The sequence below is a fragment of the Chiroxiphia lanceolata genome, chromosome 15 (genome assembly GCF_009829145.1).
Source record: "Chiroxiphia lanceolata isolate bChiLan1 chromosome 15, bChiLan1.pri, whole genome shotgun sequence".
Classification (NCBI taxonomy): domain Eukaryota; kingdom Metazoa; phylum Chordata; class Aves; order Passeriformes; family Pipridae; genus Chiroxiphia; species Chiroxiphia lanceolata.
The window spans coordinates 17,664,151-18,236,180 of record NC_045651.1 but is presented as its reverse complement, the minus strand read 5'-3'; the positions used below and the strand labels follow the sequence as shown (position 1 = coordinate 18,236,180).

Below are 572,030 nucleotides of genomic sequence, written 5' to 3'. Positions count from 1 at the left end.
ACAGTCGTGCCTCTGCTCAGCCCTGGGCAGCGAGTGAGCAGCAAATGATGTCCCCATTTCCATCAGTTTTGGCTGAGTCTGGAGCAACAGCTCTCTCCTCTGGATCACCTTCCTTTCCCTGTATTTCCCCTTCTCATCTGCCTTTATTTTTCTCTATAGGAAGTGTCTCCTTTTGTGCAGCAGCTCGACTGAGCTGCTCTGAGGTGGGACCTGACAGAGTCCCACTGGTGGCAGTGACAGTGCTAGATGGGAGCCGTGAAAGAACTGGTCAGATATGGCACATATTTTTTCCAGAAAGCAGTGACTCCTATGGAATGTCATGGAACTGTAAACAAAACTCCTAACAACCTGCTTCCTAGGAAAGGAGTTTATTTCATGTAATTCAGGTCAAGACCAGTGTTTATTAAATTTCACAATTTCCCTGGCTTGGGACTGGCCTTTGAACAAGCACTGGGGCTGTTCCATGGCAGAGGGGCTCCAGGAGCAGCACTATGGAGCACCACTACTTTTGGATGTAAGAACAAAGTCCAGGTGCTTATGTTTGCTTTCCATTGCTGGAAGCAGGAATTCTGCTCACTGCTGGAGCATCCAGCCTGGATTTGCACATGCACATGTGCCTTGCTGCAGCAGCCACCTCTGCAAGGGCCACATGCTGCTGGAAGGCAGCAAAAAGCCAAGGATTCATTCCCTAAATATGGTGAATAGGACTTCCTGCTAGTGACCTGCTTTTTGCACTCACTTGGCTTCTCTCCCTTGCTGTCTATTAGAAGTGAAAGCATCACCAAAGGTTAAAACACTTCCTACAACTCCAGGAGGTGGGTGAGTTTGGGCATCAGAAAATTTGCCAGGATGGGAGAAAACTCTGTTTCAACCAGATTGCTTTAAACTAAACTCCCAGCACAAAATATTGGAACATAACCACTGTGAGAAAGTATTCCAGAGCATCTCTGCAGGAGATGTTCCCTGGTTTTCAGAAATTCCATTTTCTTGGGCTTGGGAGGTTAGAGAGGCACGAGATACTGCACCACAGCCATGCTGCCTTTTGTACTTGCCCCAGTAAGGAAACCTCACCTGAGCATCATAACTTCACACATCTAGATGAAAGAGCAAAACCAGCTCCTGGTTGCAGCTCAGTTCTTACAAGGCACTTGCTAAGTTTATCAAGCTAATGCAGGCACATACCTGCAGGAGTCATCACCATTTTGTGATGCAAAGAAGCCCTTGCTCAGGATGATTCCTGCTGGCATCAGCAGCACCTTGCACAGCTTTTGGGATAACTTTCTTTTCGCACTTGTAGCATCATCAGATTCCTTTTTTCAATAATATTCCTAAATCAGCTGCAACATGAACACTTATCACACCTGACTCCCACTGAAATACCTTTTTCATTAGTATCAAAAGCCATGAATTCACTGATTAATTAGATTATTTGTTCACTTCCATCCTCCTGATCATTCCAAATTCAAACAGAAACACTTTGGACAAATCCAACACTTTGGATTTCCACTCGCTGTCTTTTACTGCAGTCTCCAGAGTTTCTTCTGAAATACTTTCTTTGCTTACTCTTATTCCTGTTCCTACCAATTCTACCCATGTTTGTGGTGCCTTCACTCTGCCTATACTCACAGATCAGACAAATTCCAGAATTACAGGTATCAAAGGTCAGGACCTGTTGCTTACGTTGCCCTTTATTTTTTTTACATCATCCTTCAGCTTCTTATCCCTGCATTCAAGTGAAAAACAAAACCCCAAAGCATCTGAACAATAACGAACCTGGGACTACAGTTTGTGTAGGGGCACTGAGCCAGCTTAGAGAGAAAAACAGGCACTAGAGCAGTCCTGTTATCTGAGGCAGAAGAGGGGGGGAAAAGTAAAGGGGAAAAGCAAAAATCCCTAGATTTAAAAGTGCAGTGATTCTGGAATATGTCACAAGAAGAGAGAGTGTTAAAACGGTGGTGAAGGACCAGCCTTGTCCCTTTGGAGCTGGGCAAACCCCTGCTGAAAGATCAGCTCACACTGCTACACATCACAAAAATTCCTGTGAACTCCTGGGAACTGGGAATTACCTCCTGCAAAGTTTAACAAGGGAAAAGAAACACAGTTCATACAAAGTTCTGGGACAGTGATAAGATTCTGCAGAAGTGGTCACAAATGCCAAGTTCATTTTTCAAAAAGGCCTGAGACAAAATCTGCTGGCAGCTGTGCCGGCCAGGAATGGAATTGGAGGCAGATGTGCTCTCTGTGCTGAGGGGCCCCAGGACAGGGAGACCTGAGGTGGGGGGACATGGCAGTGGCCTCGGTCCCATAGGCAATCCCTCTCACCGTGATATGGGATGGGCCAACTGTCAGCCAAGGAAAAGGTGAAAAAAGGGTTTTTTTCCAACCAACCTTGAGTCAAAACTGAGTTGCCCACAGAGATCTCTAATGGTGGGGTTGAACCTCAGCCTGGCTGGCAGGTACAGCCCAGGTTCCAGCCAAGGGGAAGAGGAGGCTTCACCTGAAAAATCAGTGTGAGTTTGAGGGAGATCAAAAGAAACAACTGTAAAGCACCAAAAACCAAGAGCAGGGCTTAATATTTTCAGTTGTATGGTTTGTATGCACTGGTGTGGAGCCCATAGAATGGTTGGAGTTGGAAGAGACCTGAAAGCTCATCCAGTCCCACCCCCTGCCATGGGCAGGGACACCTTCCACTATCTCAGGTTGCTCCAAGCCCCGTCCAACCTGGCCTTGGACAATTCCAGGGATGGGGCAGCCACAGCTTTTCCTGATAATCTGTGCCAGTGTTTTACCTCCTCACTGTAATAAACTTCTTCCTTCTTACTTGTCACATTCCTACAAGGACACAATCCCCAGAGCTGTGTGATGAGAAAGTTCTACAGACAAGCACCAAGTGTGGGAAAAAGCCCACTTTTGTTCCAGATGACACACAGATGCAGTGAAGAGGGCAGCAGCCAGCTCACAGATTAGCTTGAGCTAAGCCACATAACCACTGGTGACTTTTGACTTCCCCAATTCAAAGTATTGAGATATTGAGGCACTTACTGGTAAGTGCTGTGGCATCAGGTCCCACGAGCGGAGCCGCCGGATCTGCCCCTGCCCAGCAGGCACAGAACTGGACTCCAGCCACCCCGGCCACTGCCCTCATTTCTGTGAAATAAACCCATCCTTTTTTAAAGGAAATAAAAAAGGAGTTTTTCCAGCTTCCAGGAAAGTGGGAAGCACGAGCCACTGGCTGGTTCGGCCAGGTAACACACCACAGTGCCCACGATGAGTGACCCTTACAAACCTGGTGGGCTCCCCCCTCGCCAGCTCCTGGCCAGAGAGTGGGGCAGTAAGGGGACCACTGTCCTGACCCAAAATCAACTCTGTGGCACCAGCTGTGCCTGTGGGGTCACAGCTGACTCACTCAGGACACCCTGCATCCCTCCTTTCCCACCCAAAAGGGGCCACTTTGCTGTGCCCATCCCTGGGGCCACCCTGTTGCTGCAGGGCAGTGGCTTCTCCTGCTGTAAATTAATTAACTCTCACAGCATGCCTACATTTTGTCAAAATTTTGCCACAAGTATTGCACAAATGCTGTAACTTTCCCTTTCTATGCAGTGAGCCACATATTTTCCATGGGATTTTGTTGGGGTTTTTTTCTTATACCAGTCTTTTCCCATTGTTTCTCAGCCAGCCCCATGCTGTGGCCAAAGGAGCTGTGATTTCTAGAGAAGAGCTGTAGCAACTGCTACAGGAGGTGGCAACTGCCTGGTCATGCTTTGGGTCATTCTATGCTTTCCTGATTTTCAAGCTGAAAAACCAGATATTTATAGATTTCTTTCCATGGAAATGCTGACTGGGTAAGGAGGTTGTCCCAAGGTTAGACACCAAATTTACTGGAACCTCTCTCTTCCAGAAAGCCTCAACAAATGGCTTTCTTTTTTTTTTTTTTTTAAATTCAATCAGTTTCCCAAATCAACCTGAAGTGCTATTTCCTTGTAGAGACCATAAAATGGTAGAGGACTGGTGGACTGGTCCAGAGCTACTTAGAGGTTCTCTGAGCACATCAAGAGGATGAAAACCCATCTCTACCTTCTCTTGCTGGCTGCAGGCATCTCTGCTGCTTCCCAGAGGAGCAGCATGGCTGAATTACTGACACTTCTACAGCAAATGTGGGAGGTAATGGCAAAGGACATTCAGGTAAATTCAATTTCCATTTTTCTAATCTAAAATTTGATATACTGAATTCTCTTGTTCTTGAATATTTAGCTTCCTTTGAAAGTCAAACAATCTATGTAATATTGTATTTTTATCAGTGTTAGTGAAGATGATATTTGAAAGGCTGAATTAATATGTTATTTTTCAGAATCTGAGGATTGAAACTCCAGACAATATAAATGTAAGTAAAAGCTTTTTTTAAATAAAATTAACATTTTCATAAATTTCTTCATTGAAAATTGAGGTCGTTTTTAAATTGTTATCTTTTAAAATGTTCTATTTGTATTTAAGAGTAAATTATTACTTTAAGTGTAGCTATTATAAGATATAAAATGATAATGTAAGATATAAAATGTAGTTAGATATAAAACATTATTAAAAACTAGCAAATGTTGAGTCAAAAAAGTTGCTGTAATATAAAAGAACAGCAACTATTCTTGTTGTGTGTTTTTGTAAATCTCCTGCAGAACACACACACGGACGGATTTTCTGAACCAGCTTTTGAATGAAAGACAGCTAAAAAGGAAAGAGAAAACTTGTTCACACTTCTTGCTTGTGTGTCTGCAAAAATTCTTCTTTTTAGCCTACTTCACTTAGTCTACTTCTAGAAAGGGGTTTTTAAAGCCTTACTCCCAGGAAGGGGATTAAGTGGTGGTGTTACCTGGTCTCGTCTGAAGGATGGTGTCAGTGTGCCCTGAACGGGACACCAGAGGCAGGGTGCCCAGGAACAAGGTCTGTCCTAAAGATCAAACTCCCCCTGGTGGATTTGCCATCTTCTTCTACATCTCCAGGAAACGTCTCCTGTCCCCTCTCAGGTTTTCTTTCTAAGACGACTTTAAGCACCTCCCTGGTCATGCACACACTGTTAATGAGGCTTTTTTCTCTGCTGTGCATCGATGAGATTCTTGGTTTCCCCAGATCACAGCCCAGCACAGAACTCTTCAGCTCACAGCGTGGCCAGAGGGCTGCTGGTAGGAGTGCAATCTGAGTCATTAATTTGTTGAAGGAGCAGGATAATTCCCATTTGTGCCCTAAGTAAGTACAGGAGGACGGGAGTTTGTTGGTGTCAAATCCAGCCCATTCCTTGCAAGTTAGATGCAAAGTTCCCAGCTCTGTCACTTCTCTCTGGATCCTGTCTGGACGAGCTCTCTTCCCAGGCTGGGGCTTGGGCTGGCTTTAACTCTGAGATTTTGACCCCGAATCAGCAGTGCCCAGTGCTGGCAGCTCATTTGTCCCTTTCCCTGATGAGGTCCCTGGAGGTGCCCACTGTGCCAGTGCCCAGCTTCCCTCTGGGGAGATGAGCTGCTTCCCTCTCGCCAGTGCTTTGGAGCCAGAGGTGACAGAGAATTCCTCGAGGTCTGAGTTTGCTGTTCAGCAGCAGCAGAAGCGGCTTCCCAAGCGAGGCTGTGGGAGGAATGATCTTACTCACCCCGCAGCACCAGGAGTGACTAACAGGGGACCACGCGTTGGTCGTGGGTGTCACGGGCACCTTCAGCAGCTGCTGCATTTCCTCTGATCCTCGATGATTAGTTTTTTCTCCCTTTTTCATCACTTTCTCCTCCTGTGACACCTCAGTCTGTTCCTGCCACGGAGAGGACGGTCGTGTCCTCTCCTTCTTTCCTTCCTTGTGAGTTTAGCTGAGCTGTTCCTGAGCAGCCCTGCACTGACGAGTGTGACCATCATCACTCTTGGCTCGGCTTCCATCCACGTCCCTCCTCCCTCTTCTGGTGGCCTTGTCCAGACCACAGGGTCTCAGAGACCAAAGCCAGCTCCCACTTTGTGGCACAGGACCAGTGTGACCACACCTGGGACAGGAGAGGGTGGCTTTGTCCCCGTCTCTCCTGGCAGGCAGGTGCCAGCTGTTGCACAGTTTGTGTTTGCAGCACCTTCAGGTTCATTTATTTGCTTTCTCTTGTGCTCGAGAGGCACGAGCAGATGTGAGAAATCAAACTGGTTTTCAGATGGCTGCAGAAGAGGAAGGACTGAGGCGTTAGACAGTGAGATGGTTCATCACAAAACACACACCAGCAGATACTTTGCCAGGTTTCTGCCTCCAGAGTAAAGTATGCACATCAGATAAATACACACATTTACCTAAGTCACTTGCAAACTCGAGCCCAAAAGTCAGTAAGAATGAATTTGTCACCCAGGCAGTTGGGCATCTCCCCCAATGATTTTTCATAAACTTATTGCAGCTCATGGTTACAAATTCTTGTATCTCAGTTTTGCTAATTCTTTCGTCTTAGGATGTGAATTGTATCAGCACAATCTTTGAAGGGACGGAACGGCTGAAAACTAATCCAGCTATGAAAAAATTCAGTGCTTTTTTCCAAAATTTTGAAAGACTGAAGCAATTTCTCACTCCCAGCCTGGCAAAAGAGGTAGGAATTTATTCACTCTCTGCCAGAGATCCCACAGCAGAGATGTTACAAAATATGATCTATAATTCATAGACGAGCCCTTACGTCTACAAAAGAGAGTAATTTTTGTACTGGCTTGTTTTTAACACATGGAAGAATAAATCCTGGCATTATTTCATGTTTATGCCCTTCCCTTGTTCTAGTCTCCCACTTGTTCCACCTCTAAATTAAGGATTCATATGTGTGATCAGCAAATTTAAGGAAAATCGTATCATTCATAAAATGATTTTGAGATGAAAAAGCTCTAAATAATGATTAAATATTAATCAATTTCATTTTCTTGATTGATTTTTCAGGGGAAATGTGATACAGAAAGAAGGAATGCAACGATATTTATAAACAAGCTGATGACATTCATCCGAAAAGCATTAAAACCCACAAGAGCATAGAGTCAGAAGTTTCTAAAATTGCTGAAAATTTATATGAGCAGTAAAATGTTTACTTATTAAAGAAGTACTCCTCCTTTGTGTTAAAATCTGGTTTTTTTAAAGTTAATGGATAGGAGTGTTTAGAGCAATATGACTTTATTTCTATGGTGTCAACTAAATTATATCACATTTTACAGATATATGTATCTTGGAGAAAATATTTATTCTGTATCTTTACCAGTTTTAATAAAGTGAATAAATGTTTGTCTCTGACTTTCCCCTTCCCCCTAAATTTCTTCTAAACTATTCCCACACTTTAGCAAATCTAGTTATTGTAAAATCTCTCAGAGTCAGGGGAATTGGATCCTTCAGGTGAGTGTGCAAGTGTATTGCTGGAAGCTATTTCTAATGATTCATGAATTAAAAACCCAAGAGCTCATTAAGGTGCCCCCCCTGCCCGTGGCAGAGCTGAGCTTGCACGTTTCCTCTAGCTCCCTGGATGACTGTATGTCTTGCTATAAATATCCCAGCACAAATTAATTCTTAAAAAAAAAAAAAGTTTCAAATATAAGAGAAAGAAATGAGAACCAAATTGAGAAGAGATTTTCAGTCAGAGGGAAAGGCAGGTTCCTCCAGTGTCTCCTTTAATCACAGAAAAAGCTTCTTGAAAAACTTACCAGTTTTGACACATTGAAAAAAGAAGCTGAGCAGCCGAGCAAGGCACTTGTGGTCAGTCACAGTGATGCCAAGGGTTTGATTTAATGTGTTCCAGATTCCTGGGTCAGACAGGTCCTGATACAACATGCCAGTCCCTGCTCCTTCTCTGGGGGCATCCCCGGGGACCCCGGCTGAAAATCCTGTGACACCAGAACAGATACACAGAAACAAAACCTTTTCTTCCCACATCAAAACTGATTTCCCCAGTGTTTTCTAGCATTATCCAAATTTTATTAAGGAAAAATACAGCTTTTCATTCCAGCTCCGTAAGATGAGGGGAGCAAGCACAGTTGCTGGTGAAACAAGGATTAATCAGCAAAATTATTATTTGTGAGTTATTGGTGCAGACGTTGATCCATCAGACACTTTACTGCGCCCGCAGCCCCGTTCCCAAAGCAGAGCAGTCTCCGCACAGGAGCAGGAGGAGGCGGCGGGCGGCAGGTGGCAACAGGAGACCGCAAACGCTGGATGCACAGCCCTGCCCGGAGAGCTCAGATCCCAGGCAGGGCTTTCCCTGTGGTGTGCGGAGCTCCTCCGACTCCAGAGCCCCGTTGTCCCGTGATTCCGACCCCCGGGCTGAGCCCGAGCCCCGTCCGTGCTCGGCAATCCCCGTCCCCGGGGCTCAGCCCCCGAGCCCCCGGGCTCGGCGTTCCCCGGAGCGGGATGTGCCGGTGGGAAGGGCCGTGCCTGGAGAACAGGCGGACACCAGCGGAGCGGGACAGCCCTGGGTGCAGCCACACGGGAGTTAAATCCAGGCCAGCGCTCCCGGGAAACTTCCCGGGTCAGGTTTCCCTGGATTCGGTGCGGGCGCTTCCGAGCGGAAGGAGAAAGGGAACGGGGCGAGCGGGCTCCGGCCGGGCCGGGCCCTGGGAAACGCGGGGATAGCGAGGAGAAACGAGTGTGCAAAGACTGCTCAGGGACTGAGGGAACTGCCCACGAGAGAGGAGACGAACCACGCGCCGTCCGTGCGCGAGTCAGCAGGACGAGCTCGGGGCCCCCAAAAAAGGAACTTTGGACTCGCAAGGGACTGGGAGCTCTGGCTGGGTCAGACCTGCCCTCCGACCCACCTGGATCCTGCTTCAGGAGGGAACTGCTCCAGCTGTACTTCAGCATTCACTACGAGTTTATACGGAAAGTTCAAAAGAACCATCCTTTCTAGCATGCCCAGGAAAATAAAAAATCATATATGTAATATAAATATATGCTTGAGGACGTATAATTAATTTTGCATATAATATATAATATATAATAACATATATATAGTATATATTATCTATAACAATAATATAAATACTATATGTTAATTTTGCGGGGAGTTCTAGACAATATATATTTATATTATATATATTATTAATTACATACGTATTACATAATTTATATATGAAATTGTATATAATTTTTCTATTTTACATATATCTATATGGTTTAGGTTAGATATTAGGAAAAATTTCTTTCCAGAGAGGGTGCTCAGCCATTGGAATGGGCTGCCCAGGGAAGTGGTGGATTCTCCCTCCCTGGAGGTTTTTAAGGTGAGACTGGATGTGGCATCAGTGCCATGGGTTGGGAACCACGGCGGGGTTGGATCAAGGGTTGGACTGGATGATCTCGGAGGTCCCTTCCAACCCAGCTGATTCTATATTACCTTTTCTAGCGTGCCCAGGGAAAACAGCATGTCCTTAACATAAAACACCCCCCTAACTTAAAGGTTAATTAAATACCTCCCTTTTACACTTTAATTGACCCGGTGAGCATTATTAGTCACCCCAGACAGCAGCTGTGCTCCCCTCGAGTCCCTCCTGGGTGTGCAGCGCATCGGGCCGGGGTCGGAGCCCCCCCGGGGGTCGCGGCAGGAGCATCCCCCGGTGCCGCGGGGGGGATTTCCCGGCGGGGCCGCTGGAATTCCCGGCCATTCCTGCCCCTGACTCAGGGCCCGGCCGGGCTTCCCCGGATCCCCCCCCGATCCCCCCGGCCCCCCCGGCCCGCGCCCTCCCGCGGCCGAGAGCGGCAGCACCGATTCCGGGAAGCGGCTCCGGCGCCGCCGCTCCCGCGGGAAACCGAAACTGGGCGGCGGGAAGGGGGATGGGGAGGACCGGGGCACATCGGCCCGGGAGACGCAGCAATAAAGGAACAGAAGCGCACAAACAACGGCCACCCGAAAATTAAGGGGAGGGAATAAAAAGGGCTCAAAGAAAAAGGGGGGCAAAGAAAAAGGGGGGCAAAGAAAAGAAGGGGGGCAAAAGAAAAGAAGGGGGGCAAAAGAAAAGAAGGGGGGCAAAAGAAAAGAAGGGGGGCAAAAGAAAAGAAGGGGGGCAAAAGAAAAGAAGGGGGGCAAAAGAAAAGAAGGGGGGCAATAAAAATGAGGAGAAAAAAAAAGGGGAGGACTTAAAGGGAGGACACCAAAGAAAGGGGGACACAAAAAAAGGGAAGGGGTCACAAAAAAAAGAGGGGGACACACATACACAAAAAAAAAAAATGAGGGGGCACACACAAAAAAAAATGGGAGGGGGACACAAAAAATAAAGAGGGGGGGAGGGCAGAAAACCTCTGCTCTGAGATTTCAGTCACAGCTGGTGAGTCAGTGGGACATCAGGAGATGTTAAAAAATAACAATAAAAAAATAAAATCCGTGCTTCTTTTGGAAGAAATCACACCCACCGAGCAGGGGAAGGTGACAAGTTTGAACAAGGAATCATGTGGGACAGCTGGTCCCTGCAAGGTGTTCCCTCCCCAGGGTCCCCCCATTCCTTGGTGGGGAGAAGGATGTGACAGGTCCTTCCCTTGCTGTAGATCCACCCTGTCCCTCAGCAGAGGGGCAGCTGAACTGTGATGGGCCCCCAGCCTCCAGCCCGATGTGTCACTTGGTTTTTCCTTTTCTTTTTTTCTTTTTTTTTTTTTTTGGGGGGGGGGGCAAATAGCACTTACAGCATCCCCTTGGAGAGCATCCAAAGAAACAACATTCAGGAGCAACAGCCGTGACCGGCCTGACCCCGGCAGGACAGGAGCAGGAGCAGGACAGGAGCAGGAGCAGCCATCCCTTCAAGCACCAAATCTGACTCTTGCCTATGTCAACTGTGTTATTATCCAGCATGGCTGCTGTTCTCCCCTGTGGCCTACACCTGGGCAGAGATGTTTGCAGTTTGTATCAAGGTTAAAAGCCAATCAATAATAACTAAAATATAGGGAATACAATTGAGATGTTTTAACACATGATTTTCACTCTTTGCCCTGGTCCTACAAGGTCCTTGATGCCACCCTGGTTCTCCCCAGGGACCAGTGCCCAGCCCAGCCCGGGGTCCCATCCTGCTGCACACCCACAGAGTCTGTCCCAGCAGGGGACAAGCCACCTTCCCAGAGTGTCCTGCCTGCTCTCAACACCTCCAGGATCCTCGTGGCACAAACATGACCGGCCCTAGAGCTTCTCAGTGTCCATCAGAGCTTCCTTTTTGGCAGCCTCTTTGCATGAGGACAGGACAGAGTATTTCAAACAAAGCAGGGGTTATGGACGTCCTTCCCGAGGCAGAGCAGAGGTGAAACACCCTCAGATCACTGCAGCCTCCACACCCAGGGGACTTTTCCTGGAGAGCTACTGTGAGTTCCCAGGATCTCCCCGCCTCATGCTCACAGACACCCTGGGCTGCTGGAGGGCAGGGGCAGAGCAGGCAGGGGCTGGGTGCAGGCAGCGGCAGGGCACAGGCAGGGTGGCCCCCATGAGCCCCCAGCCCCAGTTGGCCCCTGCCTGCCCCTGCAGAGGGCTGGAGGCACAGCACCTCACTGCCCCAGCCACTGGCCTGGCCTGCCCTTCCCACAGCTGGGAAGTTTGGCACATTTTCTAAGCAGTCCAGGATGGAGCAAACCCTCCAAGGCAGGAGCCAGAGAGAGGCACAGCCAGCCTTGCCCACCACGTGTGCTGCTGGTCTCCCTGGCTCTGCAGGTGGCTGGCTGGGCAGGTCCATTCCCACCTTCACACAGATACCACAAGGGCAAAAGAAACCCCAACCAACTGTAAGACACAACTTACTCTTTTTCTGCTGATCTCAGCCCCAGCTGCACAGGTGGGACTCCAGCAACGTAAAATAAATGGACTCCCCTTTCGGCCTCAGGGGGGTTCCTGGCCAGGATGGCACAACCACAGGACACTCCAAGTCAACACTGCCCCACTGTGCCCTGGCCTTTTCAGGGAGGCTCAGGCTACTGCAGGGCTGCACCCTCATTAGCAAACTCATCACAGCTGCCAGGTGCCTGCAGCTCACAGGACTTCCCTCAGCAAATCCTTCATGACAGCTCTGTGTCCTCCTGCAAGGTGGAGAGGAAATTAAGGAGCAGGGAAAGTCCAAAGACACAAGTCAAGTTCTTGGAATTTCCTTTATTCCCACCAAAACAAGCCCAGAATCTCATTTGGGTTTAGTTTAAAACTTCACCGCTCCATCAGTAGGGAGAACTGGAATGATTTTGGGTCCTGAGACAGGTCTTTCCAATTCCAGGAAACTGTAAATGGCCCATCCCAGGATATCTTTATTGTAGCCTGCAGATCAGAGCACTCACTGGCATTACATCATGCCTGGGCAGAGTTTCAACATTTCTGACATTCATTCTCCTGCATGTGCTTCAACCAAACTTCCTTTCTGTAAAAGAGGCATTTATAAGAAATGGAAACAGCTTGCAGAGAGCCCTGCACCTCATGGCTGCTGACCCAGAACCAGCAGTTTGGGTTGTCAGCCCAAACTGACGCTCTATCTCTGCTCCATTGTGCATTAACCCCTCACTGCCTGGAGAGCCTGTGGGAGGGGCAGGCACTGCCTGCCCCCCGTGGCCCCTGGCACCAAACTGTGGCAGTGTTGGGTGCTCCATAGTGGGGAATTGTGACAATCCCCAGGGGCCCCAGATGGCTCCACAGCCATTTTTTATGTCCCAGTTACTGCTCCAAAAAGAAAGGGTTGTTTCTGCGTTTGATGGGGAAAGGGAGGAAGGCAGGTGGGAGAGAGAATGAGAAAGGATTTGCATTAGAGCAGGTTTCTCTTAAAGAAGGTAGAAAGGAGGAACAAACTCCTTTAGACTGGGATATGGAAGGGCTGCTGAGGGCTGGTGGGCATGGGAAGGTCCTGATGCAGAGATGGAAGGAAGCAGCCAGGGCCACGAGGAAGCAGATAAGAGGCTCTCTCTCTCTCACCATGCTCCCACTCTTCCCCTCCACAACCCCCTGCTCCATCCTGTGGTTATGCACTCCTCCCACCCAAATAGTGCCTGGGCATGCAGACCTGAGGCTCTGCTGCCTCCTGGGACTCACTGGCAGGTCACTAGAGGCAGCTTTCTGTGGCAGCCCCTGCCCCCATCTCCTCATCTCCCCGTTGTCAGACACAGATTCCCCACTGTGGACCTTCTCCCCTGGTTGGATTCAGAGTCATGGGAAGGGAAAACCTTCAAAGCAAAGACTGCCATCAGCACTTGGTGTAATGCTCAAGACCTTTCCCCCACTACATCTTACAGATGCAGCACCTGAGGCTTCCCTGGATGCGAACATGGCTCTGGAGTCTGTACCTACCATTGCATCCACATTTGCACTGGAGTGTGTTGGTTTTCTGCCCTTCAACCTCAGCTCCTCAAAAAGTGCTTCTGGATGTTTGGACTTCATGGCTTTGCCCTGTGGGCTGGAGTTGCCCATCTCATGGCACACAGGGTCCATATTAACCATCCTTCCTTTCATACAGCACAGGATCAGAGCCACCCTGAGCTGCTTAACCAAGAGTGATGATGCCAGGGAACAAAGACCTGAGTTAGAGCCTCTATTCCCGATCCATAACCCTCCCTCCCTGGAGGCCATGCCTGGACCTCTATGGCTAATGCCAACCAGGTCATGGCTTTTTGCATTACCTAAATTAGTCTTCCTAGGAACTCCTTATCTCAGGGCACTGCTGGAGGAGATCGAGTTTGTTATACAACAAACACCACTTGCTCGAGGATTAGCTGGGGATTGCATTTTGTTTTAAACAAAAATATTATTAAATATTTCTTTGGCAGTACGAAAAGAATTCTAGACTTGGGATCTCCCTGGATGAGGTAAAAGAGATAAAATATGTCAGTGACCTGCTTCTCTGTGGATAAACTGGGTGGAGCAGAAGGGCTTTATGGCCACCCGTTTACTGACTCCCTGAGGTGTGCAGATAATTCCTTCTTCATACTTTTATATGTGACAAATGTAAGTGCATATTCTTGCTGCATTAAGTAAGTTGCTGAAAGGGTGGTTAGTGCAGAGATATGAATGAGAGGAAGGACTCAGCTTAATAAGGAGGAGGCTTTGTAAGTGTGGGGTTAGGGAGCCTGACACACAATAACATCGGGGAGACAGACACGAGTTGTTATTTCCTTGTTTCAGCTGAGAGAGAGCAAAAAGCAAACATAAGGCATCCCAGGCTGGGCAGGTCCTGCTCCATGGAAACGTGCTGTGCAGATATGGACAGGACACAGATATAAAGGTCAATTAAGTTTCACTGAGTAGGATCTGTCTGGGTTGAAACCCAAGGAAAGAAGAGGAGATTTAGGGCTGGGGCTGTTAACCTTCCTGTGTGCATTTTTATTGTAGGTCTATTTATTTGGTGCCTGGAGTCAATTCCTGGGGAAGATACAGACTAAAAACAGCCAATAAGGGTCCCAACAATGCTGAAGTCACGTATCAAAAGAAGTTACTGCTCAAAATTCAGTCACTTAAGGTGTGTTTGATACATTTGTGTGCAGACCTTGGCCCATCAGACCAGGAAGCCCAGAATTCATTTTTCCTAAAGCTTTTTAGGGGAGGGGTGAAAGCAAACCATGGGAGGTTGGATCAAAAGCAACTGGCATAATCTTTTTTGTCAATATTTAGGTTGTATAAGAGGTGGTGTGACTATTTTTGCAGATGACATTTACACTGAAACCTCAAATATCTTCCGTCTTCCCTTTTCCAGTCCACTTTCATGTTACCTCCTGTTACTCTATCTCTATATCTAGTATCTCTCCTACTTTGCTTACTTATTTTATTTACCTGATATATCTTTACCTGCGGTGAAAGCTCATTGGTGAATGGTGCCTCCCACAGCACAAAGACCCAACTGGAGGATCCTAATTACATAAGATAAATGCGTCCAGCAGACAAAAACCCATTAGTTTAAAGAAAGCATGGGACACCTACCAGGTGTTTCTCTGCTCTTAAAACCAAGTTTGGGCTTTTCTTTCATCTTTATGTTAAAAAAAGAGAAAACTTGCCAGAGCAGGCAGGCAGTGTGCTGGTGTCACACTCCTGCCTCAGCAGTCCATATGTCTTTCTACCTCTCTCCCAGTATACCTTCCTGTTGCATAGGACTACAAACCTTCCTTGAAATGACTGAAGTAACTAAAACAATTCTCTGATATTCTGCTGGCTTGAAGGCACCTTGAAGACACTGCACGAAAATCTAATCTCACTGCCATACAGATCCAATGGATCAGAGAGAAATCCTGATGATTTCAGTAGCCTTCTGTCATGCCACCATTTCCCTTCCCCAGGCTTCACCCAAGACGTTTTTAAGAAGAGACTGGATGGCTCTTAGTGCCATGGTCTAGTTGACAGGTTGGTGTTGGGTCATGGGTTGGACTTGATGATCTCAGAGGTCTTTTCCAACCTAGTTGATTCTGTGATTCAGTGTGTGATTCTGTGATTCTGCCCCCCTGCCATGGGCAGGGACACCTTCCACTAGCCCAGGTTGCTCCAAGCCCCATCCAGCCTGGCCTTGGAGACTTCCAGAGATGGGGCAGCCACAGCTTCTCTGGGCAACCTGTGCCAGTGCCTCATGACCCTCCACAGCCCAGAATTTCTTCCCAATATCTAATTTGCACCCGTCCTCTGCCACCGTGAAGCCATTCCCCGTGCCCTGTCCCCGGTCTGCTGAGGCCAGGCGGGTGAGCCCGGTGTCGGTGCCCCGTGAGGGGCAGGCAGGACGCTCTGGGGACGGGCAGGCAGGATGCTCCGGGGCCCCGCGGGCTCTCAGTGAGGAGGGGCCGGTGCCCCTGCCCCTGTCCCATCCCGTCCCATGCCATCCCGTGCCGGGCGGGGCCGGGCCGCGCCCCCCCCGCTCCGCTGGCGCTGCAACGCCGTGATTTCCCCGAAGTGACGCGCCCGCCGCAGCCAATGGGCGGCGCGTCCGCCCCCCGCGCGCGCGCTGATTGGCCGAGCCGCGGCCGGGCCCGGGCGCGGGGAATCCCGGCGGCGCCGCGTTATACCCGGGGCGGGAGGGGGAGCGCGCACAGCACCGAGCGGCACCGCACCGAGCGGCACCGCACACAGCACCGAGGGGCACCGCACAGAGCGGCACGGACCAGCACACAGCGGCACCGAGCGGCACGGGTCAGCACGCAGCGGCACCGCTGAGAGGCACCGAGCGGCACGGAGCGGCACGGGTCAGCACGCAGCGGCACTGCACAGAGCGGCACTGCACCGCCCAGCCCCGCGCGGCTCGGCTCTGCCCGGCACACCGCAGTGAGGTGGGTCGCACTGCGTCGCCTCCCATCGCTTACCCCCGCTTTGCGCAGCGCCGGGGCTCCGGGAGAAGGCGCCCCGCGGGCTCCGCGCGACTCTGCTCGGCAAGAGGCGGCAGAGCCTTGGTCGTGAGGAGTTTTGGAGGCGGAGCGGGCGCGTCGCGCCAGCAGCCGTCGGGGGGGCAGCGGGCATCCCTCCTGCGGGCACCGGGCACCGCTCCTACGGGCAACGGGCATCCCTCCTGTGGGCACCGGGCACCGCTCCTACGGGCAGCGGCCGCGGCGAAGCGCACAACACCCAGGAAGGGACCCTCCGACCCGGGCTGTCACCCCGCTCATCGGGCCAGGCACGTCCCTGCACAGCTGTCGCTCCGCGGGCTCGGCTGGAGGTTCCGCTCCGCCGAGGAGCCCGAGCCGCTCTCCCCCGGGGCTGCCCCGGCAGACCCTCGCTCGGAACGGGCACTCTCCGGGACCGCCTCCCGCCCCGCGCCGAGCGCGTTGCTGGTGAAAGTTGGAAATGCGTTGTTCGGGCAATCTTGGGCTGTTTGTCTTGGAAAACCACCGCAAACAGGAAATTATTTGTGCAGAGGAAGGGCCGGGATGGCCGCGCCGGCGGGGCCGGTCCCTGCGGCGGCAGCGCGGGTGCCGCTCCTCGGGACGTGTCGCGGTGGAATTGGGGGTCCTCGCCGACAGAAGGGCCGCTGCCTCCAACCTCGCGCAACTTAATCAATAACAGGCTTTGAAGAAGAGGGTTGTGCAGTTGATGCCTCTCAGTGGCTGCTCTGGGGATCCCGCACCGGTCCCCGCGGGGGGACACCCGCACCCACCGGCGGTGCCGGCCGTGGGCTCCCTCCCAGAGCCGGGGGTCGGGGCTGGGCTCCCCCTGCCTGCCCTGTCCACGCAGCAAGGGCTGAACACTCACCGCTGCCATCGGCCTCTGTGCCGAGCTCCAAACCCGAGCCGCGTTTTGGGGCTGAGCACGCAGAGCTGGAAGCGCTTCCCTCCTGGAGCAGGTGGGAGGCACTGAAGGAGAGTTAAGACTGCAAAAGCAGTGCTCGTTGGTGGTGGTGCTGGTGATGCTGAGGGCACGGAGGGTACAGGAGGGGTGACACTGCAGAGTGGTTAAAACAGTGCAGAGGGTTTGGCTGACCCGTTATTTCTTTCACAGCCAACATGCCAGTGTCAAGAATGCGCATGAGGCCCTGGCTGGAAATGCAGATTAATTCCAATCAAATACCAGGACTGATATGGATTAACAAGGTGAGACTGGTTTATACTATTATCATCATTATTAGTATTACTTGTTCTTAAATGACAGTAAGCATGGGTCAAGATCATAAAGATCATAAAGGAAAAAACAGGGAGAAAACTTGCCAGCATTATGTTTAAAAAACAACTATTTTTGTTTGCAGAAAAGGTAGCTCTGTTTCTTATACAGTGGAGTAGCTCCATTTTTTTTTTCTGGGAAAATTCCCAGGAGGGGAATGATAAATTACAATGAAAACAGTTTGAACACGGTGGAGTACTAAGAAATCTCCAAGATATCTTTTAACTCCTGTTGCCCACTTAACTGTCCCGATTAAGCAGCTGCTGTTACACTCCAGTTGTTCCCTGTTTTAAGATTTGGGTTGAAAGAAACACTGTATTTTTTGGTGTGGAAGGCACATCCCTGTGCCTGTAGCACAGGGTGACATCACTGGGTTTATTGAACCCGGTCTCTAAAGTTTCCATATCCATTCCAAGGGGATATTAAAGCTGGGACATGTTTGTAGGATTCCTTCAGGACCTTATGGACAACCTAAAAAAGGGATTCTCTGGCCAAGTGCACCTAGAAAATATGCTGTAATTTATGACATACTTATAGATTGGTTGCAATGGATTGAAATGATTCTGGGATAAAACTGATAATACTGTTTACCTCTACTGTACTGTACCACATTTTTTTCCCAGTTTCAGAAATCATAAAAAGCCTTTAATACCATGAACAGAATAGATGGAACAATGGATATTTAATTAAAATATATAACATTTCTGAGCTGCTTCTGAGAACTCTTTGATTAAATCCATCATTCCAAACTGGCATATGATGTTTCTTTTTGAAGTCAAATCTCTACTGGTTTAATTTCAGGATAAGAGGATATTTCAGATCCCATGGAAACATGCAGCTAAGCACGGCTGGGACATGGAGAAGGATGCCTGCCTTTTCCGGAGCTGGGCCATTCACACAGGTGTGTGCTGCCTTTACCTTCCCATCGGTCACAGGAATATCTCAAACAAGGCATTTTTTGCCTTGGCTTACCCCTTACACCAGCAGTTACATTAACTACTAGTATGTAGGTCAGAAAATAAAAATTTGCCTTTTTTTTTTTTTTGGGTGGGAAGAAGTGGCACTGCAAAGTCTTAAAGGCACACCCTGTCTCTTATTTATAGGAAGATATAAAGAAGGTGAGAAAGATCCTGATCCAAAAACCTGGAAGGCAAACTTCCGCTGTGCCATGAATTCCCTGCCTGACATCGAAGAAGTGAAGGACAAAAGCATCAACAAAGGCTCCAGTGCTGTCAGGGTTTACAGGATGCTGCCACCCTTGACAAAGCATCAGAAGAAAGGTAAACCCTTGGCAGTCCAGCTGAGGTTGTGCTGCTTAAATAACACTTAAATGTCCTGCTCTGTGCAGACAGGGGGTGACAGACCTGATGGTAGCACTGGTGCTTCTGGGGTTACTCACTGGTTATTGCCATGGGGAACAGCTTCTACAAGTGGTTCAGTTTATCCCAAATTCTTTAAACGTGCCTGGAGGCCTCATCAGGAGGCAGTGGGGACTGGCTGCTGCTGGCAGTCACTGAGCTTGCTGAGCAGCTCTCGAGGCTGCAAGAGCTCACACTCGCCTAAAATGTGCAGCTCTTTCTCACATTTGTCTTATTTTTATTTCCCAGAAAGGAAGTCAAAGTCTTCAAGAGAAGTCAGAAACAGGAGCAAGAGAAAGGTATGTGTCTGTAGAGGCAGCTGAAGAAGCTAGAGGTTTTGGTGGTTTTCTTGCTTAACTTTTTTCATATGGGAACTTGCCTGTTCTTAGACAAGCCTTTCATGCCGTGCCCTTGTTTCTGTAGTTCTGTGAAGAGGAGAGGCTGGAGGAGTCAGCAGAAAGGTTCCCCAACACCCCCCTGCCAGATGACCACAGCGGCTACACCATGCACGAGTACACAGGGCAGGAAGTGGAGATGGAGAGCACGTCCATGACCTTGGGTGAGACTCTGCTCTCAGCTCGGGGCAGAGTGGAAAATGCTGTCTGTGCTGAACTCAGAGCTGGGTCCTGGGGTGGCTGTGCCATCAGATGGGCAGGGGGAAGCAGAGGGGGTTGTCCCTGTCCCATGAGTGCCAACCCCTGGTGTGTCCCACAGACCTGTCCTCCTGCGAGGTGAGCGGCTCCCTGCCCGACTGGAGGCCGGCCCTGGACGTGCCCATGGCTGACAGCACCAACGACCTCTACCAGCTCCAGGTGTCCCCCCTGGCCTCGTCCTCTGAAGGTGGGCACTGCCTTTTTCCTACCCCAATCTCTCACTGGTCTGTGGGAGGCAGAGGGATGAAGGAGTACCCAAGGCAGCAGGAGAAATCAGTTGTTTTGCAGAAAAACCAACCTCCACCTGATAGATTTGGGTATTTGGAGTTACCAAACTGGCCGGGGTGCAGAGGGGAAGAGCTGCCACCTGCTCATGGCTGAAAGGCTCTGCAATGCCACTGCTCCAGCAGTGACAGTGGAGGCAGCCCTGCTTCCCAGTGGGGAAAAAGTGATTAACATGCATAGATCAGAGTAGTTCCTCCCTTGGGGTACAAATCATCTTCCTCCTATCACCTTCCATGCCAAGTGGGCTCTGCTCTGTTGAGTCCTGGGGAGGTGTCATAGCTGGTGTCAGAGAGTCCCAACATGCAGTTGTTGAAGAGATCAGAGATGAAGGGCTGTGGGGAGTCTGGGATGGGAGGAGTTAAGGGCAGTGGTGGTGTGTGACAAGAGAATATGAAGCAGGTTCTGTGGTGAAGAAGCAGAAATATGAGGGCTAAAAGTTGACATCTATGTCTGTTTTCTTCTCTTTTTTTTTTTTTTTTAACGTGCTTACAAAACAGTCACAGATGAAGATGAAGAGGAAATAAACCCAGATATTTTTAAGGTAAGACCAGCCCTTCTGGTCAGAATAAAATGGTCCAAAGTTGGTATTTGCACCAAGAGAGGAAGGCAAGCAGGTGCCACAGGAGCTGAACATACACTTATTTAATGAGGAAGCCTGAACGATTAAATATAAAAAGAAGGCTGCTTTGCAAATGTGAACTGGAGAGGACACACCCACTGAAATATTTACCCTTCATGTAAAAGCCAGAGGAAGTTACTGAGAAGTTCATAGAATCATAGAGTCATAGAATTGTTAAGGCTGGAAAAGACCTCTGAGATGATCAAGTCCAACTGTCAACCCAGCAGCACCACCATGTTCATTAAACCCTGTCCTCAAGTGCCATATTCAGAGGTTTTTTTGAACACTTCCAGGGATGGTGACTCCACCACTTCCCTGGACAGTCTGTTCCAATGCTTGAAAATCCTTTCCACGAAAAAATTTTTCCTAAAATCCAATTTAAACTTCCCTTGGTGCAACTTGAGGCTGATTCCTTGCCTCAGATTGATGTATTAGGGTCTGCAAAGGGCCTCCAGACTCTTCTATTTTGGCCTTCCCTCCACCTCTTATACGTTTGGCCCTTAATCTGCATTTCCAGACATGTCACACTCATCCCACTGATAAGATGGAATTAGGTGCTCCAGCCCTCCCTTTTGCATTAACTTTTTTTTTTTAAGCTGGGAGTAAAGCAAGTTTTACATAACTTAGCATGAGAAGATAGAAGTTGATCTTGTTGCTTACCTGTCATCTGATTGAGGGCGAGGAATCAGACATTGCACCTGTGGCAGGAAGGAGTTTTTAACCATCTACTTCTTCTCTTCCAGCTGCTTGTACCAGCCCAAGACTGGCACAACACCAGCATTGGTGGGAAGGGCTTTCTCACCAACGAGTCGGGCACCCAGACCATGTGCAGCACCTTCAGCTACAAGGAGCAGGACGGGGAGATCGACACCACCTCAGGTACAGAGTCCAGGGAGCACCCACAGTCCAGGCCAAGGGATGACACAGATGAGGGTTCCCAGGCAAGGCACTGATGGGGAGGCAGCGAAGGAAATGGAGGAATTCACACATCCTTGTGTTCTGAGGTTTCCAAGCAGAAATTTCCAAGCCTGTTGGAAGGCTGTGAGGAATTGGGTGATAAAAAGGAAGAGTCAAAAACACCTCCAGTAAGAGTGTCCTACAGACTTCAGGGTTATACAGGCATAAGTGAGGTCAACTTTCAGGAACTCCTTGCAATACAACTGAAGAGTTCCCTCTAGCAACAGCTTAAATGGGACAGTTTAGTAGTGTTTGGTATATTTTAGCACAATAATAGTCTAAGGTATTTGCTCACATCTGAGAAATGTTTCAGGTGGTCTTTTTACATATATATCTATGCACTATTTTGCTTTTGCTGCACTGATTCAGTGCCCATTCTTGGTTTATTTTGTCTAGGAGAGGCAGATTTCAGGTTCCTTGACCAGAAAAGCAGCCTAGACTTCTCCTGGCTGGATACAGTGAGGCCTGTCATTCACTGTGGCTTGTAAACCCCTGGATCCTCTGACCACAAAGTGCTCCTGGATAGAAACTTTGACAAGACTGGAGAGAATGGAAGAAACATCTTGTTACTGACTGAAGTAGCTTTTTTATTCCGTTTTAGCTTTAGGCCTGGAAAGGTTCCCATGAACAGCTCCATTATCAACCCAAGGAACCCCCTCTCACCAGCAGGACCCTGACACCAGGGAGGCACCTGGTCCCTGCAGAGGGGAAGCTTCTGCTGGAAGGTGTCAGTGTGCCATGAGTCCAGCCTGGTGGGTCCCACAGGCCTGGGGAGCAGGTTACCACCCTCCCCAGGTGGGATGTGACGAGCACTTTACCCACAGAGTGCCTGGGGGAGACACCGCAGACGAGTCTCTTACCTGTTAGTTTTGGTTGCTGCTTTACCTGTGCAACACTGGTGACACTGAGCTCAACAACATTCATTACACTTAGTCAGGAAAATTGCACTAATGGGCCCTCTCTTCTCTGATTTACTCCATCATATAGTACATCTTTCAGATCTTCCAAACTGTGTACATAGTTTAGACAATAAAATGTGAAAATTCAGTTTAGGTTTTGCTTCCAGCTAGTCTGTTCCCCAAGTGCACTCTGCTGTAGCCATGCCCCCTCCATTTCCATGGAAGAATTGAAGAGCTGCTGCATGAAACGATTTTGCACTGAGAAGGGCAGAGCTCTTTGCTTTTATCATCATGCCTTCCCTAGATCCCTCCTGGCACTCTCCAGGGATCCCTCCAGCACAGCACCCAAGCCATAACATCCTACAGCCCCCCTGGACCAGCCTGTGCAGGGAAGTGCTGGGTGGATGAGGCTCTGGTTTGTGTGTAATACACGGGAATCAAATCACTAAGCTGTAACAGACTATTTTCTTGTACATTTTATTTTTGTATATAAAGTGTTGTATATTTGTTTTAATAAAATGTTTTATATATGACATGTTTACTTTTTCTCATGGGAGAGCTCTGAGGATGTGTTCCAGCTTCCTTGAAAATACCCAAACAGATGTGCAGAGGCAGTTGGAGGGGTTTTTTCATGATTCATGAAAGCACAAGGAATTTAGTTTGCTCCTGTTTTCTGCCCCCCATCCCCCTTTCCCAAGGGCAGCTGGTGGGTGGGATCCTGCTTGTCAGGAAAGGGAAAACAAGGTGCTGTGCATGTGGGGGGGTGGTTGGTTTGTATTTGCCATCACCTTCAAGTCAAAGCAAGGTAACAGGCTACAGCAAAAACCATCTTACACAGCAAGTCCCTGCTATGGACATCCCCTGTCAGCACTGCCATCAGCTCTGGGGCTGAGATCAGCAGTGAAGCCCTCGTTTAACACCTCAGGTTTGCCTAAAAAAGAAAGCACTCTTTTTCCCCTGAATATGCCCTTCCCCTGCCCTACTGCAGGCTGGAAAGGTCTGACGTTATTGCATCGTGTGGGGTGGGAGGTGAGAGACGTGTGGGGTGGGAGGTGAGAGACGGGTGAGAGCACAGCCCCTGCCACCGCCTGGAAAACCCCGGGATGGCCTTTGGGGAATAACTTCATTTTCTGAGCCAGAGCCGAGGAGAATATCAGGCTGTGGGAGAGGAAGACCCAGCCCAAAGGGCTGGAACAAAGCAGACGTTTCCTACAGCCTTTGGCACAGGCTCTGCTGCAGCCTGACCCGCGGGCAGGGCTGGGGGGGATGGAGGGAAGGGGGAATTCAGTGCCATAGCAGGCAGGTGGTGGTGGGTCTCAAATCCAGCACAGCACAGTGGAGGGGGGCTGGGCACGGGCCCTGTGTCCTGTTAGACATTAACCCGAGGCAGCCTGGGGAAGGCAGGCACAGGAGGCACCTCCCCAGTGCCCCAGGGCAGAGCAGCTCCCTGTGAGCTCCCTCAGGCTGGCAGCCCCCAGGGTGGCCACTGTGCTGTCCCCCCACAGCTGTCACACTCCCTGGCAGGGTATCTGGCCTGAAAGTCCACATCCTGGGAGGGATCTGTCCAGCTGGGAAGCCCCCGAGCACCAGGGTTGCCTTGGATCACATCCACCCAAAATCCTGCAGATCTAGAGCAGGAATGTTCCATGCTCAAGCAAAGAAATCACCCACCAGGTTTTCAGCCTTCCTGTATTTAAAGGGAGCTTACAAAAAAGACAGAGAGCGACCTTTTACTTGAGCAGACACTGACAGGACGGGGGTATGGCTGCAAACTGACAGAGGACAGGTTCAGATTAGATATTGGGAAGAAATTCTGGGCTGTGGAGGGTCATGAGGCTCTGGCACAGGTTGCCCAGAGAAGCTGTGGCTGCCCCTGGATCCCTGGAAGTGTCCAAGGCCAGGTTGGACGGGGCTTGGAGCAACCTGGGCTAGTGGAAGGTGTCCCTGCCCATGGCAGAGGTGGGAATGAAATGAGCTTTAACATCCCTTCCAACCCAAACCTTCCCGTGGTTCTATGATGATTCCATGATCAGCTCTGTGCCCTGATCAGCTGCAGCAGCAGAAACTACCAGGGAAAGAACATGGGGCTGCAGGACCTGGAGCCACCTCTGCTCCCAGCACAGGACACCAGCTCAGCATCACTGACACAACCAGAGGAAACTGTTTTTTTTTTAAGAGCCCCTGCAAGTTTGTCACACATGGGGGGAGGGGACAGGAGAAGGGAAACTTTCTGTGATGCAAACACTGCTAAAAATAAGGTAGAGATTAATTCACCCATTCATGCATTAAAAGCTGCAAGCTTCTCACAGATATGCTCAGACACAAAAACACCAGCACAGTTCACAGACAAAAGGTTAGACCAAGATCTGAGGACAGAAGAAAGCAGCAGGTAATGCCTCACACCCAGGGACCACAGACATGCTCCAAGACTGTTTCACCAGGGTGTTGGAGATGCCTTCCCTGTCACCTGCCAAGGTACCTGCATGACCAACTGCACATGGGGTATCTGCCAGTGAAAAGTGGTGAAGCCTCATGACAAAATTTGGCAGTTCTTCAGCCATTGAAGCAACTGGATGGATAAATTCACCCCCAAGTATTTTGTTAACAGTTTTGTTGGTTTGAACTCTCTGGGAGAGGAAGAAAGAGCGGAGTGGTGCTCTCCAGCTCAGGAGAGGGGTGACCTGGGGGCTGCTGTGCCGAGTCAATGCCTGACTGGCTCCTCCATCACCTCCAGGGACAGACTAAAGAAACTTTGTACATAGAGGAGCATCATCAACTCCTCAGGATAAACTCCCTGCACAGGCTATGCAATAGAAACAGTTTTAAAACCCTGATATTGAATTTTTCTGAACTTGCCTATACTAATCAAGCTTTTCATAAACCCAGTAAACTTGTGTTGGAATAAGAGTTGTTTTCATCTGGAATATGCACACAGCTACATTCAGTTGGGAAATATTCACATCACAGGAGAGCAGGTCCCTGGGGAGAGCTCAGCCCTGACAAACCCAGATAGAGCAGTGAAAAGAAGGTTTCTATGGGCAGGGCTTGGAGGGCAGGCAGCTCACCCTGGTGCTATGAACCATGCATGACAGAGAGAAAGATCTGTAGCCAATGCAGATTGTAAGTTGTTGTGAAAATAGAGATCACTTCTCTGTGGTGGAGAACAAAAAGGAGTCATTGTACAGTCAGTGGTCATTTGGGAAATGAGCAGAGCTCCTGCTCAGGTTTGGGAGGCTGCTCAAGCACAGAGCCTTAGAATGTCAGCAGGACAAAACCTCCTTAAAATAACACCAGTCTCAGAAACAGTCCAACATCCTGTGCCCAGGAAGGCCCTGCAGCACCCCAGGCACAGACCTTGCCCTGCACCAAGGGCACAGAAGCCAGAAGCCCCTGGTTCATGCCTACAGAGATTGTCACTGCTGCAGAGGCAGGATATCACACAGCTGGTGACTGCAGCTTTTCCCAGTGAAAACTTTTGACCTGTAAACAAGGAGTTGTTGCTTTTCCCCCAGTCTTTGTCCAACTGGATTCTCAGTGAAGGGCTCCAGACAGCAGTGCCTGAAGGAGCCTTTGTCTCTTGGCTGCCCAGAGCAGTGGCACTGGGGTGAGCTTTGCCCTCCAGGCAGCAGAGCCTGCTGTTATCATTCACCTGCATTTGCCATGGTGACTGAATCCTGGTGATCAGACACATATCCAGGCAGTCACACGATTTAAAATATCACACCTGGAGCAGATAGCAGTGCTTTGGACCAAAGGTGCACATTATAGCTGCAAAAAATAGCGGGATATTTGTGGTGCAAAGGCAAACTACTGCTTAGAAAGCAGATGTCTTGGACTACAAACATTACTTCTGGGTTGTGGAGGATCATTCCTCCTCTCTGGCTCTGCAAGGGTCCCTTTTCCTCCCCATGTTTATCTACACAACACAAGGAGGACAGAAACTTTCTCAGGGCAAAAACTCTCCCAGAGGCTTGGGAGGGCCAAGGAAAGAAGTATTATCTGTAGAAAAGTCAGTTTTAGAGCTAAGGTGGGGAAAAATCTATCCCTAGAAAGGGAGATGGGAATGAAACTCACATTTCCATGGACAATTAGTATCTGTGTTTGTTCCTTTACCAATTGCTTCGGTCCACTCCCTGTACCCTCTTCCACTGCAGTGCTGCACTTCAGAGCTCCTTTTCCTCCCATGTTTTTCCATGTCCTTCAATATTTCTCTCCCTGTTAAACTCATCCCTGTCCCTTCCCAGCCCTTCTATGCACAAAGAAGGCAATAATCAAAGCTCATTAGAGTGGGCAGCACCATGCAGGCAGCTCCAGGCACTTGCACCAGGTCCTGCCCCACTGCCCTTTGGTCTCATCCGTCCTGAGAAGGTCAGGATGTGAATTCAGCCAGTGTGGTTCCCTGCCATGCACTCTGCCCCAGCACAGCTCCCCCAGAGAGGGGAGGAGCTGGGAAGGGATGGGAAAACTTCCCACAGCCCCTTCCAGAATTCCAACAGGAGCACAGCATGCACTGCCACCAGCTGAACTCCCAGAGGAACATCAACCCAAGCCAGCAGAAGCCATAAATCACCTAAAACCTGGAGAACCTGCTGGTCCTGCTGGAGTTGGTCACCATCTGGATGTGACCAGAGGTGTCACAAACGGTGTGAAGGACTCAGGGCTGCCAGGACCAACAATCACATCTCCATGCACCCAGTGCCTGGCTGCCCATGGTGGAGGGCACTGTGGGACCACAGCAGCACAACAGGAGGACGGGGTAGCCAGGAGGATCTGCAGCCACAGGGCTCAGAGGTGATGAGGGCCAGGGAGTGGACAAGGGAGCAGATCTCGTGAGCCACCCACCCAAAACCCCTGTGCCAGAAGCTCTCAGGAACACCAAGGCACCATCCCTTCTGGTGGGCAAGGCTGGAAAATGAAGTCAGGACAAAGGCAGGGATAGAATAGGCACCAGGAGATGGTTATCAGGGATAGCCAGGAATAAGGAATCCAGTCTGCAGAGCAAACAGGACAGCAAGTCCAGCCTCTCTCCCTGCTCTGACAGTCAACACAAATGGCCAGGCTCCCCTCAGCCTTTTCAACTTCAGAATGACCCACTCCACTCATTTTGCTCATGATTCATACAGAAACTTCACTGTGGAGCCTTTAAAGAGCCTGACTGTCAGTACCCAGCCAGCCTGAGACATCAGGAGGGGTGAGGGTGAGATGTCACAGCCCACACAGCACAGACCTGCCTCTTGCAGCCCACCAGTGTCTCCCAGCTGCCAAAAACCAGTAGGGAGGAGCAGGCTGAGTTGGTGGCCCATCAGGTTGCCAGTGGTACCCAGCTCCTGGGCCAGAACAGCAACAACAGCCCTTCCTTATCACCACACGAGCATCCTGAGCTGTGATGAGAGTGCTCAGCTGCCACAGACGAGCTCACCACCTATTTTGGGGTAGACTTGTCACACTTCAAACAAGTGCTCCTGCCTATTGTGCTTGTTCCCCATTGCAGGGTGTGACACACTGCGCTGTGGGCACGTGGGCACAGCATCAAAGCTGGGGCAAGCCAAGATACGAGCAGCAGCTTCTGGGGACCTTCCAGGGGAATTCAACCTCACCAGAGTACAGGGTGGCCTGAGCAGAAACAGTCCCTGCCAGCCCTGGGCAGAGAGAAGGGCTTTGTTTGCTCTGCTTGCATGGAGCAATGGTTGGAAACACAGAAGCAAGGGAGTGGTAAAAAACAGGTTCCCACAGGGAGAGGATGGGGAAGGGTCTGAGGAACTCTGGGCAACCAGAAATCAGGTGGAGGTTTTGCTCCTATCAAAGCATCAGTGGTTTAGCACTGGTAACACAGAATGGAGGACAGAGAACAGCATAAGGATGCTGGCCCTGATTCAAGATGAATCCAGCACAAGCATTACACATATTAGCTATTTGTGAGCAGGGCTATTAAATAACAGGAGCCAGGTGAACCACAGCATATCCACTGAACATGCCCTGTTCCAAGATCTGCATTGCAAGACTATGTTTCACTGAGTTTGTTCTGTCATCAGCTAAGTACTACAAAGATTTCACCAACAGTCTTCAGGCAGCAGAAATTAATTGAAAAGACAAGTCCAGACAGGTAGAGCTTTGTTTTCCCCAGCTCTCTTGCTGAAGAAAGCAGAGGGTGCAGGGAGTGGAGCAGGGACAGTGCTGGCCTGTTCCCAGCCCTGTGGCTAGTTTTTAGGATGTTTTTAACAATGCTGGAGGGACATAGCATAGATTACCAGTGGCAATATTTAAAATCGACAAATGTTAAAATCAGCATGTTAGACATATACGTTTCACACAGAAAGTACAATTCTGTGTTGTATCCAAAAGCTGCCATTCCTACCCAGAGCAATCCTTCACCATCAGCTTTGGAGGAGCCTCACTGGGGTTTCTGCTGCCCAGCCTGCTTCTGGAAGCCCACAGACAGGCTTCCCACAGAGAAGCACAGGCTGAGCCCCTCAGCCCCATCCTCTATGAAGAGCTGAGCAGGGAAAGCCCCCAGCCCAGCCCACTTCCCTCCAGTATTTTACTTGTGTTCAACAGGCAGGAAATGTTCTACCTGATCAGCTTCCCCAGAAAAGCAGCTCCCCGAGGTGTTTGATTACAACACACACCCCCTTAGGTGACAGGAGCATCCAGGGGTTAAGGAGTGGGAACAGCCCTCTCACTGCTCACAGGTATGAGGAAGCTTTGCAATAACATCTTTCTGGATTCCTTGGCAGGGTGACACCTCCTTCCCCCACCGAGGAGCACGGCCAGGCTGAGTGTGTCCTGCCAAGGCACTGTCCCCAGGGCCACCAATGACTCTGCTTTGGCCCCTATTGCAGGGACTAAAAGGGGTAGAGAAGAGGTGGCTCAGGGGGAACCTCATCACTCTCTACAGTTCCCAGGAGGGAGGTTGGAGCCATGTGGGGATCAGCCTCTTCTCCCAGGTAACAGGACAAGAGGAAACAGCTTCAAGTTGTGCCAGGAGAGGTTTGGGTTGGAGGTAAAGGTGAGGATGAAGATGGTCTTCCAGTTTGTTCCTTTTTGCTCTGAGAGCAGGACCTGGTGAGGTGTGAGGCAGAGGACCCAGGGGTTGTCCTCAGCACAGCACTCTCCTCCAGGTGGGGAGGACGTGGGGGAAACCCACTGCTGCCCTCCCACACACGGCTGGGCACGGCACCCGCCTGGCACAGACCTGCTCCTACCCTTGGGAAGGGCCTGGGAGGGCTCAGGCTCAGTCCCTTCACAGAATAACACCCCAGGGGCAGCTGAGCCACCTCAGTTTCACCATGAACTCACTGCAGTTCAGGCACCTTGTGTCTGAGGAATAGGAACCTCAGCCACTGAGGGCTGCAGGATGTGAGCCCAGCCCTGCAGGAAAACGAACTTGCTACAGGGTCAAAAACCTGAGAAAACACTCGAGAGCTTGGCACTCAGGACATGTCCCCTGCTGTGGGCACCCCCAGCTCCCACATGCCAGCTGGGGTACCCCCGTGCCCACCCTGCAGAGCCCAGCACAGCTTTCTGCTCTGGAAAACAAACTCAGTAATTCGAGAAAAACGATGAGAAAGGCTCATGTTACACTCGATAACAACTCTCTGCCTCCTGCACCTCTGCTGAGCAAACCACCATTTCCTGAAGTGAGGTGTCAGGCGTGAAATATTTCACATGCTGGAGCAACTGCCACCTCTGCTCAGAGACAAACAGAGCCTCAGCCTTCCTGGTGCTCAGTGCATAAATCAGGTGCCTCAGCCTTCCTGGTGCTCAGTGATAAATCAGGGTGTGTCCTGGGTGGCTGTTGGCCACTCTGTAACTGAGAACTCCCTGTCTTGCTTGGGGAGGCAGCACCAAAAATACTTGTGCAGCCAGTGTGGATTTAGCCTAAATCACACTCTAGCCAAGTGTTTCTCTGGGGTGCAGCCTCAGGCTGCTGCTGCAGGAGCACTGCCAGAAGTACCCGTGGGCATCACGGAAGGCTGTGCCTGAAGAACCAACCTGCTTCCTCTTTCCCCCACAGTTATCATGGATTTATCCTTTCCTTCCACTCCACATCTCACCAACGGGATGAGAAATGACTCAGCCGTTACTCACGAGCACACAGACCTGGCAGGCTGATCTCTGCAGAACCATTTATTTCAGTTCTTATTCCTCCAGGCACTCATGATTATCCCATCAAGTCCACACCCAAAAAGTGCCAGCAGCCAATGTGGTCTGGGGCCACCAGGTCACCTCCTGCTTGGGCCTCCAGTTCCTACAGGCTGGTCTGCTCAGACCTCCACCTCGATACAGACCAACAGAAGCACACCCAGAAGATGAAAGGAAGGGATTCTCCCCCTACCCAGCACACAGCAGGTCACACCTAGAGCACTGGGCTTAGTTTCCTGTCTCCCCAGTGCAAGACAGACACTGACAAAACACAGCCCCAAAATGAGCCCCAAAAGCTTGAAGCCACCAGCACAACAAAGCACCAAGCCCTGGCTGTGAGAGGAGGGGGCAAAGGGGGCTGTTCTGCTGCAGAAGGAGAAGCTTTGGGGGCTCACAGAACCCTCCTGCCAGGGGCCTCATGTGAGAGTAGAGCCAGGCTCTTCCCAGGCATGTGGTAGGAGTACAAGGGACAAGGGGTTAAAGCTGAAATGACAGATTTAGCCAGGATATCAGGGGATGTTTCTTCCTGCAAAGACAGCCAAGCAGTGGGACAGCTCAGCCAGGGAGGTTTCCGAGACTGCAAACAGCTCAGGGCAACTTGTGGCTGAGCACAAGCAGGAGGCTGGAATACAGCCCTCCCAGGTCCCTTTCCACAGGAATTATCCCACATGGCTGCTTCTGCCACGTTCTTCCTGCAGCAACCAGATCCCTGCAGGTGGTGCAGCTCACAGGCAGCTCTGTGCTTTCCCCTCCTGCCCAATGCACTGATTTACCACCTTTTATCATCTTTCTTTAATCAGCAGCTGGCTTCAGAGGACTATTTTCTTGTTCAGTTTTGGTGATGTTTCAGTTAAGGTCTGTGGTAAGTCTCCTGTTCTCCCACACCTCCCAGCCACAGCAATACCATGTCCCTCACCTGTTCCATGTTTCTCTCCTTCACAGAAGTTCAACAGCATAAAGCTCCCAGGGGAACCCACCCATACCAGCTCCAAGGGCAGAGGTGAATCCCAGCAGACTGTACACAGCATTTCTACCAGAGCCTTTCACACCAGCTGTGGCACTCTATACACTCAAGTGCTGACTTACTATTTGCTTTATCAAACTCCAAAAAACAAGGAATCTAAACTTAGTATTCAAGGAAAGATGAAGCACAATAACAACAAAACACCCACACCCCTCCCTGCCTGAACCAACAAATATTGGACCAAAAGCTCCCACTGAACTGTGGAAGGAGGGAATTACCTTCACGGGCTGGTGCTGCTGCTGGAAGATGCAGAGGTCCATCTGCTCCTGTTTCTGGCTCCAGAGGAACAGCAAGGAGAGCACAACCAGCCCCTCTGCTGAGCTTTGCAAAGCCCAGCCTGCCCTGGGCTCTGATGTGCCACAGCTGTGCCCACAAGTGCTTCCCATTGCTCAGGAATGTCATTTCTCAATCTAGATGCAAGAACCAAAGCACAAGAGATCCCTTGCCCTCTATACAATGTGGAAAACTTCCCTGAAGGCACTTTAATGTGCATTATTACTACAATAAGCCACAGTAGACAATTTCTCATTTCTACTGAAGTATAGAGGAGCAGAGGGCAATTGGCACAGATGAGTTAGAAAGAGGCCATCGGTGCCTGGGAAGATCTTTCCTTATTTGCCTGATACTCCCATTCACACAAGGCAGACACTGCCTGCCCTTGGGCCCCGTTCAAATGGGAGAACAGGAAAAATAAGCACAGAAGTGCCCTGTACAGTGGAAACAAAGAAAAGAACATGTGCAGTGAAAGAGAGGGAAAACATGAAATATTGAAGAAAAAAAGTAGAAAAGGAAAGTCTAGTCAGTAGAATTTGGCTTCTGCTATGAATGGAAAAAAAAAAAAGGAAAAGAAAAAACAAACAGTTTCATTTTGAAAATGCAACACTCTTAAAGTACCAGAGACACATCTGTGCAGGCAGCTCCACTGGAACGTTTTCCTTCTTTTCCTCTACTTTTCAGGGCACTCAGTCCTGCTCTTACAGCAGTTTGAGCCATCCCAGCCCATAATAGCCTGCAGCACCCACTGCATGGAAACCATTATGTTTTACTAATCTTTTGGGGATAAAACAGAATTATACCCAAGAATTAGTGCAGCAGCTTTAAATCACATGCAGTTCAGACAAGATGCAAACTTCCTTAGATATATTTCTAAAACTGCATTGGAAACCCCTGATCAAGAGTTATTAAAACTAGAGGGTCTGGGTTTACCTGCCCTTTACTTCTTCACCCAGTGTCCCAGTAAATTAGCTCGGGGTCTCCTCTCCAGCCCCAGGTTATTGGCAAACCAGTGCATCCCCACTGTCAGGACTGCAATTCTGGTACCTCTCAACCATTTCTACCCTTGATTACTGAGCAATAAAAACTTCAAATGATATCAGAGTACCTGGTACAGGGAGGAGCTGATGCACTGCCAGCTCCCAGCCTGGCTCTGCTGCCCTGGGAGCCCTGCTTCCAGATAAATGGATCTATTGGCTCCTTTCCCTTCTCCCTCTGCTAAATAACACCACTGCAAAGCCCTGGCTGATGGCAGGATGCAGCCACTGAGAGTTGCCCCTGAGTCTACTGTCCCATGGAAAACCCCAGTGCTGAGCTCAGCTGAAGAGCTGCAGCTGCTGGTTACAACACCCAAATGCAAATGGAAATACAAACCACTCACAAGGTAAACAGCACCACACTGAAGCATGCAAAGAATGCATTACAGCAGCTCTACTTCCTATTTCCTTTTCCTTACAGCTCTGAAAATAACAGCTCCAAAGGTCAGGGGGCTTTTTGGGACAGTTGCTCGTAATCACGCTGCTCTGGGAGTGGCAGAGGACTCAGGAGACACATCCTAAAGACACACCATTTCCATAGGATCATCATTTAGGTTGGAAAAGCCCTCTGAGATCTGTGGCCAGAGCCCTGCAGATAGCATGGTGTAAATATCTTACTCTAGCTTGTAGTCATAAAAGAGGGAAATATTTTGTAGGAAGGAGAATAAATGCCCATTTGAAGACAAAATGTAATAGGAACCTCAAAGATTCATTTAAAATAGCTCAAGTATGTCTTCATCCATGGCTCAGGAGTCCCTGGCAAGCAACTGCTGAGAGGGCTTGGAGCCGGTGAGAGAGGCAGCCTTAGGAAACGGGAACTGAAGCAACATCTACTGATGGGAAAAGGGAAGTGGCTGGGATATTTCTCAGCTGGTTTCACATCCAGGCACCTCCTTTCATGCACCATCACTCCTGCTTTGTGATGGGTGGAAAAGGGAGAGGTCAGTGCCAGAGCCCAGACTGCCCAGGGTGCCAGGAAACCATTGCACGGGGACTGGCTTGTGGGGCACTTGTTACTGAGGAGATCCTTTCCCTCTTGTGGGCTTACCTTAGAATAGCCAAGTACCCAGGAGGGTTTATGTTTCTGCTTTCTCATATTTACATATAAATAATCCACTTCAGCATCTACCAGCACCACAACAGCCAGGAGATGACAGCCCCAGCTGCACCCAGAGATCCTGGGCTTGGTTTAATTTCCAACAGCTCTGCCCAGCAGGGACTCCCCATGTCTATCTGTTGGAACTTGCAGTGAAGTACATTATTTAGAGACATGTTTGGAGAGGCTGTTTTATTGCAAGTGTTTCCTCAGTACCAATTTGTAACTCATATTTTCACCAATCAGCTGCTTCATAGAACCACAGAATGGTTCAGGTTGGAAGGGGCTTTAAAGACCACCCAGTTCCAATCCCCCACCATGGGCAGGGACACATTCCATTAGTCCAGGCTGCTGAGAGCCCATCCAGCCTGGCCCTGAACCCTGCAGTCTCCCACTCAAGGTGTCAGAGCACTGGAACACAGGGAGCTGGGGGTCCTGTGCACAGTGTCTGGGGGCTTCCCCCAGAGCAGCTTTTTACCTTCCATCAAAGAGAAACCTGGACTCTCCATGAGCTGATGCAAAATTTCTAGTGCAGAGCAGGAAAGCAGCACATCTAGAAATGCAGGGCCATGCAGGTGGATCCCAGCAGAACACAGGCTCTGCCCCATAGAGGGGGGGTGCCTGGGGGTGCAGCAGTGCAGGGACAGCTCAGCGGGACCCAAACGTGGGGTCTGTGCTGGTCCCCATCTCAAAACACATAACAAGGATGATGCAACCTACCACAGGTTCATTTTTCACAATCTTTTATCAGAGTGATTTAGAAACACCAGCAGAGGCTGTCGAGAGGCGGTGTGATGACTGAACTTACCCTCACCTCGAGGCAGCCTGGGAAATACTGACCACAAACTTGCAGTGAACACAGCCACAGGGTTTTTTCTCTCTTTTTTTTTCCTTTTTCTTTTCTTAGGTTTTTTGTTTGGTTGGTTGGTTGGTTTTTTGGGGGTTTTTTTTAGCTCATCAGCCATGATACTTGGATTCAGGACTAACTCAAACATCTTTATTCCACTTTTCCCTGTGGTGTCCCTTTGTCACCTCAGACATGCAAGTGAGAGCTCTCCCATGGCCACTGCCCACCATGACTGGAGATGCTGCGTGTGCAGAGCATCAACTGCTGCTCCAGGAGAACCACATTCCCACTTCCAAGAGAGGAGATTTCCCAGCCTTGCCTTCATCCCGTGTCTCTTCTGACTATAAACCGTGTATCAGGGGCTGTAAGGAAAGGGACAAGGTTAATATATTGAATACCACTGTATTTCTAGATCAGCTTATAGAAAGGATTCCTTCTTCACCAAAATGTATTAATTTCTTCACACTTCTACACCCTCCCATCTCACAACCTTATTCTGGCTACTTCAGAATTTTCCTGTTTCATTAAGTTATTTCTCTTATACAAAGATAAGTTATTTATCTATACACAATGTTTAGAGATGAAAGCCAACAATGCCTGTCATGGACAGGACAGCCTTCAAGACTTGGAGCTGCATTCCCTGCAAAAATGGCTGATGACAGCAAATGGACTTTCCTCAGCCACAAGGCAAACAAAGTATATACTGTAATTTCTTTATAATTATTAGTTTTTGCTGGCTGAAGCAGTTCCTTTGTCAGTAACACACCAAAAAAAAAAGGTTGGAAGGAGTTGATGTAAACTCCAGGACAAGCTCCTGCAGGAGCTGGATCACTTCCCAGGCAGTCACGCTCGGCTGGGACCGACGCGCGTCACCCTGGGAAGGGCTGCACACTCATCCTGCATTTACAGGGCTTCAGACCACGTTACTGGACATCAGGGATGGCTGGTGACACTCCTACTTGTTTATGTACCTACTGGAAAGTCATATAAACTGGCACTGCTCTCATGGCTTCTGTCACCTGCACCTCGTACCCACCAGCGCTGGTGCCTGGCCACAAAAAGCACATGAATACACAAGAATCACTCAACTACATCATGAAAGATGGAATCAAATACTTGAATGTGCAGAGCATAGTTTGTCTCAAATAACTCAAACAAACGTTGAAACAAGAGGTGTTTGGAACTGTCTCATCTCAGCGTTTTTGTCTCAGAAAATACGAGTTAGATCAAAAGGGAATTTCCCACAAGTACATTTGAATTTTGCCAAAATCACTCCACATAAATATAAAATCAAAATAATTTCAACACAATTTCAGTTGTGTTTGTTAAGAAAAAAATAAAATCAACAACACAAAGAACTTCTGTCTTGCTGAAATGAGCGGATATATTTAATTTTTGCTCAGCCTGACCATGACTTATGTCCATCTGAACCACCACCAAGCCACGAATTTTCTATGCAATTTTTGCACTTTCTGACCCCACTTCTGTGGCTGCAGTCCTTACCCAGACTACATTGCTCATAACACAAACCGTTTAAGTTTCAATTAAATCTTGGAGCTGCCCTCTGGATGTTCCTGACCACTGGTGAGGCCGCTCCCAGGGGATGCACCCCTGACTCCTGAGGCCCTGTTTTGGTATTAAGGAGCATCATGGCACCAGAGTGGGGCTCAGTGGAGACCCTTCTTATGCTGTATTTGGAACATTTGGGTTTTCACCTTTGTACCTGACGATTCTTTTCTCTCCATCAATGCCCAGCAGCACACTCACAAGGCAAGAAAAGGAGAAAGCATTGAGACCAACAGTGACATAACACCACTAATATTAATAAGCTGAGTCACAGCCATTACGTCAAAATTTCCTGTGAAGATTGTGTTTGATTTGCTTATGGTGTTGGTTCTTTTAAACTGCATGTAAACACCTCTTGAGCCCATCTAAAGACAAGTCAACAAATGCAAGTCGACCTCCAAATGCAAGTTGACCTTTAAACGTGCAGGATGTTAAATAGGTGAATTCCTCAAGGCAGACTGAGCCCTCACCATGAGCTGTGGCATCACGGTGCTCCTGTCCCCTCCTGCTCCCCACCCTGCAGCAGCAGCCACAGAGCTCTGTCGTTTTCTCAGTGCCAGCCCCGTTTTTGGAGCTATTTCTGGCGGTGCCGCTGAGCAGCCGCCGAGCTCTCAGACCTCTCTGCCTGATCCCTCAGAACTTCCTCCAACTGGGTTTTTTTTTTAATTCCATCCTGAGCTCAACATTTTTACTCTTCCCAGGTCAACCAGAAGGCCTCTTGCCTTGGCACCGTTCCTATCTGCCTGGCCCAGTCACAGCAGGTCTGTGACCAGCGCCAGCTCCCGGCGAGCGCAGCAGAGTGGGAGGAGGGGACACGACTTAGTAAATAAGAGCTCATCAAAAACTCTTTCTGTAGAGCAAACTCAGCCCCTTGGGAGCTAAAAGGATGAGGATTTGGGTGCTTCCCTGAGGAAAGGCAGTTCCCAGGCAGCTTTCTGCTGTATACCTGCTTTGCAGACTGAAGGTGCTGGAGGGTCTTGGGGGTCAAGGGCATCACACAAGAGGATAAAAAGTGATTATCCCACTCTATTCAGTGCTTGTCACACCACACCTGGAATACTGTCTTCAGTTTGGTCTCCACAATACAAAAAAGATGTGGGCAAGCTGGAGAAAGTCCAGAAAAGGGGCACAAAGATGGTCCAAGGACTGAGAAGCTGCTGTAAGAGGAAAGGCTGAGACAATTGCAGAGAAAAGGAGGTCCCAGCATATTTCACTGTTTAAAGGGTGGCTACAAAGAAGATGGAGCCTCCCTTTTTACAAAGAGTCACATCAAAAAGACCAAGGGTGATGGGAACAAGTTACTCCTGGGGAGATTCCAGTTAGATAAAAGCTGATCATAATGAGAACAATCAGCCATTGGAATAATGTTCCTGGGGAAGTGGTGGATTCCCCAATGTTGGATACTTCCATGATTCAGCTGAGCAGGGTGCTGAGCTATCTTGTCTAGACAGTGTTTTTGCCAAGAAAGGTTGAACCAGATGATCCCTGAGATCCCCTCAAACGTGGCATTCTGTGATTCTATTTTTCTTCCCATTCTTATTGTTTACAGCCATTGTTGAGTCTGTGCTGGGTTCCCTGCCCTGCTGGGGACTTCACCGAGCCCCTGCTGTGTGCCAAGGCTGGAGTTACTGAACGTGGAGGGGAAGGCAGAGGAACTGGCACCCTGGGGTGTTAGTGCCGAGGTACCTGAGCAGACACACCCTGACACACCCTGACAACACCCTGCCCAGCACAGAGAGCCACACAGATCCCCAGTGTGAGCCCCAGGGTACTCAAGGCCCGTGCAAGAGTCTGGGGTGCACATGGAGCGAGGGCAGATGTCACACTGTCCATGATGGTTTTCAGCAGAGGAGGACTGACCTATTCAATCACCCACTCCTGTGCACTAATGAAGCCCCAGCTGGGAGCAGTGGGAGGTGCCAGTGCTGCTGGGACAACCTGTGCCACTGCCTCACCACCCTCACAGGGAAGAACACTCCGTTACATTGGGGAATTCTGGCCCCCCACTCCCTGAGCCAGGCTCAGCTGCTGCCCCAGGCAGGGCTGCAGGAGGGACTGGGCACAGCCACAGAGACACAGCTGAGTCAGCCCTCACACGTGATAAACTGTTGAATCATGTTTTCAGTTTCTTTTGGTTTCAATAAAAATGCAACTGTGGAGAAATCACGTGATGCCATGGTGTCCCAGGAAAATCCCAGATGGATTTGCAGCGTTTGGAGTAAAACTCCTCCTTCTCCCTTATTACCTAATTACCTTAAAATGTGCCTCCTCTTTTGTGCTCAGCATCAGCTCTTGCTAGAAATTCCTAACAGTTCCCAGAAGCTTCCAATTAGTTGCCACTTCTGCAGGCAGGACATGAGGGGCACAGCTTGTTCCTTGGGGCTGCTGGAGGAGCTGCCAGTGGTGCCCATTTGTGGAGCACATGTATTTCTGCATGCCCAAAACCTTCCCATTCCCATTTTTCCCATGTGACAAACCATTTCTCTTCAGCTCTCTGAGAGTTTCTGTAGGAAACAGGGAGTTTCTGTGCTTCATCTCAGGAACACCTGAATATCTGTAATCGCCTTAATCAAGCTTTGATTCATTCTAGCAGTTAAATTTAAACAACAAAGCCAAGCCAAGAGCATAGAAAAACCTTGGCTGGCTGACCATCTACCTAAGAAACTGATAATTTCATTCACCTTCATCATCTGAATCAACAATATAGAGAAGGTCATCGGGGGAACTGCTCAACATCAACTGGAAGCACCAACATGCTCAAAGAAGATTAGGATCAGGAAACGTGCCACTATTTCTTTTTCCTCTCTGTCCTGTCCTTCCATCACCTCTAAATCAGGAATACTGACATCTTTCCTAGCCTACAGATGCATCCTAAACACTTGGTTAGTGATTATGGAGAGGTTCAGGTGAAAAGGGCTGAAGATGTGACACCACAAAAGGTCGTGGGTGGTTCAGGAACCCTGAAGTGCTGAGGCTCAGTGGGAGCGTGGGCTGCAGGATTCCTCTGCAGGCAACCCTGGGTGCAAAATAAGCACCAAACCAGGGAGGGAAGTGCCCTGGAAACAAATGAGAAAGGCAAAAAGCTGCAGCCAGTACCTCGGAAGGTGTCCCAGACAAATATTGCTTTTCAAATTTAATATGTTGCATGGGTTGCTAGAGATCCATAAAGGAAGGCTTTATTTCCCCTTCACTGCCTAGAAGTCAGAATTACTTGGATCATTTCTTCCTGTCGCTGGAGTTTGGGACAGGAAAAGATGCTCCCCATGGCAGCTGGAAGGGTTATTACAGGGTTATAATAGTAAGACTAAATTAAAGCTAAATTATATAAATAGGGAAATATTGGCTGTAACACAACTGCAAACCCCAAGTGCTAGCTGGATTTCTTAAATAATCATAATTAAATCAACTATATATCCAATAGCAACTTCTTATGCTGTAGAAAAAGGTTCATTTAGCAGGATGGTTCAAATTTTTATGAGTGCATTTTTTAATACCTGGATATCAGAGTCCAGCAGCCAAAATTATGACTGCTAGTAGGCTGCAATTAATCTTTCCACTTCATTGTGTAAGCACAAGAACAAGCCAAAATGTTCCTGCCAATCTGCTTTTTTTTAGCAAAAAACTGAGGTTTTGATGAAGCAGTTTACTTGCAGCCATAATTTGCATTCCAGGGAAGTTCCCTCGGTGATGTTTTTAATGTTCAGTGGGTTCAGTGCTGCTGCAGCTTTCTGTGGCAGAAGTAGAATCCTTTAGTTTTGCCAGTTGTTCCTTTACCCTGAACATGCCAAAGCAGCCCTCACAGCCTGTTTGCCACTCAGCTCTGCCGCTTCATCCCCATTTACGGGAAGCAATATTTTACACCCTGATGACTCAAGGCTCACACAGCACATCATAATTCCTTATTTATGCTTGTTTATGGCACGGTGACCCTTCATCTGGCTCCCCACCCCCGCAGATCTGAAGTGATTGTGGACAATCCTCAACACAGTTATCCTGATTCCCGTGGTTGGGTTTGTTCCTTCAGACCCCAGGGTTTATTCCCAGAGGGTCTAATTCCTGCTTAATTCAGCCCCTGTGGCCAGGATCTGCAGCAGAGCTGCTGTGGCAGTGGCAGTGAGGGGTTCTGCTGACCCGCTGTGCTACAGGCACACACAAGGATCTCCAGCTCTCTGCATGCACTGAGTTATTTCTCATTCCCTAATTGCCAGGTTTTCCAAGTTGCACTGAAGCCACACAGGATTTGATTATGTACTTCAAGATAACAGAAATAACAACCAGATCACGGGAGCAGAATCAGTGACCCAGCAGTGGTAATCCATGTTTACCACCTCACCTGCCTCCTGCCAGCTCTCTGTGCTTTCGTCATCGTCATCTGTTTGTCATCAAACAGAATGTTTTGGGTTGGAGGGGACCCTAAAGCTCATCCAGTCCCACCCCTGCCATGGGCAGGGACACCTTCCACCAGCCCTGGTTGCTCCAACCTGGCCTTGGACACTTCCAGGGATGGGGCAGCCACAGCTTCTCTGGGCAACCTGTGCCAGTGCCCCCTCCCAACCTCCCAGGGAATAGTTTCTTCTAAATGTCCAATCCAACCCTGTCCTCTCTCAGTTTGAAGCCATTCCCCCTTGTCCTGTCACTACGTGCCCTTGTCAAGGGACCCTTTCAATTTTTACATTTGCTGATCAACTTCAAACCAGCATTAAAGGCAACACAGAATACTGCTACCTTTGTTTTCCTTTGTGTTCTAATTTCCTTAGCAGGGTGTGTCCTCCAAGATCATAATACCAGCAAAGGAAGGTTTCTGCTAACAGGGGCTGGCTCCTCAGGGCAGTCTGTGCACTGCAATGCAACCCTCACTGCCAGGAAGAAACCAGACTCGGTCACAAAGAGGCGTCCAAAGCAAACATGTCAACATTACAAGCCCTAACAAACAAAAAACTCACTTGAAAGCCACGATCCTTCCTGCTCAGCCATAATATAGTCACGTTCTTGGGCTCACTCACCTTCATCAGGCTCAAAAGAGCCCGAGAGCCCCCAGTGCAGCTGCCACCAGTGCCCAGCCTGCACCAGCAGCACCAGCCTGGCTCCTGCAGTGGGGCCATGTGGCACACTGGGAAGGCAGAACTCAGCCTGGACGTGCCCAGGGAGAAGGGGGACAGGGGACCTCTGCCTTGACATGAACAAGACCCAGGACCAGGACTCCTACAGCTCAGAGTGCACAGCAAGCAGCACTTACAGATACAACTCCCAGACCAACAGCTTATTAATACTCCACCTGTATTACTTACATAGAAAAATAGTCTTAGCCACCAGGGATTTTTTTTTTCTTTTCCCCATCATGTTTCCAAGGCAAAAGAACAGCCATTATCAAGCAGGTTTGCTGACTACAACAGAGAAAAACCCTATCACTGAACACTCACATCATCTTTTTGTCTCTTGCTCCATGTAAGCTCTCAGTTCTAAACAAAGGAGGACAGGATAAATTACAGAAGAAGATGTACTTCAACAAATAGATCTATTTCTTTTTTCCTAAAACTGTCTTGATTCTGTTTATACTGGCTGGAAGACAGCATCCCTCAGCTCTCCTCAAACAACAAACAAACCCCAAGCTAGTGCTGAGATTCCCATACCAAGGTCAGGGGCCTGGTTTTGCTGTAGCATGCACTGAGTGCTGTACTCAGGGCAGACTCAAAACCTCATTTAAAATGGGATAAGTATCAACAATTAAAATAATTTGCTGAACAGGAGAAAAAGCACTTAGGGAACGTTTTTCTCTCGAAAGGAAAGAGGAAAGTTGGAAAGCTTGTGGGTTGTCTTGCTCTCCATGCCGAGGAAGCCGCAGTGCAAGCTGTGCTGCAGCAGCAAAGCTCCTCCCCACAGGGATGAAACCAGGACTTTGCTCCACCTGCTTCGGGCTACACCCAAGCAGGAAGGAGGGTAGTTCAAAGGGAGAAGGGGTGGCTCACCACTCAAACCAGTCTGCAAAAATAAAACTCATTTCCCAGCCGAGGAACTCACCTCAGGTGTCAGTGCCCCAAAATAGCAGCTGTGACTCTGCTCCCACGCTGGGGATGCAGGCAGGGGCCTGACAACCCCTTTGTTCCGAGTGTCCAACCTAAACCTCCCCTGCTACAACCTGAGGCCTTTTCCTCTTGTCCTTCTGCCTTGTTACCTGGGAGAAGAGACTTTTCCAACAGTCTCCAACCTCCTGTCAGGTCGCTATAGAAGGCAAGAAGGTTCCCCCTGAGCCTCCTTTTCTCCAGGCTGAGCCTCACCAGATCCCTCAGCCTCTCATCATCAGACTTAAGCTCCAGACCCTTCCTTCTCTGGACATGCTCCAACATCTTAAAGTTTTTCTTGCGAGGGGCCCAAAAACTGACCCAGGATTTGGGGTGTGGCCTCATCAGTGCCCAGCACAGGGACACGGTCACTGCCCTGCTTTCGGCACAGCAGGAGCTGGGTTTATCTGCACTGGGTATTTGATATAAATTAAAGGTCTGGTGGAGCAGCTCTTCCAAAGCTCCTTCACGTGCTGAGGGTCCCTCCCATATTGATGCTTGTTATCACCAGGCTGTCACACACTACACTCTTAATAACCTCAACACTTGTCCAGAGGAAGATGATGCAACGGCTGCATGGGAAGTGTCAGCTACTTTGTACAATGCTGTTTATTGTTTTAGAAAAGAGACTTTTGGAATGGAATGGTCACTGCCATGTTTACTGACCTCCTCAAGAAGGCTTTTGCCCGTGCCTTTTCTTTCCTGTAAGGGAGGGAAAATATCAGGATGGGAAAACTGGTGACTGTTAGTGAAGAAGAGAAATCAAGCAGGACTGTTCCTGACCCAGGCTCCTCCTCTGCACCCTTCTCCCGGGGGCTGAACTCCAAGGGTTCAGCAGATAAGACAATCCATTTCTCTCTCTAATCTCAGCTGCATTATCTCAGCACAAACACACAGTTGGTTTCTCCACTGCTCAGTTAAACTCCCTGTTTAACTGTGCTGCCTGGGGTGCAAACAGGGCTGGGGGAGCTGGTCCATCCTCCACTGGCACTGCTGGCAGACATGGCACTGCTCTGCCAGGAAAGGAATTTGGACCCATGCAAATAACTCACCTGGAACTAAAGTGTGTCTGCTTTCTCTTCTGTAGCCCAGAGTTATCCTTCTCTCATAAGGGGTGTAGAACCAGCTCAGCTTCATCAGCTCCAGCCACCTCCACCAGCACTGACCTCATGCCATGGCCACATTACCTCACACATCAACAAAGAAAGGACTGCAGCTGGATTTGGGCTACTGAGGACAAACATTCCTGCAGCATCTCACGGGGTTGGTCCAGACAGTGGTGACAGTGGTGACAGTCTAATAATTAAGGCACATTGACACCACGTTAAAACCAATTTCAGCCTTCAGAAAGGCCAGTTCAGTGCTTCCCATCAGGGGTGTCACTGCCCAAATAACGATGTGCGGTAATCAGCAGGCTGTAATTAGCAGGCTATAATTAGCAGGCTGGCCAGGCCCACACACTGGATGCTGGCAGGACCGTGCAGCTCGTCCCGCAGCATCACGGCTCAGCAGGACTGGGGGAAGCCCAGGGTCTGTGCATCTTTAATTCCCAAGGCTCGCAGCCCACACTCCCCGGGAAGGAGCTGCAGGTCCCCAAGTGTCAGTAATCCTGCAGATAAATGCTTAGGTGACCAGAAAAAACTAAAGATTTCAACAGGTGTTGTGGGAACCCAGACAAAAGAAGGCAGAAGCTCAAAGTTTGTCACCCCCAAATCTCCTGTTCTGCCCTTCCACTGTCAGATGGTGCAAGGCAAAAAGCTGTTTCATCTGTCGGAGACTGGGAGAACTGGTTTTGCGGCCCTTCCTCACGCTGAAGGAAAACAAGGTGCTTGCCAGGGAAAGCCAGTAAGTGGGCTTTATTGAGCTTAATCGTTGTGTTAATTGTAGGAGATGAGCGCTATTTAAGCTGTATAACTACTGTACAATCTCCTTAAGTAGGGTTCACTGAAAACAAGCGTTTCTCACCCGTGAAACCACCTTTTCTTCAACAGCAGTTGAGAGTCCCTTCCAACAGCCTGTCAGAGGTATAGAGAGAGGAGAAGCTGCCCCGAGGCTCTTCACCACAACCACTAAGGTCAATAAAGTCACTCAAGGCGTTCCCTTTTCTCCAGGGACACGTTCTCAGCTGGGAGAGGCTTATTTGGACAGAATAAGTGTCAGTTGTGGACACATTTTGGTAAAACTAATGCAAAGGAAGGCTCTGTAAGGCAAAGGGGACCATCTCAAACTCCTCCGAAGTCACTGAGCACTCTGCTCTCCTGAGGCCCCTCTCCTGCATCTCCCTCCTACCAATAACCCCTTCCAGGTTCCCTCCTGTGTCCCAGGAGGGAGCTCTGCCTGCGCTCGGTGTGCAGCGATTTCCCCGCCGTGCTCCACAGCACCCTGTACTGAAAAACGTGGAGCATTTCAACAACATGACTCTCCTTGTTCTTTTGAAGCTGCTGAGGCTGAGCTGGCTCCAGGACAGGGCTGTACCTGGCACATGTCCATGGCTGCTCTGAGGAGATAAGTGCAGCTGCCACAGCAGCTCGAGATGGGACAGGAAAGGGTGGGATGGGTGTCAGAGAGAGAACAAGCCACGACAAACAGGAGGCAGGAGACTGAACCAGGGACACTGAGAAGGGACAGCAGACCTCCAGGGCCAGAGAGGGAAGAAAGCCCCCAGAGCTGCCTGGCACTTGTTGTGAGTCCCAGAGTGACAGAAGGGGGTTTGGGCCCCAGGGGTAAGAAAGTCCTTGTGGGCCCAAGCTGGCAAGGGTTTAGGGAGGATGGCATAGACTCCCTTGTGCCTGTGACAGCACAGCTATTGTGTACAGCAGATATTGGATTAAATAGAAACACAGAAACACTCTGTCGAGGAAGAGGGACAACTGCCAGCTGGAGAGAGAAAAGGAGGTGAGTAAAACCAAGCATGGAGAAGAACAAAGGGACTGGCAGCAAACCACGTGCTCATCCACGCACTCAAAGCAAAGCTCTGGCACAGGATATTGATCTCAGAATGGCAAAACAAAACTCAGTGCATTAATTTCTTCCTGACAGTTCTGATAGGACCAGCAGCTCTCCACCCTCCACCTCAGATGCTCCTCCAGGACCTCTTAGAGCTGTTGCTCCTTTCCCAGGGCTCCTCAGGATCTGGAAGCTCTTCAGAGTGCCTGAGTCCCCTTCAAGCACCGAATGTTTGGCACTGTGAGCTGAGCCCCTCCCTCAAACCCCTCCCTCTTACCCCTCCAGATGCAGATGTGGAGGCTGCCCTGAGGTGTCAGATGATGGCAGGGGTCTCCAAGCTCTGACAGCACGTGGAGTGTGTGGCTGTGGGGCCTCCTTGGCTGCACTTTGAGCATCTCCTCTGAACCTCACCTGACATCTCCACATGCTCATGCTCCACAGGCTCCATATCCTCACCCTTGCCCCAGGCACTCAGAGACTCCTTCCCCTGGGAGCTGGCACTGCCAATCACACTGGGGGGGTGGAAGGAGGCAGGAGAGGAGCTGCATGGCCCTTAATCCACATCACCCTTTAGCAGTGCTGATGTGCCCCTGGCTGGCTCTCATTCTACAGACAGCTGACCCCACTGCCCGGCCAGGAGGGATGGCAGGACAGGGGCTGGGGCAGCAGGGAGCCCCTGCAGCCACCAGCACTTGCAGAGACACTCTGCAGAATAAGGCAATCCGGGATGGAGCCCAGCAAGGGATGCAACAATCCATGCAACAATCCACCCAGACTCCTCCCAGCCTGCCAGGGGCTGCTCTGGGGCAGCTCCTCCTGCCAGCACCCAGGGCCACCCGCCGGTCCCACGGGTTGCCACTGCCCTCTGCAGTCCCCAGAGGAACACGCAGCTCACCTCCACACAGGATGTCCCTTCTGTCCTCTCCTTCCAGCCTCTCCTGCTGTTGGCTTCCCTACGAAATTCCAGTCCAGAAGATAACTCATCCAAGGAAAAGCATTTACCCACAGTGGGAACATCAGAATCAGCACTGAAGGGAAGGAAGGTCCCTGTCTGTGCATTGTCCCACCTGAGAAGTCCCCAACAGAGCTGTGGTCTTGCAGAAGATGCCAAGAAAGGGCCAGAAGCCCAGCAGAGAGGCACGTTGTCCCACACCAATCTCTCCTCCTTCTACAAACCTCCCACCAGCCCCGAGAGCAGCCAGAGGGTCCTGTGCACCCCAGAGTGGAGCTGTGCCCTCGTGCTGCCTTCAGTCATGCAGTTGGGGCACACCTGACTCTGCACAGACATCTGGGCTGACAGGCTCCTGAAGCTGATTTATAGTCAGTGAAGACTCAATCAGTGGAGCACAACACACTGGGCTTGAGCTGAACGTGGACGTCCAAGCAGTGGAGGTGGGGAGGCAGAGAGCAGCACTGGAGGGACAGCTGAGGGCAACGGCTTTCAGCAACTCACATAAACATCCTCGAAGCTTTCTAGGCTGCTGAGACATGGCTGGGTCAGGATCTGGGCAGGGCAGAGGGCAGGGAGTGACAGCCCAGAGGGAGCCAGCACTTCTGCAGCCACCCTGGAGATGCATCGCTCCAGAGGCAAAGAGCCTGTGAGCCACAGGACACTGCCAGAGCCCCTGCTCCTCCCCAGCCTGCATGGAGGGTCCAGGAGAAATCCCCAAGGAGTCTGGTGGCTGCAGGGGACTTGTTTTGGAGGCATCTGGGGAAGCACCCTCCCTCCAGCCCAGCCTGGCACTGCTGCCCGGCCCCCTCGCAGGCTGCCAGCCAGGATGGAGCTTGGTCAGAGCACACTGGCCATGCTGCTGTACCAGCAGCTGGGCTTGGAATAAACATTTCTGCTCTGAAGGCTTTTCTTAGTACCCCAGTTGGATTATTACATATAAAATCTCCACCTCAATGCAAGAAGCAGAAATAGAGCCAGTTTTAGGTGATGTCGGCACACACACAGAGCAGTATTTGCTTTGTAGCAGCAAGTTAATCATAAAAGCAGTCTAGTCTGTGGCTTGTTTGCAAAACAGAAAGCAGAAGATAAGAAAGGGGCACCTGTGCTGAGGGTACTGGTGACACAGCTGGGACAGGGACTAATAGCACCCACAATGCCCATGCACTGTGCCCCCACTCCCATCCTGCATCCCCAGGGCAATTTGAAAGCCCTGATAATATTGCTCTTATAAATACAATAAGGGCAAGAAAGACTGTGAGGCTGGGCTGATTCCTGGGGGAGAATGTTCCCTGACAGAGCAGAAGTTGAAGATTCAGCTGTACCCACCAGTGTCCTTGAACCCAGTGCCAGCACAGAGTGCTCAGCTCCCAGTACCATACACTGGTGCCAGTGTTCTAGACCTGATAACTGAAGAGGAGCCCATGGCCAAACCCATCCAGTGTTTCCTGGTGTCAGAGCTCATATGCTCTTCTCAGTGATGAATTTGTGTCTTAAGGTACAGAATCAGGCTCAGGTGCCTTGGGAGCAACATTTTGATGGAGACACAACAGAATCGTGGTCACAAACTCAGCCTCTGAACACTGAAATCCCCCAACTCACACAATTACAAGAGATCCTTATTGAGGCAACACAAACATGTCTGTGCTGTCCCTCAGTGCCCCTGCAGACCCAAAGGGGTGCTCCCTCTCTGCGGGTTGTCTCTCTGAACTGCCCCAGCCTGGTGTTCTCTCACCACCCGTTTTTCCTGGCTCCAGCCACCCTTTGCAGGGGAAGCTGAAGGGTGTTACTTGCTCTTCACTAACTCACAGGTGGGCTGGGGAAAGGCAAGTCCTGGGCACAGCCTCAGGACAGCTGTTGCTAGAGGAACAAACTGAATTTCATCTGCCAAGGCAGGAGTAAAGCCTGGGGCACTCAGCTCAACAGCAGCTGCCTGTGGGGGCCCTTGTCTTCCCTGGTCTCCATCCTCAGTAACTGCTAGTCTAATTTTAGTCCAGCCCCAGCCTTACCCCAGCTCACACAATTCCACTGCTCTCCACTAAATCCACATTTATTTCTCAACTTCTTCAGGTTCCTGACCTTGGTCTGTTCTTCCTGCTCTGGCTCCCCCAGCAGCAACGTGTACCAGAGCTACAGTGAATACTTGACCTGAGATAGAACAGAAGGAAATTAAGCTTATAGTTTATTACGATTTGTGCAAATCAGCTTATACTTGGGCAACAGATCTTTATAAAAGCTCTTCTCCCTTCCCGGATATAAATTCCTTGCTGGAGCTGAGAGGGCAGTGCTGCTCCAAGGAAAGGTCACCAGAACTATGGCCATCTGAGAGCCAAGGGTCAGTCCTTGCCTCCCTCTTGGCTGGAAGAAAATAAATGAGTACAGAAAGGAAAGCCAGGCTGAGGCTGACATCCAGGACATCCTGACATTTTCAGCTCAAACAGCTGAAGTTGGCAGAGTTGTAAGCAAATAGAAACTTGAAGATAGGAACTTGCAGTGGGATAAACTGAACAATCAGAATACTGGGCAGCAGCCAGAGACCTGCAGTTCGGGGAACACACGCACCAAAGAACCCCCCAGACAGAATCATAGAGCCCCTGAATGATTTGGGTTGGAAGGGACCTTAAAGCTCATCCAGTTCCATGGGCAGAGACACCTTCCACTATCCCAGGTTGCTCCAAGCCCTGTCCAACCTGGCCTCGGACGCTTCCAGGGATGGGGCAGCCACAGCTTCTCTGGGCAACCTGTGCCAGCGTTTTACTACCTCTAAGCCATAATTATGTGTGAAGGTCAGACCTGCGGAGGCTCCAACGGGAGCTCGCAACCCCCGGCCCGAGGGCGCGGGACCCGGAGGGAGCGGTACCCCCGAGAGGGAGCGGCACCCCCGGAGGGAGCGGTACCCCCGGAGGGAGCGGCACCCCCGAGAGGGAGCGGCACCCCCGGAGGGAGCGGCACCCCCGGAGGGAGCGGCACCCCCGAGAGGGAGCGGCACCCCCGGCTCACCCCGGACGGGCCGTGACCGCCCCCGAGCGCACCTGCCCGCGGAGGAGGAGGAGGAGGAGAAGGAGGGGAAGGAGGGGAGCGCCAAGGACCGGGACGGGACCCGGCAGAGCTGCTGCTCCATCCCCGCTGTCAGACCCGCCCGCCCCCGCCCACGGACCCCCTCCCCGGGGCATCCCGGCCCCGCTCCCTCCCGGCCCCGCTCCCCCTCTCACCTCCCCCGGCGCCCCCAGCCCGGTCCGGCCGCGGCCCCGCTCCGTGTGACAGCGCCCGGAGCTTTCGCTTTCCCTTTCCCGGCGAAGGAGGGGCGGCCCCGGCTCCCGGCCGGCCCCGGGGAAGGGGCTGGGGGAGCCGGGGCGGGGGGGACCGAGGGGACCAGCCCGGAGCCGGGGGGACGCTCGGGCTGCGGGCAAAGCCACTTCCCCGGCCCGCATCTCACAGCGAGTTCATCCCCTCCCAGGAGCCCCATCGGGATGCTCCCTCACCTGCTGCAGGACAGGTGAAGAGGAGCTTCAGCTCGTCGCCGAAAGCACCGGAGGGCTTTAACACATGTGTAGATGTGCTGTCTGGGGACTTGGGTTAGTGGTGGGCTTGGCAGTGCCGGGCTAACAGCCGGACCCGATGATTTTAGAAGGCTTTTCCTACCTAAACGATTCTGTGAGCCCCTGTAGCTCCCACACAGTGATTTACCTCTTGAAGTGGAAATGCTTGGGATAACGGGAGGGACATTCTTCCTGGGAAAACAGTCCCATAACAGGAGAGCTCTCTGAGCCAACCCAGCTGTCATATGGACTCTGGTGGCCTGAGAAAAGCTAATGGAGCACTAAGAGTTCTGATGGCTGGGGACAATTAATGAATAAATCAAAGGAAATTAACTTGGTCCACCCCAGGGGAAAAGAACCCTCCAGATGGTCACAATTAAGATGCTTCAGGAAGTCTCACTTGTAGCCAGAATCCGACAGAGAAAGAGCCTCCCAACACCAGCACAGCCACGGGGAGAAGAGCTGGGGCTCTCGGGAGCACTTGGCAGGACCAAAGAACCTCCTCAGCTGGTCTGTGTTGCCCCTCCTGCACAGCTGCTTGCTCCAAGAGGCAGCTGCTGCCGTCAGGAATTCTCACTCACTGACTGCAGGCTTTAAAGGTATATTCTTCAGGAATTTAATCAGTTACCTGGTGTTCTTGGGCAGCTGCTGCTTATCAGTCCTGTTATTATCAGTCCTGTTATTTACCTTGCCTCGAAGTAAGGCTGATGTAGGAACCAGCAGCAGGGACACTTGCAGTTTGTCAGGAGGGAGGAGAGGCAAGTGATGGAGGTAAGACCTGCTGGCATAAGGGGTCCAAGATGTACAGCTCAAGTGAGGCAGAAAAACTGCCCCCCCCTGCAGCTAAGGACATCCATCTCCAGAAACCACTGGCTCCACAATGACTCCAGATCTAAGGAAAACCACAGGGCACAGGCTGCTAAAAGCATCAGGGGGATTTACCTGAAACCACAGACTGGTTTGGGTTGGAAGACACCTTGAAGATCATCTCGTTCCAACCCCTGCAGGGACACCTTCCACTATCCCAGGTTACTCCAAGCCCCATCCAACCTGGCCTTGGACACTTCCAGGGATCCAGGGGCAGCCACAGCTTCTCTGGGCAACCTGTGCCAGGGCCTCACAACCCTCCACAGCCAAGAATTTCTTCTCAGTCTCTAATCTAACCCTGCCTTCTGGCAGTGGGAAGCCATTCCCTACGTCCTGTCCCTCCATCCCTTGTCCCCAGTCCCTCTCCAGCTCTCCTGGAGCCCCTTTAGGCCCTGGAAGGGGCTCTCAGCTCTCCCTGGAGCCTTCTCTTCTCCAGTTGAACCCCCCCAGCTCTCCCAGCCTGGCTCCAGAGCAGAGGGGCTCCAGCCCTGGCAGCATCTCCGTGGCCTCCTCTGGGTTTGCTCCAGCAGCTCCGCGTCCTGATGTTGGACCCCAGGGCTGGAGGTGGCTCTGCAGGTTGGGTCTCACAAGAGCAGAGGGGCAGAATCCCTTCCCTCAACCTGCTTAAAAAGGGCTTGGTTTTTGTTGGGGATTTTTTGTGAGGGATGGGAACAGGAAAAGGAAGGCTCAGCCTGGAATCCCAGCAGCACATCTGGATTGCACAAGTGCTGCTGGCAGCTCTGGCCAGGCTCTGGGCTGCAGGACTGTTGCTATTTGGATGTACACAGTGACTCCTTACACAAAGATACAGTACACCAACAGTCCAAGAGATCTCAGACTGGCTGTTAAACAATGAAACATCACACCAACAGCCCTTCAGTAGATTCTGGGATATATTTCTAAACATGAAGATGTGGAAAAAAAAAAAAGAATGCTTCATTTTTAAGATAATTCCAGATACGATTTTATTCTGAATTTTACAAATAACAAGCATTTCTCTATAAAAAACTAGGGTAAGAATTAATGTAGTTACAGCTAGGAATATTTACATTCTTGGAAGAAATTTATATACCTTTCTATATACAAGGCTGTGTTCATTACTGGTTTAAAGTTCTCCCAAAAGCATCTCTAAGTAAGGCTTTATGGTGTGTGGGCTGATTCTATGCTTCAAGAAAATAATTTACAACTGCCAGGACTAAGGTTCTATTCTACAAATACTGAAATAGGTATTGCAGTCCAACTCCCTGGGCAATGCAGCCCCTCCTCCTCCCCAGATGGTCACTTGGAAAGGGGGGAGGAGTTCACACATCTTCACAGAAATAGTGTCAGAAGTCAGCCAAAGTTGCCTGATTCTGGAAGCTGAAATACTAAGTGATGCTCGTGGGAGCATTACATTCACTGTCAGAAGAGTCAGAGATTCTAATAATACTGACTGTGGAGCACAAGCATCACAAGGAGCTGTGGTACCTTTTGAGGTTAACGGCATTGCCACCTGCAAGCAAGGGAACCAAAGTCATGGGATTATCTGATGTGCCCAAGATGATGACAGAAGTCATCCTGAGAGCTGGAAAGGAGAGGATCCTCATTCCCAGCTCGGGGGCATATCTTCCCTTGGTGAAGATACTGCAGTGTGCATTGTTCTCTGGCAGCAGGGAGTGGATAACCTGGAGTGACCTGCACTGCTGCTGGGAGCAGCTCACAGGCACAGCCAGGCAGCACTGCCTGGGTAAGGCCAGTCTGAATCTCAAAGCCTGGTGCATCTTCCCCCACAGCACAACGAGCTCACAGGTTTATCACAACTCCTCCTGCAAAGGTAAATCCTGTCCCTTTGCCCTTACCCTGCAGGTTTATCCACAGCCAGGCTGTGCTGCAAACCTTACCTGCTGCCAGCACTGGCCAAGCTCTAAGATTTACCCATGACTGGATCAGGTTCCTTCATCTACATCTTGTTTGCAGGGATCAGATCATCCACCTATATTAAAATATTCCCTCAATTTCTTTTGGAGATCCCTGTTATCTGAATTCCAGCTACCCATTAGAACAAGATCCTTGTTTTAGACATAAACTTGATAAGAGTAGGATGAAACAGTGAACACATAATAACCCAGTCTGCTATTTTAAATATGTTCTACATTTCTGACTCAGACTTCATGTTTTTAAAAACATAAGCAAGAAAAAGACCCTCTTTTTTTGACACAAAGCAATTGCCATTGAGTTCTGTACTATTAGTCATGACTAATAGGAAATTCCCCAATTTGTCTGGAGTTAGAAAAACAAACCAAACTAACAATAACAACAGAAACCCCCACAAAGAACTTTAGTAAACATCAGAATATTTAAATATTCAAGGAAAAAAGTCTCTCTTTGAAGGCACATACTTGGATAGAACAGTGGGTAAGAAATTACAGCTAAATCAGATGTTAACCGGACACTGGAATTTCCAGACTAAAACGTGTATCAGGCAGGCACATGTCTGACATTACAGGATATTTTGTGAAACTGTTTACAGGAAGAGCCTTATGGGACACGGGTGTTTACTTTGGCAAATTCATTACAAGGAAGTTGCAGCTAAATGTGTTTTGCCTCAGATTCCTGTGGTCACCAGACCACTCTACAACACATACAAAAGAAGTCCCTTCTCAGCATTACAGTTCCTAGACAAGGTTTACAAAGAAAAATATCTGTACTGAGTTTGACAACATACTCTTTTGTGTCTGCAATGAGTATTTCAAAAAAAAGTGTAAGCCTGCCAGAACAGGTCATGTTTTTGGGAAGGGGAACTGGCTGTTACATGCACTCTCTTAATATGTATTTGCCCATGTCAAGGCTGTTCTGTGATGGGCAGTGAGGCTTGTAAAATCCAGATTCTCAATTTTGGCACTAGCCTCAAATCACACACTGCATTTTTAACCTCCTGCCCAGGGCTGCCCTACTAAACAGGAGTGACACTGAACCTGCCCCAACCTTTCCGTTTCTTTCCTTGGAAAAGTTCACGTACAACAAAATTATTTTCCTCCACGTGATTCTCTGACCCAGTGATATTGGCCAGCTTCCTGCTGCATCCAGAAATCAAAATGCTAAACAAAGAGGTGAAAAAATGCAGGAGAAGTGGAGCAAATCCTGGAGCTCAAGATACTGGCAGGGAGAATTTAACCAAACCAAACCACTATAGTCTAGACAGTGTTTTCTACTTTCTTGTTCCTGTGATAAGCAGTCCAAGGCGCACACCACTCCCACCAAGGACAGGATTTGGGATATTGGTTAATCAAAGACTGGAATGAGCCAATGTCACCTACATATTTAAATACCACAGGAAAATGCAGAACTTCCCCAACAGCTGCTGCAGGACAGTAAGGCCCCCGACAGCTTTGGCTACAAAGGTTTAGGCTGTTTATTAAGACAGAACAAAATACAAGTGCCACAAGACAGAAACCTTTCACCACTCACATCTGCCACACTACAACCAGCACAGCACAAATGAGACTGTGTGTACCTGTATATTGTGTTATTTAGAGAAACACAGGTAATGCCAAGGGCGCTGCCACAACTTCTTGGCAGATTTTCAACAAGATTTGTGGGTTTGTTGGGGTTTTTTTAAACAATTTTTAAGCAATTCACTGATTACACAAGTTAAGTGCAACAACAGACCTCACAGCAATCATACAGTTGATACTGAGGATCGAGAACCAGCGGTCAGAAATATATTCTGAATTTTGCTCTCAGTACATTCCACCATGAGGTCAATGCAGTGGCATAATTAACACAAAAATTTATGACTAAATATATTAACTGTGTGTGTGTACATGCACCAGTGGGAAAAGCACAGAACAAAGACAGGAGAATAGTTTCCATCATTCAAATTGCACAGAGAACATTAAAACAATTTACATGTAAAACTTTCACCACAAAAACTAACACCACTCCCTCTACACACAGGTGAAACTTTTTGCATTATTTAGAATAAATCCAGCCTGGAAACAGGCCACATCCAAGGTCAGATGTAAACAACTTCACCGAGAAGGTACAGTTGAAATCCAGCATTGGAATCAAGTGAATTTTGTGAGCAAAACTTCAGTGCTAAATAGTTTGTGCAAGACAATCCTTTCAGTCTGTGCTGAGTTAAAACATATCAAGTTAGAATTAACTCTCGAAATCTTTCTTTGCATCTTTCTGAATTTGGTAACAAATTCAGCACATACAAAGTCACTTGAGTAAGATCACAGAGAGGCACGTTCTCATAACCTTCACCATAATAAATAAGTTTCCTGTCCAGAGACAGAAGTCAAGGAATCAAAAGCAATGAGCAGCTTTTTCTGGCAATTTTTACTTCTTGATGTGCATTAGCTCTGGGGGAGGTTCACTGAGGAACCCAGGTACCCTGCCAGCCCTTGAACTCATTTTCAAGTCTCTCTCAGCTGAACCATACACATAAAGTTACACAGGACTGACCAGATGCTGCTCCATGGCACTGCTGATGAGCACAACTGTGGCTCAACAATCTCCTTGAAGGCTGAGCAGTATTTCTGTTAATACAAAAGAGAACGTACAGGACACAGTGCTTAAATTAATAAATAAGGATAAAATTGCAGGAAACAAAGTGTTGCCACTAGCCCTTTCTAGAATGAATTTTAGAAGGAAAGTCCATTTAACTTTCAGTCCACCAGGAAGCACACAGGAGTCCATCAAAAGGCTGTGCTTTTAAGGATCTCTGGATTCTCTTCTTCCTCCTTGGAGTCCCTTGTGCTACCAGAGGCAGGCCTGTATTCTAATCTGGGGGGTGGGAAAAAGAAAGAAAAGAGAAAATAACTTTAAAGATAGACAAGTGAATTGGGGGAAAAAAAAATCTGATTTCTGTTTTGACATTACAGCTTCCTAATTTTAATATCCTGCAGGTCCCTTTCTTACACTCCATCTGTGTTCATGTCTCATCTTCAACCAGAGCTGTGGTGAAAGGCCAAACACACAATGCCTTTTTAGGTCAGCTGAATTAAATTGGAAGAGTTCACCTCTTCCCCAGCTTATAAGACTTTCAGAACCTAAAAGGATTATAACCCACAATGTGTCCCTAAACCTTGATAAAGCAAACACACTTTTAAAGTGCATTCCTCAGAGGTACTTTTAAAAGCTATCAGAGAAAAATGATAAATTTAGGGCTGAGAATGCACATACAAACACACACTTGGGAAGAGGATCAGGATTCCAGGCAAGCTCTCCTATCTTCAACAGAGCACTGCCTGTGCTGCCAAAACCAGCCCCTCCCTCTGCCACAGCCAGGCAAGGGCACTCTCAGAGCAGAGGAGTGCCAAGCTCAGAAGGTGATCCTTACCCTTTCACCAACAGCATTTGGTCAATGGTGTCAGGAAGAGGCATCCCATAGCTTTCAGGCAGAAACAGTGTCAGAATTCCTGACAGCACAGTCAGGCTCCCCATCAGGATGTAAGGCAGGAATCGATCGTAGGCACCTGGCAGGCACAACAAAGGAGGAAGGGAAAGGGCAGCATCAGCTCTAAGTCTCTGATAATTGCCCAAAAAGCTGTGGCTGCCCCACCCCTGGAAGTGTCCAAGGCCAGGTTGGACGGTGCTTGGAGCAACCTGGGCTAGTGGAAGGTGTCCCTGCCCATGGCAGGAGGTGGAACAAGATGATCCTTCAAGGTCCCTTCCAACCCAAAACCATCCTGTGGTTCTGTAGGGAATGTCTGTACCAAGGTACAGGGCTTTAAGCCATCCAAGATTTATGCTTTCAGTAAAAGCCAGCCCAAGCAACCCCCAACCACAGCCTGACATCCAAAGTGTATGTGTTATAAATGTGATCTGAGGAACTCAAGGGAGTGGGAAGCAGGAGCTGCAGGAGCCTGTCCCTCCTGAGGCAACAGCACTGTGAGTCTCCATAGCCTCTCCTGAGCAGAGCAGGTCACTCACCGAGGTAAACGAAGTACGGGGAGAGGATGCTGCCCAGCCTGGAGGCCATGGAGCTCGCTCCAACCCCATGTTCCTCACCACTGTGGGGTAGAGCTCAGCCGTGTAACACTAGACCATGGAAAAGGCTGATGTGATGCCAAACTTCCCCGCCATCACCAGAAAAATAGACAGAGCACGGAGATCTGAAATCACACACGAGTAAGGACTTAATAAAGTTCTGGCAGTTCATGGTATCCCTTCATTCCTTCATGGTTGTGTAACTCCTGCCTAATTAACTCCAGGATCATTTTTCCCTGTACATGTCCACAAACATAAGCAATATTCTTTTTTAATTTTTTCTTCTGTGAATTACTAGGAATCAACATTTTCATCTTTTGAGCACAGGGCTTCCTGCCAAGTGAAAAATAAGGAGGACAGAGCAAGAACTGTTGAGGCCTTTCAGATTTCAAGGGCCAGATCTCTGCTATTGCAAACAATGCCATTATCCCTTCTTATAAAATGAACAAAAAAACCCATTTGAAACAAGTTATTTTTGGTTTCCTGCTCTGGTTTCTCATTATATTCTTAGCTACAAGTCAATACTTTATTATAGGAAGCTGAGTTGACTTTAACTGGTACATTTAGATTATGAAAATCAAAACAGATTATATCAGTGTTGTCCAATTGACTCACAGGACAGGAGGGAAAAAAGAGAATGCAGGACACATAAATAAGCAAGGCAGTTGTTGCACATTCTCTTTTGTATACTCTTTGATTTGTAAACAAGTCCTAGGCAACAACACTCCCCTTATATTGACTCCATAACTCCTTTAATCTAAAGATACATATGGTTTGAGATCTAATAAATGTTACCTGGCCCTCCTTTCCAGTTGCCACACATTATTTAAGCTGTCAACACTAATTCAGTACAAGCATCTCTGCTTATCAAAATGCTTCCACAATGACTCCATTGAATGTAACTCTTTAAACAAGCCTTAAATTCATGGGCAGCAGTTTGGGAAGTGAGTTCTGCAGCCTCTTGGTAATCTCTCTGACTAAACCCTGGTTGGTCTAGTCTTGGTTTTACACCTGGACCTTACCAGGACATCCCTGCCAGGGATGTACTTTAAAGGCAAAACTGGCCTACCATACTAATCCCAACAGACCACAAAGCCAATGACCCACCTTGAAAACTGTATCTGAATGACATGTTGTGGGAGCTCCTCGTGCAGCAGCACTGAGGACCAAGGAAGAGGGGCAAAGATGGGACATGAATATCTGTACTGAGTCCCCTCAGGAGACTGTTCCTCCACATGTTCAGCCTGGAGAAGAGGAGGCTCAGGGGAGACCTCCTCCCTCCTCTACAACTCCCTGACAGGAGGGGGGAGCCAAGGGGGGGATTGGTCTCTTTTCCCAGGCAACCGTCAGCAAGACAAGAGGGCTCGGTCTTCAGCTGTGCCAGGGGAGGTTTAGGTTGGATATTAGGAAGAATTTCTTTCCAGAGAGGGTGCTCAGCCATTGGAATGGGCTGCCCAGGGAAGTGGGGATTCTCCATCCCTGGAGGTTTTAAGATGAGACTGGATGTGGCATCAGTGCCATGGGCTGGGAACCACAGCGGGGTTGGATCAAGGGTTGGACTGGATGATCTCGGAGGTCCATTCCAACCCAGCTGATTTCTGTGATTCTGTGATTCTATGATTCCATGACTCTATGTGCCCAGTACCTGCACATCCCCTGCCATCCACGTGAGATGAACTAACGGCTCCGTACGTGTGGGCACGAGCTGGATGAAGAGCAGGACGCAGCCCCCCCAGGAACAGCGCGGCGGCCATGGAGTAGCGGCGGGGCAGGTTGCGCAGCAGCAGCCAGGAGATGGTGTAGGCCGGCACCTCGATCACGGCCGAGAGGAAGCAGTTCACATACACGTCCCCGTGCAGGTTGGGCGTGTCCAGAGACAGCCCGAAATAGCCAACGGAGATGATCATCCTGGAAGGAAGAGTACGGGATCAGACTGATCTCACTTGTCCCTGAGGTGGCCAAGGGAGGTGGTTGAAGCTGGCTCCCTGCCAAGTCTCCAAACTCACCACAAGAGCTACCTCCCCCCCAAAACCAAGGGAGAAGAGAAAAAAAAAAACCAAGAGAACCGAAACAAGAGAGAGACAGCTAAACAATATATCTAAATATATTTTTGTGGCAGAGCATTGTTTCTGGGTCATTACCATCCATGCTTTGTGTATAAAATCAGAGAGGAGGAGTGTGGCATCCTGGCAGACCCAGCATTCTGAGATTTTTCTGCCATGCCCAAGCTGGCTGGGCAGCATCCAATCATGCTGGCATGGCTGGGTGCCTGGGCTTGTCAGTGCAGCAGGACAGACCTTGGTGGCTGGAACACTGACATCTGAACTGTGCCTCTGCCAGCGAGAGCTGGCTTCCACGGGATTGGGGAAACACAACTGGCCTTGAAGACAACCCTGTTGTGTCTTGGAGATGTTGGGAAGAGAAGGTTAAGCTTCACCAACAAGTGTAACATGGTAAACAAGGAACAGGCACTGGATGGGGATGTGCAGGGGCAAAGGTGAGGTACAGAGCACTTGGTACTTCACCTCCTTCAGCATCTTCAGCACCCAGAGCAAAACCACTGCACTGCACTGCACAGTGGGTCAGGGACAAAAGATGTGCTCTTCCTCCTCCTCCTCACTGCATAGGGAAGAGCCTTCATGATCCAATTGCTTAAATAAAGTCTCTTAGTGTGCCTGGGAAGGTATGAGGTCACAGAGCTGGGAGTGACCCCACTGCTGTGGTGCCCTGCCCCAAAGCCATTCTTCTCAGTAGTTCTGCAGTGTTTTCTCACCACTGTGCAACACACCCACCCTACTCTCCTTGGAATTATTTTTATACACAATAAACTTGATGCTGGAATTCCTTTTTGGTGGCAGTTTGCCTTAGTTTATCGCACTGGCAAACCTTGACACAGTAATACAGTCTGTAGGAAAACTTTAGTGCCCAGGGTGCCAAGGAGCCAAACCTCCTCCTCCCTGGTGCAAGCCCTGCAAAGGGCATAGTTTAAAGGCCTGTTACTCAAAATTAACAAAACACTCAGCACTACGTAAAGGTGACATAGTGCTGTCTGTAACCAACCTCTTTTACAGACCTTTTTTGTAAGCACTATCAATTCATAATGCAGAATATACTCTTGGTATATCATGAGTTGTGCTGTAAGCCAGCACAAGATGCTTATATTTTGGGGAAGAATTAAAAGTAAGTTAGGTAACTCACACACAAGCTAGAATAGTGAAAAAAATTGCTCGTACCAAGTGAATACTTGTCTGTGAGAGGAGGTAAGACTGTGCAAGTCAGCTGCACGTGTTTGACTTCCTGCCTATCATAAAACTTCATTTATGATGTGGCAAAAAGCCCTTCAGCCTGTGTTACTGAATCCAGTAGAATGGATTACATACACACTGCCATGTCACTGCTCCTCTCAGCTGCTTCATCCTACCAGAAATGCTGTTCAAACATTTGATTTCTACAACCACACAGGCAAAACTGGCTGTGCCCAGGGGCTACTGCTCTGCTCCAAGCAGATTAGGAGTAGGGCAGTCTCACTTTCAATTAAAGGTGAGAGTCAGCAACTGGACTTGGAGGCAGGACATTATATAGACACTGTATTGACATTTCTGCAAAGAACCAACATTATTTTTCTCCTTGAGCTGTTTTTTTGCACAAGTTCCTTTCTTGGTGTGTTTGTGACATTGTGCTTGGTGATGGGCCAGAGAATCTGGCTTAAATATTAGCCAAGTCATCCTTTGACCCAAAATGCCACATCAACTTGTATTTGCTGGCAGGTCAGTGGACTGAACTCCAAGGTTCTGCCTCATTAAAGCACAGGAATGTTCTTCAAAAAAGCAGCAAATAGACTTAAGTTGGCTCCAAAGCACTCAAGGGACCTTCTTGGTTATGTCACTGGGTACATGCAGTAATTAAACCTCACTTGTACAGCCTCTGGCAGCCTCTAGGTTCTCTCTCTGTTTTCTGTCTTTCAAGATATCTAGTAAAGGAAAATAACCACCATTTAATGCCACTGAGCATGAAGTATGGCTTCAGCCAGTAAAAACCAAGCTGAAGGTGGCAGGTAGACAGAGTAGACAGCAGGAAAGTCCAGGGAAATCTCAGATTAGAATTTCAGAGGCAGCTTTATCCCTTTAAGAACCAATACAAAAGAGATGGAAAGCACCATGTTCAGACCTCTGGGCAGAAGTTCTCTGAGGGGGGGCAGGGCATGAGTCATTCTTCTCGAAGACACTGTTACAGTGAGAAGAGCATTCCCCGAGGCCCAGGACCAGGCAGGATTCCCACACGTCACTGCCAGCTGATCCAATTCTCACTCAGTTCAGGATATGCCTGACTACTTCAGAAAGGAACAACAATCCAGATGTGTTTCTACACTGTCACTGAGGTGAAGAACCCATGTAACCACAACTTTGTTCTTTCAGCCAGCAAGTCGTTGATTTTTGAGCTAGTTTTGTCCCTATCTCTTCACAATCCCTTAGAGTTTAAAGTTACATACTCCTGAATCACACTTGCTTACCAAATAAGCACTGACATAATAGTGATAGTTAAAATATTTCGGGTTCTCATTAGATCCAAAATGGTGTATGTCTGTTGCTTCTGGGAATTCACATCTTGCAGCTGTAAAAAAGCAAACAACAAACAAAACATGGGAACTTTAACTTCCTGCAAAACTAATTATTATGAAAATAAGTCCCTCCCCAACTTATACCTCAGTATTCTGATATGCTGAAATAGATGCCTCACTTTTAACAAAACACATATAAACTGGAAGAGCCACTCCTCCTTAATTCAATGTCATTTAAAATTTGGACTGAAACTCTTCACTCTCATGACCAGTAACAGGATTGAAGCTGTGTCAGGGCAGGCTCAGGTTGGATCTCAGCAAAAGGTTCTTCCCCCAGAGGCTGTTTGGGCACTGCCCAGGCTCCCCAGGGCAGTGGGCACAGCCCCAAGGCTGCCAGAGCTGCAGGAGGGTTTGGATGATCCTCTGGGGCACAGGGGGTGACTCTTGGGGATGTTCCTGTGCAGGGCTGAGGGTTGGACTGGATGATCCTTGTGGGTCCCTTCCGGCTCAGCATATTCTGGGATTCTGGGATTGCATAGCAATCATTTTCTCTGCCTTGGGCTTCACAAAGCAACTGCTTTTTGTTACTTGAATTATAAAGCATTAATTCATGATTCATATGTCACTACTGACATGGTTCTTATGTCCAGTTTTGAGCACTGCACCTTGAGAATCAGGCAAAGGAACTGCACTCAGACAAGAAGAGAGCAGTGGGGATGGTGAGACATTTGGAAAAAAAAGGAGAGGGTGTGTTTAGCCTAAGGGCCAGAAGACCAAGGGCACAGAATGGTCTTCAAAGACCTGCAAATAAAGTGATAAACTGTCCTCTATGTCTACTGCAGATGTTACAACAAATAACGAGATTAAACCACGGCAGGACAGAGATAGTTAATGACTCCTCATATTGGACCTAACAGCACTATTAAAACTGAGACAAACTGGCTGACGAGCTGAAGAGTGCCCATCATTATCCAGTCTGGTTTTGAGGTCATCTTCTAAGAACATAAACAAAAAGACAACAAACTTCTCCTTTCCCCATTAAACTTTCCAGTTCCTCAACATAAAACCACTTCTATGTAAACAATGCAAGGATATTCATCCATGAAGCACGAGAACAATTTTTGTGCTTGGTAAAACCGTAAAAAAGGGAAGAATTAATTTTTTCTTAACTAGGACTTTAATTTAGATCCCTAAGAAGGGGGACCAAGGAAGAGATTTTTCAGAATATGGAAAAGGGGATTTAACAGGACAAATTCCATCAACTCTGATAAAGCAACATGGAGTTTGTGTGACCCCTGCAGCCAGGTGAAAATTCTCTCTAAGTGATGGTTCTGAAGATCTGGAGGATGAAGTAGCAGTCTGGTACATGGCAAATTTCAGTGTATTTGCTTTCATAAATCCCATTTTCTACAAAAGGCAAACAGTTCTTTACCTATGATAGCTTTCACTCTGCCCGAAACCAAACTTACATCACACAAACTGCAGTCACTCACAGCCCTTTCTCATAAATCACATGATCTTTCCTAAGCACTCTCCCATCTTGCCACTATTTGTTGCCAAGAAACAAGAACACCCCAAAAAAAAAAAAAAAAAAAAAGAGAGAGACAAACCTCAAGCAAACCACAAAACAAAACCAAGAACAGTAAAATTTGGAGTCAGTTGATGAGGAAAAGGGACTCTGCCTTTTAGGAGCTGGATAAACAGACAACACAATCCTTACCAGGACAGACTAGAACAAGAAGCAATGAGAGGGGCAGGGAAGGCAAAATGGTGGTTTGAAATTAAACCTATCATCCAAACACTTGTATCCCCCTCACAGGGGATAATTCAACCAACCAGGCCCTATTTCTGCTCTGCAGCTGGTTTGTGACCAGTCACCTGCTGGACCTCAATGGTTTCAAACCTCTGGAGTCTGAATTCTGCACTCCAGCTGCAGAGGTTTGAGGGACACTCCAAACATGAGCCTGGGCTGCTCCTCCATCCCAAACTCACATTATAAATGCACAAGGGCAAAGGGCCAGCCAAAATTCTGAGAACCTCTCTGCAGCATAAACATGCTTCCCAAACTCTTGAGGGCTGTGAGCCTCCTGCTTTCCAGCCCTGCAGAAGGCAGACACAAGAACAGCATAAACACACCACTGATGAAGTTTTGCACAGATCTTTTGGCCACAGCATTACTTTTCCCTAAAAAAGTAAAGAGATGGACAGGAGTTCTGCATTTAAACAACACCTGTTCATTGAGCTCATTTCCCTTTGATTGTCAGAATGTTAATATGTTTCTGAAAGCTGATGTGCAATGATTTATCTGTAAATAAGCACCACATACTCCAGCCCACGCTGCTGCAATGTCAGCATTTCCCCTTGTCCAGTGTTTCCTAAGACAACATCCCTACTCTTGCCCCTGCCTTCTGCTGCTTCACAGTCCAGCCCCATTCAGACACAGCAAACAGAGCACTGCTTCTTTCTAAGACCGAGACACAGAGGATTCCAGGAACAGTGACCTTAGGCAGATGCTGGAGCCAGAGCTTATTTTCTGTTCTCCTGCTGCAGTGCTGGCAATGGATGAGTTTTCATGGCTACAACATGAGTAGGAAGAAGAAAAAAAAGGAAAAGGATGCGTTCTAATGAAAATCCAGGAAAAAAACTACCATAAGAAGGTCAGGATTAGTCCTGTGCTAGACTTCTATAGAATTATATTATTGACTGAATAAGCATAGAGTCTGTTTGGCACAAGTATTTAGATCAACTAAACAACAGGTACCTCAAATTTATTAAAATTATTATCTTCCTCCCCAAAATAGAGTTAAAAGGAAAAAGGTGGCTGTAAACTGGATCAAAAGATGCTTGCATTGGAAAGCATGCTGGCATCCCCATGTGAATGGGACAGCAAAGGCCTTGCAAATCTTAATGAAGAAGGGAAAGGGTATTCTGCTTTTCAGCAGAACAGGATGATCTTTCACCCATCTGAGAAGCACATAATACAGTGCAGGAACAACTCCATTCACCTTCCTGGAAATTAATCCCTTTACACAGAGTCCAGCAAACACCTGGACTGCTAAATGAATCTTACCTCACTAGGGTCAAGTATGACATCTGGGGCTGTAATGCCATTAGTTTTTGCAGCTTTTCTGAGGATGTCTTCTGCCTCCTGAAACCTTCCCTGGGAGATCAACCACCGTGGAGACTCTGGAATGACCCTGCAGAGAAGGTTCAGAACAACAAGGCTGCAGTTCCACACAAAGCATTGCTGCAGGCACCAACACACACATTGTTGATCTCAAAACATGCCACATCTTGCAGGAATTAGTGCAGTGACAACAGAAATCAGATTTACAGGAGCAGACTAGACTACTGAACAAGAGCAGACTAGCATGGCTTTATGGATTTCAGAAGTGCTGAAGGAATTAGCAATGATTCAGAAAAAAGAGCAATTCAAACATTCAAAGTATGGGAAAACAGTTCAATTAAAGAAATTCAGAAACGGGAACACACAAGCAGCACGCTGTACATTAAAAATGTATCCTTAGAGAATAACACATATAAACTTAGTAACTGCAAATCCTGTCACAGAAAGGCAAGTCAGAGCAGAATTCACCAGTCATTCCCTGGATGGGATCACAAACACAACCGCGAGTGGAAGTGAAGGAACACCACCCCCCTGTGGGCTATTGCAGCTTCACATGCCACCCAAAAGCAGTATTTTATCAACTAGGGAAGAAAATATGAAGTGTCACAGATGTGCAAGTCCTGTTGTGCAGTTTGTCACATCTGTCACCCTACCAATGTCCAGTTTCCCTGACAGTGGTTTCTGCTTCTGCCCTCAGTTCAGACCACAGCCCACGGATTTCAGTTGGTGCATAGGATGAGTTTTATTGACTTTTTTTTGGTTTTTTTGCACTTAATTTTATAAAAGCCTACAGAAAATGAAGAGCAGGTTTTTGGGCATCAGCCAGATCACACACAAAGCCACGGACTGACAGCAAAACGACTGTGAGGGGAAAGGACACAACATCCATTCTTCACCTACCCATTCCTGAATTTCACTGGCTCGGAGTCTGGATCCTAAAAATCTGCAGGCAGGGCCTTAGAGAGACTGAAGTGTTGTGAGTTAGGGATACTCACCACCAGAGAGGGATGCAGAGCAGCCCGGGCAGGGTGAGCGCCAGCAGCAGCATCCGCCAGTCCCGGATGAAGTAAGCGAAGAGTGGCAGCAACATGTAGCCAAATGCATAAAATATGCACACCCCCAGGGTGCAGAACAACACACGGATTGATTTGCCAAGAATTTCTGTGCCTGTTCAACACAGCAGAGGGAAGAATAGCATTTTAACTTGATAGCAACCAAATAACCCAACAAAAGTACCCTAGCAATGGGCTTGGGAATGCACTGCACTGCAGAGGGGCAGTGCACAGCCCTCTGCCATCCAGGTTTAAGGCACCCCAGAGCTGCTTCATGCAGTGATCCTGCATCAACTGAGGTAATTCTGCGTATAAAACAAAGAGAACTGGGCCACATTGTATTTCTGTAGCTCATATTTCTATAATTTTATCTTTTTAGAATCTCACATTTTACTTGAGGAACTGAAACCACCCACAAAACACTCTCAACAGTAAACCATAGCTTGATCACCACAGCATCCTCCACAGCTTATGGAGAGTGACCAGCTTCTTTAATGAATAATTCAGAAGTTCCCAACCAGTATCACCTTCTAAAAGACAGCCAAAAAAACCTCACAGTCTTTTGGAGCACACATGGAATTCATGTTGATCACTAACAAAGGCCAGGCTACTGGCAGGGGGATTAAATGCACAAACAGGGGTTGATGACCCCCTCTGAAATGTTTTGGGACCTGCAAATCAAGAGACGTAGAAAGAAAGCTAATCTTCCTTGTTTCCATGGAAATCAAAGAAGATTCCAGCAGCTGCAGCAGGCTGTGTGCAGTGAGGTTAGCCAAGCACTGCTTTCACCCCTGAACTTGCCTTCCTTGGCCCAAAAGGAATTTCTTGCCACCATTTGGTACTTTGGACAGTGAGGTCACTGTAAGTAACATTAACTTTTTTTTTAAATCTCACATTCATAAGGTAATTCATAAGGTAATTCCCATCACCAAATATAGTCTCAGTCAACTTGAGAGTATGTGAAATAAGTATCATGATGACATTTATATTTTTACTATAGGCTGTTTAAAGGAGACTTTATAAAAATTTACTTTTGTTCTTTAGCAAATTTTTTAATCAAATAGGTATTTAGGCCCCAAAACTGACAAAAGAAATCCCTGAAAAATCATTGAATCCCATAGAATGGTGTGGGTTGAAAGAGACCTTAAAGATCATCTAGTTCCAACCTCCAAAAAATCACATCTCACATGTCTTATCTCTCCAACTCGAAGATAGACTTTGTTTCAAATAATCAGTTTCTGGGGTTTTGACTCTTTTAGAATGGTAAACCATAGAATTAATTCAAATTCCACTTCTATCAACTGGAAACTTTCAAGGAGACGACAAATTATCCAGGCATGGTGAGGCCACACTCTTAACAGTGTTGCCTGGCAAAACAAATCAACCCTAAGCCAGTACTGAAAAGGAGCAGGAAAAGCACAAGATGAAAGAACACATACTGTGCCCAGCAGGACTTTCATACCAAGAACAAATGCTGCCACGTAGTTAGATATCTGTCCCATGCCAACCAGCAAAAACAACACTGAAAACATCTCCCAGCTGGTAGAGAAGACCTGTATGAAGCTGAAGCCAGTCTGCATTGCCAGAGTTGCAAACAGCACATTCTTCCTGCCAAACCTTCCATGGACAGATTAAAAAAAAGAAAGAAGAGATGATTACACAACATCACGAATGAAATCTTCAGAAACAGAAAAGTAAGTTTACTTATAAGCATAGTTAGGGAGATACAAAACTTATGCAAAAATCAGAGGTTCAGGAAATGTGACACAGGTACAGCTATTCTAAATACATTAAAAAAAAAAATCACTGGCCAAGAGAAAGTGATATTCCAAGGGCTGCTAGTTAAGTTGTCTTTAACTACACTATTCCTTTCTTACTGATAGGATGGGCACGGAGACAAATCATCAGGAGCAAATTATTTAAAATGCAAGAGTATCCAAGCTCCAAGGAGCACACAGTCCATGACACAGATCAGCATGTTAAAAAAAAAAAAAAAATGATGGAAAGTTCCTGGAAGAGAGGTAAACTCAGGTTTGCAAAATGCTATTAGCTGTCAGTGATCCCATGCTGCAATCTCCATTCCACTTGGTTTAAACATGAACCAAACTGAGGGACTCTGGAAGGTCTATCAATGAAGTATTAAGAAAAAAAAACAAAAAAAACCAAAAAAACCCCAAAGATAAAAGAAATTCAACCAAACTCATCCTATCAAGAGTCGCTGCTGATGTCCCGGCCCAGGCAGCCCCGCAGCACTGGGCAGGACATGCTGAGGGCAGGGTCACACAACCCCACGCAGCCTGGAGCTCTGCAGCTGGTGCCACGAGCTCAGGGAGGTTACAACACACCAAGAACAGACTCCTCAAAGTATTCTGTCCCTCTCCATGCCTCAGGCTGGCTGCAGGACTGTGTGCAGCAGATGGGGGCAGCAGAACACTGCCCACATCTCCCTGGAGCGTCCTCCTCCTGGAGAGGAGCAGCCCTTGCCACGAGGTTCCTGCCCATGGCCTCCTCTCCTGCATCCATGAGGATCTGTGCCACCACGGGAAGGAGCTGCAGAAGGAGACCCCTGGGAGTGTGAGGGTGGGAAGCTGCTGGGTCACCAGGAGAACAGCTCCTGATTCCCCTGCCAGGCAGTCACCGTGGGACACACTCGGCATCCGTGCAGCAGATAAGGAGCTCTTGGGAATGAAGCTCCTGAGCCTGGAGGCAGTGCCAGGATGGAGTGGTGGGAGACTTCCCCACAGTGAAGGGGGGAAATTGCCCCTCACATGGGAGAGCAGCTGGAAGGCACAGAGCTCTGCCTGGAGCTTATGGGTTGGGATTGGCAGGGAAGCCAACAGGGCAGGGCTGTGGGTGTCCTCTGCAGAGCATCACAGCAAACCTCCTTGTGTCCAGAGGCACTGGCCATCAGGGGGCCTTCAACCACTCCAGCGCAGACAGAAGGACAAGGCCCAGGAGGTTTCTGGAGCTCATCAATGCCAGTGTCCCAACACGTGGCTGAGGAGCTGGCAAAGGGAGACACTGCTGGACCTCAGGCTTGCAAACAGGGCAGAACTGTCTGGGGATGTGAAGGCTGGCAGCACCACGGCTGTGCTGTGCCATGGGGAAGGGCAGGATCCCGAGGGGAGGAACAAGGCAGAAGGCAGGAGCACAGGGAGAGCAAACGCTGGCCTGACCATGGATTTGCTTGGAAAAATCCCATGGCATATAGCTCTGGAGAGAAGTCCAGGAGGGCTGGCTGATTTTCAAGGATCCCTGCCTCTGAGCTCGAGACTGATCAAATCTGGTGGGCAGGAAACTATGCAAAGGCCTTAAATGATGCTACAAGATTTGTGGCATAAAGATTATGTTTCAATGAAGCAAAAACTCCACAAGTATCAGCAAATTAAAGGACCACATATTGTTCTGTGGGAATCAGGAAGACAGCACATGGTGCATTGCACAGCAAATCCCAGGGAGAGAATAAGAAAAACCAAGCTTTACAAAAAAAAACCCAAAAACCAAACACGTGTCAACACCACAAAAATTAATGTTGTCTTCCTTTTTTTAATGTTTGTACTAATAAACAAGAAAGCCTTGCTTCTCTGGAGTGCAGCTGAACAACGTTCATGCTTTGCAGCTTCCACAAATGCAGATCACTGGACTTAGATGATGTATTTGATGAGGAGGAAGAGAAGCTACGTGTGTTTATAAAACAAAAGTTTTAAATTTGACTTAAAAAAACAAAGGAAAACAAGCCTCAGGTATCCCTCCAAACACAGTCCAAAGTAAATAGGAGAGAATGTCACTGATCTGATTTTTCCAGATAAAACTTATCTCCTACACCTGTTTTCTGGCATAAAACCAGTTTGCTCCGGAGTGATTTCATTGCAAAAACAAACAGATAAAGGTAACACCCAGTAATAATCTTTGTAACATTTTGTTCTAGTTCAGGACATTTCTTTACACACTTGGTGTAGACTCAGGTTAGACAGTCACAGAACAGAGACATGTTAGGAGTTGCAGAAAGACACTTATAGGAAACTTGACATACAAGGAGTGCCTACAAACCAGACTCAAACAAAGAGCCAGCAGCTCTGGTGTATATACTTTACTTGTCTGAGACTTGTCCTGATATGAATGATCCCAGCAGGACACCCACGAAAAACAGGGAGGTGCTCAGGGGTCCCTTCCAGTCGTTGTCACACACGAGATTCCACTGCAGGGAGAGAGAATATGAAAGTCTTTTAATAAACAGGATTTCCCCTCCCTCCTAAATGTCTCAGCTGAGCTGGTTTTGGGAGGAGTGAGAACACAATCACAGAATGGCTTGGGTGGGAAGGGACCTTAAAATTCATCCCATCCCACCCCCTGCCACAGGCAGGGACACCTTCCACTAGCCCAGGTTGCTCCAAGCCCTGTCCAACCTGGCCTTGAACAATTCCAGGGATGGGGCAGCCACAGCTTCTTGGGCAACCTGTGCCAGGGCCTCCCCACCCTCCCAGGGAAAAATTCCTTCCCAATATCCCATCTAACTGTAATTCCCTGCATATAGCAATGTTCCATTAAAAACTCACATTCCTAATTTAAGAGAAACTGAACTACAGAAACAAGAATATAGAAAGAAAAAGCCTCTATTACATTTTAATGTGGTTTTGAGAGACAGGAGACTGTTCACTCTTCACTGGTAACCTAACTAACCTCAATTAGAATTCTGAATACAAATTGAAACATACACCAAACAAACCAAGATTTCAGAAAAAAAACAAACAAGAGGAACAAAAGAAAATATTTATTGAATGAAGACTGCAATGGTTTCCAATCTCATACCCATTTCAGTCTGATGTTTTGAAACAGCACTCATGTTATTTTTCTATCTACACTAAGAGTATTATTAAAAGAGTCTTAGTTTTATTTTGGTTATCTGGGGGGAAAATGTATAAATATTAGAAGAAAGGACAAAACCCAGTAGGGATGCCTCAACTCCTCCTTCACAGCTATGCTGTGACTGGAGGAGTTCCCAGAGCTCTCCCAGTCCTGCCCCACCCCTCATCTGATATTTTAGGGATGGAAACTTTTAGGTTTTAATCTGCAGTAAAAAGGCTGAAATGAAAATATTTGCCCTGACCCCAAAAATTAATCCTTCTTGTCCCCCAATTACAAATAATTAAGCATAGTTTCTTTCAATTGTACTGGAAGTCCCATCAGTGCTTTGATTTGCTCCATAAGAAATGCAGCTGCTCCGTGTCCCAGCTCCCCCATCCAGCCCATCCCTGGTCCTGCAATGGGAATGGGGGGGTTTCACTCCCTGCCAGCCCCGTGTCCTCAGCACGGAACCTCTGACTCCAGGAACCTCACAGCCCTCAGCCTGTCAACAGTCACACTACAACTATATCCTAGTCTGTGTTTTAAGGCTGGAGGATCAGTAAAAACTATGCACAGGATGAACAACACAAGCAATGGCCTTCCACTCCCAGATCCCCACACCAAAACACAGCTGAGCCATCACTTATGTCATGGAACAGCATCCAGTTTTCAGAGAGAAAACTGTTCTAGAGATGAATTATGGCCATTCACACAGGCTGCACTCTCATGGGCATTTGCAGAACTTTAGCTGCCAGCCCTTACACTAATTCATCTCATCATTGTTATTTTAAGGTCAAAATGCACCTTTTCCAATTTGTAACTGCATTCAAGTATCTCCTAACCTCTCCATTGATAAATCTACTTTGTGGTTTCATGTCTGAAAAAAAAAATCTCTCCTATCAGGCTTCCTAACCACCCTCGATATTATTCCTCCCTTGCTCCCCAACCCCTTCCAGCCTCACAGCACCTGAAGCTCAGGTCCCAGCATTCAACACAGTGCCAGCACATCCCACAATGCCTGATCCCACCAACCAGGCATCATTACAGAGGAGCCTTCCAGAACTGTGGCTTTCTTATGTGAGAACAAATGTATCCTACTCATGTTAAGGAACTGAACTTACCATGGTTATCAATATCACGTGGATCAAGAACTGTAATCAACGTTTATAATTAATCTGTATTATTCAACAAAAGCTGTGCTTCATTATAGATTAAAGAAAGTTTGAGCCATTCTGTGATGACCACAGAGGCTAAGCCAGCCAGGAAGCTTCAGCAAAATATACCTGGCAACTTGAAAACATGCAGCAAATGACGGTTATCAAATTTATACCGGCCAAAGGTTTCAGTGATTATCATATGCCTTCATATGATAACACCAGGAAAAAAATATCACAGATACAACCTGCATTTATAAAGCCTCGCCTACTCACACAAAAGCCATCTTTGTATCAACTACTGGAGTCAGACATGCTCAGTAACAGAACCAAAATCTAACTGCCTTGGTTATCAGTCTATCACTACTAAGGAAGTCATTCCTTTCCAGCTGCTCAGCCTGTGCCTGTGAGTTCACCCTCTCCTTTCATCTGTCCTACCCCCTGCACTTTGGCACAAGGCTTGCACAACACTTGGATTTCCAGTCACTTACATGTTTGTTTGTGCCCTGTAACAACACTTTCTTCAGACTACTGAGGTAAGAGACCTTTCCTGGGAAAGGTCATGGTATCAAAATGTTTAGCACAGTTCTGCCAAAAGCTTCTTGCACTGGCAGGTGCAAACACACTGGGCATTCAAATGTGGCAATGATTACCAGCTTGTTTTTCTGTCCTCTCTGTGACAGTGTGAGGAGCTGTTATGCTGAAGATCACTTAAACCAGGCACAAGAGTTAACTTCAACATCAAATTTCCAAAGGAGACCTACCTTAGTTGTGCAATCCAAGTATTACACTCCATGACAATTAAGGCAAAGGGATTTTAAGGTCTGTTACCCTTTGCCCCGTAAATAAATGATGAAGTCTTCAACATTTTTAATGACTCACCAACAAGGTCTACTACATTGCTTGCCAGTGATGACAGCATCAGCCTGCCAGAACCATTCTGCAACCATATCCTTCCCTCGGGTGCCCATTGTCCAAGAGGAAGTCACTGAAGCATCACTGGTGGAGGCCAGCGTGGCACAGAGGGAGCATCCCTGGAGTGGTTCCTGATTAATCCCTGCTGCTGGCAGTGCTGTTTGGACACAGCACACTGTGACCCAGTGCTCTAAAGTCACGTGCTCTTTTCACTTCTCAGTATCCTTTGAACTGGCCTGCCAGCTGTAACAGCCTTTGCCCCAGGGAAGAAGCTAAGGTTAACCTCAGCAAGGTGTCTGGGCTCCAAAAAGGAGGAAAACATTCCATTTGCAAAGAGCAGCTGCTGCCCTGGCAAAGCATCGAGCTGCTCTGCATGGGCACCCAGCAGCACTGAGCATCCCCACTCGGCTTTGTCACAGCTCTGGGACATCCTCTGTTGCGGTTTAAAATTCTCTTCTTCCTCAGAATGGAGCTATTTTGGGCTGATGTTTTGTGATTTTTGTACTTCGACAGGAGAGCTGGCACTTCATGAATTACTGACAGTAAATCCCACTGTGCCTCTCATCGAGACCTCGGTGCAGATCCCATATCCTGCTGCACTCTCACTGCAAAGATACCATCCCATAAGAGATGGCTAAACAGGAAATAATCAAATCTTAACTGCTGATATCAAGATGCCTATCCTACCTAAGCATAAAACTGCCTATGCTATTTAAGCATAAATTTTACCCAATATTTTTAATGCACTGTAATATGCAAATTGCAAGTCTAGTTATAGGGTAGCTCTCCAAAACATCAAAAGTTGTTGCATTACAGTATATACCAAACACACACCACTACCAAATATGCTTGGAAAGATAAAGAAGAACCTTACTTGAAAAAAGCATGTTTCTCAGTATAGAGAACTGCTCCATCACAGGAACATTCAACTTTCCTAATGCCACTATAAGAACCCTAAACAAAGCTGGGCTATGGCAAGTACAAAAGCTTCAAGAGCCTCACTTGATTACACTCCTGTCCTAAAAGGAAAAGCCTTATAAGAAAAAAAATTTTTATAGCTATAAGATATCATACCTTCCCACTCCTTTATGTTTTTAAACTGTTTTCCTGTCCTGCTGAGAGTAACACACATGACTGAAGAATTAAGTGGGTAGTCCCGTGTATTAATATTTTCTTTTTAAAAATCAACATGTTAGCAAGAATTTTTGAAGCTAAGCCAATATCCTGTACTCTCTCCTTCCACTTGCTTCTCTCAGCAAGTAGAAGCAGGTTCTTCAAAAAAATCTCAGTCTCACAACCAAATACTTAACAACCTTTGATTCGGAGTCTGGTCTTGTTTGTATCCATATAAATATTCTCTGCTTACTTGAGAGCTATGAGTGTTATTAACACCCTTTCCTCTCAAAAAACATTTGTATATTCCCAATACTTAGAAGCTCTAGATGTTACATGAAAGCTTATTATCTGAAGTAAACAGAAGTCTGTATCTACAAAATACACATTCTGCTTAATTTTCCCCCCTGTAGTTGTTTTAAATTTTTACAGAGATAAACTTGCATAGAACAGGAAGGAAATTGCCAAATATTTATAATTCCAGTGCAGAAACTGAACTGTTCCCCATACAACACGTTTTTTAGATGGCTGGAGAAAAAGGAAACGGGGGCAGTGACATCAACAACTGAGAAACCCGAGCTGAGTTCAAATCTACAAGTAAAGATGACACGAAGGGAACGTTACCCTGTCACTAATTGTCCATGGTACCACTGAAAGAGCACTGTTTCCATTTAACATCATCAACCACAGGCCTATCATTCTTTAACAATACTAATCTTATTTTATGTTGCAAGGTCAGAAACATCTGTACTTAGTACAATTCTGAACATTCCTGCATGATGTGCTTCTTAAATCACACCTTGAAAACCACAGCATTTTAGAAATACCTTAAAAGATCTGTGAGACTTTCACATTTACTTATTAAATGAAAACTAGACTTTTTTCCCTTCTTCTGACAAGACTAGTAGCACTAAGATTTTGTACCTGCCAATCACCACAGCTTTATCAACTCCAGGGGATGAGAAGTTATCAATATGAACTTCAGCCAGAAAAACAGTGAGATCTTAACCTACAACTATGAAGAGAAAGCACCTATTTTACAAGGTGAGAAACAATGGAGATGACTGATGTTAATGAAGAGTTGGGTGAGAGCTGGACCTCGATGACATGATTTGCACTTCAGCTGCTGGCTCTGCTCCTGCAACAGCCTGGGCTCGTGAGCGTGTCCCAGCCATGGCACGGGGGCTGGAATCAGGTCATCCTTAAGGTCCCTCCCAACCCAAACCATTCTGTGATTCTGTGACTCTGTAAATTACAATGTCTAGCATAGGCCTGTGTTTTTATTTTGGTAAAGCAAAACAATACATCCCTCTGGCCTTCCAATAGAGAGTGAGCATCCATACCTCTAATTCACCAGCTGGGCCACAGAGCCCATTTGAGTCCTTCCAGATGACACTGCTGCGGCCTCCCCTTGCTTCCTGAGGGTCTGGCATAACCCACTGATCTCCAGGGACTGGGGTCCAACAGCACAACGGGGCACTGGAATCCCTGGGGAGCAGGGGATGGCAGCCTCTGTCTGCCCCAAACTGTCCCTGCACATCCATGCAGAGGGAGTGCCAGCCCGGAGTGCCAGCCCTGCATCAGCCTCTGGGCACCCAGCAATTCCCACCACGGGCACCCTTCCCCTGCAAAAGCCAACAGTCCCTAGAGCCTGTTAACAGCAAAACAGACACAAAACATCCAGCTCTGGCTGCGTGCCACCTGCACTGAGCTGATTTCAATTGATGAACAATGTGACACATTTTTAGGAGTTGAGGATGAATATTTGTATGCAAAACTCGGTGTCTGTTCAGGGTTCACTATGTAAGAACTACTCCCCTGTGAAGTGTTCTGACTGCTGTATCATCTAATGCCTTCTCATTATATCATATTTCTAGTGCACTCATGCTCTGAACTCCACTGCTCAATTCTATTCCCAGTTATTCTGTGTAGCCCCATAACAGCCATGACTGGCAGAAGTTGGCCTTTTACCTTAGTTGCTCCTGGCTTTGGTCCTTTTACTACCATGTATGAACTGTTACTACTCCTACATTCTTTTTTTATGGGACTTATGGAGGAATCAGAATGACACAGATGGCTTCTTGAGCCAAAGTAAAGCTTTTCTTATCCCCTGAGCTACAGCATTTCAAAAAGTGAAAAACAGAAAGGGATTTTGTTACCCTGGAGCTGGCTAAATACTGAAGACTGGCTAATAACAACCTTCTGTTGTTAGTCTGTGTGAGAAAAGAAAGCCTCCCTTCAAGTGGGAGAGAACTGAATGTTTTAAGTCTCCCCCGAAAAGCAAAACCATAAACAAGGTTCCTCTAAAGTCATGAGAGATTCAGCAAAAAGCTTTCTTGAAAAAAAAAGATCCCCTTCCCCCTCCCAGCGTTGGCTACGGAAATCTGGGACAAAGGTCCTCATGATTATTCAACAAGTTAGAGATATGCAACTAAACACAAGACTAGTTAATCATAAAAGCAGCAGCACAAAGCCAAGAAATTAAACACGTTTAACACCGAAAACCTGTAAGTATGTGAAAGGGCACGGCTTTTGCAAAGCTCCCTCAGAAACATTAATGTTAAAGGGAAAAAAAATACTGCCTCGGTTGCATGATGCTGGGCAGACAAACATTACCTCCCACGGCCACGGGACATCTGCCAAGTCACACAGCCAGCGGGCCAGGGCTGCGGGGAGGCTGGGCAGGGCCAGCAGCTCCTGCTCCATACACTGAGAAACCCCTGCACGATGCTCCAACCGCTCGGGACATTCAATTCACACCAAGCCCAGGCTGAGTGAAGAAGTTTCAGAGACAAAGCACCACGTCTAAGGCAGGGCTAGCACTACAGTATGGCACGGGGAACAAAACCCATGAGCAGGACTGGCCAGGAGGATGCCAACTGCCCCACGCTGCCCCAAGAGCACCCCGCCTTTCTCAACAGTGCATGCCAGCGAGGACCAGGGCCCAGACATTCCGAGCAGCTTTCCTCTCCAGGAAGGCAGCAGTTCTTTAGCAATAGGTGAGACAATGCCTTGCACCACTTGTCAGAATCACTCAAGCCCTCGCTTGAATTTCCAACAACTCCCATGTCCCTGTTTCCACACCTCCCTGTGCTACCGTGGCTCCTCTCCCCTGCTTCCTCCTGAGGAAGATTTCTGTGCCCAGATCAGCTTATGGTCATTAAGTACTCACACCCATCACCACCCAAACACCCATCATAACTCATTTTGCAAAGCCAGAAATAATGGCAGATACAGTTCCAGCTCTGTCAAACTTGTCAACAGGCAATGGAACCATACAAAGTTCCCAAGCCTTCTGAAAATCGCTATACACATACTGAAATTCAAGTTATCCTCAGAAACCATTTCCTTAAGTCAGCCTGTACCTGTGGGTCTGTACAGCATTCACCTGAAACAAGGGATACAATCAGGACAGCTTTAGCTTTGACTGGCTGCCCTGACCACAGAGCTGACTCGAGGGTGTATCTGTGCTGACCTGTCCCGGCAGGGAGACCAAAGAAGTGGGCACGGCCAAAGCAGAGGCACTGTGGGCACACAGAGAAGTTCAGGTTCCTTTTGGACACAGTGAAACCAAACCAGTGCTCCCCAACCTCTGCATCTTGCACACCTCAGGACGACCCCAACTGTGAGAGTAGTGAGGCCCTGGCACAGGTTGCCCAGAGAAGCTGTGGCTGCCCCATCCCTGGAAGTGTCCAAGGCCAGGCTGGATAGGACCTGGAGCAACCTGGGCTAGTGGAAGGTGTCCCTGCCCATGGCAGGGAGTGGGAATGAGACAGTCCTTATGGTCCCTTCCAATCCAAACCCTTCTACGATTCTATGACTTCAGCCACGTTTATTTTTTAAAGAAAGAAAACAAACCCTGCTGGTCTCCCGAGTTCAAAGCAACATGTCTGTGACACCAAACAAGCTGAACCCAGGTGCTGACCCTGCTCCAGCCCCTCGCACAGATGCTAACGAACCAAGCAGCAATTACTGCAGTGACCAGTCCTGCTGGGTTAAGGAAACGTGCTGCTTTTGCAGGCTCCTTATCACAGAATCATTGAACGTTAAGGGATTGGAACGGACCTTAAAGATCATCCAGTCCCAACCCCACCTGCCACGGGCACACCTCCCACTAGACCAGGATGCTCAAGGGCTTATCCAGCCCGGCATCGACAACCTCCCTGGGCAACCTGTTCCAGTGTCTCACCACTCTCACAGTACTAAACTCCTTTCTCACGCAAGTGCAAGCGAACAGAAGACCTCAAAACAAACCCTGTTTCACCGGAGGGCGATGTGCGGGCAGGGACCCCCGCAAAGGCGGAGCTGCGACACCCCGCGCCCCCCATCCCCGCGCACCTCGGTGACGATGGTGGAGCGGTACACGTCCCGGCTGTACTCCCAGCCGTCCAGGCACGGCTCCTGCTCCACGAGTCTCCAGCTCCACGTCGGAGCCGGGCCGCAGCCCCAGCGCCGAGAAGTTGGCGAGCGCGCCAGGCGGTAGCGGCGGCAGCGGCTCGGGCGCCCCGCCCGTCCCGCAGCTCCAGCGGGATGCTGGCGTTGAGCCACTCGCCGCTCAGGTTGGCCCCGCGGGGCACGGCGCACCGGTGCTCGGGGGTGCCCGCCAGGAACACGATGGAGAGCCCGTTGAAGCCGTTGGGGATGATGCTGGCGCTGAGCAGGAAGAAGATGAGGCGCTGGAAGAGGCCCCCACTCGCCAGGAAGGCGGTGACCGCATCGTAGTCGCGCATGGCGCGGCCGAGCTGCGGCCGCCGGTGCCCGGGGCCGCTGTGGCGCGGGCAGGAAGCTGCGCCATGGGCCGGGCCGGGGGTGGGGTTGCGGGCGGGGCCCCGCAGGTGGGGCCGGGCCCGGCGCGCTCCGCCCGGGGGCTCGGCCGGCCGGCGGGGCCGCTGCGGCTGCGGGAGGAGCGGCCTCGGCAGCGCCGGGCACGGGCCTGGCCCGGGTGTCACACAGGGCGGGACGGGACGGTCCGCGGCTCCCCCCGCTCCCCCCGGCGCTCCCGGCCGGCCCCGCAGCTCCCCCCGGTTGCTCCCTCCCTCTCCTCCCGGTATTCCCTCCCTCTCCCCCGGCGCTCCCGGCCGGCCCCGGGGCTCGGCTCCGGACAAGCCGTGGCCTGGGGCGCTTTTCCATGCAGGGCATGTCCTCTGCCCTGGGTGACCTCTGGTCAGCAACAGTCCATTAATACAGGCGTCGGACCCCCTGTTTACTGCCCAAAGGATTCAGAAACCAGCGTTGGGGCGAATTACAGAATCAGTTCGGTTGGAGAAGACCTCTGAGATCATCGAGCTCAACCTGTGACCCAACATCACCATGTCATCCTGAGCATGGCACTCAGTGAACATCACCATGTCATCCTGAGCATGGCACTCAGTGAACATCACCATGTCATCCTGAGCATGGCACTCAGTGCCATGTTCTGTCTGTCCTTAAACACCTCCTGTGACTCCACCACCTCCCTGGGCAGCCCATTCCAACTGAATCATTACTGAGCTGCCTTCAGCCCCCAAGGCTCAACCACACAAGGAACCAGCCCAGGGTTCTTCAGTAAAGCCTTGGTTTGGGTCAGTAACCATGGATGAGCCAACAGTCTTCCTGGACTGTTCTGCTCACCAAAGAAGGCAGCTTGCTGCAAGTCCAGGTTTAAATGGCTCCTCGTTCCAGTCTGTGTTACCTTCCCACACATGCCATCGTCTCTTGGCAGCACTGGCTGTGGCTGTAAAAGGTTTTGTTGACCATGACACTGTTTTCTGAGGGAACATGTACTAGGTGTTTGACAAATAATAAATTTAATAAATAATATTCTGATCTTTGGCCCCAAGCCCCAGCTCAGTACCCAGGGGCACTGGCAGGAGGTTCACATGCCCCACAGGGCTCAGTTCAAAAGCTGTGGGGCATCGCTGCAGAATTTGGCCTTGTTCTCCCAAAGGCTAGTTCACATTTCTGACTGGCTTTTTGTGGCTGATATTTTCTCCACAGCTTCTTTTGAACTGTTGTACTTAAAAAGATCTTTCATTCCATGTTGGAATCACACAGCTGTGAAAATTATCAAAGGTAGAAATGAATAACAAAATAGGAGTTAAACCACAAAATCATCCTTAAGCATGGCCAGGGTCAGCTTCCAAGGATTCCAGGATCAGGACTGAATACCTAAAATCCAGAAAAACTGCACAACCCCATCATACTCTTCCGTGTGGGAGAATTATCTGTGGAAGAGTTTGTTTAGGGTTTACTTCCATCCTTATCCACGCTAAATACATTTTAATTACCTCTTTAACCTTCTTGCACCAGGCATTTATGCTGGGAGTGTTGCTCTGCAGTTACAACCCACACAGAGAGCAGGTGTAAACAACATCAGTGCACGTTTTTATTCCAATGAGCACAGAAGTAATGAGTGACAATTCCACAGCTCCACAGAGGCGTGAGCAGAGCAGTGAGCCAGCGGAGGAGCCAAGGTTGCACACAGAGACCCGAGTCCAGGTGACAGAGGGTGACAGAGGTGGCACAGTGCGACGGCCCCAGCTGGGGCTTCCTCATTCCACTGCACTTCCAGACACCCTAAGGCCTTACAACAGCACACTGATCAGAAAGGACATTCTGCTCTGGGAAAGGTTGTTCAAATCTGCTGCTTAGAAATACTAAATGTGCCATAGGCTCGAGACCAGCGGTGCACAGTCAGAAAAATGAGACTGGTTGAACAAGGTACTTTAAAAAACACAACCCTCTTTCTTATTTAAAAAAGGAAAAACCAGGTTTAAGATACTGCAAGGTTCAAGAGTACAAAAATATTTACCTTTTCGAAATACCCAAGCCTACAATCTCATAAATAAGTCTCAACTTAATATAAAAATCTTCATAAAAATATGGCACCTATATTTAACCCAAGTCCTCAAACCGTCTGTGCTCTATATAAGGGCTTTCTTGGGGACATTTAAACAATTGTTATATAGGTTAATTCTGTAATAAGTGAAAACAAGATTAATACTGCTGTTATTAGAGAAATTACAGCTTGAGAAGGGATGAGGACATCAGGGGTCACAGGACACTGGTTACCTCATGCCATGTTACATTTATGGCAAAAGCATAACTGTAGCAAATATTAGAAAATAGTATTTCCCACTCCCCAAAGCAGTTTGAATTAATTGCACAAGTCCTTGCATTAAATGTTATAAAGCTTTATGTTTGTGCTTAAACTTCAGGGAGAGCCTCATTCCTGTGCCAAGTGCCAGCACAAGACAACTCACCCTGAACTCTTGCATTAAAGATGAGACACTGTGCTTTTCTTGGCCTTACAGGAGGTGGACTTAGGGCTAATGTTATTTATAGAGGATAAAAATCAGTCTACCAGGTCTGATAGACTTTATGTGTCCAAGAAGGCATGCACAGCCAACATATACAAAAATAAAAGGTATTACACTTTTTTCAAACATGTAGTGTTTATAAAACTAGTAGCAGCACAACTTGAAACCTCTACATTTATCATCATCCATCTACCTATGCTAAACTTTAAAAAAAAAAAAGAAAGCCTATATAATCTGTAAGTTTTGAAAAACAAAACACTGTTGTTTAGTTTTGTTTTGAAAAAAATGTGGTCCCCAATTAGTCCTTTTGCATTTTTAATAGCTGCAGGTAAACATCTCCAGTACAGATTTTTGAGAGCAAAGCCCCTTTAAATTTACAAATGGCACAAGGGTTTGAGAAGCTTTTGAAACTGCAGTGAGCTTTCTCTGAAGGTGCAGAACAAAGTGGTATATATTCAAAGGAGAAATTAAATACTTTGGGAAAAATAAAAACCACTACCCCAAAAGATCAAAAAAACTGCTTATGCCCAGATACCATGAAAAAACCTAAAAGCTAAAACTTAATGGCACACATGGACAGGATCACTGACTTGCTAAAGCTTATGTTTCGCTGAGAGTGGGCATGGCCCATCAGAAAGTCAGCAAACTACAGTCCTTACTCAGTGCTCGAGATTTCCCCCCCTCCCCAAAGACACTGAACACTCACAAGCCCAAGGGTGGCTCAGGCTCTATGGAAAAGCATCAGCTTTTACGGAACAAGTGGATCCCAGGTCCTGGGAAAAGCAAGTGACCATGGAAAGCTCCTCTGATATTCTGTTTAACCCCGATGTCCTTTACAGCAAAGTCTGTGTCTGCTCTGCTACAACTCAGATCTGACCCCACTCAGTCTATGGGCTTTGGTCCCAGATTTCAGAGGAGGCCAGGATCTTTCCTCTGGAAAGACAGGCACCCAGCTCCCCTTCTTCCAGTCAACACACCAGTGAGAAGACCACCAGCATTACATTTGCTATATATTCTGTTGTCCTTTAAGCAGCTTTCAGTACCTGACTTACTGGAGTCCCTGCTGCATTATTCCTAAGGCTCACTCCTAGCTAACTCCTCGACTTCTGTTTAGCACAGCAGGCCCCCATTTCTCAACAGGGACTGTATCTGCTGACAAACCCCACTGAAATTACAGACTGAGAGTCCTACAGGAGTAGACAGCAGCTGGTCAGTAAACTATGTAATCTGGGGATGGTAGCACAGGGGATAACAACTATGGTTGCAATAGCATTGACTGTTGGGTTTGGTTCATTTTCCTCTGGCAGAAAAATGCATTTTGAGATGATCCTGTTCTTCTTTCAGCCCCCTCTGCCAACGTGCATCCTTCTCACAAGCGTGTGATCAGAATTTTAGGACTCTCCTTGGAACTCCTAACGCCAGTGGTCTCTTGCCCATTTCTGAAACTGAAAGCAAGTAAAGACTGAGAACTAGAGAACATTTTCCAGGGTGTCATCAGCCACTCCCCCCTCCCAGCAAGGCTGCAATAGGCACGTTCCTCTGCTGCTGGGACCCTACAGCCCACGCAGTGCTCTGCACAGTTGCCTGGCTGGGTGGCAGCAGCAGTGCAGCACACAATGCTTGGAATGTGAGCCTCATTCAGGGACTGTAATTCAGTTACTTCAGTCTGTTGATGCAAGGAGCCTGTGAGGGGAATCTGCTTTGACTCCAGGATTTCTAGCTACAGGTCCTCAGTGCAACACTGAAAAGCCACAGGTCAGACATGTAAGAAGTCCCTAATTATGATAGGGCATGCTGCTCTTTTTCTTAAGGACCTGGCCAGAGAATTCTTCGTATTCTGAAGTATGACAGCTCCTTAATTGACCAGGAATTAGATACAGGGATTCCCAGCTTTTTCAAGCTACTATTGCTTATAAGAGCAAATTCTGTTCCAGTACCAGTTCTCACTAAGCTGGGTGGTGGCTACTTGGTTAATCCAGTTTCCTTCTGCTGCTTCCAAGAATTTTCTTCACGCTGTAATGGATGTGCACAGATTTCAGTGGAAATGTTTGCTCAGTGGACCCTAAATAGCCATGGTGGCTGGGTCAGAGAACTGTTGTTGCTTACAGCTAAACCATATAAACCAGAGGAAAAGCTGTCCTGGCCTGTCTCTGGCTGCCCAGAAAGAGGTAGAATGTTGAAATCCTGTGTTTAATTTGGAGTAGTATATGATGAAGTGTTTCATAATGTATATAATCCTACTAAATGGAAAGTTTAAATGAAGAGTTAAAGAGAAGTGAATGATTAAAAGGATGAAAGGTGTTGGGAAATCTGAAGCAACAGCCTCAAGGGCTGAGAAGGTCAGCCCTGCTTTGCCAGTGCACATCAGCTCTCAGGTTCAGACACTGGAGAAACTGCATGATGTCACCGTTGAATTAACAACCCAAAAGAAAATAATCTAAGGGGCACTTTGAAAGCTTTGATGTTTTGCAGTGGAACTGAAGAAACGTTTACTGATTGGGAAAAGGGACTGTGTAGGAGCAGGCTGTGAACCCTTGTGAGGCACAGGAGGAGTGGAAGCTGCCTTACCACTTCACCTTCAGCATCTGCTCGAAGCTCTCGGGCAGGGGGTTGCCGTAGCTCTCCGGGAGGAACAGGGTGAGGATCCCAATCAGCACAGTCAGGCTTCCCATCAGGATATAGGGCAGGAATCTGTCATAGGCACCTGGCAGGGCAGAGGACATGCCAACAGTACTTAATGTCCACAACTGACAAACCCACGCGGAAACTTTATATTTCAGACATTGCTGTAATGCAGAATTCATTTGGAATAATTAGCTGAAAGCTGCATAAATATCAAAGGTTAATCCAAAACTGAGTTACATCTGTTACCTGCCAGCAAACAAAGGGATTTTTTCCAATTTTAAAAATTTTTAAAGCTTCAACGTGTGCTCTTGGATGGCAACACCTACCATCAGTTTCGTGCCAACCCCCATGTTTATGTAGTGGCCGATAGTTTGGGGTTTTGGGATGTTTTACATTTTCAGCTGGGCTAGCCAACATCTTTGCAAGGCAACAGCTCTACTGGGATCACTGCTGGAGTCTTCAGCACTACACTGTCATCAGGAACCAAATCCTCTGTTAAATAATTCAGTATGAGGGAATAAAATTGCTCATAAGCGACCAAGCAACTCATCAGCTGCTGGGATTGTGTATCCTGCTGGGCTGGTGCAAAAGAAAGGAAGAGACTAATGCAGCTGAACAGGCCAGCTACAGACTGACGAGTCATTAACAGGGGAATCCTTCAATGCCTTCCTTCCTGTAAACGGAGACAGCATCAGGCTTCCCGAGACACACACGAGACTCTGACCTTGGTCTACTCAGAATACTATTTTGGACTCGAAGGCAGCAGCCCCTGCCAGAAGCCTGAAGCTGGCACAGGAGTGTTTGGGCAGGATGCAAGAGCCTCAAGTCACAGCAGCACAGCAATGGAAAAGTCTTTCAGGAAAAGGATTACCAAGGAGTTAAAGTATTTAAGATACAGAAAATACCAAACTGGACTTGACAGCTTTATTTTATAGTTGGGATAGAGCAATGTGCTGTATAATGTATGGAATAAACTAGGATTAAAGTGAGGACCCCTGGGTATGTCACACAGAGCCAAAGTTTGTGATTTGATCTCCTCTGTGTTCATGAGCTGGATGAAATACAAGTCCTAATTTAGCTGTAGCAAATAGCAGCAGCTGACAAGTTTCTCCTAAATCTCTTAGAGTTTAGGAAACTATTTTGATGACTCCAGAGAGTGCAGATTCTACGAGTGTTCAGATTCCCACCTGGTTCACCTCCTCTGACATACCATTCTGGGATGTGCATGGAGAGTACCATGCAACGGGTCTCCTACGCCAGATTTCCTTACTTGCAACATCACTTTCTTGTCACATTCTCCTGGGAAACTACCTGGCATCCCAAAGATGTGATTGTCATCCCAGCCACTCATTTGCATGGTTTATAAACACCATTGTTGTCCTGGACCCGCTTGGACCCACTTCAGTGATGAGTGGTCCCTAAAGGAAAGAAGTGCCTGATCCTTCTGTAAAGCCCAAGCAGCTCCACTTCATTTCTGCCGTGTCTGGCAGTGAATTCAGACCCCAGGTGAGAGAAGGGACTCAAAAGACAACAAGTGAAGGGACTTAAAGCTGAGCCTGCACTGCAGAAGCTCAGATGGCTTCTCTGGGCAGCTGTGTGGCACAAGGCAAGAAAGGCAGGATATCTCACCCAGGTAAACAAAGTAAGGAGCGATGATGCTGCCCAGCCTGGACGCCGTGGAAGTGGCTCCCACTGCCATGTTCCTCACCAGGGTTGGGTACAGCTCCACATTGTAGACATAGAGCATTGAAAATGCAGCTGTGATGCCAAACTTCCCGAGCATCACCAGACCAACAGAGAGGACATTGAGATCTGGAGGAGACAAAATAAAAAATCAAGGTCAATAAACAACACCCTGTGCTTATTACTTGTATTTCTTCTACATCCAAAACATTGTATTGCTGGTCTTTTTCCTAAAGGTTGTGGGTTTGGTATTGTTGTTTCTTAAAAAATTATACAAAGTATTAACCCATCCCTGGATGACTTGGCTCCAAACTTCCCACTGAGCATAATGTAGCTGTTCAGGTTATTTTGTACTTTCCAGCTTTTGCTTGCCTCCAAGTAAACCAGCATTTTTGAAATGGAACAAAACTCTGGATTATATAGTAATAAAGCACAATCTTAAATCCACCCCTTTTTTGCAAAATCCTGTGGAGATTTACACACAGTGAAATCTGGATGCAGGTTTTTTCAGTCTGGATGCACAACCAGATAAATCACAGTACGCTTTGGGCTCTCATTTTAGAAGCTGGTTCCCCTGCACTATATAAAGCTCAGTAACCTGACACAATAAATGAGAGTTGAGCGTGACTCAGCATATACATATGCAATAAAAAAAAAATTAAGGCTGCAAGGGATCAGCATAACCTTGGCCTCAAATTCCTAATTTGATGCTGGTTTCCAGTAGTTTTGCAAAACTGGTACGTAGTACCATCAACTGTTCTGAATATTTTATATACTAGAACCACGTATTGAATTTTGTACCTGCAGGAACCAGCTGAATGAAGAGGACAACGCTTCCCCCTAAAAATAAGATGCCAGACAAGGAGTAGCGGCGCGGGAGGGAGCGGAGGAGGAGCCAGGCGATCACATAAGCTGGGACTTCAATCACGGCCGAGAGGAAGCAGTTGAGGTAGGCATCTCCATGCCAGTCTGGAGTGCTGAGGGACAGGCCAAAGTAACCAACTGACGTGAAAAACCTGAGAAAAGCAATAAATCCAAATCATTCCAGAAACAGCAGTCTCTGAACGCCTCCAGTGTTGCCTCAGGTGTCGTTACAAATATAGGATGTCGGAAAGCATTGCCACAGGTATCGTGGCTTAAAAAAATCTCAGTGGCAACCCCATCTTTCTAATTCTGTCATCTCTTCCAGTGGCCACATCCACAGCAGCTTGAAGAGACCTTGGATTTCTCTGTCCTTCCTGCACACACTACACCAGGTAAAAGGCTTTGTGGAAGTCATTCACAAAGGCTTTTCATTGCAATGGACTCAATGACAATGGAATGACTCTTGCAAGCTTCCCATGCCAGCTACTTTCCTACTTGTAGCCAACTCCAGGGACAGGATCTCCCCCCCTCAGCAGTTCCATTACAACTTATTTAATCTTCACAAGAGAGCTGGATGTTCAGGTGTCAAATCTCAAGAGTGCCTCACTATGGCATGCCAAGTGTGCTAGCCAGTTCCTTTCTGCTGGGGGAAGTATGGACAGAAAAGGGTGCTGGTTTGTCTACATGGTATTATTGGGTCCTCATTCCTCGTGGCTGCCCAGGCAGGGACCAGGATCTCACTGAGATGGGCACTGTACAGACACAGAACAAAAATGCTGGCCATGGGTCTGCTTCTTGTTATGCTACCGAGTTGCTGCCTTTGCTTCAAGAAGAACATTTCTCTTCAAATAGAGATTACAGAGATGGGAGCATCTTAAAAAAAAAGAAAAGCAACATAATCTAAAATACACAAGTTGGTTACACATAGTTTCTTAACTATTTTACATCGAGGCTACTGTCTCCAGATCCTTGGGTATTAATGCTGTGTGGGCATGAGGACGCTGAGGGCCATGTACCAGCCAAGGACCATGTGGAGATGGGCTCCAAGGCTCAGACTTCTTATCTAAACCTGTGGCATGTGCCCTCAAATCAGTAACTGTTTTATTGCCTGGGTACTGTAGGAATACACATTTCCTTACCACAAAAGTAATGACATAATAGTAATAGTTGCAATGTTTCGGGTTCGAAATAGGTCGAGAAGGATAGCCTTCTGCTGCTGCTGAGGCTTCGAATCCTGCATCTGAAGGAAAAAGGAAAACAAAACCGAAAAAATTCCCACACACCTAAGAGCAAAACAACCTCTGCTACCCACAAGCCGGGCAGTTATGAAGTTACAGCTATCAGGGGATAACCAGGCAGCCCAAGGGCCACCTCTGCCCCCGGGGTGGGCAGTCCTTAGGTAGAGCTTGTCTCTGCACCCAGCTGCACTCGTGGGAGATTCCACTTTTTTGTTAAAAAAAAAAAAAAAGGTAATGCTGAGACAGCACACGCTGACTAATTAGAAAGGAGTATCAGCTGACCAGAGAGATGAATTGACATTTCCTTAGGGATGTCACACTCTGCTTCCAGGAGTAACCTCATTACCAAAGGCATTTTTCTGTGCACTGTCCGCTCAACTCTCTTCTGTTCGACCTTCACAAACAATGTGAAAAAACCGCAGGAAATCACCGAGTTTTGCTGCCTGCCAGCACCTGACAGGGAGGGCAACAGAGGCCAGAGGCTGGTGTGGTGGCCAGGGCACAGCATGGGAGCATCCACCACCTCAGACTGGAGTCGGAGGGTCCTGTTTGAGGCTTGAGGCAGGAATCTTCTGGGAGGCATTAGAGTGCCCCTCTGCCTGCACACTTTGACCTTGCCAGGGCAAAGCCAGCACTTGTGTTCAGGCTTCCCCCCAGGCCCAAAGAGCAAACCACCCTGGCTGTCCCAACAGGGCTACCCAGGAGATTTCCTTTCCTACAAAGAGAGAATGGTTTCTGAGGAATGTCTTCCTAGTAATGTTTGAAAACTACTTCCAACGGAGGATGTAGAGTGCAGACATCATCCTCAGGCTTTTGAGGACAGACACTGTGGCACACAAAATCTCCATGAGGTAAAAGACAGCTGAGCTGCTGCTTGGTCTCAAAAATACACGGGAGTGATGAAATGCTGCAACTTGAAAAAGCCATCTCCACTTTGAATGCATGAAGATGAAACACAGTTTGAAACACATCCGAGCACTGGCTGTGAAGGAAGGAAATGGCTTTTCCGTGGTTTCTGTAGGACGAGCTTCCCATCATTGCAATATGCACTTCAATTTACACTAGAACTTACACTTGGAAAAGGGATCTTCAGCCAAAATGTAACTGGGACATTCAAGTGCGGGGTGGTGCCCAGGGGAGGTGTCACACAGTGTCTGTGTCCTGCAGACGCTGCAGAGGAGCACACGGGGCTCTGCTTTCTGCTCTACCAGGAGACACCAGGAGGCACAAAACACTGGTGCCACTATGAGGCAGCAGAGGAAGATGTGACCTACAGGTCATTGCTGACACAAGGCCAAAGAGTCGAGTTGCTGGTTCCTTTGCACAAGAAGAATCTGTGTGCCTCTTCAGGAGAAGCTCTGGCGTGGGCAGAGCCACTAGAGGGGGAGATGAGCACACGAACCAACCATCCTGCCGGGGCTCTGCTGCTCCCCAGCCCTCTGGGGTGCCAAGTTTGCACCAGGCTTTCTTCTTTTAACCAACAGGTATGAAATACAAGAAAAAAAAACAGTTTTGAAGAAGAGCTTGATGTTCTTCACAGCCTTCGCTACCATCCTGGTTTTCAAGTGTCCTTGTAGCACTCGGGTGCTTTGACTGGTTTGTGCAACCCAAGGAGTCCCTCAGGCTCCACACAGCCCCAGCACACGTGGGTGCTGATTTAGGGCCCCCTGCACAGCCCCCCTGCGAAGGGCTGCTGTTAAACTACAAATTGCAAACACCACACCAAGCTGAAACGGGCACAAACACATCTTCCTCGGGTCTTCTCAGTGCCCAAAGGATAAAGCAATCTGGGCCACCCTTGCTTTGAAAACCACAACAAACCACTGCTGAGGAATACCATTTTACTGCACAAAACAAATAATAAAACCTCCCTTTGGGTTCTCACTTTGATCTCTCTGACCCAGCTCTTACCACACGCCAGAAGTCCCTGCAGCCTCTGAGAGCTGCTGGTGCAAACCAGTTCCCTGCTGGCATTTCCCAACAAGTCAACTGGCCAAAGGGGAAAAGTGCCAGCGAGGTAAAGCACCAGGATGTGTGGAACATACCTCTGCAGTGTCGAAAAGCACAGCTGGGGCTGGAATGCCATTTATTTTTGCAGCCTTTCGGATAATAACTTCTGCCTCCTTATATCTTCCCTGGGAGATCAGCCACCGAGGGGACTCAGGAATGACCCTGCAATAAGTTTCAGAATAAACGACTCAACATTGTCACAAAAGTAAAAAGTTACAAGTAACATATTTGCTGTGTCTGTGAATTATGCTCTCATCTCACAGATTGCTTGCAGCAGGAGACAGCCAGCACAGAGGGACGTGGGCAGTGTAATTCAAATATATGGGACGTGGTTATTCTCATGCTAAAGTAGATGCATGCTTAGGCCTTTGTCCTCACTGGTTGTTTTTCAAGGAATAATTGATGTCCACCAGATGTCACCAGATAGACAGCAAGGACGGGGGTAGCTTAGCCAGCACTGAGCAGAAATATTCTTAGGAAACTGCACACAATGTGGAAATGCTTTAAATATGCACAGGATATATTTAAAGGTTCTGTGTCATAGGAATCTTATATACAAACCTCACAATGTTACCACAGCTCTGAGCAGGCTCTCCCAGGCAGAGAACTGGGGCAGTGTCCCCTTGCAGAGTTGATGACATTTTCTAATCAATTCCAGGCACGTGTTGAGTGAATTAACACCAAACACAGGACAGAAAATTTCACTTTTCCTCAACTAAATCCTTTGATATTAACAGGTGCTGCCTTGCTCCCTTTAGCCAGCAGCACTTTTTCCTCTCCTTGGAAAAAAGCAGGTCAGACACTCCTTTTCTGATGAACCCTAAAGGACTGACCCAAAGACAGGTCAATAATTTCAAACATCAGATGATTTATACCCGATCCTTAACCACGCATGGGACTTTCTGTGAGATGAGCTGCCTCCACTGCTCTTCTTTCTGGGCAAGCTGAGCATCCCGAGACTGCAGAGACAATGCTGGGAACCTTCTGGAGAATTTGGAAGGGAAATGAGTAAAAGAGCAACTATGGCACAGAGCAGTGGGATGTGCAAGTCACATGGCCCATGGAAGCAGCAGGTCCACATGCCCAAATGCCAGCTAATGCCAACCTGCCCTGGCAGAGCATTGCCAGTGCACCCTGAGCCCCATCTCCCCCCATATAAGCCCCTGACTGGAAGTTCCATCCATGGAAACTTTCTGCATGCTTTACAGTATACACCCTTGAAGACCTGGGAACTCCCACCCAGTACATTTCCCGGCAGGACTCTGAAGCCATGCCCTGGGGACAGATTTCGTGTTCCTCACAGTGCCTGTTCCACAGATACCTGAGAGGCTCCCACCCAAACCTCCCAAACCAGGGAACAGCTGCTTGGTGCACAGGGAAGTGCTGAAGGAGTTTGAAACATTCAAGTTAAATAAACAAACTGACCCTTAGACAGAATCAACTTTTAAAATCTGATGACAGCAGAGGTGGGGCTGGAAACCATTTTAAAGGATTGGTTTGAAGACTAAGGTTAAAAAAACCCCCAAACAACTGACAAACCAAAACCAGCAGTAGAGACTTCTGGCAAGACTGGGACCTGCAGGAGGTCTTTTGGACTGTGGAAGAATGGTTCTGAATCACTTAACTGTTATAAAGACATTAACTGCTCACTTATAACTTTTTCAGGAAGAAAGGGGTCCTCTAGATAATACCAAAGGAGGGAACTCTTCTTGTTATAAATTATCCCTATTTTTAGTGTGTGATACCTTGCCTTTCTTTTATGTTTTCAAATACCTATCTCTTCAGAAAGCAGCAGATGACCAAGGCAGGAACAGAACAAGGCTATCTGCCCTTCCCCAAAGCCTCTGCTCAGCTGAAAAGAGCAAGGCTTCAAGCACACAGCCAGCACCAGTGACTTACAGCTGGCACAAGTAACCCAAACAAAACGTCCCCCCTCGAACCAAAGCCTCCTAAGGGCAGATAGAAAAAAAATAACTGGCCCCCCCAACACCCTGGTGTTCCCCAGCACCCAGCAGGGAGAGCAGGAGGGGAGTGGGGGGTGTGGGCACTCACCACCAGAGCGGGATGCAGAACAGCCCCGGGACAGTGAGCGCCAGCAGCAGCATCCGCCAGTCTCTGATGAAGTAAGCAAACAGTGGCAGCAACATGTAGCCAAATGCAAAAAATATGCAAACTCCTAATGTAGAGAACAGAATACGAACTGATTTGCCAAGAATTTCTGTGCCTGTTTAAAACAAGGGAGGTTGGATTAGCATTTTAACTCTTTCTTTTCAAGCATGACTAAATACTTTATTGCAGTTACAAAAAAAAAAAAATCAGCTAAACAATCTTAGAAAAGAGCAGCACAGCATGGACCCACCCCGTACAGAAGAGCTGCTGGGAGTGTTGGGGACCTTCAGATAAAGAAGCTACTTCTGTTTGCTTTGATTAATGCATTGGCATTGGCAGAGACAGATAAGGACAGGAATGGGGGATGGCCAGCAGACTTCCACGGGCCTTCCTGACATGCTCCCCCAGGACACAGCCTGCTCCCCCTCTGGCACACAGCCTGCTCCCCCCTGGCACACAGCCTGCTCCTCCTCTAGGACACAGCCTGCTCCCCCTCTAGGACACAGCCTGCTCCCCCTCTAGGACACAGCCTGCTCCCCCTCTAGGACACAGCCTGCTCCCCCTCTAGGACACAGCCTGCTCCCCCTCTGGCACACAGCCTGCTCCTCCTCTAGGACACAGCCTGCTCCCCCCTGGCACACAGCCTGCTCCCCCTCTGGGACACAGCCTGCTCCCCCACTTAACCCATCAGGATTTAAGATGCAAGTCACTGCTGGGCACTTCTGGAGGAGCAGAGGTCTGTGGACAACAGACTGACATGGGATGGAAGGATGTGAATTTACACTGAGGGGAAGTGGGAACAAATTTCACATCTATTTCTTGGAACAGAAGGAAGGTTGGAATGTTGGATCAGCACATCACAGGCTGAAGGACACAACCAGGGAAGATGCCATCTTCTAGTAATGCTGCTCTCCCAGGAGCTGGGCAGCAGTCACTGGAAGCATTCTACAGCCACTGCACCACGCAGCAACCTCAGATCTAGTCATAAAAACTGAGGCTGTTCTAAGGCTTCAAAAGCACCTAAATTCTTTAACAATAAAAAACCCCTTCTTTTACAAGAAAACACTTAGCCACTGTTTAGTAAAATCCACAGATGCCTTCAGGTCCACCCCACCCCTCCTTGAGCTCCCATCCCCAGGGCTACAGAGCTCTCTCTCACATGAGGAGCACTGCAAGGGCTGGAACTCCCACACTTTGATCTGGACTCAATTAAAAAGCAAAGGACACTGAGCAAACAGGAGGGGCTCAGAAAGTCTGGAGAATGTGCTCTGGTTGTGCAACATGGTAAGAACTCCAATGTTTAATATTGCTGAGAAGATGGAAAAAAAAAATACCCAAGACTGAAAATCCCTCCTAATAGCTACAAGAATTCTCATTTTAGAAACTTGGGTTAACTGAATAAAGTCACACTAAGAAAACTGAAAATAACAACTTGTTGGGCTAAAACAAGTGTGGGGGGATAAAATATACTATCTTCCTCTATTGATTGCTCTTGTTTAGATGGGCTGTCTTGGGAGAGGTCTGATATTTGACACATCAGTTTATACCTTTAAACATTACACTGTCATTTGTGTCAATTCAAAGCCAGTATGATATCTGTCAACTCCAAGTCCCTTATCTCCTGCCTCTCCTCCCTCATTCTGCTGGCCAAGGAATAACAGTTCTAGGACAATACCAACATGCCTTCACAAATCTCCACAGTATTTTATAGTCCCAGAGCACAACAGTTCTGAACACAGAAAACTGGGGCCTAAAGGTAAAAGAGAAATCAACATTCTCTACAGAATTTCACCAACAGCTTGGGGTGGAACTATTCCCACAAAGGTGGGCAGCAATAGTGCCAAGGGCAGGACGAGCCTGGGTGGCCAAGGATGCTGGAACAGGGTCTGAGCCACACATGGGAAGGCAACACAGGTTTGGATGCTGAAAGCTGGAATGACAAGAGAAACCTGTGCTGATTTGGCCACTTGAAAAAAACCCCCTGTCCTTGGGGCTGGAGGGTGGCAGGGCTGCAGCACAGCCTGAGCCAACGGGGCCTTTGCAGGTGCTGGTGCTGCTGCCCTGGTGAGCCCTGGCTGCTGCCAGATGAAACACAGGGAGCATCTCCAGCATATCCCATATTGAGCATGGCCTTTCTTAAGGAGTTACCTCTCTTTCTATGGGCATATCCTCCTATCCAGCACCTCTATCACATGCAGCTCCCTGGAAGCTCCTGGGTTTGCCCTGCCATGGGCAGAGGTCACAGCGCCCATTGGGGCACATCAGCTACTCAGGGTAGGGGGGGAAGGACCATCCCCTGTCAGTGCCCTCCTCCTTACCCACGACAGGCAGCTGATGACTCACTTAAATGAGGAAGCCAATGTCTAAGTTAGTTTAGATTAATCCTGCCCCTAGAACCAGCCTCAAGGCTACCAGGGAACAGCCAGCACTGATGACAAGTGCCCCAGGGAGCCACCGCTGCTCCTACAACTCGACAGAAAAGACGATGCCATGAGAGAACACAAGGGGGCCAGCAAACTGCAGCTGAGCAATTCAGCAAGCCTGATGCTACTCGGGGAGACCCCATCCCCTCTCTCAGCAGCAGGAGCATTTGGCTCCGGGCCCCCCCTTGCAGCTTGGCCTCTGCTGAGCCCTGAGGCAGCATCCCCATCCACATCCAGCTGGGTACCACATTCCTGCCTGACCAGAACCTGCACCCCTGTGCTACACAAACCCTGTGTGCTCCCAGGAGAACTGTCAGCCAGGCCAGCCCCTGACCCAGTGCTGCACCTCCCAGCCTTGGCTCCAGCTCCATCAGCCCTGCACAGGAGTCAGCTCCCAGCACAGTGGGAGCAGTGGCAGTGGTGACAGCAGTGGCAGCAGCAGTGGCAGTGGTGATGGCAACAAGGGATCTCCCTGCTGACAGCCTGACCTTAATCCTCCCTCCACACTGGCAGTGGTGACTCACAGCTGCCTGGGGACATGATGCTGTATCTCCTCCACAGCACTGACTTCATATTATGCCCTTCTGCTCTATTTTTACCCCCATTAAAGCCTCATGTGGTAGGAAAGACCAGCATTAACTATTAGTATACCATTTTAATCTAGCTCACATTATGATCTACAAATGGTAATGCTGGCACCAGTGGCTTAAAAACAGCCATAAATATGTATGTGCACATTTTAAAGACAGTTCTTGCAAATCCCAGTTCCCCCTGAGACCTGCATCACTGATCCCCACAATCTGCCCCTGCAGTTGCCTTTCCCAAAAACCCTGTGCCCAGTGGGAGACACTTGGGGTCCCCTTCCCCATGGGCTCTTCCCTTCCCTGCAGGGTCCCCAGGCAGTGACTGCAGCCACGCAGCCTCCCACAGCTGCTGGGTCCTTCTTCCTACACTTCCTGTAGAAAAAAACCCAAACCTTAGCTTCTAAAATTAGGGACTTTATCACTAGTCTCAACATTGAGACCAGTGACTTTGTAGCTCCTGGGGTTTTGACACCCACTCAGCTTCCCTGACATTCCCTGTGCCTGGAAGCACTGGTTTGCTCCAAGGTTTTGCACCCAGGTATGCACTGACCCCTCTGCAAAGGGGTGCAGAGGCAGAGAAGAACCCAAATGCTTCCTCTATTTCAGACCTGCTGCTGCTAAACCCTGAACACTGCCTTGAATGTCTTCTCCAAAGAGGAAGGAAATGGATGTTTATCTAGACTCTTCCTGCTCTCTTCTTTTTATCTCAACCTGCAGAAACTATGGGCTTAAAAGGTCCAAGAGCAAAAAAAATCATAGCGGTTTAAAGTAGGAATTGTACCAGTGAAGATTTACCACTGTCTAACTAAATAATGCAGGTTCAGGGGGGGGAAAATAGTAACAATACATTAAGCAAACATTTAATCTAATGCAGACATATTCATACCCAGTATGAAGGCCACCACGTAGTTTGAGATCTGTCCCATCCCCACTATGAGGAAGAGCACTGTGAACATCTCCCAGCTGGTGGAGAAGATCTGCAGGAAGCTGAAGCCAGTCTGCACAGCCATTGTCAGAAAAAGGATGCTCTTCCTGCCAAACCTTTGGTAAAAGATAAAGATTATTGCTGAAACAACAGGTATTTATGGAGGGGGCTATGTAAGAGGGCACAAGGGAGCACAAAGTGATGAAGCTTAGCACAACCTGAAGTTTTGTTCATCTTAAAGAATTTTATTCTTTTTGTATGCACTAAAAAAAAATATTAAAATTCCCAAGACTCAGGAAACAAACCAAGAAGAAAAATTAAAAGCAGAAACTTCAGGGAGCCACCAGACAGAGACTAAGGAGACAAGGCAACAGTACAATAGGGAGACACATGAAGATTGCCACACAAAAGTCAGGAGATGTCACATTACTGACAGAGATCCCACAACAATCCAAGGAATAGCTCATGCAGGAGGGTGCCTGGGCCCTGGGAGAGGCTGCCTGGCTGTGCTGCCACCAGGGCACACACGCTCCCTCAGATGTTCCCAGTGGGCACATGGCACCAGTGGGATTTAGTGATTATCTCGTCTCCCTTTCAAACAGTAACACCAACTGACTTCTGCACTGGGGCAGGAGTCAGGAGATTAAATTCGGATCACGTGGAATTTAATGCTAGAAGCTTTAGGATTAAGACTCCCAATGAGTTTTGAAACCCCTCTCCTAAGAGCTCAGAGGAACACTGCTGCCTTCCCAGGCAGAACCAAAGCAGGATCAGAGATCCCACTATAATGGTGTGGACATAGGGTTGAGGGCTGTATGGAGAGGGCAGCAGAGACTTGCAGAGGGAGTGTATTTTCTGCAGTCAACACTTGTAAGGCCAAAATGTCAACACTGCTCAGATAATGATTAAATGCCTGTAATGATTTTTTTGATACTTTACGTAGTGAGATGGTGCAACACAACTGCTATCCATTTACAGGTTATCTGCTTTTTTCTTCCTCTTGGATGTGCTTACTCTATTTCCAGCAAATCAGTTCTCCTACGCAGAGCTTCTATTCAAAGGGCAAGTTTCTATCTTGCAGCTCTAACGAGGGATTGTCAGTTAATGTGTGACAAAGAGCAACATCTTTGTCAGATAAAGAAACAGTTGTAGATCAAGGGATTTTTGAAGGAGCCAGAGCCATTACCTCATTTTGATCCAAACCTCAGAATGGCACATTTAACTCCTTTACCCCTCCTAAAAACGAACCCCGGGCATGGCCCCGGGGCTGCCCTGCCCTGCCCAGGGCATTACCTGTCCGAGAGCTGCCCCGAGATGAAGGAGCCGATGAGGACCCCCACGAAGAACAGGGAGGTGGTCAGGGGGGCTTTCCAGTCGTCCTCACACACCAGGTTCCACTGCAAGACAAGGGCCTGACTCAGACACAGCCACAGCGCTGGGCACGGGGGCCACTGGCTGGACACTCACACACCTCCAAGCAATTTAATTCCATTTCCCCACACCACGTTTCCACCCATCACTGGCACTGCTTTCTCAGTCAGGGTCGCTGCTGGAGTGCCCTGCTTTAAAGCACAGGAAAAGAAAGGGAAGGTGGTTCCCACCCCAGGCAACTCCATGAGGCCAAAACCCCTCAGGTGTTTGACAGGACCCCATCCCCGCTGAGGGGGGAGCAGCCAGCAGTGCCAGGCCTGATGGAGCTGGTTTGTGCAGCCCCAGGGCTGCCCTGGCCCTGTTTCCAGCACGATCCCCCACCAGACCCTCCGACCTGGCTCTCCATGGCCCGAGATGTTCCCACCAGTGAAGCAGAGCAATGGAGATGGGTGAAGAACTGTCCTGGTTAGGGACAGCTTCCAGTTACCTGACCTCTGCCAGCACAAAACCTGTTGCATTTCAGTAACTTCTGAGGTTGACAAAACATATGCAAGAAGAGGCACAGAATGAAATCTCTTTTCCTGCACTGACGTGTTACCAAATTCTGTTCCATCTCATAACCTGCATCACTGACTTGCTGCCCACCACTCAGCCTCATGACCGCAGTTGGCTGGGACTGGACATTTGGGACAGAAGCCAACATGGAAACTTCCACCTAAAACTACTCATAACCCCAGACAAGGTTTAAAAAAATAGCAATGGCATCATGAGTCTCTGTCCACCGAAGTTACAGCTGAGCGTGTCTCTGCCACAGCTTGTTCCCATCCTGGTGACTAATCTCCTGGTTAAGGCATGCCTGCCAGGAACACTTAGGGATAGGCTTCAAACATGTCAGTCTCAGATCAGATAATACTACCATAATGGTAATCTAATTAGATCCCAGATCAAAGTATGGCATAATTTTAATAATTAGCCACGCTATCCGAGAGCGGGGCATCGCCTGCCCCAGCACACACCCTCTGCTCAGGGAGCCCTCGGGCCAAGCCCAGGCAAAGGCAGGGGGGGTGGAGCAGGATCCTGCCCTCAGGGCTGCTCTGGCTCCTCACTGAGCTGCAGGCTACAACAAGGAGCAACTCTCCTGTTACAGAGACACCCAGGTGCCATCTGATGGCACCAGAGTCCTGCCAAAGCCAAACCCCCCTGGCCTCGTGGCTGAGCTTTGCTGCTGCTGCACAACAGGCAGGTAAACCCCAAAGCAAAGGGGGGGGGTGGTTTGATGCAGTTTGCTTTGGACTATAACTTAGCAAAGAGTTGCAACCAATGCCTATTTTCAGGCAGAACAGAGATGCACTGCCAGTGGTGGGGAGCCAGGCACCTCTGTCCTGTGCCTGGCAGGGTAACACCAGCTACACAACAGAAAAAAGGAACTGAGTTTAAAACACAGCCCACACCTCCTCCTGAGGAACACACACATCTTCAACGCAGGAACATGGAGACTGGTGGACTGAAATGTGCCTCCAAGACTTAAATCTGATTAACAACTAGAAGAGCCCTGTGGCAGCAGTTGCTGTAAGGTGTCTTCTCATCCCTGCTGGCCAGGGAGAGGTGATGAGGTGTGGCCCCCCCAGACACACACCCGTGGTTATCTTTGCTGTGTTTGGTAAGGGGGATGTGAGCAGTGGGTCAGTGGGGCTCTGGTATGTTCGAGGATGCTAGCTGTGAAAAACAGATACAGGGATCTGCTTCACCTGTCAGAGAAATGGAGATTTCTATAAAGAAGTTTGGTGGAAATCAAATCCTCTATTTAAGACAAAACAAAATTCAGCTACAGGAAACAAAGCATTAAAAGTACACTGCAGAAGTGTTTCACCACATCCTGCTGCACCTCCCTGTCCCTGGGAAGAGCTGGTGAGATGGTAGAGTTTGCATCTGATACAGACTATTATTAATTACCTGGATTTGAGCACCCCAGTCTGGGGTCACCAGCACAGTACCTGTTCGTAGACCTTCAGACTTGAGTTGCTCAGGGTTAAGGATCAGTGTTTTTAAAATGCCTCCACGTGCCAAAGGCACTTTGGCTGCAAAGCAAACCCAGCTAAATAATAACTTGTCCATAAAACTGCATTGCCTCCTTGGTGCCAATTGCCTCCTACCCAGGTGTTCACTCTCCCTTTTCCCATGACATACTGCACAGCCAGCAAAAATTCACTGCACAGGGTCAAGTCTTTCAGATTTGGGGGATGTGATAAAGAGCACCCAGCAGCTGGCTGTCTGGAGAGGGGCTGCTGTCTGCAGCAACTCACTGCATCTGACCAGAAAACACCAACACATCGAGTCCCTCCGGCTCCAAGTATGCCCTGGAGTGAAGCTGCTGAGTGAACAAACCCCACCACCTATTTTAGGACCTTGGCAATGCAGCCCTACTCCACAGGTACAGCTCATCTCCCCAGTGCCACCTCCCACCCCACAGACACTGGCTCTCACTGAGGCTTGTGCCCTGGCACTGCATGGGGATCAAGCACATGTCAACACAGTGAGGTTTCACTCCTGCTCCAATGTAGAGGGAAAAGTGAAAAGTAACTTATTTGACCTCCTCCTCAGAGGCTGCATCCATCACAGCCAGCACCACACATGGGCATGGGAGCTACAGCCACAGCTGAACTATCTACAGCTACAACTTCCAAACTGTCTCTACTGGACTAATTATTCATTAACCAGAAAATAAGTAATTCTGATATGTCCCTAGCTAAGCATATTGGAGAGCAAAGTTCATGTAAGGTTCCAAAGAAGAGCTCTGAATGCAGGAATAGGAGCTGCTCAAGAACACTGTTATTACATCACTTAATTCCCATCAAATCCCTCCAACCCTTTCCCACAGCAGTGGGTGGAAAAGCTTTCTGAAAAACTGAAACTACTGGATAAGGTGTCCTGACTGCCTGAAGAGACCCAGCCACCTGCATCCTCAGTCAGAAATCACTCATTAACCCTCCTGAGAACCAACCCAATCACATCAGAGGAGAAAACACTAATGGAGCCTTGTGTAAATGGCCAGGGCTGTAAACCAGGGAAAATCTGAGCTGGTTTACAAGAATAAATCTGAAGATGAATAACTCGAGAAGTATTAATTATTCACAGATGGCTCCATCCTGCTCCCTGAGCACCAGGTCCAGCAATGAGACCAGCTCTGCTTGGTGCACAAGTGATGAGCACAGGCACCTCCTGCCCAAGCACAGGGTGTGTTCCCGGGGCTGGGCAGGGCTGCTCTCCACTGATGGAAAAATCCATAAGGGAACAAAAAGACCTTTAGATGCCTTCAAACCACAGCAGCTCCTACCTAGCCTCTCGTCTCTGCCAGTTCCAAAAGCTTCTAATTTCTGCCTTTGCTGACAGTCAGTGCCAGGGCTGGGACAGGGACTGAGCAGGGTGGCACAAGTGACAGGAGAGCAGCCCCAGTACAGCCCCTGGCACTCACCCTGCCCCTCGCAGGGGTCTCTCAGTGTGTCTGGGGCACACACCATGCCCAGGGTGTCCCCAGGGAGCAGTGCTGGGTGACAACCCGGCTCAAGGGAACTAACTGGATGCTAATGCCCTGCTCCAAAGAGTAGAACTGGTGCTGGCCCTTGAACCTCTAATTAGTGTCAGCTCTGAGCATCGTGATCTGGAAGTAAAACACTTCCAGAAAAAAAGTTCCAGAAAAGAACACCAATGAGCAGGGCCTGGGAGCCTGCCAAGGGGAAAAGGGAGCCCTGCAGCCCCTTCACCTCAGCTGTGGGATCACACTGGACCCCACAGTGACCCACATTTCCACCTGCTCACCATCACACTCAGAGCCTCTTTCATGTCACCCTGGCCTGATGATCACCTCTTCACCTGTGCTGTGGGCATGGTCACTACATCACAAGCAGATGACTGAGTCTGTGAGGACGTGCTAAACCCTGGCAACAGAGAACCCCAGACCAAGTAACACGGGTGCTGAGCTGGCATCTCCCAGTTCCCTTCAAGCAGCAGTAATAACAGGATTTCATGCAACTGCACGAATCAAATTAAATCTCCAGCAATTAATCCTGTGCCATCAAGTTCTGCTCCTCAACTGAGTTTTTGAACTGAAGCTGTTTCTTCCCTGAGCTCTCCTGATGGCATGTCCTGGCTTGTCTTTCCTAATACAGAGAAAAATGTTGGGTACAAAAATAAACATCTCAAATTTAACTGAACTGCCTCTTTTCAGCATTTCATCAGTGCCTGTTTTCCTTGTTTTGAAACCAAATTCTGTATTTTTTCCAAATGTCCATGACAATTTTAAAACAAAACAAGTATCCTTCTTTTCCATCTGGCTTACAGATGGGAACCTGGCACTTGGTTTCCATCTCTGGATGTGCTATTGCCTCTCTGGCACACCCCAAGCCTTGTGGTAAACCCCACTGCTGTGTCCCATCTGGATCCCATACAGAATGCTCTTGTTTGGCATCTGCCAACACAAGTTATTTACTGGTCATTAAGAAGGAATCACATTTCTCCTCCTTTTGCTTCATTTACTGCCTCTCTCAGAGCAAGCACTAACTCCAAACCAGAGCCTATGAATTCACAGACAGCCCAGGATAAACTGGCCTCCCTCTGGCAGTGAGTGTGGCACTGCCTGTGCCAGTGGTGGCTACCAGGCACCCACCAGGCAGCCGTGCCAGCCCACGGGTTACAGCTGGGCATGTCTGTGTGCAGCGTGGGCAGCACCCACAGCCAGCAGCTCGACCTGGTGTCGTGAGGGATCCCCGACTGCCAGCACAGCGGCAAGAGGTGTCACCCGTGCCAGTGACTTTGCTTTGGGCAGGTGAGAGGAGGTTGGCATTCCCTGCCCACGTCCTGCCCTCCTGGCATGTGGCTGAGCCCACCTGTGCCCACCCCCAGCACAGACCCTCCTCCCGTGTCCCCAGGGCACAGACCCCTCGCCTCTCCTTCAGGACCTTTCCCGGCTGTGCCACCGCGCAATGTGTTTGGGTGGCAGCTGTTGCTGAGTCACAGGACTCGTGAGGAGGGTTACACAGCCACCCCCAGTCACGCAGCCCGAGGCTGACACATCAGTGCGTGACCAGGGCAGCCCTTGGACACGCTGAAGGACCGCGGAGCCTGCCAGCGGCCAAGTCCAAGCATTGCCTGGCATGAGGGTGAGCCCTGGAACCTCTGGAAGCCCTTACACAATGTAGAAGGGCAGCAGCAATCCTGCAGCTGTAGCGGAATCATTCTCGTTCTCTAACAGAGCTCCGCGCTCCCTGCCCACACGGGCAGAGGCAGAACAGCACGACCGTGCCACCACACCGCCAAACGAGCGCTTATGTGACCTGTCACCGCTGAGGTTCTCACAAGACACCCCGTACAGACGATGCCCCTGCAGAGCCTTACAAACCTTGCCTGGCTGCCCCGGGTCAGGCTCCGGCAGGAGCGACAGAGCACCTGCCTCGCCCCAACCCACCCATCCCAGCACCGACGGCCACCGACACCACGGCAGGGCACAGGGTGCGGGGCCAGCGAGAGCCCACCCTGCTCTGGCCGCAGCCGGGCCGGCTGTGTGTTTATGGGATCGTGTCCGCGTCCCTTCACCGCTGCACCGAGAACGAACAATCCCATCACATACACAGTTCACCGGGACGGTCAGCGTGTGGCAGAAGGAAACTATCGCGCTTCTATTTTCAGCCTGTCTCCCCCTCCACACAAACATCTCTCCGAGCAAAAACAAGCTGGGAGACACAGCTGAGATGGCGAGGGCGAGCGGCTCCTCCAGTAACCTTCACCCCCGGCATCCCTCCCGCTCCCCGCAGCATCGTGCCCAGCCGGACCTTTCCCACAGGCGCTTCACCCCGTGGCTCCTGCTCCCTGTGCACCCTCCCCAAGGCAGAAGAAGCCACCCCAGGGCCGGGCACAGCCCGGGGGAGGGATGTCCCATCCCCGCGCACCTCGGTGACGATGGTGGAGCGGTACACGTCCCGGCTGTACTCCCAGCCGTCCAGGCACGGCTCCTGCTCCAGCGTCTCCAGCTCCACGTCGGAGCCGGGCCGCAGCCCCAGCGCCGAGAAGTTGGCGAGCGCGGCCAGGCGGTAGCGGCGGCAGCGGCTCGGGGCCGCCCGCCCGTCCCGCAGCTCCAGCGGGATGCTGGCGTTGAGCCACTCGCCGCTCAGGTTGGCCCCGCGGGGCACGGCGCACCGGTGCTCGGGGGTGCCCGCCAGGAACACGGCCGACATCCCGTTGAAGCCGTTGGGGATGATGCTGGCGCTGAGCAGGAAGAAGACGAGGCGCTGGAAGCGGCCCCACTCGCCCAGGAAGGCGGTGACCGCATCGTAGTCGCGCATGGCGAGCGCGGGCTCCGCGGCTCTCCCGCGGCTCCGGGCGCTCCGAGGGGGCGGCCCCGGCCCGGCCCGGCCCCCCCGGGGCGGTGCGTCCTGCCCCGGCCCGGCCGGGGGTTCGCTCCGACCCCGCCTCCCGCGGCATCCCCGGAGCCTCCCCGGGCACCGCGTGGGCACCGGCTCCGGAGCCTTCCCGGGAGGCGTTTCCCGTTTTTTTCCATTTCACCCGTTTATTTCCCTGGGCACCTGCGGCCGCAGCCGCGCCGGGCGGTGCCGGTACCGGCGGGGCGAGATCAGCGCCCGGGGATCGCCCGGGGGCGATGGCCCCGCCGCCCCCAGCCCCGAATCCACCTCCTTCGGGGACCCACGCCAGGCTTCCCCTGTGTTGCCGCTCAAAGATGGAGGCACAATCGCACCATCCCTGCGGCGGCGGGCACAGCCGGGAATCGCGGGAGCGGTTAATGGACAGGGACCTGGAACAGCGATCCATCACATGGGAGCTGGGGGGGCTGCCGGGGCCGGCGGGGTCTCTCTCTCTGCAGCACCCCAGGAAACGTAAGAGCCAGCAGCGATGTGATCCCTCCTACACACCGGCACAGAGGAAAACAAGGATCACGCAGCTGTAGGAATGAAACGTGCTCACAGCCCCTGAAATTCGGTCCCTAACTACAGCCCTTTGCTTTTCCCCAGCAGTGTTTATTCTCGGCAGCTGACAAGGTCAGCCGTGCCTGCCCAAGGAGTCTGTAGCAGCGCTGGCCTCGGGAGAGGTGCTTTTTATATTCCTGTCTCCTGTCCATTAACTATTCTTGCTCTACACGACTCTGGCTTTGCCTGCAGTCGAATACATGGATAGCTGGCAAAGCCATTTCAGAAATCTGAGCAATGCTGTCACCTTCTGAAATAACTCAGGGGACACTCAGAACCCCGGTGGTGTCTAAACCTAGCACAGCACTCGCCCTGCTCACACAGTACAGGTGCCTGGAGGTGCGGGCAGGGTGCCCGTGTCAGGCTGTGCCCAGCCAAGGATGCCCATGCTGTGGGTGAGGGCAGGCTGGGAAGCATCTCTCCAGCAGAGATGATCAGAGGCTGATGTGGGTGCGTGGGAAGGAGGCACGGAGAGGAAGCAATGGCTCAGGAGTGCCTGGGGAGGAGAAGCAGATGGCAACATTTCTCTGGCCGGGCAGCGATCCACTGCTGCTTGGGGTATGGCATGAAGAGCCCACGTCATGGGAAGATTCAGATACCTCCTGTTTGGAGAGAGGCTGGAGATGGCAAATCCACGCCAGGCCTGAGCCACTGCACGGCCAAAGCTGTCCCCAGTGATAAGAGCAGGGTGGGGGCCAGCTGGGGCAGATCAGGGGCTCACAGGCAGCAGCAGCAGCAGCAGCAGCAGCAGCAGAGCTCCACCTGCCCTGCCCTGGGGCTGTGCAAGAACCATGGTAAAGACAGGACACGCATGCCTGCCCCCGTGGGGAAATAAGGGATGAGAGTGCATTGTTGTAAGCATTAATGTTAATGCAATCTTAGTAATTAATCAGTCAACAGTAGTTTTTTACAGAGGACTAATTTGCAATTCTCAGAAATACCTGTGGTTAGGCTGCAAATTTACCATATCAAAAGTAAGTGGTAGACACATATCACGTGCTCAGGTTTATCTGGTTTGCAGATGAATCCTTAATGTATTCTAAATTTCATGTGTTCAACATGAAAACACCACAGGTTTTTCTCTTTTGCTGTGAATCTACAGAAATTAGTTCTTGCAGAAATCCCTTATGTTCTGACCAGTGCTGCCACAGCACAAGGAGCTCCTGCTGCAATTGTCAGAGCTTTTGCTTGGTGCTCCCCAGACTGTAAACCCCACTTGTGATCCAACATCAGGGATGCTTTAACCCAAGTATGGAGACTATGAAAACCACACACAGTAGTAGCCAGTGAATGGCTTGGACAGTTGTTGAGCAAATTCACTGTAGAGAAGGACCAGTCCTTGTTCAGTGAGGTGGGGGTCAGTCTCTTCTCCCAAGGAACAAGAGATAGGACAAGAGGAAATCGCCTCAAGTTGCACCAAGGGAGGCTTAGATTTGATATTAGGGAAAATCATCATGGAAAGGATTATCAAGCACTGGCACAGGCAGTGGTGGAGTCACCATCATCCCTGGAGGGATTTAACAGACATGTAGATACGACACTTGGGGACATGGTTTAGTGGTGGGCTTGGTAGTGCTGGGGACTTTTTTCATCTAAACTATTCTATGATTACACCACAGCCTTATAAAACATGCTTTCAGCTATTACATGAAGAGCAGAATGCGGGAAACGAGGTCAAGGAGATTCCTGTAAAGCGAAACCAGATGCCAAGGAGCTGGCAGAGGGAGGGAGGAGTAACTCGGCACAGGGGGAGAAGGAGCAAACCTTTGCATGGCTGAGACCTCACCTCTGGTGCAAACGCTTTGTCTTGTGGAAGCAGGAAGGACACCAAGGGGCTGCTGGATGCCCCAGGCTGCCCCCCCAGCAGCAGAACAGCCCAGCTCCTGCTCACACACAGTAACATCCCCCTCCCCCTGTGTGACACTGTGCCACCCCCGGCACCAGAGCTCCTGCTCTGCTCCGGGCTGGGGGATGCTGCTCCTCCTGCCTGGGCAAAGCCCCTCTCAAGGGACCCTCTGCCTTGGTGGGGACAACTGTGTCACCCTCCTAGCAGCCCTCTTGAGAGCTGGGAATTGGGAAAGCTCATGAGAATTCTGAGTTCTGTGGATTGTGTAGCACTTGGATCATGGGGAAGCTTCCTTATTGATGGGGCAAAGCAAGACCCATTCTGTATGTTTGCTGAGCCTGCAGTGTGTCCTCCCAGGGGCTCTGTGCCGGGTGCTGGAGCGCCTCTGTCACCCTGCTGGAGTGTGGGGCAGCCCTGCTCTGCCCAAGGCTCTGGCCTCACCCTCCTGGCTGCCTGCTGCCTGTCCTGGAGCAGGTGATCACATCCATCAGGGCCACATTCCACTGGACCAATAGCATCTGGGAAAAAATGATCTTTGGCAGCCTTTGCAAAGGCTCTTGACTCATCTCAGCCTTGCTGCTCTCTCAGCAGTGCAGTGTAAGTACCCCCAGAGCAGCACTGAGGACTGCCTGGTGCCAGGCTCGCTGAAATCCCATTTACGGGACTCGGAGCTCTGAGGGGCACTGTGGCCATCACTGCCCAGTTCCCGGCAGTGGTGCATGAACTTTTCCCCTCCTAAGCAGAGCCAGGCAGACAAGCACTCAGGGTGATTATTTTTAGTTTTATTTCTGATAGGAATCCTGCGAGAGAGATGGAGCACCCGCGTGAGGATTTGGGATAAACCCCCCAAAACACACCTACTCAGGTGGAGTCAGCTTTTCCAAGGCTATCCACTACTCACCAAGGACTTTAAATAGTTTTCCCTGGTGCAATGTCACTCCAGCCAGGGCAGGGACGCTGCTTTGGCCCCGGCAGCTGGCAGGGACCAGCACACGCTCCCAGTGCGGCGGTGTGGCAGGAGCAGAGCACTGAGGCACCCGTGCCCTGGGGCAGCACCCTCATCCTGCTGCCCTGGCCCCCCACCCTTCGGCTCAGGGCTGCACCAGAGCAATAGGGATGGCCAGGGATCCTGCCAGAGGAAAGGCGGGATCAAGCCCATCCCCGCGGTGTAAAACCACCTCTCCCGGAGCGATCTTTGCCAGAGGTTTCCCAAAGCGCTGTCCTCCCAAGGGATTTAGCTGTTACCACCCAGGAACCATCCCACCACGTCGGGATTCCTCTCAGCGCCGGCTCTTCCCCCGCCCTGCGCGAACCCGCTGGACATTCCGGGTTCCATCACTAGATGGTGCCGGAGACAGCGCAGCGCCCGCCTGGAGCTGCGCCTGGACCACGGCCCCGCACGGGCACCCCCTCTGCCCCTCACCTACCCCCCCATCCTGCTCAGCCCCTGCACCCCCTCTGCCCCTACCCTACCCACCCCTGCACCCCAGGCACACCCATTTACCGCTCTCTCCCCCACACATCCCACACGTTCCTCTGCACATCACACACCCGATGTGCTCCTTTGCACCCCCTGTGCTCCCCCCGATGCTGGAAACGCCCTGGGACCCCCTGCCTGGGGAGCCAGGAGGCTGCACCCCACAGACAGATCAGACAGCCCTGGGAGGGACAGGGTGGCCGCTGTGCCTGGGGACAGGAGCAGGGTGTGGGTGGCTGCCCGAGGGCCCCCCAGGCAGCTTTTCCAGTGATAGTGCTCAGTGTCCCCAGCCCTGCCCTCCCCTGGTCCCACAGTGCCAGCAGCTTGTGTCTCCTCTGGGTCCATCAGCTCAGGGAGGACATATTTGTCACTGGCCTCCTGGAACCCCCCTCGGGTTTGGGAGTGAAGAACTAAGGTGTTTCTTCAGAAGAGAGTTATTCTCATTAATAAAGCCCAAAGCCTGAACCGGGCTCGAGCAGCAGCTTCGCACAGTAACGTGTGACCTTGTGCACATCAACTGCCCCGAGAGCAGTGCTGGCCCCAGCCCAGGCACTCCCCACTGCCCTCCCCGCACAAGGAACTGCTTTAGGACTGCCTCGAAATTCAAAATATTTAAGTGTCCTGGTGGAGAAGCTGCTCCCGGGCTGGAAGAGCTCTGTGGGTGTTTCAGAGGGAGAAAAAGAGAGGCAGAATAACTTGCACAGAAGTTTCTTTAGAGTTAAGAGCAGTTTTCTGGGTTTACTATGCATGTGGGGAAGATTTTTTTTTTTTTGCCTAAAGTAATTAAAAAAGCCTCTTTCACACATGAGAAAGGGAGAACAGGGAACTTTTCCAAAAAGCCTCTTTCCCTCTACCCCCCTCCTATGGCACAAAGACTTTTATCCTCATAGAAATGGACCAGCTGAGATTTTTTAGAGTTCCTGGGGCAGCCAGCCAGTAACAAAAGCAAAGTTAAACAACTCCAAACAAAAGCTGCAGCAGAACGGGGGTGTGGTGGTGGAAATAATGCCTGGCTAAGTAGGAAACTTTAATGATGATACATGGAAAAAGTTAAACAATTAGAACTTGAATCAGACTGGCCCAGTTCCCACTTCATTTAGTTAATAAATGCTGTGCTTCATCACAGAGCTTACACCTCTTTTTTCTGAAGCAGGGAGGAGGCTCCCAGTGTTGGGCTGATCACAGTGTCTGTGTGGGCAGCAGGAGGTCTGGGGGGCCCCAGGGCTGCTCAGGCCCCCGTGTCCCCCCAGTCTTTTCCCTTGGGGATCACCCCGTGGGGCTGAAGCCCCCCAGCAGCAATGCCCAGGGCAGAGGGGCCAGGGAGGGCAGTGGCTAAACCACAGAAACACACCCATCACATGTGTGCATTCAAGGGTGAAGAGAAAACCACTAATTGGAGAGTCATAAGCATGTTAATTATTTGAATATGTGCACTAATTAGACATGGAGTTACACAGACCCACACTATGGAAATCTTTCCTGCCACATGCAGATCCTCAGAGGCTTTGTCTTTTAAATATTTTAGGCACATACAAGCAACAATTTCCATATATGAACACTTGCCAAATAAAACCTTTTAGGTTAACATCTATTGGAGGCACTTACCTCACATCCCTTCTGACTTTCCCACACACCAATGAATCAAATCCCAATCAGCTATTAAAACCACATTCAAATCCCCATCAGCTATTAAAACCAGCCCCATGTGGACTGAGCTACAGAAGCAAACATCCCTCTGACAGGGCTGCTCATCCCAGCCTGCCCTCGCCTCCTGATCCCCCACACTCCCACCACCCACTGGGCTTCTGTGCTCCCAGGGTCAGCTGTAACCTCCCCTTGGGAAGAAGGCCTGGATCACTCCAGCAGTGGCAGGGCAGTGACAGCCCCAGCCCCACAGAGCCGTGGGTCCCATCTGGTGACAGCCTGGGCCATCAGAGAGGAGCAGGTTCCCTTGGCGTGTCACTGGGACTGGTTAAACACTGCCAAAAACCCCAAGTCATTGCCCTTGTGCAGAGGCAGATGTGGTGATGCTCTGGACCATCACAGGAGGAGCTGGGTCACACTGGGGACAGGAGCCAGGCACCAGTGCAGACACGATGGCCCTTCCCATCTCCACACCCTACAGGATGCAGCGTCCCAGGAAGGTCTCACGAGTTAAAAACACAACCAACTCCCCACCAAAACACAGGCCAAACTTCAGACGAGCTCTCAGTGCCCCGTGAAAACCTTGGCTGTCTCCAAGATGCTTTTTGAAGTTTATCCCATGTCCTCCTCACCTGGATGCTGAGAGACCCCAACAGGTAGGAGTCCTGCCCCAGGAGAGACCCACCAGGGACCAGGCAAAGGCCAAGCTAAGTGATAAACCAAACAGTACAGTTTTATTTTGTATTTCATACAAAATGCACCCTCCCCATGTTTTACAGAGTTGAGCAGCATTACCTGCTGACACAAAAGGTGACACTTGCTTGTGGCACCTCCTGCAAACCCCACAAGGGGAATGAGGTGCCTGAAGCCAGGAATCAGTGTGCCCTGGGATGGGGTTGTATGAGGCAGCTCCAAGCTCCACAGGGGGATCAAGTGAATTGATTACTCCTGAGAAGGGGTATCACAAGATGCCATGTGGAAAAACTGATCTGTGGGAACTTGGGGTCAAACTGAAAGCAAAGCCCCATGCCCAGCAGTCCCAGTGCTGTACTGGTATGGCAGCCAAGCAAGACAGCCAAGGGTGCCCTGCCAGCAGCCTGCTCAGAGGGGTGTTTAAAATGATGGCAATGAACCAATTTATGAATTTCTTAGTGTTCCCTGTGCCAGGGCTGCAGACCCCTGGCATCCCACAGGACATGGCCACCATGCAGGTGGAGTCAAACAGGGACAAGAGCCCCAGGGAGTGACAAACAGCACCGCTGGCAGCTGTGACCATCTGCCTGGAAAATGGGGACAGGCCCCTGTGCCATTTGTGTCATGAGCTCCCCATCACTCAGTCGAGCTGCATTCACTCCTGGGTTTGGGGGAAGCCTGAACCTTCAAGCTACAGGCACAAGAGTTTGACCCAGCAACATGTGGGGATTGCAGCTGGGCAGGAGCTGCTGCAGTCCCTGCAAGGCTCCTCTGTGTGAAGAGGTCTAGATGTAACACCCTAAAATCCCTTCTGAGGTGCACAACCTGTAGGAATAAATTGCCTGCTCAGCCCCAACTGGGATCATGCTCCCAACCCTCCTCCAGTCCCAATTTTCCCTGTTATGGAGAGCCAGAAGGGGAAGGAGTGCTTTGCCCATCACCCCATTTCTTATTTTCCTTTTCCTTGGAAGGAAAGTGAGCACAGACATTTATTTTTCTTCCCCACATCCTCCTTCTCCCAGAGTGAAGAGAAGGAGCAGAGAGGCTGTTGCAAAGCAGAAATAACCCCATGGTACTGAACACAGGCTCCCATCACCACCCACAGCAGAATCCAGCTGGGGACTAAACTCTCTCTCCTCCAAGCACTAACATGAAAAAAACCACACTTCTCTAATAAAGCAACATCTCAAAAAACCACATTTATCTAAAAAAAGTAACATCTCACGATCCACAAAAACTTTTCCCCTCAAATAAAGTGGATGATGGACTGAAAACACAGCCTTGGGACAAGGGTTTAAATCCAATCCTGCTGCCTTGGGACTCACCCCAGCTCCAGTTACTCCCCAAGTGCCTGGAGGGATTTCATCACTCTCTCCCTGCTGGGAGGCAGACCCAGATGGCAGCAGTCTGAGGATCTAGAAATAAAGGACTAGAAAAATACAGCAAAAAATGGGAAGAGTCAGAATGGCCAAAGCAAGGGCAGCTGTGGGCAGGAGCGTGGGAGGTGGGGATATCCAAAGGGTGCTCCAGGCTATTTCAGTGACCTTTAAAGGTGTGCTTGGGTGATTAGGTGACAGAAAACAACTGAATTAGGAGTGGAAAAAGGAAGAGAAAAGCCTTGTCACAGGCTCAAGTGTGGAGATCTCTTGGGGAGCTCTAGCTCAGCCTCAAACTGCAGTGCCCTGATCCAGAGAATTTCACTGCAATTAGTGCTTTAAGAGATCACCTTTCCTTAGCACAGCTGTTGGGATGGGGCTGAGCTAGGGACCCACTGATACCACATCCTGACTCCCAGGGGGTCAATTTTTAATACCTGGGACAGTGACAGGGCAGGAGATTAAGGTCAGGATATAGGAGTCAGCTTCTCTTGTTAAAGTGCCTTATTTTCTTCGAACTTTTAAAATATCTTCCTTGCTTTTTAAGTACAGGGAGGGCACACAAAAAAAAAAAAAAAAAAGGAATACTGGTTTTATATGAAACAGAGTAGAGAATTAATCGATATTTACACAGATCTTGGACAAGGTTATGGCACAGACTAATAACCCAACACAGCAACCCAAAAAGCAGAGTGTCAAAAAGAAGGGAAAAACCTGTTCTTAAGCTTTCAACACCATCCCCCGGAGATCCCAAGTGTACAGGGCTTTATCTGGGAACGGGCAGTTTGCCTCGGGCTGTGGTAGCCGGGGGTGATCGCAGCCGGCGCAGGACGTGGGTGGGCTCTGGGCTCGGCCCGACCTCTGCAGAGCACAGCCCAGGCTTAGACCAGTTCCACTTTAGCGTTGGGATAAACAGCCACCACGTCATAGCCCTCGGGGGGCTTAACCCTCTCCTTGGCGTGGGTCTCGCAGTACAGCTGCTCCTCGATGAAGAAATACCCCCTCTGCTTCAGGTTGAGGCCGCAGTCGTCGCACATGAAGCACTCGGGGTGGTAGAGCTTGTCCCGAGCCTTGACGATGGTGCCCCTGGAGAGACGGGGAGAGCTCAGTGAGACACAGGGAACGAGCACCGACAGCCTGCCCTGCTGCCTGCAGTGAGATGGCACTCAGGGGCATGGCAGGGGGTTGTTGTGGGTTCCCATCCCGACACCTCAGCCCACCCGAAGCTGCCACGCTGCTCCAGGAGTGGTTCCACGGGGTTTCTGCAGGAAGGGACGCCCTGTGTGCTGCAGCACTGCCCCACAGCTCGCTGCAAAGCAGAGCCCTAAATATCTGCCCCCAGCCTGGCCCTGCACACCAGGAGCCAGCCAGTAAATATCTGCGCCCAGCCTGGCCCTGCACACCAGGAGCCAGCCAGTAAATATCTGCCCCCAGCCTGGCCCTGCACACCAGGAGCCAGCCAGTAAATATCTGCGCCCAGCCTGGCCCTGCACACCAGGAGCCAGCCGTGGCACTGCAGCTCGTGCACAGACCCTCAGCCCACGGCACCAGCAGGAATATGGGTACAGGCTGGCACAGCCCACACTCAGCCAGCAGGGCTGGCATGAGCAGGATGTAAATTACAACAGAACATAAATCACGATAGATCATAAATTACAGCAGACCAGAGCAGTAAAATGCCTGTATTCTCTGAAATCAGACCCCACATCCATCTGTCAGAGAGTAACTCTTCAACAAACAAACAAAACTAACCCACAACCCTCTTCTACTCGACCCTCAAGGCGTTTCCCCCTCCGTGAGGCAGCGAAGTGCCAGCTCCACGCTGCTATTCATAGTCCCTGGGCAGCTACCATGATAAGCAGGGCAGAAACCACCCCATCAATCAGCCCTGTTTTGCTGTGAGATTCCCTTAAAAGGGACAATCTAAAATGTATTCCTCAATTCCAGGCTTATATAAGGTTAGAAAAAAACCCCAGAAAGGGGCCTGACTGTGTTCTGCTGTAAACCCCAACCCGTGTGCCCGGCAGGACCCTCCCCGGCCGTGTCCCCCCTGCCCGGGGCTCTCCAGGCCGTGGCACTCACACGATGCCGTTCCCGCAGCGGGTGCACTCCGGGAGCATCTGCAGCCCCGACATGGCCCCGCCCAGCTTCGGCACCGGGGGCTTCATGTTGCGGGGGCTGCTCAGTCTGTCGAGCTTTTCACCTGCCAAGAATTAGAAACAGACAAACGCATTGAAAACTCCATCTCTAACGGCTTTGGTTTTGCCTTTTTTTTTTTTTTTAAAGGAGTCAGATGAGTCTCTGCCTGTCACAAGAGAATCTGCAACTTCCTTGGAAGTTCTAGGACAGCACCAGCTCAGTACCTGGACCTTGTCAAAAGGCAAAGCAGCTGTGATCTAGAGACAGGAGGTGAATTTGGGTGTAATACTGTTTACTGAGTTGAGAAAGATAAACAGCAAAGAGCTCAGAAAAGCTCCAGAAAGGAGAGGTTCCATCACACCAACATTTTGGGTGCACTTGGTAGATCCACTGTCAGTCAAGGAGGCAGAGAGGAAAACCTTTTGGAGAATGAGACAAATTAAAACAAACAGTAATAGAATCACATGCATTTTTCTTCCTAGAGCACTCATTTAAGCTCGAATTATCTAAACCAAATATTGTGATAGAAGATAAGGTCTTCTGGGGCACCAAGCCTCCTTTAATAGAAAGGTCCAACACAGGAAAGGAAGCAATGAAGATTTTGTGCATATGAACAATATCAGAGCAGAGTTTTCAGTGTTTCAGCCCCCTCCCTACAGACCGTCTACCATCTGCCCTTGTATTTTGGACAACACCAATACGCTTGTTGCCAACCCCTGGGACACTCAAAAGCTTCCAGAATCCACTGCATGGTTTTCCATGGCTCACAACTGACTGGTCTGTTTGGTAGGTATTGATCTGTGGTTCCTCTGTGATGGCCTGAGGTTGTAGAAAGGAAAAGCTCATGAAAAAGGACAATGTATTTTAGTCCATCAGCTGACACAGTTTGGAAAAGCAGTAGAGGAGCTCTTGGATGAACAGTGTTCTGACTTCCCACTCTCCCTGAGCTTCCAGAGTATTTTAGTCCATCTTCAATGACTGCTTCCAGCCCTCCTGCCCAGGGAGTCTCTGCAGGGCACAGGCATGTCTGACCCAGGTGTCTGCATGCATTGTTCTGGTTTCGGAAACTTCAGAGCAAAATCCAGTGGAAGCACCTCCCATGGACCCAGAAATGTATCTGCCTTTCCTAGAGGGAATTCTTAGTGCCTGGAGCCAGTGCTTCATCCTGGTTGCTCCCTGACCCCGTGCAAGTTCACATGGTACACTTTGAAGGGCAGAGCTCAGCAAAGCTTCTTCCATGGAGAGAGCCCTGCTCCCCCATCCAGTGTGCCCAGGGATGCCTGCTGTCCTGGGCCTGCCTGGGAGGAGGGTGCACACCTGACTCCCCCCTGGGGTGCACAGGCACCCCCAACCCCAGCCCCCCCTCCAGCCACAGCTCTGATCCAGGGGCCAACGCTGACAGCGCTCCCAGCCAAGGGAGCAAAACCAAAAAGGACCAATCCCCCACCAAACCCCACTTCCCAAGGTATAACACAGTGTTTGGCGATGCCAAGAGCCTTGACACATGTGAGTGCCTGCCCAGGAGCAGAGGGGGGTGCTCCACCCCAGGGTTCCCCCCAGTGCTCAGCTGGGTCCAGCCAAGCCCCCCTCAAGTCCTTCCGCTGCCTTGCTGGGAATAAACTGAAACAACTGCTGGAGCTGTTGGCTTCCCCCAGCGGGAGACAAGGAGTGCTTGGACTAGACATGCTCATCTGCCAACATTTAACAGTTAAGCTGTCACTGCCTCTCAGACTGAGTGCTTGGATAAGCTGCTTAAAAAAAAAGAGAAAGGGGGGGAAGAGAAAGAAAAGGATTTTACAGCAAAATGAACCCTGCAGAGAGGGCTGATTCCCATCCTCCCAAACGATGGATTGTTTCCTTCTAGTTACCAGCCCACAGTCTCATTGTGATTTATGGTCCTCAGCAGGGCAGGGAGATACTTTAATTCCACAACCTCAACCATTGGTGTCCCCGTTATGGCTGCAGTGTTTGTCCTTCCTGGGCCATGGGCACTTACAGAGGCAAGTGCTGCCATTCCTCCAGCCTCCACCCCAGCACAAAGCATTGCTCCCTAAGGGGGTGGGATGGGGCTGCAATGCTTCCAGCAGAAACACATCCCATATAAAACAGGTTATTGTCTGAGACACTCGGCTCCTCAGGAGAGGAGAGCTTGACTTTAAAAGGCTAGGGTCAAAATGTATAATTTTAGGCTTAAGGAGAAAGGAGCAGGGGTGGCAGCTGTAAACCAACCCAGCCAGGAACACTCCTGGGGATTGAGAGCGCGCTGGAACATCAGAGAGCTTTGTGCCAGCAGAGATGCTTTTCACTTCATTTCTCATCCCTTATGAATAAACAGCGTCAGAATGACCAAGGCAGGAGCGAGGCTGTGCCTGCAGGCACTCACATGTCCCCTGCACACAGCTGAGGGGCAGGGAGGGTGGCAGAGCCCTGGGAGGTGACAGTGACTGCCCCAGCCTGTCCCGTGCTGGCTGGTACCCGACAGCAGTGCTGCACTGGGGATGGGCTGGTGCCAAGAGAGGGCTGGGATGAGCAGACAGCCAGGACTGGCTGGGACAGTCCCAGGATGTGGGGACTGCCTTGGCACCTCTTTGTCCTCCGTTCCCCCAGCCCACAGCCTTTTCTTTCTCCCCTCCCCTCCCCTCAGCACTGGGTTGCTGCCAGCCCAGGGCTGCAGGATGCAGGGGAAGGCAGGAGCAAACCAGTAAAGCTTCAATTTTGTTCCCTTTCCCTGGCACAGAGAAGGGAGGAAGGCAGCAGTGTTACTAACTGGGATTAACACAGTCACTTCCCATTTGCTTCTTCCTAATGAGGAGACCTGGGGGAGCAGCAGACTCGTCCTTGCTCTTGGTGAAGGACTTGAAAGTCCAACTGGAGCATGTATTTAACATCAGTTTTCCTGCCAGTTCAGGGGCTGGAATATTAATATTAAATATACTGTAAAGGTACACTCAGTGCTTCCAAGGCTGATCCCTCTCATGCTTTGCAGCTATGCCTCAGTCCCACTGAGAAAACCAGTACTGGTGGAAACCCACGGTGCTCAGAAATTATCTGCAATTGTGCTTCCTGTGAAGCAAGAACCAACATCCCTCTAGTCAAAGAACAGACTTCATCACTTTATACACACAGAAACCAAAGTGCAAAAGCCCAACTCGCTACCTCTCACAGTTTCATAATGAGATTTGCAGCAGCTGGTATTTTCCCATAAAATCTAAGTTCCTGGATTCACATGATCAGGGTATGAGGCTCCTGGAAGGAAGCAGAAAGAAGAGTCTTGCCCTAATGATTGTAAAGCAAAGCCTGAAAGTTTGAACATAAAAGCCCCAATGGACTTAAGGCTGAAAGGCAAATAAAAGAAACTGAAATGTATAGTTTGGGGATCTTATTATTTAATGTGTTAACGACATGGGCAGGAAGCTCTGACAGACCTGAAAAGTGAGCCAAGAGCTCCTGATCTCTATCCCTGCCTTGCTGAGGACCATCCCACATCCTTATGCAAATGCCATTTACTTAACCAGACCCAGTTCTCCGAGGGTGATCTTACACAACCGCTTCAGGCCATCGTGTCTCATAAACCATCGCAGAGAAACAGCTGCCACACTGGTTGCAAATCCAGCTTTCACACGGTGCTCGAGTCAGCCACACAATTTGGTAAGCCTGAGTATGTGAAACCCCAGTTTGAAAGCTGCCCCAGTGGTCCCCCCTCACAGGGCACTTGGGTGCCAACCTCCTCACCGTTCTCACCAGCCTCCAACATGCCCTGTAAGTATCGGAAGGATCCAGACTGCTTTGGCTCTGAGACGGGCTTTTCATAGTCCTGGAGCATCTTGTAGACATCTGACTCCACATCAATCCCATTTCTGTTCCGTGGGAGAGACTTCACGAGATCAATGCTGTTTTAAAGCAAAGAAAGAAAGGCTCAAGTCAAATAGAAACAGCTCCTGTCAGCTCATCAGGGCGGTATTGGAACCTCCACATTCCCACAGATTCAGTGAAGCACCTCTGTTCCCATGTGTTTCCCTGCCTGGAGGGACATCTGGCCCAGGAAGAGCCGCTGAACCAGGGAGGTTAAACTTGTTCCCTGTTGGGCTCCAATTGAGCAACACAGCAAGAGCTGGCCCAGTTACCAGATGCCTTCAGGAAAGAGGGCAGCTGCTTGCAAACACTGTAAATTGCTCTGCCACCCATGGCATTTACTGAAAGAACGGGTAAAACATGCATTTCATTAACTATGCAGGGCCAGGAGATGCACCCGGCCCTTGTTAGGGCATCCAGAGAGTGTGTGCCAGGCACGGCAGCAAAGCCCTTCAGCACCCACAGGTGCCTCTGGGGAAGCTGGTGTTTCTGTGGGTACAGAAACAGAGCCCACAGCTCAACGGAGAAAACCACCCCACCAGTGGGGGGGACACAGGAGGAGCCTCGTGACCCCCCTGTGCCCTCCAGCATCTCGACCCAAAGCTGCTCCTGGTCTGTACATGGCATAGTTGGGATACATGGACAACAAACAGCAATTTAAACCATTATTCCAGTTCATTCAATACATCAAAGCATGAAAAGCATAGTTGGAATATAAAATATTTAAAAGTCCTGCTGAGAAGAGCTGAGTCCAAGTGCTGTTGTGCTCCAGAGGCCCCAGTGCACAGCACAGCTCCAGGGGAAGGGGCTCCTTTTCCTTTTTACAGAGGAGGTCATCAAGGTCATTATAAAACCAATAAAAATAGCAAGAGCCCTGAACTCCATCAGCTTCACATATTTTAGCTATCATCTGGCTCATTTTCTCCACCAGTATTATATTCATGTCAGCTTAAACAAATAAACAAAAGAAATAACATTCACTTTCAAACAAACAAAGAAGAAAAAAAAGCCCAACAAAAGTCACTTTCAAAGCAAGGCCAGAGCTCCATTTTCTGGTAGTGACTCCCCAGCAGTCCTGCTCCCTGTGGGAGGTGAGGGCCATCCTGGCTGAGCCATGGATCCATCCCTGTGAGACCCGGCCAGCCCAAGCCTTCAGGAGGGCCCCAAGTGCCTGCCTGCCCTGCTGGAGCCCTCTCCCACATCAATTCACACATTTTCAGTGAAAAAGGGCAGGTTTGGCCAGCTCAGCCTCACCAAGCACCAATTCAAAGAGAACACACTCCTGCCCCAGTTCTGCTCCAAGACCCAAGTGAATCTCCTGGCTTTTGGCTCTCACACAGGTAACACCAGAGTTTGTTCTCCGTATTTTTTGTGCAGTTCTCTCTCTCTTTCCAACTTCATTAACTTCCCTGGAGCAGCACAGGGAATAAGCTGGCTTGTAGCATCACTGAAACACGAATTTGTGCAGACACAGAGTTCCCAAGCTGAAAAGAAACTCTCTTTGCTCTTCGTATGTGATACAGACATTGCTTTCTTGCAGGATATTTTGCCAGTTTGGAGGAACATAAATCAGCATCCATATAATCCATACAAAAGCATCCCAGCCCACAACCTGGCCTGTCTCAAAGTCTGAGTTATCCAACCAAACCGTTCTTGGCTATGCAAAAGCCTTTTCTTTCCTAGGAGCATTATTTATTCCCCAACCTCCTGGACAGCTGCACTGAGCAGATCTTACATTTATAAACATCCCAGTTACTGGGGTTCATTTTTTTGGTGGATACCTCCAGCTCCCAGGGCAGGTGTTTGCTCCTGGGTCTGCAGCAGGGTGATCCCCACTCCTAGGAGGGCAGCACCCTCCATCCTGTCCCGGATACACACTTCAAAAAAACCAGGATATTAATGTCTGTGACACTCACAGAATCATAGAACTGTTTAGGTGGGAAAAGCCCAAGGTCATCGAGTCCAGCTGTTAACCCCAGCACTACAAACCCACCACCAAGTGCCACATCCACACATCTGTTAAATCCCACCAAGGGTGGGGACTCCACCACTGTCCTCAGCAGCCTGTGCCAGGGCTGGACAACCCACCCACCCCTGACTAACGGGGCAGGAGCCCAGCCCAGCATCTCGGCCTTGGCAGTGTCAGCTCAACGGTTGGACCTGATCCTGGAGGTCTTTCCAACCCAAATGGTTCTAAGATTCCACACTCTCTGGAGCTCCAGGAACACCACAGCCCCCGTGCACCCCCCAAGCCAGGCTGGCAGGAGCAGCAGCACAGGCAGAGTGTGAGCCCTGCCCTGTCCTACCTGTGTGCAGCAGAGATGTGGAGCCCGCCCAGCTGGGCCGGGAGCGCCGACTCGGAGCCACTGTTGGGGTAGAGCCGGGGGGGCTGGTGGTGCTGCACGTTCAGCACCTGCTGCTTGTCCAGGGGGCTGCCCCCAGCCCCGGGGGGCACCGACCTCCTGCTCTGGGCAGGGCCATTGTCCTGGAAGAGAGGAGAACCGGAAAATCCTGAGATTTACAGTGTGCGATGTGCACGGAGAGGCCGCGCTGGGACGCGTGGTTCGCAGTAACAACATTTTACACGTGCTGTGGAAAACAGAGATGTGCAGCAGGAAAAGGAAAACTCAGGCTTGACCTGCAGTTAAATCGTGCTGAATCTACACAGCTCCCCTCGGTCCCCAACCAAATGCATTTTACTGTTTCTCCACCGTGAGCCGCTGCCAAATATCCTGCATTTATTCTCCTGTACGAGCGTATTTGTTATTTCCTCAAAAGAAAGGCTGTGAGTCTGCTTCTCATTTCTCTGCTTCCATCACTCCCAGGACACTCGCTGTGCTCCCCACTTCTGGGCCATCGTTCCCACTTCCATCAGCAAAACAGGATAAGTCCAAGCTCGGCAGCTCCACGTGCAGGTTGGGCAACACCTGAAGCCAAGGGACCAGTCCTGGGATTTTCACTTGCAGCTACCCTTGACCACAAAGATCCATGTTCATTGTGGGGGGCTTTCTCCCCAAATAAGATCAGTCATTTACAGGATGAGAAACACATCAGTCAAGGGTCTAGCTGGGCATTCGTATTTCCATTTGCTTTTAAAGTCCCAAGGCAAACTATGGAAATCTTTTTGTCATATGACCTTGAGTTGGGAACTCAGATGACATTAAATCAAAAATTTTCCATATTATTTTACCCATGTAAAATATTACCTATGTGTTTTTGCACATATATGGAATTCCACCTACATGGGAGTACACAAGGCTGTTAGTCAGCCCTGTGCACACCCATAAACCCACCAGTACCTGCTGCTAATGTCACCACGAATCACCTGAGCCAGGCTTTACCTGCAAAGACTCAGTCTGGGAAGATCAGCTAATTCCAGCAACTGAGAAAAGCAGCAGAAAGCTGGACACAGCCTCTGGACACACGCTGGCTGCTGTTTGCAGCCATGTGAGTCAGAAACATGCCTGTACCAATGGAAGACACAGACACTGTGTAAGAGGCTGGAATCTGTTTAATCTGCTTTAATCTGTTCCAGGGCAGGTCCCCAGCCAAGCTGCCTCACACCAGTTTTTCAGTAGACTGAAGCTGATGAAAAACCAGGAAAAGAAAACACCATCCTGTGAACAAATAACAAAGTGCATATTGTGAGGCTCTGATACAAAGCTTACTTTTGACTAAAATAATCCAATAAATACTAATTGGAAACAAATGTCTATCACTGGTGCATAGGAGAACACGCTGGTGCTCCCAAACCTTGTAAAAATGAACAGCTAAGAGAAATAAAAACCAGATCCTGCTAGAAAAAGATCCTGACAGTCCAATTCTTCAGTTCTTCCCAAGGCAAAATGCCCATTGCTAAAACCAGGCTTAATTAAGAACTGTAAGATGGAGCCTTCGAGGGTTTCTTCTACCATCAGCTGAAAAACTGCAGCCCCCAGCTCCCAGCACTTCCACTGCCTCAGAAGCTGCCTGGAGCCCTCTTGGCACAGTTCCCTCCACACCATGCATGCACACACACGTGGGGAAAACTGCTTCCAACATAATAACTTCAAATTGTCTATTAAAAAAGGAATTTTGCTGCCAGGAATAATATAATTTTAACTGTTCCCCAATTTATGTTCTTTAAAAAAATATATACAAGCAGGCTACGGGTTTCCAATTCCCAGATTTACATTATTATTTCAAGGGAAATAAAGAAAACACTCTCGACCATGAAGCAGAGAGGAAAAGAAGGATCATAAACATTTGGGGGGAAAAAGGTAACAGCCCATGTGGCTCACAGCATTGAGAGCTATGGAGTGATGCTTTTAGAAAACCACTATCTTTAATTATCTGTGGTCTGGGGCTCAGATTCACACTCGGTCCATGGATGCTGGAGGAGAGGGCAGGGTCCTCTTCTCTCCTCTGACCTCTTGGGCTCCCCCACACTGGGGCCATCCAGACCCTTGGCTGGGGACCATGTGACTGGCAGCTGTTTCTGGAATGGAAACCTCCTCCATCAAAGGGCCTACAGACCATCATCTCCATGATTGCTTTAATCCAAGGCAGTTTGTAAAGCGTCGCCCCTTCGTCCCTGTTAAGCTCAGCAATTTGTTCATCCAGACCAACTGTTGCTATAAAGCTAAACTTATTGGTTGGGCACTCTCCAAAAGGCATGGGAGCCCAGGGATGGGAGCAGGAAGAAGCAGAGCCCTTCCTGCACTGCTGAGCTGCTCCATGTCCCAAGCTGCCAGCAGCTCCCTGTGCCCCTGGGAGGAGGATGCTCATGCTGGTGGCAGCTCCTCTTTGCTCTGCTCAGCCCTGTTACAAAGCCCCAGGTGACCCAGCAGCATCCACAGGGATCAACGGGGCTCCTCAACTCCTCCCAGACCAAGACCATGGACATGAAGCTCCTCAGTCCTTTCCCTCCACTCTGTGCAGGCTTTGGAGAACTGAGCTTTGTGCTGGGGCAGCCACTGGTGCTGTGGGAAGCACTGACCCTCCGAGAGCCCTTTGTGCCTCCCTGTGCTCCCCTTTGCTCTGCTGCACAACTTTCCTGCTGCACAAAAAGCTGCTCCCAGGCCAGAGCTCAGTCTGCTCTTCCTCAAAGGCTCTGAGACCCCTGTGAGGCTTCTCCTCGTGCAAAACAGCCACATGTTCACCCTCAGAAACCCAGAACCAGGTGGATTTCTTTCCAGTTCTCCAATTCAAGATCAGTTAAAGTTCCTCCCCCCTTGGGACCTAATTTGCTTTCCTCTGCTGGCTTTTCTTCCTGCTTTTTATGGTCTTTATTAAACTAAGAGAGTTTGCAAACCCTTCCCAAGAGCTGGCCTGGGGAGTTTCACCATGGAGAACCCTTTTAGCCTACAAACCAGAAACTCCCAATTTGTTTTCTCAAGCTTGCCTGGGTTTTTTTGGACATTTTGCAAAATGTTCTATTTGTCCTTCCATTTTTTTTTTTAACTGCAAGTCTTTAGCTCTAGAGACGACGGGTTTTAAACAGAGCTTTAGAGAAGATCAGACTTCATGTTCTGATTCAAAGCATTCAAAAGTTCATTCACTTCAGTGTGTTATAAATTAGACTCTTAAAAGACCAGAAGTACAAACAAGATAATTTCCTTTTTTCCAGACAGAGATTAAAACAGAGGATTGCTAACTTGAGAGGCCAGCATTGTCTCCTACAACCTCCACACAAGCCCCAACACCCTTGGCATAATTTGGAAGGGCTTTGATAGTTTTGTGTCTCTTAAGAAGCCTTCCTTGGGAGCAGACCCACTAGCTGCAGAGCCAAAAACACCTCCAAAATTGCACCTCTGAGCCCCAAATCCAGCCTCCATCTGCCCATTGGTGCAGTGCTGGGGGGAGATCTGCCTGGCCAGGGCCAGCAGCAGCTCTGGGATCCCCTGCACCATGTTTAACTTCCTAATCCCAAGTGCCAGTCCTGTTCCCTGTCAGAAACACACACCACATCAGACTCAAACAGAGCTGAAGGCCATTAAGACTTGGCTCAGCCCAAAGCAGCTTTCTGTTTGATGTTCCTCAGATCCACCCTCCTCCCAAAACCAGAACACAATCAGTCGGTGTCAGCTACATGCTGGCTGCCAAAATGCTGAATTAGAGACACAAGTGTTTCTATTTGTGCACCAGGAGGTCAAAGCATCCTTCAGCCATGCAGTCACCTGGAAGAGGTGTCCTTTGTGACCCTGCTTGGTGACCTGTGTCCATCATCCAGCGATGGCAATGCTCAAGAGCTCCAGCTCCACACCAGCATTTGGCTTCTTTCTCCCTTGCTCCAAGCCTGGGTAATTTGGCCCAAATTGATTCTGACCTCTCCTGGCAGAGGGCTTTTTGTGGATGAAATTTTACTGCCTTCATTACTCCAAGTCCCCTTTCATACAAATGTGGCAAGCAATTAAGCCTGAAGACACATCCTGACAACCTCAGGCTGAAACTCAGACTCTGCACTGAAGACAACTGCAATGCAGCAGCCCCTCCTCTCCTTGCCCCCAGATTTTCAACAGCAAGGACACTGCTTTGTCTCTGATAAACTGATTCAAAAGTCTCAGAAATGGAAATCTTATTATTACCCCACAGAGGAGGTGTACGGGACAGGCAGCACAGATTTAATTTCAATGCAAATAACAGATTTACACTGTGGCCAATGGCCACGGGAGCAGGATCAGTTCTCCAACAACAGCCTCGAAAGAAGTCCCACGGGGAGCCCTTACATTCAAGGCTGCCCCAAAGCTGGAGGAAAAGGATAAATTTTAAAAGCTACACTCATTTTAACACATTTTTCCCCATCAGCACAGTTCAGATGCCCTGTGTATATGCTGCTTTTACAGACTAGGCAGCCTTCAATCTAACTTTTAAAAGCTCTAGTAAGTACAATCCCATTATTTAGCTCAGCTCAGAAGATTAAAAGATAAGAAAAAAAGGTCAGGTGTAGTTTGCTGAGGCTGGATAAACAGAGTGTGTGGGTTATTTTATGAGACAGATTTGGAATATTCTGCCAAGTTCCCCTTTCAGCGTATCCCACAGTCTGAAAGGAAAGTCTGAAGGAAAACTTCATGCATCACGTTCTCCTCACTACACTCCTTTCACAGTCATCGGCGAAACACCAAATTAATTTTTCAGATTTCAGTAAGAGAACAAACCCTAAAATCCGATGGTCTTCCGTAAAAAGGCCGCAGACAATGCTCACCTGACACAGGACCCAGCCCGGAGCCTGGGGGAGCCCCAGGACAGGCTGGACTGCTCAGGGCATGGAGTGACAGGATGAGGGGAACGGCCTCATGCTGAAGGAGGGCAGGGATAGATGGGATATTGGGAAGGATTCCCTGTGAGGGTGGGGAGGCCCTGGCACAGGTTGCCCAGAGAAGCTGTGGCTGCTCCATCCCTGGAAGTGTCCAAGGCCAGGTTGGACGGGGCTTGGAGCAGCCTGGGCTAGTGGAAGGTGTCCCTGCCCATGGCAGGGGGTGGCACTGGGTGATCTTTAAGGTCCCTCCCATCCAGACCATTCTGTGACACTGTGCAGCACAAAGCCAGCACACATCTAACCCAGGCACAATCTGTCACAATCAAAGAGCAGTAACATTTCTCCACCTTGGAGCACCCACACTGGTGGCCACCAGCAAGGCTCCAAAGGCTGCTGCCTCCCAGGGCCCCAGGGAACAGCTTCACCCCCCGGGAGAAGCCACAGCCCTTGTGCAAATTAAAGAGCTCAGGAGGGACTTGAGCTGCAATGCCACAACTTTATCCCTTAAGCCACCTGGCTCCCCAGTGGTCCCTTAAAAATTTGCAGCAATGGAATAAAGTTCCCCAAGAACGTCAAGATGAAAATGTGTTTTCATTTCTCTCGCTGCTGCAGTGCAGAGGGCATGTTTCTACCATCAAGGGGTGAGGGGTGTTTAACCAGCAGACACAGGAGAGCTTTGTAAAAACGTCTCCGTAGAAAAGCCTCAAAATTTCCTCCTTTCTCCAGCAGCAGCAGCAGCAGGCTCCTGCCAGAGGATTACCTCTCTAGAGCTAAGCTCATCAACAGTCTAAACCCTGGAGAGGACTTTTCCTGTATTCCCAGTGTTCAGGTCACCTTCCAAGCCTGGGAACAGGAGGGCATTGCTCAGTGCAGGGGTTGGGCTGATGCTCCTGCCAGGGCTCAGCCTCAAGCTGCCCTGCCATGCCCAGGCTGCTGTTGGATCAGCTCCCCCCTGACAGAAAACATCCCCTACAGATGGAAAAAACTCCCAAGCCATCACAAGTAACCACCCGCCCTCCTGCCTGCTCCCCTCCTCCCAGAGATGCTGCTGTTCCCATTTCAGTCCATGCTTCCACAGAATCACTTTTCTCACCATCTGGTGTTTGGCTTAAAGGACAAACCTGGTGAGCTTAACACTGACCATGTCCTGATTTCATCCTTTCCAGCTTGCTGTCTCTCTCCTCTCTCCCAGCTGGGGAACTGTTGCATTTTCAGGTATTATCATGTCACACTTTCTGATGTTCTTTCCATGACCACTACTAGGAGCTAATTGAAGCTAAAAGCATCACTGGCAACAAGTTAAGCTTCAGGCTACAGAGATATTACATTTTTAAAACCAAAAGGTGCCTACTTCATCCACGGGGCCTATCTGAACATCTCCTTCTGTAAAAGCCAGGGTAAAGTACATAAGAAAACACAGCAAAAGCAACAGAATAATATTTTTTTTTCCATTTTGTAATGCCCCAACCTTTTGCTTTTACTCATTAACAAAAATGGTAAATTCTGTTAGATTCAAGAACGTGTCTCAGGCTTCCCCAGGCCTCTCTGGAGCAGCTGCTGCAGCCTGACCATCCTGAGGGACCATGATGGACATCCCTCCAGCATCCAGCATCCCCCCTGCCCCACTGGGGATGGCTCTCTCCACATGTCCCCACCCCAGTAGGTCACACAGGCGACCTCCAAGAGACATTAATGCCTCTTAAGTGAGAAACAAGGAAAAATGAAATGGGGTAAGTTGTTTTTCCTGATGCATAAGAGCTGAGCTGCACCTGTGCTTTCAAACACTCAGCACTTCTGAGCACACAGGCAGCAGTTTCCTTACCTGTGTCACGGAGTCATCACTGAAACTGATGTTATCAAGTAAAATAACACAGCATGTCTGTGTTAGTGCTTTATCCAACAGCATTTTGCTCTCTCCTAAACCAACTCCCATTGTCACCATTTCAGTATTGCTCCTATGCACCCTCAATGAGAAAAAACTATTCAAGTTACCTGGACAGAAGAAAACACTGTTTTGAAGTCTCCATTTCCATTTTCCCCCCTTTTATCCCAAGATTGTTTTTGCCTCTTTTATACACCAGGATTACCAGAGCTCACTTAAAGATGCTGATTTTATGTAAGAGACACACAGAGAATTTCACAAAACAGGTTACAGCTACGACAGCTTAAGATGTCACAGTGGTACTGAGAAAATCCCTTTACTTTCAAATGATTCAATATTATACCACAGGAAAAAATAAACACAAGTGCACAGCAAGGTGTGTGTAACCTCTTCACCCAGTAAATTAGACCAGTGTTTTTTGGTGGTGTATAAACCCCTGATATTTGGGTGTGAAACGCTCACAGCTGAGGCGCCCACAGCGCCCGTCAGGACCCAGCATGTTTCTGCTATTAAATCAGCATTAAATCAGTGCTCAAACAACGAGCTGGGAGTTCCCATGGACGGGAACCCGGGCTCGTGCCAGGGCATGAGCTCATCCTTTGTTTTCCCCAAAGCACGAGGCAAACATTTGAGGCAAACATTTTCCCTCCTCCTGCCGGGACAGCCCGGTCGGTGCCCGGTTGGGATGGGGGTCCCAGAGGCAGCTTTCCTGGGAGCAGCCACGGCCCAGCCCACCCTGTGACCAGGGGAGGGAGGAAGGAAATTCCACCTCTCCAGCGAGGAGGCTTTAACCCCCAGTTCATCACGAAAATCAGCACGGCCCGTGCCAGGCTTTTGCAAAGAAGTACATGGAAATTCCCTGCACAGCAGCAACCCATGGAGAACTTAAAGCAAACACTCCATTTAATTAGTTTAACTTAAAACTAAGTCCATTACTCAGTTAATTAAATGAAGAGCCATTCGCCTTTGGTAAAACAAAGTAATGATAAACTATTGAGACCAAAAAACAAATATGAGCATATTTAAGACATTTTTCAAGCTGTTAAAAACAGTGCCTAGGGACAAGTGAGCACCAAACTGCCCTCCCTGTTCCACTGTGGGACACCACTGCTGTCTCCAGGTGCCCAAAGCTGAGACACCAGAGGCTCAGACTCCCCCAAAGCCCACATGTGATTTTATTTATTTAATTAGAAGCAGTGTAGTGGACTGATACTGTGTGAGGCCAGGGCTGGTGCGAGAAGTCACAGGAATGATGCTGCAGAGCCCACACTGAGTGGAGGCCACGTGTAACAGGAGGCAGCAGATCCTCAGTGCTGCAGCCACACAGCCCTGAGTCCACCCAGAGCAAACAGAGCAACCCCACGTGTGTTCACACTTCCACTGGCCTGGCTCACACACAGCATTGGGTTCCCTGCTCTGCCTGGATCAGGCTGCTCAAACAGCTACAGCAGACCCAAGCTAGTCCCAGTTGCCCCTCTCCATCCCATCCTGGCTGGCATTTTCCCATGGCAAGCTGCTGCCTTAGGGCAAGCTAACACGGATCTCTGTGCACTGAGACTCTGGTGCCAAGCACAGAATAACACATTATAGGAAAATCAGCCTTCTCATCCTTCCTGTGCAACTCCCCTGCCACTGTGGACAGATCAGCTCTTCTGCTCTGCCCAGAGCTCACCCCAGCTGGATAGTCAGGCTGGGGAAGCTGCTGCTCAGGGGGCAGCACAAGGGAGGACAAGGCAAGGGGGACCAGGAACACAGACCCACCGTCCTCATCCCTCCCCTGAGAATGACATGGGGGCTGCTCTGCCAGCAGGGTAGCACTGGGATGCCATTCCCAACTGAGTGCCTGCAGGAAGTGCCTCTCCCTGTCTGTGCTGCCAGAGGAAACCCAGCCTTTCACCTCACACAGTTATTGCACCCAAGTGTCCAGGTCTGGGAGGACTCACATCCTATTCCAGCTCTGGCTACGTGCTGCCAATTTAATTTCTGCTGCAATTATTCTCCCATCCAGACACTTGATCTACTGTCAATTAGCACTGACACAGTCCCCACAGCACAAAGCCCATGTTTCCAGCCCCCCTGGGCCAGAAAGCTGCCAATTCTGGCAGTTTGGGAAACGGTCAAGAAAACAAACATCCTCTCCTTTGATTAGCACCACATGGCGGTATTTTGACTAGAGAGCTCGTGCTACAGGAAGCCAAAACCAGTGGGATCTCCAGAAACTTATGGATGGGCGCTCCCACTGCCTCTGTCTGCCATGGAGGAGTGGCTGGGTCAGTGCCCACAACAACACCAACACCGTGCAAAGGGAGCCCGGGGATCCCAGCACGTCAGCAGTGATGTCAGGTCTGCAGGAGGGGAATGCTGACTGCTGGCTGCAGAGCTCTGAGCTGCCCCAGCATCCCCCAGGTCCCACATCCACCCACCTCCAGGTCCAACAGGCATGCAGCCCTGCGTTCTTTAGGATGCAAGTCTGAATATCACTCATTTCTGGCCTCCTCTATAGATCCTTGCTGTTAAGGACAGACTTGCCCAGTGAAACCAACTGATAATCAAAGTCTGCTCTTTAAAAAAAAATGTTATTTCCCAAAAGTGACTCACTCATCCTGCTCAGTGTTGTTCCTGCTAATTGTGAACAAGCAGTTCTCCATTTCCAGCTTTTTCAGTTGTGGGGGCAGCTATTCCCTGCAGTCACAGCATTAATCAAAGTTTTAACAAGGAGGATTGATTACATTCTTGGTCTCTGAGTAGGGATTTTCCACAAAGCTCAACAGAGAAACCACAACAGATTTAGAAAGAGGGGAGAGGAGAGCTCACAGCAACTCCATACCTTCCAAGTTGCCTTGCACAGAAGATAATTGCAAGTCTCTCTGCCTTCAAGACAAAGATTACACCTAAATAAATGAAATTCTAGTAATAGAAATACAGCCTCTCTACAAATCGCTCAGACTGAGGCATTCTGCTTATGTCACATGTTTTGGGGCCTCCAGCAAGAATTACTGTAGTCACAAGTCAAAAGACTTCCAAGACATCTTTGCCTAGAATGATGAAAAAGTTGATAGAGTAAAACCTGGAGGAAGGAAGGACATGTGCTCCACATTACTGCAAAGGCCATTTTGGGTAAAACTCTCAAAACCCTTTTCAAGGACAACCCCAAACCTCTTTTTGTGATTTGAGAGCAGAATTCCAGCACATTTTTTTCCCCTGCCTTTCAAAGCAGATTGCTTTTTTCCAGATGCGAGGAAGTGCACCTAAAGGTTGCACATTTTGAGCCAAGTTATTGCTTTCCAATGAGATTTTTCTTTCTCACAATCCAGAGAGTGCCTTTGCTGGAGGGACTGAATGAACAGAGCCTGGGACAGCCCTGGGTCACCCCGCCCTGCTCCACAACCAGGGAGCAACCAGCTCCAAGACAGTGAGCTCCACAGCAATGGGGAAGGGATGCCTGGGGCCAGGGTTGGTTCTCTGGGGTGCTGATGGTCCCCCTCAGCATCATGCAGGTCAGAGGACACCAGAGCACAGCTCTGGCACGTGTCCTGAGCCATCAGCATGAGCCACAGCTGGTTTGGGGAGGGAGAAGAGTCGACCAGCACATCTTGGGTGCAACCACAGCAATGTGTGCATGGAACCTCCTTCACCTCCTCTCTGGGAAACCCAAAAGGCCATTGAGCAAGAGTATGTAGGGATACAGGCACTGAAAAAGAGGGCAAGAGCTGCTGCCTATACCTGTGTCCCCTTGTTCACACACCTCTCTCAGTGCCTACCACAAACACATCTGCTTTACCCACCCACTCTCCAGACATATATTTTCAGTGTAGGTCTGGATTGAGGATAATCCATCCCTACCCCCTCATTATATTTCATATAACTGTCTAATTTTTAAAAAGATACATATGTAACATATATTAATAGTTAGATTCAAATCCAATCTGCATTAAACCTCAGAAATGTTGTATCTGGCAGTGGAACTGCTGCACATTTGTTCCTCATTTAATATTATTCATAGGGTTTGGGCACATTAAAGTCTATTAAGAAAAAATATCTGTCAGAAAAGATGGTTGTAATTGATGAATGAAGCAAAGGTGGCCAGAACCCAAAGCCCAGGCTCACAGATCAGCCTGTGCTGTCACTCAGGGCAGGAAAGACAAACAGACCCACGTGTTACTGGTGTGCAGTAGTGGGGTGGGTTTGCTGGCCCTGCAGTCGTGCTGTGCCTCTGCCCACTGTCCCTGGGCAGGAATGCAGAACACTTGCAAATCCCACAGGGCTGGAATGGCCAACTGACTCAATGGCCTCAGGCTCAGGTCCACTTCTCATGGGTTTTGGAGGACCTCACCCCACCCACATGGCTTGGTGGGGTCTGTGCTGCCAGTGCTCTCTCCCTGCTCCTCACTGAAGGAGACACCACTCCCTGTAGCTCCATTCCCCCTCTTTCCACCCTTGCAGCTCTCATGTTCCTTCTGGACTGAGCCAAGGGGGGGTAGCAGGGGCACCCTGGGACCCTTGTCAGGACATTCAAAAACCCCTCTAGAAAGGAGCAGTTGAGCTAAACCAGGAGAACCTGCACATGGGCACTTCATGAGGGCTGGAGAAAAACCACAGAGCAGCACAGGACAGAACCTCCCTGGAGAAAAACCACAGAGCAGCACAGGACAGAACCCTACTCTGTGGAGAAGGAGAGGATATGAGAAATGTTTGAACACTCAGGGTCAGCCCAAGAACACTTCTGTGTCACTGGGGCAAGCACAGGGGTTTTTTGCCAGCCTGAACTGCTATAATTCCATGTTCTGAAGGCAGCAGGCAGCTCCAGGGCCTCTGCTGCTGCCCTGGGAGGGGTTGGCCAACCTACAGCAGCGAGAAGCCTCCGCAGGCTCCAGCCCTGCCATCCATGACCTTGGGTGCCCTGGGAAAGCTGGCAGCACGTGCATCAGCTCAGCACACAGCCAAGGGGGAGCAAGACAGCAGGAGCTGACCTCTGCCCATATCCCCACCCTGATCCCTCCTCAGACATCTGCACAGGAGGGACCTGCACATCCAACAACCGACAGTCCGGTACCTCAGAGGCAGAGAGGGAGGAGAGAGACCCTGCTGCTTTTCCCATCCAGGAGCCAAAGGAGAATGAGAGTCATCTCTGACCTTGCTAACAAACCATTAGACAGGAGAGAGGGAGCAGAGATGGAGACCTGCTCAGCTCCATCCATCCCCTGCCTGGCAGCTGTGGAGCCACGGGGCAGGAAGGCAGGGCAGGATGCAGGCAGAAGGCTCCAGGGAACAGAGCTGAAGACAGAGGGAAGAGAAGCTGAAAAATAAGGAGAAGGAGGAGAAAGGATTAAGACAGGAAAAACAGGGAAAAATAGAGGGGAACATTAAAAAAAAAAATAAATCCATCACCATGGGAGGTGAATCACTGGAGGGTGCAGAGGATTTTGGAAGGAGCCTAGGTGGAGGCATGTCAGCTGAGGCAGATGCACACAGACCCCGGGGGTGCTGTGCCCCAGGAAGGGCAGGCACTGGGCAGTGCTGTCAGAGGGTTCCCAACAGCTCCATCCAAAATAATGCTGACCATGAGCTTGGTCACTGGCCCCAAGGGGTTAGTGCTGGGTGCTGCCCTTCAGCTGCTGGCAAGCTGATCCTGCAAAGCCTGGCTCAGCCAGGAGGGCAATGACAGAGATGGGATTATGCCAGATCAGCTCAGGATCTGGCTCACCATGAGAGTCTGGGCTGTACCAACCCAAGGAAAGCACAGCAAGATCTGCACACAGAGCTTTTAAACCACACATGGAAACTCCTTCACCCCTGGAAGGACTGCAGGCAGAGCAGAGGGTTTTCCAGACCCCAGACATGGATCTCCTCTCCCCAGAAGCGAGGTGGGAGGGCAGTGGGTGTGCAGTACCTGTGGGTCTGGCTCGATGTTGATCCGGTATGCCTGAGCCTTCCCGTCCTCCAGAACAGGGGGGGACCAGCTCTTCCCTTCAGCTCTGCAGGAGGAAATTAGGGAAACTCTATTTAACTTTTAAATAAACCCAACCAAAGCAAAAAGCAAATAATAAATTCAAACAAACAAATCCCACAAAAAAACCCTCAAAAGCCAAACATATGTATAGTATGTAGGCCTGCCAGGGAATTATTATATACATATTTGTCTAAAATTATCCTCAGAAATAGCACAGTGGTAAACAGAGAAGATGCCAGTTCCATGCTATTAAAACCATGAAGCTCAAAACCCATCCTTGAAGTACAGGCTCTGACTCAGAGGGGGGTTTAAGACACAAACTTATTTTGGTTCAAGAAATCAGTAGACAGGTTCATGGTGGCTCTTGTTTTGCATATTCCTGGCTTTGTCCCTGTATTCTGGCTCTGAATCCAGAAGGTATTCTGATTACATGTGTGTCTGTAGATATATATATACACACACATATAGGCACATATATATGTGCATTCCCTGGCAGGCCCATATACTAGCCCAGGACTGCAGGAATTCTATAAACACCTTTCAGGGAGAAGGCTTACACAACCCTGGATGAATCATCTTGCATCTTGACCCTTTCAACAGGTGCCAGATACAAAAAGTCCTAAAAATACAGTTTCCACTCCAAAATGCATCTTCAGTCCTGCCAAGGCAGAGCAGGATGCTGCCACTGTCCAAAGATTTTCCATGTGCCTGCTCATGTTTCCCCCCAGAGGGGCACAGCTGGGATGTGATCTCTAGTGGATCTCCAACACTCAGGGTAGGAGGGAGCTGCCTGAGCTGGGCACGGTCCAGCAGGCTGGTACACAGGCTTTTTGGGATGCAAGGAGGTTGAACTGGGAGATGGAAACTCCATGAAGTTCAAGATAAAGCTTTCACATGCAAACTATTCTGTTTATCACCACAATCTGCATAAGCACCACTTAATGAAAGTAGGTCTTGTTCCATGGGCACAGATCACTGGCTGCATCCAACCATCCTTTGTGGACTCTGGCCCCTGCCACATACCACACTCAGCTTCAGTTTAATTATCTGCAGAGTCCAAGTGTGAAAAATAAGGAGCACAGTTTTAACCTGGGAATTCTCGAGGTGATTTTTTACCCTTGGTATTTTGCAGCTGCACCAGTCAGCACACAGAGCTGCCTTTCCAGACCTAGGGTCTGACTCAAAACCTACCAAAAGCAGGGACTCCCACTGATTTCAACACACTTTGGATCCAGCCCCGAGGATTTAAGCTCTTTTTGTTCCAAACCACTACTCAAGGCTGCCATCACAGCTTTTTCAACAGGGGATGACATACTCTCTCTCATAGCTAGATGCCTTGTTCTGATAATTTATCTTTACTATAATTATTTGATTTTAGACTGGGACAATTCACTGTGAATTGGTCTTTCCAAGTGGGACAAAGGAAACAGTCCTTCCCAGGCACATCAGCATTCCCAGCATCCCCAACCTGCTTTTTGCCACGATCCTGTGCTGTGTGTATTGCTTCCACATTGAGACTCAAATCTGGAGGCCCAGAACAATGGGAATGCCTGATTCCATTGGCAGGGATCACCACCATTATGTCCCTGCTCTCCCCCACGCTGGGCCAGCCCGAGGGGCTCTCAAAGTGCCCCCAGAAGGGGCTGTGATGACATTCTCCCCTCTCAGCTCTGGAGCCCACGTGCGAAACACAGCTTAAAGCATCCCCAGAGGCTTCAACTTGCCAGTAAATAAGAACCAAGGCTCAGAAAGCAATTCTGGCTGCAGAAGATGAGAGGAATAGCAGTAAATTCACTCTGTGTGAAGCTCTGGCATTTGGTCACCAGTACTGCCAGCACTTGCCAGTTGGAGTCTCCCAGTTCTCCACACCCCTGACAAAGATCACACTGTCTGTACCAGAGAACAGCTAAACTTGTGTTTTCTAAAAGTCATTATGGATATATTTACACTTAATGAAAGACATGGCCAGATTGGTTTGCACAGAGAAACCCTTTTGTAGTTAATGCTTTAATAATTAAACTCAAGGCTTCACCATCAGCTTTCTTGATATAACTGAGACCACCTCAAACAGCCCTCAGTGACAGCCTGAACAAAACCAGGCTCCCCTCAGCCCAGCTTTCACTTGAACTGTGCTGAAACAAGCTGCCATGGCACAATCTGGGTTCCATTTGGCACTTCTAAAGGCAAAGCAAAGGGGAATGGAAGAACCACCAGCCTCACCAGAACAAAATGCACGTCCTGAGTTTGATGAGGATTTGTGCTCACACAGGGAGGCTCCTTCTTTTCCCTGGGAACAGCGAAATGCCACGTAATCCAAAATAATCCCAAATAATTGGGAGGTGACTGTCTGAGAGAATGATGCCACGGGCAGCTACTGGAGGTGGGGCTGATGTTTGGAGCTCACTCCCCAAGCCTGGCTGCAGGAACAGCCCCTGCCAACGTGCCCTGCAGGAGCAGCAGGAGGGTCCCCTGCCCCTCCCAGGACACGGGGGATGAGCAGGGCCCAGAGCACTGGGGACCTGGGGCCAGCACAGTCACCCCGAGACACCCCAGCAGCAGGTCCATGCTCCCAGCAGTCAGAGCTTTGTGTCTGGGCAACAGCAAACACCCACTGCACTTCTCTAACGTCATGGGCCAGAGATCAGGCGTCGCTCAAATGTTCCAAGTCGTTTAATTTCGGGGGAAAAAAGTGTTTTCAGATGTGTTGTAGGGGATTAAAGGCAGCTATGTGGAAATCATTACCCTGCACTAACACCACTCTGCTCTCTTAGCAGCTGCTAGGACAACCCCAAGAAAAATAACTTGACCTAGGTTAGTGCTGGGCCTTCCACATGGGGCTTTGTGGGAAACGGACCCATTTAACAGGACATCACTAAGAAAACAACGTTGCAGACACCTTTTATCCCACTGTTTGTTTTCTAAAAGTCTCAAAGTCATTCTCAAAAGATTACTTGCATATGCTCACATATTTTACCAAAATGTTTTTTCACCTGGCAATGATCTGTAAGTCTCACTCTCAACATTTGTAGAGCTGCTTTTAAGCTGCAAGAATTCCTGGGTCTCACTGAATTTCTAATTTCTCCATCCCCTTATAAACTAACATTTATCACTTGGAGAAGTGCCAGCCTGGATCCAGGACACTGCCACCTCTGACTGTGCAGCCACAAACCACCAGAATAATCACGTTGCTGTATTTCACCCCAATCCACATAGTCCTTCCAGGAGGGTGACTCCAGGCTCCTGTCCATCTCCTGAACACTCTTCCCCTCCCACCAGGGCACATCACTATGCTCAGAACTGATTTTTATTGCTGATATGGCCATGAGCCTTCCAGGAGCTGAGTTCTGTCTAGAAGCAGCTACAGTCGATGCTTCACCTTCCCAGGACTGTGACCCTCACCAGGACAACTGCAAGGTGTTGGATCCACCCCTTCGAGGCAGGAGAGCAGCAGGGGAGCTGAGCTCTGCTGAGCACCCCAAAGGACCTGCCTGGTCCAGAGCACGTGAAGGAGAAGCTGCAGGATTTCTCCTCCTTCATTCCTCTCTCCTGAAACCATTGTGTATTGCCCTGGACAGCTGCCGGTTTTCCTCTCTATTAGTCCTCAAGGAGCTCCAGAGGGGAAGCTGTGATTCACTTTTTCAGTTGTACTTTTACTGGAAACTTGAGAACATACATTGTCATCCTTCCCATCTTCCAGCAGCGTGTCTGCACTGCTCACAGCTCAGGGACCCCGACACAACCTCCAGAAGCTGGGGGAGGTGGGAAGAACATCAACTACGGGAGGTTCCAGGGACTTCTGGGGCTACACGTCCAGCAAATTCATTACTGGGCTTTCTCCCACAGAAACTTCCAGAGAAACACCATCTCTGTACAGGGAGCAGGAATGAATAGAGAATCTTCATACTCCAGTTCTCCAAGCAGACTCAGCAGTGGCACAAACACCAAATTGAGAGGAAAGAAACTGCTTCCAGGATTTAAGGCAAAGTAGATCCCATGCTACCTTGGCTTGGGATTCAACAGCTGGGAAGATGATGCTGGAACAGCTGCCTGATTTATCATCAGGGCAGCCTGAACCATTCCACCAAATCCTCATCAGCACCATCACCCCCTTTCCCACAGCCCAGGTGCTGTCCAGCTTCACTAAGCCCACTTGAACTCCTGGTCTCACATTTCAGAGCCACTAACCACGACCTGAATGCCCAGCCCTGATTCCAAGAATGCCCAGGTAATTCCTCACACCTTACATCAGTGCCCACATAAATGTCAGTTATATAAATCGACTCCTTTTGTAAGCTGAGGAGGATTTTCAATCACTCCATTGCAGGCCAGGAAGGTGACTGTGCTGCTTCACCTGTCACAGCCCCACTGCCCAGACACAGCCCTGCACGTGTCCGGGCAAAGCAGGACCTAAAAAAAGCCAAGGACAAAACACCCCTTAACTTCAGATAGGTCAGGGGTCTGGCCAAGAATGCTGAGAGAAAATGGGGGGTGTGAAGAAGAAGGGAGAAACCCCCCCCCTCAAGAGATTTAAGCCATTGATAAAGGACAAAGAGATTTTAAAAAAAAAAAATTAAAAAAAAAAAAAAAAAAGAAATATCTGTTAGTCCAGCTTGAGAGCAGGGGCAGCTTCTCTGATACAAACACTGACTGGAGGCTGCAGGGGCACAGGAGAGCCAGAGACCCCAACACCCAGGAAAAGCTGCAACATCCCCTTCCCAGCAGTTTTCCCTGTGTGGGCATGGGGCCAGCTCCTCCAGGAAAGCTGCAGCACAAGCCTTCACCCTCCCACAGCTGGCAGAGGACAAAAGGTTCAGAAGAAGCTGTCGGGCTCGCCCTGGCCCTGTGGCACAGACGGGCAGGTCTGGGCAGTGCTGCCAAGGGCTTCCCAGCAGCCTGTGTCAGCAGGAACAGCGATGCCACGAGGTCTCCCGCCCCACAGCCAAGGTCCTTTGGGTGCTCAGCCCTCTGTTCTCAAAAAATACAGCTCCAACCCAATTTTGTGGCCTGGTCTGACTGGCAGAGCCACAGGGAGGAGCACTCAGGGTGCTGTTCCCCATGACAGTGGTTGGATGTCACATGTTCACATTTGATCAGAAGCTCTCAGTTTTTCTCCTTCCGGACTGACTGGAGGAGCAGATCCTGCCATGCAGCTGGATAAGAGAGAAACCACCAAACCCAGCATGACATTCCCAATGGCAGACAGTGCTGAAGTTCACATCACACAGAAATCCCACTCACTTCAGTGGTTCCCTCCCACGCACGGGGCAGAGCGATTGCCTGCACTCCATGGGAAAGTACCACACTCCAGTTGTTATTCTACCCATGGGCACTCCTCTGGCTATTTATGTGTTTCCCACCAGTGTATCCAAATGTTCTATTAAAGCATCTCATCCCATCAAATTCAATGGCTCTCTGCATCCACAACACCTCCAAAACCCAAAGGGGCCACGTCGGTCTTGGGACACCCCATCAGACCACCCAGGAACTCCCCGTTCTTGTTTTCCCCCCATTCTGACTTTCCTACTGAACTTTCTAATCAAAGGGCATTTACTGACCAGAGGGTGAAAACAAAACCCATCTTGTTCTCTATGTCAGTAACATAAAATGTCAAGGGTTGATGAAGAAAGGGCATGGGATGGCTGGGAGGCACCAGGGGGGCACCAGGGGGCTGGATGCCCTGCCCAGCTCCCTGCCCTCCCTCTGCACACACACCTGACTGGAGGGATCCTGCTTTGGTAAAACAGAGTTAACACTAAATTTCACATCTCTTCGCTAAAGACATACATCAAACAAGCTTGTTATTGCAAATCTATTTCAGACAAACACACTTATTTAAAAACAATCTCCCTGTGTTGGTTCGCAAACTGGATTTTGTTGAAGGCAGCGCAGAGAGATGATTGTGCTTGGAGAGCATCCTCTGCCCAAGGGAGAAGACACTAATCCACACCCTGCTCTCTCCTGGAGCTCAGGCTCAGAGGAGGGTCCAGGGCTGGAAATGCACAGCTGTGACAAACAGCAGCAGCTGGACAGGCACACAGACCAACAAACCCAGTGAAAGCCCTGTCAGTGCCCCAGGACACAGATCCCTGGGCAGGACTGGGTCACCCCACACCCCAGGAGGCAGGACCTGGAGCAGGGATCCTCTCACACTGAGGAGGGAGCACCAGATGTGCTTCCAGCAGTGAGTAACGCCTGGGCAGAGTCATCTGGATCCAACAGGTCACTTGGGAAACAGGAGAGAGATCCAAGAGCCGTGTCACTGTGCACTCACTTTGGGCCAAACTAAAAATAGCCCCAATAATGCATCACTGGAGCTGCTGTCCTCACTGCAGGAAAACAAATGACTCAGTTTTTCCTGCCAAGAGGAATGCCACTCTCATGGGCACCTCTGGGCACAGCCAAGGTGTGTTCCGCCCTCGGAGAAGCCACCAACCCGACCCAACAGTGTGATCTCCAAGAGGAGCCACCCCGTGCTGAACAGCTCCTCACCATCACCAGCTCCTGTCTGCTCCTGCCTCGCAGACTCTGGGCAGTCATTTTTGCCCGTGAGATACAAAACCCTTTCAAATCTGCATCTTCATTAGGAAGACTTCAAGACCTGGCAGCTGTTCCAAATGGAAAGCAAAACCACTGTCCTTCCTTGGCTGTGGGAAATTCCACCTGTGTGAAGGGTTTGCTTGCTTTTCTTGTTTTCTTTCTTTCCCAGTGCTGAAGCCACATCATCCCAACCCCGTGGGCTGTGCTTCAGCCAGGCAGCCTGGACACCCCTGCTGAGGAAGCACGAGGAACCACAGAGGCTTTGCTCCATTTATGGCAGCGCTGCCTCCCCACTGCCCAGTCAGAACCACAGGGTTTTCCAAGAAAACTATAAACAGCAAATGATAGCTCTTTACAGCAGGAAATGCCTCTTTAATCTGGAGTGGAAAACTATATCCACTTATTTAAACCTATTACAGATAACATTAGCCATTCATGAACCTTATAAGGAGCCCTCATTTTGCTTGGATGATTTGTGATTAACATTTAGCTACAGAATTAATTCCAGTGGAAAGCAAAAAAAACCCCAAAAACCCAAAACCAAAAAAGAAACAAACAAAAAAAACCCCAGCCAAACTCAAGTCTTCATTTTGCCTCTAAATACTCTAAAAAGTGAATTTGGCCAGACCATCAAATGTGTATTCATTGAACAGATGTTTAGGAAAATGACAGGTGGATGTTAATGAAGGGGGAGGGTTTGTCCAAAGGAGATTTCAATCCCATTGCTACTCTTGCTTGAGTTGATACAACCTCCCTTGGGTTGAAAGACTCAACCCAGGTCACAGCCTGCACAAGTCTTGCAAGGCACAAATGACAATCCACACGTATAAATGAACAGAACCCATTTTTTGTATCAGTGGGCCACTCAAAATAATTTTGTTTTACTGTTTTTGAAAACACAGGACAATTACCCAGACCATGGGGATGCTCCAAGAACTGAGCCTGAGGGCACATCTGCTCCAGGACAAGCACAAGCCTTCAGCAAAGCTGACCCAGGAGCACATCCCAGCAAACCAACCTGTTCACAGAGAGCAGCAGCTGGTCCACACACGCTTTGATCTTGTTCTGTGCTTCCAGGTGTGTCATGTTCTCCGTGTTCTCTCCATTAATTGCCAGAATAACATCTCCTGGGCACAGGTCTGCCATGGCTGCTTTACTGCCAGGGTTAATCTGGGCAGGGAAAAATAAAAGGGTTACTTAAAAGAATTCCAGGTTTAAAAAACAAACAAACAAACAAACACAAAAAAACCAACGCCCAAAAAAGTCCATTTTCTTAGAATAAGCTGCAGGTAAAAGGAATAGTTATTTCTGGAGAATATGTGTTTTGCCTACACTGAGGTTGGATGTCAGAGCTCTCAGGTCTGCCTCAGTTCTCCAAGGATCATCCTCTACAACAACACTCCATGGAATAAGAGACTGCAGTCAGTGTGTGACCAGATCCTCCCCTCACATTTGTCTCTTGCTCGAAATAATGGAATACCCTCTTTCCAGGGAGATGCTTCACACTCCTTTGGCTTGCAGACCTTACATGGTGCTGCAAGAATCAACCCCTAAAGAGCACAAGGAACTCCTCTCTGGGTGACCACAAACAGAGGGCGAGTGCTGGCACTGTAACTGCTGCCTGGGACAGGCCATGCTGGGCATCAGCTTTTCCTGACTGTCACCCAAATGACTCGTCTCCTTCCAGCCCTGCATGGACCCCATCCCTGGAGGAATTCAACAGAAGTGGCTCCTGGGGACATGGTTTAGTGGCAGCCTTGGCAGTGCTGGGGCAACTGTTAGACTTGAAGATCTTTTAGATCCTTTCCAACTAAACAATTCCATGATTCTATTCTATAAATATCACACAGCTTGTTAAGCCTCCACAATTCTTTCCTTCTGGTTTTGTGGGAGTGCCAGAACCTTACAAAACTCATAACTTCTTTCCTGAGGAACTAATGACAGGTCCAGGTACCGTTTGTGGTCAGCCATGAGACCAACCCTGTAGCCCACAAAAGAGGTGCCTGAGAAATTACCGTTTCATTTACATCATCCTAAATGTGGTTTTAATTTTTATAATGATATAAAAGGATGCAAGGCGTGGTCAGTACAGGTAAAGGTGTTGGTTTAAACTCTTAATAGCTGCATGTTTGCCCTCTAATTTCCTCTTCAGACATTCTGAGCATCTGCTAAGCAACAACCACGTGGTTTATCAAGTGAGAAAGCACAGTGAGCCTGACTTTTGGTTATTCATGTCTCACTGCACTAAAGCAAGACGGGGCTTTGCTTCTGCTTACTCTTGATTCACACAGGTATAATCCCCTGTCTCAGGAGGTGGGTCTCTGCCCCAGTACACCTGCTGGAGAGATCCAGCACTGCTCTACCCACCATCTGCCCCTGGGCACGGCTCACAAGGGTGCAGGATGGCACCCAGACACCAACATACTGGGTATGGTTTTTCAGGCAGTTTGAGACCAAGTGGGGCCACCTGTTCCCCAGTGCCCATGGTCCCCAGTCACCACAGGCCATCACTAAACAGGTATTTTAGAAAGGAGGCATGCACAGGTCCTGGCTTTCACCTTGATTTCATAGAACCCTGGAATGGTTTGGGTTGGAAGGAACCTGAAAGTTCACTCAGTTCCAACCTCCAACCCCCTTCCATGGGTGAGGACACCTCACACCAGACAGAGCTGCCCCAAGCCCCACCCAACCTGGCCCTGAACACTTCCAGGGGGGATTTGTTCTATTTCCATGGGGCGTTCAAAGAGGATTTAGTCTCAACCCAACAGCCCTTGTGGATCCCCCTGGGGCTGCCTGTTGGACAGAGGCTGGTGAGCAGCAGGCAGCCCCTGGCATGACACAACCTGACCTGCTGCACTGCCCCCTGACACAACCTGACCTCTGCACTGCCCCCTGACACAACCTGACCTCTGCACTGCCCCCTGACACAACCTGACCTCTGCACTGCCCCCTGACACAACCTGACCTCTGCACTGCCCCCTGACACAACCTGACCTCTGCACTGCCCCCTGACACAACCTGACCTGCTGCACTGCCCCCTGACACAACCTGACCTGCTGCACTGCCCCCTGACACAACCTGACCTCTGCACTGCTCCCTGACACAACCTGACCTCTGCACTGCCCCCTGACACAACCTGACCTCTGCACTGCTCCCTGACACAACCTGACCTGCTGCACTGCCCCCTGACACAACCTGACCTCTGCACTGCTCCCTGACACAACCTGACCTCTGCACTGCCCCCTGACACAACCTGACCTCTTCACTGCCCCCTGACACAACCTGACCTCTGCACTGCTCCCTGACACAACCTGACCTCTGCACTGCCCCCTGACACAACCTGACCTCTGCACTGCCCCCTGACAGACACAACCTGACCTGCTGCACTGCTCCCTGCGTGACCATGGCCACCACCATCACCACCGAAACACCAGCCTGGAGGTGTTTGAGAAGCACTTTTGACATTTAAATAGAACTGGCAGCCCGAATTACAGCTTTTGTTGCATTGTCAGAGTAAATCAACATTTGCCATTTGCTCTTCAATAGTTTTGGCCGGGCTGTTTGGCTCCAGCAAACCTGCCAGGTCAACCCCTCACAGGCTGCCCGTGACTCAGCTCAGAGCAAACAACAGGAGGGGTTTTTCAGCTCCACACACAGTAGCTGTAGAGTTTTGACACAGGACATTTCAGCCCAGGACAGGATTATTTTTCCCCTGGTACGTTAGGTTTTCTGGAGCCATGTAAGACCACATCCATTCACAGGGCATCAAGGTCCTTCTATAGCCACAGGAGCTGCCAGACCCGCCAGAAAGTCAACCAGAAGCTCCATCAGCACCTCCAAGAAAGCATCTCCATGTCCTTGCCTGCTGTTATCTGCTCCCCTCAGTGGCCACCCCACAGCCCTGGCAGCCAGCAGGCTTTTAGACTAACAGACCTTCAGCCTGACCCAGGACAGCTGTATTTTGTTCTTGTCCATTCAGTGCTGTCTAAGTGTCTGATGGATTTGCCCCTGCACTGATCTTAACCAGATTGTAGCTCCCTTGGAGAATAAGCTGTTCATAAATGGGACTCCTAGCTTTTTCCTATTTTTAGATTCTGGTTTATTTCAAATTATTTTGGCAGTATTTGCATATTAGCATTTTATGCTTGCTGTGGAGATGACTGAGGGCTTGAAACAGAGCTGCACTCCCAAGAATTCATCAGTTTGAGATACAGCATCAGTGTCTCAACAGCGTGGGAGTCATTACTGTAATGTCTGTCAGGTCCAAAGTTTATATTTTAGTGACTGATGTTTACAATACTTCAGACCAAGTTCACCTAACTCACAGCTGTGCACAGCCATTGACACCAAACATGCCACAGAAAGCCTGATGAGGCTGGTTTGGGGTCAGTGCTGAGCCCAAATCCTTCTACCTGCTTTGGACTTGGGTCAGTGCTGGCCTTGGCAGTGCTGGATTAACAGCTGGACTCGATGGTTTTAGAAATCTTTTCCCACCTAAACATTCTGTGATTCTATGCCATTAGAGCCTGGCAGTGCACAGAGGTTTTGGGATGGAGCTTGTACCAGAGCCACTCACTTGAGACTCTCCAGAGGGGCCTCAGGTCTGCCCTGAGCTGTAACCTCAGCGTGTGTGACACCAACAAAACACAGATGAGTTTGAGAGTAACTGGATACGTTGTGAGGCTGAAAACACTGACAGAAAACCTGCACTGAGCCACTGCAACCTCATGCTCCTGAAAGGGGCCTCCAGAGGAGCTGAGGCTCAAGAATAGGAGAGGATAAAGAAAAACCATGATAAGATTTTATTTGAAGTTCTCCATCTGTGCCAACAGCAAGCCATTTCACAAATCAAGGCTGGATGAACATAGACCAAGATCAGAGTGATGGGTACGTAACTCAGGGTGGTGTGAGTGATCTCCCCACCACAGGCAACACCAAGTGCCCTAAAGCCAAGCCCCAGCTCACACACCAGGGCCTCACACAGGCTCTGTGTGTGCCATGCCCCATCTTGCCCAGCCTGGGTGCCTGCCAGGATTTGGGCTGCTTCTCTGCTTGTCTCCAGTGAAGGGCTCAGGCAGGGCAATTACACAGCAGCCCAGTGCCTCCCACCCTGCTGACCCCCAGGGCAGCAGTCCCAGGCAGGGGTTGGTGTTTCAGAGCCAGAGCAAGGTGCTGGTGTGGAATTCCACGGGGGGACAGGGTGCTCTCAGCCCCTGGGCTGCAGCAGCTCACAGGGTCTTGGTCCCTCTCTGAGGCCACGTAGCTCTCCAGGAGCTCTGCTCGTGCCGTGGGACAGCAACCTCAATACCCCTTCAGAGCAGTCAAGTGCATGCACTGAGAGCCAAAACCACAGCAAACGCCACGGGTTTAAAGAAACGTAAATATTTTTATTGTAATTCCCCTACAGGGTTTTCTTTTTCGACCAGGCAAGAACCCTGCCTCCTCTGGAAGCTCTGAGCTCCCAAGGACAACCTCATGCAGCAACAAAACAGCACTGAGCTGGTTATTGCTGCCCTGCACTCAAAGGTATCTTCCCAACAACATAAATCCAAAGCCAACTGATGGAGACTTTCGGTGAAGTTTCCCAAGATAGTCGTGCCAATCCCAAAAAGCATATTATTCTCCCTAATACCATCAGGACAAGTCTCATTTGTGACATCTTTATGTCCCCCACATAGCACTGTGCTTCAAAAAATACCAGAGGTCCAATATTGGTTTCTATCTCAGTGCTTTCTATTATTCCAGTAGGAAAAAGAGAATTTTAAAGAAAGAACCCCTTCTCTCACTGTCCTCTGCCTCCTCAGTCACCACGGGAGGTTTGGTGACAGTGCTGGAAGCATCATCCCCACACCCAGCATGACTTTTGCCAAGTCATCAAACAGGGAACTCTCTCCATAATTACAAGTGACTTTTTAAAATAAGTTTTTCCAGTTATTTTCTCCACCACCTTTCCCAAGATTTCCACCCACCTCTCTGCCCCTCTCCAGGGAGGCCAGCCTTCAGCAGCCCCCTCCCCAGCCCAGTGGATATTCTGATGCTATGGGACAGACTGGGAGAAGCCCAAGGCCAGCAGCAGCTCTCTTATCTGGCCACTGGAGACTCGTTAGGATTTACTCAGTGCTGGCATCTGACAGCAGGCCAGTAAATAAAGCACATTAAGGAACTGCCTCGTGCTTAACCCACGCTGGCTGGTGTTGGAGCCGTGCAGTCTAATTTAGTCAGCAAGATTATTCACACCCAGAGCAGTTTTCTCTTGAAACACAGTTAGTGTTCTGCCATCTGCCCTGGAGCCTGACCACACAAGGGTGCCAGGGCTGGGAGAGCACTCAGAGCAGGGCAAAGTCCCTGTGCCTGGTGCCTGCATCCCCTGCCCATGCAGGGGTGGACCCCTGCCCACCACAGGGATGGCTCCACTCTGCTCAAGCCATCTTTAGAATCGGGCCAACACCACAAGCTGAAACAATCAATGCTTTAGGGAAAGGTTAATTTGTCTTATTAACTTAATCCCTCTTTATTTTTACTCTGTTCCCCAGAAATCTGCCTCTGAGGTCACCTGTGCCAGGACACAAGGACAAGGGATGCAGCTCCTCACTGCCTGCACAGCCCCAGCACAGCCACGGGAAAGATTAACTCAGTCTTTATTGTCCCAGCAGTTTTCACTCAAATCAACAAAAGGTGTCTATTCTGGCCCCTCACACCACTCACACTTAGATAAAGGCAGCAGCTTTCTGTCAGCCACATCTTCACTTTTAGTAAGAAGTGCTCCTCTAATGCATCCTATCAGTGAAGGAATCCAATCCTATCATGACCCTCTTCCCAGGATTTAATGGGTTAAAAGGTGCAATCCCAAACAAGCCTCCACAGACCACACCACCCTTCCCTTAAATCAATGGTAGTTTGTTGCAGGCAAGGCTGGGGGAATTTTCTGTTCTGCAAGTGTGATCAAAAGGGTCTGATTAAAGTCTTCAAGAGGCTTTCAAGATAGTGTGACAAATTTTCAGCTTTTAAACAAAGCCAGCCTGTTCGTGCTACAGAGCAGGAGATGATCTTACATAGCTACATCTTTTAAAACAGGAAGAACCAAGAGTCAAATGACTAACTAATGAGGATAAATTCCCCAAATCCTTAAACATTCTTTCCAGGGATTCTCTTCAGCTTTTCAAAGCCTCCTCCTTTGAACTCACATATATTCTGTGCCAATCCATTTGCATTTTTCTAGTTGTTTATATAAAGTCTGATGCACCAAGGCATTATTTAGGTGTGCTCACAGCCCAGTAAATGAAGAACACTGTTTATGCAGTGTGGATTCATTTAACTATTAAAGAAAACAAGAAGCTTAAAACACAAAAGGGAAAGAAGCGGAGTACAAGTGTTACAAAAGGCAAGACACTTGAAAATCCTTTTGAATCCAAGTACTGATGGATCCAAATCCAAATTTAGAAACAGATCCATAGTGTAGATCCTAACCCAGCTCAGAGCTGAGGTCTCTACACAAAGAAAGGCTGAGAATCAATGAAACTGGATATGGGTTTTACAGCAAACAGCCACTAACTCAAGTGCAAACCTCAAAACGTGGATTGAGAAAGACAAGGAAGGGACCCACAAGGATCAGCTGGTGTATTTTATCAACAACTGGTTTTCTCAGCCCCAGGGCACACACACAGTCCAGCAGCACTCAGAGCACAGGCAGCAGCACCTCACAGCCTCCCACAGCCACCGGGAGCCCCTCACCCCTTCCTCCAAGGACGAGTTAGAGATGCTGCTTCACTGCCCAGAATGGCCCCTCTTCACCCACACAGCTGCTGCTGCACTTAAATCTGCTTTAGGTTCACTCTGCTGTGTCAGGGAGCAAGGCCAGGGCGGGCCAGCCTGCCCTGGGGACACTGGTGAGGTGTGGGTGTCCTTGGAGCATCACATCCCACAGGCAAACCGGGTTCAGCAGCACCAGAGAAAGTGTTTATGGCCATAATTGCTTCACCTCCCTCAGAGCTTTAGGGCTCAGCTCCCCAGTGATGCCTCCCCCTCCAACATCCCCCAGCAAGCACCAGGGCTTCCCGAGCCCTCCTCAGGAGCAAACCTGGGTGCTGCACAGAAGACATGGGGGGGCTGCTTGGAGCTTCCCTTCCAAACCAGCAGCCTCTGGGCCAGGAAGGCAGCTGGTGTTTTCTGTTCCAGCAGAAGGGAAGTGGCCACGGGGCCATCTCCAAACAGAAGAAAATTCTCCAACATAAAAAGTTGAATTCAGTTGGTGAGCAAACCTGAAACTTCATTTTCCCTGCACAGGCAGGTGTTAATCACAGCCCACAGGGTCTCTCAAGTGTTCTGTGGCTGGTGGTGAACAACAGCACTGAGAGCAGCATCCTGCAAACCTCCCAGGGACCATCTCCTCTGGGTGCCCTTTATCCACCGCTCCTGGAGTCAACTGTTCAAGACAGCTTCTCTTTTAGCACTGCCCATATCTGATAATTAAGAATAATGACTTGAAATAATCTCTAATCTGGTGTGTTTTGCTTTCTGAAGCTCACCCTGTAAAATGTCATTGGCACATAATCTGCTATCAGTCCACACAACAGTAAAACCACTTAAGGCTTAATGGGTGTGAATGGGAGCTGCTCGGGTTGACAGGAAGGATCGAGTGTGGCACAGGCTGTGAGGCGTCTTTATGGTGCTTGGAAAATTCATTTCTCCACGGGGAGAAAGTGGGGTTTATTTTGGGTCTCTGCGGGATGTTGAAGTTCCTCAAATGCCACAATGTGGCACAACATCTTTGCAATTGCTCAAATAACACAGTGAAACCCGGGTTTGCTCGAAGTTCTGTGTAAATTCTGAAGCAGAAGCCAAACACAGCCTTATCTACCAGGGCTTGGGGTGAGTGGGGTGGCAGGGGCTGTGTACAAACCCCCTGCAGGAACAAGCCCTGGGGAGATATGGGGTTTGCTCTGCACACATCTGGCACCAACAACAAATCAAGCAGAATGTTTTTTCTGTGAACATGTTTGTTTTAACCTTTTCTTATCAACACTGCCAGAGCTTGAGAGATCTACTGTTTTCCTTCACACTCCAGCACCTGTGGTCACAGATGACTAAAAAAATAAAAACATTCTCAATAGGTGTTTGGGTATCTAAGAACCATGAGTCAATTTGTTTTGAGAGCTTGGAAATCAGACAAATTCAGTTAGAAATATTATATTTAAGAGGACTCGTGCCTTCTAGGATTTCCTGTGACTCTTGTAGACTTGTGATATGCATTTTGCCCCCGAGCTACCAAAAATGAAATTAAATTGCATTGATCTGCATTAATTCCACACAATCCATAATGCCATATTTGTGTTAAAATTAAAGGACTGATCTAACCCCAGCAGGACCAGGGTTATAGCTATCTGTTCTGTTATACAGCAACAAAAAGTTTGGGAAGAAAAGAATAATTGCACATATTTCCCCCTGTATGCTTCCTACACTAACAGAGCCTTTCTAGTAAGCTTCTGTCTAACTTTATTCTCCTTCACCCACTTTATCAAGTGGGATTAACTGCACACTTTTACAAAGTAACTCTGAATACCTGTCCCAACAGGCAATCTTTCAATCTTCAAGGAGAACTGACATCACCATCCCTTAAAAGCAAACCAAAAAGAAAGGGGAGGAAAAAGAAAAGAAACCCAAACCCACAAACCCCCAAACCCCAACCCAAAATACCCAGTGCCACTGAGCCCATTCTGCTTTGTCCAGCCTGGCAGTGTTTTGAGGGTGTGCTGGGTTTATTTTGCTGCCTTGCCCCAAGGTCAGACCTCGCCTGAATGGATTTACATGAATCATTCTTTCCGCCTGCTTTCCCACTCAGGATTATCAGTGTGCTTGATTACAGGAATTAGCATTAGGGTTTCATTCCAGCATATTCCACCATTACTGTCTCCTGAACCAGCACCAGCATTTATCCTTCTCTTTCACTTATTAAAAAAAAGCCTCGGTGACAGAAGCACTTCAGCAGCAAATATACTTGTGACATATTTGTTAGTTCTTATCTGTAGCTCAGATTAACTGCTCTGTACCAGCACAGCTTCACACGTAACCACCCAGACCTCTCGCCCCAGGGCTCACATGGACGGGGAGAACCACGAAAATCCACAAGCAAAATATTTCCTTCCACTTAAAAAAATCATCCTGCTCGAAATGCTGGAACAAACATGACTGTGCAGCCAGCTGAGGGACAGCTTTCATCACTCAGCCCACACAGGCAGCACACCCACCAAAGGTGGGGGCCTGGGTTTGCGATTCATCAACACAGAGCTGCTGGGAGATCTGAACAGAGTGCATAATTTCCATTTAATAAACTATCAAATACATAAAAATTACATGGGGAACCAGGAAAAACCTTGTGGAAATCAAAGGGAAAAGCCCTGTTCCCTTTGCTGGTGTCTCTGGTCCTTGCCTTCTCCACCAACATATGTGGAGTTCCTGTAGAAACCAAACCTGCACCCCCAGCCCTGGGTCTGGGCAGCCCTTGGTGCTCTGCCATCCCCTCTCACACCAGAACAAACCTCACAGGACACCCCAGAAATTATCACCCCGAGTGGGCTCTCTCTGCATTCAAACAGGATCACAGCAACAGACTCGGGCATTTGCTGGCTGCCCTGACAGAGTCAACAAAACCACTTTTACTGGAATTCCTTCCTCAGCAGAATTCCTTCTTGAGTATCCTAACCTTTAACAGGACACGTCTCTGCTCAAATGCAAAAGCTGCTTAAGTTTAAAAGTCAACCTTAACTCAAACAATACCTGGATAATGGATTGCAGACCAATTATTTCTCTCCCTTCTTGTGTTACAGTTCCAAGAAACTGAAAATTGCATTTTTGCTGCTCCACTGGAGACCAGTGGGCAAACTGATGTTGAGGCCAGCAGATAAAGGAAAAACTGCATTAAAATCTCATTTAAAAAACACTGGAATTGGCCCATTTGTCAATTATCTGTTTAGCCAAGTAGTTTAACCATGATTCCAAAGGCAGCAAGTGCGTGGATTAGCACTGGCAGAGGTGGGCAGGTGACGACATCGACTGCTCCAGAGCTGGACAAGTGAGTTCAAGTGATTAAACACACTCAGCTCCTCCAGTTACGCTAATGACTGATTAGCTTTTAATCCAGGCAAAGGGGAGATCAGCTGTGATCCCACACAGAACCACAGCACTCACTGATGTGGTTACCAGCACAGGACTGAGAACAGCTGAGAGAGTTACTCTGTTCCTAAGCCATGGCTGCTGGTCAAAGGGAATGTTGTCCTTACCTGGAGTAAGAGCTGCAGGGAACCCCCTTTCCCAAAGGGCCAACATAGCACCCAGCTGTTGACCTGCTCAGCCAAGGGAAAGCAGCTGTTGGCTGCCAGAAATTTAATTAAGTCTTAAAACCACTTTCTATCAAGTCATTAAGGCCAACTCTAATCAGATCTCCTGGATCATTCCCTACTTCTATAAGTATCCTTAGGAGGAGTAACCATCAATCCTGTGATGTACTACACCTGGTGTTAGCTTACTGTAACAGGGAGGATAAAACAAGCTGAGTTTCCCCCCCCCAGCATAGCCTGGGGCTACAATTCCCTTCCCAGCACTGACAACACACCAGCATCACCCTGCAGGGCTGTGTACCCCCAAAACCAGCCCAGCAAACTTCATCCCTCCTTATCTGGGTCCTCCTAGAAATACAAGAAGAAACAGGGGATGAAAGGGGAGCTATAGCACACCTAACTTTTCATGTGACCACATGAGAGAGGTGCCCTAAGCACACCCTGCTGGATTTGCATTTATCTTTAACAATGAAGAACTCAACAACCCAACTGGAGCCCTGGCTCCTTGGGGGCAGAGCTCTGCACCAGCTGCTCCCAGTCACTGGAGCAATCAGGTCTTTACCCCTTGTCACTTAAGACTGATCAAACCACAGAGGGAAGGGACCTGTTTTCAAGAAAGAGATCACTGCTTGATATCACAAGCACATTTTAAACAGCTGCAAGGGATGGACTGAACCCCATCAGCTGCAGCTGCACAGACACAGCCACCCCCAGGGGTAAGGGCCAAAACAAACCCTTGTGAGAGAGGCAAGTCCTACCCCAAAGCAGGATTTGGTGATTGTCATGTTCTGTGCTGCCAAATCCATATTTTCTCAAGTTTCTCTCTTGACAATACTGTCCCAAGCCACTTTTGTGGTCCACTCTCAGCTGTCCCTCCTGCCCTGTGCCCAGTGCCTCTCCCTGCCTGGCACTGCTGTGCCTCTCGCTCAGCTCAGCCTGGCAGCTCCTTTCACACCAACTGCATCACTGTTTCCCCCTCTAGAAGTGACACTTCGGCTTCAGGTCCCACAAATGCCCCATTAAAGAAACTCTGCCTGCACTTAACCTGGAGCTGTAACACTTGGCCAGGCTTTGCAGAGGAAGCTGCACCTTCCATGCCCCCCAGCAGAGCATCCCTGCTGGGCCAGCAACACATCCCTGCACTGCTACAGCAGGGGAGAGGGCTGGAGCCAAATGGTTTCCTGCAGAAGCTCAGCAAAGAGTAGAGAAAACCAACATAACAATGACCAAAACATTTTTTTTCCCACAACCCCTACATAGACAAATTTGTGTTTTCTAAGCAAGCAGCCAGCCTCCAGCACCCAGAGCTGGCTGTGGGTGGCTCTGGATGCCTCAAATCCCAAACTGCAACCCGATTTCCCAACACCACCAGTCCAGGGAGGATGTTTGCAAAGCTGTACAGTCCAAACACCTCATGGCACACTGATCCTCAGCCCCCCTTGGGCCCAGCAGTGGGGTGCAGACCCACATCCCTCAGGCAGCCCAGCACACCCAGAGCTTGTCAGCATCTTGGGCTCACAGCTGGATGGGGCACTCCCAGAGTGTGGTCCTGCCTCCTGGCAGAATTTCTGCCTTTCCAAAGATGTTTGTAATTTCATGGCATTTTAGTATAAAACAAATAAAATAGAAAGTAAAGAAGAAAGGCACTTTGAAGGGAGCAGAAGTCAGCCAAAAGCCTCCACAATTAGCAAGAGGCTCCTTCCCTCCTGCAGTGAGCCAGCCTGAGCAGGGGCTGGGGCTTTCCCATTCCCACAGACAGGGAGCCCCCAGCCCCCTTGCTGGGTTTCAAAACAGAAAAAACAGATTTCCTGGGCAACTACAGAAAGAAAGGGAAAATGGCACCACACCAGCCACGATCAGTCCTCTGCACAGTAGCAGGGTTGCAGAGACCCACCACCAAGCAAAGCCCTGGCTCCCTGGGGAGCCCTCCAACAGCCCCTTCCTGCATCCCCAATGCCTGGAGCTGCAGCAGAAGCTAGTTTTTCCCCAGTTCTAACATTTTGGGTATTATTTGCAAAGCAAGTGAGCTCTTTTCTTGTGGTAAGAGACTAGAGCCTAAGCAGAATACCCTACACCTATATTTACATCCCAGCAAGTTGTTTATCACCCTCCAGGAGCAGCTGTTGGAGTTCAGCAACATCAGAGCATCACCTCGCTCTTCAGCGGGAGCAGAATTAAAAAAGGATCCAATTTAAAAGGCTGACACATGGAATAACACCCTACAACTTCTTTTAATACAGCTCCCTGTGAACCATGGCAAGATTGGCCTGATGAGAATCAACCTCCTCACACCTCCCAGGTTTGCTGAATCAAACAAGGAATTTGGCAAGCCACCTGTCTAGGCAGAAGCAGATTTCGTTTTTTCTTGTTTAATATTAAACCAATTTTTTTTTCAAAGTAACAGGAAAAGAGGCTCACTCCACTAAGCTGAGATGTTCATTTTCCCAACAGGGACATTTTTACAGTTGCCGAGAGGTGGTTTGTGACACATCCCATGTTACCAGCGGAGAAAGAGAACTTGCCATGTCCAGGCTGAGCCCCAAACACCAAGTGCCCCCCGCCCGGCACAGACCCCCAGCTCTGAGCAGCCTCCTGCCCACCCCGGCAGCACAGCCAGCCCCGCCAGCCGCTGCTCCCTGCGCTGCCCTGCCCTTCCCTTCCCTCTCCATCCATCTCCTCCTGTTCCTCCTCCAAAACAGCCCTCGCTGGAGCACTTGGAAAGGGACAGTCCAAAGCAAAACCAGAGGCAGAGCTGTGCAACAGGCGCGTTTTAACTCAAATACAGACTAAATCTCTTTAAAACACGCTCTCTTCCATAATTATTTCTTTGAAACTCAGGGTACATGTTTTCTCTGTCACAGCTTTGGCAGACGAAGGAGACGACGGCAAACAGCTTGTGTGCGTTACACCAATATTTTTAAGTTATAGCTCCTTTCAAAGCCTTTCAATACACTCAGTGTTTGTTCCAGCACTTCAGCAGCAGCTGCCCAGGGGAGCTCGGCAATCCTGCACAGCCCGACACGCCGGGAAGGCAGAGCAGCCTGGGGCACCCAGCCCTTTCCCGGGGCAGCCCCACGGCGCTGGAAAGCCCAGTGCCCGCAGGAACATGCCCAGCTCAGACACGGCACCTCATCCATCACACAGCCCATCGCACCACCTCGCCGGGCTCCTTCCCGCACGGGGGACGGTTTGTTTTCACATATATCTACACACAAAGCCTTTTTCAAGCTAGCTGCGGAGTCTCAGCAAAGAAGTTTCCAGAATACATCTTTGTGAGGTTAAACACAAGTGTGAGTACACTTACACAGTAATTACTACCAGCCCACAGGGACCCCAGAACACTGCAGCCTGCGCGGAGAAACTTCTTGCTGACTTAACTCATGCCTTCCTTACAAACCCCAGCAGCCTGTGAACTCAGTCCAGGGCGTGAATCCAAACCCTCTGAACACTAAAAACTTTGAAAGCGGATCTTTATGAATTAACAACCAAAAAAAAAAATAGAGAACGCTGTAACACCGGGAAAAGCGGCTGAAACGGCCCTGAGTTTTGAGGAGAGTGTATCTGGATGTACACAGACTAACACGAAGTCAAAAAGAGCCCGAGCGCTGATAGCCGGTGGCCGACCCCGGGTACCAGCCGCCGCATCCCCGCCGCCCATCACCTGCGGCCGGTGCCCTCCCCGCTCCGCCGCCCCTCCGAGCTCACCCTGGAGATGGTCAGCGGGGCGCTGAAATCTTTGCCGCCCACCAAGCGGAACCCCCACGGCGAAGGGCCGCGCAGGACCACCGAGTGGGACATCGCGGCGGGCGCTCCCTGCCCGCGGGCGGCTCCGGCTCCACTCGCGGTCCCGCCGCAGCTCCGAGCGCCGGGACAGCCCGGACCCGCCTCCCCAGCTCGGCCCGGACCCGCCTCCCCAGCTCGGCCCGCCCGCAGGGCGTGTCGGGGAGGCGGGACCGACCCCTCCCGGCCGGCGTCGGGGGGGAGCTTTAGCGAGATTTACCCCTGAAAACTTTTACAAGTGGGGTTCTACTTGTAGACTACTCACAGGAGTAAAGTTCTAGTACTTCACTAGGGAATGTATATACTTTATTTGATGTGGTCAAAGCCCCCCTTACTGCACTTTCATCCTCTGGAGTGGAAAGAAAATGATGTAATAGGTCAGTAACCGTGTAGTCGTGACTGTTTTATTCATCACAATAAGTCTTTTGAAGGAGAAAAAAGTTCAAGAAAATAATCAGATTTCATGTAAAGCCATTTGGGAATTCTTCCTGGTTATTGCTTGGGCAAAAGATAAACCTCCAAGAAAATGATCTGGGCTGGGAGGGACCTTAAAGCTCATCTAGTTCCAAAGGCCCTGCCATGGGCAGGGACACCTTCCACTAGCCCAGGTTGCTCCAAGCCCCGTCCAACCTGGCCTCGGACACTTTCAGGGATCCAGGGGCAGCCACAGCTTCTCTGGGCAACCTGTGCCAGGGCCTCCCCACCCTCACAGGGAAGGATTCCTTCCCAATATCCTGCCCTCTGTCAGTGGGAAGCCATTCCCCCTTGTCCTGTCCCTCCAGGCCCTTGTCCCAAGTCCTTCTCCAGCTCTCTTGGAGCCCATTTGGCACTGGAAGGGGCTCTGAGGTCTCCCTGGAGCCTTCTCTTTTCCAGGCTGAACAACTCCAGCTCTCTCAGTCTGTCAGAGCAGAGGTGCTCCAGCCCTCAGAGCATTGCAGCCCAACATCCCTGTGTCCTTGCAGGGGTCTCTGGGCAGCACCCAGCACAGCAGAGCATCCCTGTGACTGCTGGAGCACCACGGAGATGTCCACGCTGCCAGAGGCTGTATAAAGGGATGGCTTGCAGGCACAGAGGAGGTGGGATGGGTGGCCAGCACAGCTGCTCAACATGGCCCCCAGAAGCTGAGAAGAAATCTCAAAATGCCTGTAAAATCTCCCTCTCTTCCTGAAAAGGGCTGGACCGGAATATCTCACTTCAAAAAAGGGACCTAACAAAGGGTTCATTGTTTGGAAAGTCCAGTTTCATTGAGCACCTTCCCACTGCCCATTTTCTGTGGGTTTGATTTACGTGCCATTTGCCGCAGAGTCTCTTTGTTCATGACCCGGGAAGGTTTGTGTGACCATCTCACTGCTGTGCCCGTGTTACTGGGCTTTGCTCTGGGACAGGGGGGGAACTGTAACTTTTAAACATGCTCCTGAGCCCTCCTGCAGCTTTGGGATTTAGCACCATGAATCCAGCGCTGTGCTGCAAACCTGAAACACAACGTACTTTGTTTGCTTTGCGAGGAAGGTGCCTGCAGAGAGGTCCAGCTGCAGCCGGCACCAGCAGAGCTTTCCACTACTCTTTGTTCCTCGCAGGCATGTGCCTCCACCAAGAGAGGCTGCACAGGCTGACTTTTGTCTGGGTGATGAATCATACCTCCTCATTCCTGTGTGATATCACCCAGCCTGCTGCAGCCTGGGAGTAGGCTGGTCTGAGGTTTCCTTGCTTGTGCTAGAAAATCCACCCAGCCAAACAGCGAAATTCCTCTCACAGAGAGCTGGAGGATTGGTTGCTGTCCCACTTCTCCTGCTCTCACTGTTTGGTGACAAAGAGAATTCCCTCAAGGACCGAGTTCCAGATGTGCACAAACACGGTGTGTCAGCACCGGCATCTCCTTCCTCTCAGGAGGGAAAAGAAAAAATCCTTTCTATGAAAGACACTGAGCTTGCTGGAAAATAGGAAGAATAAACCCAGAGATATGGAAAAAAAAAGAAGAGAAAAAATGAAACCTGCAGTTCTGTGGAGTCAAACATTTCCCACTGGCATTCAGTGGGGGCCGTTCCCCAGGTGCGTTGTGAGCTGCACCATGCTGGGAGGGGCAGCTCTGCTGGGCAGCAAAGCATCAGGGGATCAAAGTAATTCACTGGCAGAGGCAACAGATGATCAAAACACAGAAATGCCCTCTATTAAAGTACTCCTTTCAAAAGCAGACAGGAAACTGCTGGCTCCGAGGCACTTTCTCTTCAAGGCTTTTTGAATGCTCAGCCCTGATCACCCCTCATGGAACTGACAGCTCATCAAAAACTTAACCCAATAAAACACAATTAGCCAAACTGGTAAAAATTGGTAGGTATGCTTATTCCAAATGAGACTGTATTCCAAAATGCATTACACTGAGTGAAGTGGAGGCAGTTTTACTCTGAATAAAACTGTCTCCAGTTGAATTGCTACTGATAGAAAGTGTCAGAGCAGCCCTCAGGTTTCAGAACTGTGTCAGGAATTAATGTTGCACCCCTCTACCATAGATGTTTTCTCCCAGGATGCAGGGAATGAGAACATTATCCAAAGAGCCCCGCAGTTCACAGATGCCTCATGTTCTCTCAGCTGCTCACAGACCTTTTCACACTAAAGCCAACACAGCTCTGCAGCCTGCAGAGGATCCAATGAGCTCCCACTTCAGCCAACCAAAGTGGGCTCAGAAATTTCTGGTTTTGTCTTTGAATCATAGAATGACAGAATGGCTTGAGTTGGGAGGGACCTCAAAGATCAAGCCATTCCAACTGCCTGCCACGGCCAGGGACACCCTCCACTAGACCAGGTTACTCAGTGAGAATTTTTAAATTCTAAACTAATTGGATTTCTACTTTTGGCTGAGAAATCAACAGGACCAACAGCAGATGAGCTGAACCTTGCTGGGGGAGCTGAAATACAATATCACGTGCTCATTCTTCACCCGAGTGCTGAAACCCTGCAGCAAGCTCTAACAGAGACCACACATTATTCAAAGAGAGGTCAAACATGTTCATGAATTCAATCTCATCACTCCATTCACTTTATCTTTCCCCTCCCTGATATTTTCCTTGATGTTTGTTTCCAGTATTTTTCCACCCTAAAGCCTTATCACCCCTTTGTTTCTTTTTTCAATATTCCATCCTGGCTCTCCTTTGCCACCAGTGACACTCTGGGTTTCCTTCCTTTGTTATCAGAGACCGACTGGGTAAACTACAGATATTCAGCTTTGTGTCCCATTTTGAGTGAGCATTCAGGTTTTCCATCTGCCCCCTTCCCAATGTCTAGCAGAGGTCTGTGCTTATCTGGGAGTCCTGATAATGACCCTCCAATGCTATTTTTGAACATTTGTCCATATGAGAGTGTTTTAAAGCATCGTTGTGGCTTGATAGTTCTTCTCCAGGTCAGGAGATTTTCTTACTCTACAAATTGTCTTCTTCTGGACATGGCTGTTTCTGCTTAGAGCCATTTCAGGAGGCTGAAGTCATCCATCCCTGGAAGTGTCCAAGGCCAGGTTGGACAGGGCATGGAGCAACCTGGGCTAGTGGAAGGTGTCCCTGCCCGTGGCAGGGGGTGGGACTGGATGTTCTTTAAGGTCCTTTCCAACCCAAACCATCCTGTGGTTCTATGATTTAAAGCAGCTTCAAGCATCAATCTAGCTGTTAGCCTGTGTCTTGGCCTTCCCAACAGCCACACTCCTGTTAAAATTGTGTGTCAGATTCAGTGGCTCATGGTTTGTGTTTGGAAATCCTTTGTTGTGAATGCTCATTTGCAGGTTCTAGTGCTGGTTGCTTCTCTTCATATTTGTGATTGCAATCAGCCCCTGGAGGTGATGCTGATCACATGAATGCAAAATCCTTGTGGCAGTAAAGACTCCAAGCAATGCTTCATGGCATTTGTGCCGTTTGTCCTCTCAGAGTAGTTTTCCTTTCTTACATCAATCAGTAACCCTTGACTTTTTCATGTTCATTTTCATTTCCATTTCCATTGTCCTTTCTGGTGCCTTCCTATCCTGATGGGATTCACGTGCAACAGATTCTTAACAGTTCCTGTTTGTACCTTTACTCAATAGTTAAAAGATAAAAAATATCCAAAAACCCAACATCCTGTGAAAACAGTTAAATTTGAAGCTTATTATTTGGATTAAGTCCAAGCAAATCTCAACCCTATGGCAGCTTTAGCTGCAGGTTTCCAAAGGATTACTTAATTTATAAGCTTTGCAGGATCTCTCAGATCTGAGTTATTATTTTGGCTTTTGAAAGTTCCTTGGCGGACGCCCAAGTGTTGGGAACTGTCACTCTGAATTCTGTTTAATTCATTTGTTTGTCTAAATCATTTCTGAGAAGTTTATCTCATAGATCTAAGCATCCCACAGAGAAAAATCCAGCTGTGATAGAAATCATTAGGATAATGAAAGAAATCTTGTTGGTCCAGTAGAATTTCTTCTCTGTAATCACCTTCAGGTGGAGCAGCCAGCTGCCTCCCAAGGCTTTGGAGCTTTAAGGGATTGCTATGGAGAAAAACTGAAAGAGGGTAGGTCTAGTTTAGGTATTAGGAAGAAATTCTTTACTATAAGGGTGGGGAGGCCCTGGCACAGGTTGCCCAGAGAAGCTGTGGCTGCCCCTGGATCCCTGGAAGTGTCCAAGGCCAGGTTGTACAGGGCTTGGAGCAACCTGGGATTGTGGAAGGTGTCCCTGCCCATGACAGGGGGGGTGGAATGAGATGAGCTTTGAGGTCCCTTCCAACCCATAATGTTTTGTGAGTCCATGAAAACTGTGTGCAAGAGGCTGCACTGTGCGTGGTCAGATCCATCTCTGATTCCCCTGAACACTGGGCAGCAGGAGCAGATTCACAGAAAGGACAAAGGCAAATCCTTTGGCTTTGTAAGATGAGTTCAGAGGGTAAACCACAGCAGGGCCTGACACAAAATGCAGTTTATTGTTCTGTTCTGGCAAATAATCACGAGACAATTTTTACACGTAATTCTGAGTCTTGCTCCTCTGGGTACCAGTCATCTCCCAGAAATTCGTACACTAAGCAGCAAGGATGAGTCTGTACCTCCCAAACGCTGCAGACTAAACAGAAGATAAGAGCCTGTGGATGGATTTCCCAAGGGGAACACCGGACAGCAATGACACAGCGTGGTCGGCTCACGCCAGAGCTCAGCAGCAGCCTGTCCTTGATAACAGGCAGCTCTGCAGAAGGCTGTGGACAAGGACAAGGCTCATGTCAGGGCTCATGGAAAGGTCACAACATGTTCAAAACATTACAAACAGACCACTTTTTTTTTAAATATATTCCTTTCTTCCTATCAGTTTTGGTGGAAAATGAGCTGGTTCCCTGTTCACCCTGTTCTTGGTTCCACTTTCCATCTCAGGAGTCAGAGCAAACAGATGCTTGTTGGGTCAGGTCTGACCTTACTCATGGCCTTAATCCCTGGACTGAGACTAACCCAATGGCAGGCCTGGGCAGCACAAAGCAGCACAGAGCAGGCAGGTGGGGACTGTCCCTCCGCCCTGCCGCTCACTGCTGCTGCCCCAGAGCACATCCCTGGCCTTTCCATCTCACCTGGGCAGCTGCAGGCCTGGAATACCTGGACCAGATGCAGGGAGCTGGTCTGTCTACTTTGGGAGCACATGACCCCCTCCCCAGGGGTTCAGCTGCTGCTGACAACGAGGGCAGGATTAACCCTGGCTCTTTCCCTGTGAGAGCTGTAACCTTTCCGTGGCACTGTGACCGATGAGCAGCAGTTGAGAAAATAAAAAGCAATATTGGCATGATATTGTAAGCAGAAGATGAGATTACAAGCGATCTGCTTTTTCTGTAAGGCTAATTGTTCCCATTATGGGATTAAACTGATTGATTTCCCGTCAGAAACGGTGCCTGGAAGAACAAAGTCGAAACCTGTGGTCAAGTGTGAGTCACTTCACTGAGCAGCTAAACACTGAGATTTTTGTTGGCTTTTTTCTTGTGAAATCATGACAGATGGCAGCTGTTGGTCTATTCTGCAAATAAATTTGGCACATTTTTAGTATCGTTATTTCACACAGTAGAGTCCAAGTGATTGTACCTATCCAGCAGAGGAGGTCCCCAGCCTTTCTTGGGGATTTCAGTATTTATCACCCTCCCTCTTGACCCTGTTTATAGCGATGCTTCCTTTTTTGGGTGTTGTACAGCTCCAGAATGCAGACAACTGGAGAAAATTAAGCTGAATGTTCCCAATTTATGCAGGTCAAGGAAAGTTTGCCTTTTATCGTTCGGAGATAAGTACAACAAACTAACTCTTTTTGAAAGGCTGAGCTCCACACACGCCTGCTTTCAGACTCAGTGATCACAGAGGTTCCTATAGGTGGGTTTCACAGGAGCTTTCCCTTCATTTTTTGGTTACTGTACAGAAACAAATAACCTAAGCCTTCCTCTCACTACCAGGGCTTGCAGGCCAGAATTATGACGCTTTGGTGTCCAAATCCTGCCATTTCTGGGAGTTAAACTCATGGGCAACACATGAGACCAAAAGCAGGCAAATAACATGCAAATATAATTTTAAACATTACCCTAACAATTCAAGGTTGGTCTTCTGAATTACTATGTCTCTTGTCTTAGTTGTCTCTTAATATTCCCAAAGTTTGCACTTGTGCACCCGGATTACACAAATGTAACAGCACAGATTCCAACCCTGATTATGGGCAGTGACTTTACTGAGTAGGCAAAAAAATCAATGTAATTGCCAATATTTGTATTCTAACATATAAGCAGGAATTCATAAATGCTTGCAGGAATGTAACATATCAACCTCCTTAAACAGCCGTATCCTGTTTCTTTTGTTTCCCATTCTGCCTTTGCAGTGACTGTTGCTACAACACCATCCATCACTGCTCCTTTCATCTGTCAGGCCCTCCAGTCGCCTGCCCGCTCTCTGTACCTGCCCCGTCAGGTCTGAGCTGTCTGCATTTCTCCCATGTTTCAGGGTGTAGGTTCCCCTGCTGTGGAGCTGGAGTCGTGTGGGTGATGGGGTGATCCCCTCCTGTGTCCCAACTCCCCTCCCGGACCTGCTGGGCCGGTTGCATGAATGGGTTCAGTCGAGCGAGATGAGTTTTGACAGGTTTTGTCACAGGGCATTTGTGTTGGGACCTCAGAGGGTGGTTAAATGGGCACGGTCTGGGCTGAGACTGAGAGCAGGATGGCTGCAGTCAGAGGACAACACACATCCACATCCCTGGTCAGACAAGTTCAAGCACATCTTTTCTCTGGTGTTACTGGCCTCTTGACACATCACTGTGTGGCTGATCAGCTGCAGGCTCCTGCCACTGAAGATCCTCCTCTGATCTCTCCAGAACATTGCCCTAGGATATCTTCTGGAGCATATTCTTTGAAGAAACTGATTGTGCACAAATGGTAGTTTAATTTTCTTTTTCCCCTCCCTCCAAGCATGCGGTCACTGGGACGTGGAAAAGCTGAAATAAACCTTTAAAGTGTTTTGAAGGATTTGTCATTACCCAGAGAAATAGATCTGACATTCACTGGAGTGCAAGGAAGTGGAGAGAATGAAATGGGTTACTCAGAAACTTCACTGGCCAGGCCAAAGTTCTGCCTTCAGCTGCATCTGGGCAACTCATTTAGGCTGAGAGAGCTGCGTCACATGATCTGGAGTAGAATTTGCCCTCGGAGTTTAAATAACGTGAATGATATTTAAGAACCTGCAAGGCTGTTAGGTGATATTGTACAAAACCTTATAGAACAGCATTGAAAACCTCAATCCAAGATTCAGTGATGTCAAGAGAAAAGCTCCCACCAGCGATGGTGGGAGTGTTGATTCAATGAGCAGCTTGACCACTATGCCAAGTGTCCAGTGGGCATCAGGATAACCAGGGATTCCACCTAAAAAAGGGTCAGACCTCAGGGTTTCTTTTTCAACACATGCAGCCTACTACATTCTTCAGCTTTTTCTGCCTTTTCTAGGAAAGAGTGTGACCAGACTATAGAATAAAATGCCTTATGTCTGAAAAAATTAATAAAAATCACTTAAAATCCAAGGAGCATAGAAAATAAATGTTATTATCATTGAAGTATTTTTCTGCTTCAAGCACAGTATTACATTATGATAATGAATATATGTCTCTACCTTAATTTATTATTAAAAAAATAGCTGCCATCTGCTTCTCTAAATAAGGCATTTAAGGGCCTTCTGCAAACATTAGCTCCAAATTTGTCCTTGCACACAGGATAAATGATGTTTAACAAATAAGTGAGACCGTGGCATCAAATGGGTAAATAACCAATTCCAAGATGAACAGTCATGCTAGAAATTGTACCCAAGCTTCTCATGCACTTTCCTGTGGTTTAAGCCGAAGATGGACGTGTCTGAAAAACCCATGAGGGACTGAGGGTCCTCTTCTGTCCCGTCAATGGTCCTGAAGTCCGTCTGGATGCACCACCAGTTAGCAGGAGAAGTTAATGGTATTCCACCCAAGATATTTCACCTATTAAAGATACCACAGAAAATAAGGCTTGGTTGCCAAAGAGTATGACACTTTATGAATGTTTAGGCATGCAGGGTGAGGTGTCACAGGATCAAACAGGTCCGGTGCTCACAAAATGGGCAGGGAGGATGGATAGTTCAGCCTTTTGAATTCCTTCATGTCTCTTTGAAGATTTAATAGGGGGTTTTTGGTTGGTTTTAAATCTTCACAGTACTTCAGAGCTCATTATTTTTTCTCAGCAACCCCGAGGTCAATCTGTGGATGGTTCTGCTGGGCCTGGCCAGAGGGTGCCCTGCCGTGCAGCCCCGTGCCATGGCCTCAGTCTGCCTTTTCCCAGGAAAACCTCACCAGGCCCAAGTTCCATTGTTTTCTTTAGCTCAGGACAAGAACCATTCACTGCTTCCTTCAGCATCTTCATTTCAGCACTACTTTTAAAACCATTAGTGTTGCTGCCGAGGGAGATAGAATACAAATACTTGGCCCAGGTGGATATTTACTTTTCTGTTTTCATGAATGTGGAGTCAGTTGTGCCTGTTTGGAATGTCTCAGGAGAATCATGAATAGTTTTAACATGTGTTCAAGGAAGCTTTTTAGTTTATGGATCCCCAGGTATTTTTCCAAGTTGTGCTATTGTAGAATTTCTCAAATAGGTGCACTATTGTTATTCTAAAAGAGACTGAAAAATGATTCAGGACAGAAGGAGTATTCTAGACCACACTTAGCAGAGGAGGGGAAATTGCTGAGTTGGTGCTGGGGGCAGCCCAGCCTGGCTCCAACCCCTTGCCTGCCTGGCTCCCTGGGAAGGCACAGGCCAACTGCAGCCACATGGGTCATCCCTCCAGGACAGGGCAGGGTTAGATCAGGCATAAGGAAAAAACTCCTTCCCTGTGAGGGTCGGGAGGCCCTGGCACAGGTTGCCCAGAGAAGCTGTGGCTGCCCCTGGATCCCTGGAAGTGTCCAAGGCCAGGCTGGACGGGGCTTGGAGCAACCTGGGCTAGTGGAAGGTGTCCCTGCCCATGGCAGGGGGGTGGGACTAGGCAACCTTTAAGGTCCTTTCCAATCCAAACCATTCCATGATTCTATGAGGGAGAGCTGTATAATGCTCCTGAAATGCCACGGACACCTCGAGCATCTCAGTGGTTCCTAAACTGAAGCTGGGGTGGAGCAGGCACGTAGCTGAGTTAAGAGCAGAGAGGTTTCTCTGCGTCCTGCAGGCACTGAGCATCAACTGCTGATGACTCATTTGGAAATGATTTGTTGGCAGCTTGTCCCCAGCCAGCACTCAGCCTCCATCCCACTGCTCCCACAGACCCCCTGGCTGCACGCGCCGTTTCCGTGATGTCGGGCAGGGATGAGATCCAGCTGACAACAATGGATACCAGGGGAAAAAGCCCCTAAGAGGTTCTGATTCTGGGAGGGGTTGGACAACGGAAACAGTGGAAGTGCCTTTGCTGAACTTGGCAAAAAACATTCGGACAAATGCTGTTCAGGAAAATATTCTTCACTGAATGAGTGATGCAGCTTATTAGGTTTTTTTCTCTATTTTTTGACTATGAAGACAGAAATAATGAGTAAGAGGCCCTTGCGGCCAGTGTCCAACTCAACAGTTACAACATGCTGAGGGAAGCACGCTTTTTCTTTCCCTTTGGACAACCAAATGTGGTATTTTTAGTCCTGACAGTTTTTTCCTCTGTGATGATGTAAGGTTCCTGTTAGCTCATCAGATTGGGTCGCCTGCTGTAAAAAGCTAAAAAGAGACAAAATTGCACATCCCATCATGTCTGAGCCTGGGCCTGAGGCAGGAGGAGACTTTTGGCTGCTGAATCAATCACATCCAAGTGGAGGAGCAGGCAGGACACAGAACCCAAACAAACCACAAAGCCTGATTCTGGTTTGAACTGAGCTCCTGTTAATTTATCTCCATTTATGGAGTTATTTGATGTTAGACAGAATATTGAGCTACTTTATGGCCGCTTCATTTGAGAGAAAATATGTGATGACCTAAACAAATACCAAAATCCACAAATTATACCCAGGTGGCAAATTTATTGTTCGTGTTTTTAGAAGCCTTTTTTATGTAATCCTCCTCGTGGGTGGTTGATCAGGGAGGATGGATCCCTGGCTGGTGTCAGCCAGGCGAGCTGTGTCCAGTGTACTCATCTCCACTGCTTTGTGCCAACTAAGTTTGCCTCACATATTTTCATGTTCTAGTGTTCAAGACCAGGTTGGATGGGACTTGGAGCAACCTGATCTAGTAGAAGGTGTCGCTGCTCATGGCAGTGGGTTGGAATGATGTGAGCTTTAAAGTTCCTTCCCACCCAAACCATTCTATGACTCTCTGTAGCTGGAGATCTCCCCTTCTCCCAGTTCCCACTCCCAAGGTTGTGTAACTCCGCTATAAAGCGTTATCAGGAAGGTTTTTTTCTGTCTCCTGTTTTTTTCCTCTCATAGGCAGTCAAATCACATTCACCTAAAGCTTTCTATGCAAGAAATTAAAGTAATTTCCTTTGAACATTCAAGTGAGGCTTGCTGGTTTATAAAGCAATCTGGTTCTCTTCCATCGCCCTTCCGAGGCACTTCCTCCACATTCCTGGCTGCCGTGTCAGGAGGAAATGCAGGTGCCTCAACCTCGGGCTGCTGGCACCCGTCACCGTGGGAGAACACAAGTGTGAAGCTCTGTGCCTTCCCAGCATGGAAAGTTTGCAGCTTCCAATTAGAGGTGCTAAGCACTCCTAAAAAATATATTAATGTTTTCCTATAGATCTGTAAAACATACGGGGTCAATTCCTGATGCACTGTGAGCCAGCGTCGCCCTGGGGACGTAACAAATGGCTGCTGGTCCCTGTTGTGCGTGGGGGCACTTCCATGGTGCTTTGTATAAAACTTGGGGTTTCCTTGTTGGACATGTGGCACCTCCTTGGCTGACCCATTCACTGAAAGCAGCAGGACATTTTAGGTGGATGTGCACAGACAGACATGAGTTCCAGGTGGTATGTCCTGCACAGATGTCCCCTAATTGTTTTGGGGTGAAGAAAAGACCTTGCTGTCCCTTTGGAGGTGCCTGAGAGGGAAGTTTCTGAGTAAGGCTGGAGCCTAAATGGGATTTACTATTGCTGTATGCACTGAGGGGCCCCTAAAGACTTTGTGTATTGGCTCCACTCCAACCCACGTGAGCATTCCCGTCAGTGTGGCTTTTCAGAGCAGGCCAGGAGAAGGAATGGACTGCTTGAGATATTTCCCAGGCATTTGCTTTATAGTCACTGAAGACAAAGTGTATTTGGTTTCTAATGAAACAGGGATGTTTCTCAGCACAATGAAGTTCTTGCCCTTGTTTTGCTTTTTGTAGCCCAGCATTACGTGACATATAAAACCACCTCATTTGTTTTCCATTACCTGGAAGTAAATTTCCCGGTAAGACCACCACTGAGCAGATACTATCACAGAGGCCAGCCCTGCTCCCACATTCCTGTCTCCCTGGACCCCCAGCCCTGACTTATCTTGCTGCAGAGCATTAGTAGTGGGGTGATGCTGGGTGCATTCACAGTGTCCACCCCGTGCAGGCACAGCACACACTTCCTGACACGGTGCATCCCATAGCCCCAGCTCTGTCAGGAATGTGTCACTCTTATGCCACAGCACGTGTCTAGTTCTAATTTCCATGGGCCTTTTCCAGCCAGATATGCCCCATTCTCCATCCCTCAGTGCAGCTGGATGTGTAAATGCCTGTAACATTTCTGGGTGAGTGCAAATGCATTTGCTTTGTTCAGAATTGTGCTTCATCTCCTCCAGAAGCAGAACACACCTATGTCATAAACCATGACCATAATAAATAATAAATCATAAGATCATGGGGTGGATGTGAGTGGGGTACTATGGTTTGGGCCTTTTAGTGTAAGGAGGTGTTTTTGTGGGAATAGTTCCTGTTTCTATATCTGAGAGTTGGGGTTGTTCAGCTTGGAGAAGAGAAGGCTCCAAGGAAAGCTCATTGTGACCTTACAGTGCTTAAAGGGTGTTTGTTAAAAGGAGGTAGAGTGACTTTTTACACAGGCAGATAGAGATGGGACAAGGGGGCATGGTTTAAAATTAAAAGAGGAAAGATTTAGATTAGACATTGGGAGGAAATTCTTCCCTGTGAGGGTGGTGAGGCCCTGGCCCAGGTTGCCCAGAGAAGCTGTGGCTGCCCCTGGATCCCTGGAAGTGTCCAAAGCCAGGTTGTACAGGGCTTGGAGCAACCTGGGCTAGTGGGAGGTGTCCCTGCCCTTGGTAGGGGGCTTGGAACAAGATGAGTTTTAAGGTCCTTCCTTAAACCCTTCTGTGATTCAATGTCTGTCCCTCTGTGGGTCTGATGGTGCAGCTGTAGGGATCGTTTTGTCACAGGGGCAGCTCTGTGGCCCCTGGTGTCCCTCATCCAGCTGCAGTCTCAGCCTGTCTTCCTACCCTCCTGGGGAGTCACTCCAGCCAGCAGAGAGCTTGTCCCAAGTAGGAACTGCTATGTCCCCCTCCCTGGTGCCTCCAGGGCTGATGAATGGAGACTGGAAACCTTGCTGGGAGACGGAGAGAAGGAAGAACTGTTTTCCAGGTTGCAAAGCTGGGACATGCAGAAATGAAGTGAGTTGATAGAGACCTTTGGGACCAAAAGCGTGGTCCATGTATTTCAAATTGCAATCCTGTGTATTGATACAAACCCATCCTTCCTGCTCCCTCCCTCCAGCAGCAGCTGTGCCTCAGGGGCCGGCATCACTCCAGGAGGAGCAGCAGAAACCAGCATGGGGGTCACACCTGGAGAGGATGGAGGCTCCTCTTGGTGCTTGCTGCTCTCCCAGTTGGGTGTTTCCAAAGCACAAAGGGAATCCAGCACACCAGGATGGATGTTTTCCACACGAATCCTGCTTGCCAGAGCTCAGGGGCTGCACTGGGGCTCCATTTCCTTCGGTGTCTGGAAGTCACGTTAGGAGCACCTGCTTCTCTTCATGGACAATAACAAGCACAGTCCTATATTTCTGCTGCATTTAATGAAGGGATTGTTCCCTACAGGACTGAGTACAAAATTCCTGTGTTGTTAAAGATGTGCCAACATTTTATTCACAAATCTTTGGTTCCCACTGAAGTGAGTGGAAAGATGGCTTTTAACTTGCTATGGCTGTGCTGGGGCCCTAAACTGAGTTCATTTCAGGATAACCCCAAGGAAACCTGTTGTTTTCTAAATATGGAAGAAATCATATATTCCACTTGCTGCAATTGCCAAGGAAAAAATATAAAGGTTTTTTTCTTAGCTTTAGGCTTTTTGCTTTTATGCTGTAGGACCAGGTGCTCACAAATGCACATATGCTGGTCTACACTGTTGGTGTAGTGCTACTATTAATAACAACCTGACCAGAAAAATGAATTTAATCCTGTTAAGAAAATGTGTTACACAGCTCTCTATGTGTCTTGTGTATCTTGCTCTTTATTTACTTATTCCTTGAGCCCAACCTGCAAATGTTTTCCTTTTTTTTCTGTGTGACTGTAACCAAGAGGGATGTTACAATCCTCAGGCTGCAGCATTTGGTAGGCAGAGTCTGTTTTACAGCAGAAGACGAGTTAGGGTTACCACTGGGGTTGTTTATATGGAATCCTGTTAATTGATTGCCAAAGATACGCTTTGGGTTTACATCCCTTGCTTGTTATTGGCTGTGCTCACCCTGGCTAAACACAGTTTTATTTCCAGCTGCTGCCCTCTCTTTCCCTTCCAGCTGTTCCTGTCGTTGTGTCTCAGCATGAAATTCATGGAGGCATTTAGCCAGGACCCCAAATTCCTGTCACCACCTTCATGGTGGTTGCAGCTGTGAGTCCTGGCTCAGAAGATCAACTTCGGGAAGCTGGAGCTGACCTCGGCTGTTCAAGCCTGAGGAGCAGCATAGGGAGCAGCCCCTCCACTGCCCTTCCTGTGGCTGGAAAGTGCCCATGGAATTAGTCACTCCCAGCTCTTGTGAGCAGCCCACTCAGCCCCTCTGCTTGCTTAGTCTGGAGAGCACCTCTGCTGATGAAGCTTTGCCAGTTTGTCTCAGCTAAGCTGCCGGCCCACGCGTTGAACTCACTGCTAATTATTTATTTGAGGAAATCAGCAGTGGCTCTTAAATGGAGACTTTTACTGGCACAGGACAACAGAGGAGTCTGGATTCTCGAGTGCAGGCATTTCAGACATGGCAGAGAGGACAGGCCCAGACAAGGACCACGGTCAAGGAGGATGTCCTTCTACAGGGAAAACCAGCAGGTTCCTAAAAGGAGCTGATGGCGCCAATGGGGACAGGACGGGCTGTCCTGTGGGGAGGGCAGAGATGCAGGGGGCCCCAGTGAGAGAGCAGAGAAACACATCCCTCACTTGTCCCCGGTCCCCTCCAGGGTTGCCATCCTTGTCTGAATGGAGTTTGATTGCTGGCTCTGCTGCAAACATCCCCGTCCACAAACAGCTCCGGGTTGTTGCCCAGAGCAGGGTGGTGGGGCAGGAGCTGGGGCAGGAGCTGGGGCAGGTCACAGCCCCCCCACCTTCTCTGCTCCCCTCCTCATCCTCTGGGACATGGGACTTCCTCCTCACAAGGATCATGGAATGGTTGGGTTGGAAGGGTCCTCAAAGACCATCTCATTCCACTCCCTGCCCTGGGCAGGGACACCTTCCACCAGCCCAGGTTTGCTCCAGGCCCTGTCCAACCTGGCCTTGGACACTTCCAGGGATCCAGGGGCAGCCACAGCTTCTCTGGGCAACCTGTGCCAGGGCCTCCCCACCCTCACAGGGAAGAATTTCTTCCCAATGTCTAATATAAATCCGCCCTCCCTCAGTTTGAAGCCAACTCCCCTCACTCTGTCCCTCCAGGCCCTTGTCCCAAGTCCCTCTCAAGATCTCTTGGAGCCGCTTTAGGCACTGGAAGAGTCCACCCTGGTAACTCCCACCAGCTCTCTTGGGGCTGCTCCCTGCTTTGTTTTCCAAACTCCTCTTTAATAAATTCAGGGGAATTTACGGAGACATAAATGCACTTGTCTCTAACTCCAGGCAATGTCATGAAAACTTAGGATCACTGGGACCTTATTTCTGGTCTCTGAAATGGACAGCAGATGTGAGCAGGGACTTCAAGCCCTCCTGATAATTTAGTGTAATAATGGTGTTAGCAAGGACAAATTGCTAACTCGGTTGTGAATGAAATGATCACCCTGCCAGAGCATTGCCATGAAACTCTAAGAGCAATGAAAACAGACTGGTGTGGAATGAAACCCGGTCATTGTATCAGAACGACCATGACATGTTGTCCATATTCATTGCCAAGTATGTTGGCTTTTGGGTTATTTGACAAAATATGGCCTCAGCTGCTCTCTGCTGCTTGGCACCATGTCAGGAGAACATGGAAAACAGGGAATCTTCCTACTCCATAGGCTTTTAGAAAGGTGGTGAAAAAAAACGAAAAGAAAGTCAGTGTAAGATAATTTTTTACAATGGTACTAATTACGCAAGAGAGCAATTTGATGGATTTTGTGTGATTTTTGTTTTCTGGCCACAAAAGGGATTTTTTTGTGGGGAAGAGTGTTCATAAGCCTCTTTGCTATTTATCCCTTTGACCTCTGCATTACCCCCAGCTGTGGCCGGGATGACAGATGCACTCAGAGTTGTTGAGGTTAAAAGGAAAAGTGACTCATCCAATATGAAATCCCCAGGAAAAAATCCCTTCAGATGGAGAGAGGTGTAGACCAGCAGCTGAATTTTGGCCACTTGCTGGGCTGACTTAGTGCTGTGCATGTATGGCTGCCTTGGGGTGGACTTTCTGGACTAAGTCCTTAGAAGCACAGGTGCTCACTTCTGTTTGGAAGAGGTGGGGGCAAAATAACCCCCCAGCTGCACGAGTCTGCCAGGGACACACGGCAGAGCTGGTGTGAGAGCACCGAAGGAACCTTCTGCTGTGCCTTCTGGGGGAGAGGCCCAGCTGATTAGGATGTGAGTCATGCAAGCTGGTCCTTTTTAGGGCAGAGACATGAATTAAATGGCCTTTGACAGCCTTTCGTTGACAATCCCACTTTTTGGCACTCTGGGCATGATCTCTCCGTTTCCGTGGTTTGTAACTAACTGTCTTTCTTGTGCTTTGGGCTTTAAAAAATCCTGCCTTTATTTTTAGGGAGCAAGAGTGGCATTACAACTGTCTCTGTGTAAATCAGTTTTACTACAACCTCTCTGAGCACAGCTTCATCCTCTGGGTCACAGTCCTGTGCTGGGGTATGTCATTAATAACCCATCCACAGAGATTCCCATGGTGGGAAGGAGCAGCTTGAACTGCAGAACTGTCCCCGGACAGGTATTCAGCACTTTTGATGCTGTAAATGAACAGACTGAAAACAGAACTGTAACAGTAGAGCTGACCACCATCACTTACAGCTGGTTTACATCCTTTAATCCACTGATTTGATGCTCTTCCCAATGTCAGGAAGTTCTCAGCTGCCTGAGCAGCCTGGGGTGACTCTGGGCTTTGGCATCACTGCATGAGAAGCAACATGGCTTCTCTGCCTGTCCATCCAACTTGCTGTTGGGGTGTTACCACCATATTCTGATTTCTCTGAAGCTGACCCTTCACTTTGTTGCTCTGTTTGCTCCAACACTGCCAGAATTCTTGCCTGCCACATGCTTGGATCCCCTGGTCGGTCACAGAGCCCTCTGTCCTGGGAGAGGGAAATTGCATGATTGTGTGGAAAATACCAATAATGTTGTTGCGTTTTGTTGCCATGGGAACAGGAGTTTGAACCAGAGTTGCAGCACATCAGACGGGCAGAAGGCTGCCTGTTGAGAAGGATGCCCAGAATTCTGTCTTTAAACAATGACATGCAAAAGGAATGAAACATGAAAGGCCAAGAGCTGCTCTGTGGGTTAGTCTTTCTGTTTCTTTTGACCTTTAACTATAAATTGTCCCTCTTATGTCTTGTCTCATAATATAATCTTATATTGTATGTGATTTTTCATGTGCTTGCACTAATAAGTGAGACAATGTATTCCCCCTTTCTCTCTCTGCGTGACTTTCTGTGAGGAAAATACTTATCAAGAAATGAAAGATTCTATTTGCCTCCAGCTCACATAATATCTTGTGTTACATACTAATGCACAAGTGTCTGCAGTCTGCACCCAGATGTTAGCCACGATGGCTTTCCATCTCTCAGTCTGATTCACTGGGTTGCTTTATTCAGGAATGAGTAGGATTTGAAAGAGGAGCTGAATAGTTCTGTGGTTAGTGAGCACATCTGGAGCTGTAAAAAGGCCAGGTCACAGAGGAGCAGGAAGGTCAAACTGCACCACCGTGTCCTGCAGGGAGCAGGACTGTGCCGAGCTCCTGGGTGCTGGTGGAGGTTCTTTAGACAGCCAGGGCTGGTTCCCAGCAGTGCCAGCAGCACTGAGCTCAGTGTCACACCCAGCTCCAGAACCAATGTCCTCTGTCCCCAAAGTCCTTTTCCACCACTGGGATTCACCCTCTGCTAATGTATAGCTGGTCTCGTGTGATTAGAAGCAGACTGTGGACTTCTGCAGCGTTGCAGTGGGGCCAGTGGTGAGGAGCCAGTTCCCATCACTTCTTTGTTGGGGCATTTCCACCTGCACAGGTGAGAGGCAGGGGAGTGCAAGGCCTTGATGCTCCAGTTCTGCTGCCATCTCTGCTGTGCCAAGGCACAGAAAACACCCAGCAAGAAGTGGGCTCCCAACAAGGCCCCTGATGAACACGCAAAATGACTATTTCTTCAAAGCTGGTGGGAATTTGGTCTTCTTCTGGCTTACAGCACTCACATCTGTGATACATCACCACAGTGCTCACGCCGGATCCATGCAGGAGGAGGGACACGGAGCTCGAGCAGGAGGAGCAGATCCAAGGCAGGGTGGGGCCATCCCACCACAGCTCCCAGGCTTTGAGCAGGAGGCCCCTGACACGGCGCTGGGCAAGGCCTGGCCCAGCTGAGCCAGGCTTATCAGCCAGGCTGGCCTCAGGGAGCAGGTTATGTGTGGGCTGTCAGGCCTGCCCGCGTTAGGCAGTGTCACAGCTGCTGGCCACTGCCCACTGGAGTTCTGAGAATGCTTTTAAAACATTGTGTAGGGAGGTGTTTTAAACACACTGCCCAGCTGACAGGAGTGTCTGCTCAGGACTGGCTGCATTCCTGCTGTTTTTAACCTGTTCGTGGCCCTGTGCACTGTGTGCCTGCGTTAGCTGTCAGGAGCTGGGTTAAATTTTTTTTACTTTGTCTCTCAAGGTTTTCAGCCTCAGATGCTCTGCCCTCTCCCAAGGAGTGGAGGTTACATGCAGGGGTTTGTTCGTGCTGAGCAAGCAGCTGATGGTGGTCATGCTCCATGAGGGCAGGGAAGGTCTGACCCAGAGCAGGGAGCAGTGGGTCCCCAGGCTCAGCCATGCTCCAGGATGCACAACAGGGTTTGCAGGCAACCCCATTCTTCCTTTGCATGATTCCATTCTGCTTCCTTTGCACCCTCCTTCCACAGCCAACCCAAAATCAAGGCCAGGAGGGAAGAGAGAGGAGCTGGTGGTCAGTTCACAGCCAAAAGAGGGACAGGGAGGGATGCAGGGGAATGTCCAGGCAGTGATAGGATGAACTTTGGCATCTATTCACTTTGCTTGAGAAAGTGTCTCTAAGACAACAAAAATAAATAGTCCTGCCGTGTCTCCACTGCTTTTCAGCCAGCAGTGTGATGCAACTCCTGGCTGGCTGGTGTGAGGTCAGACCCAGAGCAGCTAACTCTGACTTCCTGCTCCCTGAATTCCCACCCACAAAGTAACTATGCCAATTTAAGTAAATTAGTTTACAAATAGGCTCTTTCAAGCCACACAGTTCTGTAGGTCCCTGGCAAGTGAGTGCCAAAGGGGAGTTGGTTCTTTCCTGCTCGTTGTTTCCTGGCCACCCTGACAAAGGCTTTTAGCAGGATCTGTGGCAGCAGCTGATGCCATCTAGATATCGCTCTGCTTGTGCCAGTGAGTCACAGAAACTGTCACAAACTGCCTTCCCTTCATGGCCAGCAGATTCCCTTTCAGCAGAATCGGATTAATCCAAAAATAATTCTGTCAAGATCAGGAGAGAGTAACCCTGGCATTACCTGTGAGGAGCTGAACTGATTATTGATCCCCCAATTCTGTGTTTCACTGCGAGCTGCTGAGTCAGTCATGGTCTGTATTGTGTATGATTAATGTTTTTAGGGATAGAAACCAAGATCCTCAGGTTTTGCAGAACAATTCCATTCTTTACTTTAAAATAAGCGTGGCACATGTCCTAAATTCAAAAAAATATGTATCGCTTTCCAGTTGGGCTAAACAGAACTGTTGGAACTGTTAAACCCACTTCTGAATTTTGGGCCAGTTACTTGTTAGTACCCAACTGCATATGGCAGATGCTGGAATCATGTTAAAAATCCTTAGTGTAACCTGTAGTGAAAATATATGCTTACATGTGTAGCCACAACATGTTGGCAGAACGTGAATTTTATTTCGGTTGATGTGAGGTAACAAATACTTGAGTATTATCCAGTTCTGCTTCCTTGGCTGGCCAAGGCTCTTCCCTTTGGAGGTAATAACTGTTTTACCACAGGATGTGGAGCACAGCTACCGGGGGGGGAATTATTTCTGAGCACCTACAGCAAGGGAAGGTTCATTTTTAATGTTAAGTTGCAGCTGCGGAGGTTTAGGCTTGGAAATGGATGCACTGGAATGTAGGGCTGGAGAAGGCATCCAGCCCCTCAACGCTGCTCCAGAGGGTGAACGATCCGGCTGATCTCCGAGCGTGGCTGCTCCAGGATCGGGCTCGGCGTGCCTCCCTCCCGGCCGCTCCGGGAATCGCGAGAGGAGGGGAGGGTGGGGAGGTGAGCATGAGGAACCTTATTAATGCTGCCCAAGGAATAAAGTGGGGTGTTCCCGGTGGGAGAGGGGAGTGGGCTCCTGGCCTGGGGGAACAGCTCTAACACCTTCTGCAGGGAAGGGAACGCAGCCGGAGCCCTTGGTGAGGACAATTGGACAATTCCCAGGGATGGGGAGCTGGCAGCAGCACGGGGGTGAGGACAATTCCCAGGGATGCCAGGGGATTGGGTGGCAGCGCACAGGGCCAGTCTCACGTAGAAACCACAGGGTTGCCTTGAGCAATAAGCCCCTGTGAAATGAGCAGGTCATCCTCCACGTGAGGCGTGAAAAGTCACTTGCAAACCGAACAGTCCAAGTTGGAGAGCGTGAGTGGGGACAGTGCCCTCAGACCACGTGGGGATGTTGGGGTGTCCTGTGCAGGGTCAGCAGCTGGACTCAATCATCCTTGTGGGACCATCCAGCTCAGGAACCTTCTATGATTTAAGGGTATTCCCAACAGCCAAGAGTGTCCTTTGGTTTCCTGCAGCAAAATGATCCCTGACATGATATGAAAGTGCAGCTCGAGGCATGAGAGGCCCTGCTGGGAGCTGGGCAGCCATGGCCACATTCCCAGGCTGCCCTTGGCTGCCCATGGGCAGGGTGTGCACTGGGGTGTAAAACCACGGCAGCAGAGCTGTGCCAAGGGCTGCAGCCCTCAAGGCAACCAAGCACAAGAACTGGCTTTGCCCAGGGCGAGTCGTTTCGGTTTTGGCTTCTCAAAATCATTACAGGGACAGCTTGTTGGGCCACAACACCAGGGTGGGATCCACATCTTATTAAAATAAGAGCTTCATCTCTCAGGGCCTGAAACTTTGCTAATTAGAGTCTTTCTCCTGAAATTATTTGGTGTTTGTAATTTGCTTGAGCTGAAGATTTGTCTGTAGGGCCAAAATTATTTGTTTTGTGACAAGTTTTCTCTGTCACACCCATACATGCAATATAAACCCAGACTGAGCAGACTGGAAAGGTGAATGAAGATTTATTTTGGGGTCTGTTAATGTGTTTTTTGAACTAGAAATGAGAAAATATAATTAAATTTTCTTCTGAATTTCCACACAGCTCTAGACAAGTAAAAAAGCAAAGGGACATTTTTTATGTTTACAGCAGGTATTGTTATCAGCCTCTTGCTTGTATTAATATACATTTTCCAAACATACTATTTTTCTTCATCAAACATGGAGCTTTAAGTCTTCATTAACCAGAATAACTCACTGAGTAATTACTAAATAGAGCTGAAGACATATTTAACAAAGAGCAGTTATAGCATTGCAATTATACCAGGAGTTATGAAAATGCCTATAAAGAACCCTGGAGTGTGTTCAGATGTCAGAAATTGTTAAATGCATATACTTTTTACAGACATGCAATTGCATTTCTTGCAGTCACAGTTTAAATCTGTTGCATGTCTACTTCTTTTGTTCCTCTTCTTGTTGATGATTTTCTAATGTAAGGGATGAACACAGCTCATCCTGATTTAAGCTCTGGGGTTTATTCAAATGTGCTTAGTAAATGAGGAGCTGAATGGTGCTTCCACACATGCTATTCACTGCAGAACCAGTCACTGTGGGAGAAATCTCTGCCTGCACTTCCCCAGATCATGCCAGAAATGAACTGCCTTGTGTGTCCTATCACAGGCAGAGAAGGAGAAGTGTTTGCTCTGGAATAACCCCAGCAAGTGAATGGTGTGACTTTACCTATGGAATTGGAGCAGGGGCATATGTAGAAGATGTGTTTTCCCCTTCAGCAGCTGCAGTGAAAGTAGTTCACTGCCTTATTTAATACCTCTACATGAATGTCCATGCTCAGGCATTCACTGTTTACTTATGCTGAGTATACAGTGCACACACTGTACCTCTTCTTTCTGCCTGGGAAGGAATAAAGATCTACTGTTCGAGTCAGCCACATATTTTTAAGATCGAGTGATGTGCCAGAAAGGATTTCAGGAACTCCAGAAGTTAACAATTCCACTGCTGCAGTTTGCTGTGCAGATGTTGCTGCTCAGAGGATCAGGACTCACTGCCAGGGTTGCCCTGCTTCAGCACTGAAATGGGAATTCAGGAACGACCCTTTGCAGGAGCAGCTCCAGATCAGACAGGAGAGGAAGGGCATCTGGGAAGGAGACTGACCCTGTTCCCTTCTGGCCTGGGTGGCTGTGCATGAACCATGAATGATATAAAATACGAACGAAGGGATGTTGTGTGAGAATGATGAGAAGCTTAAGGACCAAGTGCTCTGCAGTTGGAGGAAAGACACGTTCCCTTTGCTTGCTGGCTGCTGGCAGGCCTGGAGGTCATGGGTCTGTCAGAGTAGAGCTTACACCTGTGATGGATCAAATTGAGGAAGGGTGCTGCCATCCTCCCTGGGACCTCAGTTCTGAGATCCCAGAATCTCAGCACAAAGCTAATGAGTCCTCTGCACAGGCTTCTTTCATCAGCTGGGTTTCCCTTCCAAGTTGTCTGTAAAGTAAGTTGTGCTCAAAGACAGGATGTGACAAGCCAGCACAGGCTGATGATGAATGAGTAAGGACATGGAGCTGAGAGTGCTGGAGCCAGTCAGCAGTGAAACCACAGAGCCTGAGAGCAGCATTTGCCCAGGCTGCTCTCTTCAGTAGAAAAAACCCAAATGTAGTGACCCTTTCCTCATTTGAGGAATCTCTTCTGGATAATATACCTCAGTTCCTTGTGGAAAACCCACACATAGCAGGAGCTATGCCCAGCAGATGATTGCCACCTAAAGTTTAGTGATTGCAAATTATCCTCTCTCCAGAGAAAAAGATTCAGCCTAATTCAATATGGAGGTTTTTTTAAGGTCTGTTTCTTCATCCACTAATTAGTAGCCTAAATAAAATAAGAATGGAGGTTTTGTGGATTTTTTTCATGGTTTTGTAATGCCTTTTACCCACATTTCTTAACTACAACTTTCCCTAAACCTAAAACGACTGATGTGACCGGCTGGCCTTTCCTATTTCTGGATTTGATTTATGCTGGAGTCTGTGCAGGAATGACTCACAGAGCCTTTAGAGGGGCTCAGCCTTGTACAGAAATCTGTGTTGAATTCAGGGTATGCAGAGGAAGGTCTGCCCAGTGCAGCGTGGGATGACCCAGTCCTCTTTCACGTTCTCTCTTGGACTTTATTCTGCAACAAAACGTGCTTCTCCTCCACAAAGTCCTGTTTTAAAGGTGTCTGAAAGTTAAATCATTTGTAGGTTGCTTTTTGAGCTTCAGCAGTAGTGACCTGGCTGTGTTACTTCAAAGCCTTTATTTCTCAGCCAGCAGAGATCACTGCTGTGGGGAGCACAGAGGGCAGAGGGGCAGTGCCTGCCGGTGCCCGCTCCTGTGCCCCAGGTACATTCCGTGCTGCTCACACCCAGCCCTGCTGACACAGGGAGATGGGAATGTGTCTTTCTGCAGGAATCAGCATCTTCCTCAGGCTCAGACCGTTACAGCATTTCCTTCTTAGTTCCAGCAGGGAACACAGGGTGATTCATCATGCCAGCCAAGTTTACAAAAGAGTTTATTCATTTGCTGAGACGGGGGACAAACTTTGATTAAAAGCATAAAATGTGGATGTGATTTAAAAATGTTTCAGCCTGCACAGTGCCTTCTTTGCAAGTAAACCACGGAGGCCACAGTCCCTCAGAGCTGTCCACCCTAAGTGCCCACAGAGAGATTTCAGAGCAGAAAATGAGAACATCATTTACAGAAGCTGCCTCACTCCCTACAAGCCCCTCAGATGCTTAGCAAGGCCTGCTATTTGCATCCCTGCATCCTCTGGTCTTTTGGGCATTCCTGACCAATTTGGAAAATCTAATTAAAACATGGGCAGTGTCATTTTAAATGAGAAGGGGAGAACCTGTGTCTTTTCCCCTCCCTGCAGTCAGACACCCCTAATTCTGTGTGGGTGCACTTGGGCAGTTTCCAGTAAGCTAGGCAGGCAATTAGCAGTTATTTCTGTGTTTGCAGAAGTTTCAGTGACCTTGGGACCGTGCAGCTGGGCACGGCTCAGAGCGCTGCCAGCCCAGCCCCGGCTGCACCATAATTACCCTGAACAGGAACACGAGCTGTGGGATTCCTCCCAGCTTGTCCCCGTGAATCCGGCTTCAGTCTCCCAAACCTGGCTCGGGGACAGCTGGAGGTGCCGCTGTGTGTGACAGACCTTTTCCATCCGAACGCTCCGTGTTTATCTCACGTTGAGTCTCGTCTGAATTATCTGCAGCAGAATTTAAGGCGTAAATCCCGTTTCGCTTCTCTCAGTTGCACTTTGGTGTCCTCAAGGGGTGCAGCCCTGAATAACACTGAGTTATCCATGACTGCCTGCAGCCTCCCAGCCGGTTCAGCTCGGCTGTACCAGCACCAGGGTGGCTCAGGACTGAGCTCAGGACTGAGCTCCCAAACCAGGGTGAGGGCAAAGGGCCTTTTGCCTATTCCAGGAGAACCCTGGCACAGGTCAGATGCTCAGGAAACCTTCAGAGCCAGAGTTAGTTTGCGGCCAAGGTCTCTGAGTGTTGCCAGAGGAAAGCATGGTAGATGATACCTCAGTGTTCCACACACTGGGGGTTTGTTTAGCCTGTGCAGAGACACCTGAGCTGGCCTGAGCTGGCTGCTGGACACACTGACCTGCAATCCAGAGAGCAGGTGCTGAACAGAGAGCAGTGGGAGCGTGTGGAGCTGTGGGTGGGCTGTGGAGCTGCACTGTGATTGTGCAGTGACCTGGTGTAGCTTTTCCTTGCTGATGTGCACAGTGTGTTATTCCAAGAGGAAATTGTACCCAGTCTGTTCATGGGGAGCTGTGCATGTCCAGCCATACAGCCTTTTTCTGATGTTTGTCCAATCTTGCACCTTAGTCCCACCTTCTCCTTCTGAGGTGTTTCTGCAATGCTCAGAGGGGCTGATTCAGGATGGCTTCCTGACATCACTCGGGAATTTTGCTGTCAGGAAATGCTCTGTGATTTTGCTGTCAGATGGGTACCAGGCAGTGCTGAGCCCAGAGGTGCAGCTGCTGCAGGGGACCCACCCCAGTCCATACCCCCTTTTCCCACCTCAGAAGCCCCCCTGCTTCTGCCCGTCACTGCTAATGCAGTTTGTATTTCCCTTGGCATGCCAAATCCTCAGCTCGTGAGATCCATCGGTGCACACACTAAAGAAAGGCTAATAATTAGATGATACTTCAGCAGACAGCACCTCCACAGCCTGGATCTTTTAGCTATGGCTGATGCAAAGACACCAGTCAGAATTTTGGCTGGATCTTTGAACAGCAGAGACTGGATGTTGGCATGCCTTGGCTTCTGGCTTCCATCCTTGCTCTCTAGGATCTGCTGTGATTATTTTTTCATTCATGAAAACAAAGGAAGAGTGGCAGACACACAGCTAAATTTAGAATTTGTTCATGTAAGAGGCCTTTTTACACGTTTGTTTTTTAGCAGTTTCAGGGAGAAACCTGAGCTATGCTGAGGTCAGAAAGAGTTCTGTTATCCAGACATATCCCTGCCTCCCCCATCCTGACTCAGTGTGTTTTATGGGAAATACTATATGGCACAGCATAAGTACTCTTCAGATAGTTTTAATATTTCCTCTGCTGAAGTCTCAGACAAACCCTTGTAATATGAGAGACAAGGGGGCATCCAAAAATACTCTGGTGTGCATTCGGCAGCCAAGCTCTCCACAGAGGGATTTTTTTACTCCACTTTTAAGGCACCTAAGGGCTCGAAACACCCACAAGATGTTTGATTCTCCAGGTTTTAAAGCAGATCTCCATGTCACAGCTTCCCAGGCGGGGCGGGCGGGGGGCTTGGGGGATGCGCCGCTACTCGCGGCATTACGGTGGAGGGGCGGGGCGGAGGCGGGGCCTCAGACGCGGCGGCTCAATAGGGGCGGGGCCAGCAGGGGGGGGGGCCCGGCGGCGCGGCTGGAACGGCCGGGCGGTTCTAGAAACGGGGGAGAGGAGAGAGCGGCACGGACCGGGACGGGGTGAGCGGCACGGAGTGAGCGGCACGGACCGGGGCTGAGGGACCGGGGCACGGCTGGGCTGGGTCGGGCAGGGGCCGGGCCGGTCCCGCGCTGAGGGGCTGTGCCCGGTGCCGCAGCCCCCCGGCACTCGCGGCGGTCCCGTGAGCGCTGAGCCCTAAGCCGGGCTCTGCGCTGGCTCAGCGCGTCCAGCCTTGCTGTGCTGAGTTTAAACGCTCGTCCGGCCCCGGGCAGCGCCCGCGCCGCTGCGGGGGCTCGGCGGGTCCAGCCCCGCTCGGGGGTCCGGGGCGGGTCCGGTGCCGCCCCCGGGCCGGGCGCTGCGGGACAGGGGGGAGCGCGGCATCGCGAAACAGCCCTTGGGTGCTTGTGAGCGGGACAGAGGAGTCGCGGTTACAGGCACCGTACGAGGGCTGGCTCCCCTTTTCCTGCCCCTGGGCTCGGCGGGACTGGTGTTCCCGGTTGGATGTGCCAGCTGCGCTAATTGTTAATTGTCTGCGCGCGATCCCTGCCGGCCGTGGGCTCAGCGCAGAGCCGGCGATGCTTCGTGAAGGTGTTGGAACCGCACTTGCTCCGCTCGCGTCTCGTTTTGCGTTACCCAAAAGCCCGTCCGTGTGTCGGTCGGAGCACACAGCCGTGCAGCTGGGCTGGGGACGAGCAGGGGAGCGCAGCAGCCGGGGGTGACCCGGCGGGGCAGCGGCCACAGCCCCAGGGGAGAAGGTTGTGCAAAGGCAGCGCACGGGACTGGGCTGGAGTGAAAGCTGAAGGCACTTGAGTGTTATCGCAGCCTCAGCTGGGGCACGGCGGCTTGTTATGTCATAGTAATGCAAACATGCCTTTGACCAGACAGGAATGATTTTATTTCAAGCAGCAAAGAATGTCCTTGTAACCTGGAAGCAGGGAGGATGTGTAAATAAAGACTATTTTTGGAGCTGTCTGACTTTGTGATGTTTGGTGTTCCTAGCCAGTAATCACCTCTCTCCTCAGTAGTAAATACTGAAGGTGAGCTTCTCAGAAGACATTTTGTAATAAAACCTTCTGCTCTTTAATTTTATAGGTGCTCTGTGAGGGTGGAGCTGAGCTGAGCGGCCACTGCAGCCATCTTTACCAGGGTAATACTTCATTCTTTCTGGCATTAAGGACTTGGAAATAATTCCACAGGTATGTTGTGAGTGTATATATATATATAGCAACCAATAAGTGCCACTCACATTTCACAAGCAGAGCATTATTCTGCAGCTGTAAATTGGCATTGCTCTGACACAAACAGAAGAGAATGTGGCTTCTGGCTAATGCCATAATTTCTTGAGATGCAATTTTTTAATGTGATTAATCATACTTTGGGAAGCAGTGCAGGAATTGTGTATTTCAAAGACAGTGACAGCAGAGGGAGCAGGATTTACCAGTTAGCATAAGAAGTTTTTCAGTCGAGGTTAAGTCAGGAATTCAATCTGTTTATAATTTCCATGTTGTGCACATTGGCAAACCTCCAAAGAAGCAAGCTGTAAACATAGATATTTTTCCTATGACTAGTTCTGATTTTTGTGTATGGTTTTCTATATGTCAGAGGCATGGGAATGTGGGTATGGAAAGTGGGCACGTTCTAGGGTGATGTTAGAGCAGAGACAAACCCCTGCACCTCTGAGATAATGTCTGATTTAATTAAATTGCTGATATTAAATGGAAGAAACAGTTCACTGACAGTCTAGACCTTTTAATATTAAAAAAAACAAACAACCTTATTTCTGAACAGGAAGATAATTTTTTTGTGCTATATGGGAGCAAATGGCAGGGTATATTAAGTATGATGATATATCAAGTTATGGGCTTTGCACAATAAAATGCAGTCTAAATGCTAATGCTGAAAAAAACAACCTGTAGTGGAAAAAGAGCCTGGAGTCTTGCTGTCTTCACAAACAGTGTGAGATCTGACTCCAGGCTGCTTCATATGGGCAGAGCTTGCAGAGTAAGTTGAAGGCAGATTTGCTGTGCCTTAGACTGGCATCAGTTTGTTGTCTATGGAGTGTGGAAAGAAACATTTCTTTGCTGTGGCTTTAAAAACTGTGGGGAGCTAATCAAGATGATTATGGCTTCTAAGGTAGCTGTAATGTATTTTGTATTAGAAGAAATGCCTGCAGTTGTGTGTGAATGTGCTGTATCCTCGTTAGTGCTTGCAAATGAACAACTTTTTCCTCATTTCTTTTGGGCTCTGCCATGAAAAACACAAGGCAATTGTAGTGAGGTATTTGCTAGGCAATTATAATTGTTTTCGATGCACATTAAATCCTTTATAAAGAAAGGTGGTGATGTTGGCACAAGCTGCTCTGAGCAGCAAAGCCAACATTGCACTGGGGGAAGGAGCTGGGAAGCAGTACTAAAGGATGGAGAGAGAACTCACCTGTGAGGAGGCTCCCAGTGCTGCAGGGGAGCAGTCCCTGCTGTCCCTGGGTAGGACTGAGGGTGAGTGTGAGTGACTCCTGACATGAGGTCCAGAATAACAGCATGGTCTTGGTGGGCTCTGACAGATGTTTTAAATCAAGAGTTCTTTGGGTCAGAGGAGGGGTTGAACACTGGGGAATCTGAGTGCATGTGGATAATGAATTTCAGGTCTGAGTTACTTGTTTCAGAGTCTTCAGGCAATGGTGTAGGTTTTTTCCCTTAGGATGAAATTAATCTTTCCTTAGCATTTAATTAATTTCCAAGTAGTTTTATAGCTGCTATAATGTGTCAGGCTAATCTGCAAGACTTGAAATACTGCTACAAGCTGGATGGTTTTCTTGATTGGTATTGAGAGAAGCTCTTCCATGGCAACAACTTGAAATCTGTTTGCAATTAAGCCCTTCTTTTGGCTCTACGTAGCAGTCTTGCAGTTTTTTGTTTGTGCCATTTTTTCACTTAAATCTAATTAGTCTTATCTGCAGCTGACAATGCTGATTAGCAGGTATTGCTCCTTGGAGCTCCACTGTTTGTGGAGGGGATGAAGCCATCTCGCACCCCTACCCCTTGCTGTGTCTGCAGGCAATAAGCAGGGTGGAAAGCACGGCATTTGGAGAAGCCCCAAACAGACCTGTCTCATCCAAGAGTCTGACCTCAAATTGCTGAGGATGGGACCATCCTCAGAGCTGGTGTGTGGGACCCGACTCTGTGTGCACCAAGAATTCATCTGTGGCCTGAGGTGACCTTGAAGTAGTGATTTGCTTGTTGGACTTCACCATGATATTTAAATTTAGAGGCCTGTGTTAGCAGTGGTTTTGGCGTGCTTTTCAGGTGTCTTAATAGCACAGGCAAGCACAGAGGAGGAGACAGGGCTGTAACCTTTTTGTCATCAGTTTGTACATTGTATTCTGGTAGTTTGGAAAATGGTATCTAATCAGATTTTTGACAGTAGCTAGTTGTGCTACTTTGTCTCACAAACTTTCTGCTTCTGTAGCAAATTGTGGGTCTGTAAGAATGGAACTACACTAGGGACAGTGGTCTGCCCTAATTTCTGAAGAGAAACCATTGCTGTATGCTCTGAAAAAAATCCCCCCCTCCTAGCCTGGAAAGAGAGGTGACTTTGCTGGTAGCAGTGTTGGAGCAGCTACATCCCATCCCAGATCCACAGCTACATCCCATCCCAGATCCACAGCTCCCGAGAGAAGCCCCTAGCGAAGGGAGTGCTGTCACCTCCAAAGTGTGGGAGTGGAAGAACATTGTGGGATTTATCCTGGAATTCATGTGAGAAAATGAGTGTTCACATAAGAGCATGAGACACACTCTGGCCTGATTTACCACAATAAAGAGCATAACTTTTATTCTTTACATTACCCAGACTGGTCTTATTGGTTCACTAATTTAATTCTTCTGCCTGAGAGGGGTGTGCAAGTTTGAAGCCTGGATGAAGGATTGCCTTTTTAGTCTCTGTTCTTACTTAGACTGTCAGGCAACTGGAGGACTCCTGTAGTGAACAAAGGAGACTGCAGCATATCAGTTCGATCAGAAGTTGAGTCCTAAGGCACGGATGAGTAATAGTATTGTTTCCCCTTCTGACTGAAAAAAAGTTCCTCCCTCTGGCTCTGGGAGTTGACTCGAGTCTCCAGTGACTGGATATTGGATTCTAAGTGGGTGAGGAACTGATAAACCTGGTGGATGTGCAAGCAACTTTGTGGATCAAGTGTGTATTTTTATATCATGTGATTAAGAGCTTTTAGAAGCTTATTTAATAAAGCATTCAGTCTAACTTGTGAAGAAAACTTCCAGCCTGGTCTATTTTGTCTAGAAGGACTTCTTTCCTGCTGGCCAGTTGCTCTTTCTGAAGCCTGACAGCACTCTTTCCAGTGGGAGCAATGATTCATTAGGGTACTACACTGTAAAGAAGTAAAAAAAAAAAAGGCCAGGAACATAGGCAGTATTTGTTCTACACAGGCTATTATCTGGCATTTCTGTTTGAATCAGGACAGACTGGCTTTGTAAATATTTGTCTCCATTATTGAGGCAGGAGCTGCTAGTGCCCCTTCTACCCCTCTGCCCTCTTGTTAGCAGATGGTCAGCTGGGGTGGGGTGGGCAGGCATACGTGTGTCTGTGCACACCTACTCCTGCTGTCCAAGACTGTGGTTATTCAGCCTCCTGTAATTCATTATTTGTGCTGGTTTTCCCAGTAACAGCTGTGAAAAGAATGTGTACAAACAATCTGCAAACCTTGCAGCCAAGGTGTCCTGCTTGTTCAGCAAGAGCTGCTTTCTCTGTTTACTGAAGTTTCTGTTTATTGACTCAAGTTAAAAACTGAGTAGGATGGTGTAAAGCTGTTAAAGATCTGCTATAAAGACAAGCTGCTAGCTGTAGTAAGTGTACTTCTTGGCAGATATCCTCAGCCATGAGAGAACATGGTGGGGAGGTGCAGCAGAATGTCGAGTTGTGTTGTTTAACTGGAAACTTCCCTTGTAATTGTTCTCCCAGGCTTTCTGTTGTGCCTCCAAAAACCACTCCATTAAATGATGACAGGCTATGCAGATGACAGACGAGGCTTAATATATCCAAATTAATGTACTTCCCAAGGTTCTTGACTTGCTGGGCTTTTCTGCTACATCACTTATTGTGGCTTGTAGTACTGGCAGACCTCTGCATGGTACTATTCACTCAGCTTTGCTCAATTCTCAGATTACCCATGTACTAGTTCTGAACTGACTTGAACAAGCAGTTTGGGAATATGTGGTTTGCAGGAGGGTGAGAAACAGAAGAGAGAAAGGAAAAGACTTATTGTGATGCGTGTGAGACATTTTCCTGCTACTCATGCTTGCAAACGTGTGGTAAACGTTTCTGATTGCTTGTGTAGTCCGAAAGCAATCAAAAAGAATAATTTTAAAACAGTCATCTTGCCATGTGTGATACCCAGCAGAGCTATTTCTGGTGTTCTCAGTGATGGTGGTGTCATGGTGTGTTTGGTGTTTGTGTCCCTGCACTCCTGAGCTCAGCTGAGGGTGAGGGTCTCTGTTCTGCTGTGGGTTGAAAAATCCCAGAAGGAAAGGGCAACATCCACTTTTCATCTTCTGCCTCCTGTCATGCAGGCAGATGTGTGGAGCCCAAGGAAATAAAAAGCTAGAGCTTTTCTAGATATCTTATTTTAATGCCTTCTACTTGCTGCATTGCTTGAAATTTTAGGATATTCCATATATTTTCCCTTCTCTCCTCCATTCCCCTTTCTCCTCAATTAAGTGATTGTTTTGCCCCCAAATAGCTGCATTTTTGCTGTATTTGGTTGCAGGTTGCAAGTGGTCATTTCCAGCCACCAGTGTACCCAGTTACATGGGGTAGGAAAAAGGAATTAATTAGTTTTTGAATTAAGTGAGGAGCTGCCAACCCTCCCTGTGACACTGTGCAGGGTGTTCCTGAGCTCAGTGTTTTGAGCAGCTGTGCTCCTGCCGGGGCTGGCGTGGTGGCTGGTCCTGCTGGGGTGAACAGGCCAGCTCCAGAGTGAGCTGTGGGTGATCCAAGTGCATCCAAGCAACTCATAAATTCATGGAAATGTGATCCCTGGCCATCAGATCTCCCAAGAGGATTAGAGTCGCAGAAGGCTCTTCTGTACACACCTTGCATCCTCCTTCACCTGACCCTGTCTGCTGGGGCTGCCTTTCCCCTCCATGCTCCCTCAGGCTGTGCTTTGGAAGCACAACAATTGCTTTCAGCCTCCATCTCTGGGGGCTGAGTTCTAAACTGGCAACAGCCTTTGAAATACAGAAGTCATAAGGCTGTGCCAGAGGCCAATATGCTGAGATGATGCATCTTGAATAAGCAGAGCTGGAAATTCACTTTTAACTTTTCCAACCCATTGCTGCCTCTTCCATGCTACAAATGCTCTATTTCTCTATTTGGCTTTCTCACTATTTGTGTTTCTAGACAGGTCTATATAACTGAATTTATAGCATGCTGTAAGTCTGACCAATTTAATTTAGACTTATTATTATTGGAATATAATACAATTTTGTGAGTCTCATATTTTCCAGCTCTAGTTACACATGACATGGAAGGCACTGAGCTGCTTCTTGCAAAAGAGCTTGTTCTCACTGTCTCAGTGGACAATATATTGCTTCCTTTACTCTCTCATGTGGGCTTCCAGTGCCTTTCATGTAAATCCCAAAGAGTATGCAAGACAGCATTTAGACTGTTAAGTAACAGCTTTGTGGTTGAAGACTTTTTTTCAAGCTTTACTAATTAGAATTCCGTCTTTCAAGGACATAAATAATTTTCATGAGGATAAACTGACTGAAAGTAAAGATTAATGCCTTGGGTTGTTTCCTCACAAGTAAGTTAACTAATTTTACTCCTCCTTTTTCTTTCCATTTGTTACAGGTTTGAGCTGTCTGGAAGATGAAGCCCTGGCTGCAGTTGGTGTTCCTCACCTGTGTTTTGTTCTGGCTCACAGAAGCAGAGTTCTTCACCTCCATAGGTATGGAACGAACCAGTGCCCGATGCTGTGCTGGAGTTAATGTGATTGCCAGAACTGTTCAAGTTTACAGTTGAAGCACATGGCTTTCTTCACATGGCCCTGTCAACCACTGTCTGCACTAGGAAATGCTGCTCTTCTGCAGTTTGTTTGCAGTTGAGTAATTTAGCACACTGTGACCAACAGGATACAAGTTTCTCTGGGGCCTCTGTCTGTAAAGTAAGGCAGGGCCTGTGTTCTATTAAGAATTGTGCATCTGTGTTATCTTTAACACAGCACAACTTTTTATGCTAAAAAGCTTAGTCCTGAATTTGATTTATGAAAACAATTGAAAAAAGTATGTGAAATATGTGTTTCACAGGGCCTGAAGTCTCCCAAAAAGTTGGATTTGGGTGTCAGAAGTAAAAATTAATAACCTCCTTGCCTTGTGTGTTTGTTAGGCCTGAGTAAATCCTGAAGAATTCACATTATTGTAAATCCTAAAAACAAACTGATTTGTGTGACACTTTAGTTCCTGTGTTCTAATAGGTGTGACACAACCAAGTTTGATTGTGGCAGAGCCTCAAAATAAGCACAAACTGAGTTTTCTGCTGTTACTTGGACCAATGTTTTCCCATGGAGCAGTGTGGGGACTTCCCCTCCATAAGGGCATTAGAGGCTGATTAACTACCACTGGCTGTTCTCCAGGATGTCCTTTGAGTCAGGGGAGCTGTGCTTCTGAATGGCAAAGCTCAGAACTCCTGGTGGGTTATTTTGCACCACTGTGGAACTGCTCAGCTGGAGCCAGCAGAGCTGTGTCCCACTGCCAACCTCCTCACGTGCTCCCTGCTCTGGGCTTGGCTAAACAGTATTTAACTACATGTTTATTGTTGCTTCTCATTTTCCTGAGTTAAGCAGATTTTTATGCAAAGTTTCCCTGACGGATCACCTCTTCTTTACACTTACCTGTTCTGAACCTTCCTACTCTGAAAATAGCACAGCCTGCTGCCTTCTCTCTGCTTACCCATCATTAATGACTTTGGAATGCTGCAGCTGAAGCTGTGGCTGCATTTGCAAATCTCAGCTGGTCTTTCAGTTTGGGCTTTGAAAAGCCAAGTTTGTCGTAGCAATTAGGACAGACATGTGAGCAATTCCCACTAATGCTGATCAGGAGAGTGTGTGTGTCATCTATGAACATTAGTCTGAAATCCCTCTGTATGTGATGTTAGGTTGTGTTTCCACAGTTACCCAGATTGCAGAGCTGTAAATTTAAATGATGCCAGTGATTAGGTTAATAATTTGTTAGTGTACCTAATCTGTATCCATATGTATCCATCTGTATCCAGATGCTTTGGCAACTCTTTGAATCTTTTGTTGCTTCAACTCAATAGCTGTATGAATGTAAACCCTTTATTTTTATTGTCCTGCATACACTTGCAATGCTAAAAGTCAATGGCTACATGAGCCACTGAAGCTGGGACTTCAAAAGCCCCTGGAAGGGTTTGAATGCCAGACTTGTATGTCTAATAGCTGTTGTGGTTTGCAGGCATTGAAGTGCCACCCTTCATTTGTCTGTTTGTGGTGGTTTTCATAGCCCTAGAGCATTGAAGGTTTGTGTTCTGTGCACTTGGAAATCATTACTTTTTAGGTCTGATGAACATTTGTTCCTACTCTTTTTAGGTCAAATGACAGACCTGATTTATGCAGAGAAAGACTTGGTCCAGTCTCTAAAGGAATATATCCGAGCAGAGGGAACAAGCTCTCTCAGATTAAAAGGTAGGGGAGGAGGTTTGTATAATGAAGGGTGACAAAATGGCTCATCTGTGTTCAATCACACCCCACCTTTGTCACCACTCTCTACTGTTGGTATTTCCTCAGCAGATGATCACAATGAGACCAGAGGTACTAACTTAGTTTAATTTGTGTCCATAAACCTGCAAGGAGGGGTCCCTGCATTAAATGTCATTTAGAATTTGCTTCTTTAGAAATGGTGGTTTGCTGGGCCCTTCCTTCTTTGCCTGGTCCTTGTGCCATCACAGAACTCCTGTGGAGAGGACACAACTCACATCAGAGGAGCTGAATGCCCCTGTGTGCCAGTGCTCTGTGCTACCTGTTGTTTCGTGCCATCAGCCCCCTTAAAAGGGCAGAGTGTGCCAGGGGTATTGTGTGGTGGTGCATCCTGAATCCCTGGATTCCATCCCATGCTGGCTTTGCCCACAGACACCCCTCAGAGACAGTTCTCCTGCCTTTTTCTCTTCAGTTGTTGACCTGGCTGTGGCACATCTCAGACATTGTCCTGATTGCTTGGATCACTTGAAAGGCTTTTGCTGACAACTGCAATTTTCTGTGTCCATTAGGGAAGATTGTTAATGCTTATCTAGCCAAAAGCAATGTCTACTAGGGTGTGACACTAGGATAGTCTAAATGAGGTCCAGGTTCAGAAGAGCCCAGTGCCTCTAAAAGGAGCCAAGCTTTCCAAAGAATTTCTGAACTCCAGGCTGAGTGTCTCAGTCTGAGCTCCCTTTGGGAGTGTAGGGTGAGGATGGGGCTGTGGAGGAGTGAAATGATAGGAATTCTCATGACATATACCCAAAATGTTTTTCTTGAAAAGCTGCCCTTTGGAGGAGAAACAGTCTCCTCCTGAAGTATGATAAAGACAATATCTGTGCATTCTATGTATAAACTGGTGCTTTTAAGACTCATTGCAAGTGAGATGCATGTCTAGTAGTAAGGTTTAAAGTAGTAATCAGGGAAATTATTTCCTTTTAAAAGAGACTATTGTAACTTAAAAAAAAAATCTGCTTTATACTTCTGAAGTTGAAAGGTTGAAAGCTGGTTTTGATAGCAAAAGCAGCAGTAATTTGATCTAGGTGTGTAATTGGAATGGACTTAAGGAAGATGTGCATTCATGAATTGTTCTCAGGTGAGGTGCACACTTCTCATTCCAGTTGGGCTGAAAAATGGATGCACTGACCAGCAAATCAACCTCTGATCCAGAAGGGTACTGGCAACCCTGTCAATGCATATAAGCTCGTGAAACGTTTGAACACTGACTGGCTGGAATTTGAAAACTGGTTCTTCAGGATAACACCATGGTAAGGAGTTCCTGGGGAGCTACTGGGAGGCAGCCTTAGGACAGTGTTTATCCCTCGTGTTCTGGAAAACCACAAGCTCAGCTGTGGTTTAAATGCTATTGCCAAGTTGTTTGAACCAAACTAGTGTTTGTTTAAATGACCACTTGTGTGCTGGTCAGCCAGGAGAGGGAAAGCTGCCACTGGAACACTCAGGGAAGGCTCAAAGAAACTGTGACCTGCTGTATTTGGGGAGAAGGGAGAAAAGGATATGCTAAATTGTCAGCTGTGGTGGCAACTGTTGGGTTATGTTCCTTATATATAAACTCCTTCATTACTTTCTCTGTCGTTCCTTCTCTGTGGTCTTTGTTTGTTTAATCATGTTGATCAGTAGATAAGATTAGATTCAAAATGAGTCCCATACTGAATGGTGAATGAATTTGTATCATTAAGAGTGGCAGATGTTCATAGGCAGTCTGTTGATAACAGGAAATGCTACAGTTGCTATCTGTAAATTATCCTTCTAAATCAAGTGCTTCCAATACTAATCCTTGGTTTGCATCATTTTGTCAGTGTCTGGCTGAATTTGCTTCCATAGCTTTTTTTTTTTTTAAAAGGTTTATTTTTGCTGGACTCCTTGAAGTGAGGTAGAGGTGGCAAATGTTTTTAGGCAGAACACTGCATGTTTTCCCTTTCTACTATGCATATGCTGAAGTTTAGGTACTTGGAAGTTTTTTCAGCCGCAGACTTTTATTGCCTTTTGGAATAGTCATCCTAAATGGACAATAAATACTCAATTCTTTTGAGTACTTCTGTCACTAATTCTTTCTCTAAAGGTTTCCTTTCGTACTTTTTCTTGCTACATGAGTGGAAATGGTTGGTTTGTTTTCCTTAGGTGATGGCTCCCAGTCCTGCCCAGCCAGCCTGCTGTGTAGCCTTGATATGTTATGTAGTGCATTTAATTTATTTCTGAATGGTTTTATTTGTCAGGTTTAACCCTCTCACTGAGTAAGGTCTACCCTACTGAGGTGATCCTGGATCAGGGTCTCTGTCCCTTGAACTAAGATTTGAAAAGCTCTTATGGATTTTTCAGGTTGGAATACAGAATCGGAGCTCCTTGACCAGTACTATAATCAAGTTCTCTCTTTGGATATTGCAAGAGAACTGATGAAAACTTTAAAAAGTTTTCATGCCAAAAAGAGACATTACAGGAAAATGAAAATTATTAGGTTCACATTGTACTTCAGGAATTGTGTGACAAGAAAACTGAGGAAACTAGTTAATTTGTCCCTTTTCCTCATTAAGTGTATTTCATAAAATGAGACAGAAAACAATGTGTTTATAACTTGTGAGCCTAATACAGCTTTAAATCTGGATTATTTGAATCTCATTTCCCAAGCCAAAGCAGATGTTTCCTCTCTGCATAATCTAGCACTGATATTTATTCAAGCTCTGGAAGTAATGTCTTTCCCTTTTACTGCAAAGGCTTTATTGCAAATCTGACAATCCAACGCCAGTTTTTTCAACTGAGGAGGATGAGACTGGAGCTGCAAAGGCTCTGATGCGTCTGCAGGACACCTATAAACTGGATCCTGAAACTCTGTCCCGAGGGAACTTACCAGGTAAGTGCACCAAGGTCTCCTCTGCTTGAACAGAAGTGGGAACATCCTCAAGCTCTCTCCAAAAGCCCTTTGTGAAATGGAGATTAACAGTTTTTGCTGTTTCAGAAACTACAGAGACTCCAGTGGGATGTCTTGGTAGCTGAGACCTGATAAGTGTTTGTTGCTGCTGCTTATGAGAGACTTACTGTAACAGGTTATGGTTACTGCCAACATGCTGGTTACAAGCTGAACAGGCATTGGCAGAGTGCAGGTAGATGAGCTGACTCAGTGGTTTTAGTTATTATATGTGGGGGCTTAATGATGAACTTAGTTTTAAGTCTTATCTGTGCATCTGCTGAGCTGGAGCAACTGGAGAGCCTGCAGTTACAGTCAGATGGGTACCCAGTTTGCCTAAATAACCATCAGCTTGCTTATGCACAAATATAGATCTCCAGTAAGGAGAAACAAGCTGGTTCTGCCTGTAGTCAGGCTTCTCTGATCACCTGACAGTGTTAATCTGGAGATTTGGTGAAGTCTGGTCAGATGTTAGGCTGCTCTGCCTTTGTCTACAATAGAAAACACAATAGCTGAACACTGTAATTTCTGCTAAACTTCTCTTGGTTTCCCAAAGGAATTAATTAAAATAGAATTAGGATAGAATTTTCTCTTTAATTCTGAAGGTGACCATTTTAATACTGAACCTACAATACTGTCAAGAATTGCCTTTTAGAAGCATTTTTGGATGACAAAAATATGTACTACAGATATTCCTCAGTGTATTTGAAGGCAAAGGTGCTTCTCTGTGGATTGCTCCAAGCTGTCTTTTTGCTTTTAGGAGCAAAATACAGATCCACCTTGACAGTAGGTGACTGCTTTGGCATGGGGAAGACGGCCTACAACGACGGGGACTATTATCACACCGTGCTCTGGATGGAGCAGGCGCTGAAGCAGCACGACGAGGGGGAGGAAACTGCAGTCAGCAAAGTGGAGATCCTGGATTATCTCAGCTATGCTGTGTTCCAGTTTGGGGACCTGCACAGGGCCATGGAGCTCACCAGGCGCCTGATATCCCTGGGTAAGGACAAAAGGCACATCTGTCTGTCTGGGCAGCTCTGCCAGCAGAGCTGAGGGCAGTCGTGGCCCCAGCACACTGTGAGCTGGCTGGGAGGAGATCCTGACAGAGGACTTAGAATAAGTGTGGGTCCTGGAAAAAACCCAGTTATTTATACATGAATATCTTTAACAAACTGTCTGATGGTCCCTGCTGTTGTTACCCAGAGCCCCAGTGTCTGGCTGCAGGACCTGTGTGCTCTGCTGCACTGTGCTGAGACACTGTGCTGGGCAATGGTTCAAGCCTTGCTTGTCTCAAATGGAGATTGAGGCTGCCACAGACTGGGCAGAGTGCTGCACCTTCTGTCAAGTCCCACTGACTTTAGATGCTCCTTTTTTTTCCTCAGTGCAGGTACTCTTCGATGCCGGAAGAATACTTTGCCTGAGATGTTAAAGTATTTATTTCTGAATATTCAGACAGATTGAGTTTCTTAAAACCTGCTTTTATTTCTGGACTGTTTCTAACTTTCTCTCGAGTAAGCAAATAATCATTGCTTCCTCTCCAGTTTTGCCTGCTTCCTGCATTGGAAAGGTCTGTCCTCCTCAATTAGAGTTAGCATTTACTGTGTTATGTATTTGTTGGGTTTTTAATGAGCTGTGGTTCTTAGTTTAGATGTTAGCAGCATCCTGAGTGTGGGTGAAACCTTCCTATTGAAAAACATGTATTGGTCTAATTTCTGCAGACATTAGGATTCTTAGATTAAAATTTATAAGATTGTGAATATATATTGAATCTAGCTCCCTCTGCAATGGGGTTTAGCACTGATAAATGCAAATCCTTATCAGCAGCAAACAGTGAAGCAGACTTGGCATTTTCCCCCTGGGAGCAGCAGCTTCCTCTGCTCTGGGCTCAGCTTCCTATCTGTGCTCTCCTGAGTGGTGACTGCAGTGACCTTTGGGGTTGGTTCCATGAGATAAACACAATAAGCTTGGCAGGACCAGAAGGGAAAGAACCTGTTCTAGGTGCCAATGTCCAGAAACACTGGTGAACAGGTTCCTTCTTAGTTGTGCAGGGTAAAGATCTGTTGATGTTTAATTCATACCAACATCACTAATGAATCACTGATGATCTGTCAAAGGTGCTGTGATCCAGGATACCTGCCCTATAAACCTGGGACAACTGGGGATGGATGCTGTAGGTGGGCTGTAAGGTGGTAACACACACCTTGGAGCTTCCTAACGTGGGGAAAGTCTTTGGAACTGGAGACTGGCTGGATTCCACCACAGTCCCTGGTTAAAGGGTGCTTGTACAGTGTGGGTGAGCAGCATGGTGGAGAGGAGGGGTGCAGCAAGAGTGCTGGCCTGATCGTGCCTAATGAGTTCTGTGATCTGCTTATCTTGGGTAGAACTGGGCAGAAAAGTTGAGAGAAAATGAGGAATGTGAAGACCAGAAACTTCTACTATTTTTTTTTTCTTGGAATACAAGTTTTGTGATGGCTTTTCCCAGAAAAGATTCTTTTGCATACTGTGCCTATCTTTGCTCTGTAAAGACAGAAACTTCCCAGTGCTGGTTTTCAGTGCAGACTGGAGCCTGTTGATTGGTTTAGGGAGGGAAGAACTGTTGCTGTCTTGATTCAAAGGCTTGTATGTACTAACAGCTGCTGAGATTGCCAAAGTCACTGGCTGTGTGTGCTTTTGTCCCCATGAAGACAGCACTCACGAGAGAGCAGGCAGCAACCTGAGGTACTTTGAGAAGCTGCTGGAGAAGGAAAGAGAGGAGAAGGAGAGAGAAAAGCCAGTAAACAAGACCAGGACAACGACAGAAGCTGTGGTGCAGAGTGGAGCCTATGAGAGGCCTCTTGACTACCTGCCAGAGCGGGACATCTACGAGGCCCTTTGCAGAGGGGAAGGGGTGAAAATGGTAAGAGAAAGACAAGAATTTCCTGACTGTGCTGCCTTGGCATAAGGGTGATCAAGCTTGATGTAGGACATGTTAAGTTTTTCCTTCTGTAAAGCTGTTTTTAGAAGAAGTTAAATGTAGTTCTGCCCAAGCTGAGGTTTGCCACCTTATGTCTTGGCTTCTCCACCTTTAGCTCTTAATCCTAGACACACAAACAGCTCTCAGCTGTACCTCTTAGAGGTTGTTGAAAATTGATTCTCTTCAGTCTGTCTACTCAGCCCTTTTAAAGCCAGCTGTACAGATATCCAAGGAGGCTTTTTCCCCTGAGAGCTGCTTATAGTTTGCTTATAGAATCACATTATTCCTTCCCTTTTGCATCTTAAAGACATGTCCTGTGGTGACTATATTGACCAACGAGTCTTCAATACCTCTCAACAAACATGGCTTCAATTCTTAGTGCAGGGAAAGAATCAATTTATTCCATCTGTACAATCTTAATTATAAAACCAGGCTTTTTTTACAGCTGGTTGCTTGTGTAGTTCTTTGCTTAATCTGTAACCTGTTATGATTTAATTCCCCTAAAGGTCAGTGTTTCAGATGTTGCTCAGTGGCACCTTGAGTGGAATACCTTGTTTTTCATTAGCAGTAAATTGCAGAATCACTTCTGCTTACCCCTCTATCTGCTGGCCAGCTGATGGCTTTTACAGTGTTGTGGAATGAAGCTTCATTTTCTTTTCTTGTCTACTTGTTTTCAGTTATGAAGTGTTTGAGCAAACAATGCTTTGTTTGGCATTTTGTTTCAGACACCTCGAAGACAAAAAAGGCTGTTTTGTAGGTACCACGATGGAAACAGAAACCCCCACCTGCTCATAGCTCCCTTTAAGGAGGAGGATGAATGGGACAGCCCTCATATTGTACGATACTATGATGTCATGTCTGATGAAGAAATCGAGAAAATTAAACAACTAGCTAAGCCAAGGGTAAGTTTCCCTTTTTCCATTTCACTAATGACTGCTAATTCCATGCTTTAATCTCCGTTAGCAAGGACTAGGCAAAGGATTTGAAAGATCTGGTTTCATACCACAGATGATACACTGCAGCTGTGAGCCTAAGGGGAACCATTTGGAAACTGCCTGGTGATGTAGGACCATAAAGCCCAGGCTCCCGAAGGTATTTATGCATTGTTGCACTTAATTATGCAAAGCTCTCAGTAAATGGCTTAGAAAGCTTTTAAGCAATTAACCTGAAAAGACCTGAAAAGGGAGATGATGAGTGACTTCCAGCGATAGCAGTCAGTGTGCAGTGTGCCTGAAGTCTGCCTTTTGAAATGGAGCCAGACTTAAATGACATCTTAAAAGCCCAAATCTCAACAGAAGTAGGAAGGAAAAATAGGGATTTTTTTTTTTTTTAAATTGTGCTAGGAAAATATCTAGAGGCTTGTGTTTTTTGTTTTTGTGGGGGTTTTTTGTTTGTTTTGTTTTTTGTTTGTGATTTTTTGTTTGTTTTTTTTGTTTTTGGTTTTGTTGTTGTTGTTTTGGTTTGGTTTTTTTTTTTTTTGCTTAGGGGGGTCCTGGAATCCTCTGCTTCTGTTTTAAGCCATAGGTGTTACCTGTTAGGCATGGAGTGAATTTTGGTGACCCTGCACACAGTAAAAAAGCAGCTACCTAGTGCAAAGGTAGTGATTATCTCACTGATTTTTCTGGAGGTGGAATTTCCTCCCTGTCACCTGTCTGGCAAGAGGAGTTTGGCAGTGTGACAGTAGTAATAGATGCTACACCTGAGCTTTTCTGTCAGGTCTCAGAAGCAGTAAAACCGAACACCTCGGGGCTTATAGATGAGGGGTTCATTTTAGCCCTCTTTGGCTACTGCTCTGAAATATGGCACTAAAATTCCCGTGGAGAATTACCCTTCTGTATGTATTTCCAGATGCAAGCATAAATAGTTAGAAACAGATTGAGAAACTGAGGCTTCCCAAGAACATGAATAATTTGGGATGTTTGTGAAGCTGGACTTGTATGACTACCAGCCAGCTATGGGAGTGTTGGCAGAACACTCCTGTCCCAGGGAGGACTCTCACCTCCATAAATGGAGACTTTTTCCTATTACATCATAGTATAAAACTTCAAGAGCTTCAGATAAAATGGAAGCATTCACATAGAGCACGTCACTTAATCTATTTTATCAAATAAAGAGCTTTTAAAGGCAGCTTTTTTTTTTTGTTTTCCCTTTTTATTCAAAGTTTTATGGAAAGTCTTAAGTCTTGCTCACAGAGTTCTGCTTATACTACTAATGTCAGAGGAATTTTTCATTTAATCTATGTAGTGTAGGACTGGGATCAGTCCCTATAAGAGTAGGTAAATATTGTGGTCTTAAGATTCAGATGAACTGTTTAATTTTGAGGGTGGGGGTTTTTTTTTTATCTGTCTATATCTCAGCTGCAGGAATAGCTTTAAATTCTGTAGTACTACTGAAAGAAGGGAAAATGCAACTCCTGTGATGCAGGTCCTTAATAAATACAGCTTAATTTTAGCCAGGAGATTTTAGTTAGTAATTATGGATACTTTCAGACACAAGTCTGAAGTGGTATTTTAGTTTTAGGCTTAGAAAGATGAGCACTTTTTCTTTATTCTAAAATACATTTGTAAGAAATTTCTACTTTTGAGTCCAAGCACTTCAACATTATCTGCAGTTTACACTTGCCAATATTTTTTGTAGAGAAACAACATCTGTATGTGATTGGGAGTAGCTGTAGTCAAGTGGGTTTGCATGCTTGCCTTGCAAAATGCAATCACTCTTACTCCTCTTCCAAAGAATAGTTCCAGCTTTTCAGGCAATCCATCAGAGCTGGCTGGGGAGGGTCAAGGGAGTTCTTAACTCTGTTGATGCAGATAGCATTGGGACAGGTCTGCCATCAAAATATGAGAACCTTATTCCTAAAATTTGGAATGTACCTGCAACCCAGGCATGTCTGAACAGGCAAAACCATGGCCTGGAGCTGGGGGAGTGTGAATGTCTCTGAACTTGGTGCCTCAGGGTTCCAGCAGTGCACAATTTCAGAAGGAAAAGCCAAGGGAGTGCCTGCTAAACTAAACACAGACTCCAGAGGAAAACTAGATGAGGCTTCTGGCCAATGTCGTGTGTTCTTTGAAAAATGATGATTCTTCAAAGCCCAGCAAATGCCTGGTATAAGGCTGATTTCTCCACCCTGAGAGAGGAAGCCTCACATTTATCAGCTAATTACACCAAGATGTAGATTGTACGTCTTAAGTGAGGAAGCCTGTCTATCAGAGCAGATAGGGAATAATATCAGTGTTAGTTCTGCTAACATCACCAAATGCTAGGTGCAGAAATCAAGCAAGCATATACAAGCTTGAAAATGGCAGTAGAATGAAAAGGTTGGGAGGCAAAAATTATATCCCCAAAGCTGTGCTTCAGTGTACAAGTGAAGAACAGCACTCAGTCAGCCTGGCTCGTCTGTTATGATTTATGCAGGAGAAATCTGGAACAAAATAGCAGTGAGTCAGAATTACAGCAACAGCTGTGCCAAGAACTCTTGTATAGGGACAAGACAGCTGACATGGATTGTAAAGCTGCCTGGAGACTTATTGGAGGGAAAAATGAGGGAAATAATGACTGCATGCTCCAGAGAAGATGGCTTTTCAAATAAGAAGGCTTTCTATGACCTGTAATTAAGTGGAAGGAAGGAGGCATGATTTAGAGTGTTTGTGGTTTGCAGGAGTTTAAATTTAAATGTGGTCTGAGCTTACAGTCAAAGAAAGGAGTGTCCCAGTTCTTGTTCTCAGCTGCAAGTATGAAACCAAAGGGACCTGGTGTGTTGTTAGCAGTCATCTGTCACTGACACCACAGCAAACCTCATCAGTTTTGCCAAGTTCCAAATTTCTCCTACAAATCTGGTGATATGGCCTAAACATGGTGATAAACTCACTGCTTAAAATGTATAGGTGAGCTGTGCTTTTTGCAGAGTTATCTTCATCATGTAATATGCATCTCAAACTGTCTCTGAACTAGATGTTCCAGGTATCTTCCAGCTGGAAAATCTGAGCATGGGAATGTTGGGAGTTGCCCTCAGGAGTTTTCTGCCACTGTGGATTTGCCTACCCCATAATTTGTAACTCATTCTGTGAAAGTTTTCACTTGTTATTTTTCATTTGAGAATGAGATAGGGTTATTTTAGTCCACATCAGGAGCAGGCTGATTAAATTTCTGGAGTATCCAATGATTTTTCTCTATGCCAGGAGCTTGGGCTTCATATGTTCTTAGCTTTCGTTGTTGTTCCCTCTTGCTAATATTGACTCCAGCTGTCTAAAAAAGCGCCTTCAAAACGTGTTCAGCAAGGAACTCATGGATTCAATGAATATCATGGCTTGTGCACTCAAGTCAGACTATTTTCTCAGGATCAAATGCAGGTGCTGGATTGTATTTGTGTTTCTGCATGTACTGTTTGAGCATGAAATCAGAACAAACTCCAGGTTGGAGCTCTAACTTTCATCCAGTGATATGTATTGAAGTTGGACAAATCAGACTGTGATTTTGGTTAAGATGAGATTTAAAAAAAATTTTTATCCTTTAGTTGATGTGTTTCTTCCCCCTTGGGATTTTTTTTGACACAGCTGGCACGAGCCACAGTCCGTGATCCCAAAACCGGTGTCCTTACAGTGGCTAGCTACAGGGTGTCAAAGAGGTAAGAGAGAAGAGTTGAGCTTTAAGGTTTTTGTGCTTAACAGCTGCTGTCTGCTTCCTACCTACAGCTGAAAACTTGAACTGCTTTGCATGTAACCAAAGCTTCCCCAACAAATGCATGGAAAATGGCTCTTTCAGCCATCTAACCGAGGGCAGAAGAATCCTTCTGCCTTAGGAAGCGTCTTCTTGTGGTTGGTATTCCAAAATAACGTGTTTCTGTCCTTCCCTTGTGCCAGCTCGTGGTTGGAGGAGGATGATGATCCTGTTGTGGCCAAGGTGAACCAACGAATGCAGCAGATCACAGGGCTGACAGTGAAAACAGCTGAGCTCTTGCAGGTCAGTGCACTGGCTTCATCCTGGTGGAATTAGCTGGTGGTCTGGTGCAGGTGGATGTTTGCCCTGAGTGTGCTTGGCAGAGAAGGGTGGAGATATCAAAGAAATGGAAGATGACTTTGTACAGGAATCTGTGATTTACCAGTTTGTTTTGAGAAAAATGCCTGCTGCTTATTTTCAAGTCTGCAAAAGCTGAACCTCCTTCCTATTTGAACCTTTCAAAGACCCAAATACTTTTCATAGTCCTGCTGTAGTCTCATGAATTCTGACCACTGGCTGTTGGGGAGAAGGAGAGTAGCAGTGGTACAGCACTGTCAGAATAGCTGTACCTGCCCTGTTTGCTTCTCTTCCTCCATACTCCTTGAGTTCCTGATTAAAGTACTTTATTACAGAATATCCACAGAAACCAAGTAATTGTGTAAGGACCTGGGAGACATGTTAAATGCAGCCTCAGAGTAGCTAAATCACATGTTATGTGGTGGTCAGGTAAAGTAAGCAAAGGGATGCTTTTAAGCTACTTAGAGCCTTCTGTGGTCCTGGAGGGGCATGTGGATGTAACAAATCACACAATAAATCTAATTCTGTCTCCTAAGCTGGACACAGAGAATTGATCACACTCAGCTGCCTTCTCTTCAGAGGAGAGAGGCAAGAGTGTGGTAAAGTTATTGCTGCTAATTCACATGAAACAGGCTGTTTTAGTGATAAGTAGAAACCCTTGAACTACGAAAGGAAAAAGCACTTAAGTCGTTTCTCATCTGTGTACCTCCCTCCTGGCAATCTAAAAAGAAATGAAGTGTGCTATAGATAACAATCTTGCCACAGAGTGCTGTTTCTCAGAGCATGTTTTGGGTTTCTGAGAGCAAATGCTGTTCAGCAGCAGCAGCCACTTGCAGTTCAGTGGATGTTTGTGCTTCCTTCCATGCTGTAGGTTGCCAACTACGGAATGGGAGGGCAGTATGAGCCACACTTTGACTTTTCTAGGGTAAGATCACACTTGCAATTATTTTTTTGGAGGGATGGGAAGGGGGGAGCGGTTTGGTTTGAGAGAACACTGTGAAACTGTTTTTTGTTATAGCAGTTATTGTGCAGGCCTGTTGCATGGATGGACTGTGACTTTTGGAAAGCCTTTGCACTGCCTTCTCTGATGCTGACAGTTCAAGAGAATAATGAACAGATCTTCCTGCATATCTCTGTGACCTTGATTCCTTACACAGTATAGACAGTAAAAGAGTCACGTAGCACTCGAATGTGCTCTTTCCATTGCTTCATTTGTAAACTGGGCTCTGCAAGCCCTGAGTTGTGAGTTTGCCTTGTTCCATTAGGCTTTTGAGTTCAACAAGGTTGTCCAAATCCTGTTTTGCTGGGTGTTTTAAAGCATTTTGCAGGAGGTGGCCAAGGAGGAGAGATCTTCCACCTTCTCTCCAAAAAAGCCATTATGGAAAAATTCATGGGTCGTACAGCCTTTCTGGCAAAAGCCTTATTGTGGCTGCAGCTCTGGCCTCTCAAGAGGGTATTATGATGCCAGTTTTTAGCATTTGGACAGTGTCCTGTTCAGACTGGACACCAAGAAGAATTTCTTCAGCAAGGGTGATTAACACTGGAATGGGCTGCCAGGGAGGTGGTGGGGTCACTGTCCCTGGAGGTGTTTAAGGAAAGGCTGGACTGGCACTGAGTGCCCTGGTCTGGTTGACAAGGTGCTATTTGGTCACAGGTGGGACTCGAAGATCTGGGAGGTCTTTTCCAGCCTCACTGATGTGGGGTTTCCTGGGTCGGTGTTGAGGAGGACAGTGCTCCAGGGAGCAGGGGAACGTGCCAGTGGTGGGTGCTGGATCCACACCAGGCACTAGAGGGCTCTGCCTGGCAGAGAACAGCTCTGGTTTGCTCCAGGCTGGCAGAAAAGAAGAGCAGATTCTTAATTATCCTGAGCCACTTCATGAACCTGCTAATCACACTGAAGAGCTGTAGTGACTGGTAGTTTCAAATATAAAACCCATCTGATGTCTTGCTTTCTGTGGTACTTCAGTGGAATCTGGCTTAATTCAGACTGTCTGGGTGGTTTTACCTGGTAGAAGGGATTGCTGCAGCCAGAGCACGCAACCCAACAGCTGAGTGCAGAATTGAAGCCACCCAACTTAGCACTGTTTAAAAAATAAAATAAAAAAATCCTGAGTTTCAACACCATGGAAGCTCATACTTGTTAGCTTTGGCCCGCTGAGGCAATTTTCCTGTTAGCTTTGACTGCTTCGTTTCCTGAGTTGAGCAAATGCTCTCAAATTCTCTTCAAAGCCTTTGAACTCAAGGGACCTCAGGCATCAAATTGGCCAGTGTGGGCTTTGCTGTTGGAAGAGGCAGCTGGGGCAGAGCTCCACTTGGAGCATGCCCTTGGCTGCAGGGTCAGCCAGGGCCGGGCAGTCACAGAGGTTGCCGCAGTTCTGGACTGGTCCTGCAGGCTCTCTGTGCATCACAGATTTGCTGTGCTGCAGTGGAGGTGTCTCCCCAGCTCCTGATCAGCCTTGCAGCTTTTTGTTCCCTCTCAGGTCTCAAATAGGGGCACTTTGATAGTTGCATATTGCAACTTGGAGATTTTATTAATTGTTCAAGTTAGAGTTGTTTTGTTTTTTTTTTTTTTTTGCTCTTGAAGTTCAGAAATTCATGGGTTTCACATCAGTGGCAGTAACCAGGGAATCCCCTCTATCTCAGTGCTCCAGTGCTGGCTCTTCTGGGTTGAATTTGCACATGCAGTCTTGGGGATTTTGTGAACCCATTTCAGGAAAGGCCTCTTATTTCTTAAAATATATTTCAAGTAGATTGAACTATAACACCTTACAGACAGTGACTGTGGTTTTCCTTACTGTTTGTCTTTTTAAATACTGATTTATTCTTTAAATGTTAAATATTGATTTTGTGTGTAAGAATGCACTTGAAGATCTCCTGACTGAAATGACTTCCTGACTATTAGCAATGTAAATAAACTTTTCATTTCATTTGTTTGAAGGTAAGAGAGACACTGGTATTCTGGATTTTCTTTCTGCTTCTAAACTGGCACCAGTGAGATCTCCTACTTTGACAAATGAAACTCAATTTTTCTTACAGATTAAAGACAATTTGATCTTTTTGATGTGGTTTTTAGTTGTAGACAGGCAACCACCTGAAAGAAGTTCATTATTGCTACTCTACAGTTTTGTCTGCTGGCAAAAAAATGCATTTTCTCTTCTCATGACAATATTTCTTTGAGTTGCTGTGTCTATGAGAATCTACTGTGTTATCTAGAGCCCAGTGGAGATGAGGTGTTTTTGTATTCACCTCAGCTGTTGACTTTGGATGAGTACCCAGGACAACAATGGCCTGTTGTGACTCTTCCTTGGATAACACGTGTGCCACGGGCACTGCTTCTCCTCTGCCCTCAGAATGGCTTTGGGGCAGCTCCTCCGTGCATGCAGCTTGGGATGGCTTCCCTGTCGCCCCAATGAACTGTCCCCTTTCTCTGCCAGCTCTTTAAACTGGGCCTGAGGGTCTCTGCAGAGCTCCCTGTGGCTCTGGTGGGAGCCTGTGTGGAACTGGGGTTAAAGTTGTTGTCTGTTGCAGCGCCCCTTTGACAGCACACTCAAATCGGAAGGAAATAGGCTAGCGACGTTTCTTAACTATGTAAGTACCTCTGTCTGTCTGTCTGCTGTCTGAGAGCTCGAAATTTGCAGTTTGTTCTCATTTAATTTTATAGAAAGATGAGCCAGATGCTTTCAAGCGGTTAGGGACTGGAAATCGTGTGGCCACTTTTTTAAACTATGTAAGTATGATTGATGATCCTTCGTGCATTGAGCATAACCTGAGCAGCATCTTGTTTACAGCTTGTGCAGTTGGTTACCTGTAGAGAAACCCTGGCATCTGGAAGTAGGGATTTCATTATTCTTGCAGCATCAGGTGCTGTCCCATCTGAACTGATAGAATTCTGGTGGTATTTAACCTCAGAGCAGAAAATTTGAATTCATGACCCATCTTGCCCTTTTTGGCCACTCTGCTATGGGATCTTTTACTTACTTTGGTTCCATAGGTGGAGAGGAGAATTTGGCTGATTTCCCAAAGGCCAATGTAGGGGGGTACTCATGTGGTGTGATGTTGGAGAACTTGACTGTCAGCCACATAATGAGACAGTCATATTCTGCCACCACTGTTGGACAGCACTTGATGATGTGGTGTGTCAGCCTCCTCCTCAGCTGTGTGCCAAAGCCAGAGGTGCTCTGGCATAGCTGCTGCTTCAACAAATGCAGGAGGCAGAGCTGATAAACTTGGTGCAACTGGGTTGCAAGTGCAGAATTGGAAGATCCATTAATTGCATGCATTATACAGCCCACAGACCATGTACACTGGAATCCTAAACATCACTGCCACCACGGCCTCAGGCTTTCACAGCAGTCCCCTGACAATATTTTATCTATAAACATATACTCACTATATCATTGGGATCACCTAATCATCTGTGTTTAACTTCTGAGTGATACAACTTTAAAGTTCTGCGATGAAAAACGTGTGGCTGAGCTGGTATTTTGAGTGTGAAATACTGCTCAAAACAGAAATACTTTTAATTTTATTTGTGAGGGGGAGGAAATAATCTCTGCCACGAAAATTGGAGTAAGATAGGTAGCTGTGAAATAGCCTGCTGCAAAGAGGTTTTCATTTTAAAGTTAACTCAGCCTATATTTTGTTTGCTTCTCAGAATTTTGGACAAGCCTTGATTTAGAGGGAATTATACACCCCTTATTCTCTTCCAGCTGTACATGGTCAAAGGCACTTTACCCTTGTTTCTCCCATGTAGAACACATCACACATGTGCCAACAGCCTTACTAAAAAGAGTGGTTGTGTTGCTGAGACACAGGTATTAACTTGCAAAGTTGCATGCACAGGCTTTCTAGTTGGAAGGGGCAAACACCTGGTACCTGTGGCATCTTGTGCCATTTTATTGTAGGTGCCAAGCAGGAGGACACCAGAGTGGTAATAACATCTGCTTTAAACAGAAATCCAAGTTGCAACAGAGAATATGGGGGCTTGGGGAGTGCATTAATAGTAGTTTCAAAGTTTAGTGGGAGCTTACTTACTTACTGAAATCAGTGGAAAGACTTTCTGTTTTTAATGGGAGTGTCCCCAGGAATTTCAGTGGGGTTTGGGTCAAGTCTAGAATTTATAATGAATCCATTGCTTGGTGGATTCAATAGGGTTAAATTCATGCCAGTATAGAAGGGAAAGCATAAATGCTTTTCTTTAGAGTCCCATAGCTGTAGGTGTTAGAGCTTGAGCTGCATAAAGCTCTTGTAGTGGTGTAACATTGCTGGTGAACAGCATAGAAATGGTGCAGAAAGTGAGGTTTTCTAATAGTTTGTATAGTTTTTGAAGTGGTTGACCAAGATGCATAAACTAAATCATGAAAATTAGTTCCAAAGGCATGGTTTCAATTTATGAGGAAACATGTGGTTTAACAGACACTGGTTTTCCTAATTGAATCATAAACTGGAATGAAATTCTTGAAACACTTACTCTGTAGTCCTTTCTCATGTTCTAGAGCATTAGCTCATTAGCACTGCAGGTACCCAACTGCTAGTGGATAGTTGAAGTAAACACTATATAATCTAGACATAAATAACCTGGACAAAAGCCTTCAGCTGAAATAAAATTCTTCAGCAACAGGTACTGCTACTTCTGCAGTTGGTGCTGTTTGAAGCACATCCTTTCTCTTCAGTGCCCCTTGTAGAGGTGCAAGTGGAAATCTCAGGCCTTGGGGCACTTTAGCTTGTGGGACTGCAGAGATATAAAACCTTTAAATGGACAGTTTGTGGGCTTTGTTTTCTCAGATGAGCGACGTAGAAGCTGGAGGAGCTACAGTTTTCCCAGATTTTGGGGCAGCAATATGGCCCAAGAAGGTAAAGCCTGTGTTTGTGTTTTGGTTGATTCCTTCTCTCTCTAGTTACTGTCTCTGCCTCAGCACAGTCCATGTAAAAGCTGATGTGACAAAATGCTCTGCATCTTGCAGGTTAAAAAGCATCTCCCTTTTTTTGTAATATATAAAGTGAACAGTTTCTCTGTACAGCTGCTTTTAGCAGAATAAACCTGTGTTCAGGTAGAACTCCTCTGTACTCTGAACGTGGCTGAGTCAGAGTGGTGCTGAAGGTTCTCCATGAGCTGTCAGTGGTGACCTGTTCAAGTGCTTCTCAAGAGCCTGTAGCTGAATTCAGAGGCACCCCCTCCCTTTGGTGTGACCTGTGCAGTTACACTGGCCCTGACTAATCCACATCTGATTTCACTTTTCAGGGAACAGCAGTGTTCTGGTACAATCTCTTCAGAAGTGGTGAGGGGGATTACAGAACAAGGCATGCAGCTTGTCCAGTACTAGTAGGGTGTAAATGGGGTAAGTAGTTCTCCTGTAGAAACAAAACCTGAAGGAGGGCTCATGTATATGCAATTTGGGGATATACTGACCACTTATAACAGCATTTGATAACCTGGGTATTGCCATTTTAACTACCAGAATCATTTGACCATAATGAAACTTCCTACAATCAGTCTCGTGAAGCATTAAGCAGCCTCATTGTTTAGCTGTAGCTTTTCTAGTGAGTTTGTTTTGTTGCCAATGACAGCACAAAGTGTAAGAATGTCACTGGTTTTTGTGGTGCATCAGGATAACTTGAATTATTGTTTGACCAGAATCAGGTCTGTTCTTACAAAACTTTGTGCATAGTTTTAACTGCAAAAGGATGAGAGCTCCTTGTAACGTAAATGGGAATGTCTAGGAGTTTTTGCTTACTGCTGAAGCTTCTCAAGCTTCATGTCATCCCTTCCCACACCTGCCTTCCCCAGCACACTGGCCTGTCAGTGATCCCAGAGCCAGACCACGCTGCTCTGCTGCTCTTGGCTCCACAACTGTGCAATTGGGAAGATCCTTTCTTCCCCAGCCCTTTTCATCTTTGTATGTATTTCCCCTGGGGTGAGGAGAGAACTCTAAGCATGGATCCTCAGACTGAGAGATGGGATTTTTCCTTGGTGTAACCAGCTGGGTTGTGGTGACACTCACACTGTGTACATGGTGGTAACTAACTCCAATTCCTTGTCTCCACAGTTTCAAACAAATGGTTTCATGAAAGAGGAAATGAATTCTTAAGACCTTGTGGGAGAACAGAGGTTGACTGAACCCCAGCCTGCTGCAGACCTTTGTTTCTGTTTCCTTTTCTACTGTTGTTTGTTCCAATTCATTTCTAAGAAATGATCCATCTTTTTCTCCAAGAGTCCTGTCACTTTACACAAAAAGGACAATGAATTATCTAACACCTGTGAAAGAAAGTAAATGGTATTGTACACATCCTTGTGTTTTGGGTGCTGTTATTTCCATGTCCCCCTGCCTTCCCCCCTCCAGTCTTCCTCTGTAGTAGTGGTGCAAACAGTGCTGTGGGCAATTCAGTGTTTGGGTGCTTGGTCTTGTGCCTTTTGTACCTCAGAAGATTTAGATGTTAAATATTTCTTTGAACCAAAGTTGTTTGTTTGTTTTTTTTTTAAGTTTTGTGTACATGTTGATTTTGTTGTATTTCTATGGATCACAAGTTTTGAAACAAAAATAAATGTTCTTTCCAGAAGTGATTCTCTATTTGGTGTCTTTAATAGGTGCATCAGTGCTTGGTTTTGGGGAACAGTGGGCCTTTCCTCTTTCCTTTCTTTTCTTTCCAGGAATGAGAATCCAGTCTTGTAGATAAGCTGTGTGTGAATAGCTACAGCAGGTAGCTGTAGGAATTGCAGTGTTTTTTCCTGAAAGCTGTAATGACCTGGCACAGCACAGCTCAAGAGCTGCTCTCTAATCTCCCCGGGCGCTCCTTTGCTTGCCATGAATTTTGTGGTTGCTGGCTGCCTGTCCAGAATAGTTCATTGTTGACCTCCAGTTTTCTTAGTAAAATCTCTCATCATAATATAAACTTGGGAAATAAGGAGCTTTGCTTATAATAAAGCATTTAATGTGTGACAGTCTGAGATGTGAAGAACAACTGATGATGAGCCAGAGCCCCAATCTCTGGTTGGAACACTTTGGGTTTCAGGGGGAGGAGGAGGAACCTACTTAGACTTTCTGTCAACGTGGTGTGTTGACACATGAAGTTCACATCAGGACTCTGGCCAAACACTGCACATCCCGCTTCTGAAACAGCGTAGGGGGCTGGAAAATGCCATTGTTAACTGTGTGTTATCATACTGAACTTTTAAAGATAGTCTTGCTTGCTTGTTTTCTCTGGGAAAAATCCAATCCAATCTGCTGAGTTGTCTTCTACCTTGCTCCCATCTAAAGTAGGAGGTGATGAGTGTGGATGCAGAACTGTTGGAATTCTAAACTGCTTTCAGTGCTGTGTGCAGGATTTGCTTGCTGCTAATCTGATCTGAAGAATAATAGGTAATAAATAAAATAATTTGAGAGAAAAGAACATATGTGGCTTGTGGGATTCAGGAACCTCCCAGGCATGTTTGTATAGTCTGGCAGATTATACTCCCTATTCTGTCTGCTATTATTGTAGAAGATGACCAGAATATGACAGTTAACTTCTTTCTCTGTGTAGGCACAGCTGATTTGCTTTCTGGCAATTTGTGAGCCTTTTGCAAAAGCAGGGAGAGAAAAGGCATTTAAATTATCTCACCCATTCAACAAATAAAACTGGACTGTGGGAAATCTGGGAGCCAAGAGAGACATGTCCCTTCTGGGTTGGAATGCAGAAGGGAAGAGCTGCAAGACACAACCCGGGTAAGGAGAAATGGAGTCAGGGTGTTTGCATGCCCAGCTCACCCAAAACACACAGCCAGGCTGCCCAGGCAGAGCTGCTGCCCTTGAGGGCACCAGGAATCAAACACTACCTGGTTCTTACCAGCTGCTCGGACACAAACCCACACCAGTGCCCTCAGCAGTGGAGTTTCTCTTTTTGGTTAAACCCATTTTTGTCCTGTTTAGTCCTTACCTTGTGAACCTGCCAAAGCAATGAGCAGATCCCAGATTCGCACGGGTGCTTTGGCTTTTTTGGTCAACAAAAGGGTTGGAGAGCTGTTAGGAGGAAACCATTTAATGATGAAATGCCATTTTTATCTCATGCCTGGGAAACCACAAGCTTGAAGCTTCAGAGAGTTCAGCAGCTGCTTGCTAACCCTCGTGTAATCAGTGCCTGTCTTTGGCACTTGGCATTCAGTTCTGCCAAGGTGCTGCTCTGACTGTGGTTGCACTTTCTCTTCTTTCAGAAACAGCAGCTCTGAGTTCAGGAAATCAGAAGTGTCTCTTGTACCAGCTGGGAGGTTGGATTTTACAAGAATGCAGTAGGATTGGTGTTCCCAGGAATGCTCTTCTCCCTCAGCTCTCCTGGATATTTTAGTCCAAGGTCTGGCTCCACCTCCCAGCACTGCCCTGCTCTTGCTTTCCTGGTGGGATGCTGCCAGGTGGGGTTTGTCTCACCCAGTGCCTCCTTAGAGACAGAGGAGCTGTAGGGAACAGCAAATAGCTTGGAAAATACCTTTTCCTCCATTAGATCAGAAAAGGCACCATGAGGATGAGATGAACAAATACATAATGGTCCAATCCACCTAATCATGAACAAACCCCTTCCTTTTCACAGCTATTCAGAAGCACCTATCTGTTTTTTACTGAATCAGCACAGAAATTATTGTTAGAGTTGAAAACAGATAAAACAGGCCAGGAAGATTTTTGTCTCTAAGAAACCACCATCAGGTACTAAATGTTCTCTAAGAAATACCTCAGTACAACTCTGGGGATGGATATATAGATAAAGGCAACCACATCTCTCAGCCCTCAGTTACAAGTGGGACAACTCAGCACTTCTCAGTGCCAGTTGTGCAACCAAGGGGACACAATACCTGTGACCCAGCACCAAGCCCAGCAGGGCTGAGCAGCTGCCCCCAAAGGTTCAAAAGGACTCAGGGGCTCAGTCCTGGGAATGTGCCCAGAGTTTCCCCAGCAGCACTGTGCTAATCCCACTTTTCTTCTAAATACTTGTCAGGTCAGATCCCTCACGTGTCCTAGACCACAGAGATAGCCAAGAAATCCCTGTCTAAACAAGGGATCTGCCCAGCCATGCTTGTGTTGTCAGGAAAACTTCCTGAGCCGTTAACACATAACAGCCCCTGCTAGTTGGACACTTGACCCATAAAGTCAGGATGAGTTTGCAATTTGGGTTTAATCCTATGGGAAATATCAATTTGGAAAGTTCTTCAAAGGCAGCACTGTCAAACACTTCCCCTGTGCCCAGACCTTGTGTGCAGGGTGTCCCTCTGTCAGTGCCCCTGACCTGTGCTGGGGCTGCCACGTTGTCTCAAGGGTGGCTCAAGAGCTGTGCAGGGAACAGGGGGCTGATCCCATCCAGCTGGGCCAGCTGCTGGCCAGAGAAGCTGGATAGTGTGAGAAGGAACACTTGGAGCTTGGGAGGGAGGAATTAATGGAATTGTTCAGCTGGAAGGGACCTGCAGCAATCATCTGGTCCAACTGCCTGACCACTCCAGGGCTCAGTTGTTTCCTGGGAACCAGCTTTCCTTTTTTTGAAGCACTGTCATAGAAAACACCCAAACCAAACAACTTTAAAATGCACCAAGTGTTATTAAAAACAAATTCCTTGTTAATAAAATGCTGAATTATCTCCTGTGAGTGATGCTCATCCCTTGAGTGCCTTTGAGGAGCCTGTGCAGTCCTTGGCAGCAGGAGCAGTGGCCAGCATGTCGTGGTGGCCCTGAGCCGTGGTCAGGTGAAAGCACAGAGCAACTGTTGTGAACTGCACAACTGAAAAGGTAGATTTCCACAGAAGAGACTGAAGTACATTTCCACAGAAGCTGAAGTAGATTTCCACAGAACAAGCAACAAATAATTGTGCTCAGTCTACACAATGTCCTTTGGAGAGGGGCAGGGGAAACAAGTGACCTTGTCTCCTTGACATCTTACCTGGAGTAAGTAAAAAATATTTTACACATTTTTAGTAGCTTTTATAATTCACAATGGAGTTGCCCTGAGCTTTCAAGGCTGTGGGGTGGGATCTGAGCCACCCTGCAGTGGAAGCACACCTGGGACCTGCGTTGTTCAGCACATCAAACGAGGCAGAGCAGAGTTGAACTTGTTCCAGAGCATCCCCCACCTTAGCCCAGCCCTGTGTCAGTGTTCCTGGGATACTGGGTGAGAAGAACCCTGTGGTTGCTCTGGCTTGTTATCAACCAAACACTTTTTTACCCTTCTGACAAAAGTAAATCGTTGAGAGGCAGAGTGGTGTGGCCAGGGCAAAGGGACAGAGGATGGAGAAGGAGCTTTCTGAGGGGCTGGCAGAGGAACTTTTGCTCTTCTCCAAGTCCTTTCCCAGTCCTGCTGTTGCTACAGGCCAGTAGCTGTATTTCTAAGTGGGTCCAGGATTTACATGTAGAAACTGGTACTAATATTCCATTGAAATTTGTTTGAAATCAAAATGGAATTTTGCTATCAAGAGCTACTGTTCTGTTAGCACAGCAGAGATCTGCACCAGGTGTAAAACAGCACTTGCAGAAGCTGCTGGGAACCAGCTCAATGTTTCTAACGTTGTGTCTGATGGTTTTAAGGGAGAGCAGCTGTGCAGGTCCTGCAGGTGCCAATCGTGGGCAAAGCTTTTCACCTGGTGTGCTTGGCCTCAGGTGTGTGAGTGCCTGTGTGAGCATCTCACACCCAGCTCTGGAGCTGGACCTGCCCTGCAATAAATGGGGCTGGCTGTGGGCTGAGGGTGAGTGCTCAGAACTGTGTCTTGGTGTCTTTTCCCTCAGACAAGGAGGTGTTGCTGTAACTGGAAAGCCACAGAAGCAGAAGAGCTGCTGGGAGAGATGTGTTCTTTAGAACTGAGAGGCTCAGTGAGTAACAACTGGATAAAGGATGTTTGTGATGACTGAATTGAATCCTGATGAGATTGCAGAATGAGAAGCTCATTTGAGCTCCTGGAAATTGGGTTCTACTTTCTGCTGGATTGCCGGTCTGCAAACCAGACCTGATCCTACGGGCCTGAGCCTGCCCAGTGTCTGCAGCCTGGCAGAGGATGGGAACCAGCTGTGCCCTGCAGTGAGACCCCTCCCTTCAGTGGGGTTTGGGGAGGATCCATCTTTGGGATGCAGTCCCTCATCCAGGGTTGTCCATCCCCAACCTTCCAGCAGCACTGCATTCATGTCAAAACTGAAGTAAGCTCATTTTAATTCCACTTCATGTGCTTTTGGGGAGCGAATTCTGGAGGGGGCAGGAAGTGGGGAGTGATGACCATGGCCTGTGCTCAGCTCCCACCACCTCAACCACAGCCTTATCTCACCCCTCCATCCCAGGGAGGGAGGGAGGTCTCTCTCAGTCTATCACACCTCTTTCTGTTTTGTTTTCTAACTTCCTCTATAGCTTTTCTAAAGGTAAAATACTTTTAAAACCTCTCCCATCACAGGCTGTCGATGATCACAGGTGACTCAGTTCTGTGTGGCATCTTGAAAGAACAAAGAAGCAATCAGGTAAGCGTTCCCATGGTGTACTTTGGAAACTATCACATATACCAGTAGCCTTCTGGCCACCAGGAAAATGATTTGTATCTCTGACTTTACCTGTTGTATTTTTTCCACAATTTATTTGAAATATGCAATTTGGGAGGGGGCAATATTTAAGTTCAGGAAGAGCAACCATTATTGTGATATGTTTGAATTTGCCAGCGGGGCTGTGGCTTTTCAAGGATAAGAGGTCAGAATTTATGGAGAGTGTATGCAAGTGCTCTGTGTCCAGAGGCATGGCTCTGTGCTGACTCAGCAGGGAGGTGGATGGGATGTACCTCCTGCTCCAGTCAGAGAGAACAGGGATGATGTTGTCACAGATAGTGATGGGAGGCAGGGATGGGGCTTTCCCATTCCTCCTGTTGGTTTCTTTGCTCATGGGAGGTGGTTAAAAGTGCACTCAGGTCACTACAGACTTCTGTCCTGCACCCAAACCTCAGACCCTGTCGTGAGGACTGAGCAGGAAGGCTTAATTGCAACTAATAAAAATTAAAAGCCCTTGCATGTGAAGTGTATCACAGATAAAATATGCTTTGAGACACACGAGCCCAGTACTTATGGAAGTTATTAGAACACAGATTATGCTGCTGCCAAGAACATTAGATCCAGATTTCTTTTTTTTTTTCCACTGCCTTTGAGAACACTCAGAGCACTGCACTTAAAAGGCTTCAAAGTCTGGATGAAGATTCAAATAACTTAGGAAATTGGATATAGAGAATTAGGGTTGGTTCAGGATTGTTTCTGACCAGACTTAGATGGGGTTTCCATAGGGTCTTACAACTTTGGGAAATAAATTCTTTATACTTTTGCATAAGGTTACTGTCAATGATAACCAGACTTACAGTCCATGGATTACTGGTGTGCCGTGAGCTCAAATGAATGATTTCATACTTGCCATTTCTTCCACTGACTTTTTTTCTTTTTTTTTTTTTTTAATTATTTCCCATTCTGTCCTGTAGTCAGGGCCATTGTTATCAGAGAAGGTTATGGTTTCTTTTAATAAGAGTATATTCTTTGCCCGCTATAGCTCACAGCATTTGTGACTCAAGGATGTGGCTTTTGTGTCTTAACACACAACAAAACCGAGTTTAAAATATTTCAGCTATGACTGCAGCCTCAGTGCCTGTTGTATTTCTCCACTCTGATAAAGTCATGGGAAGAATTTACACACTGAAGTTATCTGACTGTATTTCCTTTGGGTTAAATCCTGCGGGTGAGACTTGTGTGAGTCTTCTCTCTGATATAACTGAGAGCAGGAGGGCTCTGAGAGCAGCTTCAGACTGCTGAATGGTATCAGGAATCATCCTAAATCATGTCTCTTCTTGTTTCTATAGCAGCACTGGCATTAAGTATAACCTGAATCAGAGTATTTTAAAAGCTTTAGTTGTTTTATCACAGTACATACTCTGACACCTTAAAAGACACCAGGGCACTGGGATGACATTAATTTTTTACTTGTTTGCTTTGTAAGGTTTGCTTGGTTGTTTCACCCTGAGGAACAACTGGGCATGGGTTTGACCTTGAGGGCCTTGTGTGAAAGGGAAATGTGTGGGAAACGCTGTAAATACAGAATAAATGCATTCATAAAGCTGGTGAGGAAAATGCTGCTACCTACCCAATCCAAAAGGTCAAAATTGAATTCTGAACTGCTTTTCTTTTCTGCATTTCCTTGATGCAAGGGCTGCAAGCAGATGCATGGAAAAGTAGGTATCTGTATGGGGGAATGACATGGATTTAAGGGTGGGTGTAGGAGTGCAGCAGGTTTTTTTCCTCTCGTTATGAACTTAAAAATCCAAATATGAGTCGTGCTGGGGGTGCTACAGGACTTTCTGGTCAAGTCAATGGGATACCAAGCCCAAATGTCAGCTCAGAATTTTCAAAGCTAAACTGAATTACATTAAAGTTAAGCCTTGGAGGAGCTGCTGGAGTAGGTGGATGCCCAGCAGGAAAACCCAACTGTTTCTCAGCCAACCTGACCACAGGTGGTAATAGAAAGATGTTCTTGGATAAGAACTCCTTAAAACCACGGACTGCTGCAGAATAAATGTCTTTCTGATGATAACACAACTCTTGTGTTGACCATCCCAGGTCAAACACTGGCTGGTGTAGTACCTCTGTGAGATCCTGCAAAGCCCTTGCAGTGTGTTTGGACAGGGCCAGCTCCAGACAATGTTGTGTTTGATCTCTTCTTTCTCGTGGGGTTGGACAGGAGCACTCTGTTAATCTCTAGGATTTGTGAAACCAAACAAAGCACTCTCCAATTTCTTTCTGGTTTTTAAACTGAGTTGTCCTTTGAAGGGGCTGGGCTGGGTGGGGGAGGGAGCTGCATCCCCTCAAAGAAAACCCTGGGACTAAGGTGAGATCACAGATACATAACATTGAACAGTGACCTCGAGAATGAAAAACATCGCAAGATACTCAGTTTAAAAGTGGTTTGTTTTAAGCTGAGTGTGTTTCAGATCCTCTGGAAGGTGAGGTGGGGCTGAACATATGAACAAATTTGGGTCTCACTCAGCAGCTGCTCTGAGTGGAAGGACAGTATTGGTTGCATTCACTGGATGTGCTGTGAGTTGCTCCAGGACAGCAGTTCAGCTGCTTTGCTTCTTTGTGTAGGTCCCATCCCTTCATACACAACCATGGAAACTCATCCTCCCCCTGGCTGTGGGAGCACTGCCCTGCAGAGCCCTGCTGCAATTCCAGTCACCTTGGGACTCAGATGTTTTCATGGGCTTTGAGCTTTGCCAGTTTATCCTTTCGTTCCAAAGGTCACTGCAATGTGGGGGTTTCTGAAGTGCTTGTCTTGCCCAGGATGCAGAAAGGTGCAGACAGCTACACCAAGAATTTTACCACCATGTCTCCACTGCTGTTTTAACCTGGAGATACCTGGTGGTTCAGGACTTGCTGAGCATGATAGAAAACTCCTTATGTTTGAACTGAGGCATGAAAATATGACAGATTTTTTTCCTCCACATGACTTATAAATGTTGCATCTCTTTCTTCCTCTTACCACTGTTTTGTCAGCTGCAAAAATCAGTTCTGATGTTTCACTCTTGACTGGATTTTGGTTAGTGTTCAAGATGTGATGGGAAATGGTGCAAACCTTCTGGCTTGAATTTTATCTGGTTTACATGTGTGATAAATCATACTTCCATGACAAGTTATTTCTGTGGTTGTTAGTGGCTTCAACACCAATCCTTGTCCAAAACTCACTGACCTTGGGTAGGCTGTGAGTATGTGTGGTGAAGTGTGTTCAGTAGCAGCAAAGGTCTAAGAAAAAAGATAAGATCTGTCTTACAAGCAGATACCTGTGATATTTTGGAGTCAGAAAACCAAACTGGCTCCGTTGTGTTTTATCGCAGTAGTTTCAAATTCATGTCTCGGCCTTTTGCTGAGCTGGGAAAAGTTATAGATTTTTAACTGGTGTCAGCTAGATTCTGATACAGCCAGATTCTGATATGTGCCAATTTTCCTTTGGCTCAATTTTATGGCGAATTATAGTTCTATCTGTATTTAGAGAAGTCTGGGTTCCCCCATCTTCTCTAAGCAGTGAGGACAAACTCTTGAAATCTGAATCCTGTGATACCACTGTGTTGCTGCTGCCTGTACACATGGAAACAGGCATCACCAACCCCTGGGAGACCTGTCATCCATGACATGTCCTATTTGTTATCCTGGTGGTGGTGTTGCAGACTGGGAATACTGGTAAACGTGTGACAGGAATTGCCCTTAATCACTACTTTGTGATAGTCTGCCTTTTTTAAAACCTTCTTCCCTTTCAAGTCTCTGCCTAAGACTTTTGCAAAAACAAACAAACAAAAAATATATATATACCAGAAAAACAGCATCTGGCACCCAGTTTGTACTGATTTACACAGAGACATGCAAGGTCTCATGCAAGGAATATTATGCTCTGTGTTGCTTTTAAAACACTATTCAGCGCTGGTTTGGATCTAGTCAAAACCTCTATAAATGCTGCATACTGAGAAAATGTTAAAAAGGCAGAGCAAAAGCTACTCAGTGCCATGGGAGAAGACACTGAGCAGCACATGGAACCTGGAGATTCGTTTGGTCAGGTTCACGTTCGAGCCCAGTGTAAAGCAGTAGAAACTAAAAGCAAGGATGTTGTGCTGGGGGTTAAAGCAGAGGGTGGGAATGGGGGGTGTTGAGTCTCTTCCATCCCCGGGGGCTGTGCAGGATCTCCCTCTCTGTGGGTCAGGGTTGGGTTTTCTGTCCCTTTGTGCAAACCCCCCAGACATCAAGCCTTACTACGTATCTTAGGTGACACAACAACACATTTGATAACGGCACAAAATAAATGACAATACTTGGCCATGCTGGTTAAACAGAGCTTTAATCGCTGGGTGCAGTTTTAACGTGCCCGCTTGCATTAGCCAGCAAAGATTAGCATTAATTAGCATCAGAATATTCACGTTAATTAGCGAAGACTCTGCTTTGTAACAGCCATCTCTCCCTCTCCCCTTCCTCCCCAGCCCCACACTGCCTGGGCAGCTCTTCCCTAGCCCGAGCCTTGCTGGGATTTCCAGGGATCCCGGCAGCTGCATTTGCCGTCCAGGTACAAACCCGAGTCACTTCTCCCGACATTGCTGCAGTCCAGCTTCTCGTTCACCCATCTCAAGAATTCTTTCAGACTCTCTTTGAATCGTGAGAAACTTGTTTTTGCCATCTCTGAGCATCTCTTGTCTTTGGATGGAGATTTCTAAGAGGAAAGAGCAGATGCTGATGTGTGAGTTACAGAGGAATCCCTCCCAAATTCTGCACATTCCTCCTCAGCTCCCTGGGATGGAGGACGAGGCTGCCTTTCACAGCCCCCAGGACATTCCACACAGTTCTTAGAAATCATTACTCATTAGCCATTCTCTTTGACTTCCAGGATACTGTAGATTTTTCTGGGTTGCTTTTTGGGGGCAGGGAAATCGTCTGCCAAACTGGGAGAAGGGAAGTCAGGTCAAAACGTTTCTCTCTTAATACCCAAATGCTGGGGACAGGGAGGGAGTGTGGGATGCTGGCTGGCTCCCAGCACCCCCAGCTGCAGCAGTGTGGAGCTCAGCACACTCTGGTGGGATTGCAGCCTTAGATATGGTTTGTTCTGCAGCTGCAGCAGTTACAAACTGGTGCTTCTCTGAGCTGCTTCCTAAAGCCTGTTTAACTATTGAGGGAACTGTCTGGGCCCAGTCACTGTTGCAAGTTCAGCCACTGGTCCATGCAAACCCAATTTTTTATCCCCTTAATTCTCTGTCTTTCTCTCTTTTGGATTCAAAAGGCAGATAGATTCTTTCTCTGCAGTATTCCTGGTCTGTACCTTTTCTACCATTAGTTACTCTGTCCTTCCTGAAGGATGAGCTGTGCAGATCATTATTAATTGCACCTAATAAATAATCTTCATTACTGCAGGTCTAAATGAACTATTTTGATATCAGCTTTATAAGACTGATTTTGTGCATGAGACACAAAGTTTGATATCCTTCACTGGAACTGCAGCTGGTCCAAAATTAAAAATTAGTGACAATTTCGTTGCCAAAAAATAAACATGGTGAATCCCTTGGTATTAAAACTTCTGGATAAATGGATGATTACAAGAAAATGCTTGAAAGTCAAACCAAACAAATAGTAGAAGCTTACCTTCCAAATGTAGCAGGTTTTTTCTAGCCTTTGCAAACCTTTCTCCACTTTCCTCACGCACTTCCATGTGGGAATCTTTTTCAGTTCGTGAATAAATATTTCGGTATTATCGTGTGCACAACTTAGTCTCTGAGAGGAAAAGGGAAAATAAATAATGTTCTGGTGTGTAACTAGAAAGCTTTTCTGTCGATGGTGAATGTGACCACACTGGGAATTTGGTTCAATTCCATCTAAATCAGTGTGATTCCTTTTTCTTTGCCTTGGAAGTAGGACACTTAGAGAGAGCTACTTCAACCATTTTCTGTATATTGCCAGTCATTTGGAGACCAGGCTTTGCAATCACCAACAGAATTTCTCTGGAAAAGCATTAAAAAGAACTAATACAAACTGAGACGTGGTACTGTTTCTCTCTGGCAGCAATTTGAATGGTTAGTAGCCGCATTCTTATAATCTCTTAGAAATATGGCATTGCATCAGTATTTTGGGACAGCATTTACATCTACAGCAATTACAGCTTGTCTTTAAATGTCCTCAGGCTTGCTATGACAGAGGTTATGCTCCAGGTTCCCCTTGGAGACTGAATGATAACAACAAAATGGGAAACAACAGGTTCTTACCTGTATGTGGAGTGGTTTGAAGAACTTCTCCTGGAAACAACAGAAATCCATTAGTCAGAAATTAGAAATCATCTCAAAAAGTAAATGTAGTGCGAGGGAAGTGGAAAATCATTTACATTTATGGTCTCATTTTCAGCCTCGAGCAAACAGAACATTTCATCGATCAGTGTGTCTTTAGTCTCGTTCTGCAGTTCCTCCAGAGGGAGAAAGTAACTGGACACCCCAGAGCCCAAGAGTAGCAAGAATAAGCAAGGATGCATTTTAAAAGTGTTAATTTGGGAGCTTGACCCCTGTAATCTGAAATGGGCTTGAACTCAAGCTCATCTCTCTGGCAGATATTAAACTGTTATAGAGTAGCTGAGTAAGTGCAGGATGTGATTACCATCTTATCTCAGTCATAAATCATGAAAATAAGAAAGCAACAACAACTTGGTGAGTTGAATTAGCGGCATATCTGGTTCAAGAAACTTTTCTGATTAATGTTCTAGTAAATTCCCTACTGCTGCAACCTCAGAGCAATGTTTTGATGCCAGAGCCACGTGCAAGGGCACAAACAATATGCGAGAGATCATAAAAGAAAAACCTATGAACCATAAAATCATAGAATCACAGAATGGTTTGGAATGGACCTTAAAGCCCATCCAATCCCACCCCTTGCCATGGGCAGGGACACCTCCCACTATCCCAGGTTGCTCCAATCCCTGTCCAACCTGGCCTTGGACACTCCCAGGGATGGGGCAGCCACAGCTTCTCTGGGCAACCTGTGCCAGGGCCTCCCCACCCTCACAGGGAACAATTTCTTCCTAACATCTAGTCTAACCCTTCCCTCTATGAGTTTGAAGCCATTCCTATGCTTTCCTCAGCCTGTCCCATCCAGGAAAATACTGGAGGAAACTTGTAGTAACACAGCCATGAAGTTGATTGTTTGCCCTCAGATAGGACCACATCTTATATCGCTGTCAATTTTTTGTTTAAAGATTTAAAGATTTCAGGACATCTGAAGCAAATATCAGCTGAGGATGGAGCCCACAGGACCTAATCAACCATCCATGTGCAGCTGTAACATGACTTGGGTGGGCTTTTTTGAGCAGGGGGGGACACAGACATGTACAGCAGCCTTGCAAAGCTGACTGCTTTTATTTGCAAATATCTTTTCTTTGACCTGAAAAGAAAACAAGAGGCTGTTTGTTCATCATAATTAGGAAGTGTGAGAGCTGGATCTTACCCCGGCACAGTTAATTTGTATGACAGTGCTGTGCAAATCTGCAAACCCAGCTGGCAACTGCAGCTTCTCCTTCTCGGGGTGGGGGCAATGTTTGCTTCTTCCTTAAAGCTACTTGGGCCCTTATGTAGCACTTCACAAAGGTGGTGAGATAATTTTACATGAGGACATGTTGGTAGGTGAGAAGGAGGGCTGCAAGGACAGTGGCACATTGTGTGGTGGAGAGCCAGGAGTGCTTTGGGGTAGGACCCCAGCATCCCCCAGGAGAGGAGCCAGGGCTCTCCCAGCATAATCAGCTCAGAGCAAACACACGGGGCAGTTCCCCTCCTGAGAACTCTCTGTTCAGAAGTGCAATTGCTGAGCCAAACTTTGCTAATGTGAAGGTAATGCATCTGTAAGGAAAAAAAAAAAAGGCTGATTTGTTCCCATGCTATGTGGCAATTAATATTTCAGCTAATAAAAGTGTCACCGTGGGAGCTCTCATTGAGAAGTTATTTTGGCCACCAAGAAAGGGAAATTGCTCATCATCAGCCTTAGTGCCAACCATGACTGGCAGTGCAGTGGGAGGTTTTGTAACCTGTCCTGGGGCACCTGGGCTGCCTCACCTCACCCTGTGCTCAGGAACAGCCCTGGCTCCAGCAGAGAGCTGGGAGGAAGCCCTTGTACAGTGCCAGAAGAAACATGTTTGGCGAGCACTGTTGGGAAAGGGTGAGGAAGGAGCCAAACTCTCAGCTGGAGCACGTCAGCACCAAGCTTGGCCAATACCCCCATCAGCCAGGGCCAGCTGATTCAGGGTCTCCCCTAAGTATTTCCAGAATGACCCGTTTTCTATTCTAAACCTCTATTTGATTTTGAGATGTGGTGTTTCATAGGAAATGTCTGACAAAGCACAGAAGTGGTGGGTGAGTTTTTCCAGGTTTGAGCAGGGAAATTTTGTGTTGAGTCAGGGATACATTTCCCTTTGGGTAGTCTTATAGCATGAATATTTGAGACTGGATGATGTTCTAAGTTCTTAGTCTGGGTATGTTTCTGGTTGTCCCTACTTTAACAATCAAATTGACATGTAAACCATGGCCATGTTATTCACTATTCATTTACCTGCTTTGCACACTGGAGAAGTTATTTATATTTTCCAGTACTATGTGAAAGGTTCTTATGGCATAAACTACGTGGGGAATGATTGTCATGACAGCACTTTCCAGCCCTGCTTTGGTTCTGCTCTCTGACGAGAGGCCTGAATCATCCTCTCAACGGGCAAAATTTTAGTATCAAGCTGCTCTTGGTCCCCTGGTGTCCAGGCCCCCTCATTTCCCACCCAGGCTGTTAGGACACCAAATAGCTTTAGGCATCTGCAAGCTCTTTTCAGCTGACAACCAGCAGATTGAAATGAGTCACCAAGATGAAAGTTTAAATGTACTAAATTGGCACAATGAAAGATGAAACAGAAGTAAAAAACCAACAAACATATCTCTCTACTTTCTCCTGTGTGAATTCCAATGTCTCTTGGTAACACAAGAAAGCCCATTCTGCTCCTCACCTCTGGAGGTGGGAGAGGTGAGGGAAGGACAGTGTCCTTTACCTTCCCCAGTTCTGTCTGGATCATTTGCCCTGTGGGAAGCTGCTGACAAGAGGTTCAACCACCATCTTACTGTGTAAGGGGATTTAATAACCAGACCCAGCAGATGCAAAGCACTATGTAGTCTCTATGTTCATCTAAGCCATTAGGCAAATACATCTTCTAAATCCATTTATTGAATCACTTTCATACCAAACACTGCTTGGAACAGCTCCACTCCTTTTAATCCTCACCCACCTGGAAAACATCCCCTGACTTAATGTCAAATAGCTTTAAAGCTGCTGGAGAGAAGTAGCAAGATGTTATCAACAGGCTGGTGCTGAGAGAGAGCAGCTCTCTGTGCACAGGATGCTCCTCTGGGTGATGCTGCAGGGGCCGGATGTCGGCACCGAGCCCTCCTGCCTGCACTGACTCCTGCTCACAGCCAGGGCTGGCTTAGGGGCTGTGGGGCCTGACATTGGTTTGCTTTTAACTCCTTCTGTAATGAAAGGTGATAATCTGCTGTACTTGATTAAACCCTTTTGATCTATAGATATTGGTAACAAAAAGGTGTTTTATACCAAAGGTGCTCTAAACAGGAGCGCTTATGTTTGTAACCAGCCGAAGGGTTTCCAAGTGTGTTGGCAGAGGGAGTTATGAGAATGTGGGATAAGCAAGCAGCACACCAAATACCCAAAGTGGTGAAACGTAGTGGACAGTAAAGCCTGGCAGTTGTTCACCGAGGGGATGCCTTACCAGTGGGGTTAACGGAGCTGAGGGGGAACCTGAGGCACACGAGCCCTTTTTCCGGCTCGTTCAGAAAACAGCTCCTCTGAAATCTTCCTTCACCTTTCTGTGACACTACTGAGCTCTTTGGAGTAATACTGAGAAAAGATGATTAAAAGCCCGAGCGAGTGACCCGCAGGCAGCCCTTTTTTCCCCGTCTCCTCCGGCTGATGCCCGCGGCGAGTGCAGAGTGTGCCGCGGGCCGGGGCTGCCACCTAGAGAGCAGCCACCGCCAGTGACAGACACAGCTCTGCCTTGTCTTGGGAGAGGAAACACTCGCTGAACCTCAGCACATCCCGAGTGCGCGCAGCAAGCGGAGAGAGGTGGGACTGCCTGCTCTGGGACTTATCCGAGAGCTAAGGAGTTGTCCGAGGAAGGTGACCTGGATGATAGTGGTAGTCATTTAATTTGAATTTGAACAAGTGTTTGGGAAGGCAGTGTCTGGGTGTGTGTGTGTGTCTGCTGTCCTCAGTGTTGGTGGTGGGCTCAGCCTGCTCCAAGAGGACCATTATCACAGGATCACAGATCCACAGACTGGTTGGGCTGGAAGGACCTTAAAGCTCATCTCCTTCCAACCCCCTGCCATGGGCAGGGACACCTTCCACTAGCCCAGGTTGCTCCAAGCCCTGTCCAGCCTGGCCTTGGACACTTCCAGGGATGGGGCAATCAGAACCTCTCAGAGCATCCTGCCCCAGTGTCTCTCCGTTTCCCAGCCTTTCATCCCCACCATGAGTGATGATCCACAGCATCTCCTGCTAGTCCTGGCCCACTGCTCTGTCTCCCTCTCAGAACACTTGTGCTAACAAATATACAACTTTATTTGGAAGGAAACTGAGCCTTTTGCTATGCTTTTCCCTCACATCCCACAGAGTTGTGGCCCCTTCCCTCCTCAGAGGTTTGTGACTGTTCCTCCCTTTCGCACCCAGTTCCAGAGGAGATACTGGCTTGGCTGCAGTGTGTTGGGTTGTGCTCCTGCTCTCCAAAGGGCTTTCAGCCTTTGAGCTGGAGGCCAGTGACCAACCTTTCAGGGCAGCTTTTCAGCAGGCTGTGTGCCAGTCTTGGGGTGATGGCACTAGAACATTCCCTCGGGTCCCTCACAAGGCTTCTCCTAGTGAGCATTGCAAGCTCCATCCCAGAGCATGGATATGCCCAGTGTCACCCTCCTCCTGCCCTCTCACCCACTTGCAGGATGAGCTGCTTTGACCTAAACCCACTAAAAGTGTTGAACCTCTTCTTTTTGCACTCTGTATTTTTGTAGGTATTGGTTGATATTTTATTCCTGACTATTTGGGGGCGGCAGAAAGATGATGACTGAACCTGGTGTTGGCTTGGGGTTTTCTCCCCTGTTCAGACAATGACTGCTGTGTCTGCCTTCCCCCACGCTCAAGAAACTCCTCTTCAGGTGTTCTTAAAAATACTGGCTAATTTTTCAAGCCTGTGAGTTGCCTCAAGGAATCCCTGCAGATTCCAGCCTGGATTTCCCTGCCTCTTCAACCTGCCCATTCCTGCAGACACTGTTCCCCCTTCCAGTGTTTGGGGGATCCCACAACCACTGCTCTCTGCTACAACCTCCATGAATCGTGAGGTTTAGGGAAATTCTTTGCAGGTGCTCAGTGATGCCTGCAATAGTTGGTAAATATGATGGGCTAGGCTTGGATTGCTTCCTGGAGCTGAAATTCCAGTGGGAGAATCCCCTGGGAGGGGAAGGTGTGTGTCCAGGAGTCCTGATGGTCCCTGATAGTGCTGCTCCCCCATCCCAGCCCCAAACAGGATTTTTTTTTTCTGTTTGTTACATTTTTTAATTTCTTCTGCATGGGTGAATCTTCCTGAAATCAGAATATCCATCTGGGTGGAAAAGGGGAAATGCTGGAGGGAGACATCCACAGTGAAGTGAGAGTAAAGAAAGGACCAAAATCCCAATGCACTATTTAAGTGCTACTTTTACACAAATTTGAAATTTTGGTGATCTTCTGCACAGCTCTGTCAATCTTCTATAGACTATATAATCACCTTAGAAATTTCTGAATATAATACCCTGCTGACACTGTCCCAAACTCACTAGTAGAAGACATTAGTTGAATCAAACTAGATTTTTTTTTCAGATAGAACATTCCTTAAATTACCATAAATATATATTTATATTATAAAATGTAGCCTATATATAATATATTAAAGCAAATATTATACAGTTTATATTTTTATATCTAAAACATATCTATTATATCATATATTATATTTATTTATTATATATAATGCAATATACCTTCCTATAAAAAAATCTATATCTTCATAGTATATATGCCACAAAATAAAAACTGCTGAGAGTTACATCTTTGTACAAGAAATTTATTTTGCATAGATTCTGTTAGAGTCTGGGCACATTTCATAGAGTTCTGCATACAAGTTTCCCACATACTTGACAGTAAAGGGTGCACAAGTCCTGTGGCAGCAGCACAGAGCTGCAAGGAGAACAGTAGTCTTAACACAATTTGCACTTCACATTCTTAAGGTTTTGAGATGATTGTCACTGCATTTGTGGCACAGTAATGGTCTTCAGTTAGAATAAGTGCTTAGGCATAATTGGAAGAATTGCATCCTTTCACAGGATTGTCCCCTGGAACAGCCCCATTCTCCTGAAGGGGAGGTGACAGGGGTGGGTGACACCAGTAGGTGACACTGGTGGCTCTGTCCCACGGGCTGGCCTTGCCCTGGCTCAGAGAGCCCCCGGGGGATGCAGCCCTGGGGCTCTGGACTGGGACAGCGTGTGAGAGAAATAGTGTGTCAGCAAACCCCAAACTGGGCAACTCCTCACACACCATTACACAGCAGTCTCCTAAAGCAAATAATTATGGCGTTTCTTCATTGTCAAAATAAATAATTTGTGGTTTCTATAAATAAATAGAATAAATAAATAATAATAGAGGTGTGAATAAATAACAGCTCCCAACAGCCTTGCTTGAAGGAGGATATGCTAAGCTCAGGTCTCCTGGCAGGCTGGACAGGTGCCTTGAACTTCTTTGAAGCTTACATGGTTTCCTCTGGAAGGGCATTGTGACTCAGGAACCTTAAGAAATATTCCAAATTTTCAAAAAAATCATACTCTTTCACCGCATTCCACTGATGTTCCTTGAGGGCAGCCTGAAAGGAAAGGAGTTAAAAGAATCAGGACATGTAAGTTACATTCTGTTTCCTGACTAAGTTTTTTTTCCTTAATAATTAATTTTAAGGCCACGAAGGCTCTGAGGAAGATATTGGGGTAGGAATTCTTGAGCAATGTGTTACAAGTTGCACCCTGTGCAGCTGTTTCTCAGCAAGAGCAGCCTCAGGCTGGGGCACAGCTGGAGACTCTGGTCCCCACCTGCACCAGGGCACCTCTGCCAGGTGACAGAGTTTCTCTTGGCAAGGAGACTTTGGGAAGAGCTGAGCAGAGCAGAGGAGGCATCAGGGCCATGGCCCAGTGCCAGCTGCTGGCTGGGAGCTGCTCCCGTTGCCACATGACCAGGAGGGAGCCTGTGCTTTGGTCAGACACTTGTCCTCAGTGCAGCCAGGACAGGGCACAGGACCCTTGGTGGCCATCAAACAGCAGAGAGAGCGAGCAGGGAATCAGCCCAAACGTACCGTCCACCCCGTGCACGACTGTCCGTAATTCTGGATTTTCTGCAGGTTCACAATGAGGCGTTTCTGCTCCACACTCTCTTTGCTCTTTTCTAGGGCTTCAATAAATCCTTTCAGATGGGTGGCTGCATTCCCTCCTGCCTCCATCACGTTGTTCTGGAACAACAAACCTCAGTCATTTTGTCTTTTCTGTACTGTATTGCTGGCACAGAATCCATCACACTGATGCCTGCTACAAGAAATAATGTTGCACAATAATTTGAAGCCCAAATTACATCATAACTTTGGCACTTCAGAGTAGGTAGCCAAATCTACAAGCCAGTGCTTTTTCCCACTGAAGCCTGACGTTACCTTCAGAAGCTACAGAGTGAGCCTGTGGAGGTGGAACTGGGCAGGATTGGGCACCACTTGCTTTTTTATTCCCTCCTTAGTGCACTCAGGCGTGGGAAGGCAGTGATTCTGAGGAGTATCTCCATCCTCCAACCCTTCTACCAGTGCTTTGCTTCTCCCGAGCTTCCCCAGGAGAGTGCTGCTGATGCTATTGCCAGCACTGGTCTCCAACAACAAAAATTTTGTTCTTAAAGAGTCAGGGAAGCAGCCTGTCCTCTGCTTTCCAATGGCAGTAAGGCACCTGCCTCCACCTGACTGTGGAAGATGTCAGTTCTGACTATCCACCTGTGAAAAGAGCAATAAGCAGTGCTGCTGGGAGCCAGCAGTTCTGCACCACTGCTCTGAAGGCAGAGCCTCAGGCACTGGTGTTTCAGGGAGATCTTGGCTTGATAACTAGGGAGGAGAAGGAGGCCTCGTGCTGGGGAGCAGAGCCCTGCACCTCTCAGCACACACAAACCCAGCACGCTGCTCCCAAAAAGCCCATGGGGGACTTGGCTGCCATCTCAGACCTGGCTTAAGAGCACAAGAGCTTGCAGCGTCCTGAATGGGCTGTAACAACAGCTGCTTTCCCCTTCCCTCTCAAAAACCAACCAGCCACCCCACAAGCACGGGGACTGCAAGGTGAGCCACAGAGGGATCTTACCAGAGGCACGACTTCGCTGCTGCCCTGAAAGAGATTGATAAAAATCACATTAGCAGGTTCCCCACTAACCCAAGAAGTCAGACACGGGACACAGAGAAAATGGACCAACCTCAGAGCTTAGGCTGTGCAGGACATGTATGGTCTCCCTGAAGAGGGATATGGCAGGGCAGGCTGTCTGGGTGGGCAGTGCCACAGAGGCTGCCAGGCACAGCCCTGCACAGGACAGCACTGTGAGCAGGCACAGCATCGTGGCCAAGGGGCTGCACTCCCCTGCTTGAGCTGCCTCTGTCTGGCTCCAGGCTGCCTCTTATAGTGCTCTGGTGCAAGGAAATGATTAATGCCTTACCACAAATATGCCTAAACTGAAGGCGAGTAGTCACCTGTAGGATGGAAGCTGTTAGTTTCTTATCTGATTGAGGAAACTACCTGTTTCTAAAATAAGGGCTCCCCCACAAGTTCAGTGAGAGCTACGTAATTTGGATCTTTGAGCCCATTAAATGCTGAAGCCTTTTTATGAACTGATATTGTCTAAAGATTAATGCAAATTAACCAAATCTCTCAGATCTTTATATCCATATATCTCCATTTGCCCTAGTTAATATTGCAATTACACGAAGTAATACTCTCACTTTTATTAACTGTTTCTCTGGCCTTTTTCTGTGTGCTTGTCATTAGAACCCCATGACTTATTCAATGGTACCCTGCTCAGACATATATGACAGATTTGAGAGCCCCCCTGAGACTGTGCAATGCCTGTGCTGGGAAGAGGGACCAGCCAAGGGCTGCTGGGCAGCTCAGCATAAAGGGGGCATAAAAGCTGCTCCTTTGCTGCTTTTAAGGAGCATTTATCCAGTTTCTGTGCTCTCCTGAAGAGGTTTAAACCATTTGGTTGGTGTCTCATTACACTTGGTCTGCAGGAAGTTTGGGTGATGGGGTGCATCCCGTTGGTGGCAGTACTGCTCCTGGAGTTGTGGGTGGGCTCTGGGGTGGCCACGGTGGGTCCTAGGTGTGCAGAGACCTCTCCTGTCCCCCGGCCCCACAGAGCCTGCTGAGGAGGAGAGTGGGGCTGCCCTTGGCCCCGCTGCACAGCTCCTCTGCACTGGCCCAAGGGGAGCAAACACCATGCCAGGATTACACCCACAGGACGTCGGGTCTTTGCTGTCCAAAACCTCAGAATGCTTTGTTTACATGTTTTTGCTGCAGTTTAATTTGTGCTATTTCAATGCTGCAGAGGTTTTATTACGTAATTGACATTCTTTAATGTGCATTAGGTTTTCTTGCCCCTAACAACACCCCAGTGGTACACAGCTCCAGTGACTGCTTTGTGCTCCTCCCGAAGCAAGGGTAGGCAGCCCACACACACAGGTGCCATCCAAGCCCAGATACTGCTTTTCCCACACTTGTGGCATTTTCCTACTGGTCCCTGAGCTGATGTTTTACAGAAACACACTCCTCTGGTTGCCTTGCATGATAATAATTAAATCAGAAGGCCCTGTCGTGTTAGCTACAAACCAGGTCTTGGAGCTGCTGCTGGGCACCTCTCTCCCCTGAGGAGCAGCCTTGTTCAGTCCTTTGTTTCCAGTCATTTTGCTAATTGTTTGGTGGCTGAGGCATCTTCCCTGCCATTCCCCACAGCTCAGCCTTCAGGAGCCTTTGCTGGATGAGCTGCCCTGGAGCAGCAGCTGGGTGTGGAGCAGACCTTGCTCCCTCGCCTGCGTGCCCCAGATCTGCTGGTGTGGGAACAGGGGTAGTTTTCCTGCCTTGCTGGAGTCACAGTGCTATTCCCAATATTTCCCTGTAATCAGCAGATTGCTTTTACTCCAGAGCTGAGGTTAACCCACTGTGTGTTACCTTGGTAGGGCAGCATCCACTGGAATGCTGTTCTGTGCCATCAAGAGATTTGCATCAATTCTGACAGTGGGTAATACCAGTCTCTGTGGTGCACACACGGTTTCTTTTAGGAAAACTTTGAGATTCTCTTCATTTTGATGAGTTCAGGAATAGTGTGGACCCTTCCAGGGACACTGTGCATTGAACACCCCAGGAAGCAGAATTGCATCTGAGACCCAGATGCTCATTCCCATCTTTGCTGCTTTTGCAGGGAATGGGTGGTTCAGGATTTTGTGTGTCCCTGGCAGTGCTGTGGTTGTGGAGATAAAACAGATTACAGTATGGTTTGAAAGGAAAGAATGGATTGCATGTATTGAATCATAGAACCATAGAATGGGTTGGGTTGGAAGGACCTTTAAAGGTCATTTTGTTCCAACCCTCTGCTCTAGACTGGGTTGCTCAGAGCTCCATCTAACCTTACCCTGCATGGCTGACTGTGCCTGCTGGTACCAAATTCAAATTGCAGGAAAGAATTTCTTCCCCTGGAAGAGGCAGTAGGAGTTAGGGCTGTAGCTAAACGTACCAGTGAGCACTGGGGATTTTGCTTTTATCTCCAAAATATCTAAAGAGATGAGTCCCTGCAGAGAGGGCGGGAGGGAAAGGTGTGGGCAGGATGGACTTTTACTGCTGGGAAAAAACAGAATTGTGAAGTTGGGACTCCACCTTTTTCTCTTTATTCTTTTTATAACCACTAATGACATGCAAATACATTCTTAGATTGCAGCCAGGGTGGAAAAAAAAAAAAAAAGGTGACAAAACCAGAAAGGAAGATGGAACTTGCGGTCTGCCTGTGTGCGCACATCCATCGGTCGGTCTCACACACTGACTCACTTGCAAATACTCACCGGGAGATGAAACCGCTGTGACCACCCTGCTCCCCTCGTGGGGGGACCAGCAGTGACCTTTCTTTCCTGCTCTGTACTGAGGGGACAGCAGCTGTGGGAATCTGACAGGGCAGAAGGGAGTTTCCAACCAGCAGCACCTCCATCCAACTCCACCTCCACTGAGAAATCCGAGGAGGATTAGTGCTGATGAGGTGGAAATCAGTGATATGATTTCACCTCTAGGCAGGGCCATCTGAAATACCCATATCCTGGTCAGACATGGAATTAAAAAAATGAACAGAATTAAATTAATGAGCAGAAAATGGCCGGGCCCATTAGGAATTAACTAAAAGCTTAAAAAGAAATTAACTGAAAAACTGAAAAGATAACAGAAAATTAACTGAAAACTAACAGAAATGTTCACTTTTCTAAGTCTGGAGAGATGGTGAGCTTCAGTTTTGTGAGCTGAGCTCTGCGTCACTAGAGTAGAAATCCTGGTGAGAAGTCTCAGGATAATGATGAGACAGAGGCTGTTTTTGTTGTGAGGAGGATTTAGAGAACTTCTGGTTCATCACCACCATAACTGATCATCACACCCATACAGCTCACTGGAGTGGAAGTTCAGCCAGCTGAAGGGAGACATGAGCATCTCTTGTGAGGCTTCTTATCCTGTCAGTGGGAAAGCAAACAGTTTTGGCAGTAGTTTTACCAATTTTGATACTCCATCTCAAAGCTATCTTCTTGCTGTCATTCCACTATGAAAGGATTGATCAGTGCCTCTTTTCTCTCCTCTGAGTGCCCTCATCACACACATGCCAAGTTCATCTCTCTGTGATTTCTCACAACCTTGAAGTGTTTTGATTTCTCCCCAGGCATTGCCTCTGCCACATTTCTAGCTGGCAGTTGCACTTGCACACCTCTGAGCAGACCAAACCATCAGGCTCCTCAGCCTCCTTGGGCTCCCTATTCCCCTTTTTGAGTCTCTTCCACTTTGATTTAATCTTGAAATGATTTACAGTGTCCTTTGCAGCACAGCATCGACACCATGTCCCTCGGTTCTGGAAGGAGTTAAGCAGTGCTGTACCTCTGTGGTCTGCCTCGGCAGAAAGGAGGAAACCAGGCCTCTCCCTGCACTGCAGAGTGGCTTTAAATGCTTTTCAGAATCAGCAGAAGCTGAGATGGTTGTCGCTGGTGACTGTGCTTGGTCGGGGCAGATGCAGCAGATGTGCAGCTCTGCTCCCCAGCCCAAGGACATTCCTTTTGCATTTCGTGTCTGGCTGAGGTCGATGGTCTGGCCAGCTGTCTGGCCAGTGGGCTGTCATCCTTGGAAAGTGGCCCTTGAAGCATGGGGCCAAGTCAGGCTAATGGAAGAGCAGAGGCTGCGCGTTTTGAAATAGGCTCTGGAGACAGAGAGATTTTTTATTTAATCAAAAGGTATTCCCCATGGTTTGTATGACTACCTCTGCAGCTCCTCAAAAAACAAAGAGCCTGTGAGTCACAGAGGCATGCCCTTCCCTTGCAGGACCCGGTGTAGGAGTTGAACAGAGTCATGAAATCAGAAATTAATCCAAAGGCGACTCATTCTGCACATCTCAGCCTCCTGGCCCCCTGCCCTCTGCTGCAATCCCTTTGTCTGTCGAGGCTCTGCCAAGGTCTCCCTGTCTGATGGGGGTCAGCAGGGCCTATCCTGTCTCCTTTACCCTGTGAAAGGATGTCTTAGGACTCATAGATAGAACTTTTTGTAGATACCTAACTTTGGGAAAGCAAAAAAAAAAATCTCCCTGCTTGCTCAGAGAGGTGTCCTGGAGATCCACAACAAATTCCCGACCTCTCAGGCAAAATTAGAGATGTGATAAGTCATGGATTTCCATGTTAAATTCTAAGAACTGAGATGCCTCTTTGATTAGGAAAGATTTCATGGGCAGCCCCAGTGATGGCAGGTTGGTGCTCATGGGACAACACACATTGTCACATGCACACTTCACCCTCCGGAGAAAATCAAATATTCTTCCCTTGTTTTTTGAAAGAAATTATGTTTACAATTTTTATATCTTCCCATCCATTGAGAGAAATTGCAAAACATCTCTAGACTTCAGTTTATGGTGTAAAACCCATTCAAGTTCCCTCAGGACTTCGTGGGAGCAGCCACCACTTTGCACCTCTGACATCTTTAAGCTGGAGCCTGTCACACATGTGCCTTGGCCTTGGAGGCTGTTGATAAGCTTCCAAAGGTCAACTGTATTTAATGATGAGTCATTGCATTCTCAGTCACTTGTCTGAAACCAAGTGACTCTGAGAGAAACATGGATGATCAATCCAAACAGTCTGTAATGGGTGTTTTCAAGTCTCACTCATTGACCTGATGAAATGTGGCTCTAGAGATGTGGTGGCCAGAAAGGGACACTTACTTTTTTTCGGTTGCAAAGACACTATGTACTAATGAGGTAAAAAAAAAGAGTGTTCCAAAACCTATAAAATTGGGATCATGTTCTGCAGAAAATAGAAACAGTTTGTGAATCCTGACAAGTGACTAATGAGAACTGGAGATGAAGAAGGAAGTAAAGTATCAACAGAAGATGAGTAATAGAATGTTTCAAAAAAAGAAAACAGGGGAATTACCCTTGTAGAGTATTAGCCCAGATTTAGCTGCTGATTGCTCCTGGATGGAGCTGAGGCTACTTTTTCATCTGGCCACGATGGCATCACCCTCCTCTGTACACAATTGAGCAGGGCAGCAATGCCATGGCTGGTCTCCATTCCCCACCCTCAGTGCCAGGAAATGCTGGCAAGTAAAGCAGTGCTGGGGCAGGAGGGGAAGGATGGAGCAAGGGGACAGCATTTCCATGTCCAAGCTGTCTTCTGTCAGCTCTGTCCCTGTACACATGAAGGGGGTCTCACCTGCAGCTACCTCCCTTGTGGCTGCTCTGCCACATCCCCTGGTGCAGGAGGAGCTCTTCCACACCCATCCACAGCCTGGAAAGTGGGACTGCAGGACAGACACCCCTGGACCAAGCTGCAAAACATGGTCTTTAAATGCTGGTGTCTATGCAAGGGTGGGGTGTGTTGTGTGTCTCACATGCTCTAGAGCCCTTCATGTCTTGGGAAACTTTCCTTCAGCCCTGCTTGTGGTGGTGGCACAGGACAACTGCCTCTATGAAGGATTTGAGAGCATCCAGAAGACTGTGGCTGGTCCTACACAGGATGGACAGGCTTTTCCCGTGGAAGGTGGAGAGCTCATCGTGGAGCCCATGGGCACAGGCAGGTCTGGACATGGGGCATGTACCCCAAAGGAGCTGGGCAGACTGGAGAGGGTCTGCTGTCCTGCCACTGTGTCGGGGAGCTGGGTTTTACCAAGAGTAACTTCTTGCTTATCAAATGGGGAATGCTAAATATAACTCACACCTACAGCTTCTAAAAGTAGAGCAAGCCTCTGTGAGCAGACCTTCCCCTGCTGTGCCAGCAGCTCACTTCTCCCATCCCCACCTGGGGCTCACAGAGCTGCTTTTCCTGCCATGGTGCAAGAAATGCAACAATCATTTTTTAATAAAAAATCTACTTCCTATTCCAACCAGTCTGTGGCAGCCCTCAAGAGTCACAGGCATGGCTTCACCGAGACATCAAGGCATGTGTGTGTTTCACTGTGTTATGATGATGCAAGATGCTTATCAGGGCTGTCAAGCTGTCATGAAGCAGTCGGGGTTGTCGTGCAGTGCTCAGCATCCCGGGGCTGTCATGTGCTGGTAGGACTGCACTGCCTGCTCGGAGCCAGGCATTCCCTGCACTCCTGTCTGATGGCAGTTCCTGGTCGGCTTAATGCTGTCAGGTTGTTTCAGAGCCTGTGTGGGATCAGAGATGGCAGCAGAGCCCTTGGAAGGCCCAGCCAAACGGACTTTGCCCCTCGCCAGGGGGAGGACAAAGTTCTCCTCTCAGTGAGGAGAAAGGGCTGTGCTGGCAACAAGGCTGGGAGGCTCCATCTGGAGCTGGGACTCCGCTGCCTACATCCCACTGCCTGCATCCCTCTGCCTGCACCCCTCTGCCTGCATCCCTCTGCCTGCACCCTGCCAGGCAGCAGAGCCGTCCCAGCACTCCGGTGCTTTCCCCAGCAGTCTGCTGCCCCGGCAACAGCTCCGGCTGCCTCTGCCTACAGCCAGCCCCGTGTTGACTTTGACTTATTTAATGCTTCACTTTTCCCTCCTGTCTGTTTGTCAGAGTTTCCTGGACTGCCACGCCAAGAATGCTGAGCCCAATTCATGTTTTCTACTTAGAAGCCTGACATTCTTCTCCTTTCCATATACCTGTGATTCTCAGACTTCCCATTTATCTGAATTTAAAATTTAATGTAAAACATTTAGATGTAATTTCAAATAATGTATCTGAAATATTAAACACCTCATTGCTAATGAAAACTTCAAAATTCAGTGGCAGGAAGAGTTTCTTTGGGGTGGTTCTTATTATTCCTTAAACTATTACAACACTGAATGAGACAGAGCTCAGGAGCAGAGATCTTCCTGACTGTTTAACTTGAGGGAGCCCAGCTGGACACTCATTTCTCTGATCTTAGTAAACAGATTCAGGGTTTGGTTTGATTTACAGGTTTCCTGGTTCCTATAAGAGTTCAGTACAAAGCAATGCATGATGACCTTGCCCGTGGAGCCTGGGCAGCTTGTGGTACCCAGGGATGGTTGGGGTACTTGTCCCTGTACATGGCTGGTGGTCCTGTCACCACTGTGGGATTTTTGGGGCTGCTGCCCCTGTGGCAGGGGATAAAGTCTGTCTGTCCAGCCTGGCTGGGCTCTGTTACACACCCCGTTTTCACGGGGGAGATGCTGTACCAATGCAAAGCTGCTGGTTTTATTTTGACCACTGGAATTGGATATCTGAAAAATCAGATGTGCTCTGCAGAGTGGGAGGCTGCAGGAGCTGCAGTGAGCTCTGTCTGGGGCCATCATGCTGTCAGCAGGGAAAAACCATGTTTTTGGAGGTTTCTGCAGGGCATTCTGTGTTTGGCTCCATGGGTGCTTGCCATGGTGCTGCACGTCTCTGGCTCTTTGGACGCTCACTCCTGCCCCAGCTGGGCTGTCCCTCCATCCCCATCCTCTTGGTGAGCACGGCTGCTTCTCAATTTTTTGGTGCTTGGAGCTCCTCGCACCGGTGAAGGCGAGGGGACACTTCTCAGCTGTGACGAGTGAAAGCTCTTCTGCTTTCGTTGCGCTGCACATTTGGCAGGGACGTGAGTCATCCCAGTTGGTGAGAGGGCACCTCGGCTTAAAGCTCAAGCACAGCGTGACTCAGTAAAGAAGCCGAGCTCCGGGCCAGGCTGGAGCTCAGGGCTCCGCTCCTCAGGAAGGTGCTGGGACACGTGAGGGCAGACCTGGTGCTCGCCCTCGTGTCCCCCTTCGCTGGCAGCATCCGTGTGTCTGTCCCACTTGGAAATCACACTCGGCTCCCCTGAATAGCACCGAAACCCCTCGCCCTTCCCAAACAAAGCACTCTGAATTCTGGAGGGAAATGTGTTTATTTTTGTGCGGGTCCGTTTACATTAACGGAGGGTTGCAAACATTCGGTGACAGACGTAAGCACGGGCGGCACATGGAAGGTGTCCCTGCAGTCAGCCCAGCCAGGGACCTTCCCTTTTAATAGTCTTTTATTAAACATTAACTTTTGGAATCTCAACTGATAGCTTTACATAGGCATGCACCTTGTGAGTACCTGCCATAACTATGGCTACTTAAACAGTTGGAAAAACAATATTGTCCGATTAAGTTCAGTAGAATTCAGCTCACATGAGATGTAGGAAACATCATATCAGCTGAGTAAACTTGGAAGAAAAAACAAACAAGACCTCTTTGCTGTTGTATTCCCCAGAGTTTGGCTGCATTTGGTTGTCATGGCTCTGCTTCCTCAAAAATAAAACACGTAGTGGTTGAAGTTATCCTAGATCTGAACGCTCAGGGAGGGGATGGAGGTGGGAGTCCACAACTGACATGAATCTTCTCCAGCCCAGAGATGGTCCAGGAGCCAAAGGGAAGTGAAGGTGCTGGGTGGCTCCAATGGCCCTGTCACTGTCCCATGGAGTGGCTTTGCCCCAGCTCTGAAAGCCCTGGGGCTGTGGCTTGGGACACTGAGAGGGAAATAGTGTGACAGCAAACCCCAAAGTGGAGCCCCAGAGCTCCTCCTCACACACCATCACACAGCAGTTTCCCAAAGCAAATACTTAAATACAGCAGCATCACAATGAATGTCTCAAAATCGCCATAAAATAAATAAATAAATAAAAAAAAAATCACTCTTTCTTTATGAAAAAGAGGCATATTAAAATATTAAAACAATATAAAATATTTAAATATTTAAATACTCATCTTTTTAAAAAGTAGCATGTTTCAATCATTATAGAGAACATTGCTGTGATAACATCACTTTTTACACATATATATTTAAATAATTTATATATATATATATACACATATGTATGTACACAAAGTATCTCTGTCTATATAAATATTCTATGGCAATATTCCTGAGGATAAGTTAATTAAATCACATTTTGGTTGCAGTAGAGTTCAGGTTCTCCTTTTCTTCTCGAGTTTGCTGTAGCTGTTTTATTTAAGTGTCTTCAATCTTTTCAGAGAGCAATCTCAAGAACCTCTCTAGCGTGTTCAGGAAGTCCTCCCATGTTACTTGTGCAGTCTTACATTCCTTATCGAGATCCTTTAAAAAAAAAAAAGAGAAGGTAACATAATTCAGCCATGTAAATTGAATGTCATATTTAAGTTGATGACATTTGATACATCCCTTTTGTAAAGAATACTGACAAGTAAATGGGCTATAATATCCCACAGCGTGTTTTGGAGAGCTGGGAGAGCTGATCCCTGGGAGCTCTGGGGCAGGGTGCTGAGGTGCTGATGGGCTGAGGTGCTGAGGTGCTGAGGTGCTGAGGTGCTGAGGTGCTGATGGGCTGATGGGCTGATGTGCTGATGTTTGGGTGAGAGCTGATCACCTGGCAGCACGCAGAGGATGCCCTGAGCCCCACTGCTGTCCCAGCTTACACTCACATTTGGGCTTTTTTTTCATATTATTATCTTTCTTGCAATTGAGATTAGCACAGGAAAAAATGTCAGAGAGTGCTCCAAGAAAGACAGTGGAAGTATTTACACCCTTCTTAACCATATCAATCTTCAGAAGAGATTTGTAGTTGCAGGCAGCTCAGTGCCACCTCAGCTGCCATGTCCTGTTATTGAACAGCCTTTGGTGAATATTTTGCTATTAAACAGCACAAAATCAAACTTACTTCGGGGAGGATGTTTTTGTAGATGCTGACTCTGTTCAGTTTTCTGGCAATGACTTTGCTGGGAATGTCGAGAGCTGCCAAGGTGCTAGCAAAGGTTTTCAGGTGGCTGTGCATGCATCTCTCCACCTGCAAAGAGAGCAAGGAATTATTGCAGCAGTAATCACTGGTAGCACATAAATAAAACATCATATCCCAGGAATTTACAGACCCATGAAAAGTAATAACCTATAGGAATTAAGAACTGTGTTTCCAAACACAAGCCTTGAATCTCTATTCAGCAATTTACTGGACACCAAACTTAGGAAATCATGTAGAATCTATAATTTTCTCTTAAAAACACCCCGGGGTCCAAAAACTCCCAACTGCCTTAGGTGGAAGCTGTAGGTGCCACTAGAAACTGGGCATATAAAATTTGGAGGTGTCCAATACTGGAGATAGTTTTTCCTCAAGGGAAAGGAAGGCCAACCCTGCATTAAGGCTTCATGCCTTGTTATCATGTCTCTCTTGAAACTAGATCAGAATTGTCTTAATTAAATACAAGTAATTATTGTTGCTGGTGTGAATTTTCAACTTTCCTCCCTGAAACTAAGAGGGGCTGAAGCCATTTGTTTTCTGTTCACTTCTAATAGTAGATTGGCTCTTGTTTCTCACTGGTAGTGCTCATGTCCTCCATAAAAAGCTCATTTTTTTTGCTGGATTGCAAGAAAATACAGCTCAGTGAAATGAATGGGTCTGTATGGGACACAGACCAAATAACCTGTTCTAAAACTAGTGAATTTGTGAGGCTTCCAAAAAGATGCTGGTGCACATATAAGACCTTTTCCTACTGAGAGAACCACTGAAGAATTTTCACATTGGCAGCAGCTTTCTGTAGGTTCTTGCAATAACTTTGCCTTTCCCTGGGTTTGTAGAGAATTCTTGGTGCTATCAGAGTTCTGAAGTGGGAAAGAAATCTGGGGACCTGAGACAACAATTTGAAATAGAAGTATGTGGTTTCTTACCGTAGCATTCACGGTCACAACACTGGGAACCTGTTCAAGAGAAAACAGGGTTAGAAACTTCAGAACACAACCTGCAATAGAAGGACAGCCAGGGGAAAGCTGTTCAAAACAGAGCAACTTACTGCATTTAAATAGAGTTTCTTCATGTCTTGGAGAAGCTCTCGAATGATCAGCCCCACCAAGGTCCTGGAGCGCTCGTCCTGCGCGTCCCTCCCGGGGCTGGTGAGGGCTGAGCTGCCCAGCACCCCCAGACCCAGCAGAGCCACCACCTGCAGCAGCATTGCCAGCCCTGCTCCTCAGCTCTGAACTGTCTGTGGCTCTGCCTCGGGCTCCTTTATATACACAGTGCTGCAGGAAATGATTAATATCTCACCACAAACATGCTCTTGCTAAAGGGGAGGCGGGGAAGATTTACCTGAAGAATGGAATCTGCTGGTTATTCAAATGAGGAAGAGCCTGTGTGCTTTCTGCATCAAGAGCAATTTTATAGGCTCTCTACCTGAACCCCTTTGCAGTTTGTATTTCCAGGATGGGCTGTAGAACCCTTCAGTGTGGGTAAAGTGTAGACAGATACCTGTATCCATCTGTGAAGTTGTGTTGTATCCATGGTATGTATGTATTCATAGACATACAGACAAATGTGCACACAACTGTGGGTGCTGGAGAACTAAATCTTGGTTTGTGTGAATTCATCAGCACTTCCAAAAATTTGAAAGTCATTTAAAGAAAATATACAGGCTGGCCCAGAAAACTGGGGTTATAGTGCTCAGCACTAGAATATTTACATATTTTTTTTCAGATTTATAATGAAACTACCAGAACTATCCTGTAGAGTTTCTACAGGGAATTCTGTGCCTTTTTTAGGAAACATATTGCAACTTGACTGAGTCAGGCCAGAGATTCCAAGGTGTTGGTGTTCTTAGGAAAGGCACCGTAGCCCCAGGGTCAGATTTCTCAGCTCTCTGTGGAGAAAACAACTTGAATAGCAACTGAGAAAGTTTGTATTCAAACTTCACCTAATATGTGTAAAGCTGCACAGGACACACTAATTATGAATATCAAGTGGAGAAATTTGGTAAAGAATGATTCAGAAGTCTGGTGACCTGTGAATATAAAAAAAATCAGATTTCACAAGAGCAGCTGTCCTCTGGGTTGCGTTAGAGGGAGATTACTATGGATGCTGGAGCCCTGGAAAAGAGAGGTTAGATCAGCTTTACCCTGCACAGCAGGGCTGTGTCATCTCTCACCGATTTGATCTTGGGCTACAAGTGGAGGTGGGAACCAAGCAGTAGTTTTCCACGTTTTATTTAATGTAAGAAAAGACAATTTCCAAATCAGAGTATTATCAGGATATTTATTAACTCCTGGATTATTGAGGATGCACTTGTGGGTGCTGGCTGAGGTTACAAGCATCTCCTGGGTAGGCAAAGGAACCCTCTGCTCAGTAATTTCCCCATGCCTGGCACACTTTGAGAACCAGTAGCAGGAGTACACTCTCTGTTATCCAGAAATTTTATTAGGGTGTACTTTGCTCTTTAATCCAATACTGTGAATGAAAATCCTGACTAATGCTGGACCCAGACCAGATCCTCACAGCCAGGGCTAGGTATGACCTTGCAAGCTGATGATGAGTTGTTCTGTACCTGCTTATTTGAGCAGTGATACACTTCATACAGCAATTGCTGTTCTTTTCCCCTGGTTTGTTTATGAAAACATGCTGCAGTCTTGGGCAAAAATATGAATAAATGTTTTTCTACTCACCGAAGCAGAATTCCAAAGAGCAAACTATTTTTCCCAAACGTTATGTTTGACATGATCTGCTTTGCTCTCTGTGTGTTTGTTATTGCTCTCTGGAAATGAAAGAGGTTTTAAAATCAGGTTGTCCCTTGAGGAGGCCATGCCATTATTCTGGATGGACCATGTTGAGTGATCTTCAGGGAGGGCAACACTCCCTTGCCTGTGTGCAGGCACTTTATCACCTACAGCTCAGGGAACTGGATGCTCCCTCTCATTTTAGCTCCTGTATGATCAGATATGTTCAAGTCACACGTAGTTTTACATTTTTCCGTCTCCCAGATGCATTTTGTTAAATTCACTGCATGCATTCCTCTCCTGAAAAGTCATCCCCATGATAACAATCTGCTTTTCTCCTGTTGGATTACTTGACCTTGCATTGTGACAAGCACTTTGTAGATGACACTGTGAATTTGTATAGTCTTTAAACAATGTGAAATAAGAGGGCAAAGGAGAAAGTATATCTCATAAGTCAGTGTTTTATCAGATCACATCATCAGTAAGCTTTCTTCCAGCCACCTCTCCTCCTCCATATCTGTATGGTTCATCTCAGGGGTAGTTTCCAGCAATGAGCTATAATTTCCTCATCATTTTACTAATATTTCAGCTGCGATTAACAATTCCTTCCACATTCCTTCAATAATCTATGACACTTCTCTGGTAATTCCCAACATTTTTAGTGTAGCTGTCAGGGTCGTGCATATTTCAAGATGAATTTTTTAGCATCCTGGACATACTTTCATGACAAAGCAGGGGACAGGTGTGCAGGGGAGAGCTGCAGACTGGCTGAAAGCCAGCTAACAAGTGTAACAAGTGTAACAAGTGATTTACAACAGACCAGCATAAAGCAGTTACTCACACAGTCAGTGACATCCTGCAATCAGGGCACTTGCCAGAAACAACAGAAGCCAGTGTTAAACTCTGACATGATAATCTGAGATAAATGCCAGGACTATGACTTTTACAATTACTTTACTGGACTCAGTCTAGAGCAGTGGAGTAAGCAAATAGCAGGGGTGAGGAGGAGATGGAAAAACAGTGTGGCTGTCTGGTGTCAGCAGCACTGCTCTGAGGGAGCCTCGTCAGCCCTGGGCAGCACAGGAGCAGGAGGCTTACTTGTGTTTCCAGGGATGTGCAGGGCATAATAAGTGTCTGTCATGTCTTATATCTCCACAGCCTGCTGGTATGTGCCACAGGGAGTGTGCACATTTATGAAATGGGCAGCAGGAAGAAAAAGAAATGGGGGAAAAAAAAAAAAAAGACAGAAGTCTGCACCAGGCAAACCTAGCTGGTGTTTGTGATCCCCCAGTGATGCTTGGCCACTGTGTGTGTGTGTTTTGGCCATTTGCCTCCCTAAGTGTCACACTTTATGCCTTGCCTTGCCAAGAAAACACCACACTCAATTCTGATAAGGATTGTCCCCGGTTTAGGATTCAAACAGTTCATTGTTACTTTTTTTTTTTTTTAAATCATATCTGGGTCAGGAAACTGCCTCTGAAAACCACAGTGTGTTCCTTCTGTTTGATAGGAAATTGTCCACAATGATGAGACATTTCATCCTGTGCAGAAAATGCCTTCAGACATTTCAACATTTCAGTCTCCAGCCCTGCCAGAGCCCAGCAATCCCTTCACCCTCACCCACATCAAAGAACAGGGTAAGTGTGAGGAACAGATTGTGTCACCCCAAATCCATATTGACTATTTTTAAATGCCTCAGCCCTGGAAACATTCAAAGCCAGGTTGGATGGGGGTCTGAGACACCTGGTCTAGCTGGCGATGTCCTTGCTCACTGTAGGGGATTTGGACTGAATCACCTTTAAAGGTGCCCTCCAAGGCAAACTGTTCTGTGCTGCATGAAAACTCCTCAATCACCTTATTTTTAGTAGGAGACTGACAGAGAACTTGTTTCCAGATCCTCCCACAGCTCAAGCTGAACTGGTTGCTCTATAAGCACCTCAGCTTTCTACTGGTCCCAGGCTGTGTTTACCTTTCTCCACTCCCAGAAATTCCCAGAGTCCTCTGGGTTTTCCAGGATTGGTAGCAGTCATCCACTGGTCCTGCTGCAGAGAGCTCAAAACTCAATTGCATCATGTCCTGCAGACTCAGCTATGGTTATCTTATTCAAATAGTTTCTATGGGGGAATTTTTTTAGGAGGAGAACTCATGGTTTTTGTTGACCAGATCACCTACATACATCCTGGTTTACAGAATCTTTGCTCCAAATTTCTGCAATTGATGAGTAATAACAGCTGTGTGTTGGTGGCAAAGGAAGAGCCTCAAAAAGACAACCCAGTTACAGAGGACTACATGGTCAGCACACGGGTTGTCCTCTACAAACACATCTCAGAGTTTGGCCCATTCAGTGTTTAGTATCTGCAGTTAAAAGAAATCTCCCCAAAGCCCTAAACTTCAAACTGCAGCAGCACCATGAGCATCCAACCTCTGTGCCAGCTTTGGCAATGTGTGAAACTACAGACTCCTCCCAAATAATATACAAGTCTGTTCTAAGAAACCTGCAAAAGCCCTTTCTAGGAAACAGGGCACCTGTGGCAAGTGAGCTGTGCTGACCTACATTGGGGAGCAGTGCAGGGGCAGATTTATGCACAGTCACTGGTGGCACCCACGTCAGGCCAGGGGTTATTTCTGGGGGCCCAGATGGGCCCCAAGACGTGCAGAGTCCGAGAGGTTCTTTTGGTCATGGAGAGCAGGGCTGGAGGAGGTGGGGGGAGGAAGGGTGCCCTCTGTTCTGGCCCCAGAGAGAATCCCCTGTGAATGAGATGGATTTAATTTCTCTAGATGTAGCCTATTGCACTAACCTTGTGCTCTCAGTACAGTCAATACTGAAAAAATCCATATATTTCAGTCCATAACCCAAGCTGAATGTGAGCCCACGTGCACAGCCATCAGTGCTGTCCACTACATGCAGCCATGTGGGGAAGTGTTTGATTTCTTCAGTAGTGATAAGTTTACTGGAAACCAGGTGGTGAAACATGGGTGAATCAATGATCAACTGTTGTACTGCATGACACTGAATTACTCTCACACTCAGCTTCCCACCCAGCTGAGCTGAAGATTTCATTATTTTTGGGATGCCCACTCTGGAGTGAGCTTCTGCAAAGTGGTACATTTCTTTCATGCTCAGTAGTCTTGATTTATTTACTCTCCTTTCAATTACTTATTTTGAAATGCATATATATTTGCAAACATATAATGCTTTCTCCTGGGACTATCAAGACTTACTATTGGGTGATCTTGATTAAACAATCCTGTTAATTCATTTAATTAACCAAATTCCCAAGGAGATAAAAGAGTGGAATCACAGAAACTCAGAGAACGGTTTGGGTTGGAAGGGACCTTAAAGATCACGTCACTACAACTCCCCTGCCTCGGGCAGGGAACCATGGGCAGAGTGACAGAAATATTTGTGTCAGGGAGTAAATTTAGCTCACATAGGTTTTATTTCCAGCCTCCTGTGGAAGCTTTACAGATGCTTTGTCATAAAAACCACAAGTGCAGATACCAGCTGCTTTTCTGCGCTCTTAGCAAACCCTTTGCAAGGTCAGATCAAGACACCAAAGGTGCAGTGATGTGATGGCAGCTTTGACTGCCAACCCTGATGTGCCAGCAAATTCTTGGTACTGTGGAATGGACAGTGAAAAAGTTGATCTGCATCACATGAAGGTTTCCACATTTTAGGAGGGGATGTCCTGGTGCTTCTCAGCCTGATGTGAAAAGGTTCCAGCTGACAATGGCTTTGGTGCATTGGGCAGTGGGTGTGCACAGAATGAGAAGTACAGTGGGGGCTGTACAAACACTTCCATGGCATCAGCTTGAGATGGCTGCATTGGCACTGTGTGAATGAGAGACACCAATAGCACCAGAGCAGGAAAATGAGCCCATAATCATGTCCAGAAACACAAATCAGGGCAGGTCCATCAAGTCGACCTGGCAGGCAAGGATGATTTAAGTACAGCGAGTAGTTTGGGATATTTAACGTAATAAATGCAAAATAGAATTGAAATTGTTGGTGACAACCTGATGATCACCAGGCTCCTGTCAACAATGAGTGTAAAAATCAGTCCATTTTCCTCCAAAGCCCCTGTGTGTGGCAGGCAGCCTTGGGCACTCTGGGACACAGGTGGTGGAGGGAAGGGACTGGAAACTCCTCGTTCCCAGTGGTGGGAGCTGATGGTGCTCAGAAAACATGTGCTGGTTTCCATTTCAGAGGAGAAATGCCACCCGTGCACAGTGACTGCAGAGAGAATGGAAAGGTCGTTTTTACAAGTACTTGTGGATTTATACACGAATATCTTCAATTAAACGAACCTTCAAACCGCAAGAGAAGAATTATCAGCACAAAGCCACAGCTGCTGACAGGGTCCTTGTAGCCAAGGGTTTTACCTGGGCATTTTTTACAGGTTTGTCTGGGATACAAGTGACATGATAACAGATTTCAAAAATTCATCTTTGTCTTCTTGTCTGTGTAATGAATCCTTTTACCACTTTTTATACCTTATCTCTAATAACACCAAAGTTGAACATTCAGAAGCTTAAGGGTCTTTTCCAAACTAAATGATTCTATAATTCCTAAGCAAGAAAATCCTAAAATGATGTTTGTTCATGTCACCATATATTAGTCTCCTTACATTGTGCTTTCAAACTTTCTTATTTACATTTTGTACATTTTTTCCCATGAAAAGTTTGTTCAGCCTCTACTTTGCTCAGGGTGGACCTTTCTTGGGTGGCAGTTGTCTTGTTGTAGCATTTTCTAACACTTAAGTGGTTGCTTTGCTACCTTAATAATCCTTTCAGGTAATTCTTTCCTATGTAATTTTGTTTGTTTGTTTGTTTTTTAATGAAGTAAACCAAAACCCCAGGCAAAGTACCTTGTGGAGTCACAGTGACACCACCATGGTTAGAAACTCAGTGAACTGCACTATATAAGGCTGTAGAGATTTCAAACAAAAAGTCATTTCATGTTTTCAGTCTTACTAAGCAACTTTTTGAACTTGGTCCTATTTTTAGAACCTACTGAACTGACAACTTCAAGATGAACTCCCAGCCAGCATTGAAAATTTTGCCCTGGTGATTAAACATTGATAAGTCTGCTGGGAAAAGGAAACAACAGGCAATACATGAGGCTTCCCAGGAAAAGATGCATCTTTTGGAAGTGCATTAGGAGAGAGCATCACCTTCAACTTGGTAAAACCAGTGGGATTCAGCACGATGGAAAAAATACCTGTGGCTGTGTGGGAGCTGGTGATGCACCCCCTTAACAACAAAAATGTCAGAGGTTAAAGAACCCCACATGGAGTTTGTGGAGTGAAGTGTCTGCAGGAGGCAGCAGCTGCAGGAGACCCTGCTTGGAAGATTAATCACATCCTTTGGAAGTTTCTGACGTCTCCAAGTCAGCTGAGAGGAAGATCAATGTTTAGAATTGCTGTGCTATTTTTAAACAAACAAAAAGAGAGGCCATTTATTTCCGACCCATTTCAAACAAGCAGGATATTTTTTCCTCTCTGTGTCCCAGGCTGCTTTCCCCACAGAGCCATGGGGATGGCAGCACACAGCCCGTGCCATTGTGAGCACTGAAGGGGCCGGGGGGCACGGCAGCATCCCCGTGGCTGCAGGAAAACTGAGGAGACAACACAGAGCTGGGGAATCAAACGTGCCTCAGAGCCAGGTTATTCAGCAGAGAAAAAAAGGGGGAGATTTCAGGTTGCTGCGAGGATTTCAGTCTGGTTTTCCACACCTGAGAACTGAGAACCAGCTTTCTAGATCTCTTTTGATTGCCTGATAAACTACTGCCTTTCAACACCTCTCACCCTTCGGAAAAGAGAAGTAGGCTGTGGGAGTCAGGGCGTTATTTTAGAGCCCCCAGCAGGCAGTGCCTGCACCATCGTTAGCCAGAAGTGTCACAGGCAGCACAAGATGCTTTTTGCTTCAGTGCTGCTGGCTGGCAGCTCCAGCTGCTGCCGCTCTCCTCCTCTGCCAGGCACAAGGAAACGTCGCTCTCCAGGGAACGGCCTGACATGGCTTAGGAGAAGATCTTGAGGCCTCTTGTGTGCTTAAAGGCCAGCTGCTTTAACATTCAAGAGGTGCTTTTAAAATACTGCCATAAATGGAAAATAAAAGCCCTCTGGAAATCAGAGCACCTCGCCATGGAAAGCAACCCACGCTTGCACTCGGCAGTGACCTGAGCTCAGTTACCACCTCTCCCCTTGGGTATGAAGAGTTCAGCTCAACAGAAATGCTCCTCGTGTCATTAATGGAGTTCATTCACTCTCTGTTGTACCAGGGATGGGATGTTTCCTGGGTACACGTCTGTGCTTCCCAACACTGAGATTTCTGTGCCATCTTCTTGCCCAGTCTCATGTTTGTGAGATCCTGCTACAACACCTCGTGCTCAGCCTCAGAGAGCACTTGGCTTCTCTCCACACTTTCCTACATTACACCCACCTCCTTTTCCAGAGGATATTAAGCAATGCAGGTTTCTGCTACTGTTAATTCTGGCTTTAAATGCTGAAACACGCTCTTATGAGTAATAACTGTTTCATGCAAGGGCTTTTCCCTTTGACAGAAACAATCCAAACCTCTTATCACTTTATCTTATTTATACCCTTTTTTTCCACATTCATTCCAGCTATGATTTCTTTCCTTTACATTAATTTTATTAGACCATACAGTTTATTTCACTCCCTGGTGAGAAATATTATTTGATTCAAAATATTAAAGAAATATTTACTCTTTCCCAACAACTTTTGCTGTCACCTTGGTAAACAGTGAGTTTTCCACGTGGAATAAATATGGTGCTGATGCTTCTACAGTACTTCTATGGTACCTGCCACAATCAGGTTCAGCTCTGGTATTCATACCTCTTGTATCTTTTTTTGAGCAGTTTTCTGTATTATTAACTCTGGTATTATAAAAATGCCACAACTTATCAATTCTATCTCTTAATTAAACCAATAGGCAGCTGGTAGCTGGTCGTGGCAAGAAGGTAAATGTCACCAAAAGCCCTGATAGACCAGTTTAAAGAGCTTCTTGTCTGCAATGCAATTGCTTGTTTAAAAGTTGCTCCCTTTGAGTACAAGCTAAGTATAGAAAATCATGAATAAATGTGTCAGATGAGAGATAATAGTCAAGTAAGAAGTCATATAAAAAGCATTTCAGCCTGCACTCTCAATGGGGTAATTTCTGCAGATCTTTGATTTCTGATGCTTTTCGTGGAGTTGACTCTGTCCCAGTTGTCTGAATGAGCTTCTGACAGCAGATGGCATCTTCCTCAAAACCAGGGGTCCAAAAGGGACTGCTACAGGGGAGGGCAAGGCAGAAAGCTCTGCCCTGCTCTGCCAGTCTGCTGCCACTGACAAGGTCACATCGTGGATCAGTGGCAGGATTTGCCCGTGAGGACATGTGTCTCCTCACACAGGATGGGGAAGCAGAGTGTTTTATTGGAGCTTTCACAGCTCAGGAGAGCCTGGATGCATTTTAAATAATAGGATTGACACTTCACTGGCTCAGTGAAGAGTCTGCAGCTTGGCAGCCCCTGCACAGCCTCACTGCCCACACAACACTGCCGTGAACAGGTCAGCACCAGCTCCCCATCCTGCTGCCTCCTGGCATCCATCCACAGGCTGGGGGCGAAGGGAAAGGGAAGCACAGGCATTTTAACAGCTGGTATAAAACCATTATACTCTGGTGAATCCTCCAGCCAAAATCTTTGTCAAAATTACTTAATATACATAAGCTATCATTTAAATCTCTGCTTAAAGCTGAGGAACTCTGAGCTTTCATGTGTGCTCAGGTATTGGCTCTGTCCTTTACTTACCTTAGAGGTGTGGCTCATGAGCCCCAAGCTGAATCTCAACCTGTATTTGCCCATTATCCAAATCCAAAGAGAAGAGCTTCCATCTGAGGAAAGCTCAAAGATCATTACAGTAGACATCTATGTTTATGTTTATATAAAGGGATTTAAGATTTACTTCCAGTCTGATGGAGGTCTAACATAATTTCCTTCAATAGCATTAAGCTCTTCTGACCACAGCAGAAGTGTGACCAGAGCTTGCTGCTCTTTGTTGACAGGATCCTTTTGGACTCGAGCTGTGAGTGTGTCCTCTAAGCCAGGAGAGGTTGAGCTGAATATCACTTATTTGCTTTATGTGATGTCAGCATAGCTGGCATGAAGGGTTATGGGATTAAACAGCTTCTGGCCAACTCTGATATCTTAATTTGTTCCATAACAACTATAATAGAACTACTTGTTTTTTCCTTTCTTGCTGTAACAAAGGAAGAGTGGGTCTGGGATTTGGGTTTTTCTCAAAAAATCTCTTTTTCTTTGTTTTTACAGCTGGAAACTCGCTGGGGCAGCATCAGAGCAGCACTGGCACCAGCATTCTCCTGGCTTAACCCATCCAGAAGCAGTTCAGAGAGTTCATGGTGATGAATGGCTGTAAACAGAAACCAAAAGAACAAACTAGGTCATTATACCATTTCTACTTTAATGCTTGTTGGTATTTTTGTATCCCCAAAATGAAATATTCTAGTTTTCCTAATTTTTTCAGAGTCAATCAAATAATTTTTCCTGTGAACAGTTAAGTGGAGGTTTTGTCTCCAGCCTTTTCCTTATAGTCAGGAAGAGTTTTGGCACTAAAGCCATTGATCTCAACTGACAGTCATGCTTAGGTTAAATTTCATTAAATTAATGGGACATATTACAATTTACATTTGGTAAATTGCTTCAGAGTCAAAAAGTTATAATTTCAGTGTAATTTCTGTGTGTGTGTATATATGCATTTACCAAATGAAATGTATTTACTGTGAAAGTTTAACAGATAAAAGTTAATTAGTGCTATTACAGAATCATATGGGAGATAAACATTAAGAGACAGCCCCTGCAGCAGGAAGGTTTTAGCTGTCAGAGTCCTGAGGGCTCTAACAGGCTTTGATGGTCCTGACCAGCCTCACCTGGGCTCCTGCCACACCCTTCCCATGGGCACAGGAGACTATTTAAGCCCAGTCCCAGAGGCCTTTCCTCTTGCCCTATAATGCAGGAATGCTGATCTCCAGCTCAGTCACAGCCATGCCTGGGCTTGGCCATGGCACCCATTGACTCGGCACAGCTCCAAGGCTGCCAGAGCTCAGGGAGGGTTTGGATGATCCTCTGGGACATGGAGTGTGACCCTTGGGATGGTCCTGTGCAGGGTTGGGGTTTGGACTCCATGATCCTTGTGGGTCCCTTCCAGCTCAGCAGGTTCTGTTATTCTGTGACTTGGCCCCCGACCTGTGGATTGACTTCCTGACCTTGGAGCAGCCTCACCCCCCACAGGTAACCACTGCTCTGGGATCCTGCCTGACCCCACTGTCCACCCTGAGGCTTGTCCTGCTTGGCTGTGCTTGGACTCCCCGGGACTGTGCCCTGGCTGGAAGTGTTACTGTGCTTCCCTCCTGGCTCCCCTGCCTTAGGGAGCTGTCAGCCCTCACTGCACCCTGACTGTAGCTGTACACTTGTAAGGTGAGATCAGACAGATGGAAACACAGTTGAAATGAGAGCTGCTGGCAAATCAAAGGGCTCTGCCAGCTGATGTGAATACTATAAGAGCCAGGAAGTTGCTTTAGGCAACTTGGTAGTGGTCAGAAGAAGTAGTTGTTTCTATCAGCTTGAGGGAATGTTTTTCTTGGACTTCAAAGGGTTGATTTTGCCTCTTCATTTAGCCAAAATATGTTTCTCTAAATCTTCAAGGTCAGGCAGGTATGGAGAGTTGGCCCCATGCAGTGTGTTTGTGTAGCTTTCAGCAGCAATTTGAACTATTCCTTTGGCTATGAGATGCAAAATAGATTTATTGTAATGGCAGTCCTACCTCTTCATCCTGGTTTGGGCTGCCAGGGAGCACTGACCTGTGTGCTGTCCCCTGGTAAGTAAATCCTCTGCTCATGCTGAACATGCACGCTGCCTCCAGGCCTCATCTCATCTCTGAGACGACCATTGGAATGTCTGAGGAGCAGCTGGTGGGGCTCAGCCTGGACAGAAGGTGGTTCAGAGGGGACCTTCTCACTCTACAACTCCCTGAAGGGAGATCAGAGCCAGGAGGAGTTGGTCTCTTCTCCCACAGAATAAGCAGCAGGACAAGAGGAAACGTCCTCAAGTTGCACCACGGGAGGCTTAGACTGGATATTAGGGAAAATTTCCTCACTGAAATGTGGTCAGGCACTGACACAGGCTGCCCAGGGCAGTGGTGGAGTCACCATCCCCACAGGGATTTAAAAGATGTGTTGATGTGGGACTCGAGGACATGGCTTAGTGGTGGGATTGATGATGTTAGAGGCGTTTACCAACGTAAAGGATTCTCTGGTTCCAAGTGCAAGATGTATTTAATTATCTTCTCTTCCACAGGCAGAAAAAAATAAAATGGCCAAAGAAGAGGTTGGTGCTGAAGCAGAAGGCGGGGAAGGAACAACTGCAACTTCTGGGGTAACACATTAATCACTTTGCTATCTCTGATATTGTTGCTAATACAGAACACAGCAGGGAGCCCATCACAGCCGCCAGTGATTTAATGGGCCACAGAAGGGGTTCGTTAATTAACAGCGGTAATTACCGTGGTGCCGCTGTCCGTGGTGCTGGAGGCGTCCCTGCCCCGCGGGGTCCGGCCGCGATCTCCTCACCTGCCCTCTGGAAACACCCGAGCGGGTCCTCACCCGGGGGAAGGGCCTCGAGCTTCCCGTGGGATGTCAGGACTGGGAGGGCTCGGAATAGCTGAAAGAAAAGTGAAAGAAACCTGGGGAGCTCGGCAGAAAAATATTCTTCCTCAGGCGTGTTTTTGCATTGTGGGTATAAAAAAAATTATCTTAGTGTTCATGAAGTACAGTGGAAAAGTACCTTGACCCTTCCCACAGATACTTACTGTATATTGTTCGTTGTAAATCTGTCAGCTAAAATTTTAGAAAGTTAAAGTTAAGAAATTAGCTCAGCTGAGATCCCCAGCCAGCCAATTTAGACTCACTTTCTTCCAGAATGTCACAATACACATTAAACAATTACCTCAACTGCAGGAAAAGCCATGATGAGAGAGTTCACACCCTTCTAGCTCTGGGGAAATCCAAGCATGAGATGGGAAACCACAGGCTTTGAAGGTTCCACTCTTGTCAGAAAGAATTATTTCTAAGCTGATAATTTGCCAAAACCTTTTCATGCTCTTATACTTGACAAGCTGGATGACTGCAGCGTACAAAGAACTGACTGGATGGTCACACTTGAAGAGTTGTGGTCAACAGCTTGATGCCAGTGATGAGTGGTGTCCCTCAGGCTTCAAACTGAAGGAGGGCAGAATTAGACTGGATATTAGGATGAAATCCTTCCCTGTGAGGGTGGGGAGGCCCTGGCACAGGTTGCCCAGAGAAGCTGTGGCTGCCCCATCCCTGGAAGTGTCCAAGGCCAGGTTGGACGGGGCTTGGAGCAGCCTGGGATAGTGGCAGGTGTCCCTGCCCATGGCAGGGGGTGGGACTGGATGATCTTTATGGTCCCTACCAACCCAAACTATTCTATGATTCCTGTTCTCCACAACTTGCTTTAAGGCACAGATACAAAGGTCTGTGGCTTCTCTCTGCTGCCAGTAACAATGAGAACTGGTTGACCAGTCACCTCTGTGTTCAACTGAAATGCAAAGAAAGGATAAAGAAGAAAACTTGAGGTGTGAATTAAAAAAAAAAAAAAGTGTGCCTGCCCAGGTACAGAAAGCAGCGAGCTTTGAACAATAACAAAGGCAAGAGGGGCTTCCACTCACAGTCAAACAGACTGGGGTATTTTGGAGCTGGGCATGCTGTGGTTTGATATGAGACAAGCTCACCTGGCAGTGGGTAATGTAAAGCTCCAAAGAAACACTGAGAGATGATGGAAACAGTTCAAACATCTTTGTGATCAACACAAAAGGAAAGCTGAAATAGCATCCTGAATAGGTACGATCTTTATTTAGCAGATCCTTGCATTGATTCCATCAATAAATGCTGAATTTCACAAGGGAAGAATTATCTTTTAAACATCATAATTCTGCAATGAAACAATAAAGAGAAGACAAGGTTATCATAAGAAACCAGAAGGGCAGACAGAGCTGCTACTGAAACGTGGAGGAGTGCTGAGTCACTCTGCATTAGGTGCTGCCATAGTAACTATTTACCAGCTGGTTGGGAATGAGGAGAGATTGAAAAATCTGCAATAAAAATCAGGCAAGTCACAGCTTGAAATATATTGCATATGCTTTTAAAAATATTTAACAGAATGGAAAACTTCTGAAGTTTTTTTTTTTAGATTAGTGTTATTTGGGACAAACAGACTATATTGGATTGCTGAAAAGACACCTAAGTGTATTCAAGCAAGAAGTAAACTGATTTCTTCCCTGCTAGGTCAATGTTATTGTATCTAATTGTGAGAGCAAGTAGGAGCCACTCTGTGTATTCACAGGGAGGTGCTCCAGCACATGTTCTGTATAACCCAGCCCAGGCTGTGATGAAACACAGAAGAGGAGGGTTCTGGCAGTAACAGGTCTTGGGGTGAATTGGAAAACTTAACAGAGTTTAGAGAGGCAGAAGCTCAGATTCCTTAGCTAGTTTTTCCTGAGGTTGTCCTCTGCTCTATTAGGAAGATCACTGCTGGTCTGTGGCTTAAATTTCTTGGTGGCTGAATTCTTGGTGTCCTCTGCAGGAGGGAGAGCTCTGTGGTGTCACAGCAGTTGGGGGCACTTCTGCGAATCATAAAATTCTGGGTGGTTTCTTATCATGGAAAATGTCATGATGACAGGTGTGTGTCACTGTGACACTTCTCCATTACTATTATGGCAGGAACTTAAACTGGCTGCTGTTGAGGAGTGGAGAACTTCAGAAAACAGTAGCTGGGCCTTTTGATCATCAGCTGGGCCAAGCTTGCCTCAGGCTCCAGTGTACAGAGAAGCAGAAAGCTAGCAGAGGTTTTAAAGTCAAGAGTTAGAGAAAGCTTTATGAGAACTTTGCAGAGAGGCAGGAAGTTTGTGGTGAAACACAGGAAGTCACTTGTCTTTTAATCTGCATAGAGGTTGGAGGAGCTGCTGCAGGAGATGCTGAGGTCAGGAAAGCTCTGCTTTGCAGAGCATAGGAAGACACCTTGTGGCTCCCCAGAGCAAGGGCATGGAGGCCCAGGGGGGTTTGTTGTGTCAGTGATCTTCACTCCTATGTCAGATGGAGGAAAGGTGTTTTCAGGACTCGCTGTGCAACTGTATGTGCAAATTTGTTTGTTGTAAACCCATTTAGTGGAGTTCTGGGAGCTGGTACTCTTCAGCCAGTTTCTACTGGTCCTTCACCTTCCCTAAGGAAGTATTATTTGAAAAGGTCCATCTCCTGAAAGATCAAGAGATCCCAAATCATAGAATGGTTTGGATGGAAGGGACCTTTAAATGTCATATAGTACAACCCCTCTGCTGTGAGCAGGGACACCTTCAGCTGCTCAGAGCCCTGTCCAACCTGGTCTTGAATATCTCTAGGACAACTTGTTTTGTTGCATCTGTTAGCTGCAGTATTGTCATTTCTAGCTAACAGAGGCTTCCAGGAGTCCCAGGAGCAGGGCTCAGGAAACAGAACTGGCGGTTCAGGGAGAAGTCTGGGCTTGCTTAGACACAGGAACAGTAGGATCTGGGTAGCCTGAAGAAGATGAGACATGCTAACAACCTTGCAATGCAAAATTTGCTGCAGAGAGGCAAATAAAACCCAGTGTGGAGACTTTTTTCCTTCTCAAGAAAAAGAAAGCCTTAGGAATAGGCTACAAATGCTCTTAAGTAAAATAGATTGTGCAGTATTTAATCTATAATCTATTTTAGTCTTAAGCAAAATAGATTGCTGTAGATATGATTTTGCCAAGTCCTATTTTATAGCTGTTATATTTGATTTGACACTTGAAGGTGTGGCTGAAGTCTCAATTGCTTTAGAGGCATTTACTGTGAGGACTGCAGTCTGAGCAATCAGTTCTCTTTGGTTCCCAGCTCGCTTGTTAGTGTGCTTGATGATGGTTTTCTGCCTCAAGACCATGGATCTTGGAAGCCAAATAGCCCTTGAGTAAAATGGATGTGGCAATTTTATAACAGCTTTCAGGAGTGTGCAGTGGTGACACTAACACCAGTTGCATCAGGTTTCATCAGCTGCTGGGCTTCTATACACAGGGAAGTTCAAGTCCTCGTGTTGAATCAGAAGGAAACTACATGGTGAAAAATGTTTGTCATGGAATGGAAATTCTTTATTTCCGTCCACTTCGTTCTTGCCTTTAAGAAAACCAAAAGCTTTTTATCTCCAAAGGAAATGTGTGCCCTGCACCGCTGTAACCATACCCCAGCTAGTGCTAATTCCTGGTACAAGCAGGGAATTTTATTGGTATATCTGGCCCACGTTTACCAAGAGTTAAACAGCTGCATATCAGAGCCTGGAGCAGGCAGAAGTGCCTGCTGTGCAGACCTGCCATGTTAGTCACTCAAAAGGCTGAATAAAAAGACAGAGCCTCTTCCCCCCCTCGGCACTCCTGTCCTGTTTACCCCACTGGCACTGAGATTCCCAGAGGGATGCAAGACGTGCTCTCACCACTGCTGCAGTTCTTTTAAAGTCTTTTTTTTGCAAAGCCCCTCATGTACCATGGAGTTGGAGATTAGTTTTCCTACAACCAGCTTCAGGGATAGACAGAATCATCAGGAACACAAATTTACTCTTCTCCCCACCTATTTAGTATCACAGGCACAGTTTGCCTGCCTTTTTTTTTTTTTTTTTTTTTTTTTTTTTAAGTAGCCACTGGGTGTGTGATGGTGAGACATGTCGAACCAATGCCGAGCTGCCTCTGCTGATGAAGCTGTGATTGTTTCAGCATCTCTGATGGTCTTTAGTACCGCTGCTGTGCAGGTCAGCGCTCAGCGGCGATTCCGTCGGCATAAGGCGAAAATAACAGCCAAAAGGGAGTAAGTTTATCCCCCCTCGCCTCCTTCCCTCCCTGTCCGCTCCCGCCGCCGCTCGTGGGTCCGGGGGGACAGGGATGCTCTGACGAGCTCCGCGCACCACCGGCAGCATCGCCCCTTTTAAGAGGGATCTGGAGGGCTCGGCAGGGATGGGGAGAGGAGGAGGGCTGCTAAAAACACCGCCCTCCGCCGGGGGAGCGCGGGGAGCGTGCGGGGCCCGGCGGGCCGGGGTGCGCAGTGCGCGCCGCAGTGCGCGGAGCGGGGCGGAGGGGCCGCGCCGCAGGGATGCTCGCCCCGCTCCTGGGCTCCGCGGGTTCCGGCTGCCTGCTGCTGGGTGAGTGCTCCCCCGAACCGCCTCGGCACCGGGGCTGTGTCCCCTCCCCGCTCCGCGTTTGCCGGCTCCTTTCCCCGCAGCGGGCGGGGACCCGCTCCCCGCCCCGGCGCGGTGACACCGGCCCGAACCCTTCGGAACGGCCTCCGGGCCCACCATCCGCCTCCCCATCGCCCTCCCGCCTCCGGGATAAAGGGTATTCCAAGCGCTTTGAAGGGAAGAGGCAGGCGGGAGCGGCGCTGTGCCGTGGGGATGGGATGGGATGGGATGGGATGATGCTCTGCGGGATGCGAGCGGTGGAGAGCCGGCCCCACGAGCCGCTGTGGCAGCGCTGCGGGCAGCTCGGCGGCCGCATTACATAATTTCTCTCAAACCCTCTTGCCGGTTTATTCTGTCGGTGCATCTCCGGTAAATTTGTCGGGGCGCTTTGTCTGTAGCGGGTGTGTGAAATAGGGCAGCGCGCTCGGAGGGGGGTGTGTGCGGTAGAGCTGCTGGGCAGAGCGTGATGCTGGATCCCATTGTTGTGTGGGCAGGCGGTGACGATTCCAAGTGTGTCCGCATTAGGAAATTCTTGCAAGTCCGAAATAATAGGAGGATCTCTGTAAAGTATTTAAAGGTTCAGGTTGAGTTGATCCGCTGTGCCAATGTGAAATTGGGTCCTTTGAATCTGTGCAAAGTGTCTTTCCTAAGGAAAGGTAACATTCAACGTCTGTGCTATTTCCCTCTTTATCTTTAAAAGAGCTTCCCTCTAGACAGGCAGACTTTCAAAAGGGGAAATGATTTTAAAAGACAACATCTTAACATAATTAGGTAAATAATCCAAGGGGGAGCGTTGATAACTGAAAACATCGTAATTATTTATGTTCATATTTATTTGCTATTTTTTGGTTATGAAAAAGGATGTTTCACACTGGGGGAGAAAGGAGGGGAAAAAAAAGGAACCTAATATTGCTGGCCTGAATTTTGCCTCTGAAAATATCCTGGTGGCTCCCATTAAAGGCAGTGGCCTTACAGCTGCTTATATCAGCAGCTTGAATCAACTGCTTCACAACTGTAGCAAAACTCATGCAGTGAAATATGGCCCAGAGAGAATTACATGGGTGAAGCAGAAAGGACCATGTGGCTGGGAGGCTGTGGGCAAGTGTTTGTTACAATATTTTGGGCCCCAAGGCCGCAGGGACTGCTCTGAAGCACACTGCTGGCTGCACCAGGCTTGTTTATGACAGCAGGAGGAGAACAGGATCCACTGGGAACAGGTCTCCTGTGTGAGCTCCTGCCCTCAGGCCTCCACATCCACCCTGGGGTATTGATTCCTGTACTTCACATCTCAGTGTGTCTCTGCTGTGTCCAAGCTCCTCTCCATTGTGCATCTTGCTCTCCCAAAATGTCTGTCCAGGTATGGCTCTGACTCAGGGCCAAGGTTTTTGATGCCATGTTTAGGGTTTTTTAATGCCATGTTCACTTTATTTTAGTGTGGACATGACTTTAGCCTAATTTTTTTTTCTAGAGGACAGGTACCCTTACACATGCTGTTATTGCCTTTTGCAGTGGCACCCTCAGCAGCAGCCAAAATGTTTGTCAGCACAGGTCATCTCTGGGAGATGGATCCCAGTGGGTGTGCCTGACCTGGCAACATGGCACTTGCTCAGCCCTGGAGCAGTGGTTGTTGCTCTCATGCCTGGTTTTGGTTTTCTGGTGGCACTCTCCCATCAGACTCTGCTCTGTGCTGCGAAGGAGTCACTGTGGCTGTGCTGATTTACTGAACAAGGAACTCTTTGGCCACCACAGCCCAGTGCAGCATTCTTCTTTAATTTGATATAATTTCTGGCACCATTAGAAAGGTTTTAACAAGTTGAGAAGAGGTCTGTAATATTCCCCTCAATGAAATAATGGTAGAAGTCACTGAAAGACAAAGCTAATTATTTCCTAATGTGGAGTCTGGGATGGTCTGTTGGATGCAGAGAGTGATATAGTAAACAAAATACAAATTTAACAACAAATTACCCCAGGGATTTGCACGTTGCTGGTTTGGTTGAAGCAGTACAAGGTTCCACTTTACTCTTTGTATCTCTGGGCTTTCCTACTTTTACTCCTCTGTTCTTCTCTTCCATGTGCTTGCAGCCCTGAGCTGCCCCCCCGTCAGTCCTGCCTTGCAGCGAGGAAGAGGAGGTTTTGCTCTCTTGCCTCCTGGCAGCAGCTAAAGCCCAGTGGGCACCTGCACCCATGTGTGGGGGCACAAGAAAAGAATTCTGCCGTCAGTGTCTCTTCCCACCAGCACCAGTGCACCTCCAAATATTTCTCAGTGCGCATTTGCAAAGGGAGCAGGAGGGTCATCTGGGGTCACAACAGACTTGTGCAGTCCCACTCCTGATCCTGGCTCTCACACCGTGGCACAGGAGTCCTTGGTGATGCCAATTCAGGTCTCTGGATGAGACATTTCCTGCTGTGCTCTGTGTATGAAGCAGAGCAGATGCCCAAGGCTGCTCAGCCCAGCCCGTGGAGCGCCGGCTGCTGCACGAGAGGCAAAGCCCAGGGTATTTGAGGAGGTATATTTAGTTGCTTTTATTCTCCATCCCTCTGTTACTGCTCCACTTGAACAGTTGCTAGATACCATCAAAAGGAAAGAGTAGATGTATTTGGATTTCCCTGCTCCCTCCCAGGGACAGCACATAGCAATTTTTCTCTGCTGCTCTGGACTAATCTAGACATTTATGTGATTCTTGTTTCCATGCTACTATGGATATTACAAATATATTTAAGTAATAAAAAGAGGAGAGAAGCTTTGAAGACAGATGGTAAACTGAATTAACTGCATACCCACGGAAATAGGAAAGCAGACTTGGGAGCGAGCCAGGAACAAAGAAATACAGCATTACATCACTAAGGGTATAAGTGGTGATGTTTTGATGTCACCGAACGCTGCAGAGCACCAGAGGGTTGAAACCCTTCATCATGAGTGCATTTCTGAGAGCTCTTTGAGAGAAATACCAGCATCTTCCTTCATCACTGCACAGCAACCAGCACGAGGATGTGTCGTAGGTAACTGGAGACAAGTCTGGGTGAGATGAAGGGATGGTGGGTAATGTGACACAGTTGGTTGCCTCCTGATGGCATCCAGGGCAGCTCCTTTCCCATGGCCTTTTTCTTGACTTTACCAGATTATTTCTTCATACAGACCCAAGCAAAATAACTCGATCACCCTCTTTCTGATCAGAAATGAACATGAAAGAAAAACATTTATTAATACATTTTTTTAATTTTATTTTTAAGTGCTCTGCACATGTTCTTTGGGAATGGGTCAATACAGGTAATGAGGGTTTTTTCCATCATTGCTATTTCTGTCTCTTGTGCTACCATGTGAAGCCAAGGCCCTGCAGGTCCTTGGCACTGGGGACCCATCTGTCCCCACTGCCGTTCCCGCAGGGCTGCAGGTGCAGGGACAGCTCGGGGAAGGGCCACCACAGTGGCTCCTGCAGCTTGGCCTTGTCCCCTCTGGAGAAGGTACCCGTGTCCAAACTGCTTCATCCTCTCTACTCTTCTCCCTTCCGAACAGGAGGGCTTACAGATCTCATGAACCCAGACACCCTCTGACCCTGTGACACCAGTCAAATGCAGTGGAGAAAGGTGTAACAGGGACCATGTGGCTATGAAATATAGATAAATATGCTCAAAGTGTATCTGTAAAATCCATGAATTCCCAGTGGGAGCCCTCATGCTCCATTCCACACTCTCCTGCAGTTTGCTGTGAGCCATGCCTGGCTCTCCAGGGGGTTTTCTTCCCAGATGTGCTGATGCAGATTCTTTGCAAACCCTTTTTGGCAATTCCGAGGAAGGGAGCGTTGATGCCGTACAGTGAGACACAGGTGAATGTTATGCTGGATTGATTGCTATTGTGTGCCACCAGCACTTATTGACAACAAGCCATTCACTGTGTCAAATCCTTCTTGCACTGTAAACATTGTCACAGAGCCTCCAAGGTGACCTGAGGCTGGTGGGGAGGGAGGGGACCGGAGGCTTTGCCTTGTTCTGCTTTTCCCTCATGCTCCATACATAGGTAAAGCTGTAAATATTTTACTATTCTGCTGGAGGCTGTGCTATGGAAAGTGTGGTGGCTGGTGGTGAGAAAGAGGAAGACACTGAGATGAGTAGGGATTTTCAGTCAGGAAGGAGTTTTAAAGCATCGGGGTAGTTCAGCCCCTGATGAGCTGGTCCCCAGGTCCCTGCTGCAGCTGTGCTTCACCACCCTGCACTCACTGCCTGGGCTTTTACAAGCAGTCATGTAGTTATAGTGTGTAGCAGATGCTTTGGAAAAGTACAGGTAAAAATGCAGCTGTGCTCAATGTGGGCTGAGCCCATGGCAAGGCTTTGGAAAGACCCCGCAGTGATTCCCCCACAAACCCCAACTCAGCACTCACTGTCCCTCAAACTCCCCTGTCAGCCACACAAGAGGCTTTTTTGTCTTCTGTGCTGTGTGGGATGTTCCGCTCTCAGAAACACGGGAAGATAAATCCAACCACCTTGTCCAAGTCATTTTTTCTGCACCGCAGGAAGAAAGTGTCACTTGTAGAAAAAAAAAAAAGAGAGTGTATCATCCAGTGGAAATCACCATTTCACTAGGAAAACCCCAGCTCAGGGAGGAAAAGCCTTTATATTTAGCCCTGTGTGCTATGGTGTTGCAGAGTGCAGCTCACATTTCCATTTGCTCACACAGTGGCTGTGGTGGTGTAGATACAATCTCAGAAACACCACCTGTGAACTGCAGTGAGGAGTCCCCACGTCAGCACTGCACAGGAACTGCAAAATCAGTGCAGGAGGAGTTGGCCTCCTTGAGGCTCCAGAGGTACCTGGGGTTTTTCAGGTGGCTTTTCTTGCTGAGGTCAGGTGTGTCACTTGGCCCAGGAGCAGCAATTCCAGGTACAGGGTTATTTGGAAAAACATCAGCCCCAGCAGAGTCTTTTGTCTGCTGTTGTCTGTGGCAGAGGACCTGTGAAAGCCCATCTTCCAGTGGCCAGATTCCAAGAGAACCTTCACTGCTCTCACTGCTGAGGGTTTTGGTGATGGCAGGAAGGTGGGGAGCACCAACCCCACACCTGGGATGTTCCACTCAGACACCTGAGGTTGTGCTTGGGCCACAGATGAAGGACAGAAACTTCAAAGCTACCAGCCTGATCACTGCAATGTGACTTTGTTGTGCCAGAGGAGGTTTGGGGTAGATATTGGGAAAAATTTCTTCATGGAAGGAGTGGTCGGGCATTGGAACAGGTTGTGCAGGGAAGTACTGGAGTTGCCATTCCTGGAAGTATTCAAAAAACAGGTGGATGTGGCACTTAGGGACATGGTTTAATGGTGGTCTTGGCAGTGCTGGATTAACAGTTGGAACTGATGATCTTCAAGGGCTTTTCCAACCATAATGATTCTATGATTCTGTGATTTCTGAGATGCATCTTTGGGTCCAGGAGTACAAGTGCTGCAGTGGCAGGGCCCTGGTATGTGGTGTCACCTCGGCTGGCCCTTCCCCAGAAGTGTAACTCTCCCTGCTGTAAATATACTTCCACTTGGGAAAGTTGTTCTAGAAACTTTATCTTCAAAGTCTTCCAAGTTACCCCTCAGATTTGCTTATGACTAATCCAGATCCTGCTTACTTGTGTGCCAGCATCATGTCTCAGCCAACCTATTTGTTTTTCCCCCGTGTTTTCACCCCAGATCTTGGGCACAGCCTCCTCTCTGGGACAGTTTCCCACGTGGCAGAACTCTGCCCCCATCCTGTCTGCTCCTGGGGCTGTGCCCTCTCTTCAGGCTGGCAGCTTTGGCCTTTGGAAAGGGTGGGTTTTCCCACTGTGGAGAGCACAGGCAGTGCCTGGATGGGTGCAGAGGGCACCCTGGCTTGCTTTGGGCTGCTGCTTGACCTGCCATGGAATGCGAAGCTGCACAGCCTCCCTTTCCTGGGCAACCACTGTGCTTGCTCAAGGCCAAGAACCAAAGGGGCTGAGAAGACCTTTCCTTCACCCATCAGACACTAAGAAATTGAGGCTGAGTTTTCCCCATGCCCAAGGCAGAGCAGCCCCTGGGCTGTGCCCACCCGTGTGGGCTGTGATGGTGCCCAGGGGGAGACGGGGACCCTGGAACAGGCTCCTCAGGGAAGGACCCACACACAGCTCCTCACGGCAAGGTCAGAGCCACCCTCCCCTCTGCCTGCAGAGCAACAGGCAGCTGCTTTCTCAGGGCTGCCAAATCCCCAAAACCAGCTTCACGAGACACACAGACACCGCTGTGACCACCGGGTGTCCCAGTCACTGCGAGATGGCCCCGGCCAAGAGCCACAGCAGGGAAAGCACAGAGGGTTTGCTGAGCTGGGACAAGTATGAGCTGGTCGGCACAGGAACGAGCACTGAGGTTGCTAAACTGATTTAATTTACTTTTTTTTTTTTATCCTCTTTGAGAAAGTATCTAGAGAAAGAGCCAATCATTCTGCTGTTGACTGAAGTGAGTTGGAAGTGATCTAAGCCAAGCTTGCACTGAAATTACAGAAGATGTGAATTATGTAGATTTAAATGCCTTTTCTGCAGAGAACAGTATTCAGACATAAAAAGCGGAGAGAACATTATTTAGAGTTTGCTTCAAGATCCTTTGCAATGATGGAGGAAAAAAAGACAAATACATTAGAATCCTTTTGAAATGTTAAATATACTTTATTTAGTATTTCTAATACAGCTCAGTTTTAGGTAAAACAATTCTCCATAACACCAGGTGATCTCATTCAGAATTATCTTTTCTTCTGCAAAATGTCCAAATAACTTCTTGGAGCCAAGAGCAGCTTGTGAGCAGCCTGTGAGCACCAGCTTGTGAAAGGTCACCCAAGGTGTGCCAGAGCCCTGGTGTCCCTGGAACCTTCCTTCACTTTTTCTCCCTTGCACACTCTGCTCGTGCTTCCACAGGGCAGGGACACCTTCCACCAGCCCAGGTTGGCCTTGGGCACTTTCAGGGATCCAGGGGCAGCCACAGCTTCTCTGGGCAACCTGTGCCAGGGCCTCCCCACCCTCACAGGGAACCAGCCGGGCTTTTGAGGTGCCGGGGGAGCCCCCCAGTGACCTCCTCCCTCTGCCCCCTCAGAATACCCGAGTCCTGGTTTTATTCTGCCTGAAAAGGGTTTTTTGTGCCTCCTCCTCTGGCCCTGCATCTCCCGCAGCTGAGAGGCTGCTGAGGGTGGTGTGATGCTCTGACCCGCCAACAACAATTCAGGACTGTGTTTCCTTTCGGAAAAGGCATTTGCATATCCTCTATTCACTTATTTGGTTAAATACATTTGAAAAGGCAAAAGCTCTGGGTCATTGAGACTGAAGAATGGGCTGTCTGGGGGCCTCCCCCACCTTAACCCTTTGGAACCTTGCTCCAGCTTCTTGGAGAGACACGGCTTAAAACATCAGAGAAGGGGATTTAAAGGCTTTTTTTGCAGCAGGGATGGGGAAAGAGGCTGGAGATGGGGGAAGCCCTGACAGAAGGCAGCAAAAAGGTGCCATATACCTCTGAATTGAAAATTTGCTTATGTGCAGCCACAAATAGACTCAGAGAGACTTTGCAAAGTTTAGCAGGGACAGAAATGTCTTCATGGGGACTTGAAAATACCTGTGGAAACAGGAGAGCAGAAGCAAGTTACAGCAGTGTCAGGCACAGAAAGGTACAGGGTGCCCCAGGGTGTGGAATCAGAAAGTGCAACTGCCTAGAAACAAAAATACAAATAACCTAATCGCTGCTTTAGTTAGCAAAATAAATAAAAAAACCCGAAGCAACAACAAAGATCCTGAAACATAAACCGAGTGTTTAAAAACATTCAAACAATGTAACCGCCTGTTATTACTGTCAGGAAAAGAAAGGTTTCAGCGAAGCATTTAACTTGGAATATTTAAGGACATCTCAAATCACAGCCCAACCACAGATTTCTCAAAAGCCCTCCATGGGATGATGCCAAACCCCCCTTTTCCCTCATTTCCCAGCACAGTGCCAGGCCCTGGCTGCCAGGGGAACTGGAGCTGGGTGTGGGATGAAGTTGGGGTCTCTGGCTGGTGGGTGCAGCCCTGCTGATGTGTCAGGGTGCAGAAGGGGCCCCTTTGGTCCCCACGTGCCAGGACATGTCCCCTGCACCTCTCTGCACCCACCAGGCTCAGCTGCAACACGGAGACTGTGCTTCTGGGTGGAGACTGTGCTTCTGGGTGCCTGTGAAGTGTTTTGAGGATGACAGCTGGGAAGAGATGAATAAGCAGTAAATTCATCGTCGTGGGTTTATTTTTGTTCCTTTGCCATCCATTGGCATCCCTGCAGTGTAAGGAAATTGAGGGCTAGAGGGAGACAAGGCAGAAACACTTGCCTGGTAGCCTCTTATTAATGTTCCTAATTATTGAATTAATCCTCTATTTGTGCCCTATGCTTCCTTCCTGCTGCTCTTTGGAAGTGGTCAAAATATAGGCTGTGCAATCATAAAAGCATAATATCTGACCAAAAGACTTAGAAAGGAAAAAGAGGCCACTGAAAAGAAACACAAGGCAGTAAAATTCCCCCATCTTACACAATTTACATTATTTGAATTAGTGGCTGGTTTTATTTCTGCTTGAGGCAGGATTTTCCATGATGGGTCTTAAGGAATGTAGAGGTACTGTTGGCTTTCTGTTCTGCAACTGAAGCTATTGCCCTGGTTTATGGGAATGTCCTGAAAGACAAAGAAAGCAGCAGTTTTTATTGAGTTATCCTCAGAATTCTGAAGGCCATGTGTGACTCTTCCACAGAGTCTTCTTTCATTTTGTATTTGGCTGGGAGCATTAAAAGCACTGTGATTCACTGACACACCTTTTTTTTTTTATTTCCCCTGGACAAGTGAGGTCTCAGCCAAATCCCATAAAAGTCCTTTGAAATCTTTCCATTGATTTTACTGGTAGTTGAGTCTCACTGGGCTTTAGACTGAGCACAAAAGGTGAAGTCTAATTTCTTGTATAAGCATCCCTGCTACTTAATGGTCTAAGATGAGCAGAAGCTTGGGACAGATTTCTACAGAAGCAGAAGTCACCTAAGTCCTGGTTTGAAGCTCAAAGGGCTTTGTGGCTCCTCTTGCCTTGGCCAGGTCCTGGGTGCTCAGCACCACCAGCCCTCAGCCCCCTGTTCCACAGGGCACAGCTCCTACACCTGCAGGAGGATCTGAAAACAGGCTTGAACTGCCCTCTGCACTCCCATGCCAAAGGATCTCAGAGCAAATCCCTGTCTGTGGAGAACTGCATCCTTCCCTCAGCTGTGAATCCAAAAAAGGAGGTTGTCTTCCCACCAAGCACTGTCCTGACCCCTCTGCTCTGCAATCCCCTGGCAGAAAATGCTGGGGCAGAAAAAGTTGAAGCTTTTATTCTGTGTATTACTTAGAGTCTGCTTACATCTTTTTTCCCTCAAGGTAGGCAGCCTGCATCCAGCTTCCTTGCTTTGTTCTCTCTCATCACTCTCTCAGGGTTGTTCCAGAGACTGAGTCCATATGCTGTGTGTATGTGCAAGGAAAGCAGAACAAGAGAAAGGGAATTACTGCTCAGGGTGTTTATGGAGGACATAAAAGGGTCGGAGGCTATCCTGAAACACATGTTTTACTGAATCCCTTCACCTATACTGAGGGTATTATTGCCCACTGTGAGATTAATGGAGGTAGGCGAGACCATCCCTTCACAGCAGGAACTTGAAAGAAGAGCTCAGTAGCACAGTAACTTGCTTTTAATCCAGTATTTATTTAAAATCAGTATTCCCACATCCCCTTTGGGGCACTCCCTCAAGATGTGTTGTGTCTGTGGGATGCAGGCACTGAAGGGCCCAGCCAGCCCAGGGCTGCTCACACACCTGAAACATTTCCTGACTGCAAAGAGTCTCTCAAGCTGTGGCTCGTGAGGAAGAAAGGGGCAGGAATCTGAGCTGGTGAATATTGCTGAGGCCCCATTTAGCAGCACTGTGATGCTGATTTGCACCTGCAGACCATTCAGTACTCCCTGCCCTACCCTGGCAATTTGATGAATTATGCCTGATTGCAGAACACTCTCCATGTGAGCCAAAGAAGTGATATTTGACAAGCTTGCCTGAAATCTCATCAAATATTCTCTTCATTCAAGAGTATTAACTGTTGTTTTAGAATTCTCCATTGTGCACTCCAATATCACAAGCACAAGTTAGGACAGGTCAGACAGAAACTTTATTAACTGTGGTAACAGTGAGTGTTCAAAGAGCCTCTCCCACTCTGCTCCCCACTTTTCTGCTCAGCAATTGTGGAGATGCCTATGTACAGTCTCAGGAGAAAAAGAAAGAGTTGAGGAATACAGAAATTTCAGTGTTAATAAAGGCAGATATCCAACTCCAGGAGGGAGGGATGGACTCCTCAAGTGCCTTCCTAAGGCCAGAGTGCTAAGAAGGGATCAACAGTAAATAATGAACAGTAAATAACACAGTGATATGGATCGAGGACTCCCGGGGGCCCAGGGTGGCACACCCTGTGTTATCTCTGCTCAGAAGGGGGCAGTTGGAAGCTACCAGACACTGTTGGCTTTCAGTTGAAAGGAATGTTCTTTTAGTTAGGAGAAACAGCTCAGCCAGACCTCTCAAATGTAAATATTAATAATTTACCAACAAATGAATTGCTAAGTTTTGGGTTCGTTATTGTCACTGTGAATTAACAAAACCTGGTTTGGATTTAAATGTTTTGGGGTTTGGGTTTTTTTTTTTTTTCTTTTAATATAAGTAACAACATAAGGATGATTTGGCAATAGTTATAGTCTTACTATTTTATTGATTCAGATGACTTATATTTATTCCACTCAATTATCAGAGAATGTTTTCTGTTGGAAGGGACTTTAAAGACCATCTTGTTCCAACCCCTGCCATGGACAGGGACACCTCCCACCAGCCCAGGTTGCTCCAAGCCCTGTCCAGCCTGGCCTTGGACACTTCCAGGGATCCAGGGGCAGCCACAGCTTCTCTGGGCAACCTGTGCCAGGGCCTCCCCACCCTCACAGGGAAGGATTTCTTTCTGTCATCTAATCTAAAGCCTGCTTTCTGTCAGGGAGAAGCCATTCCCCCTTGTCCTGTCACTGTCTGCCCATACTCAACCTATAAAGTTTTTAATCCAGCAGACCAAGACTAGCAATGCAAACTTTCTCAGTGTCAGAAACTTTCTTTTATGATGACTTCTCCCCGGGGGGGGGGGGAAGGCTGTTTTTAATTTTAAATCGAGCATTCTGCAGGAAGGCTTTGCAGTTTTACACCCAAAAGCCTTGCTTGGAGCCTGTAAAGCCTCCAGTGTGACAGAGACGTGTGAAAATACTGCAGTATTCAGGAGCTGAGGGGGTGGGTGGGTTTTCCCTCTCTGGAAGGCGGCTCCCACCGCCGGGATGTGGAGCCTCAAGGGTTACAGCGGGCACCGCCGCCGCTGCTGCGCTAATTCAGCCTAAGCCGATATTAGCCAAGCTTAACTTCTTTCAGCCGTTTGCAGATGGGAGGGGGCGGGCCGGGCTGCAGTCAGCAGTTCTGAGCGGAGAGCGGGAGGGCAGAGCCCCGGCCATGAGCTGACCGGCCCCGGGACGGCGGAGGGTGAGTCCCGCAGGGGGGGCATCGCTCTGGGGAAAGGCGTGAGAGGAGCCCGCCGGGATCCGGGCGGGACGCGGGGGCTGCGCCAGCCCGGGGGGCCGCGGCATCCCCCCAGCCCGGCCCCGGGATGCCGAGAGAGGCGAGATCGCGAAAAGCGGGGCTGCGGGAGAACCGCCGGGCTGAGGGACCCCCGGGGCTGCGGGAGAGCCGCCGGGCAGAGGCAGAGGGACCCCCGGGGCTGCGGGAGAACCGCCGGGCAGAGGGACCCCCGGGGCTGCGGGAGAACCGCCGGGCAGAGGCAGAGGGACCCCCGGGGCTGCGGGAGAACCGCTGGGCAGAGGCAGAGGGACCCCCGGGGCTGCGGGAGAGCCGCCGTGCTGAGGGACCCCCGGGGCTGCGGGAGAACCGCCGGGCAGAGGCAGAGAGCCCCCCGGGGCTGCGGGAGAGCCGCCGTGCTGAGGGACCCCCGCGGCCGCTGCTCGGGGGAGGGGGGGGGCCTGGCCGCGTTCCGCGGGGGGCTGCGGGAGAGCCGCGGGACGGGGGGCACTGGCTGGTGGCTTTGGCGGTTCGCTGCTGTTTGGGGTGTTACCGACAGCCCTGGAGGGGGAAAAGCTCCCGCCCGGCTCTGCCTGGAGCTCCCCGCGCTGGGGCAGCGGCCCCGCAGGTCCCGCGTGGGCTGCGGGGCTGCGGGGTGTGGGGTCGCAGCCCACGCCTTTAAAAGCGCGGTGATGCTCTCGTGCGCGGAAGAGGTTGTTTTGCGAGGCTCTGGCTGTTTGCAGGCAGTGTGTTTCGGTGATGACCGGAGGCTGCTGGCGCAGGGCCCAGGCAGGCAGAGGGCACGGCGGGAGCCGGCAGGTCTGTGCAGCGGGCAGGGCTGCTGCATCACGCTCATCCTGCCCCACCTGCCATCCCACTGCTGTCCCCCCACCTGCAGGGAGAGGGGGGAGTTGCTTTCCTTCCGTTTTTTTGGCACACGACCTGCCTCTTAATTTGCTTGTCCCTTATTGCACTACAACGTTGCCAAATAACCCTTGAGCAACTTTCAAAGGCGCCTTCAGCTGCTGGTTTGTTTTGGGATAAAACCCGGACCAGATTCAGGCAGTCATGTTCCATGTGCACAGGGTCTGGATAAAACTCTGCTCTGTCCAGGTGTACAGAACCTTTGGGGTCTCCTCACTCCTTCCCCTCTGCACAGGCAGGATCCTTTAGAAAAGCACTACAACTACAGGGGCAGGTTGGATGGAGCCCTGAGCAATCTGATCTACTGGGGGGCATCCCTGCCTGTGGCGTGGGGAAGGTGGAACTGAATGATCTTTAAGGTCCCTTCCAAACCAAACCACTCTGTGATTCTATGAACTTGCAGGGCACTTCATTGGTAATTAACCTGGTCTAATTATGGCCAGCTTACTGTAAGTGAGGGATACAATTGTATTTATTATAGTTAATGACACTACTTTCTTTGTAAGCTCCCGTTTCCAATGTCATTTTCTAGTCTCAGTTTCCGGTGTGACAGTTGTAACACTGTTGTTCATATGGTTCTGCTTTTACTGCACTGGCAGGTCAGTAAGTATTGGAGCTCTTCGAGCTGTAAGATTGGCTTAAAGAGAATTGCTCCTTATAATAATAAAGGCAGTGCTTAGCTATGATATGGCACAAGCTGGGAGGCCTCTGTCTACCTCTTCTGCAGCAGCAGATGAGGATCTGTGGTGTGCTAGTGCATGGGCAGCATCCTGCAGACAGCAACAGGCCTGATTCCCGGGATCTTCCTGGCTGAAGGCAATGCCAGCTGCAGTCTGGCCCGCTCAGCCCTGCTGGGAACACTTGCCACATAACTGTTGATACTGCAGAAGGCAGCATGGAATTGAAGTTTGACCACGTAAGAGTTTTGATCCAGTCTGAGCTGTCAGAGAAACAATAAGGGCTAACACTTGGCTGGGAACTGGTGTACAAAACATTCCTGTGCTTCCCTGTCCTCTGCAGCATCAGCTCTGAGCACACCACTGTGTCTGAAGTGTTATGGAAGGTTTTCTGTTATGAGCTTGTCTAGGTTTCTGTGTCACGTTGGATGAAGCATTCCCAGGGCTGCCATGCTTTCCTGAGTGCAATGGCTGGGCAGGGTGCTCGGACTGTTATTCAGAAACCACTTTATTCTGGTGCTGCTGCCAAAAGAAATGGCAGCAACGAACCCAAAAAGGTTTGCAGCTGGACCAGTACCCCTGGGCTGGTGCACAGATGTTTGTGCTGGTGCCTGGGAAAGGCAGGGTGGGTGTGGGACTGATGGAGGAGGCAGGTGGTCAGGAGGGCTCCTGGCACTGGCAGGACTTGCTGTGCCATCCAGACATGGCCTGGGATACAGGGGGACCATCACACCCTGTGAGTGCTCCAGGCAGGGGGGAGGTGGGTGAGTGGTGGGTCAGGGAGTCATGCAGGGAGGGTCTGGCACCAAGATGCCATCTGGTCATGCCAGGTGGGGATTTGCTTGGAAAGTAACCATTTTTTCCTGGTACTTTGGCAGGACAGTTAGTTTTCTGCCAACACCACATGCCCCAGGGTGAGCATAAGGCAAGGGGGGGGGGATCTCCATGGCCCTGCCCAGCAGTGATGTGGGTTGGGGTCACCCCATCTCACTGTGCCAGCAGCCAGCAGGAATCAGACCTGTGCAGTATGTGCACCCAGTGGGAGAGCAGCCAGGGCTGGGGCTGTCCCTTCAACCCTCCCCATGTCAGTGGGACCAGTGTGGCCCACAGTGACCTGCAGATGCAGCCAAGGGCAGGGTGTGAATGGTCAGGGAGAGCTGGGAGCTGGCAGTGCAGGGACCTGCCTGTGTGTCTGCCCTTGTCTGGCCTACCTGCCACGGGGCCAGCAGAGCCAGCCCTCAGCAGTCAGGGCAGCGTGTGCTCGTGTACCCCCTCATTCCTGCCTGGGCATGCAAGCGTGGAACATTTCACCCCAAATCTCCTTTCTTCCACCCAGCCCTGAGCTAGGAACTTTACACACTGCAATGGTCTGGCTGTGGCATGTTCAGGTGAAGAGACTGAAAATGAGCCCTGCAATGAGCTGGGGAGGAGAGTGCATCCCACCTGGGCACATGGAAGGGGTGTCCCCCGGTGGTCCCTGCACCTCTGCACTGCCCAGCACTGATGCTGCTGCAGAACCTTCAGGTGACTGGGGTTCTTAGCTGGACCAAGGCCCCTACAGGCAGTGCTAAGGCTTCTTTAAATCCAACCTCCAACCAATATTTAAAGGAAAGCATAAAAACTTCTCCTGGCAACAAACCATCAAGCTCTTTGTGGAGCACCTTCGCATCTCCGCTCTGCCAAGCTGGCTGTCAGGGGTGCAGCTCCCTTCTCCCTCTCCATTCACTGCTTCTCTTTGTACTCTGCCCCAGATAGCTTAAAAAATAGCATAAAAATAGTTATTTGTTTGCTGCATGACACGGAGTATTCAAGAAGCATATGGTATATGGGACAAACAACCATCAATGTCACTATAAAAATATAAAAATAAAAAAAAAAACTAAACCCAACCCAACAAACCTCCTTCTTTGCAAGAGCTGAGATTTACAACTGATCACTGGGAAGGGGGGAGCTTTGCTGGTGCTCTGTGAGCAGTGTCCAGAAGTGAGCCCCAGGCCTGGCAAAGGCAGTGCAGGGTCAGGATCCAGCCCTTGTGACGATGCCAGCAGCACAGGGTGCTCCAGCCTGAGCCCCAGGGAATGTGGGCAGGGTTCATTGCCACCTGTGAACTCGCCTTAAGGCTGAGGGGCAAATTCTCTCCTGCTGCAGTCACCTCCTTGGGATGTTTCCTGTGGGCTGTGCTGCCTGAGGGCCAAGGAAGCAGGCAGGGAGGGATCAGGTTGTGGTTTCCCCAGATGGAACCTTGCAGCCCCTGTGCTGGTCTTGGCACAGTTGTGTGAGCAGGCTCCACAGAGCTGCGGGCAAGAGAACAAGGAGCCAGAAAAGCTCCACAGCTTTGGAGTTTTGCTTTTCCTTCTGGCTAGGTTGTGTTTCAGCTTGGAGGAATGGCCTGAACCCACTTGGGGTGGGCACAAAGCTTTTCCCTTTTGGTAGGACACTTAAAATGTTTGCACGGGCTTCCTAATGCTTTGTTATCCAGAGGAGTGGCAGATTTGGACCAGGATCCCAGTCCTGATTTTCCCATACCCATGAGACATGGTGACTTCTGAGCACTGCACTGCTCTTCTCAGGGATGTGAAGGATGGTTTTAGGTTGGTCCACATCTGTGAGCTGTGCTGAGTGGGTGAGGAGGTGTGGGGTGGAGAGTGAAGTTTTCCAGGAGGATTTGGTATCAGTGGATGAACAGGGACCCGATGCAGAGGGATAAGGATGAGCTGGTGGTGTGGTGCCTGTGTGGCTCTGAGCATGGGGCGTTTCCAGCCGGCTGAGGGCTGGGTTTTGCTCTCTGAAACATCACAAGTGTCTAAAGTAAGATTTCTGCACAGCACTGAATTATTTATTGAATAATTTCTCTTGGCAAGGGACTGGTATGCTGTAGATATTTTAGATACTTTAAATACCTCTGTTTACGTGTGATTACTGGGCTCTCTCAGGACACTGAGCTCCTTGTTAGCAATTTTCCCTTTTTAGCGGATGCTTGCAAAGATCTTGTGTTTTGCAAATGCATTTCTCGGCAGAGCAGGGGGGAGCAGAGGCCAGAGCTGCTCCTCCGGGTTGCTTGGAGATTTCCATCTTTTGTCTGCACCCTGCCTTTGGCGTTGGGATGGTCGGGAGGCTGGAAGGAGGCTGGAGGGCCAGCAAAGCCCGTGAGCCCAGTGCTGTGATCTGCCACCAGCTTTGTCCCCGGGAGCCACAGTGGAATGTGGTGCCATGGCCACACCGAGCCCAGGCTGTTCTTGCAGCAGTTACTTGGTGAGAAAGAGTTTTTTGAGGAGTGAGATGCCTCTGCAATAAATGCACATGCACACACAAGCATTTACAGCCATGCATGCATATATGTAATTGTACATGTATCATATATATATATATCATATATATATCACATATAACAGTACCAAATACTTTAGCAGCCTTTAAGACAGTTTTTCTCTACTGAGTGAAACTGCCTGCCTCTCCTAAAAAAATAACCCAGTTTACATCAGTGGGCCAAGTTAATACCCCAGCCCCAGCCACATGCTGGTGCTGAACTGGTCCCTTTCATCCATCCTGTCCTCTCCTCACTCCTGCAGTCACCAGAGGTCACAGGAAAGCAGGGCTGGCCTCCCTGCCTTGAAGTTTATTTGCCTTATTCCTCTGCAGCAGACCTGAGGCTTGACCCGGATGCAAAGCCTTTTTCCATTGCAGATAACTCTGCCCTGCTGAGCAGGGAGGGACAGCCCTGGGAAGGGGTGGGTGGGGAGGCAGGGGCACAGGGATGGTCCCTGTTGGCATCACTGCAGCCCCCCTTCTGCTCCCAGTGCCCCAGACACCCAGTTTGGGGGGCACTGACCCCCGGCACGAAAGCAATTTGAGCTAAAGAGGCTTATGTACCATTGAAACCCTGTTCTTTAATAGTCTTGTTGGCAGGAGGCCAGTTTCACAGATTGGAAGGGTCTGATTCTCAAAGGAAAGGGAGAGGAACATTCTTCATGTGTAAAAATAAAATTATAAGCTCCTTTTATTACCTTTCTTGCTCACTGGGTGCTTTTCTAGTGTCCACTCCCTGGAGAAGTGCCACAGCCTTTCCTCCTTTGTTTCACCTCTCACATCCTCTTATGTTGCTTGAGCACTGGCATAATAATCCCACAAAAGCAATTTTATCCCTAAACTGGTTCTTTCTTGGGTTTTTTCTCTTTTTTTTCCCCTGTCCCATCCCAATTATAACTCGTTGAGTTATGGTGGAAACAGTCAGTGAGGTCTGGGTATTGTGTTTGTGGCTGAAGCACAACCCCCTCTGTGGTTGGAGATCTCATTAGATCACTTGTTCCCATAAAATCTATGGAAGTGTGAGCCCAGCTTGCTGTGGTGTGGCTGGTGTTCCCTCCCCAACCTGAGCCCAGCCCCAGCCCAGACTGGCCTCAGGATGGGAACTGAAGGCTCATCCAGCTTCTCATCCTCTGTGCCCACACAGGCCAGACTTGTGGAGCTGCAGAGCAGAGGCTGACTTGGCATCAGCTCTCTGGGTTTAATTACAGCAGTGATTAGGAATTCACAGCCTGTGGTGTCCCCAGAGCTCCCTGGCCAGGTTGGAGAAGGTCAGAGGTACCTGAGCTGCATTTAATGGCAGTGGTTCCTCCCAGGGTTGATGTCCCCCTGTGTGCCTGCATAGAGCTTGGGAAAAAGGAAAAATAATGATTGTACTTTGCAAGCAATACACAACATCCCCCAAATGCCTCTGCCTGCACAGTTGTGGCAGCCTCTGTGCATATGTTTTCATAAAGATGTTAATTATTGCAGCAGCTTTCATTTAAATTAACAAATGGTTTCCAGTGATGCAGTCTGACTAGCAGGTTCATGTGTCCCTGGGAATGCTGATGCTCCCTTTCCTCTCTGTAAATGCAGACTCTCTTATAGTGACATAGTCATGATTTGAATCTATCTCAAAATCCCCCAAACCCTCTGTACAGGGCACTGAGCACAGTTTTCTTCTTCAGGGGGTGGTGAGGGAGAATGATCCACGTTTTGCTGGGTGCTTCCTTCTGCAAATCTTCTGTCACCGACCCCATTTCAGGAAAACAACTATAAATCTCAGGGTCTGGGGTCTGCAGAGCTGAATGTGAAAAAAGAGTTCGAAAAGCTCGTACTGTTTCACTGGAGTGAAATCCCTCTAAATCTGCCTCTCTGGACTGAGATGTTTCAGCTCCTGTAAATTGTTTCCTCAGTGGAATGAGTGAGCAGCCAGTGCTGTAGCCAAGGACACAGATCCAGGGTGCTGCCGGGATATTCCAGCTTGCTCTGAGAGAAGGGTCTGTGGGCTCTGAGCCAGCGCGTGTCACTGGCTGCCCTTTGCAGTTCCCCACTGCAAAGGGTTAATTCTCTCATACATGCTGAAAAGCTGCTTATTTGAGTTCGGTTTAGTGCTATAAAGTCTAATGTAAATAGCCTTTTGGGGGGCTTGAATACAGGGATGGTGATGGGACACTTTGCCCACTTTCCAAGACAAAATGAATCACCCTCCTCTTCCTCACCCTGCTGTGAATGAAGGGGGGCAGGAGGATATGGGTGTCCCAAAAGGAGTTGTTCTTCCCGAGCAGGAACGGTAGGAAGGACGTGATTGCATGGCTGCACAGGACCAGTAAAATTTTAATTGCATTATGCATACACCAGCAGTCTGAGACTGTTCCCACACTGGCTTATGTCACTAAAACTCCATTGACTGGAGTTACAGAATCACTTCCAGCAGGAAAAGATGAAAACCAAATTGCACAATAGAGCCATTTGTTACCAAAATAAATAAATAAGCCCTGCCCCGGGAGTGATTGCTGTGAACACAGGCTGCTGGGTGATTCAGAGCCCAGTGCCACTGCAGGAGCTCTGCTCACCCCAGACCCAGGCTGGGAAGTTCCAAATCCCCAGCTCTCACCCCTGGCTGTTCCCTCCTGGCAGCTCCCCAGCACTGCTTCCTTCCTCCAAACCACTTTCTTCTCTCCCTCCTTGCATATTTGTTTCTCTTTTCTTTGCCATGGGGATACTTTAGAAATCCGGTGGTAATGTGAAGTCCCATTTGGAATAAACAGAAATGTCTGTGTTTCCACGTGCCATGTGCATGGATGCTGTGCTCCACCCCCTTGCATCCTTGCTTGTGGGGAACATGCACCACAGCAGGGTGATGGATCCACTGCAGGGAACAGAAATGGGCCAAAGGTGGCAGAAATGAGGAGAAGGGGTGTGGAGACCATCCTGCTGCTGATCCTGAGCCCGAGGTGAGGGCAGCAGAGCTCTGGGGTACGACGCTGTCTTGCTGATGGGTTTAAATTACAATTACTTCTTTTCCTGATCACACGAGAGATGTATTCCCAGAGCATGTGACTGTGAGGGGCTCACCTGCTTGTCTTGACTTGAGGAGGAGGCTGTGATCCAGGCAGCCCTGAGCCCTCTTCCTGCAGATCCAGTGCTCCCAACCACACCTGGGCCCCTTTCCTGGCCACCGTCCCACGGCAGGTTGGCTGCTCTGAGCAGATCAAGTACGGGCTCATTGTGAATCACTTTGGAATGCAAAAATCAGGATTAACTGTTGCAAAAGGCAAGGTGGGTGAGCTCTGTAGTGCAAAAATCCAATGTGAGCAGAGGCTGCAGCCCTGACTCTCACGATCCTTTTGATGATGCTACGAGCTCCAAGATGTTTGTGGACACCCCATACCTGGACAGATGTAAAGGCCTGGCCCTGCTTCCCCCCAGGCAATCCCTGCAGCCCAGCAGGGCAGCAGCACGTGGCTGTGGCCAAGCAGCCCCTCATGGCAGTGCTGTTCCCACAGGCACCTTACCAGGTCTCTGCTTTCAGCTTGGCTGCACGGATGGATACAAAACAGCACTCACAGGCTGATGTTGAGGGAGTAACTCCCAGGATTTCAGTGTAACTAGCAACCGTGGCAAACTGGGTGGCTGCCTTTGGTGGGACAGGCTGTTTCTGGGAGCAGGCAGTCTTAAGTGGGACTTGCTGAAATGCTTTTGCACAAATAGCCAATTCATTGGTGAATGAATAGTTCCCTTGCTGAGCTCTCCCACTCTTTGTAGTAAAAGTGTGTTTGGCAGGCTGCTTTCATAGTCTGGTGTGGAGAACTACTCAGGGGAGCAATCAGTACTCCTTCTCAGTTCATAGTATCCCAGGATGGTTTGGGTTGGAAGGAACTTTGAAGTTCATCTAGTTCCAACTGCCCTGCTGTGGGCAGGGACACCTTCCATTATCCCAGGTTGCTCCAAGCCCTTGAACACTTCCAGGGATGGGGCAGCCACAGCTTCTCTGGGCAACCTATGCCAGGGTCTCTCCACCCTCACAGTTCACCCTGACATCGTTACAGCCACACAGTCAGGGTTTTATTAGATATGAAGATTTCTGAAAAGGTGGTCAAAGCTCAGGAGAAAATTACCTCGTGGGTGGGTATTGCCCAGTAATGTCATCTGGATGTGATCTCTGCAGGGGTTCTACCATTCTTGAAGGGCTGGTTGTGGTCCCAGAGGGTTTGTGGGGTGGGGAGCTCTCGAGGGAGCAGAGGTGGCTGTGGGATGCTGGGCTGGCACTGGAGTATGGGCTCTGTGTCACTGTCCCCTCTCTGCTGCCCCCACCACTTCACAGCCCAACAATGAGTGAGGTTAATTGTTTGTGAGGTTGTTTGTTTTGTTTTTTTTTTTTTCTTGTGCAAACTTATAAACCTCCTCCAGAGTCTCGTGTGAGGAGTGCCCCCCATTTGCTGCCTGGCCTCTCTGCCAGCCCCAGCACTTGCTTGGCACAAACACAGGAGAAGGCTGAGAGAGAGTAGCCCTGACCTTCAGGACAGCGCAGCCCAGAAGCTGTTCCCAGGAGGAAAAAAGCTGGTTTGTGTTAATGTTAGTGGTGCCATTGTGTGGGAAGTCCTGGCCCCCCCATGGGAGTGAAGCCATGTAACTCCACAAGCTGGAGCAAGGCCAGAGGGCAAGAGGAAAGGGGCTGCCTGGGCTCCTGTGGCTGAAAAACTTTTTTTTTTTAAGACCTTGACTCCCGTAAAGTCATAAATAGAGCTGTGTGAAACCTTAACTGTTTGGATTCCCCCTGGGCAGCACCTGCTTGGCTCATCCCTCACAGGGCTGGCTGATACTGGAGACTCTCCAGTGGGGAGTTGATACTGGACCAACACTGTAAACAGGAGTTATTTAAAATGCTCCTTGTGTAGTCAACACCCAAACAGGAGTCCCCTGAGGACAGCCCTGACCTGGCACCCTGGAGCAGTGACCCCCTGCCTGGCTCCCCCTCTCCCCTCTCTCTGTACGTGCAAGAGGCAAAAGCAAAGCAACCTGTTGTGGTGGTGTCTGGATCAGTGCCTGACCTGCAGCTTGCCCTTGGCTTTTCCAGGAGCAGGTCTTGCTCCATGAGCCCAGCACATGGGCTCCCTGCCTTCCCTGCACTCCTAGAAAAGCAATGCTGGCAGCTAAAGGGAATGAGCTGCAGACAGCAGTGTCATCGTGCCCTATCATAACCCTTGTCCCATCCCCTGTGTCCTCCTGCACAGCCCTCCTCATGCAGAAGAACAGGTTTCCACTTTGTTTTTTTTCCCCACACTGTCCAAGCAGTGCAGGGGCCAGGGGTGCCCAGCACCAGTCTGCAGGGAGCTGAACCTCCAGGCCTTCTCTTCTCCTTGGGAAATACCCTGGCGTTTGTCCTTCCTGGGAGCCACCCATCTTCCCCATGGCAGGGTACAGGGTGGGACCCTGTGCTGGTGTACTCACAGCCTGATACCCCGGCACCCCTTTACTGTCACTCAACAGTCACCACTTGTTTCTTCCAGAAAACATTCAAGCAATGAAATAAAACTTTCATGGCTTGAATCACCTATAATTTACCCTGATGTAAATCATAAGGAGCTCAGAGCTGGGAATGTGAAACTGGCAAAGAGGAAGACAGTGGTGTTTTGGGGGTGTCTGTGCGGTGTTCTTCACACAGGGGTAGCCTGGCTTTGCCCCACTCCACGGCAGCTGAGGGCTCGTGGCTGGTGCTGGTGGTGTCGTGACCCTGCCAGGGCTGCGGCCACCACACAGCCCCTGTCCTGCTCAGGGAAGGCAGAGCGAGCTCCCGGCAGTCCTGAGGGGACAGTTGTAGCTGGATCCTGGAGGTTGGCACAGCGTGTTCTCCCCTTCCCGAACTGCTCAGAGCCCCGTGCTGCCCGTGTCCATCCCCGGCCTCCCTGACCTGACCCCCGCTGTGGCTCTTGCAGAGTTTGCCGTTTCTCTGGCAGAGAAGATGCAGGCTCAGGAGATCCTGCGGAGCCTGCGGCTCCCCGAGTTCGATGACCTCAGCCAGTTCTTCCGCAACCTGCCGGCCACGGCCCTGGTTGGCATCGGCGCCTTCGCCGCCGTCGTCGCGTACTGGTTCGCCAGCCGGCCCCGCGCCGTGAAACCGCCCTGCGACCTGCGCATGCAGTCCGAGGAGGTGGAGGTGAGCCCGGGGGCACCCTGGCTGCCTGTCCCCGAGGTTGGCATGCCTGGAAGTCATACAATGGTTTGGGACCTTAAAGAGAACCTCCTTCCACTAGCCCAGGTTGCTCCAAGCCCCTTCCAACCTGGCCTTGGACACTTCCAGGGATGGGGCAGCCACAGCTTCTCTGGGCAACCTGTGCCAGGGCCTCACCACCCTCACAGGGAAGAACTTTTTCCAAATATCTAATCCAAACCTACTTTCTCTCAGTTTGAAGCCATTGCATCTGTCACTACGTGCCCTTGAAAAAGTCCCCCTCCAGCTTTCCTTTACAGGCCCCCTACAATAAGGTCTCCCCAGAGCCTTCTCTTCTCTAGGGTGAACAACCCCAGCTCTCTCAGCCTTTCCTCTTAAGGGAGGTGTCCCATCCCTCTAATCACCTTTGTGACCTGCTCTGGACTCACCCCAACAGGTCTGTGTCCACAAGGGAGGCCAGGAAGGCATTTTTTTTGTTTCTGTAGTTCCCCAACCCCATCCTGAAATCAGCCATGTAATGCACTGTGCCAGGGATCACTTCACCCCTTCATTCACTAGTTCACCTCTTTCTGAAAACTGGAAAACTAGAATGCAGCACATGAATTTTTTCTCTTACATTCTCAGCAACATTTTGGTCTTAGCTTTACTTAACTGTCCATGGCCAAAAATTAGAGGCACTGCTATTGCATGGGGGAAACCACTGAGAGGTAACAGTTGGTAAGACCAGATCAACTGGCACTCCTCATGTGTGCCCATTGCTGAGTTTGCTGCTGCAAACTTGGTAATAGTAAGAAAAAAGTAGACCTGAATCCATGCATAGAGGCTGAAGAGTTATTAATTTTCATGCTTGCAAAGGTTTTAAAGTTTAATGAAGCTGCTCTGTTTTAAAGAGCAGAAATATTTCTGAAACTTATCTCCACTTAATTTAATATCTGAAAGTGGGATGAGAATTTTTAAAGCCTTTTGTGATGTTCCCTCTAAGAAGTTATTGTCTTTAATTCCAACAGCTTCTTAAAAGGGTGGGAGGAATTTACATTTTTCAAGGCAGTTTTTCCCTTGTGGTTAGGGCTTTAGTTAGACTTTCTTCTGGCTCCCAGTGCAGTCCCAGTTTGGTCACTCCCACGCTGGCTATCTCCCCTACCCACTCCTGAAACACCCCTGCTGAGCTTCTGCCTCAGTCTGTCCTTCATGTTGGTCTGGATGTCCTTGAGAAGGTGCCTGTGGTGCCAGTCCTGGGGATCTGTGGAGCCCAGAGCAGTCACTCCCCCCAGCACAGCCCACTCCCTTACCTGCAGATCCGTAATTCCTGCTTAAATCCCCTTGGGAAGTATCAACCCTCTCCCATGACACTGAGCTCCTCTCTGGGCAGGTGTCACCGGGGTGCTGAGGGGGATGTCCCACTTCTCCCATCCCTTTTTGGGGCAGGGGTACGGTGGTGGCTGCAGAGGTCTCACTGCCCTTTGGGGAGGGTGGTGCTCTGGGGGGGAAGTCCCGTGTCCCACCCCTCGGGCAGTGCTGGCAGCTGTGTCACCTTTGTCCCCTGGTGTCCCGCAGGGCCTGGCCGGGGCGCGCCGGTCGGTGATCGGGGACAGCCCTCAGCTGCTGACACACTACTACGATGACGCCAGGACCATGTACGAGGTCTTCAGGAGGGGATTCAGCATCTCTGGTGAGAGCACGGTGGTGAGGAGGCCTGGGAGCAGAGGGGGCAGAGGTGGGGACCAGGTGATGCAGATGTCCTTACCCATCAGTTGATGGCACCATCAGAGAGCTCTCAAGCACTCCTGAGACATCGTGTCCCACTCCAAAAAGCCATGATGACTCTTCCCTGCTCTATCATAACCATTTTTGTGTCTGCTGTTTATGATGTCATGCCTCATTGGACACAACAATTTCATGGTCACATTATTATTTTTGGTACCACCAAAAACCTCAGTGGAATTGCACCTGTTCCACCCCACAGGACAGGGGTGAATAAATGACTCAGTAGGTGTATGGAGAAAAGGGTCTTGTGCAGGTAGGTACAGTCAGCAAATTATTTAAACTTTTCAAATCTTCATCCTGTCACGCAGTGCTGCATGTTGTTTTACCCTCCTCCAGAGTAGGCTGGGCTAAAAATAGCAGTTTTCACTTTGAACTGTTTTAATCAAAAGGCAGTGCAAGCAGTGGGAGCTGGCGTTTGGGATGAGAGCTCTCATCAGACACTAATGCTCACATGACCTTCTGAGAAGTGTCTTCTGATGAAGCTGTTTGGGGCAAACTGCTGCTGTCCCTCCTGTAGCCCAGGGGGGAGGACTAAAGCTCTTTGGGATCCCAGTAGCTCGATTTCCATCAGGTGCTCTTGTGTGTGTAATTTGCTGGAGTGAGAGGCAGCCCCCTAGTAACTGGATTTACTGTGGGAGGGCTCTGCCACACCCCCTTGGCGTGGCACTGGGCATTAACCCCGGTAATTTGTCATCTCTGCTTGTGTCTTCCAGAGAACGGCCCCTGCCTGGGGTTCAGGAAACCCAAGCAGCCCTACCAGTGGCTGTCCTACAAGGAGGTGAGCTGGAGATGACACCCTTGTCCATCCTCTCCCCCTGCCTGGCAGAAGAAGGGGTGTTGGGTGCCCGTTGGTGGCACACGGGCCTCACCAGGGTGTAGCTCCTGAGCTGTGTGAGGGTTCCCGTGTCCCCACCAGGGCACATCCAGGTGTTATATTGGTGTGTCAGCTTCCAGGGGCTGGCTCTATGCCATGAACCCACTCCTGGCTGCAGCACTGACACACTCTGGAGCCACGGGGCATTGCCAGCCAGACATCAGCTGCTAGTCAACTAATGATGGCTCCTGACAAGATAAAAATTGCACTTTTCAGTAGCAAATACGATAATTTGAGAATCTCCCTGTATAAGTCTTCACTTAGTTTGGTATTGCTTATATTCCTCTTTTTTTATGTATTTTCCCTCTCCAAATTCCAGGTGGCTGAAAGAGCAGAAGCTCTGGGTTCAGGCCTTCTGCAGCAGGGCTGCAAGCCATCCACAAAGCAGTTCATTGGGGTCTTTGCTCAAAACCGTCCAGAGGTGAGATTTTAAGTTCAACTTGATGTTGTATTAATAATGTTCCTGACTTGTCGGCTTGTTCTCAGTGTGTTAAATGTGCTGCCACGGCCCCTTCTCACCCCTGTGCTTCCATGCCCTCCTGCAGTGGATCATCTCTGAGCTGGCTTGCTACACCTACTCCATGGTGGTGGTTCCCCTCTATGACACTTTGGGTCCTGGAGCCATTCGGTACATCGTCAACACAGGTAACACCAAAATTAATGTCAGCTTCTCAGAAATCAGTTTTGTTGCTCAGAATGGGTCATTTTCTGCTTCTAAAAGACAGGGGAATGTAGAATCCTAGAACGGTTTGAGTTGGAAGGGACCTTAAAGCTCACCTGGTTGCAATCCCCCTGCCATGGGCAGGGACGCCTTCCATTATCCCAGGTTGCTCCAAACTTCATCCAACCTGGCTTTGGACACTTTCAACACTCCCAGGGATGGGGCATTGTGACTCCCTGAGTGCCTTGGAGTCACTCAGAGAGGTTCCTGGGGAGCTGTGTGTCCCCGCGCTGGGTCAGGGCTGCCTCCGCCGTGTTTCCCACATTCCCAGTTGTGCATAGCCATGGACAGGGCTGCTCTGGGTGTGGGAATTACTCCACAGCCCCCCACTCCTGTGCTGCTTCGTGTTTTGCCTCCTGGATTTTATAACCCGTGTTGGGAGCAATTTTAGTATTTTGAGCTGAATCCCAGAATAATCGTGGATGTCAGCTGCAGCTCTGGCATTGATTTAGGTTAGCTAAGATTGCAGTAATTTTTCAAGAGAGTGCTGGGATTTCTGATGTAGCCTGGAGTGACTATCAGAACTGATACAGCGTTAGCTGTGAACCAGTCTTGCATTAAAAAGGATTTACTGCAAACAGCTTGTTTGGCTGCTCTTCTTCCAGCTGACATTTCTACGGTCATTTGTGACAAGCCTGAAAAAGCCAGGATCCTCCTGGACCACGTGGAGAGGAAGGAAACACCAGGCCTGAGCTCCATCATCCTGATGGACCCCTTTGAGAAGGAGCTGGTGGAGAGAGGGAGGCGCTGCGGGGTTCGCATCCAGACCATGCAGGAGGTGGAGGTGAGTTTGCTCTCCCTCTCCTTTAACAATTTTTTGTAATTTCTATAAAAAGACAGTAAAATATACGGGGACTTGTGAACCACGTGGCAGGTTCAGTGTCTGGAGAGCACAAAAGAGCAGCTCATGGTTGATAATACTGAGCTTGGTGCAGTCGCCTCTTGGTGTTGTTCCTTGTTGATGGCAGAGCCAACATTCCAGTCCTTTCTCCTCAAATACACTATCAGCTGCTATTTAGGCCTGGGAAGCGGGTTGTTATTTAAAATGCTGTCCTCCTACATGTAAGCCTACAGCCTCACACTTGTATGAAACACCCTGGATCCAGCTCAACCAACCCAAGCACTGCTTGAAATGCGAGGATGGCATTGCAGTTAAGGCAACAAAGTCTGGAGAGAAGGGATGACCTAAGTGCCAGCCATGAATTTTTCTGCTCTAGCTCACGCTCTCCCTTAATGGTTTGCAGATGATTAGCAGGTGGGTTACACTGCAGGAATTAAAGTGAAAGTCACTTTTGTTACTTTAATCTCTTCCAGGACCGTGGCCGTGAGAGTCGACATGTACCTGTGGTGAGTCTTGGCATGTTGCTTTTCCCACTTCCAGCTGCAGCTGACAGTGTGACATTTATTGCACTGACAAAAGGGGGGAAGGTTTTCTCTGGCAGAAGGAAGCCTCTCCATGAGGGAAGCAGTGGAGGAGCCCAGGGACTGCTGATACCATCCAATGGAGATCACAGAACCATTGAATGGTTTGGTTGGAAGGGACCTTAAAGCTCATCTCATTCCACCCCCTGCCATGGGCAGGGACACCTTCCATGTCCCAGGTTGCTCCAAGCCCCATCCAACCTGGCCTTGGACACTTCCAGGGATCCAGGGGCAGCCACAGCTTCTCTGGGCAACCTGTGCCAGGGCCTCCCCACCCTCACAGGGAAGGATGGACAGTATTTGCTTCATTCCTGCTGAACATTTAATGGGACAGCAGTGAAATGCTGTGGTTAAGTCACCCGAATTCCAGTAGTTACCCAGGTGGCACTGGGGGAATGTCTCTGCACCCTTCACTTTCTGCTGGGGTTTCTGTAGCTCAGAAACACTCCTTGGCAGTATTTAGCTGGGATATTTTTGGAAAATTCCTTTGATATTTTTCACTGGCTGCTCATACTCGTGCAAAACTCTCAAAAGCAGCTTCTGATGTTCAAGCTTTTTATTTAGTCATTCATGACCCAAAATAGCACACACATGAGGTGGTGCTGAGAATACAGAGATGCTGCTGGAAATGGGAGCAATCAGTAGCTTTGGAATCTTGTCCTCTGTTGTGGAGTTGTTTCCAGAATTATCTGGAAATCAGTAAGTTATCTCAAGTTTTCCCCCACACCTACAGGTACAGATGATGTCTTTGCAAATACTAATGGCAAGGCAAGTATTCCCTCAGTCTTCTTACCCTAAAGTATGTCCTTAGTGCAGCTGGAGCAAAGCACAAGGAATAGAGTCTGCATCAACTAAAGAAACATGATAAAAAGAGTTTTATGATGGTCTGAGGGGAAGGAAAGCTTTTTATGGCAAAGCTAAAACATAATTGGTTTAGTCTTTAGGTTTACACAATGACAACAGTCTCTCCCATTAACCCTTCTGCATTTGATTAATGTGATTTTCTTATTCTCCTTGTGAATTTCCAGCCTCCTCGACCAGAAGATCTATCAATTGTCTGTTTTACTAGTGGCACTACAGGTAAAAGAGGCATTTAAATCTGGAAATGTTAGAATATATTATGAAATTATTTGTTAATCCCACCTCGGTACATGCAAACTTGCTGTTATACTGACATGGCAATGAAATTTCTATGCACTTTAAATATTTAAGAATATATATATTTATATACATTTCTGTAGGTTGCAAATTAAAAGTAACATTTTTCTTTTTCACTTGAATTCTCTGACATACACTTTGCCAGTGCAATTTTCCAGTTTTCTGGGAACCTGCCCATGTTTCTGCTTCCCATTTTACAGTGTAGTTGTCAAGCACTTGGTTGATTTGTATTTATCTTCTGCAGATGTTTTAAAAAAAAAAAGCACCTAAAACACTGAAATGTGGTTCCACAGCTTCCCATTTTCTGTATCCTAAGCACACTGATGTCCCCCGCCTCACCAAGGTCCTTGTCACCTCTGTCTCCTCTGCTGGTGTGTTGCCCATGTCCCTGGGCTGGCCCTGGGCCACCACTTGCTGGGGAGGTCGGGGCTGAGCCTGGGCAGCCCTGGGTGCTGGTACCCCTGTGCCACTGGCCTCCTTTGCTTGGGGATGAGCAGCATCATTTTCCTGCCTGTTTTCAGCAGAGGCAGTGCTTTCTCCTCTCTCCAGACCCTGGTTTTCATCAGCTTGCAGGAATTTCCTACTCTTGAGAACTCGACCTCTGTAACATCTCCCTAAAAGCTGCACAGGGTGATGCACGAGACATCACTGCTTGGGAAGCTGCCTTTGCACTTCCCATGCTCCAGGGACTGCTGGAGCAGCTCTTCCACATTCACCTGTGCTCTCAGGATTGTCTCATGCTTGGTCCTACCCCAAAGCATCCTCGGTTTGGCCTCAGCCCCTTTAGGCCAGAGAAGATGCTGGAGCTGCTGGTGCTGCCCAGCCTGTGGGTCAGGCTGGGCACGAGGGGACACCTTCATCTTCCACCCCCCAGAGAAGACCTGTGCTGCAGACCAGGTAGGCAACTGCTTTATCAACCCCAAGTACAAACTCAAGGTGTATTAAAAGGGTTTGGGTATTTTACTTCTGTACATCACTGTTAGTTTTGGGATCTGCACTTCAGGGTGCCCAGGGCACAGCACGGAGGAAAAGGAGCCTGTGACTCTGCTGTGTCCCAGCACTGGGAATTCCTAAATGGGAAAGACTCGAGTCAGTGCAGGACATGGATATCACAGCCATGTACAGGGTCAGTGCAATGGGGTTGGGCACAGTTGGGACCTGCAGGAAGCTGAAGGAGCCATGCCATGGATACAGCAGGGCACAGTGTGTTTGTGTGCATTCTCAAGTGCAAAGTGATTAATTTTTGAAGCCACGATTTTGTTGATATTTTTATTTCTAAATAAGCAATTCTGCATAGAGAAGGCTTTTTTTTAAAATTTTCTTTTCCTATTTGCAAATGCAGTCATGGGCCAGCTTCTGATTTTGTGCTTTTCTTAGAAAAATGCCCAAGGTTACAGAATTAGGACAACCAGGGAGCTCATTTCCTTTCTCCCATCCAAACCAGAGATTTCAAATTTTGCAAATCTCTCAAACTGAACTCTCCCAGAGCAATGCTTTGTGACCCACCCTGCTAGTGCAGGACTTTGCACACCACTCTCTGGCTTTTCCAGAGTTTACATCAACACTCTGGTCTGTTTTCCACGTTGTGGGGTTTTTTTGATGTAAAAGGCTTGGAGTTCTGTACAGCCCATCATTTTTAATGACCAGATTTAGAATTTTCTTCCAAAGAATATGTTCTCTGGGGCTTTTTCAGTTCTGAAGGGCTCTAAGTATTTTTAGTATAGTGTGAAAAAAAAAATCTCTTCTGTAGAATTTGTAACCTGGAAATGGTAAAATTGGAAACAATTCCCCAGAAGTAGACTTTAATGTTTGCTTTTCTCTGATAGGACCAGATGCCCCAACGCCTCCCCAGGGAGAAGGGAGAGTCTGAGGCTGTTGAGCTCCGATGACAAGACCAACTTTCATGGTTGTGCCAAGAAACCATCAGCACTTGGAAATGGGCCAAAGGCACACAGATGTCCCCAAACCATCAGGATAAAATTTTTCATGCTGGCTACTCCAGAGGAGTCAACTGTCATTCCCTCAAGGATCCACCCGTAACCAGTTGGATAAAAATCACTTCCCAGCAGTTTCTCCCAGCCTGGCAGTGCCTGGTCTGCCAGAGCTCCCGGGGCAAGGAAAGTGCTTGCATCCCAAAACACTGATGGATCACACCACTGAGTTAGTGCTGGAGCTGCTACTTAAAAGACCCATTTAGCAATGTGGGAAAGGTTCTTCTGTTGCTTATGAGAACTGTCAAACCCTGGCCCCAAGATAAGGAGGACCTGACGTTCCCGGGCTATCAGCGGTTGGGATCACGAGGCATCTGTTCCGTAACAGGAGACTCACTGGGTCTGTCTTTCTGAGGAAATTCAAACAAGAGCAGCATTACAGACCTGGCATTGACTTTTTATTTAAATAGAACAGCAGCACGACTGCCAACCTTCTTATCTCAAAGTGGCAGTTCTGGGAAAGGGCTCGCAGAAAGGGGCACCTGATTTGCTGGGTTAACTCTTAAAACAGAACTACTGAGGAAGGTCAGAATTTACAGGAGTCCCCCAGCCCAAAAAGCTGCAGCTGCCCTGTGGCAGCGTGGTTTGTTCTGGATTTCTCTTGATGAAGGCTCTCCTGGCTCCCAACACTGCTGCTCTGCTCCGACACCATTATCCCACAGCCTGAGCAGGAGGGACCCAGGGGAGGAGCCAGGATGTTCACTCTGCTTCCAGGCAGGGTGACTTAAACAGAGGTACTGAACTGCATTCAAGTCAGAGATGGAGTAAGTAAATGAGTCTGAGATCTGAGAAATCTTCTCATAGAATCACAGACTGGTTTGGTTTGGAAGAGACCTTAAAGCACATCTCATTCCAACCATGGGCAGGGACACCTTCCACTGGATAGTGTTGCTCCAAGCCCTGTCCAACCTGGCCTTGAACACTTGAAATCTTCCAAAGAAAAAAAAGCTGAAGAGCTTTGTCGAGGTGCAGGGACCAGCTCTGCTGTTGGTATAGCTGGAGGGCACAGTTTTGAGTTTCCAAACCAGTACTCAGCCCATCCTCTCTGAGCTGTGTGATGCTGTGGGAGCTGCAAGGGCTGTGCACGCGGGTCTGGCTGGACTCAGCTGGAATAACACAAACAATTTCTGGGCTGTGATGTGTATTTACAACTGACACTGGTTTGTGGAGTTTTCTTGAGGTCTGGATCCACGTGTGCACCCAGCTGTGACAATAACCTGCCAGGCTGAGCTGGCACCCACCAGCCCGTTGGTCCAACACGTCAGGGCAGGAGCAGTTGTGACTGGCAAAGCTGTCAGCCCCAGCTTCATTCCTGAGCTTTGGATGAGGATGAATGTCAGCGACACCAAACCAGCCTCCTGTGCACCGTGTTCATCTGCAAGTGTTTGGGACCGAATTACTTGAGGCACTTGGAGCAGCAGATACAGATTTTCAGTAAAATGTGTTAAAAATATCCTACTCTGGTGCAATAAATGTGTGCAACAATTGCTCCTGCTGTTTGGGCCTGCCTTTAATTAGTTGTGAGGTTGAGTAGGAGCGATGTTGGTGACACTGGCAGGGCACAGGGCTCAGTGCTGTGTGTGCCCGTGCCCACCCCAGAGGGCTCCCAGCCTGCAAAATGCTCTGAAGTGAGAGGATTAAACACCTTTTCCTGTGCTGAAACATATTCACAAAGCACCTCTGCCCCTTCTAATCTGAGGAAGGCAGGATGAAATTCTGTCTGATTTGCCATTTAGCTCTGTTACCTGTAGGAGCTTTGCCAGGCTGCCCGTGCCCCCCGTGCTGGGCCCCGCAGGGCACCCGCGGGCACAGCTCCTCCCATGTGCTGCTACGTGGCACTGGTGTGATTGAATTAAAACAATCTGCTTAAAAACTTGCTGGAGAGAGAGAGAGGCTGGCCCTGTAATCTTTATTCGAGCTGAGCTACACCTTCTTTTCAGAAGTAAACCCTCGGAGGGTGATGAAAAGGGACAGTGCTGTGACAGGAGGATGTGCAGAGCTCTCCGTGCCACTGGTCTGTGTGCCTGGAGGTTCCAGCCTGTGTGTTTGCTGCTTAACAAACCCTGTATTTTGGCGTCTGAACGGGTCTGAGATGCAAGGGGTGGCCAGCTGAGAAAAGAGGGGGAGAAAGCAAATATTGGTGGTGCAGAGTTGCCCACCAGTGGTGGGTGAAACACTGCAGGGGCAGTGCCCAGCTCTGGGGCTTTGCTGGCTCCCTGATGGATTTAGGGCTGTCTCCAAGACATTTCTCCTCTGCTGCTGACACTATTAATGACTTCCTTTAATTGCAGCCTCATAGGGTCTTTTTGTTTTCTGCATTGTTCAGGTTATCTAGAGTACTGGCTAAGTAAGAGTGTAAGAGCCTTTTAAATGGTGTTTCTTGGTGTTCAATATCATTCTTAGTCAAAATCTGGATGAAATAAATCCTCCCTGGAGAGGCTGGAGCAGCCAGCCTGGTCTGATGCCCGTGCTTATCAAGCGGCTCCATCTGAGCACTCTCAGAAATGGCAGTGGGGCTGTTTCTGCTGGAAACTGTTGTCCAGAGTCTCCAGCAGAAATATTTGTGTTTACAGTATCATTTCATTAAATTTTGAGTATTGCAGTAAGTGCTTTAGGTGCATGTTACTGCACAGAAATGACGGTAAGTTTTAAAATTCAAGAAGAGAACTTAATGTTTTAACTATTTCTTGTTTCTTTTTTTTTTTAATTTTTTTTTTTTTTTTTTGGTGTTAAGTTTTCAAAAGTTCCCTTCTGGCTCATGGTTTAAACTCCCTCTCTGTTTCCTTGCAGGGAACCCCAAAGGTGCTATGCTGACCCATGGGAACGTGGTGGCGGATTTTTCAGGCTTTTTGAAAGTGACGGAGGTGAATACCCTGAGCTAGAGAACATTGCCATGTGCACGGTGTGGGGGTTAAGCTGGGGCCCTGCACGGGCTGCAAATCCACTCTTGCAGATTAGAGGTGAAATTTCTCCTGCTCAGAGGGCCAAATCCATGGGAATGGGAGCGAGGCTGAGCCTGCAGCACCAGAGGGCATTAAATCCCCTTTCCAGCCCTGGCTCCCAGGCTCTGTAGGGCACAAATTGCTGAGAAGCAATGCTGACTCCTGTAAATCAATTAATTATCTCATTTTTAAGAATTAGGAGAGCAGACAAGTCCTGTACAGTTGCAACTGGTGCTTGAAGAGGAGTTCAGGGTGCAGTTGTGCTCTTTGTGTCCCATTGTGCCCCACAAAGTCCTCATTGATTTGAAAGCTCTCTGCATACCAAGTGGGTGTGTGTATATATTAATATATAGAAGAACATGCATACTTTTTAACAAGAATGGTTAATTTAATTGATATTCCAGTGTATCTCAGTTTCTGTCATACATATTTCTAAAAAAGCATAGTACTGGCCAAGTGCCTTTATAATATGTTTCATACAGTGTGTAAGCTTGTCTTTAGAAACACTGTAGGGAGCAGAATCACTTTAGCACAACATAGTAAGGATTAACAGCTTAAATAGAACAAATATAAATAATCTAATTTTTGGTAGCAAACAAGCAGTTCTATAAAGTAGTGATATGCACATTGGATGGACAGTTGGTTACCTCGCTGGTCTTGTTGTTGAGGTTGAAATTACTGCAGTCTTATTACCTTAATCCTTGAACTTTCTGAGGTTTCCTGGTGTAAAGAAACTCGGACATGTGACGTGAGAAATCCCCCTGAGCTCCCGTGTCCCAGTCCTTGCAGGGCTGTGGCTCCAGCCATGGGCAGTGGGAAGGGCCAGGGCAGTGTTTTGCTGCAGGAGCCCTCGGGCTCTCGGTGGCCTCAGAGGCACAAATGAAAGCTGAGGTGTGGGGAGGTCTGAGCTCCAAAGGGCAGCAACGTTTATTTTGGAAGAGACCTCATTTAGAGCTGAGGGAACTTGGCATCTTTCAGGACTGGCCCATAAAAATGGATTTAGTGTTTGCTGACTGCAGTGGGACTCCTTGATTCGTCTCAGAGGTATCAGGTTGAGAGCAGAGTCTGGTGTAAGTGGCTGTGAATTTGAGAGCTCCAGTCACCAGAGTACTGCAGGCAGGGGGAAAGGTCTGTAGCTGATCCCCAGGATTTGGGCAATGTCTGACCACAGTAATGAAATTCAGCGAAGTGCAAAACACTTGAAAAGAGTATAAATTAATGAAATAAAATAAGAAGTCCTGTAGATTTGCTGTTTACATACTCTTGTGCCAGTTTTGCTTAGTTCAGTGATTTTTACAAATTGAGCATATTTTGAAGTGAGCCCAGAGCTTCATTATAAGGTTGGTGTCAAATGCCAAGAGGCTATTTTAATTTTTACAGTTAACTGGACAACTGTGCCAACTGTGAAATACTATTCAACGTCATCATTTTGGTCTGATTTAAAACCAAATTATTTTGTCTGGGCTTTTACAGCAGTACATAAAAACCCTGGTGATGTTAAAGGTTTTTGCATTACTGTGCTTGCAAAAAATGAGGCCAAACTGTAATAACATATAAATAGGTCTGCAGGCCCTAATGGCTTCATTCAGATGACAGACAAAATAATATGCAGTGGGATGCTGAAAACACCCACGTGGTCAGTGTTGTTTGACTTCAGAAGGTGATGGTTGGGAGGCCATACCCAAATCTGACCAGCCCAGATTTAACTTCAATAAAATATCCCCTGAGGGAGGAACTCCTGTGCCTGCATCCACCATATCCCAGCTCATGGGTTATTGGTTCCACCCTAGCAGTGGAGATGCAAAGTGGGTATAAACTGTTACTACTGTGACCTGATAGATTTTTATACCCATTTTCTACTAACCACTGGCCTTGGTGCAAATTATTGGGTAGTCAACCTTTCAGGTTTTGTAATCCATAATAGTACAGCAGGCCTTACCCTAGGAAATGCAGGTAGAAAAGCTATTTTCTTTTGGGGCATGGGCTAGGTAAGGCTCTTGGGGCCTTTGTTTATTCCAGCTTGCGGGAGAGAGTTAAAAACTTGGCAAACTGAAGACTGGTCAGTTATTTTCTTAATAACTTGCCCAACTTTCTCTTTCCCCACTGTGCCTGTCTGTGGGACAGTGACAATGCCCTTAAAATCACATTTCAATCACTTAAAATGATGAGAAACACTAACAGAAGTAAATAATTTTTGCAGCTAAAAATGAAATCATTCATTTCCCCAACATACTCTGATTCAAATCAATGATTAACCAAAGGAAAAGCAAAAAAAAACCCCCAATCTATAACTTTGACTCCAGTACCACTGTGACTCTCAGATGGGCTCTGTGCAATGTGGGAAAGCCCTGATGGCGTCCGGGAGGCTCCTGCAGGTTGGCACAGGGATCCTGGGGGCTCCTGCAGGTTGGCACAGGGATCCTGGGGCTCCTGCAGGTTGGCACAGGGATCCTAGGGGCTCCTGCAGGTTGGCACAGGGATCCTGGAGGCTCCTGCAGGTTGGCACAGGGATCCTGGAGGCTCCTGCAGGTTGGCACAGGGATCCTGGAGGCTCCTGCAGGTTGGCACAGGGATCCTGGGGGCTCCTGCAGGTTGGCACAGGGATCCTGGGGGCTCCTGCAGGTTGGCACAGGGATCCTAGGGGCTCCTGCAGGTTGGCACAGGGATCCTGGAGGCTCCTGCAGGTTGGCACAGGGATCCTGGGGGCTCCTGCAGGTTTGCTCCAGGATCCTGCTGTTGTGCACCCAGCTGAGAGCACAGATGGGGGGCTCAGCACCTGCTGGGAGAGAGCAGTGAACACAGCCTGGGTTCTCTGCCAGGGTGAGCCTCCATTCCCAGATTCCCATCTGCCTTTGCCGTGGAGGCCTCTCCATGCCCTGTGTGTGCATCTCTCTGCTCCTCCTGCTAACCCAGCTCCATGACGCTGTGGCTTTAACGCTTCCCTGTGTCCGCCGCTCCCTCCTCTCTTGACAATCTTCACCCTTTTGCTCCTCTGGTGCCATTTTTCTTTTTTATTGTTTTATGACTTTCTTGTTGTCTTCCTGTCAGTGTTTCTTTCCTTTCTGTCTCCCATGCCCTCCACCTGCAGAAAGTGATCTTTCCGAGACAGGACGATGTGCTCATCTCCTTCCTGCCTCTGGCTCACATGTTTGAAAGAGTTATACAGGTAAGAAACCTGCCTGAACTGACGAGGCCTCGTGGGGCTCCTTGTGTTTTCTTCCAGAGTCAGTGGTCTCCTACTTGTGAGGATGTACACATTTCCTATTTGCCTTTAGCACACATGTTTGAGAGAATGGTACAGGTAAGGTCCTGGTGTCAGTGGAAATCGTCTTTTTTCCACACCAAAAAAGAAAAAAATTAAATACTAAATAACCAGTCATATCTTGTAGAACTAAAAAAGCTTGTACTCCAGAAGTGCCACATGCATAACACCAGGGCCCAGCTGCAGTCTCAGTGCCATGGCTGTGAGTCCAGAGCTATTCCAGGAGAGTTTCCCAAGTTTTCCAGCTTACACCTGGCTCAGAGATTGGAAAACAGCCCTTCAGCAACCAGCTACCTGCTTGTTCAGCTCAGAGCCACTGCCGCCTGTGCAATTTGGGGGCAGCTTTTCTAAGCACTCCAGGATGATGTTTCATGGGGGTCAAGATAATTTCATGCCATTTTCTGCATCAGCTAAAATTGTTTTATTGCAGAAATAACCAGATCTGCAAAAAAACCCACCCCAGTTTGGCTACACTGCAAAGGAGGAAACTGAGGTCATGGTGTGAGACACGTGATGCTCCTGGCAGGGCAGGGTGCTGTGGGCACCACTGGAGCCAGTGTCCCCTGGGAAGGGTGGCAGATCCAAGCACAGGCTCTTGCCAGCAGAACTGACTCCAGTCTCTTTCTGAAAAAAAAAAAGATGGTAATTTGTGCTGCAATTGGTGTGTTAGGCAAGTCAGGTTAGGCAACCACATCAGGTCTGCTGGCCTGAGAAGCTGCAAGCTCAGAACTGATCCAGTATGTGAAGAGTGGATCTGGATCCAGTTGCAGCTCTGTACTTTCTCAGGGAGGACTGTTTCAGGCTGAAAGCATATTTTTTGAGTCAGACAAGCGTCTGAATATAAACCTCCCGCTTCTTGGTAACATCTGTGCCAGAAATAATATATTTCTGCACTGTTAAAAACCTCACAAATTGGAAGTGAAAGCCCATGAAAGATTTGGAGAATTACAGCACAGCCTTTCTCCACTTGCAAGGCAAGTTGGTCAGTGTGCCAGCACTGTTTGGGCAAATGGCTTTGCCAGCAAACAAGAATGTAATTATTCAAAAGTCATCTGATGGGGGGTGGGAAGAAATTAAAAACATTTGAAATGCCCTCATTTCACAGGATGTTGCTGTACTGAAAGGGACAGCCTCCAAAGGATGTTGAGGTTTATCCTCCCTACTGAAAATGCTCATTAATGCAAAGATTTTTTTCAAAAGGGCTAAAAAGGAATTCTCAAAAACATTTTGAACAGCAAGCACTGTGTCAGCATCCCTAGTTTTAGCCACCATTATTAGTTCCTGGAATTTACAGTTAAAATTATACAGATACATTCTTTAAAGATAAAAATTTCTAGTTGTTATTTTTAATTCCCACTGAGCACACTATTTTCTTTTTTTTTTTTAAATCCATGTGTAGTGTAAAGCACAGATTCAGCAGTGTGATGTTTATTAAACCCACATCACATGTATAAAATTCCTGTGGTTTCAGCTGATGGAGACAGTCTAACTGCCTGACAGAGTAGTGAGAGTGCTCAGGTTAATATCACAGGGTTTTAGGAGCAGCACAAAAATACTTGGGTGTCTCTTAAGGAATTTTCAACTGTTTTAGTTGTTTGGGGGAGACAAGCCCCCCAAAGGGAGCTGAAGTTCTCAGTCTGCTCAGGAAGGCTGAGCTCGGCTCTGGCATTGTGGGTGCTTGCTAAGGATGCCTTCTCCTCCTTGCACTCTAAAAGCAGGGTAGTGGTGCCAGTCTCCAAATGTTCTTTGGTGATAAAATGCCAGTTTTTATGAGTCCATGACTGGTCCTCTGCAGGATTACTGGTTACCAGTTACCCCCTGCCCCATCCCACACATCCAGCTCCATTCTGATCCGATTAAAACATCCTGCTTCCTTTCCAAGTACAAAGCTTCTGGATTTGTAGCTGCTGTACAAGTCAAGCACCTTTTGTGAAGTGGGCTTCTCTTTCTGGGTACAGGATCAGGCACTGTATTGCTAACGTAGTCTGTACTGTTGTATTTAAACAAAACTAAAGTATTAACCTCTAAAAATCGGCTGCTGCTCAGTGTTTGGCGATGTTTCTTAGTGTACATTTCTGTATTGACAATTGGTCCTCGTGCTGTGAGCTGCTGTGGGAGGGCTGGGGGACTTCTGATCTAGAATCTGACCACAACTGGGACTTCTCCATCCCTGTATGCACGGGATGAAGGGAAAGCTTTGATTCCTTGCTCTTCCAGAACAAGTGGCCAATTTGGTGGATGCCGAATTGCCAGTACTGAAAAGTGCCCAGAACCATCCAAATATTTCTGTTCGGTGCAAAAGTCATTCTTACTTCTCCGTGTATTTCTAAAGCCCCGTTTTTGCTGTACTGGAGAGCAGAATTTCCAGAAGGGAGGGATGTGCCTGGGAGGGATGCCGTGCTGTGGGAAGTGAAAGCAGAGGGGTTCCATGTGTCCCTTTTCCTCCCCCTCAGTCTGTAGTGTACTGCCACGGAGGGCGGATCGGGTTCTTCCAGGGGGACATCCGTCTCCTGTCCGACGACATGAAGGCCCTGCGTCCCACCATCTTCCCCGTCGTGCCGCGCCTGCTCAACAGGATGTACGACAAGGTGAGTCTATGGGGTGGGCTCTTCTTGGAGGAATGAAGTTTAATGTCCCTTCAGTACAGTACTTATGTGGAAGAATTCCCTTAGTCATGGAGTTTTCCCAAGCAGATTACACTATTTCTGCCTTCCTGCAAAGACATTCTCATGCTGTGTAAACGACACAGCTCCTCCATTCTGTAAGTCTGTATTATGATGATTTACACAGGCTCCAGACACAGCTGTGTGAATATGAAATCCCTCTCTTTTTGCCTCTTTCCCTGTTCTCACTGAGATTACCAGTGACATTTCTGGACACAACGGATTTGTTCATCACAGAAACATCAGTCAAACCTGGCTGCACAAGGACTTCTTGTGCCTTTCAACCACTTTTGCAACTTGAATTTCTCTTTCTGGTGGCAGCAGAAAATCAGTAACTTCAAAAAGCCTATGAGGATTTAGGCAGTGCAAATATGAGGGTGGCTTTTGGATTTAGAAATCCTTAAAACTGAGGTAAAGTTATTGCAAGGTATTTAAGACAGGCACGTCTGGTCATCAGGCTAAATCTGTTTGACGAGCTGGGAATATTTATTCCTCAGAAGACTTATCCTCTAAAGACAAGCTTAAGCACAAGCTACCGATTTAATTTTTCCCCAAGGTCAGGACTGTTGGGTCAGGGGGTCTGGTGCCTCATTAGAGGGATGGGCACTGAGGATTTCTTGTTTGTTGAGGTGTAGTTTGTGCAGGTGCCTGATTAAGCTTGGGTAAGTGCAGCCCCATCACAGCACCAGGCAGCACTGAGACCTGCTCCAGTGTTCACATTGCTCATTCCCTATTGTTTAAATTGCATGACTTCAGTGAATCCTATCATGGAAATCCTATAGAAATAGCAGCCCTCTCAGTCTAGTCAAAACCTGCACCACCATCCTGCCTTTTTTCCCCAAAGGAACAGCACGTACAGCAGGGAATGGAGCGGAACACGCCGCTCCTTCTCCCCCACTAACAAAGCCCGGGGTAGCCTTGTTCAGCTGTGCTGCAAATGCAGCTGTACCCCTGGCTGGGTGGCTGCAGTGGGCAGAACAGGTGCTGATGTGCTCTCTCACCCCATGCTCCTGCAGATCTTCAGCCAGGCTGACACATCCCTCAAGCGCTGGATCCTGGAATTTGCTGCCAGGCGGAAAAAGGCGGAAGTTCGAAATGGCATCATCAGGAATGACAGTTTGTGGGATAAACTTTTCTTTAATAAAATACAGGTGAGTGATTTAAGAAGTGAGTCTGAAGTCAAAGAACTGTTGTTTCTTCTAGCAGTGACTGGTTTTCTGCCAAGGGACATTTAGATATTAGGAAAAGTTTCCTCACAGGAAGGGTTTTCAAGCATTGAACACTGCCCAGGGCAGTGGTGGAGTCAACATCCCTGAAAGTGTTCAGAAAATGTGTGGATGTGGCACTTGAGGACATGGTTTAGTAGTGATGGTGCTGGGTTGACAGTTGGACAGTTGATCTCAGAGATCTTTTCCAACCTTAGCAATTCTATGATTCTGTGATTCCCTGAAGTCAGCGTGGTCCATGTGCCTGGTGATGAACTTTGGGCAATTGCTACTCACCAGCAAAGAGCAGACTGGAAAATTGAACAGAAGAAGGAAACATAACACAGTTTGTTGTTCCATGAAGTTTCCCCACGTGTTTTTATTTATGTTTTCATTTTTAAACACCAGGCACAACGTCAATATTTCAGTTCTCTTAGGGATAGCTTTCCAGAGGGGAATGGAGAAACACAAGGCAGACCAGGATGGCTTTTGCCACATCCCTCTTCAGCAGCACCAGGAAACCACTTATTTATGGAATAGTGCCAAAAGTCTTTTGCAGCTCTCAGATCTGTGCCCCTGCTCAGGCTCCATGGAGGGATGTGAAGCTGTGTGGAGGCACTTCCCTCTGCCAGGTGAAGTTGCCCAGAAGAAGGATCACGGCCTCTGACACCAGGGCAGCTGTCACCCCCTTTGTTGCTCGGGTGCTCTGCCTTGGGGGCACAGGACACCCACCCCAGGCTCTGCCCATGCCTGTGGTGAATGGTTGCTCCTCACTCATGCCCAGTGACAGGCAGGGAGAGGATTGTGTCAAATCTATTCCAGGAATGAAATTCAGGAAGGTCATGAAGATCAAAGAGATGTTGCTCCAAAGTTTCTCTACAGATAGGATTAGATTTAGGGTTGGGTTTCAATTGGGCATGTTCAAATCTGGTTTTTTTTCCTAGGAAAACAAGAATAAGGGTGTAAAGCAAAATGCACACAAGAGTCATAGTTTAGCAAGAGAGGAAAGAAATCAGAATGCCCTGCTGTGTGCCACACGTCTCAGTTAAAAAAAAAATATTAAATTGCCTTTAAACCAGGTCTTTTGGGCTCTGTACTACTCCAGGAGGCTCTGATTACTTCATTTTTTAATTGGATAACTAATATGGAGACACTCCACTTTATTTTTAACTAAAGAAACTGCCTGTACTTGTGGTCTGTGGATTAGTTGTCCTCAGTGTGCAAAGATAGCAGAGTTCACCCAGCCAGGAGCAAGCCAGGCTGCATATTGATGCAGGGGCTGGCGAGACAGGCAGGCTCAGTCAGCAGTTGTTTGCTTTTGTGCTGGGTTTTCTTTTTCACTTTTAGAATAAGGAAAAGGAAATGAAGGGGGAGGAGAAAGAAGTAAAATGGGACACAGGAATTGATGTAATACCCTCCAGAAATATTTGAAGGTCATCTGCCTTAAAAAAGGGACAGCATTATTTGAGAGGCAATTCATTAAAACCAGTGAGGTGTAAATAAGGAAAGAAAACTGGATGGGGGAAGAGTCTGCTTTTTCCCAGCAGTTCCCAGAGCCAGGTCTGCAGCCTGCCCAGGCACAGCAGCCACAGGAGCTGAGGCTGTGCAGCTTGTCCTGCCAGGGATCTGGGGACTCCTTCCTCTGCACACTGAATGGGGGTTTATCCCTGAGGAAAGCTTCAGAGCCAGTCTGTATTTCCACATCACAGAATCACAGAATCACAGAATGGTTTGGTTGGAAGAGATCTGGAAGATCATCTCATTCCAACCCCTGCCATGGGCAGGGAACCTTCCACGTCTGTCCTAGAGAGGGCACTTTGTGCAAGCTCTGTGTAAGCAACGCTCACCTTGCTGCTGGTTTTGCCATCTGTAGGAGCTTCTGATGCTTTTCTTTTGCTCCCAAACAGGCCAGTCTGGGGGGCTGTGTCCGCATGATAGTGACAGGAGCTGCCCCTGCCTCTCCCACTGTCCTGGGCTTCCTCCGCGCCGCCCTCGGATGCCAGGTGGGCTCGGGGGGCTCCTCGGGGCTGTTCATCCACTGCTAGTGAGAAAACATGGGATTTGAGAGAGGAGAGGGGTCAGACCCCCAGAACTGCATTTAGGGCAGCTGTGCCAGGATGGATCCAACAGCTGCAGCAGGGCTGGGGTGGCCACAGAGCCCTCGGGGGGGCTGTGGTGGGAGCAGCAGGGAAGAGCTGCCTTCACTGTGGGCACCTCCCAGAGAAACCCCAGAGGCTCATCTCACCTGCCTCTCAGTGCTGAACTGAGTGTGTGCAATTAAATGTGTCTGTGCTGGGAACATCAGTACATGAGTTTTATTCTCTGTTATACATGGAGAGAGATAATCTTCAGACATCAGTCTAACCCACTTAAGATGTCCACTGCATTATTTCTCTGTGATTAGGAAGCCCAGGGCAACTAAAAGGTCTCATTCAAGAGCCTAAAGTTAGGCAGGAAAAAAAATAAGAAGGCGTATTTTCAAAATGTCCCACAAAAATACCTTTTTTCCCCGCTAATAAATTCCTCTCATAGAGCAGCATATTTCTTGACTCAAAGGCTGAGTGTTTACCTTGTCTTCTCACTATTTTCAGCTCTACAGAGCCATGGTCATTTCCAGTCCTGGAAATGAAATGTTGTACCCAGTAGGAGCCAGGGCCAGTGTCCCTGTGGGAGATGTGCACCCGTGCATTGCAGCTGCAGGATCAGCTCCCAGGGCTGTGCCACAAGGCAGTGCTTGGGAGTTCAGCCCGTAATTGAGAAATTTTCTGTGCCCTTTTAAAGATACCCATCTCTTTGTCAGGTTTATGAAGGTTATGGCCAAACAGAATGCACAGCTGGATGCACCTTTACAACTCCAGGTGACTGGACATCAGGTAATGATTTTCTTGCACCATTCACAGAAATAAAAGAAATGCACATTTCTTTAGAAACCTCTGGACATCAAGGCCAGGTTGGACGGGGCTTGGAGAGACCTGGGCTAGGGGAAGGTGTTCCTGCCCATTACAGGGGGGCTGGAACAAGATGAGTTTTAAAATCCTTTCCAACCCAAACCATTCTGTGATATTTGAAAATAGGTTCTACATCTAAAGAGGAGGTTTGGGTATTTAGTCTTAATAGTGCAAAACCTTAATTGAGGAAATTATTTCTGCACACAGACACAGCTCCTGCAAGAACACCCAGTATATCTACAACTATGCTAGTAACTAATAATAAAATGCTAATTATTGTTTATAGGAGAGATGACAAGTGACTTGATAACTTTGATTTCCAGGTCATGTAGGAGCCCCTTTGCCCTGTAACTTAATCAGATTGAAGGATGTGGAAGAACTGAATTATTTTGCTTCCAAAGGAGAAGGAGAGGTAGCAAATCACATTTTTATATCAAATTCTCATTAGTTAACACTGTATGAAGTAGTTATGTAGTTATAGAAGCATTTGACCTTTTTAAGGTGCATGGTTGCTGATGTGTTACATATTACAATCAGGAAAGGAAAAAGGCAATTTAGCAACAGAGTAGCAAAGCATTAATTAAAAAGGAGCTGTGGCAGTACTTCCAGCCTGATTCCTTGAACAGTTAAGACTGAATTAATTAGTTCAGCTAAATAGAGCTGAATTGCTATGATTTCTACATTGCTGTTATTTCTATACTGCACAAAAATTCAACTTATTGAAATAACCTTGTTATTTTTAACTGCAAATTGAATGCAAATCAACTTCAAGCAAATCAGTTTTGTAAACCCTAGTTCATATTACCATTAGCTTGGAAAAAAATCCATAGGTATTTTTATAACCCAACCTATTTTAATTTCATGGAGCACAGCGATTAAAATATTTCAATTCTTGAGAGTTACTGCTTATAGCAGAGTAAGAAATTAATTTATCATCACCCCTGGCTCTTTTTCAGATCTGTGTGAAAGGACCCAATGTGTTCAAGGGTTACTTGAAAGATGAAGAGAAGACAACGGAGGCGCTGGACCAGGAGGGCTGGCTGCACACGGGAGACATTGGGAAATGGTTACCTGTGCGTACTGGTCACACACTGAGTTCTCATGGCCATTCTATTATCCCCTGTAAATTTTCAAGGACTGAACTATAATTTCCAAGCAGATTTATCTTTGCAAAGGGTTAAGTTTATATTTGGCAGGGTAAGCTCGATATGTCAGTGAAGTGTTTGAAAGCGCAACAGGCAGTGGAAAGCTCTGTTAAAGCCAGGCTGCTTGCTGGGTCTTGATGGTTAAATAACTTCTCTGGGAATTCTCATTTCTTTCTCCTGACAGAATGGGACTCTTAAAATTATTGACCGGAAGAAGCACATATTTAAACTTGCTCAGGGAGAATATATTGCACCGGAGAAGATAGAGAATATCTACATCCGCAGTGACCCTGTTGCCCAGATCTATGTCCATGGAGACAGCCTGCAGGTAAGAAACAAGTCTTCAGAAGACCTTACTTTTCTCTTTGTAGACAGAAGACGGGGAGCTGGGCATGAACGAGGGGAAAGTGTGAGTGGATCACACCACAGTGTGGTCTCCATCCTGCTCTGGAGCTGGCTGCCAGCCAGGCAGGAGCTGCGCTGCTGGTGTGACCCTGAGCAGCTTGGAGCAGGCTGTGGCCAAAGATCAAGCCTTTAAATTGGCTTTGGTGTCACCCTTCGGGTCTCTAATGCTGTCCTTTGCCACTGTGCCTGCAGTAAGGCAGGCCAAGACAAAGCCACTGCTGCCTTCCCACCACTGCCTGCTCATTCTGACCAACCCTGTCCCGTTTATTTGCACATTTATACACACATGGACAGCTTCTGAAACCATGCAATTCATCTCTGCATTCACTGCCCACAAACATGAGCTTTCCTTTGGCATCAGAGTTTGCCTGGGACTTGCAGGGCTGTGAACTGCAGGTATATAAATGACAGGGGCTATGTTCTGCTCTGGTATTAATGTTCAAGCACAACACAAACCCAACTGAGGGTGTTAAAATTGTTGCCAAATGCAGGAACAGTGACAGAGAACACTGAGAAAAAGGCACAGACATCAAAATATGCTCCACTGTGGCACGTTAGCAAATTACTGACATAATTAAACACAGAGTGATAAACACACAGAAATTCACTGGACTCGTGTATTCACTTGAATGTGGTTCAGCTTTTGCCTGCAACTCTCCTTCTCCTTCCCCTGCAGGCCTTCCTGGTGGGAATTGTGGTGCCCGATTCTGAAGTTATGCCAGGCTGGGCAAAGAAAAGAGGGTTTGATGGAACATATGCAGAACTCTGTAAAAATAAGGTTTGTATCTGCAGGGCAGACCCTTTTTTCACTGCAGCATTATGTGTGCACAATACTGTGTCTGAATAAGACCTGTCATGGGTCTTCTCTGTGACCGGTGACAGGACCTGAGGGAGCAGCATGAAGCTGTGTCAGGGGAGGTTTAGGTTGGATGTTGGGTAAAGGGTCTTCACCCAGGGGGTGGTTGGGCACTGAACAGGCTCCCCAGGACGTGGTTACAGCACCAAGGCTGACAGAGCTCAAGAAGTGTTGCTTGGACGGTGCTCTCAGGCACATGGTGGGATTCTTGGGGCTGTCCTGTGCAGGGCTGGGAGTTGGACTCAATGGTCCCTGTGAGTCCCTTCCACCCCAGGGCATTGTGTGATTCCATGATAAGGATCCCAGCCTTATTTACACGTGTTCTGTAATGCTGAGTAACTGCATTGGGTCACATCAATGAACCCTGATACCACTGAACCATCCCACTGGTGTCTGTGGGCAGTGATTCTGCAGCACAGTTTGGCAGATGGCTGAAGCACTGTAAATTAAACAGCTATGTCACATAGCTGGTTTGGCAATAGAACTTTACCTTTCATACCAAGGAGACAGATAATATCACCACACAAGTTATTTAATGTTTGTACTCTTCATTAATAGAATATTTGTTAGTTATGTATTAACTCTCAATAAAGCACTTGAACTTTACTCAGAAACATGTTTTTTGATGAATCATAGAATCAACAATGAATAAACAGTGAACAATAGGATGAACAATGAGCAATAATTGCATGCAAGGTTGACTCTGATAATTCATGAGGAATTTCTGTGTTTTAACCCAGGAACTGAAGCAAGCAATAATGGAAGACATGGTACGGCTGGGGAAGGAGAGTGGGCTCCACTCCTTTGAGCAGGTAAAATGAAACAATTAACACATCAGTCAGTGGGGTCAGACAGGTAATTTGTTTGTATGGAAGGGGAATTTGTCAGCATTTATTACTTGTTGCAGCTGCACGCGATGTTTTTAGAAAGAGCTTTATTGCTGGCAAGTTACACTTGTTCCTTTGGAAAAATGTATATGCCGTGATTCTGCCTCCCAGTCGTGCTTGAAGTTTGAATTAAAGTTTTGCATGAAAATTTTGGGTGCAGAGGTCAAAATCTAAGTCAGGGACATGGATAATCTCCAGACTGACAACCAGAGGTCAAGATAAACATCTGCAGGGGTCTGACTCTTCTGCCACTGAAAGCTCTGTTAGAAACTGGGTCACTAATTACCAGTCTTATACCTGACCTCAGAATGCTTCTGGTTTCTTTATTTTCAGTCTGGGCACTAATTCTTTCCGGGTGCTTCTATAAGTACTTCTGCAACAGAGCTACAAACACCTCAGGAGAGATCTGAAATCAGCTGTGGATTACACAGCATTAAAACCACAGCAAAATTATCCACCCCATTTTAAAACGTCAAAGGCTTATTTCTGTTAAAATAATGAACGTCTTAATTGTTACACATAATTAGCAAGGGCCCTTTTTCTTTTTTTTACACTGTTTCTGGGTGATAATTCTAATGAGTAATTCACCACATTGGAGTGGAGCAGAAGCATCGTTAAACATAACCCTTAAAGAATAACCCTGTTATTCTTCATTTCTCAGTTACCTATGCAAATGAAAGGATAGCCAAAAGAAATTAATTTTTAAAAATTCGATATAAAGCACAGTTTATAATGCTCATAATTGTCTGTGCTAGTAAGTCTGGTTTGCCTTTGCCATGGTTTTCACAGTATGAAATATTCTCAAGTAATCAATTCTACCAGGAGTTTGTGATTAATAAAGTATGAAGTAGTAGGAAAGCCTTGCCATCTTTCTAAGAGCTAGAATAAAATAATAATAGATTAGAATAAAAAATACATGTTTTAATTGTCAAAACTAAACAGCTTCAAAACTTCATCTCTCTTGCAGTATGTAATCTTAAAATCAAACTTTGAGTCAGATATTGTGGCTGATGTTCCTGTGGGATGGGATCCCCTCCTTATGTGGGATACTCTTTATCATCCCTGTCCTCATCTGCACTTGGATCTCTGTCTTGGAAATGACAACTCTGGCTTCTAAAACCATCAGCTTCCAGGCTCTGAAAGCTGGTGCAGCAAGTGGGGGGAGCATTAATAGCATGGATTCTGATTTCATGAAGGATGTCACGGGGGGAGGAATGGGAACAGAAAATGGATTTGCAGCCTATATATTCCTGCAACTCCCAGCCGAGCAAACTGCAAAGCAGTCTGACTTGGGGAATCACAAAAGCAGCAGATGGCTGGGGAATTTTGTCTTAAATCACTGGACTATGACCAGTCAGGCAGCAGTTGTCTGCTTTCTCCCACACCAGCAGGGGAAGGAAAAGCTCGCTCCCATCTGTGCTGCCAGGCTCCCCGCTGTGCTCGGAGCCACCGCCTCCAACAAGGGCAGCCTTGTGAATGCTGTTTGCACAGGCTGGGGGATTTTATATCGTTGTAATTAGCTAAAATCCTCTTCAAACATCATCATCATCATCATGCACACACTGCCTGCCTGCAAAGCTTCACGATAATTTTGCAAGACTGAATCAGTGCTGCTTACTCCTGCAGCGGGGTTAAGGTGGTGTTCCCTGGCACAGCTCCCTGTCCTTGCCCGCTCCCCCATTGCCCTTGGGCTGTGTGAACCTGCAGGGACGACATCCCATATGGTGCCACTGTCCCTCCTGTGCTGCCTCGCTGTCCTCTGGCCTTGGTTTCGTACAGAAAAGAGGTTTATGTGCTCATTTTCTTGGAGAGCTCCCTTCTGTGGGCAGGGGAGGGAAATCCTGGGGAAGAGTGCCCTGGACTCCAGGCGCCGCCGGAGGGAAGCACAGCATAAAAAGTTACACTTATCCAGTGTGGTGCCTGAGCCTTCACTATAAATGTGTCCCTTTTTTATTTTAGGTCAAAGCCATTTACATTCACTCTGATATGTTCTCGGTACAGAACGGTTTGTTGACACCAACGTTAAAGGCCAAGAGACCAGAACTAAGAGATTACTTCAAAAAGCAAATAGAAGAGCTATATTCAAGCATCTCCATCTGAAATCACAGGAAGGAGAATCTCCTGAGTAATGGACTTCATAGCAATATTAGAATAATACTGAAAAAGTACAGAGCCAGAATGACACTGCTGAAATGGATAAGCACCTGAATCTTATATTTGAGCCTTTCATTGTTCTAGGATTTCGCCATTAACCACATTTTTCCTTCTTTTTTCCATCAGGTGTGATACGATTTCTTTTTTACTCTATGCACAGGGTACTACTAAGAATTATGCTAAATTGCCACAAAATACAAAGACATTTCAATCTATGACAAATTATGGAAACTTATTAATAATTACAAACATTTCTAATTAAAATAGAGAAAGTTTCAGGTATGTCTGTTAATATTTGATTGTATATAACCTAATACATTAAAAACTAAAATTATAGATAATTCAATAATGTGGTCTACCTCAAACAATCAGTGATTGATGGTGAAAGTCTATTTTCTCTGATTTGGAACTTCAAGATGGATATTGGTTTATATATGAAGTGATAGTTTTTATATTTTCCAGAACATAAATGACATTGATTTGATTTAATCATTAATGACCTAACCAGAATAGAAATAGGAAGGAATCTCCTGCTATTTGTACTTAATAGACCTATTAGTATATTACATCTAAATGTTACCTTGAACTTGTAAGAACAGGGTAGGCAGCGATAGGATAGAGTTCCCTCTGTTTCCTTTTCATCCCAAGGCAGTTTATCCATGGCATGCTGATTCTGCACTCGGGCTCCTCCAGCCCAGTGCACTCATGGACATCTGCACTGCTCAAACTGAGAAGGTTGCAAAAGCATTGCTGGCTCTGAGGAGGCTTTTGGTGGGAGTTCCCGATAATCCACACGCTCCCAGTCCCCAATTTGTTACTTTACATGCTGCTAATCCTGCGTAGTCCAGCTGGACTAACTCCCTCTCGGAAACAGCGCTGAAGAAACGGAGCCCAGGGAATAAGCTGTGATTCTGGATGGGGCTTAGCACAATGATTGGGTTTGGGAAGAGGCCAGCCTAAGGCACAGCAGTGGAGGGCATCCTTTGTCTGGCCACGGAAGGGGAAGGAATACTGCTCCCAAAGGGCCATGGGGATGGTGAAAGGCTGTGTTAGCCATCCCTGTGCCAGGTGTCACGGGATGGCAGAATGCTGGATGTGGTGGCAGAAAGGCCTGCTGAGAAAACATCTCCATGTCCGGACGTCTGGGAGCATCAAGTCCCCCTGGCATCACTTCCAGTGGCCTCTCTGGGATAAGCAGCAAGTTGTCTGGATGAAACCTTAGATTTCTGTGGTCATCAGAAAGCAGAAAGGTCTCACAAGGAACAGGACCAGACTCTAGAGCTCTCTCCTGATACAAAGCACGGTACAAAACAATGAGAAAACTGTCATGTCAAGTCGCTTGAATACGTGGACTGTCGATGGCTTCTTTCTGCTAAACAGGATCCTAAATATCTGTGTGTCTTGTACTAGCTGCTGTTTGCTGCACCAGTGCATACTAGCATGGAGCTGTGCCTGCTAGGTCTTTGCTAGGACAGTGAAAGCACACTTATTTTTTTCTCTTAAACTGGAATTCGCTGTAGACTTTTGAAGCTAAAGGTTAAAATTTCTAATCTAAACGGTCTCTTATTTTCCCCCTGAAATTCCGATGCATGCTTCCAAATGAAATAAATCGAATTAATGGGTTCGTGTTACACGAAGACTGATTTATTGAAGTGATTTCAGAATAAAATGATACAAAGGAAACCGCAGCAGTAACATAATGACTCATAAAGAATGTGGCGATTTGATTTATCAGATGTGCAAGTGTTTGTCTGAATCCCTTTTTGCGCCCGATTCCTCATTTGATTCCAGTGCAATGACTCATATCAGTCCAAAGCAGCTACGAAATATCTGAGATCTGCTGGGATCACACATTCATTTTTCACCAATGTACGCAGCAAGAGCATCCCTGGGGAGTTTGGGTGCACCACGTCAGCAGAGCACAGGAATTACTGTGTCAAATTTGGCTCTTTAGGTCAAGTCAGAAAGGATTCTTATCTCGGCGGAGTCTAGTTCATCTCCTTTTTGTATCAGCCAAAAGACAGTCATTACATACACAAAGCTCCAAAGCAATGGAGAATTAGATTCAGTACAATTTCCTGTCTGTTTTAATGTGACAGGGTTTTAAAATAAAAAAACCCAAAGCCTAGTCATCCCTATAAGTAGAGAAAAGCTACTTTTTCACTGACCTTTTTCTACCATTTGAATTTAATTTACTTTTTTCCTAAGGTGATTGCAGGCTTTTCAGGACAACTAAACTCTGTGTAAGTATAAAAGATCCCACTATAAGTTTATTTACAGCTTAGGTGGCTGTTATTTTTACATATATAATGCTGAATAATCTATCTGTCTTCTTCTTTTGGCATTTGATGCAAAATGGCAGATGCACAAGAGCCAAAGAGATGAACACTGAAAGAATAAGAAATAAAAACACAGACTTGGCCACACTAGAATGATGAAAAATCTGGGAGAAATTGTGTTGTCACACCAGAAGTGTGAATACTTTCAGAACTTGTGAAAAGTTATATAAATAAACTAAAAGCTCTCTTTTATACTCTCTTGTGTAATCAGATTTTCCTCTGCAGGTCGCTCTCTCTTGCCATAATCATAACAGTGCTGTAAGAGATTAACACTTGAAAAGCAGACAGTGTAAGGCATGAGCTCAGCACAATCTTGCTTCTCCTCAAATTCCAGGAATATTTATTTTGCATTGAGCTTTCTTAAACTGAAACACTTCTTGTGACCACCAAGGAAAAATAATCCCTGGGGCTGTCCAATAACCAGTTGTTTGGTTTTTTGTTTTTTGTTTTTTGGTTTTTTTTCCCTCAAGATAACTAATTACAAAATTAGTTTCTATTATTCATCTTATTTAAAGAGCAGAGACTCTTTTTGCAGAGTACTGTGTTCTCAGACATGTTAAACAAGGGAGGTTCTTCCTGAGCCTGGTGCTATGCCTCTGGAATCACTGGAAGACTCTCATATTTAAAAACCAGAATAAAATACATTTTCCAGGAAGAGAATCTTGCTTAGTTATGTATTTTGTATGTTCTTTGCTCAATGTATTGCACAGAGAAAATACCATTCTGCCAAGATGCACCAAGTGTGAGCAGAAACCAGACCAGAGTCTTAACCCCATGTGGGCAGGAAACACATGGAATAATCTGTCCTGAAAGGCACATTTGCAGTTTAAAATGCTTGACGCACATCAGGTGAGAGAGAGGGTGAGTTTTTGTTGATAAAGTACTATTTTGCAATCTGTCCTCACTGTTAGTCAGCATCTGTCAGCATCAGTAAAGTCCAGTCTCGTTTTTGCCATGAATATGAAATTTCTCACGTATAACAAAATAATCTGACTTGATCTTCTGGAATTAAAAAATTAACTTGGAATTTTTTTTTTAATTTTATGTGTGTTAAAAGCACAAACTGCTGATCTATATGTAAATAAATGCTACAAGATGAATGTAAACTGGGAAAGAATATACTATTTTTGCATGGTAGTAGGTTACTTAAAGACCTCTTGATGCCTTACAGAGAATTTGGAAAAGCATTTTATTTAGAGGCAATTCTATTGGCATACTTTTTATTTTAGCTCACTTTGGTTTTCTCTGGGGGGAAAAAAATCAGAATTGGATCTTTGTTTCTTCTTGGAATTAACATTCTTCAGTACTTTGCACGTGGTGGTTTCTACATCACCTTTTCTCCTGTGAAATGGGGAAGCTTTTCAAAGAAGAGATCTAGATGCTTGTAGTCTGGGAGGGAAAAAGGTTTAGATCCCTGGAATTGCTCCAAAATGAAATGTTTTCTGAGGCATCTGGAACCCCTTTAAGCCCTTCATTTCAGCTTTTTGTTATGTATTTTAGCAAAGTAAAAGCAGTGAACAAATGAGGTATTTTGGTGAGTGTTGCTTATTCTATTTTCAACTGAAAGTGAAGGGGGTTAAAATATAACGTATACATTTGTGTAAAATAAATCTTAACTGTAATTAAAGATTTTTCAGTTTTGGTATATTAGCATGTATATCAAAGAATCATCTATGGAAACTTTTGTAAAGAACTAACTTTTCACCTTTCTCAAAAGTGCTCATGAGATTTTCTTGTGGACTGACATACAATAAAAGCTCTTTTTTAAAAGCTGTTGCTCCTCCAGCGACACTCTGTCCTCACCATGGTTATGGAGTTGTTCAGAACGCGTGCCTAGACTAAACATGTTGTAAAAATGAGAAATTATGTAAAATAAAATAATGACCAAAGGACTATTGGAACATGAGATTGATTGTAGCAATCTCCTACAAAAAAAAAATTGTTGCAAAGCTCTCTGAAGGTGCAGAAGTCTTTCTGTAATTCTTTTTTTTTTTTTAATTTTAAATCAGTAATAACATAGCCAAATGTATATGCTTGTTTAATATGAATTGACAATTGGGAATGCATAGTATTTTTTCAGACTATGTGTCTAAACCAATAAAGTTTCAAAACATTTGGGCTCTATTCTGGTTTTTGCGTGCACTTGCATCTCCTTTCGCTTGGAAATCCAGGGATGCCTGGAAGTGTCCAAGGCCGGGTTGGACGGGGCTTGGAGGCACCTGGGACAGTGGAAGGTTTGGAAGGTGGTGGAACTGGATGGGCTTTACGGTCCCTTCCAAGCCAAACCGTTCTGTGGTTCTGTGAGTTTGCTTCATTACATGAAACATTTGAGCTACGAGATCCCTCACAGCTGGAACATGGCAGTGAAGGGGGGATCACACACATGATTTATTTACTCCGTTTTCATACAGGGTTTTCTTGTAGAGGGTGGGGAGGCCCCGGCACAGGTTGCCCAGAGCAGCTGTGGCTGCCCCATCCCTGGCAGTGTCCCGGGCCAGGCTGGACGGGCTCGGATCATCCTGGCAGGGTCAGAAGGGTCCCGGGCCAGGCCGGACGGGCTCGGATCATCCTGACAGGGTCAGAAGGGTCCCGGGCCAGGCCGGACGGGCTCGGATCATCCTGACAGGGTCAGAAGGGTCCCGGGCCAGGCCGGACGGGCTCGGATCATGTGGCACGGCCAGATGGGTCCCCGCCGGAACCTGCCGGGTCCGGGCCCTCAGGGCGGGCCGGGGCGGCCGCCCCGCGCATGCGGGCGGGGGGCGCGGGGCGGTGTCGGCTGAGGGGCCGCGGGGCGGGGCGGGTTCGCTCGGGGCCAGCGCCGGTGTTGCCGGGGCCAGCGCCGCTTCTGCCGGCCGGCCATGGAGCGGCAGCGCATCCCCCGCATCCCCCGCGCCGGGAAGGCGCCGCGGAAGAGGCGCCGCGAGTCCCCGCTGCCGGGGGCGGCCGCGCTGCCGGGCCGGCGGGCCGGGCCGCCCCAGCCGTGCCGCCGGAGCCTGTTCGGCGGAGCGGGGCCGCGCGGGCCCGAGCCCTGTTGTGAGCGCTGCCCCGCGGGGCCGGGGCCGGGGCCGGGGCGGGGGCCGGGGGGGGCGGGCAGGGCCCCTGCGCTGTGCCCGGTGCCGCGTTCCCGCTCGGGGCGGTGCGGGCCGGGTGTGTATCGGGCGGGTCCTCGCCCAGCGGGTGCTGCGTGAGGCTGGGAAGTGGTTTCTTCTTGTCCGTGTCCCTGGCGGCTTGGGGAAAGCAGGCAGCTGTTCTGGGAGCAGGAGGGGTGTTTCCTCTGGTTTGGCCGCTAGTTAGTCATAAAGCCACTTCTGTAAAGTGGCTTCCCGCCGTCTGATCGTAGAACGTCTCGAGTTGAAAAGGGCCCTGTAGAAAGGTCCAGACGAAAGCCTTGCTCCCCTTTGGGAGTTCAAAAACTGCTCAGAGTTATTGCTCAGGAGCTGCCTCCTTGAATGCAGTGTAGCAGCTACCAAGTTAAGAACTGCAGACCTTTGAGAAACAAAATGCAGTCTGAGGGGAAGGGATGGGATTTAAGGCTGACAGAGTAACCAGCTAAAGTAAATGGGGAAGACCAGCATGGGATGTCTTGATCCCATGCTGGGCTTGGTAATTTAAAGGTGAGGCTTTCCTGTTCTAACATTTGTTTGTGATAATAGGGTCCAAAAGGTATTATGGGGATGGAAGGGGGAAATAGCTAAAGATGCCCTACTAGAAATAATAATCTAAATTCTAATATTGAAATTATCATTACTGAACTAAATACTTATTTTTCTCTAGGCCCAAAGAAAAAGGTCAGTGGGAAAACCTTACCAAAAATTAAAGAAAATGTTGAACTCACTGAGGAGAGCCCTTCATGCAACCAAAGGTCTGTTGGAACTCATTCAAACACACCATTATTAACATTAGCTAAGCATTTTTATTGTTTTGCCTTGTGAGGTGGCTCTTGGAGCTATGCAGTCTGAATTATCAGTACACTGATGTTTGTCAGACTATTTATTGGTGTTCTATAAAGACATTTTATAGTTGTTGCCTTTCTCTAAAACAGAAAGGTTGAACTTAGTTCTGTTCTTCAACTGCAGCAATCAAGTGAATGTCAGAGAAACAAGAGACTTGGAAAAAGAAGAAGAGGAGTCAGGAGAAAGCAGTGTATCACTGAAGGTGAGAATGGTGTCTTGCTTTTTATCTACTCGTAATTGTCTGGAGGATAAACCAAATTGCTAAATTGTTTTTAGAAGCGGGTAAAATTTCCTGTGAGTTATGTGTGTGTGCACACGTGTTTTTCAGGCTGAGCTTAGAATCTACTGCCTGCATGTCATAGTTTGTATTTAGAGAAATGGTTTAGGATTCTGAAAGTAAGAATTGGGCCTCTAAAAAAAATTCAAAAGACAGTGAAGTTCATTACTCCACTGCTGTTTATGTCAGTATTCCTTCACTGGCATCTCATCCAGGAAAGATTGTAGGATCAAATGATGGGGTGTTCATCATGAATTTTAGAACTATAAGTCAGATTACAGATTTGTTAATGGTGCAAGAAAAAATGTGGCACAAGTTACTGTGAATAGCAAGTTTAAGGGGTGAAGTACCAGACAATGAGTTTCTAAGCATCTGCTGGTGTACATGATATTTAATTGCATTTCTTTGTCTACATCCAGTTTTTTCAAGTTGTTTGTATTGGTATTTTAATTTTAGAAATCCTCAATGATCAGCTTTGAAAGTAAAGAAAGTTTGCAAAATGCAGAAATGACTTCAAGTGAGTATAATGGCAATACCTTCTATTATTAAATATACTTTTATATCTATATACAACTAAATGTAAAATTAATTATGTACTTAGAGTTATCTTTCTATAAAAGTACTGGTCTTGTACTGTGCTGGTTTTGTGCTGGTTCTGACTGTGTGATAATTGGAAAGTGAAGGTTTTGAGGCCACTGGACTCGTGGTCCTTATTGCAGTAGGAGGCTTTGGTTCACATGAACTGCTTGGAGGCAGCACAAACAGACTTACACCACCTAAGGCAGTCTTTTGAGCCCAGCCTGCTGGAAACCACATGATCTTGGTTTTATCATTGACAGAACTAGTTGTGGACATGAGTTCTTCAGTTTACTCAAACCTGCATTTTTAAAAGCTTGTGACTAAATAGTTTGTCCTGAAAACAAACCTGTTGAAGAATTACCCTGTCAGAGGCTAAATTCTTCAGGTGTGCCTTGTGAGCCTTGGGCAAGGAAGGTGTCTTTTCTTAGCTTATGGTAGTGTAGATGTGGCTTCAGGATGCCCTTTCTTTGCTTCTTCAATTGCATTATGACTCAGTATAAAGTACTGACTTGACAATATTTAGCTCATCACAGGAATGAAACTTAAATAAGGAAATCCTGATGGTTTCTGCAAGATGATACTTTTCTTTAGCCACCTGTTTTGTCTCTTTCTTTAGGTACAGGAATGACTCTTCCCACAGGTGTTTCAACCTTTCTCATTCAGTGTTTAGATGCCCATTCAACTGCAGATTTTAACAATACTAGTGACAGCCTGCAGAGTTACTCATCCCCTGAAACATTCAGAGATGATGCTTCAGGTGAGACTTTGGGGTTTTTTGAGCTTTATTTAATGTAGAAAATGTGGGGAGACTGTTGACTGTTGGTGGCCTCTCTGGGTGTGACTCACCAGGTCACATCTTTGCTGCAAGCCAACCTGTCCTCCAGTCTGGAGTGAATCAGGTCCTGATGTAATTTTCATCCCACTTTAAACTTGAAGTATTCACAGTTGACACAAGCTGTTTATTGGGGATGACCCACTGAAGTGCTTTGAGTCAAACTCCTTCCAAACTTTTCTGCAGCTGTTTTAGCCAAGACAGTGCTTTCATTTAGTTCCCATCCTGCGAATGTGATTGCTTTCAGTTTGTCACAAATTTAAGAAGCCTGCAATTATATCTTTTATGTGCAGAAAGAAGTCATTTTTATTCTATGGACCTTGGCAAGTACAAGAACTCTACTCTGCTGGACTCCAGCAAAGCAGTGACCATTGATAAGATAGCACAGATCTCAAATCTTTCAGCAATATTAGGTAATTCTTTTCTACAATTCTTCAGGATACATACATAAACAAATTTAATTCTGGTGCAAGAAACCGGTATAAAATATATAATGATCACTTTATGTAAGGCCTGTCTGCATAATGGGGAGCAGCTCCCTGCTGGTGGTCTGTGTTTGCTTCTAATATTGTGTTTTAGAAATTAGTTTGCACTAGAACGTTGTCTGGTCTATGCTCTCTTAGCTTTTTCATTTAAAGTTTAGCTTTTATGTTGGTTTTTTTTTTTTTCTAGAACCTGTACCAAAGGATTTTCAAGACCAGTGCATTAGAAGGTAATGTGCACAGCAGACTCTTTGATGCACCTGAGTGTTCAGGTTTTTCTCTTTTGAGTGATCCTTTAAAGAAAGGCCAGTATGAATAAGCCTCTGCTCCTGCAAACCCTTCTGTGGAGTTTCAGCTACCTGTGTCCTCACTAACTTTGACATTGGTGCATTAAGTCAGGGAAGAGTTTGCCTTACAGACTTCTGGCTCGGCCTTGCAGCTCTAGGGAAGTTGATATAAGAGAACTCAGTGAAGGATTTTATGGAAGAGGAAGGTGACATTTATTTACAAAATCCCTAAATAAGTTGCTTTTATCCAGTTGCACTAATTCTGCCAGATTTCCTTCAGTCCCAGGCAGCAAAAGGGGTGTGCCCAGGTGCCTGGCCAGGCTTGCTGTGCAGTGCAGAGTATGAAGGGTACCTGTTGTTAAGTCCTTCTGAAGTCTCTGGCATTCTGTGCTCACCCAGGAAAAAATCAGGTTTGGGGGCAGATCTTTTATGTTCTTAAGCAATTGCAAGTATCCTCAGGATAAGCTGTGACTTGATGATAAACTATCAAAGAACTGTAAGGTGTGATGAAGCAAATCTGTAGCAATATTTTCTAAAATAAGCTTTATCCCTTTTCACTCAGCCTATATTTTCCTAGGATTTCTGTATTCGTAGGTTTTTTTAATGTTAACATTCATTCAGAATAGTTGTTCACTTTTTTTTCCTCTCCTAGAAAGAGACCATCAAATTGCAATTACAGTTCTTCAGCATTAGGCATTTCAGCTACTCTGTCAGGTAAAATATGACCAGCAGCAGTTGTACTAGCTGTGAGAACAGAATATGCTACCCCAACTTAAGTGATGGCACAGTTTCTAAACCAGGTTTCTACTGGATCATTTGTCCTCCAGCACAGACTCTGTCTAGAAGGAAAAGTGTATATTGAAAAAGTCTTCCCTGTAAATAAGACTTGGTTCTAATTTATGTGTTAGGAGAAGAAAACAAAAACAACCAACCAACCAAAGTCTCAAACCCTGCATTATTGCATTTAATCACCCATGATGCTCAATGAAAATTGACATTTCTTCTTTAACTTACCTGGGAACAGAACTGTTTGTGTCATGCTCTTTGAACTTATGTCATACCAGCTTCACAAATGCTAGTGAGTCCCTGATGGAACTCAGTTCTGATCTGTGACTGATGCAGTTCTGTGGCCCAGGTACCACATAGTTTTCCCCTGCTTAATTTGGAGGGTAACAGCAGCAGAAGTTGCCACTGGCAAAGACTGCTGTGATTATGCAGGTCTCTGCTCCCACAGTGTGTGTGTCCAGCAGTAAATAGCCAAGGGAACATAAGATTAATAAGGAACCTTGTTTCCTTAAGGAATGGGAGAGGAGTAAAGCAGTCCTGATGGTGGGGAGAGGGAGATGAGGGCTGTATTGAAGGGAGGAACTGTGTTTACATGGGTGGCTTTGGAATTATTCCTCTTTGAAAACCATCCTGTAAGACATGGGGTGGAAGAGTAGCTGTGGTCTCTGTCTCAAAGTTAATTAATTTGTTGGAAATTTGTCACAGGAAAAAAGCTCTGTAAAATTACAGCTGCAAGAGAGAGAACTCCAGACCTAAAAAGTGTTATGCGCTGTGCTTCACCCTTAGGACCGGACAGCAAGGTGAAAGATCCTTAATAAATCAGCAAGGTTGTGACACAAATGACTTGCTATGGGTGGAAAACTCCACCTAGAGGAGGAGTAGTTCCTGCTACACTTGTGGAAGGGGTGCCTGCAGCCAGGGTAGAGAGTGAGGATGCAGTTGCCTCTCCCTCTCCATAGAGTAACAGTCAGGGATGCCCCCAAGCTCAGTGTTTTTCGGACTGGCTTTGCCAGTGGTACTGAGTCAGTGTGTAGAGCTTGACTGTGACAGAGGGACTCTCTTTTTTTAGTGCTTACCAGGCTGCAGAGATTCACTTTGTAATAAGAAATGTAATTGTTTCCCTCTTTAGCCTGACAAGCAAACTGCTAAACCCAAAAGGGTGAAGCGTAAGGAAACGGGAAACAATTCTAATCCAGCAGAAGAAGGTTCATCATCATTCAGGCAGCTTGGTGCCCCAGGAAACACTTCAACCAAACCAGGGGGGTTGACAGCAGAAGTTGTGCCAACCAAACGAACACATGTGGTGGTGGTGAGTATTCCCGTTGTGTCCTGCTGATTAGCAGTGGCATGAAATGAGAAGTGAGAGTTTTGAATTGTGGCAAAAGTTACAATTAAATAGGAGAAGTGGCAGGAAATGCCACATCTGAAATATCTGTGCTGCTGTAAACTGGTTCTTTGTCTAAATTTTGGAAAGGACAAGACCAAAAAAAAAAAAAAGTGAATGACAGGAATTCAGTTCTTAAATCTGAAGAAGTATTAGTAATTCTAAATGAAGTTCTTACAGTATTGTGTACTAAGGGAATATTGTATGAGTAATAATAAACAACAAAGAATTTGAATCTGATACTGAGTTCTTCTCTGTTTCTATTTAGCAAATGACTTCCACCATGCTGATGATTGAGGAAAATAAAGCTCTAAAAAATCCTGGTAATGCTCAGCGTGCACAGCTAAAGGTGAGTGTCTGTCCAGTGCTTTTTTGTTTTAATGATCCAAACCAAAGAAATCATTCCTTGTGGCACAGTCCAGTTGTGGCTAAACATGTTACTGTGCAAATTGCACCACAAACTGTGATAAATTCTATTAGCTGGACAATTAGAAAACCCCCAAGCAACCCAACCCAGGAATCTGGTTTGTATCTTTACAACATGTTCTGATGTAAACCCAGCACTAGTAGCCTTACTTGCACAACCCCTTTAGTACAAATTTGATATTTAAATGGCAGTTTGAATTCTTTGGCAGTACAGGTAGTACAGTACTGCCACTTGTCTCTGCACACTTGAGTTAATGCATAGTAGATTAACAAACAGAGAACATCAGGGTCTTGTTGCATTCCTAAATAATTTTTTGAAGCAATAGAACATCTTTTGTATGAGCCAACAAGCATTATCCAATCTGAATTGTTGTCTGTTATTTAACTGGGTGGTTATTCCTGCATATTTTGTATTTTGATGGAGCTGTAACTCAGCTTGTCACCAGTGTGCAAAGCCTCACCTGGGGAAAGCCTGTTCCTGAATACCACAGGTCCATGTGTAAATTCAGAAGAAATTGTTCCTGCATCTCTGAGCTCAGAAAAGGAAATTATTCCTCAAAGTCCAGAAGAAAAGAATATTTTTAAGGTTCTAATTTTATTGCACTTTTTTAATCCAGTTTTGGCATTCTGGTATGTAGTGTACTTTATATTTAAACCTTACAGTATTAAAACAGCTGAAGAGAATGTTCAAGCTCTGAAGCTTTCTCTCTCCCTTTACAATAGCATATTAAATGTACACAAGTAGTCTTAAATATTTTCTAGTGGCATCCCTTGAAATCTGCATTTCACCTGTAATTTCCCTAGAAGAAAGCTAAAAGACTATTTCTTCAAGGGGAATAGTTGTGTGAAGAAATGTTATTAGTCTTTTCAGCCCCTGTGTGACAGACAAGAAATCTGCTCCATTGTTAGACTGTCACCACACCAGAGGCCTTCCAGGCTCCAGCAAGTTCCAGTTGTCAGGAAAGGGTTCTCCCTCCCCAAAGGAGTGCCTGAAGGTGAGAGAATAAACACTTGGTTCGCTGTGCAGGTGGTAACTGGTTAGTTAAGTGTTTAAGGGTGGTTGGTTTTTTTTTTTTTTAAAGTCTGAATATTTTGAAAAAATCACAAGGCTAAAAAGAGTAAAAGATGCAGAAAACTTAAAATTTCTGACTTAACAGTGTTCTTGTGCAACAGTACTTCACTGAAACTGCACTAACACTTTCTCCTCCGAGGATCTTTAGCACAGGAATTGATACAGTCATAGGCTATATCATAATTAAGGTCAGAAGGTGCTCTAGGTAACTCTGGGAATATCTGTGCCTCTTGAAGTTACTCCTGAAGTAACTTGTTGCCCAGAGAAGCTGTGGCTGCCCCATCCCTGGAAGTGTCCAAGGCCAGGGTGGATGAGGCTTGGAGCAACCTGGGCTGGTGGGAGGTGTCCCTGCCCATGGCAGGGGGTGCAATGAGATGAGCTTTAAGGTCCCTTTCAACCCAAACCATTCTGTGGTTCTATGATTCTAAACACAACTTTGAGGTTTCCCTGCTGGTGTGGAGATTCCCTAGAAAAGTTACCTTCTTCTTTAATGAATTATTATCCTGTCTTTATTTCTAGGGTAAGTCTGACTTGAGCTTTCAGCCGTTGGTGTGGTTTATGTCATGCTCAGTATTGCCCCCCATCCTCAAAGCAGTTCAAGTTCTCAGTTACATTTTTCTTTGAAAATCACCACTTTCCCTTAAGGTTTCTGTTCTTTTCTCCTGAAACCTTTAACACAGGGGAAGCTCCTTTCTTCACTTCCTAGATTTTTGTTAAACAGAAATGAGAACTGTGAACAAAACTGTCTCATCACTGCCACAGAGGTAAAACCCCCCTCCCTTTGCCGTCTCTGGTGAAGTTTCTCGGTGTGCCACTGGATGGCACATGTCTTCCGAAGTTTAAAGTAGTTCTTCACAACGTCTGCAGGTTTTCTGCGAGGTGTGTGTCATTTAATCCAATACAGAGATACTGCCTTAGTGTGACAGCTCTCAAAAATACTGAGCACACACAAATTTTCATTTGCAGTCTCTTAGCTCCAAATACTCTCCAACTTTATTACCAGCTGAGTTACATGCAGCATCTAGAATGCAGGGAAGTGCTTTTAAGTGTGTGTATGTATTAATTAATGACACTGATGCTTCTGTACAGATCAAACAACTAGGATGCTAGGTCAGGTGTCCTAGGAAAGTTGTAATACAGAACACAGGTTGTACTTGGTAATCACAAATAGGCAAGTGGTGGTGTCAGAACAAAAGTTTGGGGTTGTTCCTGCTTTTCTAAAGGATCCTGGGATCAGGAATCAGACTGCCTGGGGTGGGGGTTTTATGCTGAATGTTTTATTCTCTGCACAAGGAGTCTTTCAGATGATGCTGGTTTTCATTAGGAATGTACATGTACTCAAAACTTTTGTTCTCTCCTCAGTGGCAAATGACCTGCAAGATCCAGACTCCTCCAAACAAATGACAGCCTGGATATCTAGTGAACATCTCAACAGCTCATCAGATCAATGAGCTTTCTCTTACACTTGAGAATGTGCCACTTCACTGATAGTTATTTATCACTTTTTTTTTTTCCCCCAGATACTATTACAAGTACCAAAAATTGGATCTGCTGTGAACAGAGATGAGATTTCTGGGTCTCAGCAGGAGTCAACAGAAGAAATGACCATCTTGTTGCTGTGTCAGGGTGATGGAACAGAACTAACAAATGGCTGGGTTTTTTTTTTTCTTGTTTGCACATACATTGTTTGAAATTTGGTGTTATGTGTTCAGTAAGCTTGTAAGTACTTTACTCAAGTACTTAACATTAAATTATTTTGTACAGCAACTAGATCCTATTCTGGGCATCATTCTGCAAGGACTCCATAAAGATGATTCTTCACTTTGCTTAGATTTTTAGAAAGCACAACTCAAGAACAGCAGACCAAATTAATTATGGAGTTATATTTGGCTCTTGCTCTGCCAGGATTTCTAGTTTTCTCTAGTAGCATTAGCATTTAAAGATGTGACCTCTGCTGAAGTGTTAACACTGGTTATGGGGGTGGGTGTGAAAGCATTCATGTACTCTCAGGGACCCAGAAGTCAATAGTGTGCTGCCATTAAACTCCCTGAATGTTTAGGTCTGCAGAACTTTGGAGGTGCAGGACTGTGTGTTCTGCTGTAAATTGATTTTTTAACCATGAATATAGGTCATCATCACCCTGCCATCAGTGTGAGCTGGCTCTTAGTGATCAGCATTGTCACCATTCTGGGCACACCCACTGCCCAGCCACTGGCACCTCTGAGTCCTTCCTGTTCCATCTCAGATGTTCTGTAGCATCACATCTCTCAGTCACTGTGCAAATAAATGATGCTGGATTAGTCTATTAAGAAGTATTGTATGAACACACTATATAGCTCAAGGTTAAAAATTTTGCCATTAAACTATTTTTCTTTTTTTAAGCATTAGTTAGAATGAGTTCTACCAATAACTCCTTGGAGTCCTCCCAGATGTGCTTCTAATTATCAATATCCTTGTTCTTGCAAATACTCAGTCACTAGTATTTATGCAAGAATCTAGAGCCCCTAAGAGATAGAGGTGAACTTCCTGAGGTAGTTTTAAGCAAAATTGAAAGCTACTTATCTAGTAAGTTGTGATTATGACGATTGCTCAAGTAAAGGGTCGTCCTGAATAAAGATGAGTTCATTGTAAGGGTATTCTAGAAGTCCTAGGAGAAAACACTTATTTTGCCCCAGACCATTTGGTAGTTTTATACAAGAGACAGACTAATACTGGCAAACTAATTGGAAAGTACAAGAGAAAGAAACATGGTGTGTAACTGTAGCAGCCTGAATATTGCTGCATTTTGCTTTTGTTTTTCTTGATGTGATGAGGCTGTACAGGAGGGCAGAAATATCAGGAACCACAATCTCTTGTCCTTCCCTTCAGTTATGAAAGTGCTGCTTCTTATTTTCATATTTTGTCTGACTCTCAGAGAAAGTGTAATTAATTACCAGGCTAGCTCTGTGCCCCAGGGAAGGAAATTCATTTGGAGGCTGGAACAATCTCTACCCTTGTTCTGCTTTTCTCAAAGGAAAGGCATTTTCCCATCGTTTGGTTTTTAGCTGCAGAACTACTACATAAAATTTCATTCAGAGTGGGAACTGGCTCTTCCATACTGGTGGATAAAGGTTATGGGTCGTGGCCTGTTAATGGGTAGGACAGAGGAGGTTATTTGTGCAGTGATTCAGGAGAGGAATCTGTTCAGTGTCACCAGGGCTGCTCTGTCACGTCCCAGACATGATGAAGCCTTAATGGCTTGAGTGGAATTGCTCCCAGCGAGTCAGTCCATGCAGGAACTCTGATAATCCTTTATCACCAGGAATTGTGCATGGCAGATGCATGTTGACTAAATGTATTGTACATAAATCTGTAAGAGGTTTTTCATTAACACTGTTCAGTTATTTTTGTTATCTGAAGTGCACTTCTAGGAGACTTTGACTTAAAGTGTTCAGAGACGATGGAAGATGTTTGGTTCTTGCACTGGAGTGCATGTGCAGGCTGGTGGGGGGTAAAGACCTTGCATGCAAACGGTTCTGCTGTGGTTCATAATCTTCAAATACAGAAAGAAGAGGTTTGGGGCCCAAATCAGCACGTACTGAATGGGCACAGAAGTTCATGTTCTTTGTGTAGGTGTGAAAATTTGCCTAGAGAGAGGTTTTTATGGGGAAGTGGATGATTAAATTTGTACCCATCCTTTTTCTCTCACTGTCCTTCCTCCCTTCCCTCAATTAATGTCTGACAGTCAAGCCTATCAAAATCACCTGCTGTTAACTTAGGCATTTTGGAACAGGTTAATATTTACTTTTAAAGGGACTCTTACCAGCTGGAATTGTAATGCACTTGAGATGAGCTAAATCTTCATTGCTCTCAGTTGTGAAATTACTGAAAGCTGAGTTATGTGTCCTGGCCAAAATTTTATCAGTTTGTAGTGCTCCCTGAGGCCTTCTTGTGTTTGAGACTGTATTTACATGCCCACCTTGAAGCCAGGAGGGTTTTACCTGGTGAAGGGATGCAAAGGTTGGTCATGTACAAATCGATGGCAGGCAGGTGTGTCTTCCATACAGAACAAGGGGAAAGGGATGCATCTAAACATCAGTTCCTGTTTTCTGTTAGAATTATCTTCAGCTTCTGGTAGACGAAAAACAAAATTCCTACAGATGGGTGATTGTGAAGAATTGTTGTGTAGATATGTTACACATCCACTAAATTTTGCCTTAAAAAGAATCTGCTTAATTTAATCTTACATCATAGGTTGTTTTAGTTTAATTCCATTTTGTAGGGAAAGCAGATGAGTCAGTCAGTTTTGTCAGTCCTTAATTAAACTCCCCAGCAGCGTTGTATCTGAACAGTGATACATTGAAGGAGACTGTTAACTGTTATCAGGATTTCTATTTCTCTTCAGCATTTACTAATAAAGAGTTTTGCAAAAATCCTCAGATCCTTTTGATTTTATAAAACCTATCACACTTTTTTTCTCCCCCCTTATAATTTGTTTGGGATTGGCTTGCTGGGCTTTATGTCCTAAACGCCGCTTTGTGGCTGGGTATTTTACCTGCGACGATGGCTTCCCCTGCCACCAAACACACACGTTCCACCTCCCCTGCAGGCTGTGAATCGAGCGCATCTGAGCTGTGCCATTGTGGGAGAACCGCCGTGTGCCTGGGAGGGGCGGGAGAGGGGTTTTCTAGGTCCGGGGGAAGGGACATCGCCCCTCCCGGCGCAGCCCTGCAGGGTGCGATGCCTCGCCCGTGACCTCCCCCGCCTTCCCGGGGCTCCCGTCCCGAACTTCCGTCCGGAGAAGGAAAACACGGCAGGCGCGTTATCGCCCCGCGGGGACCCCCCGGCCCCGCCCGCGGGACCCTCCGAGGGCAGCGGGACGAGGGACCCCCGGACTGACCCCGGCCCAGCCCCGGTTCCCGCGGGGCTCCCTCCGCACGTGGGGCCGTCCCGCCGGGCCCGGCCCCGCCGCCAGGCCCGCCCCTCGCTGCCCCCGCCCCTCCTGGCAGCGGCGGGTGACTAATTTCTGTCATATGACTGTGACACCGAATGGAGCGGGGCGGGCGGAACTAGAGCCGCGGCGAGGGGACGGCGCTGCGCGGAGCCCGGCGCTCGGCGGCGGGGGCAGCGGCGGCGCCCCAAGATGCCGCCCACCCTCTTCCAGAAGCTCTTCAACAAGAAGCACGGGCTCATCTCCCCGGCCAGGGACGCCCGCGACGACTGTGTGTTCAGGTGAGCGGGACGGGGCCGCGCTCCTGCCCTGCCCCGAACTTGTGCGCCGAGTTCCCCGCTCGCTGCTCCGCCGGGGGGGCGCGGGGCCGGGCGCCGTGCCCGACCCTGCCCGGCCCTGCCCGGGGCCGCTCGGACGCGGTGCCCCCGCTCCCCCGGCCCCTCCGGACCCCCCGGGACCGCCACGTCGGGGCCGCCGCGGAGCCTCCCGGCCGCCTCCCCTCGCTCCCTCCCTCCCTGCCGGGGCCGCCCCAGCGCCCGCCGGGCCCCCGGCCCGCGGTGCCCCCCCTTCCCCGGGCCGTGTGCGGGGCCCCGACCCCGCCGTGCCCTCCGGGGAGGGGGGACGGGCGGGCAGGTCCCGGGGGGAGCAGCCGCAGGAACGGGGAGAAAACGTGAAGTTTTGGTCGAGAGAAGAGCGAGGGTTCTGTTGGGATTCGTGTCGCTCTGGCAGCAGCGCCGGGCCGGGCGGTGCCGGCGGGGAGCGGGGCCGGGACCCCCGCGGGCTCACACGGCCCGGGCCGGGGTGGGGGCTCGGGGCTCGGGGCGGAGGGAAGCCGAGCTCGGGCTCTGTGCGGGGCCTGAGCTCGCCCGGGGCCTCCCTGGGCTGGTTTGCTGGGAAACAGGTAGTTTTTGTGGCTCTGACATAAGTGCCGTTCCACGGGTGGATAACGACCACGCTCGAAAGCGATGCCGTGTCCGCGTCCCGGCCGGCGTGGAGAAGAGAGAGCCGGCAAAGTCCCTTTAAAGTGCAGTTTGCCACCTGGATGCAAATGCCATCTGCTTCATTAGTAAGAGTTATGCGCGTCTTGGAGCACTGCTGGCAGGGCGGTGAAGCTCCCCTCCCACCCGCCGCCTTGAAATTTGTACCTACAAATGATCGGCCCTTGGGTTGCCCTGTGAAGGGAGAGCTCTGCCCCATGGCTTTCATTTTCTCTGGTGAGACACCCCTTTTAGCTGCAGTATTTAGGTAGTTTAGGTGGATAATAGTGTATCTGCAGTTATTGAAGCATCAGGATTTTCAAAGAATGTTGATGGACTTTGAGTCCCCCATGGAGTCAGGACGTGCTCCTGGACATTACAGCTTTTAAGGACACAGATCACAGCTGCTTGCACACCCCTCTGCTACTCACTGTGAAAGTGGATCCTTTTTTAAATGATCTTTTATAAGAAACAAGGCGTTTTAATGGTGTTGGTGTCATCTTATTTTCCAAATCAGCTTAATACTGGACCAGGGCCCTTGGTAGGGAAGGAGCACTAGGACTGCTCTGTGTAATTGTCTTCCCTTTTCCCTCACCTTAGTGATGGGTTTGTTTAGAGACTGGTGGTTAAAGCAACAGCTGCAGTGCAGAGCTGGGGCAGAAATGTGGGCATCACACCTGTGTTGAAAGGAGGGCTTGGCAAGGTCTGTGCTCCCCTCGTTACCTGCATCTGTCTGTGGCAAAACCGAGCCTGAAATTTAAAAAGGATGTCCCTCCACCTGCTCCTCCTTCCTCCCTGTACACAGGGCTGTTTCACTTTGTGATGTCAACTGTCCCTGGTAACTGGTGGATTTGCAGCTGGGTTTTTTTGGTGGACCCCCAGGTATAAACTGCAGGGAGAGGCTCTGGGGAGAGTGGGAGACCCAGCTCTGACTCAGGAGAGCCAAGTAGTAGTTTTTAAAGACTAATGCAGATGCCCTCTAGGCACGTTGCCTAACAGCTGCTTTTGTTTTTCAAATGGGGATAAGTCTGTAGTTAAGATCATACATAGTGAGGATTATCAGTTCCTGGTGAAACTTTTGGATAATACACAAAATAAAGACTGTTATTTATGACAGCTTAGTCTTTAGACACTGGGAACAAGCACTCTGGAGTTCAGACTGTTCCTGGTTCCAGTGAACTGAATGCAACAGCCTCATCAGTTCCATTGGGACCAGGTGATATTTATGGATTGATACATTATTATCTGTTTATATTCTAAATAACCGAATGTTTTCCAAATATTCTGAGCACTCTTAGTTTTGACTGTCTTCACTTGGAAAGCTTTGGCCTCCTATTGAGGAGACTGTGTAGAGCAACCATAAAAATGCATACATTCTGTTACTGTATTTTGTGAAGAATATGTACTTGGAGAGAGAAGCCCAGCTACTGTGGCAGTGACACCAGTATAGCTGAACATTTAAGGAGGATTTAGATGCTTGGGGTTTTTTTTACTATGAATATATTTTGCATTTCCATCAGGCTCACTGTGAAAATTTACTAATTCTACTTATCTCACCTTACACTGTTACAAAAATGAAACCATACTTTTCAGTGGAAATGTATTTTGTTTAGTTGTTGTTTTGTTTGTGGTGGAGGTTTTTTTCTTCTTCCTTTTTTTTTTTTCTTGTTTCCTGCCCAGAATCTCTTTCTACTGTGGGTGTGTGAAATTTTGTGAGCCTGGGTCTAGCCAGACAGTGTAAAACCCTTCAGAACTGGGTGCTAGAGAAGTTGACAGGTTTAGTAACGTGACCACTAAGTTAGCAACTGTAAAATATTTGCTGAGGTGCCAGTTTGCCATTTATATATATATTTTAATATCTCTCTATATATGCACTTTATTTTACAGAAGAAACCTTAGGAAATCACAATAGATCCACTACTTATTAGCCTTTTAGCTCTTCAGTTTAATCCAGGGCAATTGGCAGGCCTGGCCCTTAGGCTGAAATCTCTCAGCCCAGCTTGACATTCACATGGTGAGCAAGAATATTCAAAATTTTAGTGGTACAATCTGTTTACAAGAAACACAGAAACACCTGCAAGTATTCTAGGGAAGAGACAAGCCCTTAGATTCCAAAGTGTAGAGTACCTGCTGTCTACTGCAAATAATAATCACGTGAGTGGATTTTCCCTGAGGGTAACTTTTACTATAAATAGGAGCTCTTGGCCATATTGTAGCATCTGGCACTGGAGGCTGCTGGTGACAGGAGAGCTCAGCCCAGGCTTGGGCTCCTACAGTTATTAGGAGTATAAAATTTCAGGTAAGCAGTTTTCTAGAATTTTAGGCTGAGAGTATTGCTGTTGTAAGAATCCATAAAGCTGTTCAGAATGGGCTCGGTAGGTTGAGCCCAAAGCTCAGTGAATTCCTGGGAGGTTTCAGGCTTTGTTGTCGAGGTGTGTGGGCAGCATTTCCAAGGGTAAATACAGCTGCAGGGACTGCAGCAGAGGTTCTGCAGGACACTGTGCCTGTTGGGGTCCTGGCTGGGCTCAGAGCACTCTGAACCTAAGGGAGAGGGATGGTCTTGTAGTACTGAATTAAGGACTTGTACATTTTGTAGGAGGGAAACTCAGTGGGGGGTTTTTTTCCATCTTCTATATAAAGTTCAAATACTTGTTCCCTTCTCTCTCCAGACATCCTTCCTGCCTCGCTGGAGGATAGAGGGATTATTAATCAGGAGTTCTTTTTACACTGCAGCTCAATAAAAGCTTCAGTGTCTCTTTTTTATTTTAATCTAGGAAGCTCTGAAGAGCCCTCTCACCCCCAGGGGCATTCCAGTGCTGTTTGCAAAGGCTTTGCTCTTGTTAAAGCACCTGTTGTAGAGGTACAGCTGTGTGGTGATTGTTCAAGCTTGACAGAACCCCTTCCAGTTTCGAGTCTTACCAACAGTGTGGGGTATCTTTGGGCACATTCTTCCTTTAGGGCTTTGCTTTGGTTATCTGGGTATTTCTGAGAACCAGTGCAGTTTTTCAAGTGGGGAGGTACAGGAATAAATGACTCTAAATGTTCTTTACTTATGGAGAAAGCCATTTTTGGTCATCCTGGAAGTGTGCTTTCTTGGGGTCTTAATGTAATATGTGCTGCTCCTTTATAGGGAGAATAGTTTGGAGGTTCCTGAGGTAGGAAAGGCCTCAGGCTGACTGCAAAGTAGTATTTTGCAAAATCTGTCTAGGCAAGCATCCCCCATCAGCCCAGACTCTTTCTATTCCCTGTGGCAGTGACTTTAAATGGTATCCTGAGATTTGTTTCCTTTCACATCATTTTTGGCAGCAGGATTCATCCAGGGAATTGCAATAAACCCAGAGTTGGAATGGGTAGCTTGATACAAAGATGCTTCAGGAGCCAGTTCCTCTGCAGAGCTATTGTTCTTGCACAGTGAAAATGGTACATGCTTTCTTACACAGGCATAATTGCTTTGTGAACCAGAGGCTGATTTCTTGGAACAAAGTGCAGAGACACTCAGAAACATTTAATAACGTGTAACCAGGGACTTTTTAAAGTGGAGGCTGGAGTAAGGTGAAGGAGGAACATAAAAAGTTGTCTTGACATTGATTTTTCCAGTCAGAAGTTTTCCCCACAAAATGTCTTTTCCCTCAGCAGCAGGTAGCTTTGTGTACAGCCCAGCTGAGCCCAGGGAAGCAGATCTCCTGCCAAGCTGTGTCAGTCCTTGGGAGCAATGCAGCCAGCAAATTCCTGATCCTAACAGCTCTGCACAAGGCTTTCCAAAGCTGTTCCTCAGCAGTGCTGTCAATGCATCCAGCCAGTCTGACCAAAACCTGCTATTAAAGAAATAGTGTGTTTTGATTTTTGTTCATTTCTGGCATTGTGCAAGTTTTTTGCCAATTTTTGTAAAACTCCTGGAATTTCACCACCTCGAAATCTATCTTCAAAAAGAGCTTTAGCTGGACTTCATTTTGTAATAGCTCCAGCTTTTCATCTTTTCCAGTTATCTGATGAATTTAAAAAGCTTTTGTCCCATAATTTTTTAAGACTATTCAAAATCTTAAACTTCTAAAATGTTATTGTGTTTTTATTAAGCTCATTTCTGCCCTTTAATGTCCTTTTAAGTTTTGGATTTTATAAAAAAAATCCAGCTCTTCTGCAATATCTCTGGAAGAGTTTGGTTTTGGCTTTTTGGTTGCATTCATTAGCTTGAGTGTAGCAAGTTTTAATAAATACTTCACTTTGATTTATGTCCAGTTTTCTCTATCGCTCTGATGACTTTGGCTTGTATTTTGAAATATATTGCTGTTTTCTAAAGCACTTCATTTTGCCAAATTCTGTTTTGCATTTCCTGTCATCTGAGCTTTTATGTACCTTCCAGTGCTTTAAGTCAACTTTCATCTTGGAAGCAGAGACATACAAACCACAGTAAGCACCCCTGGAGCTCGGAGATAGTTGGCTGGAGGGGCCACTCTCCGAGCCCTCCTTGCCACCATTCTGTAGGTCTCCCAAGTACTTTTCCAGGTAGGAACATGCTAAAACATCCAGCATGTCCTTGAAAATTAGGTGCTAGCTCTGACTAAGGCAGTGCTGCAAGCTGGGTCTGTACAGTGGCTAAAGGAGCTGTAAATCAGGGGGTTGGCAGTTCCCCCAGTGATTGTTTACTCATATTATCATCAGATCCAAAGGAATTCACTTGGATTGGTATCCCCAGCATTGTAGGTGCACATGAATGCAGAGAATGACCAAATAATTTCTAAACTGTTAGGGTGCTTGTGCCTACCTGACTCTGTGCCCTGGAAAGTTTTCCCCTGCCCTGGTGGGAACTCAGCCTGCCTACCCCTCGCTTCACTTCAGCTTCTTCTCAGCGCCCTTGGAACGGGCAACGGGGAGTGGAAAACCCTCTGCTAAATTTTATTTAGAGATAAATTTTATTTAGAGATGATAAATTTTATTCATTTCTAAATTACTTGCTAATGCACTGGCTCCTCCACCTTACACTGAGTAGTAGCAGAATTGATATATGAGAAATATTCATATGTGGGAAATATATTTGCACAAATTTTTCTGCTGCTTTTTTAGAAGGAGTTGAAGCTCCTTACAAAATGAGCTAACGGGTGAAGGGTCACCCTTACTGCCTTTCCTCCTGGCATGTCCTGGGCTGGCTGGGATCTGGAGAATTTGGCATCACGAGGTGGCCCTGCCCGCCCTGGACATCACGAGGTCAGTTCTGCCAGCTTGGCTTCCTCCCCGTGGCACAGCCGGTGAGTCTGGGGAGAGCTGTGGTCTCCTGCCTCACCCAGCAGCCCCTGGAACAGGCACCTTCTTGGTTCCCCTTCCAGCGTCTCAACTCCTTCCTCTAAATTCGAATACTTTCTGAGGAGAGGTTGGAGTAAGTGAATCGTGTACATGTAGATATGCTCAAGAGGAAATGCTTCCTCACACTTGGGCTGCTCTGGCAACTGTTGTGAGAGGGTGTTCCTGTGAACCTGAGGGTTCTGCTTTTTCCCCTTCCTACTCCAGGTGAGGTCATAGGGCACGAGGACATACCAAGGGCATGGGGTGCAGTTTGTGCACTGCGGGGTCTCCTTTTCCCAAACAGTTCCACCCTTCAGGTGACTGAAGGTGTGTTTACATGTGTCATGTTACAAACCCTGCTGCCTTGGGATGATCAGCTCCTCTGTTGACTGATGGATTGTCCTTGTGTTTTCAAAGGGCTTTATCCCTTGCTGTGTGTATGCTTTGAGTTAGAGTGTGCTCATGGTGACAGCTTGGATGCATCCAGGCTTCTGTTCTGGAATAAACTGGTCCAGTGTGACTTGGAGCCTGAAACTTGTGCTGTAATTTTGGCTGAATGCTGGAGGTGACCACTTTAGAAGCATGTTTTACAAGTGGAAAGTAACACAGGCGGTGGTTTCATGCTCAGAGGTTGTGTTCCCTCCCATTGCTACATCTGGAGCTGAATGTCTGCAGGATCACATGTCCGTGAGTAACGTTAGGAAAAATGCAGAGCTCAGTTGCAGCAGCGAATCCACAGCATGGATTCCAGAATTGGCCAAGAGCAGAATTTGTCTCTGAGGACTTGAAAAATTTTCTGGTTTTGGTATTAGACAGAGAACCTTAATCTATAAAATAAAATATCTGCTGGAGGAAAAAAAAAGTTATGGCCATTAAAAACAGGAAGTAATTTTATTTATCTCTAAATGACTTGCTAATGCACTGGCTGCTCCACCTTACACTGAGTAGTAGCAGAATTCATATATGGGAAATATTCATATGTGGGAAATATATTTGCACAAAATACACACGTGATTCTGTTGTGCCTGTGGAATGTGACCATAACCACTGCATTCAAAAGGGGCAAACCCTGCAGGACTGATCACTAATTCTAACAATACCTGCCCAAATGTGTTCTGCTTCATAGAAGTGTGAATGGTTATTATGTAGTCTTTGTATCGAAAAGGATTTATTTATTTTTGCAACTGTGTTGTGCTGTTGCTCAGTGCTCAACCGAAGCTTTTAATTGTGGTAATTCCACACATTTGCCTAAATGACCTTTTTCTTCTCTGATAGCTTCTGGAGATACTATTATTCAGAACACAATGCACTGCAGAGAAACTTGTTCAAACACGTGAATTGCAGCACAAAATACTCAACAATCTACACACAGAGTATTAACAGTGCATGCATGTAACAGGCATCTGCAAGTAAAACATGCTTGTATAAAGTTTTCCGTCTTTTCTGAAAAACTAATTTCATAGTCCTTATCAAGACAATTCAACCCTTGGACTTAAGCAGTTTGGCTGTATGTAAAAATTCTTTGTAACAGTCTTGTCTGATGATTTTGAGGTGATAATCTGGGTATCTGCCAGCTTTTATGTGTTGTCTGTCCTTGAAACTCTGGCCCTGAAAGAAACCCTGACTTGGTACAGGTGAAGGACTCTGCAGTGATGCCAGTGTCACTGAGGGAATGATCTGTCCCACACCACTGATGCTGCTCTGGTTCTCCAGGATCTTTCCACAACATCCTCAGTACTGATTTTGGCCTCAAATGAGTAAAATACATCCTATTTCCTTTACTCTGAGTACTGATCGTGCCCTGTGCGTTCATGGTGTTTGATGCTCCTCCAGATCTGCATGTGCCTCACTCGCAGAGTCTTCAAATGTTTTTTCCTTTGCTCCAGCCAAAATGTCAACAAAACATAAAACTTGTAATAGTACCAAAACCTCTCTGCTCTTTCAGTTTGTGTGATATAGAGCTGGGAAGAAACAGGAGCCAAATTACAGTTCTCTGCCATCTGTTTTAGCTGATAAATGAAGAAACTTTGAGCGCAGTTCAGCCCTGACTTTAGGTCCTGGCGTTGTGCCTGTTTGAGCCAGAGCAGTGTCTTCACCCCAGCTCCTGTGTCTTTTTCCACTCAAAGAGAGAGAAGGTAGCTTGTGTGAGCGTTGCCCAGAGGAGGAGTTGCTTTGCTGTATGCCTCCTTATTTTGTTTTATTTGAGCCTCAGTAGCCATGGAAATGGTGGCTCACACAGTGCAGGGCTTGGCCTCGTGTTCCCCTCGGTGATTTCTGAACCTTTCGATCAACTCAGTCGTGTCTGGTGGAGACTGTGAGAAGTCTGAGCGAGCTGAGTTTCCTTTACTTCAGTGAAAATCCTGTGGGTGCTGTTGGGTGCCTCCTGCCCAGTAGTACCAGTGAAGCTCTGAGCTGGCTGCACCTCATCATATTCCTGTTTCCAGGGGTGTGTCAGAAGGGACTTGGGCACAGCCAGAGTCGGGGCATGTTGGAGGAAGGCAGTAGACATGTGGCTCCATAGTGTGCCCAGAGAACAGCTGCAGTGTGACCACAAGAAAGGCCAGTCCTGGCTTACTGTGAATACCAGAATATCAAAACCTTTGTCTGCTGAATTATTGTGCTTTATAGCGAGTGTTGTCACACACACAGTCTGCTCCATACCCACGTGCCAAGGAAAGTCAGGCCTCCAAAGCCTCAGCACTTAGTTTGCCATGTTTGGGGGTGCTTATGGAAGAGGACAGTCAGGCAGAAGGAAGCACATCATGTGTGAGCTGTTAGATGGGAATGAATGAGATTCTTGGTGGGTATTTTTGCACTCCCCCCTCCCTCAGGCCCTGTGAAGCCCTACTAGAAAATGTTCTTGCCATTTGGAGATTTGACTGAATGGTTTGTTTACTCACTTTCATGGAACTTGACACCAGAAATTGATAGAAAAAGCTCTGTTAGTTCAGGTGTTAATGAAAAGTGAGTGCAGATGATAAGCTGTGGGGTTGGGTGTGCAGGGAACAGGCTGCACATCACGGGGGGAGCGTGAGCCTCTTCTCAGAACCTTGTTCTGGTGAATGACATTATCTGAGCTTCTGAGAAGCTGTAAAAGAAGAAGTCTGCCAGAATTTTCTTGTTCCTCCAGGAAAAATAAGAGTACTACCCCTTAAGACAGAGCTAAAGAAATGCCTCAAATGTCAGGACGGTGAATTGGCTTACAGTGCTAACTGTGTTTCTATTTAAAGGCAGCCCAAAGTCGGACATAAAACTTAAGTAGTCAGACAGAAAAAGGTGGTTGGTTTTTTCAATACTTAAACATATTTCAGCTGCTGTGAGTTACTGGAAATTACTTGCTTAGTAGAAAAGGAAATTGTTCTACTGACAGCATGGAGGGCTAAGAAGCTGTGAAAATGAGCATGGTGGTTTCTTAACTGAGTGTATTTTCTAGTCATCCAGGAGATGCTAATCATGAACTCCTGACCTCTTTTTTTTTTCCTCCCCCAAAACAGACATAATTAAAAACTATAGAATTAAAAAAAAAAAATCAAAGCAACTTTAACATCTTTTGAGACTAAAACAGAATTATATCTTTATAAAGAAATGTTTATCAAACTTCTTTCAGATAAACAAAAATATCACTTTGGTATAAGATCAATTTACTTGCTTTAAATTTTAGTAGGTTTTTTCATAGTATTTTATGTGCAGTTATCAGTAAATGAATAATTTTGATTAGCCTGAAAATGTAGCTATTTTAAAACGTGCTATTAGATTTTCTTTTTGAATTGAAGAAGACTCACGGGGCTGGTGGATTGTTTGTGTTCTGTGTCTTGTAAGACTTTTTCTCACACTGGGGTCAGAAGGTAAGACAGCGGGTGGTATGTTTCTTGTTTGTTTGTTTGGGGGTTTGTTGTTTTTTCCCCACCTGGATTTAGTATATATTCATTTAAAGACTGATCTGTTTTGTCAGTAGCTAGCAGGACAAATCAGCTAAATTACATTCAGGGGGTGACGTTAGTCTGTGCCCTCACTGGAAGAAAAAAACATGCAGGATAATGTAAAATTCACTAATGCCACTTGTTCTTATTGTATGGATAGAGAAAACAGAGGAAAAGAAAACTTACAGGGAACACCTCTTGCATGGTGACAGTAAAGCAGGGGGGAGAGGGGTCCAGTGGGTTTTTATTTGGAAAGAATAACATGAATGCTGACAGCTGCTAAGTACAAAAAATGAAAGTCAGGCTGGAAATGCTGGGTGTGAAGTGAGTGCAATGAGTATGAAGTGGTGGCATTTTGGAGTTGCCCTGTGTTGGGAAGGTTACAAAGGTCCACGTGCAAGTGTAGCTGGAAGCAGCTGGATGGTGCTGCTGTGATGAAATACACACGTTTTACAGGCTTTAATGGTTTAGTGGGCATGGTGGTATTCACTCGAAGCTTGGACTTGATGATCTTGGAGGACTTGTCCAACCTTAATGATTCTGTGATTCATTTTGCTTGGGATTCCTTGTTCCTCCTAATGTTCTCCCTCATTGTCACTGTCCCTGTTTGTGCTCTGCTTTGGGAACCAGTATTTACACACATGCACACGGAGACAGAGGAAGAAGAGAATTAAAGCCCAGTTTGCTTTCCCTTCCATTTTTCTGTTCTCCTCTTAGTTTTGTCCTGTCTGAGCCCTGCAGTGCTGCCTCTCCTTTCTGAAGGGTTCCCCTGGATGCTGTACTGTCCCCTACTCCTCCTGCCACGAGCAGTGGGGTGCACCCTGTTTGGGGTTACTGCTGTGTCACATCAAGTGACGTGCACGAGCAGGAGAAGGGGAAAGGGAAATGAAGAGACAAGGGAGTGATGACTTTGCCAACTGCTCCTTTCAGGGGAAAAAAAAAAATCCAACAGAACAGCCCAGTCCAAAATGTCCTGGTGGCATTGACAGCTCTCGCTGTCCAGCACGTGAGCCTTTCTTTCCTGTTGATGCAGTGGAATAAACAGCTTCATGTGGTGCTGTGGCTGGTTCACAGCAGGATACCTGCAGCACTAGGCTGCTTCGAGTTCCCACATCTTAGGGATGCTCCTGTGGACTGTCTAAAATCTTCTGGCAAGCTGTGGTGGCTGGGAGTGTCTGGAATTGCCTTCTCATCAAATCCGTTAGCACTGGCAAAAAGGGGTTTATTGAACATATACTAAATATATATATATATATATATAATCTTGATTAAGTACAGCCTCTCCCAGTGGAACAATGTAGGTTTTATCAAGTGATTCTGTTGATTCTGTGAGGCAGAGCTGGTTTGGACTGTGTGTTCCAGCTCAATCCCGTGATAAGCAAGGTGTGTGTTTGGAGTGAGTTCCTGTGCTGATACCCAGGGAGGGCATGCCAAGCTGAACCTGCAGTTTCGTGATCACAGACAAAGATTTTAGCTGTAAGAAAAGCTCTGTGGACATGTAGGAGCTGTGCTCAGCTGGTGCTTAGAGCTTCCATGTATCTGTGCTGTGGGATTCTCAGTAATACTTGACCAGTTCAGTTGTTCTGCAGTGGAAAATCCCTCTGGATGGATGGTTGTGTTGAAAAGCTTGGGCAATAGCCAGTCCTTCCTTGTATTTTCCATTCCTACCATTCTTGGAAACCCAAAACTGTGAGCATGTAGTGAGACTTAGAAAACTGAAGGGGATAGCAGAAAGCCTGAGGGTGCAGAGTGCCCTGTGGCAGTAAGCAAAGCACAGTAGAGCAAACCTAGTAGAGCACTTCAGTAAGCTTGGTTTAAAGGCTGAGCAAGTTTTAGCTGATAGCTAAAAACATGCTTATGTGCACTTCTGCTTCTGGGAACCAAATTGTTCAGGTATCACAGCTTTAGTGCATTTGTTTGTAGGTGCCAGGCTGCTCCATTATTCTGTCAGTCTGTGTTTTTTTGCCAATATTAAATGAAGCTGGATGGCCATGTGGCTTGTTCAAGCATCTGATTTTTATTTGTCCTCATGTCCTTATGAGTTACATAAAAGTGAAGTCAAGCAATGTCTTTAGTGTCTGCTCTATATAGATCTACCTGAAATAGTTTCAGGTCACCTTTGCATGCTTAATTTGGAAAACAGTTGAGCAGCATGACTCTTGCCTTGGAGAATTGAGCAGTCTGGGCTCCTCACAGTAGTCTTGGGGCTCTTCAATATCTGCATAAATCAAATCTCATCCCTTCTGCAAATTAAGTAGAGGCCTGTTTGACTTGTAGAGCCAGTAAGGGAGGGATGTTCAGTCCATGGGCTGGAGCCAAGAAAACTCTTCCCTCCTGAAAAGCAGCTGTAGGATAGATCCAGTCCACCTAGATAATCATTAGTGTTATTTGGCAGAGCTATGAAATCATTCTTAATTGTTTCTGGTTCAGAGCCTGGCAGTAGTCTTGAAATGCAGGGAACTTGGTGGTTAGTAGTTGTGAGGGTTAGCTGAGGGGACGAGTTAAGGGCTCTGGGCTTACAGCTGTCACGGCTGCAGGTCCCACTCTGTGCTGAAAGGCTGCAGAATTGGGCCAAGCATTGCATTGAACATTTGGAGGTGTTAGAGATGCTTAGATGGCATGTGATGGTGCCAGACAGTTGTTGATTCACAGGGAGGATCTATCATTAGGACTCGTGGGATGTCGGTATAAATGAGCATCACGTACGGAGAGCGCAGCCTGGGATTTCATTCCATGGATATTAATTTGTTATACTTGTACAATCATCCTCTGTCTTTAGTTTGCAGTTGTTCCTGTGTAACTGAGAAGGGGTTTTGGTGCAGTCTGAGGGGGCAATAAGGCTGAGTCAGCACTCTGCTTAAGCATGTACTTTAAGTCTGTAAGTGGTTTGATTGCTCCAAAAGAAGCCGCTCATGTGCTTAGCATTAGGCATGTGTTTTAAATAAGTTGTAAAACCTACACAAATGAGGAGGGTGAGACTGTAAACACACAATGTTTAAAATCAAAGGTTTACTGTAGTATTCTTCAGGAAGAGAGCTTTTGGCATTTAATCCATTTTAGTGACACACTGAGTTTAAATGTCACCTTCATTGGAAAAAATGATCGTCATCTGTTAATTTTATGTGACTGTCTCGATAAATGACCTGGTAACATAGCAAGCTAAAGTTCACTGTAGTCCTCTACAACCCCAGGCTTTGGACTGAGAGCAGCATTTTGGGATTATCCCTACGTCAGACCTCGGTTGAACTGAGTACATACGAATGACTGTCCACCAGCTTTTCCTATGACAAACATACACAGTTTGTGAAATTGGTTTACCATGTGCTGAAAATTTCTTTGATATTTTTAAAGCCTGTTCCTATGGCAACCAGACCCCATAACATAAAAGCTTTTTGGTACTAAGAAATTCAGTTAACAACAGGAATAAAGGCATAGCAAAATAGCTTGTATTCTTTTTCCAAAAGCAAACAAACAAACAAACCCCAGAAGAAAGCCCGGTATCCCGAAGCAGCTTGGACCTGGATTACCAGAGGGAAGGGCACACCCTGCTTAGCCTGGCCAGGGAGCTCACCCTTGGACACTCACACTGGTCCCAGCTCTGACAGTGGAGAACAATCAGGGAGTTCACAAGCATCTTCCTCTGAAGTAATTCATGGGTCTTTTTTTTTCTTTTTTTTTTTTTTTTATATGGAAAGGCTGAAGTGATTTGATGATTTGGTTTATGAGCAAGGAAACACGAGTTTTGCTTCTCAGAACTGGATGTCCCTTTTGTGCTTTGCTAATACAGAAACTGGCAGAACAGGCATTACTTTTTCTTTGACGTTGGGGCTTGCAGCCCTGTTTCCTTGTGTCTCATGACTGAGTGAATCAACACCTAATTAAACAGTCACATGAGGGACAGAGTAAAATGCTGCTCAGGCACTGATCCCTGTGAATCTTTAGAGAATAACTACTTACATCTGTCTTCCTCCTCTTCCAAGGAACCCTGAACAGCTGCAGCTTTGCTTTTTCAATAATTTTTTTTTCCAAGGAAAGAATATCATGTAAACCTCGGCTAAAGCAATGCTGCCTGTGCAGATAAATGAGACCTGGGGTAGGGGGAAGGAACACTTGGAAGTACTCAACAAAATTTTGAGAAATTGGACTGATTTGAGTTTGTGCTGGGGATGACTTAGCTGAAAGCCTGAAGGTGTAGTCCTTGTGCATTTGACACTCCTGGAAATTTAACTGAAAATGTGAACGATGGGCAAGGAAGTTGGGAGTGATCGGGGCGGGGGGGGGGATTCTGGACATTTTAAATATCAGTTGTAGTATTTTTGCTTGCAGCTCGTTATGAAGGTCCATAACAGTTCCTTTCCATCTCTGAGTGGCAAATACTCATGTGGGGATTTATTGGGCTCTCAATTATCACTCGGTCACAAGTGCAGCCACCTTAATCAATGACAGGGCCGTGGCCTGCAGCCAAGGAATGCTCCGAGCCCCACGCTGCCTGCACCGGATGACTTTCACCACCAAGGCAATATTTTTTCCCTTTATAAAACTCACAAAACAAGTATTACAGGATGTTTTAATCAGCACAAGCAGATGGCTCCCTGCACCCCGACCCGGCAGAGGGCTGTGCAGCAGGTGCCAGGGTCTGCACCGGGCCGTGTCCTTGCCCCCGTGTGCTGGCACTGGGTGTACCAGTGCTTTGGGCACTCCATGGAGTGGCACTTCCAGGCTGAAGGTCTCCACCAGGGGTTATCCCAGCTGCCTGCTGCCGGGCCAGGGGGTTTGGGAGTGGAGAAAGTGTTTGGTTAGGTGCCCTGGCAGAGACCTCCTGGGCACAGCATCGCCCACCCCAGCCCAGCTCACAGTTAAAAAGCATGACATGAAGAAATGCAGCTGTTTACATTCTTTTAGCCTTTGAAAAATTTTAGATATATCTATCTGATTTAAAAAAAAAAAAAGCTTTTTTAGATGTATTTACTTGGTGCAGAAATTGCCTGGCATGTCAGGCATAAATAAAGTACACCAGCAATTTGGTTATGCATCTTGCAGCTTTTTATTTTTTTTAGCATCTCCTGAAGTAATGTATTGAGAATCTCAATTTTCAGTGGTGCAAAAAGAAGAAAACTGCCATAGTCATTACAGTTGCTGAGAAGTGAATGAAAATAAAAGCCTTAAAGACACTCTAAGCTGAAGATAAATACAGACAACAGGGTTTTAATATAGAGTTTAAATATAGGGTTTTAATAGACAAACCCAGTGTTTGTCTGTTAAAAACAGGAAAATGTTAGGAGGCCTCAACCAAAGTACTCTAGTTCCATCAAGAATCATTCAAGGATTTGTTATTATTATTAATATTGGTTGATAGCAATAGTGGAGCTACAGTGATCCCTCTAAGATGTCTCCAATTTCATGGCAAGAGAGGTCTTGCAGTCAACCTTGACTGTAATACATCTTCTTTTCTCTTCCTTGTCTCATCTATTAATATTCATGATCTCCAAAATAAAAAGCATCAATTCACCACTAAGTTCCTTTAGCAAACTTTGCAGTTGATAAATCCAAGCCTGTGAGCTTGGTTTCATTCTGTTGAATTAGTTTTGTGTGTGGATTTAAGGATTGTTGAACCTGTCACATCTCCAGAACTGCACAGCATAAAGGAGGGAACACAGACTTCCCTTCACAACCCTCCTCTGCTACACTACACAATTCTAGGTGGTTTTAGAAGGTTCTTTATTTCCAACAACTATATGTGCTCATCAAAAGCAGTTTGTATTGGAACTTCTTTCTCCCCAACTTTTCATTAGACACACACAATACTGAGCTATTTACACTTTATTTTTAATAGCTACAGCAGAAGATTCTGCTCTGCACACCCCAGTGCACACAATAAAATAACTGTTTGGCAGGGGGAAAATGCCCTCTTGTCTTGCAGTACCAGTTGGTATTATGGAGGTTTGTTCGGTGTCTTATTTATAGTAGATTGTGATTGGAAATGTGATACAAAACAAACACCAATGTTCCAGTGCCTTAACCGTGCATCAGGTTTTTACTCTGATAGTTATTTTTATTTTCATCATCTTTTATCATGACTTGAGAAATTACAACAGCGCAGGGGACAGTCCATCTGCTGAGGTCTCAGCATCCATGCTCTTAAAAGAGAGATAATGTTCCATGTCCTACCCTCCAGGAATGCTCCCGGGCAGATTTGTAGTTGTGCTGATGCTCCTTTACAGTGCTGGTAGAGAGAGTTCATTCCAGTCGTGAGACCTCGTGCTAGTAGTGAGAATCCTGTGAATGGAGAGTTTATAACCTTTGCTTCTCTGTTGATTTATGTGGTTTTTTTCTTATTGCATATCAAAAGCACTTTTTTTAGTGTTTGTTTAAAAATCTGGTTTCCTTTAAAGAAAAGGGGGCCCAGGTTTTGAAACTCCTGAGGGCTGCTTGCAGTGATCTTTCTCATTGTTTTGGCTCTTGCTGACCTTTGGCTGGGCTTATGTTTGTGTGTGCAGGTATGTGTATGTGCTCCAGGTGTATACAGAACGTTCATGCTTTAATACCTCCACTCTTCCTCTCCAGCAGTGAGGGATTCAGTGGAATTTTCTTTTTTGCAGGGATACAAAAATGCACAAAAAGCACATTTTTTTAGAAGTGGCAATCCTACTAAGGCGAGTCTTTTGTAGAGAAATGGTGTCCAAGTATTTCTAGTTAGATTTCAAATAAAATCCTAATTGGTTTTCTCTCTTTTGGTCTGCTGTGGCTTCCAGCTCCTACCTTCGTGCATTACTAAGCAATAAACATTTCTTGGCTCACTTACTGGCTCTTTGTTGTGTGTGCTTCCAACATGTGTGAGGGAAGCCTTCCTTCAGGAGAAAGACTGAAAAAAACTCGTTAAGGCAGAGAAGACCAAAAATGAATCATTTCATTACTTTTTAGCCTGCGGTTGGAGCAAACTGTTGTCTGCTCGGTTTAAAATCAGATGATTTATACCCAAAAGGTGCAGATGAACCTCTGCAGTGGTTTTAAACGTTTTCAGAAATGCCTTTGGATAAAATGAAGGGGGAAAATCTTTTTGGTGCTGTTTGGTTTTGAGGATTTTTTTGGCTTACGTATGTTTAAGGATGTGCCACTGCCCTGGTCAGGCATGGGGATCTACAGAAAGTCCAGGGCTCAGGGCTGTTGGATGTGGTTGAACATCATCACCCACATCTTTCCCATCTGCAGTCAGGTGGATGTGCATGGGTACTGAAATGTCTCCCTGGAAGGGGATGGGCTGCAGCAGGAGATTTTGACAGTTCTATTTTTTTAATTTAAGTGTTTTTCTGAACTAGAATCATATTACCAGCTTTGCTTTTCAAGCTCATATTTATACACACACACAAAAGAAAGCCTTCACCCTTTCAAAGAGATGCCTGGATATACACCTAGAGAAGAGGATGGTGCATATCTCATCTTACAAAGGCCTGAGTGTTTTCTTGGATATGGGTATGGTGTATGAACAAACACTGAGTATCTGAAGTCCTTCCTCAAGCAATAAATATTCACTGATCTGGCTAAAGCACTGTTTACTCTCCGAACAATCTGAGTCTGTCTCTATTTGCAGAGAAATTCCTTCCAATATTTTTCCTGGTCAGTTGTTGGATGGAGGCTGGGTCTGCTTTCAAAGCACTTGTCTTTAAAGCGCATCAGGTTACCCTGAGGTAAAATGGAAACCTTAGATGTTACTCCTGTAAATAAATGTTTACATAATACATGGCACCGAACTTCTCAGCATTGCATGTCTAAGAAAAAAGGTCACTTTTGACATCAGTAACCTTTAGAGAGTGGTGCCTTTGCCACACAGGTAAAGAAAGTTACTGTGCACAGCACATTCCTCGCTAGATCAAGAAGGTAGGAGAAGTCAGCTGTTACTGCTTACATCTCCCAAAGCTTGGCATATTAAGCTTTGAAGGCAAGACTTGGGTTTAAGGCATGGGTCTCCGTAAACAGCACATGCCCAATTTTGCTCATGTGAGTAATTCCATTGAATTCCCTGGCACTAGAGGGGTATGAAAAGCCAAGTCTGTAATGTATGTATTTGTGAGGTCAGGGCCTCAACTCTTCATTTCTAAATGAGAAACTTCCTGTAAAGCATTCATGGTAACAAAAGATAATGGTTTTATCTCTCTTTAGGTTTGCCGCTTTTGCGTCAAAACACTTGCCCAGCACCAAACATAAAAACATCACCTTCCTATAAAACAGCAGCAAAACTGCTGTGGTGTGAATAGATGAAGGATTTCTGCCTGAACTTAATCCAGATGTGTAGCAGGAGTTTGGTGTTCCCCTGTGGAAGCCATTCCACAGGGCAAACAACAACTGGACTCTGGGGATTGTTGGGTGTTGGGGGCAGAGCCCACGAACAAGTGCCTCAGCTCACCCACTCTGTGATACAGGGCACCATCAACAGTCCCGCGCTTTGGGTTGTGGGATGCAGTGGAAAGGAGATCTTGATGATAAATTCGTTTTTGCTGCTTTTCTGTTTAAAATATTGGCAAAACCTGTAGGTTTTCAGACACTGCAAAAAAAAAATCGAAGTAGGATTTATGATGTTGCAGCCTTCTGCCTTAATATATTAATTGAGTTTTATTCAAGGAATGCAGAATGAGTGATTAGCCCCACATATGCCCGTGACAAGACTTTTTATGGCTTTTGATGTGCATTGCGTTTTTGGATTGCCCAGTTCCTTTGTCACTTCCCTGTCCAGCTCTCTCATTCCTCCCCTACCATTTAAAGATAAAAAGTTTGTTCAACATCAGTCGCTGTTGTGATGCCTGGGCAGCCTTCCTCGCATGGCAGGAGCAGTCAGGGAGCCTTGTTTACACCAGTGGGGCCGGTCGGGTTTTCTTCGGGGGCATTATTTCACATATTTAATCCCCCCCCCCCCCCCCCCTCCGTTGCCATCCCATTGTCTCGCATGGTCGCGGTGCCTCCTGTGCAATATTAATGAGCCCCCGCCGGGCGCACAGTGCTCCCTTTGTTCGGGCGCCGGGGAGGGGACGCGGGCGGGGATGGGGCTGGCGGAGCGGCCGGGGCAGGGGGCGAGCAGGGCGGCGGGGCCGAGGGCCCGTCCCTGAGGGCGCGGGGATGATGGCGGGCATGGCGGGCGCAGGTGGCCCGCGCTGACGGGCGGTCACATGATGGCGGTGAGCGCCGGCCCGGCCCGCGGCCCCGGCGCTGTGCGGGCTGTGAGGGGAGCGGGGGTTCCGCCCCGCTGTGACCCCCGGGCGGGCCGAGCGCCTCGGCCGCGGCTCTGAGGGGCAGCGCGGCTGCCAGGGGACCGTGTCATGAGACCGAGCGCGGGGACGCGGACGGAGGGACGGGCGGGGACGAGCCCGGGCAGCGCTCGGCGGCCCCGCGGGTCGCGCTGAGCTCCGCCGGGAAGGCACAAAGCGGCGGCGGGGCCGGGCACCGCTCCCCGGGCGGGACCCGCGGATGGAGGGGCAGCGTTGGGGTTCTGACACTGCGGGGCAGCGCGAACGCTGCCTGGGGCAACCCCCGGCGCCGCTGCCCTTAAGGTGGTTTTTGTGATCCTGTTGCTAGGATTAAGCCTTTTGCATTGCAGCACGGAGAGTCTTTTGTTTGAGTTAAATTCAGACCTCTTGATATGTCACCTGACAGTCTTGTGGTTTTGGATGAATATGGCTCATTGCTATTATTAACCTGAGTTGGCAGCCGGGCACAACAGGAGTTTATAGGGATTTCGAAAAGTGGAACTGCTCGGGGGACAAAGATGCTTCCCAGGTACGGTCACTGCACACTTCTTGAGATTATTTTGATTTTTCGAAAGCTTATTGTTTTCCCTGTGATGAAAATATTTCTTTTCCGGATACGTGAAGCTTTTACAGATTTAATTTTTTAAATGATTTTTATTATAATTTCATGCTGAACGGCACGAATAATTTTTTTTCCTGAATTGATTCTATCTGTTGTAATTTTGCAAAGGGAAGTGCAGTCTGCTTGAATAATGTAAAACATTGTGTTCAGTGCTGGTGAATTTAACTGAAATGAGCCGTGTCTCGCTTGTGTGTAGTTTTAATTAAAACAGGTATTTCAAAAGAGCATGGGGCTTGTGTGTGTATGTGCAAATATTTGCATGCATATGTTTGCCTAAATCAGCTGAAAGCTGAGCAGGTGATCCTTAAAATGACGTGAGGTAGTCCGAAAAATATTTTATGAAATTACTAATACTGATTGTAAATTCTGAAGCTGTGTGAATTGCAAAGTTACTCAACATGCTGCACATCTTAAACAAAACCTTCCCACCAATTTATTTTCAATATTACACTCCAGATTATGATTAATGTATTGACTAGGCTGCACTTAACCTGTAAATATTATGTCTTTTTGCTTGTGGAAAGGCATCTGGCTCATCTGTTAGACTTTAGAGTATAAATTAGGTATCTTAATGAGAGTCAAGTGACTTGGTGGAAGGGAGGAAAAAATGAAAACAAACTAAAGTCAGCTTTGTACACAGTTAAAGAACTGGACATAGCCAAGGAACTTGGAAGCCAGTTGAAGTCCAGGTCCAGGTTTATTTACTGCCTGTGACATACCTGGCTGATGCACTCTGTGCCTGGTGTGCAATATGTGCTTAGGATAAGCAGCACAAGTTTCCTGGAGCTCAAGAAGTGCAGCTATTCCAGGTGAGGATTGCTAAGCTGGTAAATGACTGAGCCAGACTTAGGGATGGAGCAGGGAGCTGACCTCCACAGCACTGCCGTGCCTGTGGACAGGTCACCCTCCTTCAGGAGAGGAAAAGGGGAGAGCTTGGATTTAATTTATGGCAAAGAAACACAGTTCCCGTGTGATAAACCTGAACCGTGTCCCCGCTGGGAGCAGTCAAGGGTGGCTGTCCCTGGGGCGATCCAGAATGTGTCAGCTCTTCCAGGCTGTCCAGAACACGGGTCCTGTGACTTCTGCGAAAGCCTGGCTGAGGTCATGGTGGCAGAGGGCAGTGTCACCCGAGCGCTGGGCGAGCTCCTTCGCAATCCACCCTCCAGGGCTCCTCCCTGGCCCTGGCCAGGCACAGTCGCTGGTTTTCTGTGCAGAATCAGCAAGCGTTCACCACCAGTCACTCAGCCCTGACGTGACCTCAGCTCTCCTAAAGACAATTATCTTGCGAAATTTTTGCTAAGTGTGGGCCCCGTGGTTTCTCTGCTTTAGGGATCTTCTTCCTCCTCGCAGCCTTATGGTTGTGTTATGTCACCAGCACTTCAATGGAATCTCTCTCTTAAAATGCCAACTTTGCAAATCGGCAGTGCTGCCTGGATCATCCTTGTCATGTGAATCCTGAGAAAGTTCTTTTGCTAAAAAAAATAAATAACCTGCCCATACCTCTAAAAAGAGATGGTCTTCAAAGGTGGAAGCTTTATGAACACACAGTACAGTTCTGTTTTCATTGCTTCCAAATTAGTTGTGCTCTTTCAGAACGGTCTATGCAGCTGTTTTTGTACAATAATGGTCAAATAATAAGTGAATTATTTAAATGCAGTAAGAAGGTATTAAAATATGTACAATACCCTCTCCAGGTATCCTATATACTTGACTTTTTTTGTGTCTTCTCAAAGCCAAAAGAGAGAAAATCCAGTAACAGAATAGAAATCCGCAGAGGAGTTTGGGCAGGAGAAGGGAATTCCTTGTTGGAAAAGGCATCTCAGTCAGGGTGAGAGCAGTATGATACGGTGGCTGGACTAGGCAAGGACCATTTTCCTTCTGCATCTGATCACCCTTCCCTACAACAAAGCAACTGCAGGATCCTAAATTATACTGGGCTGTGTAGGTCCAGGTGAGCATGCTTTGATGTGGAACGTGGAGACAACCTGCATCTGAAATCCCAGTGCACCCAGTGGAACAGTCCTGTATTTACATCAGCTCTTCAAGGCAGGCACGGGCTCTGTCAGGTGCTTGTGTGGAAGCTGGCTGGGTCTGAGCACCTGCAGCAGTGACAATCCCTGGAGAGTCGTCTGCAGGAGCTGCAGGTCAGCCCTGGGATCCCTGTGCCTGTGTCCCGATGCTCCTCCAGCAGGAGCCTGCGAGGGGAGCGCGGGGCGAGGTGGACCCACGGCTGCTCTGCCTGGCTGTTCTGTCACCCTCTAAAAAGGTGCTAACATGAAAACCACGCAGAACAGATAAGCTGGCATAAACTATAAATATCATTTGCGTAGATGCATTTAAAAATAGTTCCAAGTGATTCATCACCAGGCAATTTTTATAACTATGGGTAACATGATGTAGGAAAACAATAGTTTGATAGTTTCAACTTACTTTTTCAATGGTTAGTCACGTTCTGGTTTTGAGCAACTTTACTTTTTAGAAAACTCTTTTACAATTCCTGCCGCCTTAATACCTCGATCAGTTTGCCTCAATTGCTTTTCTTTATGACTTCTAAAATATCTGTGTTTATTAAAAAGTAATGATACTATCTAAGCTGTGTTAATATGAAATAGTTTTAAAACTAAAGTCTCAGGCAGAAGAAAAAATAATACTAAGCTAAACCTTTCATGTAATGAAGAAGTGCTGTTTGTATTGAAAGTGGGAATGAGGAGGAAGGGAGGTGCTTGCATTCAGTTACAGGGGAAAGTCCTGTATTTTAATTGATGGAGGGGTAATGAAGGATTTCTGTATCTGTTGTTTCATCTATTAAAACTTGCCCAGAGTGAAATAATACCAATTTACAGTCACTCAGTTCTTGCTGAGAAGTGTCGATGGCAGTAGTAAACTCCAGGAATTGGATACACAAGAAAATCCATCCTTGGAGAGCATTTGGAGTTCTGGATTGCCATGAATCTCACAGTACAGGTGTCAGGAAGCACATCATGGATCTATAAATGTAAACTACAGGTAATATTCCTAGTGATTGAAGGTAAAAAGGGCAGGAAAACAAAAAGGGTGAAAGAGGCGAAGAGCTGAACAACAGTAGGGCTTAAGTGTGAACATGCATTAAAATATCATTTTTCAGGCCCTGATTTTGTTATTATTAGTTTCTAATAATTTCATTGTTAATCATGTGGAAGTTTTCCATTCTGTCCCAAACAATTCCTTCCTTTTGCACTTTGTACTTGCATTAGCATCAGTGCAGGGGGGTTGGACTCCAGAAATCCCTTCCAACCTTGACCAGTCTGTCACAGTGTGAGATCTGGGTTTATGTGATTTGTTTCTGAGACATCTGATACAGCATTTATGCATCAAGAGATTCCTACCCCATAAAGGTATTTTTGGACATGTCATTCTAGAAGAATCCCCACGTGTAGTGGAGATCTCTCAGTAGCAGTGTCCTGCTCAGGAGGAATTAATTTTTAGTTTTTCTCTCCCTCCATGAACTCACAGCATTGTGTGGAAAATGTCTTTGATATTTGGGGTTTTCTTGGCGGTGGTTTTTGTGTGGTTTTGTTCTGGATTTGTTTTTGTGTTTTCCTTTAAATCTAATCGGATTCAAGGAAAGATCAAAGAACGGCAGACAGGTCAGGCAGGGAAAAGTCCTCATTAAGAAACTGTCATTTCCAGAGCAGGGTGAGAGATGGAGACTCACCTTTCATTAACATTGCCAAGAACATCTGATTCTACGTCTCCTGGTTTTCCTGTAAGAATCTCAAGAAAACATCAGTTAAATGTCAAAGTTAGTTTCCATTTATAAACAGAACTAATTATATTCAGAAGATCTAGGTCAGTTTTCATCTGCCTGAAGAGGAGGGCTGGAGTGCTGCCCTGGTATATTTGTTTTGAAAACGCGCCCTGCCTATTGCATGCAGGAATTTCTCTGTTTCTGGGGATAATCTATGCAGATATCAAGCTTAACGGTATTTTAAACCTGCTAACAACAAAAGCAAAGCTACTCTGTGTCCTGCTTCTCCCTGGCCGGCGGGGGTGAGTCGGAGGTGCCAGGCTGCCTCTGTTTACTGTCTGCCTAAATGAACTTTCCCCCAGCTCTCGGAAAGGCTCCTCTGCTTTGGGAAGTGGCCCGCTCTTGCCAGGGAATGTTTTTGCAAGGCTGAAATGTGCTTAAGGATGCTATTATGTAACAGAGATAACGCTTCTTTGGAATTATCACAAATTATGATGGATAATAGCTACTAAATGCTTGTCTAGAGAAAGTTAAAATGTCATGTGAAGAAGCTGAGAAGTAAACAAGCTCCTGTTACCTTGATCAGATATGTTTCTGAATACACCAAGAGTTTTATATTTAGCTTTCTCTCCTCTTAGTGTGTAATCTGCTCTTGGAGCTTTTTATAAGTAGACTTTCCTAAGATCTGGAACAGCTACTGCCCTTCTTTGCCAGTAATTTCAAAGTCAAATATCAAAAGTACTAGGTAATGGAAGACATGCTTTTGTCTGAGTGTGAAGGAAATTCAAATGCGTTGCAAGGGTGGAGCAAGTGATAGCACCTTTTTGGCCAGCAATTCCTTGTTATTGTCACACACTGCTTCTTTATAGGAACCACAGTGGCCTATCTGGAAAAAAATATTAGTTTCTGGACTTCCCCTGATTTCATTTAAAATCTCATTCATTTTTCATATATGGAGTCTGTTATTCCAGGAAGCCAGTTTATCCAGTGGTTCTCCCCACCTGTAGCCAAAGTCATGCTCTTACCAGTTAGCATCCCCCAGCATTAGTGCCTTCAAGCCTCTTGGTTGGTAACACCCCAGACGTGTATAAAACCAGGGATTTTGTTTTCTTTCATTTTATGAAATGCAAGATGGGGCTCATTTAGCAGACACCCCAGTAAATGTAAGCCGAGCTCTAAGTTTTTCACCGTGCTTGGGTTTTAGTACAGAATTTGCTCAGTTGGGTGTCTGCTCTTCGTTGTGGGCATGTCCCTCTGCTGAGGACACTTGGCTTTAGGTGCCCAAATGGGAAGGTGCATGGCTCTTTGACCCCAAATCTAGACATCAAGTTACTTCAGCTTCAAGTTGCTCAAGGTTTTTTCTTGTAAGAAGTTGATTTTGGCGTTTGTTGCACACCAGCTTTTCAGCAGCTTCTGTTTTTCTCTCCTGTTGCTAAATGGTGGGGCTGAGCTGATTAGGAAATGGATTTCCTCTCAGGAGGCTGAATAACTGTATGTCTTGATGCTTAGTTTTACTTCACTGGAGGTTGTAAAGCCTGTGTACCTGTACTGGGCAGTCTTAAAAGCTTCTGATAGGCAATGATGACTTTGGTGATCAGATTGACTTTCTGCTGTCATAGGAGTTGTTGAGTCATAATTCATCATTGGTGTATTGGTCACATAAAACATGGGTGCAGAGGAGGAAACCCTTTGGGTGGTGAGTTAGAGGGGAAAATTCCCTGTTGTCTTGGAGTCTAGCATGCCAGGTTTGCCTTAATACATATTATGGGTGTCTTTTTGCTGAAATAAATGTACAGCTGCTTCTTGTAAATTGGGAGCCTGTGTGCTTCATTAATGGCTGGAAAGTTCCAGCACCTTGTTTCTGGCTTCTTGGGGTTTCATGCTAATGCTGCTTACCTAAAAGCCAAGGATAAGGAAGCTAGAATTTCACTTGATCTAGGAAGTGGCTCGTAAACTAGCTGAAAGATGATTCCTGGTGGTTTCATGGATAGAGCAGGTGTCTGGTTTCCTATCTTCCAAGAACAGAGAAGGTATCAGTGAAAATGGATTCCCAAGCCAATGGACAACAATGCTTGGTGGGCTTTAAAGTGATGGCTGGCTTTTTAAAATGGAAACTTGAGATGATGGCTACAAAACACCCTTAAAGGCAAGGTGATGCAGTGATTCTCAAGGCTGAGCCCTGCAAGTTCTCCCTTTGCAGAGCTGCTCTGGAGTAGTGGCACTAGGGAAGGCAGAGGCTCAGGAAAGCTCCTTCCCTTGTCCTTGAATGCAAAACCAGTTTGGGAATAGGTGTGTCAGGACTGCTGTGTGTGGTTTGCTGACCATGGCCTGCAGTCACTGTGGCTTAAGTGGAGAGAACTAGGTGGTTACGGTCCCTTCAAACCAAACCATCCTGTGATTATTATTCTTGGTGGGGTTTTTTGTCTTCAAATACAAAAGCTGAGTTCTTCTATGATTTTGATTTTAAGTAGCTGGAACTTGAGGAAAACATATCACAAGACAGAGCACAAGATCTATTAATGCTGCAGAGAACATTTTATGTGGTTGTAGTGGATTGGTGGAGTTTATGACGGTGTAATTTGGCACGTGTAGGGGAAAGAAAAAAACCAAAAGGCATAGTTCTGGCTGCAGCATCAAAGGGTTTGATGAAATGGCATTGCGTTTGCTTGACTTTATGTTTTAATCAAGTTGTATATACAGATAATGTAGAAATAACAGTGTAATAAAGAGTTGTGGTAATTGATCCTTCTGCTCTTTTCTTCTTTAATTAAAGCTGGCCTTTGCCGGAGTTTGACCCGAGCCAGATCCGACTGATCGTGTATCAGGACTGCGAGAGGAGGGGACGGAATGTCTTGTTTGACTCCAGTGCTAAAAGAAAAATCGAGGATGTTTCAGTGTCGGTGAGTATTTTGCCCATTTGCATGTTTATAGTCAGGGGTTTTTCAGATGGCCAGATTGACAAAGCACATGTGTTTGCTTTATTCACATTGACATTTAAACGTCTGTTATATGCAGGGCTATATTTAAATGCCTGTTAAGTTGCAAATTATTCAGGCTTCAGTAATTTCACTCTTACCAGATTTAAATACTCTAGTGGTCCCTGTATTTTGGGGCTCATCTACTTTCTGCTCTTTCAGTGAGAAGGATTCCTTCCTGGGGCTGCAGCAGGCAATGCTGGGGGTTGAGGCAGGGCAGGAACTGGTATTTATGGACCTGCTTTTGTACTGTGCTGGGCTCTGCATTCATAATCAGAAGGTCCTCCCAGTCCTGTGTCCTCTTGTGTCCTGTTTGTTTAGCTTTTGCCAATTGTTGTTTGTATGCTTTGCTGACAGTTTTTTCCCCCACAAAGTTATTTGAAAACTTTTCCTCTGTTTTTCGTTTTGGCATGGTTTGCACGGTAATCTATTAATTGAAACTGTAATGGATGCGGTCAGATGAGGATACTTCCTTCTAAGGGCTCTGGCCAGAAGATTAATTTCTAGCCACAGTGCTATTGTGAGTGGTGGTGGTGTGAGGTTGGACAACTTATTTCGCTGCTTTGAACTTCCTTTTTACCATCTCTAAAAGCATCCACAAACCATTTTAAGCTCTGCAAGCAGAAAGCGTGGTGTGAACTGAAATTTATGATTCCAGTTGCTTTTACCTGTAGGACGTACTGAGATCCTTTAAGCAGGAGTACACAAAATAACACATTACCCCCAAGCTCTGGTTTTCCTTTGGCTATTGGAGTACAGCCAGAAGTTTGTTCATCCAGCTATGCAGACTGTTCCAGTATCTTGCTGAGAGCTGCCAGCCTGATGCTCCTCACCCTGGTCCTGGGTGCTGCCTGTGTCCAATACCCAAACCCCTAAAGTCACTTGGTGTCTTATCAGGCACAAACTTGGAGGCTTCTCCATTGCTTACTCCAGTGCTTTTATAGCCATGAATCAAGATCCCAATTTCCTAATTCTTACAGAGAATTTTTGAAGCAAAGCAAGTTTCACAAATGTTGAAAAAAATGCATCTTTCTTTTTAATTTGAACTTGTTAGAATGGTTTTATTAGTTCTTGTTCTTTCGGGTGTTCTTGCCAGGAAAACAGGTTTTTAAAGACAAGAGATCTTTACAAATGGTTTATTGGTATGAATTGCTGTCTGTGCTTATCACTATTACCTCATTAGTTATAAAGTATTGCTTCATTAATAAAAAAGATGTACAATGTAAATCCTCTTGCTGTATTTATATTAATTTCTTGAAAGCCTCCTTAAGTTGGGTATTTGCACACTGAACTTGCAAACTTCACTGGTTTGGGTTGTTTCAGAAAGTTCACTGGCAGCTCAACAAGAGGATAAATGGCTGATAATGGAGCTGATATGGTTCCATATAAATCTCTCCTTTCTTTTTCTTTGCTAAGGGGGAGGGAAACAGCTGTAGTCACCATCACTGTGAAATGAGTACATGATACTGGTAGAGAAAACTGTTCCCAGGGCACTTGAAATATCCAGAATTCATCTCTAGAAACTTGATATATTTCTTTTTTTTCATAGTATTAGGAGACTTTGAAAGGGGATATATTGAAACCTTTGCTGTCTCCGATACCTGCCTCCTGCAGCACTCAGATAATGTCGTGTCAGGCAAAACTTTTCTTGTAAAACAAAACTTTGCAGGTAAAAACGTGCAGGAGAGTCCTGGGCTGGGCTTGCTGTGAGCTCAGCACAGGCCTGTGCAGCCAGCAGGACATACTGGACATTTTCAAGGAATTGCATTGTTTATTTTTCTAGCTCTTTATCATGATTTTCCTACCAAAGACACACCCTGCCTATACAAAGCCAGATCTTGGCTCTAAGCACATTCCAAGGCACCCTTGCCCTTTTGCAGCAAGCTGTGTGTGGGCTGGGCACTCTCCCTTCTCAAAGGGTGTCTGTTCAGCACCCCACAAAAGCCAATGCTTTCTGCATCTCTTCCCCCCGACATTTCCCAACAGGATTTATAGCTCTGGATTTACAAATAACACTGAGGGGTGGGGGGAGATCTGCTAAAGTGCCTGTCAGTGCCCAGACTGTTCTGGTTGAAGGCTAATCAGTCTAATGTGCTCTTCAGTTCCCATTTTCTGTTGTCATGAGACATGAAAGAGTTGTATGCCTCTACAGCAAGGTGAGATGTGTTTTGGTCTGTTTTATGCATCTAATCTCTACATATGTCAAGAGATATGTACAGTGGACCGAGGCTGAACATGACTCAGGCATTTGCATTCTATAAGGGAAGGTATGGTTGTAAAATTTAAGGAGCATCAGAGCAAACCTTTCCAGACTCAGATGTTTCAAGAAATAAACCAGTGAGCTCTGAATTTTTGATGAGTGAAAACTGCTGAGTTTGTGCTCACACAAAGCGGGGCTCTAATTAGTTAAGCATTACTAGGTTCATCTTATCCATGAGGGAAATGTGACTAAACACAAATAAGGACTTTATGTTTTCGTTGGGTATTAAATCAGCCTCTTCATGTCTTCAGTAAAGCTAAATATTAGGTAAGCAAGAATTTGGGGAGGGTGTTGCACAGCAGGACACTGAAGGCAGCTCGGAGTTTGCAGCATGGCCATTACAATATTTGAATTGCTCGGGAGAAGTCGTGTTTTCCCCAGGTTTTGCTAGAGTTAAACTTGGCCAGGGAAGCTGAGCAGCAGTCTGGTGACTCGGAGGGCTGGCAGCTCTTCCCAACACCCGGAATGTTGGCCCGGGGCTGTGCCAGGCGTTTGCACCAGGCCAGGCGGAGATCCACCCCGGGCAGCTGTGGGCACTTGGCGTGGGGGAGGCAGAGAGATCCCCTTTGTGAGTCCTATACCTTTTTTGGTGCTGAGCAGGAGAGGTCCTTCCCCGCCTTTCCAGGGGATGGGCTATTGATCAGCCGGGCTCTGGAAGCAGAGGGGAAAGGCTGCTGCCTCCCAAGCATCAGAAAATTGGGTACCTCCCATATCTGAGTTCTTCCAGGATATCCTAGAAGAGAGTGGCTGCCCTTTCCAGCCCTGTGGCACCAGGTCATGAGCAAAGGGATCAGAACAGGCATCTGCACATGGAATGTACCAGGGCAGTGTGGGGTACAAGGAGCAGACATTACTGATGCCTTTGTACACAGCCTCAGGCCCCATCCAAACATCCACATCCCTTGGATTTTGGGGTATCAAATACTTCTACCGGCAAGTTCATGGGTTTGAGACACTGTCTCCTCTAGAGAGTTATTTCTTTTGTTCCTCATACCAGTAAGTGTCTCATTTCTGGTGACACTGTATTACTTGATTTGCAGGTGATAGTGTTACAACCTGTGACTGGTATCTACTAGAAGAGTCATTTCTGTGCTTGTCTGCTCCTTTCCTCCCACACCTCCTCTCCTGCTCTCCTGTGCCCCATGGCAGCCCCTGGGCTGTCCTGAGTTCCCAAGGCAGGAGCTGTGTGTGCTCCTCCTGGAGCTGTGGGACTGGGCCTGCTTTGGATTTCAAACCAAGCACAGCAAGCAGCTCCTTTTCCTGGTTCAGGTGCAGCAGCCTTCCCTGAGCCCTGTGCTTGGCTGGGCCCTCAGCCTTCCCTGAGCCCTGTGCTTGGCTTCCCAACCCTGACACTGCACCCACGCTCCCCTGGCGCTGGGGCTGGCACTGCTGTGCTGTGTGGTGCTAAGTTGTGTCCCCGTAAATGCTCCTGTGCACAGGCCAGCTGAAGGACAAGGGTTTGCCTCCAAGGGCCGCCAGTTGACTGGGATAAGGATGCCATGGAAATGGCACCACGAGGGAGCAGCGGGGAGTAAAGTAAAGTAGAAGCTGGGAAGAGGAACCTGGTGTCACAGTGTCCCTTGGAGCAGAGAGGGAGAGTTCAGGGTCAAGGATTAATTGTCTCGTTTTACTGTTTTCCTTCGCGTGTTGTCCACTGGGGATTTATGACCCCGTGGTTACCATTTGGGGTCTGGCTGAAGAGAGGTGCTGATGGACATGTGGGAGCTAAAAGATTTCCTGAGCTTAAAGATCAGCCTAGAGGAAGGTGTGAAGTCCAGGGGGGAAGGAGGGGTGTCAAGGGACCATGAGGAAGAGGAGGGAGGAAGGAAAGGAAGAGCCAAACTGCACAGTGCTGAGCAGGGCTCTAGGCTTTGGGTGTGTGGCAGGAAAGAGGGAAAGACAAGGAATCAGAGAAGGGCAGTGACTTGTTGCCAGGACCCAGAGGCAGAAGGGGATTTTCAGGAGCAGCGTTTGTTTTGTTTTTTTGAAGAAATGAAAGAGAAAGAGTGACCTGGGATGCAGAATTTGAGATCTAGAGATGCAGTAATGAACCTGGGTTTGGGGAGTGGAAAGTTCACTTTTTCCATGTAACCTAGTTGTCTTTATATTCAGGATAATTTCAGTGAAAGGTCACATGATATTTGATCTCCTACAGCGGCAATTTCTTTTACTCCAAATGTCATATTTATCCCAAAGTAGAGAAGTGGCATGCTGGTTGAAACAAGCCAGGATTAGCCACGTGTTCCAATATACTTCAGCACTGGATAAATGTTGAACAGCAAATTGCTTTGAAGGATTAGTAATTGGATAGTGAGCCTTTTGCTTTTAGGTGAGTTGTGTGAAATGGAGACTCTGGACTCTGTCTGGCTCTCAGGACAGGTTTCCACTGAGCCAGGCTGAGCAGATGGATAAAGCTAAGCACAGAGATCAAGTCCCACCTTCTTAGCTCTGCTTATTCTCCCTAAACAGAAATGGAAAAATACTAGTGGAGTGGGGGAGCACGGGGTTGTCTTGACTTTTTTCAGTGACCTCTGAGTAATAGAGGAACTTGACAACTCTGGAAGTAAAGGGAGAATGCAGCACTGACAGCTGCATTTTAAGAAAGATACCTGGATTTTTACAGCAGCACTGAAGGGGAGAGATAAATACCTGTTCAGGTTACTCCCATGTCCTAGGTGGATGCATACATTTAATTGCACATTCAGACTAACAGATATTAATAAAGCAGAAGACTTAATTTATCTGTTTCAGAATAATTTTTCAGCTTTGCTGGAAAACCTGTTCTGGAAACGAGGTACAGAGCTCTTGAAGAGTAGCAACTTTGCTTGGAAACACAGATTTCTCTATCACTGCCACCACAGTGGTATTTGAGCACCTGCTGTTCAGAGAGGTAGAAAAGAATAAAGCATAGGATGACATTTCTCTTTCCTGCTGTCACTCACAGCCCTAACACACCTACACACAGTCTGATTTAGTTCAACACACCAGGCTCCTTTCAACTTTCTTATTGTCCCCAAACCAGAACCTGCCCAGCAGAAATTCAGCACTAGGCATGTTTTTTCCACTTATTGAGGAGATTATTGACCTTGTAGCAAAGAGTCAAAGGTCTTTGCTGACAGATGTGGAGAAAAGAGACTCCAGAAGAAGAACTGAGGAAGAAAACTCCTTTGTACCCCATCATACTATAGAGACATTTTACTCTAAGTTATCTTCAGAACTACCTGATAGGTCTCCAAGACTTTCAGCAACCCATGACCTCTAATATAAGAACTGGGACTGCCAGAGCTCTTTGGAGCTGGGTGGTATCTGCAGTGAGCTGGCAGAGAGAGAACAAAGAGTGTGGCCCCAGCAGGGAGAGCAGTGTGGCAGCCAGGATCCACAGCATCCTTCCAGCAGATGTTCTGCTCTCCAGCAAAACAGGGCATTCTAGAGCACTCTGGCAGCACCTTGCCTGGGGAGCTGATTTGATACAACCGTGTCTAATTGGAAAGAAAATTCACAACTTTGAAACTTTCCCTCGTACAGTTCTTAAATAATTAGGTTACCTTTGTATTTTTGGAAACCTGGCTTGAATATCTTTGGACTATTATATTGGAATGCAAGTAATCCCACTTCTTTGATGCATAATATCTTGAGATTTGTAGCATCTAAAATTTCAGTGGCATTTGGAGTCAGAAATTGCAGAGGAGAGAGTCACTGCAGGTACTTGATCTCATTGTCCAACAAGTTCTTCTTAAGCATATGCTAAGTTTGTAAGAGAGCAAACACCAAAATTCATCCATGATTTGCATTTTAGGAGGGATTTACTGTTTACAAGGTTCTGAAAAGTGGTGGCTGAAAGACCCTGACCTGCTTTAAAGACTCCTTGCAGTAGTTTTGGTTAATTAAACTCTACTGCAAAGACCAAACAGCCATTTTCCTGGTTTGCTATTTAAATTAGGACACTGTTACTTCAAGTTACCAGACTCCCCAGTGGATCTGGGGAAAGCTGCTGCGCAGAAAAATGCAGTGACAATGAGAATAGATGATTTTAAAGTAATTAATTTGCAAAGCTAGCCTATTCTTTTTAATGCAGAGAATCTTTATTCTCTTGTAAAGCCAGTAAATGCATTTCTTCATTCTCAAGGAAGCTTAGTTCTAATTGTAACTTTTTAGAAGGAACTTTCAACATCTGATGGAAAATGCAAGCTGAAATGTGGTTTGCCTGCAAAAGCTGCTGTAACCCTGTGGATTGTATGTGGTTTTATCACATGATGCTTGCCTAGCCTAGGACATTGTTGTTTGTGTCAGAGATAAAATGCAATTCTAGTTCACGAGTTCCTACTGAAGTCATATGATGATCATTCACATGTTCCAGCCATTGTGCACTGTGCTCAAGCCACAGATCCTCAGCAGCCATTAGCAAATCCACGTACTGCAGGAATTCAGCTGCTCCCCGGGATGTTGTAAGGAGAGGATATTACAATGTGTCAGGAGAGCACAGGGTGGGCAGGGAACACTCCCCTCCCTCTGCCACGGAATTACTGATTTCTCTGCACATTTTTCCTTGAGGCTTTCTGTGGCAGCAGCTCTCTGGGGGAGCAGCAGTGCAGGCTGCCACGTGGGGCTCCGTAATCCTGGACATTTTCTGCTGCTTTGCTAAATCTCACCCACAATTAGGGACAAATGGCAGTCACCTCTCCCTAAAAAAGTAACCTGGACAACCTAGGACAGAGGCATGGAATTCCCACCATGTCCCTCCTCAAAATCCATCCACAGCAGTAAAGCCAGTCATCTTTTTGTACAGTTGTTCCTGATTATTGAGCAGAGTCATGGAATTACCACCCTGTGCCTTGGTTATTTCACGCTTTTCTTTATGCATTTTCCTTTTTTACATAGCTATTAAGGATTGAGGCATATTAATGTTTTTGGATGAAAGGAGAGGTGATGAAAGGTGAGTCCAGAGGTGAAGCTGTGACATAAAACAGCAGCTCTGGGTTTCCATCTGTCCCTTGAACCTTGCTTCCGGCAGGATTTACTTGCAGCTTGCTCTTACTGGTTTGCTGATTTGTGTAGGAAATGTTAATTGAGGAAGTCTCAGGGCAGAGTTGGTATGGAATTCTGAGCAGTGTAGGCTATTTCTGTCTCCTAGTGCTGCCCACCAGCAGATGTAAATAATGCCAACCTTATGTGGGTGTGCTGAAGTGTAACGAGTGTGTGAAAAATACATTGAGATCTTTAGGTGAAGAGGGTTGGCAATGCCAGTGCTGGTATAAACACCATTAACTTATGTGGATGCTGATTCTGCTTGGGCTGCTGGGATTCACAAGGGAAATCACAAATGTGTTTAAATTGTGAATGAAACAGTAGTGGAGCACCTCCTGTGCCAGTGATTGATAATACTGTGTGTGGGGAGTGGATGCAGATCCTGCCCATCCTGTACATCAGCTCCATCTGGGCCCTCCAAACTCCCTTTTCTGCTGTGCTTTGTCTGAATCTCCATCAGAATTCACCCTGTGGATTGATTCTTCATGATTTTGTGAAACTTTTCTGACTTCTCTATTGATGCCTAAAATGGAAGAAAAAATTCTCCAAACAGTATAAGTACAGGGAAGGCACACACACACACAGAGAATTCTCACACTTCTATAACTAATTTCCGTATCTAGTGGGTACATCCAAAAACCATTTTGCCCCTGGTACCACCCTCAGCCCCTCCAAGGGTTCTGGGCCCTCTATCTTGTTTTGACTACAGTATATCTTATTATTGTGGTCCAGGTGCACATCCCAAACAGGATGTCCTTGCTAAAATCTCTTGTAAAAATTGTTAAACAGAAATTCATTGGAAAGTAGCACAAACCAGGAGAAAACACTTCAGTAACTGTCTAAAGTGAAAGAAAACTATACAGCTATATTACAATCTACAAATACCCTAAAAATCTTTAGGTATCACTGTAACACTAACTTTTTCAGCTTTGTTCATTTTCAACCTCACAATTCCCTTGTACTGAAAACATGAGGAATGTGCCACCTCTGTGCCACTCTTTAAAAAGGCTAAGGGGCTTATACACAGCTTGGGAGAGATCTGTAGAAACCAGGATCTTTTCTCTCCACTTATCCCTGTACTATGAATCTCCTGAATTCAGTGTTAGTCCTACTTGATTATTTGTGGTGAACTGCTCCTTCTCTGTGTGCCCATCACTGCTGTGTCACCTCTGCCCTGACAGGCACGGGGAGCAGGGTGAAGACAGCTGGAAATGCTTTGCTACCATCCTCTCTCCTAATCCTGGGTCTAAAAATGTGATTTGTAAAGCTTCAGAGATGGATGGCTACTCAGGAAAATGGAGTTGGAACGACCTGTTTTCTCCGGGCTAATTGGAATTAAAGGAGCTCAGCTTTCCTTTGTACAGCCAGGCTGCAATAGGCACAGATGTATATTCTCTTACCTGTTTTTCTGGGGCATAAGCCTTTCAGCTGTCAAATATCTTATCTAAACAGGTAAGTACAGTGCTGCTAGCAGTGATTTCAGGTCGTGGATCTTAGTGTGTCACATGTATTGTCTTTATTTCAGAAACTCTGCAGTGATGCTCAGGTGAGAGTGTTTGGGAAATGCTGCCAGCTGAAGCCTGGAGGAGACAGCTCTTCTTCCTTGGATAGCTCAATCAATTCATCCTCCTCGTTCTCTGATCCAAAAGAACAATGCCCAAAATACCAGGTGAGTCACTTTTGATTTCTTTTTTGTTTGCATAACCCATGTCAAGTACCACGAGCAGGTGAGGTTCTGCCTGTTTTAAAATGCTTGAAGTGAGAGGCTGGAGCGCAGTTCTCAGTCAGAACCAGGCTTTGGTTCTGACTCAGGAGTGGTTGATGCTGTAGCTTTGGGTTTGAACAAGTCTGAAACCAGCCAGCTGGTTCTCTCGGGATGTGTCTTGAGTGGCAGTGATTTCTCCAGGGCACTTGTTGTGTCTCATGACCCAGCTGATACCACTCGTTCAGTACAATCAGACTCAGCCCAAATATCTTGGTGTAGATGAAGTAGTTTATTTTACTTTATTGCTAAATGCCGGGGAAATAACAGAGAGACACTTTCTACAGGGACTGTCTGTGTAACAGCTTTGTAACAAGGGATTCAGTGCAATTGAGTTCCATTTTACATAAGAGATTTTGGCCATGAGAGTAGCTAGAGTCATCTGACACAGATATATTTCTGTCATCTCTCCTTCCATGGATCACAAGTGTTTTATATTAAGCCACCCTAAAATAGAACTAAGCCCTTCCACTCTTTGTAATGAAGTAATTGTGTGTTTGAGGGAAGCTGCTATCTCCACAACCTGCTCTGAAGTACAGTACTACTGATGTCTTAATCTCCCGTAGATAGAAATGAAGAACCTTCCAGTGCTGACTCTCCCACTGTCACGTTAGCTCCTGCTATATTTGGAGAGCTGTGTATTCCTGTTTTCTCTTTCTCATCACACTCTTTTCCACAGCTTTGGTAAGGTGGCTGAAGATCTGTTTTCTGTTCCTCCCTTCCTGGAAGTGCATTTAACTGCGGTTCTGAAAGGAAGAGACATTTCTGTCAGCAGCTCCCTTCCAGCACAGAGTAACCTCCTTTGTGCACTGTGTGCCCAAGAAAAACGGTGGCCCCCACTATCCAGAAACTGTCTCTCCACCTGGGCAGGCTCTGTCCAAACAGTGGCCAGTGTTATTTAAGGAAATTAATTTTAGTGGTTGGCGTGACAGTGTAGTATAAAACTGAGGAAAGTTTCCCCTTTTAAGTGCCCACTTCCTCATGTGTATCACTCAGTCTTGCTGAGGTGAACTGATGTGTGGCTACGTGACTGTGCCACAGACTTCCAGCTGAAGTTGGTCTTCCACAACATATTTGTTGTAAACTATCTGCTGCATTCATCAGACTCCTTCCAGGCTTCCCCAGCAAGTGAGCACAGAGCTATAAACACAAGAATTTTTAATGCCCAATAAAAGTTGGTATCAGGTCTGCAGAAGGGCCAGAGTAAGTTTGTCCAGACATCACTCAGCCTGGCATTTCCTATGTTCTCACTGCTGTGTCTGTAACCTCAGAGGTTACTTAATGTATTTGCAGTATTTATAAGTTGCTTTGTTAGGGTTTTTTTGTAAAGCTGTAAATGGAAGCTCAAATAATACAATGCTGTGGGACTTTTAAAATAGTTCTTTATGTTTTCTTGTTTAAATACACTTTGACTGTATATGAGCAACTTTAATTGCAATGTGAAATTCAGGGGTTTTGTTCCAGGCTTCCATATTTGTAATTATGTCCCATCCAGATCCCTCAAAATATGATTAGAATCCATTAAGATAAAGCTAGACATGATTCCAAGCTTGCCCACAATTATTTGCACGTTATGGAACTGATGTTGCCCCTTTTGCTTGTCAGTGCAGGCAGGACTGAAGGTCTTTCAGGTTTGTTGATCACAACATTTGGTGTTTATTTCTTCATTTTTAATTTTCAGATGCACTTGGTTGTTGACAGGACAGTATGTACAGCAGGGGGAATATTAAATGCTGTAAATATATTCAGAAGTGTAATTTTCAAATCACTCACATGTTACTGCCTCTAATATGCTAATGTGCACTCACCAACACTTGTGGGTATTTTATGATCAGTTTTTATGTGAGCTGCTAACCATGGCCTGGGGAGTTGGTTTGTGGCCAGGCTGGCAGTGCTGCAGGTTGTGCCCTTTTTGCCAGATGCTCCTTGGCTACTTTTTGTTTGAGTTTTTAATATTTAACCCCTTTCCTCAGTTGATTGCACTTTACTTTGGTCTTGAGTGACCTTTATTTTGCAGCATTAGAGGCCCGAAGAGTTGGGCTGTAACAGTGTTTCCATATTAAATGCATTAAATATGTGTCTTCTGTTATGCAAGGTAAAATTATTGTTATTAAGTGTAGATGAAATGCCAGACTGAACAGGCCATGGGCATATCTTATCACGCTCTTTGCCTTCAGCAGTGCTTGTCTATCTTTCAAAGGAGAGGGAAACCCCTACAATTAAATTTGAAAGCAGCTGATTTTCACTTTAATTTGGTTGCCTGACAAAGAAAATCAATACTTTAGGATAAAGTATTTTTCCTCAGCTTTAGAATTAGATTTTCACAACAGCAGAAAGTTGAAATCAAAACCGACCATCAAGGGCTTGACATTTAATCAGAATTGTGTCCTTCATTTGGAGATCAGCAACAGATTTAAAACCAACAATCATAGTGTGTGGCTGTAGTAATTTGCAGTGTTCTCAAGTCAAGATTTCATGATGCTGGCAAACCTGTTATTTCCCAGAGCCATTAACATCTGTGCTGGGATTTCCTCGGAGCTGCTGGGTCATACTGACTGGTTTTAAATTCTGGTTTTTCCAGTACTGCCTGCAGTGCACCTGGGCAGTGGGATATCCTGGGAGGTAAAGATGGAAATTTCACCGAGGCCCAGCTAATGATCAGGTTTTGCCCTGTCATTGAACACTAACAAACCTTGCAATTGTATCCTCATTTTTATAAATGTGGTTGCTGCTTTTAGTCATTCTTGCAGGGATAGCAGATTTCAGAGGTTAATAGTATGGCTGTTAAAGTATCATCATCTTAATTGAGAGTGCTTGAGGAGAGCTAAAAATTGAGATGTGTTGTGTGTTGCCTTTTGGCTGATGAGCACTTCCTTGTTCCTGCCCTTGTTCTGTGGGTGAGTGTGAGCAGAAACCTCGAGTGGGATGTTCACAGCCCTCCCTGCTGCTGGTAGGAGCCCATGGTGGGGACACCCTGTCCTTGGGTGTGCTCTGGGCTCACTGTCTGACACTGGCACAGGCTTCCCAGAGAAGCTGTGGCTGCCCCATCCCTGGAAGTGTTCAAGGAAAGGTTGGATGGGGCTCTGAGTAACCTGGTCTAGTGGAGGTGTCCCTGCCCAAGGCAGGGGTGGAACTGGGTGAGCTGTAAGGTCCCTTCCCACCTAAACCATTCTATCATTCTATATTCCAATCCTGTGTAGCAATCTGGGTGAGGATCCTGGTTGTTCAGAGCTTGGATAAGAGTATGAAGACCTGGCACTTAGCATTTTCCAAGCACAGGGTTGTTTCTGTGACTAGTTTTAGGGATCTTTGGGAAGGATTACTCCAAGGAAGTGGAGGGTTATCACACATCTTGAAGGAAATGCGTTGCTCTTGCATAGTACCAAAGTACTCACCTGTGAACTGGCTGAGCTCTGTGAGTCAGTGATCACCATATTTTAAATTAGTCAGGGCAAGGCACAAGTGGAGACCCAGCACTAATATCTGCCAGCCTAGAGATGAGACAGCCCTGGACTAAGGGACAGTAATCTCAGCCTTTGAAAGTACACAAATGAGATGACTGTCAGCAGAGCAGTCATCTCCAGTTAATTGCCCTGAGTGATTTTTTAATTTTAAGGTTTTGTTTGCAGAATTTGGCCTAGCCTGTGAGGCAGCATAGTGACATCCCCCCTTGGTATTTAGCCTGGGTGCCTTACAGCAAGCTCTTGCCAACGGAGAAGCAGGAACTGCACAACTTTAGCCTGGCATCACGATGCTGCAGCTCTTTGCTGGTACCATCACGGGAGCACGAGGGAAAGAGTCATCCCATAAAAATACCATCCAAGGATAAGTTGTGAATCAGTGTTTGTCAAGAAAACACTGGTCCAACTTGGCTCCAGTGCACAGTCTGTCTAAGATCTCCAGTGAACTGGTGATTCTTCTTGTCAAGGAGAGGCAAGGTTTAAGCTTAATGGTTTTTATTCAGCAAAGTGTATCTCATTCTTAAAACTTTAGTCCCCTGGGTCAATGCAGTTGGAATCTGCTTCCCCTCACCCAGATGGGTTAGGTCTCTTGAATGGTTTTAGTGGTTGAGCTCACAGCCAATATGAAGATCACTTTCTGTGCTAGCATTATCTTCTTTAAACTGTTCAACTTTAGCATGTTCAACAGTGTTCTAGGAAGATATTTTGCATGTTTATCTTTTAGATAAAGAATATTTTCCTGTCTTTTACACTCCCTAATAGAAGTGTGCTTCTAAAATGCTTAAACCCAAATGTTGTTGGGTTTGTTTTTTGCAGGGTTCTCGGTGCTCTTCAGATGCCAACATGCTTGGAGAGATGATGTTTGGCTCTGTGGCCATGAGCTACAAGGGCTCCACGTTGAAAATTCACCAGATCCGGTAAGATTAATGTTTTGCTGCTGGTGTTTTCAGAAGACTCACTCCTTAGTGCTGCTGCCTACTGAACTGAATGGCACAGTGCAGAGTAAAAGGGATTTCTGTGTTTGCCTTAACGTTATTCTGATGTCACTTTTGAAACAAAAGGCCGTTGTGTCGTGTGAAGGTCTGTAAAATCTGGGGGGTTGTGAAATGGAAAGCCAGGCCTGTCTTGGCACTGTGTTTCTGACTGATTTCTCCCCTCCTGCCCTCCTCAGCTCACCTCCCCAGCTCATGCTCAGCAAGGTGTTCACAGCCCGCACCGGGAGCAGCATCTACGGCAGCCTCAACACGTGAGTCCCCCCAGCCTGTAGCTATTGCACATGGGCAGGTGGACAGTACAAACACACAAGACTTTTTTTTGGACCCTCCAGATTCTTTCTCTAAAAAAGTAACTTCTTGTTACATCCTGTCAGTAGCATCCTCACCTTCCCCTCACGGTTGTCTTCACCTCAGTTTGCTCTCAGTGAATGAATGAACCATTCCTTCCGTGCTGCTATGGGGAAGCTTGATATTGGAAGGTACAGAAGTGCCTGCAATGGGGGAAATGCAGTCCAAGATGAAGAAAAAGGTGTTACAAAAATACCTGGCTTCAGAGTTTAGTTTTCTGTGTGTTAACTGACCCACCTGAGAACATGGCTTAGGCTCTGAAAGCATTTCCTAGTGGAAGCCTGTGTTCTTACCTTGTCTGTTCCATTCAGGCTATAATGAACTAACATTTTGTTCTACTGAAATGCAAATCACTGGTTTTGTTGTATGTTTTATATTTATTATAGGTTGCAGGACAGTCTTGAGTTCATTAATCAAGACAGCAATACATTAAAGCCTGACCACAGTACCATTATGAATGGACTTCTTGGGAATATAGGTAATTACAAACAAATTTTATTTGCTGATATCTTTAATTGAGTAATCATAGATTCTAGAATATGCAAGTCTTTTAAAGAGAATCACATAAAAAAAAGCTAAAGATGTAACAGAAAATTAATATTGGTGGAGTTTGGAGGAGAATGAATCAGACTGTTCTGGGAATTAGCAGTAGTTCAGTATACACAGCTGTATATGTGTATATAAAATACATAATAGAAATATTTAGATATACTTCAGTGCAAATACAGAAAATGTTGGAAAATAACATTCTGTAGAAGGTCCTGAGCAGCACGTGTCGGGTCAGGCAGGATTGATTGTGCCTGGCTCAGCTCCCCGGTTTTATTTTCGTTAATAATTCTCATTCTGCTCTGTACTCTGCCCACCTGAGCACGTGTGGCCACGTGTTTCCTCCGAGTCCCAGTTAACCTTGCACAGCTGTGCTGCAGCTTTGGATCAGATTAGACAGAGTATCTTTGTGTTCTCTCCTCTGCCTGGCCATGGGAGTTAAGCAGTGTTGAGAAGCCATCTGGCATCCTTGGTTCTCAGCCTCGTGGAAGGGCTGTGGGTGGAGGCCCCGTGAACATTAGATAACAAAGAGGGGAAGGTCTTGGCTCTTCCCTTTGGGAACAGTTGAGATGATAGTAGAGATACTGGGCTTCAGTGCTTCGTTCCAGTAGTAGCCACCTGATTCATGGCTCTATAGCACGTCCTCCCTTTCCCTTCATTTTGATTGTTGACTCTCCAAGCAAATGTCTGTTGTAGGTGGAATAAGGGGCTTCTTTTTAGAATTGCTTTCCAGAATACTGCTGTATGTGAAATATGCTTTTATAGGGTTGGAAGTAAGGAGTGGAATTGATGACTGTTACTCTTAACTGGGTTTCTGACTTTGATGTGGTCCTAATTCTTGGGAGTGTTTACTTCTCTCCTTCACACTGACTTTGATAAGACTGCTCCTAGGCATGGGCTTAAACGCTTTTCAGGCTCATGAGCTGTATACCTCATTAAAGTCATTCCCAATAGTCCCTCTATAAGGGAAGCCAATTAAAGTTGCAAGAACCTTTTATCTATTAAATGCTTCCTGAATTCACTAAGTGAGGATAGTTTAAAAGGTGACATTTTTCTTAATATTCAGTATTTCTTTCAGACTTCAGTTGTGATCTTTCACAGTGCATGAGGTGCCCGATCTAAGAGAGAGGAGATCCCTTCACCTGCTTTTAGGGTTTGCTGTGGTTTGTGCTTGGCAAAAGTTTGCTGTATCACCAGAGAGATCTAAACTGCAAGTTCCAGTTCAGATAAGGCAGCTTTTAGGAGAGGACTCGGTGTGATTCAGGTGTAGGCAGTGCCACCCATGTCCAGCTCTGAGGTGAGGGTGACTCTTCCCCTCCAGGCAGCCCAGTGGCTGCCCTGAGAGCTGCCCAGGAGGTGTGGGCACCTCGGAGCAAGGGTGTGTGGCAAGAGGCACGGGGTTGCCTGCAAGGAGAGGATGCTGAAGCTTTCTTTGTGATTGAGCTGCACAAATTTTCAGCAGTGTTTGTTTACAGTTCCCATTTAAGCACAGAGGGAACCCTGGGCAAAGTGGGGAAAGGAGTTAATCTGTAACTGCAGCGTTTCTAACTGTGCTCAGCAGCTCCTGACTCACCTGTGGCAGGAGAAGGGTCTGTGTGTTTTGGTTGGGAACTATTTACAACGTGCTTTTTTTAGATACACTGGTTGAAAAAACAAACCAGCAGCTCTGGTCATGTGTTCCCTTTAATGAGTGAAGGCCTGAGAGAATGGAAGGGAGCTTTGAGGTGCAGCCTTCGTGTTTTGTATAATCCGAAAACTTTGAGTGGGCATTTGCTTCACATGTAGGAGAGGGACTGGCAATAAACTCATTAAAGTGCTCTTCCTGACTTTGTGTACAGTAAATACACTGTTTTCTTGGTATATCTACAACCCAGTATTACTTTTAAAATGAACTACTGAGACTGCTAACATTTATTTTCTGTGTGATCATTTCACTCAACTGATGTACTGACTGTTCTCAGAACAACTACTTCAGCCCATAATTTTCTGTTGGTTCTACTAAGTTGAATTCCTGCCTGCCTTCTCCCCCTTCCCCTCTCCTCTTCAGCACCAGTGTTCCCAGCCACCCCACCACTGTGGATGTTAAAACAAACATTATACTCCATGATGAATCTCCTGTTTGTGATCAAGTTAGGCTTTGAGCCTGCATAAATTAATCATTTTTCAACCTTAAAAAAAAAGCCCTTTTGAGAAACCTCATCCTTGTATGGGAGACACTGGCAAGCTGGGTCTATTATGTTAATTCTATAAGTACTGTGCCGTCCAACCGCAGGACTTACCCTCACACCAGCCTTCTTGTCAGGCCTCAGAGCTGTTCTCTGCCTACGTTACTCTGCATTTATGTTGGCTCATATCTTCTCCCTGCCCTGGCCCCCTCCCTAGGGACTGTTCTGCTTTACTAACCTCATTCTCTCATGTGTATTTTACGTTTTGCCGTGTAGGTCTTTCCCAGCTTTGCAGCCCCAGGCGGGCATTCTCAGAGCAAGGTCCGCTCCGCCTCATCCGGAGCGCCTCTTTCTTTGCAGGTTTGCAGTGTGCTGTGTGCTGTGGGCTAGTCTAGCTGGGTGACAAACTGGGGGGGCATTTGTAGTTCAGCCCTGGAAATAAGATTTCTTTTTTTTTTTTTTTTTTTTTAAAAATACAAAACAGACGGTGATGTTTGCTCTCTTACCTTTTTGGATGCATTCCTTAAAGCCCCAGAGGACAACAGGCATTTAATAGTCCTCTTTGGGGTTGTTTGTGTGGCTTTGTTTTGAAAACTTATATATTTTAATATGGATTTTGTATTTCTGGAAATAATATTTCACAGTGGTGTCAAGCTATTTTAATCTGGACTGGTTTCAACTGCAAATACTAAAGCTAACCTAGATTCACTCAAAATGGACATTTCTTGCTTTTAGTGGCTGGGTCTTATTTCCATGGCTGAGTAGTTTTATTTCACACACACATTTGTAAAATATATCGCATTTAAAGACCATTGAGCCTGAGACACTTTTGATCTTGTGTGTACACAGACTCTGAATCTGGACAGCTTTTGGCTTAGTTGAACAACCAATGCACTGCTCACAACTCAAAAGTATTATTTTCTTCAAGACAGCATTGAAAATCCTTATGAAATTACATTTATAATACCTGAGAAAGCTGGTATATGAATGAAGTTGTGTTCATTTTGGGTTTTGGTGGTTTTTTGTCCATACACTGAGTACTACCAGTGGGACCAACATCCTCTTGGTACATTAAAATTTCATTGAAAATTATCTGTGTAAAGAAACAAAGTGTACCACTTTCAGTTTGCATAAAATAGGTGTATGGACTGGAGAAAAACACATACAGGCTTCTCAGATAAGTGTTTTGGCTTGTTCAGCTAAGCAGCCTTTCTTGGTGATGGCCTTGTGCAGTGCTGTTGATCTGAATTAATGAGCATGTTTTTGTTTCATTAATTACATGGAGATCTGCAAACAAGAAAGGAACTGTATATTCCCCTGCTAATTGGTATTCCTTGTTTTACAGTTCATAGCAACCCTATGGATATGCCTGGGAGGGAGCAGAATGAGGACAGAGACAGCGGTATAGCAAGATCTGGTAATGGCAGCTCCGTGGGTTAACCCCCTACACTCCAAAAAGACTCAGTAATGTTGGTCACTGGGATCTCTGCACATCAGCAAACAGTGCTGAAATGGGATTGTTCTGGCTTGTTCTGTGTAACATTAATGATGCCTCTGTGTACAGGAACAAATGGTGCTTCAGGCACCTCACAGGTAACCTGACAGCAGGGCCAATTATTAAAGCAAAGCAGATTAAATATTGAAATGAGCTTGCAGCATTTCTAAACAATACTTGCTGTCATCCCCTTTCCAAATCAGGGAGGCCACGTTGGATGGGCCCTAAGCAGCCTGGTCTAGTGGAAGGGGTTGGAACAAGGTCCCTTCCAACTCAAACCAGTTTGGGACTTTGTGATTCCCTGACAGTGACATTAAAACATGAATTCGCCTCCAAAACACCCCTCTCCTCCCTTAAAATTCGGGATGTTGGGCACTGGGGTTAGGATTGGAAGGATGTCATCGACATTACTCCTTTCCACAAAGAATTGATTTCCCAATACTCAGGTTGCTGAGCAAGGTACAGCCTGTGTGTTGCTTCTTATGTAAAGCTGCAGGACTGTGCCACCCTCGTAACGCTTGTATGGCTCGTTAATGTCATTATAAACGGGTTATTTTTAGATAAGAAACACAGATAAGCAAAAGAGAAAGCACCCGAGAAGCAACACCGGTATATCTTGAGGGGCTTCATTTAGCTGCTGGTGTTATTTTCCAAATGCTCTTTCTTCTGAGGAGAGATTTTTATTTATTCCTCTTGTTCTTGCAGCATCTCTTAGCAGTCTGCTCATCACTCCGTTCCCATCCCCGGGCTCCTCGTTTAACAAAAGCTGTGCTAGCAGCTACCAGCGGCGTTGGCGTCGCAGCCAGACTACCAGCTTGGAGAACGGGGTCTTCCCTCGATGGTGAGCTGGGAATTCAAATGCTGGTTGCTGCCCATACATTTTCCCCCGTTGTCAGCTTGATTCTGCTCTTGCCTATGTACATCTGCGCTCGCTGCTGCTCTCCGTGGGGTATTGACAGAGGTGTAAGTCAGGCTGATCTTTTTTGGTCTCTGTTTTCCTCATGCAGTTCATTGTTTTGCACTAACTGGAAAGCCTTCAGCAGCATGTAAATCTGTAGGCTGTATTTTTGAGGATAAGAAGCCCTAAAATCCTACTCACAACACAAATTCTTGGCAGAGATGGGAGAGAACTAGAATACCATATTCTGATCCCACAAACACACTCGATCCGGTTCCAGCTTCTGTGATTGCAGGATCAGTTAATGGTTGCTTGTAAAAATTCACAAAGTGGATGTTGTCAAAGGTGATGATTTGACAACACATGCAAACAAAAGGTGCTTGTTGAAGTTAAGTGTTCAAGAACTGAATTACACAGCAAACCAAGGTACAACTTTATCAGTGGATTACATTAACTTTCTCTTTTTTTCATGCTCCAAGGTCCATGGATGAAAGTTTCAACTTGTCAGATGACAGCTCTGGTCCAAGCCCGGGAATTGTTAGGAAGAAAAAGATAGCAATTGGGGTTATTTTTTCACTCTCAAGAGATGAAGATGAAAACAACAAATTCAACGAGTTCTTCTTCTCACACTTCCCTCTTTTTGAGAGTCACATGAACAAACTGAAGAGTGCAATAGAACAGGTAAACACGCTCACTTTGGATTCTTGCCCTTGTACTGCTCTGTGTTCCCCCAGCCCTGTCAGATTTAATTCCTAACTCCTGTTGCTAGTTACAAAAGGTGGGATCAACTTGCTCTTGGGTGTAGGAATTGCATCACTGCAGTCAAAACTTTGAGCCCTTCTGTGCCTTAAATGATGAAATGCACAGAAGAAGCAGAAGCTGCAAATGTGCCTCACCTGTCTTCCCTCAGATAGGAAAGCTGGCACCTGTACCATCATTTTATCACTTAAATAATGTTTTTGCATGACCAGTTGCATGAAAGATAGAGGCAAACACATGACTTTATTTTCCATTTTCTGTGCTTCTGAAGCTCTGTGTTACTCATCTGTTTAATGATTGCTTTCAAGGCTATGAAAATGAGCCGGAGATCAGCTGATGCCAGCCAGCGGAGTTTGGCCTATAACAGGATTGTGGATGCCCTTAATGAATTCAGGTGAGCAGTGTGACTTCTGCCTTTTGTGGCTGTTCCTTCAAAAGCAGAGTCTGTTTTAGGAGGACCTTCTTAGTGCAGGATAAGTAACTTACAATGTGTAAAGTCTTCTGCAAGTGTAAGTACGGCGAAGGATTGGTGATACCAAGCCATTCTGGTCTGTCTGTGTTTTCAGATTTTGCCAAGTGTGTGTATCCATCAGGGCCTGGTGTGAACAGGACACAGATGATCAACGTTTTCTGTGCTTTAGGTGGTAATGGAGCTCACAGTGACCTCTTAAATTATCTTTTATGACCCGTTGAGAGGGGGAAAAGCATTGCAAAGCCCTGTTTGGGAAATCCACCTTAGTGTGCATTTTCCTGATGTGTGAGCAAAGCTCACTGCACTCTAAATTGTGCTCTAAAGGTATTTCAGATAACCAGGTAGGCAAAAGGAGAGCTGTCTTTTCCCACAGTAAAATGCAGTGCTGTAATCTCTGGCTATCAGTACCTGCAGAGCCTCTCTGTTCAACAGTTAATATACAAAGTAACACAGATAAGCACATCCCTGGCATTTAGCTGTATTTTCTTTCCATAGTTGAAGTCATGGGGGGGGGAGGGAATTAAGATGAAATCCATCTGTTTTGAGTGATTCATCTCCTCTCAGATGGGAGTGGCAGGGTGCTTCCTTTTACAACCACTGTAGAGCTACTTTTTAAAGACATTATTGAAGACAGTGCTCTGATGTTATAAAAAGAAAATCCTGATATCAGGATGTATTTTACTAACAGTGAAGGATCCTGAGGGCTCACTTACTTTTCCACAATTCCACGTACTACCTGAGTGCCATGGATTAGGTGGTGCTGCAGGATGAAGGCACAGTATATTTTTTTATTTTTTTTAGAAGCTCCAGGCAGTCACAAGGAAGGGCAGAGGATATGTTCTGTAGGGACAGGAGGCAGGGAAGAGGGAGCACGTGGGCCTGCGGTGAGAGGTGGATGGGATCAGCTGTGCCAAGAGAGGGAGCAGAGGGAGCTCGTGACTGGGAGCCGCTGATCCTGCCCAGGGGCCTGAGACGAGTTCAGCAACTGGGAGCAGCCTCTGTGGTTCCTCTGCTCCCCCAGCTCTGCTCTGCCTCTCCCCCCTGCTCTCTCCCTGAGCCATTTCTCTGCCTTCCCACCCTCTGTTACGCCGCCTCCCCAGCTGTTTGCCCAAATCTTCCCCCAAAACATTCCTCCTCAAGATACCTTTGGCGGACTTTGCCCGTTCTCCTTTGTCCTTCCAAGTTAAACAGTTCCAGAGGGCTGGGGAGGGGCACTTATCCTGAGTCAAAAGTAGGAATAATAACCCTGAAAACACCAGCCAAATCCCCCACGCTGGCTTTTCCTCCTGGAGGGGAGCTCAGCAGTGTGGAGCTGGGATAGGATGAGGGAGGGTGCTGTGGACAGGCTGAGGAGGAAGGTGCAGATCTGCACTCTCCTGCACACCAGGAGCTGGGATCATTCCTATGACACAGCCCTTGCATAACCAGCACTGGGAGCATGTGTCCAACCACCAGTTTTATGCAGAGGATTCCATGGTGATATAAATATTACTCCTTAATAGTGTAACGAGGTAAATTAAATCCAGTTTAATTTCATGGAAATTAATTTCCTGGGGCAGCAGCCTTTGGCAATTCTGGGGTTTGTTAGCTTTTTTAAGGGATTGCATTCAGAGGTGGGCAGCAGCCTGTGCCCCCAGCCCAGGCAGGGTCCTTGTGCCCCTGTGACATCCCCATTTGTGTGACAGGCAAGAGCCCCTTGCTTTTCAAAGCCATGCAGGATGTGTCTGGTAAGAAGCAAGAAGCATATTTAAATACTGCAGGCTGGATGCAAAGATGCTTTGGCACAGGTTCAGCAAACCCATTTAGGACACTATTATCTCTTTAGGCGTCTGCTTTCCCACTGAAGTCACGGGGAAGTCAGGAGCCGAGTCCTTTGGTGAACCTGAGACTTGTGTTGATTCCTGCCCTCTTAGCAAACTGTGCTGGAGGGAAGAAGGGTGCTGACTTCAGTGGGTTGGTGATTCTAAAATGTAATCCCGCGCTGGTTTAACTCATTGCAGTGTGGTTGGTTTTGGGGTGGCTTTAAAGGAGAATCTGTTTGTTTGTTTGTTTTTCTTTAAACCCCCCACATTTTCAGAGGTGCCCAGGAGTAGCTGATGTGCTGTCTGGTGATCAGAATAACCTCAGATGAGTGGGGCGTGGGGGATGTGCTGCTGTGCTGATCAGAGAAGGGAGGAGGGAGCGTGCAGGAAAGGGGCTGTGGTTGGAGGTCACCCCGCTACCTGCAACAGAAATTGTAAGGAGCTGCCTGCAGGGTCAGTAGGCATTTATCTGCTGCTACTGGAGGATAGAGGGGGAGAATAAAAGACAGCAGAATAGACCCTTGCTTTGCTCTTGTCGTCTCACGTAGGGAAAAACAAAGCTGCCTTCTCTGGAAGGCCCAGGCTGCTTCTGCAAATGGATGCTGTTGATAAATTTGCCATCGATTTGGTGCCCAGCTCCAGGCCTACCCTTGCATCATTAGTCACTTTACAGCAATTTTTAATTTTCTAAAGCACTGATGGGTTTAGCTATTAACACCTGACTTAGAGGCTTAGAACTCTCTGTGGATGTCAGCTGTGCAGACACATGACTTATGAAATAAGCTACTGTACTTGCATAAACATTTTGGCTCCCCCAGTCCCCGAGGCCAGCGCAGCACATTGATAACACAGATTATGCATCTGACTAATACCTGTGTGGCACAGAGGCAGGCTGGCAAGGAAACCCTGATCTCGGGGCCTGGGGAAACACCTCTCTCCGCTTTCTGGCAGACAGATTTGATCCTATTTTCTGCCAGTAATTTTTAAGCAGCTTATGCTGCTGTGAACTGACTGGTGCGTTCTGCTCGGTGGTGCCAGCACGGAGTCGCGGGGGCTCCCCTGCTCCTGCACTCCCTGCAGTGGGGATTGCCTTTGTTTTCTTGCTCCTTTTTAAGGAAAAGCCATCTTTGGAAGGAAGAAATGAGGATAGGGAGCAAATGCATGTGCATTAAGCTTTATAAGCCACTGGTGTTTTTTCTTTGCCATTGTGTTGCGGCTCCTAAATAGTAGAGCAGCTCTGGGGGCACAGTGTTGGGGCTCCGTGTGTTTTCCTCGGGGAGGAAGGGGTTGCAGCAGGATGCTCTCATCCGTGAGGAGCTGTCTGCCTCGTTTGGTTTGCACAGCACCAGGGAAAGATGTCTCAGACTGGTACTGAAATCCAGGCCCAAGGCCAGGGTGGTTTGGGGTGTGTGTGGGTGAGGCAGGAGCAGCCGTGCTGTGCCATCCTGTCTGCAGGAGCAGGGCTGCTCGCCTCGGTGCCATCTGTGCCCGCTGGGGCAGACCCCAGAGGGGCTGAGGAGGGGTTTGCTCAGGGCTCCCTTTCCGCTTGGCAGTTGCTCTCCTGCCCTGTGGGGTGTGAAGGTGTTTCCTGAGGGGCTCCCTGGCCCCTGTGCCCGGTGCTGCAGTGCTGGGGCTGAGGTGCCTGTAAGCTCTGGGCTGGAGTTCAGCCTCCCGGAGGCGTTTCCAAATATAAACCAATTTAAATGCACTGGAACCCTCAAAAGAGCAGAGTCTCTCATTAACTGAACTTTCCCTCGCTGGTGTGTGGGGGCGGTGAGGGAGGGGAGGGGGGGTCTCCTGCTGCAGATGGCTGAGAGGAGAGGGGCCAACTGGGTTTGTAATGGTTGTTGTTTTTTAAATCCACTTAACTTCCCTGTAGTATTCGGGGAGGGTTTCTCGGGTTTTTATGTTTTGTTTTGTTTTCGTTTTTGCCCTTTCCTTACTGGCAGAGGAGCGTTTCCCTGGGTGTCTGCAGAGCTGGGAAGCAGTTAATCCTTGCCCTTGGTCTCTGTGCCATTGCTGCCTGCGCTGGCATGGAGGGTTCCCTGCACTGCAGTCACATGCCTGCTGGCCAGGGGCCAGGGCAATCTGATCTGGCTCGGAGGAAACACTATCAGCTGCAGATGCAGCCAGGGTTACCAGAATAGTAAATAACGAATCACAAGACTCGGGCTATCTTTTCAACGAAAACAAATATTTTAATGTGTTGGTTTTAGTATAGAAGTAGTTTCTTTTTTCAAAACAGCCGAGCTGCAAGGGGCTTGGCTTGGGTTAGTTTGCATAGGAAGGAGAAATAAGCTGTATTTTATGTTAAGTTGTGCTGTTTATCTCCAGCTTCTCAGGTCAGCTGTGTCTGGGGGGTGTAGGTCTTGAGACTTGTTTTGAGCTTTGAAGTCCCTGGACTTGAGGTTTCTCCTTTTCTTGGGGCCTCTTTAACATCCACTCCAGTTAATGAGCTGTGAACAGAAAGCTTTCCCTTAATAATCCCATCCCTAGTCCCAGCTTGCTCCTGCAGAGGAATGAAATCCCAAGTGCCCCAAGCCCCTGTGCTGCCAGAGACCCCCTGTCCCCTGTATGTGGCAGTGCTGCTGCCCCACTTGTGTCCAGTCTGGCAGGACTTTGTGCTCAGTCTGTCACCAGGCTGGGCTTTCCTGCCAGGAGAGGACCAGGAGCAGAGGGTAACATGGAGCAGTGACCCAGCAGCCAGCAAAGCCTCTGAGGGCTGGGCAGTGCAAAGGTAACTCAGCTGTCCCTCTCTCCAGCCCACTGGCTGCTTTCTGGTGTTCTCATCATGCCTGTGGCAGTGGAGGGTCTGAAGTTGTAACCTTTGAGGAAGACAGGGTTGATTTGGACTGTTGTGTGCACACAGAATGGATTTTGTATTTGGTGAGCACAGGTGGAAAAAATAAGGCAGAGAATGGCACTGCCCCCTCATCTCCCTCCCTCTGGAGCAGCCCCAGTGACTCTGGTCACCTTCAGTGCCCTCTGGGGAGCTGTTCTGAGGGTCTTGTCCCCACCCAGCTGCTTCTCTGCCAAATAGCTGGGGGGTAACTCCTTCCTCTCCTGGGAGCCCCCATGCCAGGGCTGGGATGTGCTGTGCTGCTGCTGACGTGCTGCTCTCACTTCCTGGGAGTTGCACTTTAAACACTAAACCACAGAAGATTTGGCAGCTGCTGCTCGAGTGTGTTTGCCTGCCTGGCATGCACAGCCATGGCTTTACTTCTGGAAGTGTCCATAAATTTGGAGACCAAGATATGCAGAGGAGATCTTTATAAATCAGGGGGTGGTACTGGGGATAATGGGATAATGTAAATCGTTGTCTTGTAAAACAAAAATACCTCATCTAGAAAAAGTAGTGCATTAAGTGGGGAGAAACTTGAATTGATCAGTCATTTCCCTTGTTCTTTTGGGTTTTTTCGGGCTTACATTTTTATTGTGATAAAAATAAAGGTTCCCATAGTGTCATAATGGAGGCTTTGTACTTAAAACTAAACTATGATTTAGTTTAGATTTTCAAGAGTTTAACAGTAATCTGAGGGGTTTTAATCTGGTATTTTATGGCAGAGCCAAATTTTTAATCATAGATTGACTGTCCTCTGTAGAGTCAAAAAGGATGTGGGTGAGTGTGTAACCTGAACAGCCATGGGGTGACTTTGACTTCCATACTCTCTATTTAAAGCTAAAGAGGTGAGCTGTTCCCCTGCTCTACATATCACACTTGGGTGGGTTTGGCCTTGAGATGCACCAAGTTTTTAAAACAAGGAGGAAGTTCAGGTATAAGTCATATAGATAAACTTGTCCTAGTCATAAATAAAGCAGAAGTATGTTTTGAATGGAGAAAGCAAGGAGATAACAGCAACAAGAAATCATTCCTTCTGCAGTCAGAGCAGGGCAGCTCTTGGCTTGTGGCAGGGAGTGTTGCTGTGTTTGGGATCCGTTCAGGTGGATGCAGGAGGAACCTGTGAGGTTCAGCTCTCCCTGGTGAAGGGTGAATTCCTGCTGTTGAACAAACAACATGGTTTGGATGATGGTGGACGAGAGAAATTTTGTTTCTCATAGAAATGACAGCTGGAACTAAACGTTGCAGTAAATTCTTTAAGCTGGGATCTCTGCCTTTCATTTTTTTTTGTTTGTTTAACCTGCTGGATGTTTTGGTTTTGTTTTCTAGAACGACAATTTGCAACCTGTACACGATGCCGCGGATCGGGGAGCCCGTCTGGCTCACCATGATGTCAGGGACACCCGAGAAGAACCAGCTCTGCCATCGCTTCATGAAGGAGTTCACTTTCCTGATGGAAAACGCTTCCAAGAACCAGTACGGTGGATCTGAGTTTTTCAATTCCATATGTGATTGTGCCTTTTGGTTTCAAAGCAAATTTCAAATAATCGGTTGTTAAAATCCTGGCAATCAAAGAATCAAAAGGCCGTCCATAAATACCTGCTTTTTAAAACAAAAAAGAAATAAGAAATTATCTCATTACATTTCTGCTTCCCCACAATCCTCTAAATCTTGGTAGAGGCTGAACATCTAAAACACATCCATGGGAAGCATGTGATGGGTGTGGATGTCTGTAGGTGGGTGAACATACCTTACGAAATGCACTAATCTACCTTTCAGAATCAGTTGTCATATGATGAGCAGGGTTAGACATTCAGGAAGAGCTGTTTCTGTAATACTGCCTGACCACAAATTGCTCTTAAACCTTAAATCATTATAAATGCCACTGGTGTGCTGATCAGTGCTCACCTCTCTGGCCTCAGGCCCCAGCCCTGAGCGGGTGTTGAAAACTGAGAAAGTAAGTTCCTGATAAACTGGGGTGAATCTGATAAATTTACTCTTATGTCAACACTTCATCCCCTTTCCCCAGGGCACGAGCAGGGGAAGTTTTTAAAGCATTTGGCTCCAGTGAGGTCCTAAAACGAGCACGGACGTGTGCTGGGTGGGAATGGCACTGGCAGAGCAGCTGCTTTCTCTCTTTGCAGGGGGGGAAGGGGTGGCTCAGGGAAGGGGCTGCTGCTCCCATCCTCCAGCTCTGCCACCACCTTTGTCACCTCTTCTGTCCCCAGATGGGAGGGTGACAGGGGTCAGTGTGGTCCACCTGCTCCTGCCCCAGTGCAAGGGGAGAAACCACAGGGAACTGTGAGGGGTTCAAATGTGTTTTCTTAAAATCAGTTTCTGCTTCAGTGGAAGCTTTTTTCCTGGGCCAACCTGATCCTTGCCATTCTGAGCCCTATACATCTTGGTTACATTTAAATGGCCCTTTATTTGGGTTTGTTTGCTTTATTTTAAATACAGTAAGATTTACAGTGATGGAAGCAAGAGGAAATTAAGCTCTGTATCCTTTCCAATCCAGTTTTAAATCTCTTCTCCTCCTTCAGCTGTCTCCAGTGAGGAATTGGCTGCATGGAAGCTGTAGGGTTCCTGATGCTTGTAAACTATTCAAATAATGTTATTTTGAGGCATTTAACTGTTTTCCTCCCCACACCTGAGCTGCTGAGGCCACCAGCACCATCTGTTGGCGTGTGGAGGCTCCTGGGCCCTGCTCCTGCCAGGAAAACTGACTGGGAAGGGAAGTTGCCTCCATGGAGCAGAAACCATGCTCTATCACTGCAATAAATTAGATAGTTAACGTTTTTCAGAAAGGTTTTTAGCCTTAATTTCCTAGCTAGTGAAAACTGTTTTGCCAGCATAAGGGCACAGCTTCTCTGGCTGAGCTACAGAACTTTGGGGGGGTTTATTTTTGAAAGGAGCAGCCTTGTGTGCTGGAATTGCACAACAGTTATGTGAAAGAACACAGCACCCAGCTATTTTACAGGTTTGGTAGTGATAGCCTTCCTTCTCATCCATCGTCACAGATCTTATGGGTTTGGGATCTCCTTGGAGTACAGAGGCCACACAGTGCCACTGCTTTCTTATAGTGAACAAAATAAGTTGGTTTTGAGATGTTTCACAGCATAAAACTTGCAAAATAGGAAGTCTCGTAGTTATTGCCAAACAGAGGAACTGAGATGCCACAGAGGTAAAAATTTCATTTTACTTTAAATGCGTGTTCTAAGAAAGAGCTTTGCAGGGGTGGGAGGGAGGGTCCAGCCAGCCCTTCTCTCCCTGAAAACCAAGACTGAAGGGATGATCTGTGCTGACTTTGTCAGGCTGTTTCTGCAATCCTTGATCCATCTAGACTGTGGAGCTGCTGTCAGTTTAAATCCTGAGTGTGTACCTGGAAAAAAAACCCCATGCTGGACGTTTTGCTTTCAGGTTTTTGCCAGCTTTGCTGACTGCAGTGCTGACTAACCACCTGGCCTGGGTCCCCACCGTCATGCCCAATGGCCAGCCACCCATAAGGATCTTCCTGGAGAAGCATTCTTCCCAGAGCGTGGACATGCTGGCCAAAACCCATCCCTACAACCCTCTGTGGGCACAGCTTGGTACGTGGCAATCACCTCTAAACCACCCAGCAGCTTTATAGGAATGGGTTTATGATGCTTGTTACTTCCCTCCCAAGTTATTGATTTCTTAATTCAAAATGAGACAAAAGTGTGTGTTTCCAGCTTAGGGGTGGTCACTGTATTTTTTTTATGTGTGCTCTAGTTTCTTAAGGCATTATGCATTGTAAAATGTTAGCCAAAAAGTAAGGCCCTCTTTAGTCACCTCTGTGGGGTCCCTTAAGGTCACCTGTAGAGGATTCCAGCTCTCCCCTGGCCCTCTATTTGGAAGGAAAATCCATTTTTACTTTTTGGGATGCTGCTATCAATAAGCCTCATTGTAGAAAGAGAAAATTGAGGAAATCCATCTTTTGATCAGAAATGAACACACTCTTAATATAATGGATTGATGCAGAACAGGAAATCATGGCTCAGCAACCTCCTGGGAAGGTCTCAAAGCCCAGTCAGTGTAGCTGGTCATACTGTCTGCTAATTGCAAGTAGAGGAGGGGAGATAAGGTCAGAATGCCCTGCTCTGCACACACACTCTCCTGGAATTTGGTTAGGGAAGGGAAGGGAGAGTTTTGTGAGGTTGTCCTGTTCTGGTACAGGCAAGAATGGCCAGAGAGTTGGCAGGAAGACTTGATTTCAGAGCTCGTGGGACTTGAGGGACCCACTGTGGTTAGAGTGGCATTTGAGGCCTCTTGGGCCCCTTGTCCCCTCATCCCTGCAGTGCTCTAATACCTCCAGAACACACGGGCACCTGCCCAGGTGACCCTGGAGTACAGTCAGAACACCCCATCCAACCCATAGCAGAGCTCAGGGAGGGGAACAGAAGGAGGTTGGCTCTAGCCATGCACCTGCCACCATCACTTTTTGCCCTCATTCCTGGCATAGGTTTGCTTCTTTCACAGCTCTATCTTGTGGGTAAAAGTTCAGCCCAGTTTCCAAACTCTCCAGGGTAGGTGGATGCAGATGCCTCCTCTCTCCCATGGCTATATAAGGATCCCAGGAGACGAGCCTCCAAAGCTGGAGTGAGGTGGTCCCTGATGTGTGAGATCAGATGTCCCCCTGACCAGTGGCTCACCTTACAGACTGATACCAACAGCATCTTTGGGATTCTATCTGTTGAAAACAAAATAGAGGATAGCTGTCATCACTCTACTGCTTTAGTATTTCTCTGCTGTAGACCTGGCCTTTGAAAAGTAGCCCCAGCAATTGCTGTTAGAAGAATAATTTATTACAAAGATGCCAAATAACTGTGTGTTTATTTCCTGTCCTAGGTGACCTGTATGGGGCTATTGGATCACCTGTGAGATTGGCAAAAACAGTTGTGGTTGGCAAAAGGCATGACCTGGTCCAGAGGTTGCTTTACTTCCTCACATACTTCATCAGATGCTCTGAACTTCAAGAGACACATCTTCTAGAGAACGGGGAGGACGAGGCCATCGTCATGCCCGGCACTGTGATCACCACCACGCTGGAGAAAGGAGAAGTGGAAGAGTCTGAGTATGTGCTTGTCACAATGCACAAGAACAGGGGCAACCTGCTGCCCACGGAGTCTGAAGAGACGAGAACTGCCAACTGCAGCTGTAAATACTGCAAATGTCCCCCTTCCCTGGCACAGAACATAGAAGGGGTTCCACAGCACGAGCGAGAAGACACGCAGAGCACTCCCAAGGGAGAGCTGGAAACTTCTTCTGACGAGAGCAGAACCATCGTCCCCGACGACGGGCAGGAAGATGCTGTGGATGTGAAGCAGCCGAGGCCCTGCATGGACACCAAGCTGGAGACTGTGGTGTGCACAGGGGCAGCTGCAGGGCCAGACTCTGGAGTGGAGGCCCCGGGGAGCGCGTGGAGGGGCGAGGAGGGGCTGGAGCCGGGCAGCCCCGCGGGCGGGGGCACGCGGACACCCGGCATCGCCGTGGAGAAGAAGCCCCCTGACAAGCTCTTCTGCGACGCCTTCCCCTGCGCCGCCGAGGCCCAGACAAAGGTGACTTTCCTCATCGGAGATTCCATGTCACCTGACTCAGACATCGAGCTGAGGAGTCAGGCAGTAGTGGAACAAATTGCCAGGCATCACAGCCCGCCAGCAGCGGAGGCAGCAGTGTCTGCTGATCAGAACTGTGAAGCTAAACAAACTGTTGAGGACCAAAATAGAGACTGTGGGACAGCTGAACCCTTTCCTCAAGTTGCTAGTGAGCATCAGAGCTGGAACCCAAACCCGTGCAGTGCTGAGAGCATGAGCCTGTTTGACGAGTATTTCACTGATGACAGTTCAGTTGAAACCCGGACTATTGATGATATTCCAGGGCAAGCAGCTACGGACCTTCTTGCTCACAACAGTAGTTTAGAGTTTTCTAAAAAGCCGTGTACAAAGGCTTGCAAACCACCTAGTGAATTTTGTAAATTCATGGACTCTGTTCGACAAGAGACCTACAAAAACTGCTTTAATGAGCAGGACCAAAGAGAGAAAATCTCTATTCGTGTCCCCCATGGGGACAGAGAAAACGTAGAGAAAAAAGTCGCCCCGGGGATTGATTGGGACATTCCAAGAAATGAGAGTTCAGACAGTGCCCTGGGTGACAGTGAAAGTGAGGATACAGGCCATGATCTAACTAGACTGGGCAGTAACTATTATGGAGGAGAGCAAGAAGATTGGGCAGAGGAATATGAGATTCCCTTCCCCGGGTAAGTACTGTTCAGCAGTAACACAGCCTAAAAAAGATGGAGCCTCTTCTCATGTCACATGTTTGGAGGACTGTAGCCTAACTTGGCATCAGGGTTGGAAAAGTGTCTCCTGAGCTTGCTGGTTGTTAAGGAATATGACGAGATCAGTGGTCTGGAAAAAAGTATTAATTGTGCATCGTGATCTTGGCTTGTGTTCTCTGCTTCCATGACTGCAAAAGCTGACTTTAAACTCCTTAAAAAGTGCTTGAATGGAAGTTAGAAGAGCTATGATAAAAGTGGAAATGCAACCTCTCTGCAAGCTGAATTTGCTGTTTATTGTTGTACATCTCTTTGATATGCCTTTCTTGCAGGTCAAAATTAGTTGAAGTGAACTCTGTCCAGCCCAGTATTGCCAATTTTGGAAGATCCTTACTAGGAGGCTACTGTTCATCTTATGTCCCTGACTTTGTTTTGCAAGGAATAGGAAGTGATGAAAAGCTGAGGCACTGTTTGGTGTCAGATTTGTCTCATGCTGTGCAGGTAATTAAGCTATATTTGGTAAATGTATTTCTCACAGTAGGGGAAGGTAAATGTTTTTGAACATACAAACCTGCTGGTAGTGGAAATATTTACTGTCACAGCTCCTGTCACGTTTCCCCAGTCCCAGGTCACCAATTTTTTTCTCTTCTCTCAGTTCATGTATCTGAAACACGTGGGTGTTTCACTGCAAATCTGGATCACAAAAGATTAGACTCCCACTGAAGCCAGTTGGGAGGCCCTTGCCTTGGGAAGGTGGATCTTGGTGCTAAGCCATAGAGGAACTGTCATCTCCTGTGGGCATGGCAGGGGATGGTTGTGTGCCCACAGGATGGGATGATGTTAAACCAGCCCAAAAGCTGAGGTTGTGCATCTCTTCCTGGGCAGGGTCTTGCTGCAGAGGGGCAGAAACTCCCTTTGCTCCCTCCTCTGTCCCTGCACATCTGACCAATGTGCTTGTGCAGCAGAACGTGTCCTCCACAGTGAAGCCAGGAATGTTTAATATTTTGGGACATTTCTCCTTCTTTAGGATTGTAGTCCATGTGTCCAGTGGTGATGGCTTCACTGGAAAAGGAGAAACCAATGTAAAGATAACTGTCCAAAAGGGACCTGTGCTACTCACGTGTGCTGGTGATCGATCATCTCTTCTCCACAGAAGCTTTTCCCTGGATGAACTGGGGCATGACTGGGAAGCGTGGTATTCCCTACCTCTTTTAGTCCCCAGGAAAGGAGTGGAAAGCAGACTGTCACTTGAAAAGTGTGATTCTGCTCCCCTCTAGTTTATTCCCAAGGGAATGGGGAAAAACCCCAGATGTGCACAGGCTGGGGAGCAGCCGCTTTCCTGAGCCTCCAAAACATCCCCTTTTTCCATCTTCTCACATTAACAACGTGCATCAGACCTGTGGCTCTTCCCCACATTTCATCTCCTTTCCTTGTGCCCAGCTCCACAGGGAATGAGTTTTGCTCCCTGGGTGGTTGTTCCAGGGGCTGGTTTAAGCCACATGTTTAAGCCATTTGGGAAGTGTAATTGAATTTCAGGCAAGAGAGGCAGCAGCGTGAGGTACCTGCTGCTGTGGGACAGATGTGGCTGAAACACAGCCTGACTGAGCCACATTTTTATGCTTCTCTTCAAGTACAACAGTGACTGCATCCCAGCACTGTGTGAGGTCCCTGTGGGACTCTTTGGAAGGAGGTGCTTCCTAACAGTCCAGGCCAAAAAAGGTATTAGGGAAGGACAGTGGGTTTCTAAATACTCCCTTTTTCAACCCCCTTTTCAGGGCTTGGGAGAGGTGCAGCACCAGCTGGAAGGAATGGCAAGGCACAGGCTTGGTTCCTGACTCCCTCTGCTGGCCTCCCATGAAGGGAAACCAGTGACAACTGGGAGTAACCCGAGCTTGTTAACACAGCCGTGCTGAACAGCGAATTGGAGTTTTGGTTTTAGGAGTTTAAAATATACATACTTTAGATATGTCAGAACTCTTTATGTCAAATATCAAAATATGTAACTGTCAGCCAGTGACACACTTTCGAGCCTGGGAGAGAAGGTAGGATAACCACCATCCTTCTGAGACTGTGCCTTGCTCACAAAACCCCTCAGTTTAATGGATGGAGTGCAGCGTGGGCACATGGAACTGGATTTTAGGGGAAGCAGTGTCCTGGATGCTATCCTGCTGTCCAGGGGTGCTGTCCTGCTGCCCAGGGGTGCTATCCTGCTCCCCAGGATGGTGATGTTTTGTGAAAAGATCGTTGTCATTTGTCATTCTCAGGGCTCTGCTCTTCATTTTCTGTTCCCAGCACCCTGTTCTGGACGAGCCCATCGCAGAGGCCGTTTGCATTATTGCAGACACAGACAAGTGGACGGTGCAAGTGGCCAGTAGCCAGAGAAGAATGATTGACAATAAACTGGGAAAAGAAGTGTTAGTCTCCAGTCTCGTCTCCAACCTGCTTCATTCCACTCTTCAGCTTTACAAGCATAATTTATCTCCAAACTTTGTAAGTCTGAATGGCAGTCGAGAGGGTGATGGTGTAAGATTCTGCCTAGTGTTTGTATCTGTAGCACAATTTCAGTAGCCAGTGCATCCTCTGGTGTAGCTGTTTGAGCTGCCTATTGAAATGCCAGTCTGTAATCAAAACAGCTGCCTCATTAATTCTGATTTAACGTGTAATCAAAGGCTTCTGCTGCAAAGCAAGAGTCCTGCCAGTGAATATCTCTCCTAGACACAAGCACAGAACAGGCAACAGGCATGTGTGGTCTGTGCTGTTCTGCTCTGAGGCTGCTTTGGTTCAGATAGAGCACTGCCTTCCCTGACACATCTTCCTTTGCTTTCTAGTGTGTGATGCACCTGGAGGATCGGCTGCAGGAGCTCTACTTCAAAAGCAAGATGCTATCTGAGTATCTCAAGGGCCAGATGAGAGTCCACGTGAAGGAGCTGGGCGTGGTGCTGGGGTATGGTCACAAACACCCTGGGTGTCCTGGTGCCACATCCCCTGCCTGGGCTTGTTCTAAGCACAGCAAAATGGATTTTCAAATGGGACCGGAACTCATAAGTTACCCATGGCCACAGGCTCCTGCTTAGCCATTGCTGGATCCCAAGGATCCCCAGCCTGTGTCTTCCCCCCGGGCAGGAAGATGGGCTCAGCACTCTGGAGCTTATCAGACTCCCTGCTTAGGTGGTCAGTCACCACTGACCTGATTCCTCCAGGCTGGCTTTCCTTAATGTGGCACAAAACACCCTCTGTGTCATGTAAGGCACACAGTACCTCTCTGTGGGTGTGGGGCACAGGCAGAGGAGCTGTTTAAGGGGTGTTCACAGGAAGGCAGAGGAGTTCAGGGTGAGCAGGAAGGCACACGGAGCACGTGTGGTGCTGGAGCTGGGGGAGCAGCTGCCACTGCTTCAGCCCGGTCCTCTGCTCCTGCACTGTGTCCCCCAGCTGTGACTCCCTTTGCTGTGAGGTTAGGAAGGAATTGGGTGTTCTTCCTCCCTCCATTTGCTTCCTCACCAGTTTGTTGGTGCTGTGAAACCCCCCCAGACAGGTGGGAGCTGAGGCAGCGCTGGCAGTGCGTGAGCAGGCGCAGCTGGAGGGTGCTGGGAGCAGTGTGGCAGCTGCAGAGAGTAACCCAGGGCCCAAGTGCAGGGGCTGAGCAGGCTCTGTGGGCACTGACACGTGCTCAGCCCCGCCACGTTCCAGGCTGGATTAAATGTGACTCTTCTGCTTCCTTCCAGGATTGAATCCAGCGACCTCCCTTTGCTGGCAGCTGTAGCGAGCACTCACTCCCCGTACGTTGCCCAGATCCTACTTTAACATGCCAGAGCCCACAGACTTAAACTTTTTGCCTCTCTGGAAACAAAGTGGAAGACAACCTGTTCTGGCTCCTTTCTCTTTGCAGCAATTCAAACAAACTGCTCGCTGAGCTGCAGCACCTCCATATATGACTGCACAGTGTGCAAACAGTTGGAGACTTCTCCTCTCCCACTCGACCATTTATCAAAAAGGATAAAGAAAGGAGTAAAGAAAACTGAGTAAGCCCAAGCTTTCAGCCATGGAAAAGTGAAGATTTTAGCAAAGCTGAAGATCTGAGTTTTTTAGCAGTTTCTGCCACAATGGCTGACTGTGACTTACACTGGGGAACGGAGGAAGAACTGCTCTGAGAAACACATGATGCCATCAGCCCTTAGGAACTGAACAGGAGAGAGCAGCTGCTGCCTCCAGCCCGGCCTCAGCCAAGCAGGATCTCCTTGGGATCTGTAATTCTCAAGCTGCGATGATTTGTAAACAACTTCTACTTTTTCATGTCATAGTCCAGTTCTGGATGCTTCCCAGAGGAAGAACGGGGCCTGCTTTGTTTTGTAAAAGGCTTATTAATGACAGTCAGCTCCAGAATTTATTTATGATCTTTCTCTTGGGAAGAGGGAAAAGCAGGGGACAGAGGGGGACAGGGAGGAGGAAGGAAGAGGCCAACAGACAAACTAGCGATGGAGATTCTTTCTTGGCTGGATGCTGTAACCAGTATTAAATGTTTATAATGTTTAAATGTTGCTTTATACTAAGTGATGCTTTTCTTCCACAACGTAATCAAAATGTTAAAAACAAAAATAATCTAAAGAGAATGTTGGCTGAAATTTCCCCAGGGGGTCCCCAGAATGACATGACAATTACCTCTAACTTTTTTATGATCTTTAATGTTCTTGCAACACCATATTCTTTTTACAGCAGTCAGTCAGCCAGCTATTGAAATAATGAACTAGAAATAATTGTACCAAAGCACTGGGGACAAAATGAGTAGACTATTACCCTTAATTGCTCAGGTAACTAATTGATACATTTTTTAAAACCATTCTACAAAAGAAATGAACATTGATTACACCATAGTGTAGTAATATCCAAATTATTTTTTGACAGATATACCCTGCAGATGACTCTAATCCCTTTTCTACTCACTCGTGTAATTACCAGCAGGAAATGTTGTTTATTTTATTCTCAGCATTTCTCTTTTACTCAGCCATCACTGGTTTGTCACTGTATATACAATAGTTGTACAAGTAGCTGATGGACCCAACCTGGTGTAAGTCATGTAAATAGGCAGTGGGAGGTGGATTATGTTTTCAAAGGCTCTACTACCTCAGTTTAACTGGACACTTCATTCTAGGCTTTGCTTTACGTATTTGTCCTGGCAGCCAATTCATGTTGCTGATTTTTAGCTTCTGTTTTCATTGATTACGTTCAGTATATTGAGTTTCATGGATTATCCTCACAAGTAGGAGACACGTATTCACTTGGTGGCTAAACTCTGTAAGAAATTCTATAAATGCATCATTCTGTGATCATCCCCTCCACAGTACAACACGCCAGCTATTGGTGTTTGCAGGGTTACTTCAAATACAAATCTATTTGAACCATTTGATAAACCTGAAAACAACAGGGGAGATCCCTGCCCCACCACTGTCAGCCACAGAACTCTCCTCCCTTCCTTCTCTGGGGCCAGGATTCACCCAGGGTGGTTTTTCAGCGCTGTTTAAAATCTGTCCCTTAAAGCTGTTCCAGGGAAAACCCACAGGGCAAAGCCACTCCCCTTTCAGGCAGGACCGAGGCCACCCCAGGAGTGACCCCAGGAGTGACCCCAGGAGTGACCCCAGTGTTCACCCAGCAGTGTCACTGGAACCCTGTGCACAGAACCCGACGCTGACTGCTGCAGGGGAGGAGCTCGATGTGTGATCCAAGGGTTTGTTTCTCCCCTGTTTTTCCAATGTCCTTTCCTCACCACACAGTTGTGTTACATCTGGTTTTTGGAAGGAGCACGAAACAGGGCCTGGTTGTGTGAACACATTTGTAATGAACTCTGGGGTTGAGCTCCACGTGTGGCTGTTGAACTCTTGGCTGGGGATGTGCTGTGGGCAGTAGTTGAGTCCTGAGTTGTGCCCAGACTGGTAGGGGTGGCCTGGCCATGGCAGCACTGCCGGGGCTGGCGGTGAGGGGGGCTGAGGGTGCACTCCTTCCTTGGGTGGGTTTGTCTGTAGCAGTGCCCAGAGAGCTGGGCAGCTGCCCCCTAACCCTGGCACCCCCCAGGACTGAGCTTGCAGTGACCCCGACGGGAGAACCGCGTCCTCCTCCGAGCCATTGCTGGCAAATCCTTGGGGTTGCTTTGAAACGGGTTTGACTCTCCAGAGAGGCCCTTGCACGGCTTGAAATAATATTAACGTGAGAGGAGAAGGAGGTGGCTGTGGGGGGGCACCTTCTGTGCTGTCCTGTGCCCACTGCTGCTCGTTAGTGCTGTTAATGATGTGTTCGGTCAGTCCCAGGCTGATGCAGCTTCCTCCGTGTCCTCCCCGTGCCGGTCCCTCGGCCCCTCTCAGCAGTGTTGTGGGCAAAACACAACCAAAACCGTGGCATGGGAAGTTTTCCTGTGAGTTAATTTCTTTGGGGTACATGAACAATGTGGTACGTATGTCTGTTTGTTAAATAACACAAAAAGGGATTTTTACAGGCTATAGCGTCGACTTTTTAAAATATATCGCGATTGTTTTATGTGAATAGAAAACTAATGTTTGATTTCTTTTTTCCACTATTCCCAATCTCCATTATTAACATGTCTTAATTTTATGGCTGAAAACTAAGTGTACTAGAAACACAAATTAGCAAATTTGGTTTTGTTGCAATTGGCAAACACTGGGCTGCTAAGAACAAAAACTGTTTAAAAGAACAGATTTTACACCTTGCATATGTTTTCCCTATTAGTTCTTAGAGATGTTTTATGACAATTTTTTGCTTTCTCTAAATTATTTAGATGGTGGTACTTGTAAAATGCTGGGTAAAATGTACATACTTGTTATCTCTTCTGTTTTTGTATATATTTCCCAAGATGTGCACTTGTATTATAATAACCATTCCCAATTTTAGGGGAAATTTGTGCAATAAATACAGTATGTCAGTTTACTTCTGGTACCTTTTGTGTCCCTTTTTTATGCATGTATGAGAGCGTGGGTGAGTGTGTGAATAGAACCATCTCCTGCTTGACACTGTCTCCTCTCCCCTGTCCATTTTGGGCCATGCTTCCTGTGCTTAGTGCTGCTGCAGCCATTTAATTTGGAGTTTCTTAAGGAATTAATAGTTTCAAATAGGAATTTGTGTTTGAACTTGCAGTCCCTTCAGTGGTGAATGTTGTTGGCCCCCAAAAAGTGACAGTGAGACAGGAGGGAGGCCCTGACCCTCTGTACCAGTGCTTGACTTTGCTTGAGAAGAGACACAAGCAGAAGGGGCTGGTCTGTGCACCAGTTTGTGCATTCATTGCTGAAGTGACCTGCAAAGCACTTTGTCACAGGAGTGCTTGCAATTCCTCTCCTACAAGGCACTGTATTGGTGCCCATCTGCCCGGGTACAATCCCTTTTCTGTCTCTCTGGGTCGCTGCACAGGAAGGGAGGTTATTGAGGAGTCTCTCTAAGGTTTTATTAAACGTACGTTCAAATTGTGATAGCAGTCCTGCCAAGAAAAGTGAAGTGATAATCATACAACCGGAAAAAGAATTAACTTAGGAAGACGTAGCAGAGCACAGAAATGAGGCTTTAGAGCATCCCAGTTAAGTCAGGTGCTCCCAAAAAGGGGAAAAAGAACAAGCAGGAGATGAAAAGCTTGGCCTGAAGCAGCTGCATCTTGTATTTGTGATAAAACATTCTCGTGGTTTCCTTCCCTGGCAGGTACCTCCCCCAGGTGCAGGTCAGTGTCCCCGAGCCCCGTCCCGCAGTGCCCAGCCATGGGCAGGGGACAGTGCGGGCACCATGTGTGGCACAGGAGGAGCCTTCTGGGATTTCCACCTGCACCTGCCAAGCCCTGTCCTGTAGAAGGGTGCCTATGACCCCAGTGTTTGGTTTCATCTCTTGCAGGAATTAAAGCCCCAGCAGCCAACTCCCAAGTGCTGTCCTGTGACACCACCGTGAGCTCCCCCCGTGGGCAGGGGTGGATTGCCCAGCCTGTTCTCCATTCCCAGCCCAAGCAGCTGGCTCAGTGCTCAGTGTAGGTGAGTCAACATAAAGGCAATTAACACATTGCCTTTTAATCCTGATAACACAGGGGTTCATTGCTGGCCTGGTGCTCCTGTGCCACGATGGACTCACAGGGCAGAGCCTGTGGTCCCACAGCAGCGCTGGAGGTGAGGTGAGGGCAGCTCCAGCAGAACCTGCAGCAGGAGATGCTCAGCTTTAACTGGGAGCAGGGGAGGCTCTGCCAGGGGACGCTGGGGACGTGCCCTGTGCACTGCCAGACCTCCTGCAGGGCTCCTCGGGCCGAGTGCACCTGACAGGGCAGAGAATTTGGTGTTACTGGAGTAGATGGTCATGAGGTGTCCTCCTGACAGGGATGGTGAGGGTAGCTGGAGTCATGTGTCTGTGTGGGTGTTTGGCAGAGATGATGGGAGCAGTACATTCAGCAGTATAATCACTGCAGCATCCAGAAAACGCTGATGTTAATGCCCAGAATTGATTTCCTTTCTAACTCTGCAGCTAGACTGGGACGTACCACTTGCTAGCCAGTATTTTTAATGTATTGTTACTTCTTTTCTGCAATTCCCTCAATTTTCCTGAAACAAAGGGGAAAGCTAATTTACTTTGCTGAGGCAAAGGCAGGAGGGAAGCCACAGGCACCTAAGTACCACTGTGTCTCTCATCCCTTGCGTGATTCCTGGGGTCTGCAGGAAAGGGGATGATTCTTTTCTGTGTGGCTCAGTGCAGAGTAACCTGAGGATGATTTCTGGATCCAGGGGTGGGAAGCAGCTTGCTGTGTTGGCTGCACAAAAGCAAAGAGCTCCTAACAGCTCTCTGCTGAGCTGCTGTTGCTTTCTTAAACATCTATCGTTAAAAAATATTGGCCTTGTAGCGGGAGGTAAAAATGAGCAGAGGGCCTGGAGATACACGTGTTTTCTGAGTGTCTGTGCTGCAAGGAACGTCTCTGTTTATGTGCTGCAGCGTTCACATTCTGTTCCAGCCATGCCCTCATTTATTTCATGGTACAGGAGCAGTTACAGGCTCCTCACACCGCCCCTGCAGCCTTCCTGCCTTCCCTCTGCACAAAAACATCATCCTCGCTGTTGCTACAGGCAAATCTAAATACACCAGTGCTTGGGGTTTTGGAAGGGCTTCCCGTGCTGGCTGGGGATGCTGCTTTACTGGAATCAGAGCTTTTCCGCTCTGACAGTCGAAGAACCACAAGTTCAAATCCTGAGGGATCTGTCCAGGCTTTTGGAGCAGGATCTGATTCCCCAGCAGTGGAGGCTTTGCTTTGGGAGCCTGCTGGCAGAGGAGCTGGAAGGTAAATCGGTGTGCCCAGTGTGCCTGGTGGCTCCCTCAAGGGGTGTTCATTCTCCCCTGCCTGGGGGTGAGTGGGAAGGAACAGGCACTGCAGGACAGCTCCTCACTGAGGTACAGAGGTGAGAGATCCTTCCCCAGCCGGCACAGAAAGTGCCAACATGGAGCAGCCCATGGAGCTGTGGATCCCCCTGGGAACCCAGCTGAGGAGCTGGACAAGGGGTTGTGTGTTGGAGGGGTGCTGGGCCTCTCCTTCCCCCAAGGGACCACTGCTGGGCAGCGTTTCCTGCCTCAGCAATGCCTACTGGCCATCCTGCAGGGCTGGACCTGTTGTGTGGCCTCTGGAAATGAACAGCCTCCTGTGATCCATCACCCCCTGTCACCCGCTTGCTCTTGCTCAGGCCCTCTGCTCTCTGGCAGCTCATCTCCTCCTGGAAGCATAGTAGCAGGAGGCAGCATGTTACTCCCATGTCTCTGTTTATTTTCATTACCAAAAATATTTGTACAGCGGCAGAATTTGATTTCTAAACCTCTGTGTGTTCCAGCTGTTTGTTCCCAGCTGGAGCTGAAGACATCTGCTCCCAGGGTGGGGATCACTGCCTGAGCTCCTGCCCTCAGCTGTGCTCCTGAGAACCGGCTGCACCCAGGCACAGAGGGCTCCCAGTGCCGGTCCTGGTGCTTGTGGCACAGAAGAAGAAGATGCAGAAGGCAGGCAGGTGACAGCAAGGAGCCGGTCCTGTGGTTTGGGATGTCACTGCTGAGGAAAGGCTACCTGGAGCACGTGAGGAGTGGTTTGGTGAGGCCCCTGGCTCGGAGGACAGGAGGGTGACACGGCCCCTTCCTGGCCATGATGTTGGTGCCCATCAGCTGAAGGCCAGCGCTGGGACTTCCCCTGCCCAGTACCTGTTGCTCAAAGTTCTGTGGGTTGAGCAATGCCCTGGGTGGCTCTGTGGGCAGGGCAGCTCCTGCACCCAGATCCGGCCCATCAGCACCCAGGGGATCACCACAGTCCGGGCTGGAGCTGAATAACCAGCCCGGTGGTTTGCGGGGTGAGCCCGGCCACGGGGCTGCTTCCCACTGGGGTCGGGTGCTCCTGCCCTGCTGCAAACAGCTGCTGTTGTCTCCAGGCCAGGTTTGCCCACAGCTCCTGGGCCTTGCAGGACAGCCCAGCAGCCGTGGGTGCCCAGCCAGCACCGAGGGTGAGGGCCGTGACCTCGGGCAGGGCTGTGCTGCCGGGCGGCACCGACCGGGCTCCGGCCCAGCCAGCAGCTCCTTATTGCAACATCCCAAAGGAAGTATTTGGGCCGTAGGCTGGTCCCGGATTTCCAAAGCAGCACAGGAGATAAGCAGATGCCTTTTTCTTGTGACACAGCTGCCCTGCCTGTGCCCCATCCCTGGCCAGGCCCCAGGCGGGGAGAAGAGCCCCCAGTGTGAGTGCTGCTGGTGGGTCCTGGGACAATCCACCTCTCACTGCATGAACACCTTTGTGCTTCCTGTTTGCTGTTCTCTTCCTTAAAAAACTGCCACCTGTTTCCTTTGGTAACAGTTTTTCTGTAGACAGAGCTTCCCAGAGATGAAGTGATAGACCAAGAAAAATCTTCGACTTTATTATCTTCGACTTTTATATCCTGGAGGTGGCAGGAGGGAAACATCCTGCTCTGGCTCATCCTTTTCCCATTACAAAATCACAACCTTGTGTGAATGAGAGGAAGCCACTTCCTCCGATGTAGGTCACTGGGGAGCCCCGTGGGGCTGCAGTGCCAGTGCTCAGGGCCATCCCTGGGCCACCGGGTTTGAGGCCATAAAGACACTGTTTAATGCTGCTATTTTTTGGTTTGAAGATTTCATCTATCCCGTGCTTTCTAAACCACTGAGAGAGAGGGACTCTCTGTGGCCACCGTGCCTTTGGCTGCTCCTGTTGTTGAGTTTCTCCCCCTGTAACCAGAGTGTCTGTTTAATCTGGAACTTGCTTTGCCTTCCTTGTTAACTCCTCAGCCTGAGTTCTGGTGTTGCTGGTGGGACAGACACAGCTTTTTTCTTCAGGAAGAGCACTAAGGAGGAACAGGGAGCTGTGCAGGTCACGTGCAGCTCTGCTGTGCTGGAGCAATTGTGCCCAGCCCTGCTCTCATCATCGTTTCCTTCTCGAGCAGGATGGGCTGAAGCTGCAGCTCTGGGACACACGAATGTGTCACATGGCTGGGGCCAGCTGGGAGAGCTGAAGGTGCAGTTTGTCCAGGCCTGTTAAGAGAAAAAAAACGTTTTCCTCAAGTGGCATTGAAAATGAAAGTGATGTTTCTTATGGAAGTGCATGTAGCCGGGCTGAGGAAAGATGGGTGAGAGCATTTCCTTGGGAAATGAGCTCCTTACTTCCCAAGGGCTCATTATTTTAGTTTCCTCAGCTAATAGAAACAATTTCTAGAATGTTTCCACTAAAGTCACCAGAAGAAAAGTGGTTTATGAACAGCCCAGAGCCAGCACAGAGCACAGTGGGGAGAGAACCTGGAGGCACAGCCCAAGTCTGGGCAGGGGGATCCCAGCAAGTGCCTTGGTTGACTCCTGGTGCTGACACTGGGCTGGGGGTGGGACCTCTCCTGAGCAAACATCCTCATCTGGGGGCTCTGGGGTGGAGATTGCAAAAGGTCCCTATGCTACAAAGGTGTCAGTAAACAGTGACTTTAGGGCAGAGGGTACAAAGGGTTTGTGTGTTTGATTTTCCTGCCAGGGATGCTTTTCACTTCGGAGGACTTCGATGTGCTTGCAAAACTACATTCAGCAATTCTTCTGTAATTGCTTCAAAATTACAGCCACGAGCAATTATAGTTTTCAATAGCTTCGTGAGTGCACTGAATCCTAAGAAATTAACTACCACATTTTCAAGGAGTAAATTTATTAATAGCAGCTGTAACTAAAAATCTTGCCTAATTTTGATCACTACCAGAAGAGATGAAAAAACAAGGGCTCCTGTTTGCATGTATTAACAATATGACTGATAAAATTTGAGGGAGATATTCTGGGCGAACAAGAAAATTACAGCTGTGTTGCTTGTGCTGCAATAATTAATGATCATGCACTTTATTCTCCAAAGCTGTTTTTCTTGTACAGTTTAACTAAAGGTCTTGATCTCTGTCATTTCACACGACATTGTTCTGAGGCTGGTCAGGCTGTAAAAGCCATCAGCCTGGAGGAGAATTTATTTTTCAAAATACAGCTTAAAATCTCCAAACTATTTCTTAAATTATAGGTTAGCGAAAAGCAGGCTCTTCCCATGGAAAGAGATACAGTTTTTTAAGAAAAGCAGGCTCTTCCCATGGAAACAGATACAGTTTTTTAAGAACTGTAAGACTTGAACTGATTTAGAATTAAAATCAAGGGCTCTGTCCTGGGCTGATGAGACTCTCTGTGGCTCCTGGCAACCACAGCTCTTCACAGCTGTAAATTCAGACACCCATTTTCAGGGGGAAAATAATCCTAAATACAGCTTTCCAGAGATGTTGTAGCTGACTGTCGTGTCCTCGCCTGCTTTTTCCCAGGCTGGCTGGCTGGGAAGCTGCTGACCCTGCTGGATCTCAGGCTCATCCTTCCACTGAAGGAATCCCTGGCTCGGCTGGAGCCCACGCGGGGTTTGTCCAGTGCACGTCACCAGCCTCAGGAATACGGGGTGAATTCCTGCTTTTTCAGGATGGTTACAGCAGAGGTGGGTTTGGAGGAAATGTCTTCATCAGCTGTGTCTGTCCTCTGCCCTCATCACTTCCAGGCAAAGCATGAGAGCTCATTAGGCGTTTCTAATTAATTTGGGATGTGGCTATTTCCTGCTCAGGCTGTCAGCCCAGGAGGCAGCTGAGCAGCACTGCTGGAGCATGGGGTGGTCTCAGTATCCCAGCAAAGGAAACACTTTCCCCAACAAAACCCTCACCCCCTCCTTGCCCACAGTGTTTAAACTAAATGCTTTTAACTAAAAGAGGGTCAATTCAGGTGAGATATAAGGAAGAAGTTTTCTACAATGAGGGTGGGGAGGCCCTGGCACAGGTTGCCCAGAGAAGCTGTGGCTGCCCCATCCCTGGAAGTGTCCAAGGCCAGGTTGGATGGGGCTTGGAGCAACCTGGGACAGTGGAAGGTGTCCCTGTGGGGCTGGGACTGGATGATCTTTAAGGTCCCTTCCAACCCAACCCATCCTGTGATTCTATTACAGCTTCATCTGCTGGACCACTGCTGGTGGGCTGTGCAGCAGACACTGCACCTTCAGGCTTGGGGTGTCCCTGACACCTGTCTCCTCTCACAGTCTCACCAGACCCCAGGAGATGCCTTTTTTGGTGATTCCCATCCTTTACTGGTGAATCCCACCCAGGCTTCTGCTGAGCTCTGCTCTCTTAGTTTCTCATTGCAATACTCTGCTTGCCATTTTTGATTGCAGATTCTTCACCATGTGTGTGCACATCCTTCTTTAGACCACAACTGAAAAAACTCGGGTGGTTCCTGCTACCTCAAGGTCTCCTTAACTGCAAACCCACAACCTGTTTCCATTTCTCTTGGTACCTTCTCTAGAAGTGCATCACTTCTGTAACACCTCCTAGAGACAGGGTGTTTGTGGGAGTCACTGTGCTTCCTACGGGCCAGGCAGGTCACTGCAGAAATTTTATGGTGTTCCCCCTTTTTAATGGAAATTGCAAATATGTTTCCAGACACGGCTCTGCCAATACCCCGACAGCAGCCTCTGTCACCTCTTCAGTGTTTTGGACTGGGGAATGCTTGTGTCTCAGCTTTCACCTAGGTGGAATGAAATGCCTAAAAATCTAAAGAAATTGTGTCTGCCTCGATGTCATCACTGCTGTCCTACCTAATAAATATTTTCCTGATTGTTAAATTCACAGTATCACAGTAAGAAACAAAAAAACCACCAGTCCCTTCTCTCTGAGTGAGAGAATTACATCCATGTGGGTAAGCAATTGTAGGTAAGTGCTATTTGTGTACTTAGGTGGCATCTGGTTTATTGGGCGGAGCACTGGGCCACACACTCGATAACTTGCATCACCCTCTGATTCATACAATCATCTGACCTTCATCTAACTGCTGCTCTGCTTTTATTTCCTTTGCTCCCTACAAGTTACAGTAAAGGAACTTGTGCTCCACACACAATGCTTCCTTTCATGCAGGGAATGGTTGTGCTTTTAGCATTTAAAAAAACAACCAGCAGAAGCATCTACTGGAAAAGCACAGGATGGAGCACCTCTTCCCTCTCCCCCCACAGACCACAGGCACTCCAGGGGTTGCTGTTGGCTGGACACAGCCTCCCCTCCTGGGTGAACCCCCAGCCCCTCGGGGTGGGATGACAGGGCTTGCAGGGAGGGTCCCTCCCTGTTTTGTGTGTGGAAAAGTGAGCAGGTCTTCCAGGAGGAGTCTAACTCTGCTGGCTCTGGCTGGGGCTGTACCTTCAGCTCCTGCCTGGACCCACCCTCGTGTGCCTCCCCTGCAGCTAAGGAGGGACAGCCATCTCCATCATGTCTCAGCTCTCTGACACATGAAGGTAAAAGGGAGTCTGGTGATCTCTCAGCAGGAGCATCTCAGCTGTCCACTGCAGGAGAGCTTCTGGGTGGTGGGAAGAGGCCAGCACAGGCTTTGGAATGCTGCTGGGAATCAACATCCCCTGACACAGAATTACTGTGTGACGTTACCAAGGGCAGGGTCTCTCGAAGGAAGGGAGGAAAACCACATTGAGTGGAAGAAGAGTCATCTGCAGATCTTTTTAAAGTTAAAAATAGTCAGGATTTTGTCTGCAGAAGACAGTTTGTTCTGTTGTGCTGCTGGCATCATGTGAGCAGGCCGTGTGCTTCTGCATTTGAGGGCTCAAACTGACATGCTGAAAACAGGAACTTTCTGGATATTCCGCATGCCTGAGATTTAATGGTTTCAGTGAGTTGCCTGATATCATCTCCTCCGTATGGTTGTGCTTGGGTGGGGGAACTAAACATCTCATTAGCTCCGTAGGGTCATTAAAAGCCAGAGAAGAGATCATAAGGAATAATAAGGATGTATGACATCCTGCGAAGACAGCTGATAAAAGCAGCCTCCTCTGCCACCGAGCGCTTCAAGGCGAGGGGACCCAGTTCAGCAGCGTGGAGGAGCTGAGTGCTCCCTAACTCATGTCAGCAGGAGCTGTTTATCCTCCCTTCATCAGGAAAATCAGACCGACAGCATCGAAATGTGACTAAAACCAGAGGATGATACAGGGAATTTTGGCCTACATAACTTTGCAATGAGTTCACCGAGCATTCCTGGCTCCCAGGCCTGGACTGAGGCTACTAAACTGTGCAACATTTCCTTGTAATCAAATTATAGTTTATACACACACACACAAAACACAAACACACAGACCTGTACCTTCCTACAGACGAACAAAATGTCTGCAGACAGTGGAAAGCTGCTGTGATGCTGCTGAATTGTCGCTCTGGCCTCAGCTACGATAGCAAAGCTCGTGGTTGCAAAGCACCCTGACACCAACAGCAAGAGAACGGCAAGAACTGCGAGTGTTCCCCAGCCTTGGTCTCGATTCAGATGCTGTAATAGTTCTCGTAGGATTTCACAAACAAGTAGCATGTATTTGATTGCATAAAGCAGTGAAATCGTGTGTCAGGCTTTTATTCCCAATTTCTTAATCTTAGATGATTGCCAGTTAAGAAAAAGTCTAGACCATTGGCCTCTTCTTTGGCAGAGGAGAAGTTGTTTATTATTTTTCCACATGCTCGGAGAATTACTCCATTTACTTAGAAAGGGGAAGGACTAAAATCCTATTTACTCTAATCTTTATCATATTTAAACTGGCTGTTCTCTGTAGGCATGTCCCCTTCTTTTACTAGCTCAATGTTGTTGGCCAAAGTGTTGTCCCCTGACAAATGCCACAGATGCACAGAATGGTCACATTGAGTTATGCAAGTGTTTGGCTTTTTGCCTCTGAAAATAGCTGCTCAGTAGAAAAATACAAATCCCATTGCATGTTCTCTCTGGGTTATAACAGGTCACAGACACAAAATCTCTGCTGTTTGTGAAATCTTCTTGTGGCTTATAGTTGTACAACATTTAATGACCCCAAAAAATTAATGAAAGAGATGTTAAATGTTTGGAATTAGATATGTTAAATTGGTAAGTGATGCCAGATTACTGGTGGGGAGTTTTCCATGGCAAGAGTGTTCTTTCTTTTTGTTATTTCTTTTTTAAGTCTTCATCTTTATCTGTGCCCAGCCCATTCTTTTCCCCACCCTCCCCTTTCTAATGGTTTTTGGCATGAGGTTTCCTACGGCAAATGAAGAAAATCTTTCAGCTGAAGCTGTAACCTGATTATAGGAACAAAGAACACGCAAATGGGGCAGTCACCAGACTCCAGATTGCCTCCTGTCAGGGCAGGTTTTCCCCTGCCACCCCCATCTTTAATTTTTTTCAGTCTCGAGCGTGGACATCTGTATACTGTTGCTGGATACCTCCAATATCTAGACAGGTCCATATGCTCTTTTGGGTTTTGCCAACAAAGTGCTGGGGCTGGAATCAAATATCTGTAGGTTGTGTGTAGCAAAAATAAAACAGCAGCAGACAGAAAAAAATTTGATAAAAGAGCCTGTTTCAGGCAGAGCTCCTCCTTTGCAGAGTGTGTACCTCTTTGGGGCAAGAAATCGTGGCTCGGAGCAAACCAGCTGGTTTTCAGATGTTATTTTATAACAATTTTGAATGGTTTTGTCAGTTCTTATTCTGTTTCACCAGGCACTGTTGATACTGTTGTACAGTACACCGTGCCTGGGGCAGGTTGGATGCTCCAGTGACTTGGCAGCAGTGCTTTCTCTCCTCATCCCTCTCACATCCGTCGGGGCTTGGTGACTGCAGCAGGGTGGTGGCAGGCCCTGGACAGACCCTTTCAAGTCACTCAGCAATGGCAAGGGGTAGGAATGTCCTTCTTCATACCTGTCTTTTCCCATCTGGACCAGGAATAGAAATGAGGAAGATGGGAACACACATGTCAGTGTCACGGGACAGCCAGTGCTCTTCCAACACAAGCAGCTTTCACTGTCCTCACTGGCAGCTCTCAGAGGGTCCAGATCAATGCCAGTCTTTGTGTTGGTAGAAACCTTAGTAAATGAACAGCAAATAACCCAATTCACTGCTTCCTTCTGCAGATTGCTCCTGACTTGGGAACTGGGATTCCAGAAGCGCCCCGGTGTGTGACTGGCCGAGGGTTACCTGACACGACGGGCAGGGTGGGATGTTCCCAACACACTGTGCATCCTCAAGCACAAAATATTCGTTACTGCAGAATTTGCACCTGCCCTCCATGAAGCCTTTCCCGTGGACATCCCATAAACTGCCCTCAGTTGAGAGATGTGCCCTTCAGGTGGGAGCTAAGATGTAGGAAATGGTTGCTCTCTCCTGCTGAGCAATGGCTCAGGCTGCTCCAGGGAGCAGCTGGGGCTTGTCATTCCCTCTCTTTGCATGTTAATACAATCTTAAAACCTTTCAGTCTTAAGGCTGACTGTATTCCTAGTCCATTCACACCAGCACTCAGCACGCTAGAGACCATCAGCTGTGTGACAGGGAACATGAAAAGCAGAGAAATTCTCCCTTGGAGGTAAAACCTAAGTATCTCTACTTATGTAACAAAGTGCTGCATCCCCAATTTAAAAGGTGTCAGGCTCCCCGTTTGTTTCAGTCTTGTGGATAGAGGCTGGAAAAAAATTGTTTGACTGTCACAAGGAGCTTATGTGCACATGGCTTTTACCTTTCAGGAAAAACCTGTATGTGGAAGGAAAGCTGAGCTAGTCTTTAGTTAGAGAGAACAAAGATGTGGGTTTAGTTTTTAAAAATGTTATTATGATACAGCAGAAAGATAAGAGATCTCAGTTCTGATGCTTCTTTTCCACCTTTTACCCTTATCCTTTGCACTGAAGCTCTGGGAATATGCACGGTGGGGAATTTCGCCTCAGAAGGGGCAGAATTAGCAGTACAATACAAAATGACCATTTTTGGGTTTGATTTCGCAAAAATAATTTGGTATTTCACATTTAACTTCAGAAATGGAAATTTTAAGCTGCAAAATGCTGTTTTGGCCAGGAGATCAATGTTCTTATGCGGCTGCCTGAGCAGTGTTGTGCCTTTTGTAAAAACGTAACTTTCCTGCAGAAGGTGAACTTCCACAAAATTCCCAATGATGCCTTTGCCTCCCCGATTTCACAGACTTTTACTGAACCATCATAAATATGTTCTATTCAGGAAGTTCATCATCAGAATAAGCATATATGGTAAAACTGTCTGAAGAGGTTCTTCCCCTTGGGAATCCCAGAATATTTTGTTTTCCTCTAGTCAGGCAGAGAATTAATTTGTGTATCTTCCTTGCGGTGTGTTAACCACATACTTAGCTGGTAGTTGTTGCCAATGAAATGCATGAATCTCCAAAGGGAATTTTTTTTTCCAAAGCTAAGAGACCAATAGTCTAACAGCCAGATTGGAGAACAAGAGGAAGGAAATTGCCGGGCTGTAATAAAACTCACAGGACAAGAAACACATAGAAACATAAAAATACAAGTTAAAAGTATTTCAGTGCGTGTTGATTATGAATCTTTCCCGGTGGGAGAGGTGAGGAAGTTGAGTTTTACCCTGAGGAATCTGGGATGGGCACACGGTGGTACAAGGCGTGAGATGAAAAGGCATCTTCGGGAGTGTCAGTGAACCAGAACAATTGAGGGAACATACTGGGAGGAGGAGAAGTACTCCATAACTCAGCTGGTCTTCCCAAATTCATGGATATTTGAAGCAGAAACAATCTCCTGAGACTGAAACTCATCTGTATTAATAGCAAAGCACCTTTGATTCTTATATGTAAGCCTACAGATACTGCTGGTTTTCAATAAAAAAAAACCTATGTGAGAAGTAACAGTGCTTTATTCAGGCACAGCGATACAATCCAGACAAAAGGGAAACAAATTTTCCCCTATGCATGGACAATCACCATCCTGCCTGGCCACATCCTTCAATCCCAGCCCCAAAATTACTCACTTGTGAAAGCCTCTTAATTGTGTTTAACTACATTGGCTTTACCACCGGGAGACCTTGGCTGTAACGTCAGTCAGCACTTGGGATCATGACACTCGTTTCCATTGTTCTCCAGATATTTGGGAAAATAAACCCGACAGCTAAAATAACCCCTGGAATAATTGCAGCTATTAGAGGCACTACCTACCCAAATTCGGGTATTTTTGGAGAGAGGAAAGTCTTGTTTCACGGGTCAGTTTTGCCAAGCAATTAAATTGGACTGGTAGCTTTGGTTCCTATGGAATAGCTCTGGCTCCCTTACTGCTCCTTGCCTGTAGGAGAGGAGAATTTGTGTGCAAAAGTAAAAGGACTTTTTAGGCTGTTACCTTTATTCCCATATTGTGTGTCCACCTCAGTATTATGTTCATTGCAGGAATGCTAAGCAGCTGGAGTAGGTGGTAGAATGAGTTCCCTTCTAAAAACCAAGAATAGGGCTTAAATTTTTACAGATCCATGAGAACTGTGACAGCACAGAGTTCAGCAAAATCTGACGTGTTTTCCTAGTCTTTAATAAATTTTTTTTCCAGCCACCTCCACCTGGGGAGTATTGACTAGTCTTTTACATTATCTTTAAATATAAACTGAGCTGATAAAGAAAAATTATTTGATTTGCTGTTACATCTCTGGTTGAAAAAAAAAAAAAAGGAAGGAAAAATAAGAAAAAAAAAGGATCGTAATAAAGAAGGATTCATGCTTCAGTTCTTTTACTCTTGCTTTTCCTCAGTCATCCAGGAGAACTTTTTATCTCCATCTTTTCCATTTGGTTTCCTGGCAGAGAATCTCTGAAGATTCCCACACTAGTGGAAATAATATTTTATGTACTAAAGTTGAAAAAGGATAACGTGTTCTGCCAAATAACTAGTACAAACTTCTGACCTTTGGAACGATAATAGACATGGTATTTGGAAACGCTACTTTTACTACGGAAGTTCAAAATGAAGGGGAAAAAAAAAAGAAAGAAAATGAGCTTTGCTAGACTTTATGGGACTGAAACCAACTCATTTTTGAGAGCATCTTATGTTCTCTCTGTCGTGGTTGCAGGGTAATGACTGTGTGATATTAAGGTTAGTTGCTTTTAAGATCCAGGCTGTCCATCCCGCTGTTGTATCTGCAATGGTACCAGGCACAGCCCCAGCACAGTCTACAGTGGAGGAAATGTCATATTTCCTCAGCTTCTTCTTTGAAGAAAACACTAGAAATATTATAAAACAACTTGGAATGGACAATAAAGTCCTTGAGCACAACAAAGACGATTGTGCCATAAAGGGCAAGTGGTAAAGAGAATGGGAAGGGGTGGCTGGAGAAAGGGGAGAAACAAAAACACTCTTGTTTATTAGGAAGGAAAGAGAAAAAAAAAAAAAGGACAAACACAAGTTGTGTGCCTGCATAGCTTTGATCTCCTAAATTTACAGAATTGGACTTGGGGTAGGAAGGAAATCTTCCGAGGCGTGTTTGATACACGGCGGCTTCCCGGTGTCCCCGAGGGGGTGTCGGTGCTGGGAACGCGGGGCTTGGGAGAACTTTGTAAATCCCTACAGGGCTCCCGAGCTGTGCCAGCAGCTTTTTTATATTTAATATAAAGAGCTCCCAATTCGCAGGCCGGTCCTTCCACCCCCAGGCCTCAGCTGGGGTCACTCCCCAAGCTAAAGGCTTGGAGCGGCTCAGGAATCACGGAGGCCAATGTCCTGCGAACAGCAGGGCGAGGGAAAGGTGGGAAGGCAGGGAAAGCACGGGGGCAGCGGTGCCATGACAGCGAAGCGAGCCCTGCCCACGGACACTGACTGGGGCAGCGCATCCCAACTGACGTGCACTACACGCAATTAATGCAGAAAATGCTTTATTTCGAGAGTAGGTGAATGCAGAAAATACTGTATTTGGGGCGGAGGGGCGGCAGAAAAGCTGTTTTCAGCAGAAACTCCAGGCCCCGCCAGCCCTCACAGAGCGCGGCGGCGGAGCCGCCTCAGCGCGCACGCGCCGGGCCCCTCCCGAGCCTCGCGAGCCTTCGCTCCGCACCGCCCGCCGGCCCCGCCCCCGCCCGCCCAGGGGGGCGGAGCTCGCGCCGGCCCCGCCCGCCCCTCCGCCCCGCCCCTCGCCCCTCTCGCTGATTCTCGGGTTAAAGCGCCCGCGCTCGCGTTTTTCCGGGTCTGGGGGATGCGCGCCGGCTGAGCGGGGCGGGGGGTCCGGGCGGCACCGGCGGCTCCCCGGCGGCTCGAACGGAGGCGCGCGCTCGCCCCCCGCCCGCGGGGGCTCCTCTCTGCGGGACCCTCCGCCGCCCCGCGCCGCGGAGCTCCCCGCCCGCCCGCGCGGCTTTGTGCGGGCGCGGGAGGGCGGAGCCGCGGGGGCCGCGCGCGGGGAGTCCCGCTCGGGCCGGTAAGTTGGCGCAGGGCGCGATGGGGAGCGGCGCCGGCCCCGGGACCGCGCCGGGAGCCGCCGCCACCCGCCCCGAGCGCCGCCAGCGCCGCTGAGCCCCGACCGAGCCCCGAGCGCCAGCCCGGCGGCGGGCACCGCGCCCGGCCCTGCCCGGCCTCGCCGAGCCGCCCCGCTCCGCTCCCCGCGCGGGGCGAGTGTCGCGGCCGGAGCGCCCCGGCGGGAGCCCCGCGGCGCGGGAGGATGAGCGCCCCGGTGGAGCCCAGGATCAAACAGGCGCTGCGGAAGAAGCCCGCGGAGCGCACTCCCGAGGTGAGGCGGCCCCGCTCCCTCCCGGAGCGCGGCTCTCCCGGTTTATTTTGTCACTTTCCCCGTGTCGAAGCCGCGCTCCGCCGGCGCGGGGTCCGCGGTGCCCGGGTGTGTTCGCATTGTCACCCCGGGCTGGCCCCGGAGCGCGGTGTTTGTTCACTGCTCTGCCGAGCCCGAGCTCCGGGGAGCGGCGCGGTTCGGAACGCCCCGGATACGGGCACGGGGCGCTCTCTGGGCTGTGCCGGGCCAGCTGCGGGGAGAAGAGGAAGAACGAGAAGCAGATCCCGGAAAGTGAAATGATGCATATTTCAGTGATGCAAAACTTCTGGGAAAAAGTTTAGGGAGCTGAAAGGCTTTGCTTACCTGCACGGTGATGCAGATTTAAACAAAACCAAACTAATTATGCTGCGCAGACTTCATAAAGATGTTTCTGCAGTGAGTGGGAGTGTAGAAATGTGCGAGGCTGGTAAGCTACAATAAAATGCACTTTCCAATTAACTGCCTTCCCTGTCCCTTCCCCACAAGCTAGTCTGTAATCAGCCATGTATTCTGGGGAATGGTAATGCCATGGAGCATTAACTTAATAATGAAATACATTTGATAGCATTTGCATTTACTGAAGGGCTGATTGGAGTTTGTTTGCTTACTTACCCTTTACCTTCCTTTATTTGTTTCCCTTGCTGTGATTTTTTTTTTAAGTGCTCAAGAATTAGTGGTATGAAGTGATACACTCTTGAATTTGTCCCTTGGAGACTGGGAAACATCTGTTCTCCCTTGATACTCCATGGAGAGCAGAATGTCCTGCCTGGCCTTCCTTATAAGTTAAATATGAAAGGGCGACTCAGGGAGAGCTGCTCTGGAGTACGTCCTACAGGACAGAGTCCCCCATTCCCTTTCAAGTCAGCCTCGTGAGTGAAATACAGAAGTTCAGTCCCAGTGTTTACTCACCTTGGGATATCCCACACATTCCTCCCTGTGTCTCTAAATTAATGATGAGGCAGACTCTCTGTTCGTTCTTTCCCCCTTATTTTTAGAACTCCCCTCTTGCTTCAGACCTTTCTTTCTCTCTTCAGCTGGAGTCTCCAGTTAGCAAAATTCCTTTGCCAGTGTGGTTTGCAGTGTTGGGCAACTGGGTTCATCACAGAAGTGTCATTCATGAGCTGGCATTCCCTGCTGGCTCGTCATGGCTTGGACTTTGGGGAACAGGTAATCTGGCCTGGCCCAAAACCTCTCCCCACTCACTGTACCAACATCTGTTGCTGTGTAGGGCTTGTTTGTTCTTTATTTTTAGGCATCCCCAATTTTCCACCCAGCAGCTGTCATGGAATTCTTTAGGGTTGTCCGCTTATTTTGGTGAGAAATGGCTAAAACTGCTTCAAAATAATTATTTTGCTTAACCTTGTAATGTTAAACTGACAGATATCACCATGTCCAGCTGCTTGGGGTTTCGTGTGGATCTGTGTAGGTTCCCCTTGAGACTGACATCAGGGTTGTGTGCAGGTTTGAATTTGCCAAGGTATCTTAATTGCGGAAAAAAAAAAAATTCTAATCTTTGCTAGTCTAACTAATAGCACTTCCAAAATGATTAAAAAAAAAATCTTAATTCCCTTGTTAATCTGGCCCTTTTTTGGCAGGCTTTTAGAGACACCGCACAGCGAGACTACTCGTGATTAAAGTTAAACATGTACTTAAAACTTGGCAGGATTGGGTCCTCTGTTCTTGCTGCCTGTTGCTGAGTGGATAATTACAGTCAAATCCCTTTTCTTTTCTCGGGGTACTTTTGTTTGTATATATTTAGGAGGAAAAGCTCTTCCCTGTTTTGATAGCAGGGTGTCCCTGGGAGTCCCCAGTCTGGGTCTGTGCTACCTGCTCAGGTACAAAGCACAACATGGAACCCCCTGTCACAGTCACTCTGGCACATTCCTCAAACATCTGCAGTGTTATTCATTCATTTATTTGTTTAAAATCACGCTTGGCATCCTGACTTGTCCCCTCTCTCCTGTGTAGGCTGCAGGACTCGGGGCAGGGGAGTTGAAACCTTAGTGCAGCCATCGGGTCAGACCCAAATTTCGGGCGTCCCTGGACAGGGTGTACAATCTGGTGACTCCTGTCCTGAAGTATCCACTTGTACACAGACACAAAGTGTGGCTTCATTTCCCCCCTCCTACTCTCGGGGGAAGGTATCATCAGCTCCTCCCACATGGAATCAGCTGCTCGTGCCCTTTGGCTGCATTTTTGTGCAGGAACCCCCAAATTCCCCGAGCCACGAGCAGCATTTTGTGATAAGCCAAAGCTGCTTGTCCACATGACTTTCAGTTACTTTCAGCCCCCTTCTGCCCCCGTCTCTGCTTCTGATCCTGCAGTTTATACGAGCAGTTTACCTGGGTATTTATCACAAATTACAGGGTTGGGGCTGTGCTGATTAGTAGCATGGTCTGGTGCTTCATTCCTGTCATCTGTACAGAGTCTGGAAAAATACAGATAAACACCCCACATGCCAAAATTTGCTTACGAGTAGTAGAATTATCCGTATGATTTTGATTTAAGTCTCTTTCTTGGCAAAATGTTTTAATTTCTAAGAACTACGAAACTAAGCAGGGATGCACTCAAATATTTTTGTAATTTACTTGTTTTGAAAATTACCTCAATGGCTTGCTCAAGTAAAGGTTTTATCTGTTGATGCCGCGAATATTTTTGTTTGGAAAAAATCTCTGTTAGGGCAAGTTTTCAGTGTTGTGGTAACATTCCAATGTTTGCTAATTGTTAAAGTGTATAAGTTATGCATATTAGGCATGTACACACTTGATTTTTTTTTTTTTGGTTACTCAGATACTTCTTGTGTTATAATCTTTAATTTATTGGGGGGGGTATTTTGATTAACTTATAGAGATTGTAGCAAACATTTAAGGATGTGTACATTTCTATGTAATTGTTGTGTTACTCTGTTTAGAAACTTTCTTTAGAACTACCCAAGGTTTTGATGCCCTTCCTCTGCCTTTCCTCTCCTCTGGTGCATCGTTGTAGAGGCATATTTTAGATATGTGGTGCAAGTGACTTTTCTATTGGAAAGGCTTCCAGAATGTTTCCTAGGGGACTAATATCCATGTATGTGGCAGATGCTGCTGTAGGATTTGAGTGAGTCCCACTTAGTCAAACGTCTGACTTGTTGGTTCCATGATGGACTGTGACCCTGGGCTGACTCTGGATGTAAATCTGTCTTTCAGGTACAGCCTGAAAGTGCAGAATTTGTGAGGCTTCTCTCAGATCTTAGTTTGGATAACAGATTATCCTAACAAATCATCCTTTCTGTCTTGTCAGAGAGAGGAAATCTTGGCAGTAATTGGATACTTAATCACTTTAAAAAAAATCATACCTATATTTAAACTCTAGGATTTCATACACTCGTTGAATATTTTAATGCCCGCATTTGTCTTCCAGGGTTATGCAGATGTGTGCGTGGTGGTAAATCTGTGAGTGTTCATACATGCAGATCCTCCAGTTCTTGCAGGTTGGGAATATGGGCTTTACTGTGCAGTGTTTTGGCTGTTTCTTGTGTCACAGGTGGGGATGTTAAATTAGTAACTTGGGAATATTAGAAGAAATAGAAGAGAATAGAAATAGAAAATAGAATAGAAGAAAATCTTTTGTTCAAAGCAGTAGGAGGGAAGGATGAATGCTCATGCCACCATGTGTACATTCTCATTAAAGGTTTAATTTTTTTGAGGCCCAGAATTCCTTATCAGATCCATACAAAGGCTCTGATGTTGGTCTTTTGGGGAGTGGTTTAACGCCTGCCTCAGATAAGGGCTCAGTGGCTGACAGGGCCAAACAGCAAATCATTGTGCTCCCTTTTCTTTCCCTTCCCTTCTCCTCCCTTCCCCTCCCATGAGCATGCTCTCTTCCATTTTTAATGGATCCTTTCCCCAATTTAGTCTCTTTTAGTTCTTCAGGACTTTGTTCTAGGCAGTGTTTACTTTCCGTGGTTCAGAAAGCTTTGCCTTTATTTGACTTCAAAGAGTTGGAGTTTATTTTTATGCTCCGAGCTCTTGTATTTTCCTAACTTTGTCTTGTTGCAGTAATTCTTGATTAATGATAATTCGACTTTATTTGGCAATACTAACTACCCTCCTTCTCTTCCTGTTCCCTTTTTATTAATACAGTGGAAAGAGGAAAAACCTAATTTGCAGAATTGTGTCATAACGGGGTCTGCTGTTTGGAGTGTGTATGTGATGCTTCTTGATGGCTTAGATACAGAGAAATGGATCTGCATGGATGTAAATCATGCACAAACAGTACATTGATGGGCATTATAAAATGGCTGTAATAAATAAAATAAATTATTGCTGACAGCATAACAAAGGCAGTCTTGTACTGTAGCACAGCTGAGCCAAACAGAGGAGAACATCTGCTTCTTGTTTCCAGAAATAACTGGTATTTTGAAGTGGGTTTTTTCATCCTTGTAATAATTTTCTGAAAACTCAGTAGGTGAAATGGGATTAGCCGTTGCTAAAATCCATTGTTTCTGCAGTTTGCAGTGAGCTTTTAGGAGTGTTGATGTAACAAGGGTGTTGGTTTTGGAGAGTCACTGAACACACTGGAATTGTAGAATCACTACAGAAATGGAGATGCCTGCAGTTACCAGAAAGCCAAAAAGAAATTTGTGTTAAATGAAGTTGCGGATGCTGGTTTGTGTTTAATAAAAATACCTTACTCCTAATATGTGGGCCTCCAAAACAGGGACAGAGTAGTGATGGAAACCTGACTCCTGCCATAGTTTTCTCCTACCTAACCACTGTCTTAGGATTTCATTCCCGTTTTTTGGTCAGGGATCTGTTCTTTACAGGTGAGACATTGTAAGACTTCATCCTGCCAGTAACAGTTCTGGAGCTCCAAGTGAAGATGAGCAGCAGCCACCTGGTGTAAAATCCTTGAGGCTGTTCTGTGTCTCTGCTTTGGGGCCTTTGCCAGAGAACCTCCCCAAACCTCTGTCAGAGCTGCACTGACCAGTGCTACATAACTCTGATCCCTTACCTGGCAGAGCCTGGGGTTGGTCCTGGCACGTGACTGTGCTTGGAAGAGACCTTCAAAGTGGAAATACTGGTTAACAGTAGTGATAACCAAAGTGATACAAACAGTACTGACATACCTGTAATTTACTGCTGATAAATTCCTTCCTGGGTCCTTGTGTGCCCTTCTGTACTCATAGGTCAACAGTTATTATTTGCAGTTAGGAAAACACAGAACCTTATAATATAATTATGAATAATTCATAGGCAGTTCTGTGAAGGCGACAGTTTTATTTTTGTTCAGTAGGACTGAAAAATGAAATGCACAAAAATCAATTGTTTCATTGGCAAAAATGTTGAGTAACTGCAGCTTTAGAGTGCGTGCACTCTTCCATTGACACCAGATTCCATGAACATCTTGCTAAGACTAGAAAAGACCTAGAATTGTGAGATTTTCTTAAATCTCACTCTCGTTAAATAACATATGTTGTAAAGCTTTTTTTATAGCCATCTAGTAAAATCAAAGTTCAGAACAGAGGTACCTGAGGAGTGGCACATTGAATATCGTATTGGTGGCTGACAGCTCTTAAGATTGAGTCTTATTCACAAGCAGAATATAGTTTCTTTGTTAATGAAGAAGGTCCTGAAATTCTTATTACTTTTAATGAAACAGTAATAAACCTTCTCTCTTCCTCCTGTGCTTCCCTGCCACATAGCTTTCAGCTGAAGGTAAAACAAAGCCACATTTTTTTTTCCCCAGCTGCTCATTAAATTAATGTATTTAAGCTCATGATGAATACAGTGTTGACAATCCTGGAGGATTGTCCGACAAGCCTCGGAGCTTTGGGAAAACTGCGTCTCTTAAGCTGCCAGCTTGATGAGTTAGGAAGTTTTCAGTGCTCTGGATTTTCCTCTATTTTGTCTTTTGCTTTGGGTGGGTAGTTGTGTCTTATTATTCTATTTCTTAATACAGTGTAGTATCATGAGTCTTCATCTCAATTAGATGTGTGGTTTTCCTGTAATAAAAAAAGCCAAGCGTGCAAACTCTCATATTACCTCGGCAAATGCTGCTTGATAATCCACGTTCATTCACTTTGTGTTTGCACCTTGTTTTCAGAGGTGATGGAGGATGATGTTCTTGGGCAGACACATCTCAATCTTTTGTTGCCAGAGCTCAAACAGGCACCAATTGGTTCATGTTGGCAGCAGTCAGTCGCTCTTCCTAAACATCCCTGGGAACCCAGTGCAGGTAAAATGGGACTGTTCCCCTCCCTGAGATCGGGCAGGGTCAAATCTCTCTTTTTGCATAATTGAAATTAACCTCCATTTGCGTAATTAATCTGTGGCTGATCATAGGATTGGCTTTGAATTCACAAAATCTTACTTAAGGTGGGGGCTGTTTGGTTATTCCGTGTTTTCACTGCCGTGTGGACACAGCCCCGCGCTCCTGACGTGCAGTCGAATTCTTGGCCAGAAGTATTCAACAACCTGGCACATGTCAGTATACAAATAACTCAGATTATCACTGCTTAGAACCTTAAGAACAACACACTTTTTCTGAAGCTGAAATCAACCCTAAATTAGTTGGATGTAAAAAAATAAAATCCATCTGTTGTTTCAAATGAACCAAAATACAATATTGGAGCGTTTGTCAGTTTTGAACAAATGTTAATATATGTAAATATTCAGCTCTAAGGGCTTCAGTGTCTGTTTTGGGAAGGGGTTTTTGTTTGGTTTTGAACATCTTTTTGTGTTTGTTTTTGTTGTGCTTTCAGCAGCACGCTTAAAGGTGTTGCTCATATTAGTCTTTGGATTATTTATGTCTCAGAGATACAAATAACATTATGTTGAGCCTTGGACAAGGTACCATGTTCACAGAGGAGGGCTCTGTTTTGGCTGTTCTGCAGCTGTTGTCTGGCTGGAATACCTGCAAGGAAACTTTGCTAGTGGTTCTCAGAAATAAATATTTTTTCCATCTTAACAGTTAGAGCCTCTTGACTTCAGTCAAATATAGATTCATGGTTCCAACGAAATAAATCAGGTTTCAGGGCACTGTTTTAGCTTCAAGTACATTTCCTGGCTTTTTTTGAAGTGACATTGACAAATAGATTTTTCTTAAATTTAGAGTCTGTCTAAGAAAGTTTCCTTGTTCAAAAAAGGTAATATTAAAAAAAGTAGAGAAAATAGCATGAATTTTTGGGATGGGTGAGGTTTTTTTTGGATTTTAGAGTCTATGTCCTTATTAACCCATACTGTGGGTAAGAATGTTGAAGACTGCCCTGGAAGGGAAAATCTGGGCAGGAATGAAAGGAGTAAAACCAACTCTGATGGAAACAGAGAAACATTGTGATGTTTGTTGCTCTGAAGAAGGTGTATGAATTCTCCTGATTAATTATTTTTGCAAGAATATTATGAACCAAAGCTGTTCAAAAAGGAAAAAAAAAAAGAGTGTCTGGCACTAATGTCAGTATGGTGTAAAGTCATGGACATTAGTCCTGGAAATGTCCTGGTGGTTGCCTTGGCGTGGTGGTGTTAAAACTGGTTGGGGTCACCAGTTAAAACTGTTTGAGGTGTGAAATGTCTCCTTTAAATATGGGTCTGTGAAGGTCCTCGGCACTGCATTGCTGCTGCTTTCTGTGGTGTGGAGAGACCTGGGTTTTTGTGACAGACCTTTTTGTTTTCAGTGGCCTCTTGGACCTGCTCCTCCAAACCACATGGATGTATTAAAGAGAAGATGAAATTACAGTGCACTAATAACCACGGGGACAATGGCTCCTGTGTACTGGCATTGTTTGCACAAAGTTCAGGGTTTGTGTGGAATGAGTCACTGAGTTACACATGAGAAGGTGAAAAGCTGTTCCACCATCCTGGTTTGTCTCCTGGCTGTAATTTCCAATTCTGATTCATTAAAGTGGAGCAGTGAGTAGGAATGTCGTTCTGTTACGGGGTACAAGTGACTGGGTACCTTCAGACACTGGCTCAGCCTTCTGAAACGTGTGGCACACCTGTCTGCCAGTTCTAGTCCAGCTTACCTGAGGAGAAGAGTGCAGTTGGGTCTAGCTGAGACAGAGCTACAAGTCTGAGCCTTGGGGAGCTTGAGAGATTGTATTGAAGTCAGAAAATATCCTGAGTTGGAAGGGACCCACATTGAGTCCAACTCCTGGCCCTGCATGAGATCACCCCAGGAATTAATGGAACTGATGAGCAGCTGTGTGCTGCCTGGTCTGGTGGCTTCTAGCACTTCTTCTGTCTAAATCTTGGTGGAATTGTTGTATCTGAACGTCCTAATTAAGTGCAATGAATGTGCAGTATCTCTCTAGTGTGTAGTTACACAAAAAAAGTCAGAGGCTGTTGTCTCATCTAACTTACCTCTGCTGGTTGGGGTCCACTGATGGAAGTAGGGCCACAGCAAAAGTGGTAACAGAACATTTTGGCTTTGTAATGATTTGTGTGTCAGTGTTGCTTGCTTTCTGTGACTGGTTTGTGCCTGTGTATGTGTTGGTGTCTGCTTCACACCTTTCGTGTATGGTTTTTAGGGATCTTTTCTCAAAGATATGCTAACAATAAGGATTTTAAAGGAAATTATATTCTAAGGCACTCTTACATGTTTGAATCTTGTGTGGGAGGAAAGAAGAAGGTGGTGGTTCTGCTGCAGAGCTCACTAGATCAGAGGGTGCTTGCAGGAATTCTGCTCCTCTATCTGGGGGAGGAACTTTCTATGGTCAGTGATGGCAGGGAGCAATGTCTTCCCTCTGGAAGAGCTGTCCTCAGCCTAAAAGAAATGCTCTTGAGTAATTTCATACCATCACAGATTGATTAGGTAGGAAAAGACCTCTCAGATCATCAGGTTTAACTGTCAACTCAGCACCACCACCATGTTCCCCATTAAACCATGTCCTCAGGTGCCATATCCACACTTTTTTTGAACACTTCAAGGAATGGTGACTCCTCCACTGCCCTGAGCAGTCTGTTCCAATGCTTAACAACCCTTTCCATGAAAAAGACTTTCCTAATGTCCAACCTTAACTTCCCCTGGAGCAGCTTGAGGTCATTTTCTGTCACTTGTTACCTGGGAGAAGAATTTCGTGTCATGCTTTAATGTGTCCAGAGTTTGGTATGTGTAGGAACAGCTTTGTCTGAAACCCCTGTTACCAGGTGTGGTTTGATCTCCTTTTATTGCTTTTTCATTTTCCCTTTTAAGCTTCTCCCACTGTTACAATCCCAATCCAGAGGGATGCTCAGGCTCGGATTTCAATAGCACTGTGCCTCTTGCTTCAGTGCTAGTTGTTGGTTAAAAGAATGTGAGAATCTGGTGTGAGTGTGGGTAAGAATATTTAACCAGACATCTCCAGAATACATCAAGTGTTCCAAATCTTCCCGTGAAATTATTCTTTGAGCACAAAGTCTTCTCCAAGTCTCTCACCCTCCCCTCCCCTTCATCTTGTTCAGGAGGTTCAGTGTCTGATGCTGGTGTGTATCTGCCTTGGGGTGCCCGGTGTGCAACCCTGTTTCTGTACCTCAAGCTTTCAGAGGATGTCAGGATGTCCTAGGAGGGCTTGCACATCCTTCCTATTCTTTTTGCTCATATTTTGCTCCAAGAAGCTCTACAGAAGATTCACTCAGTGGTTCTGGGGGTTTCTGGCTTGACGATACAGTTACCAACGAGGCTTTTGTGTCTGAGAGGTGACTGTAAAACAAACTCTGTTTCCACTGGGTGATTCAGAGCATACTGGAAGCTTACACAGATAGTATTTACAGATATTTTTCAAGCTGTTGGCCACAGTAATTGTCACTAAAAACCAGAGATCACAGCAGCCTGTTTCATGATAATCTTCACACTAAATGCAGGATTTAGGGCTCAACAGATGTGATTGTGCAGACTAGGTCATACATTGGTATTGATCAGATGTTTTGAGGCTTAGTTCTCCCAGCTATGATGATAGGTAAATGTAGCTTATAGGAGGTTGAAAAATGACTCCAGTTCCTGACCTTTGCTGTCACAGAACACTCAGTTTTGTGGAGATCTGCAGGTCCAGGGAGCAGGGGGTGCCTGCAGTGCCTCCTGTCACACCCCAGCCTGCTGGGGGGGGCTGGTGACCAGCTCACCTCCTACCTGTAACTTCCCAAGATCAAGCTTAGTTTGGTTCTTTCCAGAAGGTGATAAGACTTGTGCTGCATACAGACCTTGCTAGAGGAGCAAGTGGACTTAGAGCATATCACTGTTCCCAGTGATCTTCCAAGGGGCGTGTGAAGTGTTGTTGCTCCAAGATTACTTTTCCTCTCCTTGCTTCAACTGTTCCTGAAAAACTGTTTTTTTCATTTTAATGACAGCTGTGACAGCCCTGAGAGTAAAACCAGAAATTATGGTGAAATCCTGGCCTGGAATTCTTTATTGGAACTTACTTCCTTTAGTACATACTTTTCCCCATGCAGAGGGGTCATGCACTTAGTTTCATCTGTGGAGTGATAATGTAACTAAGAGTTTTTCAGTGGTGAATTAAAATTTAAATATTTAATGTAATATTTTTCTACAAAGCTATTTATTATTGTAGTATCTGAATTGAAGCATTTCATTTCATGGACTGGTTAAGTAGTAACCAGGTGCTTAATTTGAGCTAAAAGGTGAGCCCAGTGCCTTGTTACTGATCTTGCAATAGGAACTCCTTGGGGATGTTAGAATAGTGAAGAAGGGCCAGAAAAGGGTGTGGAAGGAGGTGGGAGAGAACTGCAAGTACACTTGGCATTCAGAAAAGTTGCCAAATGAAAAAAAAATACATTTCTTTTCTGCTTTTGTTCTCTAAAACTGCAAAGGGTGGAGGGCAGGCAGTCAAGATGTGTAGGTGTTAAATTCCTCACAGAAACAGTATTAAAGCTGCAGAACACTGTAGTGAATTTAAAAAAAAAGTAATAAAAAAATTAATAATTTTCGAAAGAAAATCTCTTCAGGTAGTATACCCAAACTTTTTTTATATAAGCTTCAGAGAGGAATTCTTCTGTAATGTTTAGTGTGACAAAACCATATCCTGTGTCACTTTGTGTAAGGAGAGCTGGGCATCTGCCTACAGTGAAAATAAATAGTAAGAGAGTAATAGTCTTAACGAACTTGTGTGTGTGTCTGTGTAAGAGGAAACTGCGGTGGCAGTGCCCAGGTTTTGCCCACTTGTTGCCAGTGTCAGTTCTGAGGGGTGGGAGGAAGGCAGGCAAACATCTGCCAGCAGTGGTTTGCTGTCCCTGCCACGCTGCTGTTGGGAGCTCTCATCCCACACTGTGCTGTTTGCTCCATGACAGAGCCCTGCCTGAGAACCCTCGCACACAGCCAGCTCCTGCTCCCGTCACAGGACTGTGAAGGGTGGAGACTGGTGATCTACAGGTGGAATTGAGGCCCTTGGCACTGGAGGGTGGCTTGAGGTGGCCTTGGCTGCACACTTCTGAGGACCATTCTGGATAAACTTCCAGATTGCAGCGTTTCTTCCCACTCTGCCAAATTGAGTTTTCATTGAGGAGAGTATTGAGAACAGCTTGATAAAGGCTGTCCAGAGCTCTGATGCCCTTCCCTGTCAGAGGCCTGACCTTTCCATAGAAGAATTCTGCTCGTGCTAGTATTGCCAAGCTGTTTCTAAAACTAGGAGGTCTTCTTGTTTCAATGGCCTCGGGCTTAAAATATAGAGGGTTTTCCTTTGTTTGATGAAACTGTGATACACCCTTCTTCCTCTTTTGATGATTTCAGTACAGTATTTTGGAAATACCCTGAGTTCAGGGAAGAATGCACAAATTAGCATTCTGCATCTGGTTTCTCGAGGTTCCTTAGCTCTGCTAATTATTGGTTAGCTTCTAGCATGTCAAGAGTCTAGCAAATTCTTGACAAATAGAACAAAAATAACTGCCTTAAGGGATTCTCTCTTTGTAATCTTTTTGTGCCTGATTAAAGCATTGACATTTAAGCAGTCTGTCCTTCAAAGAATGGCTAATAATGAGCCTCGAATGTTGGCCCTCTTGGTCTGGAGGGAGGGAGGGAGTTCTTGGAGTGGTGTGTTGTGTTGCAGGCATAGACAATTTGGCCTTTTGGCCAAATAATGAATTCCTAGAAAGAGAGAGTTCCAGAGCTGTTTTAAGGATTTTCACCTTGGCAATCTGCATGTGAAGGAGCTGGAGAGTGAGGTCTGCCTTTGTAAACTGTATTGTGGATTTAGCGTTGAAAGGTGATGGAGTTGCTTCTGTTACTCATCAATTTTGGGAGCTTTATTATGGTCTGTCACAGAGGGTTGTGCTTGCCAGTGGCCACTAGATATTGTGGGTTATCCATGGATGGTATTCTACTTAAATCTGATTTACTTGATGCTATGTTTTCAGGGTTCTTTGTAGCATGTCCAGCCCCCAGTTGGCTGTATTGGTTTGGCCAAGTAAAATTGTTCTTTCCGATTGTTGCAGAAGGAGTTTCTGTTCCTGTTTCCCGTTTGAAGTAGGAAGGAAACTGGCAGTCCTATGTTAGGCTGCTGACCTCCTGTCAAATTCGTTTATTGCTTCCATTTGTGTTGGGTGGTGAGGCTTCCTTCAGCAAACTCCTCCAGGGATGGAAGTCATCGTTAGAGGTGACTTAAAAGATGCTTGGCAGAGTCTTCTTGTTCTGATTCTTCTGAACTGACCTCCAGCCTGTACAGGGCCAAAGGGGCATCATCCAGCTGCTGTGATCATTAGGAAAGACCTCTTCTCTTCGTGTCTGTGCCAGCCTGCCATGCCAGCCTGAGTCCTGAGCCTTTTTTGGCTGGATTGCACAGCTCAGGAGGGGAAAATTTGTTCAGTTCCGTTTCCCCGCTGTACACATGAGCTGAAAGGAGGGATTATGGGGAACAGCAGACCTGCAGTTAACAGGTCTGTTGGTAACAGTAACACAGCTGAGCACAACCACGTTTTTAAGAAAAGCCAAGACTCTCTCTTGCACTTAAATTAGGTCTCAAATCCAGCAAATCTGGCTGGGTAGAATTTGGAGGTTGTGGACTTCAGTGTTTAGAGTGGCATTGCTTTGATTTTTCCCATGCTATAGTTGAACGTGTTTTGTAAAACTGGTTTTTTTTAATGTGAGATATAATTATGTAACTCTTGCAGTTGTGAATGCTTATGTAATAAAGCAAGAATCTTTAGATAACAGGCTTTCCACTCCTCTGACACTGGGACAGAGTGCACCTGGCAAGTCCTGCAGTGGGCCAGCTGCCTGAGTGAGAAGCTGAGACAGTCTAAATGCACAGCTTTTCCACAGAACACACAGCAGACATCTCCTAGTTTTCAGTGTTATTGTGCAGAATGTCTGAACTGTAATACTGGATCCTTCTGCTCCTCCTGGAGAGGGGGCTGGGATGTAGAGTGTGTGTTCTCTCTGTGTCTGTACTCACAGGCGTGACTGTCCAGAGATTGTGGCGGTTTAATATTTATTGCAGCATTTTCCTGCTGGGTCCAGACTTTGCCTTTCATCACCCTGTGTGGATCTTCTCCTTTAATGTGAACTGATGAGTCAAAAGTCTACATTTTAATTTAAGGCATTGCATTGCTGCTTATAAAGCTGACTTTGACGCTCAGATTAGGTTTAGTATTAGCAGGTTGAGGGGTTTTTTTCTCACCTTCAGTGAATAATGGTGGTCTTGCTCTGTTAAAACAGTAGTCTTCTTTTTAGGTAAAACCCTTGATTTGCTTAAAAGTGGGTAAGTTATACCTCCATAGAGGCTGTGGTTGGCTAATGCTGGAAGAGTTAGAGGCTGGAGGGATCTCTGGTGAGCTGTGTTACAAATTAGTGTTGATCATGGTTTCCTAGGAATGAGAAAGGTGAGATGGGCTTGTTTTGGGTTTGTATTCAAAGGTAATTGTAGCCTCTAAAGTTTTTGCTGACTTGTTTGTTGTTCCTCTGAATGCTGAAGCTGTTAATTTTCTCAATTAGAATTATTCCTTTTGTAACATCACACGTCAGTGATCAATGTAATGAATAGGGAAGTGCACAGGTATCTCTCTCTGCCATTTATTTGGTTGGATTTCAAACTTGAAACCTGTTAACCAAGCTAGATGAGTATGTACCTGTGTATATAACTCCTCAGTTTGGATCTGTAAGCTCCTTTGTGGTTTATGGCACAGGTATTGTTGAGGAACACAGAAGAAGATGTTCAGGCAGTGGCAGAGCATGAATTGTCAGAGTTTTGCCGTGGTGATTTGTGTTCAGATGTTGCAGTGAGGTCAGTCTGGCTGGTTTCTTTGCTGCCAGCAAAGATATGAGGAGCTACTGATGTCACTCTTGTGTTTGGTGAGGGATGGAAGTGTTTGCCAACATGGATACACGTGTACCCAGGCATGTTAGCCTTCCTCAGCACGTGAGGGGGTGTTCTAACCCTTGTGGCACTGGTAGAGTTTAGTTGTGGGAATCTGAGTTGAGATAACTTGGAGTGCTCTAGGGGATGTTGCCTCCCGTGTATACAGTAACTCTCCTGGATTGCTCTATTTCCTAGTGCTTTCCCATACCAGGATGCAGGAGGAATTACTGGTGAATATATTGCTGCTGTCCTCTGCAGGAATTCCTTCATAGTTCATAATGACACTATTATGGGAATAAAATAGCTGGAGCTTGATTTTTTTTCTTTTTTTTTTTTTCCTGCAGTGGTTTTATTGAAAAAGATTGTAGAAGAGCTTTACATTCGTGTGATATTTTATTCTCCAATTATAATCTCATCATTCTCTTAATATTTTACTGATGCACCAAAACATTTTTAGGTACTTGGTAGAGCTGTATTCCTCTCCATTACCTAGATACTGAGTGGGTGACTTAAGTTACAATATTTATAAGTATTTCATTTGTTTTGCTTTCAGTATTATTTATTTAATTAGCAGGACTTTATTTCCAGACATACATGATCTTTGCTTGCTTGAATTCACAAAGAAATAAGAAATGATACACTGCAAAATCCTAAATGTGCCATTATAAAAATAACAATATTCTTATCTATTCGTATAAAATTTTGACAACCAAGATGATGGAAGAAAGCTGCAGTAAAGTGTTATTGTTGTGTCTGTCAGTCCTTCTTTGCTTGAGATACCTGTTGTAGTGTTGAGGGCAAAGCAGGATGAGAATGTGGAACTCTTGACAACGGAGTGTTTGTGTGTTAAACATGAAACAGCAGTTCCTGGTCCAAGAGGGAGGAAAGAGCACAAGAACTAGAGCATTTCCTACAGTAAGAGCAAAGTCATGTGTGGGTAACAGCTGGGATGTTTAACATTTCTCAGTTCCACACAGACACACTCCCAAGTTGTCATTACAGATAAGCAGAAAACTGACCTTTGGATTTCATCTCCCACCTCCTCTCTCCTCAGCTCCAGGCTTCTGAACCAAATTTCTAATTTAATAAGAATGTACCTTTTTTTCTGAATGTTACAGTGTTCTGACCTTTCCTATCACAATTTCAGATGTCGGTACTTTCCTCTGAAAAGAGCAGGGAGTTTCTTTGTGAATCAGGCAAGATGATTTTTTTTGGAGTTATGGCCAAAAAGTTTAAGCTGAAATACTGTTATTTGATGGGTGCTTATCCTCTGGGTGGGAGGTTGGTCATTCTGACAAGTGTTCAGCAGCGTGACTAGCAAAGTGTTGATTGCCCTGGAAGCCTGAAATTGCCTGTTTTGCTTGCTGATTTTGGGCAATTTTTCAAGAGCCTGGGTAAGGAGACTGCTTTTACAGTCTGTGTTACTGAGAAATGTTTGGTATGAGGTCCTGCTCTTTGATAGAGATTAATTTTGGATATTGTGAGCTTCTCATCCTCTTGAACTCCAGGAGCTCAGGGGTTTCAAGTCAGCTTGGTTTTGGTGTTTTCTATTATCAGCATATAAGTCTGAAAGATATTTTAAAATTCAGTAATGAGTGTCTGGGAACTTCAGGGTAATATTTTACTTGAAGACTCTTTTTCATAGCTCTGCTTTTGTTCTGAATCATGATAAGGCCTGAATTGTGCTTCAGATATTCAAAACTCCTCAGAAGCTGCCTGCTTTGAAGCAGTGACATCTGATGTTCCTGTCTCTCCAGTTCAGGGCCCTTGGAATTTCACTCTGCAAAATCAGCTTTTCCAAAGGAAGTTTTTTCTCTGGCAAAGTCAGGGTTCCAGAAATGCTGACTCTGTGTGATGGAACAGCAGTAAAAATACAAAATTTCCCTTCTCTCATTCCTTTAAATGTTTTTCTTTCTGCCAAAGTCTTATATCAACATAGTCCAGGGTTCTGGGGTGGAAGGTGTTTATCTGTATTGGGTGTGGGGAGCGATTGGTGAGTAGAGAAACTTTTTGTTTTGTTTTCATGTAGAAAGACTTTGGGTTTTAATATTACTTTTAGAAGAATGACACTGAATGGAGGTACTTTCAGTCCATCAATAAACTGTCATAGTAGTTCTAGAGTCTCTGTTTTTAAAGATTTAGCTTTTCCAAATTTTATTATGCATACTTTGATTGTTATAAGTCTGTGTCTGTAGCCCTATGTGCATGTTAGGAGGAAATATTAGAAAATAAGATAAAAATCCAAGTGTGCAAATGTTACTTCTTACTGTCTGCAAAAACAAAACCCAGATTTTAGTTTCCTGTTTGTGGCTGTGCTGTTATTAACTGCTGCTGTCAATTGGAATTACTTCCTGGATGCACAAAAGAGTAAAATGAAGTCGCTTTTTCTCTCTTTTCTCCTGTATAAGGGTACTATAATAACCAGACTGACATTTCCTCATTTGGAAAAACCAGTATCTGTGATCTCTATGGGTAAATGTAAAGTTTAGAGCTTAGGGAGGAGTCCTGTATCATGGTCATGGTATGATCCATAGTTGGCTAATGGACATAGGCACCAGGAGGTTGTGGACATAGGAAAGATTATAAATCTAAGAATTCAAGTTCTTGGTCATTTGGAGCTGTTCAACCTCTTTATGGAATATGTGCTGTTTTTTTCTGAATAATGGGATATGGCTCTCAAGTAGCTGAACTGGTTTATTTTATACAAATGTTACTGGGTGCAGTAACAATCACTTAATCAGGCAGTGATTTAAGATCATGCAAGAGTTTGCTGGTATGTTCTATGAAAGGTTCTTTAATTAGGCTTTTTGAATTGGTGGAATTCCCTACATGGGATAGTGTGGCTTTATTCCTTCTGAGTGCTGCTTAAACTATGTCATTGTCTATAAGGTACTTTGTTAAAATCTTTTGAGAGCATTTTCATTCATCTGACTGATTAATCCATCCTTTCTCTTCCCTAATAGTGCCTCAGTGCCCATATTTATTTTTTAGTTTTATTTTTTAAATGGCCTCCAGCTAAATAGGAGGCTACTTTAAAGGGAACTGTTACTCTAAGTAGGCGAGCCCTGAGCTGATGTTCTTTTGCATCACTTGCATTTTTATTGAAGTCAAATGTTTATGCCACTGTACAGGGAGAGTAAATAAGAAAGAGGAGTTGCTGTCTAGTTCATCTCATGAACTTCCTTTTAGTTTAGGGACTGTATATCCTGCTACACATGTTTAGATGTATTTTGCTGCTCCTCCCACAAGTTTTGGGGTAGCTGAGGGGGTGTGTGTATCACTTGGCTTCAGGTGTGTAGGGGGGGTTCATGAACCAGCATCCCTGTGGTTGGTGAATTTGTTCTGCAGATATCTGAATATCTGAATGTGTAAAACGTGGGTCAGAGAACTTCAGCATGTTTTTCTGTATTTTTATTTCTGGTATTACAGTATCAGGAAAGAATTTGGGAGTACTATTTTTACAATTGGCCTTAAACAGAGACTAAAGGAAACAAGGCGTGGATTCCAGCCTTCAATGAAGCAACAGGAAGGGAAGCAATGAAAACCATAAACTGTGCTGAGTAACATTTCCTCTCTTCTGCTACACTCCCCAAGGGTGACAAAGTCTTTATTGAGCCTGACAGAATTCCCAATAAAAGCTGCATTCAATCTGTATGAAGAACCTGCTGAATCACTGAGAAGCAAGTAATGGCAGCGGGCTGGAGGAGAGCCTCCCACTTACAGCTTGCACAACCTGTGCCCCAAGAATCACCTCTGTTTGCTTTGCTGAAATCTAGGCACATTTAAAGAACAACTTTAATACAGACAAATTCAGACACTGTCCAAGAGCCTGTTAAAATGCAGGAGTTAAAACTCCTGATACCAAGTGAGTTCTTGGTTCTGATGGAGTTTGTTTCCAGCCCTCTTTCTGCTCAGAGCACGGAAGAGGAAGAAGCAGCTCTCTAACATACAAACAGGGAGGCTGTGGCACCTTTCAATGTGGCTTCCTTCCCTGGAAGGTTTCCTACCTCACGGTCTTTTGGAAGGGCAGTGGAATTTGGGAAGCTGTTACTATATGGCTCAACTATTGTTTCAAAGGCAGAAATGTATGTCTGCTTCTTTTAAAGTATTTTCTCTGTGATATGGCTGAATCTGTAGCAGATCTTTAGAAGATTCTAACATTTTTTTCTTTGCTCTGAAGCCTATAAAATATGCATCCTGGCAACTGCCCTGCCTTGGGAAAGGTACAGATGCAAAGTCCTTTATGCTTCTGTAGGAGCAGTTCCTGTGTGTGACCCAGGGAATCCTGGGTGGCTTGGCAGCCCACGTGGGCTGGGCGTGGGGAGCCTCCACTGAGCCAAGCATCTGCTCTTGCAACAGGAATTTAATGTGTTTGGGGTGGATTGAGAGACAGGTTTTGTGCAGCTCCCTGGGACAGGTTTGCATGTGAGAGCAATCGCTCTGGAACTTGCTGACGCAGCTGGTTTGAACTGTGGCTTTGAAGTGGTGCTGTGGTGCAGGTTTCTGCTCTTTTCTCATTCCCTGAGCAAAACTCTGGACTGAATAATACCTACCAGTCTGTGCTCTTTGAGCCCCCTGGTTTTGGGCTCAGGGTGGATCCGGGATGGCTCGGTGGAGTGTGGGATCTGGGAGCATCCCTGAGTCCTGGCCCTGCTGCAGGGAGCAGCTGGCCCACGGTCCTGGCCAGGGCTGGATGCAGCTGTCTGGGGACTGGGCTGCCTCTCCCCACAGCATGAAGGACACAAGTGACAGGCAGTGCTGAAGGGAGTCCGTGGGGATTTATGGCTTCCTCAGCGTCCCCGATACCTCGGTGCAGTTGCTGAGGTTGCTTCTGTGAGATTTATCAGAATGTGCTACTATGAGGTCATTTCAGAACAATTTGTTTTCCTTAGAAATAGACCAGATTTCCTGTTTAGTGTTTTAAAATAATAATGTGTTGCTGGAACACCTGGCTGGGGTCATATCAAGTAAAGCATTAGTTTTTTGGTTTGTGTTTATCGAGGGCAAAGCTGTTTGTGATGCAGTCATTCTGTCTTTTTTCCAGAGCATCACACTGCTTTTTGCCCACTTTTAACACTGGAAGGGAATTTGTCTTGGACCTTATTGGGGACTTACAGCTTTATGGATGCAGCTGATGTGAATTACAGTTGTGCTGACAGGAGTTGTTGTTGGTTGGAAAACTTTGTGGTCAGAACTCCACGTTCAAGACCACCACTGTTCCATCAGTCTTAATTCCGAGCTTTGTAGAGCTGCTTCTTGGATTAAAGGTGAGAGATTGGGAGAGAAGAGGGTGAAGCGTAAGGAAATGATACAAACTCACAAATTTTGCTCATCATTGGTGTTTCTGCACTGTGGTGCTTGTTCAGGAGCATCCTGGTCCTGTCCAGATCTGTCCAGATCTTGGTCATACTTTAAAAAGCTGCTGATAAAGAAACTAAGGATGACCACCACTTCCCCAGCAGCTTTGAGGTTGGATTATATTCTCATGATGACTTTTTTAGCTGACTGTGCTTATTTATTTTAAAAAGTTACATCTTAACAACTAAGAAATTAATATTTTGCTATCCTTGTAAAAAACAGTAGCAAATTAAGTGTTTTGGGATAAATGGGTGATGGTGTAGTTAGCTGGTTTGCTTTTGTGTGATGAGTTAGTGCTACTGGGGCTTTTATTTTCCCATCTTATGGTACTGCTATGAGTCAGCATCTGGCAGGGAAAATGAGAAGTGGTCTGGATGTTCAGGTGGCTCACTGTGAACTATATTGGGATGAGTATGGTACCATAAAAGAATATATATTTCGATAACGTGATGTTATTACTAAAATCTCTGTGTTTTTACACCACCTTTGGTTTAGCAGCTGGTTAAGCTTTTTGCCAGAAGGATGTGTGTGTTGGGGATGATAGAAGCTGGTGCTGAGGCTGCTGGTGGCCACACTTCCCTCGTGCCGGGTTTGGAGATAACGGTGCCGTCCCAGAGCCATCCCTTGGTTTCTGCACTGCTGCTGAAACACAGGCTGGCTTATACAGTGTGTTCTGTCATAGGAGGAGTTTGAAGACTCAGGTGTCCTCTGCTTTTTAAATGTGTCTGCTCATGAACTCTGTGCTGTGAGAACTGGAGGCAAAGGAAATCAGCTGTCCCGGGCAGCTCGATGCGGTCACAGTGTTCTTGTTTCCTCTCTGTAGTTAGAAAATCTCCCTTCTAGCAAGATTAACAACTGCCCCGTTCCCTCTACTCTTTGCACAGTTCCCTGCTTTCCCCTGAGTCTCTGTAGCTGCAGTTTTAGCTATTTGGATAGAAAATATGAATTTTTCCGTAAATAACCGAGTCAAGGTAGTTTTCTGTCACAGACTGAAGAATCTGTGTGGGCACAGCATTTGCAGGTAGGTCTTGTGCTTCACTTTCGGCTATTGTTTCAGATGATGAAAAGCTCTGAAAAGAAAGATTACAAAATAAAATCATACTGACCTTGGTCTTTAGTTTAGAGCATGTGGAGAAATTGCTTTTCATCAATAAGCACGTTTCGGTTGGGCTTTGATGGAAGTAAAGAGATTATAAGGAAGGATATGGAAAGGGGCTATAAAATTCCAGCAAGTGCTTTGTGTTCTGCTGTTGTGACGCTGATTGTTGCCCTTTGGCATCGTCCTTTAATAGCATTTTTCATAGTGGGTATCCAAACATATCTGTGAAAATGATCTCTGCCCTTTGTACTGTGGTTTTGTGCTTGTCTGCTGTTTATAACTGCTGCAGAGACATAAATCCCTTTTTAAAACTGAGAGCGAAAATAGGATTAGAAGCTGTTACAAACCTCGAGTTAGAGAAATGAATGCTTGCAGCTCTGATGGAGGAGGGTTTCTGGGAGCGTGGTGCAGCCTCTGTCCACGAGGTGGCCACAGCCCCTGCCCATCACCAGCCACCCTCCCAGTAATTGATGTTCCTCGCCGGCAAAAATACAGAATGAGACTCTAAATGTAGCATGTCAAACATAATTTCAGTGCTACTATAAGCACTTGGTCTGAGGGAGTAATGGAGAAAACTTCACAAAGTATAACTGATAGGAAATTTTCATTTTATTGGGGAAAAACTGGGATATATATACCCCATATGTACTGTACTCTCCCTTGTCAGACTTTGAAGTGGCTTGTGAGGGAGAGGAGGAATTCTACCTGCCTGTATCTATTTAAACAAGCAAATTATTTCACCGAGACATGTAAAATACTTTGGACGAGTATGTTTGATGCTCTGGTGTAAAGAGGCATTTTGCAGCCCTTCCCAGGGGATCACTGGGAGCTCTTGTGCTCAGGGGCACTCAAAATCACCTGCTCTGCACAACTGGGAGAGGGGCTTGCTTGAAGAGTCAGTTATTTTTAGGGAAAGCGTTACAGATCCTGGTTTAAAAACGTGTGTAGAAGCTGCTGCATGAGTAGCCAGCGTGTTTGGCTTGTTGACGTGTCCCCTGGCTGGGCAGTGACCAGGATGGGGTTTCTTACATTTATCAGTGTTAGAGCAGTAACAGCCGACAGTGTGAGTTAAATGCCTTCTGCTGGGTGAGGGAATAGGAACCTTTGCCTCCCCTTTGCTGTGCTGTGGCTCAGCTGCTCTCTCTGCTGCTGCTCGTCTCGACAGCCAAGTCAGAGCCGTGGGATGCTTTCCAGACATGAATCCCTTTAAGCAAATGTTTATCTCTTTAATTTACCAACTGTTTATTCATCAAGCTCCTCAGTGGGTCAGTACAGCCCTCCTGTGTCTGCAGGTGGAGTGCCCATGCCCAGTTCTGGCATTGTGTTTTAGGGAGTTGTAGAGAATAATTCTAAAGTCAGGATGTGGTCATTTTTCATATGTACAATTTAAAAACTTTGTGATTAGACATGACCATAAGCATTTGTTCTGCTTACAGTTTTCTGTAACTCATGACTACAGAACTGCTTATCTAAAATATGTTTTAAAGGCATTCTGTTACATCCTAGTCTCTGTTACATAAAAAAAATACTGGAAAACTTATATAGGCATAATGAGTTACGAAGACTGAAAAATTCAGCCTTAATTTTAATACCAAATACTGATTCCTTCCTGGCTGCCCAACTTCAACAGGAGCTGTGAGTATCCTTCTTCTGGCCTGGGAGAGGGGGACCTCCGGGTGGAGGAGGAAGAATGTGGGACACAGAGATTTTATTTCAGTTGTTCCATAGAGTCTATAACTCCCAAGTTTTATTAACTACTGAGGCACTGTATGGTCTGAGGATACAGTTGCTGCATTCCTGTGCCTGATGCTTTCAGGTGGGGAAGGTGAGGCAGTTCCCTGCTCGGAAACAGGGAAAGCTCAGTAATGGAGCTGGTGGGACACCTGAAATGACCCTTTGGCTGCCAGGTGCCCACCTCTGACAAGCTGTGGTGTGTTTGGAGTCTGATTCATAGCTGGTGTTCCCAGATTTCACTAATAAAATCAAGTTTGTGGCAACTCACGGTTGGAGGATTAGAATGAGATTGGACTGTGGGAGAAACGAGTGCTTTATAAATGTGTTACACATTCAGGCCTTCTGTTTAATTTTCATGGGGTTTGGTAATGACATTTAAAAAAATAAATCAGAGTTTTATTGGTTTTACAGGGCCTGCAATTACGTCTGACCTTTCGTTTGATATAACAGTCCATATCCGTTATATTGCTAAACAAGGACTATTAAGCCAAAGAACTTTTCTGAAGTAAATCCATTGTAAATTCTGAGGCCAGCGTTCATATTGATTTATCTTTTGTAAACACTGGATAAATGCAGCACTTGAAAATTCAGAACATACTTTCCAAGGCCAGGCTGGAGAGGCTGCTCTGTGGTGCATAATGATTGTGTTGTGCGTGTGTTGGACGCTCCCAGCCCACCTGCTCAGGACAGTAAATTCGGTGATGAATGGCCCCAGTGAGCTGTTCCCCAGCATGTGGTCTGCACCATCAGCACAGATATTTCTGTGACTGAGAACGATTCTGTCTAGTGAGAAGTTTAAACAGCTGTATCTCCTAATTGCAGCTTCTATGTAAAGCCCTGTTTTTAAAGTGAAATAATCTTCGTGTTTTAATATTTTTGTCTCTGTGGTTGGTGGTGGATGGCACTGATGTGATGCTGTTGTGGTAGCAGAAGATGGGAGACCTCTAAAACTTCATTGTCTTCATCTTTGCCAAACAGTATTTTGGAGTAATTTCTAATGTTGCCCTTCGGACAGGGATTGGGCTGAGTAAGAGGCAGTAGGATGGAGGAGGTTTGTAGTAGCTAGGTCTAAGGTGGACATGAAAGACTGTTTCCTCTCTCAACATAACCCCTTTGCTATGAAAAGGTACTATGGTTCTCTGCACTGTACATGGTGGCTACACTGCATGGTTTAGGTTTTTGCTGGGGTTCTTTGCCACTAGGAAATTAATTTTGCAAAATTCCCTCTTTAAAGAGGTGTTAGAAGGTTCCAACAGTTTTTGTCCTTGGGTGAACAGGACTGCCCCTTTTGGCTTATTCCACATGTTGTTTGCTGCTGTTTCCAGTCATGTAAATATTTTCAGAGATATTTTTAATAAATATTTTTCTTTCAGGTTTGTGTTTATGCATCAGTTGGGTTTCACTCTTTTCACTTTCACAACTTGAGTGTGGACAGGGTTCTTCAAGTCTGTGTGTTCCTTGACCTGTCTCCTAATCTGGACTTTGTCTCTAGAATTATGTCTCATAGGTCTGTAACTTATTGCAGAATCTGAAAAGTAATGCTGAGTGATTAGATGCTGTGAATGAAGTTGGTCATGTTTGTTCTTTTTTTCTCTCTCTTTAGGACTTAAATACTATCTATTCTTTCCTTCATGGACTGGACATACTCTCGCATTTCAGGGAGCATCAGCTGAGGTGAGTACTCCACAGCTAGAGTTGTTTAGCATTGTGTATCTGACTTTATTTTTGTGGAGATGAGCAGAGCTTTTGTCTGCCTGCACTGGGAGGTGGCAGAGCATTGGCCAAGCCCATTGCTGAGTGCAGTCACTGCAGTAACAGGGCATGGAATCCAAACTAATTAGCCTTTCTAAGAAGGAAGGCAGAGCTTAACTGCCATTTGCCTACAAAGGACTGTGCAGACAGTGCCCTCTCTTAACTCCTGATTACAAAAGCTTTTTAATGCTTCAGACATTCGGATGATCTCAGAATCCATAAAATGGAAGGCCAACAAAGCATAAAAAGTGCGTTGGAAGTATTTTAGTTCCTTCAGCTCTGTTGCTATGGGTAATTCCAGTGTGTGGGAGTGATTTAAACACTTAGGGAACATGCTGTATATTATCTGTTTGGATAATGAAGAACACCGTAATAATTTGAATTTTCTGGTTAAGCACATCCTTTCTTTAGGACAAAAAAAATTGTTGAATTCGAGGTCTTAGAGCTTTAAAGTGGTTCTACTGAAATATGGTGATTAATGGCTCATGATCTTTGGGGATTAAAATTGAAATTAAACTTCTCTTCCTCCTCCCTCAGAATAATGTCATCGAGTGCCCGCTATGAGAGGTACAAGGGCAACCAAGTCCTCTTTTGGTGAGTACACAGCACTTGTTGGAGTTCTTCAGTAGAAGTGTGAGCAAAAGCATTGTTTTTGCATGTTTTAATACGTGATTTGCTTTTTCAGCCATTGCTAATAAAAGCCTTTACAACATTTCAGCTTGGTGAAAAGCTTTGGCAGGAGGTGTTTGTAGGAGCAGTTTTGGCGTCTGAGGGCTGCCCATGAGGTGTCTGTGTGACTGTGGCACCAGGAAGGCACAGGCAGGGTCCCCCCCAAGGCTAGTGGGAGCTGTTGTGACACTCAGTAGGTGGCACTGTGTCCCTGGAGCTGGCACTGCCTGCATCCTGCACAGGAGAGGGATGGAGCTCAGCCACCACCCCTTTAAATTGCAAGAATTAGGATTTGAGCTCAGAGTTCTCTTTGGGCTCCTGCTGGGAGGCAAATATACTTTTGTTTTCCTCGTATTTTAGCATTGCTTGTGGTATATTTACCCTCTCACAGCTAATCCTAGCTTTCTGTATAATGCACAGCTTTCAGCTCACCTGAGTCTAAATGAGACACCACCTGCTAGTTGGGGTGGTGGGTCTGTGTGACACACACCTGCTCCAGTGCCAAGTCAATATGTGTGTTTAGGAATCGTGGGCTGTCCTGTATTTCTAGCTTTATGTATACTTTCACTGGAATAAAATGTTTTCACTGAAAATTAATAACTCCATTTTAATAAAATAAAATTTTAAGCTGACTTAAATGTCAAACTGTAAAGTACAAGAAACATTCTGGATGTAGATGTTCTAAAAAAACATCTTGGTAGCATCCAGTTCAAGTGCTCAGTTTCTTACATATCAAACTGCTACAGTGGTAAATCAGTATTTTACTACAGTGATATTTTGGATAATATATTTCTGAGGTGTTGTGAGAAGAAAGTAGATATCAATGAGTTCTTTTCTTACAGCTCAGAAACTATTGCAAGATGCTGGTATATCCTACTTTCTGGGTCTGTGCTCATGAAGGATTCCATGTTCTTACCACCTTGCAGGTATGTGAAGTTGTTATTACTTAAGATAAGGCAAGGTGTGGTTTTTTTTTTTTTTTTTAATAAATGCATTCTATATGTTGGTGTTACTGTAAATCTTTAACAATTTTACAATATTTTTTTCATTATTTTGTTTTTCTGAAGTTTGATAGTGGCTCTTAGAATAATTGCTGCTGTGTGACTGTTTTGTTTAGAGGTTCCTGTGTCAGAAACAACGACTGCAGATCACATGGCTTCTGCCCTTTGGCTGGAGGCTGTGTTTAATGGCATATATGATTTTTCTGTGAAGCAAGAAGAGCCCAGCAGCACTGGTTAGGGAGAGCATATGTCAGGAGTCTGAGTGCACCTCGGGGCTGAGGCACAGGGAACGTTGGGAAATGCTTTCACTGGAGCACATTATTTGACTTGAGCTGGACTTGCTCAAGTAATACCCTGAGTACCCAGAGTAATACTCTGCTTGACCTTGTGCATCACTCAGAAATTTTATTTCACTGTATTTCGCTGGACTCAGCACGAGCTGCCCGTGTTGACAGCCCTAATGCCAACTCCAGCTCCAGTACATTCCCATAGGCTTGAATTCCATGGGAAGTACTGATAAGAACACTCAGGACTCCATTTTTCAGCTGAGTTCTCTGTTAGCTGTAGGCTGGATGTTAAACTCTTAATGCTCCTTGAGTGACTGAAGTTCCTGGAGTGAAGCTGCCCAGAGAAACTGTGGCTGCCCCATTCCTGGAAGTGTCCAAGGCCAGGCTGGACAGGGCTTGGAGCAACCTGGGATAGTGGGAGGTGTCCCTGCCCATGGCTGGTGATTGGAACTAGAGGAGCTTTAAGGTTTCTTCCAACCCAAACCATACTATGATGAGTCTGTGATAAGTTCAGGAGTACCAGAAGGGAGGACATTGCAAGCTGATATTTGCATAAAACCTCTCTAAAATCATTGCTTTGCCAAACTTAGAATAAGTCACTTATAACCATCATTAAGGTTTCTTGTGCCTTAAAAAAAAAGACAAAATAGATCTGTTATAGCTAATTCACAAGATTACAACTAGTTTTATTATGGATAATGAGGAAAAAGAGCTGCTAGATGGTGAAAGGGTCACAGAGTTCTGTTAGATGGAGCTGCTGGCAGGTTGCAGCTTATGTGATTCCTGGGGTGTACTGTCCCTGTAGGTGGTGAGATCACGTGGAAAGGAAGGGAATGCACTCCTGCTGGCTATCCAGGGTGTTCAGATCACTTCTATTTCGTTTGAATGATGTTCATGCATTAAATATAATGCTTTTTTTTTTTCTTCAGTACAGTGGGATAAACTTCAGCTACTTTCCCTGGTCTGAATACCTCATCTATCACATCTGTAGTTGAGGGAGTCACCAGTCACTTACAGGCTAACTTCCTATGAAACAGTGGCTTAGATAAGTTAGCAGTATGCTTTCATAATTGTGATTATCAGCATTTTAATTACATTTAAAATAATGCTTAATGTCATGCTTTTTGTCCCCAACCAAGTTCCTGAGCATGTGAGTCATTCTGAAAGGAGGTTTGCATACATATCTATAAGAAAACACAGCATTGCCTTAATTCTCATTGCCTCAGGTATTCCAGAGCTATTCCTTGTCACAGGAAACAAAGGTAACTTGCTGCCATGCTCTCTCTGCCTAATGAGCATATAATCTTGTAAGATACTAGTGAAATAAACTTTAAGGAAGAGTATTTTGGGGGGATTTATCTGCTTTATCTGTGCTTTTTAATTTTCACAGTAGGAAAGTGGCAGACAAGTGTAGGGAATGAAAAGAAAACCACACCTGAAGTGTTCTGAGACTGCTGAAGGGAATGGAGACATCCCTCCAGCCTCTTGGGTTTCTGGTAGGATTGGTGCTGCCCAGACACTGGCATCAGATAAAGCTCATCTGTTTGACTTTTTAAATATGGTATAAATGTGTCTACTTGTGAGCAGAGGTTGGAGATGGGTGTGTTCTGCACAGGAGTGATGCAGGAGACTGTGATGGCTTTGAGATGGCCAGGGGGTAAATGAATGAGGACTAAAATAGAATCCTTAATGGGAGGAAGGTGATAACTACCAATGGTGAGAATTTAGGCTTTAATCTGGAGACCTCCTAGAGCTCTGAAAAGGTTAAGAGCCAGGTTTGAATAATTGCCATTCTGGAAGAACTGGATGGATGGAGGAGGCATGTTGTAAAACAGATCCTAGGCAGCAAATGGATTCTGGCTTGAAACTCAGTTTGTGTACTTCATAACACCCCCACTCCTCAATTTCCTCTTTGTCCTGTTGCTGATTTCAACTTCTTATTTGTCCTCTGGAACACTTGACAGACACTTTGTGTTTGAAGAACTCTGGGCTCTCTGTGCTTGAGAAGGGCTTTTTCATTGCCTTGGATGAATTTGTATTCAAGTTGTAGTTCAGAAGTTGGTTTAAAAAGTGGAGGAGTAAATCTTGCACCCAGGTACAGTAAATCTATTCAATGTTCTGACACTGATGCTCATGAGGAGAAAAGCCCTGTAAGGTTTTTAAGGTAAGGAGCAGATCAGTCAGTAATACCAGGTACAAAGATGGCATAACCTTGATTGCCCTGTTGCCTGGAGAATGGATTTGTCAATAGATTGGGCATGGGAGGACAAGAATTTGCCTCTAACAAGAAAGAGATGGCTGGAATAAAAGAACAGGATTGATGGATTCGTGGAAGGAAAACCGTGTCAGCAAGTCAAAGAGGTTTTGTGTTAACCTTGCTTGTTAATGAAGATAATTCGTGTGAACAGGATATTTGAAGGAGATTACTCACAGCAAGATTAGCCATAGGAGATACATCAAGGGCCTGGAGGAACTTCTGAAGCCAATTATGTGGCTGACAGCCTCCTACAGCTGGGAGAATTGAACCTCCAAGGGAAAAACACAAACTCTTGAAACATTCAAGATGTAGTCTTACTAAAAACACATGCTCTCTTTGCCAAGCCTTTCCAAAGTCTCACAAGTGGAGAAAATTGGAATCATTGTCCTGCTCATGTAGCGAGTAGGACACTCCCTAAACGCTTCCTTTATTCCAAGTGACCTCATGGCTGTGTTGTGGTATCTGTTCACAAGTGCTGGAGATGCATCAGTGACTCAATAAGCCAGTTCTCTTTCTTTTCTTTAATAAAAGGAGAAGACACAAATGCTTAGATGAAGAAAATTGTCATACTGAAAGAGGAACTCCCAATTTTGCATCATGAACAGCGGCTTGGGTTGAAATTGTTTTAGTTTGTTTTTTGCTAATATTTGCAAATAACAATATTTTGCTGTGTTTTGAAACTTGCTGTGACTGTTAGTAATGTTTAAATCTGTTCTATGTCAATCCCAGTTGTGATGGCTGTAGTGTGGATAGTGCTTTTCCTCCCTCAGCTCCCAAGGTCTAAACCCAGGTGTGCCAGTCCTCTGCTGTCAAACAGTAAACTTAATATCTGACAAACTGGCAGTTGCCCATAAGGTTCTGAATTGTGATTTACAGTCACAGAGTAAGAAATTTAAAAATTGCAGAGGTCTCAGGATGATATTCTCTGCTTCACACTGGAAAGCTCTTCTCAGCTAACTGTTGTGGATTATTTTTCTGCTCTCATGGAGACAGCTTGAGGCTTCCATCCCTGTGCTTATCAAGACTGATAGATTTTATACTCAGCACAGGATCAAAGCAGTGGTTATTCAGTGCATTTGTGGCTCTAGATGAGGTGATGTTTTCCCTGGGTGTTTCTGTTAAGTGGTGGCTGTAACTTGTAGCATTGCCTGACAGCCAGTAAGTGAACCAACAACTTGGGAACGCTACCAGTAAATGTATTTGTAAAACTAATTAATTCAGAGGGAGTTGTTAGTATTGAAATTTTTCTGGCAGTGCTAGTGCTGGGATGAAAATACTCTGAGGGAGAAGAGAATGTGGCTGAGAAGAGGCAGGGAAGGGTGAGAGGCCCCGTGTCCTGGTCTCCCAAAGTGCAGCTCCTTGTGCTGGAGGTGCTGACCTGGAGTAAGGGCTGGGAAGGTGTAGCAAACTAGGAGTGCATCTTTCTTGACATGGAACAGTCTTCTAAGAAAGCCAAAAGAATGAAGAAAGACTGTGTTCAGACTTATCACAACTATATGACCAAATAATCTTGTCTGTTATTTCCAACCCGACCAGTAACTTCCTTTTGCTCTGTTCATAGTTCCTTACAAGAGCTGCCCTTTAGGGGTTTTATGGACTGCAGGGGATGCTGATTGTGCCACAGAAAACTTTTTACTGGCTAAACTAAAAAAAGTCCCAAGAGAAATGAAATTGGAAGCAAAGGGTCGTGTATGATTTGTTTATAACTAAAATACAGTTTTACTAAGGCTGTCTAATCCCATGGCCTGGAATAGCTGGAAAGCTTCAGAGAAAGTGGTAGGTGAGCCACTGGCTTCCTCAAAGTGTCACTGTGTGCAGAGTATAAAGTAATTAGTACAGATCTTGAGCTTGCAGCCTGCAAATTGAGTAGTATGTTACACAGCCTCCAAAATAATTTCCAATTAAAACTTCAGCAGTCTTGAGAGATAAACCTGCTAAATGTTGTTATTAAGAGCTAATGCAGAAATGGGTTTTGATGACTGAGCATTAATTGCAAAAGGTATTTTGCATTCAGCCATGTATCTTGTGGTGTCAGGTTTCCTTTAAACCATTTTCTGATGGAGTTAAGTGTTATAATATTTTTTCTAATGAAGTTACTTTGAAAAGCTCAGGACTTCCAGAGCACATAATGCAAACCCTGCCTCCCATTCCTTATGCAACTCGTCTCTTCCAGGCCCAGGTTTTGCACTTGCCTGGAAAATGTTCTTGCATTGAAGAAATCCATCCAGATTACTGGATGAGTGGGGTCATGGGGTTTGCTTTGCAGTGGCAAAAAGTACAATTTGTCTTCATCTTTCTGTTTCTAAAAGCAGCCTGACAAGCAGGTTTGAGAGACCTGCGTATTCATAAGAAGAAAATATCTGCAACCCCTTTGCTTATTCTGTTGATAAACTGGTATTTCAGGGTCCTGGCCCAGTGCTGGGTGTTCCTGCAGGTAAAGCTCCTGCAGGTAATCACAGATAACTCTTTTATTGACACCAACTTACGCAGCCAGGATAATGTTATGATTTTGTAGTTCCTGGAAAGTACAGAACAGAATGTAAAATACCTGACATCCTACCACTGAAGGCTGTGACGCCCAAAATATCTGAAAATATTGTTTCAGGATGTAGCAGAATACTGTAAATTTGAAGATGCCTGCTAATTAGTGTTGAGGCAAGTAATAAGACATTCAATCTCAGTCTCCATCTGTTTGTAGGCTGAAAGCTCTTCAGGACAGGCTGTGTTTTTACCTTTAATGTATGTACTGTATTCTGAGTAATGCAGAATGAGAAACTATCAGTATTGAATGACTTGAGCATACTGATATCAAGAAATGTTTAAGCAAATTGTGACAACTATTGCTTAAATTTGTCAGTCTTGAAATTCCAGGTGTATTTCAGCACCAGATACTCAGGTTGTCCAACAGCTGGATATGAAGAATTTTTAAGCATTTGTGTTCGGAAAGCTTGTAAGTGCTTGTGCACATCCTGTTTAAAGAGCTGCTTTATTATGTTTAAAATAATGTTACATTGGAGGCTTCTCTAAATAGTTTGCTTTGTAAAAGTAAGGGTTGTTATAACAGCTCCAGTCTGATCCCATGGCCTGCACACCCATTAGTGGTTGCTATAGGATATCATGCCAGTTTAACTTACATTCCTTTCTCACATGATGCAACTCTTTAAGCATTTTTAATTATGAGTGGTGGTGAATCAGGAGGAAAACAAGGTTTCTTGCAAATGAGGCATCCATAAATCAAGGATAAACAAAGCTGCCTTTGGTATGTGGAAGACATTTTTTTTCCCGTGACAGTGTTGCAGGGCAGTGAGTGAATGGATGAAAATTAATGGTGCAGATGTAATAGATGAATATTAAGTTGCAGGAGTGTATAATAAAATTATAAATAAAAAAAATTGTGATGTAGTTTTATAGTACTGACTTTTTCTGGGCTTCCAGCAGTGGGAGGCTATAGAATAATGATGTTAAATTTAGGACTTATTTAAATCACACGTATTTTAACAATACCGATTAAATTAATTGGATCATTTAAAATTTTAACAGTTATACCAGTGGTAGTATGCCCTTTGACATAGTTTTTATTGTAAGTAGAGCTTAATTTACATTAATTTCATGTTTTCTCACACTTTCAGTATTAATTTAAATTTTTAATTGGATTATTTTTCCTGCTCTCTGCTTGAAAGCACTGAAGTGAGTGTAACATCTGTACCTTAATGAGGCTTTCCTGATTTTTTTTTTTTTGTGTGTCTTGCCATGTGACATCGAGAGGACTTGATGTTTAGGGATGTGGTTGGGGAAGATGCTGTGATGGTTTGTAAGCAGAGGTGCTGAAGCCCAGCTGGAATGGGCTGCTCAGATCCAACCTGCCCAGGGTGCAAAGCTGGCCCTGGGAAGTGCCATCCATGGCCATGGCCCCCTGGGAACGTGGTGGGCTGTTGGTGCTGAGCTGGGTGAGCAGAAAGAGTGAGGAATGACAGCTCCTGCAAACAACATCGTGGTCTTTTAGTACCAAAAGATAAGATTGCCCCACCTCTTCCAGAATTAGATGTACTTTCCAGAGCCCTCAGCTTTGAAAACCAGCATATTTTAGGTTTGGATGGGTCTTCAATGGCCGACTGAAGACCTCCAAGTAATTTGTTGTCACAGAAAGTCAACATTTGCTCTTGTTTCCCAAATGGGTTTTCTGTCCTCCCCTTGCAAAGCTTTGTTCAACTGAATCTTTTCCATTTCCAATTAATTGGGAATGAACGTTTTTCTGAGGCCTGGATTAGAACTGGCAGATTAGTGAAGTCTATTGATGTCAGCAAACCTCTTAACTAATAGAGAAGCTAAACATTTGTATTCCAGAGAAAAATATGGAATAAGTCATTAAGAACGTTAAAATCTATGTTTCTAAAACATGTTGCATATGTTAATTAAGAATGTTAAAAATAGGTATTTTTAGACATAGTGGTGGTTATGGCTGGGGAGAAACCATATGCTGCCTCCTCCTCTGGAAGGAGCTCTGCTGAGGAATAATCGATAAACCATCCATGATGTGCTCCAGGAAATAATTAAACTTGACCTATTGACTTGTTAATGTGAGTAGTTTAGGATTAGCAGGGTGGGTTTTGTCTTTGGAACTTAATCCTTTTCCGAGTGTTTGGTTGTTGTAAAGTGCCTGATGGAGCAGAAATGATGGTGCCAAGAGTGTGACCTTTGTTCCAAGCACTCTTCTCTTCCTCTTTAGTGTTCACTGCCATTACTTAATTAGCAAATGCTGCAACGAGAGCAGAAGGGAGCTGGACAGTTGCTGAATTTCAGGAATGTGTTTATGTAAAGCAAAACAAAAAGGAAAACAACCCTTCCCCAGCCTCGTGGAGTTTGATAAATTGTTGTTACACAACAAAAACACTGTGCTTGAACAACTTGCAGCAGGAAATTGGAGCCTTTTCCCAACTACAGGAGACATAGCAATAGTAGCAATAATCTGTTTTGTGATAAAACTGATGATGATTATTTCTGTTTTTAAAAAACTGCAAAATTTGAAACTTCCAGTTGCACACAATTCCTTTAGAATTTTAGTTTTGGGGGGAAAAAATCACTTATGTTTAGCTTTCTGTTGTAAGGAATAGAATTGCAACTGTTTGTAACTTTTTTTTCCTTCTTTTTTTTTTTTTTCTCTTTTTTTTTTTTAACTGAAAATGATCCCGTAGCAAAGTTGGTCTCACTTTGCTTTTTGGTTTGTGAAGAAATCCTAACATGGAATTTCAGTTCACCTTGAAGTTGGAGCTGACATTAAAAATGACATTTCTGTATTTTCTGAACTGAATTAACTTTGTTGTAATAATGAGAGTAGTTCAGTCATTCTTTTTATGTATTGCAAATACACAGGACTGTCATGCCTGGATCACATGCTGTGTGGAAAAAGCATGAAAGAAGGCATGAAAATTTTAGCTCTGAGTTTCTTAGTATAGATGTGTGAAAATGCCAGTTTTCTGTGTGAAACCTGTGCTTCTCTGGTCTGGGTGAGAAAATTTTCGTTGTCGTTTATCACTCCATGGCAATCATGTAATTTAAATATTTTTTTTTTTCCTTCAGTAGACCATTAGCAAAATCAAACCTTGACAGTGGAAGCTGCTGTTCACTTGTTAATTGTAATTCTTTATCCTAATGGGATTACACTGATGGAATTTGTTGGAATATTATTTGTTGTAATATTCTGATGTAACTTGGGTAACTTCACAGTTTCATAGAATCACAGAATGGTTTGGGTTGGAAGGGACCTTAAAGACCATCCAGTTCCACCCCCTGCCATGGGCAGGGACACCTTCCACTAGCCCAGGTTGCTCCAAGCCCTGTCCAACCTGGCTTTGGACACTCCCAGGGATGGGGCAGCCACAGCTTTTCTGGGAAATCATTCCAGGGCCTCCCCACCCTCATTGTAAAGAATATCTTCCTAATATCTAAACATTCCCTCCTTCAGCTTTAGTTTAGTTTAGTTCTTTCCCTGTAAGAGCACATATCCTGCAGAAGTTTGGGAGTGCTCCCCTGACATGCGGTTTATAAGCACGAGTCTTTTAAATGTTTTGTCCAAGGTGGTGTTTCACAGATCTTTGCCATCAAGGTGACCATGGCTCAAATCTTGTGTGGCTGGAGTTTCAGATGTACTTTCCAAACATAACCTCAGTGAAAGCAGATGGAGCCGACCCACTTTTTAAGGATTTGTCTCCACACTTGTCTGAACTTCCTTGTAATTCACACATTAATCCCTGCTTTGCGTTAACTGATTCTTCGGTTGTCTCACCTGCTGGTAGGTGTTAAAACGTGATTGATGTTGACAGCCTGAGTTTGTAACAGCAGCTACAACTGCTGAACTGTAGGGCTACCACTCCAGCCACCCCTCTGCTCCTCACGGGGGTTGTTCCATGGGACACGGGCCTGGCATCGCTTTCCTGTGGGCTCAGGGAGAGGGTGGGTCGAGCAAACCCACCTCAGGCCAGCGGCCTGGAGTGAGGACAAACTCAATATGTGCAGCCAGGTATTCTCAATGGCAGGTGCCACTGCAGGCACAGATGGAGTGAGTTCAGAGGTCACTGGTCTGTGACACACCCTGTGTCCCCAGCAGTGTCCAGCTCAGCTCTGCTGGCACGGTGCCTTCTCCAGAGGTGATTCCCTGAAGCCACTTCTGTTGGTGGGTGTCCTGAAGGAAGTTGTCTATTAAAGCTGATGAGCTGAAGCACATCAGGTTGCCTTTAGCTGCTCTCCTTAGGTGCTGTGTTACATTGCCCATCACACTTTGTGGCATTTGTGGTTTTTCACACTTCTTAAAGAGAGCCCATCACGGTGATACCATCACCTTGTGATGGCACAATAAGCAACACAAAGGCAGAGGTCACAAGTTAAGGCCCAGTGTTAGAGAACAGATTCTCTGTCCTTCCCTTTCCTGGGAGGATGAGGAGGTGACGTGGAGTTGAGGGAACTCTCGTTAAAAATGCTGCGTGTGAAGTAGTATTTTGGAGTCCTTGGAATTTACGTATATTTGTTTTCACAAACCGTATTTAATGTTTAATTAAAATTTACTAATGTTTTCTTGTCAGAACTGAAATGTATTATAAGTGATTTTGAGTATCTGCAAGTAATGGATTTTACAAAAGAACATTATTTATATTTAGGCATTACATAGCAGACCATGATGAGCAGTGCTGAATAAATTAAAAAATTATGATAATGATACTATCTGGTTGAAATTTTTCACACAATAGTTTTCATCAATTTTTTTTGTCCTTTTTTTTTTTTAACAGCGTGCACCATTGCCAATTATTTTGGTTACTGAAAAGGTAAGATAGACTGTTCATCTCATTCTTTTTTGTTTGCTTTTTCCCCATCCCACTCTAGTTTTGGCAAGCAGTCTGGAGGAAAGCGAGGATGCGAATGTATCATATTGGAGCCTTCAGAAATGATTGTGGTAAGACAGATTTTTTTCTCATATGTATTTAAATCTATTGCTGGTTTCAGCAAATTCTTTCTCTTTTACAGCAGAAAGCTTATTGTAAAGTATTCTATAAAATTGCAGCAAAATTGCCTTGATTTCAATTATACCTATGGCTGCTCTCGTAACAGCAGTAGCTATGTAAATTTAATCTAGATGGGTAAATGATGATGATGATTAGGTCATTCTTTCTAAAATTATGCTTACTTGAGTTTCAAAAGCCTAACAGTCACGGCTGAGTTGAGCATTCCTGAGTCAGGCAATGACAGCCTTCTATCCTGAATATTTTATTTACACCCCCATCTCCCATTTCATTGCTTTTAGTGGCCATGTCTGGGAGGAAAAGCCTCCTTCCTCCAAGCCTTTGCCGTACCACACAGTGTGAAGGCTCATAAGCAGAAGAAACATGAGTGTGCTTAGCCAAGCTTGAAGGATAAAAGTTTTCAGTTTAGTTGTCACCAGCCTTAATGCCCAGGGTTCCTTCTGCTTCTTCACAAAACTTATGATACTGCCAGGTGCATATATAGATGATAACGCAGAGTGTTGCTTGTAGAGAGTAGCTCAGTCCTTTCCAGGTTGATGTGCACATGCTGTCAGCAGCTGGAATATTAGGATTGCTTTTCCGTAGTGCAGCCTGACATTGTGCCCCAGTACTGTGCCTGGGGACATGGGGAGATCTCCTTTAACTTTCATCTTGGATGTTGTTAATGGAGCTGGAACAAAACTGTTTGTTGTGCTGAGAAGCCACGTGTCTGTTAATCAGTCTCAGATCTCCAGACTGCTATTGATTTGGCTGCCTTAGATCTAGATATGGTAACATTAAAACTAATATTTGACAGTGTCTCTTACTCACTGAGTGTGTGAGTATTCAGCTCCTGTAAGAAGTTTGTGTCTCACAGTACAGACCAGTGGGGATGTCAGTGGTGTCCTGTACCAAGTACACTTGCTGTCCTTTGTGCAGTGTCAGTCTGGCTCTGCTCATGGCTCTGATACCATCAGTAATATGCTCTTTGCTGCAGCACACACTTTAAGCTGCAGTCTGCCATGAAGTGCAGGTTAAGAGTGCAAGAAGCCTGTCTCCATCCTCTGGAGTGAAACAGTTCGTTTATTTTATCCCCAATTACCCAGTCTCTTCTCAAAGCTGGAGTTCTGGGGGGAGATTTGTACCTTGAGGGATGGCACAGGACAGTGTGACACAGGGTGTCACAGTGATGGCACAGGGTGACAGTGTGTGCAGCCATGTCATGGGAATGCCCCGGGCACTCTGGTTTGCCTTTGCTGCTGTGCATTGTTACTGTTTAAATTGCTGCTGTCCAGGATTTGGGGTGCTGAGTGTTGCCTGGGATTTGGGGTGCTCAGTGCTGTGTCTGGGGTGAACTGAGCCTTTCACCTCAACGCTCCTGGCACCTTGTAGCACAGAATGACAAACACTCACCCAGTCATATTTATTATTAGATATTAGGAAGATATTCTTTACAGTGAGGGTGAGGAGGCCCTGGAATGATTTCCCAGAGAAGCTGTGGCTGCCCCATCCCTGGAAGTGCCCATGGCCAGGTTGGACAGGGCTTGGAGCAGCCTGGGCTAGTGGAGGGTGGCTGGTGACTGACTCATTGCAAGTGCATTTGCAAGATTACATGAAATATTTCATAGGCAAAGTATAATATGAAATTCTAAAGAAATACCTACATCCTTCTTTGGTCACATCACCATTGTTGTAAAATAAAAATAAATACAGGAAGATGCTTCTGTGCAAGTGTGTGCTACCAGAAACTGGCCTTATTAAAATATTTTATGGAGGAACTAGTGTTGTGTGTGTAACTTGAGTAGCTACAGCTATGCTGAGTGTTTTCAAAGGAACACAGGATCACAGTAGCTGGAGAAGCCAGCACTGGCCATGTCAGCAGCTTCAAAAGCTACTGGGTGTTCCTGGAGACAAATGTGCAGCCCAGACAGTTGTTCACTGTATTTTAAATCTCTTGAATTATCAGTAATTGTAGTTAAATGTCAACGAGAGTATAGAGATGCTTAAAAGTATCTTACATCCTTCTCTGGAACTTCAGTATATTTTTCCTGTGGGAAGATCAGAGAATTAAAAGTACAGAGTTGTTTCTTCATTATTTTTATGTTCATGTTTTATAGGTAAATGTAGCCAAAGGTGCTGTTAACTGTATTTTCTGGGTAGTACTTCAAACAGGGTGAGAAAAAAGCACCAGTGGGGTGGTGTGCACCTTGCTAATGATCTGCACTGACACAGGGTGTACTTGAGTTTCATTTCCCTGATTAATTCTTATTAATTTATCTTAATTCTTTTATTTTCTCTCATTTATAATTTGCAACATAATAATGAGGTTTAATACATAATGAATATTTATCTTCAAGCAAAATAATTAGTTGACTCCATTAAAGGAGTTAAAGAACACCATCATTCCCTGCTGGTGACTGATTTTTTAAAATTTTTTTTTCCTCTCTGCTCTTACTTTAGAATGTAAATCAGTTTTGTAGTGGGAATCCTCTGGGAACTGACCCATTTTAAAGGCCATAAAATGTGGTCAACTTAAGTTAATGAGGATAACAGATAGTGTGTGAATGGGCATTGTAACTCATATTTTTGGAGGCTGAGCAATCTATTGAATTAATAATAGGCCCATTTATCACTTAAGAAAATGGCCTGGAATTGCAGCATATCTTGGTGCACTGAAGTGTCCTTTCTGTTCCTTTGTGCTTTCACTTTCTTCAGATTTGAGTGTGAGATTCCAGAAGAGCAGTGTGGGGTTTAGAGGTGGAAAATGTTTCACTGCTGGCTTGGGCTGCAGAGTGAAACTGGGGACAGTCCTCAGTTTTTCTGTGTGGCAACCAGTGCCATGGGTGAACCTGGGGATATGGGAGCATCCTCCTGAAAAGGAGGCTCAGGGGGGACCTTCTGGCTCTGCAACTCCCTGGCAGGAGGGGGAGCTGGGGGGGGTCGGGCTCTGCTCCCAGGGAACAAGGGACAGGAAGAGAGGGAACGGCCTCAAGCTGTGCCAGGGGAGGGTCAGGTTGGATATTGGGAAAATTTTTTTCATGGGAAAGGTTGTCAAGCCCTGGCACAGCTGCCCAGGTGGAGTCACCATTCCTGGAGGGATTTAACAGACGTGTAGACGTGGCACTTGGGGACACGGTTTAGTGGTGGGCTTGGCAGTGTTGGGTTAATGGTTGAACTTAATGATCTTAGAGACCTTTTCCAGCCTTAACAATTCCATGATTCTATATTGGAACTGAAATAATGAGAAGCAGTCTGCAGGGCAGTGCTTCCATCTGACCTGGAAGCCTGGTTGCAGCCTGGCCAGTTCTCCCCAAATTCCTTCTGTAGGACTGTTATCCAGCTGGGGGGTGAGTGAGGAGGATGACACCTCTCTGCTAAGAGAAATTTTTAGTTTTAACCAGTTGAAATCAGGGCTGATTGAGGGCACCCAGTCTGATGGTCAGCTGAACTCAAAATACTGTTGGTGCTGGTGGTCCTCACCTGGGAGCTCTGTGGCGTGGAGGTCTTTCCTGGTGTCTGATTTTCATGTTGTTTTTGTCAACAGCAGTGCACTAACTGAAGGAAGCAGGTGGTCTCAGTTTCTCAATTTTCAGCACTTGTTTGTTTTGCCTTGGTGCTAACAAATATTTATGCTCACTTCTTAGTTTTCAGTTAGAACTGTGGGAAGAAAAAGAATTTCTCCTTTCACTGAGTGTTTGTTTTACTTGAGTCATAGAAATACCTGTTAGTTTGGGGCTTCTGAATAATGAGAATCATCAGTTTTGGAAGAGTTTGTCCAGCCTCCTCAGCAGTCTCAGGTCCAGGTTAGTCTCTTCTGTTGCAGAAGTCACTACTCATTTTAGTTTCTCTGATCTTGTAAGACTGAACACAGATAAAAAAGGATAATGCATTAAAAATTAACGAGCACAATTTTGGTATTTGATGAGTACCAAACCAACTTCCTGACCTCAGAAAGCCTTCTGTATAACTTGAGAGTACCATTGCTGCTAACTAAAATCTGTATTTTATGCTAAGTGAAGAAAGGCTTCTGTATAGAGCATCTCACTACATTTTTTGATGATACTAAATGACCTGATCAAAAGGGTTTTTTATTTCTTTTTGTGTGCTGCCTGCCTGCCTTGTATTTTTACTCCCTTGTTCCATCTGCTTACAGCAGTGCTGCAGCTGGACAGCTTTGGTCACTGGCCTGTGTTTCACCTTTTCTAGTGAAAAGTGTGGGTGTCTCTTGCGGGGGGAACTTGGCTTTTCCAATTTCTTTTTTTCTACAGTACTGTGGTGTGAGCTTCACTCTTCTAACTGTTAGATCTTTAACCTGTGTTGTTAATGTCTCTTTTCTCTATGGAATCAAAAATAATGTACAAGACAAACCCAGCTGCTTGCACCTTCCTCTGACCTCAGACAGACTTAGCTGTTTGGAAAAATTATGTAGAAAGTAGATGTGATCTTGCTTTTGTGATGGTTTAGGTAGTTTGGTTGCTTTCCTGTTCCTGTCTGTTTAAGTCTGTCTGGGTTACATTCCTTTATACCTTTGAATTTTAATTTGAGATAATTTACCCGAGGTATGTGAAGTGAGGGCTGTGTGAGATCACACAAGCGGTTCCTGTTCCAGTAGTAAGTCTTAATGTTTAGGATTTTCAAGTGAAAATTGGAGACAAAAAAATAAAAATAAGCTATTGAGGACAGTAAAACCTCAGTATAGTAAATACACTGTAGAGAGGCTTCTTGCCCACTACAGCTATTTGCATGCATGTCTGCTCTGCTTCCTGCTGGGAGATATTTTTCCAAACATCAAAGGAAATGGGAAAGGATGAGACTGCTTTTTATAGAAAAAAAAATTGTAACTAGTGAGTAAAAGGTTTCATGTTGGCTTTTACTAACAAGATAAATTACCTAATTTTTTAATGTTTAGTCACAAATAATATTTAACATTAAGATATGAACCAAGTTCAGTTATTTCTTTGTAATCTGCTGGAAGCGATTAGAAGCCGTATGACATAGATGGAGCAGCTGTTTATAAAAAGCTGGAATATTGAAGTTGTTTAGCTGTGACTGTTACTAGAAATAAGTTATGCTTTTAAAAATTGCGCTAATAAAAATGAGATGTAATTCAGTCTCTTTGCCAGGTTGTAAATACACAAAGAAATGTTCTGTGTGAAGATACGCTTGACATGAGCAGTGTGTGTAATTGTGTTGTGTGATACATGTGGGTGCAGGCGGGTTTCTACTGATGAGTGACATTTTTTAGAGGATACGTGGGCCTTTTTTACTTTTTCTTTTTTTTTTTTTTTTTTAAAAGCACTGTTTCCTGGAAGGAAACTGTGGCCTCCGGGCTCATTGTAATGAGCAGTTCTGAGACCTGCAGCCGAGGTTCTCCGAACACGCCCGCGGCCGTTTTCCCCAAGAAGGGTTTTAACTGCCCCTGAACTTATGTTTGCTCCTTCCCCATGAGCTTCCTACGGCTCCACCGGCTCTCGGTGCTATGGAAGAACTGGATGTTTAACCAGGAACCCGAACGTGTCTTTCAGGTGGAGAACTCCAAAGACAATGAGGAAAACATCTTGCAAAGAGAGGTCCCTCTCCGGCAGTCCCGCCGGAGGTACAGGAAGATCAACCAGCGGGGCGAGCGCCAGACCATCACGGACAACGTGGACAGCAGCAGCTACGTGTCGGTGAGTCTGCTCTGCCCTGCCTGGCTCCTTGGCATCGTGTGCTCTGCCTGGCTGCCTGGCATCTTCTTTTACTGGCACAACTGGTGAAGTGGAGCAGTCCATGCTTGTCTTTTCCGAGACCGCTCTTTGCTGGGGAGCAGTGGAGCGGTTTGGATTTCAACACTGTAGGTGGAGGTGAAGTTCAGGCACTAGTTAGAAAATACACTGGGATTTTTTGATTTAGGGATCTTTGGTCGAGCGCTATAAATAAAGCTTGACATGCTCACTGGACAGAGAAATGGTCATCCTTGGTTTTTTTGGTTTTACATGGAGTTCTTTTGGTAAGATGTAGGAATTGTTGGATGTAGGATGTAGGTTTCTTTTTTTTCCTTAGTAAATTTGAACTGTGATTTAAAACTGAGTTAATCACAGATGCAGTTCAATACAGCATTAACATTGTCGTACTTGGTCGTGTTTACTTGCTTGAAAGTAGAATAGTGGTAGTTCAAGCATCAAAAAGAGTAACAGCAGCTAATTTGCTGGTCTTAAATAACAGCTCAGACTATAAACTGCACTGTGTTGAAGGCTTGTACCGCTGTGGTTTCATGACCACAATGCTTATGTGAAGGTTTCTCTCTTTACCATTATTCTTCACATGCAAACTTCCTGCTTGGTGGCAGGATATACATCTGATCTAGACAAATTTATTTAATTGAAAATAATTGTTCTGGATACTTTGATTTGCTTTGAAAATCAAAGATTAAAACCAGTACTAATGATGAAGTACCAACCTTGAGTGGTCTTTGTGCACAGAAAAGGAAAAACAAATTCAATTTCTCCCCTTTTTCCCCATCTTCCTTTTCATCTCCCCAAACGATACAAAGCTTCTCTCAGTTGATACACTTCAAAATATCTGATATGTGCTTCAGATATGAATTTATAACTTATATAAACTGCTGGTTTTCCTGTATGTTGGTAGTGGTTGGGTTGCAGGTGGTGATTTTAGGTCTTGCACAGCAATAATATGTCTGTGACAGGAAGAGAATATGCTGCTTGAAGTTTAACACCCTCTCCCATCTCATTTCTAGAACTGTCACTTGTGTTGGATTTTATCATTAGTAAGCATTGAATTAGTTATTGAAGAAATGAGGTGTTGGACCCTCACGCTCTGGGCAGGCGGCATAAGGCTTTATTAGGAATTAAATTCCCAGTCTGCGTATGACAGAATCTGTCTCTGTCTCTTTGGTTTTGTGACAGTCAATAAGCACACAGATAATAACTCTCAGATTTCAGTGCTAAGAGGAGGAGAATCCCCAGGAACAGCTGATGCCACCTGTGGTGTTTGCCCAGAGGGGTGCGTGACAATGGGACTTGGCATCTCTGGGTTGAGAAAGACCAAGTCACACAGCTTTGTGAATGATTTCAGAGGTTATCACTTATTGCTGCAAGGACTTGGTGTGGTGCATTCAAGGGACTGTGATGAGTCAACAAATGATGTCCTCATTAGGATTTTTCTTCTTGTGGATTTATTTTTCTTCATGTTGCATTATTTCCTCGTTATCAATGATGTGGAGCACCCGTGGGCCTGCACCTACACTTGCTTGTTGCAAACCTGGTGGCTTCTTCAGATCTATGAATATGTGTGTATATATATATATCAGCATTTGATGGAAATCAAACAGCACATTCCTAAATCTGCTTTAATGTCAGTTAATTAGGAATATATAAGAAGAGTCCTGTTGATGCTGCTAAGTGTTTTCCTGGATGAGTGAGTGCTAAGTGGCAAGGAGTAAACAACCACCTCTCTGCTAGCAAATCTGCAAGCTGTTGGGTTTTTAGCAGCCTGAATTGAAATACCAGTCCTTGCTTTGTAGACTGTGAGCTCCTAATTGGAAAGTGTCATACTCACAGTACTCAGGGTAGCAAAAAGTAGTTTGTAACTCAACAGATGATTCAGAATAAAAATGTGATAACCAAGCTGCCTCTTTGACAAGTAAATAAAAATTGGGTGCCTATATTTTTCCGTAACTGGTTAAGATAATGACTTTTTCTGAGGTATGGTTAGTTCTGTGCCTGAGTTTAACTCCTACCTGGATAAGCCTGCTCATACGTGGCTGTTGGTTCCCAGAGGCCTTGACAAACAGGTTTTATAGTGCAACCCTTGATGTAGCCCATGAGAGAATGGCAGAATCATAGAATGGCTTGAATTGGAAGGGACCTTAAAGATCATGTAGTTCCAACCCCCTCCCACAGGCAGGGAAGCAGGATAAGGAAGAGGGTTTTTGAGTGAAACTTCCATTTGACAGGAACTTGCAAAAACGTTTCTACCAGAGTGGGAAAACTGTTTACAAACTCTGCAGCAGATTTCCTCTCTGGCATAATGCTAATGAATGAGCACAGAGTTGTATTTCCCTGTCCAGCCTGTTGCTGAGTGCTCTGTGACAGATGCTGAATGTGTCCTGATGGACCTTTTGTGAGCCCTGTGTGCTCAGGGAGGGCTCAGAGCTTTCCAACCTCTGCAGGGACTCCAGCTGGGCTCCCATGGTTGATGTTGGAGTACTCAGCATGGCACCATTTAAGTTTTTACTTAAATGCCTAATCTCTCACACACAAGTAGTTTTCTGCTTTCTGAAGAAAACTCAGATCCTATAGGTACTGAAATTCAGTATTGCTTTGACTCAGCTCAGAATATTTCCTTAAATAGAAGATTTCTTGTGTTTTCTTTTAAGGAGAATTATCCATGCAATCTGTATTAACTCCTTAGAATGTAAATCTCTGCACATTAAATATACTGTGATTATATTTATGATTAAGGTTAATCTATGTTTTATAAAACATCCCCTGTTGGGTTGTGACATGAGCTTACACCTGCTCCTCACATGGAGGTCCCTGCTTGTTAGTGCTGGAACTTGTTCTGTAGAAAGACCTGACTGGCCATGAAACCAAAATTTCTATGCAGATACTTTAAATAATATTTTAAATTATTGTTACCATCCTTGAAGCTCTTTCCTTTTATGCTTCTTAATTAAGAGAGTTCTAGGGCTGGGGCAGGTCTGAGCATCCCCTGTAATTCCATCCATCTCTTTATCCCTGGGCATTTCTGACCTTCTTCATTTTTGTCACTTATAACTGTGCATCTCACACATCAGCCTGCAAGGGTGTCCTGAGTGGGGGAGGAAGGTGGGGCTGGACACATTTGGCAAAAGCTCTTGCTCCAAATGAACAGATTAGGAAGAAATGTGCCACTGGTGTTAATTCTGCCTGCTCTTGCTTCAGATCTGATCTATTAGCTTGATTGCATTTCTTTGTGGTGATAAGCATCCAGGAGCTGGGGTCATCACAACGGAGATAAATATTGAGTCATTTCTATTCTTAGTCTAGTTCTCAACCCAATCAATAATGCAACCGTGGTTTTTAATTACAAAAGAAGAAAGTAATTGTGATCATCTCTGTTAAACTATGTCCCAAACTTCTGTGCCCATGCAGCAGGTGCTTAAAAAACTGCAGCCAGACTAACAGCAGATGACTTTTTTATGACAGAGCTTTAAAGAAAATAGTTTAATGGTTGTTCTCTGATGCTTTATAAAAATTAAATTGCTGTTTTGATCTTGGATCAAGCAATAGAAAAGTAAATGGTTCAAGGATTTATCTTCAGAAGTACAAAATAAAACCTGAGATAGTAAGTTTTGCATTTATAATTCATGCAGTGTTCGAAACCGAACGGGGTTTAAGAATTTGATACAAATTTCTGTGTGATTCTCAAACCTGTAAACTCAAATCTTTTTTTCTAATTAATGGCTATGGTCATTAATCTGAGATTGTGGACTCCCCATCCCTGGGAGTGTCCAAGGCCGGGTTGGACAGGGCTCCCAGGAGCAACCTGGGATGGTGGAAGGTGTCCCTGCCCAAGGCAGTGGGGTTGGAGTCTCTTCCAACCCAAACCATTCTGTTATTCTGCATATTTATTACCCACATATATTTTTGACAGTTCTCTCAGTGATATTTTTTAAAATGGAGATTATTTGTATCTCTAAAAATAGTGTATGTATGATGTAATGCCTATTTCTGTAGAACTGTGACAACATACTGAATTTTTTAACTTGTTAGTTCATTGTAGAGCAGAATAAAGAAATTGATACCAAACTTTACTAGTAATCCATTTTCTTAGAGATGCAGGGTTCTTCTTTTTAAACTCCTGTAAGAGGATGATGAGGTTTAAAAGATTTATTATAATATTGCATTTTACGGGCAGTATCTTAATATTTGCATCATGTAAAAATTGTCCTGGAGCCTTGTAGAAGCATTTATCTTCAGAGAAGTCTGTCACTGCAGACTGCTTGAGTGGCAGGTTTCTTGTTCTTTGATCATTACTTAATGTAATCCTGTCAGAGGCTGGAGGTAGCATGGGGGATCTCACAATTGGAGGGAATTAAGTCACATTTCAATATACTGGATCAAACCCATTAGGTGCTTTACCATTACTAATCCTTTCCTTTTTAAATGCTGTGAAACACTGTGGATCTCTTATAATCTATTTTTAACTAGCAGGTAAATTTGCTGAAATGGTCCCTTTTATTGATCTAAACCAACTAAGACCAACTTAAAGCATGTCTCCAGCTGCCTCTTGCCAAACCTGGGCACAGCATCTCTGGCTTCTGTTTATTTGGAATATCAGTTAATTTTAATGAGGCTGTGGCTGATCTGTGAGTGGCTGAAATCAGTGCTGCTTGAGCTGGAGGATGGTTCTCTTTGCAGCTCATTGGTTTTTACTTAGTTTATGTCCACACTTCCTCTTTTCAATACTTTTAAAAAATGCTCGACAGAATTTTAACTTCATTGACTAATGACAGGCTGAGAGAGTTGGGATTGTTCAGCTTGGAAAGGAGAAGGCTCCATGGAGACCTTAGAGCACCTTCCAGTGCCTAAAGGGGCTCCAGGAGAGCTGGAGAGGGACTTTGGAGAAGGGATGGAGGGACAGGACGAGGAGGAATGGCTTCCCACTGACAGAGGGCAGGGTTAGTTGGGATATTGGAAGGAATCCTTCCCTGGGAGGGTGGGGAGGCCCTGGCACAGGTTGCCCAGAGAAGCTGTGGCTGCCCCTGGATCCCTGGAAGTGTCCAAGGCCAGGCTGGACGGGGCTTAGAGCAACCTGGGCTAGTGGAAGGTGTCCCTGCCCATGGCAGGAGCCTTGGGACTGGATGGTCTTTAAGGTCCTTTCCAACCCAAGCCATTGTGGGATTCTATGAATCGAAGGTGAATTTAGGTTTGCTGGAATCCGTGGGTCTGGCAGTGCCCTCAGAGGGTACAGACATTGATGTCATCCATATCTGTCTGGAGGTGGCGTGTGATGCAACAAGATACTGCAGGTTCCTTCTTCCTGAGCTTGTTTGTCCAACAGCAGGTTTTTCATAGTCTCTCTCTCCAGTTTTGCGTGGCCTGGGTGCGATCCCAGCCCACAGGGGCTCAGGAGCAGCTCTGTGCCTCCGTTAGCCAGGCACCCTGCAGGACAGGACCCTGTGGGTGCTGACACTGGCTGCGGCTCCACTGAACTCCTGCCCTTTTCAGTGTTTTCCTTGCCCCTGTGGTCAGAAGGAGCCGTGTCTGCAGCGTGTTCACTTCCTGCGTGGGCCTGTGGGTTTGCCGTGGGTGTGGATGCAGCATCCGCCCCGTCTGGCGGGGAGAGGAGGGGCACAGGGATGGAACCCCCACCTTTCTGGGGGGAAAATCACTGTTAGGCTGGGCTTTGTGGGTGGGGGAAGAGCCAGTGAATTAGGTAGTGCTTAAGCATGAATGGTCTAGAGGTGTCTTTCCCAGACCAGACAGCTGGAGAAGGGTCTGGAGCACGAGGCTGAGGAGCAGCTGAGGGAACTGGGGGGGCTCAGCCTGGACAAAAGGAGGCTCAGGGGGGACCTTCTCACTCTCTGCAGCTATCTAAGAGGAGCTCATAGCCAGGTGAGGATTGGTCTCTTCTTCCAGGTAACAAGTGATGGGGTGAGAGGAAACCAGGTTGCACCAGGCAAAATTTAGATTGGATATTAGGGAAAATTTCTTCATGGAAAGAGTTATAAAGCACTGGAGTAGACTGCCCAGGGCAGTGGTGGAGTCACCATCCCTGGAAGTGTTCAAAAAACATGTGGATATGACATTTGAGGACAAGGCTTAATGGTGAATGTTGTGGTGGTGCTGCACTGGCAGTTGAACTCAATGATCTCAGAGGTCTTCCCCAGCCTTAACAATTCTGTGATTCTACTGCTTCACTGGTGGAGCTGGAAACAACCTCTGGCAGGGTCGTGCTGGCATCCGTCATGGGAACCTGTGCTCGGCATCCTGAGCTCACCCTGCTCTGCTGAGCTGCCCTCAGGCTCTTCCCTCTGCTTTTGGGAGCCAGGGGAGAATTGCCAAATGCATGTTCGCTCATATTTTATTTTACATATTGATTTTGTCTGCTCGTTTTGTCAGCAGTCTTACTGTCAAGGGCTCCTTGAAAGTCTGCCACTGGTTATGGTGGTCATTAGCAAAACACCAATCCTCAAAGTGTGCTGTGCATTAAAAATCTTCCAAGGAATTTCCATAGGCCACTGGTGTTTCCCAAACCAATTAATGAGTGTCTGCAGTTTCCAATGAGTAATGACTTCAATAGGCTGCGTACAAAATACGAAAATACTTAATGAAAATACTGCCCTTTGGTGAAAACCTGGGTTTTTCAGACGAAAATTTTATTTTTTTTAAACTAACAGCGTAATGCAACTTCAGCCCCAGTTTATCTGTAAACTTACAGTCGGTTTTCAAAACTTACTTTTGGGAGTTTCCCTAAATCCTTTACAAACTTGACAAGCAGGTTATTTATAAACTGTGAATTACAGGAATCGCCTCAGTTTGGAGGTGACATGTGCAGCTGTGTAACAGCATTTCAGAGTGATGCACAAATGAAACTACATCAGACTGAAACTAGGGGGGATTTATTTTAAGCAGGCACCTGTATTTACTGTATCTGGCTGCTGGCTGTAGTGTACAGCCCTTCCCGTGGCCTGTGGGAGAGCCTGTGGTGCTGGATGATGCCACCATGTTGGGATGTGACATCATTCTGCTGCAGGACAGATGGACACACACTGTCCCTACCCTGCCAGGCTGAGGCTTTGGCCCTGGAACAAGGTCCTGAGTTGCTGTTAGGGAGAGCTGCACTGGGAGGTTGCTAATACAGCTGATTACCCATCTTTCCTGCTCTTCAAGGCCAGGTCCCTGCCCATGACAGAAGGGTTGGAACAAGATGAGCTTTAAGGTCCCTCCCAGCCTCTTCCATGATTCCTGTCTCACAGACTGCATTTTTAAACCTTCCTCCATCTTGAGTAAGATGAGCACTAAGTTGTACAGCTGCTCTCCCCTCATGTGCTGGGGTGATGATGGGCCTCCTGACCCCGGCATTGTCCTGCAGCAGGTTTGTGTGTTTTCCTCCCCCTGCTCAGCAGAGCAGCAGAACTGCACTTGTTTGTGATAATTCAAGAAAAACTTGTGGATATTTTTACATTTATTTCCTACTTGCAGTCCAAACACATCAGTGTTTGTACAACTGAACACTTTTCACCAGGAAGCCTGGAACTGTTTGGAAGCAGATCCTGAGCACAGTCTGTCCTTCGCAGACTGACACCATTAACTGGCATCAAACTGGAGAGCTGCTCAACCCTTGACCTGAGCTGGTGCTGGCAGTGCTGTGGGAGGGATGTACTCTTGTGCCAGCTTGTGGCTGAAGAACTTTTCGAAACTTCTAAATATTTTGCAAATTACCACCCCAACAAGCAAGAATTGAAGCCGTTATTACTGTGCTCTCCACACAACAACCAGTTATCTGTTCCTTCCTCCTCCTTTTACCACATAGACAAATTTACACTATGGTAGAAATTAACTCAGTTCCTTGGAAGATGTCTGAGAAAATCTTTTATATAGCATTATCAGGGAGTTAATCTCTGTTTTGATGGACCCTGAGGGGCTGGGTGGCAGTTCCAAAGCCATTAATTCTTTATAAGCAGCCTCTTAGGCAAACTAGGCTGAGACAATGCGTGGGGGTTTTGCCCAGTGCTTGTAACTGCGTCGCTCGGGGGGTTGGTGGTAGAACAGTGCTCTGGGCTGGGGACAGGTGTTTCAGTCTTTTTGGAGACTTAAAAACCTTGCATTCGAGTTGCAGCTCTTTGTCAGATCCTTGTTTTTAACATTGTTTCAGTCTCTTGAAATGACATATTGGGTGGCTTCTTGCAGGAAGCCGACAGGGCAGCAGCCAGCAAGCTGGTTGCCTGCGTGCAGGGAGATGGTGGCGTGCTTGGAGCTGGTTTTTATTTCCTGTCTTCCATCTGGGCTGTTTCTGTCCAATATGCTCTACTCAAGAGGAGCAGCCTGGTTGTATTCTCATTTGTAGCCAACTCAACCTTTCACTTGGGTTTAGGTTTCTCCTGCCTTTGAGAGAAGTGGTTGTGTGAAGGGTTGTTTTTTTATGTTAGCACTGTAAGGTTGTAAGTTGGAGTTGTTGGACTGAATGTGAAGGACTTCTTCAAAGGACTGTGATGGTGTTGTCTTCAACTTTGTTTTCAAGGTAAAATGGATTTCTGATTTAGAATATGGAAAATCACATCAACTTAGACATGTTCTTTGTAAGCCTCATGGACCAACTTAGAGACTGGGAATATCCTGAGCAGTTTCCAATAAAAATCACCATCAGAAAATGTCAGCACATAATGCAAGCATTCGGATGCCCTGTTTTCCTTGGAAAAACCTGGCATGGAAACAACTGCCTGTACGAGAGAATAGCTAGAAGAGTATCTTTGGTTTTGGCATAGAACCGATTGCTATCTAATGACATTTAACAGCATTTGTAGTTTTATATTTGATATATGGCATCCTTCTTAATAGGGATATGTCTGACAGATAAAATACTTGACTGAATACCATTGCTCTGTCTTAATTCCTCATTGATCCTTACTGTGTTCTTGCAAGGCAGAGTTGCATTCTATCGCTGAGTATTGAGTCTTGTTCTCATGATGGAAGTTTTTAGTTTGAGGTAATGTAGCCACAGTGCCTGTGCTGGCTGTATGATTTTGGTTTTGTTTTCTTTCAAGTCTGGTTAGCAGCTGTGGTTTGTCATCGTGGTGTGCAGGTAGGCATCACGCTCACCCCCTTGGTTTATCTGTTGAGATCAGTTCTCACTAGGTGAGAATAGCTGGGCTTTTCCTGCTCTTTTGCCCTCGGTGGAGGAAGGGACCCCAGATGATGGTGGGGAAAAATTTCTCAGAGCATACTCAGCTTTCCATTTTTAAAGGTTGTAAGGTTGGATTGTACCAGAAAATGAGAAAGTTGGGGAATCAGGGCACTGAGATGCTCCGCCTGATGAGGGGAGCCCCGCAGAACTGCTCCAGGGTCTGCACTGTGCTTCCCCAGCGTGGCTGACCTGGGCATCTGCATCTTGGGATCTGGAGACCCTGAGTGCCTCACCCACCTCATTATCCCTGTTCACTCTGGTGCTGAGCTGGGCTGGTCCCAGCCTGGGTCCAGGGACAGCAGAGCTGTCTGTGCATGAAGTTGTACCCGAGCCCAGGCAAATCTGTTGGGGCAGGACTCCTTCCAGACACAGGGTAGGACTCCTTCCAGACACAGGACTATTCCTGGGACAGCAGTGACCATGAGATGCCGTGCCTGTGATGGTACTCGTGTCCCATATGCTCTTCAAGCTGGATGCACTGACCCCTAATGAGAGTGGACTGCTCAAAGTCACCCTTGCTTAGAGAGGAATTTTGAAATTTGGTAGGAGGAGTCAGATCCCTCCCCACTTCCTGCTTGCAGGCGTCCAGTTTAGTGTTAATCCTCAAGAAAAAAGACAGAAGAAATGTTGGAAGTGGCATTTTAATGATTTTTTTTTAACCTCTTCTGTGAACTTAATGCGTTATTCTCAAGGTCATTTAATAAGAGACCTTTTTTCTTGTGAGAGGTGTGTTGGTACTTTATGTCCTAAATAGTCTTAATCTGTTTAACTTGAGATTTAACATTTTAATAAATGGGGGAAGAAAAAGCAATATTTTGTATTGACTATCATATCAACTTTTGGGGGATGAGAAGATATGTATCTTGGTAGGCTTTGCATTTTCCTGACTTCCCAGGCTGGTGGCAGATGAGGAGATCACGGCCAGGTCCGTGTTAGGTTTGGGCTGTGATGTCAGTTTTGAGACTAGATTGAGGGTGTGTTTAGTGAGCAAAACTCTGAATGTGTTTGGAAAATTTTGCCGTGGGATATTAGAGATTTCGTCCTTTCAGTGTCTCTGGGTGGATTCAATCACACAAACTGACCCTATATGGTTGGTATCCCTACCTTTTCATCACCAGGGATTTTTGGGTTGCATACCTTCCCAGACTTCCCCACTCTGTGCTGAAATGAGATGGCAGGCAGGAAGGGAGGAGCGTGGTGTGAATCATTTTGGCTCAAACCTCAGCAAGGAACTTTGAGTCTGTAGCAGAGGGGGCTTCCCCCTTCCCCCCCACTGCTGTCCCTGTTTGCCATGCAGATCATGCTCTGCCTGGCTCTGCAGAGTATGTGTGCTGAGACAGAGCTGCAGGGGAGAGCTGCAATTTATAAACATGTTTAAGGAAGTATTATAAACCATATAAATCTGAATCGCTGCAAGTAGGAGATGACCTTTCCCTGCTTAACGCGGCAGCTGAAAAAAGATGGTCGGGGTAGTGCGAAAGCGACGGAGAAATCCAATCCATGGTGCCTTTTTATTGTTCCTCCTGTGTTGCTGGTGCTATATTTAGAAGCTTACATCACTTCAGGGATGATGACAGTCTCTGCCCTCCCTCTCCCGCTCCCCCCCCTCCTCTCCCTCGCTCCTTCCCTTAGGATGGATCGTGTTTTCATACTACTTATGAGTCCTACAGATCTTTGGGTAGGATTTTTCTGCAGCCTGTTAGCGAGAGCTGCTGTGGAAAGTGATGTACGTAGGGATGTGATGGCACCACGGAATGTCACCCTGGAGGGGAAGGGGAGCCCGGGGTGCTGCTTTCCCTGCCTCCTCTTCCTAAAAGGGTCAGGAACAGGGTTGTGGAGGGTTGTATTCTCTTTTCTTTATCCCTGCCACGACAGTACTGTGAATCATTTATGGTGTTCAAGTTCAGTGGTGGGGAGAACTGGGAGCAGCATGGCAGTGACACCGAATCCAGCCAGCTGTGCCAACATGGCAGGGGCTGCAGCTGGCTCTGCCTCCTGAACCCCTCACTCTCCATTGCCTGCCTGTCCAAAAAGATTTAAAGTAGTCAGATCTATGGAAATAACCTCTCGATGAAGGTGCCCTTAATGCTAAAATATTTCTGCATTATGCTGCTGCGTTGGGCAATTCCCACTCACAAAACTGTATTAAAATGAATTATTTTAGCCTGAAACATCTTTGCCCGAGTGTGTGCAGTGACAGATCACTTCCCGGGCAGCCGGTCTCCTTCCCCAGCCCCCACCATGGGCTTGGAGTCAGGATGTGACTGGAGGTGTTGGACTAAAATCGGGGTGGCAAGGGAAGGTGTCTGCTCGTGGCTGAGTGCGGCAGGGACAGCGTGGCAGGGACAGCGTGGCAGGGACAGCGTGGCAGGGACAGCGTGGCAGGGACAGCGTGGCAGGGACAGCGCGTCAGCAGCCGCCTGGCTCTGAGGACAAAAGGACAGGAGTCCTCAAGCCCAGCCTGCAGACCCAGGCCCCTCGGCTCGCTGGCTCCTGTCTCATCAGCCAGGGCCACGATGCCTTTGAGACCATCACCCTCCTCCCCGCCCGTGCTGCTGCACAAAGGGCTTTTCTCCCTCTCATTGATCAAGTCATGCTGTTCCTGGGGTACCTTCTGCTGGGGGCTGCGGGTTCTCCCTGCCTGTGCAGGACTTGCATTTGTGGTGTCCTTAAATGAGAGAGGGCTCTTATCCTGCCGAACTGAACACGCGTTTAAATTAGCCTTTAAATTATGGAAGGCCTTACTATCGTTTTAAAAACATCCCATTTTTCAGTGACTTACTCTTCTTAGGCAATTAGAATGGGCAGATTTGGTTAACAGTCAGGAGGATTCAGGTAGCATTATGGGAGGATAAAGGGAACGATGCAGAGAAATGTATGGAGTGGTATTTCAGCACGGAAATAAATCAGTGTTAAGGAACAAAGACCACCTTTAATTCAGAGATGGTAGACTGCTTTTTCCTTGAGATTCTCTGAAAACTTGGATTCTGCCTTAAAATGTGGCTGTAGATTTTCTGACTGTGATTCTGCTCAGTGCTGCAGCCCTTCACAAGTATTTTGATTGTGATCACTACAAAGCCTTTGTATCAGATTTTTATTTTTTCGTCTCAGAGTTGTTCCGGTTTTGAGATTTGTCATTAAACAGACGATTTATAAAAACACAGCCTTGTGCTGCAGGGAGCTGGGGCTGCAGAGAGGCATGTGTTAAAATAAATAAAGAAAGGCATGAAAGCAGAAAGGGGTGGGGGGGGATGCCCCAAAAGCCGGGGTGTGGAAGTAGGTCAGGTTTTCCCCCCGCCCGGGGCTGGGCGGGCAGGGCTGCGCTGCAGCCCCCCGGGACCCCCGGCGCGCTCATTGGCGGCACGGCCACAGGGATGATGTCATCTGCACTTAAAGGCAAAAACTAGAAGGAAATAGAATTTTGTTCCCATTATTGAGCTGGTGTTTACAGTACTTGTAAAATATGGCATCCGTGCCAAAATGTGTGGTGGGTTGGGTTTGCTGCACAATGCACTGGGAGGGGGAGATGTGCCCCGACAGCTATCGGGGGCAGGCAGGCAGGGAGAGGGTTCCTTTGGCTGGGTGGGTTTTCTTTTCTCCTTCATGTAAATGGTGATCATGCTAATTATAATATAGGTAGCACAGCATAAAAGTATTTGGGTGTTCATTGCTGCTGAAGATTTATCTCTGTAGCATTAAGGATGTTTAAGGTGCTTTTAAATACAATTTAACGAATTATTAGAAAAGGCACAACACAGTCATGTGTAAGATGAAGCTGACATATCCCAGCCTATTGTTCAGTAGTGAAAAAACAGTAGGAGAAACAGCTATTTGTATAGCTCTGTAGTGCATTGTAAAACTCTAATTAAAATGCTTTCAGCTTTTAAAAATCAGACTTTGTGTTTGCAAATTTTGCAAGCTCAGGAATTAAGTTCAGATTGTCCTTTATGTTTAAATACGAATTAAACCCAGTACTGTTTATGGACCCTTGCTGCATATTATTTTTGTTGTCTGATAGAGGTTGAGTAAATTCAGACATTGATGCCAATTTTTTTCTTTTAAGACAGTTTTGGAAGGCTCCAGGGTAAGGTCTTTCTTAGTTAAGGTGCAGTTCCCATCATAACTGTTGGACTTGGTGATGCTCATGGGTCTCTTTCAACTCAGGATATTCTACGATTCTATGATTATTTGGGAAGAATTCAATTCTTGGATGACTGCTGAGGAGCTGTTGGTTTGAGATGGAGAGTGGTGTCCTGTTGGTACAACTTGGCTTCAAAAATGTGAGAATCTTCTTCCACATGTCCCTTGGCACAGGAGATGGAAAAGAGCTTTCTGTGGATTGCTTCAAACTGCCTGATTCAATATTCAAAAATAAGCAAGCAAGCAAACAAAAAAAAAGGATTTTTGGCCCTCACTGCCACCAGGGACCCCTTGGCAGCATGGGAAGCATGACCATCCCAGGATAGTTTTATTTTGGGGAAGTACCCTAGAGTGTGATGCAAACTGGGAATAATGCGATGTACGGTGACGGAAATTCTTTCCAAAGAGGGGGAAAAACGGGAACAGTGAGTGCCCCTTCTTGTGGATGAAGTAAATGATCCAGAGTACAAAATAATGGCTTTAATAGAGCCAGCACCCTCTGTCCCCCTCCCTGTCCCCTCCCTCCTTTCCTCCCCTGCGCAGTAGCAGAAGTCACTTGCCTTCTAGGAACCGAGAGCATCGCAGAGGACCCAGCTCAAAGGTGTGGGATCTCGGACGTGCTTCCTTGGAGCAGCTCTCCAGCACGCTGGGCTGCCATCCAAGGCACTAAGCTCCTTGCAAATATATCAGTTTTTAGTTGCAAAAAAGAGATTATAAAACTGAATTGACTACTGCAGAATTAAGGCAGTTGGGGTTAGAGATATAATCGGTCTTGATTGAGGGAGGAAAAAATCCCCCACCCACCAAAAGTTTTAAACACGGTTTGAAAACCATTAAAATTATGAGGATTATAAACATCATCTTTCATTAAGAAATTTACTTCTTATTTTAGACAAAAATCTCCTAATGAGTGTATAGGATGAGATAAAAATGTTGAGGCTCTTGTGTGACACACATACATAAAAGCAGAAATTATTGTGAGCTGATGATGGGTGTGTATCTGTGTGTGCATGTGAATAGCCGCAGATATTTATTTTAATTATTTCTAGATTTGGGTGCAAAGATAAGAAATAATCCACCTAAATGCTGCTGAAAGTGTTAGTAGATGCATGTGATTAATTTTGGAAAAAAAAAATGATTTAGAAAAAGAAGAATAATCAGAGTTCCAGCACATCCATGAATAGATGCTAAAATGATATAAAAGCTACTGTGGAGCGGGGTGTTTGCTGAGCAGTTGTTGTACTGATATGTGTGTTTATATTAGGTCAGTAAAGATGCTCTGTTGGCTGCATCTGCAGATCCAGTAGCCAATTGATCTAATGCAGTTTCTAAAGGCTTTCTATACAGGTGATGTCATCCTTTTAGCTCCGTTCCCCTCCCACTCTCTTTCCTCCTTATTAGATATTTCATCTTGCTGCGGAGCATCCAATCGATGGGAGCTTCTCCTGAGGGAGCTGCTGAGAAGCAAAGCAAAGATAGTAGGAATTAGGACTCGGGCAGTCAGCCTTGCTGTAGCCATGGACGTCCTGTTTTGTTGGGCATTACAGAAATGTTTTAATTGGCAAAGCTAGGCGTGGATTAGCCGTGCTATCTGACTGAGGCATTAGAATACTGAGCAACACTGCAGAGTTGTAAACTGCATTAAAAAAAAAAAGAAGGGGGGGGGCAAAAGAGGAAAGGGTTTGTATTGCAGAGGCTTTTAATGCATTCCACAGTGCAAACCTGTTAGAGCAGATATCCTGGAGCTACGGTCCGGACGCTAATTCAATTTTTACAGTTATGATGGACAAGAGTATAAAGAAGAAACTTTAATATCCAGGATGTGGGATTCCTGAATTGCCTAAGATGCTGAAGAACCTTTGCAAAATTTCATCTACAATACGAATATGAAGTTTCTGAAAAGTGGACCCGAAGATAAGCCACTTGTAAATGCATTTTAGAAGAGAAAAAAAGAAATTTGAAGAATTCATATCTCGCCTTTCAATGTATTGTTGCTTTAACCTGCAGTTCTAATCCATTTCTGAATTAATTCAGTTTTAGCAGCACTTTTTGGGTGCATGCCTCTTGCCTGGGGGAACGTATGGACATTTGTATTTGAAAAGCTAAGAAACATTTTGATTTGAATTTATGTGCTTGTTAAAACTGGAACATTTTTATAGGAATTGCTGCTGCTGCTGCTAACTCCCTGCAATACTGAAAACTCCTCAGATCTAGTGGAAGCTGTAATTGAATTCAGTGTGAAATCCAAGCCTGAGAAGTTGCATATATGTACATTTGCTGCTTTGGTTTATGATTTTTAAAGAGAAAGCAGAAGGGGTTTTTCTCTCTCTTTTTTTTTTTTTTTTTAACCCCCCCTGTGGCTTTTGTTTGAGAAAGGAAACTTTTTTTCCCCCAGCCTAAGAAATGGCTTTTCTTGTTCGATGTTACGCCAACTGTCTGCAGCCCTGGGCCTCCAAAGTAAGTAAGATTTTGTCTGTGCTGCATTTCTGTGACATGTATTGACAGCCCTGGTGCTGTCTGAGTGTTCCCTTCTCATCCCAGCAGCACGCTGGGCTGGAGATGCTGGAATCCTGGCTGTGCATGAACTGTTCTTGTGGAATCATTTCTAAACAGGAAGGGAGGACCTTGAAATTGTGGAATTGTTTTATGCATGAATAGCTTGCAAATTTAACGGCAAGTATAAAAAATGCCATTTGCTCATGAGATGTGTAAAGCTTGCTCTTCAGCCTGTAAATGTGAGGCGAGTGTTATTGAAGTGTAACATTTTTATAACTGCTGGCATATTTTGCTAACTTGAAAATATTGGTATACAAACCCACTGATGTTCTAATTTCCAAGCTGTGTGAAGCTGTACTGCTTGTTTCCTTTGTGCAGCAGCGTGGAATTGATTAATTATTTAGCTGAACTATGTAATTACAATTAGCTTTAAAGGACCCAAATTATTTTGTGTGTCTGAGAATGCAATATTTCTGTGAAACTGGGGAGGGAAGGGTGTTTCTTTCAAAGGAGCTAATGAAAGCTAGAACGTTCGAGCAAACCCACCTTTTGAGATAAAAGCCTTTAAAGAAATTAAAAAATACACTATTTATCAGACTCTCACTGTATGGTGTGCTCCAGCTGAGTTCCTGGTGTTTTAGGAAGGCTAACCCCAAGAAGTAGTTACCTAAGACACGGGATCTACCTTACAAACCTGAGGCCAGGCATATATTCCTTTTTTAAATTATTATTTATTATTAATTTATATCAAAAGGCTAGAATAAAGACTGGGCAACTTTCTGGCATGTGGGAGCTGTGAGGGTTTGGAGGCAGTGGGCAAAACCCTTGAGCTCTGGGCAGTGCGAGATGCAGCACTGACTTTGGAGCAGGAGGTTTGCTCTTGACTTTGATCCCAAAAAGTTTAAAGTCTCAGTGGCATGCTGGTGTGGAAGGGCACAGGGAGAAGCCAGCTGGGTGTGTGGGAGCCCTGTCCAGGATGGTTTTCCCCTCTGGTTTTGGTGTCTGATGAAATGGGAACGGCAGCTCGCAGTGTGTGGGGTGACAGCAGTGCTGGGTTTGGGGTGTCCCTGCGTGGCTGCCAAAGCCAGCGTGGCAATACCTGGGTGTTGGGGTGGCTGCATTTGGGCTGTTCCATGTGCTGAGTCCAGCCCATTGTCAGGTGAAATGGAGCTGCAGGTACTGGTGGTCTTGCAGGGTGGGTGGGCTCTGTGTCCTCAGGCAGTAATTGTGGCTCCTCACCTCGGAGTTCTACTGGCAAATCCTGGCTTGTGTAGCATCCGTGGCTCTCTTTTCTTCCCTTCCTACTCTGCAGACATTAATTATGAAAGGCTGAGTTTACTTAAGCTTGGCTTACCTGCACTGCCCTTATTAAGGAGGTCTGAATGTTGTAATACTGCTTAAGGAATGCTTAGTCACCTTGGTGCTTCAGCTGGGATTGCTCTTTCCATAGAGTTTGGGCTGAAGTGAGAAACCACAAAAAAGAAACCATGTGCTCGAATAAGAGCTTGACAGGGGTAAAATAATAATATAAAAAAGATTTTTGACCCCTGTGTCAGCTCTGTGGACAATACCCAGCAGATTGCTGCCCCACCAGCCAAGCCATTTAACCACTCAGTTACTAATCATAAATGAAATGGTATAAAATGTTGGGGAGGGGGAGGTTTGGGTTTTCTTTCTTTTTTTTTTTTTAATGGCTGATGAGAACCCGTTAATGGGGTTTGCATTCCAATCCATAGCTAAAAGTTTTTTACCTTCAAACCCACAAAAGGTAAAGCATCTTTATTTCCTTCTGGAAAACCCCACAAAGCACCCCAAAATTCCTGCAACTCCCCTTCCAACTTTTAAAGAGATCTGTTCATGATGTTCTGTGACTGAAGAGAAGTGTGCATAGGATTAAACACACTGATGAGCTGAATTAGATCTGAGTTTGTTCCATTTTGGTTTTAGCTAACTTTTGTACTAAAATCTGTTTCTGTATTAATAATATGTAATACAGCAAAATAAGTGATAAGAATAAGATGTCAGAATTTTAAATATGCAAGTTTATAACTTTTAACTTGAAAATGTCAAGTATTTTGTGATACTATTTTGAAACTAGAACTTAGGTTTATGTGGATCTGTCCCAGAATTGTTTTAATTAGTTGCTTTTAAACCAGTGTAGGGCAATAGTCTGAAAATGATTTCTTGACTCAGTTGTAATTACAGCTGTTCTGGATGTGACAGTGTGATGATCCATGTATTGAATCAGAGCAAGATGAAGTCATAGTTCTTATGACTAATCATAAAGGTAAGCTTTCATGAAGGTGCATGAAGGAGAACACTTCTGAAGGTTAACCTTAGCCTGGGGAGGTTAATTGGTGTGGCTGTGGAGGAGGAGAAGCTTCAGGAGCTCCGTGGGCACTGGGAAGATGTTCTCCAAGCACAAGGGGTGTCCACACCAGTTTGCACAGCACACACTGGTTGGTGCTGCACCCACCTCTCATCCCCCAGAGACTCTGTGGCCATTGGCTTCTGAAAGTAAAAGAACAGAGTAGACTTGTGTAAAGTGATCAGTGCAATCTATTCTCTTGCATCAGGAGCTGCCAAAAGGAGGCTGAACTGAGAACTGTGAGCGTGGTGAATTTCTGCAGTGCCCTCGTGGAGGTCAATGTATTTCTCAAAACTGTGCTGATCCTTGGAAATGTGTCTGGGAGAGATCAGCACCTCCTTGGCAGGAAGATGATGGTTGTTCTCTGTCAGTTGTGTCTGGAGGAACCAGCAGAGGGGCAGAATTGTAAGGGGTGGTCCCTGCCCTGGGGACTGTGTCCTTTCTGGAATGATAGACTGTGGGAGATGAGATAAATAGATGCAGGCATCTGTGAGGGAACGTGGGGAGGGTGATAAGCAGCCAGGAGTGTGGTGAACAGTGATCAAAGCAGTGCCAGCTGTCAAGCCACTGTGACTCTAGAAGAGGATGAGGGAAGGTAGAGGACTTTGCATTGGGTTTGTGGGGATCTGCTTCCATAGACTGGTTGTGTTTGTGAGGACAAGAGACATTCAACTTACACTGAACTAAACTCCTGTGATACCAGTGCAGTGTTTTAAAGCAAAAAAATTAAATAATTCACAAGTATCTCAGCAAGATTCTGATCATCTTTGTAATTCTGATCATAACTTTCTCTGTTAAATTGTCTGTGATGCACTTTGTGGTATTGGACTCTTTACTGTAACTGCACTGTGAAGTCATTATAAAAGAGAGCTTTAAACTTAACGATTTAGATGTATATGATTCTTCTGTAATAGAAATTTTATGCACATCCTAACAATTTTCCAAGCCTAGAATGTATCCACAGTTACCCTGTTTGTAAAGCAGGAGGGTCTGATGGGGAAAGTACAGAATGACTGGATAATGTTTCTATAGAGGATATTTAAAAGGGATGCTTTTTCAGATAATGTGCTTTTTATAGAAAATAAGAGTTTTTGAATTAACATTTAAGCTTCTAAAATGTTTTTTTCGTGAAGGGAAACAGTTTCATTCAAGATCCCAGGTGCATGTTAAACTTATCTTACAGCAGTAGACAGTAATTTATTTTCTCTAGGCTTCTGTGCTCTTCTCTTTCTTCTGTTTAGATAAAATCTAATAATGGGAGGCATAATAACAAGATACATTTGCTCTGTAAAAGTTTGTGTTTGGGTTAGTGAAGAAGACTTGGAGTCATTTTTCAGTCCCTCTCCTATTTCTGGTGTTGTCTCAGAGGGACGTGATGCAAGTTCTGGTTATCCATAACTAAAATCAGTGTAACCTCATCTTCTGGTTCCAAAGGGCATCAGTTTGATCTCCAGGATCTTAAGTTGAAACCTTCATGCAATTAAATGTTTATTTTCAGCTCCTTAGAAATAAAACAGAGCTTTGATAGTGTGTCCTTGATTGGATTCGATGTCATCCTTGTCTTTGCTAACGCACTTCTATGGAAAGTGGCCCTGGTAGGATGAATTCTAAATGTTTTCAGTGCAAATAGAGTAACTGATCCTTTGCTTTCTTTTTTTTCTGTCAGTTTTGACAACGCCTTTCTTTTCTCCTTGGCCTTGCATCCCCCTCCAGTCTCTTTCTGTTCATGCCTGGAGCTTCCAGCCCAACTTTCAGCCTTGTGGAGCACCCTGTCATCACTCGGGGGGATTGCCCCCCTGAGCTCCTCTTCTGGCTCCTGATACTTCTCTCCCCTCCTGTGAACTTTGAATTGCATAGTTTAGCCCTCTTTTGAGTTTTTGGAGTTTCAGCCAGTTCCTCAGAGTATTTATGGTCTCTCCTATCCCGTGTTTTCTGATCTTTTCCCCCTCCATCCCCTGCTCAGAAGGATTGCCTTGATTCTCCATGATATTTGTAGGAGCACAACCTCTTGGTTCCTCAGTACTCTGATCCCTGAGCACTTGGAGAGTGAAGGCTTGGACTGACAAATGATGATTTTTCTTACACTTAGATAAAAGTTTCAATTCTCTTTTCTGTAACAGCTTGCAGGATACCTTCCATGAAACATTTTAACCACACTTTTTGCTTGAGGGTTTATTAAGATAAAAATGGTTTAGTATGAGCTGTGTGGCCATTTACTCTAGAAAATGTGGAATTTCTTATAGTCTAGTGCATAATATGTTAAAGTTAAGGGCAAGTACACATCGTACTGCTTTTCAACAGAAAAAGCCTTTTCCTGAAGTATTGTTTTTATGGGAAATTGGCTCTTAATATGCAAATAAATACCTATCTGTTCATTTATTTCCTCCTAGACTTTGTTTGTTTTAAGCCTGCTTTGTTACAATTCTCCTTACAGCTACAGCCTGAGCTGGGACCACCCTGTTTTGCCCCTCTCACTTCCACGAATGCATTTCTTGATGAATACAGAAAAAGAACGTGCATTGGAGATTGGTGCTCCTTTGTTGTTTTTTTAGCATGTGCAGGATCTGAGGGCCTCCTTTACCCAGCTCCTGGCTCCGAGGTGATGCTGACAGCTTCAGTGAGCTCGCTGTGCTCCCACATCCTTGGAGCCCTGCTCGGTGTGTCCCTGGAGCTGGTTGTCACCTGCGTGTCACTGCATTGAGGATGGAGCAGCCTGGGGATGTGTAAAGAGGGCTCGTCATCACCGCTGTGTTTTACCAACCGTGTCTCTGAGAGCTGATAAATTATTCAGTCGAGATGCAGCTCGGTGTAGATGTGGAATTCCATGTGCCCTGCAGTGCTGGCTGGGGATGAGAGTTCCCAAACGTGGGGCTGCTGCCGGAGTTCCTGCGCTCCTCACGGAACTCAGAGCATCCCCAACCCCTGTCACAGTTTGTTTCCTACTGTAATTATTCAGGTGAGGCTCTTTTTGCTCTTGTAATGTATTAATTTTCAGTGGCAAGAACACAGAGTAAAATTCAATCTCTGGCACTGAAAATGACACTTTTTGAACATGTCCTGTTTCATAGTCAAAATAACAAAACACGAGTCTTGGCGTTTAAAAAAATGTTACTCTCTGAGTGGACCAGAGAAGAGTTGGTCTGTGTTAAGTTGCATTTTTTGCAACCATTAACTATGTTCACATGCTGGATATTCCCAGTATAATGGAGCTCCCACCAGTACTGGTACAATTTTTCACAGGTGGGTTTGCAGACCCACTTCTCTCCAAAGCTGAGATGTTTGCGTGTCAGACACTTAACATATCGTGAGTTAAGGCATAGTAGTAATCTATAATTTAGACATATGAAAACCAAATTAAAATTGCATTACTTGTGTGGTTTAAGGCAACACCAGAATTTAGGTTGAAATTCTGTCCTCATGTCACCTTATTGTAACTAAGGAAACGTAATACTTCAGAGGATTTTATTTTCTATGGGCTGTAGGAGCCATGAAGACCAAAAAGCTCTTGGCTGCCAGAGGCACAGAACAGCCCCTGGGGATTATTAATTCCTTTAGTTTTTTTTTTATGTGTTGTGTGCGCTTTTTTTATTTTATTGTAAGCCTGGAGATATTTTAGGAAGGCTCCAAGGATGGTTTTCAAGGCAGTGCAAAGCTGTCATGAATGGTGCCAGCTTGGTCCTTGTTTCTTTGAGATTCATATCTGTAGTACTGATAACAACTGGGGTAGGTACTGTAGGTAATGAATTGAACCGTGATTTGAAATAAATAATGTCATGAAGTTTGTGTAGTTGGGTAGGCACCGTTTTTCTTTGCATCATGGTATTGAAGGTTACAGGATTTTATCTGAACCTCTTGGAGAAAGACCTCGAACCATCAGTGGGCTTTAAAACCAACAAAAAACCCACTCCCAAACATCCTTGCTGCTCTTTAAAAATCTGAATAAGTCTGCTTTCGTGCCACTGGTGGACCATCTGTGGTCTTTAAGGAGGAAATGTTTCTGTTTGCATTAAGTTAGCTGAGGACTGATGTCAGCATGGCTAATTCGGCTGGGCTCATCTTACCCTCTCTGTGGACACCTAAGTGGCCTCTCTCTGTATCTCAGAGGAGCAACTTTCTCCTCTCCCATTAACACAGCTCTAAATGTATTTTAAACTGGAACAGAACTGTAGCTCATATGTAAAAGGCGAGCAAAAGCAGAGTTAATTTATACAAATCCTTGTGAAAAAGCCTACTGAAAATTCTGCAGAATAACTTCAGAGAACTTGTGGGTTTTGGTGGTTCCTTGTTAATTTACTGGCACGATATATGAGATGATTAAAATAATTTACTGATGCCAAGAAAAAACTCCAGCTCCTCGGACAGAGCTTTCCCTGCTGTGGTAGGTTCTTGGGGAATGAGAGTTGGTGGTGGTGTACTTGAGATTGCAACAGAAAGAGGAAAGCTCCCAGGGCTGCCAAAAAATGGGGGGATGCAAAGGCTGGAAGAGCAAATGGGAATTAAAAAAGAGAAATTCAGGCAGAACTAATTCAGTATTAAGTCTGTGGAAGGTGTTGAATCAAGGGTGTCAAAGAGAAAATGGCGTAAGAAGGGACTGGAAGGATGTAGACACTGAAAGGGAGAGGTGGGAGCTTCTGTTTTGGAGGATCCTGCTCAGCTCTGATCAAGTGGTCTCTTTAGTCTGGCAGTTTGGTTTAAGACTGAAGGCGAATATACCTTTTTTTTTTTTTTTAGCTGGCAGTCTGTAACAGTGCAGGCTTTCTGTGTCATCTGAGAAAGGCAAATTGCTGTCCCTAAACCAGTTGGGTGTGCTGGAGGCGGAGCAGGAGCGTTTCCTAGAGCTGAGGTTACCCAGTGCCTGCACAGCCACTGCCCTGAGCACGTGTTAATGGGTTCCAGCTTAAAGCAGTGCAAACCTCTTAATGGAAAACCTCAAGCAATAAACAAAATACTCGATATATGTGCCTTAACTTTGGGGCTGTTTGTCTTGGAGAGCTGGTGCCAGCACGGGCTGGCGGGTTGGGGGGTTTTCCACGGCAGCTCCGACACCGCAGGGCTGTGCCGGGCCTCGGGTGTTCCATGGAAAATAAATCCCGTGTTGTTTCTGAATATTATTCTCACTGGCAACGTTTCAGGCAACTTCAGAAAAGCAAATAAGGTATAAGGTTACTGACAATCTGTAAAACCAAGGACAGAAAATTTGCTTGCACAGCCTGGAAAAGGACAGACTGTTCCCTCAGAGGCTGATGCTTCTCCCGTGTCCAGACTGGATTGATTGGTTGTAAACATCCATGTGGGGATCCAGAAAAACTGATAAAAAACTTTGCTATCAAGGAGCACCAAATAAAGAATGAAGCAAACCTTTTGGTTCCCTGTTATGCATTTTCTTTCCATTAGTTTGAGTTTGGAATGGACGCTGTACACCAAGAGAATCATGCAGGTTGTGCTTCCTTTAGTAATCTGTTTTCTGATGATGAGTCCTTTGGCCACTGCCCTCATTGTGGGATGTTTCTGAATATGTTTAATAAACATACCACTTACTGCAGGGTGAAACACCATGGTGAAGCGTCTTTCACATGTAGAAAAAGATAACTCATAGGTCTTGTGTGTCTCTGTCAAGACTATTTTGCAAATTCGTGTTGTCTGTGCCTTTTCAGTCTGTGTTTTTTGGTTATCCCAAGTGTAACAGGAAACACTGACAGGTATTTTCAAAACTTGTGGCATGAACACAAAGATGTGCCTTTTCTGCAGGGTAAAGATACCAGCAAATCCAAAACTAAATCACTGTGGAAATGCAGGATGAAGAGCGTGGTCCCTGTGCCAAAAGAGGTTCTAATGATTCCTTTCCGTCAAAAAAAGTGGGGAATAAAAAAGAAAAAACTCTGTTTAACTGTCCTGTGATAAATTTCGCTCATGACTTCTGTGGTTGCCTTTCTCTCTATTTAACCTCTGCAATGACTTTCCAGAGCCTTTACTTTTAGCAAACCCTTCCTGAGGAGCACATAAAGGAAAGCTGTCCTCAGGCTGACCATCATTTTTAGTGTCCTTCTCAGAGGAGTTGACAGGTGGTCATCTCGTCAAAGGTCACGTCATTTGCTCTGTTGTACAGGGCATGTGCAATCTTAAAAGTCTGTTATACTGAAATTAGCCTTTAATTTAATTCCCAAGTATTCTGTGTGACTTCACTGCTGAGAGTAAATGGAGTTTATGTGGGAATTAAATGTCACTGCAGACGCACTCTCCTCTCTCTGCTGACCTGGGAGCTGGGTGGTGTGTCAGAGCTCACACCCCAATTAATTTCAAAATTACAGACATGAGACTTGGTGCAGGTGCACAACCTTGTACTCATCTTTGTTAAACTTGATACAGTTCTTACTGGGGAACTGTGGGAAACCTCAGCAGTCTCCTGAAGAAACCATCACGTTGTTGCTCTGCTCTTGTTGCCAAACTGCTTTTAGAAAGTTGGCAGTTCTCTGGTTTGGCAGCAGGAGTGCTTTGGTGCTGGGTGGCTGCACCCATGAAATCAGTGGCAAAAGCCAAGCTCCTGGTGGACCTCTGGAGTTTTCACCTTGGGGTGTTTTCAGAGTTGCTGTGGGGAAAGTTTAATATTTTGTTCATGTCATTTTTTATTAATTGTTATTCAGAACTGGCTTTTGCACTGCCATGTCTTCTCCCCCTCCCTCCCCTCTCTCCTCAGTGACCTACCCTTGGCTGTGTCCTGGTGAGGGTGGGGTGTCCCTCTGTACCCTATTCCCAGATTTCACACACCTTTAACAAAACCTAGTCCAGGCTGCTGGTGCTTCTGGGTTTGTGTGGCAAGACAGGCTGATGCTGCCATTAGGATGAGCTTCCAGAGGGTTTAGTGTTTTTTCTCTCCTTTTTTTCTCATTGCAGTTTACAATATCTCTTTAAAAATTCCCTTGTTGAGCCAAGATTTTTTGGTGTAATCACCAACTGTGTTTTCCTGACTCAGTGGGAGGGCAGAACTGTAGGTGGCTGTACCGACCAGAACTTCTATTTTCTTAACTTTCTTTCTTGTACAGCTCTGAACTGCAGTGTGGCATTTCTGTGGGGGGTTTGGTCCTAAATATCCCTTTGTTGGGAAAGGTCAGTCACAAGGATGTGCTGACACAGATACAGGGACAGGCTGTGCCAGCATGTCAGATGTACTCATATTCCAACTCCAGATTATCCCTTCTTGGGAAAAAATGAAATTGTTGTGGTTTAAAGTGGCAAGTAAGTAGTCTATTGGAGTGTTTATCAGAATTTCATGGATGTTTGGGGATTTCCTGTCTGTGGCTGCTGGGGCACACACCTAGCCAGAAGATATTGCAGATGCATACATCTGCATCCCAAAGCCTCTAAGGTGGGCATAGGGGAACGTTGCTGTTTTGTACTTGTGTCCCAATGCATGATTTTTCAAGGTATGGATGCCATTGTAACAAGAGTTTCTAAGTTTCACCAAAAAAAAATCATAATCATTAATAGTTAAGACAATTTTATGTCACTTCCAGCAACTTCCCTACCCCATCCAGCAAGTCCTTCCTGTGCCTGCTGTCATGTTGGTACAGGAACATCCTCTCTGTGTCTTGCTGCTTAGTGAGCTCTGAGGGAAAGAACAATCAGTTTGGGTTATAAAAATGACATACAAAAGGCAGAAGCTGTGATTTATTTTGGGAGATCGAGTAGAGTGGCAAGCAGTACTTTAAAGGTCACTTGTCTCAAATAAACCTTATCTCTCTCTCTTCAATTTAAAGAGATATTGTGGTGTTTCCTTGCATCTAACTTGTATTAAATGTCCTTTACAAGAATATATTACAGAGCCCAGCAGAAGTGTTGTACATACCCTTTATAGGTGATGGAAATGAAGGGAAGGCTGGAAGGGGGAATGAGATCTGTTGTGATTAGAAGTAGTAAGTTGATTAGAAATACTCCTTTGGGAAGGCTGGTGGTGCTTTGAGTTGGTCTTCAGTGAGTTTTTGTGAAAATGGCATACAAAGTATCTCCACAACTTGCTTATTTTGAGAGCCACGTCCTGTTCCAGCATTAATTAGAATTGCAGAATCAGAACAGTTTGTGTTGGGAGAGACCTTGAAGCTCATCCCTTTCCAACCCCTTGCCATGGGCAGGAACACCTTCCACTAAACCAGACAGAGCCCCACTTCTCAATCTAGGTTTGGAAAACACTGTTCATCACAAGAACTTTAAAAACCAAAACTAAATTAGAGAAGATAAACTGTATGTGGTAGTTGGTATCTTTGAGTGTGTGGTGATGTCTTTGAGCCAGAACAGGCTTTAATAAAACCAGTTGTTGGCAGAGAGCAGGCACCTGGCCTTATTCTCCTGGGAAATCCCATAGATTTGGTTCTTCTCCTGGTCCTGCTCACTGTGTTCTTGGAGTAGTTTTGAAAATTCGAGAATCTGGATAGCAGGGAGCTTAAATTAGATTTCCTTGTGTCTGTATTATCACAGTCAGTGTGGGATTTGCTCATGGATGGAAAGATGGAAGCTGAATCAGAGCTGGTTGTTGGGATAGGGAGGTTGTAAAGATGGGGACAGGCTGAGGAGTTTGCAGCAGTACTGGGGTAATGAATCTCTGTGGGCTGATTTGTTCCGTAATTTCCTGAAACTCCTGGATTTTTCAGTTCCACTGACTTGCAGTGTCTCTGCCAGCAGCCCTGCCTGGTAATTTGCCAGCAGTCCCACAGTGCTGCTGGATGTTCTCCCTGGGAAGTGATGTGCTGACCTGGCTCGGAGCAGGGCTGGGAGCGCTGCGCTGCCGCAGAGGAGCTGGGGGTGAGCTCCAGGAGCAGGGCAGCAGTGGCACCCTGTGGCACCCACACCCAGCCCTGCCCTGGCACAGCACGTGGGGAAAGCCAGAGGAACAACCTCCCCCAGCAACGTGGTGAGACATCGGTGCCTTACCTGCTGTGCAGCTCCCCGTGGCTGTGGGGAGGGTGATGATGTGACTCCCTGCCTCTGTAGGGAGGGTGAGGATGTGACTCCCTGCCTCTGTAGGGAGGGTGATGATGTGATTCCCTGCCCCTTGCCTGGCAGAGGTGCTGCATGGGCAGTGCTGTGCTGTGTGTGGCACAGAAATGGGTTCTGTGGTGTGTTCATTTGGACCAGGATTAAATCCCAGCTTCACTGCTGCTCATTTTGCTGTGGCTGGGAGGTCACATCAGCTCTCCCCCGTGTGCTCACAGCGAGGGTACCTTTGGCCACTGGGTTGGATTTTGTCACCTGAATACTTTGACCTTTTTGCTGTTCTCAAATCCTGAAAATAGATTTTTTTTTTTTTCAACCTGCAAAACCTTTTCTGGTGGCTTCAAAGTGTTGTGTTCCCTTTTGGATCAAGTTCACTATTTAATACTTCCTGCTCTGATGGGTTTTTCTGTGGGAGTTTGTGAGAGTTTAGTAATCATTTCAAACTTTCTCCTTGTCACAGATACACGTGACCACAGATATGAATTTACAGGTTGGATATTTTATACTTTCTTTTTGTTAGTAAAAGATACACAAAGCTAGAATAAGGTAAGAATTAGGAGAGGGAGAAATAGCATTACAGTCTTTCATAGCCCATAGAGTGGTTTGGTTTGAGTAGTGACTGCCAATGGGAATGTCATGGGAATCACAAGGGACACAACATCCCCCATGTTCCTCATCACAATTTGATAATAAAATTGTTACATGTGTCAAAGGGCATAAAAATTTTTTTTTGGGAGGGGAAGACCCATGGTGCCACTTTTTTTAGAAAATAGTGAACTGATCTTTGGTAAAGTGCTTCTCTTGTGTGTTCTTCAAGTAATGGACATAAAAACATGATTCCAAATCAAAACCTGTTTACCATTTCTCTTTAATCAGTATTTATAAAGTTGATACCAGATCAGCAGCATTTGTACAATACTGTCTTTTAATTTGTAGGACTGAATGTGGCTGACACAACAATGTGGAATCTTTACAGAAGAAATCTTTTCATTTGATCATAGCAGTTGATTCTATCAGATTAGTTTTGGGCTTTTTTCTGCATCAGAACATTTTTTAGAGGAATGGTATATAACTTTTATAATTTACAAAGGTAAAAGCACGTAGAGAATCTATGATTCCTTGGTACAATGTTCTTTTCATATTGTTGAGTATAAATTAAAAAAATATTAGAAGTACATGTGGCAGAAAATAACCAAGCAGCTGAATTAAAGGGTTGGTTACTTGATAGGATTTCATGCAGCTCTGAATCTTCAAAAGCCACTGCTGATATTTGCTTTTTTTCAGTAGAAAGAACCATGTTTGTGGACTTGAGTCATGCACTAGAATTTACATATCTGCATATGTGTGCTCACTTACAGATAGATTTATAGAATAGAGGTGTTGTTGTATATAGCTGTACCAAAAATGCATCACATTCTTTCTGTGTACTCATTTTCTTAAAATTCAAAGCCCTTTATAGACAAAACCTTTTGTTTAGATTACATTACTTTTTGTTCTATATTGGTATTTTCTAAAGGTTATTCTTGAACTAAGGTGCATAAATTGAATTTATAAAGAGGAATCCTGCTTCATATTGGATTGTAGCGTCAGCTAATGTTAAATACTGCAGGCTGTTTGGCCAGCATCATATATTTATCTTCTTGGGGGATATCAGCTATAAAGAGCCCAGACCTTTGTTCTGTAGAAAGGTGGATCATTTTCTGTCAGTTATATGAAATCTGGAGTGTGATTGGGCAAGCTTAGTCTAAATTAGCTTTTCTTCAAAATGTACATCGAGTTACAGATTCAAATTCAGTTTGAGTTTGATTCAATAATTCAACAATTCAAACACAAACACGTAACAAAAGTTATTTAAATAACCGTGTCTTCAAATCAGACTTATACATCTTGTTTTCCTTTCTTTTTCCCGCCTTTCCCCAAATCCTTCTCGTTCCCAGCTCCCAGCTGACCTTACCAAGATGCACCTCACGGACAATCCCCACCCTCAGGTGACACACGTGCCCTCCAGCCAGTCTGGCTGTAGCATTGCCAGTGACTCTGGGAGCAGCAGCCTGTCTGACATTTATCAGGTGAGATGGTTTTTGTTTCCTGCTTTTCCTTCCTTGATGTTAAATATTCCATAAAGAAGAAGAGTGGCCCTTTATCCAGGATTTTGGGTAAAGCCCTCTTGGTGCTTCTGCCCGCCCCCACGGACACATGGAAGTGCAACAAGCTGCTTGTGAAGCTCTTTTTGTTGCTTCTCACATCTGTCTGTACCACCAAGTACTCTGTGGCTTTTAGAAGTCAGATTTGTTGATTTATGGGATCGTTTTCCTTTCTGAAATGGAACAAATCTCATGAAATCAGCCTCGTGTTTTCAATACCTTCCTTGATTATTTGTATTTATTGCTAATAGCAGATGTTCAGTTCTGCAAACAAAAGCATGGTAATAAACCCACTCTCTGCACTAATTGACTGTGGAAATTCTAGTGTGGCTTACTGAGAATAGAAGTTGGCTGAAATCCAGAGAGAGCTTCATTTGTTTACAGATAATACACTTAATAAGTTACCTGTCTGGTGTCACATCCCAGAGCTCGTTCCATGGGTGTTTATGTTCTGCTTGATGAGGGGGCTCAGCTTGGCTTTGTGTTGATCAGTAATTTCACAGCTTTTCCACTTCCAAGTTGCAATCCAGCCCCAGCACTGGGTACACAGGATTGTGGAGCACAGTGTAGGTGTAACTTGATTTCAGACACCTGTTCCCTCTCCTTAGGTGCTGTCTGGGTATTATTTCTATACTAGAAACAGATCAGTGATATTTCTATTTACAGCAACGTATTACTTAGGGAGCTTTAAAAATAAGCCATTAAAGCAAAATTTCCCTTAGAACATTAGAAGTGTCTCAGAGTTTTTGTCCTATTTCATCTATTCCCTTACTACTTCTTTAGATTTGCTTGCTGCCAGCTGGGTCAGGAGTAGCTGGCATCCCTGAGAGAGCCTCTCCAAGATGCTCTCTGACTTCTTTAACTTCTGAGAGGCCCTGCTGGAAGATGGTGTTCTTTATCTTGATTATTCTTATCATTTTTTTATTTTCTGCATCAACAGAATTGATGTGATCAGTCAGAGTCACCAGAACTAGTCTGTGTGTTGTACCTTAGCATGTCAGGCATTAGGATGCTGATGGATGGTTTCCCTGACCATGTCTGCCTGCCTGTCTACCTGAGTAGTTTGGAAAGGTTGCTCTAAGTGAAAAGCACTTAAAATATATTATTGATAATGAAGATATCATTCTAGCCATGATATCTTGTAATGAGTGAATATTCTATCGTGTGTGGTTAATTGCCTTTTGTCTACTCATCAGAAAAGGCCAGAAGAGCATAATTGCTAAACAAATAAAAATTACATCAGTAAAAGAAAGGATGGAGTAACATATTCGTATGCACTGTAGCTAATAAACAGTGGTGCAAAGTATTTTGTACTCTAAGGAATGATTAATATATTAATATGAAAATGTCTGCAGATTTCCTATTAATTTTGAGGAGTGGGGACTTTTCAGATAGGGATTTCCTTTTCAGTGACATGAGCCTGGCTGGTTTTGAATCCTGAAGGAATCGTGGACAGGTCAGCACTGTCAGACTCGTGGGAGACCCTCAAAGATAATGTTACAGCCCTTTATGATCAGAGCTACAGTGTCCTGAATCCTGGCAGACAACATTGGAGAATCCAGCATTTGATATGAGCTGTGGGTGAAGATAAGATGTGCAACAGCATGTCAGGAGTGGGGTGGGGGGAACCCAACAACCCACTGAGGTTCCCCCTCCCTTCTTATTTTTTTAGTGAATTTTTAGTGTATTTTCTCATGTGCCTAATGTGCAAATACCAACCTGTTAAAAGATGCACTTTAGGTGCATTTATGTATTTTATGGGCTTTATTGCAGTAGCAGTAACAGTTAGTGTTGGAGAATTCCCTTACTGTTTGTCACACATCTCTAAGTGATAGCTTGATATTGCTTGGTAATAGATAGATATGGTGTAATAATGCCATGGCACAGTGTTTAACATTGCATTATATTGCAGTGACACGTCAGTACAGACAGATTTTGAAATCACAAAGAAAAAAGAAAGTGTTTCCCCCAATATTCATCATATTGCGAAGGCAGAGAATCTCTTTGATATGCAGTAAACCTACATTTTGAGTGTAATGTATTGGCTCAGTAATTGAAAGCATTTTTGGTACAACAAAATACAGCTTTTCATGGAGTATTTGGAAAATGCTGCTTTGCTGTTGCAGTCAGTTTTGTATTTATTGCATGCCAAGCTCTCCAGTAATATCATTAATGTCACTAATGTTCTGAATAATTTTGATTAATGTAGCCTTGAAATGACCTTTTTTATGAATGGTATCTTAACATTAATTTTTACAGTAAGTAGTGCAAACGTCATTCCAGAGTAGGAAAATAGGATTAGAGTGGTAGAACCAAAGAATGATGCAGTATTTTATTAAGATCTGGAAAGACTTTCTGTTCATCTGTGTACACTGCATTCATTGATAGTGTTGAAATGAGGTTTCCCTGGTTCCAGCTGCATCTCAGCCCAGGATAAAACCCATTTCCAGTTAAACAGGAAATGATGAACATAAAGCTGAAGGTGAGATCAGCACAAGAGGATTCCTGCCTGTAAGCACTGCTATGGGCACATGGTGTTAAACCTTGAGTTAGTTGCAAAAAGTGGTGCAAATAAATTTATGAAGGTATTTTTCTCTCTTGTCCTGTACTGCTGATGCTCCCTGTTGGAGCTTTCAGTGTTTTGGTGTCCGAAACAGGGACGCTGAGATGTCCAAATGTGTGTATTGCAAATTCCAGCTTGATTGGAATACTGCAGAGCTGTTGTCTTTCTGTTGGACTGTAGACCTTTTTTAATAATAGAAAAAAAAAAAAGTAAGTTGTTCCCTACAATTTTTAAAACAACTTCTTGATTGAAGAGGATTTTCAAGTTTTTATCCATTTTTTTCGTTCAACCCCGTTCTGACAGTGTGTTTAATTTCAGAACTATGGTGTTCAGCCAGAAGCAGGGGAAGCTGTGTGGTTGTGCAGAGAGCAGTTGAAATGAGGGTTGGTACAGCTGCTTTGACCTGTGATAGGTACCCTTGGGGATAAAGAATTCAGCAGGTATTACACAGTGAAAACATCTTCCTTTGCCCTTTTGTGGGATGGGCTTTAAGGTGCCCACCCAGGCTCACACAGGGAATCCAGGTTGTGTCTCTAGGTGTGGCTGGGCAGGGTCTCCCCTCTCCTGTAATGGATGAGTTGCCAGTGTCAGCGCCTGGCACTGCTCTTCTCTCAGTGACCAACCAATTTGCATCTCTTTTTTGTGACCAGTTCTGTCAGTGAAAGTTTCTCTCTCCTTTTCACCTTTTTCCAAATCCTTCATTTATCACTTTGGCAGTGGGCAGCAACATTATTGCCCAGCAGTGATTCCAGTTGTGGTTAAGGTCTTGATACTAAAATGGATTGTGTATAAAATATGCATCAAGGATGTGTATCTCAGTAGATAGTCCTGCACTGTGGACCTGATCCTGGAAATCCATGTTTGGGTGAGATGTGAGGACTGCAGCTGTTGGTTTCATTTTGTAAATCAGTCGTTCAGAATGTTTCTGTTAAGAATGATTTTGATATTTGATAATGGGAACAGCTGGAGCTTCATGCTTGGGAAGAGCAGCTACTTCCTCAGATGACTTTATGAGCAGAACCCTTCCTGTTCCTTCCAGCTCTGCCTGACCTGCCAACCTTCTGTCAACCCTCTGCACATAATCTTTGAAGCACAGTTGGAGGACCATCTCCTATTTCATAGCTAGATCAGGTCATAACTTACCAAGAAAGGAGATTTGTTTATTTTCCCATATAGGATACACAAAATTCTGTAGAACCTGTAGCCTCAGTTTTTCTACCTTAGCTTGAGATTATCAAAGTGGGGAGTGGTGCTGTTGTCTACCTTATTCAGCCTGGAGCAGTTGATGTAAATTGTGGCTATTTAGATGAAATGCTAGAAAAGTCCTTGTATAAAACACTGTACTGATCATGTGCTGCTGAGACTCTCCAAGCACAATTTGCACTTGGGCTAAATTCCAAAACTGTTAATGTGAGCTACAGGAGCCAGTAAAGTGATGTAATGTAAAACAGATTTAACCCTCTGTATTGTTAGATTCCTCTGAAAGATATGTTTTTGCTAAATCATTTAAGCTTTAGTTAATAGGTTTGTTGGCTAACTGTGAAATCAGGGACAAACTCCAAAGTCCAAGCTTACATCTAAACCCCAGGATGTTTTGGTTTAGTGCAGGAAGGCAGCGCTGCTCCTCTGTCCAGGTGCTGGGGCTCACACCTTATTGCACCCTGTCAGTATTGAGAGTGGGCTTATTCAAAAGACTTTTGATTGTCCTGTAGTGACAGGACACGGGGCAGTGGTTTTAAACTGGAAAAAAGTAGATTTATCTCGGATATAGGGAAGAATTTCTTCTCTGTGAGGGTGTTGAGACACTTGTAGAGGTTGCCCAGAGAAGCTGTGCTGCCCCATCACAGTGTTCACATTCATCCTCTGTTTTGGAGGTTTAGTGAATGTGCAGTGTTTGATGCCTTAGCTAGTTCAGTGTTTTTGTAGAATCTCAAAGATTTCTTTTAAAGTGAAAGTGAGTGTTGTAAATGTGCTTATTTAAAAACAAACTCCTGTTTTCTGCAAGTTTCTCTGTAATTGCCTTATACTTCACAGTGACACATCTTGTTGCTGAAATTTTTGAATTTGAACAGAAAAATGATTTGCATGCTGGCTTAAACTTCAAAAAGAGTGGTTGAGCAACTACTCTGTAGAAACTGAGAATTTGAAACTTCTTTCCCCCCCCTTCCATCTGTTTGGAAATTTATTTTCATGCAATTACATCATTTAAACTTTACAGGAGGAATTAGTGCAAACGATTCCTACGTGGTTCTGCTTTTGGTTGCATGTATTGTGTTCTCTTTGACTGTGGCCTCCTGTGTCTGCTCACTATGATCTCTGTGTTGCCCTCTATTGCTGACAGTAGAAATGTGTCTACAGGCATTGGGTAACCAATTAAACTTCGTTATTATTTCATAATTAATACAGACTCCACTTATGAAAAAAACAATTTTACATGAATTCACAAGAACTGGTAAATACTATAAAGTGAGAATCCATTAACTGTAGATTTCAGCACAATGTGTTTTCCTCAGTGTTCAGAAAGGGAACTGTTGCAGTTTCTAGTTTGACTTGTTGGTCACAGAATTTATTTGTTATTTTGTTAGCTACCTCAGACCATAAATGTTTAAACTGAAGACACTGAACTCTTTGTCTGATTTGATGTTTTCTTTGTAGGCCACAGAAAGTGAGATGGGAGATGTTGATTTAACGGGTCTTCCAGAAGCACCTGTAGACTCTGAAGATGAAGAGGAGGAGGAGGATGAAGACATTGACAGAACTTCTGATCCACTTCTAGGGCGAGATGTTGTCCGAGAGTGCCTTGAGAAAGAGCCTGCAGATAAAACTGATGATGACATTGGTGAGGAGAAAAAATACATAAATTTACATAAAACTGCATCGTATAGTATCTGTAAGAGAAGCATATCTGAAAACTGTTCTGTGACTTAATTTTCAGTTTGTGTTTTAATAATTGAGTGATGCCTTCCAGTGATCACTTTGCACTAGTGATACTCTTAATTGAATGATTTCTCCTCTTACTGTCTGAGAGACTATTTGTTCTGAAAAACTAAATATTTTAACCACCAGTCTTTGAGATGCTTAAGATGTGAAGTATACACAGTCATTGTGTGTGTTGATGTAATGGGACAGGCAGCAAGGTAATTTTGACTGCCTGAAACTGTTGAATTAGTTACTAAATAGCAAAGAGAACATACTATTACTGAGTATAGGTATACTTAGCTGTAAACTGCAGAACAGTTCAAATGAAGATAATTTGCTGCAGTGTTTAACTAGAAGTTGGCATTAACTTCAATAGCAAAACTTGCTTTCTGCTGTACTCCAGATTGCCTCTCTGAACACTGGAAAATCATTTCATGCTCCTGTCAAGCTTGTAATTACTGTACCTAGGGGTATTTTTAATTTTTCTCAATGTTTGAAGCTGAAGTGCTTCTCCTCTTAGCTAGACTGCTGCCCTGAGAGTCAATCAGAGCCCCAGCCAGGCTGCAGAACTGAACCCTGGCTGTAGATGACAAAGTGCACACTGGGCTCATTTAGCCCCAGGCACTAATGGGGAGTGTGACCCCACTGAGCAATTATCCCATGAATGTGGCTGAGGTTTGACAGACCTGGGGAGAGTGAGGGATCTGAGGAACCCCTGGGCCCTGCAGTTGTCATACTAGTGTTTCCTTTGTCCAACAGAGCAATTATTGGAATTTATGCATCAACTCCCTGCCTTTGCAAACATGACCATGTCTGTGAGAAGAGAGCTTTGCTCAGTGATGATCTTCGAAGTGGTGGAGCAAGCAGGAGCCATCATCCTTGAGGATGGCCAGGAGGTGAGTCAGTGCCACAGGCAGGTCACCAAGGGCATTGAGGCTGAAGGGCTGGAAAATGTTTCCCATCTCCACACCTGGAAGTTAGAGAATTCTTCTCTCACCTTGACCCCATAGCCAAAATCCCCAAACCTCTGTCCATCCCTCAGGGAGATTCTACCTGTGTGTTGGTTCCCTGCCTGTGGAGGGAGTTGGAATGAGATGATCTTTAAGGTTCCTTCCAACCCAAACCATTCTGTGATGGTTACTGTCTTGTTCAAGACTTTAACTCTACCAAGTAGAGTTAAGGTATAGACCAAGAATATACTTTATATACCAAGTATAGACATTAAAGAGCACTCACTATGTTGTTATCTGGTAAATGCCAACTTATTTCAAAGATGATTTGTGGGATAAAAAAAAGCATAATTTCCATTGGGGAAAAAAACTCTCTTCCTATAATGTAGAGGTTTTTTAATACTAATATGGAGGGGTATCTTTGCCCAGTAATGTCTAAATTAGGAGCAGTTTCCACACATGTTCCCTGGGAGGAGACAGATGTTCAGGTTAGGTGCCTGAATCACTGTCTTGAGATCTTTCCCTTTGCTTGGATCAAGCCCTCAGGAATGGCATTCCCTGTTCATCCCTCCAAGAGGACGAGGTAGACTCATCTCTGTTAGTGACCAAATGGGTGCCCAGGGGAAGAGTGTTCACTCTCACTCAATGGTATAAATATATCATAGCAATTAGCCCACAGATTAAAAAAGCAATCTCTTCATCAGCATTCCTCCCTCTGGAATTAGCTCTGAAATGAATGAAGCATTCTTGTTTCAGTCATCTTCCTTGCTGCCTTCCACTGCACCGTTTCAGTGAATGAAATGTTGCAGAGCCATGGAGACAACAAATTGGAGAGTGCAGGAATGAGCCTGTCTGAGATAAGAGCTTAGAAAAGTTGTTGAATTAGCTTCACTTGTTTGTTTTTGGTTCTTTTTCTTCCTCTAGCTCGATTCTTGGTATGTTATTTTAAATGGCACAGTGGAAATCAGCTATCCTGATGGGAAGAGTGAGAGTCTCTGTATGGGAAATAGCTTTGGGATTACTCCCTCTCTGGACAAACAGTACATGAATGGAGTGGTCAGAACCAAAGTAGATGATTGTCAGGTGAGATTGCAGCTTGTACAACTACCTTGTATTTTTAAGCATCTAATAAAAGAAAACAGACTACTTTTATCCTAAGATATGGTGGGGTGGATAAAGTTGGATATAAGCCAAGAGCCCAACTGCATCCTGGGCTGCATCAGAAGAAGTGTGGGGACTCTCCCCTCTTGAGACCCTGCCTGGAGCACTGGCTCCAGCTCTGAGCTCCTCAGCACAAGGACATGAACCTGTTAGAGCAGGTCCAGAGGAGGCCACAAAGATGCTCAGAGGGCTGGAGCATCTCTGCTGTGGGGTCAGGCTGGGAGAGCTGGGGTTGTGCAGCCTGCAGAAGGGCATATATTCATGGTTTAGATGTTTATTCACAGTCTCTTGTTGTTTGGGGACAGTTTGTGTGTATAGCCCAGCAAGACTACTGGAGGATTCTGAACCATGTGGAAAAAAACACTCATAAAGTGGAGGAAGAGGGAGAAATTGTGATGGTAAAGGAGCACAGGGAACTGGATCGCAGTGGAACCAGGAAAGGCCACATAGTTATCAAGGTGAATTTCTTTCTATGCTTTCCATTAATCTGTGAAACTTTTATTCATTAGTAAATAAATACAAAACATCTGGGCTGAGAGAAGCAGGAAGATTTGATTTAAACATGTTGGTGTGTTTTCTCCTGAGTTTGCCATAATTGAACTTTGTAAAGGTATTATACTGTTCACATGGGTTTATGTTGAAATACTCTCTAGGGAGAGGTAGGGATGAGAGGGAGGGATGAGAGATACCAGTTATTTTTTGCATTTACTTTTTTTCAGGCAACACCTGAGAGACTCATCATGCACTTAATAGAAGAACATTCTATTGTGGATCCCACCTACATCGAAGATTTCCTTTTAACATACAGAACATTTCTAACAAGCCCCTTGGAAGTTGGAAATAAACTCTTGGAATGGTTCACAGTGGACAGCCTCAGGGACAAGGTTGGTTGAGTCTGAGAGATCAGTGTTGCTGGTGAAAATGTGTTCAAATGGATTCCTTTTTGTATTGTGATAAACTAGGATTATGGTTCAGTTATTTTATATGAAACATTTTAAAGCAAAGTATTTTTCACTTATATCAAGAAAGGATTCTCCAGGGTGCTGTGTGTGATGGTGTACTATCCAAAATAAGGTGTAATGCTGCTTCTCTTCTGCAGAATGATAAATAGTGTTTTCTGTTTAAAATAAAGAGGTAAATGCCAGTCTCTGAAATCCTTTTTCACCAGAAATTTAAGGGAATTGCATTCAGGTTCTCTTGGACATTCTGGTTTTCTTTTTACAACAGCACTGTGCTTGTTTTCCACGATTTCTACTGCAGAGCTTTCCAGTGTTTTGAGCACATTTTGTTTGAGCAGCTTTTTACAAACTCTGGACTTCAAATAAACTCTGCTCAAGACAAGTGCAGTTGGTAAAAATGCTTCCAGAAATAGAACCAGGTTCAGCTCTTTGTAACCCTGTGCACACACATGAAAAATGTGGATAGTCTGGAACTTGTGTCGTGTCAATATGTTGAAAATTATGGCAGTAAAATTCTTAGCCAGTGGTTTTATGTGTTCTAGTTTTGAGCTGAAGGAAACCTAGCAGTAATCTGTTATTCTGCCATGTCCAGGTATTCTTCTTTGTTTATAGATTAAAGCTGATAGGAGAAGAATCATAGATACCTTTGTGTATATGTGGATGTACATATATGCACACACACAGAGAATTTATTCTGTTTTTACAGGTTACCAGAGTGGTCTTACTGTGGGTGAACAATCATTTTAATGACTTTGAAGGAGATCCTGCCATGACTCGATTCCTGGAAGAATTTGAAAAGAACTTGGAAGATACGGTAGGAGCCAAAAAGAAAGAGTGTCACATTTTCTAATACCATGTTTCAATTTTCCAGTGTTACCAGTGCCTCACACACTGTAGTCTATAAATGTAACAGCTACAGGTGACTTTTAACATGGACGTATTTGTTGTTATATATATATATATATTTAGATATAAAGGCCATATAAAGGAGTACCTCTGGCACTCATTTATGGGTTTTTGCATTTCTGCAAAAGAGGACAAGATTTATTTAGTAAGATGTTAATACATGACATCAAAAATCTATTTGCTGGCACTTGGGGTGTTTTTCATAACTGTTTTTCCATTTCTGATAAAAGCACTGCATTTTGTGTGTTGTGTTACAGAAGATGAAAGGCCATCTCAGATTGTTGAACATTGCCTGTGCTGCCAAAGCAAAATGGAGACAAATCACGCTGCAGAAACCTTCCAGAGATTCCCCCCTGTTTTTCAGCCTCCTCGGGGGCAGTGACAAGGGCTTTGGTATTTTTGTAGAGACTGTGGAGATGGGCAGTAAAGCAGCAGAGGCTGGACTCAAGCGTGGTGATCAGGTAAAAGCAGTAATGTTAATTTAAATATTCTGGTTCAGCCAACTCTGGTGTTCTCAACAAAAAGGTTGTGCAAGGGTTTTCTTGGGAATGCCACAGCTCAGCTTCCATTTATATCTGTTGCATTTCAGATTCTAAATTCCTGATTAATTGCAAGAATTAATCATATTACCATAAAAAATAAAGTTATTTCAAGCATTTGTCAGGTAGAAATGGAAGTCCTGTCTTATTCACAGGATATAACTTCACTGACATGATGAAAACAGTTATTTTACAAGGAATGGTTTGATTCTGAGACTGCTGTAAAGATCATATGAGAACTTCTGGAAAGTTCTTACTGTGCCTGTATTATCACCTTTGTATTTGTAAGTCTGTCAAACAGATGTTCTCCTAATAGCCTGATTCTTACTTTTCCTTAAAGATAATGGAAGTAAACGGACAGAACTTTGAGAACATCACCTTTGTGAAAGCCCTGGAAATCTTAAGGAACAACACACATCTCTCCATTACTGTAAAAACAAACATTTTTGGTGAGTAGACTTTATATATGACACATTCCTTGTGTATGTGAAGGAACAACTCCACTCTTTCTGGCTCTAGAAGTGCAATAGGATTCCACCTTCCTTTCCAGCTCACTCTGGGAGTGAGAAGTTGTGCAGAAGTCCCCTCGTTGTGCCTCTGTTTGCTTGGATAAGTTCTCGTGTGCCAGGGGCTGCACGTTGAGGGGCACAGAGCCAGCACAGGCAGCTCTTCCCTCCCTGAGAAACCCTCAGTGACTCTTTAAGCTGCTTTACTGTCCCTCCATGCTGTGTGGCTGAAGCTGAGCCAAGGGAACTGGACCAAAATATTTTTGCCAAGAAACGGCAAAGATGTAAAACTGGGGTTTTGTGGAAGTTTTTATAATGGCTGTGAGGACGGGGGATAAATTGCCTTTATGTCTCAAATTGAAAAGGGGATATAAGAAGTGCTGTGGCATATAAATACTGGCCCTTAATTGTCATCATGAATACAAACACATAAAGACCTCTTTAAAATCTCAGTCAGATCATCTGTTCTTTTTCCATAATCCTGTTCAGAATAACCAGAGCTACAGGAGCTGTGCACAGAATAACTCCTTCCCCCATAGTTGCATCCAAGACCTTCTGATGATTTCCTTATTTTCTTCCCCCAGTTACCTGCCCTTGCTCACTATTGATTTTCTTTTCAATTGTTATTCAATGTTTATCCCTGCATGGGTAAAAAGTTTCAAACCCTCAGCAGTTGATTATTAGCATAATTCAAAAAGAGAATAAAACCACCACCAGTGGTCCAGACTAATGTGAAAGGACATGGAATGAAGCAGCACTGTAACTGAGACAGTGAGAGGTTCATTAGTATTATAAATATAAGCAACATACATCTACAAATGGGTTCTAATCTCTTCCTACTGGCTGATAGAATTTCAAGGTGATTTCTTGGATAAATTTTAATGGATTCATGTCTTGAAGCTTTTTTCAGCAGTGATACTTATTATACAGTGACTTTTTAATTGAGTGCCTGGTGCTGGCAATGAGCAAATCCTGTTGTTATATTCAAATGTAGACTGGGAAAACTTATAAGTTTTATTATATAATAGAATTATGCAATTTAACTGGACTTTCTGTACTTTCTGTGGTTTCCCTGTTCATAGGGACAGTCTGAGTAATTTACTGTGTACAGTTCTGCATTCTTCCAGTATCACCATGTTTTCAACAGAAAATACTGACTTTCTGACTTGAGTGATTTCAAAGGATTTTTAAAAGATCTTTAAAGAAATAATTGATATTGAAAAACCAATCTGAACTTTTTTTTTTCACCTTATATATGTGGAAAGATACAGGAAGAACATAAACATTTCTGTGGAATCATATCTTTGGGAATGTCAGTGTGGGTAATAGACTGGCTTAGCTTGATAAATGCAGAAGGAAAGTTGATGCAGCTTCTGTTCAGTAGTGTTAGGAAAAGCAAACAAAGGCAGTTTGGGAAAATCTCAGTCTGTGCTGCAGTTATTCTTGAGGAAGCATCTGCATTCCATTACCAAAAACAGGTAAACAAAAAAGCCAATAAATATATGGTACTGATTGCCCTGAATCCTTATTATCAATCTGGGATGTGGAAAGCAAAAGGGGGAAAGAAGAATTCCCTGTGAAGTTCTGGGCGTGCAAAGGTAACTCACAATGATTGTGTCTTCTCTCACAGTGTTCAAGGAGCTGCTCTGCAGGATAGGACAAGAGAAGAATGGAATTCCACATATTCCAAAAATTGCAGAAAAGAAAAACAACCGTTATTCCATCCCAGATATGCCTGGAGATGTGGAACAGATGTTTCCCCGGGAAAAAGGAAACAAGAAAATGAAAGCAAACACTGTATCTGGTGGCAGAAACAGAATCAGGAAAATCTTAGACAAGACCCGGTTCAGCATCTTGCCTCCAAAACTATTCAGGTTTGTCAGACTCTTCTACCAAAAAGTTGTTGTTCCTCATTAGGTTGTGATGCTTTGATAATGGAAACATAGAATTAATTGGGTTGGAAGGGACCTTAAAGTCCATCCCATTCCACCCCCTACGAAGGGTAGGGACACCTCCCACTATCCCAGGTTGCTCCAAGCCCCGTCCAACCTGGCCTTGGACACTTCCAGGGATCCAGGGGCAGCCACAGTTTCTCTGGGCAACCTGTGCCAGGGCCTCCCCACCCTCACAGGGAATTTCTTCCTAAGATCAAACCTAAACCTCCCCTCCTTCAGCTAAGGCCATTAAGAGATACTAATTGCTTAATATCTCTAGTCACTATGTGCACTCTACTTATGTTTTTTAAAAAATCGTGTCACCTGCCCCATAAATACAGAACGAGACCAAAGCATCTTTTCTCTCCCTGTGAACGATTTTAAATCTCTTTTCGCTCTGTCCTCGTTTTGAAACCCTGTCCACAACATGTAATTAAGCAGCTGAACAGCATTATTTCCCTTAGTTTCATTCACCCCAAGCTGAGTAGCAGGAGTTGAGTGCCCACGAGTGAGGCAGAGCTGTTTTGCAGTGACGGCAGCGTGAGCCAGTCGCAGGACGACAGCATCGTGGGCACGCGGCAGTGCCGCCACAGCCTGGCCATCATGCCCATCCCAGGGACGCTCTCCTCCAGCAGCCCTGACCTGCTCCAGCCCACAACCAGCATCCTGGACTTCTCTAACCCCTCAGGTAAAACAGCAGAAGGAGCTTGGTTTGTACAGGATGATTAACAGGGCAGGGTTGGGGGGGAAATGATGCGTTTCACCAGCATCACACGAGCTGAGTGCAGTTACCCACCTGTCCAGTGGCCTCAACAGGGCCACACTGGAGCTCTGCTGAAAATCCACACTGCCTGAACCTCTCCTACATGCTCTTTTTGTAATGTGACACTTCTTTTTACAAAGACATTGATTCACTGGAGTAAATCTGCTCTGGTGGAAGCAGATTGTCCTTGTCTGCACCTTTCTCTTTTACCTGTACTGGTGCTTTGGCTTGTCCATCCCCCATCTTCCAGTATATATTTCAAGCAATATCATGGATAGAATAGGGCTACTGTGCTACCAACACAGTGATGTTAATGTTTTGTGTTTTACAAACATTATGTATGTTCAACTGTGTGTCTGAAAACCTTTAAAATGCTTTGAGATGTGTAGTGTGGGCTTTCGTTGCTGTAGGAATCCAGTTTTTGGGGTGGCTGCAGGAGTTATTTGTTGTGATATGCAGCTGCCTGTAAACATGTCAAGTCAGAATCTTTTTTCCCTATTTCAAGTGTAAGTTCTGTGCATAATTACATAGTCTGTAAGGTGCCTTGTGGCTGTGAGTTATGTTTATGTAAACTTGCAGATTTCCCCTTTAAAAGGGATGTACCCAGATATATCCTATCAGGTCATAAATATCCATAGCAGAAAACTCCCTTTTTGCTGCAGTTCCAGGTTCTTGCTGTCTGATAACTAGTTCATCTTGGAATCAGTTGCAGAATCACAGGCTGGTTTGGGATGGAAGGACCTTTAAAGGACATCCAGTCCAACCCCCCTGCCATGGGCAGGGACATGTCTACCTAGATTGCCTTTACTTCAGGTTTGCTATAACAAATATGCTGCCACGTTTAAAGAGCAGAGAAAACCAAACTACTTCTGACAGTTTACACTTGATAAGTTTTGTAAACATCTGAATCTTGATTTGCTGTTGACACAGTTTTCTTCTTTTTCTCCTGCCTGCAGCTGTTGGGTTTTACTGTAAGTATCCTGATGTTCAGCATCCTGTAGACCTTAATATTGCATGGCTTGCCTGAAAACTTAACACTACCAGACACTGCATTGACACAGTTATTACTGTAGGGCATCCCACAGCCCTGTGCCCTGTAAGCTTCCTCAAATAAAACAAATCCATAGGTTCTCACACAGGCACAGTGCTGTGCTGAGACCTGCATTTTATTCCCTTTTCTGCCACTGAAACACTGGATGACCTTTGGCAGTTTCTCCTCTTCTCTGTGGCCTTGCTTTGAAGGAATGAAGTTGCTTATATTTCTTTTATAGAACCGAAGTTTCGGATGATAATATAGTTTGAGATTTAGTTTGCTCTTCTGTTGGGCTCTGTAACTAAAATGCTGTGCATGCAAACTGGAAATGTGCTTTGTATTGTCGACACAAGCTGAACAATGCATAAAAAAATCATTTAATTTAATAATGTTTACCTGCTTAAAAGCAAAGACCATGAAGACAGACATGTACCTGTAATTTATGTTTCCTTCCCCTATCACATGTTGCATTGTTTTGGTTGCATAGTGATTATTTTTATTTTATTTTTTCCTTTTTTCCCCCAAATTAAACTTCAATTTTCAGTCTTACACCTTGAGTGTGTTCTGATTTTTAGGTATGTTGATACTGAAGTATAGGTGTTTCCCTTTTCTGTTGATTTATTATGATTTTTATGAGTGCAGGAACTTCCCTGGTTATCCAGGATGTCATTTCTACCACTTTCACTCTGAAACAAGGACAGAATAGTTATTTATTCCCTTTATTGCCCCTATTCATGTATATATTGAGCTTTTCAAATTCAGCTAGTCCTTAATTACTAATGAGAATGTCCTGGTAATGTGATAACCCTAATAATGAAACTGTTAGAGGAATTAGCTTTCAGTCAGATTTTTTTTCCAAACCCTGTTTTGTTCTATCTTCAAATTTATTTACAACTGATATTGAGCCTTTCTTTTTTCCAGTGGCTGGAAACTTTTGATACTGGACCACAGATTACCTGCTTAACTTTTACCCTGAAATTCCTACTACTTGTCCCCATGACACCATTAAGTCCTGACACAAGAAAAAGTTATCCCAAGGTCACTGCCCCCAAAGATCTTGTTTTTTTCCTGAAACAGTGGATTTTATTAGAGGAAAATTAACATGAAGTTTAGTCTTCAGACTTTAGGGAGGGGAAAAGCTAGGTTTCCCTGTGCTTGGAATTAGTGTGTGTTTTTACTCTGGACATTTTTTTTTCCAGTGAGTTTTATTTTGAAAATCAAGCTTTTTGTAATAACTAATGGAGCAAATTATTTGCAATCATCAAGCTGTGGATTAAACGCGTGTTTCTGTAGATATTTATTTCCTGCTGTAGGCTGCCTCAGATAAAGCTGTTCTCTAATGCATTTATAATACATAAAATGTGCTATAAATAAGTACACCAGCCAAAGAATTAACTGCTGGCAGCAGCTTAGTTCCTTCAGGGGGAAAGAGCGAGTGTGAAAGCTCACAGCTAGTTATGGGAGCAACCAAACCTCCTTTCCTCTTCACATCCTCCCACCCCAAGCCCATCCATCCCTGGGAAACGTGCCCTGGCACGTGTGTGGACCTGGCTCTCACAAACACACAAGAGCCAGAGAAGGAATGATGCTGCCAAAGTTTTTGAGGCCCGCTGGGAAGCACGATGCACAGCTCAGGGACATACTGAGTGTCTTGTACTTTGGTTGTGGTCATGGGATGATAAAGGAATTGAGTTGTGGAAAAGTATTGATGAGAAGAGTCTTCTTTTTTTCCTCTCAAAATTGAAGGAAGAAGCAGAATATTTTAATATTTTTCAAGTCCAGCATGGCTTTTGTTTCCCAGCAGCTGGTTTTTGTTTTGTTCCCTGGCTATCAAATGAGACAGTCTTAGAGTCACAGAATGGTTTGGGTTGGAAGGGACCTTATAGCCCATCCAGTTCCAACCTCCTGCCATGGCCAGGGACACCTTCCACTAGCCCAGGTTGCTCCAAGTCCTGTCCAGCCTGTCCTTGGACACTTCCAGGGATGAGTCCACAGCCTCTGTGGGCAACCTGTGCCAGGGCCTCACCACCCTCACAGGGAAGAATTTCTCCCTAATATCCAATCTAACTAAACCTACCCTTTTTCAGCTTAAGGCAATTCCCCCTTGTCCTGTCACCACCTGCCCTTGTGAAAAGCCTCTCTCCACACGATGTGTCTTTTCAAGGGGAAAAGTAACTTCACCCACCAAAGGTGTTCCTCTTCTTTTAGATATCCCGGATCAGGTGATAAGAGTTTTCAAAGCAGATCAGCAGAGCTGTTACATCATCATCAGCAAAGACACCACAGCCAAGGAGGTGGTGAGCCACGCTGTGCACGAGTTCAACCTGACAGGGGCCCCTGACACCTACTCCCTGTGCGAGGTGTCCGTCAGCCCCGAGGGCGTCATCAAACAGCGGCGCCTCCCGGATCAGTTCTCCAAGTTGGCCGACAGGATCCAGCTCAACGGAAGGTAAATGTGCCCTTGGTTTGCTCTGCTCTTAGTTGCCTTTTAGGATTAATCATAGAATCACAGAATCAGCTGGGTTGGAAGGGACCTCTGAGATCATCCAGTCCAACCCTTGATCCAACCCCGCTGTGGTTCCCAGCCCATGGCACTGATGCCACATCCAGTCTGTCCTTAAACACCTCCAGGGATGGAGAATCCCCCACTTCCCTGGGCAGCCCATTCCAATGGCTGAGCACCCTCTCTGGAAAGAAATTCTTCCTAATATCCAACCTAAACCTCCCCTGGCACAGCTGAAGACCTCTTGTCTTGCTGAGAGTTGCCTGGGAAAAGAGACCAACCCCCAGCTGGCTCCCCCCTCCTGTCAGGGAGTTGTAGAGAGTGAGGAGGTCTCCCCTGAGCCTCCTCTTCTCCAGGCTGAACAGCCCCAGCTCCCTCAGCCTCTCCTCATAGGACTTTTGCTCTACTTTTAGTTGCCTTTTAGGATTAAAACATCATGGAAGCATTAAGGTTGGAAAAGACACCCAGATCACCACGGGGGACGTTTTAATTAAAATAGACAGGTGTCTGTTAGAAGGACAAGCAGTCAAATACCAATAAATGACACTTTTCTCTCTCCTCTTGAGTCACCTTAGTGTTATACACCCAAAACTCCTCCCCAAATCTACAGCCAGCTCGCTTGATGACAGCTAAATTTAGCAGATCAGCTATATAATATATATAGTGGTTTACACTTGGAGAAAAAATTTATATTTGTTCTGACACTTCCCACATGTACTTGAGGATTAAAGCATACAATTAATTCTTTCCTCAGTGCCGTGTTGCAATGAACTGATACTAACCTGAGATAAATTCTGCCATTTTTATGTAAACTATTCTGAATCCTTCTGAAACGTTAAGTGCTTGGGTTTTATCTGATGACCTGATCCAGACCAGAAGAAAGTTTATTAAAGTGAAAAACTCTGTAGTTGTCTTTGCTAGGCAACAAGAGGGAATTTATGAGTAATAAACTTTTGTGTATCTGAAAGTGATCTGCTTGGGACTGTGGAAATGAATTCTCCAGATACATTTTCATTTCCTGAATACTCTGTGCCTCATGTAAATATTACTATGCCACAGTAAATTTATGGAAGAAACCACACTGAATTTGTGTAAGAAATGGAGAAAGACATTAACAGGAGATTTCTCGGGACTAGTGTGTATTTAAAATGTAATTTTCACTGCTGAATTCACAAATGGAAAAGTAACTGACCTTCTTCTGAAGGTGAACACTACAGCATGTTACAGAGTACGGTATAAAACGATAACAAAGAGGTAGATTAAAACAGCTTTTGAAATGTTTGTTTGCTTAAGTAATGATGTTATTTTACGTTAGCTGAAGTACAAGGTTATCCTGCCCCTTCTTGTCTCTGTAATGCCCACATTGATTGGTGCAGTTCAACGTCCTTGTGTTCACAAACCCTCTGAAGAGCATCTCTAACGGGTCACTGTCACTCCATTATTCTCCAGGTATTATCTAAAAAACAACATGGAGACAGAGACCTTATGCTCAGATGAGGATGCTCAGGAGCTGCTCCGGGAGAGCCAAATTTCCCTGCTCCAGCTGAGCACCATCGAGGTGGCCACCCAGCTCTCCATGAGGGACTTCGAGCTGTTCCGCAACATCGAGCCCACGGAGTACATCGATGACCTCTACAAGCTGGACTCCAAAACGGGGAACGCTCACCTGAAACAGTTCGAGGATGTCATAAACCAAGAGACCTTCTGGGTTGCCATGGAAATTTTAGCAGAGCCCAACCAGCTGAAAAGAATGAAGATTATTAAGCATTTCATTAAAATCGCTCTCCACTGTCGGGAATGCAAGAACTTCAATTCCATGTTCGCGGTTATAAGGTAAAATACTTCCCGTTTCTCAGCTCTGATTGGTGCTGTCAGAGGCAGTTCTGGTAATCTAAGATGAAAGGGAAGAAATAGGACCATCCTGGGCACATTACAGATGGGTCTGGGTGGTTTTCCAGAGCCAACCTGGTCCGAGGTGGACTGTCACTGCAGCGGTTCAGTCCCATCAAGGTGCTGGATGTGACAGTCTCTCTTTCACCTGTTACCTCCCAGGGAAAGAGAAGACTGGGACAAAGCACTGTTTGATTGATGAACCTCAGGAACCTACCTGAGCATTGTGTCGTTTTCCATGATTTTGGCACCCAATTTCCCTTCCCTTTGTCAGTCATTGTTACTTTTTTTTGAGTCATATCTGTGATGATGAGATTACTTCATTTCTTCCTTCCATTGTAAGGACTTCCTCAAATCAGTCTTGTTTTGGCTTAATTTTCCTTTTCATTCTTTCCTGTCATCTGCTTGCTTGTCTATTTTATTTTTTCCCCTCTTCAATTGCACATTTAGACTTTCTCTTCTGATTTATCCTGAATGCTGCTACTTTAACAGCATGAGTTCAGCATTTCCTTTATTTGCAATTATCTTACACCCAGCCTTTACTTTAGGGGAAAAAAAAGGCACTGTGATTCATCAGATAAAGATCTGGATTTGTGCTGTATCCCAGCACCATTGTTGAAAATGCCATTATAAAATATTTTCTTCCATGTCTAACCAGTTTATCAAAGGGTATTGGCTTCTGGTTAGTCACACATTAAAGAATTCATGAATTTCCTTCAAAGGGACTGGGCAGCAATTGGGGCTGGGGCTGTCATTACATGGTGAATACACACGTGGATACTGAATCTCATTTTTATATTCTGCTCCCTAATTTCTCGTGGTTTATTGTAGGTGGAGAAATGACTCTTCCTGCTTCTCAGTTAAGTCTAATCAGGCCATGACTGAAGCGGACTTTGGTCAGAAAAAAAAAAAAGGCAAATAAGTTGGTTACTGTTTTACCCTTATTTCCAGAGGAATATGTTTTTCTTAGCATATGGCACAGGGGTTGTCTTTCTTGCCTTGTCCTGCACAGCAGTTTGATGCCATATGTCTCCTGAAATAGGAAGATAACCATCCTAAACTAGTGTGGAAAAGAGGAGCTGTGGGCTGGCATATGTTGGATTTTTCATGTCAGAGAAGGCTTTGTTTGGCATAGCATGGAGAGAAATCCATATGAAAAATGAACCAAATTCAAAACAATTTTTTTGAAACTTTCAAAATGTGGGGGGAAAAAAAAATCTGAAAAAATTCATCTTCAGAGGGAAGAATTTCTTCCTAAAATCTTCCCACTTCTGCTTGGGATGAGCTCTGCACTCTTCTCATTTGCTGTGCAACCATTACTTCACCTCATTCATTCTCTACCCCTTTTGTCCTTATTGTGATAGCCATTTATACAGGAGAGAAGTGGTTCTTAAACAGACATTAGTCCTATTTTACAGAGTGATTATTTTGGCAGTAATTGGAAATCTGTACCTCGTGCATAGGAAGCAGTTGTGGCTTTTACAGTCCCGTTTAACCAGCAGAGGTTTATTGTGATGAACTTGTACTCTGGCACCCAGCCAGCTTTACATTTAACCTTGGGAAAGCTATTTTTAATCCTTAAAACATCCCTTCACTTCCTTCTGAAATGCAGCAGTTCTGCTCACAGCTAACCATGAAACCTTCCTGCCTTGCAGTGGGTTAAATCTTGCGCCAGTAGCTCGGCTCAGAGGCACTTGGGAAAAGTTACCCAGCAAGTATGAAAAGCACCTCAGAGACCTTCAAGATCTTTTTGATCCCTCTCGAAACATGGCAAAATACCGCAACATCCTGAGCAGCCAGAGCATGCAGCCTCCAATTATCCCACTTTTCCCTGTTGTCAAGAAGGATATCACGTTCCTGCACGAAGGTAATGTCAAACAGGGAGAACACAAGCGGAGCACTGAATGTGCTTTAGCCCTTTCTTCAGTGCTCCTCGTGTCAACACGTGTCTCAGGAAGCTGCCACCAGTGGAATGCTTTTGATGGGTCCTCTGTAGGAGGAAAGTAAAATAGGACTCGGAATGCTGAGTGGAAGAGACTGATGCTAGACAAAAATTAAAAATTAAATGCATATTTTTAATAATTGAAAAACAATGCTTAGACTTCATCAGCTGTCCTCAGGTTTAGGCTGGAAGCACAGGTGGGTGTGCTGGCTGGTAGTTGCACTACTTCAAATATATTCTCTCACAAAAAAAGAACTTGTTGCTGTGATGTTTCCAGGTTTTCGTTCCATGTTGTGGCTTTCAGGCAGCTCCAACACCTCCTACTCTTGCTTTCAGCATTTTCAGGAGGTTTTGTTTAGACATTTCCATTTTGTTCCGTTTACACAAAGTCCTGTTCGCAAGTGGCTGAGGTGAAACATTTCCAAATATGCCCAGTTCTTGGTTGTGATGGCTCAGAACTGTTTGAACTTCTTTCCAAATGGGAATGCTGTCCACATCAGTTCTGTATTTATATTTTAACATCATGCCAGTGAACTTGGGCATAGTTCATTTATTGCTTTTTACTCCAACTAATGCTTGTTACTTCAGAAATAGATTAACAAGGGCCAATACAAGATACCAATACAAGGTACTGTGAGTGGGCCTGATTCCATTAGTGTTTTGCCAGAGCTTCCTGTTTTCCTGCTGTTTCGATTAAAAGTTTTGCTGATGGAGGGCAGGGAGGGCAACACGGGGTCACTCTGAAGAATTTCTTACTCTTTTTTTTTTTTTTTCTTTCCTCTTATGTGTGTGTCTCAATTCTGCAGGCAACGATTCCAAAGTGGACGGCCTGGTGAACTTCGAGAAGCTGCGAATGATTGCCAAGGAAATCCGCCAAGTTGTCCGAATGACCTCGGCAAACATGGATCCAGCCGTGATGTTCAGGCAAAGGTGTGCACTGGGAAGGGCACGGGAGGGGTCTCGGGGGGGCTCTGGGGCTGTGTGTGCATCAGGACGTTGGTGTTCCATTGTGTGCCTCACCACTGACATTTACCACCAAACCACCAGCTTTAGCAAATTATGCCACTACAGGTGATGCTTCCCAGACCTGCTTTTAATGACTAATAAAACAAATTATTGTCTTTAAAACACACTGAAGAATAGGTTCTAATTTTAGCGATACATATTTTTGCTAAATAAAAATGTTAGTGTCAGTAGAGTTTTGAGAGATATACAGTGTTAGGGGGGTATAATACCTGTATATGAGAGAGATAAAAAGCACCTAAATAACCCTTATATAAATCTGAAATGTTGCTTCAAAACAAAAGCCCACTGCTAACATTAAAATCAAACAAAATATTTTTTTATTTGTTCTAAGCACAGCTTGTCCCACCTACATAATGTTTGATGTTCTCAGGCTTTAGCAGGTGGAGGGTGTGTTCTTGGCTTATTTTTCTTATTATTTCTTTTTATCTTGATGCCGAATATCATCAGGCTCTGTGTTAACAAACTGCAGAATAAAAGCAACAAAATTTCTAATCTGGTGCTGATTAGCTCTGGATTATATTTAGTGGAACTAAATGACTTCCTGCCTCCGTTTTCTTCCCACTGGCTGAACTAAAGGCATCAGCAGCTCTGCTGTGTCCATGCTGATCCTGTAGATCCCTGCAGGAAGGGTGCTGGTCCCCTCTCCTTGCACTTTAGTTTGCCTGGAAGTAACAGGCCAGACAAAACCCCTGAGGAGGCAGTTTGGGGGGGAGTTGGGGACATTCAGGATGCAGTTTGGATGGGGAGTTGGGGACAAGGTCTCTGGTGCTGAGTGGCCCCATGGTTTCTATGTCAAAAATGAGCTGCACCCCCAGCAGTGCAGAGCTCAGAGGAGACACCGTGGACAGATTTTGGGTGAAATGTGCTTTATCCACCCAAAATTCCAGTGCATGGGTCACCTGTGCACCAGCTGTAATTCTCTGTGATGTATGAATTGAGTGACATCTGTGCAGTGGAAGGAAACAGCACATGCAGGGATACAGAGTGTATGTAAGAGGTTGGGTTCCAGTGGTCAGGATGCACAGAGGATCATCAGCCCTGTCCTGTTTTTGTTTGCAAGGCTGACTGTCAGGAAACAGAAGTATTTTTTTTTAAATACAGGCATTTAAAGCCAGCCTGGATGGGGCTCTGAGCAACCTGGGGTAGTGGAAGGTGTCCCTGCCCGTGGCAGGGGCTGGAACAGGATGAGCTTTGAGGTCCCTTCCAACCCAAACCAGTCTGTGGTTCTGGGAGTCTTAAAAATGGCCCAGTCGAGGTTTGAACCAACAGTAACAGATCCTTCTTAAAGTTATTTAAAGAGGGGTTTGTTTCACAGTGGAGATTCACCTTCATACTGTTGGATCAGACTTAGCAGAATTTCATTTTTAGCATAAAATTATAAAGCTGAGAAGTTGTGATTTGCTTTTCAGAAACTTTGGCATTCACAGCTGAAATCAGTCTATAAATAAATTTCCCTGATGGCCCATGCACTTTCTAAGACCTAATGAAGTCTAATCATTAAATAAATTTAGTAGTAAATAGTTACCTTTAGTATGTTTTTTTAGAATTTCAGAACAGACTTTAATGACCATAATTTAAATTATGCACACTGCCATAAACTGCTTAGGCATCTAATATTAGAGATAGTGCCAAAGATTAAAAGAAAATAATTCCATGTTTTCACATCATTTATATTCATTTTCATTGCCTCTGGTGTTTGATCTATCAGTTTGTGTTATGAAGCACCAAATAAATGCTTTTGAAGATGAAAAATTAACAAGAAAGGATGTGTATTAGTGGTAACATGAGACTTGCTCACAAGTTCTTTACTGATTAATAGAGAGCATCCAGGCTTTCAAGGTGCATTTGGCAACTGACTTGTTTTCCAGCAAACAATCAAGAGAAAACAACATCATAAACTTGAATACTGATGATGATTTCTCATACACTCCCAGCAGGCCTAATACAAAGAATAAATAAATTTAATCCCACTTTTTGCAAAATGGCTGAGTTGAACAGTTTTTACTCACTCCATCAAAATTGAATTTGACTTACAGAAAATAAAAAAAAAATAATGCAAATTTGGTTTTTCGATTCATAGGTTAAACCTAAACAAAAAAACTGATAGATGTGCTTCCATATTAAAGTGTTTGCCAAGTCCTGCCCTTGCATTCCATGAAAACATTGTGTTATTGTTTGAGAAGAATTTTGCTGTATAGAGATTTTTTCTTTTCTGTTCTTTCCTGTCTACATCTTTCTTCCTGACTCTCAACTGTTTTATTTTTTTCCTGTGCTTTTCTGTTCAAATACATGCTTCAATGTATATGGCTCTTGCTTACAGGAAGAAGAGGTGGAGAAGTTTGGGGTAAGTGTAGAGCTGAATGCAACTAAGATAAAATAAAGATTATGCAACTCTTAACATACTGCATCCTCCTCGTTAGTGCATGCATCTGAAATACAGCATGCATTTTATTAACCCTGCAGTACATGGTTTTTTTTGAAAGCAGGAATAAGGAGTTACAGCCAATGTTTTACTGCGGCTGCAAGAATTCTGAGTTGCTTTTGTGCAGTAGATAAATTGTTTGAGTTTTGGCTTTATGCATAAAAAAACCCCCTGCTGTGCAGTTATATTGGAAGGCAAACTGTTTGGGGAAATAAATGAAATGAATAACTTGCTTTTTAACGTGTGGCAGAAAAGTTGAAGCCATTCTGCATTTTGAACTGTGAGGACGCTTGGAATTGTGATGATGGTGTAGTAATTTCCCCCCTGAAGTTTGTGTTCAAGCAAGCTTCAAAGTAGTTATTTTTAGCATATATTTAAAATGTATCTCACATTTCCTACACCAGAATCCTCACTGATTTCCCTGGGAGTGTTGATTGTGCAAGGACTGGATAACGAAATGACTCAAGATGAGAGTTGTGATGTTGGCTGAGGAAAGTCCTGACTGGCCCAGGGTGCTGATTTTAAGACAGCTGTCATTGTAGCCATATTTTATGTGTTATTATGTGTATTTTTGCCTATAAACTGTTACCTGTGTGCCTTTGCACAGTGGGAGGGACAGTGCCAGTCAAACTGAGGTGAGCAGGTTTGGATGCTGGTCCCTGGTACTGGTGTGGATGCCCTTGGCTGGCAGTGTTGGGTGCTCACAGGGCAGCTCATGGGGACAAACACCCAGGAGCCACAGAGCCAGCGTAATTTCCAACCCTTGGGATTGCTGTGAACATGAGGGAATTAGGGAAAAAATCATTATTAAAGGAAATTGAATTAAATTGCCTTAAAAAGTCAAGTACAGACTTGAAAGAAAAACAGTGTGTACATAAGCAATGAAATATTTATATCATTAAAAATAAACATAATTTCCTGATCATTGTAGAAGAGGTATCAGCTTTGTCCTTATCCATAGGGGACAGGAGTGTCCCCTTGGTTTGAGTAGCTGTGAACACTCCATCATGCCTTTCGCTGCTCTTTGCCTACAATAACATTACTGGTTTATTAAATTAAACTGTAAATTGCTACCAGTTTTTAAGCTTTTGTTTCCTTTCAGATTGATTTATTTAACATCTTTGAAAATATTGCAGTCAGCTGTTTTCCAGTACTTATTTTTTTAAGCTCAGTGTACTCGATTCCTTATATTTGCTCTAACAACATGTTTCATTCTGACTCCTTTGGCCATTATGGCAATTCTGTGCCTGATGTTGTTTATTCTGCCACTTGTGATTCTGTAAACACACAAGATCTTGATAACTGTCTTCACAAATACTGTAGCTTTAAAATATTCATCTGAATGTTTAAAAATCCCCACAAAACTCCAACTTTAAACAACTTTATTGACACTTTCCATTCGACTTTACGTGTGACATATATACTGTGATCTCCACTTATTTAAAAATGCATCAGGACTGGTGTGGCTGTGGCACTTTTGGCAGTTGAAACAGAGGTGATGTGTGTGTTTGAGCTGTGCCCAGGTCAGCTGTTTGGTCACTCATTCAGTGAGTGGGAGTGACTGTCAGGGAGGGTAACTCATGTTCTTTAACATTTTGGGGATGATTTATTTCTACCATAGTTGCTGATAGATGTGGGAGCTCAAAATTAGGAGTATTGAGGAGCATTGTTTTTCATAATGCAAATCTGGGCATACATATGTTATCACTGCCTTCCTCACCCTTCTTGGGAAATGTGTTTTTAGTGAGCTGCTCTTCTGTGGATGGTTTTAGTTTCTTGAAGAAAGAAGTTAAGTGCATCAAATGCACTTTGTACTTGTGACAGAATTTGCCCCTTGTTTAAGCCTTGTGAGAAGCCCAGTTTTCCAAGAGGATCACAGTAGTAACTCTCTTCTGTGCTCAGCTAATTGCAGGAGGTTTCTGTGTGAGCCTGATGCACACAGTGGGCACCAAATTCCTCAAACCAACAGAGTTAATAAGTTTGTCCACTTTTACAATCTGCAGTTGAAATTATAGAATTGTTAAGGTTGGAAAAGACCTCTAAGATGGAGTCCAGCCATCAGCCCAGCACCACCACCACGTTCACCACTGAACCATGTTCTCAAGTGTTTTTTGAACATTTCCAGGGGTGGTGACTCCACCACTGCCCTGGGCAGCCTGTTCCAGGGCTTGACAACCTTTTCCATGAAGAAATATTTCCTAATATCTAATTTAATTCTCGTCTTGCACAACTTGAGGCCGTTTCCTCTCATCCTGTCAGCTCTGGGTCCTGCAGCACCAGCCTGTGGTTTGTTAGTGGAGCTGAATGGGTTCTGTGCAGAGCGTTGCACCTTGTCTTTCCCAGTTCCACATTTCCATGTGCAGTCCTGTTCTAGACTCAAATTGCTGCTCTCAGTTTACCAGAATATTTTAAGACAAGTGTTGTTTTACTGCTGTTCATCTTTTTAACTCATTTGCATCAGCATGCACTAGCCCTAACTGAAGATTATTGGTATTAATCTGCTTTGGCCTGTGCTACTGTAGCTCTTCAGTGCTGTCGAGAACTGAACCTTTACTGCTTTGCTCTTCTGTTTTGCAGGTCTCTGAGCCAGGGCAGCACGAACTCCAACATGCTGGATGTGCAGGGAGGTGCCCACAAGAAGCGTGCCCGCCGCAGCTCGCTGCTCAACGCCAAGAAGCTCTACGAGGACGCGCAGATGGCCAGGAAGGTGAAGCAGTACCTGTCCAACCTCAACGTGGAGACAGACGAGGAGAAGATCCAGATATTGTCACTCCAGTGTGAGCCTGCCTACAGCACTTGTAAGTACAGTTCCTTCTCTAGAAATACTCATTTAAACTCTTTCTCCAAGGACAAAACACTTCAGTAAGTTCTGGTTTGTCAATTCGTGTGCTGAGGGCTTCAGCAAGGCAGCATTTCTGTTCAGGTCTTGGTTGAGCTCAAAAAACCTCCGTGATGGTTTTTCTTCTGCCCTTTAGTTCCTAAGCTGTCTGTCTTTCCATCAGTCTGGCAGGAAATTCAATAGTACATCAGCTCAGTTCTTGCCCCGCCGTCCTTGTACAGAATTAGGAAGGATAGAAGTAACATTTACCATATGAACAGCAAGAAAATGAAAAGAGACAAAATCAATATAGAAACTGCAATGGATTTCAGCTTAGAATAAATGAAGATTGTTGAGAAGCAGAAGTTAGGTCAATATTGACTGATGGGTTTGATGTGGTTTGACAGGCAAAAATTGAGGGCTACAGCAGGACAGCTCCCATGATTTGAACTCCTGTCAAGCAAGCTGTTGTCTGACCTGCTGTCTTACACAGTTCAGTAAATTTTTACTTAGAAATGAGAAGACATTATAATTGCATTTTATTTTGATACTTAAAATTTTTCACTTTCTTGAAAGGTAGATTTGTTTCAAACTAGAAGAGTGGCAACCATGCCAAGCAAAATAATGCTTCATGCTTGTCCTTTGTCCAAATGTAGCACTTTAAGACTTTTATGTCCTCAAATATCACTTTGTCTCTGACGAGCTAAGTTAAAAGCATGACTAGGAAATGGCACTTGAAGATAATATTTTAAGTCCTTGCCATTATCCAGTATTAAGAATGCAAATCCTTGTTATTCCCTAAGGTGCCTCCTTATGCAAAATTTTTTTAACATTTCCTTTGAAATAGCACTGGAGTAGGAAACCTGGAAATGGCCATATTTAACTCCTTTTTTAAAAATGTTAAATTCTCTGTGTTTGAACTCTTGATAGATGATCTATGTGCATTTGTGACAGGTGGCCATACTGTGCCCAAGAGACAAACATAAATATTATCAGTTTGTTTTTCAGTTGTTTTGAATCAATTAAAATCTTGTTTGCACAGTGCTAGCCATAGATGTTTGGAAGTAAAAATAGGGAGTATATACTGACTGCTCTGCTCCATGTACTTAAGCCAATCAAGGCCTTTTTTTCCTTAAATGTTAGAAAGGAAAACGAAGGTTAAATGGATGTACAAATAAATATGTAATAGAGTGGTGTATTATTAGAAGTACCTTTTTGAAAACTGGGAAAGAATCCCCCAACCCCAAAATACACAGGTAATTCTGGGAGAAAGGATGGAGGAGCCCTGTGGAGCATGAGGGAGCTGCCAGCCCCTCGTGGTTCTAATTCTGGTGGAGAGAGCACTGAACTGCTGCCAGGGATGTTCCTCCACACTGGGTTGGATTACCCACGTTTAAATTTTGACCAAGGAACTTTGACTCAGGCAGCCTGGCACAGGGCTTTGCCATTTGTTTCTGGGCAAAGAGGGTTTTTTGCAAATGCCCAGGAAAGCAGGGGTTCAGTCCCAACTCTTCCCTCCCTAATAAGCTCCCAGCCTTGCTTACAGAGGGAATGAGCATCAGTGATGCTGCAATCCAGAGTTTTCCAAGGGAATATAAGGAGAAGTTGGATGGCCTTAACTTCAGAGCTTATGAATTGATTAAATCAGAAGCTGAAGCAGTGCCCTGTGCTGTAAATCACTTGTGCCACCTAGTGAAACGTTAATGCCAACTGCAAAACAACCTGGTTTTGAAGGAGATGCTGCTCCTTATGTACAAACATCTAAAATACAGGCTTGTGGAAATAAATAACATTTTATTGTCTTTTGATTAAGTACCTCAATGGCACTTCAAAGAATTTAGGGGTGTTTTTACAGCCGTTTCACACAACAGCATCTTCAGTATGATGAGATGGGTGTGCTTGGAATAGAAATGGTTTCAAATACATTTTACCCTCTTTATACAGTGGTTCCTTTGTCTGGATGGTTGTGCTGTAATAATCCTGCCGTTCAAAGTGCAAGATATTTATCTGCAGTTTTTCCCTGACAGTGACAAAGAATTTAAGTGAGAGAAGAGGAGGGAAATCCTCCGAAATGTCTCCGGTGCCCATGAGGTCAATTGGCCAAACCACGAAAGCCCATCAGCATCAACAGAACAGAATGAGTCAAGTTCTTCAGGTGCCAACTGTGAATTTGTACCCCAGCAGGAAAAAGGGGCTGACGAAGGATCACGTCACATTCAGTGAGTATCCAGTTTGAGATGGGAGTAAATAGGACAGAGGAGCTGTTTGTAGCTGGGTGCTTTATGTGAGATACCGTTGTGCTTCATTTCATTAATTCACTTTAAAATAACTGGTGCATATTACTGTGTTTTAAGAGAGCATGCTGTCTGCTTAGTCATTTGCACAACCTTAAAGAACTTTCCTTAAAACAGTTAACAGAGAGGTGCTGTCTCCAAATACACTCTTGCTTAATGAAGTCTAATATATTTAGGTGAAATCACTGAAACAAATCACAGACATTTAATATTTTAACCTGTGGGACACCATTATAACAACAAATGATATTATGGTCAAACGGAGCAACAGATATTATTAGTTGCTCCTAGTAAATGTTATTTTTTTCTGTCTCTAACTTTGCTAGTTGCAAAGCAGTATATTATGTATTGAAAAGCTTTTAACCTATTTACACAACTGTTGTATTATTTAAAAGCCACAGTTCTGGGTTATTAAATAGTTAGCTGCAGTCAGTAAATGATATGAAATGATTTTATGGTACATTGGGCATCAATATCCTTTAAAATATCTCTGGAAAACAGTATATTGCAGCACATAAAATACTGTTTCCAGTTAGTATTTATTTCAGATCTCCTCTGGAAAGCCTGTGCAGTTTGAAATGTTCCAGAAATTTTGCTCAGAGGTGTTTCTTCATTCCTGTGTTTTGTTCCATGTTGATCTAACAAATTATTGACAACTTGAATTAACTCCTCAGCACTGCAAGGTGGTCTGAGAGTGAGCAAGAAATACCAAATCCTCAGTGGGACACTGGTTTTGCTAAACTGGCCAGGCTGTGGGTGGTGCCCACGAGTGTTGACTCGAGAACTCGTGCTTGTGAAGATCCTGAGCTGACCTGTTGGCTGTGACACACGTGGCTTTTAACACAGTCCCAACAGTGCACTGAGCAAGGATTCCCTCCAAGCTTTGTCCTTCACACAGTTTTTTTTGTTACACAGTCCTTTGCCAAAACCACAGCTAGTGTCTCTGTGCAGTGGTTCCTGTTAGGACCTGGATGTTTCAACACACTGCAGATGAGCAGCCAGCAGTGGCCACAGCTGCTCTGATCTAAATTTAAATTTAGATGGAGACTGCCTCCACATGCAGAATCCTCTGAGCATCTGCTCCTCTCTTTGCTGAATACTCTGATTGTTCAACATGGTGTTATTTGTAGTTTAAAGAGATAGCAGTAGCTCAAAAGAAGAGCAGTATCAGTAACTGGTTCCATTGTTTTCACAGGTACAGGCTCCCCACAGAAGTCATTAAGCTTGTCTGAGGAAGTAAGTAGTAAGAAACAAACAGATGACACCATGTCCATGGCATCTTCTTTGCACTCCAGCCCTCCTGCTTCTCCTCAGGGCTCCCCACGCAAAGGTAGGTGAGCTGTGGGGATGGTCCTGCTGTGTGTGAGCCCAGGAGCTCCAGCCTGGGCTGAACTGAAACCAGGGTGGGCACTGGCAGCAATATTTGTTGATAATGACATGTAAGAGCAACAGTAGTTTAGAATGTTCATGTCAAGAGTAGAATCGTGTCTTTCTATGAGTAGACATGATTTTCCAGTGTATTTATATGTTTTGGCCTTGAAAGTCACTTACTATTTAAAAAAGGGAACAATTGTTTTCTTAAAATATTGCCTAAATGCTTCTGACAGAATTCCCACAAGATCTGAAGTGCTGACACCTGCCATCATGTCAGTTCAGATTTAGGTGACCACTTAAAAAGATGGGATTCACAAACCTGGGGATTTCTTGAAGATGACAGTGTTGCACAGAAACTGCAGCTGTCGAGACAACTCCTGGTCTTGCCCAAGGTAGCTGGAATATCCATCTCATCCAGGTGATGAGATGGAGCTGGAGATAGAATGGTGTCATGGTTCCCCAGGGCCTGTGGTTTAGGTTGCTGCAGAAGTAGTGGATCCACCTAAATCCTCGAGTTGCTGTTCATGTTTTTTGTTCTTGTGCACAGGGCTTTGTTTACATCCCTGTCTCTCATGATGCCCTGAGAATCCCTTTATTTTTGATGTCTTCGTCTTAAAAGACCTGCATCACTTCATCATTAGTCAACCTTGGATGGGAATTCATTTGAAATCTCTTAGGAGCACTCTGTAGTCAGCCCAGGTGGTCGGTGTTGGATGGTGTAAGGCCTCTCTCCCTCCCTTCTGTGCTGCTTTGACTCACTGACAGCCCAAAGCCACCGCGTTGGCATGGCATGGCATGGGGACCTGCTGCATCTCCTCACCCTTTTCAGGGGGAGATCAGGCTGGTCCATCCACTTCTGCCTTCACAAGACCCTGTTGCCTTTAGGAGAATGCCACTTATTTTACTTAAACACAGCATACCTATGAAAAGCTTAATTACTTGGGTTGCAAAGCCTTGCTCCACTGAGGCTTCTGAGCATCGCTTATAAACTTGTTATTTTTGTTAGCTTTTCATCTGGTTCTTTGAAAATAATGTTTTGTTTCTTTGGGATTATTTCTTTAATTCAGCTTGATTTTGGCATATTTTTAGCACTGATGTAATTTGATTGAGGTGATCTGTACCTTGTGTGTGTTGTGCTAACAGCTCATTGATCTAAAATTAGGTGCTTCACAGACAGCTGAAAGACATAATTTTAGGCATGAACACCTTCCACTTAATCTTAGATTTCGTTTTCTTTTTGAGCTATTACCCAAGTGATATGCAAATAGGATTGAAGAAAAAAGGGTTTAAAATTAGGGTGTTATTTTTGTTGTTATTTCTCTCGTCACTTACCAGCACCTGCCTGTGTCTGCTTTCTTGCAGTTGGCAACACACAGAGGTCGGATAACTGCAGTCAGATGAATCTCTCTGGCTCTTCCTCCTCACTGGCCAGCGAGACCAGCAACAAGACCAGTGGCCAGCGCAGCTACGGAATAGGTGGGGCCTATTTACAAAAGAAAATTCGGATGATTTGCCAAGGCAGAGACAGTTCTGAGAAAAGCACAAAGGCAGACAGAGAGGATGAGAGTGGAGAGGCAGAAGCTGAGCATGAGCCCCCAAAAATAAAGGGATCACGGTTCAGAAGACTTAGGGAAAGAAGCTTCTCCAGGGAAAGGAAACCTTTTGCTGCGAAAAGGGAAGCAGAGCACACTGAAGCCTCAGAAAGGAGTGAAAACCAAAAGGACAAGGACAGTGATACTCTCAGTATCTATAGCAACAGCAGTCTGTACACATCTCCCTGCCTGTGCACCAAGTCTAGAAGGAGGAAAAAGACCTTGTGATTTATTTTTAAAAGAAAGACTGATGTCCACATTGTGTCAGATATCCTGAGTTTATCTAAGTTATTTCAGCATTATCCATTTACATGTTTAAGCTGTTTAATGTTCTTCCCTTCCAGATATTTGTGTCAGTTCTTTGTAGTTAATCACCCTTACAGTGCAGTGAAGACAATAATGTGAAGTTAGAAAATCAAGGAACAGGTACAGTGGCAGTTCAGTTACTTAGTGTGTCACAAATGCCAATGAAACAGTAAGTTCTGCAACGATTTCCTAATTAGACAGTCCCTGATATGATGTAAATCAAATGCTCACTTCTAGCACTGGTGTGTATTTGCATTGGTCACATCCTCTGCTGACCTTTTCAGCCCAGCAAACACTTGCCTTGAGCCTGTTTATATATATGTGCTGTCATTTAATGGCCCAACTTTCAGACAGTGTACATCTCTTTAATGAAGAGGAGCCCTTTAGTTCTCCAGATCTTTGAAGTTCTTGAAAAACAGTGTCTTAAAATTAAGACACACTGAGAGCATTTCTTACTGCAGTACAGTTGTGTAAATTTAAAGAGTCCCTTAAGAATGTAAAGAATATGAAATATTCGTTATTGTCAAAGGAAAGGAAACAGAAATTTAATCTTAAAAATGCTGCTCCTAATGACATTTTTCCAGGCATAAGATTCAGTCCTATAGTCTGATAATATTGATATTTAATGCTCATATTTGCTCTTAAAACCCTACAGTAATGACCAAAGTTAAGCTGTGAAGTCTCTCAAATTATGAGCTCTATGCTCAGGGGCAAGTATGCCAGTGGCTCCAGATGCCATACTATAATATCATCTCTGAATTTTTTATGGACTTAAGGACATCAGTCTTCTGTGTTAGGTTGTGTGTATCACTGGCATGGCTTTTACACTTCCTGGTCGTTTCACATTTTCACCTAATGGATGTAAATATGTGGCAGTCCAGCTCAAAGGCACATGTGCAGGAATTCAGGAAAAAAAAAAATCTTATCTGAGGTGTTGGATATATAGGGCTATATACATTATTTGTGTTTGAGATAAGTTATTTGTTGGTAAGGGTAAGCCAAGCAGAAAAAAATACATTCTAGTTTCTGCTCTGAATCTTGTGGGGTCTTCAGCTGTTCCCATTCAGTGGGAACAGCACTGGAGTCTGGGCCAGCTCCTGCCAAAGTTGTATTTCCTGCCTTTGCCTCCTTCTCTGTTAGTTTTGGAGCAGATAATAAAACTGAGAAGGACCATATGGCTAATCCCTGGGTTCTAATTGCTGGCTTTTACCTTAGTCAGCATCTCCTCCTCCACTGCCAAAACCTTTCCTGAGTCTTGCACGGCAGTAGGGCAGAGGGACAGTGGGAAGTGTGCTGTGTTTATACCAGGAGGCAGCACTTGCAGAGTTGGAAAGATTGGCCCCCTCACTACTGATCCTGGTTAGGTGGGTTTAAGCTGCTGCTCTGGAGAGTGTCTGAGTTGCAGGTGGGTTGTTGGTGTTGCTGGACTTGCATCAGTAAATAAATCAGTGCTGACAGATGGTTAAAGCTTCAGTACCTAAAATCCTCAGTGGACTGACTGTGTGCAGAGAGGGTCTGGTGGTTTCTCTTCTAAATACCCTTGCTGTAATGCACGTGTCAAAACTTTGTTGTCATACCTACAAACCTGAGTTGCTCTTTGACCAAGGTGTCCTCTCCCCTCCTTAGGCTACGCCCTCATCCCTTCCACTAAATCCGACAACTTCTCCGACTCCAGTCACAGCGAGATCTCCTCCCGCTCCAGCATCGTGAGCAACTGCTCCGTGGATTCCATGTCGGCAGCACTGCAGGACGAGAGGGGCTTGTCCCAGTCCCTCATCGTGGTGGATTCCAGCGGGGCAGAGAGGAAGGAGCATCCCCAGCCACTGGTGGATTATGGCCAGCCCTGCCCAGGGTGAGGTGCCGCCGGTTTGGGTTGGCCTTGGGGTGACGAAGGTTTGGCCAGGACGCAGCTCTACTCTCCACCAGGGTTGTTAAGCTCTTGCTGGAAGCTGGAGAGCTGGCTGCTCTGTGTGAGCCTGTTTTCCTAAGAAGCTTACAGTATCACTTGGGGAGACAGCAGCGTGTTTCCATCGGTGGGGTTCAGCTGGACATCTCTTGCTGGAGACTGCAAATGTGTTAAAAACCAGGATGATACTTAGCAAATTAGTGTCGTGGTGAGAGACAGCAAAAGAACAACAGGAAATTATCAATTCTCTCTGAGTCAGCAGTGCCAGTCACTTAACCATGCTCTAATGTGATTTTTAAGGATTTTTCTAATTACCATTTGTCGCTTAGGCAAACTGGAAGCTTTCTGCCCCTGACTTCCTGAGAGTTTCCACACAGGAGCTCTTGTTCCTTTGGTGCAGTGAGAATCTGTGCTGAAATGATGCTTTGAACTGGAAGTTTTTGGTTTTGTCTTACTAGACGTAAAGCCTCGATCCATAGGATTTAATATGTCTTAATATATCTTGGGACAGCATTTTCTGTCCTCAGATGTCATGGATTCAAATACATGAGAGATGTTCCTTAATATTTCTAATTTTTCCAGCTCACAGAATCACAGAAGGGTCGGGGCTGAAAGGGGCCTTAAAGATCATCTCGATCCAACTCCCTAAAATGGGCAGGGATATCTTCCACTAGCTCAGGTTACTCCAAGCCCTGTCCAACCTGGCCTTGAACACTTCCAGGGATGGAAAGAAATGAGAAATTCCATTTATTTCATAAGGTTAAAATGGGAATTTAAAGATGTGCTTCATTAAAGAAAATACCTCACTTTTCTGAAAGGTATAACACGCACTGAGTTCACATTTTGTGGTTGTTCCTTTATTCCTTAGTTTCAGTGGGTTTTGGAGGGAAGAAAGTGGGTTTTATCCTAGAACTTATAAAATTGAAAAGCAAGGGAAAAAAAAACTTGTTTGCACATATCTAAGAAACATTCCTTGGTTTCACAATGTGTCAGTAAACTGCTGAGGGAGGGTGTTGAATTTTAATGTGCTGCCCATGCATTTGTTAACACACACAGAAATAGTTAAGAGACTTGAATAATGTCTAGCAATCATATCTTTATGTATTCCAAATTCTTGCAAACCTGGCTTTATTTTTACCCCCTTAATTATGCATTGAGAACTATTAGAGCTTTCAGCAGACATTTCTTGGAAAAAAGAAATTTTGGACTTTGCTTTTCAGAATCTGTCACTCCAGATCATTCCCACAAATGTTATTTATGTCCAATATTTCCAAATGTTCTTGAAATATAACTGCCTCCACTCTGTCTAAACAACTTGATGTTGCTGCCTGTGAAGGGGTTGGGTTTTATTTGAAATATTTATTTTAGTTTATAAATTTAAAGAAAAAGGTGGCAGCAGCATGAAAGAAACAGGCAATTGCTCCTCTGCTTTCTGTCAGGCACTGTCTTGCTGTTGTTGGTAAAACTTCTGCGGACCAGATTTATGGATCTGGGGTCAAGCCTGGAAATGCATGTTGCAAACTTATTATTCCCATGGGAATGACTTCCTTGCTGCCTGTGCAGTGATGAGTTGGGAGTAGCAGTGTCTCCTGTCAGTGCTCCCATGTGCCTTGACCTTGCTGCTCACCTGGTACAGACCCAGAGCTGTGATTGTCTCTGAGTACATCACTCTTTACTTTAAAAGCTCACAAGCGGTTTTTTCCCGGTTTCTGTTGTTTTCAAATGCAGCTGGTCGATCACTAGGCCTGCCCTGATCAGAGGGATGGCTTTCACCTCCTCCATGAGCAGCGAGGAGATCTCCCACGAGCACATCACGGTGGAGGCAGCCGACAGCGGCCGGGGCAGCTGGACTTCGTGCTCCAGTAGTTCTCATGACAACTTCCAGAACATCCCCAACCAGAAGAGCTGGGATCTCCTCAACTCCTACCGTCACACCCAGCTGGACGGACCTATAGCTGAAGTGGATCCCACAAACTGTTACTCTGAGGAGGGTTATTTGTATTCCGAAGCCTTTTCCAAAGCCAACAGGCAGTCGAAAGCCAGCGTGGAGCTCGATCAGTCCCGGCAGAGCTGGGCCTCCTCCAGCTCCCTGTCAGACACCTACGAGACAAACTATGGGACAATTAAGCGCAGGGGGCTGGAGAACTCCACGGCCGAGCAGACGGAGGTTTTGGACTCTAAGCCAGGCGCTGATACAACTTACAAAACTGTTACTTCCAGTACAGAAAAAGGCCTGATAGGTAAGCCAAGCCAACAGCTTATGGAAGCTGCTACATCTGTTTTTCATTTTGATATTAAGTTGTTAAGAAATGACATCAGCAGGTCTGGGGCTGTCTGGCATGTTAAATTCAGCTTCTCCCGGGGTTGCAGTCAGAACACTACACACACAGTGTGTTTTCAAGCCACCATTACAAATTTAGAGACAATAAACGAGCACACTTCCCCATCACTCCGTGGGGCTGCAGGAGAGCTGTCTTCAGGAAAATGTCAGGCAGGTCCTCTCTGTAGTGTGGCTTTTTGCTTTTTTTTGGAAGTGTACTCATCACTGTAGATGTTCCCCTGACAAGGAGCAGTGATCCCATGCTCCTTATGATACAGACTTCCCAGGAACCCAGAGGGAAGAGCGTGACTGAGTGCTGTGGAGCTCACCTGCCCCTCTGGGGCAGCTTTCATCCACAGGGCTTTGGTCTCTGGAAGCTCAAGGGCAAAGCAGATTCCTTTCCTGCCTTTGCTATTTTAAGCTGCCTTTTATTTGATTATACAGCTGCAGTTTGGCTAAGTATGAAAGGAGGAAAAATTAAAACTTTCAGATATGCATAGTTCTATCGAGCAAGATGTTCTACCCCTGGCCTAGTGAGTTCAGCAGCCAAAACTAAAGGAACTGGGTTAGCAACAAGATAAAACATGGAATGCAAAGCTTTCTAAGACTGTAAGTCAAGGATGCAGCTGAAATGCAGTTTAATTACTGACTGGATTGCTGGAGGGGTTTGTGTTATCAAAGGTAATTGCCTCAACAAACATGGCACGTAGGGCAGAGGTCTTGGATTGTGTTCCTCCTCCTTGGCTTTGGAGAAGAACTCACGGTGGAGCCTTGCAGGAAACGTGCTCCCAGCTCAGTGCTGTGCCTGTGCTCTGCCCTCACAGCCTGCCAGAGCTGCTCCTGGCCCGTTTCAGGAGATGGCATGTCCACTGTTCAGGACACACTGTCTTTGCTCACAGCTCTTTGCTGCCTTTTTCATTCCATGTCCAATCCCCCTGTGCTGGTGAGGAGCCCTCAGCACGTGTGTGTCTGCTTGAGGAAGATCTGATACAGGCAGAGACAATTCCCTGTTTGCAGCTGCAGATCTGTGAGCTGTTCACCATCACACAATATGCCAAAGATATTTTCACTTTGTTTCACTGTTTGTAAAATGTTATGAACTGGAACTTGACAGAGGGACACGTTATTCTTTTGTTACTGCAGTAGACTAAAGGTCAGCTCTAGAGAGCCTGAAGCTTTCTCTTTTGAAGGAGAACACACCCACCCTCATCAACCCTCCTGCAAATCCAGCCAAGACTGAAGGTTGAGGGTCTGCTCAGAGTGCCCAACCCTTGCCCATCCCTTCCCTTCCTCTGCTTTCTCATAGAGACCCCCTTCAATGCTAGTTCAATGCAAATAAATCCTGTAATTCAGCAGTATGAATCTCTTCCTGTACCCATGTGTATCTGCTAAACCCCAGACTGACTGAATTTGGTTTTGGGTTATTTTACTATCAGCCCAAGTATTAACCAGCCATGAACCAGCTGATACTAAAACCTGGAATCTCACAAGTCTACAACACAATAGGAAATACTCCTTTATTTTTCATCCCTTCCCATTTTTCTAAGATAAGAAACTATTACAGTTGCTGAAATAAATTAAAATAATGAATGTGCACTGTTTAAAATGAATCCACAGGAAGAATGCAAATTCACTCAACTAACAGACTTTAAAAATTATCCTGTCTTGGAAACTCTCCTGTTGCAACATGTCCATGGAAGGAGCCCAATTTAACATGCACATGAGCCCCAGACCTGGGCTGGGAGGGAGGGGAGGCAACTTGGGAAAATTTAAATTTTGGGTTGAGAGCCTTTGGGACCTGAACAGGGCAGGAAGGGAGAAGATGAATTACGTGGCATGGACATTGCAAATAGGTATTATTGTCTGGAACCTTTTCATGACTGCACAAGGTGTAATGCAGCCTTTCCAAAGGCTGTTTCCATGACTGTTCCAGGTTGTTTCTTACTTGTAAACAGACAATATAGTTTTAAGATAAGGGTATAGAAGAAAACAAAGCCAAAAAAAAAAAAGACATTAAAAGTGTGGATGGGATAAGCCATTATTAACTGTTGGAAAAGATAAAATAATGAATGCAGGCTCAATATACCTTTTGCCTCACAGGAGCAGTTTTATGTGCTACTGGCTTTCTTTATTCCCATAGCATAGCTGTATAGTTTCATGTCTTTATACACATCAGTTGATACAGTGATATTTTATTCTAATGAGTTTCTGTTAAGCCACTGACCTCTGTTTTGGGTGATGGAGTGGATGTTGGAAGTCAACCAGCAGTTCTTGCTGTGCAAAGTGGCCTGGGGCCAGTTGCCTTAATTGCTTGTGTTTCAGTTCCCCAGCCTGTAGCAGTGGCAGCAGATGTGGCTGTGCTGGCTCTCCATCCCCAGAGAGCTCTGCAGCACCCCGGGGTGCAGTGGGGCTGCAGGAGTGGGGACTTACCCTGGGATGCAGTGGGGCTGCAGGAGTGGGGACTCTAATGACAGCTGTTAATTGCAGTCTGAATGCAGAGAAGCCTATAGTCCTGTTTCCACTCAACTGGCATCTCACCTAAGGAGTTCTTGGGTTCTTTTGCTACTCTGACTTCTTAAAATAAGCAGAAAGCAGAAATGAAAGCACAAATACCTGCTGCTGTCGTTATAACCGGTGTTTCCGCATTTGCGTTTTGTTATCAGTTTCTGTTTTGCCATTGTAACATTTCATGATTTTTTAACGTTTTGTTTCCTTTGTTTTCTTCTTTAACATTTCCATTGCTTATTTCTTGTGCCAGTGTACTGTGTCACCTCACCTAAGAAGGACGATAGGTATAGGGAGCCACCGCCCACCCCTCCGGGATATATGGGGATTTCTTTAGCGGACATAAAGGAAGGATCGCCCCACCACCCACACCTCAAACCTCCAGACTATAGTGTGGCAGTGCAGAGGTCAAAGATGCTGCACAGTGACCTCTCTAGACTTCCAGCAGCTCCTCTGGGTGGTGACTGTCTCTCCTCGAGGATGCCCCAGTGGCACGGCCGGCAGCCGTCCAGCCCCAAACTAGCAGATATGCCTGACGCAGATAGTGAAGAGGATGGTATGTGCAACACCTCAACTGCTGGGGAATCTGGGCTCACAACCACCTTCCGGGCTTTCTCTTGGGTCATTCTTGGAGATTAAAACTCGATTAATCTCAGAATATACAGGAGTGTTTGCATGGGGCTGCGTGCACATGCACAGCTGTGTATATCATGCAGGGCTGTGTGCATGTATATACAGGTTTAAATCAAAAAGAATGCCTTCCCTTCAGAAAAGCATGTTGGCACTGAACAGATTCTAAATGATATATAAATAAATAAATAAATATATAAATATACATATAAGATCTTCCAAAGTACAACTGAGACACTTCAGAGCATGGACATGTCGTTTTATTTTTTTTTTTTTTTTTTTGTCTTTAAAATCTGTCCCCTCTCAAACAGTGAAGGGACACTGATGGGCTATAAATTACATGTGGAAAAACTCCAGCCTCTCTGGATTGATTAAGTGATGTCCCAGTGGTTTAGGCTGGCATCAGGATGATGTCCTGAGTGCTTTGGATTTGGTGAACTCCTTTCATTCATGTGTGCTGGCATTGAGCTGCCTTATGCCTCAACAGATATTTTTGGAGATCAAGTTTAAAAATGTTGAACAAAATAATAGTGAACTTCTGTTCTTTTGAAAAGTGCATTTGATGAAACCTGGGTTCTCTGCCCAACTTGACCTGACAGTGTCTCTTCCAGTTCAGTTTTTTTATGATCTTGTTTGAAGCAACAGCCAGTGCTGCCAAGCACAGCATCTGTGGGGTGACCAAAATGTGAGAGGGTTTTCTGATAAAGACTGCTCTTAAATTGTGTCAAAACTAACTTCAGGGCAGGGGAATTTCTACTTAATTGTTTATATGCTGATTTGCTTTTAATACCTGTGCACAGATGTGATCTCTCTGTACCCTTTGATAGTGAACTCATTTTTTTATTAGAATGTTTGATCATTTCCTTCCATTTCAGTCTGGTTTAAAATGAGCCAGGATTTAGATTAAAACAATTTCTGATGCAAAATGATTGTATCTTGGCCCTTTAAAATATCTGAACAGTATTTAACATATACATTAGTACCACAGTTCAAACTTACAGTAAACATAAAATTGCCCAGCATTAGTTCAATTGTGTTTTTGATGTAAAAATAAGGAAGCAATTGCTTCAAACATTTTAATCCCAATTTTTCTAAGCTAAATTTAACCATACGCTTTTAGAGACACCTAATTTACTATTTTTAAAGTGCTTGGTTAATTTTATTTGTGATAAAATGCTCACTGCATGGGAATTTGCTGGCTTTTCTCCCAAATCCGTAGCTTTTGCCCTGTTAGGGTCTGCATGCTGGTAATTCTTGGAGGATCTGGGATTTTCTGGTTTGCAATATGTCTTTATCGTGTGGTGATCATACCTCAGACTGCAGAAGCTGTGGCTGCCCCATCCCTGGGAGTGTCCAAGGCCAGGCTGGACGGGGCTTGGAGCAACCTGGGCTGGTGGAAGGTGTCCCTGCCCACGGCAGGGGGTTGGAATAGGATTCTATAAGGTCCCTTCCAACTTGAGCCATTCTGTGATTGAGGATTTGATAAATGGTGCTGTGGAATCTGGAGTGATCAGTGATAAAGACAGTGAGAACACGCTGCTGAAGGGGTGGAGTCGTCCCAGACCCGCTGTGGTCACGTCACTGGGGGCTGCTCTGTGGGCACTGCTGCAATAACTGACCCTGTCTCTTCTCTTGTTTTGCAGAAGATGAACAAGTATCAGCAGTTTAAGCATTGGGCTGTTTGTGTGAACCACTCTCAGCCCGAGGGATGTGGGGACAAGGACCTCGTGGTTCTGTTAGCGACCGCTAACGACTTGCTGCTACTGACCTCAGACCTTTGCCCCTGTCCTGGACGAGATGGAACGGGTTGGATTCTCCTCTCTACACCCTCCTTCACTCTGCCACCCCCTAAGCAAGCTCCTTCTGCCTGGGAGATAGAAAGTCACATTCCAGGAGTGTGCTGACTGCCTGGATACCAGCACTGGTACCCAGAGATGGACTGAGCTTGGTGCATGGGGAGGACCAGTTGTCACCACCACTTGAAACTCAAAAGCATTCTTCTGTATGATACCATGTAATCCTTTGGTAGTTTTCCATTGTCCTTATTTTCTACATGACCATTAGAAATCTGAGAGTGTTATTTTATGAACTTCGAAAAAAAAAAATTATATCAAAATGTCAGCAAAAGCAAAGGACATTGCTGATGTATCTGAAAATAATTTATTAATTTAAATTTTTTTTTAAATGGGAATTTCCTTTTATTTGTGTTGGGAGTGCTCTGGTTGGCTAATATAAATGTTTAGTCAATGTGACGGTAAATTAGCTACACATCCACTGTCATGCTCTCAAAATAAACACAGAAACCTACAAGTGGGCCATTACCAGGTGCAGAAATCCATGGATTTTAGAGTGGGTTTAGATTTAATATAAATAGAGCCCAAAGCCCTGCAGAGCAGTGGGTGTCAGGCCCTGCTCCCCTCCCACGTGGACCCAGCAGAAACCTCCTGCCCTCCAAGGATTTCTGGAATTATTGTAGCTGCCAGCCAACTAAGGCAAGAGTTGGTGCTCTCCTCCCCTGTTCAGGAACCTTTGCAATGTGGAAGCTCTTGGGGAGCATTTTGGGGGGGTCTGAAGCTTTCCCAAAAGAGCTTTAACCAGGTTTTGCCCTGCGGAGTTCAACATGCAAAACGTGTTCTAAAAACCAGAACTCAGTCGTGTGTTGTGGGTTTTTTAAGATCATCCCACACATCCTGGCCTTTTCCCAGAGTTGCACAGGATTTAGGTGCAAAGGTTATCTTTGGAAAAAAAAAAAAAAAAAGAATTATAAATCACCTACATTTCACAGTAAAATTTGTGAAACTGAATATTAAATGGCATAATGCTTAAATAAGAGCATAATCCTGGTGGTGTTGATGTCAATGAGAGTTTGACTTACAGCCAGCCAGTATTAACCCATGATCCTCTAGTTTGACTATGGTCAAAAAAATTGCTTCTTTGATTTTGCTTTTAGCCAGCCAGAGCTCAGAGGGGTAGAACTGGAAATACCTGCAGGTTCTTTTCCTTCTTTCTCTTTTTATTTTCTTTCTCTTTTTTTCTTTCTTTTTTTTTCTTTCTTTTTTTTCTTTCTTTTTTTCTTTTTCCTTTCTTTTTCTTTCTTTTTCCTTTCTTTTCCTTTCTTTTTCCTTTCTTTTTCCTTTCTTTTTCCTTTCTTTTTCCTTTCTTTTTCCTTTCTTTTTCCTTTTTTTTCCTTTCTTTTTCCTTTTTTTCCTTTTTTTTTTCCTTTTTTTCCTTTCTTTTTCCTTTCTTTTTCCTTTCTTTTTCCTTTCTTTTTCCTTTCTTTTTCCTTTCTTTTTCCTTTCTTTTTCCTTTCTTTTTCCTTTCTTTCTTTCTGCACATGACACCCCATTCTAGTGTTAAAATCAGACATAAATGTGTGAATATGTATTTAAACATTTAATTGTAAATCTTTGTTGTGATGTTTACAGCCTAAGCTAGAAAGATGATGTTTGTCATTTTTACAGTGCCTCAAAACTGATTTCTATATCCATAGTCGTGAAGAGCTTTAAGGGTTTTTTTCTTTTACCTGTATGTGTGCAGGGGTGCAAGGTGAATGCAACACTTTTGGAAAATGCCACAAGTACCAAAAACAACCCAAAGCCTTTGATGTGCTTTCCCCATAGCAGCTTGGGGCTGGTGCAGCCGGGTGGGTGTGTGTGACCCAGCCTGTGTCTGCACTGGGAGCAGTGCCAGGCCCAACATCACCTGGAATGTCCCTGTACGGATCGGAATTGGGGAGGTGTTAATGAACAGTGATGCTGAGGAGGAGATACCTAATTTAGAGCTGATTGGTTGGCTGTATGACTTTTTGGCACAAGTATCCGAGAAGCAAATGGTTGGAAAAAATGTATTAAAGTCCACTTGGAGGTATAGCATAATAAATGCATTTTGCTTTTTCGGGGCCTTAATGAATATAATGAACCTGCCCAGGCCTTAATGACTAAAGATTAATGCAAGTGTCAAAGCAAAGCAGGGCAGAGCAAGTGTTTCCAGCACATGGAATATTGATAATAGAGCTGTTAAACTGCTGTCTCTGTGGGATGTAAATCCAGGTCTGAGCCATCCCACTGTCAGCACATGGAAACGACAGGCTGCGTGTTCCGTCAGGAAATGGTCTGCGTTGTGCCAGGTAAATCAAACCACACGGTTCCACGGCCTCCAGGGGGGTGAGCTGAGCTGATTTCAGCCTGTTGAACAAAAGTATAAGGGGTGGGGGCTACTAGAGTGGCTTCCTTTTCCCCCAGAACCCAATAGTGCTGCCTTTGAGGACACAGGGAAGCCCCTTAGGGGAGCGGGGTCGGGGTCTCCTCTGGCAGTCAGCAAGAGCAGCTGAATAAATCACCCATCCAGACATGCTGTTTGCACGTCAACAGCCTCACTCTGTTCCACAGGGCTTGGCAGCACACTGAAAAGTTGTGAAATGAGTTGAAAGTCTTGCTAATCATATTTTCCTAATAGCCAATACAGCTGGTGTACATAAATCGTGCATAAACGATGGACAGATGAGCTACTCCTGCTCCTCCTGCCTCGCGCAGTGTGGCTTCTCTGCTGCTCCTTGCTGGGCTTTCTGTTTGTTTGTTTGTTTTTACCTCGACCGATCACATTGATTGGGGCCGAGAGCCAAATGTACCAAATGTAGTGTGTCTGCTGTGGGTTTGAAGAGACACTATCCCTTTTTTTTGGTGATTCAGACGGAATTAAAGTGGTGGTTAGTGCCTGCTGTGCACTGCCTTACCCCAGTGGTGTCTTTGGGTCACAGTCCCTCTGCCAGGTTCCTCTAGCTCGGGCTCTGGGGGTGGTGAACAGTTCAGGTGCCTCACGTCGTGTTCTTCCACTGCCATCCCTGGGTTTGCTCCCTTCCTGCTCGTTGTTTGCTCTTGACCTGTGGGTGAAAGATGTGTTTCAGATTCCTGTGATTTAAGCACACCCTATTTCGTTGTAAAAAACTTCCAGCTGACTCCTGAGAAAGCAGTGTGGTTCAGTAGAACCGATTTGGCCTCTCCAGTTGCAAAACAAATGGGTAAAATGAGATCACTGAGCCTCTGAGCACCAGGTTCATCTCCCAGATACACAAAAGAATGAAGAGGCAATGACTGTGGATATTTGCAGTTCACATTTTTACAGTGTGGACAAATTTTGAGTGCTTGCCAACAGTGGCTCCTTCTTTTTGCCTTGGCTCAGATAAGGAGTTTGTAGCAGCAGCCTCACCTTGAGTTCTGTGTGCAGTTTTGGGCACTACAATATAAAAAAGACATTAAGCTGTGAGAGAGCACCCAAAGGAGGCCGTGAGGATGGTGAAGGGTCTGCAGGGGCTCTGTGAGGAGCAGCTGAGGGCACTTGGTTTCTTCAGCTGGAGGAGACCAAGGGGACACCTCTTTGGGGTCTTCAGCATCCTCCTGAGGGGCAGGTACAGATCTCTTGGCTCCCAAGAGCAGTGACAGGGCTCGAGGGAACGGCTGGAGCTGAGTCAGGGCAGGGGTAGGTTAGAGATCAGGAAAAGGTCTGTCACCTACAGGGTGGTTGGGCACAGAACAGGCTCCCCAGGGCAGTGGGCACAGCCCGAGCCTGGCAGAGCTCTAGGAGCGTTTGAACAACACTCTCAGGCACAGGGTGTGACTTCTGGGGTGTCCTGGGCAGGGCCAGGGGTTGGGCTCAGTCCTGATGGGGGCCTTCCAGCTCAGCAGGTTCTGTGGTCCAGGGTGAGTGATGGCTCAGTGGGAGCTGCTCAGAGCTGGGATGGGGTGTGCTGGGGCTGCTGGCACTGCCAGGGGCACAGGGTGTCCCCAGGGCTGGACCTGCCAGCAGTGCCACTTCCAGAGGAGCCTGTGGGGCATCAGGGGGGTTGCAAAACCTCTTTCATCACCTCCCACGTAATTTTATTGCAGACAACAGTGGAAATACGACCCTGTCATTCAAGTTTTTGTAAAGAGTAGAATTTTAAAGGATGAACTTACCACTGCCTTTGCAAAAAGACAAGAAAAAAGGGATACTCTCTCTTTAGAAAAGCTTTACACATATATTTTAGAACGCTTGTATAGAGGGTAATCTTACCTTGAATTCCCAACCCAGCTTTTGCTTTTGTTGTGCTTTTGTTTTACCTTTATTTTTGATATACCTGGAATGCAGTTTAGCTTGGTATTAATTAAATTCTAAATATGTGAGCATATTGGCAAAACTGCACAGATGTAATGATATTCCAATAGCAATTGTACTGCACAAGTCAGTGATTGTAAAGTATTCTGTAACAAGCAATGTTTGTCTCCTATTTTTTGATACCTCTTACACTTATGTCTTTTAGAAAGACAGTGCCTCTGTATGCTTTTTGTATTTTTACTGAGTGATTGTAAATATTTGTTATATTTTTGGTTAAGAGAATGTTTAAAAGTACTGTTTATTATCCAATCTATTAATATGTTGGAATCAATAAACAATCTACATATATTAATTGTTTTTAGCAGTTCTTTTCTGGCAATCAGTAGAGGATGGGGCAGAGATCATCCAAAAGGTAAGCTATGTGGGAAGGTTATGGAGAAATACATGTTTTTTTAGGGAGCAGGACACTTGTGTAAGGGTTATGTGCTGGCAAGCAGAGTCTGCAGGTTCTTGTCCTTTTCTCCCCCAGTGCAAATGGCATTTTCCTCCCTCCCTGGACCTGCCTGTACCTGGGGATGTGGCCACACACGTTCTGTCTGGTCAGGTGAGAGCTGAGCCTCATCTTCACCTCCTTATTTCCCCCAGTGGGGCTTTTCAGGTTTAGAACCACAGAACCACAGGCTGGTTTGTGTGGGGAGGGACCTCAAAGCTGATGCGGTTCCAGGGACACCTTCCACCAGACCAGCCTGGCCTTGTTCCCAGAGCTTCCTTCAAAACCGCCCTGCTTTTGTCCTCAGGAATCTTTGACTTCGGGCAGTTTCTGGGAGGTGGTTAGGATTTTAAATTCTTGTGAGAGAAGGGAAGCAGAGCTGCCACAAGAGGCCAGCATTGCCCGTGGTTTGTGAGCTGGGCAGGTCCATCCCTGCCCTGCTCAGCCAGCACCCATCACTGCTGGGTGGCACTGGGGACATTTTGGGTTTCACCTGTTGCTCTGGGGCCGTGGGCTGCCCTGGGCAGGATCTGCAGGGACACTGTGGCTCCCAAAGCCGTGCAGTGCAGGAGGACACGGGCTGGGCAGCTCTCTCCAGGGCTGTCCTGTAGCTGGTTCAGATCTCCTCGCATGCCTGGATGATTCCTTTTCATCCATAACATTTATCCCACCCTGGGGGAGCTGTGTGCCTTCTCCACAGCTCTCCATCTGTCTCCAGGCCCTCAGCACTGTGCTGGGGGAGGTTGTGAAGTGCTGCTGCTGGTGGCAGAAGCATCAGCAGGTGGTGGGACAGTGTGTGAAGGCAGCAGGCAGCACTCAGGTTGTGTTGAGAAGTGCAGTGCCAGGATGGCCAGGCTGCAGCCAGCAATTCCTTGTGTAAAATCAAATTCCTTGTGTAAAATCAAATTCCTTGTGTAAAATCAAATTCCTCGTGTGAAATCAAATTCCTCGTGTGAAATCAAATTGAGAAGAAGCAGTTTCATTAGCAAGCAATCTGCTTAATGAGTTACTTGGATTTTGGTCTTCTCTTTTACCTTCCTTAGCTTACCATGTGGTGGGAACATAACATAAATGTTCAGCATCACTCCCCATCCTCACATTCCATGTCCAAGCCTTTGGATTGGACCTGCTGTTGTTGGAGTGGTGTGAGCTTCACACTCCCTGTGCTCGAGGGCTCCTGAAGCAGCACTCAGGGCATCAAACAGCTGCTGACCTAAACTTGAGTGTATTCCCTGGGGACTTTTTCTGATTTTCTGGAGAGCCACTGTCAACCCAGTTTTATTGGGAAGAATTAGCAACTGCCTGTTAGACTGCAGCAATGCCGTGTGTTACGTGCTCGTGGAGAAGTTAAGAATTGTCCCTCCAAATCAAATATGAAAAGAGAGATGAATTCTCTGTCCCCCCACAGAAGGCTGCTCACCCAGCAGGTGCTGCCTGCTGGAAATGTGCTTGCTCTTTGCCATAAGGGAGGAGCTGCACTGGTGGCAGTGGGGTCACAGCCCCAGGTCTCCCTTGGGGAGGCTGTGGATTCCAGGAGGGCTCTGCAGGCAAGGTCAGTCAGTGCTTTCAGCTACTTGTCATTTGTTAAGAGGGTAAAATGTGCTGCAGAGACCGTGTTTAAACACCACGAGGGCTGAAACCTGTCCCTGCACCGCCCTTCCCTCTGGGTTGAGTTCCTGCACTTTTGGGGCTGGAGATAAAACATTTCTCCTTGTCCAACATCGATTCAGGAGGAGCACTTAGAGCCTCTGATGTTTGCACCATTTGCTTTCAGGCTGTGGCATCAGCTGTTGTGGTTTGACCCAGAATTTGCTGTATTTTTAGCTTTCCTGAAGATCCAGGTCCTGGAGGCTCACGATGACATGAACTGATGACATTTTGGTGTGTGGGGGGGGATGTAAAGCAGCTCTTGTTGCTGTGAAAACCTTGAAAACACAAACTATAAAAAGAATTCTTAAAAAAAAAAAAAAAGAAGTGGGAACGAAATGAAGATCCATATTGATTTAACCTGCCCCTGGCTCTCGTCAGCACTGGGCTGCTCTGGCTCCTGATGCTGAATTCCCACAGCCCATCAGCTGAAAAGCACGATGTCTTTCCCCAGGGTATTGCCCTGAATTATTTTTCTGTGTGAGCCAACACTCCTGGAAACGCAGGAAGAACCGAGTTGTTTGTACAAGATGAATGTTAAATGGGCTCCACAAAGATTTCTGTTCGTTCCCCTGAGTTTGTCAGAGGAGGAGAGTAATTACCAGTGTGACAGTGCTGCAAGTCAGCCTTGGCTTGGGAGAGAGGAAGAAATATGGTAATAAGTAAAGTTCCAATGTAGATGTAGTTGCATTTAACACTTATGAGCAGCAATAAAGATGAAAGTTGTAATTGTATCTGCGATTTCAAAGCTCACAACATAATTTTATATCCTCAAACATCTGTTTTAGGATCAGAGCTGAGTGTCAGATAACTGGCTTATTTTTAGATCTATCAGTTAGGCACCATCAAGTTTATTATTAAATCAAACTCATTTGCCAGTAAACACGACTTGGATTGAGCAGCTCCACAGTGTGGTGGTCCTGGGGATGGTGGAGCAGCAGCAGTCCAAGTGGGTGTTCAGCAGGATGCCAGTGCATGGCCAAACTCACAGAGGGAGATGACCCTTGCACTAGGAAAGTGCCAACGTTTTACCTGTCCTCAGGGAAAGGTGAGGGGAAGCCTGCTGCAAACCTGGGAAAAGCTCTTCTGGGATGTCAGCAGTTGATGGAGGCTTTCATGGTCTGTTTGCCCAGGACTGTGAGCACACCTTGCCTCCCCTCGGTGTATTTTGGGCACATACAGCTCTAATGCTTGGCTGCAAAGTGATGACTCCTCTCATTTTATTTTCTCTGTTAGTAGTGAAGCTGATGGAGGGGAAGGTCTCGTGGTGGGCTTCTGCTTGGAGAACCAAAGGAGTGATGAAGGACCTGGTTTTAGGAAGGAATTCTTCCCTGTGAGAGTGGGGAGGCCCTGGCACAGGTTGCCCAGAGAAGCTGTGGCTGCCCCATCCCTGGAAGTGTCCAGGGCCAGTTGGACAGGGCTTGGAACAACCTGGGATGGTGGGAGGTGTCCCTGCCCATGGCAAGGGGTGGAACTGGACGAGTTTTATGAGCTTTTTGTGGGAGGTGCTGTGCAGGTTTCCATCCCAGTGTGGGCTCCCCAGGCTGCTCCTGCAAGCACTGAGGGTTTCAGAGGTTTTGGGGAGCAGCAGCACCCAGTGATTGGATGCCCCTGGCACCCCACAGGTGCTGTTCAGGTGGATTTGTTGTTGATTTTCCAGCCATCTCATGGTGGGATGCTGAGAACTCTTCTTGCCTCTGCAGCTTTGTCTTGGTGCCTCTGCCAGGCTGCAGTGCCTGGGCAGGCTTTGTGCTCCCTGCACAGGTCATCACCTCACCCGGGGGCCTTTCCTCACCCCCCAGCACCCTCTACCCTGACTCTGTGTCTCTCACCAAGCAGCCTGGGAGACACCTTGGCCATTTGCCTTCACTGTCTGCAGAGGGAAGTAATTAAATTTAATGGAAGTCACCCTTGATTTTACAGCAGCAGTAATTAAATGTAATTGGAGGTGTGACTTCTAAACAAGGCCGTTGTTTTTTTTTTTTTTTCCAGCAATACATTTGGCATCAAGAACAAACAAATAACCAAGGACATGCAGAAGCTGCTTGGAGGTGAAACCATGACCTCACCTGGGCTCCCTTGGTGTCCATCACAGGGGACTGTGGCTTTGTCCCCACTGATTGAACAGTGCTGCAGTGTTACAGGACCTCGTGCACCATCAGCAAAGCAATGTTTTCAAAACGAAAGCAGCAGCAGAAGGTAAGGAAGCTGTTGGATTCCTGCTGTCCTGTGTCTGGAGGAGGCTGTGCCATCGTGGGTGAGGGATGAAGACAATGGTGCTCCATCACCTGACTTTGCTGTAAAACCTTTGCTACATTGGAGAGAGTGTTGTGACTGAGCAGATATTTAAAACAACATAATTGTCAGGAAATTATACAGTTTAAAAACCTGGCCTTTGGTGGCAGTGGGGTTTTCAAAGGTGCAGAAACCTGGTCATTTGGAAATTAGCCAGTTAAAAAGACTCAGTGTGGCCCTGGCTCTCCTCCTCAAACCTAGGGAAAATATGTACCAAGAGATTCAGTAGCTGATACTTCTCTTAACCCCTGCCCTTTCCTGCCATGTGGAAATGTCAGCCGTGGCCAGAGGGAGCTCTGGGAACAGGGATGATGGTGCTGGCACCTGCTGTTGGGTGCCTTGGGTTGTTTGAATGCATGAATGTCACCCTGGAAGGAGTGAGCTAGACCCTCACAGGGCATTAAATGTGCAGCACAGCCCTGGAGCTGTGGGGTGCATTTTATTTGCAGCATTTGTTATTCCCTGGGAATAAAGGACCTCAACCTGCAGTCTGGCACCTCACCCACCCACTATGGGCAGAGCCCACTGCAGCAAAGGTGGGGAGCACTAGAAACGTGCTGGGTTAATTTATTTAATCTGAATTATTATTCCACAGGTGGCTGAGCTGGCATTTCAAGCAGTTCAGCGCTGTGGTCTGTGGTTTGATACCAGGTGTTTACACGAGTAACGCGAACGTGAATGACTTGCAGGCGTCATTAAATGTTTCATCCAGTCCTGTCAAACAAGCAAAGTGGCTGCAGGGGCACACCCCACGGTGCCTGTTAACCCAGCTCTGCCTGTGGTGCTGCCCCTGGCTCTGGGTTGGTGGGCACTGCTCTGTGAGCAGCCGAGGGCCAGGGGGTGCCCACTCTGTCCCTGAGGGTGCCCCCGGCAGCCCAGGCTCCATGCAGGGAGTGTCAATAGCCAGCCAGGTTTTCCACTGGGCAAATGATGTGTGGCCAGCTGGAATCCTTCAGATCAATAGCTCAGTGACAGGCAGCTCGAGCGCTTGGAAACAGCACTGAGCCCGACGCGGTTGTTCCGCGCGTCGCAAAGGATCGAAGAACACTGGGGCCGGAATTGCTGAGCTCCATCACCGTGTCAGGGCTGCAAGGGTGAATATTAAGTGCTGTGGGAGAATGGGGCCACGTGTGGCCTCGTTGACAAGTGAAAAGGAAATGCTGGAATCTTGGACTTGCCAGCTGCTGGGGAATGGATGCAGAGGCTGGGACCAGTTTCCACCAGAGTGCCCGGTCACCTTGCTGACCCGTGTTCTGTCCTGTACTCTGGGATAGAATCACAGAATGGTTTGGGTTGGAAGGGATCTTAAAGTTCATCTCCTTCAACCCCCTTGCCATGGGCAGAGATACCTTCCAGTCCTGTGGGAATTGAGATTCCTAAATTCCTAGAGAAATAAGCCCTGGGTAGAGGATGCAATCCTTCTACATTGCAATAGCTGTTGCGAGCAGCAGGGAATTTGCTTGCCTTATGGCCAGGATCCACAGGAAGCTCCTTTTCCACTTAGGCTGATGATATTTGCTGTGCAACAGGACAACATTTAATCTCTATCTGGGCTTTTCTTCACCCTCCAGAAGAAACACCTCTTATGCTCATGTTCGTGGAATTCAAATGGGTGGTGAGTTGAGCACAAAGATCCTGTGGCACAAAACTAATGTGGAGCTTACAGAGGGGTTCTTTATGATTTTATTCCAGATCATGCATTTAATCCAGTGTAGCTGGTTTTTAAATGCTGCCTCTTCTCAAAGATATTTAAAGAAATTTCGATCTTAGACATGTTCTAGCCAAAGAACAGATAAAAGTGCAATACCTGAAATAGTTAAATTACTGATGCAGCCTGGGATTCCTCTCTTTCCTTTCGCATTTTATTTATTCTGATTGCTATTCTATTAAAAGCTACTGGTGGTTTTAAAGCTTTAAATTGTTGTCTTTGGGAAGCAAATGCCCGGGGAGCAATTTTAATATTGCTTTTGCTAATTGCTGGGAAGTGAAGGTTAAGCAAGATAATCAGGTTGGGTAGAGCTGGCAGATGACAGTCATTACAGATAGAAAAGTCTGGTGTCAGTTGTGAGAAGGTTTAGTGGAGCAGTAGTAAAACCAGCACAATGTCATTAGAGTCTTTATAGGAAAAACATTTTGGAAGCCGGCTCTGAATCCCAGTGATGTCTGTGCAAACACTCCTGTTCACTTTTAAAGCCTGAATAAAATCCGAGATGATTGCTAAGCTACTCGTAATGTCTCCAAGGTCAGAAGAAACTCCCTGTATGGGCTTATCTGTGTAAAAGGAAAAAGAAAACACTCCACCAAAAAGCTAAACTAACCCTGATGCCTAAAGAAACAGCATAATAGAAGCCTACATAAAAAGGGAAGTTTGGATAGTGAAATTGGGATGGAACATGTCTTTTTTCCCCAAGGAACGTGAGCGTCTCTCCCGAGCTCAGCAGCTGAAATGACTCTGTTGAACATGTGTTGACTTGTGTCCTTCAGCTGTTTTGTCTCCAAGCTCTATCTATGTGTATATCTACATAATGCAATACATATTTATTTGTTTGAGTTCTTGCTGCCTTTCAATAGATGCCATCTGCCTGTGAACAAAGGTTTTCCTCCCCCTCGCTGCTGGATCGCGGCGCAGCGTCGTCCCGCTCCCGCAGCCAGAGGGGTTTGTGCAGCTCTGCAGGCTTTTCTCATTCATTTTGGATGCTTTGCCAGCGTGTTGTGCACCTGTACAATGTCAAATACATATTGCCCAGAGCAGCATTTAATAGGCTTCCCGATGTCGGTGGAAAGTCAATAACTCGAGATCTTAATTGCGGGACGCGTCCGGGCGCTGCCTCACCGACGGTTCTTTCCGCGTCAAATAACTTCCAGATATTTGGAACAAAACCGGGATATTGTTTTCTGTATGACCCCAGGAAACACAACTAACACTGTGAGATGCAGGGCTGTGGAGTAATGTTCATTTTTCTGGAGAAGGAGCTCCAAGGTGGGTCCTTTTCTCGGTAAGGTGAATAAACATCCACCAAATTGTTCCAATAAGTCCGTTTCGTAGGATAAAAAGAACAGCATTTGAGGATTCTCATTTGTGAGATCAGAAAGGAAAAGGTGATGTATAGACAAAAATACTGATTAAAAGCTACATTCCTCCTTATGAGATGAATGCAAAATATCCCAATGTGGTGTGTTCCCTTAATCAGTTGACAACTGAATGAAGAGCTGAGGCTCAAATTCTCTCCCCTGATTTTCAGAGCCCTGCACTGGAATTAATCCGAATTCAAAACTTTGGACTGTATTTAATAGAAGTGGGGTTTGCTGAAAATGCCTGTAAAATGGCTGTTAGTCTTTCCATGCTGCTCAGGTGGTGATGGTACCTGGTCTTTTGGTTTACAGCTGGAATCTCAGGTAAGTGAGACCCCAGGGCAAAATTATATGTGTAAGGTGAAAGTCTGGATGCAACTGGTTATGGCAGGGAGAGCCAAGAGCAGAGTCCTGACCTCCAGGCCAAACATTCTTTCCTTTGCACATGTACTGAAACCAGAATTAATTGTGATTTTAGGAAAAAAATAAGACTTTCTGAGAGAGTAATAGCCAGACCTAAATCCAGCTGTTGATGTGCCAGTGGTTTTGGGCTCTTGACCCCCAGCATGATGCTGGCAAAGCCATTCAGCCCAAAAGATGGCACTATTTTTCTATTTCACTGTACAGCAAATTCCCTCTCCCAACCAGATTCATTCACTATCGAACCTCTCTCAAAACCACAATTTTTCTGAGGCTTTACATACAGTAAAGTCCATTATTGTGAAGGCCAAATTGCTGCCAAAAAAAGCCTTCAGCTAAAAAATATATATCTATAAACTAATAACACATCATCCTGATGAAAAATAACACACAGGGAAGGCGTTTTTCTCCATTATTAATGGCCAATGTTTGTTATATTGTTGTGTTTAGTCCAAGGAGCCTTGATAGAGAGAGACAGCTTTTCAACATGAATGGCACTTCAACTGGCATTTTATAAATTTTACCAAAAAAATAAAAAAAGAAAAGAAAGAAAAAGAGCCCTGGAACATTTAAACTTCTTGTTAATATCAAAGAAGGGAAGCTGCAGGTTGTGAGAGAGGGATTGGATGTGGGTGCTGCCATCCCAGAAAAAGAGAGGGGTTAATTTGGGGTGGGAGCATGCCCTGCATACCCCTGTGAGTCCTTAGCTTAAAGTCGTTCAGATATCAGCTAAGACAGGCTCTAGGTCTTGCTGCAGGTGAAGGCTCACGACCCTCTGGTCTCTATAAAAGGTCCTTCCAGTGAATTCCCTGGAGCTGAGCACTGGTCCCACAGCATCCCACCTCTGCTTCCCCAGCTGGGAGCCTGAGGGATTATTGAGGGTCAGCACAGGATTTAAACACTCCAGCACAGTGAGTTCCTGCTGCCTTTGATCCTACACTTTGACTGCCCTTTTCCTGCCCAGGGAAAACACCAGGACATGGTGCCTGTGGAGTGGGGCCCCCGGGGGGACTGGGATAGTCTGGTCCTGGGGATGTCCCAGAGGAGCAGCTGGGACAGTTTGGGTTTCCTCCAGCCTGGCTGGGATAACTGATGGCAATATTTCTGTCTAATATGAAGTCCCTATAACTGCCTGGGGCAGCCCAAGGAATGGGAATTTAAAGCTGAAGGGAGCAGGGACACCAGGTTGGGTGATCCAAGGACACTCCTGTTCCCTGATGAGGTCACAGCCCGATTGCTTAATTGGAGCCAACAATGCAGCTTTTTTTTTTTGGATCTGGCAATGTCTATATTGCAGTTTATCAAAGAGGCTGAAAAGCTCAAAAATAGCAAAACAGCAGATGAAAGACCCCGGCAAAGGCAACGGGATGAGAACAAAGTTCATTTCATTAGGAAAATGCAGGAATAAAGGAATAGAGCCTCTCAGACCAGCCTCATTAGAAGCCCAGACAAATTAGTGGCATTATGGTTTATTAAATATTATTAAGCCAAGGACAAAAACCCTTCCTGCAGAATGGTTATGGCAATGGCAAAAAAAAATAAAAGCAAGGAGAAACAGTGTTCTGACTTAAATGCTGCCCTTTAATGTAGCTGAGATGTCTTGGTTTTAGCTTTTTAAAAAATGAGACCATTTGCTAAACATAAATCTGGAATTGAACTATCCATGTTGAACTTTCAGTTCAGCCAAAGATCTTGGAAGGTCTCATAAGTTCAGAGAGAGAGCAGCCAGTGAAAGTATTTTCCAAGAGTCCAGTTGCAGGGAAGAGAATCACAGACAGATTTTTCTTCTTAATTTTTTTTTCCTTCTTTCTGGAAAGCTAATCTGTATTGGCACATGTGCAAGTGCACACATGCTGATTTTATTAATGAAAATTAAGAGTGTGCAAATCTGCCTCGGTGGAGACTGGGAGGTGGGCAAGGGAAGGTTGATCACACTGAGCATTTCTGTGGTTTCCACGCTCAGGATTCCTCGCACACAGCCCTGACTGGGATGCAGAGCTCCCACTGCCTGGCTTCTGTCTCTACACTGTGGCACACATTGCAAGGCAGATAAAACAGAAATAAAGATCTCTGGGCCAGCTGATTGCAATGCAAACTCAGAGCCATTTGGCACAGACCCTGGACTCGGGCACAGACCTGTTGTCAAGGGCGAGAAAAGGGAGAAAGGGTTTGGGTTGCAGGTGCAGATGTTTCCTAAGAGCAAACTAGATACCCTAAGGCTGGTTTTGGGCACAGAGGGTAGGGAAAAAACCTGGTGTGAAATAAATTAGATTACTACAGGTAAAATTTTACTCTTTTCAGCTGATTCTGGCTGACAGTGGCCCACCAAATCTGGAGTGGGAAGGCAGCAGAGGGCTCACAGCTTGTTGCTACACAGACTGCAACCCAAGCCAATAATGGGAGCAGGAGTAAGTAGTGATTATTGTTATGGTTACCACACAAGGATATAATTCCCACCAAAGACTTGGACAGCCTTTCCTCAGAGCTCACTCACACGTGAAGCTGCAGTGGGATATTAAGGTTTTGTGCCCCACCAGAGTCCCCTTCTGTAGGATCCAGTGCATGAGAGGGAGCTTTTGCAGGCTGGCAGGAGTGTGAGTTAGCAGGTGATGGAAAGGAAAGCCAATGATTTGTTAATTTGTTAAAATTAACCAGTGTTGTTGATTTGTTCAAAGCTGTCTGCATGTCTGTGGATGAGGTGAAAGGAGTCACAGTCTATGGTCAAGACATTATCGTGCTATCAGAGCCCAGAACCCATCAATGAGCAACCTGGTCTTTTGAGCAACCTGGTCCAGTGGAAAGTGCCCCTGCTCATGGCAGGAGGGTTGGAATGAGGTGGTCTTCAAGGCCCCTTCCAACCAAACCATCCAGTGATTCTCTGAATGAAGCACCTGCTGGAGCTGGTGACCCGTGTGTGCAGTGTGTGTCTTCCAGGGTTCCCATGTGCAGTGGCAGTGGCCTCTCGGGGCATCTCCTGCAGAGGTGACAGAACTAGATGACTGCTGGATATGTGCCACACTCACGTTTTGCCACTTTGTCTCCAAGCCATGTAGGCAAAGGACCAGCTGGACACCCAGACCCTGCTGGACACACAGCACAGGGCCACGGTGAGTGCTGGGCTGGGATGGAGATCTCGCTTGTGCTGTTGTTTGTTACAAAGCCCCAATGAATTCTTACAGAGGTTGACAAAAATAGCCTATTTTGCATTCATTTCAAATCCCATGAGGTACCTATCTTCATTTTTAGGCACCTAAATACTTCTGCAAATCTCCCTTTTAGTGCTTCATGAGCTGGGGACTGATCTGGCACATCAAACTCCAGCTAAAACGGGCGCTCCTCGATCAGAGCGGTTTCTAAAATGAGAAGCAGAACTTATCAGACATATGCTGAGGTCAAAATTGCTCATACCAGTGAGAAAGTAATTTCTGGAGATATGCAGATTTTTATTTTTTATTTTTAATGTATTTTCAAGGGCTTTGGTCGCAGTTGTTTTTTCATTTGTGCAGAAGTGAGAGGCAGGAGAGATTTCTATCAGCAGTAACACATAAAGCGTATTGGGAATTGTTTGGGTCAAATAATTTCGCCCTTTTGTTAAATGATGCTTTAGGAATATTATCACATCCATTGCCTATATTAGCAATCTGTTTATCCAGGTAACTGAGAGGCAAATGTAGCCTGCTGGCTCCTCAGGAAGACAAAGACAGAGTGGAGAGTGTTTTATATGATCCTGCATATAAATGACTTATTTATTTTGATAAGATATTACTGAAATCCAAAAGAGAGATTGGACATAGAGCTGTAAAATACTTGTCCCCATGAAATAATGCCCATTTTCTGTGCCTGATGGGGCTGTGTGTTGGTAATGCCAGTCCAGATGGGTGGACTGGGTAGATGGATCCCCTGTATCCGAGTGGCACCGTGGGCAAACCCTGACACCCCTCCACGCTGGGTCTGGGTGGGTGCAAGGGCAGCTGGGCAAGGCCTTCCAGCCTTCTTATTTCTGGATTTTAGGTGTTTTTTCTTGTACTGATCACCATTGCAGTTGCTTTGCTCTTGAGGCAGGATCTGGGCAGGTTGGGGTTTGCTGGGCTGCAGGGCTGGTTCTCCTTAATCCAGGTCATTCCCACCTTGGCATCTCCACTCTGGTGAATGCAACAGCAGTGCTGGCAGACCTCTGACCTTTAGTTGTTTCTGAGTATTTTGAATGTTGCTAGGAGCAATGCATAATGAGTTATTAAGTTTGTTCTTAAAAAAAAAAAAAGAGAAAAAATGAAAAAAAAAAATCATCTCCCTGAGAATGAAAAATTGCTTAGAATCTGCTGTCAAAACAGCAATGCTACAATGCCACTTCTGCAATTACAGGGATCGTGCCTGCATGAGTGATGAGACTTTTACATACAGGAGAAATAAGAAAAAGGTCTTTTAAAACACAATTTAGTTTTACTTCATAATTATGTGGAACCAGAACGATGTATCATGGAGATACCCCTATGCTTAAGTATGAAATTGTTTGAACATTTATTTTTATCCAGAAGCAGTGCCATGAGCAATGCTTCAGAATATTCTGAATTGACTAGAATTATATTAGTCATATCTTTATTATAAAGACAGTAATTTATGCAGGTGATTTAGAAGGTTTTGATTTTCATCTCTGAAGAGCTGAAGGGTCAAAACATAAATCAGAGTAGCACATGGCAGTGCTGAAAATCTAGGCTGTGTCAGTACTAATAGTGCTAATATGTTTTAGTAAGTTGTTTAGCTGTTGTATGGAATGGAGAGTTTGCACACCTGGAAAAAACCATCATGACATAAGTGATAGGATGGAGGAATTAAGTCATAAAATATTAATTCTTTAAAAAATCATCCTGGGAGCCTGAGCCACAACTTGGCATCACAGCTCCTCACAGCAGCAGAGACACCATCACTTTTCACAGCCTTGTCTGAAGAAGTTGAACCAGCTTTTGCCTGACTGGAAGGTAAAACGTTCCACCCAAGGAATTTTAAGAGTTACTGTTTGCAAAGAACTTAAAATACTTCATATGAAAGGTACTGAAGAGCGTAAACAGGATCATTATTCTGCACACCACTGGGTAAAAGCTGCAAATTGCCTTTTGTCTGGAGTGAAACAGGCTTTGCTTCCCATTCCCACTGGCTGGCTGCTGAGACTGAACCCTGAGATCACTGTCCATAATGCAAATAATAATCCCAGAGAAGGGGTGTTACAGGTGAGCCTGCATTTCTTGCTCTGTAGGCAATGGCATAAAGACTTGATAGCCTTTAACTTTATTTTGCTGTTGTTACTCCAAGGCAACATTCTATGAAAATCTGTTTCATAGAATCATGGAATCACAGAATGCTTTGGGTTGGAAGGGACCTTAAAGCTCATCTCATTCCACCCCCTGCCATGGGCAGGGACACCTTCCACTAGCCCAGGTTGCCCCAGGCCCCACCTGCCCTTAGATTCATTTGGGGTGTCCTCTCCTGGGCACTGCTGACACAAACATCTCAGAAGCACAAATTGCTTACTGACACTATTGGATAGCTTGGTAACCATTTGCTTAGGGCAATTACTGCTAATTATTTAACAGAGTTGCAAAAGCAGAAAAATAATCCATAAAGGCTACTAGAGACACATTACTGTGTGATAATGGGATTTTACAAGATAGACAAAAAGTACTCAGCTCTAAACATGTCTGTAGATGTACAAAAAGAGATACAGGTTTTTGTGACTTGTGATATTCCCTAAAAAACCTAAATATTGGACTGCCTTGCAAAGAGCATAAGATTAGTTTTGGCTGATACTTATTTATGGAGGAAGCTCTTCTAGATAATTTAGAAAGTATGTAAAGTGCATCTAATTTTATTCCCCCAGATACACACACAAGGTTCTGTCTAAGCTAAAATTAGCTGAGTGGTTTTTTGTCTAGACCATCTGTAGATGTAATTTTATCTTGCAGAGTACATACACACCCAACTTTAGCACAGAATGACTTGAGCCTCTCATCCCTTCCAAGGGACAGGAAGGAGAAATATTCCCATCTCAGAGCTGTGGGTTGGATTTTTCCTCCTTGTTCAGGGTTTCTGGTTTCTACCCCGGATACCTTCCTGCCAAATGACCCAAGTCAGGTTTATGGGGGATTGTGACTTTATTTTATTGTCCCTGCACTTTTCATCTGTAAAAGGAGTGTGATGGAACCCATTTAGATCACACAGCTGCTGTGAGGATTATTAAATTAAAAGTGGGTTTGGACTGTCAGTTGAAAGAAAGTCCAAGTATTGACTAGTATTAGTTCTGGGCTTTGCTCAGGTTCTGTAATTAATTAAGATGACAACTGTATTTGGGAAAGAGCTTGGTCATGTGAAGCTGCAGGCCCAGCAGTGGCTGAGCTGGTCTGAACATGGGTATTCACAGTCTGGGGCTCTGCCCTGGCCCCTCTCCCTGGGGTGGGGAGAGATGTGACCCCACCCCACACCCACGGGGCAGAGCCCCTCAAGGTCCTGCTGGGCAAACCCCTCTAATAATGATGACAATCTTACATTTACTCACCCCCAAGTCTTCCATTCAAATGGATCCCCATTGTGTTGACTCAACACATCAGTTCTTTAATCTCCAGAATTATTCACAGATAACAAGACCTTCTTTAATTGCATTTGAGTCATAGAATTGTCCTTTTAATCATCTTTGCGTCTTGTTCTTGGGGCAGCTGGAGTTGCAGTGAAGGCACATGGCTTGGCTGGAGCAGGATGGTGACGTGGCATTTGCTGCTGCCACCACAGAGGAAAGCAGAGTGCAATGAGCTGGCCTGAGCAAGCACCTCCTCTGTGACTATTAGCTGAGTAAGATTCTTGGTTTGATTGAGAAGTCCTTGATAGAGGGATTTAACCACGTAAATTTGATTTCTTCGTTTAAAAATCCTGTAATTAGAGATTTAATTCAGTCAGTTGATGCTATCAGGTGTTTCCTAGGTAGCACTGTCAGGTGCTATTGCTAGTCAGCATGTTGTCAGAGCACTGCCACTTCCTTCAGAAGGTTATGCAAAACAGCTGCGTTACCAAAAATAAGAAAACTGAAATGTTAAAACGTTGGGATTGGACTCAACTCCCTGAGAATGAGACACTGAAATGCTTTTTATAACCTCCTGCTTCACTCTCTTCATATTGACTCACATCATTATGCAAATGCCATAAATTGCAATAAAATCAATTAAAGTGCTATTGAGTCTCATAAAAACATGTACCCATTAGTTTGCTGCTGAGACAGTGTTTCTGCTCTTCTTGCTCTGGGCCAAGGCAGGGAGGAGTGCAGAGCACAGAGGCTGCTCAGCATCACCTTCCCATGGAGCACAACCTGAGGGACCAACATCCTGCTCACACCCCCCGAGCTGGGGATCCCCAGCCAGGCTGGGGGGGGTGCAGTGCCAGGGAGTGCCAGGACAGCAGGGCAGGGATGATCTGGACAGGGAGTTTTAACAAGGGCATGGAGTGGCAGGACAAGGGGGAATGGCAGGACAAGGGGGAATGGCTGCAAACTGATGGAGAGTAGGATTAGAATGGATATATGGAAGAAATTGTTCCCAGTGAGGGTGGGGAGGCCCTGGCACAGGTTGCCCAGAGAAGCTGTGGCTGCCTCATCCCTGGAAGTGTCCAAGGCCAGGTTGGACAGGGCTTGGAGCAACTTGGGCTGGTGGAAGGTGTCCCTGCCAATGGCAAGGGAGGCTGGGATTGGATGAGCTTTAAGTCCCTTACAGCCCAAATCTTCCTGTGATTTCCAGCCCTGCTCCAAAATCTGACCATGCAATTCAGCCTTTTCTAACCAGAAAACTGCAGCCCAAAGAGAGGATCTGAAGCAGCTGCCTGCAGGGCTGCAAGACAAGCTGCTCCTAGCCATAAATGGAGAGAAAATGTGGGTTAAGAATTAAGCCTTCAACCTTAGCCTAACAAATTAATCAGGGCTCTCTGCCACAAAGGTACTACAGAAAAAGGATCAGAACAAACTCTTAACCACAGTCAGGATACAATTCTTCTGGAAACACTAAGTTTTGGGTTTTCTTCCATCCTGTTGAGGCAAATTCTACCCACAAAAAAGGAGGACTCCACAGGATGATGTGCAGTGTCTGGGTTTTACAGCACTTCAGGGAGAACTCCCTTAGCCAAAAAACTTCCCTGCCAGGCTGGGAAGGCTGATGCCTCTTCCTGCAGACCACAAGGACTACATTACAACAACATAAAAGTGATGCAGCAAATCACTGCAGAGCTCTGCAGTGCAGAACTGGGGCCATTTTTCCCTGCAAACCAGGCTGGCATGGACCTCCTTGGTACCTGAGCTCAGCAAGGTCCCCTGGTGAACTCTTCAGTATTACCCTGGAGAGAAAGGGTGCCTGGTTTTGTCCCAACATTTTGAAAATATAGAGATCATGATACATTAGGAGATTACATCTGAAAAAAGGAAAAAAATTTAGCTGAAGGGCAGTTTATGTAAAATCTGTATGTGCCTCTAACCTGAGAATGGAGTAATGTCATTCTCAGAGTGCTACTTTAAAGGAATTTTACTTGAACATGATTTAATGTAAAACTGGGTATCTGCATTGTTGGATACAACCTTATCTTATTTGAATTTAACAAGACCTTAATGTGAGTGTCCGAGGCCTGACCCATCTGAAGGGTAGTTTAGGAGAAAGTGCAATTGCACTATAAATAATTTACTTTGGTGCCTCAGCTACCATTCACTGTAGCCCTTTTAATACCCCATAAACTCAAATGTACCATGCTATTTCTCTCCGTTTCAAACTGCTCTCCCCGGGCCAGCAAATGGAATAGCACAGTCAGACCATATGCTGTGGAGAGCAGGGAGAGGATGGAATTGCAGAGGCACCGACACGTGCCCGAGTTTTCTGGCTGTAAAGTTTTCACGTGATGGAACAGAGCTCATTCCTCCGCCTCTGTGTGATGTGCATTGGGGGAGTTAAACACCACAGCACCTGCCTGGGGTGCAATGTCAGCTGGAGCGAGGAAGGAGAGCTTTCCCTGAGTGTTTTGGTGAGCAGAGAGCGCGCTGGTGCTTGTCCTTCCTTGTCCGGCTGCTGAAACGGGGAGGAAAGGAGCCAGTCCCACACGATGGGCAGCTCTCCTCGGTCAGGAACTCAGGCAGGATTATTGCTGAAGTGCTGGTCTCGCAGCTCTGGCAGAAGGTTTTGAGAATGGTGAGTGGTTCAGGCAAAAGATGCAGCTCTGTTGGTTCTGCCCATGATGGCAATCCAAAGTTTGTAATGTAATTGCAGCTTCCGTGACCTGGCATGTGAAAAAGGTGACAGCAGCACTGGGGAATGAAACTGAGAGCACGAGCTGGGCTCTGAGAAGGGGAAGTGCCTCTGTTTGCAGTCAGGTGAGCAAGAAAGGATGGTAATGAAAAAATTGGAGTTTTAGTAATCTGACAGTGGGAGGAGTATGGAAAAGTAAGTCTCCATGCTCTGCTCCAAGGCCACCATGGACATGTCATCTCTGAGAAGTTGGCTCAGTTGACTCCTGTGATGCCTGTACCAGGTTAGTTGGCTCATCTTTGGATACTGATGCTTTTCAAAGGAAAGCAAATCCTGGGATGACTGGCATCCCTACAAGGGACATCTGAAACACTCTGTCCTGCTTCTGACAGCAGCATCACTTCTTATCCCTTTGCTTGCCTTGCAGTAGCTTTCCTATAAGTTTTGGGGTCAGATGGGTCCCACATGTCCCCTGACCCAGCGTGCTTTCCTCCACTCTGTGTCACAAGCCAGGAGTGTCACATCCTTCTGCCACAAAGCGATAAATCACTGCTGCCTTCTGACCGTGGGGACAGTGGAAGGCACCCCTGGCACCCTGTCATTGCTGGCTGGCAGCAGGTTTTTGGCATGTTGAAAGAAGTAAGCTCTGTAATGGCTTAATGCCCCCTTGCTCATAAGCTTAGCATTAAGCACATGCTTAATAAGTTTATTTTCTCAAAGTGGGGCCTGCAGCGAGTGACTGAGAGCTGGACTTTTCCAGGCTCTCTGCCTTCACTGGCTCCTTCTGCAGTGCTGTGGGAAGTCATTCAAGTGTCTCCAGTATGTAAGTTTACCCAGCTGTAAAATTGGGTATAATAAGGCTTGCTTACTTTACAGCAGAGGTTTAATTCAGTGGTGTTTGTTGAGAGTGTCAGGCCTCGTCCAGGGGGTACAATAGGAAGGGTGTTGTAGGTGGGCAGCACGGAGGGACAGCCCTTAGCAAAGTCATTGCTATGAGACAAATCTCTCTGGAACAGAATACAGAAATCAAACAGCAGCTGACAGAACCAGATAATGATCTTCCCTGTAAAACACAACCTTCCAGGTGATGGGATGAAGGTGTCAGGAAGAGAGTTGGTGTGACAGAATGACAAGTGTCACCAACTGCCTGGAACAACCCTGTGTGCCAAACCCAACAGCCCATCCCAGCCCTGTCTCTGTGGGTACCTGCCCAGCCCTTTGCTCTCTGCACCAATTCAGGCTTATATGACAGGAGCCTTTGCAGGGTGAAGCACAAACCACGTGGTGGGTTGGGAAGCCCTCCTGCTGCACACTCATCCTGAGCACAAAAATGCCAAGAGGAGCAATACACTGATTTTAGCTCAGCTGCCCCCTGGCAGCTCTGTTCTGCTGAACAGCCCTGCTGAGCAGAGCATGGAGTTGGTTTAAAGTGCACACATTTATCACCTTCATGGGTGATTTATAACATGAAGCGTGTTCAAAGAGCACAGGACGTGGTTTGTCCTGTCATGAAGCTTTTTGTCTGTTTTTGGGATCTGACTGCCTGTTTGCTGTGGGTCTCACTGGGGTTTGGTGGGCAGTGGGGTTTCACCAAAGGCTGTTGGGTTTTACTGAACAGCTCTCTGGTATGTTAAAGGCTGGAGGGCAGCCAAGCTGGGCCCTGTCATGGTTGGCACATGAAAAAAGTCATTGCCTTGAGGTGCCAAGGCTCCAAAATTGGTAGTAATGGATTGATGAGGGATAAATTGCTCTGAATACAGGTGAGAACAGAGGAAGATAAGCTGTGGGCAGGGAGCACTGGGTGAAATCTGGTTGTGCCATGCCCAAACAGAACCTGGTTTCCAGCATGGATGGGCAAATGCTTTGGGAGTGGTTGGAGGAGGCATCCTTGCTTTTCTTGGTGACTCAGGTGGAATCACTAATGTAACTAATAATATAAAAACTCAGTGTTGACTGCACCAGGGATAGTGTGGAGCTCACGCTGTGCAAGCCCCTGTGTCCCCCCATGACTGCTGCCCACAGAAGGAACAGCTCTCCCAAATGCTTTAACAAAAGAGGTCCCATCTCTAATTTGGCCAGCAATTACTCTGTGACATGGAAACCCTGATGCCAGGTACCTCTTTCTTATCCCCCAGCGTTCTGTGGCTTTTCTGCCCTAAGCATTTTATTTGTTTGCCTGGTTTCACAAAAAAAATGCCTTGGTCCAGCGGAGTATTTTAGATTTATTTGTGAACCATGTGGTGTTTGAATCAGTTTGTGTGAGTTGTAGTAATGTCCAGAAGCTATAGCTGTTTAAATCATAAGCATCAGATCAATCAGGCAGTCTGGAAAAGGTGCTCCCAGAGAAAACCATCCTTCTGGTTCTGCTTTTCCAAGGAATTCAATGGCTGCTTGCACTTACTGTATATTATAGTCCTTCTTTTGAGTTTTAAATTTCATGCTTCCACTGCATAGCTCTTGTTTTCAGTGTTAGGAAAAAGTGGCCCACTTCTCAGAAATGAAGGGCTTCCAAGGGCCTCAATTAAATCTGACTTTCTAAAGAGTCTCCTCTGCTGAGGGTCACGTCCTATGCTTTGCTTCCTCAGTGGAGAGTTTTGCTGGGAAAGAGCTGTGACAGTTGTCATGTTACCCTTTTAAATATCTCCTCCACAGATTAATCTTCCTGTTGCATGTTGATACAAGCCAGGGACTGACTTCATGGGATGGAGGGGTGAGTTCCCCCGTGCCTGGCTCTGCACAGGGCTGTGATGGGGATGCTGCAGGGACTCTTGGAAGCTGCTGGCTGGGGACACACTGTGGGGCTGGGCTCAGATGTGCTTGACAGCTCCTGTGTAAATGACCTTCAGCCAAACCTCCCCCTCACACACATGGCAGGGTGGGATAAAAGATGGTAAATGGGTAAGAAAACCACAGGCTAAATAAGCAGACAAAACTAACAAGCTTAAATTCAGCCAGGGCTCAGATTTCCATCTGAGAGCACAATGCATTTCATTGCACAAAGGGCAAGGGAGAGAACAGGTCTTGTCTCTTTTCACGGGTGTAACACTCTGGACATGGAGATCAGGCAGCAGCCCCTTGGTGTGGGACAGCAGGGCTGGGCCAGCAGGGATGTTCCCTCTGGGGACACAGAGCAAGACACAGAGCTGGGCTGTGGCCACAGGGACCAGCCCCAGCACACAGGAAACCTGCCCTGTGGGGATGCTGCTGCTGGCTCTGAACGAGGAGCTCCAGCTGTGCCCACAGGCAGGAAGCAAATGTTGGTGCCCAGCCAATGTCACCCCGAGACACGGCTTAAAATTGAGGATAAATCAAAGGTTTTGGACATCAGGAATGGACAGAATAATATTCCTGCTAAAGAGAACACTACAGAACTCTGACCAAGGTTCCCAATACCGTTTCTCCCAACACATTGCTTTTACCATGGCAATCTGTTCAAAGGTGCTGCTGCTTCCCACGCTTTCTGCCTCTTTATTTATTTTGAGCATTGCCTAATGTTCATTACTGTCCCAATGACCTTCCCCTTTTACTCTTCCACTTAACACAGTCTCTGAATTCAGTTTGTCCCTTGTGAGGGGTGTAGGAAAGGCCACGTGCATCCACCTCTGTCTGTGCTGCTCCTTCTGTGTCCTGGGAATGTGGCAGAGCCTTTGGCCACCAGCCTGGCTGTTCCCTCTCCCCAGCCTGGCAGGGACCAGCAATGCCCGTGAGCAGGTTGCCAGAGGTGAAACCCAAACTTTTCTGCACTCTCTGTAAGTGTTAATGAACCTTGTAAAGCAAAAGCTCACCGAAGGATGTCGAGCCCCAGCTGTTCCCTCTGGGGAAGTCACCTGGCAGAAACTGTGAGCTATTTGTTGATTCTTTCATTGCTGAAGTTGGTGTGGATATACAGGAGGTGGTTGCAAAGGGAGATGTTTGTAAAGGGATTGCTACCCTTGGAACATGAGGTTTCTCCCAACACGGTGATGTTTCCTTTTAAAAATGTCTTTTTTTCTCTCTTTCTCTCTGTTTCTTTTTTTTTTCTTTTAAACCACCATGCCTGGTCTCTGCCCCGAATTCCCCTCTCGTTTTCTATTTGATTTTCAGGAGGGGAACAGCCTTTTATCCACCCCACAGAGGAGTACTCACAGAAACACAGAGTGGATCAGGCTGGAAGGGACCCCAGGGACCCCAGTGGGTCCTGCTCAGGCAGGGTCTTCCCAGAGCACATTGCCCAGGATTGCATCCAGATGATTCTGGAATACCCCCAGTGAGGGACACTCCACACCCTCTCTTCCCACAGTCCAATTTCTGAACCTGTTTGTGAGTCTTCACAAAAGTTATTAGAACTTCACAAAAGTTATTAGAAGTTATTAGGGAAAATCTTTCTCTTTGGAAGTCCATCACTGAAATGCTGAGGCTAAGCAACTTCCCTGAGTTAGCTGTTAACAATCTACAAATGACAATTAATTGACAACTGCTGGCAGCTCTCTGGGTGAGGATCTGTTGCACAAGACAGATGTCTTTATTTGGAGTTGTGTTATGGGAAAGATGGGTTATGCTCCTACAAGCCACCCATTAGTTCAGCTGCTCAAACAAATAATTTTCTTGATTCACTGTAATACTTAAGACAACAGGAAGCCCTTTAGTTCTTAGAGGAAAAAATGTTACAGTTTTATATAAAATTTTTTTGGTATCATAAAAGATCGACATTCATCAGTTACTTCTTCATAGTTATGAGTTGCTGTTGCTGTCATTTTAATGTTAGATGTTGCCATAGAAAGAGAAGATACAATATTTCTTTCCGGTTTTGCTTTGTTTTAGTAAACTGTGAGTCATGATTTAAGTTTCTGCATTAGGGTTTATTTCTGTCTCCCAGTGGGATAATACAATCCACAATATCTCCTATTGCTTTCATTTTTAAGAGAGGATGGATGAACCAGCTCACCTGTATGTCCTGAATGAAGTTAATTTAAATGCATATTTTGACTGTTATTTTTTTCTTTAATAGGAAAAGGATATTATTTAGGATGAGAACCAAAGATGAGAAATCCCAAAGGTGAGTTTCTTACTGTACAAATTCCCAGGCAATAAATGAATGAATATCCTTTAAATGAGGTGAATTTTAATCCTTCTGTGGATTAAGTGCCCCTGGACTGGCTGTGAGACTGAAAAGGGCTCCTCTCCCCTTCATCTCATGAAATCTCCTGTAATAACTGAGTGGGGATCACTGGATGGGCTTTAACACATCTTGAATGCATTTGATAGCCCATATGTTTTAAATTTGCTCATGTAGCCATATGTTGAAAACTTCCCCCAAATGCTGCTACTTCTTATTTTTAGGGCTGTTTTGAAGTTCTAAGAAAATGACAGTCTAATGGTGTGACCCCTTCACTCCAGACTGTGCCAAACATATTGCAGGCAGTCACTCCGTGGTGACCCTGGGGAAGTGGGAAGTGTAGGAGTGAACATTAATAGCAGAGAGAAGCTTGGCAAGTGACTGCAGGCAGGGAAATGAAGGTAAGTGTTTGGGAGATGCTGTGACTATTGTCTTTTAAGTTAATCAAAGTTTCCTGCTTTGTTTCCAGTTATTATCATTGTTTCCTCGTGTTTTCTGAGCATCTCCCCACTCAGAGGGGCTGGGCTTTTTTTTAGAAAACTTTTTTATTTTTTTTTCCCCAGATGTAGTTATTTTTCTCCAGCAAAATCAGGTCCTTGTTAGTTTAAAATCATAAATTTTGAGCTTAATGATTAAATGAAAAGCTGTGTTTAGATTTGAACCCTGAGATATGCACATATTTTGTAGGTGTCTATTCTGAAGTAAGAATGACCCCTCGTAGGAGGATTCATATTTCTCATTTTCATCATTGCCAAACCACTCATCACCCCTCTGAGCAGGCAGGGGCCTGACTCTGCCCCACCAAGAGCCTCCTTAGAGCAGACCTGGCCCAAGCTCTGTGGATTTTTGCTTTCCCACAGAGAAGTAAGTGCACATTTTTCATTCTTCTACCACTGACATGCTTGGAACAACCTAAAATCCTCACCTGCTGAGTTTACTTCCCTCAAGCATCAGAAAACCTCCCTTCCCCATTCCTTTGAAGAAGTGAAACCAGAATTTCTTTCTCCTTACCACTAGTTTGTTTGTTTTGTCTTTTGTTTTTCCAAATTGCCTCATGCTATCAGAGAAATGTCTTTGGGCTGTCAGGGTAACACTGTCTTGGGCATTAGCTCTTTGCAAATGTCCTGTAAGGGTTTGTTACCCAAAAAAAAAAAGTCTTTTAAGAAGTGAAAAGTGAAACAGGTTATAATACAGGACTTTATTAGGTGTATATAATAATAATAATAGTAATAACAATAATAATAATACAATGTATTATTGTAGCCCATCTAGACAAAGAGGTTCCTTTCCCTTTTCTTGGTAATCATTGTGCAAGACTTTTCATTCAGAAAGGAAGGATATTTTAACTGAGAATCAAACTGTAATCTCTCTGTGTAAAATGTTGCAGATCATTAACATACAACCCCCTTCTTATGCTCACCCCTACAATTTTATATATTCATCTTTAGGACTCACTCATGCCCTTGCATGTATTAAGTCTTTTTCTGTAGAAATGGTTAGATTATGGACCTCTTTTAAGTTCATCACCTTCCTTTTGAACAAGGGAGATGTGAGTTGAAACTCATAAATTATCAATGGCTGCTTCCAAAGTGGCATTCACTGGTGAGCCAGGCTGGACCAAATGCAAGACAAAGAGACAAATAGGTGGTAGGAGCTCCCTCCCACACCTGCATGTGCTTGCAATGGGTATCAAGAGCAATAGCTGAAGATGAATGAATAATGCAAAATGGAAAGAATGTCTTTTCTTCTCCATTTTCTGCTCAAGAGCACATTATGTGCTCACATTGGCTGGGAAATGCCATTTTCCCCATCCCTTTGTGCAGGCAGGAAGCAACTTAAACTGAGACTGAAAGGCAGCAATCCAAAAGCGTGCAAAGGAAATCACTGTCTGGACTCAAATACATTAGAATATGAAACATGGCAATATAAAATGTCTAATCCCTCTATCAGTGCTGAGTCTTTAGTCTAAATGCTAAGTGGGAATGCTGTGGCCCAGCGTTTAGACTGAGCAACTTGAACCTGATAGAGGGATTAGCCATCTGATATGACAAAGAGAAATAGCCAGAGTTATTGAAGTTAACAGTAAGAAAAACTTTCTGCAGGGAGATGAAAAGCTTGTGCTTCTGAATTTAAACCAGTATTTCTCCAGGTCTGGGGTGAGAAAACATAAAATTGCAGAATGGTTTGGGTTGGAAGGGCCCTTAAAGATCATCCAGTGCCACCCCCTGCCATGGGCAGGGACACCTCCCACTAGCCCAGGTTGCTCCAAGCCCCGTCCAGCCTGGCCTTGGACACTTCCAGGGATCCAGGGGCAGCCACAGCTTCTCTGGGCAACCTGTGCCAGGGCCTCCCCACCCTCCCAGGGAAGGATTCCTTCCCAATATCCCATCTATCCCTGCCCTCTGGCAGTGGGAAGCCATTCCCCCTTGCCCTGTCACTCCAGGCCCTTGACAAAATTCAGCACAGACACAGCACCCAGCAGGCTCATGGCTTTGGTTCAAGTGGGGCATCAGCTGTGATGGAGATTAAACGAGGTTTAATGCAGCAACCAGTAAATAGTTGAGTGTTCTGTGCTCTCTGTGCCCTCTGCACTGACCCCAGAGTGCCAGCTCTCTGTTTGGTTTTGCGTCTGTCTGACTCAGGCAGTCTGAAGGTAATTTTTCAGCAGTGAGTTAGAGCCACCACAGCACAGTTAACAAACTGCCTTGATGCATCAAGGCCTCCAACGTGTTAAATATTTTGCAGTTTTTCTGCCAGAAACAAAGTTAATGTCAAAATACGGTTTTCGATGCTCGGGCACGTTCCAGACGCTCGCCACCAGACTGATACATTTGAACAGAGAAAATTCATTTAGAGAGCTGTTAGCAGAAATGTTTGGAAAACACGCTTGGTCTGTTATTTCCCATAGCAGAGGGAAGCTCTGCATGTTCTCCACTGCGCTGCTTGGTCCTGGCTGTCCCCACAGTACCCCAGGCCCAGGACCTGACCTCCCAGTTCTGGCAAAATAGGAAAGAATTTTACTTTTAAATTCAAGTCATGATTTATAATTTCCTTAGGCAACTCTAGGAGGCTTTCAGGGCTTTTCTAGGGTTAGCAGATTCAAAAAACCCAGAATCAAGTTATCTTCCATTTAACTGCATTAATATCAGTCAAGCCATGTAAAGGAGAGGTTTTATTGTTGGTTTAGATTTTTATGCTGTAAAGACACCCTTCAGAAGCCTCTAGCAAAGCAGGAATTGTTTCAGCCCCTGTCTGTCATTTGAGGGTCCATCCCTTGATGAAGCTCTGCCCAGTGATGGAGCCAAGGGTCACAACAACCTCACATCAGTGCTGTTCTCCCTCTGAGAGCTGGCTGTGGGTCTGAAGGTCTGCGAGTACCTTTGGAAATGAGGGCTCTGACCATAAGGGCAGAGCAAAACAAGAGGGAGCTGGAGGTGAGGCTGGAACCCTCCTTGCTCCTGTGAGGGATGGACAGCTGGGTGCAGCTGACTTGGCTGAGAATTGTTTAGAATTTCCTCTGCTGACCTGAAGGTAAGTTTTTTTTCTCAGTCTCAGATCTGAGGGAAAACCCAGTGAGAGAGGCTGTGCTGGGCATTCCATGATGGAATAAATATTGTTATGCAGCTCCTGAGCAGCACTTTTAGCCCCACGGAGAGTCTGAGCTGAGAACAACCCCCCAGAGAGCAGCTTTGATTTTAGACCTTGGAGAGGCTCTGCTGTGCAGCAGGAGCTCAGCTGGACCCAGAAGATGTTTTGCAGCAGCTGCTCACCCTGGGGGAGAGCTCTGCAGGTCCCCCCTGCTCGTGTGCTGTGAGGTTTGTTTGGGCTCTGGGAGCCCCCCACATCACGTCCTTCCCTGCTCCATCCCTGGAAAGGCTGCAGGAAGGTCCTTTAATGTCTCTGGCTCAGTTTACTCAGCCACAGGACGTGTCTAATGCCTCTTTGAGCAGGTTAACACTCAGCATCAGGAGTAACTTCTGCAGTGCCCTGTGATGAGCGGTGCCATGCAAGTGCCAAGTGTTTCTGTAATAAAGCACTTAATAACTAAGTGTGGCTCTCAGAGGGGAAAATCTGTGAGTAACTCTGCAGTGGAGAGGGCACTCAGTTCTGTATTGCTGTCACTGCTCACTGAATACCCTGGAGAGATGTTTGAAATGAGTGTGATATCTTCCAGGGAGATCAGGGTACTTCCAGAGGGATTTTGCTCGGAAACCTGTGAAGCTTCTCTTCCTATGGCTTTTGATGGCTTATATCTTTCTCTATTTCTGTCATAATCCTTCATTAGGTTTTGTCAAACTGTTCCAATTGCTATAGCAACCCTAATGAAAACTTGCTCCCTAAATAACCACACCAATTTTATCAGGTCAAAACCTGCCCTTTACAGGTAATTCGCTGCCTTTTCACTGCACTTTTTTTTCCTCTGAGTAGAGAGTTTGCAGTGAGAGGAGCCCAAAATTATTAACCCAAATATTTTTTTCTCTTTTCAGCTTAAACGAAGTGGTTTCTTTTAAAGTCCTGTACATTCAACTAATGTGTGTGGAAGGACACACCCTCTTGTTCCTGCCATGCTCTTGCTGGCTGACCTCTGTATTTAGAGCAAGGTAATGAAAGTTCATCATCATTACAAACCAGTGTGTGTAAGGTTTCTTTCAAATGCCCTATAAATCCAGGGAGAGGGTGTGGTGCGTGTTTTATGATAAAATTTCTACTATTTCATTGCAGTGAGATCTGATCTGGCTTGAATTCAAGCCTTCAACAAGGCAGCCCATATTGTATCTGCAGCACCCCAAAGCTCTCAGTCACTTCTTTCACATGGAAATCCAAGACCAAATTTTGCAGTACCTTTGTTGGCATAAGAGTGGGTCTATAATTGAATAGTAAATGTCTCTTTTGCCCCTTTCCTTCTGGAATAATATCTCCTGTGCAAGTAGGAGATTTTCTTCCACCTTCTGTCAGTGAATGAGCTCTTTACGTTGGTTATTTTAAAATAATTTGTTTAACTTTATGGATTGGGAGGAATAAGATGAAAATAAAAGATGAGTGGCAGGGTCTGCCCCAAGTTTCGGCTGTAGCCAAAGAGCATCAATAGATATTCCCCAGCCGGACAGAGATGAAATTATTCTCTTTTGGCTGGACAAAGAGGTTTTTTGCTAAACGAATGACTGAAGTCAAACCTATAAATGACAGCACCCTAATAATAAAAACACCATATTTCACAAGCTTCTAACAGAAAGCAGGGGATTGTAGAATGAATTCAGGAGCTGAAATAGTCTGCCTGGTGTGTATTAAGGTACTTTGAAAGGGTATTGTGAAACTTCCATTACATTTTCTTACATTTTACATGAGCAGAGGCCTTCCTATATTTCTCCACAAAAGGAAATGAAAAAACTTTTCCTCCTACTGGAGAAAAATGGTTAAACACCCCCTGAGACAGCACATAGGTCCCCAAATCAGAAAAGTGCCCAATAAGCACAATGCTAAGGAATCTGCCTAAAGGACTCTTTTCCTTTTGCTGGCAGACCCCCACCAATTCCAGCACAGGGTTCATTAGGGATGGAATCTTTGAAGATATTCAAGGAGTAGAATGGAGGCAGATTACCAAATTTTGCTAATACTCAGTGCAAGTTTCATGCTTCATGGTCTTCTCTGCTGGTTCCTGTGCTGTTCTCCTGTGGGTCTTGCTCCTTTGGTACGTTGTGTTCATTGTGTGCCCTCTGACCCCTACACTGGGAAAAGACTCCCAGTGGTTTGGGAACGGCCTCAGGTTTCACCAGGGGATGTTCAGGTTGGATACTAGAAAACTCTTCACTGAAAGAGTGATTGATCATTGGAACAGGCTGCCTGGGGAATTGGTGGGGTCACCATCCCTGGAAGAGTTCAAAACATGAGTAGAAGTGGCACTTTGCACGGGGGTATTCGGTCAAAGGTCGGATTTGATGATCTTGGAGGTCTTTTCCAACCTTAAGGATTCTGTGATTCACTTACCCAGAGGATGGCCTGACCCAAATGTCATTGCTGTCCTCTGTAGAGTCTCACCCCGTGCTCTCAAACAGCCACGAGGAGTTTGGGAGGGAGGAGCAACACTCACTTTATAATGGTGAAGTGAATCAGAAGGCAGCAGGACTCAACAGCAGAAGTGCTGTGGGGCTGGAGAAACAAGGGGTGTTGGTAACCTGAGGAGTGTCTTCCCTGGCTGCAAGAACCCCCCCAGCTGAGAACCTTGATGAAGCTGCCTCTGGCAATGCCCTCACTCCCCTGCAGCTCTTTCCAATTTCTTCCACTGTCCAACGAGATTTCCATCACCCACCCACACATCTTGTGTTAAACCAGCACACGGGGCTTTCTGGAGAGCAAGATTTGTGTTGCCTGGGGGACACACCCTGTAAATACCATCCAGACAAAGCCTGACTCTGCTGGAAGTGGTGTGTTGGTGGGAAGATGGTGTAGGTGAGTTATATGTATTTTGTAGAAGTCAGCAGTTCAAGAATTGCCACAAGCATTGTTATTTTACACTGCAGACTGGTAGCAACCCATCAAATGAAAGGGGGAGGCTGGAGGCAGGTGTGCTGAGAATTCTCTGGGAGACAGCAGCTGCAGAGAGAAAGGTCTGCAAGGCAAAGTCAGGAGAATCGTGTCTGAAATCAAAGCAGGGTCTGATTAAAGTGGGAATATTTTGATGCTGGGGGAATTTAGTGTAGGAAATTACAGAAAGCCGAAAAAGATCTCTAGAAGCAACGTACAGATTCAAATGGTGCTGCTTTAGTGACTGGAAAACATGGTCTGCAATGAAAGCAGAGGCTGATTCCCACCTCAGCAGCAGGGCAGTGCAGCAGTGATTGGCATGGTTAAGCCAAACTTCAAAATTCCTCTCAGAAAAACACTGTCCTAAATTCTTTTTTCCTATACTCATGTGTTCAATTAGAAGTCTGTTCACTAAATACTTTATAATAATCTCATGTCACCTCAGAGTCTTACAGGAACATGCTGGTACTCAGGAACTTTGCTTCCCTGTGTTACAGGATTTTGATTCCTTTTGTAGGTTCCTTGAGCTTATTATACATTTAATAAGCTGCTGTGGCCCACTACATCATCTGGAATCTCTGCAGTGAGCAAATGCTGCTCTGCTTTAGCTTCTGCTGATCATGACAACCAACCCACTCACATTATTTAGATCACTAATCCCACAAAATAACTCAGTGTCACTCTCTAAAGCAGATAAAAGCCCCAAAACAAAACTCTCTTCTGAAACGTAACGTCAATCACAGAGAACAGTTATACATTAAATGTTGGCTGCAGGGAAGGAAAAAGCCCAAACCTCTCAATTTCACTCAGAAAAATCTCTTTAGTTGTGAGTTTTCACCAAATGCTGTCGAATTCAATACGTTCAGGAAGGTAAATTACCATTTACTTGTAATAATTCTGCTACACACAGCACTTAAAGCTTCCTCAGCCTGTGCCCACCTCAGCCAGGAAGAGGGGGGAGCATTTCCAAGCCAGAAAACAGTATCTTCTTCCACCCAGTATTATTTTCTGAGAAAGAGGAATTGAGACATCTCCAATATTGAAGATTGCTTGAAAATAAATGTTTTGCTGGCTGTAAGAATTCCTTTGAGATTTTCCCCTTGCCAAAGCCCATTTACATTTCTAGTCTTATTTAACTAGCATTTTTCCCACATCTGTTGCAGGAAATTAGGGGTTCATGTTCTGGAAATTGTGTTTCAGGAGATAACTTCTGGAACTAGGAACATCTCGCCAGGAAGGAGAGTTCTCCCCTGCACACCCTCTGTCTCTCCAGGAATCCTTTGGGAGGTAAAAGCTGTCTGGGGGCAAGTTTCTCAGCAGCAGCATTTTGGGGAACTTGTGTTTAGCTTCTTTCTTCTTCTTAAGTGGCAGCAGCTGAGCACAGATGTCTGGATTGGCAGCAATTCTGAACCCAATTAACCCAGTTAATGGCACCAGAGCCCTTCATGAAGTGAGGGATTATTGCAAGCAGACGTGGCACAGCCACTCACCCCTGTCGTGTGCCCTGGTGTCACCCAGAAAATGAGTGGAGGTAGGAGCAACCAAGTGATTAGCTGTTATAATATTGTTAATTAAGCACCAGTAGGAAGTTTGCCACTGAAATAGAACTAATCTCCATCTATTTCTCTCTCCCATGTTTGGCACTGTGTTATTAGATCACATGAAACAGTCTCAGTCCAGTCTCTGGGTAACAACTTTGTAGGAAGGTGTGAACATGAAGCAAGGTGAGATGTGGGAGGTGTAACCCTGCCATGGGGCATTCACTGAAGTGAATGTGTGGCAGATTCAGATCAAACAGCTGCAGGATTTCACTGGGGTCACCCATTCCTGCCTCCCTGTGATGGTGGGCTGTGTGTGTTTTTGATCAGGACACTGAGCTGGAGCAGCCAGGAGCTGTAACCTGCCTGGACTGCACAACTCCAGGTGTGCTGGTTGGTAAGATTGCACATAAAAACAGTCATTGCAAAGTGCTGAATGGTTTCTCAGCTTCACAAGGACTGCACAAACCAAGGAAATGCAAATAGCTGATTTTTTAGGTAGGTCTTCCTACCTAAATCCCTTCTCTCTCTTCTATCTGTTTAAGAGCAGCCTCAGCTCATGTGTGTTCCTGGTGGACCCATGCTGTTCTACACAAGTGGTTTGTATCATTTCCCCCAAATTAACCAGCTCAGGACTCCTGCCACCCTATTCACTAGTTCAGTTTCTCCCTTGAGTTAAACTCCTCTTTTCTGGGCTGTGCCATGAGGCCCACGTTGCTGAGGGTTAACCTGAGCAGCAGAGTGCTGTGGGAAATGGCACAGTCGGGGAGCAGAGCTGCTGCTGCAGAAAGAAATGCTAAAGCCGTGTTTCAGAGGAGATTTTAAGAAAACTACAGATAATATCCTGGCCTGTGTTATCCACTCAGATAAAATTGAGTGTAATTCTACTCCTATCACTACACCACTAAATGTATTTAAAGGAAGAGATTTATTTCCCCTCCTATTATCCTTCTTTTCTCCTTTCCTCTTGCACTCTGTGCTACTTAGGAGTCCAAAATGAATAGTTGAGCAAGAAACTTCTGCACTTCCCCTGTCATCTCTGGGAAATTTCTGGGCTAATGTTCATGTATTTCAGTGCTCTCTTCCTTCCCTCTGCTATTATGCTTCAGGACTTCAGAGACCCGTTTTGTAGGCAGGCTTTAAAGGTTACTCCCTTTAGTACCGTAATACCTCTTACTCGAAGGTTATTCTGCCATTTTTTCCCTCAGAAGTCTTCACTTTTTGTTTTCAATGACAAATGTCTCTTCCTGCCTTTTTGAAGAGAGCTCCTCCTTTCACACTGCTTTTGTTTTTGATCACAATGAACTGCAGCAATTATTACCAATTCTTTAGGTGCTGTGCTGACTGGCAATGAGTGGTGGCCATGGACATGTAGGTCTTTCTACATCTTCATCAAAATTCAAGGCCAAGTCTAGGCTTGGTCCTCTTCTTGGTATTTTGAGTTAATTTTGGGGGAATAACTGAGAAATTGAGCCTTGTCAGGACAATAATGCTCATTATGTAAATTCTAATCCAGAAGAGGCAGCATCATTTGGATTTTGAGTTGACAATTGTCTCTGATTCTCTGCCTTCAGGACAGCATGACCCATCTCCTGCTGAGCTGAGGTCTCAATATCACTTATCCCCCTGAAAAGGGCAGAATGTAATGAATTTAATACTTGAATTCATGATTTCTTGCTTAGTTACATATGTCATGAAGGAAAAGCAATAACATCACATGATTTATGTAACTAACTGACAGTCCAAATTTTAAGGCTTGAACATTGAATATTCATGCCATGTTTATGTGAGCTATTACCTACTGGTGGGGGGAATGTCAAGAATAAATTCAACATCTTCTCTCGAACATTTAGGCAAATAAATTATTGGTTAGTCTGAATACTTGTCTGGGTTTTACAATTAAATCTAGGTGTGATTGTGCACAGGTAGCGGTTGTGCACAGGCACAAAATGTGCTTTAGGAGGGGAAAGAATTAACTATTGAAGCAAAATACCTTCACTTCCTCAGGGAACAGTGGAAATGCATTTCCCCTTGTACCCACTACAAAATATCCCTGGGACAAAAGGAGAGCCTTTTCTCCAGAAGGGCAAATACTTGGGAACCTGAGGAAGAAATGCCTTCCCCGTGGCAAATGTAGAGCAGCACTTAAAAAGGGCTGTCTGCTGAAATAAGGAGATTTGCAGAATAAAGAGCAAATGCATTTTCTCATTACCTGGGATGAAAAGGCACTAAGATTTTCATTTTCAATTGAATGTGATAAATTCCTCTTTCTAAGAAATAATCTATAAATTGAAAAGATTTATAAATTCCTCTAAAACTCACATTTTCCCATAATATGCCAGGCAAGAGGAGAGGCAGGTGAGCTGCTCTTTCATGTCCACCTTTGTGCACGGAGTCTTGCAGTAGTGCAGGAGTGAGATGCAGCATCTAATGAAGTTAATAAGAACATTTCAACTTTGGGCAATCTCTGATTTATTTTTATTAATTTTAAGCTTATTCTGTCCCACATGTTAGGAAGGGATTTACACTAATCTGACAAGTACTGAATGATCTGGTTTAAATCACTGGCTGCTGCTAGAATGTTTGGAAGGCAGACAAACCATGTCAGCTTTGTTATGTAATGGAATTCAAAGACTGGAATTTAGGCAAAGTCCCAACACTTTTGTTGAGATTTTTTTTTTTAAGTTTACAAAGACAACTACCCCTCTGTCTGTCTGCATGTGAAAACAGTGCAAAGGCCTTTCCTCCTCAGCAATGCCACTCTGAGCCATGACATTGAAGACAACTGCTTTATTTAATTTTTTTATTTACTTATTATTTTTATTTCTTTCTTTCAAGTGTTCAAAAAACAAGCAGACATGGCTCTTTGCCATATGGTTTAGTGGGCATGGGAGTGTTTGGTCAAAGGTTGGACTTGATGATCTGGGAGGAATTAAGGAGGATAAACACCTTTTGAACACTATATATATATATATGTGTGTGTGTGTATATATATATATGTTTGGTAAATAGAATCTGTCCCGAGATAGCCATTTCTTCCTTGTCCATCTGAGGGATGTTACTTCAGGTTTGAATCAATAAGGCTTCATTTCAGCTCTCCAGCCTTTAGCTTGGAGTGAGGACATGGAGAAAATGCAAGTTTCCTGGCCAGCTTGTGTGTTGTTTTTCCTTGGTCTGTGTGTTTTCACCTGGGTGTTTGCACTGCAGGAACACAGCAGAGTATCGTGTTTTTTGGAGAAGTTATGGAGATATTTGGTAGTATAACCTAAAGAAACCATCTGTGAGTGACTTGGACTTGTAGCTTCAGTGTCCTCAAAAGCTGTGAATAATTACCTTTCTTACTGCACTTGAAGGGTTGGTACTCTTTGTCCCAGTCTCTACCTTCTTTTAGGAAAAAAAACCCGGTTTCTTACATCTCACCAGCAAGGTTTTCCATTCCTGGTGCCATATTGCATCATTCTCTTTGAGCTTGTAATGAACGTCTGTTCCTTTGTCTCATTCTCCCTCTTTGCTCTTCCCCCTGTTCCAGTGTTTGATTACCAGGGACTGAATCTGTGAAGTGTATTTAAATGCTTAAACCCTTTTTAAGCACCTGACTGACTTTGGTTGTTTTTTTTTTTCTCTACTGTGATTAGGATACAGGCCCGAGTGATTAATCTGTCTTCTTGAATAATGACAAAAACGTTGCATCAGCAGGAGAGGATCTAACCTTTGAAAAATTCCCCTGGGATCATCCCTTTCTGCTGGGGATTTCACTGCCAGTCAGAGCAGTTAATAAAAAAGGGAAAGCCAACAACACTGCCAGAAGTTTTTGCCACATGGAAGTCAGAGAATCAGTGAGATGCTGTCAAATGTAATGTATGGCATTATTAATATGAGGAATTTCAGATCAAAACGGGGCTTACTGTCCCAGGGACTGGGTCATGTGGAAGTGGCTGAGGAAACGGGGAGTCTTCAAGTGGAACTTGCAGAGGAGAGAGCTCGGGCAGACTTTGCAAAGTCATTAATCTTAGTATTTCAGGGGGATGAGAGAGTGAAAGGCAGGAGAGGAGATGCTCCAGCTGTAACGCTGAGTGTGGATCAACCTTTGGCCTCTGAGCTCTGCGAGATGTGGGAAGCTTTTTCCTCCTGGTGGGCAACGTGGGTGCCTGGGCAATGCAGGGAGTGGGGAAGGAGCCCAGCCAGCTGCCCATCTTGGCTGCCTGCAGCACTGAGGCACCGTCACCACGAAGGACCATCTCAGCCTTTCCCCGGTGCTTTTTGCCCTCTTTTGTGAAATGTCACAGTGTGAGAGCAGTGGTTCCAACCCTGCAGGGACCCACAGTGCCTGGGAAGAATTCATTATGCAGTCATCATGTTTTCATGCAGGCCCAGACTGTTTATTTGTTTAAATATTTGTCTTGTTTGTTTCGTGTAAATGATCCCAACCCTTGTTATCTAAACATGCTGTGTAAATTCATCTGGTGCAGCTGCTGGGAGAGGAGGCAGCTCAGGGAAATATCCACCAGGCACCCTGAGCCCCCACATGGCTTGGTAACCTAAGGAAGCTCTTCAGCATCTTCTGTTGAGTGCACAAATTGTTTGACAAATCCCATCTTACTGTCCATGAATTATCCACAGAAAAAGTTGCTTTTTAAGTATTGGTTAGCTTTAAATAATTTCTCAAAGCTGTACAGGTTTTCTTGTGGATGTTTCATGCCAAGATCTTTCTTTGAGAGCAGAAGGGACCTGATGGGCTCCTGGTGATCCCTCGTTCCTTGACTGATCATAACCCTTGGAAGCAAATTTCTGCTGCACATATTTGGCTTCAGGAATTTTTTGCATGAGTGTTCCCAAGTTCCTTGGGCAGGTCTACAGGAGTCCCTGGTACTCTGGGGACCCCCAGTGCCCTGTGGCCCTGGACTCTTGCTTTGGTCCAGCTTTGGGACTGTGACTGGGTGGGGAGTTCCTGCCTGGAGACCTCCCAGGGGATAAAGGGCTGAGAAGGAAAAGTGCAAAACTTGGTAACAGCTTTGCTTAGATAAGCTCAGCAAATAATTTTAAAGCAAAATTGATTCTCATTCTGCTGTATTAGAGGTTTGGCTTTTTATTTAATTTAATTGTCTTACATTAAGGGCAGCTAAAACACAAAAAAGGATGGTTCAGGTAAGGTTTGCTGCTTCCTTGTGACTTTTGCAAGGAGCAGGATTGCTGTACCACAGCAGAGGAGGGAAGGGCAGGTAATGGAGTCATCAACAACACGAATCTCCATCCACTTTTACCTCTAATAGTTTTTTGGGTTGTTTTTCTTTTTTGGCAGCAATACCTGTAGGTTTTAGTTGGCCATCAGGTTTGGTTTGGCTGTTTTGTTTTTTTTTTGATGGACCAGATTTTCTTTCTGTAATTGTCTCACTGTCCCAGCAGTATTAACTGGTCAACAACAACTTTATTTTCTCTCATTATGAGCAGGCAGGAAGCTCTGTGACAAAATACTCATCTGGAAAAACCCTTTGACACCACAACGTGGATTCATCCCATGAACACTGTGCCCTTTCCCTCGCCCTTCCCTTCCCTCTGTCCTTCTCACCATTGTGTCTCTGACCACTCTCTATAACTGAGCTGTAAAACAGGGGAAGATTCTTTTTTCCAGGTAAAATGAAGTGGAGTCTTCCTCTCTAGATTCCATGGAATCGTTACTTTAATATTTTGTATTTCATACAGATAATCTCTCAGCAGCAGAAGGGCACTGCCACAAGGTCCACCTGTGTCCTTGGCCATTTTCCTGAACTCCCTCATTGCGAGGGGTCATTTCCAAGACACCAGGAAAAGCCCCTTTTCCTGCTGGAAGTTTTCCCAGCTCTCTAATTGGTGTTTCTTTTTTTCCTCATTACATGTCATGGGCTGTTCATCAAGTCCTGCCTGAACTGCAAAGTGATCTTGAAATGTCTCAGCCACTCTCAGGCAGCGTGCCCTGGTACCAGGGGAAATCAGGGGCTATTTGCTTCCTCAGATAGTTTCCCTCATAATGTAATTGTGCAGCTTTTCAACAAGGATTTAAAATACTGGTTGACACGGCAGGGAAGGTCTGTTCTGCTTCTCATCCTGGTGTCTTTAGGGGTTGCTGTGTTCCTCACAAGTCTAAACTTTCAAGCAGTGAGATTGTAAAGCTCCTCGTGCTAATAATATTTGTCTTATAACACTGCATTATAAAAAAGTAAGAGTGAAATGTCATTGCAGCTGAGAAAGGTTGTACCTGGAAGATTGGTTCTGCTGTGCAGCCAAAATACCTACTGTTCTTTATGGTGTAAGGCCACGTAACTAAAATCTGAAGTGGTGCATTGCATTAGATTTCCTCGAGATAAAAATCATCCAGTGCTCTTCCTGTGATGTCTTTATTTCAGTAGCATCAGAGCATCAAAATATTACTGCCTACTGATCATCTGAGAGAAAACAGCCAGCATGCCTTGAGTGAGACAATATTGGGTGCATAAAAATGTTCCTATTTTCAGTAAACCCTGCCAGCGGTGGAGACACTGATTTGGTTACTTTAAACTTGCCTTGCACCGTTTGATTACAGAAAGGCTTTGGCAGCAGAATTACAAGGACTTATTCAGGTGACCTGCTCTGAGTGTTTTTAGTTAAAGCCAAAGGGGATGGAGACCCTGTCCTTCAAAGTGTGGTGTCACTCTGCTGTGGGAGTGAACTCACCTGCCTGGTTTGGTGTCAAAATCACCTGGATGATGGACAAACACACTGGGGCACTCAGGGCTGTGTTTGAGCTCTGGGAGGGCAGAAACAAGGCCACACCAGGATCTCAGCACCATGCAGACAGCCATGACCATACACTTCTTCACAAGGACTTTTTACAAGGACGTGCAGTGATAGGACAAGGGGGAATAGCTTTAAACTAAAAGAGGAGAGATTTAGATTAGACATGGGGAAGAAATTCTGCCCTGTGAGGGTGGTGAGGCCCTGGTTGCCCAGAGAAGCTGTGGCTGCCCCATCAATGGAAATATTTAAGGCCAGGTTGGGTGGGGATTGGAGCAACCTGGGATAGTGGAAGATTTCCTTGCCATGGCAGAGCGAGGGGAACTAGATGGTCTTTAAGGACCCTTCTAACCCAAATCATTCTAGAATTCTATGATTCCCTGAGAAAAAGAGATTGCCTGAAGTCCATGATCTGGGATCTCGTTAAAATATGTCTGTTTTCTCAGCTCCCAGGCTGCCAAGTGTGTCTAAAGAACTGTGGAGATCCCTCCCTGAAAGCTGTGCCCCCCTCACTGCTCTGCAGAGTTATAATGACATTCTGCCCAGAAATGACTAACCAGCAACAGTCCATCCATCCCCCTCCTGAATCCCAAATGGAGAGCACTGCCTTGTCCCATCCCATTCAGCCACGGTGAGGCACAGTGTGAGATGTCAGGCTGCACATCCCCCTCGTGACTGCTGAGATCTGTGTTAAAAAGGGGGATTTAAAACAGGCATTGCTTAATCCTTTGGTAAATATTGGAGCCATGGAAATATCTGCAGTGTATCTTTATGCACATGGAGGATAATGATCAGAAAGGACAGGGATGCTTTTTTTTTTTTCTTGGATTTCTGGAAATTCTGACCAACAAGCCCAGTGTGGAACAATTAAGGTTTTTGCAGTTGATTGTGCTCAATTGCAAGAAATGGAGAGGAGGTGTTTTCACTCCAAAGGTACAGTAATATCCCACTGGGGTATCCTGCCCTCTGAGCAGCTCTGGATCTGTGCTGTTACAGTCCCAGCACTTCCCAGAGCTGCAACAGGTGATGAGCAGCCTCTGTTTGTCAGAAGAAGAGACAAATTGCAGGATTTTTTCAAATCCCTCCAATATATCTGTGAGCATGAATGACACTGCTGTTATCTCACTGGGTGTTAGAAGAGCTACCTTTTTTTGTACCTTTTGATTTTCAGCTGTATCTCTTCATTTGAGCAGAGAGCTGTTTCCCCCACAACACTGTGCAGAGATAAACCCTCTGTTTGGGTCTGTGTGGGTCTGGGAGGTGCAGCTGGTGCTGGGAGCCTTTTCTTCCTTTGCAATGCATCATTTCTGTCTTTCTCTGGAGAGGTGCCTATTTAAAATCTGCATTAAAATATGCTGTGCAGGCCACGGGCAGAGGAGAGAACAGACTGGCAGCTCCTGCTTGGAGGTAATGCTTGGAATACTGGGAAGGGAGGAGAAATGACATCTGTCATGGTGGGACCCCTGAACCAGTGTTTTCTGGGGAGGGCTGCTACGAGTGAGCAGGACACAGGAGTGGGCAGCTCCATGCACAGGCTGGGGTATGAGCTGGCCCGGTGGTCGCCCCCCGAATTAAAAAAAAATGGCAGGATTAAAAAAGGGAGCAGAATTAACAGCAGATCAAAATATCAGGTGGAGAATTAATCAAGGAAGGAAACTCTCTGAATTGATTACACTGAGCACAAATTCCACCTAGATGGCATTTTTGAAACCAGATGAGGAGATGAGCGTGGCGGGAATGTTAAAGTCATTTTTTTATGATTTATTTAGCAAGATCTGATCAGGCCAAAAGGGGAGGGGGAATGACACTGGCAAAGATGTTGTTCCTTGTTGGAGCCAGTGACAGCTTGGAAGCAAGTGACCTTTTGGCACTGGGGGTTAAAATATGAGCAGACAAAGTACAGCATCGGGTACTTGTTAGAGCTGCCACCGACCCCAAATCACATCCTCAGAACAAGCACAAGAGTTCAGCTTCCCCACCTCCCATAGCACAGCCTCGTGCCATGCTATAATCACATACAGCCCAGTAAAAATGACAGTCTGCTGGTTTTGTAAGTGTTGAATCCCAAGAAAATGCCATATTTAGATGTTATTTTAACAAACCTGGAGAATGCGGCCTCCAAACTGAAATGTAGCACTGGCTGCACAAACGTCCAAGTGGCTTTGCCATTTCCAAGCTGGGTTTGATTTATTGCAAGGGTACAAACCCAGCAGCACGTGTGTGTGTGTGTGTGTGTGGATTTGCAAAGAAGCCAGTAAGGACTGAAAAAAAAAAATCAATGAGAAGGAATTTAAACTGTTGCAATTATCATTTATGTTCCTTTGATTTCAAATCCATTAGCAGACACCGGGGAAGTAACAATTAGGTGCCAAGAGACTGAAGGACAGGTCAATTTAAGAATAAAGAGGTTGATTTTCCAGCAAAAGATATCAACAGAATCTCATTTAATTCAATTCAGACATTTCATTTTATTAGAGGTAGATTTGCTATGCTACATATCTCTGGTTATCCCTGCAAAGGCTCATTAAGGGCATTTTGCCATTAACTCTGTAAGGGAGGGTGAAATGGAAAATACAACACAAGAATGGCCTCTTGAAATTGTCTTTTAAACCTGAAACGTTTGATTTACAGATTCCAGGACGATTATCTATCCACACAGCAGCAAGGAATGCCCACCCAGCTGATGGATACAAACACTTGGGAAAGGATTCAAGAATGTGCTTTGGGTTTAAGTTAAATATCAGGAGATCAGGTGGGCTAATGCAGGGCAATCTCTGGGGCTGTGTGTCCTCCTGTGATACACTGAGGTCTCTGTGTAAAGAGAAATCTTGGACTGGATTGATCTGTAGATACAGGTAGTTTATATTGATATCTAGATATACATACACACAAAAATTCATATATATTTGGTGGTGGTGTTACTGCTGTGGTTCTCTGGCCAGTCCCACTCCCACACATCCCACTGGTGCTGGGAAAAGCTGGGGGGTCAGCACAGCCCTCCCCTTCAGCTCAGCCCTCCCTGGTGCTCACGTTCCTCCAGGGCTCAGCCCTGGGGGATGTTCTTACGCACTAAAAATGGTATTTTTATGTGCCATTTATTTCAGCTGTTTGTTCTTGTTGTCCTTATTTTCATTAATGAGGACACGGATATGGGCCCGTGTGCCATGACTTACTGTGCTGAATTCAAAGTGAAATGGGAACTTGGGAAGATAAAAGGCTTTCTAATGCTCTATCAGTCCTCCAGCTCGCTACTCCTCGTTCTATCTTAAGCTTTAAATATTTGCATTAAGATCCAGATTGCGAGTAACTGGCCTCAGAATAGCATATGAAACAGGAATTTTAAATGGAAATGTGGAGTGGAAAATGTGACATTCTGGAGCTGGGCTTATCTGAGCGTGCAGCAAAGATGCAGTTGTGTGCTAAGGCAGAGACTCTGCTCAGAGGACGTTCAGCAGGGCAAGCTGGATGCTTTTTTTCCTGCCTGGGAATTGCAGGCTGCCTTCCTGCCATCTTCCTTTCATAATGCATTTTAATCAAGTCACAGGATGGCGAATTTGCAGTCAATCCAAGCCAGGAATCTATAATCTCATCCAGAATTTATAAATAGAAACAATTTAATACTTCTGTGTAAATTTATGTCCACTATGTGGTCGGGATTTAACATGAAATGTGCTTTCTGTGCACCTGGATGGGAAGTGGATAAATGAAAGCTGCAGGAATGATTCAATTTGTTTGTCCTGGTCGTGTGGGGTGTGTTCATTGTGTTGATTGCTGTTCAAGGCAGGCCCATTAAGGACACCTTCTCTCACATTCTCCGTGGCAAAATCACATTAGTTGAAGCAGCTCACACACAAGTGGTGCTGTACCCTATATAACGAGGAAATAATTAAAGAACCAGACATTCCCATCAAAATATGGGAAAGAGGAGCCAAAGCTGTTGTGGTCTCTGCCCTTTGTTTCCATTTTTCCATGCGTGGGGTGTGCAGGCAGGGGCAAGTGCTGGTGTGACCATAAAGCACTGACACCATCACGGATCACAAACGAGGTGGGAACTGAAGGTGAGTGTGTTTGATAAACTCATTTAAATGACGAGGTGGAGATGAGGGTTTGCTTGCAGTGATGCTGGATGTGTCCTCCTGAGCAGGGGCCCCTTACACCAACTGGGAGGGGGTGCCCTGAGGGACAGGACTGGCCCAGGCTGTTGATGTCCACAGCTTGCATTTGCCATTGGAAAGATTTTGTCTGTGTGATGTTTGTGTTTATCAAACAATCCTGTGATAGGACCCAAAGGAATGGCTGGAGCTGTGTCAGGGAAGGTTCAGGCTGGACATTAGGAACTGGTTCTTCCCCCAGGGGTGGATGGGCACTGAGCAGGCTCCCCAGGGCAGTGGGCACAGCACCAAGGCTGCCAGAGCTCCAGAAACATTTGGACAGCACTCTGAGGGACAGGGGGGGGATTCTTGGGAATATTCTGTGCAGGGCCAGGAGCTGGACTTGATGATCCTGGTGGATCCCTTCCAAGTCAGGAGATTCTGTAATTCCAAGATTTTGTGTATGTCCATATTTCCAGTCCCTCCTTTGCTCCCTTGGGAGCTGGGGAGTGAGAGCTGCTGTCATAGAGCACCCACACTGCAGCCTCACAGAACAACAGGAACTTCTGAGGGCTGTGGGAAGAATAGAACATAACCAGGGAGTTCAAGGTCAAAATTAGGGCTGGGGATAAAGGACAGAAAAATCACAGTAAATAAAAGAACTGCTGACAGCAATGGGAAATGAATCATTTCATACAGCAGCTATTGCTGAGAGCTCTTCCAAAGGACTGGTGGAATTACTCACTTTGTGCTAATGCAAAGTTACCTTCCCAAGCCCTGGCAACTGCTGATAAGAGTAAGATCAGCACAACTCTCTGCTACCTGAATGGGCTCAAAGGAGATGTGGAATAGCAAAGAGATGTAGAACCTCCCATAAAACCTCATTCCAACCCCCTGTCATGGGCAGGGACACCTTCCACTAGCCCAGGTTGCTCCAAGCCCTGTCCAACCTGGCCTTGGACACTCCCAGGGATGGGGCAGCCACAGCTTTTTGGGCAAAATATTTATATAATGCAATTTAAGAATGAAAAAATACCATAGTGTGTAGGCAGAGCTGTATTTTTTAAAAGAAACACATACACTTAGAAAAAAAGCAACATTCAGACTAAAAGGCAAGTGCGAAGGAACTTTTCTTTTTACTCAAAATACTGTAGAGGTCTGAGGAATTTTCTTTGAGGTTATGTTGCCCTCTCCACATATAATCAAGGATTTATGAAATGAAGCAGGACTGGGGGCAGAGCTTTTGTTTCATACCTTCTTCTGGGCTCTCTTCATCTTTGTTCATGCCTCAGCAACCTTTTTTTTATTTAATTTTCCCAGAGCAGTTAAAGACAAAACACAGATTAGAGCCCTGAGAGCAGCTTTAAATGCAGCTGAAACCTGCACTTGAGTAACTGCACTGAGAGTAAAAATGTCCTGATTGAGGAGATTACTCCAAGTTTAACTAGACACCTGTGAAAAATATAGCTCCAGAGATGATAAATCAACAGTATTACTGCTGGTTATTATTAATTTAGGTCGTTGACCTTTAAAGAGGACTTTGCTACCTGAAGTTGGATGTTAGAAGGCTGGGCTGCTCCAAGAAAATGGGATTTGGAATGGTGTTGTATCACACACAGGAATTATTACACAGAAAAGTTTTAAAAGCATCCCTAAGGGACACTGATCTTTCCTCTTCTAACCAAAACTCCTCATCCATGGCTAGACCCCTCCCTTCCTGGACTGATTGAATTTATCTCCCTTTGCCATGACCTTGTCAAGGGTTCTGCAATGATAATGAGATTGTAGATACTTTCAAAGATAACATTAATTCAAAGATAGCTAATTAATTATTGATAAATTAATCCAGTATATCTCTCTGCACTGTGGGGCAACCCAGGCTGAGTTCCTTTGGTTTTCCATTGGGAATAGAGTGTGGTGGTCTCTCCAGAGTCTGCCCAAACTGCCTGTGCCCAGGGTTCATACCAAGTTTTCTTTTTTAGAAAATAAGTATTACAAGTTCCTAACCCTTGTATTTTTTTAAAAGTCACTTCTGTTTATTGTGCTCATAACCATCAGATCAACTACATCTGCATTTTGGGCTCAGAATAAAATCTATAAATTTATTTTCATTAAGAGGATTATTTTGTTCTTGTCCAAAACAATGCAGCAAAACATCACAATTACTCCCAGTGATCATTGTGAGTGTAGCCACTAATTAGTGACTGATTTGGGGAACAAAACAATCCACTTGGGAAACATGATAATTACCCACGTATTTCTTTGGGTCAGGCAGCCACGTTACATCAAACACTAGATTTATTATTCCATTTAAATAATTTTGAAATAATTAAAATTGTGTTGTGCATCTGACTGAGCAGATTCGAGATACAAAATCGTACATCTAAATTATGAATCAAGTGGAGCATTGCCCAAAAATACGAGAAGTGAAGTACTTTTCTCACTTTTGAGGCAAAAAGGAGGGAATCTGTGTTTTCTACATGACCATATTTCAATATAATTACCATTTTGTTTCTGTTTGTTTTCCTGTGCCTGAAAATGAGCTAAAATATAGGTGCAAGGAGTACTAGGACAATGTCACTACCTCTGCCTTGGTGGCTGTTTACCCTCAGCAGATGCTCACAGGAAGATCCAGGTGCTGCTGGGATGTCACATCCTGTGGGTGCAAAGAGCTGCATGTGCTGGATAAACAACTCCAACCTCTGCCCAGGGATCTGCTCCCCCTGGTAAGGGAGAGTTTATTCCCTAAACACCAAAACCTGGTAGGGTTACATCAGATATTTGACAGAATGATGTTCTGAATCACAGAGACCAATCTTTGACTGAACACCCCCATGCCCACTAAAACATCTCATGAGGTCCCAGATCTGCTCATTTTTGAGCAGTTCCAGGGATGGTGACTCCACCACTTCCCTGAGCATCCTGTTCCAATGCTCAACCACTCTTTCAGTGAAGAAATTTTTCCTAATATCCAACCTGAGTGACAGGATTGGTTAACCAGGCTAAACAAATCTTTTAAAAGTTTGTATAATGGGTATCTATTAGTGGTTTTTAGAACATAGGGGGGCACACAGCACCATCCACAGGAGCCAGCCTGCCTCTGTGGCAACAAATCCCACCTGTTTGCAGAAGACAAGCAGGGCAGAGGGATGGTGTGATGAGAGGCAAACCCCAGCAGAGCATCACTGATCCCACAGCTGGGTATTGTGTACCCCCAGCAGTGACCCCTGTGCTCCCAGGGGGGATCCAGAGGGAAGGCACAGCAGCATCTTTCTCTCATTTCTGTATTTTGATGGTTTCCCCCCCCCCCCCCCCCCCCCAGTCTGTAGAAATTCCACTTTGCTGCTGCTCTGCCTCTCCAGGGTTTTTGCTGACAGGACAGAATGCTGGTAGCAAACACATTATTCATTCTGATTGAATGCCTGGTAATTACGTTATATATTTTTCATTTCTCAAATTAAACCCCTTTACTATTAGGAACAGATGTTGAATTCGGGACTCTTGTTGACTGTTAGTGTGACACACACATGAAATGTTTTGAATGAGAAGGCTGATTGAATTTCAAATATGCTGATCACACCGGTGGAGTTGAAAATAATTGAAAGTGGGAATAGCTGAAATGCTTCCAGGGAGAGAAGACAGAGGTGGGGTTTGCTTTTCAAATTTCTGAGACCATAAATCATGTTAAATTCTGCAGACTAAATACAATCATTTACTGTATGTTACAACACCAAACATGAGACTTGCAGGGTTGTTACTTAGAGGTGGCAGGAGAAAGGAATTTTAAAAATAAAGCAAAAGTCTATTTTCAAATCAAGACTTCAGATATCACCCATGTGCTTGTAGGAGCTTGTTTGGGTGTTTGTTTTGTTTTTGTTTTTGTTTTTTTTTTTGTTAGCTTAGCAGTAAAATGACATGTTTCAGGAAATCTGCCCTTATTGCTCACCAAGGTGTCCAGGGTGAAGGCTGAGCTGATTTTTGCTGTCCTTTCACCTGCAGAAGGTCCCAAATCCCTTTCCAAACCTGGAGAAGGTGATGGCTTCACTCTGCAAGGGCTGGTGGTGAAAAGAAGTGAGGAAATTATTCCAAAGCACCCAGGTGAGGATCAAAATCTCCAGGCTGGAGGTAAGGGCAACCTATACCTGTTAAAAAAAGGAGATTTGGTTTGGCTTTTGTTTTTAGCTTCTGTGGACAGATTTGTCTGTACATGTATTTTGCACAGGAAAATAAACCCCTCCTCCATGTATTTATGAGGCAAATGTCCATTTTAATCACAATGGAAGATTTTGCAGCATTACATTTCCCAGTGACTCTGTTGCTGTGACCCCACTCTGCTGGACTGGTAACAACTCTGGAATGCTCCTTGGGACTGACAGATGGATTCTGCTCCCTGATGCCACAGGAGGTCTGGTATGAAGTCTGGAATAGCAGTTCCACCAGCCTATGATGTGGTTGTTTTCCAGCTGTGCAAAGGTGTTGAGTGTCTGTCGGTCCCTTTATATTAGAATTAACAAAATTCATGTGTTATATGTAGAGTTTTGTAACCTGATTTTGCAGGGTTTATTGCATACAAGGAATGAAAAATCTGAGTTTGGAAAGTAATACAGTAACAATTGCAATTAACCTCCACAACCCTCCAGGTAACCCCGGGGTTAAATCACCTTGCTTTTAATTAAGTTTAGTGGCCAAAAATACTGCTTTTCCTAAAACATTCTACTGCATTTCTTCTGCAACAAAATGCTTTAAAGCCTGAATGTTGGTGCCAGCTTGACCCCGTGTCAACTACTACAGGAAAAGGAAATCCAGGTTGAAAAAGCAGTTTCTGAGCAGGTACAACTTTCATTTGTTACAAACCACTTTGGTATATATGTGTACTTTCCTCTTACATCCGATGTAATTTACAGATTTATAACACTCCCTGAACTTCTCGAAACAAGAAAACTCCCACTGAGACAGTAAATTGTTGTTGCACTGAGTGATCCTTGACAATCTACTGTCCCTGTCTGTGCCACATTAAAGGAGTCTGGCACTGATGGCAGAGAAAGTCTTCTGACACCCGGTGTCTTCTGGGGCTGTCACAATTTATTATTGTGCTCGTGATCCGTGGAGGAAAGGTTGCTAATAGCAGACATTGACCCACCCGTGGTAATTGCTGGGAAAACATTATTCACGCTGATTATGTTAATGAGAGGAGGCCGAGGCGCTTCCTAAAACGGCATCACCAGAGAGGCTTTATTTATTTAACTGATTGATCACTTAAAGGTTTGTAAACTGCCTTCTCTGTATAATAACACTGCATAATCGTGTACATACAAATTAAACAACCCACAGAGCTAAGGCAGAATGGCTGCTGCAGGTCGGATTTTCACGTAAAATCTCAAGACTTTTATGGGCTTATTTACATAACAAGTCATGGTCTAGTCTCCTTTACCAGCCTCAGCTCCACGCAGAGTTGGCTTCAGCTGTAAATTTTTATGGTTTGGAGCTAGTGGAATATAAGAGAATGGTTCACATATTTTAGTAATTTGAAATACATTTTTTTATTGAAGAAAACAATGTCATTTCTTCCAGCAGAGTGATCTCTTCCCTAAAAATGTGGTGCTTGCACACTTTCCCGGGGCAAGGTTATGACTTTTCTCCTTTCCATTAATGCCTGCAGTCTGCTCCTCCAGGTGTGTTCTCCTCTCTCCCACCAACAAATCCACTGCAAACCTCTGGCTCTGAGCATCCCTGAGCCCCTGGAGCTGGGGGTAAGTGTAGCTCACTCTGTTCTCAGACTGGTTAAATCCAGGCAGATAAAAAGATCTTTACATAGGCAAGGTGTAGGGTTGACATGTCCTTTTGCTGGAAAAGTGCAGCAGAAATAGTCAGATTATTTCTCAGTGTGAATGGTTCAGTCGAGAGATCTTAATGGTTGGACTTGATGATCTTAAACGTCTTTTCCAACCTAAATGATTCCATAAGTGTGTGATCCTGACGGTCTCAAACAAATTTGGTTTTAGCCAGACCAAACTGATGGCCGAGGCTTTGCTTCAGGATCAGCCCTCAGTGTTCCCTTTAGTCTCAGCCTTCAGGATCTCAGCTCCCCTCCTTTCACAGTGACTGGATTTGCAATTTGACCACAACCAGAGAACTCTGGAGATGGATCAATATATTTTCATGTTCAGGAGAGGCCATTCCCCAGGTAACCTCCATACCTGCTGCTACAGAATTTTACATGTTTGAATCTATTAATGTGTTTGACAATTCTGAAAAAATTCTTCAGAGATCTGAAGAATTTCCCTTCTCCTTCCTCCCTCCCTGCCCCATTTTGTGTGAAATCAAGCTTGTTCTTTCTGCTTTGCAACCCAAGGCAATCTGTGCATTTGCAACCCCTCCCAAGCTGCACAGAGGATACATCTCAATGCTACACCACTTGACAAGTGTTCGAATAGCGTGGCCAAAACTTGCATTTATGTCAGCCTGTATTAAATCAGTCCTGCACCTTTTTTAGCTCTTATGACTTTGAACTTCTACAAGAAACAGAAACACCAATGAAGTACATAAATAATCCTTTGCCCAAACATCCTTTAGAAAAATCTGTGTGTTATTGCAAAAAGTCCCTGGTTGCACTCCTCTCTCAGAAAAAAAAAAAAAAAAAGACAAACCCAGATGTTTGTTGTGTATTCAAAGGCTGGAAGAGAGAAAGTAGGTTTACTACCTTCTTTTCCATCTTATTTTTTACTAGCTAATTCAAAGCAGAATGGGGGGGGGGGAGAACTTCCAAAGCAGAAGTTAATGTTTTGACATACCTCAGTTCTTGCCACCTTCCCAGCATCTGTGCCACTTAATAAAAAAGCAATCAGGTGGACGGATGAGTTTTCACGGCTCTCTGTGTTCTACAGACTGCAGGGGGCAACATCTGTTCCTCCCGCTCCTTCCTCCCCCCCTGAACAGGAAATTAAATACAAATTGCTCAATTAAGGTAACCCGAGGAACTGACTTAATTAAAAATCAGGAAGTTGAGGCTCGAGTCTCTTCTCCTCTGCCCTTCCCGGGCGCTGTGGCTGGAGCCGAGCGGGATCGCGGGTCCTGCGTGGCCGATGCTCCGGTAGAGCCCGTGGCCCGTGGGTGCACGTCTGCATCACCAGAGCTATTCCAGAGCTGTCAGCCACTATTGATTAGCCTGTATTTGGTATTGCTGTTGGTGACTGAACGGTGCAAATCAACTTCAGTCCTGGCTTTGAAAAGGCACTGATCCGACTGCAGCTTCCCCGGCCGGCCCGTTCCATGAATACTGATAAAGTCCTCTCACTTTAGAAAGAGTCATTAAAAACCCAGTTGAAATGTTGGTAATTCAAGTATTTCTAGGGAGAGTTTGCTGCTCTGAACATCCCTGAGCGAGCACCACGTTCTAATATTCCGAGCACAAATCATCTCTCCCAATAAAAATTCAATAGCTCTCCCCAGAACTACCTGTTAAAACTCAGACGGTAGATTAAATATTTACTTGTTCCTTCTCAGGTGCTTCTGGTTCACCAGGAGAATTTAAAGTGGCACTAAACGCTGAGGAGCAGCTGGGCAGCAGCAGGAGGGGCTCTGGGCATGGTGGTGGTGGTGGTTCTCAGCTGAGCCCCTCAGGATCCAGGGACCTGCACCCCACCATCCCCTCTTTGCACTGAGACGTTGTAGATCCTGCACAAACCCTTCCCTGGGATCTGACACTGCAGACTGTGCAAGGCCGGGAGAGCTGCTGAGAGCTGACTCAGCAAAGTGCTGAAACCTGTATCTAAATTCACCTGAAAAATCACTGCACTGTGAACAAGTGCTCAGTGTTTTGGAGCTCGTGTGGTTCGAGTGTGAGTGGATTTAGGTTTGAGTGTGGAGTTACAGCCTGGGCTGTGTTTTGAATCAGAGCCTGAATAAGGTTTCCTACAGTTAATTTTTATAGACTTGAGGTACGAGCAGTGTGCTGGCAACTGAACTGGTAATTTTGCTGTTCAGAAATCAAATTAACTGGGATTCCAGTCTTTCGTGCTTCCCCTGCCTTATTCTCAAGTAATATATTTGCAACCATTGAATATTTGGTTTGACTTCAATTCGTTCGAAACCGATGTGGCCAAAATAATTCTGATTTCACTGTGCCCAGCTACTGTTTCCTTGTACTTCATTATTCATTCCATTCACTTGGCCTGAACTGCGTGTTTGATTGTCGTGTAAACTACTTTTCAAATGCACTTCTGAAGTGCAAAAATATTGGAGCAGCACAATATATTGCAGTAATGTGTTAGTGCACATGACAAGATACAGGGGGTGTTAATAAGGTCAGGCTTTCAATGGTAACCCAACTGAGTGGTGCTTTTTTGTGTGCCTTGTAAAAGTAGATTATAAACACATCCAGCAACAGTTAAAGAATCAATTTAGACACAATGATCTGATTTCACTGAGCCACATGGACTTTATATCTCTCACATCCTTTATCCCACGTACAGTTTCTCTCTCTCTCCAAGGGCTGCTGCTGTACCAGCTGTGCAGTGCCCAGAAAAGCCTGAGATGTGAACTAGGCAGCTCACTGAGCTCGTGTTTGCAAATAGATATGAATTTATTGCAGGAGCAGGGGATAACTTATGAGTTTTGCAGGCTTCTCTCTGCTTTGGAACCAGCTGAAGGTCAGTGGATGTGTCAGGAGGTAATACAAGAGAACTTTGGCAGACTTGCTCTGTAACTCATACTTTTTATGTATTCTATTTCATAAAAGACAGAAAAAGGAACTTCAGTGCAATTTGCTTTGGAAGTTAATTGGAGCAGACATCCAAGTCTTAAGTAAATCAGCTCTGTATCATTTGACACACAACATTACTTCGATTAGCATGACTTTCACCATTATCCAGACAGAGGAAACGATGTGCCATGCTAATCAGAACATTAAAGTGACACCAGCACTTATATATTATGAATATTTACTCAACAAATGAATGCATGATAAATGAGATTGGTTTAGAAACCTTTCTCAGTAGGGAAGATGTGGATTCTTCCCCCTCAGGAAATGCTTTCTTGTGCCTGATCCAGTTATCAGATTTTCAGTGCATCTTGAGCTGTTCCCTCCTTCCCCCACAGAGCAGCTCCAACAGGGTTTTCTGCACATACAGGAATCATATACATTGTTCTGAATGGCTCATGAGGCTGAAAGCTGTTTTAAGACAGTTCTTTTACATATGTTTCTACACCTGTTGACCCAACCACAGATAACTGAGCCAAATCTGGAGGGTGAAGCCCCATACTCAAACCAGTTTTCACAGTCAGAAAATTATGGTCACAGAATTAACGTGTGGACTGTCTAAGTCTGAACAAGTTCAGGTCCAGTGTCAGTCCAGATGTGCTGTGCTCAGGGCTGTGGGTGCACATCTTCCCTAACACTCTCCCAGAAAGACCCATCCAGTCCCCAGTGTGTTCCCTCGTGGTTCTTTCTGCATCACACAGGCAAAGTCCAGCTCAACAGCTGGGCATAAGCCCCACACACAGAAACAGAGGTGTCTGCCATGCTCCAGAGTGTGGGCAGTTGGAGGTTTTCTGTGAATTTGTTTTTGGTTGACTTTTTGGTGGAAGAGTCATATTTTGCCAGAGAAGCTGTGGCTGCCCCACCCCTGGAAGTGTCCAAGGCCAGGAGGGACAGGGCTTGGAGCAACCTGGGCTGGTGGAAAGTGTCCCTGCCCATGGCAGGAGGGATGGAATGAGGTGATCTTCAAGGTCTCTTCCAACCCAAACCATTCCATGATTCTAAGATTTTTGGGACCAGAAGAACAATGAGATTAAAAATAGCCTGTTTCCTATATAAAGCACATTGACAAACGCTGACCTTGAGTGCCCGGAGAAATGTGAGTTGAATTTTACTTTAAAAACTCATGGTCAGAGTCAAAGTGAATTGTCAAAGTGAATTGTGTACAGTTCCTCCACCTGCTTCTCTGGGTACCTGCCTGGAGAAGGACACAGGACACCACAGGCTCTTCCCATCCACCGGGCAAAGCGAGGGAATATACAGGGATTGGCTCCTTGATGCTGAAAGCCCCAGGAATTTTGGCTAACTTCTAGCCTAGCTTGGAATAATCATTAAAAGGTAGAAAAAGAGGCTTTTTATAGTTCATTGCTGAGTAAAGCATTGAATATAACCAAAGGCTCTGGTCCATAATCAGGGCTACAGCTTCCAAGGTTTCAGTGGAATATTTTCTGCTCCCCTGGCCCCTGTGCTCCACAGTCAGCTCCAGTCCTGGTGTAGAGCAATTCAGAGTGACCTTGTACCAGCACTGTCATGATCATTCATCATGTCACTGTCTCTGCCCTTACACAGAGCAAGTGACACCTTCCAGCAGCCAGAGAACTTGGATTGCATCTTATCTGGAGCTTGGCACGGAGGGTTGCTCTCTAGTAGTTCTGTCTTGAAGGGTAAATCAACTGTCTGCTGGATTCTTCCACCACATACATCATAGCAGGGGACTTTGCTGTGTAGGTGACTGTGATGAGGCTCCTGTGTTGATTTATTTAGCTTTGCTTCATGATGTTCAAGTTCACTCTTCCCAAAGCCTTTAATCTTCTTGCCAGGGAAGGTGTTGGCACAAAGCTGAAGGCGTTGACACAAACCATCCATACACTCAGTGGCTCTCACTGGGACTTGCCCCAGACTCTAAAAAGAAGAAGAGGGGGATTATAAGAGCCCACAATGGCAAGTGAAAGCACAGATAGAACAGTCTTTCTTCCCAACTCACCTGCCATGGACATTCCAGTGGTTTCACCCACAGCAAGCACATGGATGATGCAGCCCCGTGCTCCTACCAGGGCCTGTCCCTCTTTCCCACTAAGACAGATAAATTCTGCTTATTACCAGACCCTTGCCCATTAATTTTACCTTGTTGAGTTCCCCTCAAGCAGGGCAAGTCAGCAGCTGCAAAATGGAGAAGCAAGCAAGGCTCATTTTCTTGGCGTGTGTGATGACCATGGACAGGGCTTGCATGTGTGACTGACATGGTAGATTAATTTATAATAAAAATGCAACTTAGACATAAATGACATTAGGAGATATCTTTAGTGCTGTGCTCATCTGCCTGAAGGGACAATGTGGTTTTCTATTACTGCTAAGATGCACAATAGCATTGCTCGGCTGGTTTGGTTTTATTTTTATATTGTGCTGCCAGTTCAGTCAGAAATCCAGGCAAGCTGTGTCGATGGCAATAAGGCATCCATCCTCCAAAAAGCAGGCTTCTTCCCCATTCAAACAGTGAGGGCATCTAAGAAATCACTGGTCACTGTTGAAAATGGGGTGTAGTTGCAGCTTTGAAAAAGGTTAAGTGTTTGGATTGACATGTGCCCTGTAAATACAGTGCTTAGCCCAGCTGAAAATATAGTTGTTGATCTTTCATAGCACCCCTTGGATCTGGAATAAATGTGTCACAACCATGGCACAGTAGATTGTTTACAAATAACAACCCTTTCTGTCACTTCTGTTTACTCAGTTTGTTGAGTTTGCAAACCTTTGGAAAAAGTGCAGTTTGCACATACTCAGCTGAGATATTTAAGAACTTTTAGAAGTCATATTAACTCATGGTTTTGCCTGCAGGCCTGGGATGCTTCCTGCAATTGTGTGTGTATAGGAGGAAGGCTGTTTGATGAAGTGGTTTGATTTTGTGACCTTAAAGGTATTCTTTCAGCACAGCTTCTGTTTTGCTGTGCCATTGGGTGTGTGTAGGGCTGGGGTTGTATTTCCCATATATAGAAGTGACCTGGCTTCCATGCTCTGTCTTACCCTTTTTATTAACATTATCTTGCCATGGGACAGGGGCTGAATGCAAGAAGAGTCGAGCACAAGTTGATTCTCCTGCTATCTCATTGTCTGCAGTACATAAATCTTGAAAAGTGTGCTTTGAATAGGAAAGGATACCAACTTAATGATACATTTACTCTAACTATGGCTGAGTGTGCCCAGAATCCTAATGCGTGCTGCAGACTCCTCATGGTAACAGATGCTGCTCTCTGCTTATAAAGTAAGTTTATTGCATTAGCTGCCTGTAAGCAGTTTACTCTCTAGAAGATTCATAGAGTAAATTAAAATTATCTAATTATTTGTTATCTAATTTAATAGAGAGATGGTCTTGATCTTCAGATATTACACATGTATGATTATATTACAAGGCAGTATGGCAGAGGTTTCTTTCTGAGCTCTGAGCTGCTACTGAACATGAAGAGAAACTTCTGCTCACGCCCAGACCTGTCTAGAGATGGGCTGCAATAGCCTTACCAGGGAGGACTCGCTGAGCTGGGGCTTTCATTTACAGATATTTTCCTGTGCATGCCTGTCCCTCTGCCTGCCCAGCTGGCACAGTCCAGCTGACCCTGAAGACCCCTCTGCTGTGACATCTCTACTGTGCCCCTTCCCACAGGGTTCATCTTCTGCCAGAGGTGTTGCAGCACAGAACAAACAGGGGTGCTCCAAGTAGAGTCCAGCCTTTGCAGGTTTAGCTGATGGCTGTAACAGTGTTTATTTACTGGTATTTGACTAATTCTCCTCTCCACACTTAACAGACTAATCTGCTTCCAAGACTGAAAAAGTGCCACCTCTCCTGCTCTCAGAAATTTTGATGCTGAGTCTTGTTGACCTGAGCCTTGCAGGTTCTTGGGTTGGGGTGAAAGAGTCTGGGTCCATCAGCTGGGGTTGCTCCTCAAAACATGCTCAGCACAGGGTGACAGGGGACTTGGTTTGGGACAGAAAGTCCCACTGCTTGATGTGGAGAACAAGAGAGCCCTCCTGTTGTGATGATGATACGCATGTCTTACCCTGTAATGTTCTGAGTCACTGTGACAAATGGCTCCTGCTGATGTCACTCATGTCCCCAGGGATGTCTTGGCTCTCCAGCCAGCATGCAGCAAGCTGCAAAGAGTATTTCAAAATGAAAAATCACAGGTGTTTTCTGGATGTCATCCAAAGGAAGGAGCGTGGATTTCAGGCAGAAATCAAATCAGGCCACATGGAAAGATCCCCCTGAACACCCCAGACAGTCGACAGAAGGTGGTTGTGACATTACCAGTCAACCTGCTCACCTGGGAAAGCAGGAGCAGCACAAGTGTACCTTTAAATTAAGTCTTCTATAAAAAGCTTTTAACAAGGGAGGGCTGAAACAGCAGAAATTCCACACCACAGACTTTGGTGCTGTGGGAAAAATAGAGGAAAGAACATCCTTTGCTGCATGCCCTGTGCTGCCTGCTAAATGTAATGAAAATCCATGTCATCTTCAGAGAGCCACTTGATTATCTCTCCATCTATCTATCTATTTCTCTGTCTGTCTGTCTGTCTCTGTCTCTCTCTCTCCATCCACCCATCCACACTATTTTCCAGTGCAGGATCCACATGTGTGTGTGCTCTATTAGTAAACTGTAGTAATGGCATTTGCTGGCACCTACCAGAGGAGCATCCTGGAGAGGATCTTTTGAGGTGATGTTAGCTGTAGTTAAGATTTGTATTGCCTTCACCAGTTTATTCCATTCTGTCCTTGGTTTGCTCCAGATCT

General features: G+C 46.2%; 10 protein-coding genes and 3 long non-coding RNA genes across 32 annotated transcripts; 8 read left to right on the top strand and 5 right to left on the bottom strand.

The window, feature by feature from the left end:
• Positions 1–4,056: 4,056 nt before the first annotated feature.
• LOC116794605 (interleukin-5-like) lies at positions 4,057–7,009 on the top strand. Its single transcript, XM_032703380.1, has 4 exons — positions 4,057–4,182; positions 4,349–4,381; positions 6,447–6,581; positions 6,917–7,009. Exons 1-4 carry the CDS (start codon positions 4,057–4,059, stop codon positions 7,007–7,009), a joined length of 387 nt encoding a protein of 128 aa, XP_032559271.1.
• A 5,057-nt stretch (positions 7,010–12,066) lies between these two features.
• On the bottom strand, positions 12,067–34,687 carry LOC116794506. Its single transcript, XR_004359817.1, has 3 exons — positions 34,668–34,687; positions 21,092–21,470; positions 12,067–12,327 (listed from the first exon to the last, which is right to left on the bottom strand). It is a non-coding gene; the product is annotated as an uncharacterized LOC116794506 (long non-coding RNA).
• IRF1 (interferon regulatory factor 1) lies at positions 15,947–22,819 on the top strand. Its single transcript, XM_032703230.1, has 10 exons — positions 15,947–16,195; positions 17,358–17,449; positions 18,318–18,417; positions 18,620–18,796; positions 19,124–19,173; positions 19,298–19,433; positions 19,589–19,714; positions 20,310–20,353; positions 21,175–21,310; positions 21,785–22,819. The coding sequence occupies exons 2-10, from the start codon at positions 17,363–17,365 to the stop codon at positions 21,874–21,876; spliced, it is 948 nt and encodes a 315-aa protein (XP_032559121.1). The 5' UTR covers positions 15,947–16,195; positions 17,358–17,362; the 3' UTR covers positions 21,877–22,819.
• Positions 34,688–34,802: 115 nt separating the features above from the next.
• LOC116794505 lies at positions 34,803–49,547 on the bottom strand. The gene is made up of 2 exons (XR_004359816.1): positions 49,439–49,547; positions 34,803–35,068 (listed from the first exon to the last, which is right to left on the bottom strand). It is a non-coding gene; the product is annotated as an uncharacterized LOC116794505 (long non-coding RNA).
• Positions 49,548–51,576: 2,029 nt separating this feature from the next.
• On the bottom strand, positions 51,577–78,157 carry LOC116794609 (solute carrier family 22 member 5-like). Its single transcript, XM_032703382.1, is given in 15 exon segments — positions 51,577–55,402; positions 55,959–56,094; positions 56,552–56,614; positions 56,617–56,733; positions 58,301–58,340; positions 58,342–58,516; positions 61,119–61,219; positions 64,237–64,363; positions 65,289–65,460; positions 66,808–66,962; positions 69,440–69,543; positions 77,711–77,782; positions 77,784–77,842; positions 77,845–77,874; positions 77,877–78,157. Coding segments are annotated over 15 exon segments (1,665 nt in total). The 5' UTR covers positions 78,103–78,157; the 3' UTR covers positions 51,577–55,314.
• SLC22A4 (solute carrier family 22 member 4) lies at positions 76,776–103,083 on the bottom strand. Of its 3 annotated transcripts, none has more exons than XR_004359827.1 (11): positions 102,445–102,881; positions 96,425–96,528; positions 95,093–95,247; positions 91,143–91,314; positions 89,126–89,252; positions 86,982–87,082; positions 85,780–85,994; positions 84,925–85,107; positions 83,239–83,374; positions 81,837–82,115; positions 76,776–76,787 (listed from the first exon to the last, which is right to left on the bottom strand). XR_004359827.1 is itself a non-coding variant. In XM_032703383.1 (11 exons), the coding sequence occupies exons 2-11, from the start codon at positions 102,835–102,837 to the stop codon at positions 82,040–82,042; spliced, it is 1,662 nt and encodes a 553-aa protein (XP_032559274.1). In that variant the 5' UTR covers positions 102,838–102,849; positions 103,078–103,083; the 3' UTR covers positions 79,708–82,039. The 3 variants fall into 3 exon arrangements, 2 of the variants coding, with proteins under 2 accessions (XP_032559274.1, XP_032559275.1); XM_032703383.1 differs by lacking the exon at positions 76,776–76,787 and adding an exon at positions 103,078–103,083 and having other exon boundaries at positions 79,708–82,115; positions 102,445–102,849; XM_032703384.1 differs by lacking the exon at positions 76,776–76,787 and having other exon boundaries at positions 79,708–82,115; positions 91,143–91,266.
• Positions 103,084–109,151: 6,068 nt separating this feature from the next.
• PDLIM4 (PDZ and LIM domain 4) lies at positions 109,152–153,343 on the bottom strand. The gene is made up of 7 exons (XM_032703385.1): positions 153,148–153,343; positions 139,128–139,279; positions 131,513–131,597; positions 118,810–118,988; positions 116,384–116,541; positions 112,595–112,715; positions 109,152–111,598 (listed from the first exon to the last, which is right to left on the bottom strand). Exons 1-7 carry the CDS (start codon positions 153,238–153,240, stop codon positions 111,394–111,396), a joined length of 993 nt encoding a protein of 330 aa, XP_032559276.1. The 5' UTR covers positions 153,241–153,343; the 3' UTR covers positions 109,152–111,393.
• Positions 153,344–179,459: 26,116 nt separating this feature from the next.
• On the top strand, positions 179,460–206,710 carry P4HA2 (prolyl 4-hydroxylase subunit alpha 2). The gene is given in 18 exon segments (XM_032702961.1): positions 179,460–179,547; positions 180,599–180,702; positions 186,368–186,464; positions 188,121–188,216; positions 189,369–189,444; positions 189,446–189,514; positions 190,971–191,032; positions 191,035–191,133; positions 191,948–192,187; positions 193,872–194,083; positions 194,866–195,042; positions 198,694–198,764; positions 199,000–199,099; positions 200,025–200,078; positions 202,682–202,741; positions 204,938–205,006; positions 205,395–205,491; positions 206,200–206,710. Coding segments are annotated over 16 exon segments (1,632 nt in total). The 5' UTR covers positions 179,460–179,547; positions 180,599–180,702; positions 186,368–186,385; the 3' UTR covers positions 206,271–206,710.
• Positions 206,711–253,753: 47,043 nt separating this feature from the next.
• On the top strand, positions 253,754–307,736 carry ACSL6 (acyl-CoA synthetase long chain family member 6). 7 transcript variants are annotated; one of them, XM_032702703.1, is made up of 21 exons: positions 253,754–253,859; positions 276,641–276,861; positions 278,431–278,545; positions 279,354–279,418; positions 279,834–279,935; positions 280,060–280,159; positions 280,841–281,019; positions 281,550–281,582; positions 282,686–282,737; positions 287,597–287,670; positions 290,837–291,049; positions 293,464–293,598; positions 294,690–294,824; positions 296,786–296,881; positions 297,679–297,751; positions 298,150–298,238; positions 298,783–298,899; positions 299,156–299,299; positions 300,053–300,154; positions 300,973–301,044; positions 303,079–307,736. In XM_032702703.1, exons 2-21 carry the CDS (start codon positions 276,667–276,669, stop codon positions 303,217–303,219), a joined length of 2,232 nt encoding a protein of 743 aa, XP_032558594.1. In that variant the 5' UTR covers positions 253,754–253,859; positions 276,641–276,666; the 3' UTR covers positions 303,220–307,736. The 7 variants fall into 7 exon arrangements, with proteins under 7 accessions (XP_032558594.1, XP_032558596.1, XP_032558591.1 ...); XM_032702705.1 differs by lacking the exon at positions 253,754–253,859 and adding an exon at positions 254,075–254,190 and having other exon boundaries at positions 290,972–291,049; XM_032702700.1 differs by lacking the exon at positions 253,754–253,859 and adding an exon at positions 254,109–254,190.
• Positions 307,737–308,410: 674 nt separating this feature from the next.
• MEIKIN (meiotic kinetochore factor) lies at positions 308,411–317,457 on the top strand. 4 transcript variants are annotated; one of them, XM_032702708.1, is made up of 14 exons: positions 308,412–308,645; positions 309,387–309,474; positions 309,689–309,767; positions 310,299–310,359; positions 311,038–311,178; positions 311,547–311,666; positions 311,926–311,965; positions 312,675–312,736; positions 313,514–313,608; positions 313,938–314,117; positions 314,461–314,541; positions 315,049–315,204; positions 315,490–315,613; positions 317,211–317,457. In XM_032702708.1, exons 1-14 carry the CDS (start codon positions 308,471–308,473, stop codon positions 317,255–317,257), a joined length of 1,449 nt encoding a protein of 482 aa, XP_032558599.1. In that variant the 5' UTR covers positions 308,412–308,470; the 3' UTR covers positions 317,258–317,457. The 4 variants fall into 4 exon arrangements, with proteins under 4 accessions (XP_032558602.1, XP_032558601.1, XP_032558599.1 ...); XM_032702709.1 differs by lacking the exon at positions 315,049–315,204 and having other exon boundaries at positions 308,414–308,645; XM_032702711.1 differs by lacking the exons at positions 315,490–315,613; positions 317,211–317,457 and having other exon boundaries at positions 308,411–308,645; positions 315,043–315,152.
• Positions 317,458–320,775: 3,318 nt separating this feature from the next.
• On the top strand, positions 320,776–385,403 carry FNIP1 (folliculin interacting protein 1). Of its 3 annotated transcripts, none has more exons than XM_032702697.1 (18): positions 320,776–320,901; positions 347,153–347,279; positions 356,165–356,308; positions 360,679–360,779; positions 361,034–361,108; positions 361,592–361,683; positions 364,193–364,276; positions 365,262–365,333; positions 366,117–366,252; positions 366,789–366,990; positions 367,377–367,462; positions 373,511–373,657; positions 375,599–375,768; positions 377,048–378,455; positions 378,806–378,974; positions 380,766–380,963; positions 381,302–381,417; positions 382,196–385,403. In XM_032702697.1, exons 1-18 carry the CDS (start codon positions 320,813–320,815, stop codon positions 382,272–382,274), a joined length of 3,495 nt encoding a protein of 1,164 aa, XP_032558588.1. In that variant the 5' UTR covers positions 320,776–320,812; the 3' UTR covers positions 382,275–385,403. The 3 variants fall into 3 exon arrangements, with proteins under 3 accessions (XP_032558588.1, XP_032558590.1, XP_032558589.1); XM_032702698.1 differs by lacking the exon at positions 320,776–320,901 and adding an exon at positions 340,030–340,559; XM_032702699.1 differs by lacking the exon at positions 364,193–364,276.
• Positions 385,404–400,391: 14,988 nt separating this feature from the next.
• RAPGEF6 (Rap guanine nucleotide exchange factor 6) lies at positions 400,392–514,067 on the top strand. 7 transcript variants are annotated; one of them, XM_032702692.1, is made up of 31 exons: positions 400,392–400,508; positions 424,596–424,666; positions 425,282–425,338; positions 426,256–426,339; positions 436,333–436,402; positions 441,974–442,117; positions 471,267–471,398; positions 476,692–476,875; positions 477,715–477,851; positions 478,830–478,988; positions 479,372–479,524; positions 479,786–479,950; positions 480,732–480,839; positions 481,189–481,392; positions 481,811–481,919; positions 483,607–483,850; positions 484,441–484,598; positions 485,630–485,644; positions 487,915–488,155; positions 489,659–490,042; positions 491,755–491,966; positions 492,848–492,971; positions 495,388–495,411; positions 498,067–498,287; positions 500,335–500,526; positions 501,797–501,931; positions 503,338–503,451; positions 505,500–505,725; positions 507,508–508,019; positions 510,858–511,160; positions 512,878–514,067. In XM_032702692.1, the coding sequence occupies exons 1-31, from the start codon at positions 400,440–400,442 to the stop codon at positions 512,901–512,903; spliced, it is 4,977 nt and encodes a 1,658-aa protein (XP_032558583.1). In that variant the 5' UTR covers positions 400,392–400,439; the 3' UTR covers positions 512,904–514,067. The 7 variants fall into 7 exon arrangements, 5 of the variants coding, with proteins under 5 accessions (XP_032558583.1, XP_032558584.1, XP_032558585.1 ...); XM_032702693.1 differs by lacking the exon at positions 485,630–485,644; XM_032702694.1 differs by lacking the exon at positions 495,388–495,411.
• A 24,821-nt stretch (positions 514,068–538,888) lies between these two features.
• On the top strand, positions 538,889–562,599 carry LOC116794503. The gene is made up of 4 exons (XR_004359815.1): positions 538,889–538,976; positions 539,493–539,540; positions 544,088–544,201; positions 562,498–562,599. It is a non-coding gene; the product is annotated as an uncharacterized LOC116794503 (long non-coding RNA).
• Positions 562,600–572,030: the final 9,431 nt, after the last annotated feature.

Bases quoted from the DNA above. Each gene is read 5' to 3' on its own strand.
- LOC116794605 (XM_032703380.1), top strand. From the start codon at position 4,057: ATGAAAACCCATCTCTACCTTCTCTTGCTGGCTGCAGGCATCTCTGCT. The intron at 4,183-4,348 runs GTAAATTCAATT...GTTATTTTTCAG, and splicing joins TAATGGCAAAGGACATTCAG to AATCTGAGGATTGAAACTCC. The intron at 4,382-6,446 runs GTAAGTAAAAGC...CTTTCGTCTTAG, and splicing joins AAACTCCAGACAATATAAAT to GATGTGAATTGTATCAGCAC.
- IRF1 (XM_032703230.1), top strand. From the start codon at position 17,363: ATGCCAGTGTCAAGAATGCGCATGAGGCCCTGGCTGGAAATGCAGATT. The intron at 18,418-18,619 runs GTGTGTGCTGCC...TCTTATTTATAG, and splicing joins GAGCTGGGCCATTCACACAG to GAAGATATAAAGAAGGTGAG. The intron at 19,715-20,309 runs GTGGGCACTGCC...CTTACAAAACAG, and splicing joins CCTGGCCTCGTCCTCTGAAG to TCACAGATGAAGATGAAGAG.
- SLC22A4 (XM_032703383.1), bottom strand. From the start codon at position 102,837: ATGCGCGACTACGATGCGGTCACCGCCTTCCTGGGCGAGTGGGGCCGC. The intron at 96,529-102,444 runs GTGCGCGGGGAT...CTTGTCTTGCAG, and splicing joins GCTCCACCATCGTCACCGAG to TGGAACCTGGTGTGTGAGGA. The intron at 85,995-86,981 runs GTAAGGAAATGT...TGCTTTTCTCAG, and splicing joins ATTATGTCATTACTTTTGTG to GTTTTTCACGTCAGTTGGTT.
- PDLIM4 (XM_032703385.1), bottom strand. From the start codon at position 153,240: ATGTCCCACTCGGTGGTCCTGCGCGGCCCTTCGCCGTGGGGGTTCCGC. The intron at 118,989-131,512 runs GTACTGCACACC...CCTCTCTTCCAG, and splicing joins ACATCGAGCCAGACCCACAG to GACAATGGCCCTGCCCAGAG. The intron at 112,716-116,383 runs GTGAGGAGGTTG...AATTCTTGGCAG, and splicing joins GTTGGAGGCTGGTGAGAACG to GTGAAAAGCTCGACAGACTG.
- ACSL6 (XM_032702700.1), top strand. From the start codon at position 254,142: ATGCTCGCCCCGCTCCTGGGCTCCGCGGGTTCCGGCTGCCTGCTGCTG. The intron at 276,862-278,430 runs GTGAGCCCGGGG...GGTGTCCCGCAG, and splicing joins TGCAGTCCGAGGAGGTGGAG to GGCCTGGCCGGGGCGCGCCG. The intron at 296,882-297,678 runs GTGGGCTCGGGG...TCTCTTTGTCAG, and splicing joins GCGCCGCCCTCGGATGCCAG to GTTTATGAAGGTTATGGCCA.
- MEIKIN (XM_032702708.1), top strand. From the start codon at position 308,471: ATGGAGCGGCAGCGCATCCCCCGCATCCCCCGCGCCGGGAAGGCGCCG. The intron at 311,179-311,546 runs GTGAGACTTTGG...TTTTATGTGCAG, and splicing joins ATTCAGAGATGATGCTTCAG to AAAGAAGTCATTTTTATTCT. The intron at 311,667-311,925 runs GTAATTCTTTTC...TTTTTTTTCTAG, and splicing joins AAATCTTTCAGCAATATTAG to AACCTGTACCAAAGGATTTT.
- FNIP1 (XM_032702697.1), top strand. From the start codon at position 320,813: ATGCCGCCCACCCTCTTCCAGAAGCTCTTCAACAAGAAGCACGGGCTC. The intron at 373,658-375,598 runs GTACGGTGGATC...TTTTGCTTTCAG, and splicing joins GAAAACGCTTCCAAGAACCA to GTTTTTGCCAGCTTTGCTGA. The intron at 381,418-382,195 runs GTATGGTCACAA...GCTTCCTTCCAG, and splicing joins GAGCTGGGCGTGGTGCTGGG to GATTGAATCCAGCGACCTCC.
- RAPGEF6 (XM_032702692.1), top strand. From the start codon at position 400,440: ATGAGCGCCCCGGTGGAGCCCAGGATCAAACAGGCGCTGCGGAAGAAG. The intron at 481,393-481,810 runs GTAAAAGCAGTA...TTTTCCTTAAAG, and splicing joins GACTCAAGCGTGGTGATCAG to ATAATGGAAGTAAACGGACA. The intron at 501,932-503,337 runs GTAGGTGAGCTG...GCTTTCTTGCAG, and splicing joins TCAGGGCTCCCCACGCAAAG to TTGGCAACACACAGAGGTCG.